The 459,835-nt window shown below is 44.2% G+C and overlaps 24 protein-coding genes and 1 long non-coding RNA gene across 76 annotated transcripts; 12 read left to right on the forward strand and 13 right to left on the reverse strand.

Annotated features, from left to right (window-relative positions):
- The first annotated feature begins 767 nt into the window (after positions 1 to 767).
- IL12RB1 (interleukin 12 receptor subunit beta 1) lies at positions 768 to 5,851 on the forward strand. 3 transcript variants are annotated; one of them, XM_072029251.1, is made up of 16 exons: positions 768 to 1,142; positions 1,778 to 1,892; positions 2,020 to 2,189; positions 2,260 to 2,411; positions 2,874 to 2,919; positions 3,019 to 3,129; positions 3,213 to 3,295; positions 3,415 to 3,640; positions 3,733 to 3,903; positions 3,978 to 4,079; positions 4,176 to 4,316; positions 4,402 to 4,545; positions 4,671 to 4,770; positions 4,855 to 4,936; positions 5,043 to 5,459; positions 5,589 to 5,851. In XM_072029251.1, the coding sequence occupies exons 1-16, from the start codon at positions 1,097 to 1,099 to the stop codon at positions 5,646 to 5,648; spliced, it is 2,166 nt and encodes a 721-aa protein (XP_071885352.1). In that variant the 5' UTR covers positions 768 to 1,096; the 3' UTR covers positions 5,649 to 5,851. The 3 variants fall into 3 exon arrangements, with proteins under 3 accessions (XP_071885352.1, XP_038025137.2, XP_038025138.2); XM_038169209.2 differs by having other exon boundaries at positions 5,038 to 5,459; positions 5,589 to 5,850; XM_038169210.2 differs by having other exon boundaries at positions 5,043 to 5,851.
- A 9,167-nt stretch (positions 5,852 to 15,018) lies between these two features.
- Positions 15,019 to 24,542, reverse strand: ARRDC2 (arrestin domain containing 2). Of its 2 annotated transcripts, none has more exons than XM_038169212.2 (8): positions 24,132 to 24,542; positions 18,772 to 18,838; positions 18,490 to 18,637; positions 18,049 to 18,151; positions 17,507 to 17,763; positions 16,999 to 17,158; positions 16,576 to 16,727; positions 15,019 to 16,472 (listed from the first exon to the last, which is right to left on the reverse strand). In XM_038169212.2, the coding sequence occupies exons 1-8, from the start codon at positions 24,394 to 24,396 to the stop codon at positions 16,419 to 16,421; spliced, it is 1,206 nt and encodes a 401-aa protein (XP_038025140.2). In that variant the 5' UTR covers positions 24,397 to 24,542; the 3' UTR covers positions 15,019 to 16,418. The 2 variants fall into 2 exon arrangements, with proteins under 2 accessions (XP_038025140.2, XP_071885355.1); XM_072029254.1 differs by lacking the exon at positions 24,132 to 24,542 and adding an exon at positions 19,451 to 19,793.
- A 337-nt stretch (positions 24,543 to 24,879) lies between these two features.
- SAXO5 (stabilizer of axonemal microtubules 5) lies at positions 24,880 to 30,370 on the reverse strand. Its single transcript, XM_005029097.6, has 8 exons — positions 29,655 to 30,370; positions 29,069 to 29,166; positions 28,791 to 28,885; positions 28,583 to 28,698; positions 28,121 to 28,236; positions 27,687 to 27,885; positions 26,895 to 26,980; positions 24,880 to 26,333 (listed from the first exon to the last, which is right to left on the reverse strand). The coding sequence occupies exons 1-8, from the start codon at positions 30,181 to 30,183 to the stop codon at positions 26,145 to 26,147; spliced, it is 1,428 nt and encodes a 475-aa protein (XP_005029154.4). The 5' UTR covers positions 30,184 to 30,370; the 3' UTR covers positions 24,880 to 26,144.
- Positions 30,371 to 30,505: 135 nt separating this feature from the next.
- PEX11G (peroxisomal biogenesis factor 11 gamma) lies at positions 30,506 to 32,370 on the forward strand. Its single transcript, XM_027472431.3, has 4 exons — positions 30,506 to 30,640; positions 30,726 to 30,904; positions 31,039 to 31,089; positions 31,213 to 32,370. Exons 1-4 carry the CDS (start codon positions 30,602 to 30,604, stop codon positions 31,436 to 31,438), a joined length of 495 nt encoding a protein of 164 aa, XP_027328232.3. The 5' UTR covers positions 30,506 to 30,601; the 3' UTR covers positions 31,439 to 32,370.
- A 1,642-nt stretch (positions 32,371 to 34,012) lies between these two features.
- On the forward strand, positions 34,013 to 37,729 carry LOC101796579 (ectoderm-neural cortex protein 1). The gene has a single exon (XM_005029086.5). It carries the CDS (start codon positions 34,383 to 34,385, stop codon positions 36,150 to 36,152), a length of 1,770 nt encoding a protein of 589 aa, XP_005029143.2. The 5' UTR covers positions 34,013 to 34,382; the 3' UTR covers positions 36,153 to 37,729.
- A 7,187-nt stretch (positions 37,730 to 44,916) lies between these two features.
- On the reverse strand, positions 44,917 to 91,108 carry ARHGEF18 (Rho/Rac guanine nucleotide exchange factor 18). Of its 5 annotated transcripts, none has more exons than XM_005029078.6 (31): positions 90,977 to 91,108; positions 82,815 to 82,951; positions 81,948 to 82,411; positions 80,146 to 80,356; positions 79,574 to 79,685; positions 78,621 to 78,678; positions 78,358 to 78,402; positions 78,199 to 78,279; positions 77,726 to 77,828; positions 77,120 to 77,294; positions 67,207 to 67,274; positions 65,525 to 65,588; positions 62,293 to 62,437; positions 61,369 to 61,481; positions 61,071 to 61,211; positions 59,975 to 60,225; positions 59,129 to 59,254; positions 57,725 to 57,842; positions 57,051 to 57,299; positions 56,152 to 56,228; positions 55,550 to 55,728; positions 55,067 to 55,158; positions 54,574 to 54,762; positions 53,779 to 53,916; positions 52,555 to 52,676; positions 52,048 to 52,104; positions 51,341 to 51,388; positions 50,299 to 50,766; positions 49,229 to 49,556; positions 47,431 to 47,553; positions 44,917 to 47,347 (listed from the first exon to the last, which is right to left on the reverse strand). In XM_005029078.6, the coding sequence occupies exons 2-31, from the start codon at positions 82,827 to 82,829 to the stop codon at positions 47,187 to 47,189; spliced, it is 4,521 nt and encodes a 1,506-aa protein (XP_005029135.4). In that variant the 5' UTR covers positions 82,830 to 82,951; positions 90,977 to 91,108; the 3' UTR covers positions 44,917 to 47,186. The 5 variants fall into 5 exon arrangements, with proteins under 5 accessions (XP_005029135.4, XP_005029137.4, XP_005029134.4 ...); XM_005029080.6 differs by lacking the exon at positions 90,977 to 91,108 and adding an exon at positions 89,228 to 89,361; XM_005029077.6 differs by lacking the exon at positions 90,977 to 91,108 and adding an exon at positions 87,827 to 87,960 and having other exon boundaries at positions 65,525 to 65,585.
- LOC119714211 (uncharacterized) lies at positions 71,688 to 91,868 on the forward strand. Its single transcript, XR_011805252.1, has 3 exons — positions 71,688 to 75,778; positions 78,288 to 78,703; positions 84,368 to 91,868. It is a non-coding gene; the product is annotated as an uncharacterized lncRNA (long non-coding RNA).
- A 1,012-nt stretch (positions 91,869 to 92,880) lies between these two features.
- INSR (insulin receptor) lies at positions 92,881 to 148,071 on the reverse strand. Its single transcript, XM_038169078.2, has 21 exons — positions 147,832 to 148,071; positions 139,149 to 139,700; positions 116,669 to 116,984; positions 114,971 to 115,116; positions 114,517 to 114,661; positions 114,048 to 114,262; positions 111,595 to 111,721; positions 110,691 to 110,941; positions 110,137 to 110,304; positions 109,207 to 109,408; positions 104,299 to 104,570; positions 103,949 to 104,091; positions 103,162 to 103,321; positions 102,721 to 102,820; positions 102,401 to 102,468; positions 101,970 to 102,199; positions 101,506 to 101,616; positions 101,269 to 101,428; positions 100,365 to 100,494; positions 100,002 to 100,136; positions 92,881 to 98,612 (listed from the first exon to the last, which is right to left on the reverse strand). The coding sequence occupies exons 1-21, from the start codon at positions 147,917 to 147,919 to the stop codon at positions 98,258 to 98,260; spliced, it is 4,074 nt and encodes a 1,357-aa protein (XP_038025006.1). The 5' UTR covers positions 147,920 to 148,071; the 3' UTR covers positions 92,881 to 98,257.
- A 7,167-nt stretch (positions 148,072 to 155,238) lies between these two features.
- Positions 155,239 to 160,750, reverse strand: USE1 (unconventional SNARE in the ER 1). The gene is made up of 8 exons (XM_027472430.3): positions 160,566 to 160,750; positions 160,278 to 160,327; positions 159,705 to 159,783; positions 159,052 to 159,204; positions 158,805 to 158,823; positions 158,217 to 158,247; positions 157,814 to 157,976; positions 155,239 to 157,294 (listed from the first exon to the last, which is right to left on the reverse strand). Exons 1-8 carry the CDS (start codon positions 160,665 to 160,667, stop codon positions 157,112 to 157,114), a joined length of 780 nt encoding a protein of 259 aa, XP_027328231.1. The 5' UTR covers positions 160,668 to 160,750; the 3' UTR covers positions 155,239 to 157,111.
- Positions 160,751 to 161,322: 572 nt separating this feature from the next.
- On the reverse strand, positions 161,323 to 206,645 carry MYO9B (myosin IXB). Of its 17 annotated transcripts, XM_013108153.5 has the most exons (44): positions 205,553 to 205,690; positions 205,368 to 205,472; positions 200,126 to 200,235; positions 195,963 to 196,856; positions 187,648 to 187,742; positions 185,718 to 185,780; positions 185,487 to 185,586; positions 185,235 to 185,335; positions 184,877 to 185,006; positions 184,317 to 184,406; positions 183,967 to 184,083; positions 183,513 to 183,647; positions 181,478 to 181,599; positions 180,939 to 181,080; positions 180,456 to 180,651; positions 179,801 to 179,876; positions 179,259 to 179,348; positions 178,109 to 178,219; positions 176,896 to 176,935; positions 176,301 to 176,423; positions 175,757 to 175,837; positions 175,466 to 175,576; positions 174,808 to 174,930; positions 174,161 to 174,310; positions 173,880 to 174,046; positions 172,560 to 173,510; positions 171,986 to 172,052; positions 171,492 to 171,622; positions 170,901 to 171,058; positions 170,589 to 170,779; positions 170,062 to 170,160; positions 169,380 to 169,556; positions 168,845 to 168,886; positions 168,146 to 168,257; positions 167,640 to 167,710; positions 166,975 to 167,167; positions 166,558 to 166,686; positions 165,828 to 165,933; positions 165,302 to 165,433; positions 164,042 to 164,165; positions 163,518 to 163,565; positions 162,893 to 163,032; positions 162,376 to 162,503; positions 161,323 to 162,234 (listed from the first exon to the last, which is right to left on the reverse strand). In XM_013108153.5, the coding sequence occupies exons 4-44, from the start codon at positions 196,797 to 196,799 to the stop codon at positions 161,789 to 161,791; spliced, it is 6,645 nt and encodes a 2,214-aa protein (XP_012963607.4). In that variant the 5' UTR covers positions 196,800 to 196,856; positions 200,126 to 200,235; positions 205,368 to 205,472; positions 205,553 to 205,690; the 3' UTR covers positions 161,323 to 161,788. The 17 variants fall into 17 exon arrangements, with proteins under 17 accessions (XP_012963607.4, XP_027328147.3, XP_027328155.3 ...); XM_027472346.3 differs by lacking the exons at positions 205,368 to 205,472; positions 205,553 to 205,690 and adding an exon at positions 206,521 to 206,645; XM_027472354.3 differs by lacking the exons at positions 205,368 to 205,472; positions 205,553 to 205,690 and adding an exon at positions 206,521 to 206,645 and having other exon boundaries at positions 162,364 to 162,503.
- Positions 206,646 to 206,806: 161 nt separating this feature from the next.
- Positions 206,807 to 213,604, forward strand: HAUS8 (HAUS augmin like complex subunit 8). Its single transcript, XM_005029070.5, has 10 exons — positions 206,807 to 207,327; positions 207,410 to 207,465; positions 207,761 to 207,857; positions 208,559 to 208,672; positions 209,134 to 209,216; positions 209,874 to 209,945; positions 210,433 to 210,591; positions 211,618 to 211,759; positions 211,852 to 211,993; positions 212,721 to 213,604. Exons 1-10 carry the CDS (start codon positions 207,258 to 207,260, stop codon positions 212,839 to 212,841), a joined length of 1,056 nt encoding a protein of 351 aa, XP_005029127.2. The 5' UTR covers positions 206,807 to 207,257; the 3' UTR covers positions 212,842 to 213,604.
- Positions 213,605 to 222,753: 9,149 nt separating this feature from the next.
- Positions 222,754 to 278,977, forward strand: CPAMD8 (C3 and PZP like alpha-2-macroglobulin domain containing 8). Of its 4 annotated transcripts, none has more exons than XM_027471774.3 (43): positions 222,755 to 223,005; positions 225,291 to 225,442; positions 226,697 to 226,719; positions 227,559 to 227,724; positions 227,869 to 227,921; positions 228,372 to 228,389; positions 229,415 to 229,469; positions 229,613 to 229,726; positions 230,367 to 230,451; positions 230,747 to 230,855; positions 231,312 to 231,539; positions 231,708 to 231,878; positions 232,262 to 232,390; positions 234,633 to 234,822; positions 236,441 to 236,613; positions 236,720 to 236,869; positions 236,977 to 237,138; positions 239,282 to 239,424; positions 240,376 to 240,441; positions 242,835 to 243,066; positions 243,651 to 243,804; positions 244,345 to 244,487; positions 246,007 to 246,058; positions 246,750 to 247,048; positions 247,463 to 247,688; positions 248,251 to 248,427; positions 251,492 to 251,573; positions 253,027 to 253,183; positions 253,354 to 253,428; positions 255,275 to 255,440; positions 255,993 to 256,079; positions 256,873 to 257,009; positions 257,374 to 257,529; positions 257,934 to 257,996; positions 258,404 to 258,642; positions 261,209 to 261,296; positions 266,992 to 267,066; positions 267,417 to 267,522; positions 267,613 to 267,723; positions 268,420 to 268,632; positions 269,093 to 269,167; positions 273,939 to 274,101; positions 274,386 to 278,977. In XM_027471774.3, coding segments are annotated over exons 1-43 (5,547 nt in total). In that variant the 5' UTR covers positions 222,755 to 222,922; the 3' UTR covers positions 274,387 to 278,977. The 4 variants fall into 4 exon arrangements, with proteins under 4 accessions (XP_071885225.1, XP_027327575.1, XP_027327573.1 ...); XM_027471772.3 differs by having other exon boundaries at positions 222,756 to 223,005; positions 273,936 to 274,101; XM_027471773.3 differs by having other exon boundaries at positions 222,756 to 223,005; positions 240,379 to 240,441; positions 273,936 to 274,101.
- A 136-nt stretch (positions 278,978 to 279,113) lies between these two features.
- On the reverse strand, positions 279,114 to 286,307 carry F2RL3 (F2R like thrombin or trypsin receptor 3). Its single transcript, XM_013108167.5, has 2 exons — positions 281,623 to 286,307; positions 279,114 to 281,090 (listed from the first exon to the last, which is right to left on the reverse strand). The coding sequence occupies exons 1-2, from the start codon at positions 281,711 to 281,713 to the stop codon at positions 280,015 to 280,017; spliced, it is 1,167 nt and encodes a 388-aa protein (XP_012963621.4). The 5' UTR covers positions 281,714 to 286,307; the 3' UTR covers positions 279,114 to 280,014.
- A 63-nt stretch (positions 286,308 to 286,370) lies between these two features.
- SIN3B (SIN3 transcription regulator family member B) lies at positions 286,371 to 300,827 on the reverse strand. The gene is made up of 19 exons (XM_027471775.3): positions 300,669 to 300,827; positions 300,068 to 300,174; positions 299,224 to 299,377; positions 297,956 to 298,219; positions 297,425 to 297,568; positions 297,078 to 297,200; positions 296,478 to 296,567; positions 295,926 to 296,044; positions 294,995 to 295,202; positions 294,200 to 294,316; positions 293,601 to 293,839; positions 292,736 to 292,919; positions 291,919 to 292,513; positions 291,260 to 291,429; positions 290,581 to 290,754; positions 290,209 to 290,301; positions 289,797 to 289,891; positions 289,441 to 289,645; positions 286,371 to 289,105 (listed from the first exon to the last, which is right to left on the reverse strand). The coding sequence occupies exons 1-19, from the start codon at positions 300,768 to 300,770 to the stop codon at positions 288,875 to 288,877; spliced, it is 3,414 nt and encodes a 1,137-aa protein (XP_027327576.1). The 5' UTR covers positions 300,771 to 300,827; the 3' UTR covers positions 286,371 to 288,874.
- Positions 300,828 to 302,941: 2,114 nt separating this feature from the next.
- NWD1 (NACHT and WD repeat domain containing 1) lies at positions 302,942 to 304,850 on the reverse strand. Its single transcript, XM_072029126.1, has 2 exons — positions 304,510 to 304,850; positions 302,942 to 304,180 (listed from the first exon to the last, which is right to left on the reverse strand). Exons 1-2 carry the CDS (start codon positions 304,751 to 304,753, stop codon positions 303,504 to 303,506), a joined length of 921 nt encoding a protein of 306 aa, XP_071885227.1. The 5' UTR covers positions 304,754 to 304,850; the 3' UTR covers positions 302,942 to 303,503.
- Positions 304,851 to 305,313: 463 nt separating this feature from the next.
- LOC101798105 (NACHT domain- and WD repeat-containing protein 1) lies at positions 305,314 to 307,450 on the reverse strand. The gene is made up of 4 exons (XM_072029128.1): positions 306,940 to 307,450; positions 306,584 to 306,783; positions 306,356 to 306,454; positions 305,314 to 305,650 (listed from the first exon to the last, which is right to left on the reverse strand). The coding sequence occupies exons 1-4, from the start codon at positions 307,049 to 307,051 to the stop codon at positions 305,558 to 305,560; spliced, it is 504 nt and encodes a 167-aa protein (XP_071885229.1). The 5' UTR covers positions 307,052 to 307,450; the 3' UTR covers positions 305,314 to 305,557.
- Positions 307,451 to 317,847: 10,397 nt separating this feature from the next.
- TMEM38A (transmembrane protein 38A) lies at positions 317,848 to 324,706 on the reverse strand. Of its 4 annotated transcripts, none has more exons than XM_027472016.3 (7): positions 324,556 to 324,695; positions 322,913 to 322,992; positions 322,374 to 322,530; positions 321,606 to 321,790; positions 320,832 to 320,919; positions 320,599 to 320,716; positions 317,848 to 319,991 (listed from the first exon to the last, which is right to left on the reverse strand). In XM_027472016.3, exons 3-7 carry the CDS (start codon positions 322,517 to 322,519, stop codon positions 319,776 to 319,778), a joined length of 753 nt encoding a protein of 250 aa, XP_027327817.1. In that variant the 5' UTR covers positions 322,520 to 322,530; positions 322,913 to 322,992; positions 324,556 to 324,695; the 3' UTR covers positions 317,848 to 319,775. The 4 variants fall into 4 exon arrangements, with proteins under 4 accessions (XP_027327817.1, XP_038025083.1, XP_027327816.1 ...); XM_038169155.2 differs by having other exon boundaries at positions 324,567 to 324,609; XM_027472015.3 differs by lacking the exon at positions 322,913 to 322,992 and having other exon boundaries at positions 324,567 to 324,706.
- Positions 324,707 to 324,951: 245 nt separating this feature from the next.
- SMIM7 (small integral membrane protein 7) lies at positions 324,952 to 327,573 on the forward strand. The gene is made up of 5 exons (XM_027472017.3): positions 324,952 to 325,042; positions 325,151 to 325,192; positions 325,354 to 325,406; positions 326,131 to 326,221; positions 326,785 to 327,573. The coding sequence occupies exons 1-5, from the start codon at positions 325,017 to 325,019 to the stop codon at positions 326,798 to 326,800; spliced, it is 228 nt and encodes a 75-aa protein (XP_027327818.1). The 5' UTR covers positions 324,952 to 325,016; the 3' UTR covers positions 326,801 to 327,573.
- A 148-nt stretch (positions 327,574 to 327,721) lies between these two features.
- On the forward strand, positions 327,722 to 353,541 carry MED26 (mediator complex subunit 26). 5 transcript variants are annotated; one of them, XM_013108163.5, is made up of 3 exons: positions 327,722 to 328,503; positions 347,373 to 347,447; positions 349,224 to 353,541. In XM_013108163.5, exons 1-3 carry the CDS (start codon positions 328,480 to 328,482, stop codon positions 350,916 to 350,918), a joined length of 1,794 nt encoding a protein of 597 aa, XP_012963617.2. In that variant the 5' UTR covers positions 327,722 to 328,479; the 3' UTR covers positions 350,919 to 353,541. The 5 variants fall into 5 exon arrangements, with proteins under 5 accessions (XP_012963617.2, XP_027327812.1, XP_012963619.1 ...); XM_027472011.3 differs by lacking the exon at positions 327,722 to 328,503 and adding an exon at positions 329,976 to 330,405; XM_013108165.5 differs by lacking the exon at positions 327,722 to 328,503 and adding an exon at positions 330,828 to 331,119.
- A 631-nt stretch (positions 353,542 to 354,172) lies between these two features.
- On the forward strand, positions 354,173 to 363,028 carry SLC35E1 (solute carrier family 35 member E1). Of its 2 annotated transcripts, XM_027472013.3 has the most exons (7): positions 354,173 to 354,653; positions 355,500 to 355,570; positions 355,939 to 356,076; positions 356,855 to 356,980; positions 357,457 to 357,702; positions 358,107 to 358,355; positions 362,434 to 363,028. In XM_027472013.3, exons 1-6 carry the CDS (start codon positions 354,236 to 354,238, stop codon positions 358,338 to 358,340), a joined length of 1,233 nt encoding a protein of 410 aa, XP_027327814.1. In that variant the 5' UTR covers positions 354,173 to 354,235; the 3' UTR covers positions 358,341 to 358,355; positions 362,434 to 363,028. The 2 variants fall into 2 exon arrangements, with proteins under 2 accessions (XP_027327814.1, XP_027327813.1); XM_027472012.3 differs by lacking the exon at positions 362,434 to 363,028 and having other exon boundaries at positions 354,174 to 354,653; positions 358,107 to 362,103.
- A 978-nt stretch (positions 363,029 to 364,006) lies between these two features.
- Positions 364,007 to 376,998, forward strand: CHERP (calcium homeostasis endoplasmic reticulum protein). 5 transcript variants are annotated; one of them, XM_027472005.3, is made up of 18 exons: positions 364,007 to 364,150; positions 364,267 to 364,440; positions 364,973 to 365,157; positions 365,937 to 366,074; positions 366,290 to 366,441; positions 366,806 to 366,917; positions 367,278 to 367,367; positions 368,006 to 368,240; positions 368,607 to 368,785; positions 369,194 to 369,590; positions 371,488 to 371,726; positions 372,521 to 372,654; positions 372,938 to 373,024; positions 373,329 to 373,478; positions 373,607 to 373,723; positions 374,217 to 374,311; positions 374,856 to 375,041; positions 375,837 to 376,998. In XM_027472005.3, exons 1-18 carry the CDS (start codon positions 364,126 to 364,128, stop codon positions 375,872 to 375,874), a joined length of 2,733 nt encoding a protein of 910 aa, XP_027327806.1. In that variant the 5' UTR covers positions 364,007 to 364,125; the 3' UTR covers positions 375,875 to 376,998. The 5 variants fall into 5 exon arrangements, with proteins under 5 accessions (XP_027327806.1, XP_027327808.1, XP_071885237.1 ...); XM_027472007.3 differs by having other exon boundaries at positions 376,255 to 376,998; XM_072029136.1 differs by having other exon boundaries at positions 373,610 to 373,723; positions 376,255 to 376,998.
- A 337-nt stretch (positions 376,999 to 377,335) lies between these two features.
- On the reverse strand, positions 377,336 to 381,239 carry C29H19orf44 (chromosome 29 C19orf44 homolog). Of its 4 annotated transcripts, none has more exons than XM_072029137.1 (8): positions 381,103 to 381,239; positions 380,294 to 380,932; positions 379,695 to 380,049; positions 379,353 to 379,429; positions 378,517 to 378,985; positions 378,236 to 378,331; positions 377,949 to 378,115; positions 377,336 to 377,571 (listed from the first exon to the last, which is right to left on the reverse strand). In XM_072029137.1, the coding sequence occupies exons 1-8, from the start codon at positions 381,148 to 381,150 to the stop codon at positions 377,485 to 377,487; spliced, it is 1,938 nt and encodes a 645-aa protein (XP_071885238.1). In that variant the 5' UTR covers positions 381,151 to 381,239; the 3' UTR covers positions 377,336 to 377,484. The 4 variants fall into 4 exon arrangements, with proteins under 4 accessions (XP_071885238.1, XP_027327811.3, XP_027327810.3 ...); XM_027472010.3 differs by having other exon boundaries at positions 379,695 to 380,052; XM_027472009.3 differs by having other exon boundaries at positions 381,067 to 381,215.
- A 169-nt stretch (positions 381,240 to 381,408) lies between these two features.
- Positions 381,409 to 385,727, forward strand: CALR3 (calreticulin 3). 3 transcript variants are annotated; one of them, XM_013108179.5, is made up of 9 exons: positions 381,414 to 381,652; positions 381,766 to 381,870; positions 382,023 to 382,226; positions 382,828 to 382,922; positions 383,664 to 383,873; positions 384,002 to 384,115; positions 384,206 to 384,349; positions 385,025 to 385,117; positions 385,229 to 385,727. In XM_013108179.5, the coding sequence occupies exons 1-9, from the start codon at positions 381,529 to 381,531 to the stop codon at positions 385,394 to 385,396; spliced, it is 1,257 nt and encodes a 418-aa protein (XP_012963633.4). In that variant the 5' UTR covers positions 381,414 to 381,528; the 3' UTR covers positions 385,397 to 385,727. The 3 variants fall into 3 exon arrangements, with proteins under 3 accessions (XP_071885239.1, XP_012963633.4, XP_071885240.1); XM_072029139.1 differs by having other exon boundaries at positions 381,511 to 381,652; positions 381,766 to 381,781; XM_072029138.1 differs by lacking the exon at positions 381,766 to 381,870 and having other exon boundaries at positions 381,409 to 381,652.
- A 979-nt stretch (positions 385,728 to 386,706) lies between these two features.
- EPS15L1 (epidermal growth factor receptor pathway substrate 15 like 1) lies at positions 386,707 to 429,573 on the forward strand. Of its 9 annotated transcripts, XM_072029129.1 has the most exons (26): positions 389,131 to 389,914; positions 390,344 to 390,469; positions 391,755 to 391,796; positions 392,018 to 392,107; positions 392,468 to 392,515; positions 393,205 to 393,300; positions 393,913 to 393,975; positions 394,849 to 394,974; positions 396,292 to 396,351; positions 396,688 to 396,924; positions 397,565 to 397,722; positions 398,184 to 398,340; positions 399,086 to 399,148; positions 399,625 to 399,710; positions 400,153 to 400,225; positions 400,755 to 400,916; positions 401,755 to 401,952; positions 402,123 to 402,287; positions 403,215 to 403,341; positions 403,466 to 403,516; positions 403,930 to 404,066; positions 405,290 to 405,350; positions 405,707 to 405,789; positions 407,186 to 407,318; positions 419,279 to 419,484; positions 424,076 to 429,573. In XM_072029129.1, exons 1-26 carry the CDS (start codon positions 389,840 to 389,842, stop codon positions 424,220 to 424,222), a joined length of 2,970 nt encoding a protein of 989 aa, XP_071885230.1. In that variant the 5' UTR covers positions 389,131 to 389,839; the 3' UTR covers positions 424,223 to 429,573. The 9 variants fall into 9 exon arrangements, with proteins under 9 accessions (XP_027327804.2, XP_027327805.2, XP_071885231.1 ...); XM_027472003.3 differs by lacking the exons at positions 389,131 to 389,914; positions 390,344 to 390,469 and adding an exon at positions 386,707 to 386,965; XM_072029130.1 differs by lacking the exon at positions 403,466 to 403,516 and having other exon boundaries at positions 389,122 to 389,914.
- Positions 429,574 to 435,871: 6,298 nt separating this feature from the next.
- Positions 435,872 to 438,448, reverse strand: KLF2 (KLF transcription factor 2). The gene is made up of 3 exons (XM_027472014.3): positions 438,306 to 438,448; positions 437,205 to 438,096; positions 435,872 to 436,764 (listed from the first exon to the last, which is right to left on the reverse strand). Exons 1-3 carry the CDS (start codon positions 438,378 to 438,380, stop codon positions 436,589 to 436,591), a joined length of 1,143 nt encoding a protein of 380 aa, XP_027327815.1. The 5' UTR covers positions 438,381 to 438,448; the 3' UTR covers positions 435,872 to 436,588.
- Positions 438,449 to 459,835: the final 21,387 nt, after the last annotated feature.

Raw genomic sequence — 459,835 nt, forward strand, 5'->3', positions numbered from 1 at the left:
GCACAGCCTGGCACGGTATGGCACGGTATGGCACAGCACGGCACAGCATGGCACAGCCTGGCACAGCACAGAACGGCCTGGCACAGCACAGAATGGCATGGCACAGCATGGCACAGCTTGGCACAGCACAGAATGGCATGGCACAGCATGGCACAGCTTGGCACAGCTTGGCACAGCCTGGCACAGCCTGGCACAGCATGGCACAGCCTTGCACATCATGCAACACCACGGCACAGCCTAGCACAGCATGGCACAGCATGGCACGGCTTGCTTTGGCACGGCACGGCTCGGTGCATCCCTCCAAGAAGGCCAAGGCTGCAGTGCGTGCCCGCCGCAGCAGGACAACGCGTCCCAGCCCACCCAGCACAGCGACGCTCCCGTCACCGCCGCCCTCTGTCCCCGAGCGAGGCGCACAAGGGGACGCTTTCTGCGGGGACAAGGGGGCTCTGTGCAGGGCCCGCGGTGCCACCCGGCCCCGCCGCCCCGGGGTCATGCGGCCGCGCTGCCAGCGCCCCGCTGACGCCGTGCCCTCGTGCCTCACTGGGGCTTTGTTTTGGCCGCGGGGGACAATTTGTGCTGGGGACCAAGGGGCTGAGTCCCACGGGACACGCGGCCATCCTGCCACCGAGCCCTGCGTGCTGCAAACACCCAGAGCCGGCCTCGGAGCTCCGGGTGCAGCCAAACACAGGCAGCGGAGTCAAAAACACAACTGGGGTTTGGGGGAAAAAAAAAAAAGAACCAACAAAAAGACACCAAACCAGCTCTTTTGCTTACCTTGCTCTTCTTGCTCGCGAGGCTGCGGTGCTTGGCCGGGCCCGTGGCGGGCGTGCGGGCAGCAGAGGGGGATGTTTCTGTTGCTTTCTCTTTTGTTTTTGGTAAAAGTGAGGCAGGCACTCACACCTCACGCCGTGCTGCCAGCACACTTGCTCTGCCTGGGAAAAGCCGCTCGTAGCAGAAGAGGAAGCAGCAGCCAAGGCAGAGGGGTGCTGCTGCGAGCCCGGGGGGTGCCGCTGTGCCCTGGGGGGTTCCGGGAACCCCAAAAGGAAGGGGATCCGGAGAGGACGGAGCCCGAAAGCTGGGGATCCCCGAGCAGCCCATGCTGGGGTGGTTGCTGCTGGCGCTGGCGGCGCTGGCGCGGGGCGGTGAGTGCTGCTGCGGCGTGCGGAGATGAGAGATAAGTGCAGAAGACTTTCAATGAACGATTTGGGGGCGATAAGGGGGAGATAAGGCGCCTCTCGAGCAGGGCAGGGCAAGAACTTTCACGGTTTTGGGATGGAGGGGGTTTGCCTCACGCTGCCGGGCCAGGGCAAAACTCAAGGAAGCCCCGATGGGGGCAGCAGGATTGGGCTCGGGAACCCCCTCCAGCACAGCATCCCTGGGGAAATTTAGGGTGCTTTTGGGGTGGGAATCACCTGTGTGGCCGCTCCGCTCCCCTGTCCCGTTGCACAGCGTGGGGGGCGGCTGCCCGCTGCCCGCATCCTTCCCAGTACTGCTGGGAGCGAAGCGGGAGCCGACAACCCCGTTACTGGTTAAACTGGCTGCGCGCCCTCCATGTGGGCTCGGAGCCACCTCCAGCCACACAGAACAGCGCTGCCGGGTGCTGGAGAGCGTGATTTGGGGAACTTGGGGCAGTTCCCATGCTGGTGGCAGGAGCAGGAGCACTGCAACGCCCTCGTCTCCCTCCCTGTGCCCCTCTGGCACCCACCGGGGGTCTGCGGGGTGCCGTGGGGCAGAAGCAAACCTGAGCCCGGCCACAGCCGCTGCCCCCTGCCCGCAGGCACCGCCGAGCCCCCCGACTTCTCCTGCTTTAAGCAATGCGGCTCCTGCGACTTCCTCTGCTCCTGGCCGCCCCGTGGCCCCGCTGGCAACACCACCTACGTCCTGGTGCTGTGGTGAGTCGGGTGCCACATCCCCTTGGCAGCCCCGAGCAGCCCACTGGGACACGGGGATATTTGGGGACGTGCCATGGGTCCCCCCCCCTTCCCCGTGCACGCAGAGGGCGAGCTTTTTTTCCCCCAGCTATGCCACATCACGGACGTGCTGGCGGTACAAGGCGGGTGCCGCCACGACCTACACCCTGCCGCGGCACCGCGTCTACGTCCTCACCAACACCACGGCCTGGGTGGAGGCGCGGTGGGGACCCCACCTGCACCGCAGCCCCAACCTCACCCTGTACCTCAACGAGGCCGGTAAGCGCCGCGAGGCCGGGCTGGGCGCGCCGCCACGGTGCCGGTCACCGCAACCACGCTGTCCCCGCAGTGAAGCTGGATCCTCCCCCCGATGGGATGAATTTCGCCAAGGCCAAGGGGCTCCTGCAGCTCCAGGTGCCGCGGCCGCCGTTGCGCGGCAGGGAGCGGGAGCTGAGCAGGGAGGCTCGCTTCCGCGGGGTGGGCAACCACAGCTGGACGCAGGTAAAGTGTTGGTGGTGAGGAGCAGGGGGGGGTTTGCAGGGGTGTGAGCAGCCCTGGATGCAGCGTGGGGGCTCGGGGGCACCGTCCCCGCCTGGTTGGGTCCCGGCTCTCCACCGGCATCCCGGGGATGGGATCGCGCTGCCACCCGTAACAGGATCAGGGAGGGATTGGCGGGGATTACGCAGGCAAAACCCCGGATTAGAATAAAGCTGATGGCAGATGAAATCCTGACGCTGCTCCCAGAGAGACCTGAGTGCTTCCCCAGGGCACCCCAGGCACCACCACCACTTTTTGGGGGGCTCCATGGGCAAAGCTGTGGGACCCCAGCCAAGGGAAACCCCCAGATACCATATCCCCTGCACCCCTTTCGGTTCTCCCATGCCCCAGTAACAAACCTTCCTTTGTACTGGTTTCATACTGGTTTCACTGGGCGGGTGCCCCCATCCTGCCTTCTCTCCGCAGGTGCTGTGCGAGACAGGGAAGAGCGAGGACAGCAAGGAGGACCCAGGTGGGTTCAGTCCGTGCCCTGTGGGTTGCTTGGGGTTTTTGGGGGATGAACACGTCCCGGGAGGTGTCCCCTCACCGCCACCCCCCCGGTTTGTCCCAGTGACCTGCGACCTGGGGGGAAACGCTGCCTTCGAGGTCCAGCTCCGGCAGAAGACGCAGCACTGGAGCAGCTACTGGAGCGACTGGAGCAAATCCATCTTCGTCCCTGAGGGTGAGAAGGGACCCCAATATCCCCGCCCACCCTGCCATGGGCACCCCGGGCTGGCAACCCGCCTGGCATCGTTCCTCTTACAGAAATCCTGGAGAGCCCAGAGCTGAGCTTCCAGCTGGGAAACCTGGGGAAAAACGGGCAGAGGCTGCTGCAGCTGAGCTGGCAGGTAGGGCAGCGTCGGCTTTCCACCTGGAACAGCCCCGCTGTCCCCTTGGGACCCCCCTCTCCCCTTGGGACCCTTCTCTCCCCTTGGCACCGCCGCGGCCACCACTCTCACCACCCCAGAGAGCTCGCGAGGAGCAGGGGAACGTCACCTACACGCTGAGCACCCACATGCCGGCGTGCCGCTGCGCCGCGCTGCCCGAGGCCGACGAGGTGGTGCTGGGACCCGAGGTGAGGGCGCACAACCTCACCCTCTGCGGGGCCGAGTACGAAATCCTACTGACGGCAACCAACGCCGCCGGCACCAGCCCCACGCGGCAGCTCCACGTGCCGCCCGAGCAGCACGCAGGTACCCACGCGCGTGCCGTGGAAAGGACCCGGCTCCTCGGTGACGCCCTCCCCAGCATCCTCACCCGCTGAGCCCCCCAAATTTCGCCCCAGAGCTCAGCTTTAAGGACATCAGCTCGGCCGGCGAGGCAGTGACGGTGCGATGGGAGGCGCCGAGCCGCGGCTTCGCCTACTGCTTCGAGCAGCAGCCGCTGCCGGGAGCGCACCGACGGGGTGTCTGCGTCCAGCAGGAGTTCCCTGCAAAGAGCTCCCACCTGGAGAACAGTAAGAGGGTGCCTGAGACCCCCAAATTCCCACCGGCTCTGGCCAGGCTGCCACAGGTGCTGGTTCCCCCGTAGGGTCGCTGGAAGCGCCGGCGTGTTACCGGCTCGCCGTGCACGGCTGGAGCGCAGAGCAGGGCTGGGCCACCTTCGCCCTGCAGCATCATTTCGCCGGCAACAGTACGTATGGGAACGGGGAGCATCGCATCCCCAGCGTGCCATAAAAAGTGCCGTGACCCTAAAGAGCTGCTCCTGTCCCCCCCTGGTTCCATGCAGCCTCGCTGGCCTCCTCCATCCGCATCAACGCCAGTGCCGAGGCTGCTGTCCTCCGGTGGGAACCGTCCCCTCGTGCCACCTGCCCCGGGGCGCTGGCGAGGTACCTGGTGTGCCACGCGGCTGAAGGGGACAACGAGACGTGTGAGTGGCGGTGGCTATGGCCAGGAGGGGACGCGGGTGGGTGGGAAGGGGGCCGGGTGCTGCCCGCTTGTTTTTGTTCATCCAGACGGCGAAGCAGATGCGTCGGCCTCGCGCTACACCCTCCGAAACCTGCGGCCGGGCACAGCCTACAGGGTCGGCATCCAGGAGGTGGCAGCGGACGGCGGGGGCAGCTGCAGCACCCCGTGGCACTTCCAGACCATGGCGCTGGGTAATGGCTGGGGACCTCTTCCTTCTCCCAGTGGGGATGCTCCGGTGGCCCTCCTGTGGTGTTAGGGACAGCGAGGGGACGTGGGGCTGGAAATGTCACCGCCACCCAAGCACGCTCGTCCCCAGGTCCCAGGCTGGCAGCGTGGAAATCCAACCTGAGGTACCTGGGCATCTCGCTCGGGCTCCCCGCCGTCGCCGCCGTCATCTACCAGCTGAGCAAAAGGAGGTGAAGGCAGCGCCGTGACCCCGCTGTGCCGCCTCTTTTCCCCCTTTTCCCCCCATTAACCCCCCACTTCTGGCATCCCCCCAGGGCCCGGCAGCTCCTCTTCCCCCCGCTGCCCAAGCCCGTGGGCAGCAGAGCCATCCAGTTCTCGGCCAGCGAAATGAGCCAGGTGAGACACAAAGCGGGATTACGATGGGGCCGGACCCTCCACACCCCAAACACAGACCTCACCGCTGAACCTTCCCACCCCAAACACCCCAAAACCTTTAGGACAGGCCCTGGAAAGGCTTCGCCGAGCCCTCGGAGAAGTTCAACCTCGCCGAGCTGCTGGTGACGGAGCTGAGCCCCGAGAAGGAGGTGGCCGACGGCACGCGGCCCCGCACACCACAGCCCAGCCCCAAAAAACCCAAAGAACCGATGGAGCTGGGGCAGCCGGGCTGCGAGAGGGAGCTGCCCTTCGACTACCGGCAGCAGGAGGTGCTGAGCCCGCTGCCGAGCCCAGAACCAACAGAATCCAACGGGGGTCCCCCCTGCGGCACCGGGTGCTCCGGCCACCAAACGTTGGAGGAGGATGTGGGGAACTCGGGGCTTCCCTGGCTGCTGGTTCCCCTCGCCCTGCTCATCTCCGACAAACCCGTCATCATCAGGGACGAGGAGGGCTCGGAGCTGCTGCAGGAGAAGTCGGTGCTGTAGTGAGCAGGGAGATGGGGCAGGAGGGGGACGAGCGGGGTCCCACGGGCACCCGGGGGGATGCTGAGCGCCCACCCCGAGGCGCGGCCCCATGGGTTTGTGGTGCTTTCTAGGGGGTTTCTGATTTCCAGGAGCTGCTGCTGAGTATACCAAAGGTGCTGCCCATGGCGCTGTGCCTGGCACAGAAATAAAACCCGAGGGCAGGGAGCTGTGGACCCAGCTGGGGACATTTCCTCGGCCATGGGAAAGCCGCTTCGGGATGGCATTGGAGAGCAAACGCCTCGAGCCAGCCCCTGCAGGATGGGGGCACATCCAGCCCCAGCCGACACCGGCTGTTCCAGGCTGTAAAAATTAAAGAAAAAAAAAAACAAATGCACGAAGCAGCAGCCTCAGACAGCAATCCTTGTCCCACCAGGTCAGCATCACTCGAGGGTTTGGCATTGAGACCCCGAGCAATGGGGCTGGGGGCCGGCAGGGCCCCTCCCCAGCATCCTGCCGGGAGCTGGGGCTGTGCCAGCACCGTGAGCCTTATCTGGGGCAGAAACCTTCAGATGCTGCTGAAGATGGAGCGTGGTTTGTGGTTTCGTCTGCCCCGAGCGTCAGCACCGGAGGCAGCCGCCTGTATTTGCTGAGGGTGCAGAAAAGAAAAAGGGGGAAAAGAAAAAAAAAAAGTGCGTGGGGGAGCAGCAAGGGGAAGTCTGGGGAAAGGCAGCACCCCCCCTTCTTGCTCAGCACCGCCGCTGTGGTTTAAAACTGCTTCGCAAGGGGTTTCACCAAGATCTGGTTCCCCGCTCAGAGCCGCCGGTGCCCCCCGCACCCCGGGGTGCTGCGCCCAGCACCGGGGCTTTGCTCTGGGTGCACAGAGGGGGTGGGGGTGGCAGCATCACGTTTGGATCTGTGTCACATCCCCACGGTGCTCCTGGATCCCAGGGAGGTGATGGGGATGGCCACGACCCCGTGGTTTCATTTTGAGCCCCCCCAGTGCGCCCATGTCCGGCGCCAGCGGGTCTGAGCTGCGCCCAGCTCCACGAGGTGGCACCAGCCCCGCGCCGCTTGCGGCCCCACGGAGCTCCCCCAGCTCCGGCCAAATCCAGGCCACGGCCCCACCGAGCAGACCCAGGGGGCTGAGAGCAGTCGCTCACCACGATGCCAACCACAAATCCCCCCCAAATCACCCCCCCCCAGCCACAAATCGGGGGATTTATTCGGCACCACAGCAACGCGCCGACACCTCTCCAGCCCGAACTCCTTCATCGCGTGCAGCCTCTCTCCTTCACCTCCAAAACCCAAAGGGATGTGGATCAGGAGGAGGACGGGCACCCAGCAGCCTCCCTGCCCCCAAAACGCAGCCTGGGAGAACTCATTTATTATTTAGGGCTTTTACTGCGGTGGAGCCGGCTCACGGTGGAACCAGCAGCAACGCTCGGGCTTGCCTCAGGTGCTGGCAGAGGAAGTATTTTGTTACGGGTGCGCAGCGCTCGGGTTGCAGCCCGGCCCCTGTTTACAGCCTGATTTTTGGGGCTGGAGCCGAGGGAAGCAGCACTGGGGTCACTCAGCTCGGGGTAAACACTCAGCCCAGCGCGGGGCCAGCGCCAGCACCAGTTAATCATTCCTGTTGCTCTTAACGCAGCCAGCAACAGGACCGGGTTCATGGCAGGACAGCAAGTCCCCATCGCTGCTTGAAAAACACCCCAGGAAGGTGGGGGGGGGAGGGCAAGAGGCACCCCCATCCCCATCATCCTCACAGGGTCCCCCCAAATCCTTTGGGGACAGCCCCGTCCCCACGCACCCACAGAGCCCATGGGTGATGTGCTGGGGAAAACTAACGAGGGCTCACCAATTAGTGCGAGTGAGTGGCTCGGGGCTCCCTAATTAGTTTGAATTGCTCAGAATCGTTTTCCAAGGAATCTCCAGGAGCCACCTGAGGAAGCTGGAGAGGGACGGGGCCAGGTTGGGCAGCGGGGACGGGACCTTGCCCCCCTCCGGCACCGTGCACGACCCAGGAGCACCGTGGGGCATCGGGGGGCTGAGAACGGGCAACTCGGCACATGGGAGCCACAGCACTCCCCCCTGGGACAGCTGCAGGAAAAGCAGCAAAAAAAAGGCCAGGAATGGGGAAAAAGCTCACCCAGCACACCGGCCCCAAATGCACCCGAGCCGTGGTCGCTCCCCGCAATGCCGGATTTGGGGTTTTCCTGCGCAGAGCGGAGCCGAGGACCCTCAGCCACCCACACACACGTCCCCAGACACCTCCACAGCTAATTTAAGACCCGCTGCCTTTATTTTTAGAGGGGGTCAGATGATTTGGCGCGGCGCTGCATTTCTATGTTTCCTGATACGCCGGCTATTTCTGAGCCTGGCCACACGACCGCCACGCACCCCAATCGCTGCCCCCAAAAGATAAAACCCACAAAAAGTCCCACACCCACCCCCGGGGTGCTCTTCCTATGGCAAACACAGCTCCGAGACCCCCACCCAGTCCCTTCTCTGGGCTGTTTTGCCCTCCCCGAGCCCCCAGTGGAAGGAGGAAGAGCTCGGTGCCAGACGGACCCGCATGCAAGCCGTGGCGCGGAGCAGGATTATTCGCCGGGCAAAAAGCCACCGCTGCCACCACTGCCACCACCTGCACAGCGCAGCCCGCTCCCGGGGGGATTCGGTGGCCATTCAGGAGCTGCTTTCACTTCATCCCTAAGCAAACAAACCGATCCCCACCGTGCGTGTTTCATCCCTTTCTGCAGATGTCAGGGGTTGCCCCTCGCCGCCTCACCGCACACGGAAGCGGGGGGAGGCAGCCGGGACCCCCCCCCCCCGGCATCACAACCCCCCCACAATGACTCTGCAGGGGCTGACGGAGGGGCAAATCCCCCCCAAAAACACACAGCTCAGCTGGCGCCTCCCCTCCCCTGGAGAAGCTTTGAGGGGTCCCCAAAAATCCCCAAGCAGGGCTGGTGCGCGCCCCAGAGCCCTGCGTCCCCGGGGGAAGGGGACAGTGCAGCCGGACAGACGGCCACCCCGGCAGGACACACGGCCACTGCAGCAGCAGCAGCAGCTGGGCTCGGCTTGTTTTTAAAGTCCTGGGTATTTCTGTGCCGCCGTTTCGCAACCGTCCAGTGTCACAACAACAACAACTCCGCTTCGCCTTCGCAAACAAGCCGAGCGACGCCTGCTTTTTTTCTCCCTCGCTCTCACGTCAGGCTGAGGTTTCTTTGTGCAACAGCTTCTCCCTGGCAAAGCGTTATTTCCAGAAACAATGCCCGGGAATGGAAAATGACTCGAAGCACCAGCAAGAACCAAACGTTGAAGAGTTTCTTTTCATGGAGAGGGGCTCGGAGCTGCCCCATCCCCTGCGGGGCCGCGCTCAGAGCGCCGCGAAACAACAGAGCCGGGCACTGCGAGCCCCAGCGTGCAAGCTGGGAGACGCAGGGGGAAAACAGCTTGGATTCCTGGCATGGGAGAAGCACCCAGGCGGGTGCAGGAAACATTTTCTTGCTGCAGTTTTAATGCTTTCGGATGGCTGGGTTCAAGATCCCGCAGCCAAGGGGGCAGCGCAGCCGCTGGCACGGCTGAAGGTTTCCAGGCTTTGGCAGCAGCCTAGCAGAAAAGCCACGGATATTTTTGACCTGAAACCTTACAACAACAATACAAGCAATCATAAAACGAGGGCGTCGGGAGCCAGGCAGCGCAGCGCAGCTCTCCCCAGCCTTACAGGGATTTTCTTCCCTTTCTTAAGGACGCCTGGGGCCGCAGAGCCCGGACCCCAGGCCCATGCCCCTGCTCCACACGCGTTTCCCAGCCGGGCTATCAGATTAGCTGGAAGGAAAGGACACGGCGCCCTTATCGGCGCACACATTCCCCTGTTGATTTGGCAGGGGTGGCTTCCAGAGGTTTGCAGCATAAACATATTTTGCTCACGCTGGCAGACGGGGTCGAGCTAAGGATAGGCGGCTCGGCGGGACCCGGAGGTTCCTGAAAACAATCCCATATTTTGCAGCAAACCAAAACCCAGGTGCACGGGGAAAGGGCTGAGCCCGGAGCAAAAAAATCCGCCCGGCTCCCCCGGGCGCTAAACCAGCACCGAGCGAGGAAGGACCGCGAGCCATTCCCCCGCTGGGTTTGCTCTCAGGGTGCTCAGCCCCTATCTGCGAGCACTTTCACTCTCCCTGTTTTTCCACACGGGAAAAGCAGAGCAAACCAGCCAGGGCCCTGCTGCTGCCATCCCCACCAGCCCCAACCACCTCCAGCCAGCTGGGACCCCCCCTCCCGGGCAGCCTGGCCTCCCCCCGGGGGCTATCGCTGCCTCCATCGCTGCACCAGGATGGCCGCATTTACACAGCTGCTTATCAGGAAAATCCTTTCCCTCAGCACCTTGTAAACCCCTTGCATTTAAAAGCGATTGGGTTCAGGCTCGCTAACGAGCTGGGTGAGTGCAGGGCAGGGTGCAGCACCCAAGGGCTCCCCGGGGTTTAAGCGCAGGCTGCAGGTGGGCGAGCTCTGGACCAGGATGTGTCCATGGGGCTGCTCTGCCACAGGCATGGTGCCGTTGGGTTCAACCCCCCCTTATTTCTCCCCGTTGCCATCAGTGTCCCCGCATTCAGCCCTAGCAGATGGGATTTGCTCTCCCCGGTGTTTTGGGACGGGCCAAACCACACGAAGCTGCCCCAGGACCTGTCAGAGCTGCGATGCCTTTTGCGGGTGCTGGTGCAGGGCCACCGACCCGCTGCACCCTCCGGTCCCTGCTGGGGCTGCGCCAGCACAAGAGGCAGATTATTTCTGCCGCACCCCCCCCAGGGAGATGGAAAATGTAAGAGCTGTTCCCAGCCGGTGCAAGGCTTCCTCCCCACTGCAGGGCACGTGGGGCTGGGGACAGAAACGGCACACGGGGCACGGGTGGCACCAGGGGATCCCCCAGCAGCGGGGAGGACGGGATGCGGGGTCTGCCCCCACCCCGGGGATCCATCCCCACTCCCAGGCCAGGCTCTAAAGTCCAAACTCCGGAGCAGCACGGGCACCCGGGGTGGTTTTGTTTGCTTGGGAAGCGCCAGCCTCCCACGGAGCGAAGGGCAGCAAAACAAGGGAGGGAGCTGCAGCCCCACGGCCAAGGTGCCAGGGGACAGGGATCGGTGCGGTGACAGCCCCGCAGTCCTCACCCCAAGGACGGCCACATCCCCACCAGCACCCTCATGGTGTTGGGTCCAGCACACCCCTCAGCCCCAATTGTGCTTTGATTTTATTGGAAAGAGCTAAAATAAAAAGCAAACGCCACGCGAGCGAGGTTTTAGCTGCGGGGAGACACAAACGGGGACGGCAACGGGGATGGGCACCGTGTGCTGGCCGGGGCTTTCCGCATGAATTGCAAAGCAGCGCCTGGGAGTGCCGGCAAACACGGCGCCGGGAGCAAAGTCCCCGCGTGCCACATCCCTGGCACGGGCACAGGCGAGGCACGGCCCCGCATCCATCCCCAGCAGGGCCAGCGCCGTCCCCGCGTGCGCCCTGTTTGTGTGCCAACACGCCACGTGCCGCTGTCAGATGACTCCGGGGGGTTTTGTTGTTGTTGTTTTTCTCAAGTTGGGTGTTTGCCGGGAAAAGCCAAAATATTTGTCCCTGCTTTCGCCCTGCGCAAAGGGCTTGGGGACGCCATGCGGGGACCAGAGTTGGGGGGGGACGAGGGGATGTGGGTCAGAGAAGGGGGGTTCCCGGTGCCACCCTTCTGCCCCCTGGCTCTCTGGCTCCGGTCCTGCGGCCCCTCGCGCCCCGCTGTTTATCCATAGACATGTTTGTGAGCAGCACCCAGCCGCTTCCTCGCTCCAAAACAATTGGACAAAAGTCAAAAGTCAGAAAAATTTTCCATTGTCCGAGGAAGGGAGCAGTAAACAAGCGAGGGGCCGGCGAGGACGTCAAGAGAGGGGGTCGGCGGCGAGGTTGTTTTCCACCGAGTGAACAACGGCGGCGCTTTGCCGAAGGGCTTCCGAGCAGCCGGTGGCGTCAGCAGCCCCGCAGCAAACCCAGCCCTGGAAGCCACCGCGTGCCGGGGGCTGCCGGGGTGTCCGTGCCGGTGAGCGCCGCGACGGCCGCACATGCCCGATGCTCCCGGAGCGGTGGCCAAGATGGGACACGCAGGACGTGCAACACATCCACAGGACTGCTCTGGAGCTTGTTTTTTGGCAGAAACCAGCCTTTGGTTTCTCCAAAGCTTTCCCCTGGCCCTGGGGAATGAACCCTCAAAAGGTTCCCGATGGCAGCAGGGGGGGCACGGGTGGTGCTGGCTGTAAGAGGCTTCCCGAGGGAGCGCAGCCGGGGTCCTGTGCCATCCCCGCGGCCGCTCCGGGAAGGAGCTGAGATTCCTGTCAAACCGGCAGGGAAAACCCCGGCGCAGGGCAGGGATGAGCGGGACTTTGCCTGCGGTTTCCGTGGGCGGGAGCGGCTCCTGCAGCATGCGGGCTGACTCAGCGGGCGTAGGGCGGCCGTGCTCCTGCCCCGGCTGTGCGTGGGGTGAGCGCGGGCACGCTGGGGGGCACAGCTGCCTCCCGGGGTCCCCGTGCCTCCTCCGCATGGAGGGGATCCCTGGGGTGCAGGGCGGTGCTTTTTGCAGTGCTGGATTGGAGCAAAACCAAAGCAAGGTCTGGTCGTGAGTCCCAGAGCTTGGGGACAAGCAGGTCCCCGTGCTCCTGAGCACCCATGGGTGCTGACTCGCTGCTCCCCAGGGCACAAGCCCAGCGTTATCCCAACTCCAAGGATGCTGAGCGTGGGCAGCGGGGCGACAACCCCATCCCAGGCAGGGGGCCGGAGCGGTGCATCCCCATCGGAGCAAAATCCAGGCTGCTTTTATCGTCTCCACCATCACCCCAGGAGCAGGCAGCCCCCGCGGGACGCAGCCCCCGGCGCAGGGCCGGGCTGCAGCTGGGAGGCGGCGAAGGCAGCGCTTGTTTTCCCAGAGCTGGACGCGTGCCCGAGCCGGGAGGCAGCAGCCGCTCAGCTAATCCCCGGCCCTCGCAAGGCCGCGCCGGCGCCGGCACATTCTGTCCCTGCCAGCGCCGGGGCCGGCCGCGAGCTTCGCGTGTCACCTCCCCGCTGCACGGCTGTGCCGACCCCCCCCCCAAAGTGCTGACCCTCCGCCGGAGGACAGCAGCCTCCAGGCGAGGCTGTGGCTGAGCATCCTCCAGCTGGACCCCCGCGATGGGTCACTCTTTTTTTTTTTTTGGGGGGGGGGGAGTTAGGATGGAAGGAGCAGCACCCCGGGGTGCTGCAGAGAGGGGCTGCAGCAGGATGAGCTGCGCTGTGCTGCTGCCTCCAGGGCTCATTGCTGGGCTCGCTGCCCTGCGTCTGTGCCGGGGGGGTCCTGCGCTCTCCAAGGCCATGAGCTGCACCGGGGGGGTCCTGGAACTCTGCAGGGCTGGGAGCTGCAGCACCCAAGCCCTCCCCAGCACCCATGGGTGGCCCAGACACAGCATCAAAAAGGAGCGTGCCCACGGCCACACGTGGCTCCTGCTCCCTTATTCTCCACTGCCATCCCACCCAGGGCCGAGGGGTCCTGCAAACATTCAGGGCTAAGGGAAAAAAAGGTAAAAAAGCCACCAGCAGCGGAGCGGGGCTGGCATCCTGCTGCACCTCGCAAGGACCGGGTTTCGCCGGGTGGTCGGCGAAGCATTTTCCAATGCTCGGGGCCAAGAGCTATAAATAAATACTCCCGGCACTGTAATTGCATAACGCGCCTGCTGCCCGCAAGCCGGCCCCTGCCACGACCAGCACCGGGGCTGCCCCCGCTCCGCAGCCCCCTGGGCCCTGACAAACCCGACCGGAGAGGCCCTGGGCTGCTCGAGATGGACTTTGGAGCTGGGGAAGACAAACAGAGCAGGGCTGGAGAGCAGTGGTGGCGTGGGCGAGGGTTGTGAAAGCCCTGCCCAGGGGTCCGTGCCTCACCCCAGCGCCACATATCCCGACGGGGTATTTTTAGCCCCCTGGGGACTGGAGAGCGTGGAGCTTTGCTGGCAGCAGCCCCAAGCGGCCCGGCCCCCCCCTTGGCCGTGCTACTGTCCAGCCATGCCATGGCTTTACAAGAAACCCTGGAGGCATTTGCAAGAATTAATGCTGGAAAGATCCCTCCCACGTGGGGATCGGGAGCGGTGCCCACCAGCATTGGGTTCCCCGACCCGACACGTCCCCACGGCTGCCCCTGGGTGAAGCAGGCAGGATGCGACCGCAGTGCTCGGCAGCCCTTCCTCCCCCCTCCATGGGAATAAAAATCCCCTTGTGTGTCCAGAGCAGATGATTGGGGTCTGATCAGCAGCTCTGGGGTTCTGCCCCGGGGAGCGTTCATCCCCGCTGCTATCAGGGAGGCGTTTGCTGGTGCAGAATGGCTCCCTTGTGCCGTGCCGTGGCACAGCAGCACAGCTCCGTGCTGGCCCCGGGGGGGGCAGATCACAGGGTTTTCCCTTCAGAGGCTTCTCTGTGCTCAGGGGGGGTGCAGCGCTGCGGTTTGTGCCCGCTTTGATCCCACCAACGTGCCCCGGCACGGCTGAACCGCGGGGACGCGCAGCGCCGGCCGCCTCTGCGCATGGCTCCACGGAGAGGGATGCGAACGCATTCACTGCGAGGCGGCTTAATCCTCTTCCGAGGAAGATTACTCAGAGCAGCCGGGGATGCCAAATAAAATCAGATCCGAATAAAGGTTGCGTGAGCGTAGAGCTCTCGCGGGCAGACAGCGCCTGTGCGGGCGCGAGGGCCCCACGTGGATGCGTTTTCGCGCCGGCCCGCTGCGGGAGCACGTGCTCCAGCGCGGCCGCCACAGGGATCAGCTCAGAAAAACAAACAAAAAAACAAAGTGACAACAAGAAAGAGGAAAATCACAGTCTGGTGGCAATGTTTTTAAACCGCACAGCTGGTGGAAGACATAACTGACCCCCGAGCCCTGTTTTGCATGCTGTAAATCTGCTGCGCTCAGCAGAGATGTGGAGCGCAGAAACGCCAGGACAAACAAACGGAAAAAGAGCTCAGGGCAAAGAGAGCAGGTGAAGGAGCCGCTCGCAGCCCTTGTGGGAGCTGGCACATCCCAGCTGGAGCCGAGCGGGCCCCATGGGATGGAGGACAAACACGGCCCCCCAGGCACAAATAGCAGCAAACACAGAAAAACACAACGGGAGCGCTTGCGGCACTAAGGAGGAACGAGGCTGCCTGGAGGCACGGAGCAGAACGTGGCTCTGGGACACTTCACCCTTCTCCCCCTGGGTCTCAGCAGAGCACCAGGATCTGGCCTTGCTGCACCAGCACCGACCATGAGAGCCGGGGAATTTCAGCACCAGCCCCGGGGCTGGGACAGGCTGCGAGCCCCTAACGGTGCCGGAGGGCAGCACTGACCGCCTGACCCAGTTAATACCAGTAGGCCAGTTAATACCGGTAGTGGGATGGAGCTGGGTCCCCCGGGGCGATGTGGTGAGGGTCAGAGCCCTCCTGCTCACCTGCGACACCTCCCAGCTGCCACAGGAGCCGGGGAAGCACGGGCAGAGTGGGTCCGGCAGGAACAGCACAACAGAAAAAAATCCACCCGTGTAAGAGCCACGCAAGAGCTGGGTGTAAAGAATTTATTTCAAACAAAAATCCCCCAACGAAAGTCGTACAAAAAGGAAGAATATCAGACAAGAGTGGTCATTATAAAAGTGTTCACAGATACAAAAAAAAGTCCTCTGAGCAAGCCCCAGTGAGCTGAGCGTGGTCCCAGCACAGAGGCTGAGGCTCTTCTGGCTTTGGCTCCTCATGGAGCCCCGTGGGCGCTCATCGGGGTTGTCTCAGAGAGGGAATGCAAAGGTCCCCAGCCCCCAAACCCTGCCCAGATGGTGCCGGAGGGTGTGGGGTCAGCCCCAGCGGGCACCTTGCAGCACCCGGCTCCCACAGCAGCAGCACAAATTGCTGCTGGGCCTTTCCTCACCGTGCCGGGGCTGCCGGCCCCTCTGCGGGCACAGGATCAGGCCCCTCCTGAGCAGGTCTCCTGGCCCTGGAGGGTTCATTTCAGCTCCACATCTCCCTTCAGCTTTTGTGGCTGCTGCCAGCCTCGGAGCAGACTTCTTTCTCATTTCCTTGGCCACCACAGAGCCCAGCAAGACCCCCCCATGGTGGCACTGCAGGCGGGGGGCTGGTTTTTAGCCCCAGCCTGGGGGGAGGCAGCAGCACGTGGTACAGGTTTCAGGCCAGCACGCAGGAACCGGCTTTCACATTCTTGGTTAAGTGGCACCAAAAGGCCTCCACAGATCTCTGCTGCTTTGGAAATAAATTCATGCCCCCCCCCCAAGTCCTCCGCCCTGACAATAATCCATGGAAGTCTTTACATTTTTTGGCCAGGCTGTTGAGGCAGCTCAAACCATTCCCCCTGCAGGCATCACCAGGCTCGTGGCAACATTTCTCAGCAGCGGACAAAGGCTCTGCTTCATCTGGCCCGAAAAAGGCCCGTTACTTTCTTAGGACACTGCAGCCCTGGTGAGCTACTGCAGGAGAAGGGCTGCACCCGCACCACCACGGGATGAACTCAGCACAAGATTATAAAATATTCACTAGTAATCCTGAAAAATACCTCCAAGCTCCTGTTTTCCGTGACAGGAGTTGCCAGAGCACAGCCACTGCAGACAAGGTGAGCGCAATCTTGGCTCGTGCCGAATGTCCCATCCGAACCCCAAAATGCCGGGGCGGTGATTAACCCTCTGCGTCCCACCTAGCTGCTCACACCGCCGGGTCTCACACGTGCTCTCCTACCACGCACGAGTCCACGCCACCAGCCAGCCCTGCAGCTCGGTGTCAGCCCGTGGGACAGTCCCGGCAGGAGCAGGGAGGGCAGCGATCACGGACGGGGTCTCAGCGCTGCAGCTCTGGTCGCTCAGCCGCCGCTCGGGCGCCGTTCCCAGACCGAAGGGCTGCGAGGGTGCAAGCTTTCAACCCCACGGGTTGTCACGCTGTCAGCCACATCCAAGGTGCTTCTCTCAGCAGGTCATGCAGCGTGGACGGATGTTGTCTGACGGTGGGTTTGGATCAATCTGCAAAGCCGAATTTAAGGTCAGGAACCCCGGCAGCGGTCACATCCCCCCCATCTCCCTCCAGCCCCCAAGGCCAGGTCCGCAGAGCTGGGGGATTTGTTACCTCTGAATACAGCGGAGGTGGTCGAAAGCGAAACTCCTGGATGTAGGCGAAGAAGGGACCTTCCAGGACACCGCCCAGTTCGCTGCGGCACGGCGGAGCCAGGCTCTGCTCAGCCTCCGGGCTGGACACGACTGATGAGTATTCAGGGGGAGCTGAAGAGAGGAAAAAAAGGCATCAGGGACTAGAACATGCAGGTAAAACAGATTCAAATTCATTATTTCCCAAACCCTCCCAGTTCTGGGTAAATGGCACCAGTTCAGAGGGAACCCACAACTGAAAAATTAAGTAAAAAAAAAAAAAAAAAAGCAAAAGCTAGTCCGAGAGCAAAAGGCAAGGCTGAGAACTTGCTCTGCCCCTCTCTATCACGAGGGGGTTGACCAGGGGGGTTTGCAGCACCCAGGCAGACCCCAGGGAGATGCTCACCCTCTGGCTGCTCGGGGATGGTGCTCAGCCAGTCCAGGTTGATGCTGTACTGGCTGCTGACGCTGGACGTGCGGCTCCCGAACGGATGCAGCGGGATTGTTCCGATGACAAGCGGCAGCTCGAGGAGCAGCTTGGACGTCCCAGGAATATCCACGCAAACCTGCAGAGACAGGAGGCAAGAGGGAAACTTAGCTGTTGGTGTTTTCCCAATCCAGAGGGGCGGATCTTTCTTCCCCAGAGCGCCAGCTCAAGCTAGCCAGAAGGGAATTCCAGAAGGGAATTCTTGTGGTGGGAAGCAGAGGGAGATGTGAGCACTCCAGCACAAGCCCTCACCCCCTGCATGCCATGGGGAGCGCAGCCACAGCTGCACGGGGGAACCCGAGGCCTCACACAGGTCACCAGCCCCAAAATGCTCAGCACCAGCACCCACGATGAGCACAGCTCTGGTGAGACAGGGAGCACAACCGAGAGCCGAACCTTTTACACTGGTCCCCGCCAGGTCCCTCACCTTCAGGGAATATTCCACTTGGATGATGCGGCACTGGAGGATGGACGGCCCCACCGGGGGGATCTTCAGCGCCCGCCCGTGCCACACTTCCCGCTTCCCCGCCGCGATGGAGTCACCAACGATGCTGGTGACCACCGACTTCTTCTGCTTCTTGGTGCCCCGAGCAATGAAGGTCTGAGTCTGGATGATGGCTGCCTTGGGCACCACCGCCCGGCTCGTGCAGTTGTCGATCTCAGCAAAGATAGGGATGACCTCACCTGCCAAAAGAGACGTGCGTGTTGGAGGAGGGGAGACGGAGCCCGGTCCTGCCCGAGGAATTCCTGCACAGGATCACCAAGGGCTCGTCCTACTGCCTGGCACAAGGCTTCGTCTAGCAGGAGCGTGTCCCGAGGTGGCCGCCCGCATCAGGTGTGAGCCCTAAATGCTCTAATTTTGTGCCAGAAGGCAAGAGCCCAGCTCGCAGTGAGCCCAAATCCTCTCCCACCAAGGTTTACCCCAGGGCCTGCAGAAGTTGAAGGGCACCAGCACGGTGGGGTGCTCACCTGGGGTGTAGCCTTTTCGGTCTATCTTGGCAGTCACAGAAACCTGGCCACGATTGCAGTACCAGGCACGAGCAAGTTTCTCCTTAGCACCTGCCTGCGGAGCCTGGAAAAAAAAAAAAAAAAAAGGGATATATTTGAGCTATTTGGAAAGAAACGATGAAAGACAAAGCGAACACCTCCCTGGCGCTGACAACCTGCTGGGGAGCATCAGCAAGTTCCTAGGAATCTTATGCAAGATGCTTTCGCAATGCATTTCAGTTCCCAAAAAAACAGGAGGCAGAGATGACCTCCGTGCTCCTCGGGGCCCAGCCCAGGTAGTGCTGGAGGGCACGAGTCACAGGGGACAAACATCCCCTCTGGACATCAGGCCCGTGACACGTTTGACAAGCTCACTTTAGGCACTGGCCAAGCTTTAGACGAGGAGGAGGAGGGGGAGCTCACCAGCAGCGCAGGCGTGTTGATGTCGATGGGCTCGATCACGGTGAACTCCTTCTTCACCTTTTTCACCGTCGACCAGGGTCTGTGCAGTTTGGCTTTCACCCAGTAGCGCACGCTGCCGTGCTTTCCCTCGAAGGAGGTAGCCAGGGTCCTGTGTACAAGCAGGGAGCAACTCAGGAGGGCTCTGCTGAAAGGTTCGGCTCCGAGGTGCCCCGTCCACCCTCCCCAGGACCGAGCAGCTCCTCTTCCCCTTTACATTAAGGCAACAAAAACCCACGAACTTACTCGGGGAGCTGGAAAGTGAAGGGGAACTCGTGCCTTCCTGCCTGCAGGACGGTGACTTCACCATTGTCTGTGGGCAAAACAGATTGAAGACGATTATCTCGCATCTGCAGGACTTCCTCCCCGAGCAAATCGGTGGCGGAGCAGCGCAGGCAGGGAAGGAGCAGCACGACACTGCTGGAATATTTCTGCCGGGGTTAAACTGCAGCAGCAACAACAACAACACAGCTGTGACCCACAGCCAGGCACGTCCCGCGGGCACCGGGCTCTGCTCTCCGCACACCCCTGTGCGTGCAGTGCCCTGGGGAGCCGGGGGCTGCCCGGGTGGGCTCTGCTTCACCCTGTGGCTGCCCAGAACAGCAGCTTGGGCACTTGGAGCTAAGGAGGGTGACCGAGCACCCTGCGCCCTGCAGGGCTGCACCCCAACGTGCTCGGTGGGGCTGGCTGGGACCCCTGGGGCTCTGGAGAATGCAGCTCCCCAGGGCTGCTTCTCCACCAGGGATGGGATTAGAGAAGGGGGGGGCACCAAATGGGGTGTCCCCAAGCAAGGTGTCCCCAAGCAAGGTGTCCGCAGCTCCCCAAGAACCAGACTGCAACCCTAACCCTAACCCCAACCCTAACCCTAACCCTAGAGCCCCCAGCCCCAACTCCCCCCCCTCTCTCAGCTCGACCCCCGCGGTACCTGGCGGGGCCAGCAGCGTGTCTCGGTGGCTGAGGAACTCCACCTGGTCGCTGTAACTCTGCGTGTAGGCGGTGCTGGAGCCGGCGCTGCGGGATTCGGTCCAATGGACCCGGGCAGCGCCGATCGCCCGCAGCCGGAGCGCCCCGAGCTTCGCCGCCGCCGCCAGCTCCAGCAGCACCCGGCCGGCCACCGCCTGCCCGGGGCTGAAAGCGGCCGGAGCCCCTCTCTCCGCACCCTCCAGCACGATGGCGAAACGTTTGAGCCGATCGAAAAGCATGGCGAGATGGCGGCTCCAGCTCCTAACCTCACCGCCCCGCAGCTTCGCTTTTTAAGTGCCCGGAGCGCCCGGGGGCGGCCCCCGATGGGGCGGGACGGGGCGGCCCCGGAGGGTGCTGCAAAACAAGGGGGAGGGGGCAAGGGGTGGCCGCCAGCCCTCCGTGTCCCCCCCTACACACACAGCTCGGAGAGGATGGGGCTCCCCAAGGCTTGGCACCTCGGGGGTTGCGGTGCTGGGGTGGCCGAGGGGTGTCCAGGGCTTTGGCTGGTGGTGGGGTGGGGTGGGGTGGGGGAGAAATGGGGTAGGATGGGGTGGGATAGGGCAGAATGGGGTGGGGATGGGGTGGGATAGGGCAGAATGGGGTGGGATAGGGCAGGGTGAGGAAGAAATGGGGCAGGATGGGTCGGGGTCGGGGTGGGGATGGGGTAGGATGAGGGAAAAATGGGGCAGAATGGGTCGGGGATGGGGTGGGGATGGGGTAGGATGAGGTGGGATAGGGCAGGATGGGTCGGGGATGGGGCAGGGTGGGTTGGGGGTAGGGCAGAATGGGGTGGGATGGGGCAGGATGAGGAAGAGAGAGAGCAGGATGAAGCAGGGATGGGGTAGAACGGGGTGGGATGGGGCAGGATGGGGCAGGATGGGGTAGGGATAGGGCAGGATGAAGCAAAGATGGGGCCAGGATGGGTTGGGGATGGCGCAGGATGAAGCAGGGATGGGGCAGGATGTGCTGAGGATGGGGGCTGAGCCGCCAGCCCCGCAGGGACCCCGCAGAAGACGCGTGTGTGAGCTCAGCATTTGCCCCCCGTACATCAGCCCCTCTCTGCTGCGGTGCTGCCGTCCCCGCGTGAGGAAGGCTTCTGGCTCCCATCACAGCCGTGTCCCTGACCCCACACACCCCAGAACTCCGCGTTCTCAGGCTCGCAGCCGGCGGCTGTGACCGGGGGGTTCCTCACCCCCCTCGATCAGCGCTCCTCGGAGCGGCAGCGCCTTCCCTTCCCGTCCCGTTCCCGCAGCGCCGGGCGCCGCACACAGCCGCGCTCACGTCTTTCCCAAGAGCCATTCCCAGGGGTCAGAACAGGCTGCAACTGGATCTCGGCTCCTCGCACGGCAGGGCCGGGCCAACTGGCGGTGAAGGGAAAGCTGGTCTGGGACATCGCTTGGCTTATTTCTAAGAAATGAAGTACTGGCTCCCATTCAGCTTTGTGCAATTACACAGTGAGCAATGCATCTTTCCCCGCGCCTTTTAACCAGGGAAGCGCTGGTTCTCCACCAGCTCGTGCTGGGGTTTGTGTGGGGCTGCTCCAAAATTCGGTGACAAATTATATCTGTGTGGGAAGTGCAAGGGTCTCGCTCCGTCATCAGCATCTGCTGCTGGTGCTCGGTGGGGGTAAAGGCATGAAAACGGGGAGCTGTTGGTTTTTGGCATGGAGACCACCGTTAGCAGCACCCAGAGATGTTGTAAAAGGGAGAAGTGGGGCAGAAAGTGGCCCGTGCCCCCTCCAAAAGGGTTAACTCAGCCTTAGAAGCTTCCACTTTAATCATGATTGTCACATTTGCGAAGCAGCAGAGCTCTCCACCCCGGGCACGGGCCTGGGATAAGACAAAACAGGCAGGCATTAAAATGTTACTCAGCATTTGGCTGCGAAAGCCTTGAGGATTTTCGAGTTGCTCCCAGCCGTGTTGGGCAAGTCCCGCTGTGCTGAACTGGGTTGATCTCAGCCCCTGAAAATGAGCTGGGCTGGAGCCTCGCAACGCTTTAGCTGCCTCCAAAGGCAGACTGGAATCGTCTGCCTCCCCCGCGAGGGAAGGGGACCGCGTTTTGTTTTGCGTACGTGCCCGTTTGCTGCCACGAGCAAACATGAATCAGAGCAAACACTGCGAGGGGAGCCCGAGAGCAACGGGGAAGGAGGAAGGAAGGCACGGCACGGCAGGACCCAGGCGGTGACGGCAGCCCCGGGAAGGCACCCGGTGTCCCCGCCTTGATGCACGGTGGCACCGGAGGCCGTGTGGGTCCTGGTGGGGGGCTCCTGGAGCTGCAGTGGGGCCGAGGCAGCTCCATCCTGTGCTTTTCTCATCCCTGCTGCAGCCCGTCAGCTCGCAGCCCCCAGCCCGTGACTCAGCCATCGCCCACGGGATGCGAATCTCTGCAAACCTCCCTCCCGTGCCGCAGCCACCGCCGCTCGCCTCCGCCGCACGCGAGGCTGCGAAGCCCCTGCTGCGACCTGCCCGGGACCCACAGCACCGGGGGTTGGGGTGGCGGTGGGGGGGTCTCTCCTCTCCCCAGGGCCCAGGGTCACAACCAGCTCGCAGGACTTTTCGTGCCCACAACCGGCTGAAAGGCGGTTGGGCTCCAGGCAGGAGCCATCTCCAACTCATCAGCCCCATCTAGAGTCTGGCCAGGCTGAAACCAGCCCCAGCAGAAGCTGGCAGTGGTTCTCAAGGAGCTTCTCCTTCCCCAGCTCACCCTGGGGATCCTGATACTGCTCCCCGATGGCTCTGGGGCCACGCAGGGCTCTGCCCAGCAGCCGGGGTCAGCAGCTCCCGGGCCCCTCTCACAGCACCTCCTACAACAGCAGCCAGGGCCTTGGCTTTGCCCATGAAAGCCCTACCTTCTCCTCTCTTCCTGTGCCCTGTTTACACAATATACATTTAATGGCCCTGAAACGCAGTCCGAACATCCTTCTTCCAGCCCTTCTCACGTCCCGAAGCACAGCACCCCCGTGCCAGCCCTCACCACCCTGCTAGGAAACTGCAGATAAAGTCACAGCTGAGTGGAGAGCAGAGCGGAGGGCGCTTATCTCCGCCTGGCTTCCCTCCTCTGCACTGCCTTGTTACCATGACAAAACCTGCATTTTTTAAACACCACGCAGACACAGTTGATCTCATCGAGAAGCAACAAGGGAGCAGTCACAGGGCCTGCAGATGATGGCACGTTTTCACCAGCCTCTCGCTAGCCGACCCCAGGAACGTCCTCACGCTGCCACCGGTGACGGGGGGACGGAGCAGGAGCCCAGTGGGATCCACAGGAAGGGATTTTGGCCGCAGAGCAGCGCTTCTCCCCAACCCACAGCCTCCTTACAGCACTCCTGTGATCACAGGCCCGTGTCCCTCTCACAAAGGAGAGAAGGAATCGCTCGGTGAACACAGAGGATAAAATCACAGCCCGCAAGTTCTGGCGAGGCTCCCTGCTCCCCGCAGAGCCCACTTAAACTCTCCCCACGCAGCAGGCGAGGGCCAGAAGCCATTAGCTCCGAGCTACGGGAGCGCAGGGTGCTGGCAAGGCCAAGCAGCTCCTGTAATTCCTCCAGCCCTTGGCTAAGCGCCCTCCTCCAGCCGGCTCCGGGGGCTTGGATAACGCACAGTCCTCGCAGCAGAGCGCAAACATGCTCGCGGCAGCTCATGGCTTCTCTAAAGAAACCCACTGCAGGGATAACGGGGAATCAAACTCACCCTATACCCTTACAGCTAAGGCAGCCACCATCCAAACAGTGTGATGACCACTCAGGATCTTCTCCACTGGAGTTCAGGGCGCGGGCTTCTCCCACATCCTTAATTGTCATCAGGCCGCTTAACACACTCGCAGCTGCCCAGGGGTCATCCTTAGGCACAGCGCAGAAGGGCCGCTGCCAAAAAGACAGAAACTCGGGAGTAATGCAGGTGTTTGGAGCAGGTGGCTAGGCACAGTCATCCAGAAAAGGGGAATATGGCCCTAAAGTGCAGTTTAGGGGCAAGAACACCTCCAGAGCAGCAGCTGCCATCGCTCCTGCAAGCTCTACGTTTGCCAGCTGGGCCCTTGCTCCAGCACATTGACATGCCCTCAGCATTAGGCACCCTCGGACACCAAGCAGGACAGGCAATAAAATGGCATCGGAAAGGGGAGGAGGGGAAGCACAGAGCCACGGCTGTAACAATGCCATGGTGGGGGAGGACAAAAGACAAGCGCTTTCGTAAGGCAGAGTTAACGAGCGGATGGACAGCTGCGACGTCCCGTATCCCTTGGCTCTGGAGCATTTCATCCCAACTAGGCAAATAATTCGAGTGGCTTGTCCTCATGCAGTAGGTCCAAGCAACATGCCAGCTGGGCATGCGGTTCCAGCATCAGAAAACTGGAAACAAATATTTACCGAGCGACTAAGTGCTCTTTCCACGCTTGTGAACAGACACTTCTATTTGCACTTCCCTGTGCAAACAGAACAAAAGCCACAACCCTTTCGTGCTCACCAGCCCCCCTGAAACCAGCAGCAAAGAAACCCTTGGCAGAGGCCGAGAGGGATGCTGCTGCTTGCAGGTGGCACCAACCTTCACGGGAAGGGTGGAGACCTGCCCAGAGGGGGTGCCTGCAGCCCACGGGGGTCCCAACCCAACACCTTTTAGCACAGAACCACCCCTGAGCCCCAGCCTTACCAGGGATAAGTTGACAGCGGCGGTACAGGAAGGTCTGGAAGGCCGTGTAGTCGTGGTAGACGGTGTTGAGCCCCACGCTGTGGCTCTCCAGCCAGTGCACGAAAGCGCGCCCGCGAGCGCACACCTCCAGCGCCCGCAGCCGCAGGGCACCGCGCAGCTCCAGCCGCACGCGGCCGTGCAGCAGCTCCCCGCTGCCGTAGGCACCCCACACTCGCCCGTCCTCCAGCTCCACCACCAAACTCCTCACACGCCTGAGGGACTGCATCGCTGCTGCCCCTGATGATCTGGGCAGCTCCGTGAGGCTGGTCCCCACTTTGGGCAAGCGGGACGGGCACCTCTGCGGCCCTCCAGGGAAGGGGAGAAAGAGCAAAGGCTGTCCCGAAATCCCTATTTATCCCTGCCCCTCCAGGCCCAGCCCTACAGGCCTAGCTCTGCCAAGGTTGGACTGAGACCCCGTTTCATGGTGATGTTTTAGTGCTGACCCTGTGTGTGAGGCTGGTGCAGCGCCGAGGAGAGGGCCGTGGAGGCGAGTGACGCGTTTTTAAGCCGAAGGAGCAACAACGTCAGACGTTGTCTTATCTCTGAGTCACAGGCGCTGTTGATGTGCCACTGGTACGTGCTGGTGGCTCCGTCCGCAGGGAGCTGTCACGCAGCGCCAGCCGTGCTGGCAGCTTTCATGTCACTGGGGGGAGCATAGAAAGGCTGTTCGGCCTTCCCAAATTCAGGCATCCCTGAGGCGTTTCTGGAAGTGGATGGAGAGGGGTTTAGAAAGCCAAGGCCCTTACCCCAAAAGCCAGCTTTGCTTTCTGTGTCTGAAATTGCATCAAAATCCATGTGGAAAAAAAAAAAAAAGAAAAAAAGAAAACAACCCCAGGGTCCTCTCAGCAGCAGCTCCCCAGCCAGCTGGGACCACCACAAGGCTGATGTTCACCATGTAACAACCCCAGTGACCCACGGCTGTTCCTGCAGTAGTGCAGTTGGTGGCAATGCCACCTCAGGGTCACGTAAAAGCTATGGGGCAGACCCGTGGCATATGCGAGTCCCTGTTACTACACCAAGTGATGCAATCTAGGTGTTTGAATCGAGGTGTTTGCAACCTACCGGTGTAAGACACCGATGTGAGGTGCCTGTGGGAATTTACAAGGCTTGAGTGTGCAGCTTCTGTGAAGTACGTGTGGAGCACAGAATGTCCCTTTCCCAAGAGAAGCAGAGTCAAATCCCAAGAGGAAAACACAAGGGGGTTGTGGGCCCAGCCCCTGCTTACGTACAGAACGCAGCGATTGGAAATGATTCAGTAACGCCTGCTCAAATGCTTCGGTGTTGGTTTGCAGCACACATGAATCAAGTCTGTCTGCATCAAAAGGCCAAGACGAGCTTGTGAAGTGGCAGCTGTGACAAGGCACCAGCTGACCCTGCTCACTTGGCCTCCCAGGGGAGGGAGCTGACCACCCCACACGGATCCAGCTTCAAAATATCTACAGCCCAAACAGAGTTAGTGCAAGCTCAGCATTCAGGAAATCCACGTGAGCTATCAACTCAACAAAAATACACTGCTCATCGCTAGGAAAACAGCCCACTCATCATAAGCTGGGGAGGGCTACCTCTCTGTCCTACTGTTCACTGACCTTTGGTTTCAGGCCTTGACACCAAAATCTAAACAGATAACAAGGGAAGATTCCAGCCCACATACAGCCCTGACAGTGCCTCTGATCTCTTGCCCTTCCTCTGAGCTTCCCCTACCCCACTGCTCCCTCCTGCCCCAGCACCTGCCCGGAGGCACTCTGTGGGTCTTGCAACCCACAGAAATGTGTCACCCATGTCTTTGGGCTGATCCCCAGATGTTTATTCTTGTTGTCACAACACTTTGTGTCCTCATTCAACTCTTGAAATAAATGTTACCTGTAATAACACACAGGTGGGCCAAAAGCAGGGCACCAGAAGAGCTAGGTAAAACAACACAGAGGCAGTCAATAGCGCAGGAAGTCCCGGGCAGTCAGTGAGAAAGGGGGAACGTCATGGTGCGAAGACCACCTTCCTCCGGGGGCAGTATCCTTTCAGGGTCCCCAGTGGGACACGGCTCACTTGGGAGTCTCCCGTTTGGATTTCTGCTGGGCCTCTGTACTTAGGTGTGAACGCATCCTTCTGCTCTGTGCTGAAGAGGTCCTGCGCCCTCCAGGGTAGCACCAAGTGTGAGCGTTTCATCTGAGGAGACAGAAGGGCTTTCAGTGTGGGGGCACAGAGCTGGGGAAGAGGCAGGTGGTAACGTGGAACCTGGCAGCCCCTAAATCTGAGCCCCATAGTGGTTGCCTGGAGGGTTGTCCCCCTGAGCAGCTGAAGCCTCTGCCTTCCTGCATCCTCTCTCTGTGGCTGATGCTCAGTCATCTCTGGTGCTGGTGCAGAGACATTACCCTGACTGGACACTTCTGGACATGCTAATTTATGCCTGAGATTTTCTCCTTCTGATCCTCTGGGAGGACCAAAAGCACCTTCCCCCTCCCTCCAGCGTTCCCCTCCCTTGGCTTAGGTCTTAGTCACCTGTCCCTCCCCTCCCTTCAAAGATTTTCTCAGCTCCAACTTTGCTCCCCACAGCGCGTTTTCTAAAGACTGGATACAGACAGGATTTGATGCATGACTGTCCCATTTTAAATGGCTCAAGAGCGCACATCAAATCTGATGATGTTAATGGGGCGGCTACAGCTTCGCTTTGTGTAATCCTGCTTCCCTAACCTGCCCGTGGTAAACGCAAACCTATTAATGCTGTACCTGCTGTAGCATGTCTTCAGAGAGTTGTCGTTTCTGCTGTCTGTGTGGGACCAGCATGGCCTGCGTGGTTGTGACAGGACTTTCATCTGCTCACAGATTGAAGTAAAAAGAAAACTCAAGCCAGTAAATTAGGAAGCAACATCAGAAAACGAACGTTGCAGTTTGACTTGCAGTCACAGATCTGCATGCATTTCCACTAATGAGAGGCAAAGGCAGTCTTTGCAGTCAGAACTTCACTGAAAACCTTTGGCCAGCACACAACTGCAGTCAGACAGTTCTCAGAGTGAGGAGATAAATTAAGAAATTCACATGGAAGATACAGGAATATCATTCCATCTAGTAGTTATGTGGCCAATGAAAACAGCAGTTGCCGCTGTGATCTGTTCCACATCTAGTAAAACAAATGGATTAAAAACAGATACATGGTGTGAAGGGACCTCTCTCAGCTGCAGAATACTGGCCATCAGAAAGAGGAGGTAATGCCAGGAGGATTTTCTTAATGCCTCCCACGACCAGCTCTAACTGCATCTCTTCCTGAGGTTGCAAAAGCTTTTGATTCAAATCCTTTCCTTCCTCCCCCGAGTACAAAAACAAGGCAACTTCAAAACACAAACATAGCAAGGGAGAAAGGTCAAGCCACTGGTTCATGTCCCAGAAATCACTCATGTCACCATCTGAATATGCCAACAATTGCTGTATGATAACAGTGAATGACTACGGCTGGCACAGGCATCAAGGTGATGGGTAAGCAAGACTTCCAGCACCACGACAGTCTGAGCAACTTAATCTTACTGTGGTAGTTGAAGGGGATGTGGCTGTCACGTTGATTCTTGCCTCCTGTCACCCTCTGGGTCTGTTGTGGTGGCTGATAGTCTGACTGCTGCGTTGTGCTGAAGTAACAGGAGCCTGAACGGTCAGCTCCTAAGCAGATGCTGCTTTGGTGTTTCTGCAGTAGCAAGTCAGGCTTTGGTGAGAAGTTCCACCTGCCAGTCTAGAGAACACAAGAGCTGGCTTTAACAGAAATAGGCTGTAGCTGGGAGAGGTGCCCTGTTTCACTTTACTCATGTAGATTTTCACATTAGACTCATGCAGCCCAGAGTCTAGGATTGCCACCCAATGTGGAAAGGGGAGAAGAGACAATATTGGCCTAAGGAGGTACCAGAAGAGTGTGCATTGAAAAGGAGAGATTCTCCACCAGAGAATCACCTGCAAAGCTGGGAACAGACCTCTGGGTAGAAGAACTGCGTCGTAGTCATTCTTGCTAGCGCAAGGTTCTCAGGATCTTCGTCGCCTCTGGGGATGGATGAGGCATTTCTGTTTGGACGAGCAATAGTTACAGGCTCTGGCAAAGGCAAGAATGAAAGATGTCAGAGAAACTCCTTCCTCTGAACGATTTATTGCTACAGCAGTTTCTCCAAATGCAATAAAGCACAGGAATAAATACAACTATTTAACCTGCCAGGGAAGTAGGGTGAGGATGAAACTGAACCTCACAGTGAGGATACTGGTACTGAGTACACAAAAATGATAAAACATTAGAAATAATACAATTGTATACATACAATATCCATGTATTGTATCTTTTTATAATTATATCATTACGAACAAGCAATAAAACCCACTGTTCAGCTGGTTATAAACATCAGCAGCAGTCTGTGCGTTGTCTCTGTGTCACAGACTTACCCTACCTAGATTGTGTACTGGGAAGAGTTCTGACGTTGACGTGGAAAATCTGGTGCAACCATCCCCTAGCTGCAGGTTTGTGTGGTGGATCTGGAAGACAGCACGCTCTTTGTCGTAGACCCTGCAAGATATCAGATATGAGCTGCTTAAATAGCAATGTTCATCAGAAGGAGCAGCTCCTGGAGATGCCTGACAGGCTATCCTGCTGAATACCTGTGCTTTCTCTTGTCTGGAACAGTGTAGGCATGTTTCTGCTCACTCACAGATCCACTGCTTCTTGGATCCCCAAATTTAATACGAGACATGTGCTGAAGGGAAGCCAACAGAGCTACAGAACTGCTGCTTTAAGCACAATCCCCATGTTTCCCATCTCTGCCTTTCCATCCCTCTGATTTTCACATTCATAAATCACACCTCTTTCAGTACAGAATTCAACAAGGCAACGTGCTGTCCTTTAACTGTGTCCTGGTCCTCCTCAAATTCATTGTTACCTTTTCACTTGGCTTTACAGGTGGACTCCATTCACCTTTAAACTGTGCTTGATAAGAAGTGTGGTAATAGGATCGTCCATCCCCTTTAATAGGACATCCTGCCAAACAGCCAGAAGGGGAAATGAATGGTGTTATTTCTAAAAATGCTATATTTACATCTGTAAGGAAATATTTGTGATATTGAAGTTACAATTGCAAGGCAACTGCTCTTTTAGCATTTTCATATTCCTGAATCAATTTAGTATAGTTAAACAGCCAAATGACGAACACCAGATTGCAACAAGGTGAACTGCAGGATTGCAGAATGTGGATGTGGTGCATCAGAAGTGATGCAGGTTTGGTGTGAGAACTGCAACATCTGAGGCTACAGTGAGCAAAGATGTTCTCTACTGGAAAAGCTTGGCTGGTGAGTGGCTCTAGTTAGCACAAATAAACCTGTTTTACGAGCATCAGGTTGATTTATTCAGCTATGAAATCAGAAAGGAAAATACCCAAATCGTTGTAACAGCTTTAATTATTTGCAGCGTGCCTCTGAGCCATGCCACCAAAAATCCCCGCAGCCCTTCAGACTGTGAGGACAACTCACCCCTGTACACATGCCGTGCCCTGGCAACAGGCTGGATCTCGTGTGCTGGATATGAGAAGGTGTAGACAGACGGAGGGAGCCTTATTTTCTCTCTGTCTCCACAAAGAACATTATCGCTCCTCTCCTGGGCTTTGGGAAGGGCAGGTCTCTGGGGGGGGACATCAGGACAGGGGTAGTTCTCCCTTGTCGTTGAGGTGAGGACCCGGATGCGGGGGTCTGCGTGCATGCGGACGCATGATGCTGGGGGCACAACGGGGGCAACCAGCTCCAGGGGCTTCTCTGGAAAGGCGAGGCGTGTCTCGGAGCACAGCTCCCTGCCTGCAGCCAGCCTCTGGTTCAGCACATCCCCGCTGCGGGGCTGCGTGGCCGGCGCCGGCCGGTGAACCCCCCAGAAAGGGGGAAACTGAACGTGAGAAAACGGCCGACCAGCCTCCTCGGGGACTCTACAACCAGCTCCCAGCTGCAGGCGGGATCCCTGCGGGACGGAAACCCGCGTGCTGGGGGCTGAGGGAGGGCACGAAGCCGCCATCCCTTCACGAAGGCTTCGACGGAGCCTTGCAGCCACTAGGCCCCGTCACCATGGCAACGGCCCCGCTGCGCCATGTTCCCGGCGTGCCCCGCGCGGCCCAACCCGGAAGCGTTGCCATGGCGGCGGCGGGGGGGCTCTGCGGCCTGGTCGCCGCGCTCGAGTCCTACCGAGGCCGGGACCGGGCGGTGAGTGGCGGGGGTGGGGGCGGCCGGGCCGGGTCCGATCCGATCCGATCCCGGTTGTTCCTCACCGGGCTGTGCCCCCGCAGGTCCGCGCTCTCTGCTATGGCTGCCAGCTGGCTGGCGGGGCGCTGGGAGGGCGGCAGAGCCCCGCAGCGGGGCTGTCCCGGAGCCTCCTGGCCGTGTCGGCGCAGCTCAGCCACTGCCGCACCGTCCTGCGGCTCTTCGACGACCTCGCCATGCTCAGCTACAGCCACGGCTACGGGTTGGGGCCCAAGGTGAGCGCAGGGCGGCGGTGGGAGTGCTGGGAGCAGCCCCGGGTGGGCTGCGGGTGTCAAGGTGTGGCCGCCGTGCTCCCCACAGGACGAGGACGCGGTGGTGCGCGGGCTCTCGGTGCTCTGCAACGTGGCCGACCAGCTCTACTACCCCTGCGAGCACGTCGCCTGGGCGGCCGACGCCGGCATCGTCCCCGCCAGCTCGAGCAAGTGGTGGGAGGCGAGCACCAGGCTCTGGGGTTTGTCCCTGCTCCTGGGCATCCTGCGGTAAGGCCGGCTGGGGAGCGGGATGAAACGAAGGTGCCTCTCCCCTGAGATGCTCACGGATGAGGTTAACGCTAAAGTAAAGTTCTCCCCTTCCATGCTACAGGAGAAATAACTTTCAATCTGTTTGTTTTCAGATCCTTGAGAATTTTGTGTCGGTTAAGAAAGAAGCTGAGGCAGCAGAAGTGGTAGGATTTCTTTTCCTGGCTCTCCGTCTGTTTCAACCCAGATACTTTTATTCTCATTTATGAGCCATCATTAACTGTTATTAAGCTCTGGGCTCTTACTAACACTATTCTTGCTTTCAACAGTACATCTTCATCACAGGATCGAAAGAAAATGAAAGCCCAAGTGAAGAGTGAAGTTCTGAGCATCGTCAGTAACATGGCAGATCTTGCCAATGCCATCCACTGGCTGCCACCAGGATTTCTTTGGGCTGGGCAGTTTCCGCCGTGGTTAGTAGGACTCCTGGGGACCATCTCTTCCCTGATTGGTATCTACCAGGCATCTAGAGAGAGTAATTCTGGAGCTGCATGAGCCATGTTAAGCCTCTGGAGCTCAGTTTTTACAAGGCAAAAATGCATTTATTGAAGCAGGGTGTATTTTAACTCTCCTGGCTATCGATGATTGTAATTCTGTGAATCCTGTAATTGAGACTGTAATCAAGATCACTGTTACAGAGAGGATCACGTATGGTTAAAACATTTTATAACTCTTCATCAGAGAAATCTTTCAGGTTAATCCTCTGAAAATCAAGAAATCTCATAGGGTTGATGACATACAGGAAGAAAGTTGTACTCACTTCCATCCTTCCATCCTGTACTTCAAAAGGCAAATGCAATCCTCTGGTCTTCTCTCCTTTAAAAGAGCACAAAGTCAGTGTTTGGTGGAGAAATGGCCACAGTTCTTTTACTCAAAACTTCCCAGGGATGGATTCTGTGAGTTCAAGCCCCAGGCTCAGCACTTGGTGCCTCATCTGAGCCAGGGAGGGGACCTTTGTCACAGAAGCTTCTCTGTCAGATATTTTGGTGCTTGAGCTCAGAGCAGATGCCCAAAGCACAAAGAGGAGCAGGTGGCAGAGGGAGGCTGCTGGGTTGTTGTGGGCTGTTTAATTTATGACAGTTGTGTTTCTGTAGAGGTGATACGGGAAAGAAACACCAGCTGTTAGCAATGCCTTACTGAGCTCTCTTCCAGCCTCTGTTACTCATTTATGAATAAATACTGTGAATTGAGACTTCTCAGTTAAACCAGAACATGCAAAAAAAAGTGCAGAGGCTTCAGCTGTGCCTTTGTGGAAGGCCACCGGGTGGAGCTCTTCCACCGAGCTCTGTAAGAGCCAACTGACTTTTTAAAAAAAGAAACAAATCTATTAATCACTTTTGAAAGGACTGGTCAAACCAATGCAAGAATGCGTTTTACAGTCATATTTCTAAGCAGTGCCAATAATAAATGAGATGAATGCTTCAAAAGTGGCCTTGAGTCATCGTTACTTTTGATAACTAGACAAATGTTATTTATCTGGCTGTAGAAAGCCCCAAACTGTTTCTAGGCAACAAAACACGTTTGTGCTGTGTTAGCTGCAGCACCCCCAAGGGCAGGCAGAGACCATCTGCTACCCGCCTTTCTTCTGGCAGAATAATTCAAAGCACCTGACTGCTTCAGCTTTTCACATAGCTGCATCTTTTGAAAACAGTTCTGCTTAGTCCGAGCAGTGTTTGTGCTCCATGCGCCTCAGTTCCACACAGACCACCTTTCCAGTACGTTTAGCTATTTTTTTTTGGCATGGACATGGGAAACTCTGCTACCAATGTTCAAAGAGCATAGCAAGGCCTTGATACTCTTTATCCTTTGCCCTGTCCTTGCTGCCCTGCTTGGTTGTTTATCTGGACCTTCACCCTGCTAAATGCTAGTTCTGCCACAGGGGGTGTCTGACTTCACTCAGGAGTTGGTGGCAGATTTGCAGGTGTCTGCTTGCAGCACGACTCAGCTTGCTGGCAGCTATTATCTGGAAAAGGCTCTTTCTGTAATCACGCTGCAGGTCTTGCCTCAAAACGGGTGGAGCACCTGGGCACGGCTGCTTACAGGCAGCTGTGGCTGTTGCTCAGTCCTGTCCTCAGATGTCACCAGCTGTGACATAGCAGTTTTTTTTTTTTTTTAAATCTGTCAGATCCTATATGCGTGCGTTTGAAACCTGGTTAAACCACTCCTTCGGGACATGCTGTGCTGCTCAGCATGGGACAAGGTGTAGTTACAGTGATTTAAAACACAAAACAACTGTGCCTATGCAAACCGCCTCTGATGCAGAAGTAGTAAAAACAAATCATGCTTTTAATGTAGTGAAAGGGTGCTGTAAACTGGCTTAAGTGCACTTGTGTTATGCACTTTGTGTTGTCACACAGCTTTAAGCTGTGGACATTAAATAAAGCCCAGGAGGTTCTCGGGTGTGGGGCTGTCTGAACCTATTGCTGTCCTGTTGAGCCATTTTGCTCCCAAATCACCCACAGTGTTCAAGCACCTCTTGGTGGCGGCTGCTAGCTGCTGACTCCGTGGCAGCACTTGCTGCAGCTGACTTTATCTTTTTTGCACGAGGTCTAACGAGGGCAGAACTGATTCCCAGGAGGGAACCTGCCGCTGCTTTTCGCTGTTACATCCCTCAGCCCTACTCAGCTCTTGCTTTGCCCCCCCGCAGGAAACATTTGCTGAGCAGGGATGGTTCGTTCCGGCCGTGACCTCACTTTGTCAGCAAGCCGCGATGCGAAAGGCCGCGAGCAGATAGCGCGGGTGGCTGATAACGGCTCAGAATCGTGGCTCCAGCTTTATGGCCCCTTTATGGCAGGGCGACAACCAACAAAGCCGCAGCCGCGCTTTATGGCTGGCAGATCTGGCGTGCCGCTCCCCTCCCCGGGTTTGCTGGAAGCCTGCTGCGGAAGGGAGGGGTGCTGCTGGCCCAAGGGTGCGGGTGCAGGGGGGGAGGGAGGTGGGGGCAGCGCTGCCTGGCGTCACCCTACTACATAGGAGGGCGACGGGAAGGAAAGGGTTAACGCGTGGCGCACGCGCGCGCTTTGTCCGGGGCTCTCATTCACAAAGAACGAGCCGCGGGCGCCGGCGGGCGCTGATTGGCTGCTCCGCCGCGGGGGGGGCGGGGCCTGCGGCGGGGCGGCCACGCGGCGGCTGCGGGGCGCGGCGGCAGTAGCGGGGCGGCGGGCGCGGCGGGCGGAGGCGGCTCCGGGGCTGAGCCCGGTAAGGAGCGGCACCGGGGGAAGGGGGAGCACCGGGAGCACTGGGAACACCGGGACTGCCCAGAGCCACCCGTTCGGGACGCGGCAAGCCCCGTGCTCCGTCCCCCTTGGGGTCCCCGGTCGCCGGGCACCGCGCTGCCCCCGCTCAGCTGCACCCGGAGGTGTCCGAGCCTCGCCGCTGACCCCCCCGCCCCTCTCCCCGGTCCTTCTCCGGTTATCCGCCGCGGAGCAGCTTCCCCACCATGTCCGTGAGCAGCCACGAGAACCGGAAATCCCGCTCGAGCTCCGGCTCCATGAACATCCAGCTCTTCCACAAGCCGGGCCACGCCGACAGCCTCCTCACCCACCTGAACCTGCTCCGCAAGCGGCACCTCTTCACCGACGTGGTGCTGCGCGCCGGGAACCAGGCCTTCCACTGCCACCGCGCCGTGCTGGCCTCCTGCAGCCGCTACTTCGACGCGATGTTCAGCGGGGGCCTGAAGGAGAGCAGGGACGCCGAGGTCAACTTCCACGACTCCCTCCATCCCGAGGTGCTGGAGCTGCTGCTGGACTACGCTTACTCAGCCCGCGTGCTGATCAACGAGGAGAACGCGGAGTCCTTGCTGGAGGCCGGGGACATGTTGCAGTTCCAGGATATTCGGGATGCTTCGGCTGACTTCCTGGAGAAGAACCTCTACCCGGGGAACTGCCTGAACATGCTGCTGCTGTCCGACGCTCACTGCTGCGAGCGGCTGCTGGAGCTGTCCTGGAGGATGGCGTTGGCCAACTTCACCTCGCTCTGCAAGACCGAAGATTTCCTCCGCCTGCCCAAAGACAAGCTGCTCGAGCTGGTGGAGAGCGAGGAGCTGGAGGTAGAGGACGAGACCCTGGTGTACGAAGCTGTTATAGGCTGGATCCGGTACGATTTGCCCCGACGCCACGAAGTTCTGCCGGAGCTGCTGCGCTCTGTCCGCCTGGCTCTTCTCCCCGAGTCCTACCTGCGGAAGCAGGTGGCCTGCGAGAAGCTGGTGACCAGCCACAAGCTGGGGGAGGAGATCGTGGCCAACGCGGTACGATGCAAAATGAAGATCCTGCAGAACGACGGCCTTGTCACGGGGTGCTGTGCCCGGCCCCGCAAGGTCAGCCAGGCCCTGCTGCTGCTCGGTGGTCAGACCTTCATGTGCGACAAGATTTACATGCTGGATCATAAAACCCGTGAGATCATTCCCCGTGCTGACATCCCGAGCCCTCGCAAGGAGTGCAGTGCCTGCGCCATCGGGTGCAAAGTGTACATCACGGGTGGCAAAGGCTCCGAGAACGGAGCCTCCAAGGATGTCTGGGTTTACGACACCCTCCATGACGAGTGGGCGAAGGCTGCACCCATGCTGGTGGCACGGTTCGGCCACGGCTCCGCTGAGCTGGACAACTGTCTGTACGTGGTGGGGGGTCACACGGCAGGGAGCGGTGCCTTCCCCGCCTCTCCCTCCGTCTCTCTCAAGCAAGTCGAACACTACGACCCCCAGCTGGACAAATGGTCCTTGGTGGCCCCTCTCCGCGAGGGCGTAAGCAACGCCGCCGTGGTGGGGGCCAAGATGAAGCTGTTTGTTTTCGGTGGCACCAGCGCAAACCAGGAGAAGCTGCCCAAAGTGCAGTGCTTCGACCCCTGCCAGAACCGCTGGACAGTGCCTGCCAGCTGCCCCCAGCCCTGGCGCTACACGGCCGCGGCGGTGGTGGGCAGCCACATCATCGTGATCGGGGGGGACACGGAGTTCTCCGCCAGCTCCGCGTACCGCTTCCACAGTGACACCTTCCAGTGGTCCAAGTTTGGGGACGTGACCGCTAAGCGCATCAGCTGCCGTGCCGTTACGTCAGGCAACAGGCTGTACGTGGTGGGGGGCTACTGCGGGGCTCAGCGCTGCAAGACGCTGGACTGTTACGACCCCTCGTCTGACACCTGGAGCAGCGTCACGACAGTGCCTTACTCCCTGATCCCCACCGCCTTCGTCAGCACCTGGAAGTACCTCTCTGCCTGAGCTGCGGTGCTGCGGAGAAGCTGGGAGGTAAACGGTTGTGTGCCAACGGAGAGCTGCTCCTTAACTCTGTGCTGCGTGAGGGGCGGACTCTGAAGGGCAGATGCGCTGTGATCCTGGCTGGAGTTGTCCTAGAGAACAGCCTCGTGCAGGCAGCGGCTCCAGAAATGTGCTTCTAGGCTGGTAGTTTGAGATCCAAAACCCTGCCAGAGAGAGCATCTTTTTAGACGCTCGGATGCCGCGGGGAGAAGATTAGTATAAATAACAAGACACTTAACCTGGCGTCCTAGTCCTTCCCCTGAGTCTTGGCCTATGCAAAGATTTTGGGGAATGCTAGCTGCGAGCAGGATTGGGTGTCCCTGGTACAGAAAGCACAGAAAGCTCATCGAGACGATCGCTGTGTTCACATGCTGTTGGGGGGAGCTCGGGCAGACGGTGTGGTGCCACGAGGGGCTGGCTGCTGCTTTTAGCACAGCTTCCTCCTCCTGGTGCCACAGTTAATCTGCTAGTGGCACCCAAATGTCTTGTGGGACACGAGGGCTATGAGCTGGTGCCAGAACAAGATTATAGCTGGGATTTAGTCCCAGGATGGCTGGTAATTGCATCTGTAAGACAAGCCCTGTCTACATATAAACATAGGGTTTCTCCACGTCTAATTACTCTCTGGTGTCCCCTTCAAGCCATTTCTTTCCTGCTACGCAGCAATTAACTTTTTTAAAAGTTTGCAACTGGAATTAAACCTTCCTAGACACTTTTGGCAGAAAAGATGCCAGTGAATCACAGATGCCCGCTTTTTTTTTTTCCCCTTGCAAGAGATCTGCTAACCGAACCAACTTGTTTAATAAGATAATCTGTAACACCTATAGAAAATTCTTGGCTGCAGAGGGGAAGAAGCAGTAGTCATTCCACAATAGCAGATTTCTCTGTTGGTTTTGAGCCCTGGGGAGCATTCTTGGGTTTAATGCGCACGTCTCATAGTGCTCTCTTCACACCTGATTTTGCCATCTGTACCTCGCCAAGGACCCAGACAGAAGACATGGGCAGTAGGAGCGCCTCCCTGCTACCCAGCAATCTGAACTGTCCTGGATGCCAGCCCTTGTACAGATCTCAGCAGCAGCAGGGCTCAGGGCAGCGCAGCTTTGGCTCTGAACCACTTCTGTAAATCCCCTTCGTTCGGATCAGGGAGGGAACAAGCACGGAGGGGCCCCTGTGGACTGGCAGCTTGTGCTGTTCCTTGAGAGGGCACGAGGTTTCCAAGTTTGCTCACTCGTGATCTCTGACTGGGAGCCAGAGGATTGTTTTGTACTTCTTTCTTTTAATATTTTAAGTGATATTTTTACTGGAAAGGACAAAGGAAGCTCTTAAGTAACTGGCAGCAGGCTCTGGGCTGTGCTGCTGTATGATAGCTGTGACTTGGAATGCAGTCAGCACCAGAGGCAGATGCCTAAAATGTCTTAACACGTGACAGTACTTTGCCCATGGGCTAGTTCTGTACATTTATTATTATTTTTTTTTATACAGCAGTTGTGTGTGTTTATTACTTAGACTGGACTTTCTTTAATAAATCTGAATAAAACTCACTGTGTCCCTTGCCTGTTCTGTATGCTTAATCTGCAAGTTCTCCTAGCCCACACTGGAGATAAATAGTAAAATTAGCAAAGAGCACTCCCTGCTTGAGGGAGTGCTCTTTGAGGGAGAGTCCAAGCCTTAATCTGCAGGAGAGGGATAACAGGACAAACACAGGACAAATAAAATCTCACCTCTCATACTGCCTTCCTGCTTTGAAGGACCACAAACCTGTTTAAAACTCCAAAGTTTCAGCTATTCTCTGTCCTCTCCTGCTCATCCTCAGTGGAGCTGGTTTCCTCGCTGCCCAAAAATGCAGAGGGAAGAGCTGCCACTTCTCTCCCAGGGTGCTGCCTGCTCTGGGCCTGCTGCAGGCAATTGTGGGGCAGCAGCGGGAAGGAATAGCTCTGCTAAAGGTGGGCGGTGTGGGGCAGAGGAATCAGCATGGCCAGAGGAAATAGGCACTGAAGGTGCAACCAAATGTCTCGCCACAGAAGCATGGTTTGTGAGCAATTATTCAATTTCAGGCAGAGTTAAATAAATCAACGTCACAGCCATCCCTAGCTGCTAGTGTGGGCAAGAACTGGCACGACTGGAAGGAAAAGCCGCCCTCTTCGTGGTGGCTGAAGAAGATAAAATGACTTCACCTCCATCCTGTTTGCTGATGCCTCTGCTCCTTTCAGCCCCCAGGCTGGGCTTTTTCCCCTTCCCTCCCGCTGGGCTGCCTCGACCCCACGGGAAGCTCGTCCAACAGCCTGCAGGGAGACGAGCCCACAGCCGGCCCTACAAGGCCAGCCTGGAGCACCCCATGCAGCAGCTGCGGTGTGGGGCAGCTCCAGCCCGGCTGTGGCTCACACCTGCAAGTGCAGGCAGGGGAAAGTCACAGAACAGGACAGAGCTGGGACTGGAAGCCAGCAGGAAGCGCCTTTCCTATAACTGCTGGGAGCTGCTTCACCTTTATTACATCTACAGCTATTCCTGAGGTCGGACAAAGTCCGGTTACCCAGAAAGTCAGAGGAGATGAGGTTTCATTCATGGCCATTTGAGCACAGCTGTTTTATTTATTCTGCCGAGCAATAAATGTTGGCTCCCGGCCACATCCGGCTTTTGCACCAGGGACAAAGTTGCTTCTAGCAACTTAGCTCTGTCTGCTCTCTGCTCCTGACGCTGGGCTGTTATCTGAGCCGTGCTCGCAGCATTTTCAGCACTGCTGGGGCCACTCACTAGCGGCCCTTCTGCTGAAGGCTTTGCTAGCATCTATGAATTGCTTCCTCATTTCAAACTGCGCTTAGAGCTAACTACCTCTCAGGGAAAACCAGCACTTGAAGCACACCTGGGCTGGGCTGCTCTGCAGTGGCTTCCCACTGCTGGCAACAAAGCCAGCAGGAGCTGCGTTTCATCGCCTTCATCCTTCTGTCATCTGGCAGAAAGCCCCGTGCTGGCCCTCCGGCTCCACCTCCTCCTGGCAGGAACCAGCTCCCAGCACAGCGGGGAGCGCTCCTGGGGAAAACGAGACACCTTTTCCACTCGCACGTCAGTCCCAGCTCCGCACATCACAGACCTGTTCTCCCAGTCTGACATTTCCATGCATTAATCCGATCGCTGCTTCAGTGCCACGGCGAGAAGATTTAGGCCAACTGGGCTGCAGCTGAATTTGGTTTAGGGGTTAATTTTGCTACTGGAACAGAAATCCTCATGAATTAATATAACCCATTTTGAACCTCAACACAGTTCAAACTCAGGCCTCTTCTCCTAGCCCAAAATCCTGCTTTGTGGCTGTGCCCCTCCAGCTGCAGGAGCTAGACCCAAGCCCACAATCACATCTGAAAAGGCAGCACGATGGGCATCCTAGGCTCAAGACCGAAAAACAAATAAAAAAACAACAAAGTGACATCACTCCTCCATGGGACATTCCTCTCCTTGCACAAAGCCTGCAAGTCACATTGGCCAAACACAGCATCGGTCAGACCAAGCCACCTCCCTCCTGGCCACACGATACGCAGCCAGCCCTGACCTGACACAAGCTACGCTGCTTCTTAGGTTGGTGCTGTTCAGTGCTGCTCTGACATGGGAAAGGGACATCAATGTTGTGCTTTCATGCTTCTGTGTGCTTGTACCCCCGAAACAAAGCGATCCCTGCCGTGCTCAAGTCTCTCGTGCATGCAACGCTGTACCAGAGCCAGGGACCACGCATCTCATACTCCAGTGTTGCCAGCTCTAAGCGAGCTCAGCTTTTATCCTCTGCCAGATCCCACGGGCCCAGAAGCAGCAAACAATGCAGACATCACACAAGGACAGGCCCCACATCCCTGGTCTGTTGAGCCTTGGGCCGGGCCCCATCCCTGGGATGAGAAATTAGACCGGATTTGAGTCACAAGGCTGAGGAAAGGGAAAGGCAGAAACCAGCACATTCCCACTGTCAGAGCACACCATGGAGCCCATATCCTTTGTGCATGTTTGTCCTCAAGCATCTGGCTTGCCAATGAATCTCAGATGCATGTATGGGAACCATCAGCCATGTCTCAGCCACATGAAAGAGGAAGGTTTAGCATAAAGCTGGTCATTGCCTATGGCCTCAGAATGATTCATCCAAATAGAAAGAATGTGGTTTGGGTTTCGGGTTAATTAGCTGCAGATCTTAAAGAGAGACAAGGCAGGGCGGAGCTGCTGGGAGACTGGTGTGAGCAAGTAGCAGCTCTGTAGGCATTGCCGTCCATCCCGAAATCACGCCTTCAGTGTGAGAAGTGGAGAACGTGCATCAGAGATGAGTGACAGCGTTATCGATGATGCTGTCAGTCAAGGTGTTTGTGCACACCAAAGGAATGTCTACCTGGCTGCTGCAGCAAGAACCGAAGCCCAAGACAGATACACCCACGCTCATTTGAGCTCTGATGGCTGCGGCAGCACCGAGCTTCTAACAGATGCAAATCCTGAGTTTAAATATGCCCTTACAGAGCTCTGGGCTGCTGCAGCTGGGCAGTTTAGTTACCTGTGCAGATCTGTGCTGCAGGGCTACCTTGTAGCCATGTTACTCTATCCAAATCCACGCTCCTCAGTTCGTGTTAGGAACTCTTCCTACAGGTCTGAGGCATTATTACGGCTGCCAGAAGAGTCCACACATTTTACAACTGGGGAGAAAAGAAATCCACTGCTCTAGGAACACCTCGTAATAATTCCTGTCCTAGACTGTTCCCTGCAGCTGTCCCCCATGACAATGCTTGGATTCTGTGTCTTGCTGCTGAAGTGTTTAGAAATGAACGTGGAAAGTTACTTGCCTTGCTCTAGCGAGACAGCGAGATCTGAAAGTGCACATAGGTAGTGACCTCCAGTGGCCACTGCAGCCCAGTTCCTTGGAAGCTGAACAGAGCAAAAGCAGCTGTAAGAAATTTTCTCTTAAAGGAAGTGCAAGCAAAAGCGTATACATGTTTCAAGGCTTTGTTCGCTAAAACATCAGTTTGCTACTGCCCACAAAGACAGTCACACTTCAAACACTGGTGTGCCTAGAAGTTCTTCATTATTGGCATACATTGGAAAAATAGAAAAACTTCTGTTTTTCCGAGTTCCAGTTTTTTGCCACAACACAGATGTCAACAGCACTTCAGAGACTTAAAAATGCAGACTAGAATGCAGACTACTCCCCTGACTCCTGTACACAGAGAACCTGGGCCCTCCAAAGTGCTTTGATATGCACAAAGACTTAGCTCTGTGCAAAGCAATTCGGACTGCATCATTTGCACCACCACACTCAGAAATGGCTGAGGGTTTTCCTCAGTGGTGATTACAGTACAGGATTTTAACGATTAAAAATAAATAAAAAAAAAAATCACACCTCTTCCTTTGAGAACACCCATGCTAGTTCTCCCACTCTCCCCCCCAATTTTGCATCTGTTCTGATTTCTGGAATTATTTGAGGTTACAGTGCTTGGGTTAGCTTGCCAGTATGCCACAAGTGGGGATTTTACCAGGAAACACAACTTGCTGACTCTGGAGCTGGGAAGCACTGCACCAGCCAGAGGCTATGGGCTGGTACAGAGAGCGAGGGCTGCCAAATTGGCAGAAGCAGCAGGGAGAAAGTTTCTATTTTCGTTATACTTGTTCCAAATGGGAACCGATACTGTCTGGGACAGAGCCAGGCATGTCTCAGACTGGCACCATGCAAAGCAAGTACATGCTAATATAAGCAACTTCGTTAAGTTCACTCTTTTGCTAGTATGCTGAGCTCAGACATTTTGAGATCAGCTGATTCCTTCCTAGGGTGCTCACCTCACTGGCAAGATCTGCAGCTATTAGTAGCCACTTAACACCTCTCCTTTGGAAAGCTGTCAGTGTTCCTATGGCAGGTTATTTCTGTCCGGGGTAGAAAAGGAGAAGCACGTGAGAAGTGGTTGCTGCTCTGATCTTTGGTTCAAATAGAAAAAAAACAAACCAAAACAAAACATATATATAACATACGGCACATATACGACTAACGCATATATATATAAAGGCAGTTAGTTTTTTTTTTTTTTTTTTTTTTTTTTTTTTTTTTTATTGCTAGGAGTTGGTTTCAGTCCTATTGCAGCTCTGAAATCCTTCAGTGGAGAAACGTTGCAGTCATTGTAAAAATCATCATTTGGTGTGCTAAGATCAAGTTTACAGTTAATCAAGAGTGCACAATTCAACAGAATATTAACATTTAACCATCGACTTTACAAATAAAATAAGACTACAAAGATGTTGCTACTGAAGTATCAACAGTAAAGGAACTATTTACAATGTTTACACCCTAACAAAGAAAAAACAAAACAAAAACAACAAACCCAAACACTTCCCCAACAAAATGGTCAATTTAACCATGAACCATGATTATTTATTAAGTCTTTACAGTGCAAGGTGGGCCTAGAAACCAGACCTAAGACTAAATAGCATCGAGAGAGTTCACAGCTCTGAGTGACAAGCACGCAGTTATGCCAACAGGATCTACTTCCATGACAATTTCCTTTTAGGTACAAACAGCAGTGGAATTTGAAATAAACTTTTCTAAAGTGCTCCGATTTCTTTCAGTACAAAAATATAAAAAAGCTGATTTATAAACATGGCACAAATGGTACTAACCAGAGCTCACACGAATGGTATTTGATGTATCATGCTGATGGTTAATATTCAAGAGCTGCCAGTTGTTACAAAGATTTTGGGTCTGGCCTTGAAGGGGGAGGCAAAGGCTTTTTTTTTTTAAATTTATAAACCTATTCAGCAAGAAGATCAGGCAAGAATACCACGTATAATCTGGCATCAAGGAGTTTTTTGTCTTGTAACTGTGAAAATTGCTGGGGAAGACAACAAAAATGCTCCAAATTCCCTTGCACAGGGGCACAACATACAGGAACATCACTGAGCACCACCAGGGGAGACTTAGCTCCTGTTCTGCTGAACTGAAAGTAGAAGTGAAACTAAAAATATCTCTCAAACCTTTCCTAGTTTAAGTTTCATCTTTCATTGTAAATGAAAATGACAAACAGCAAACCTCATGTATGCGGGATCATCTGACTATTACTCAGAAAGACAAAACTGCAAGCAATTTATTTAGAATTACCCCTACCTTTGCAGGAATACTATTAGCTTGCTGAGCAAGAATCTCTAGAAGTACCAATTCTGCTGCTTCACGCTGGGAAATGATTAGCGATCTCAATTGATGGGACATGCCACAGCTACAATCCATAGACAGTACAGCTGAAAACTAGGAAAGCATTTACAGCATGCACAGGGCAGATGTGCTCAGTACTAGTGAATATGGAGGGATCTTCAGTCTGAAATACAAAATGACCACAGTCCAAATGGGAAGGGGCAGAGGAAGTCTCTTTTACACCAGAGTGAAAACTGGGAATCAGAACCACAGAAACAGTCTCTACATTGCAACACCACAAGACAAACAGGCAATGATTTTAAGGCTGTGACACAAAGCAAAGAAGAAGGCAGTTCAGAGCTCGTGCTGTAATTTCCTCCACACCCTAGCTCAAGAAAGAAGCTAAAAGGCACCTGGGAGGCAGAGTTTTGAACTGTCTAATCCTCTGATATCACTTGAAGGAAAACTTTTATCTGAAGTAAACAAGAGTCAAATGGAAAGGATATTACTCAGAATCAATAGCATGTCACTTAGCCCAGGATACAGAAGTTATTTTGCAATACAATCTGCTCAGAAAAATTGTTTTTCAACAAATTAGATTTGAGTAGAATCCAAAACTAGTGCACTCAACTACGGTGATTTAATAACAATTTCACAGATTCAATTTCACAGAAGTGAAGACCCACACTTCATTTAGAGAAAGTATTTCACTTGCTTCCCTCAGCCTTCTACAAATAATTTTACCGTACTCTAATACAGTGAATTCCACACTAGTAATGAGATAGCGTTGTAAAACCTCTTCCAAACTGGGGACTATATAGGAAATCACGTAAATACCTTGTATGGCACTTCTATGATTTTGAGATGATGCAATCTCTATTCATGGTGAAAATGGCTTTCCTAAGACTAGCTGCAGCCAGACGCATGTTGAGGACAGGTAACTTTTAAGGTAATTTCTCAGTTACAGATTGAAAACTGGTATTCCAAGGAACTCTTGGTGTGCTGAACCAACAGCCTGGCCTGTAAAGGTCCCGTGTCCATTTGCTAACAGCCACAACTTATCTAAAGCACTGCTGACAATGAATATTAAAAGTTACATTTAAGTTAAAACATATTAAAGGAAATGAGACCTCACTGCAGACTTAATATGTTCCAGATGTTACTGTTCTATATCTGAATTTATTCACTGCACAGAGTAAGAAGGAAAACGTTGCCAAATAAACCTCTTTGGTCTATAGAACACTCTCTCCCATACATTAGGACAGGCACAAAATTGAGCCAAATACATGTTTCTAAAAATTGTTTTAAAATATCTAAACAGAGACCTCCCTCCTTGGCTGAGGTGGTTTATTCCACTGATGCAACTTAGCTTTAGGTTAAAGCTGCTAAAAACTGGTAATTTAGGGCAATGGGGGCATAGAGTTTGCACTAGGAGTGGCCCAAACCACAGCATGGAGAGAACATACTGTACATTCTTGCTGCTTTGCTGTACGTTTACAGAAGGAATTACACGGGTATCAGAGGTGACTAGAATCTCCACATCAGCTGGCTGAAGAATCAGTCCTATAGAGCTGCTGAATCGATCAGAAGTTACATTCATTTTAAGATATTCCCACTATTTTAATCTAGGTTTTAGGAAGGCAAAAATACAATGGAGAAATATGTTCTAACCATTATCAACACAGTATCACAACAATGCAAAAATGACTACATTCCTCATACCGTTTTCTGCAGATCTAGACATTGATAATCTGTGTAAGCTCTGCAAGGCTCATGATTTACCAAGCAACACTTTGGTATTGAAGTGAAGTGTGTCTTATTTAATCATAACACTTTGCTGGGGAGGTGTGATGGGGGAAGTATCACCAGTCTGATAACAAAACAGATAGTTTGGAGTTTTCCTCTCATAGGTAACATCACAACTCTTTTGAACTCTGTGCCTTGCTTCAGGTTGATACCAGTATCACTCAGCAAAAAGACCCTTAAATCCAAGAAGCATTACAACAAGGACTGCTTGCTCCCCAAGACAGAATTAGTATTTCATAGCTTATCATTTTGCTCTCGCACTGAGAGCAAACTGAGAGTTTGGAGATTTCAAGTTCTTGTCTGGAGACACTAACAACCCTAATTATCACCTCTTGGAAATAAACTCCATATTTTCTGCTGAAAATTTATGTTTCTTGCACTGTAAGTACTGCAATAATTTTAAAACCTTCAAGCAAAGTGAAGTTACTACCTTAAAGAACATTACTAACATCACATAGGCCCTGACCACTGAGACAGAGTAACTGATTCAATGGTTTGAAGAGAGATTGATAAACTGCCATTCCGAGCCACTGCCATGAGGCTGGCGCGAACTGATCAGGCATTCCATTCACTTGTGCTAAAAATCACTCCCAGACAGGGTTAAAAATACAAAATAATCCCATCAATCACATTCTGAAAGGTATTAACCCAAGTTTTTAAACTCTGAGATTCTGATTTCTTTAACACCGTAATAACGTCCTCTGAACAGCTTCTCCTGCGCACAATCTGACTGGTCACATTTGACACACATCGGAATACACGTCCTTCAGTGATGTGAGTAATAAAGAACAGAAATAAGGAGCAAAGTAATAGAATACAACAAATTACTGTGCAAATTACTACAAAGAGAAATAATGCCTTTTGAGCAGGGCTCTGTTAACATCATCATCATTCCATAATTAAGAACTGACCCATTTAACAAGAGGTATCAAAGCTGGTTTAGCTGTGAGCAGCTAAACCAACCCAGGTTTAGCTAATAGCACTTTTTTATTATTAAAAAAAATAAAAAACAAAACAGTTCTTATTCCCTTCATTCCTTACAGTGCTGCAGAGAAGCCTCTGCAGTAACAGCAGCTTTGATATCTTCTCATACTTGGAGTAAAGTCCCAAGAAGTTAGCAGACCAACGAAAGATGCAGAAGACTTGGGATGAAACGAGACAGTAATTACTGCATTCACTTATTATATGTCTTCCAGCAAGGAACAAAATCCAGGTCTCTAAGTTCCTTCTGAACCAGCTCAGGAGTTTTGCTTAGGAGCCTGTACTGCTCTCACTAACTGGAGAGCCACTCAATGTCTGTAGAAGGACAGGCTTCCTCCTGCAAGCCGACATCCAATGAAATGTACACCGAGTCCAAGTCTTGTAACTGCTGGGTGTTCTCGCATGTTCAACCCTCCTCAGCCACAAGCAGGTGGAGCTCTTGAACCTTGAAGACTCTTAAGCAGCTTACCTCGTCTTTCCCACTGTACCTGGCCACTGAGCATGCGCTCCACTAACTTTACAAAAGAAACAGAGATGCTAGCCTGGTTCCTGTGAGGTGGTATCACAACATTCATCGTGCCTGGCTGTAAGGAGACTGGCTTGCTAGTCAACAAGTTAACACAGAGATAGCATAATCCATTACAGTGACCTTGCACCTGTGAAAAAGGGATTTAAAAAAATCTCAGCCATTTTGGGGCTTACTACTAAAATTTTTTACATAAAAATCTGGGAAATTCATTATCAACTACAACAATTTACCAGATGGTGCCCACAAAGAGTGTAGATACACCAAAGAGAGCAAATTGCAGTAAATGGCAGCATTTTAACATGCTCTGAATTTAGACACCCATGCTATGTGTCAACACATTTCCATGGTTGGAGAATTTAAAAGCAAATTACTACCACTGTGCCCTCATTTTGAGCTGCTGACAAAGAAGCCAACAAAGTAAAACTGTAATCCTGGTCTGGTCCTTGTTAGTATTAGAGGGGGTGAGGATAAAAAGACATCCACGTCACGTTGACCACTGGAGCCTGAGTTCTTGAATCAGTATGTCAGAAGACTGATCTTTAAATGGAAACAATTAGAAAAAAATGACATCTTCTTTGCTGGTATCGTCTTGTGCATTTAACGGAGTTGACTGAGAGGTCACCAGGGTCTGAACATGAACATTACTGGGCTTGAACGGGTTTGCTGAGGCAGATGAAAGTGCTTCTGGCTGACCATCTGTAGAGCCATACAGTTCTATAGAAAAAATGGAAGAAGACAGATTCATGACACTGCACGGTCTGGCATCTCCACAGATCTACAAGTTAGTCAAGAAATACCTGTCTGGAATGCAGTGGTCTGGCTGCTTGGGAGGACTGGACTTGCTGATCGCCTGCCTCTGAGGATACCCTCCTCTCGTCCAACGAGCCTAGGGGGAATCAGCTGCTTCTGATCAACAGATGCTGAAGAAAAAATTTTACAAATCAGTATTTGACAATAGCAGCACTTCACTGATTTCACTGCTTCATGCTGAAGCCCGCAATACAGACACCTTTGCATATTTGAGGAAGCTGCTATACCATGAAGAGTTGTTGCTTCTGTTGCAAGTTACTTAAATTTTCTCTTTAGCTGTTCAGACTGTGAGTACACTTTCCCTCTCCTCTCCCCGAGGATTTCCAATGCAGTTACTACCAGCTTGACAACCACAAATTCAAAATCTTGTATTATAAAGCACAGTAGAGAAAAAAAATATCTTTGTCCCTAGCACTCAAATAGCAATGGCTATTTGCTACTTTTAACACACAGAACTGTGATGAACTTCTGTCTCTGCTCTCCATCTGTCTCACAGCTGCTCATCTGCAGAGTACATCGATCGTGGTGTTATGGCCTGTCAGTTTCTTACGTTCAACAATAAAAGCAATTCATGAAACGGTTATTCTGGATCCAAAGAACTCCTCTCAGTAACATTCCTTACATGTCGTGAAAACCAAATTCAATACCCAGTATTTTGCCACTTGTACAGAAAGTCCTGTTCCATTTTATTCTAAGATCTACATATGGGCATAAAAAGCACGCATCCCACTAATGCTCGTGAGAGAATAGAGACCAATATATTTGTGTTTTAGGCCTTTCATATAAATTTTGGAAAAACACCATTAAGTACTTTTCCACTGCAGGGATCGTTATGTAACAGCTATTAAAAATAAAGCTGGAGAGTTGCAGTATTAGAGCTCTATTTGCCCATTTACCCGTACTTGGTATTCAGGGTAAGGGGGTATTAGGCTTCATTTATATGCAAAAACATAAGTTTGTAATTCTATTAAACTTCAGGTGCAGAGACAGACTTTTTTGCAACATGCAAAAAACAGCCCCACTCCCTGGACAGGTTTGGCCCTGAGTCTGCTGGAGTAGTGTAGGCCCAAGTGACGTGCAGGCTTGTCAGCTCAGAATCCTATATAAAGCTAAGGAGATAATTTTGTAACTTTAAATTATAGGCCCTTTTCTCAGGCTGGCAGAAAGGCTATTTTTAGTGGTAAAGAAAAAGTGGTTTTTATTGTGCCTGTCATCGGCAAAGATCACTACTTTGGTACCTAGTAGTTAGCAGCAGAAATTACACCATGACAAGGTAACTGTATTTTTACTTGCTTCTATTTCTGACAAAATTAGCCCCTTTCAGCTCCACAACACACACAGCATCTCAGATCTGGCCTGGAAAACTGTATTTAATGACTGACTGGTGCTAAGAATGGCACCACATTTAGTGTTATTACAGCTCTGGACATAGTGAGAAGAGGTTAAGACAGCCTCAAAACATTTCATTCATACAGAACAAGCAAAACATTTGCTATTTTCTTTTACCACTACAATTAGGTGAGATTTTATATCCAGGTTTACAAATGCTCACCATAATGCTGTCCTATTGGCTTACAGCACTCCTTTTCCAACATTATCTATCTGGGCTAAATTTCCAATTCAACAGTACATGCACACTGAGCTCCTAACTTAAGGACTTCAAGAGCCCACAATTTGTAGCACATTAATTTCTGGGTTCCACATGGGTAGTCAGAGGTTTAAACTATAGTGTTCTGTCTCCTTGTGATGCTGGCAGTGGTTAGAAATCCATTTAAATATACTTACCCGAACTGTCTGTCCTGTGAGATGCTTTGCTCTTCCCACCTTTTTCTTTGCTTCCTTTTGTAAAAGCGGCCAACTTAGTAGGGATCTGCTGCTGAACTGCAGCCGGTTTCTGTATCTGGTTAGTCGCACTCAGGAGATGGATTGGCACTTCGTTCTTCAGTGCAAGAACTGGACGATTCTCCAGGGTGGTACTGTCCCTACGAACCAGCTCTGGCCGTTCCAAGTAGTCTATTCCAGAGATGCTCACTCTCGCAGAGCTTTTCAAGACTGGCAGAGATGGTTCTACCCCTTCTCCATTGAAGCTAACGGAGTGGCTTTGCATCTGGCTCTACATGAGGAAAAAGGCACTCTAAGTCAAACAGGTACTTTCATTATCTCAGACACAACAAGGAGAGACCACCCTCAACTCTGCAAGCACAAAGCACTTTCTTGTGAGAAATGCAATAGGCTAGACCAACCTCAAAATACGCTGGCAAACAGAAGGAAGAGAAAAAGATCCTCAGCAACTCAATTGCTTAATATCACACCGAGCAAAGGAACACAACAGTGTACTGGGTCTCACAGGGATGGAGCTAACTTTCCCTGCAGCAGCTGGCAAGCTGCATTAGGTAATGACAGAATGGACAGAAAGCTGTACTTTCAGACAGTAATAAACAAGCCAATGTAATTGGACCCCAAAATTCACTTTTTGAAACATAAGAGATGTCTTTAGAAATCAACTGTATAGAACACTGCCAATGTAGTGCACCTTCTGTAACCACCTGCCTGCAATCGGCAGTTCCTGTATTTAAAAAAACTGCAGTCAGCCACATTCAGAAATAACTTATTCTCTCTTGTTCTGTCTGTTTGTCTGTCTCTTTTACATGCTCCTATTAGCAAATGTCTGGGTAGAATTTCACAGACACTGAAGAATTTCCAAGCCCTGATCACTCTGGCAGTAGCCAGCTCCAGCTACTTCAGATAATGGCACAAGTAGCTCAGTAAAAAACAAACATGGGTTAGTGCTGCAAAAAAGGGCAACCTTCTTTCAGAAGCAAGCATAAAACAGAACTCCAAGAAAAACTCTTTACCTGTCCCATTTCGGGGGAGAACGTGCCGGACACCGTGTTCTGCTTTTTCAGCTTCCTTAGCTGATCTAGACGCTCCTTCTCTTTCTCTACTGCTCTCTGAGCTTCCCGCAGCCTCTCCAGGTCGTGCTGATAGGCCTCTCGCTGCCTCTCTAATTCTTCTCTATCCTGAATCAACTTGTCTTTCAGCTGCCGAGCTTCCTCTTCGCGCTTCTGCAGCCGGACTTCTGTGACTTCTAGTTCCCTCTGCTGCTGACTCCTTTCCCGTTCCCAGCGTTGCTGCTCCAGTTTCAGCTGGTTCTGAAGTTTCTGTACATTCATCAGTTCTTCTCTCTGTTTTTCAAAGTTACGCTGTTTCTCCTGCTCTAGCAGCAGGTTGCCACGCGTAGACTGCAGCCGGTATTGCTTCTCCCGGTCTGCCATGGTGGCTCGCTGCATCTCAATGTAGCTGTCCTGCTGAGATATCACTGCCTGGAATGGAAATAAGAAGTCCAAAATGAGGCACATTGGCTCAAAAACAAACAAACAAAAAAAGCGAATAAACCCCCATACAGCTAAGCAAAAGACAACAGTATCTACCAGATTAGGTGACTGACAGCTTTGTCTTCAAGAGCAGATCTAACTTTAGAGCTTGTACAGCCCATCACTATTGACTATTGAGGAATTAAGATTTGATTACATCTGTCAAAATTAGCATTTCTTGCATCTAGAATTTCTACTCTGAATCTGACAAAATTACTCAAAATATTACTGATTCCAAGGTTACAGTAGAAAATATCTAATATATGCAGACAAGTGTATATTAACATGATTTTTAAAAGAAAAACACAGAACAGAAGCTCAAAGTAGCAACAACTGTACTTAAATAAGGAGGAAAAGGGATTCAATCACATAAGACAACAGATAAAACGCCTCTTTCAAAATACCAGACACTGTTTGTTTCCCTGAGTCTCAGGTCTTGAATTCTACAGTTCACTCTAGTTTTAGGGGACATTTTCAAGGTAGCTTCTCTACAACTGCGTAGAACAGTAGAACAGTGGTTTACCTGAAGACTGAAGAGCAATTGTAGCAGTTTTTGTATCCTTTGGACAAGCTGAAGAGGAGGGGAGGCAGACGGGATAAAAAAAATAAAATAAAATTTAGACACCGAAACAGAGCTCTGTTTCATTGCAGCATTAGACTTTTTTCTTTTTAAAATAATGGACAGAACCTGTAGTATGTACAAAAACACACACACTGGAAGAATGATTACAAGAGTATTCTGACATGGTAACATCCAATACAGCAATATAGAAGCACAACAAATTTCGGTATATTGGTCCTCGCTCAAATTGAGTCAGTGCTCAGCAAATCTCACTGGGATTCCAGGGAGCAATCCTCATCACCAGTTTTCTTCATATGAGCTATTTAATGACCACTTCCTCCCATGCTCTAGCACTGAATCACTACACAGGTACAGCACTCACAGGAGATTCAGAGGCAAGTTCTGCCAGTGAGCTAAGAACATACAATCTCTCCAAAGATGCAGAAAGAAGTAGTTAGCCAGCTCTTTGAAATGCACTTCTAAATAGCCAGAATCATCTTTGTTTTCTAATGGGACATTCAGAATGCATTTGGAGTCATAAGGTACAGGCTGTTTATGAGCTTGTGGTTCCACAGCCATTAAAAATAGTGGTCTGTTTATTTTGCCTGATATTATTATTATTATACAGCTATTTCCCATTAGGTTTCCTAACAGCAGAAGTAACATACCTGAGACTCTATGGTGGGCTGAATATCACTGTTGTCATCCAGCCTTGTTATATCACTCTGAAAAAAGACAAAAACAACGATCTGCACTAGAGATACTTGTTGGACATTGGTAGTGCTGCCAGAACATGCTGGAAGGGTTCACCTCACCAGGGAACATTGTTTATAGCTGGAGCAGAGATTGCTCCCATGCACGGAAGGACACATACCAAAAGTACTTAAATCATAGTACAGAAGGAGATGCACGGTCATTAAAGGTAACATTAAAGATACAGCATCAAATGAGCAAATACAGAATGAAATTATCATGCCTCTCAAGCAGCAAGCTATAAATCATCAACTCACCCCCACAAAACAGCCTTAGAGTCAAGTAATTTCACGGATAGAACCCTTTCACAGCCTAGCCCTACCAGACATTACAACTTTCAGCTTAGCAAGGGCTGTTCAGCAGCACTATTGTAATGAAGAACCTGAGGAAACACATTTACTTCATAAACAAGCCCAACGTACAGTTTGAGATCCTTCTTCTGCATCCAGTGGGAGGTCCTGGAGATGCACATCTGAACTTACTGCATGGCCTCTCCAGTCCCATTGCCTCTGGTCACCACCACTACTCTTCCCAAGACTATTATCTGGAAAAAAAAAAAAAAAAAAAAGAAGAGTGACATGTGAGTGGTTCACCAGGACTGAGCTTGTGAAAACCCACTGCATAACAAAGCAAACAAACAAAAATGTGACTTTTTGAAGTTAGAACCATTTTGCTACTGCATGGCTTAACCATGCTCATTAGAAGTGGGAAAGTTGACGATAGTGAGAGCAGGACTGCTCAAAAAGGTACAAAACTTGAGGAGAACGGGTTAAAAAAAATAGTGAGATTATGTTCAAATCACATTATGATACTTTAAGTGAAACAACCACAATAGAGACTGAAAATGATCATCTGTGGCTACCAGAATTGCGAACTCCTAACATGGAATACTCAGGAGTAGAAAAATCTTATTCAAAGCAGCACCACCATAAACATGGAAAGAATTAGGGGAAGACAGAGACTGTACTGTATAGAGCACCTATAATAAGACAGGCATATATAGCCTTTCACAGGCAAGAGAAAGGATTCCAAGGATAAACTACCAGTGAAATACAGACCTTTCTACTTTGCATGAAGCAAAATGAAGGGAAGTAAACAGTATCTAGTATTTCCACTTATTTCATCAATTAACTGAGAGCATCTGTGCAAAAAGGACGATTTATATTGTTTAAGGATTCAGCAACTCTTTAGTGGCTGCGCAGATAGGAAAACTTGTTGCAATTTTTGTCATTCTATAATAAAAGCAAGCAGTTGAAGTCACATTTCCTAGGTTTTTACATCAAGCTTATTTTTTTAAGAAAATTAAAATTCTGTGTGGAATTGTGGTAAATAGAAAATATGGGTTAAGGCAGCACCTTTAACATTACACCAAGAGCCCTACTCTGCTCTCTAGTGTCGGTACTGAAAGCGAAAGATACAGCATGCTGATACAGCATGCTAGGAATTTATTCTCATCCTCTTCTCAGGAACTTCTTGTGAAGTTCCCTTAATATCCTTACATCAGAGCCTCAATTAATTATTTTTTCTTAGCCCATAGTCAGTACAGAGAAGCATAGTAAAGAGCTAAGAAGCTTAAATGAATGCTACACTTTTTAACAGTGCATCAACAAACACAGCACAGTACCCCCACAGTCCCTCTTTCTTACTGTTGTTTGAAATTGAGGGACTACTGTCATATCCCCCAAAGGTCTCTGCTCTCCTGGGGAGTCCCGGTGCACAGCTATCTTCAGGCTGACAGGATCCATTTCCTAAGTGAGTGAAGATAAGGTTCTGGAGATTTTCAGCTAGGAAGAAGAAGAACGTATTATTTACACAGACAGGTCTACATAGTGAGACAAACTCATCTTGCTAACAAATTCGGGTTTGTGTAATTATATATTTTTTTTTCCAGCCACCAAGTACATTAAATATTGTGTAGTTTGAAAGACTTTCTACAGTACAGATGGGTTTTCCTTCACGACCTGCTGTTTACTACAGGGTCTTCATATTGCATAAGTGAAGATGACCTCCTCCTTGAACATAAGTTTGATAATCCAGCCTCAAATGTTTTTTTTTTTTTGGTCAAACTAAAAATGATGTTTCTGGTTTGTGTTTATTCTTTCTAAATATGCTGTCTTTAGATAGGCTGTTTAAATCTAGAACCCTGATACAACATTACATTTCAGGGTTATTATGTTATTAGATCGCTTTAGTACCCATCTGAATAAACTAATCTGAAGACTCCATGGGTTGATCTTAAATAAGTAAATAAAAATCAAAACTGTGGAGGTCCTCTACATAAAAACACAGGTGCACTCTACCTCTCTTGGAGATTCATTATGAGTCTGAACAGCATTATACAGAATTATTACAAGATGATTTTTAAGACTTGTACTTAGATCAGTGCTTATCCCAACCTCTGCATCTGAGCGAACACATACACATTCCCACATTGTATTTACCTTCTACCACTGCAGACTTCAAAAGCGACTCTCCTTGCAGATTTTCTGAGATATCCCCCCGAAGAAGTAGCCTAGATCGGGTTCCTTGGGAATTGTCTTCAAACCCATTCATTTCAGACATTTCCAGATAAATCTGTTGCTTCTCAGTTAGACTTTGCATAATCAGGTCATCTTTCATGCTCAAACGCTCTAAAGGAAGAAACAAACACAGTTATACCTTCTAAATCACTGTCAAGAGAACAACATTCACTTTGGAAAATTACCATTTATTTCATAGTTGGAGCATCAGAGATATAATAAACAGCTGGAAGAAAAACTCAAGGAGCATGCAAGGCTTATTAGACTTTTTAAACTTAACTATTTCTATGCAATCTTGCAATACCTTGAAGGACTTCTGAAGGAGCAACTCAATCATGTGATAAAAGATTAAGACAGTTATAAGTCACAAGGGATGTTGAGAAGCTGCTCATAGAATAGATATCTAAGTCATTACCTTGGAAATCTCTCAACCTTGCAGCTCTTGCTTCAGCCAACTTTCTTTCTGCTTCGGGTTCATTAAACGTTCCTCCTTCTTCATCAGGACAGCTGTAAAAAAGGGGACAGGAATGTCTGATTTACACATTAGAAGACTTAAAATCACGTTGGCATTCAACCTGAAGATTATGCCTAGGATGTTGTTTATCTTGTGTGTCAATCTTTTTTCACTTATCCAAAGCTTTGTTGCATTTGACATCAGTGAACCAATTTATTTTATTGTATTTTAAAAAAAGCAGAACAAAGTCTTCAGCTGGTTTTTCTAGCATCTTTATGAGCAGCTTCTTCCCAATAAATGTGCACAAACTGCCTGCTTCAGTCTTGCATTGACAGTTTATCAACAGTCAAATGCATTTTTACAATAAACTTGTACCGACAAGTCCTGTGAAGAGGAGGCCGATCAGCAACAAATCAAGCACTCTGGCTTTTACTCATAATTTACCTTTCTACAGCTCTGCGGATGTGAGCCATCCAGGAATTTCTCTCTTCTTTAGAGCTTGTGTGGATTTCATACATTTCTGGTCCTTTTAAGGAAGCGCTGATTAAAAACATTGCCTTTTCCTCATTAGCTACCTCTCTTACAATCAATTTTTGTAACGAGATAACTGGTGGTTTAGAGTCCTGTAAAAGAAAATATGAAATGTATTGCACTACATTATACAATTCTTTGGAGTGTGTGCTTCTTAGCTCCCTTCTGTTTTCTTACTTATACAGGGCCACCATGAGCTATAACACTGCAACACCAAACTTTACCACTATGGCCTCTTCACATGACACTTTTGACACTTGTCTTTTTTTTTTTTTTTTAAAAAAAAAAAAAAAAGGTGAAACAAAACTTCTGGATCCCAGAAATCAAGAACAGTTTCAACAGAAGAACTTATTCAGGAAAAGTGATTCTTTAGTAACTGGCTTGTTTATTACTTCATTTTCTTTCTGAATCTACCGTAACATCTACCTAATATTTCTATTTTTATTTCTTCTGCAATTACTATCACCTTCAAAAACACTCCAAGTAAAAGTATCAAACATGAAACCAATACCCACCACTGATGCAAATGTGTATTTTTGGTCCTTTTCTTGCAAGAGCAACAGTACATCATTTAACAGGACTGCCAGAATATCTACAGTAACAACAGAAAGAAAGAAAAAGATTTTGAAGCAACTAGACTGGTGCAGACTCAAAAAAAAAAAAAAAATCACTTAAGTCTACTGCGTGCCATGTGTTAGTGCATCAACATTTGCAATATTGGGCTGGCTTCTGCTTTCCACTGGGGTTGTCCAGGGTCAGGCTGGACATGTGCAGAACCAGCAGAATTCAAGTAGAGACAATTTAAAGCTTGTGGACAACTACACGGGCATCCTACACATGCACTCAAACAGTCATGATGGAACAAGTCCCCCTCAACAGCAGATTCTTCTGAAACTGCAGGTGTTTATAGTACCAGCTACTCTTGGCTGCATTGTATGTTCCATTGAAGCTTCTCCTTGAACATTTGAGCAATGAAGCTGTTAAAATACTCGCTGATGAATGCTGTTTTGATTTTCTGGCAAAACAGACATTATAAAGAACAAAGGTGTCTTGGGTTTGACACAACATAATTTTTCAAAGTGTGAACCAGAGCTCGCACAAGATAATGTCTTTCCACAGGAGACTAAGTCAGTATGACTCAAGGCTTTGTCATCTACCTAAAGACCTCCCACTTGAATTGGAAAGCAGATCAGACAGATAATAAGCAAACAGCATAAGGAACTTATCATGCACCATTATAGAGATGCTTATTGGACAAGCCAGGAATAGAACAAGTGCTATTTCCTCCAATATCCTATTAAACAAGTGAGTTATTGTCATTGTACTTTATGCTCAATCGATTAGTAAGAAACAGCTACAGAACAAAGCAAAATCCCATTTCCTAGTTGTACTTTTCCCTTTCCTGGTCCTTTACCTTTCAGTCGCCCTGATGCAGCTTTCCAGTACAGCATCCCATCGAGCAGAAGCCGCCTCTGTCCCATATCATCCTTCCGGAAGAGAAGCCCATTCTTGCATTTCCCAGATGATTTTAGCTCCATTTTATGCATAATCTCTTTCAGGCGCTGCCCTTTCTCACACTCATTTACCATGGCATCTACATGAGTGATTGTGTTCTTAATTAAACTAAGGGCCTGGGTCAGCTCTTCATAATCCTTAGTTCCAGCTAGGAGAGAAGGATAGTAATTAGTCCCATTTACAACTCTGGAATGCAAATATGACTCATTCAAAAATATTTTAACAGGAAGGTTCCATACTAAACATCTGACAGTATTTCCTAAGAGCCTGAGTTTAAAAATAAACAAATAAATGGATTTTTAGAGCTCTAAATCTCTAAGAAACTGATAAACTTAACTACTATGATTTTGTGGTTGTAGACCTGAAACTGAACACTGCTTTCAACCCTCTGATGAGGCGAGAAGGTTCTGTATCTGCATCTAGAACTGCATCTCCAGCTAACTAACAAGTGAGAAAACAGGTACAAAGCAGTCCCCGCCTGTCTTCCTTGCCTGAGGAAAGAAGGCACGAAACGTAGGAGAAAAAGGATGTGACGACAACTGTCAGGCTTCTAGGAAAGATTAAAGAAACTACCTTCTGTATTCTGAATAATGCGTTCCACCAAGACCGGGTATTTGGTGATGCGCTGTGTAACCAGAAGGATACACTCTTGAACACCAAGTCTCCTCACGATGGAACTGTTGCCGATTTTCTAGAAAACAAGACAGACCCATCACATCCATTGTATATATCACTCTTCTAACTCCCTCTCCTCTTCATTCACACATTTTCTGTTTCAAAACGCTTTTATACCATTAGTTATAGCATCACAAAATCATCTGCATACTATTACAAATACAAAATTCATGACAACATCAAAAAATTGATTCTTATGCTAGAAAAAAAAATATTTTAGATATCATTTTCAACTAAATGTTAACTAAATCTGAGGCCAAACAGAGAAAGTTCCAAGTCTGAGCTGTTTGCTTATTTGCTAACTGATTGCTTTCTATATAGGGTCGGTCCTTAACTATGTAGAAAAGTAAAATATTTTTAAAACCAGACCCAGCCACCTACCAGACAAATTATGTCTGCAATGAATAAAATGTGTTTATTTTACCACTGTATGTTGACCAGTATGTTTATGTACAGAAACATGTTTCTGTTTAGAAAGGGAAGATCATAAAGCATCAAAATTGCACTAGTTAGTCTGACTGCAGATACAAAGCAATCCTGACAGCAGAATATAGCACCAAGATCTTTGTTTACATGGGCTGAGGCTATTTATTTTAAAACTTACTCTGTTTACGTATTTAGTTTCTTGAAAGTAAAGGGTTCTCACTTTTAAAGACTAATAGTTAAGAAGAGCTGTAACTATAGAGCCACGTAGGAAAGTTCACACAGTATCACTTACTAACGACTGGAACACGAGAATACCAAGGACTGAGCAATGCCAGCTAAGATTCAGGTTACAGCCTTCCAGTTTGGCTGTGCTTCTTCAGCCCTTCCTATTAATTGTGCATTACACTGTACAGCAGATAAATAAACTGCCCTGGAGCCAATCTTCTGCTTTTGGAAAGATGACGTAGTGGGCAAAACTAGACTAAGGGCTCCAATTTTTTCTATACTACTTTATCAACAGCGTTTATCACTGATTTGATTTTATCATCAAACCAATTTACAAAGACAGCCACACAGCATAGCAGTCAGTGACAGAGCCATGAACAGGACAAATGCTCTATTCCCCAGTCTTAAGGTGCTCTTAAGAGAAAAATGACCTGCCTGCCCCAAATTTAACACCTGTTAACTGCAGCTGTGTGCCCAAACAGTTCAAAAGATCTAAAATACAAGAAGCTAACAGCATATCAAATATCAAGAGTATGTCTCTTATGTTCAGCTCATTCAATATTAACAAAGATCTTCAAGTATAAAATAAAACTGAAAGAGGTCAAGTACACTTTGTACAGTAAGAATGGGAGGTTTCTGATTGTTGCTTACCTTTATTAAGTTTTGGAACTTCTTATGGTTTTGGAGCAGGTCTTTATAGTGACTAACAGCTTCATTGTGTCCACAGCAGAACACACCATATTTTTCTTTCATTCTCTCCCCATTTTCACCTGAAAACTAATTGGAAATATAAGTATTAAATATATAAATCATTAACAATAAATATACTCAAGACCCACATTGAACACGGTTATCTAGTCACTGATTTCTAAGACATCTCTTCAATATTTCAATTTCTTCTGTACCATAAATGAGAAATTTGTGCAGTGATATCTGAGAACTCGGCATACCACAAGATAACCAAATATCAACTGATTGCTGTCTTAATGAGAATTTATAAAAGTATTTCTGGGACTCTGCATTTAAAAAGACTGAGGACTGTAAAAGGTGAGATCACAGTATACGAAAGAAGCTGTGGCATCCACTCCGTATCAGAATGGGTGCTGAAATCAAAAGTAGCTGTAATCAGTTTAAAAGATCCTCCTTTTTTCGCTGCTCAGAACCAAGAAGCTCAGCATTAAGTGTATGACAGCTGTGTTTGGGAAGGATACCAGCAGTATATTACTGTACTTTCAGAACAGATGAAAAATAAAAACAAATAATTTGCAGTAGTCATATAGCAAATAACATGCATACACATGTGCCCAAAGAACATTTAAAGAACTTTTCATATTATTTGTGACTGGGTGTGATCCTAGGAGTCATATTCACACACTATACTAGGATGATAATCTTAAACAGTCTTCTATCAACCTTTACACAACCACAACTTTATCCTATAATTAGATTTTTAGGAATTTAAAAGGCTCAAGAATGCTGGTAGAATTTAATTCACACCTGTTTTACCAAGAGGTCTCCAATGTTCTGGATTATGTAATTTCGGTCACTGCCTTCTTCCAAGGACTCCTTTCGCCGCTCCTTTAATTGGAGCAGGAATTGCGCATGCATCTCCAGCAGCTCATCCACACAGGGGAAGAGCTTGTTGATGACCGCATTCGGGAACTGCAGTTCCTCTTTCATGGCTTTGGAGTACACCTTCAGCATTATTTTCAGTGTTCTAACATGGTGCATTTCAGTCTGCATTAGTTCTGGGCAAGGGGAAATACAAAAATATGGGTCATTTATACGGTGTGCAGTGACCAGTGAGATATAAAAGAGCAGGCTCTGAAAGTCACCATCTTCTGCAAGTGACCAACAAAACAGCTAGATAAACAACCCCCAATGGATAAAAAAAAAAAAAAAAGCCTACCACTTCCTTCTCACCAATACAAACCACTAAACCTCCTCTAACTCTGTCACACAATACATATTTTTAGTATCTGAATTTATGTACTTCCGAGTATGCTTTTCAGTAAAAATAACAAAAGACAAGTAACTCCCGGGAAATTCTGCTTTAATGCAGATCACTGTTCTACATGAAACATGAAATTAGTGTAATCTACACATATTACTTAGATGAATTCAGCATTATTCCTAACTGCTAGGAATTGGAGATCAAACTGTTTCTGGTATCAAGAGTGCCAGACAGGACAAGAGAAACAAGAGGTGGTAGTTCTAAGCTGCAGCAAAGGCAGCTTTATATCAAACATTAGGAATAACTTTCATTAGCATCAGAAGGTTAAACATTGGAGCAAGTTATGTAGAGGACCTCTGAAATCTCCATATTTCAAAGATTTTTAATAGCAGACTAAACAAATAGCTGATGTCTAGGTAGAGCTGGTTATATAATAGCAGACCAACACTGAGGACTATATGACATCTTGTCTCCTTACAGCCATATTCTGTTATTCTAGATCTTGCTAGAAGCAAGCTATTCTGGTGCTGTCCATAAACTTCTTCTATAGTATCACATCACTATCAAGAAAAGAATACAACGGTAATCAATGTGAAGTTCCTAAAGTAAAAAGTTTTAAAGAAATAATAGTGTTCTTACCATAAATGACATCTTGCCTTTTTATAACTTCTTTCTTTTGCCTCTTTGCATAAGACTGTTCCACTGCAACACTCCAAGACTCTGCCTCAAACTCATGAGCATCTGTTTCTATTTCACTTCGGAGGGATATAGAATATGCATCTAGACCAAAAGCACATTCAATTTCAATAATTAATAACTTGTGTCCCAACTATATCCCTCGTTACCATCATTAAAAATACGAAGAGTAAATACATCTCAATTTTACTTTAAGGCTGTGTAAGAAACAAAGTCCTGAAAAGCACAGAAGCTTCCATACCTTCCAGAAAAATGGAGTCTGCTGTTGAAGGTGCAAGTGAGACAACATCATCTGAGGTCTGCTTAAATTTTATAAATCCTGAATCCCCTTCATCCATGTCTCCTGAAATTAGTCTAAATGACCAAAGAGATTAGACAAAGGGACCCAAAGAGAACATTAAAATCTTTTAAAAGTTGCTTGACTTAAATAAATAAAAGCCAACTACTTTAACAAGCATCTTTCCTATAATACAATACAGTTAAAATAAATACATGAAGGCTACCCTTGCACTCGCACTTGAAACATTCAAATCAATTTAGCAACTTGATCATTTCAGTATTACGGATTTAATTAGAGCAGCATGAGCAAGCATGCAACTCCTGGTATGACATTTGAAAAGACACATCACTTGCTGTCAAGCCTTTGCTACTCCAGAGTAAAAAGGGTACTTTCACTGAGAATGGAGCATAACTGTGGAACACGAAAAGTAAAAAAATACAGAAACCCACAGATAGCTTTGAACTTATTTTCAGCAAGGTATCCTGCAACTTAAAACACTGCTGCCTCCTACGCTAGTCAGAACCATCACAATCTTGAATAAGTGATCTCAGAAAAGATTCTTGAACTTCAGCAAGTCTGAGGACAAATACAACCATGAAAAAGATATTCTAGACAGGCATACTCAAGCAACCCCCTATATGATATTTCTGTGGCACAGTGTAGAGGAACTAAAGACAAGGTGCTAATTTAAACCAAAAATAAAGTTTACTGTTTAGGGGATATTTAAAACAAATTTCAGCATTAAAAAAACTCAATGAGTTTCTCTTAAGCTTGAAAACCAATGCAAGTCTTGTTTTATTTTTAATTGGTTTTCTTTTCACATGGGGAGGGTAGGGGGAAGATGCAGCAGAAGCCAGTGAATTAGAAGAGAAGTAGTTTACTTACCGAAATTTACTAACAGCTTCAGCAGTGCTCAATGAAGACTGAGAATTTCCTCTCTGGGTAATAGTCATACCGAGATTCCGTGAGAGTACTGGGGTCCCATCCGGTCCCAGGAGAAGACTTCGGGGCTGCTCCTTCAAGGAAGCGGCTAGAGAGGCAAAAATTGAATTGGTACTCAGAAAATGAGGCGTACACTGCAGCTCGCCTGCTCTCAAACCTCTCTCTGACTGTGGACGCAGAACAGACAGGATCTTGGATGTCAAAAGCTCGTTGTCCAAAAAGACATTCTCATTCCATTTTCGTGAAAAGGAGCCACAAAAAGACAGCTCAGGATGAGCTGGAATTGCATTGCTTCTGCCGCTGCTTTTTGAATTTGTATTCCCCATGCTCACTACTGGCTGCCCTCAGCCTTGGCACAGTAAAGTGGCCCCAGAGATGCACTGTTTTTATACTACCTGTGATCTTTCTAGAAATGTAAAGCTGCCACTTAACTTACTGTATTGGCTAAATCAGCAGGTCTGAAGTGCAGGAAATTGGTCCCTACTGTGCCCATTTAGTGCGGAAATTGCAAAGTATCTTCTCCTTTAGTAAAACACCAGAACCTACACACAATTATTCACACCCTACCGTATAAGGGCACAGAACATTTCATGGCAAACAAGAGAAATCTGAGATCACATAAAACCACAAGTTCTTTGCAATGCTTATTGCTACACAGTGATTTATAACTGCATGCACACACACTGAATGTAATAGATACCAGAGCTAAATTTAATTTTAATACTGCAGCTCTTTAATGCTTTTTAAATCTAGATGGACAGTGAGCTGGAAAGATATTTAAAACTTTAATCACTATTACACAATTCATGGAAGCCTGTAATAGACTTATAAAAAATGGATACAATTATTTAGTACCAATGTCTGTAATGAATGATATGGAACAGCAGACAAAATATATCCTCTCAAAAAAGGAATTTCAGGGAAGTGAAAGATGAAGAAGCAGCCAGGCAATCTTTAACACCTATCACTGACAAAGTCTGCAGGTGCCTTTCCTTCCAAGTGCTTTTAAGGACATGGGAATGGAAGAGATCTCACGGATCCCTGAACCCAGGACTGCCACTGCAAGCAGGCTTTCTCTTAGTACCCAGACCAAACTCCTCTTCCACTTCTGGTCTGGGAGGCTGCTTCAGGAGCACGTTGCAGTAGCAGTTCAAGGGTGTCTTCAGTTCCCAGCCTAGGTTCAACCATCACCAATTTACAACTTTTCTTGTGACAATGCCAGTGTCTATTCGTCCCCCAACGTTCCTCCTCCTTAGTCTGCACTCCTCAGCGTGCCTCCATCTCTCCTCCTCCATCTGAGGAGTACTCATCTCTCCCTTCACACTTGTCTCATTCTACCAAACACAGCTAAACCAAGGTATTCATGTTTCTACTCATAAAATGTGTTTTTCCAAATTTCTTAATATCCCATACTCTGCATCTACTTGTCTCATTTTATCTTCCTTGAAGTAGTTGACAAGAATTGTATGATGGCTGCAGAGAACATTTCATCAATGCTATTTAATACAATTATCACTGCATCTTCTACCTGCTAGAAATACCTCTCCCAACACCTATTCAAGTCCAAAACCTTTTGGCTATGCACACAGCTCATTCTCAATCTGTACCAAATTGGGTAAACATGGATATATTTCTTCTTCCATCATCCAAGTGATGAGCTTCAAGTTCATCTTCCCAAAAAAGCAGACTGAGCGGATATTGGTAAGATTGGCAAAGGAAGATTTCTTGAACAAAGGCTTAATAATAAATGTCATCCCACTTCCATTTGTGGAAGCACTGAAATCATCAGCCATCAAGTTCTCTTTCTGTGCTGCACAGCCAAGAACATAAAAGGTTTGTTTCCCAATGACAGGCCAAATCTAAACATTTCCAGATGCAAAATATGGGGGAGGGCACAGTTTGCATCTTCCCTAAAATGTGTATCTCTTCGATATTGATGCCCTACCTTTGGCTGTATTTTTGCTGGGCATTACAGTGTGCAGTGTTATACTGTGGGCAGAGACAGAGCCCACGCTCCTAGATGTTCCTTTAACTTCCATCTTCTGCTTTTGACTATGGAACATTAGTAGTGGCTGCCTAGCAGAGCCTGCACCAACAAAAAGCCATTTTCTGAGTTCAATTAGCACTGTCTGCACACTGCTGAGAGTCCGTATCGATCGTTGTTAACCTATCACATCAGACCAGACTGTATACCACAGAGCTGTTTCAACGACAAGCCCTACGGCCAACTTTTCCTATTTTCATTATTCTTTATTGTTTCCTATTTTAGTCTCTGTACTTTCCCCTTAATGCACAAAACCGTTCTTGGCCATGCAATCAACCACTTACCTTCTTATAGCAATTATTCCCCTTGTGCTATCTGTTAAGAATTATTTCATAAAGAAGTACTGTTTGAAATGCAAGCCAAACAATACCTAGCAAGCACACACGCAAAAGTCAGAGTAGTATTCAGATATTCACCTCAAATGTGTTTCTTATAGCCATCAAAGCAACCAAACAGACTGACTGCACGGCAGAAAATAATTCTGCTCTAGTTACAGTCAGTCACCTCAGAGCCCGAGAAGCCTATTCTGCTAGGCAGGCCTCGAAACATCTACCAATTAAAATGCCATTTAAAATCTTACAACTGTAACTGTGATGGTCTTTTCCAGTAGCAAAAAGCTATTTCAAAGCCCATGCTGCAACAGAGCTGCTCTTTTCTTCTCTTTGCTCCCAGATCCCTTTTCCCACTTCGTTTTAACAAAGATTTATGTTCAGACCATTAGCGCTAGCTTGTCTTAGAGATTTCTAGCAACCACTAGCTGCAGGCAAGTTTTAAATAGACAATTATGAAAATCTGATGTAAAACAAAGTTCACAGTTCTAGTCTTTTCAGAGGCCAGAGAATAGACAATCAATGAGAAACTAGCTTATTGATCCCTTTTCACCATGATATTTTGAGGTTACACAGCAAGAAGGTATAAAGAAAAATAAAAAGATAAAAAGATAAAAACACACAGGAGATTGCTAGGAGCCTCTCAGCCATTCCCAATAGAAAAAAAATGAAGCCATCTTATTAAAAGAGACCTTTTCTATACTTCAATAACACCCTGTGTATAGCCTTTAAAACATATTAAAGAAAAAAATACAATTGAACAGATAAGCCTTGAGCACAGAAATCATTCTTTAGTACAAACCTGGGGAAATGCACTGGGACGAACTTTGTGGAGATCCAGAAGGTCTGTGCTGCAAATCTTTCTGCTATAGGAAAAAATACAATCCTGTTACACACACAGACCAACTTTCCAGTCCAAAAGGAATCAATTTTTTCCTGGCATATAACCCTAACTGTAAGCGAAGCTGTATTCTGACTGTCTAAAAGATTTGACACAATAACAGTTTTGATTTTCCCACATTCCAGAAGCATGGCACAGACATTAACTTCACGTATAAAAATTCCATCAGATATAAACTAGACTGAAGTACAACCAAAACGAAGTTACAGCTGGATTAAAGCTATGACCATAAGTAATTTATTAAAGGAAAGCAAACCCTTGAGGTAGACAGCCTTCACTTCCACTTTCTTGCAGTTTACCTTAAAGCAATACTAACTAAACTAAAACCAACCCAGCCAATGCTTGGTTTCAACCAAAAATAAGACTGGCCAAAAACTGTCTTTGTTAATCTGCACAGCTTTCTCATTCTTACACCACTAGGATATTCCGATTCAATAAGACTCCATTTATCTAAGATGCAGACAAATTATATAAGTAACACGGTCTGTAATAAATGGCTTTCTGGGAGTCTTGCTTCACTCTGAGGATCTCACTCCTGCCTTCATTCTCCCTATCATTTTGTGCTGTCACTCTCTCTTTGTTCTCTTCAGGAGCAATTTGTAAGACTTGAATTTCAATTCAAGTCTGAAAGTTTGGCAGATGGTAAAGAGTAGAAATCAAATATCAGAACATCAGAGCAAGTGATTGTTTATGCTTAAAACAAAAAATGCACAATGCATTGACAAGTTGGGAAAAAGAAAAAAAATATATAAAACAACAACACAAGAACATTTCTACACCCTAAAGAGTTATGTTCTAAATCCCCAAAGGCTGAAAATACTTCCTCTAACCTCCGACTGCCCAGGTTTGAGCTGTTCTGCTCTCTCTTTTCCTCCTCATAGTACTCCCTAACCTGCTATCATGTTCTAAAATCAGAGTCCAGAATCATCAGCAGTTGCAGGTTAAAACAAATTAAAACCCCCTCAAGTGTAAGTAGTTATGAGAAGAAGGAAATGATTTTTGAAACTAATACCTGAAAAAAAAATGACAGATAGTATCTCAGACCAACCCATGACCTTACCTGCAATCACAGGCACCATGGTGACACAGATAAAAAATGAGCAGCTTGGCAAGATATAAAGTTTATCAGAGGTCAAAAATGAAAACACTTGTTCTGCATTGCTCAGCTTGTAAGTAATATTGCAACTATCATAACCAAGTTCCTCTGCACCCCTCACTGTCAGCTTTGAGATGACACAACCCATTAGAATAAAGCAGTGCAAAAATCACAGGTACCAAATAATAAAATCGTGGTCCAAAACAACAACAACAACAACAACATGATGACTTTGAGCATTCTTACAAGCATTAGTCACAGCTCTGACAGACACGAGCAATGTTAAGTAGTTCTCAGAACAACAAAAGAGTTTCATTTCTCTCTACATACGTTGTCATAAATTCCTCTAACAACAAGCGAATAGCTATTCAGTGTCTGAAGGATGTAGGGCAAGATCCTCTACTGACTTAAATCTGTACACTCACACTAAATTAAACTTACTCTGTCAAGCATTGTTATTTATAAAAGAACAAATTTTAAAACCCACCTTGGGTCTGATGCTGCTGCATTCAGCCAATAAACTCTTGCAGTTCTTATGGACATTCACTGCACAGTCTGAAACACAGGCACAAAAGAAGTCAAATTATCCTTGCCATTCCCATCTAAAGAGAGACCTAAAAGATCTCTTAGTTTAGAAGAGGCTCAGAGCAATCCGAGGTGTTTCAGTGAGCACCCTTGTGTACGTTCTTGTCTTGATTTTATGCCAATAAGGTAGATAAAGGTACCTTACACCACTCTCAGCAGCTATTTTTTGATCAGAAGACATATCTAACAGTGCTGTGTATTAGCTCCCTGTGCTAAAAGATGCTTTATGCAACAAGAAAGAATATGCTAGAACACAGGGAAATGCCATAGAAAAGCCTCCAAACTGCAGATGAATCTAAGGACTTGATTCTCAAAGAGACCACTTGAAATGCAATCAGCTCGCTGATTTCCAAGTGGCGTTATCTTTGTCCAGGTGTCAGAACAGAATGTTGAAAATGGGCAGAAGAATCAGACTGTGTTATAACCATACTTCATTCTACAAAAACATATTTCATCTTCCACGCTTTTAATGAATCAAACACACCCCAATTAAGGATGAGAACAAGTACTTGAATACTAGTGAATTTGGCTTTCTCTTTCTGCACACACACAAGGTCTCCTCGCATTCCTTATTCTTCTGGACAGCCTCTCTGAACAGAGAATTAGAGAACAGCAGGGGTCAAAAAAACAGCAAGGAGGAGAATGAGGGACAGAGGAAACCAGAGGTCACAGGAACCTGAAGAGGCTGAGACTGAGATTTAAGAGCAAAGATAAATACGAAGGGTTACTTGATTTATATAAATAACAGATACCTAACCTCAGAAAACAGAGGGTGTTTTTCCATCAGTAACTGGTGGCATTAGGTCTTACTCAGATCAAGAATGTGGGGAGGTGCAAAAATGAACTTGACAGTTATTTCAGTGAGCTCTTCTCAAACTGGAGAGGCACAGAAGGCAATACTGAGGAGGACAGAGCTAAAAAAAAATCCAACTGCAACCCAGACTCTTCCCTTCCTCATCTGATCCTCCATCCATTTCTTTCTCTTCCCTCTCCCAGTCACTGGAATGGTGAATTTGGCAGGGAAACGCAAAAGGGCTACAGCTCTGCCCAGTGCTGAGAATGTGTGGTCACCCACCTGGGAGGTGCAAGGCTTTGGGTTACCTTGGCTGAATGGGGACAGGAGCACCACTGCCTGTGCTAAAGGTACCACAGCGATGGATACCACAGGGAATGAGGCAAACCCACTGGGGTGGGCTCTGGGCTTAAACCGAGCCACGTGGAATGAGGTTGAGGGTGCTGGGAGCATCATGTTATCCCACATCTGCTTGCTATGGGGTCTGCTGCTGGCCCACTGACAGGCTAACTGAAACGGGCCTCATCCAGCAAAGAACCATTCGAGACCAAGAGGCTCGTAAATATCATAAACGGCTCTGTTCAAGACTGAGGATAGTGAAATTAATGTATTGCATAATGATAAAAATAAACAGTAATAAGAAGAACACTTCCCTTATTAATGAGATGTTTTCCCAAAGGCTCCCAGAAGCCAATCTGCAGGCAGTCACACAGGAGCATTTTATTGGACAACACATTACAACGCCCAAAAGCCCAACACTGATTCACGCTATGCAAGAGGGAAATGAACAGCTGAAAAAGGGCATACGGATGCATTTTCCCCCAGCTCTAATACCTTCTTGTGGATCAGATACTGGCTATGTCCCATAAGCGTCTTCCAGAATTGGATTCCAGGACAAATCTATGACTCACCAAATATTATGAGTGTTATGACCCTGACCTTTGGTCTGGAACGGTACTGCCCAATAAAATAACTCTTAAAAGGCCATCTGCAAACAACCACAGCTACCACTTAGATATGTTGTGATTAATCTAAGATTTAACTTCTGACTTTTTTTCCCCCCCTCACATACACAGCATTTTGGTGTTTTGAAATGACACATTCAAAAACAACTTTAAAACAGCTAGGTTCAGGCAGGGACACCTTTTAAGGCTGTTCCTAACGATACAAGGTGTTCAAGTACTGTTTTAATTAAGGATATATCCACTATCTATTAAATTCAGACAGCTGTGGACAAAACGGTTTTCATGCTAAACTAATCATTTTTATGTTTTCAGATGTCTGCCACTTCCAAGATCAAAGAGAACCTCAGCCTGACACCATACAAGGTTATTACTGCCTCTTGGATTGACAAAGAAAACATTCACATCTGAACAATTTGCATATGAATGATTAATACAGAACATAAAATCCCAATTTAAACAAAGATGTGCAACACAGTAACCAAGAAACGTTTTAGGCAAGTACAGCATTCCAGAAGAAGCAGAGTGACTTTGTGATAAATCTCCTTAGGGAAGAGGAGGAGTCTCACTTGAACTTGGAGAAGTTTCTGTATTTGGTAAATCCAGGTCATGTACCTGCAGGAACTCAGAACTGATTTAACTTTGTCCCACTGGCTTTAGTGATCGGTGTTTATTTTGCTAACATGCCTTGCCATGCAGGGGCAGAAACCCCAAAGTGGAAGGCTGACAAGATACTTCACATTCGGAACCAGAAACAGCCCACGTGAGAGAGCAACAACGCTGAATTATTAAGTTGCAGCTTCCCTCTTGCTCTCCAGAACCAACCAACCTATGACCCCTTTCTTGTTGTGTCTGTTTTTATTGTCCAAGTGTCACACCGGGGGTGTGGTGGGCTCGTGTCACTCCCAGCACTACAAGTTCAAGGGGGGGGGTTGGGGTTTTCTTTAAGCAACAAATCCCAAGCCGGAACAAACGAACAATGGCTGTTTGTTTTTCTAAACAATACCAAGGAAAAATATCACTTTATACTAAAAGAAATATGAGTACCATTTCAATTCTCTCATGCTCAACCCTTCCCCCATTCTACAGGAACACTACAGGACTGAAGCAGCAACTATGACAATCATAAAAGGTATTTAAAATATTTCATAGGTAAACATTAGGTGGAACTACAACACACCATGCCTGATGGCTCCTGCTTGAGAGCCACAGTTCATGGGTTTATTTTTATATCATACTGATGAGAATTGAACTATTCTCTTTATAAATTTATAAATAAAAATAAACAAATCATAAGGACCACTAGAAAACACTTTGAAAGGGGGATGCACCAAACAGCTGGGAAGGAACAGTTCCTTCTCTTGGTTTTACAGAGAGGACACACAGATACCATAATAACACAACCACAGCAACGAGTCTCCAAACAACATTCAGTAATTTTGCTTGTTTATTAGAGCAGCGAAACCAAACAGTACCAGAAACGCTCAGAAAGCTATTTCACTTCTTCATTTGTCCCTGATCCCTCGCACATCCCCTGAAAGCTGCCACAGGCCTCATATCGGACGGGGTTTTCCTCTCCATCACACAAAGCTAACCCCACACCATGCCTGGGTCAGGGCATATTTCAAACCGCTCACCCCAGCTGTGGGCAAGGAGCTGTCTGCACTTTTCACCATTTGTTTCCCACACCGTATAAAAGTATTTAATGTACACGTTGGGCACTTCTCGCTGCTGCAGCCCCACCGGTACAGGTAGCACCTAGGAGACAAGGGGCAGGATTTCTCCACCACAGCACGGCGATGCTCAGGCCTCCCCGGGCCACACGCTAACACCTCACCTCCCTCAGCCTTTGAGAGGTCCCTGAGGTGAAGACCAGATCCCAACGAGCTGCCTCGTCCCCCAGATTAAGCCTTGAGCTGCTCACGCCGGGGCCAGCTGTAAACCCCGACGGATTTATCACGGAGAGGACGAGGCGAGACCTGAGTTTTCCTCCACGTCCCCTGACGTTGTGTAACTCTGCCCTGCTCCCCTCCAGGGCTGCAAAACCCCAGCCCAGTGCCGCAGCCCCGCTGAGGGCTCTGAGGGGACCGGGGGTGGGGGGTGAAGGGGGTGGACGGGGACCGGGGGGCGGCCTCACAGCGCCCTTAGGGAGCCCGGTGCCGGGGGGGGGGGAGCCGGCATCCGAGGCTCGGGGGGGCGCCGCCGGGCGCGCTGACAACCCGGGCTCTTACCGGACTCCCCGGGGAGCCTCCGGTTGCACTCTCGGTCCCGGGAACGGCCGCCACAGCACCAGGAAACGCTCCCGTGTCCCGGAAGGGAAAAGAGATGCGGGAGGACGAACACCTGCGCCTGCGCGCCACCGCCCCATCGAGGGCAGGGCAGGGCAAGGAAAAGGGGAGGAGGGTACGAGAAGGAGCCTAAAGGGGCTTAGGACCTTCCTCAGGCTTGGGACCCTCGCCCCCAGCCCGTATTTTTTCCTCAGGGAGCCCGCTCCCCTCAGCAGCCCGCGCTTTCTCCTCAGGGAGCTCGCGCCCCTCCCCCCTCAGCCCGCGCTTTCTCCTCACGGAGCCGCTCCCTCAGGGTCGGGAGCCCGGAGCCGCCGGGTCCCTGCCTGAGGAAGGGGCCAAATCGGCTCTCCCCGAGCCTCAGAGCCGAGCCCGTCTCCCCCTGCTTCATCTCTAAACACCCGGGGACTCTCCGGGGCACCTCCCGTCAGCGCCTGACGGGGAACAAAGGCTAAACGGCCCCTTGATAGATGGGACGCAGCGTCCCGAGTGATGGCTTTAACGCCGTGCTTCGCGTGTCTGCGCAGCGCCGGGGATTTACTCTAAATAGGGAATTCATCATTAAAAGCCCGGTGGGATTTGCCATTCAATGCGAAGTGTTTACAGCAGCTTCTGCCAAGGCGGCGTTGGGGTGCCAGGCGGCTTGGCAGCGCGCTCGCTTCCGAACCGCCCTGGAACTGCTCGTGCCTGCAGCCGGCCTGGGCTTTTGTAAGTGACCCTTGTGCAGACAAACAGCGAAAGCCAAGGAGATGCTGCTTCACTGTTGTCAGATTCTTGCGTATCTTGTGTAACAAAAGTGGAAAAAAATAAAAATTCCCTGAAACTAAGGCCAGCGGTTTGATGCACCAGCGCAGTGCCGCCGAAGAGCTCTGTGGAGGGAGGAAAAATTGGAGCACCTCGTGACCTAACCTTGCCTCCTGATCTGTGATTCACTCCGAAGGCTTAAAATACCGATCTCCATCACAGGTTTGTCATATTTTGCGTTGTGCACGTGCAATTTGCCTGTCAAGCTTGAAAATGCAATGCACGCAATTACAAAGCAAACTTCCCTCTCAAAATCCACCCCGCAGCTTTCCCGCGCTGCTTTGAAAAAGCCTGACACCATTTTGGCTGGAAATGTGCTGAAATCCTAGACTACCATGAGACCAATATTGTCTCTGGTTTCCACACTGCGACCTACTTCATCGATTTTTTTTTTTTTTTCATCTAATATTTGCAAGCTTTTCAGAAATGTTCCCTTTTGTTCTGGTGCTGTACAGGACTAAGTACAAAGAGGTCCCAGGCATTTACTGGGGCCTCTCAGTCCCGATAGAGAAATAATCATTAAATGAAGCAGTTTGGGGGTAAACAGCTGGCTGCCACTCTGTGACAGATTAATCCTTAGACACTCCAAGCTTTGTGCTTCACTATAATATAAAAGTAAAGCACTGCAGATTGCCCAACGAAAGCTTTCACGGAGAGAACATGCTGTGCTTGTGCGGCTGGCCTCAGGGCATCTCCACAAAATCAGTGCAAAACCTGGCACAGCAACCAGCTGAAATACTCCGTAGCTTAGAGCTAAGGCTTGGATTGCAAAGAAGAGAATAGCACCGCACCGGCTTTCTAATCCTGTGTAATTCTCTATAATAATAAAACATTTCTTACTGAACGAGTGGCAAATAGATTACTGTCACACGGCCTTATGCAGCTGTCAGGCCAGGTGTACAAGACACTGAGGTTTCACCAGGAACTGCAAGGAACAACATCTTGGAAACGTTCCAAACAAAGGCAATACTGTCCAGAAAGGAGAAGAAAGAGAAAAGCAGAAAAGGAGAAGCGCTGAGAACAATATATTTTTCTGCTTCCTCTCCTAAAACCTCGACAGTTGCAGTGAGTATGTGGTAGGGCCAGCTATATGTCTGCAGATTCATAGTTCAGTCAGCATTTCCTCTGAAACCAATCCTGCAGACCACTTTCCCAGTTGCTTTAGATCCTGCTTCACTGGCTTGTAACCACATTAACCCACAGCCGATCACAGGCGCTCTGGTTTCGCCTGTTTGATTTGGACTCCTGTCAGTAATCACTCATTCCAAGAGGGACTCCCAGTCCATTCATCACTGTCATCATGTTACAGCAGCCAAACCTCCTTTTTCCCCAGAATAGAAGCTTTTTGGCAGCTGTGTCTCTTTCCAGAAACGCAAAGTTTCAGGTTGCCTGCTGCTTTTCAGATTTCTCAGGATTCTGTGTGGGCTGTGAGCAGAAATCTCACAACAGAAAATCAAGTCAGTCCTCCTTATGATCAGGCAAACCTCTCCTCCCCGTATTAGCTTATTGGTGCTGCACTGGGAATCCTAAAAAGAAGGGTGTGCAGGCAAAACTGCAAAGTGAGAGGTGAATTTCACACACTGAATTTCAAGCCCAGACCAAGAGCTGCTCTGGCCTGTTTTGCTTACAGATGAAAACAGGAGCTGTTTGCCTGACAACTGCAGAGACCCATGTCCTCCATTTACCCATGGAAAAATCGTAAGGAAGGAAACGGCTCTTCAAACCTCTTTCACAATGTGCTAATAAGTCCCGGAGACGAGATGTTACTGCAACTTGCTATAAATCAGCCCGTGTACTGAAACAGCCAGCAAAGGTCAGCCTAGGACAGGTGGGCAGTCTGCTGTCAGTCACAACCCTCCAGCCTAGATTATTCAGGAAGATTCATTAAACTGAGCGCCTTCTCTTAAAGAAGAGGGATCTGTCCAAAGCCTGCTGAGTGCTTTTGTTGTAACTAAAGGTTTGCTTTTGAAGATGGTTGATCTAAGCTACCAAAAGGGGCTAGGGCTGCATCTTTCCCATAAAGTATTAAAGATAGAAGTCTCAACTAAAGAAGACGTAGAGGTCCCACCTCTACCCCAGTGCTCAATCTCAGGTCCCTGAAGGGGAAGCAATCTTTCTGCCATCCATACACCACAGCATATCCTTGGCTCCCCTCCATGGCACAGCCTGCTTGGAGAGCTCTCCTCCTGTCAGGGCTTTCCTGGGATTCATCTAACTCCTGTTGCATAAACTCTGGAAGCATGTTTATAAGAAAGGATTAATTTAGGCACAGAACCTTCTCCACCCTTGACAGCAAAGGCTCAGAAGGAGCTTTCTCCATTTCCAGGTGAACAGTAAACCCAGGGGCTCTCAGCTCAAAGTTTAAATAACACCAAAGTTTGGGTGGCCACCGTTGTCGAGATCCCAGTTACCACAAACATTGCTCTTTGTTTTCCATCCCTGCCAGACTCCTAGCATCACGTCTGGGAGACTCTGAAGCTGGAGCTGCAGAAACTGTCCCGCGTTTGTACTCGACGCACACCACGGTCTCCTTCCTGCCTTCCCTGGGAGGTTTTGTACCGCGTGGAGCAAGGACAGACGGGAGGAATCAGGTGGGAGAGGGAAGCAAATCGCCCTGCACAGAGCCACCCAGGCTGCCTGCCGTCTTCACAGCTCACATGCCTGTTTCCAGCACAAGGATGCTAATTCTTTGTTCTGAATTAAAAGCAGAATTCCTCCTGCTGTTACTTTGTCTGAAACGAAGAGCTCTTGCTTCTCTATTTCATCACTGTCCTGGGAGCCACCAGCCTCTTTGTGTCCACAGGACAGCGAAAAAGACCTCAGGCATGAGAATGCCTACTCATTCCCTCATCCTTCTCCTTGGTTTCAACCCAGCCTTTTCTTTAACTGCTATTTTTTTCTTATATTCTTTTTTTTTCGAGCCTGTTTCGCTTCCTACCACACGGTGGTGCTGCAGATAAAAATACCACGGAGATAACGTAAACAACAGCACCTGACCATGAGGTGGACCGAGAGCTGGCCGAGGGCCGAGGCGTGTAGATGGTGGAGCGTTGAGTTCGTTAGGAGCAAACAAGAGGAGCAGCCAAATATCCTCAAATTCGGGCAGCGGCAACAGCTCGGGCTGAGCCCCGACAGAGCGGCTCACACGTCTGAAAAGTGGGCAAGCCGCTCTGGCTGCCCAGTGGCCCGAAAACTTGCTTTTCCTGAGCCCTATCAGCGACTCGTCAGGAGACCATGCACCGCTCCGAGCTGTGATAATGGCAGCTAGAGATATCAGCTATCGACTCTGCTGCCCAGAAGCAGCTTGCAAAGGTTTCAGCCCAGCAGAATCCAAATATAGGGCTTACGGCTGTCACGCAACAAGTCCCCGCTGCAGATCGGCCACAGGCAGGCCATTAATTTTAACAAACATCGCAGATCCCTGCCCAACTGCACAGGGAACATGCAAAAACGAGCTCTGCTGCCCATGTTTGCCCATGTTTGCCCATGTTACCCTAGGCAGCGCGATCCCCGAGCAACCCAGGAAACCAAAGGAGATGTCACCGAGTCCCAAACACAAACCAGCGCCTCAGTCACCATGGAGCTTTTCTGCTGAATGTTAGTAAGACTTAAGAACACAGATTCCTCATGGTAAGGCTAACAAACACGGTAAAGGTTAATATAACTCACATCCAGTCCCCACGCATTTATGATGGACAATGATATGCCAAGCCAAACATATTTTGAAAGACGGCTCCATCCCCTTGAGCTCCCCATCACAGATTTCCAAAGCAGAGAAAGAATCTCTCACACTGGCAATGACCCCAGGGTTCCTGGGACCAGAAAGAGCGTGGCTCTAAGCTCTTTGTTCACTACAGATCAAGGACTATCTGCATCTGCTCAGATTCGGGTATTTTTGTAAAGCAGCATGCCGCACTGCAAATAGAGCCTCAGCTAAGAGCTTTCAGACAGCAAGAACAAAGCATAACTCTGCCACCTCTCATAATATTTGAATCCTTTCTAAATATCCACAAAGCACCAGCTCTTATTCAGCTCCCTCCTCTGTTTTGGCTGTGACACCTCTGAAATGTTCACTAACAGCCTCTGGTCCTTTTAAATCTCTCTCTGCCCTGAAGGGAAAATATGCTTCTTATAACACATCCCCTAAGGCAGCCAGTTGCTTTGTCCCAGGAAGGTTTTACTGACCTTAAGAGTGCTGAGAGTTCCTTACTTGAGAGTGAGCATTGCTCGAGGATACAAGGTGGAGGAAGAGAGCGACTCTCTCATTTCCAAAAGATTTAATCTGCCCACGGGCAATTTCTCAAGAATTAAAATGTTCTTCAGTGCCCTGAGTATCTGTCCCTAGGAGGAGGGACAGTTTGTCCAGCAGCCAAGGCCATGCAGTGAGGCAGGACAGAGTCCCATGCAGGCCTGCAAAGGAGCAGCTGCCATTCCTGAGCACTACTTGCATCTGAAAAGCAGGAATCTCATCCATGCAAGTCCTGGGAGGCTCCATTTGAATATTGTGTTAGTTGTTAAAGCATTGGATGCTCCAGGAATCCCTGTGCCCATTCACGGGGCAGGTGCTGAGCTGACACATCCCTGCCCTGGTGAAAAACAGCCTAAAAGAGCCAGCTTCATTCAGACAGCAGGGAAATTTGCTTGGGTAAAGCAGAGTGTCATGAAAAAGAAACTTATTAGAGGGAAAGTTGACCTAGAACCTTCCTTTGGGGGGAAGGGGCAGGAAATGGTCAGGTGGCCAACGATAACAAGGATAAATTATTGCCAGGCAGATGCAGTGATGATTTAGGCTGTCTGGAGAACAACCAAGCCAGGCTAAGCGGGGCGCTGGGGTGAGTCAAGCCAGGCAGAGCAGTGAAGCAATCCACGAGGCCAATTTAAGCAGGGGAATGGCCGGCCTGGGCAGAGGGCAGGCAGGGGAGCGGGGACAGCCAGGCAGGGCCAGAGCCAGGCAGCAACAGCCATACTCACTCAGGCACTGCAGACCACTTTTATTCATGAGAGGTTTGGCACACAGGGAGCAGCTGGTGCAGCTGGAGAAAACCCCTGGCACAAGCTGGTGCCGATTGACCTCTTTCCACCTCTCTTTTGGCTCCTTTGTCTCTTTCTCCTTCTCTTTCTCTTTTGATTGCTCTTTGTTCTTACCCTGGAAGGAAAACAGAAAAAAAAATACAGCTCCGTTATGTGCCTTGCACTGCCTACACATTCCTCTCTCTGCTGGTAAAAACAAGCACACAGCAAGCTGGCACACAGCAAATGCAGTGGGCCCCGTTGTGTTTGAACCTTTGGGATTGCAGTGGTTTTCCCAAATGCCTCCCAAAGGCTTGGGACAGTCCCTTTAGGGTAAGACCATGCATGACAAAGGGCAGCATGTGCCCGTACCCCTGCAAGCTCTTCTCTGTGAGTCAGGGACCACTTGGTCCCCTGGATGCTGTTAGGAGTCACCGTGCATCTGCTGATGAAATCAGAGGCCTCAGCCACCCAAAAGCAAGTCAGCGGACTGGTCCCTGGAACCAGATCCCCTCTCCTGCTCGAGGAATTCAGCAGCCTGCTCCACAAATTCGCCATCTCTCTCACCTTATCCTTCCAGGACCCGGTAACTCGGCTCCGCAGGGAACTCAGACGCCGCATCACCTTGGTGCCTTTCTCTGCTTTGTCACTCTTTCCACTGTCCTCATTTCTGAAAGGAGACAAAAAGCATCTTAACTAAGGGAAGTTAACCAGCCAAGCACGGTTCAAGGAGATCACTGATGAAGTTCGTCTGAAGCTTTACTTTAGGGCCCCATCCCTGGGCTTTCAATCCGTTGGGGGATCTGGTTCAGCATCAGTCACATCGTTCATGGGGAGACTTGCAAATAAGGTAATGAGCTTTCAGATTACGGCTGGCACTGTGTTTTTGTTCAGTGCCATGCACAATGAAGCCCCACTCTGGGCAGAACCGCTGCAGAAACCAGTGTCCACAGTAGTAGCGGGGTGCTTGAGCTTCGATGGAATGGGGCTAGAAATCAGTCTGCTCCAGGGACACCGAGTCTACTGCCCACCTCACTTACTCGTTAGACAGGAACTCAAACCAGGTGAGGTTCTGCTGGGAGGAATCACTGCCTTCTTGCACACAAACTCTCTGCTTTACCCTGTGCAGGGAGAAGACATCAGACACAGCAAAAAAAAAACACAAACACAAGAACAGAGCTTCTCCCAGACACACTCACCCGTGATACTGCTTCAGCTCCTGAAGTACTTGCTGGACAATTAGCCTACCAGGGACGGGGCAGAAGAAAAACAAAAGATCAGAAAATTTCTTGGCAAACGTGTCCTGCACCCCACATAGAGTCAGGCACTGGTTTATGACCAGCTACGGAGCCGTGCCCCAGCATTGTGGGATCTCCCTCATGGTCTGATCCTGGATCTCCGGTAGCTCAGATGCACTCAAGAATCTCAGCCACCTCCAGAAGCCAGGACTGACAATACCTACACGTGGTCTGGGGACACGTGGTCCTTCTCCAGCATCTCCAGAGCAGGGGGTTCGACACCTGGAACAGAAAACACCCTCAGCAGGTATCCTGGTTCGCTGTGTTATACCTTCCTCCTGCAATCTGTGTTACCCTAACTTCTGGGGATCCTGCTTGCAGCTCAAGGGTAGGAGCTGACACCATCCCAGAGACCCTCCCTGGTTACTTCCCAGCCCATCTTCTTAACATTTCCCTACATTTATTCCAGGATAATCCTCGCAAGTGGGGCAGGCTAATGGATTCCAGCAGCACAGAGCTGCCCAATGTGAAGTTTACAGGAGCTGGGGTGGCTTTGGTGCTGACGGGCCACCTGGGAGAGGGGCTCTCCTAGGAGCTGAGTCCTCTCACCGTGCCTTGCAGCACGGGTCGCAAAAAGAGACAGAGCAGAGGACAAATACTCTTGAGCAGGGATTTCTCTTTTCACACGCTCATAAGCCTGGAGAGGCACTCAGCAAATAAGCCGTTGGTTCAATCCTCCTGTTGTCACTGGTTTTCTAAGGCTTTTGGTGCAGAAAGCCTGATCCCACAGCCTGCTCCCCTGCCAGTTAAGGGCCCTGCTGCCAGAAGCCCACCTTTGCCCTGTTCTTGTGGGTGGAGGAGAACGGGCACATCTAAACCATGGGCAGAAGCAGAGGTACATTTTGTTCCTAGGAAACTGTCCTTGCCTCATGTGCGTGAGGAATGACCAACGCTCCGGCTGCACGGCAATGTGCCTCTGGGGACACGTCTGTGCTTAGACTCCTGTAAACCCAGCTCATACCCAAAGTCAGCTTGACTTTATCTCAGGAGCTCCTGGGACTGTGTAGCAGGGAAGGGCAGAGGATGTCTAGACTTGCAGAGGCTACAGCTCCGGCTCTGTGCCTTAGTTACAGCCGACCTGCACTCGATTAAAGCCGTACATGCTGTCTGCACCAACCTTCCATGACCGAAAGAGCAGTGTTGAAACCGCAGGGTATGGGAGGGGAGGCGATCTCACAGGCTGATGGGACGGACTTCGACCTCAGCCTCTTCCCGTCACTGCCACGTTCCTGGAGAAGTGAAAATTCATGGGCATCTTTGGTCCTGCGTGCGCCAAAGCCTCCACCAGGGCCCAGCACAGTTGGAAAGGCACAAATCAGGGAATGGGGCTCCCATCTCAAGCGCCAGCGATCACCCCTGCCTTCCCACAGCCTCCTGCCCTGCAGGCCCACCCCAGCAGCACCAGGGCTCGTTCCCTCGCTGCAAGCTTCTAGCTGTGCTGTATCAGAGCACAGGATTAGACCGAGACCCAAAAAATGCATCCTGCCACCAGCTCTGTCCCAGAGTCTCGGTGGAGAAGCTGGTGAGGCGGTTCAGAAACAAAGAGAGGGGAGTATCAGTGGGAACAGGCAGTGCTTGCTCCCTTCTGGCTGCAGCAAGGGAAATTACAACAGGAGTTCTGTGTCTTCTGTGCCTTCTACACACCCAGCTTACCCGCTGCCGGCACACGCGCAGCCCTCGCACACTCACCACCTCCTCCGAGCCAGGGCAGCCCGGGAGGCTCGGACGCAGTGGCTCTATCTCCACCTTGATCACCATGCTGCCCCCGCTGCTGCTCCAGGCTTCCAGCTCGCCCCGGGGCAGCTGCAGGGACACGCGAGGCTGCGGGCAGGACCGGCTGCCCTTCTCCACATCCTCCTGCTCCGCGTCGCTGCCCGCCTCGGTGGTATCCAAGCTGAACCTAATTCAGTAAAGGGGAAGGAGACGGCTTAGCAAGGCCGTCCCATTGTGCAGCCCCTGCCATGTCCTGAGTTTGGGTGGACAATCCTAAAGAGTCTACAGTGAAGACAATCCTACAACTGTGGAGCCCACAACGAAGATAATCCTACATCTGTGGAGCCTACAAGACAAGGAGGGCCACCGCAGCAGGCCTGTGGGAGAGGAAATGCTGGGAAGAGTCAGCCTGGACACCAAGTCCTGAGCATGTTAAAAGCATCTTCTCTGGCTGCCATCAGCAAGCCCACGAGCTCCTCGGTCACCTGGGATGTTTAATTTGGCTCTTGCTGATCTCTCAGCAGCTCCTGAGACTGCACAGCCACCCTGCAGCCTGCCTCGCCTGCGTGGGAGCTGCTGGCCTGCCAGCTGCAATGCCAGCAAAGTCCCTTCGGGCAATTTAGAAATGGCAGATGTTGTCATTTATTGAATCATCCCCGTGGCATCGTGTCATAAATCCTGCTCCTCCGGGGCCCGGCTTCAGGGAAGGAAAAAGAAATCCTGTTCTGGGAAGCGAGGGGCGGACCGGCCCCCCAGCACCCTCCAGCTGCCTGAACACCAAGTGCTGCTGCGGTGCCAGCAGCGTAGGGACAAAATGATGGATAGGAGCTTCGTTCCTGCTGCCAGAGACAGGCTTTGGGACGCATTTGCTTAGGGGACAGCAGGGCTCGTTCCCCTTCCCCGGCCCCCCATTCGCACATGCTTAATCACACAGCGAGGAGACCGGCACGGACAGCCACTCCGTGCCACCACGGCTCGTGTGCCTGTTCCACTGTAAACTGTGAATGATCCCTGGCACACGGCACAACAATAGGTCTGGGAACCAAAGTCTGAGCTTGATAAAGAACTGCCAAGATTTCAGGCTGAGATAATTTTAGGGTACCTTATAATGAGGGGAGATATAAATAGGCGTTGCTGGCTTGCCCCTACCTCCCGGCCAGCAGAGATCAATACGTTTGTCAGCAGGGGAAGCGTGCACAAAGGAACCTGGAGCCCAAGCACTGTAGGCGGCAGGAGCACAGCACAGCAGTAATGCCAGGCCTGGAAACCCCTCCCAGCCAGAGCTCAGCTTCACACCACAAAATGCACCCCCCTTCTGCAGCCACGGGGAGAACAAGGGGGCTGAGGACTGCTGCAATTGCAGCCACAGGCCCCACTGAGCCAACTCGCAGAGCAGAAGAGAATGGGTTTGGCAGAGCTCTCTTAATCCCTGGGAGCTGGTAAAGTTCCCTCTGAGGCAGAGGATGGAGGTCACCAGGGCAACTGATGGTGTGCAAGGGTCCTCTGCAGGCAGAACCGAGCTCTCCCCAGATGAGGGATCCTCTTCCCAGCCCCAAGAGCAGGAAAAGAGGCTCTTCCTATTGCCAAGAGACACAGAAACCTCCTCTTGCCCTCGTGTCTGTTCCTCCCCGTCCCACCCAACACGAGCAGCAAGCATCCAGCTGCCTTGGCAGATGCTGACAAGGGCGGGAGACCACCCAGCAGCAGGGCGATCGCTCCAGCCTCCCGCAGCATCGCTGTGCTGGATATCTCACACGGCCCTCACGGCCCTGCCTTACCTGCGCTTGCAGTCCACGGGTGACAAGGGGCTCTCCCAGCTGTGCCTCCGAGAGGTAGACATGGACCTCACCAGCGTGGGGAAGGACTCCGTGGTCTCCTGCAGGTCCAGGTCTTCACCCATCTCCTCGGGACTGTCGGCAGCGCCGGTGCCTTTGTTCAAGAAGTGGCAGTCGGCCTCGCCGTAACGCACCGAGCAGGACACGGGATTGGAAAAAGCCACGTCCACGGACATTTTGCTCAGAGCCTCAGGTCTTTCTTCCAAGAAACGAATGGCTGACACAGCCTGAGGGGCTGGTTCTGGCTGCGCCGCTGCCTCCGGCGCTGTTTTGGCAGCTGGCGGGCTCAGGAGCCCCAGGTCTTTGTAATACTCCGTGCCGTGGAGAGCTGAGTCTGAGAGGAGATCCTCCGTGCTGCTGTGCAAGTCAGCTGCGGGGACGTCCAGCTCTGTGGAAGAGGAATCTTCCTGCAAAGGCAGCAATGGCACAGCCTGAGCGCATAAAGCCCATCAGAGAGCCTTGTGCTCCTCCTGAGAAGGGGGCACATCCCATGCAGAGCTGGGACTGCTCTGCTCTCCCCTCCCGATGCGACCTGCCCCAGTCCCACCAGCTCAGCTTGCTCCCGGGGCTTGTAAGGCTCCCTCTATCCCGAGCTCTCTCCATGCCTCACACCCACTGACATCCATGTGTATGATTTTTCCCAGCAAGAAAAGCAATATAACCTTGTGCTCCTTGATAATTTGGGTCAGCACTCCTTTCCCCTGCCCTTATTCCACCTCAGCCCCCTCTGGATACGGTGCTGACCCCCCCAGTTTGCCACCCCCAGCTCCTGCCTCGCGTGGTGGCAGTGGAAGGACAGAGGACACTCGCCTTTTCCTCAGCCATGCTGGTGAAGAAGGTGTCATCCTCAGCGATCAGGGACGGGAGGAAGCTCTTGGGGCCGCGGTACTCCAAAGCAGAGGGGCTGCGCTCAGCGAGTTCCCGTAAGCAGGGCTTGCAGTCAGACCCTGCAAGACAGAGAGGTCACAGCTTGTGGCCGGACGGCCAGGAGGATGTAAAACCAGTGACACAGAGAGGTGACATCAGGCAGCACTGACACACTCCACGTGGCCCTCTGCTCCCTCAACCCTTCTGGACAGGAGCCTCTCAAGCCCTAGCCAGCCTCCGTCCTGGGGGAACACGGTGCAGGGGTCCCCTAGCAGCAGAAATGCCATCCCTTGAGCCACAGCACGTGCCGGGGCAGAGACCAGGCTTGCACCATCCCAGCCAGACCCTTATACGATGTCCTGTTCCACAGGGGCTGCTTTCACAGTAAAGCAGAAGAGCTAAGCACATTGTCACCGCTGTCACTTGCAGGAATCACTTTAAAGCATGAATCTAGGGGAAAAAAAACAACATACTGGCATCACTGGTATTATTTGCATCCTTAAAGAGTAAAGGACGCCGCTGGGAGGGAAGACAGGAGGACTTGGGGCAGCGGTGACACGTGGAGCAGTGCTGGAGGTGTGTGGGTCTCCGGTCCCACAATGTGCACGTTCCCCACACCGCAGCGCTGAGCGGGTGCCGGAGCACGCGTGCACCGCCCGATAAGTCATTGAGAAACAAAAACAAGGCCTGGACGTACTTGGCGGCACAATATATCGTCCAGCTGACTGAAGCACATTCCTATGTAGCGAGACACGCTGGAAACGCTAGCCACGATCTCTAAACCAGTGCGTGACTCACGGAGGCCTTCTATTCCTCTGAGATACGCACAGCTGAGGCGAGTGGAAAAAAGCCAGGCTGTTGGCTGAAGCACCGTGGTGGATGGCTGAAGATGCGGAGAACAATAGCAAGAGACAGTAAGCCACCATATCCATCCAGAGAGGGGGGAATAAACCTGCTAGAAACTGCTAGAAGCCCATCAAACTCCAGGAGAGCAAAATATAAAAGCGTTACTATGAGCAAGATCCTGTTAAGAAACACCCTCCTGGAAACCTTGCAGCCTGCTGTGCGTTTTAATGCTACACGATGCAGCCAGCAAGCCAGAAATTGCGTGGTGCCAACGCGAAAAAGGCAGCAAACGTGAGGGAGAGTTTGGAGGTTTGTTCCTTGGATCCTGCTGCACGCTGCAGAGGCCAGGTTGTCTGCTTGAAGGAGCGTTTGGTGTGTTTAAATGTGTGAAATCATTTAAAGTCGGGGCTATAAGCGATATAGTGAGGAAAACGCTCCACGAAGGCACTGTTTAACTAAGAGCTTTCTAACTACACAAGCAGTGAAAATTTGAAACAGGCTGTCTAGGGAGGATCTAGGAGAAGATTTTAATTAATAGACAAATTCCTGCCCTGGATGTCCTTGGGCTGCATCTGTAATGCTTTAGCTGTAAAACTGGTCGAGGCTCAGCCAGCAGGTTTTAACATCACTTTTTGTTTTCCCCTGTTGAGCTTGCAAGCAAGAAATCAGCTTTCTGAAGAAACCAGCGCAGGTTTTGGCGTGGGCTTGAAGGAAGCTGAGCAGCCAAAGACGTCAGCGGACAGCAAAAGCCACTGAACCCCCAAAACAGGCTGGGGTTGAGACCAAGGTAGGACTGACCCAAGGGGAGCAACCAGAGGGTTGGGAAGGTCCCAAGGAGCCAGGGAGACATCCTGCTTGCCCTCTATGAGCCTGAGGAGGGAAGCAAAAGGAGCTTGTTTGCCCTTGCCATCCCTTGCAGCAGTGAACATGCCTCGGAGAAGGGAGCAAAGTCCCCAGGGGCAGGGATGGAGCTGCAGGAGCTGACAAGTGCTGCAGCCTGACAGAGGCCAGAGCCCTAGCCCGCAGGTTTAGCTAAAACAAAGAGGTGTTTTCCTCCCGAGCAGGGTCCCAGCCAGCCTGCCAAAGCTGGCTCTGCACCAGGCTCCATCCTGCAGCTCTGAAGTGGGTCCCTGGATCAGAGTCAGCTCCTTGGAGGCCTGGAAAATATTCCCTGTGCCGTGCAGGGCTCTGGCTTTGGCCAAGATGTCTGCTGCAGTCAACAAGCCCCCTGCAGCCCCACCAGACAGCTTACATCCTCCTCGGACACTTCAGACACTCTTGTTCAACACGCGATAAATCAGGTTTGCAGCCAGCGGCGGCGAACCCGGCGGCAGCGACCGTTAGGCACCAGCGTGTGCTGTGCACGGGGCTACGGCGGTGGGGAGACCATTTTAGGCAATGTGTGAGCACCAGACGTGACAATTCCGGGCTCCCCGCATTTAATTCCTCCATCGGTTGACCCTGGGCTAGCACCGTCAGCTCTAGACACGACACTTGGGCACAGGGATCCCGTAGAGGGGCTCTTGGGGGAAGAAAAACGTTTCCAAGAATCAGGTTATGGCAGGATGAGCAAAGAAAGGCTGGTATGGAGAGCACAGAGGCTGTGAGCATCCCTGTCTCTGAGACGGAGGTGGTCACCCATCTTCTAGCCAGAAGGATAAACCCCAAGGCCCTGCACTCGAGACTCTTTGGGAGGACCCATGCCCAGTTTCACCGCTGCGTGGTGGTCAGGGGTTGGCCCCACAGGTCCCCAGAGGTGGCCAGGCAGCAGCATTCACTTCCCTCAGCTGATGCTGGAGACAAGATGGCAAAAGGACCCTTCCAAGAGCACACACATGCTGTTTGGTTTCGGGGAACATTAAGCAGCTTCGGTGCTGCAGTTGCTATATTCTCCTGTGGCCAGGGACCATAAAAGGTTGCTGCTGCAGAGAGCAGCTCCTCAGAGGAATTCCCAGGGCAGAGCAGGGGAGGAAGCGCCGCACACGAGCGGGGCTGTGCTGCGCTGTGCCAGGCTGGCTTCCTGGCAGGCAGAGCATGAAGACGCCAGGCTTCTTCCCCAGGAGGAAGGGAGCAATGAGAGGTGTCCGTGGCGTGTGGCAGCCTGGGGGGGTTTGGTACCATGGGGACCCACCAGCTGAGCTGGTTTGTCTCGAGGAAGAAGGCTCCCTGCTGCTGCACCCGCATGCAAGGTCACTGGGTGACTCAAAAAGATGTGGATATTTCTGTTTCAGGGCTGTAGGAAAAAAAACAACTCCCTTCTGCAGCCATCCAGGCAAGCCGGTCACTGGAGAAAACACCCACAGCTGGTGACAGCAGGGGACCCCACCCAGGCAGCCAGTGCTGGAACAAGCTGTGCCCGCCAGGGATTTGCAGCCCAGGAGCAACGTGCCCCGACCCCAGGCCCCAGCTGCCTTGTTGGGGCAGGATGCTGCGGGTCCCCGGGCGACCCCAGAGCCAGGCAGGGGATGCGTCAGAGGAAACGCAAGGATCCGAGCTCTCACCACACAGCTCACATCCTGCAAGCATCAAACACCCCCCGAATTTCCACCGAGGAAAGGCCACAACAAACACGGCGGGGACAAAGGCACCGGTCAGAACGAAACAATCCCAGGAGGAAGGAAAGAGCAGAGCATCTGAGCATTTCCTAGCAATCAGGGGACAGAGACTGCTGGGAAACCACCGAGAGCATCACAGGCAAGAAACAAGAATCATTGAGTCTCCTTCTGGCTCTTCCCTACTGGCCCAGCACCAGCTGCCCTCTACGTGCAGCCCCGCAGGATGACCAGAGCTGTGGGGTAAAACCTCTGCAGAGCAAGTGCTGAGCTCGCCGTGCCAAAATCGGATGAAGTGCAGCACTTGGCCTTGTCTGGGCCCCAGCTCATCGGCCGTTGGCAGCAGCGGGGATTGGCTCATGTGGCCCGGGCTGAAGGAGGGGAGAAGATAAGCCGTCCGACACCGTAACGCACTGCACAGCGAGCTGCTGCCTTATCGCTGCCTTTGGGGCCTGGTTTTTGGGCACGCAGGGCACGGGGAGCAGGGAGGCAGCACGAGCCTCAGCTCGCTGTCAGTGGAAAGGTCTCAGCAGGGCTCAGCGGGGTTGCAGCCCCTCGGATACCCTCCTAGACCTATGGTCACTGTGCAGCTTCCTCAGCAACTGCTGGGGAGAGGGCTGCCCCGAGATGCTCCCCAAAGCAGCCTGGTTATGAGCAGAGGCTGATTTATTTATTACAGCCCTGAGCCCCGCTGTGCCTCCCCAGTGAGCCCAGGCACGGCACTGCGGGGCTGGGGCCGGGGAGCTGGGAGCTGCTCGGGGCTCAGCGTGGGTCAGAGCCTCCTGACCCTGCCTCCTGCTCTGCACAAACCTTCCTGCGGCCGGCTGCTTGGGATCCCCTTCCCCTGAGTGTCCACAGAGGAAGAGGGGAGCTGGGGGAGAAAAAGGCCGACACACATCAGGAGCTTGAATGCCACAGATAATGATAACCACCAGCCCGAGGGCAGTGTTTGCAGCAGGGGCAGCAGTGTCCAGCTCCTCCAGGGCCACGAACACCCCACATCCTGGGGTTCTCACTTCTCTCTTTCCAAGCCATGGCACTGCGAGCAGGAATGAGGCTGGCTCACACCACTGCCGGCATTTCCCACCCCTGCTGTGGGACAAGAGGGTGCCACATGAGCCACCAGGGCTCAGCCCGTGCCCCGAACACGGGGGCTCAGCTCCTCAGCCTGCTCTGAGGGACCGGAGGAGCCTCTTTCCCCGGCATCTGCTCTGACACCAAAGTCCCAGCACACAACTTGAGGCTCAGCCCTCGGCAGCTGCCTGCGAACGCCGGGACCTCCGGCTCACTGGCAGCAGCAAAGCTCGGTTATTACAAAACCATAAGGCTGCTGTTTAACCCGTTACCCAACTCCCCAAAGCATTTATGTGCCCTGAGAAGGTGAAGCAGAAGGAAAAGTGTCACTGACATCTGAGCAGTGGCCCCACAGAGAGGAGCAGTGGGTGCCCAGCATGTCGGGGACCCCCGTGCTCTCTGCCACCCGCTCGCCCCGGCCGCCCTGCAGCAGCGGCTCGAGGCGCCCGGCTCAGCCCTCTCTCCCCACACACAGGCCGTTACCTCGCTTAAAGGACCATCTCTTCTTCCAGCGCTTCGAGAACGACGGCCAGGAGTGATTGAGCAGTGAGTCGGACATTGGGGAGCCCTCGGAACCCCGTGCGAGGAACGGCCCCAAGCAGGAGACGACAGCACGGCGCACGGCAGAGCTCAGCGCGGTCTAAGGCAGCGCTGCAGGCTGCAGCCCAGGGGCTGCCAAGGGGGGAGTGGAGAAGCCAAGTGTTTTGTCAGAAGCATCAGCTGATGGAAGCTGTAGCCAGAGAGAAATTCCTGGTCTCCGGCGTTCCCACCTGTGTGACGGGTCAGTGACTTCCTACAGCGGGGTCCGGGGATTAGTGGCCCCGCAGCGCATGCAGCCCCGAACACTGGCCGAGGCTTGCAGAGGGAAGCAGAAAACAGGCTGCAAACACACCCAAACCTGCCCCTCGCTGCCAAAACCTCCCTGCTCTGCTCGTGGTGATCAGATGTCAGCCGGACAAACCGTCACCTGCACGTCCGTTCTGCAGGGGCACGGGGCCCCTCCACCTGGGAAATGCAGGGCAAGAGCCGAGAGCACCGGCTGGCTATTTGCACCTTTGGCATCACTTTGCACAGCCTCTGCAAGGGAAGGGGCGAGACCCTCCCCATCTGCAATGCTGGCATCACCTTGGGGTCTTAGCAAGTCCCTGGCCCTTGGCAAGGATCATTCTCCAAGCCCTTCTCAGCTCCCCCACAAAGGGAGGTGGGAGCTGTCTCCAAATTGCCCCAAGACACCAAATCCCCCTCCCTGAGGTCTCTGAGCCCCACTGACACCAGCCCTGCAGCTCACCCTGGCTCCAAACCTTGCTCCTGAGCCCTTGAGCAGGCTGACAAAGCCTGGTTATACAATCTCAGCCTCGCTGAGCAGACCCCAGCTGGTTTGGGGACGGCCACAGGCACCTCCACAGCATGGAGCCTGCTCCGGGCTGGTGTCACACAGAGGTGGGTGGTGAAGAGCGTTTCCCTCACCCGACCACAAACCTCAAGGCGTCATCTGCCCAGCGCAGTCCTCCCACATCCCCTCTGCATGCAGCTCCCTGACAACACGGGCACCCAGCTCAGCAGCGGCCCTTTGGAGAGGGTTTGGGGGGACCCCAGCTCAGCCAGACCCAAACCCAGCCGTGGGCAGTGCTGAGGTCCTGCCCGGGGGGGGGGGGAGGCATCTGCAAACCTTCATCTGTGGCATGGCAGCAGCAGGAGCAGCACCCGTGGGGTGTTTGGACACCCCAGCACTGCCCCAAAGGGAGACAGGGGGACACCCGGTAGGTTAAACCCCAACCTCCTCTTCACGTGCAGCAGGGTGAGGCTGCTTCATCAGAAAATCCCGAGGAAGATGAGCAACAACTCCAGCGTCATCAGATGGATCTCGTGCAGAGAATGACTTACCCTGAAGGCTGGAGGCATCTCTGGTGAGTTCCCCGAGCACGCTTACAGCTGACAGCCCCGACTTCTCCAGCCGCTGGTGCAAAGCGAGGAGTGGAGCCTCATCGGGGAAGCAGCAGCCGCGCTGCCGGGCTGCTCGCGGGGGCCTCTGGCTCAACCATCTCACCGCTTCCCCTTTCCGAAGACACGAACAAGCCCGCCTTGCCCATGCTGCAGTTCCTCCGACGTCAGCCCTGGCACAGCCCCGCTGCTCTCTCCAGCCCTCGCAGGGGTCGGGGCTCCAGCAGGGTCCAGCAGCCCCCGTTGGGGGGCCGCACACCCCAAACCTCCCGGCGCAGGGGCCCCGAGAGCTGCAGAACTGGTGATGGCCACGATGACAGCGATTGCCGCAAACAGCTTCCTGTTCCGTTCGGAGAAAAACCGCTCTGCGTGCACCGTGAGAGCCTGGCACTAAGGGGCTGTGCCCACGGGCTCGTTGCACCATCGCTCGTTAGCCGCCTGCCAGGGGCAGCGGGGCCCAGCGCCGGGCTCCCACAAATGCATCCTTTGTGGCGGGGTGGCTCTGGCAGACCCCGCAGCCCAGCAGGTCTCGGGCTGAGACAGGATGAAGTGATAGCAAAGAAACAAAGCACAGAGATGACTGCGCCGGCTGAATTTCTCTGTGCAGGTGAGGGGCAGACCCACCGGCACTCTGGCTCCAAAGCAAGGGGAGCGAGGGGCGAGGTGCTGGTCCTCGCCGCATGCGGTCCTTCAGGCAGAGCCCCCAGCACAGCCTGGGCTCAGATTTTCGGTGCGGCCGCCTGCTCTGTTCCACCAAGCCCTGGGGGCCACCGAGCGCACGCACCTCATCCCACGGCCCCAAGCACACGCCAGCCCCAGCCAAGCCCTAATCAGAACAAGATCCGCTCACACTCCAATTACTCAGAGACCGCAGCCTTGGCAGCGCTTGGGATAGCAATTATCCAGTGCTCCAGGAAACCACCAGAGCAAAGAGGAATTAAGGTTTAATTTCTCTGAAGTCCACAAGAGCTCGGTGAGGATCAGGGATCAGGGATCAGGACTGCTCCCAAACCAGGCAGCTGACGGGACGGTGCGGTGTCCTTACCACAAGAGAGGACCAGAGCTAATCTCTTTCCTTTCTGGTGTCTGATATGGTTTAGGGGTTAGCGAAGCAGAGCTATGCATGCGGCCTGGAAGAGCGATGAGGGATGACGGCACGAGGGCTGGATGAGTCTCAGCATCCTCCCCCAGCATCCACGACTTGAGAGCCCAGCAGGCAGCAAACCTCCCGTCACAGCAAGGTCAAGTTTTGTTAGGATCTCCAGAGAACGACCTGTGCCAGAAAACGCAACTCCAAACCATTTCAAAGTATTGCTTTGTTTCTCATCGCTCTTACAACACGAGAAATCCAGGTGGGTTTGGAGAGGGCTGAGGTTGGGCTGAGCCGCTCCGTGTGCTCCTGCCCAACACAGGGCAGCGGGCGCAGAGCGGGGCCGGATCCAGCTGCCTCGTCCAGCTCGGCGTGCAGAGGCACTAGGTGGCATCAGCACTGCACAATCTCCATTAACCAACGTCAGCGCCCAGCCCAGCGCTGGGCCCAGGTGGCTGATGAAACACTTGCTGGAATTTACCAGGGACAGGGGGCGAGGAGTGTGCAGCGAGGGTTGACCTCGACCCCTCCAGAAAAAAAAAAAAAAAAAAAAAAAAAAAAGCATTTTTTGCAAAAAAAAAAAGTAAAATCACACTACTCACTTTTACAGCCATTCGTTGCGCAAGCAGCGGACGCTATCCCCAGGTCTGAGGCCGGTGGGGCCCTGGCAGAGCCGAGCCCCAGCAGGCCGGGAGCAGCCCCGAGGTGCTCAGCTTGGTGCTGGTGAGGTGAGGAGCTGGGGCTGCAGCACAGCGAGGACACGAGGGACAAGGCACGGCAGGAGAGCAGGTACCTTTACCAAAAAGCTAAACGCATCGAGAAGAAAAACAGCAGCAGCGAGTCCCCCGCCTCGCTGGTGCAGCTGATCAGGAAGGAAATCTCGCCTGTGATAAAACGAAACAACGTTTAAGTCAGAAGAAAGAAAGATTTTTACATTTCCACAGCAGCTCGGTACAGAAGGCGAGGGGAGGTGGTTACTGGTGCAAATCCGGCCCCAGCTGCTCTGCCTCAGGACGGGGATGAAGCAGAGCCTCTGCCTTTCTGCCTTTTAAAACTGCCTGCATCCCCCTGATGGGAAAGGAGCCTGGGTCTGTGCTCGGAGAAATAGCAGCATGATGCTACGGAGCAGCAGCTCTCGCTGTTTTGGGCAGAAGGAAGCCCTTCACCAATGTTTACTCAACAGCACCGAGCACCCTGCGGTGAGGATGAGCCCGGAGCGTGTCGTGCACACCACGGGGCCGAGCTAAGTGAGCCTCGGACCACAAACCTGCAACGGGCAGATCTGTGTTTGTTTTTTAATTTCTTTTTTTTTTTTTCTTCTTTTCTCAGCACCATTCATTTTGCAACTGAAAGTATTACTTATTCCAAGATATGAATTTAATGCTTTCTCTGTGGTAAAGCAGCATCCAGCGCTGCACAGACAGCAGACACAAAATGAGCAGTTATTCTTGGATAATTTATTCAGAAATTTAATATAAACAGTTAATTGTTCAATATTCTGACACACGGCAAGCGTTTTGTCTTAATGCTCCAAGATATTTTCTGTACATGTCACTGCTTGGCTCTTACATACGAAAACATTGAAAAAAAATAAATCAAGGGGGAGGTTTTTTATTTTTTTGTGTGTTTTTCTCCTTTTTTTTTAGAAAAAAATCATGGCACATTTGATCCTTTGTTTCAAACAAGAGGTATCTGCAATACTGGAACCTTAGATATGCAGAGAGAAAGGTGGGAGCAGCAAGTTTAAACAGGAAAAAAAAAAAAAAAGACCTCACAGAACATCACTTAGCATGTAACTGAAACTGCCTCTGGTCCGGTTAAGGTGCAAGCAGCCCAGCATTTGCTTTTGGCTGCGTTTGATCAAGCCGATGCCCAGAACCCCATCCACAAAGCTCCTCAAACACAAGCCACTGTTTTGACACTCTAAGAACAAAACCAACGTGCAAATTAAAGCAAAAGGTAAGGGGTTTCCTTTTCAAATAGCATTCTGTCTTTTCAGATTTAAAGGTAGCTTTTCTAAGATCGCCATCAGCCAGTTTCCATCACACCCGGTAACGGGAGAAGTATTTGGAAACCAAGATGGTGACAGCATTACCAGATGCTGCTGGGGGGGAACCCAGAGGAAGAGAAGAGCTTTGGGAACAAGCTCAGCTCAGACGTCGGCTCTTGGGCAATTGAGAGCCCAGCAAGCCCAAGCCACGCTTTCCACCACCAGGACTGCAAAGCAGCCCCTCGGCAGCACAGAGCAAGAACCTGAGTGGTGGCGCCAGGACTCAGCTAAGCAGGTGAGCCTGGGCCCACCTTTAACTGTGTCCATGGTCCTCCTTGGATGCCAGGACTGCCCCAGTGCCACCGCCAGAACCCGCTCCCCCAGGGGCTCCTGGGCTGGGGAGAAGCGAGCGCCGAGCACCATCAGCCGGAGCAGCAGAGCTCACAACAGAACGACCACCACAAACACAACCTGGTGCCCGCTGCAAACACATTGGCAAAAAACGTAACTACGCCATAGGAGTTAATACTAACTTTATTATACAATATTTAAAAAGTCATTTCTCTACCTGTCCCCTTATAGCTTGCATTGTGCTGCAGTTAATTTGCTGAACCTGCAAGAATAAGTGCTTACTTCTGAGAAGGACAAGCAATTTAATCTTAAAAAGAAATACACATTTAATGACAGCAGATTTGATAAAAATGGTAGTTTTACAATTGCTTTTAAATAGTCAGATTCCTCCAAAAGTCAATCGCACTACTGGCTTCACTCTTGTGATACTCATAGCAAGGCAAGCCAGAACAGAACAGGCTGAACACGTTAATGCTCTTACACCAACATTCACGTACAGCATCCAAGCAGAGTTAACACAGAGCCAAGCAGAAGGTAATAAAAAGGCCAAATTCAATTAAGTTCATACAAACGCTAAACTAATCTCGCTTTGAATTTCACGTATTTCTGAAGCAACTACTTCACAGTTCCAATCCGTTCAGCAGCTCCTCTCCCAGGACCGCGCGCAGGGGAGCTACGAGGGGCATCGGCTGCTCCGCGGAGGGGAAGGGGCTCCTGGCACGGCCATGCCCGCCGGCTCCGCGCGTCTTTGTGTGAGAAGTGGTGGCTTCGAGGGAGGCGAGGACACAGCCAGAGGACCGGAGGGTGTTCTGCAGTTTCTTGCTTACTCTGCTCTTACTCCACAGTCTCTGAACCGATCACACGTGGATCACGGGAGCACCTGGCACAGCTGTCAGAGTAAGGCTTTATGGCACAAAGATACTTCACGTTCTGATTTGAAAAATGAGGTTCCAGTCTCGGTATCAGGAATCGCTGCTAGCAATGAAGGGCCCAGAGAACCTCAGGGTCCGTCTTCGTATCACAGTGACGTTAAGAGGGAACTGGATTGCCTCTCTCCCTCCCCTAAAACGGAGGCTCAAGAAAAACTGACGCAGCACCCTTCTTGCTCCTGCCTTTTCCTATTTGCCTTCATCTTTTAGGTCAATAACACAGTAAGCAACTTTGAGATTTTTCCAGAGATACCAACACTATACGCAACAAACCAAAATTAAGCAAAGTGCCCCATTACTATAATACAAGTTTAGGAGGAAAGAGATACACTACCCATAAATTAAGAGTACCCTTTAGCAACCTAGGAGCAGCCTCTTCCCAACCAACACAGCTGCTTTATGATCTGCACAGAAAATCCTCCTCGCAGCTTGGTCTATTTCCTATCATGTTTCCCAACCCAGTGCTGGCACAGAGTTTACATTATAAGCTCTTCTATTTTACAACACAACAGAGTATTTACAAGCCGCCAAGAGACGTGTTTTTAACCTAGCAGGCAAGCTTTGCAATGCTGCACTGTACTGCAAGAGAAGTACCAGATTTGCAAGAGGTGTTCAGGAAGTGGCGATAGAATTTAACGTGCAAACGCTTCTGAGAAACCTCTCCAGTCCCGTGCTTCAAACATCTGCTCAAAGAAAACACAGCAGAGCACAGAAAGCTGGTTCTTACGCTTCCTGCTTCACCAGCTTTAGAAACAGCGAGGCTCTGGCTGCTCGTTGGTACCCCTTCCTGTCCCCGGACTGAGCACAGGAGGCTACAGCTGCTCCTCAACATGCGCCTGGGTCTGCCCCGCTACTCAGAGCTGTGAGTGGGAAGTTCTCTGCCCGCACAGGGCAGGATCCAACCCCAGCAAACGCTACCTGAAGGCCAGCAGAGCTGCCCTCCTCCAGCCATCCCACCTGTGCTCCCACCTGGCTCCTCCTCACCGCTGCGCAGCAGTGGGTGCCTGTGCTTTTGCTGCAGCTACGGCGCTCTTGCCCCAGTAGGGATCTCGCCGGAGCACAGAGCAGCAGCAGCTCCCCAGGCGAAGGCACAGCACCTGCCGTGCTGCTCCCCTTCCTGGGCACGGGACCGCACCGCACACAGGTTTCATCTGGCGCACGCAGTCCCAACTTGTACGCAACCCCTTGATGCTGCCGATCCAAGCGCGGGACTTGTGCATCCCCAGGGCAGGGGAGGATCTCCCAGCAAGAGAGCAAAGTGGAAGCTGAGGGCTGAAAGTAAAGGATTTTCCTCATTCAGAGCTGGGCTTTACAGATGACGTCCATGCACTCCTCCTACATCTGTAGCTGAGCGTAATCTCCAACAGCCACAAGTGGCAACCGCTAGCGTCATGTGTTTGTTTTCAGAAGGGACAAGCTTTGGGGAAAAATGATATCCTTACCGCTGGTACCACACGCCTCTCCTCGCCCTTGGCACGCTGTAGAGAGGACGACTGGAGTAATCTTTATGCACAGTATTGGGTATAAACAACTGCTCCCTTCGGTGCAGAGTGACGATGACAACACGAGCCACGTGAACGGACTGCCTGTCCGCAAAGCGAAACACATAATCCCTTGTTCAGTGATCCGAGTGTTGCAAATCATGCGTACTCACAGGGCCAACCAATATCAACTAAATTTAAAAGCCAGACCCAATACAAGGTTCCAATGTTTGTTTATATAAAGGATCTTCTATTCCCACAGTTATGATTGCTGCAATTTAAAATGTTATCAAAACATCGGCACGCGGGAAGGGCTGATTTCAGGAGGTCACATCCAAGCCGCAGAGCTCCCGGGTAGCAGCACACAGCGAGGGCAGCGACCACGACACCCAAACCCAACTCCAACAACGAGGGCTGGGCACGGGCCCTGGTCCCCACTGGCATCTACTGCTCCAGCAGGATGCTGTCTCCTCCTTTTAGGTCATTAGTTCAAAGTCCAAACATTTAAATGGGTCTTTTTTTTTTTTTTTCTCCTTTTTTATCGCAACAGAACTAGGAAGATGGTATCAGAGTATCAGATCCAAATTTGCTATTGGGTATTTGGAGCTGGAAGTAGTTTCTTTTGGTCACTACTACTCAGAATAGTGATAAACGGTGATGAGCTGTTCTCCTACCCATTCCCTTCAGTGAATGGTCCCAAGTATTGGAATCAGCTGATATTGATTTTCCCTGATCCACAATAGGTCCAGACCAGAATATTTAAACAGGTTTAGAGGTGCGCAGTATTAAAAATATCCTTAAGAAACACTGAGGTAGACTGCACCAGAACAGGACAAAAATAATCCCACCACATCCACCTGCCAAGATTTTACAGATACAAATTTACATGTTCTGCGTGTTTAAGAAAACGATTTTTTTGTTGCCTTTTTTTTTTTTTACAGTGTTCTATATATTAAAATAAATAAAAAATTTCTAATAAGAAAAACTTCTCTTCCTTAGAAAAGTGTGAGAATATGTCTTCTTTCCTGCAGTGTAGTATAGAGCTGCTAAACAGTTACTACTTTGTAAAGCAGAGGAAATGTAAACGAGGCCTTTCCGAACTGAAGGATCTTACCCATGCCTGCACTGGGTGGTTTCCCCCTAACTCCGTGAGCCACCTCTGCCCTCTGCCTTCCACCCCTGTCCCAGTGGCCACCACCCCATGGTGCCGCAGCCGAGTGGAGCTGCAAGAGGTGCTTCCTGCAGACCCCGGCCCATTCCAGTCCCTCACGGGGAGGAGGCAGCAGCACAAACCAAAAGCCACGCTGCAGCCTGGTGTCCCCACTCCCACCAAGGACCTTGTTTTTTTCCCAGCAGAGAGAGCAAAGTGGCCCTTGGACTTCTCCAGGAGGAATAGCAGAGGTCTGAGCAATCTCTCCCCTGGTAAAACCAGCTCCTGCATGAAACGGCCTGCGACATCAATCATCTTCATTTCTCGCTTTAGCGCTTCTCCCTGCCAGCACGCTCCCTCATCGCAACGAGACACGCTCAGTTTCACAATGATTTTCTAACATTTTGTGCTTATCAGCTCTGTCTTTATGCAAACAGCAGCAAAACAAAGCACGGTCCAAGAGACGAAGGTTGACATCCCGAAGAGCTGAAAGCAGCGCACTGCTCACGCACGCGCCCTGGGAGAGGCGCAGGGATCTCAGGAACACATCGGAGGCCCGCAGGCAGCACGAGGCCGGACGCCTGAGCAGCAGCAGACAGGCAGCAGGGAGCTGACCACAGTCACGTTCAGCTTCTGCTTCACGTGCAGAGCCAAGAGCCTTGTGCTCGCCTCCCTTCAGCTGGTCTTTAGTGTCTTTTTTTTCGGTTAGAGTTCTTACTCGGCCTCTCTGGTTGCTTCTCCTGCGGCACAACGCGAGGGATGAGGGGGCAAACACGTAGCAGGACCCCGGAGCAGGACGTTCCGGTGTCCTTCAGCCCCCCAACGACCAAGGTAAGTCCCAACTACTTTGTCCCAGGGCTTCGCGTGGAGCCAGCTGACTGCACGGTATAAATCTTGAAACTGTTTTATAAAGCCTTGTCAAGTATAAACTTAACATGTGCTTCATAGCTCCTAAAAGGGTAATCAGCTAAAATTAGTTCATTCTGAAATCTTTGGACCACTTTAAGACCAAACAATCCCCCAAATTCTCCCCTCCCCGAAAGGACCATAAACAGTCAATAATTTATATGAAGTTAAAATTTAAACTACAGACATTTTAAATATATTACAACAAACAATATATATACTCAATGCTGTAAGGACAGAAAACTCGGTATCTCAGGTCAGGGGACTCCTACGTTGTTTGGTCTTGAAAGTACCCATAAATCTCAGATTTCTGCTCCTTTGGCTCCCAGCACATTTTCCTCATTTGTTAATGAGAGAAAACCTACTCCCAAGAGTCCTCAGTATAAAAATAATCTGTTTAGGATTCAGTCACTCCAGGGAAATGGGAAAAAGATAAGTACACACTTCCGAGAAGAGGAAAGCTTCTGTGAGAACATACAAAACTTATGTACAAAAAAGAAGTGTATATTTTGCTATACATATACACCCCACATATATATACTGCACACACGCACGCACACGCACGCACCCTTGGGATTTAACCCATTTAAAAAGTATGAAAGCAGCAGCTATTGGTCAATCTGAGGATCTGGCGCGTCCGACTGATGTGTTGAATCCTTCAGCTGTAGTGAAGAGTATGCCTGAAAGCCTGGAATTCTACTGGAAATGCTTTTGTCCTGCAGAAGTTTTGTTCCGCACCGTTACGCTGTAGCTCAGATACCAGCAAATTTCACGTCTTTTGTTGGCAAACGTGGATGCTCCTCCTTTAGTTTAACTTACACGGTCGCTTCCTGTTTTGAAACCATGGTTACAGAAAGGACAGCAGCCATGGAAACCTTTTCCATTTATGTTCACAGATAAGTCCACTGACAACCAGTCAACTTGGCAAAAAAAAAAAAAAGTATTAATCATAAGATGATTAAAAATTTGAAGAGTCTGTAGATGTGTGTCATACACTGTGGCAGCAATAACAAGAGTCCTGAGATTTGTGGAGGGGGAAAAAAAGCAGACAAAACCCTTGGGTCAAACAGGAAGCGTTAGGAGGGACTTGATCGGGGCATGGAGAGAATCCGCCCGTTTTTCTTGCCACCGTTCATGTGAGTGTAAGGTATGTGCTCTTCATAGTTCCCCTTGAGGGCCATGGAGGGTCCATTGTCCCGCCCCAGGACTTTGTCCCTCTGCGTGTACGAGGAGGGATCGAGGGGAATGCTCTCCATGTTCTCGAAGTCCATCTCGTACTCCTCCGTTTCCAGAGGTTTGTTCTCCTCACTGTAGAAGAACGAGACCTCGTGGAAGCTGGGGTGCAAGTCCTCCTTCAGCATCTCGATGATCTCAATGAAGGTGGGGCGCATTTTGGGGTTGTATTGCCAACACATCTGCATCAGGCTGTGCCTAGTTGAGGACAAAGGAGTCAGGGAGAGGAAAAAACAAATCCACACAGGCAGAGCTGGCACAGACCAGGACTGGTATCCATGTCAGACCGCCCATCACGCATGCTACTCCTTTGAACCCCACGTTCCCACCCAAACTGAGCTGTTTGTTCTCTTCCCGTCTCCGTTTTTGCCTCTAGATCCTCACACTGCTTTTTCTCTATTTCTGTCTAGATCAAAAATTCCTTCCAATTCCTTCAATTGTTCTTAACTTGGCTTCCGAAGGAAACAAGGCTGCAGTTCACGTACTCTGTGAATGTGCGCACGCACTTAGAGCCCTCTCACAATTCTTTAATTCATTCAATTTTAATTTTAACTCAGCCTGAAAGATAACAAGTTCCTTAATCTTCAAGGAAAATAGCAGGCTGTGCAGAAGAGAGAGGTCCTGTAAACAACCCACCCAAAAGAAAGGCTGCAGCGAGATGTCGTATGTTACCATACGCCACGAAGAAAGAACTTACACATCTCCTAGGTACAAAAAAAGTTGTAAACTGCAGTTTGTAACTGGCCACAAGAGACAACTGTCCAGGACAGCAGGCTTTTTTCACAAGGATACTCACAAAACATGTTTATTTTTTGAGTCTGGAAGTGCTGTTTTGGCCAGAAGTGGGCTGGCGTAAGAAGTTACTGGAAACAGGGAGTTACTATTAGCCTTGCCTTTTCCAACAAGGGCTCCTTCCCCTCACCTCTGCACGCTGCTGCAGCAGTGGCTCCTTACACCCCTCTACCAAAACACCCTAGCTCAGGTTAAACACTTGGTAACAGGATTTATTTTTCTTAATCACTCTGAAGCAGCTTAGGAAGCATCTGGCTAGGCAGCCGCGCTGGCAGGTCTGAGGATGCAGCAACCTCCAAAGCGTGAACATCACGAGCAGCTGCAGACATTAACCCTTAACCCTGGTACAGGAGAACGTCTGGCTTCAGTTTGTAATCCTCTTTGCAAGGTGTTTAGCACTCTGCCTCTACACAGTGCCCTCTTTTCTCCCTAAACTTGCAGGCAGCCTAACCTTGTACTTTGAGTGGGAAAGGAGCCTGCAGGAGACATGAAAAGGCCTCGGACACGATAAGCAGCTTGGGGCTTAGCAGAGCATTCTCCTACCTCTCCCTCCTCCTTAGTCATAAATTGGATTTCTGAAAATCAGCAGTAAAGAGTTGCTGTAATTCTCAAGACTATTTACGTAGTACAGAGAGATGAATTAGAGAAAACCTCAGCAGATGTGGGATTAACAAACTGCTCTCCAGCCTTTATAGCCCCAAGGATGCAGACTGTGGCCAGGCTCTGCCCCATGACACAAGCCAACGGCCATCCACTAGTGCAGCTTGGTCAGCTGGCACCCGCTTTACTACTTACAGCCTCTCTGGGCAGTTGTCCGGCTGATCCAGGTATCCTCCATCCATTACAAACTTTAGCACCTGTTCGTTGGAGAGTCCCTGGTACGGCTGCTCTGCTAAACTGCTTATTTCCCAAAGGACAACACCAAATGACCTAAGAAAGAAACAAGACTCCTGGTGAGAAACATTCTGAAGACCTACAAGTGATAGCCTTATTTTGGAGAACGCATACTTTAAAAGAATACTACTATATTTTTAAGAGGGTTTCAAAACAATGCTGTGTTTTGTCTGTACTCAGAAGAAGTTAGCAACTCACAGTGTAAACAACATGCATTAAAACGGTGAGTTCTTGATTCATCTGGGATTGCAGAGTACAACTTACCACACATCTGAGTAAGTAGTGAAAACACCGTCCTTCAATGATTCGGGTGCCATCCAGCGCACAGGCAGAAGTCCTTTGCCTCCCTTACGGTAATAATCCGTCTCGTAGATATCTCTGGTCATGCCAAAGTCTGAGAAAAGCAATCGGGATGTGTTAAATGTCTCTCCTTCCATGCTGCTTTTACTGTGCAACATCTCTAGATGAGTGTTTCCTTCCTTTGACGCCAGGCTATTTTCATACACCCAGTAAGCCTCCTATGCAACTTCCAGCAATTTGTCACCTCGTGATTAACATTCAAAACACTTTCCTTTTCCCTGCATTTTTTCTTTTGTGAACTACTACAGAGCTGTGATAGAGACTCCAGAGTTGCAATTTTTAGTGACAGCTTCTAGTCTAAACATTATTTTTATTCATCTCCTTTAAGGAAAACAGAGCCGTCTTTGCCCTTAAATCCCACTGCCTTGGCTTTAAGTCCAAAGAGGTCTGAAAAACCACCAAGCCTTGAGGTTTCAGTTTATTTTTACATTTTGTATTTACTTACTTCCAAATGGATTTGGGTTAAAAACTGTTTCTTGTGGAAGACAAATGACTTTTTAAAAGGCACCTGACCTAGTGACAGGGTTAGCGAAGCTTGCTTTGTTGTGCCAAACACCTTCTTTGTCATAATACTCATATTACAAGTATTATGACAGAATAGAGGTGATTAGAGAAGTTGCTCTGGTTTTAAGGGAGACATTTTTCTTACTGAAGCCCATACAATTCTTTTACAAGGAAGAAAAACAGAAAAGTTTGCTGCATTTCCAAAGGGAGCCAGTGGAAATCACCGGTGTTCGCTGCATTGCTCTTGGGTTTTATACACGTAAGTATGACCCACAGAATTCTCTTCTGACCACATACTACATACCTCCAATTTTTACCGTGAAGTCCTCTGCAACCATACAGTTACGAGCTGCAAGATCTCTGTGCACAAATTTTTTGGCATTCAGATAGGCCATACCATCAGCGATCTCTGCAGCCATCTGGATCATTTCTCTCAGCGTTGGCGGTGGACGGCCAGGGTTATTCTACGATAAATAAACAAGTATTAAAAACCAAATCTAGTTAGCCTGTTACACATGTACTGCCTCTCTCCTGTCTGTACCTCGGCATCAGGTCTCAAAGAGCGAAGGTAGCTTTTCAAATCTCCATGTGCCATCAACTCCATGACCACCAGCGTAGGTTGTCCTTTTGAGACCACCCCGAGGAGGCGAACCTGGAAAATAAATGAGACTTTTCCTCAAGGTTGTGTCCAAGCACACTGGGCAGAGTCCAGCTATGAGAACCGGGTGTTATAACAAAGCCAACACCCTGAACAAGAGCTTGGAACGGCACCACAAAGCCACTTAAGGCTGAGAAGTTTTGAAAGAGCAAATGTGAAATGATGCAAGCAGATTCACACATTTTATAAAATCTGACAAGTAAAGATCCCAGCGCTTTTGATCAACTGCTTCTGCAGAAAGGCTGCTTTTGTAGGCTGAACACCAAGCTTTGAAAGCGTTAGAGAAATATTAGTTATGTGATGGGACTTTCACTTGCTAATCATCTGAGGCAGCCAGCGATGCTTACCACATGATGGCAGCTGAACCCTTTCATCACAGAAGCTTCATTTAAGAACTCGATGCGCTCTCGGAGGCTGGCTGATTCGTTAACGGTTTTCACAGCTACTCGAGTCTCTGGCTCTCCCTTCACAATGTCCTTGGCAATTCCTTCATATACCATGCCAAAGGAGCCCTGTCCCAGCTCTCGGAGGAGAGTGATCTTCTCTCGTGGAACCTCCCATTCATCAGGGACATAGACTGCCAAAACAGAGGGAGACATTTCTGAATTGAGCAACTATCTTTCAAAAGCCATTTCTGCAGTACAACTGTCACAGGATATTGTGGTATGTAAAGACAACCGGAAAAACTCCATAAAGAAAAAGCCAGTCCCATACTGTTGCACTGTCTGAATGACTACACGAGAAATAAGGCACAGAGGAAAGCCCCCACTGCTCTCACCATCACTGGCGCTGAGATACTCGGGGTTAGAAGATGCGTAGAGCGGCCCAGTTGGTCCTTCGGTTTGTCTGAAAAGGAAACACAAATTCTTTAGCACATTTGCAGCTTTTGACATGTTACAAATGAAGGCAGTTTGATTAATTCCCAAAGTGTGCAATAAATAGCGACTATCCCAATTTCCAAAGGCACAAAAAATATTTCCTAAGCTAAATTAATGTTATAATCATCATCTAAATTAGAAAATAAACAATTCCAACAATTAAAACCTTTACATACAAGTTTTGCTTGTTGTGGTAAAAATGATGAGAAGTTGCACTCACCTCTTTTTCACAAGAACGTAAGCAGCTCCAATAATTCCAGCAATTATTATGGCAAAAATAATCGGAACGATTATAACAGCAATATTAGGCTGAGCATTCACTAAGAGAGAAAGAGAGAGAATTGGAGGTATTACACAGGTCTCAAAATCCAAATCTTCTGTATAAGATCTCTTCCTTGACTAAACAAGAAAGAGCAGGAAGTCAGAGGCTGCTTCAGGTAGAGAATGCAGAGCTGCTCAGAACAAGAACTCAAACTGCTGTTCAACAGCTAAATTAAGAAAATGGACACATTCCTAATTCCAGTTTCTGGAAAACAGATGTATTGGTAAACATTTCATACCCCCCTACAGGTCCCTTTGCACTCCTTGCTAAGCCCCACCATCTTCCAACTGAAATCTGGGTTCTGATCAAAAAGATGATGTTGAAAACCAAAGAACTCACAATAATCAGCCACGTAGAAATAGGTAGGTTCTGTCCATGAGCCATTTCCAGCCAGCGACGTAGCTCGTATACGGACACTGTAGTTTCCAGGCTGCAGTCCACGCAGTTTGCAGCCCTGCTCACTGGCAAAGTGCTTACGGGAAACGCAGTAGTGTGCTTCCTGCAGGAGGAGGGAAGGGGCAGGCTGTGTTACGCTACCTCTGCAACAACCTCGGGCTCTCTAACAGCCCACTAGGATTTCTTCCTCACCTCCTTCACTGGCAAATGTATACAAATAGGGTTTTCACATGCTCGGGTCTTTTCCAAGATAGTGGCTTGTCCTGGATTTACATTTTATAGTTTAGAGTAGTTCAGATTACACACAGCATATGCCATTTGCTGTACTAGAGCTCAGCCCTGAAATCTGACCTCAGCTGGCAAGCCCTCCTGCCCACACGGCACTGGCATGCTGCACAGGCTCTAGGACTGCTCATAGCCTCTCCTGCTGCTCAGAGCTTTAACTTCTCTGAGCAATTTACATTTACATGTATATTTTCTGTCCTTCTGTGAAATAAAATTTCTAAGAATGTCCATGCAGAAAGTTAGCAAAATAAATATTGGATGAATGGGCACTGTAGAGTGAAGAACCCAGGGAAAGGCAGAAAGGTCTCTGCAAGTCCAGCCTCTAGCTGTTACCTTTCAGCAGCCTCCCCAGCACCACCACTACCACAGCTTGTAACAAGAGGGACTGAAGCATGGAGCTACTTCTCCAAACATGCTGTGTTAAGGAAGAAGCAGAAATTCTCACCTCTGTCTCCCCAAGACGTCCGTAATTCACTTCATAAAGCACAATAAGACCGTTTGGCTCCTTTGGTTCCTGCCACTTCAAGTGCACGGTATTTTTTTCAACCAGTTCATGGGTAACTGGACCAACGATGTCATCGGCCTTAGCTAAAATCAAAGTCATGATTAATAATAGTTTTCTTTCATGTCTTTTGCAAAATGCAAAACTGACAATACTTCATCCATCATCTTCTCCTACCAGGACATACAGAGAGCACAGTCCGTGATGTTTCTGCAAAGCAGCTGGCTCTCATGGGAAAAGCAGCATTTTGAAAACAGCCATCAACCCAGAGCAAAGCTCAGGAAGCTAATTACCTTCTGGCATGGTCCTGGCACTGACATAAGCTGCAACGCTGCATCGAGATTCCTGAGCGTCGTGGTTACAAGCGTGGAGCTCAATACGATACCCTGTGAAATGCCGCAGGCCTGAGATAACCAAAGACTCCTTAAACTTAACTTTTTCAAAAGGTTTCTGTTCCTCTGAATTCTCAGATGCAGCTGCAGAAGAGTTTGGAGAGGATGCAATGGTGGGTATCACCACAGTGGCATTTGCTACAGAGCCGAGGTCTCTTCGTTTTCTTGATGGCCTATTAAATAATGCATTAGAATGTTATTTGTTATACCCAATATAAATGCATCCACCTGAAAAGAAATAGTTAAAATGGGAGAGCTCAGAGTGCAATCGAAAAGTCAAATTCAAGACCCACATTTGCAATACAAGAAAGAAATTCCAGTGCACACGGCTTTTCAGAATTACGTATCCCTGAGATGATTTCCCTGCACAACTGTGTACAGGAAAAAAAAAAAAATCCAGGCCTAAGGTATTTGCTTGGGAATTCAAATTCTCCTGAACCTTCTCAGCAGAATAGAGCTCTAGCAGGCTGCCTCGTGGATGCCTTGTACACAGTGTTGCAATGCTTGGGAGTTCATCTCCTACACATTCTAGCTTTGAACAAATGAGGTCATATCACAGCCCCCAACTCTGACGACCTTGGATGTTCCACATATTCCGAGTGTCATAAATTTGCATTTATGAAGCGTAAGACCAGTTTCATAGCTCACTGGAATACATCTGCTGCTTTGAACCCTAATTCTGAACTTATCTATTTCGACAGATAATTTTAACCTTTTCCCCAGAGACCAAATTTATTAAGATCTTTCCAGCAGGCGCATTTAAGACACACGGATTCAGACTACAAATTAGCTGTGCTGTTTGTTAACCAAATATTGCTTCTCAAGTTATTGCACTTCAGTCTGAAAATCAATTTTTTGCTGCCGTAAAAATAGAATCGGCCCCGTGATCTTGTCAACTCCCCTGTTTGCAAGTGAGCGCCACTAGCCAACTTTCATGTCAGATTTCATCAGTAAATAAACAGAATCAGTTCAATGGAATTAAAAACCGTTCAGCACGTAATTCCTTGGGAACAAAAGGAACAAGAATCAAAACAGAACTCCTGCCACACATCCACCGCTAGGAATTCCAGGTTGGGAACCAACCAAGGCGGTGAATCAGTAACAGTATTTGGTTACACAAAAGGAATTAATGCCATCTGAAAGCAGAGCGGTGTATTTTAAGGGGATGATGATCTTTGTTTGTGTGTGCATGTGTGTGCAGCTATTAAAGGGTACAAAGAGTGACCTGAACTGAACCCACACTTGAGGCATCTCCAGTCTCTAAAAATGTAACAAGCTGTTGAAGCAAATCCGTGCTGCTGAACTGAACTTTCCACTGCCACCCTCTGACTATCGGGCAAATGATTGGCGCAGTACAGCTTTGGCAGGTGACTGCACAGGCTGGGTGTTTGTCTGCCACCCCCAGCCCCACTTCCTGATGTTCCTTATGCTCAAACAGCAAGCGCAACCAGCCCGAAAGCTGATTTTAAGATTTCCTCCAACTAAAGATTGGGTTGGACGCAACGACGTAAGCACATTCGTCCACTTGATGAAAAAACATGATTCCAAACGTCAGGTTTGGCAGAGCACGTTCCAGCTTCTCGTTTTCTCTTCCCCTAATTACTAATTAACTCCAGAGACATCATTTTGGAGTTGCTGTTATCTCAGCCTGCGCATTGTTCTGAACAGTGTCCCCTAACAATGGGGCAGAGTTCAGAGACCCAGGTCTGGGTCATGCCAACTCCCTCCCTTGGAAGCAATTCTTACAGTCAACCAGGATCTTGTTTGGACTTCAAAACAAAGCTGCACGCCACTGTTTACAAAGTGTGGATTCAGCTGTTCCTCATGTTCAAGAGAATTTTGTTTTTCACAAGTAAAACAGTAATTTGACTACTGATGCAACACAGAGTAAAACACAAGAATAACTTCTTCCTCTGGTAACAGAAAACAAGAAAAGCTTCTGAAGCTGTAAACACAATCTTCCCATATTTATTATCCTAGATTTGCAGCAATTTTCTTGCCAACTTCGTTGTATTTTCAAACAATTTGTGCCTTCCCTAGTTGTTCCACTGCAACTTCCATTAAGATTCATGGCCATTTCAGCAGCTCCAACGACCTTCCCTACAAAATGCCCAGTCTCAGATTCCTTCTCCCCCTAGCATCAGAGACAGTCAGCACATGTGAGGGCTTCTGGTTCAGGAAAGGATGAAGTGAGAACCCATCACATGCAACATGAGGTGAGCTGAGGGATTTTAAAAATGCATTAGCTAGCTCAAACCAAGTTTTTCCACACACCTGAAACTGGCACAGGCTGTCATTGCTGCTACAAGAGCAGCTTGCCTCCCTTCCCCCTTGTGCTGGCACAAGCATTTATGTATTTGTCTACACAATTAATCGGACTGGACTGGGAAACCTAGAAAAAGAAGTTGCTTTTAATGTGAGTCATTTCTCAGACCTGTAGCCCATTAATGTGTGTAATGACATGAGCGTGTGTGTGACAGAGAGACAGAAGGACAGAGACAGAGAGAAGGGTGAGACTGCTGCTGCAGTAGAAATGGTTGAGAGTGTACATGAGAACACATCCTGAATAGCAGCCATTTACCTCCCCTCTGCCTCTCAGGACTTTTATTACTTTTGAAATCTTTCCATGCTTTCCACAGAGTCATGGAGCAGCTGAGGTTGCAAGGCACCTTCCAAGATCATTTAATCTGACCCCTGCACAACGCAGGGACAGCTAGAGCAGGTTGCTCAGGACCACATCCAGCTGGGTTTTGAGTACTTCCAAGGACTGAGACCCCACAACCTCCCTGAGCAACCTGCTCCAGCGTTCAATCCCCCTTTTGCTCCAATCTGTGCAAAACTTGTTTCGATGTAAGAGCAAATAACACAGGAAAGAAGAAACAAAGCATCAGCTTCTGATGGCCACTTTGTTCAGCTACAAAGGGAGGTTGCAAAGCAGGTGGCGTAAAGATACCCACTGGCTCCAACTAGGAACGTGGCTATGGCAAGAGATGTTTAGACACTTCTAGTTTGCTTTGCCTATGCCAGAGCAAATCAGCCCACAAGACTTGTGACAGTATCTCCTGGAGTAGCTAGTTAGCTGTGCACATGGGGAAGGAACAACTTCTGGGATTTCCAGCAGGGTTCTGAGAAAGTCAGGTGAGATCAGACCCAGACCAAAGCAGGGCACGGCAGATCTGTGGGACAGCCTCATACTTGGCTGGATACTGCACAGGGATCCAGCAGCTGGGAACAGGACAGAGGGGGAAAATGGTACATGGAAAACAAGGAGACAACACATAGGGGAAGTCACTTCTCAACTGCACTGTCTTCTGCACCCTGCCACCTTCTGTCCTCTGCTGGCCTCGTCACTGAAGTTCCTCCCTGCGACCAGCAGAAGGCTTCTTATCTCCAGGGGTGTCCACACTGCACCTCGAGAGAGGCTGAGACTATCAGGAGCATCATAAAAGAGAACCTGAAGTAAAACACACTTCATGCTCAGTTGCCAGGCTTTAGACAGGCTGCCCTTTGAACAGGCAATAGGCACAGTATTTACAGGAAAATTCTAATTTATGTTGCCACAGCCTGAAACTTGTTAGAGAAGAGAGGATGCAGGTCAGCAGGACGGTATCTTTACTGTTCACTTGTAACAGAAGAGGCTTGTGCTAAAAAGATTAATTAGCCTGGGGAAGTAGAGATTTCTTCCTTAGCAGGCTGACAAGGTGGCACATCCTGGTGATTGGTTTCTTCCTAAAATACATACCCCAGAAACTGGCCTGAGAAGCATCCTGGGCTGGCTGCACAATAAAATAAAAATAAAATCAAATAAAAACAGGAAAAGGAAAAAGAGGAAAAAAAAAAAAGTAATCAGATTGTCAGTATTGTTTGCCTACATCAGGAGGAGTTTGGCTTCTGTACATGGCTTGTTTCTCCTCTGCTTTTAAAGATGGTGTGTCCTGCCAGCACTTTGCACACTGAAACTTGTCCTGATCAGCACTAAAAGCAAAGAAATAGCAAACGGAGTGACTGCACAAACTTCCATGTGACAACTGCAGGCATCAAATCGGACTCCCAAAGAAGAGACACTGCCTACAATTCACTCAGTTATACAAAAACACTCTCTGAAGAAAGGTAGCTTTTGTCAAGCAGCTGCAAGTAAATGTTTAATAGCTATGGGCAGGAGGCAGAGAACAAATTTAGAGCACAAAATACATGACAGTGAAGAGGGTAAATCATTACAGCCTAACCTGATTCCCAGTGCTTCCTCTGTAAGTTGCATATGAAGTGTGAAGACATTCAACACCACTTAATGTGACACTGTGTGTGCCATTCAAAACAGGACATTCACCACCCACAGCACTTGCATTCCTCATGGTATTGGAAGTATTTCCCAGACTAAGTGCAAGGAAGACCGCAAATACCGCGCTAAAGGACAAGGCCGTGGCATGGTAAAACTCCCCTTTCTTTTCAACTGGATGAGAAGCTAGATCATGAAATTTTAAGACAGAAAAAAATGGCTATTTTTGGCCTCACACAAGTTTAAGTGAGATACAGGGTTTTAGCTATTTGTTGAGGATTCGCCCTTTATTCTCAGGCTGAGGAGAATTCAGAGACAGGAAATAAGAGAGGAATCTTCCAGATCTGTAATACCATTACTTGTAAGCACTCAGCTCTCACCAGCCTCCGACACACATTCAGCTGGACTTGACGGTCCCACGGAATCCCAGACAGACAGGCAACATGACAGTGTCCAGCCCCATACTTTTGTTTAGTAACCAATTACACTTCCCTACCCCAGACTACGTGGGCAGCAAGTTTTGCTATTCATACCTGGGGACGAAAACCTCGTTGTGAAGGTAGTTCTCAAACGTCTTGCGGAAAGCAGACTCTTCCAGCTCCTTTTGTATTTGAGAGTCTGTTTTAGGACAGGAACAACACTCTCCGCTGACATCCTCATTTTCACTTTGATTGTACTTCTGAGGGTCTTCAGATTCAAAAGGAGGAGACCACGTCCTTGAGGGCAGCTTTAATCCTACGGACAAAACAATTCTATTATCACTCATGCTTGGCATGCCAGAAGCATATGTTTGATCTTAGCAAGATCCAAAACTAGAGTACACAGGATTCATAGCACATTTAGGCCTCCCACGGTCTAGGCTCATCTAGGGTTGAGCAGTGTTCCCTCTCCTACAACAGGGCCTTGATTCAAAACTATGCTAGCTCTGAAATGAAGCTCAAGTGCTGCTGTCACCAGAGTCCTACCGCTGTTCACCTCAGTTTGGGTAACACAGAGCTGCCGAGAGTCTGAGAGTCCTCAGTGAAACTCTGAATCCTGAAATAATTCCAAAACCTGAAGCACAAGGTGCCTTCAAAAATGAACTTAGCCACTGATCTCCAGAAACACAGCAGTGTTTTACTTTACTGTCTCCATAGCTGCTATTAAACTGGTTACTCAGTTTAAAAAGAACAAGCGCAGAAGGGAGATACACAAATAAAAAATACATGTTAGATTACTTCATGAAAAAATGGTTTTGGAGATCGTTTGCATGTGACTTGGCAACAGTGACTAATGTATAATGTGACTGAACAGTGGGAGAATGCAGCTACATGGCAGCCTGTTTCTTGAACAAGACTTCAGAACAGCAAAATTAGGCATCCTGAGCACCTCCAGGGTGTGTGCAAAATCTCCATACAATGCTGAGATAGCTCCACCATCTGGAAGGCCTGAAAGAAGGGCACAGAGCAAGAAGTGGAACTCACCCTTTAGGCAGTAATCGAGTTCATACAGCTCACTGTCTTCGGCCTGCTGCTGCCAGAACACCAGGTAGTGCGTGATGTTCCCGTTGGGCTCTGACGGGGGCTTCCACTTCAGAATAATTTGGGATGAAGAGTTGGAAACAGATATCGGATCTAACGGAACTGACGGAACTGGGTGGGTGGGAAAGAGACAAGAGGTCACTTCCACGGCTCTGAGAGAGACCTCGACAAACACAGGGAACATTTCCATTTCCCTGGGAACAAGCAGTGCTCTCCATAGTAGGCCCACTGACACCCAACAGTCCTGCAGCAGGACACACCAGTGTACACAAGCCCTACACACAGCACGTGGAAAAGGTACACACTGGCACCCCCTCCCCATCCAGGGAAGCATACAGTCTTCCATTTCTTTAGGAATACCTTCCTACAGATATAGAGCAGTGATGTCAGGGGAAAAGTTTCATAGATATGGGACTATCGTGACTACCAGCCAGAAGACTGAAGGTCTGTTTTGCTTGAATATTTGCAATATAACATTAATTTAAAATAATACTGACCAGTAGCATTGGTCTGGACATAGATGATTTCACTCTTTGCACCGTATGTCCTTCGTTCATCTGAGAAGGTGACCAGGGTTTTAACAAACACAGCATATTGTGTCCATGGCTTTAAGCCCCTAAGAAGCCAGCCTGGCTGGGCCTGGGCTTTGGGCTCGTTTGACCGTGGCGGTGGGTCAACATCCACAACTGTCCAGCTATTTGACCCACAAGCATCTTGTCCATCGAACTCTGTCACATTTTGGTAAGGACTTAAAAAAGAAAAAAAAAAAAAGGCTCAAATTAACAAAATCCTAATTTCAAGCTTCTGGGAACATCATTTCTAAAGACATCCACAAAAGTTACAATCCCTTACACCTTGCAGAAAGTCTGATCATTTCTCCTATGCATACTGAAAATGAAGCACAGGGGCCTTTGTAACCCAGCCTCCTAACAGCATCACAGATCAGGTACCACCCCACAGCCGATCCATACGACTAAATCTCAGCTAATTATTTTCAGCCTAATGGAAACCAGTTTGGTAACCTTGATTTTTAAAAGACTGTTTCCTACCTAAATGGGAATAAATGCCTCCTTATCCTATGGAGATAATGGGGAGATGGATAGAGCATGCAAGTCTAGAACAGTTGGAACAACTGATGTTTGGGTTGCTCTTAAGTGAGCAATTTTCACTGTATACAACCAAGTTAAGTCAGGGAACTTAATGAGCATTTATATAAAAGGGTAACATCAGAAACTTAAGTGTAGTGTCCGTGACTGTCTGGCTCCTAATTAGCTATGACCACAGCAGTCTTAATATCTACTCTTCAGTGCCAGCTGTTGTTTGTGGAAGCCCAGCATGGCTATCGTTTTGTAGCCCAACCAAGGGTTACTGGAGCTACCCTCTCCTTAAGCTGCCACTTACGCTTCTTTGTAAAAAAGCATAAATCCCAGAAGATCACGGAAATCAGGCGGCCAGTACGGCTCCCACTTCAAAAGGATCTTGTCGTGAGATGTTCTAATAGAAGAAAATTTCAGCAATTCATTTTCACCTATAACGAAAGAGAAAGGACAATCGTTTGCTTAATGCTAAAAAAGACTTTTCTGTTTTTCATTATTTTAGAAGTTTTTGTTCTCCACAGATAAATATGAGAACCTTGGCATTGAGAACTACTCATTAAAAACTTATCTTACTTCCACGTTATTCCTGCCTTAAGCCAGGGGTTGGAATAGATGACCTCCCAAGGTTTCTGCCAGCTTCATTTTTTTTTTTTTATGACTTTAAGAAAATAAATCCAAGTTTAACTAAAAGCTAGTAAGCAGGAAATCTAAAGGAAATACATTTTTAAATTAATGACAATATATACAGCTGAACCCAGCAACTCGGTTTGCACAGTTTTTGTAGGCACTGCCTTCAGAATGAGTGAATTCTCAGCCTTGCCCGGGAGTAGCACAGTCCCTTCGCAAACAGGAGCGAAGGACAACAAACAGTTGCAGGAGGGTGGAGTTTTGATTCTCAAGGGAAGCATTACGATATGGTACGTCCAAACAGCCCAAGAAGTACAAACTGTGTAGCTCTGATGGGATTTGCCATTCCTGCAGTAGCTGCACAAGGGAGGAAGAACATTCATTTCGCTGCCCCGCATCCAGAACAAACAAGGTGTTGTGCCCTTTTTTTATTTTTTCGTAAACAGGATGCTGCCAATGTGAAAACTAGCGTTGAAACATAAAATCAAACAAAAAGCCAAACATGCTGGCAACGTGTGGTTTCAGGTAGGGGGTGGCATGGAGAACAGCAGAGCAGAGGGGGGTGAAAGCTGGCAAAAAGAAATGCGACCGTCTCCTCCAGCTGCCTTTAACACAAAGCCATCAGCCAGCCTGGGAGCTGCACACAGCCACAAGAGCTGCATTTGAACCCCAAATCCAGTCTCATCCCCAAATGTGGGAAGATCCTGCCAGTGTCTCAGGGGAAGAGACGACCTTTACAGACAGCTAACGCCTTGTGCTGCCTTCACTCTGCCCAAGCTGGGGCTGCGATATCCCGGAGGGTGCGGCTCCATGTATGTTTTTTCACTGGTGCTGCCAGTTTTTAGATAGGTAGTCATTACGTTCCCCACTCCCCACTGTGCTGGCAAGGCTCTATGTGTTGATATGTGGCAAACCAAACCAGGAAACTGATTCAGCTGAAGGATCTTCAGTTTTAAGGTCTGTTCACAAATAGCTACATCGCATAACGAAGGGCAGAATTGGGGAAGGGGATGTTTAAGCAGCATCGCCACCAACTGCAGAGGAACAGTGCTGCCACAGGATGTGCTAAGCAGTATTGCAAGCTAATAAAAGAGCAAGGAACTGAAATCATAATTCAACGAACGCTGGGGGCTGCGGTGGCAATACCTGCTTAAACCTTATGTGCCATCTTGCTCTTGATCCTGTGTGATTTAAAACTTTGTGGGGCTACAAAATAAATCCGAGCAGAGCTGAGACACAACAGAAGCTAAGAACAGCAAGCAGAAATGGCTTGCTGTTTTTTACCCCAGAGTACTTCTTCAGTCTGGTTCACTATGCAGCCTTGTAAATTTTCCTGGCATAAACAGGGAACTGGGATTGTGTGTGGCACAGAATGGGAACAAACAGCAGGGTTGGGATGCAATTATGGCATTATTGCTGCCAAAATACCTGTCTACAAAACTACACCTTCAGTGGCATGATTTTAGTTAGAGCATAAAGCAGCACAGCGTGTTTGCTCTTTAGCCATGCTGATACAGGCATTGTGTTATTGTTGTTGTCAAAGGAAGCTACTAGCTTAAAAACCTTTAAAAGGCGTAGCAAAAATTGTTGGAAAAATTTCTCTGACAGTTGCCACAGCAACTCCCTCAGATGGCTCCAGAGATGGGTGAAAATCCTGTTCTTCCACCGTGTTTATTGTGTGGGCATATTGTCACCTCAAGACATGGGGAAAGAAGATTATGACAATTAATCAGGTACTCAGCAGTAACACCAAGTCCCAGTCTGGACGGGGGTTACATTGTGCTACACTCTTCAGAAAGACTCAACAATGCCCTCAACCCTGAAAAGTCTCACAGCTGAGCACACAAAGAGAAAACTGCTGAAAACCAAAGCTGCCAAGGTAGGCTCCTGGCCAGATGCAGCACCCAGGAGTACTTTTACTCATGGCATATTGACAGTATCACTACTGTGTACAAGCAAGCAGCAAGTCACATGCCTGGTGCGTTACCAAAAGGACAAGGACAGTCCCTGGACAAAAAAAAAATAAAAAAAATCATAGGCTAGGCTGAGAGACATTAAGAGCATGAGGTTAGCAAAGACAAAGGGAAAGGAAAATGATGGAAGTCTCAGTGCATTCTAGAACTTTCTTACATGAGGCTTGATCGCCGTTTGTCTTCAGGGCTATGTCGTTTCTTTCCTGACGCCCCTTAGTCCCAGAGATCTCCTCCATCTTGTGGATTTCTGACAAACACAGTTTGGGATTATAATGGAAGAAGAGTTTGCCTCGTGCAATAGTGAGGTTGTGTTTACTCCAGTCCCAGAGCTGACGAAGGTTCTGGTTGTCCAAGGCATAAAATGAATAATTCCTGAAAGCAGAGAATGAAAATGTGGGTTGGGAGGAGATCCACTAAAAGTCCTTCCCCCCTCTCACCCACCCTTACGCACTAATCTAGACACCAAAGAGAAAACAAATGCAAACTATCTTCCCTGGCAGGCCACAAGCCATGGGCAGAGGAATGTTTAAAAATAACGTAGGGATTGTTTATCAATACAAATCACCCTGATAGCACCAGTACTCCTTACACTTCAAAGCATTAAAATATCTTTTGAAAGAACTTACCCAGCTTCTAATGTTTCTCCTCTGATCAGATGTAGTTTACGAAAAAAAGAAAGAGAAACCAAGGCATAAGACCGGCGAATTTTTAGGTAACCTGAGATTTCTTCTATCAAGCCAAGATTCGCTTCTAGCTCAGCTGCTATGTTATCTATGGAGAGAAAAACATCGGTTTTAGTTTTCTGATAGCACGGAGAGAAACACTGATATCAGAGCCCAAGCAGATTACAGGGTACTGCTCTGCATAAATCCAAAAGATCTTACAAAAATCAGTTAGCAAAAAAAAAACAACACCCCAATGACTATGAGAAGAGCCTTTACTTTGCAGTTATTTTTCTGAATCGCTCTCAGATTCAGAGAGCGGTCAAAGCTAAAAAGAAAAGCCCCAGCTTCTGGATGGTGTCATATTCACTGATCTGACACCCAGGGCTCCCTACCCCCTTACTCATGCAGAACTTACTTCCTCCCCGGATATTTATAACCAAGCTTCCATTAACAACCGTGCAGCCACGGAGCTCTTGTGCTGATGTCACCGAATCGATAGTCTTCTCCTTCCCAAAGTCGCAAACCTTTGGACAGGGCCCTGCGCAGGGAGTACAGTGCAGGCTGAAAGACAAGAGAGTCGAGAACACAGATGAGATGCTTCTGCAGAACATACTCTGGGGGCATCTCCAGCAGTTCTCAAAAGCAGAGCAATCGACACAAAGCAAAAGCATCCTGACAATACGCCGTGGGAGTCACTCGCAGTGTGCAGCACAAAGCTCTGAAGAACTCCAAATAACCACTGGTTATTCTTAAAATTGTCGTTTCCATATTTCACACTCTAGTCACTCTGTCCTTTCTATACAACAGAAACCAGAATGAAGCAATTCTGACTATTTTGAGTAGCCCAGTCACCACGATGCTGTACAGTGCTACGCACACCCAGGGCTTCAAGATCAAAAAACCCATGCCCATTCTCCACCCCAAGAGCATTAACCAAAAATGTAATTGATGAGGGGATTACTGGCCATTCATCTGGGAATGCAGTGATTAAGGACTTCATGTAAAGTTGCATTGAAAAAAAAGGCAAGCAAGCATGTGCTTTGTGCTCTGGGGAAATGCTGCTTAAATGGCAGCAAGATGATTGCTTGCCCTGGTCATAACACCACAAGAATGTGTTTCCAACTAGTTCTGAGAAATAAATGCCCTAGGAGAAGCGCAGTGCTGCGAGGTCCTACTGACAGCAGCCTGAAACAAGTAGAGGAGAGAGGAGAGGGCTGCTGTTACCCCAGCAGCACATCAGCTCTGGGGGCTGCTGGTTCATTCTTTCGAACAGCAAAACAGGAAATGGAATAGAAAGTCCTGTTAGAGCGAATTCCCTGAATTTGTTATGTCAGGAGCAAACACATGCGGGCACAAAGCTACCAATATTCATAGGAAATCTGACTCATCACAATATATAATGTTATTGCGGGACAAACAACGAAGTTTTCAGCGATAAACAGCTCAGCAACATAAATTATTTAACTTCTTTGTTGAAAAAGCCTGGGAATAGTCGGAATGGCTGTTCCCTGCTTTGACTCATGCTACAGTTGTTTGTTACATTGTCCATTTATGTCTGGCACAGCTTGAACCTGCTCAACGAAAGTAATTACAGGGACGAGGGACAGATATTCTAAGAATGATCTGATCAAACACGCTATGCTCTCTTGATTAGACACAATTTTTCCCTATTCTGCTTAAAAACAAAGCTTTCTAGTCTGAGGTCAGCTTTGGAGGGGAAGGTAAGCAGCGCTACTGATGCTTCTCATTCTCCCTTGTCTCACTCGATTACACCAAGACCCTTTCAACCTGAGGACACTCCTTTTCCATGTCCTCTCCTTCAACCCCCCTCTCCCAATTTTTCCAGACTCGAGAGTAAGAGAAGCAGAATAAACTACTGGCACACCACGGGTAAACCTGTCTGCTTTTAACGGCTTGAATTAGCAAGGTATTAGTTTGCAAATCATATTAAAGTAGACCAGGTAATTATCGCAGACACTCAAGCACCAGGAACTTTTCCTGGCCTTGAGACAGAATACAAACCCTCTATCCAAGAGGAAGAAAAGGACACAAAACACCAGAACAACACCCGAACTACAGCTCAGTTCCTTTACTTGGGGACGCCTGCACTTACTTGCTGGAATTCATGATGTACCCCGACGGGCATTCGTGAACACATTCGTTGTTGTGGATAACGTGACACCCCGACTCCCTGGCGTTTTTGCATTTGTTGTGCAGCTCCTGGCAGAAGCTGAAGGTCACGCAGCGCCAGCCCTCAAAGTGATAGTAACCGGGCGGGCAGGCGTCCACGCAAGTGCCATCAAGGTAGAAGTTGCGGCACGCCACGCATTTCTCGGGGTTGTTGGGCTCCGTGCAGTCCCCCAGGCATTCGCTGTGACAGCACTGGCCATCGGAGGTGCAGCCTTGCGACTTGCAGGCAGCTGGACAGACTGTGAAGAGAAAAGATAAAAAGAAACTGAGTGTCACAGGACAGCCCAGCGAAGCACAACCACAAAAGCCTGAGCAGCAACCACACTTTGTCCTGCCTGGCTTGGCGACCTTCTTTTCAAACATGCACCCATCAAGCACAGCAGTCTGCCTCATCTCCTCTTTCCAATTACAAACTCCAAATTTTCATAATATTTTTGAAGCGTGTTGCCATTCACAGCTCATTAAAGCTCGTCTTCAAAAATAGAAAATCAAGTTTTCCTCTTCTCTCTGCCCAGCACTGGGAGGCTCCCAGGAGTGCTTTGGTGACGCCAACCCTACTCCTGAAGCCCAGAGGCGAGGAGATCCATGCAGTGCAAGCTTTCCAGGCTGGGACAGATACTTCCTTAGTTTAAGAAACTGAATTTCCTATGAAAATGCTGTGAATAATGCATGCCCAACAATACCTTTACATAACCCTTCAGCTTCCTATCTGCGTATCACCAGTTCCCCAGGAGGAAGCTGCTGCCCTGGAGCCAGCACAAGCTCGTCGGCGATTCTCCCAACCAGCCCGAGAAGAAGGGCACCCACAAGTGCTTGAGGTTTTTCTGGCTTGCTTTTTAATTATCCATTACTTAGTGCCTCACAACACTCTTAATGAGCGGTTTGGGGCTTTGAAATGGAAAGCAAGCGGCAGCAGAGCTCAGGGCAAAACACCGTGACTAACGCTGACCCAGGAGCTGGAGGGGACGTGGAGCAAACCGAGGGAAGCGTGGTCCTGGCACCTCGCTGACTGCTCAGCACCTTCGCCCTTGGTCTCACTGCTCACACGAGGCTGAACCAACTGCACCCAAGAGCTTAATCCGGAGCAAGCACGAAAGCCAAGTGCAGCTTTGATGCTGCCATTTAAACCACAGGAGAGAGAATTTGAGAGCAAGGGAATGGGGACACAGGCCTGGATTTAACTGCATGGCAGCACAGAGCCTCTGACCCCAAATTCCCCCGAGCTTTCTGTCCACGGAGAATATGCAGTCTAGAAAGAAATCCACCTGCAGCAGGAGGGAGGAGGCATTGCCACGAGCTGCTGCCCACCCCTCCAGCCTCCCGATGGAGGCTTTTCCACCCCAGTCTTCTCCCCAGTCAGGATGCTAAAAGCAGTGAAACCAAGAGCCCCTGGGTCAGAAAAGTGCATGCCTCTTTATCCTCTTACCTCCATTGAAATGACGCCAGGTTCATGGCAATTCTCACAAGAGCTTAGTACCAGAAAAGAGCAGAGAGGGAACAATATAAAATACAACCCAAATTAGGATTTGTATGTGTTTTTTTTTGTTGGAAGTGGCTATGACTGCATTTCAGCACAGCAACGCTGTCCAACCCTGGGCAACGCCAGCTCGTCGCTTGCCCCACAGCTTCCAGGAGGGACAGTTTCTAAAATGAATGGGTCGAGGCAAAAACCCAAACCCTACGGAAGGTGACAGCACGAGGAACGATACGATCAGGCACGCTTACTCTGCCACTCACACAGCCAAACCCTGCTGCCTGATGTCTCCAGTCCAGGGTACTGACAGCCCCGAAACACGCCTGCTAACTGCACTAGCGATGGACAAAGCGAAGATTTTCACCTTAGGCAACGTTAAGTGAACTGCATGATACCAAAAAAAAAAAAAAAATCAGAGAAACAATCCGCAAAAATAAGGCAGATAAAAGTACAGAAACTGCCCCTCTCTCCTACAGAGCAAAACAAAAAAGCCACGACGGTTGGCCTAAGGAGTTCATTTTTCTTGATATTCAGCGTTGGAGCAGGAGGGGCTTTTCTTGGGGATGTTCCAGGCAGACTGATGTACAGAGGCTAAAATGTTATTTTTAACTTCTGGCTAACGCGCGAGCAGCCCAGCAGCAGAATGTGGTTTAGTTTTAGTCAACCAAAGGAGCAGCATGCAGGATCCATGGTACAGCGTGCTACCAGTGTTTTTACCATCAACTCACCAGCTGTGGTTAGGAAGAAAAAAAACCCTCTGCTGTGCTCAGCCCCTGCTAAGGGATTGCAGAAGTGTGCTAAAGGAGTTAATGCCCTTCTTGGAAGCAGCAGCAGGCGCTGCGGTAGGCGGGATAGCGAAGATGAGCAACCTCTGGTTTGTTCCAGCCTGACAAATCCTTTGAAAAATATGAAATAGCTGAAGTTGAAACTCTCTCCTAAGGTCAATTTGACCTCGTAAATATCTGACTGCTCCCACATCAGTCACCCACTGCAGGTATCTTCTCCGGGCGTCCCCCAGGATTTGCCCATCAATATGAAACACCGGCGAGTGTTTCAAAGCCATTTTCATTTCCCCTGACAAAGTTTTTGCCCTTTTCTGGGTCTCACTTTGTGAACCCATCGCCTCAAAATGCTCTGAAACAACTGACTGCAATTGCAGCAGGTAAATGGAAGCACCTTGCAGATGACGCCTCGTATTAGAGGAAATACAAAGCGCGGTGCTTGTTTTAAAAACTCGGGTCCACGTCCTGCACCAGGCCACAGATGGAGCGCAGTCTAGCAACAGATGTCGTGGCTGCAGTTTATTAGAAACATTGGCAACAGAAGGACGCAGACAGAAAATTCCAGAATTGAGTCCAAAGCACTATCAAACTTACTGATTCCAGCCTAAAATGTCAAGGTTTTCAGCAGCGCTCACTGCCGTCCAGGAGGCAAAGGGCTAGCCCCGAGGGCTGCTCCAGGCTTAGGGACTTCAGAGCTTAAAATACGAAGAAGTTTGTTTAATAAGGAGTCAGGGGAGCAGACAGGTAGCTTGGAGAAGCTGGCCCTCGTGCCAACCCCCCAGTGACACATGGCACCTCCTTTACGTTACGCCACGCAAGAGCTTTTACTGGTAATGGAAACTAATCTTCAAAGTCCCGTGCTTGTTTACACATCTTAATCTCAGCTGCAAATATTCACAGGGCAGAAACTGTTTGAATTCTCAACTCTAAAGGTTTGGGGAGGATACAATTAAGCTATTTTTAAATTGTTCTTAACGTTTCTCTCTCCCGCTCTAAGAGCTTTTGATGTCTAAAAGACAACTCGAAGAAAGCAGAGCAGCCAAGGCAACGCTTTTTTTTTTCCCCCTGCACTAAGCCTCAGGACAATAAGTTGTCAATCACCATTTTGTGCAAACCCTCGCTATGGAAGATCCTGAACAGATGCCATTCTGACTTTATCAAAGTATGCGTGCTAGAAGGTGCTTCATTTTCTAAGCACCTGAAAATCAGGCAGAAACCTCTCCAGCATACCTTCACTGCCACTTGGAAGTGCTACCAGAGCACCCAGGCTATGTGACTCCCAACGGGTCAGGCAGGGTCTTTTTTTCCTCCTGGGTTACCCTTACAGAGCAGGAGAGCACCAAATAGGGGGGTGCAGACCAGGGCCATCTCATTACCCCTCTGTCATTGAGGTTTGTAGACTCCAGCAGCTGACGTGGCCCACAAAAAGGCCCTGCTTTGCAACGAGACCGTGCTTTGGGGACGATGGTGGGGTTCAGGAGGTCCCAGAAGGCACCGCCTGAGCTCATACGTAGCTCCTGCACAGCCCCTGGTCCATGCTGCAGGAATTGATGTTTTGGGGAACAAATTGGATGTTTTTTGGATGCCTTCCTCTCTCAATAGGGAAAAGAGTCAATTCTCTTCATTCAGGAAGAAGTATTTCTGCACCGGTGCCAGAGCAAAGCTGCTCAGCACAATCACCCAGACCTCTTCATCAGTAGATTTAAGAATGGGGCTTTTAAATTCCCCATCCAAAGATGATAAACTGTACAACACGTAACGAATCTGCCCTGGATGGGGGGAGAAACAGAGCTGACACAGAGGTTCAAACCTGTTGGTCCAGGGGTGAATAAATATTTAACTAGCTAGCTAGGGTGGCTCCAGAGACTTGGGAAACAATGCATTTTACAAACCTTTCTGATTAGAGATTCAAACTGACATTTCTTCGTGCAGCTGAGGCCCAGCTGGGGGGGACAAAAGGCAGCAGAGTCAGCGCAAAGGAATTCCTACCTCCGTGGGTCCCTCCTGCCTTTCACCACTTCCCGGGGCTGCAGGTGGAAACAAAAATGCACAGAAACTGCAAACACATTCCCCAGCTGACACCAGTACCCAGAAGATCCCCATTTAACAGGAAAGTCAATTAAGCACTAAGCCGCCCAGCTAATGAGCACAATTTGAATATCAAAGTGTGATTGGAAACGTTTGTCTCAGGTCTCATTTTTGCTTCCTGCTAACAAAACAATAGCAAGAGAGTTGTCAGGAAAAGAAAATAAAAATCACCCTGGGGAAGTTTTGCTCTCCCTTTGGGCCCCCTGCGCTCGAGGGGTTTGTGTTGCTGCGTTCTGGGCGAGCTGAGTGCTCAGAGAGAGGGTGGGTTGGGCGTGATGAGGGGGGGTTATTCAAACAGAGGGGGCTTGGGTGTAATAAGAGGTATGCGTCATGAATAAGTCCTAAGTCCCCTGTAAAAACATCGTGTGATGCTCCTGGATGCTTGCGGTGCTGACTGGTCCCGAATGGACGGGACTTTTCCCTGCAAGCTGCTCCCCTTGGCCAGCAGCAGCAGGGCGCAGACCCTTCCTCACTGCCCCCCAAGTCCCTTTCTGCTGCCCCAGCTCCTTCCACCACCACCGAGCAGCTCCTGATCCGCAGGAGTCCAGGTCAGGAAGCCAGCCCGGCAGCAGCAGCACCGCCCGCGGCCACAGCCAATGCGTTCACTGCCCAGATAGGAGGCATCCAGGCTCTGGGCAGGAGGCATCCAGGCTCCAGCCGCTTGCCCCCCAAGCCCGCAGCGTTGGGAACCCCAAGGCGGCGCGAAGCCGGAGCTGACGCCACTTAAAATGGCTTGGTTTGGCTGCGAGGAGCATAGCTGGATGCCAGCGCTGAGGCCGGTGTAATGCTACACGCAGGCGTGTGTGACGCGGGGTAGCGGAGCTCTCCCTCGCCCTGTTTTCTCTTACTGTAAGCGGCCGTAGTATCCGTCGTAAATTTAGCCAAGTAATCCCCTCCCCACGCACTCACAGGCTGGAGCCGCGGTGGCGGTGGGAGCTGTGATTTCATTTCGCAGGGGGTGAAGCAGGACGGTGAGCCCCGCAGAATCGGGTGCCTGCGGCTCAAATTGTAAACAAAAAGCGAAGGGAAAGGAAAGGCAAGGCCGGGACGAGCGCCCACGGCACGCTCCTCCGAGTGCTGCAAGCACGGGACCTTAATTTAGCACCAGAGCCTGGTTTCCTGAATTTCTACAAGCACTAAGCAGCATTGAAATCCTCATGAAGCTTGTCTCCTTATAAAATTATCTATTAAGGCATGTTATACAAAAAAATGTATTTTTTTTTACTTGATCACTTCCAAGATTAAATTAATTCACCTGCCAAGGCAGCTTCAATTCAGCAAGTCGCTTAATTTTGCTTGCTACTGTTCTGTAAGTTTTATACATTATATATATATAATTTTTTTTTTTTTTTAACTCCTGATCACCTTTCTTGTGAGCATTTAATCAGAACTTGCCAAGGTGACACCTACCCTGAGCACAATCACATATCATAAGAATGAGAGAAGGTATTAAATAACCAAAACCATGTCCAGAGGAGACTTGTAGACATCTACAACTCCATAGCAGCATGGTTTGTAGAGGGCTGCTGCAAAAAGGACAGCGTGCTGCCAACCCCTCTGTGCTGTGGCTTGTGTCCTTCAATTATTTCTTCATGTCACGGAGACCAGGGAGGAGAAACCCAAGCCCTGAGCACGGCAGCGAGCAGCTCCCAGGGGTGTCACCGCAGCACAAATGTGCCCAGGGCGAGTGCGGCCACAGCGGTCCATGAGGCTGTTAAGGAGCACCAAGGCTTTTGGTTGCTTCATGGACCAAAAGCGACAGCTCTCCCAGGCTCCACAAAATAAGTGGTGAAAACCAGAAGTGCACAGAAAACATGAGGTTGACGTGCTTCTGCAAAAAGGGCTGCCGGCAACGCCTGGCGCTGGCTGGAGTTAGCGAGTGAAATTGAGGGAACACCACGATCCACTCGGGCAGACTTTGTCAGCTACTCACAGCACTCGAATGCTCTGACAGCATCAGTCCTTCCCTGTGCTCCAACACCATGGGAACAACTCGCCCAAAAAGCAGCAGCCCAAGTGCTTTTACTCACACGCAAGGCTTCAGTACTTTTGCACCAACCTGGGAGCAAGCGAGCGCCAAATGAATTCGAGGTTTTCCAATCAGCACTAAAATCAGCGTTATTTATAAAATTGGAGATTCCAGTACATAATGCCACGACCCCACTGAACTGCGGGTTGGGAATGTCAGGAGGTCCGTACTTACACAGGAACGGATAAAATTAACTGCAGGTGCCTCCCTTCCCATAGACAGTGACTTCCAAAAACAACACGCTGTTACTCAAACAGAAAGGAAACTCTTCCCATTGACATTTCTCGGGGACAATATTACAATTCTTATCTCACGGATCAGCAAGGATAAGAAAAAACTTGTGTCGCCTCCAAACCCTTTCACAAATTACGTGCTTATTTGAAGCTCCAGCAAATGTCTCAAATACCCCAAAATGGGACCGGTGCCATCCTCCCAGCCCAGAACTGCCACCCCCGTTAAAACCCCCAGATTCTGGTGCATGGATCCGTTAGGATCAGCAAACGTGGTGGGACATCCTGAATGCCAACGTACCTCAGGTTAGGAAAGATAAAAGGGTCTGGAGCCGTGAGCCCCCTTGTCCAGCGGTGATAATGGAGGATGCGGGGGCCTCCGAGAGAAGTTGTTGAATGGAGATAGGGAAAAAGGTTGAGCTCTGGTGTTGATACAGGAAAAGAGCGGATGAAGGGAGATCCCTTCAGAAAAGCAGTCTCTTCCCTGCTACCCTTCTGCTGTTCAGGCTGTGAAATAATCAATTGTTCAGGAAACAGAGAAATTTACTACTGCCCAAATTATCCCAAAGAAAACAGGAAATTTGCTGTGAGGAACTCAAACATCTCTATAGCTGCCTATCTATCCACACACATATATAGCAAACATATTTACATAAATCATCTTTATGTGATGAAGCCTGGAGGAAGTCATAAACCACAATGGATCCACAACGCCCTTACAACTCGCTCGTTATCGCAAGTCACGGCCTTTGCAAACATGCTCCTGCAGGTACCTCACCACGGGTACAGGCCAACACCTCTGCCCCGCTGTCCAAAGCCCCAAGGAACTGCAGAGTCAGTGGCTGTCACCTCCGTAGCTGGAATTACTCAGGCAGCACAACTGTCAGCTCTTATTTTCAGGGATGGGATCCTCTCGGGCTACAAACGTCAGCTATGAAACTGCCTCACCTCTTCCCAGCAGACCGACAGGACAGGCTCTGTCGTTTCACAGATCCTTCACATCTTCTGCTTTACTCCCTTGAAGGTTTCCTCTCCTGCTCTCCTCTGTTACCCCAGCTATTTACTCGGAGAAGTGGATGCCCCATATTGCCCCGTACAGCCCCGGCAGAATAGAAATCAAAGCAATATTCTCCTTCCATCCATTTTAAGGAGTCCACATGGTGTTTACAATGTGTTAGGGACAAAGAGTTAGGAGACAAAGGCGAAAGACATGAAAACACAACTCAGGACCAGCTCTGTCCTCGTTCCCCCAGCACCTTTCAAACAAGCCGATTCCCCAAGCAGGTAAAGGTAACTCTTCAAAACCTGGCTAAACTGTTGGCAATCAAGCTCAAAACATCAAAACACGGCATTTGATTTGAAAACACAGCAGCGCTGTTAGAGGCGGAACAAGTGGCACAAAGTGCACACAAGGATAACAACGAGAAGTTGTAAATACCTCACCCTGTGTCCACACCACTGCTGTTGTGCCGTGCTCTGGCGAGCAGAGCAAGGCTGCTCCTTGTACTTTGTGTTCAAAGTGAGCTGGGTGCTTCGTGCAGCAACTTCTGCTTGTTTTTCTTTGTTTTTCCTGAATACTCAAGCCCCCAAACTGACGCTGCATCTTCAGAAAACCCAGAGTCCTCAGCCAGCTGTCATTGAACATAATGGTCCCACACAAATCAACACAAACTCCAGGGTTTGGTGTCCCCAGCCCCAGTGATGGCTGATAATTGAAGAGCATGAATAAAACCACCTCACCCTCTCCTGTCCCTTAGGTACCTGAGGGCTGGGGTCCACCAGCTTCCAATCTCCAGTCCTCCTGAGAGTAATTTGCAATAGAATTGCTGAATTCATTATCTCCCTGAAAGAAGGCAGAGAAGCTCAGTGTACCTAGCCTCTGGGGAACACAGAGATTTGGAAGGAACAGCTAATTCTGTGGTGGTCTGGACATCAGCCACCTCACACTGTACTTGATCTGCACGTCAGATCAGAGGGTTTGCAATTCAGCCCAAACCCAGAATCTATAAGGGGAACTGGGGGAAGCGTTCTGTCCAGCTTTGCTCACCGTTTTACTCGCAGCTATCAGGGTGGCTTTGTTGTTGTTGTTGTCGTTCTTGAAATTGCAATCCATATTTACAGCCTAAGGATTAGCTTTTATCGGTCAATGGTTGACACGCCACCTGGGAGCCTCATGAGAGCTCCCTGTTAATATTTAACCATGTATTACTCTTTCCGACATCCAGCATCTTACAAACATCCCTGTTCACTCTAACCTACTCCCCTGACAAACCTGCTCCCTCACGCTGCGATCCCAGAAGACCCCAGAGAATCACAGCAAAGCGATCCAGGCAGCCACAGATGTCCTAAACACGAGTGTAATTGAGTCTCACTGAGCATAAATTCTCCACCTGTACTTTATTTTGAACGCCCTGCCCCAGCAGGATGTGCACCAACTCCCCGTTCATCAGCGTGGTGCTGGGGGCAAGCTGCTCATCAGGTTGATTTATTTCCTGATTGGCACTGTGGGCTGACCAGGCTGAGATGTCAGCACCCTAGTGCTGGATGAGAAGATGCTGAATGAGGACAAACCACAAAGAACTAGCACAGACGTTTGCATCTTACGTTCTGAGAAATGGAGACAAATGAAGACTCGCAGAAGTGCTTCCATGTCTAGTGATGGTCTAAGGACATCTTGTTTTTCCAAATGTAGGTCTAACACGAGCTGTTACTTCTACCTACAAACCTTTTCCTGAAAATAAGGAGCGATACGATCAAAGCACGAGGCGAAAAGTATAACCTTTGCTTTCTGAAAAGATAAGAGAGGAATAAAATTGCTTTTCTCAAGGCCACAGAGAAGGATGTTGTAGTAAACAAGGCAGGAAAGAATGAAAGCTAAGCTGACACATTCGGCTCTGTGGGGATAAGGAAGATTGCGTCTGAGGTATGTTATGTGGAAAGATGTATAAAGTGTAACCCAGACACAAAATAAGAGCAAATCTATACTGAAAAGGACATCGAGTTTACAGCAAACAGGGAAGCGGAGCTGTCCATGACTGAGAAAGGTAATGGAACAGGCGGAAGTATAAGATTAACCACAAGGAGATTAAGCTGATAACTAATGATCTACACAGAAATGTCAGACAGAGGTTAAGATTTTAATCTGGACAGATTCCATGGCATACTCACCAATTGTAAACATCAGTACTGAAGCTGAATTTGTGTTTGGGGATGAAGGTACTGCAAGGGAGCCAGAGAGAGGAACAAAATGTGATCCAGATGCCCCCCCTTCCATCACCCAGAAAGCCAGGGAGCTGGATGAGGAGGGAAGGGTGAAGCACCACCTGAGGCTAGTTGTATAGAGAAGCATTTGGAAGCTAAATGCTGCCATGAAGCACAGCTAATGAGCACTGCTGCCCAGACTTTTTTTCCTCTTAACTCACCAGGAGGCATAACCCATCCTAGTGTTTGGTGGCTCAGCACGCTGCCCAGACACACGCTGGGCAGGGAACGGCTGCAGCAGGGAGCTGATTACAATGCCGGGCTCTGTCCCACTGCATGCACTCCGAGGGGAAAGGGCTTTGCTCCTCGCCAGGACTGCTGGAGGCAGCAGCAGGGACAGGCTGGGTGCCTGGAGCAGCCAGCGCCCTGCCCTGCCGGGGATGGAAGCGCCGCAGTTACACCCCCAGGGAGCAGCCAGCACGCAGGAGGGGTTGCCAAAGGGCTAACACAGATCCTTCTGGGGCAGACAATTCCCAATTGCTGCTTCTTGGTGAGCACTCAGACCTGTCAGACAGACCCACAGATGCCTGCGCTCGCTACCCAGGTGCAGCAGACACGTTTCTAACCAGAGGACCTCTCTGGTCGCTTGCTCTGGATGCCTGTTTATTGCCAACAGATTCAACTTCCACTTGGCTGATCAATTTTAGAAAGTTATCTGGTCCTGATTTAAATGATTTCAGTGACAAGAAGCTGACCACAAGCTTTTGCTTTAACTGTTTTACAGAACAAGCAGTGCTGAAAGCGAGCTTTGTTCCTAGCTTGGTTTTCTCCACTTCAACTCCCAAGCTGAAGGCCCTGTTATCAGATTTATTCCCCACATCCATACATCCAAAACTACATATTGTAAAGTATTTTTCCACTAATAGGTTTCATGGTTTTCACTGGACCTACGGCTATTTATTTATTTTTTTAAATCACACTTGAACTGTGGAAAAGGAAAAATGTTTGCAGCTTCTCGTTCCTGGCTATATTGGTACCAAACACACAGATTATATGCACCCACGTAACGTTCTTTCACCTACTGTAGTCCTTTTGGCCACACCAACTCCTGTACACTAATCTACACACCCCTCTCCCTCTGCCCAAAGCTCTAAGTATGCTCTCCGTAGTTTATTTCTAGGTATAAGAATTTACTTAGCACTGAAATAGATCCTGGTTGCTTGCAGCCCCAGAGCCAAGCAGTTGAGACCTCTCTCTGAAATATATTTTTATTTACTACTTGCCCTTGTCATCTTTGGTGTACTAGGAATGCCTACTTCCAAATAATTCAGTGTAAAATAATACGCAGCCCCACACCCGCTACCCAGCTCAGCTCCATCCAGACACACATCCACCCGATGACTTCTCATTGCAAGCGTTCCCTGCAGTTTTTGATCTCCAGGACGCACACCCTGCCACATCACCCTGCTTCTCTAATCAAAGTCCCAAAAAGAAACAATAAAAGAGACAAAATGTCAGACAAATACAAGCTTAGAGAAGAACAAAAGACTAGAGATTGGTAAAAAGAAACAAACTATATTACACAAGCCTACCTTAGAGGCCTTTACTCTATTTCTACTTATAAATTATGCAAGGGAAAATTGTAATCTGAAGGAATTTAATCCCAAACTAGTTGTGCTACCCCAAAGACAGGGGAACAGTGGGGGAACTACATCATCTGCAGTTGGATTGGATTCTCAATCGTTCTTCCACAATTGTAACCGGCTCCAACGGTCAGAACCTTGAAAATTATGGTTTATTCCATGCCCCTGACCCTGTAAATTCTTAAAATAAGGCTGACCATCACCGCACTCGCTTTGTTCAGTAACGAGGAAGCACGGTAGTAGCACAAGTCTCATTATCAGCCAGCTCAGCTGCACTGAGCACAGGGAGAAACAAGATCTGCCCACACAACATGAGCCGTGCGGGCTCCTGTCCACCCCATGCCACCCCTGCCAAGAAGCTGCAGCCTCGGGGATGTTTACCAGCACGGCAGTGGCCATACAGTCTGACCACCCGTTACCATCAGCACTGTCCATTTCGGAGTAATTAAGACCATTCAGAGCTGATCTGCTTGATACCCTTAGCATTGAGCCTTGATGCCTGCCGACCCCTAAATGGGGTAATTACTGCAAGGGGAAAAAAAAACATATGGAAATAATCCCACAATGGATATAATCCTCTGAAAAAGCACTATACTAATGAGTTTGCTCTCTCGGGATGACAACGTGGGACTCTCCTGCACAAAACCTGAAGCCCTATCGGTTTCCCCAGAGACAAAGAGTCTTTTTCTCAAGCTAAGCAGGGAGGGTTTCGAATCGCAGCACGGAGCAGCCATCCTCGCAAGCAATCTTCAACTGGAACGGAGCCGAAGAACTTTTCGAGATGCCACCCAGCCCATCCACCTGTCCGGGGACAGATCAAATACTTTACCTACGACATTTCTGACAGCTGTTTGTCTAAAATGTTCTTAAAGATCTCCAGATAAATTTTCGCCTCGAGGCACTTCCTGCATTCACTGTATTTATTTTTTTTCCATATTTATTTTTTTAGCTTTATTGAAGCCTCACTCGTCAGCAGGTCCGTGTGACCGGCTCCATTTTACAGACAAACATTGAGGCCCGGACAGGGGAAGCAAATTGCACAGAACCACCCAAACGGCCAACAACAGCGCCGAGAGGAGACCGGCGGTGTCAAAGTCCACCTCCAGCACACGATCCTCTGCAAAACACTTGGTGCAGAGCGAGCACTTGGTTTATTGCTCAGTCCCGTTCGCTCCCCTGCGGTATCAAAGCAAGGCTCGTGTTTGAAACCGTGCCACTTCAAATTAGGCTTTGGGTGGGTGAACGTGTTGCTGTAATGGATAGTCACCGGCGAATCTGAGCATGGGGAGACCTGAAGCTTGTTTAAAAAACACAATCTGGAGTTTTTTGTTATCGCAGAATTGAGCATGTGGAAAAACAACATGCTTTTCCCCACGCTGCTCAACAAGAACAGAGATGCAGCTCCTCCTCCTGCAGAGCCACTCAGACCCGGGGACATTTTTCTCATCGCCCCCACCAAATCCACAGGCTCACACACAGGGGAGCGTTTCATAATCCTCAAAACAAAACCTGATGCTTGATAAAGGTATCTCATTCTAATAGGTTTATCAAGTAGTTTTGTATCTAGCCACAGAAATGTGATCTCTAAGCGCTGAGAGAGCAGCCAAACACTGTACAAATTATTTAAACAGCAACAGAGATAACATTATTGTAGTGTGGAAGAGAAGCCTAAGGAAATGGTGATCCATACATGACATTTCTCTTCTCTCACGGGCTTTTGCTAATTTAATAGCTGTAGAAACCTGCCAATGAGGTGAAGAAGTTGTTTCAGATAAATCACTGGTTTCCACATAACTGCTTTTTCATTAAGTCTTCCAGCACGACAGCTCCTGCACATTAGGCTTTCAGTTCTGCCAGAAACACACACCACGCACAGATCCGCCAAGTCTAAAATCCACAGAACTGAACGAACAGAGAAACAGTTTGCTGAGCTTTAAATTTTTAACACCGCTTTAAAACAAAAGCCTTATTCCTTTAAGCCACGTTAAGGCTCCACCGGGTGAGACGGTCAGACATCACAGTGAGGAGCTCCATTTCCTCCCTGGCTTTCGGGAGCTTTGGAGGGGTACTTACAAGGGAACTCTTGGACTCATTCATCCCGAGCCGAAGCTGTGTAAACACATCCAGCACAATCAGCCTTATTTCAGAAAGATGACGTTCAGAAAAAAATTGAAGACCAGGAAAAAGCAGCCCCATTTGTTTTTCTTAAGTCACCGCCTTTATGTTTTCATTACCCATGGACTACGACCGATTGTTTTTGTGGAACAGATAGGAAGCATTTGTCTGATACTCAAATTTTAATGAATAGCTTTATTGCTTATGAAATATTAAAATCCTTGCACTGCTGTGACACAACGTGGATGCCTAACAAAATCTACAAAGCTAACAGAAGAATGCTTGGTTACCACATCTCTGTTGTCCTTGTTATCCTGTGAGGTCTGCTGACTTGCATGTGCCTTATTCTTAGGAAACCCAACACCCTGCTAGAGCTTCCTCCATGATTGTAAGATTTTCCAGCTGTGTCTTTAATGGTGCAACAGGGTCCAGGCCCACCTCTGAGTGCAAGCATTCCTTACATACGTTCTTGATTGCAGAAAGCTGGCACTACGAGGCAGTTCTAGATTCACAAATGGAGCAACCTCCTCCCTCCCTGCCCCAATCTGCTTTGCAAAAAGCACTAAACGAGAACGAGGAGCTTGCTACCTGCATTCCCTTAACTCTGTGCATTGACTTAAAAGCCATCGGTGTGTCCCTGTAACCTGAGCTCAGGCGCAGCTCATCATGTCAGGGCCCCAAAATTGCAGCACGGCCACATCCCAGCAGCAACAGCAACTCGGTGGGAGTCCCAGGTGACCTGCAATAAGCTTTGCACATCTCCAGAAACCTTCAAATTACACAGGAAACAAATAATTGGAGCTGTCCTATGACCAGATCAATGTAATTTCCCTTCCTTGACTAAGAAGATCTTAGAAACCTTCTGATCTCCACCACATAGGTTAATCAGACTGACCTTGTTAAATACCTGTAACCCTCATTACGTTTGCATATGACCAAGGCTTATAAAAGTTAGGAGCTCAACTGCCCGGCACCTGCCAGTGCTTCAGCACTTACAGCATGGTAGCTGATGTCTGGGAAGGCTGAAAATGCCCGATTTACCATTACAATGGAGCAGTATTTCTTGACATCCTGAGAAAGGGCACTTCTAACCTGATACACAAGATCAAAATCACATTTATTTTTTCTTGAGAGCTCTGAAGTGATGCCAGAGAAACCAGGTACACCCTGAGCCCCTTAAAAAGAAAGGCAACAAGAAAATGAATCCTAGCGTTCTGCCCAACACTGTTCTATTCCAACCAGACTTTCTTTCCATCTCTTTTCTGGGAGTTCCTGCAAAACTCCCTCATCCTCAGAGCCTCTGACCCCGACGTGCTCCAGAGGCAGCCTCTGGTCAGGGCCATACCTGAGCACGATCACCAGTGAAGGAATTCACCCAGGGTGCTGAGCCAGAGGCTCCTTGTTCATACAAGAGCATCAGCTTGCCCAGCCCTGGTCCTTCTCCTCCGCAGCGATTCTGGCCATATTTTGGAGAAGAGAGAGGGAAATTCCACGTCAGAAAATTTTCTGGACACGAACAGGTGCCAAGGGCGCTGCGCTGCTGTTTTCAGTTCATTTAAATACAGATTCACGGGGAAGCCAGACTCAAACGAAAACATTACGCTCGCTCAGCCAACATTCGAGCGCTCCGCAAAGCCAAAGTTAATTCTCTGTTTGTTTGAAATTTCCCAAGCCAAAATAAAAGCAACGCCGCCGCCTCTCCGACAACGCCAGCCCAGCGCCCCCCGGTCCCCTCACCTAACCACGGCCAGATAAAGGTTATGAACGCACGCAGCTGCAATCCCCAGCATTTATTTCAGTGACCGAGCCCCGGAGCGCTGCTTCGTGCGCTTACGCAAGGCCAGCCGCAAACTTTGGATCAAAGCAGCGACCGAAATAACTGCAGGCACGCCGCGAGCAGCTCAGCCCCGCTGCCAGGTTGAGCGCAGCCCGTGCCCCCCCCCAGCTTCCCGCTACCCAACCTATTTTTTTTTTTTCCCTTTCCCAGCTAACCAGCAGCCCTAATTAAGGAGCATAAACATCCCAGCAAGTTCATTCACGTCCCTCCAATAGGAACTCGCACACAATTATAGGATATAATTGGGAAGCGTGATCGTTGAACTTTTCACCAGCTATTGTTAGAGACAGAGAAGGGTGAGAGCCGCTTCCTCAGGACACAGACAGTTATTCACAGCATCTGTCATTAATCAGAGGTCCCAAAGTCACCGACCTTTCAGCTAGAAATAATCTTTGCAGTGGTCACACCCCCCCCAAAAAAATAACCCCAGGTGTATGTGCAGTGGAGGGGTTAAACACAAGGTGTATTTACAGTGGCCATCCCTGTCAGATACAACTCCTGATAGAGAAAGATGTTGCAGAGAGCTTTGCCAAGTGGCATGTTTCGGTTGGTCTCCTTGCACACCCTGAATATACGTCTTTGTAGGGACTCGAGCGGTTCACAATCCTTTCGAGGCCTTCTACAAGAAGGCCTTTCATCATACAATGTAAGAACGCTATGAAATCACACGTATCTTGAATTTACTCTGCTCTATTTGCCAAAATCTGGGAAGAGGCACCAGAATTGTATTTTCATTTAAAATACTTTGACTCTTCATTAAGATTTTTAAGATTTAAAATAAAGAGTCATTGCTCTGCCTTCATTAAGAGGGGTGAGCAGAGGGAAACGTACAGGATACATAAACCAGCCAGTTCCTTATCTCGACTTACCACACCAGAGCACCCCAGCAGTCACTAGGATTTGCTCTGAATGAAACAATCTCCTCCTCTCCAGGCAAACACATCACGCTGGGTGAACCATTTGCAGCGCTCCCATTCATGCATTACTAACACCAGTTAACCCCGTTGCTCAGGTTTGTTTTTTTAATCATTCTCTGACTTCCTGCCTCTACATCCATGCCCAGACAACAGCATTTTCCGACAAACGCGTCTGCCGAGCATAGTCAGCCCGCTCTATTTTGTCTAACAAGGGCTAATGCAGGTTCCCTTGTTTAAGGGAAACACAGTAACTTGGATCTGTCCTTGAAGTGGGAAAAATAAGCATTCTAGCTGAAGTACCTGTGGCATGCCAGCCCTGGAAATGGCAAGTGGTTGACACTGGGTTGCCACTGAAGCCTGAGCAGTGATCCCAACTCAGAGCATCTTCCATGCCCCTGCATGTTAAACTCCTCTGCAGCCCGGACAGCAGCTTACAGCAAGAGCTTTGGGGAAGGGGTGAAGGAAAGAAGAATTAAAATTGCAGCTCAAACCAAACAAAATAAACGTTTCTCCCATTTTATAGGCACACATTCTCCTTTTCAGCTGATCAAACACGTTCACCTGGACAAGGTGTCCATACAGAAATCGCTAACTTTGGAGCAATTTATCTCTGTTTAATGCCATTAACTGTTGGGTGAGTTGGGAATTAGTCCTCATCCAAGCGCTCTGAAGACAAAAGGGATCAAACCGTGGCTTCCGTTTGAAGTGTTGGTTGTGGATAAGGGGGAGAAGGAAACCATCAACCCCCATATTTAAGTGTAGGTGCCGCAGTGAAGCAGCCCAAGAAACACCAGCGTGGGGGGACCACGGGAGCTGCGTACCTAGGGACTTAATAACATGCTGAAACATTAAGTATTGAAACCCTACAGCCTTGTGTCAGCCCAGGTCAGCGTGCTGTTAAAGCAAAAAAACCAAACTAGGGTATTCTTCACAGCACCAAGTCCTGCTCCTTATTTTAAGTGGGTAGTATACTCTTAAATAGCCATTGGTGTGGACTCTTTCACCCCTTCTTCCCAATTCCACAGGCTGTATCGCACCACCAAGCACCGTAAATGTCTCAACTACTCTTTATAAGCTGAAGTGAGTTAGTTTAGGATGTCCAGCCGTTTGCAAGCATCACAATAGCCCCGACCACAAGCGCTACACGCACTCAATAAAGCTGTCGCTTGGCAAGGTTCGGAACAGACGCCCCAGTGAGATTATCGGGTGTCAACTTCCATCTGGCATTTGTCAGAGCTGGGAAGGAAAAAAAGAGGCAGGTCTTATCAGATCTCCAAATAAAAAGAGCACTTCCACTTCATGTGGTAGCAACTGGAAAAATTTCTTTGTGTTTGAAGCTTTAAAAATATCTTGCCCTTGAGGTTGGCTAAGTCTGTGCAGTGCTTCGAGACCCCTTTCCCATACAAAGGTAATAAAGCTCAGCTTATGGTTACCGAAATTCCCAGCACATAAAAATTACAGGAAGCTGTTGCTAAGTAGTATTTCTACCTAAGTAAACATCACAAAACGTTTCCCACACACACCTCTGAACTTTATTATTCAAATCTGCCTTGAAGATGTTCGTCGTTGCAGGATTTCTTCTGGCACCAGTCTCTTTAAAAGCTGTTTCACAGCAGTTGAAAAACACTTCAGGCTGAGCAACGTTTTTCTGAGTGCTTTGTTGTGTTGTTTGTACTAAGAAACAAAGCAGGCTACTAAAGCAACTCTTCAGATCCTTACCTGTCCCCTACCTATCCCATTATTTTGCCTGGACAGGTCACAGGAAAAGGAAAGAGATTCGGCTGTAACCCCAGTCTCCAGACCTGCTTACACACCATAAAAAAATCCAGACAAGCATCATTATTTTCATACAGTGCCTTTCTTTAGCAGGTCCTTTACATGCCAATTACTCCAGACTGTTATCACTACTACCTGCTCTATTTTGTCCTCTTCAACTGGCCCAAGTGGTTTTATTTACCTTCCTCTTCCTTTTAATGAGGTTAATATTTTGCAAATTTGTGATTACACTGATTGAGAGAGATAAGTTTTGTTTTTAATCACATAAAGCAATAGTTTGAAGAAAGAGTCTGAAATAGCCCCCCCACACTCTTAGTAACTCAAATTCCTACTTAGCATGAAGTCCCGAGACCACAAAGATAAAAGAATCCTGCAAAGGTTTAATTCGGAATGAACAGGAGAACTTGAATTTCACCACTCGTATTTCAGATATTTGTCCTTATATCCCAGGAATGCAGCCCTTCGGTAGTCACCAAGGGACTGGCTGATATTACAGATTGCTTTCCTGTTAATTTTTATTTGGCCATTCCATTTTTCCTTCCTACTACCTTACTCTACCTCTAGATGACCCGACACGCAAGTTAAAGGCTGAATTGCTTTTACAATGAGACTGTCGAAAACATCAGACTGCTTCGAATTACGTATGGACAGGGAAGATTGACTGCAGAGAGAATTGGCAGGAAATCCTATTTCACAGGGAATTGTTCCTTCCGCAAGTGGAGTGACAGACATATAGCATTTTTATTACATTAAAAAAAAAAAACCACGTGGAAAAAAATGCAAAATATGAAAATCATGTTTGGCAAATCTGAACTGAGGTCTAGGACGTGGCATTTCCAGCATTTTTGTTGTCTGAATTCTTCAGCAACGGCGCTCTCTGCATGAACATGCTGCGCTGAACTAAGAACTACATTTTTATGGCAATGAAAATAAGAGTATGTATATATAAAAAGGCCTTACAAAAACGTGGGCTGAAAAGGTACAAAACCTCCAGAATAGGCACAGCCCTTGGCTGCCATAAACAGCACAAGGCTAGACCCAAATTCCAAACAGACTACATATTTCTCTCCCTTCCTACCCAAAATACAACGTGAGTTGGCCTTAGCTGAACTGACTTGCTTCTCACACCAAGACAAGTGATTTCAAAAAAAGGAAAGGAAAGCTTGCAGGAAACACATCCTGACCAATCTCGATTTTTGGTATATCCACCTACACGTCTTCATACTCAGACAGAGATTCCTCAGCATCACGAGTTTGCCGTTTCAAAGCACACGGCTGCCCACAAATCATTTCAGTTCCTCCCGACTGGCTTCATGCACAACCTTAGCTCTAAGGTCTGTAAGAAGATCTTCACTTTGTTGTCTTCAACGCGTTATCACCAACTGAAAAAAAATTCTGGGCTGGAGTTCGAGCTGCAAGTATGATTCAGAGACTTGGAAGTGTGCCTCCGAGATAATTACATGCTGTAACTGAAAGTTAGTTTTGGAGTCAACTGGGATCTCTGTGCTGATTAAAAGACAGAAATACCAAAGACGCATGCTCAGCGTGAGATGTGGTGGGGATGGCACCCAAGTGGCCATGGGCAGCAGGCACAAAAGGGCCAGGGACTGGTGTGGAAGGGATGGGGGACACCAGGGGACCCCCTTTGGTCCTGACCATTCCCACCTCCCTCCCATCATGTTCAGCTTCTGCACGGTGCCATCCTCCAAACTTCACGCACATCTTCACGAGGTTCCTGCTCATCTCCCTCGTTTCTCCAGCAAGATTCAAAGGCTGGCAAAGCAGATTTAGCAGGCTGGCAAAGCTTGCCAACTTGTGACCTTTCCCTGTTGAACTGACACACATTCTGTAGCATCAAAAGAAGCGGTAGTTGAGTATTCCTGAAGTATGTTTTTCTGGCAGACAGAACAGCAAAATATCACAGTCCACAGTCCCAGGGCAGAACTATCACGCAGGGCTATCAGCCTTTGGTGTTTAGACCTCAACAACTTCCCATCCGGAGAAGGAAAATAGAAAACTACAAAACTGAGGTTTTATGCTAAGTTCTGTGAAAAGTGCATGAACACAAACATCAAAAACCTGCGCTAAAACAAACAAAACCCAACTTCCCCCCAGAAAATTATACTGAAACTTCTGCATTTCATCCCACCACTGAAAAAAAAAAAAAAAGCAGCTAAAAAAGAAGAGGGGAAAATACTTAAAAACCCAAATGATGTGAGACTTCAGCAAGCTCAACGAGACAGCATTAGCTGCAGAAGATTCCCGGATAAGCTGCGTAAATGCAGAGGGAAAGACTTCCTGACATTAATACCCTCAGTGCTGGGTGTTACTCTGAGCTCTTCAGGCAAAGGAAAGCCAAAGTACAATTCACACAAGCTTATAATAATCTTGACAAAACAATTACACATGCTAAGGATACGTTAGGGCTGGCAAAAGAACAGAGAAGGCAGCGATTCCACTAACAGATACACTAAATAAATGCCCCGATCTCTCCCATAGCTACTAGAGTGCGTGTACTGGAAGTCTAAAACCGTCAAAAAAAAGCTAACACATCTAAAAGAGTACCGAAGAACAGTTAAAATAGCTTCTGAGGTATAGAGGCAGGTGTCACCAGGCACAATGTAATGCAGATACCATCTCGTTGAGAACACCAGCTACCAATGAAAGCACAAAGCTTAGCATTCAAAACAAAGCTAAGTAGGAGTAAGTGCTTTTGAAAATGCACATCAGTTACAGCCAAAGTATGCAGGAGCCCGGCTTCTCTACATTTTCTCAAAAGGAACACAGAAAACCAGATGGAGAATTTGCATAGAATTTCTTCTGAAATCGTTTCCGAATTCAAATTTCAAATTCAAGTCGAACGGATTTATTAGGCTGGCTTCTTTAGGTACCTAAGTGCATGATCACGTACAGTATCCTCCGATAAATTTAGCTGAATTTGTGTGAGAGGCTGAGGAGCTGAGATTTCTGCCCCTAAGGTAAAATATTACATTCCTACAGGTTTCGTGGAAATAGGCAGTTACATAAAGGAGAGAAACCATACATTCCAGTCTGCTGTAGCACAGCCCCAGAAGATTCACAGGAATGAGGGACATTATGAATGGTCCAGCCACAGAAAACGTTTCAGTTAGGTCTTTAACCCCATGAAATAGTAGAAACTGCAAAACAGGAACGTGTAAGAAACCAGGTTTCGGTGCTGATAATAACTGCACACCAGAAGAGTTTAGAAACTAAAGTGCTTTATAACCTGAGTTTTCATTTAAAAAAAGAAACACGCATACACTCCTGCATGTTCTTGCTCATACCCTGTTATTCCGGCAATAAAAAATAACCACTTTCTTTAAAAGGAAGCTAGACAATTTGGGGTGAGGAGTAGCAGAGGGGAAACCACATTAATTTCATTAGCGTATGCATACTGCTAGGAATTCCTTCTCAAATTTGGCACTTAGCACTCAGAGTTGCCCTTTAAAGCTTGGCAAGAAATGCTCTCCAGCCCGCAAGTTTCCTAATTTCGTCTTAGGACACACTGCTTCATTTGGATGCACTACCTCCAAGACAGACAGCTCTGAATGTGTCAGTTTTACCTCAATTCACTTTGCTCCCCGTCAGTCATAACATAAATCAAAGCAAATATATAATTAAAACTAAACTTAAGGTCGGCTCCAAGCTTGGAAAAAACAAATCTGTATGAAATTAAAAGCAACCCTAACACAGTTTCAGACCTGGGGTTCAGGGGTTAGGACAGCAGCTGCCTTTCTGAACACACCTCTCTCTCTGAACCAAAACCCGAGCCTGAAAGTGCGATTTCTTGTCCCTCCCCAAGACTCCTGCAATGGGCAGGCACTGCCCAGGACCTCTCTTTTTCCTCCTTTTCCTTTTCTTCCAGTCCGATTCGGCTTCCAGCTTCTCACTGTGTGCAAACACTGCTCACCCATCCACCTATCTTGCACCTTTTTATGACCGGATGGTTTCAGTAAAAATATAATTGCGCTCTTCCGGAGTCAGGTTTATTCCTGAAAGACCTTTCCTGCTGCTTTGTTTCCGTCTTTCAATCAACCTGGACTTTTAATCCCAAAGCCAAGCCCCAGAAGTACTAATACCACTAACCAGTACACAAGATAACAGCTATACTCACAGCACACTAAACCAGGGAGCTCTAGGCGGTCCCTGACTTTCTAGAGAAATGAAACACGGCATTTTTGGGCTCACTATTCACACAGGTGATTAACAGCTGACGTCTCAGCTCCCAGACAGATCTGAGAGGTTAAAACCCACGCTGAAAGCACACCACTCACCGCCCCGCAGACCCACCTCTCTGGCAGCGGTCGTGGGTCCAGCAGCGCTCGATGAAAATGCCGTTGATCACGGTGGGCGGGCAGTTGCTTTTCCCTTTCACAGTGCCCGGACACACATCTCCACACTCTTCTTTGTCATCCTTGTTGGCGACAATGTAGTTGTCTTCTACAGAATCCAAAATCCTCGACCAGTCGATGGTGGACAAGTAGCACAATTCGTTGTTCTTCTCGATCCGCACGGCGCCTCGAGTGATGTTCATCAGGTTGTAGAGGCCGATCTCCTTCAGGTGAACCATCTCAAAAATGACGAGCGCGTAGTTAAAGAACAGATGGGTTCCTCGAATCACAGTGAGGTTGGGGAAGAGTCCCTTTAAGCTCTCCAGGCCATAGACGCGAAAAAGCAGCAAGTAGTCTGTAATCATAGTCAGTTTGGGAAAGCTGAGCTCGCGGAAATCTTCAGGCTTGGTTTTAAACATCAGCAATATTTGCAAGTGGCCCTCGATCACAGTGCAGTTCTCAAGCATGTTCAGCCGGGTCAGATTGTTGCGAATGTCCATGCTTCTGCAAACTGGAAGGCAAAGAACAACGCTACTTACTTATTTTTTTAAAAACAGTTTTCCAAATACACCCATTTTTCCAACCGTGCCATAATATATCGCTACGTTCAGAACACACAGCCAGGGCCTTTTCAATAAAAGCACGCTTCGAGCGTTAAGAAATACACTGTTGGGAACGCTCCCTGGTATAGGGTTACAAAATATGAACTGAAAGAGTATTTCATAATTTTTTTTTCCTGCCATCTTGAGCTGCTGGATATTACCCCTATCACGACCGGAGCGGCAACAGCAGCCCGCAGACGTCATTCAGCGTTTACAAAGTAAGAGGTGTCCATGCAACAGAGTCTGTTTTCTTTAGATAGTTGCCAGCGACACACCTACCTCATCCCAGATTGTGCAATTAATGCCACTGGATTAGAGGGAGTAATTTAGAATGGTTGCAGGGAGGGAAGAGATAGGAAAAGAAGAATGGGGAGGAAATGGCAGTGCTCGGGAAGGGAAAAAACTGGAAATCCACATGGAAGATGCAGCCTCAGCTCTCGCCCAGACTTTGCTGATGAGTAATTTACTACACCAGTCATTTGTGCCCCGAGCATTCTTTTCAGGTTAGGCGTTTTGTTGTTGGGTTGTGGTTTTTTGTTATTTTCTAAAGGTTGCAAATCTCCCTGCCTTGGCTACCTGGACAGTTTGTTGAGCAGAACCAGTAACCCAAGGAACCGGCAGAGCAAACAAGGATACGAAGCCTGGGTTAGAAGGGAAACAGAATAACACGAACCCAGGCAGCAGCAAAAGTAGGGACAGAAAGAAACAAGTCTGAATGGGGAAAATTTGAATTCTAATTACAGGTAAGGAAATCTAGAGCACCATGTCCACACAACACAATGAAAACCCCAGCGATAACCCTTTAGAAAAACAAATTTCATGAAAGATACAGCCAGCCCTTAACACTCTGGGAGAACATCAGAGGAAAGGGAAGCCTGTCTGGTGATACAAGCATGCCAGACAACCACTTCCACCTGCCCAGGTGGAAATATTTAATTTTAAGACTGCATCCACTTTAGGAGTCCTCTTTTGACTACAGCAGAGACTTGCCCCTGCGCACACACACACACTCCCCTTGAGAGTTAAAAGCCCAGCACATTTACTTTTCTTTGTTCCTATGTATAAAATTAAACTTCAAGAACACACTCAGCAATAATCAGGGCTTCCAGAATTAACATATGCCCAGATGTTTGATGGTTACAATCGCCTGACTCCTCCCGGCTGTACAAAGACCACTGCTGTGCGGGTTAAAAATAAATTCTATGCAAACGTCTTAATGATTATTCAGAAATCTGCTCCACTGCAATAAAAAATAAAACTGGCAGCACCAATATAGGATCCGGAGCAATGTTATTGCCCAATAGGATTTTTGGCACCGTATCCAAGTCGTTTCATAAATTTCTTTCTGGAAGAAATAGCTAATGCACACTGCACCAGGGATCGCGGGTGTTCCTAAGGTGGGGAAGGAAATCTGAAGACCGCATAGGAGCAAGAAACACCGCAGAAAAATGGGAAGCAAACCAGAAAGCTCGTTGTCCATCCCAGGCAGGGGATCAAAGAACTGGGGGAGCAATAGCTTTGGTTTAAGGAAGGTTTCTTGTTATTTAACTTAATCAATTTTGACGAGTATCTCCAAGGGAGGGGGCGTGCGACACGGCCCCATCACCTGGGCCTTTCTGCAAGAGCTGCAAGCCTCCAAGTTACATGTCTGAGGCTCAGATCAAGAAGCAAATAAATTGTCAGCCCTGATGGGGGAAGGAAAAACCTTGAAGAAATGCCATCAGCATAAGGAGGATTTTTTTTTTTTTAGTAACAAGTAAAATCAGCACATTCGCATGTTATTCCAAACTTAAGCTGCCTATGCTGGGAAGCAATTAGCTGCTTTGCAGCTTCTAACGAGCTCCTGACATTCAATCAAGAAGGAGCAATTGGTGGGAGCATAATCACTGCTGATCAACTGGTGCCAAATGGAAAAGCTTCAACAAATCTAAAGCTGTGCAGAAGGACAGAATAATTCCCAGCCACACACAGACTGGGAAGGAGAGAAGGTTCGGGGACTTCTCCCTGGGCTGTTTCTTACTGAAAGGCTTGCATGTTTCATTGCCCAAGAGAATATATTCTATTAAGGTCAAAAATTTTAATCAAGAACGCATATATATTTTAAATCATTCCCAAAAAAATCCTGCATCTATGCCAGTAGCTTCTTTGGGAAAGGACCAATAACACTCAAAAACATTGAAATTCAATGTACAAGTCACCAATGGAGCTAGAACTATCTGGTAATGCAAAATCCACCTCCTTGTTTCTTAATTACTGCTTGCAAAGCACAGAGGTGAAATAACAGCAAGCTGACCGAGGTGGTACTCACGAGCAATTGCTCCATCACAGACCTTGCAGAAATGGACAGACCAAAAAGATACGGCTCAACCCTGCAGCCGAAGAATTACTTCTGAGAGTGAAAGCTCCAGGCTTTTATCATGGCTTAAGGCCACAAAAAGCACCTACACACTCCATGTAGTCACCCGAGTCTTTCATCATCATTCTGAAGGGAATTGGGTAAGTCACCAGAAACCGGCCCTGCCCCAGGCACTCAGCCCCCAGCATGGAGAAGGAAAGAAAAGAAAGCAGCTCAAAGGCTTTCCTCTCTCCTCCAAAAACATGATTTAGACACCCAGGCAGGGTACAAACCACCCTCACCTGCAGCGTTCCCCCCACTGCAGCTCGCAGAGAAGGCAGCCAAAGGCTGAGACAGACAAATATTTTCACAAAGTGTGTGAAAGCAAAAAAAAATTAGCTGAAGCTAAATCTAAAAAGAGGCAGGTGATGCTTGTGGGTAAACAGCAAAGCATTTTGAAGAGTTAATTAATTGTATAGATCTACCAGAGCTGGAAGGACACATCCACAGTCCATCAGCTCACTTGGCTTTTTAGAACTATTTTTGTATTTTGGGCCAATTCTCAACTCTCACACAGAGAGCATTATTTGTGAGCAGTGCTGCCAGCACAGACCAGACAGGAGATTCCACACGCCCTGGCAAACCAGGATGTGACCCGAGTTCTTCAAACTCTGCTGCTTTCAAACCTGAGCAATAGCATGTCATAAACCGGCACGTTGTCTGCTGGCCTTAGGGGGTTCCAGCACCGAGAGCTTCTGCCCAAGCCCTTTTCATGGAAGGAGATGTCAAACACTGCAACGTTAGCCTGGCAGAGAAACTTAAAAGGAATTTCAATCAAATCACATGCTCATTTCCAAAACAAACAATTGAATAAAAGGCTACTATGATTGGAAATCTACAAAGATTAAGGGGCTTTATCCAGCTTTTTCCACATTCAGAGAAAATTACATTTAAGAATTATTTTTCATTATCTACTTCAGTTTAGTTTTTAAGTGATAAGTATCACCACAGAAGCTGAACCTAATTTTTAATTCCTTGGACATCCAGGAGAAGGAGTTACACCTATCTGAAACAAACCCTGCTTTTCTGCTGCGGGGTCCTCGATCTTTTCCTGATTTTGGATTCTGTTCAGCAGTTTGCATCTTCTGCTCATGCAGCAGCTGCTGAAGTCGCCCATAAATTTATCGTTGCCAAGACAACGAGAAGCAGTTTTAAGCAAAGTAGTAAGTGGCTTTCCACAGCCTTTCTCAGTAGTATTTCTTCTGCAGGGGGGATTAGTCAGTGATTCAGTACAAAGGCTAGTCAGGTGCGATCCCGGGAGAGCAAAGTTGAGGAGTCAATTTTAAAACAGACAACCTGGGTCCAAAAATACAGAAATCAGCAAAATAATCTCAATCTGATTCCCTAATAGTAGGCCCAATGCTATTCCTGTTCAAGCTACTGGCAAAAGCCCTGCTAACACAGATTCCTGCGTTTCAGCAGAAACAGGCTCCGCGTCCAGCAGCACAGCACGACACCGCCAGAGAAGAAAAACTCCTCCATCCCTAGCTACTAAGCTATTCAAAGGAACTTAAAAAACAATCATAACAATAAAAAAATCATTATAGACACTTTCAGCAGACCCCCAAGAAAAAAGTTGCAAGTTGTTTTTTTTTTTTTTGTGTGTGTGTTTTTTTAAATAAAAATAAAAAATCCTGGGATGCCAACCAAGCCTCTCGAACAAACTAGTTTGGTAGCAACCTTCACGTGCTGAATGAAGAAAGGAGATCTGATGTCAGAGGTTACTTCTGGAGATACAGTCTAACCGAGGGAATAGCTGGAACTTAAGCCTTGTTTATAGTAAACTAGCTGGATACCAGACCTTAATGATTCACTGCTTTAGAGCTCTGGCTCTTGAACAATCGAGACCAGGATGATGTAGGATTACACAGAAGGAACATAAACCATTTAAGATAACCATTAGTTAATTGTGTGTTTTAGTGTTCGCTACCGACGTGAATAAAGGAATCATTTAGGAAAAATTGCACTCACCGATTAAGTCAAAAACTTGGCGATTCTATATAATACTAACTTGTACACAGAAGGCATTAGGAAACTGGGAAATGGGCTTTTAGGTGTTTCTTAGGATAATTGAGACAGAAAAGCATCCTGTTAAGGGATGGGACAGCAGAAAGGACCATAAGCCAGCTTCTAGCCTAGTGCAGTAATAGTGTAACAAACAGGAGCTATCTATTAGCAAAACGTTTGTTTTTGAGCTTTGGTTTTGCACTTCAGTCACTTGGCTCTGAGCAACGAAGCAAATTCAGAAATGCACTCAAAAGCGAGGCTGTTTATGAACCTGCAGCCTGCTCGGATAACATCTCGGGTGGCTGTTATCTTTCACTACGCAAGCCAGTGTTCCTGAACTAAGGGCCAGCCTGTCACGGAGCTTGCTTTCTTTAATGCCAAAAGCATACATAACCTCCCGGTCTGCCTCTAACGCCTGGTTTACTACATCACCATGCTCTCCACATTCAAATCAAAACATTAGGGGAAAACAAGGCTTGTGCTGCTGTGTTTTTCCAAGCAAAGATAATGGAAGGGGTGGCGCTGGAGCGACAGCATCCCAGGACCACGGGAGATCCATCAGAGCAGAGGTCACTGCCAGCAGATTTGGGGATTTGGTTGTCAACATTAACGTAAGTTATGTTCCACAAAACGGCCACCCCAAAATCGATCAGAAAGCCTGTGGGTTTTTTGTAGGCTATTCAGAATGAATGCACTGCCTCTCTAAAATAGCAAGGGCACGCTGGGATGGTTGGTGGACACGGTCAGTGCCTGCTTCTGACACTGCCCTGCTGCAGTCACTCTTCCTACTTTAAACTCCCCGGAGCGACATTTCACTCTAGACCAAGTCTCTCAACGTTAAAACTTAAGAGACCAGCTTCTTAATGAGTTTAGGAGCAGAAAGAAGAACCCCAAATGAATCAGAATTAACAACACCGAGGAAAATAACATTAAAAGGCTATTACTAAAGGAAAAAAAAATTGGAATTAGTCCCACCTAACATCAGCACAGAGAGCTCAGACAGATTCCTAACTCCCACCACCAGCAACAGCGTGCAAGTACAGTGACCAGCTTCAGGTGAAGAGCTTAGAAGAGGAAGAAGCGTACTCTAACCTCTAGTGACTGTATTGATTAGCTTTCTACTAATTACAAAAGGAGCCCAACGCATATTGCTCCTTTGATAGATGCCCGAGACCAGGTGAGGTGAATCCCACCCTGAATACCACAACTAATGAACTGCCGTGTGAGTCACATGTGAGATTTATTTCGAGAAGCTGCATTATGTTTACACAGTGATAAAGAGAAAAAAAAAGCCAAACCTGCTTTTCTTAACTAAAAAAGATGTGTGCATCTTCACGCTGTGAGAAGGTCTGGTCTCCTTTCTTTAACCCTTGCTTCTACTCCTCTCAGTCACATCTGAACCCAACCAAACCAAATGTAAAAGAGGAAGAGAGCACACACACAGGATTCCCAAACACATGAAAACTGAGGATGGGTTAAGAAGGAAAACCTTCAGCATCTCCATCAAAAGACAGCTTCAAGAGTGAATAAACCCTCCATCCAGCTTGCCTGCTCAACACACCATACGCTGCTTTTGCCCCAGCTCTTAGCAGATGTGAGACGAATGCTAGCATTGTCTGCAACAAGTAAAGGGAAAAAAAAGACACGTGGCACAAGAAATATCATGGTTAGGCTCAGAGCTCAGGGAATATTGTCACTGGAGAGCAGCGTTATCATGGGGCACGCTTGTACTGAATGCAGGACGCAAATCTCCAAGAAAGCAGACTTCATTAGTTCCGTTGCTCAGGGAACAACTTGTTTGCTTATGCAACTATTGTGCATGCATTTACCCTTCCAGCCACTCTGATGCAGGCCTCCACGTTAGCGTGTTGTTTTCAATCCACGCTGTGGTGCTGTGTGATCTAATCATTCTCAGAAAATGGAGTCAAACATCAAAGTAGCTGAAAACCTTTTGAATTCAGGAACTTACTGTCCAAACAGCCTGTAAGATACTTTGAAAAGTGTCTGCGTTGTATGAATGATACACAAATATTCCACCCCAGATGCTGCTTTTATGTCCTGTACATCGCTCCTGTCTCTCCATCCATAAATTGTAGAGCGTATTTTCCTACCGCACAGATGAAGCAGCTATGATTGTATTCACACTTGCAACCAAAGAGGCAGAATATGCTTTTAAGCACGTAAGTAAATAAATAAATAAAAAGCTTCAGCGTGGTGGTAATAATAATGTTTTCAAATTAGGAACTGCTGGACTAAAGTTGTGTATGGATTTATTATTAGTGCTATATGTCAACTACCTTCTCCATTCCTCTGTCGGTGATGGGCGGGTTTGTACATGCTTGCCAGCTATAACTTACCCTCCCTAGTTAAAAACATATCCGCAGTCTCTTCTAAAGGCTTCTAATGTAACAGCGTTGTATGAGGTCGGAATTAGGTGTTTTTGAAATACGTGACTTGTCAGATTGCTGCAAAAAACGAGGCTGTCTCAAAGGTACGCCCCGCTTTACTCCCTCAGTATCACCCCCGTTTTAAAAATGCCCAGGATTGCCTCGTCTGCACTTGATGCAATTCTCTTGCTGTGGCCTTTTGTGATGGGGAAGCTAACAGGTAGACTACAGGATGCGCTATGTGATAGACAATTTGAGCATCTAGTTACTTCTCTTCAAATAAATATGTTCCTCACATTAAAAAAAAATAAAATGCAACTGCAATCATTGACATTAAAACCTTCCACTAGAGCAGTTTCTTAAGGAAGTTTATTCAATGTTACCCACCAAAAGCAGCTCCTAAGGCTTAAACTCACATCAACCATTAATTTCACGAGCTCGCCACCTCCAATTCACCGCCTTTAGATCCCTACCTCGCATTCTACAAGTCGCTGTTTAAGCGCAGATCCCTACCTTCGAGCTTTATCCCCCTTTAATACCCGCGGCTTTGGAAGATTACCTACAAGTATTCCTGCGGTTAATGACAAACCCTCCCGACTCGAAGCCTCGCCACGCTACGAGCCTCTTGAAACTGGAGCTCGTTTTCAAACCAGCCTTAAAAGAGAAGCGTCGGGGAGCCCCAAACAGCCTCTTGTACCCCCCCAGGAGCCGGGGAGGCCCTGACAGAGGAGGGCAGCCCGGGCAGGGGCAGCACCCTGACCCCCTCGGCGTGTGGAGAAGCAGCCGAGCGGCGTGCCCGTGAGTAAACACCGCGGCAACCCGGGCACCCAGCGGGGGCCCCAAGCCCTTCCAGCCTCCGTCCTGCCCTCCCCGCTCCAATCTCGACCTCCTCCGAGCCGCCCCCTACCCCCTCACGACCCCTCAGCACTTTGAGGCACGAACACCCCCCCGACCACCACCACCACCCCGCAGCGAGCCCTGAAGGTCACCCGAGCCGCTCCCGGGCTGAGGAGACCTCCGGGCCCCTCCGGCACCACAGGGACCCGCAGGCCCCAACCGAGCCTTCCCCGGGGCCGCCGTCCCCACCGCCGCGGCCTGGGCTCGGCGGCGCTCGCCAGGTCCAAAGGGTGCTGGCGGCGGGGACCCAGACACCCGCCCGCCCCCTCACGGCGCCGGTGCCCCCCCCCCCACAACCCTACCGCCCGTTTAGGCCTCGCCCCCCCCTCCACACACCCCGGCTCCCCTACTCACTCTCCCCGCGGCCTCGGCCGCAGCAGGCCGCCAGCAGCAGCACCACGGCCCCTGCCAGCGCCGCCGCCGCCGCTCGTCTCGGTGCCATGCCCGCGTCCCTGCGGCCGCCGCGGCTCGGCGCGTCCCGGCTGGGGCGAATCAGAGGCCGCGGGGCGGGCGCGGGGGCCGGGCCGGGCTTCGCATCGTCGGTGAGAGACCCGCTGAGGGCCTCACCCCCCCCCCCCCCCTCACCCTCCTCCCCTTCTTTTCCTTCTCCTTCTCCTTCTTCCCCTTTAATAGCGGCCGGCTGAGGGAAACGGGGCGGCCCCCTGCTCCTCCCCGCCGGTCCCCGGTGAGGCGTGAGGCCGCTGCCGCCTCGCAGCGCAGGCCGGGCTGGCGGCTGCCTGCTTGCCCTGGCCGGTAAACAAGGGGCTGCCCCCGTCAGCTGGGAGAGGAGAGGAGCGGGGCGGCGGCAAAGGGCGGCGCGGAGCCGGGGCCGGGGCTGGGGGAGGAGCGGAGGCGGTGGCGGCGGCTTCCACCTGCCGGGCCGCGGCGCTGAGGGAACGGGGATCGGGGACGGTCCTTTTTCAAGGGGAAAAGAGGCGATTTTGGGGGGGTTAGGGGTAAAGATCAGGCTGGGTTTGGGCCGGGTGGTGCTGTGTGAGGGCAGGGGGGGCAGCGCTGAGGAGCCATGTCAGCCCCTTTCTCCAGGGGGATGCGGCGTCTGATGCGTTTTCCTCTTATTTTATTTTTTTTTTTATTTTTTTAATCCTCTGCGCTTTGTAGTTGCACTAAGCCCTCACACTATGGTTCCTGGCAACTTCCAGTAATTTCACCTGGCGCTTACTCTCACCCATTTCTGGGAGATAGAGTTACATAAACTGCAGGAATAAAGCCTTTTTTTCATTCAAAAACACTTAGTAAATACAGTCGTCTTCCCAATCTTTGCCACACCATCAGCTTTCAACAAACCCCGCTTCTGTATTGCATTTCTTGCTCATTAATGGACCATGAGGCAGGCCATGGGTGAGTGGAGCACCAGAACTCTGCCTTGGCTCCACTTTCTGGACACCAAACTGCTTCAAGAGAGTTTGCAATGTTTTAAACGTTTGTGTTAACTTTGCCATTTAAAGAATTGCCGCAGTTGCCACAGGGATATTGCATAGTTGTGAATGGGAGGAGGAATGGGCTATGAAATCACAGCTATTTTAGCCGAGCTCATGCTGACATTCTTTGAGGTTTCCCAGTTGGATGGGACAAGGTCAGGGGCCTGATTCTACTGAATCACTTCAGCGTAAACAATATCAACCGTGATGGTACCTGCGTAGCAATAACTACATCTTACCCTTTGCAAAGTATTTAAATGTTTAGATGAAAGGGCCTGGTTTAAGTGGGGATGCCTTCTCTTGTGATTGTTACAGCAAGAGACAATGTGTATCTGCACAGCACGTTAGCTGTTGATCGAGCCTGTTGGTGTGTGGCAACTGCCATCATGGGAACACATTTTCCTGTTGCCATTTTCTCAAATGTTCCCTTCTACTTACAACTCACAGGTGCAGAGGAGACTCAGAACTTAACTCACTTCTCTAAAGAGTGCTCCAGGAAGTAAGGACAGCAAAGGAATGGAAACAGACACCAAAACTATACGTTCTGTGCTTGCAAATTAACCTGCCTTATGACTATAGACTTTGCATAAAGCAGAGAGAGCCAAACATCAACGAGACAGTTTGGGCTATGTGGAATTTATAATGTGACTGTAATAGCAACCTACTTTTGCTTACTCACTTATGTTCTCATTGCCTTTCATGTAATAATGATATCAGCTTACAGATTGGCACAGGAGGATTAAAGGCTACAGATTTATTATCTTTTGCTAAAATACTATTTTTAGTTTCTAATTACTGATTAAGAACATCAGCGTGCAATCTTTCCAGCATCTTTCCCATACAGTCACTGCTACATATTCATCATGCTACAGTACACTAGTTTTGCAATCAGATAAACCAACAGTAGCAATGTGGGCTCTAGGAAACTAAGCCAGCACCTGTTTGGTAGTTTTTTTCTAGTAGCTGCAGTTCGTGATCTTCTCTAACTTCCAATTTCAGAAACTCTACTAAAAATCACAAGTTTGATATATTAAATACAACTCCTTTCTTAAACAACATTAAGAGTTCTTTCTCCCCACCACATGTATGTTTTAGTTAAAATAACTTATAAATAAGCAGTGAGAAATGCCTAAGAGCTGTGACAAACTTTTGGGGATTCATTTCTGAATCAGCCTAAAAAAATAACTATATAGAGTCTTCACAGAATCACACTATCTATCTACTAGACCCCACTAAGACTATTTTTGTCAGTTCCTTACTTAAATAAATCTAAATCTCTGGCTAGAGAAGCCAAAGAACATGGGTATGGAACTTGGAAATAATATTGTCTTTTCTGACCTTCAACATTTTTTGATACAGGGAGAGATCTACAATTACAATACTTGATCAGTGTGCATTTGCATGAGGTAAAAAAATATTTTCTGGAGGACAAAATTTACAAAAATGTACAGAGTATTAGCCAGCTTACTATTTGCGTCTATGGGAATCCCCAGTGCATTTGGAAGGCGGTCTTTTCCCTTTCACGCTATTTAGAAAATCAGTGTAACAAAATTTGTACGGTACTTTCAGAGCTGGAACCCAAAATGTCCCCCATTGTAGTGTTTTCCTGAAAAACATACTTCTTTTTTTTTTTTTTTTTTTGCCTTCTTTGGAATTTCAGCTGAGATAATATATAATAAACATCTTGAAATACTGTACAGTGTGAAAGCAGTACATCATGAGATAATGCTGTAAGTTTACAGGCCCCATCAAAAGCCTTGTTTCTTTTGAAATCCCCCCAAAAAACTGTCCCATTATTCATCTTTGCTCTATAGTTACTTCACAGCTGCCACGAATCACAGGACAGACTAAAGATACAAACAAAGCAGATAAATAGCAAAATACAGCTGTATGCCCAGCATTGCCTTTCATAAAGGTGCGTAACGTCTGCAGGGTCAGCGACCTCCAAACCACGGCCTTCAACGCTTAAAAAAAAAATGCAGGCCCTTATCCTTTGCTTATTAACAAATTAACAAAAATACAATAGTCAAGGGCTATGGGCATGCGGTTATCATGCACAACACTTGTTTCGGATTGTTATTTTAACATGACACATCTGGTACAGCCTCAAGTACAGAAGAAGTACTTTGACGTATATTGTTGTCCCTCATCCCCCACGGATGCGTCTTCTCCTCTTCCTCCCCCCAAAAATCGTGCCAAACCTTGAACTAGTTTTTGTTTTTGCATTCTACGTGCATGGTTTACGGCAGCCCACAGAGGCTCAAAACAATCTTTCTGCAGCCGTGTCCCAAGCTTCCTTTTCTGAGACTGCAGAGTTGGAAGTCATGCCACCCTGCCCTCCGAATGCCCCCCTGTCGAACCAGCCCAACTGTGCTGACATTCTAACCAGATCCCAGCCCCTCTGGATCAATGCTGCTAGGACTTGAAGTCCTTGGAAGCTCGCCCCAGGCAGTAACATCCCTAGAAAAGGAACCACTTTTACACGAGTGAGCTGGCTTGCATTGAGTATGGAAGATGACTTCATCATAAGCTGGCTCAACCTCACTCCCAACCTTCTGAGAGGGCTGAGACTGCTTGCCTTATCCCCATCCCCATGTAGCTTTCCCCTGTTCACGTTAACAAAGCTGAGGACGAGCTGTTTAGGCACCAACAGCCCAGTTCTTCAAAGTGTTATCTCCAGGGCCTGCTGTCTGCAGCAGCGTGGACGTACCCAATGCAACAGCCTTTGCACGCTGCCCTCGGAGCTCTGTCACATCCTTGTATTGGCAACTACGTGTGGAGAGATAACACAGCTTGGCTTCCAGATCGCCGAGATACTGAGCTGGCCGAAAGCTCGATGGCCTGAAAACGAAACGTCTTTTTCGCATGAAACACACACCGGAACCAAACACTGCAGACGTCTGTGTTTGGGCGAACTGGCTTTTTGTTTTTGTTTTAGCCAAACAAGAGTACTTGAAGTTCCATGCTAATTAGTCAGTTTATGAATATTCAAGGAACACAAAGCCTTCCACCCAAAAGGACTTACAAGAAGGTACCTTGGTAATAATGCTGTTTTAAAAACAAGAGTTGGAAACTAGTTCAGTGACCCAAAGCCTAGCAGCACGCCAGAAGGCAGAACTGAAAGTCAGGATTATCACTTTCTGCTTCATTCACCATTCAGCGTTTCTTACAAACAAGTTCCAATTACCTAGGTGAATAGTTACCCACAGAAGTTAGGGAAGAAAAGGGGTCCACTTAGAATCCTGCTCAGGTTGCCGGATTTTTATTGAGTAAAATTGATTTGCCAGGCTTACTTCCCCGCTCACAAGTTTCTCACCATGCAGCGTACACATTATTCAGCCTCCTGTCCTTTGAAGATGCAGAGGAGCTGCTGTTGAAGCCAACAATAGCTAAGGCTCTGCATCACTGGCAGGATGTCGCTGTAAAGGTTACAGAATTGACTTCTAAGTGACTAGCCCAAAAGCTGAGAATACAGGGGAGCTGACCTTGGAAAATTTATCTCATCCTGTTTAGAGTCACACAGAACTATTTGCCAAATCTCCTAATATAAAATATTTCACGTCACGGATTGACAAAGTTCCTTTCTTACCCTTCCTTCCGTCCACACCAAATCCGATAAGTGAACGCTCTCTTCTCGATGGGAGAAAGCTCAGAGGATGAAGGTCCGGTCACTTTACGTGCTAAGGACAGAAGGCCCTTTTTTTTTAATGCTGAAACAGGAAACTCTGTCAGATCCTTCTGGACAATTCTATTGTTATATTACCAAATACAACCTTTGCTTAAGGTGAAAGTGGCAGAGGGCATCTCTGCCACATCAGTTCAAAGGAACTGGAGATGAAAGAGGCAAAGGAAATCGCAGCACCCCGTGGCCTGCTGCAACGCTGCCCTGTTTTATCCTCAGTTTTCATCCAGTCTGAATTTTGGATGTCACAGAAGCAGACGCGATATTCAACTTGCTTTCCATTCCTTGTCGGAAAGTTTTCGTTTTGATTCAGCATCAAACTATTCGACTAGATTTTTCTTTACTAGTACAACCACAAGTCAGTGCTGGTAACCTGCGTGTAACGAGCCCAGCTGCCTAGCAGCCGGGCTTCACCTCCCTCTGGCCCCGCCACCATTCTTTCCTACAGCTCCTCACAGCACACCTAAGGCAACCCCGCATCCAGTTTGCACAACTTACACCACTGCTGCCAGGCATGCTGTTCTCTATCAGTAGCCACGTGCAAATTAGTGGCTGCAGCAGCGTCACTCTCTAATACATAGTATGGGCACGCTGTGCCCCAGGCGACCGACTGGCTACACCAGTTCTAATCTAGACTTCACTTTTTTTTTTATTATTATTATTAATGCACTTTTTTTTTTTTTTCCCTCTAATCCACGCGTCAAAATTGGAGGGACAGCCCTCTGGGCAGCACAGCAGAGTTCAGCAAACCGTAACTCTATGCTTCACTCTGCTTTATCAAACGTTTTGCATTTTAGACACAGAACTTCGAGTTCCCGTTTTGATAACCAGTTTGTTCTGTAGCTAGGAGACACACCCTTTCTTTGTAAATGTTACAAATCAAGCATATCTAATCCATTATTCACTAGCTGCTGCTGCTGCTTCCCACTTCCATCTCCTATTAGGAGGTAGCGCTCGTGCCAGAAATGTCACAGTGGTCTCATGTGACAGGTGGTATTGATTTAGCTTCGTTGGTTTTTAATGTCACTCCTGTTCAGTGGGAACACACGGTGAGCACACACCAAGCCGCAGCAATGTGGCAGATCTGGACAAGAGCTATCAGCCAGTCCTGCACCGGGCCGTAGGACTCTGGAATGGCATCAGCACCCTGCTGTAGGACGAGAGATCTGATTATTATTTTGTGCTCCTATGTGCTATGTTATTATGGTTGAAATTTTTTTCGTGCTTGTAACTATCGATCGTAAGACTTGGATTTTGAGGTTTTGTTTCAGGTTCTTCGCAGAGAGAACAAGAATGGAGGTGACTGGTCCAGTATCACACAATGAGCAGTCACAAACAGACCTTCACCTGCCCACACTCTCCTCTTTTACTAAATGCCCCATTAGCAGAGTAGCTGACAGTTTTAGAAAGCTGCTCACAACCTATCAAGTCTGATGCACAGAAGCTTTGTAAAATAAATTCAAGGAAGCATATGTGCAAAACAAGCTTAGCGATTACCCAGCCATAGCAACCACTGTATACAGTATTCTGCTCCTACCATTCGTGCACAGCTTATCTACTGTGAAAATCCTTCCAAATTATCAAATCCAGCTGTGGCTGAAGACACAGCTTAATCATATGTATTATATCTAAGAGTCTGTCACCAGGAATGTTTGCCAGAAAAGCTTGGAGTGACCCATAGTTACCATTGCTGCCAGTCTCAGAGGCACTGCATTCACCAGCCTGACGTGACCCAAGTCTCTAAAACATTATTATTATTTTTTTACTTGCTGCCTGAAAGTAGCTAGTCTGCCAAGAAGCCAACCAAGGCCCAGCCCTATGCCCGATAAACATCTCTCCATTTGGATTTCCCAAGCTTTTGGGAAAGTTAGGCAATTCTCACTTCACAATGTTTGCAACCCTCTGCAAGCCATTTCTATATATAACATTATCCTGTGAGGAGAAGCACATCTGAGCCCCATGCTATGAAACTGAGCTGAGGTCTGAAGTCACAGATCGTACAACCACCACCCATATGTTAGTCAAAAATAAAAAACTATCACTCCATCTACGAAACGTCGCAAAGCCATGAGTGATTGTTTGTTCTAAATACTGCTGGCACAGATCTTCAAAGTGTTTTTGAATTACTATAATTACTAAATGAACTTCAGAAAAGCAAAGGCTGCAACTGCCAATTGACAAAGCAGTCATTGTGTGCAGGCAGATTGCTGGCCACTGAGGCAATTAATCCGTTTGGTTTGCCAGTGCAGAAGGTAACATTCTTCCACTGGGTCAGAGGTAACCAGCAGCTCAGTGCAGTGCTGGAGGCCCTACGCTCAATGGTCATGCGAGATAGCACAAAAGGTGTCAGTAGCTATGGAATTCAATCTCCGTTCCCCCAGTTTATCCATCAAAATAACAAACACCTATGAAATGTCAGTGCTCTAAAGTTAAATATATCTCTTTCTGATTTTCTAACATGCTTCTTTGTATAGGAATTGCTGCTGACTTGGAAGGCTAAATGTTTCCTGGGGGCTACCACTGGTAATTCCCTTCCAGCTCAGCTCTTTTCAAATGAACTGCTAATTTAGAAGTGCTAAAAAGTTACGTGGTCAGTAGCAAAATTCGGCTTTAAACTTGTCTGCAATGAAGCACCACATCTTTCGCAAGCTGGAAAAAAACGGTTTATTTCAAGTATTAAAGGGGAAATGTTATAGACAATGATGAAGGATTAATGGTGTATCATTCCACTATCTCACACAAAAAATTCCAGTTGTGCATTCAACCTCTGCTGTAAAAGAACAGCTCAGCACTGAAATGCCTGCAGGCAAAGTAGTAAACAATTAGAATTCAAAAATAGTTTGGTGACCCAGCACTCACTAACGAAGCACAGTGAAAAGTCAAACATTTCCCAGAAGTTTTTTATGAACTATAAAGTACAAATGTCCATAAATGGATTGCTACAACTATAAATTTCTATTAAGTTCAAGGTAAGTAATAGGCTTCTGGAATGGAATCAGCATTACCACATAGATGAGCAGCTAAAGTGAAAAGCTGTACTTTGCTGTATAATTACTCATTTGGTAATTATAAATATCTGGCATAATAAATTTGAAGCATGCTGTTAAATGAACAAAAATATTTTCTGTAAAATTGTTAATTGTCTTCATTAACACGATGTTTTTGAAAGAAGCAAAGAGCAATTCTGAAACAGTGTGTCCCCTATCCTGGGATACATTCAAAGAAGCAGCTGAACTTTCCTAAGAACTCAGCTGTGACAAACACAGCTTTTCCTTCACCTTCCTTTTGCCTAGGGCTGCTGCGATGACCAAACAGAAAAGCATAAAATACCCCATCTAGTGGTTATAGACAGCAATCGAAATGGCAAAGGAAGATTTTGGAGTAAAAGGCTTGCTTTCTCAATATGAAACACTGTAAAAATGAAAACACCAACATTTTACAGATTGATGCTCCAGGTTTGCTTCTAACTTATCACAAGCTCCTGAAAACTGCTCTTAAACTGATACAGGAAACCTTTCCTGCAGGCTCTAATTTTTTCCAGTATTAAGTTTTCAAAATACTGTCTCTAGTTTATTTCAATCTTTATTTCCTTGTAGTAAGCTCTTAAAAAATACTACAATTGAGAAAAAAACTCTTGACCAGAAGAATTTGTCTCAAATGGTAGTGGCTGTTTCTTTTTTCTTTTATTTCTGTCTTGAAGATACCAGCCTCCCTTGCCTTCCTCTTACAGTGAAAAAATATTTGTACAGGTGAGGCCTATACCATACGGAGAGTACTGTGTGTACTGTTCTACGGTGCCAGGGTCACAATGTTTTCTTGATGCAAGAGCATCAACATAACTGCCACTGAGCGAGAACATTTGTGCATACAAAAAGGGGAGCAAACATTGCGACTGCATGCAAATTCAGCCCTTCTTCTAAACTGAAGACGACTGCAAAAACAAACATTGATCTGGGAAGAAGGTGAGCCTGAGAATAATTTTACCTGTCGACACTCTCTGAATCCAAGCCAGGCTAGCAACTCAATAGCAGCGTTCTTTTCCTACACCCTACAGCTGTATATGTACACAACCTCGTAATTAAATATCCTGTTGGCAGCAAGATCCTAGTTCAGTACAGTAAAGCTGTAAAAAAAGAATTTAAGACTTCAACTAAGCGTTATTTATATTCCTATTGAGTAAATGCCTTTTACAGGAGTCATAACGTTTGCCACAACCACATTAAAAAGAGAAGACTATCTATCTGAAACTTGTTCAGAGCTCAGTGTAAACTGCTATCTTTATCTCTGTTCTTTCCTCAGTAGGCACTATCAACTAATTAGAAAAAGGAACCAAGTATCCAAACACAGAAAATGCTCCCCGTGGTTTCACTGAATCCACTGACTGCACAAGAAAGGTGCAAGGGTAGGCCTTGGACAGCCTCCTTCAGGATGTGACAGGTGGTAAGAATTGATTACAGACATTCATCACACCATTCGAGCCTTTCAACTATGCTTGTGGCAGTTTTTTACAAAATCATTTTAGTTTTGGGAAAATTCTGATAAAGAGAATCATACTGATGAATATAAAACAAACTACAATTAACATTATCCATAATAGCCAGTTGACTGATTTCTTTGCATGCTGTTCGAGGCGGTCGGATTCATCCTTGAGCTTCTCAAAGTTCTGGTCTGCCATCCTGAGAGAATGCGATAGTGTCTGGGAGGCAAAGAGAACAAATGGTGTATCAGGTGACATACACAGGCAATAAAATGCACTAAGCTTGCCCAGGATTTAGATGAAATGCTGCTGGCAAACCTGAATGGTGGAAACTCTTATCATGTGGGGATGACTGTACTACCTGTGACTGAGTTGTAAAAACAAGGTCCTAAACAAATGGATTTAATTTACTTTAAATTGTTCCGGTTTTCAAAGTCAAGTACCAGCAGTTCCAAATATGATATAATTTACAGAAGCTTACCAGCTCCTGCAGTCAAAACCCTTTCAGTTTCAGGCATTCCAATTTGAAAGTTCTCACCACTGCTTCTTACAACACAGAAAAGGTTCAGTTACACTACAGAAGCAGACATACTGCCTGCGAATCCCCCCACTCTAATCTAATCTAGAAGCAAGTTACAGCTATTGTTTTTAGTATAAGTTACAGCTATTGTTTTTAGTATAGCTGCAGTTTAACCTTCTAGGTTGCAAAAATGAGTTTAGCACCGTAACGTGTGCTACCTGGTTATCTTGTTTTATCACGTTCTGTGCAGCCAGAGTGTTGTTTTTGAGACTGCGAGCCAAACTTAGCATTTCTTCAGCTAACTTCTCCTGCATGTCCTGGTGGTGCTGTAACACAGCATCCAGCTCAACTGCTGACTGCTTCTCATCAGACACAAGGCCTCTGCAAGAGCACAAGGAAAAACAGATTGGAATTTGTACTTTCTTGTGGGTTGATCTCCCAGTGTTTCCCCAGACTCCGCAACTCTGACAAGACAACAAGAACACGTAAATCAGATGGTCATTATATTTAGGTTTCTACCAACAGGCACTTCACCCAAACAGCAGTTTGCCTGTGATTTAAAAGTCATTGGCAAAGCAGTTCCCAAAGCACCAAGTATCAGAATGAGAAACGTTGACTTACTTCCGCTTCCTTACGTTCAACTCTTCAGAATCTGGAAAACAAGTAAAATTTGTGTTTTGGCATACTATAAAATCCCATGTAATCATCGGCTGAAGAAACAAGTTCTCTGTGAGGGATTTTCAGATGTTCAAAGATTTAATCCCACTTGACCCTCTATGCCAGGGAATATGGATTTCAAATGCCTACCTGCTTTCCACAGGGAAAAGAGAACTCATAAGATCACACGTTTGGTTGAGAGAGAAAAAAAAACAGATGAATCATATCCCTGAGGGCATGGTTTAAGCCCGTGTGTTCTTTTTCTTGGTGTTCTCTTTCAGGACACGTTAGATTGGCCTAGTTCCAGCCACTGTAACAGTAGCTATGGAAACCACAAATTAATTCCTACCGGTTCCCTAGATGAATAACATGGCTGTATGTTTCAGTGGAATTAAACACCACCTACTCTGAGCTGCTATGGTCACGTGATTTATGTAGACCAGAAGAGAACAGGGGCAACAGTAAACATAAACTGTTCTTTCTAATGCTACAATTCTTTCCCTGTAAGACTCAGGTCAACTAAAGTTAGAGAGAACAAGAGATTAAACTTACCACTGATAGCCAAGGGATCCTAGAAAGCAGAAAGAGAAACAAAACAGATTACAGGGGGCAAGTGAAAATGCTTGTAATGTATTCAAAGACCTCCAGGGGCAGCACAGTGCCTGTGCCCAAACCTAAAAAAAAATAGTGACTCCTCACCCAGCCTAGGACACACTGGAGGCACAGCCACCAAAGGCAGCTGAATGCAACAAGAAAATCTATAAACTGGCAGTAAAGAAGCAGCAGCACCAAAACATACTGTACCAAGCAGCTCACTCCTCATCTTGCCTGTGCAACGAGCTTTTGTCTGCAGATGAACCGTTTTGGTAGCTGGGGTTCTCTCTTTGGTCGTTGTAGGTGTGCGTCCAGGGGCCAAGAACTGATTTGCCAGTGCCTTTTCAGTTGATGAACTCTGTAATTAAGAAGAAACAACGAAAAAAAGTCACAAACATCACATCCTGCAGCGTGAGGCCACCTGGATATGTGGCCAACATATTGAGGAAGCACTTCCACAGCTGCTTCACACAAAACAGTGAAGTCAATGTGAACAGCACTGACAGTATCAGCTTATTGGCATTTTGTAGCTCTCCAGATCCACATGGTACTGTGCAAGAGGGATGAGGCCTAACAGACAGTACCTGCCCCTAGATTTCACATCAGAGAAGCAGGGAAAATATTGGCAAGATGCATTCTATGTTTTTTGAAAAGTCAGAAAGAAGTTTCAGGATTCATACAATACCACCTTTTAACAAAATACAATATATTAATTCATATTTTATCAGGTACTACCTGATCAGATCTTAAACAAGTGTTATTTTGAGACATAATGTGAAACACAGAAACAAGGCAACAAGGAAAAAATAGATGGATAATACTTTTAAAGTCTTTTCAAGCTGAACTAATATATCTTACCAATTTTTCAGCTTCTAAAAGTCCCTTTAGAAAGTCCACTTTGCGAGAGTATTCGTTCAGCAGTTCTGGGGCAGGCTTACTATTGGAATTGAAAAAAACACAACAATGAAGCAATGATAATCAGTAAGCCTCAGTGTTTTCTATTACTTAAGATAACTTTTCAAATTAAACAAAACAGCACATGGTTCTTCGAAGAATAAATAGCCCCAAGCTGGGAACACTCCTACAATCCCCTACGAGTCACCTTTTCCAAGGCACTGTGGATGCTGCTGGCTCAAGCCCACAGCACGCCCAGAGGTGCATGGACACAGTGTGAGGCCAAGACCTGATGATCTTTGAGGTAGGTTCCAATCCTTCTATGATTCTACAAAGGAAATGTCCGCAACCGTGACAGAGCCGCACAGCTCCTTGTGGTGCTGGGTTGTGCCTGCTGTACACACACAGTTTCCCCTAAACAGACAGGTATCTCCACAGGGAAGCGTACATATTCCTGGTGCTTGGGGGCTACGTTTGGCTTATAGGTAACAGACTGCTGGCAATACCGGTCACTCAGGTCTTCAAAGTGCTTCTCACCTGGACTGCTTTTTCAGCTCTCGGAGCATGTCTTCAAGAGCAGCCACGTACTGAGGAGAAAAAGTTTTTTAATCGTCAGCATTAATGAGATACATTCTGCCTGGCAGAGGCTGCAACACGGCTAACAAGAAGGCTGAAGTTTTAACGCTATAAAACACCCGCTACCTCAGTTTATTTAGAGCAGCCGAACCGTATTACTGCGGGGCGAGGGGCTCCCGGGCCGCCCGCTTTTCCCGGCCGGCCTCGTCCCGCGGCTCGCTGCCCCTGGACGGCCGGGCTGCGCCTCACCTTCTCCAGCCGCCACTCCTCGGGGTCTCGCCGCTCCGCCGCCAGCGCCTCGCAGCGGCTCAAGAGCCGCATCAGGTTCAGCTCCAGCCGCGTCGCCGCCATGGCGGACCGGGGCCACCGGAAAGCGCCTCAGCGCCGCTCCCCGGAAGGCGGGCGCCATCTTAGGGCGGGGCGGGAGGAGGTGCCATTTTAGGGCGGGGCGCGGGGCGGGGCGGCAAGTTGGAAAGATCTCTGCATGTTTTTATTAAAAAAAAAATAATAAAAAATCCCACATCTAAACCAAAAAATGTTCCCCACGCAACCACACAAGCCCCTACTAGGTCCGAGCAGCAGGGTGGCATCGACACAGCGTCCGCGATAGTGCTTTTCCCTCACTACTCTGACCTTTGAGAAGCAGCACCCAGCATCACCCACTTCAGACCAATTCCACAACTTTTTGTATGGTGCTCTGCTTTAAAGCCTTTTACGTGTTACTGTGCTTTGGCCTGAGGGATTTCACCACACAGATACAAATTGTGAGGGGCTGAGGTATCTGCACAGCATGAGCTCTATGCTGGACTGTGAATTTGGCTCAACGGGCACCAAAACACTTCATGGTGACACCAGTTTTGCCATTTGTGCTTCCCCTGTGTGGAGAGCTTTCCCAATATGATTTGAAGTGCTAAGAAAACGCAATTCAAAGTAGTGGCTTCCCATCTAAGAATTTGTTCACTAAACAAAGCAGGTACTGGCAAAAGAACAATGATAAACTAACACGTATTTTTAAAAAGTGCAATGTATTAATAAACATTTTTATACATTTTGGTCTCCGTTAAGGCTATTACAACATTAACCGTTTTGTAAACCACACAAAGTTGTCATAAAAACATAAAAAATTTAAGGCAACACACATTGACGCAAAGTCACTGTTGGTCCCATTAGAGTCCATTGTAAGGCAAATGGAAAAAGGCACGGCAGCAGAATCAGGGGACATTATTTTTTTTCCTGTACACTCAATCCATGTATTTGACTCAATATAAGTTTTACGTTCTACTTCCTTGCAGGGTTTTAATTTAAAGTGAAGCATATTTATTTTAAACAACCTTGCTTAACCCTTACAGTACTGCATGTTTCCAGGCTGTCTCCCCAGCAGCCACTTAAAAGAACATGAAAAGTCCACAGACTCCAAAGGGTTAAAAACAAAGCTGCAGTCAACTTTTGAAAATCCAGACAGCTTAAGTATTTCATTCATCTGTACAGGGAATGTGGGAGTAAGGGTCCGAAAACCTCCGTTTTACTTTTGCTGTTGGTTCATATTCGTTCAAAAGTTCCTGAGCATGGGCCACGGCAGACCCTTGTGCAATGTATACAGAGTGGATTTTATCAGTTCGCCTTGCTGGCTGCTCCCTTCGTTTCACCACTATTTGAGACTCTTCATTAGCTGAAATCCTTCCCTGAGATTCTGTACATTTGAAAATCCCAGGAGGAAGCTTTATATTTGCTGTTGGCATCACTGGAGTTCGACGGGGCACTTTAATCTTGGACAGCGTTAAAGATAATCTGCGTCTTGAAGCCAGGGATGCAGAGGAAGAGCTTGAATAGGTTTGCAAAAGAGAAGGCACTTTGCAAATGTCTTTGGCAGGCATAGTGGAGCTCTGAGCACGGCAATGTAATCCAGAAAGTGTAATTCCTTTAAAGAAAAAATACACTGAAAGCATAAAAATGTAATTCGATATAAGCAGCTGTGACCAGACAACATCTGGTCACCTGGCTGGCTGTATGCAGTGAAATATGTAGAATAAAAAAAAGCACACACTACCTTAATACTGACCTTCGGTATCCATCCGTCCTGTTCTCTCCTCTAGCAGGCTCTCTGTGCTTGCTGAGGTCTCCGAGTCTACATTTTCCTCATCAGAGCCTCGCTGATCAAGCTCAGGTAACCGATAAGTTATATCTTCCCTACATCAAAAGAGAGACCATAGCACTCTAGAAATAATGTCTCTGATATATATATATATTTTTTTATTTTTTTTAAATTTAAGCAGTACGTATTTCAGAGGTAAACCATCCTGAATAGAGTCATTAAATAATAATTTTCTTGTCTAGTCCTTCTCATTCTCCTTTTCACCTTCATAAAGGCCTATATAACATAATTAACTAGATCATTCAGAGACATGGTTTAATGGGTGACATTGGTGGCAGGAGATGGTTGGACCAGAAGATCTTGAAGGTCTCTTCCAACCTTAATGATTCTATGAGAAAAGTATACTGCTTTGCTGTCTGTATTAACTCCAACCACAAAAGGGCACGTCCTGCAGAGATGAAGGGTTTTCAAAGCTGTTACTTACTTTTCTTCTTTTATCGACTGTAAGCGATCAATGAGAATCTCCTTTTCTCGGTTATCAGCTTCAGAAACCTCCTCTTCTTCATTCAGTGAGTCCAGTTCTGAGTTGCTACTGTCATTTCCTTTGACCTGTGGGCTTTTACTCTGCAAGGCAGTTTTATGAATTGGTCATAAGAAGCTACCCAAGTCCTGACTGTCTGCTAGTTCCAAGGTGGAAGACAAATGAGTAGGACAAATGAAAGGCTCGTGGAATTGAAGAGCTGTTAGTTACTCATACAAGTGTTTCAAAAGGTAATAGTTTTTCTATTCACCTGATTTCTGTGTGTTACCTTTTTTGAAGCATAGTAGTTTGATTTGCCAAACTAACCTTAATTTTAGCAGTTAATTATAAGCCAAATTATTACATCCAATACAAGTTATATTCAGCATATCTATAAAATACCAGAGCCAAGGCAGAACGGGTCAGCAGCACTGCATGCAGTCAGGGGAGAAAGTTTTACCAACACATGCAATTTCCATTGTTCAAGAGTTTTTTCAAACCAAGTTACAACACATGTAGAAAGTTTAGTCATGCAATAGTACCATAAGAAAAAAAAAACATGCACTCTGAACATAGGCAATGTACATACCAGCATCCCCTCATAAGGGGAAGAAAACCCAAGTTTTACAGGCCAGAGCTAGAGAGAGATAAAGACCAAATTCACTATAATGTGACTTCTGAGCAGTCAGAGGTGGTGGTGGTATTTGTTTTTTGAAACAGTACAATAAAAATAAAGCATATTTGCCCTAATAGAATGCAACATACTTTTTGTCCACTCCACCTCTGGAGTGAAGGAAATCCTCTGCCATGCAACAGACTCCGCAATCTTAATTCTATTGATTTAATTATATGGAAATAGATTTAGACCACTATAAAAACAGACCCCCACTCCCACATCCCTTAATTATCAAACAGACTCCAGTACAGCTGTATATTTAGCAGCCACCTACAGTTTTGGGCAAGTGCAAATCCCTTTTCTTCTCTTCTCACAATTAGTCTTTGACTTATCAAAGAGGGTGGACAGGAAAAATAAGCAGCACATCCCCTCCCAAAGAATTAGTGGGATGCTTTCTGCTGGATGGTGTGGTTCTGTGGTTTATTTCAAAAACTTACCGTATTCTGCCGAAGCAACGAGAGTCGTCGAAAAGCAATGCTTTCAGCTGCTTCCAGCTGATTTATTTCATCCATTTTTATCTTGTACTTCCTTATCTGTTCCTTTATCAGCATCTCTACACACCTGGACAAAAGGGAAAGAGTTTATTGAGCAGTCTCATGCTATAAAAGCTCTGGGGACAACCATGGTGGGATGAGATGCCTCTCCTGTCTCGGGGATATTTCTCACACACACAGTCTGCAATCAGACTCTCCCAGTGGTGCTTTACAAGGGGCAGCACCGCATGATAGCAGGATGAAGAGTCTACCCACCACAGCAAGCAAAACAGGACACAGAGCATTGCAAGTAACAGCACATGCTCTGCCTGGAATAACTAGAACCTATAATGCTGACTCCACGCAACAGTGGCAAGTGAGCAGCCATAGTGATGTCTGTAAACTGCTTCTGTTTTCTCTGCATGATTTCCCTGTGCTGGTACAGATTCTAAGATACAAAATGATCCCGCAGCTGCCTTTTTCCACCTCTAAGCCCCTATAGGTAAGTTACAAAAAGCTGTCATTTTCCAAACTGTTTTCATTGGAGGACAGATATGCAGTGAGTCTTCAGAGAGCCAGAGCTGCTAGAGGGTGAGGAGAACAAAAGGGATCAAGGCCAGAACCTTCTTCAATTCAATGAAAACTCAGAAGGGGGTTTCCAAATAACAACTCAGAAGGGGGTTTCCAAGTATGCAGGAGTCAGTTTATACAAGTCATAACAAACAGTAGGGTATCTCAACAAGATGTATATGCTTAGTGTACAGTCCCTGACAAAATATTATGCTGATGTAAGATAGAAACCTAATTTATAAGACTTATACATCAGTGAATTTAAAAGTCCTGGAAAAAATTAGTTGGAACATTTTCTAACATGAGTATCTGATATAAACACAGATTATGAAAGTTAAGACTGAACCACAGTTCCTCATGTTTTTGTCAGCTAGAAGAGTTATGCTACACTGAAGTTTTGTCTCTTTCATAATACTAGGCAAATAACTAATCCTATTAACAAACATCCTATTTTATTCTTTGTAAATTTGAGACAGTTGGAAGGACTCAGACAAAGACATACAAATTGTCAGCACTAGCAGAGCCAGTATACAGTAACTTAGAATCCTCAGTTTCTCAGCTTGATGTGAATAAGGTTGTAACAAACTCAGGTGTCAGTAGTAGCCTTTCACCATGTTTTGAAGGCCTACTTTGCAGCAGGCTGCTAAAACTTACATGGTTGTTTTTGAAACATCTTTCATGCTGGTTAGAGGGTCTGAGGTATCAGGACAACGCAAGAGGCACGGAGCAAAAACAATGGCCAAGGCATTGGGTGACATACGGTTGACATCTTCTATCAGAGCCACTCTGAAATGCAATGTTTAGAAAAAAAATTAAGCGAAACTTGCCAAGCGAATATCAGCCATCTGGTCAAACTTTGCCAGAGTTTGCTAGTTCCCTAATACAGATATAAGGAGGCTCCTCGGGTACTGAGTACATACAACAGTACAAATAAGTGTTTTTAAATTGATTTCACACCTACTAAATAGAGAAGGTTTCATGCATAAGAAAAAGGAACAGAAAGCCACTAAGGTTAAGCATGTGTCTGTTTTTAAGCAGAACTATCAACTTCAATTCTTTCATTTTTAAACCAGCAATACAACCTCTACACCAACTCACTCAAGGGGGCTAGGCTTTTAGAAGGCTAAGAACCCAAACGAGTCACACAGAGTTTTCCAACTGAAATAATTAAACTCATTACTTGACTAGATGGAAGATGAGTCGTTCCAAGGTGTTATGATTTGCTTGTGGAAGCTGTTCAAGGACGCTGTAAATGGCACAGAGTTGCTCCTGTTTTTCTGGTAGTTCTGCACAAGGGGAGAAAGCACAAAATTTTAATTGCTGTGCAACACTAGTGGAAAGGAGCCAAGCGCCTTCTGATACTGTCTCAAACATTCTGCAATAGATAAGAGTTAAATTTCTTAGATATCATTTCACTTACTAATTGGTGTAACTGAATGTTAAAATAGCCTTGATGGCACCGCAATTTACCTACTTTTTCAGATGCTGTTGTTATTGTTAGCAATCATGAGATGATGCACCATGATCTCCAACAATATTGAAGATGCCTTACTGCCACTGAAGGTAAATGAATCTAAGGGAGACCTATCTAGATCTAGTCCAGAACATCAAGGAGAACAAAAAAAAAAACTAAGAATCTTGCTGGCTTTTGAAAAAGAGATTGTATAGTGATATTCAGCTACAAGAAAGGGAATTCTGAAGCAAGGGCATGTAAGCTAGAGGACCAATGCCCTGAAAAATCCCCCCCCCCCCTTTTTTTTTTTTCAAACATGAAATGTTTAAAATCATTGCTGTAAATCAACTGGAAGAAAGCTGTTTAGCCAACAAGAGCATCTTAGAGATTATTTTACAAAGTAAATACTGAGATAAAGGAAAAAAAGAAAATTGCTTCAGGCATTTCTATAACCTACCTACAGCACGAAGAAAATCATTGTACTGTGCCGAGGTCATTAGCGGATCCGGTAATTCCCGAAGCCATTGCTTAAGGATGCCCGTAATAGTGTGAATAGGGTAATTCTCCAGTTTCACTGAGTTTGGATCTGAAAAGAAATGTCTTTATTTAATGTAGTTCGTTTCTCTGATGCATACAATGGGCAACTGAGTGGTAACTCAGACAGAAAAAAAAAAGAAAAGAAGTCTGCTGATAGGCACTTATATGTTAGAGTAGCTTTTGCCAGCCAGAAAAAGGAATATAAATTCTATATTGAAAATATGCCCACCAAAAAGCTGTTTTTCAAACACTTAAGTGGCAGATGCTTTCAGAATAGAAAAGAGTTAGAGAGAAAACTGGCATGCAAGGAAGTCAAGCGTGGACAACATTGCCAGACCTGCTTGCAACAACTGCTTCAGCTCCTTCATACGATTTGCTGATCCTGATTTCCTGTAAATGCCTTCTGTGTAGAGGCCATGCATCTCCACATACTCCAGCAACTTCTCCATGACAACGGGGACTGAATTTCTCTCACTGGTCAGAGAACTCACACATACTCCAAAGTGACGTGGTTCTGTATCCTGTTCATTCTGGAATTGATGCAGATTGAGCACTGTGAATGCCTGTTCCCAAAGCTAGAAAATTCTATTATTTCACGTTATAATTAAGCTACGTGTCCAGAAAGCAAAAGCTGAATGCTTTATTCTATCTTCCTACAAGCTTTAGTAAGGAAATATACCTTAGGATCAAAGGCAAGCAGTAAAGAAGCTGTATGGTACACTGAAGGATTTTTTATTTTAAACAGTTTGCCTAACACAGCACACACTCTAAAGGAGTTGTTTAGAAATTAGCTTAATTATCACCTTTAAGAAGAATGTTCCATTTCTACAACTGCTGGGCCTGGCTTTGACTATATGCAAACATAGAAAGGAACTTAACTATTTAATAAAAGTTTATTCAGTTTCTGGACATCTGATTTTTATTTGCTGAGCAAAAAAGACAGTATTTTGCATGCATCACCTGCAGTATCACGGTATGGCACTCCAGATCTATAGTTCTTACCTTTTTCCCACAGGATGTACAGCTGCTCTGGATTTTGGACATGCACTTCTTGTGACAAATCAACTTGCAAACTGCAGAGAATAACAATTGTTACAAACATCCCAAATCATGTTACAGTGCTAAGTACCTTGTTTTATTCTCTTATTATATAACCTGCACATAATGCTCAGTAAGACTCAATCTCTATTGGTCAAAGTTATAAGGAAACTATGCTTTCATAGAATCATTTAGGTTGCAAAAAACCTTCAGCATCATCAAGTCCAACCATCAACCCAACCTGCTGAGTCCAATAACTAAACCACGTCCCTTAGTTCCATGTCCACACCTCTCTTACATACCTCTGGAGACAGGGACTCCACCACTTCTCAGGGCAGCCTGTTCTAATGCTTGACCACCCTCTCTGTGAAGAAATTCTTCCCAATATCCAATCTAAACTTCCCCTGGTGCAACCTGAGACTGGTGATTTTATAAAGCACGTGGTAAGAATGATTTTTTTTTCCACTTACCACTGCAGAGACAGGCCTTTTCCATGGGCCAGATGTAGGATGAGCAGTGTTCACATGACTGCCGAATGCTCACTTGGTAGTTTGTGAATACATGGCCATTATGTTCTTCAATCTGGTGGGAGACAGGGAGAATCTAATGGACTTCATCCCTGCTTCCTCCCCCCCCGCCTTTTTTTTTTTTTTAATTTTAAACAAAACAAAACAAACAAACAACCCAAACCTACATACCCTATCTTAGATTTTCGACTTTTCTTTTTGCAAATACAGCTGATGGCTTTGACCTTGAAACCAAATTTCACCCTAGCCTAAGGAAGTTGGGTTTGCTGGGTCATTTTGTAACTGACCTCCTACCCTTGTTAAAGTTCAGCAGCACAATACTTTATCCAACTGCTAAAATATTAATAACAAACTATAGCTAGCTTTATACATGTACAGTTCCATGACTGAGAAAGATGCTACGGACAATCAAGATGCTAGAGTACCACTGATCCCTGCATAAGCAAGATCTTTGATTTTTGGAAACACTTTCAGAATTTTTAAGAGTTTTATAGTGTCATCCTTTCATATACAAGTTAAGTGATTTATACAGCAAAGAGAAACAGAACTTCTGTACAAAAGCCAAGCTCTTTAAAGAGTGTTTCCACTGTGTTCTTTCAGTACAGCTGAGGACTCAGAATATCGAAAAAGAGAAGTACTTACTGAACGATCTTGTTTTCGTTTCTTCTTCTGGGCTTTGGTTTGCTGCAGTGAAGTACAGAACTGATGTTAGCATTTGAAATCCAGAAATTTCATTCCCTTTTTTCCCTATTCAGTTTACCAGACTCCACTCCACCTCCAGATATTAGACACCGCACTGCAGCTTCAACTTATATGAGGCTTTCCTGAGCTCATGCTGACTGTGAACTTCCTAAAAGTCAGTTGAGCTCATAGCCTGATGACAAGGCAATTTCACCTCCAAAATCTTCAGAGAACACTTAAGTTTTTACCAAATAAAATGCAAAAACATTTTAAGATTTTGAAAATATTAAAAGCAAGTCAAATAATGAACAGCTCCATAATAATGTATCAGCATTCAAAATTTGTAATGCATATGAGTTGTGTATGGAAAACATTTCCCATATAACGAAGGATGAAGTCATTGAAAAGCTTTCTGAGGTAACACAGGTTCTTTACCCAAGGAGAGTAACATTGTTTATAGTCATCCCACAAGTCAGTTGCAGAGTAGGTTTTATACCTTGGGCTGTTCAGATTCCTCTTTTTTCGCATATCCTCTGATGAATTCATCCAGAAGGGATTGGAAAAGATTCAAAACCAGCTTGACTTCTTTCTCTTCCCTTTTTTTGGCCAGATTTGTAACTAGAAGCTGGTAATTTTCCACCAGATCCTTGTAGCCAACATGGATTTGCCCATTCTAGAGACGAAAAAAATATTACTCAGAAGATCGTCTTTACAGATACTGTTGATACAGTTACAGATTTTTAAGTGTTCAAGTTCAGAGGTGAGAAAGTCTGCTCATGATTAAAGTATAACAGCCCGTGACAGAAACAAATTAGCATACTTCCCTACTACACTGTAGAAGGGCACTACTTGGCTGAGACAAGGCTGAGATGGAAGAAGATTGGAAAAGGTGTTGGCAACTCTCTTTGGTGATTAAATACAGCAACATGAAGAGGCTGAGGACAGCAAAACCCAGGCATTCTAAAAATAAGTTACAACTGAATGAACAAAAGGAAAACTAAACAGTCTGCTTAAGACTACATCAGAACTGTTATATTCTTTTCTCGAGTTTAACATTCAGCTTTGAATTCTGTGCTAAGAATTGCTTTGTTACAGAGCAGTAGGTAAAACATTTAAACAGTACCCTCGATTAATTTATTAACTATCAATTTTTCACTTTACTGAGATTTACTACTTACAGGAGCAGAGTACATGGTCTTGATATTTCCTCTAAATTTCTCTGTGGCTTCAAAAAACAAACATTCAACACCAGACTTCTGGGAGCGCAAATCATTGATCTGAAACACAAATATACCTGCATCAAGTTTCATTACCTTAACACTGTTTTGTTCTTGTTTTACAGTTATCAGGCTGAATCATTTATGACCATTACAATTATCTAAAACATCATTTCCTAATGCACTGTGATGATACGAAAAGAGGAGTTAGGCTCTGAAGAACTCTCTACCTCCTTACAAGGAAGTTTGCAAACAAACAAAGGACTAACAAATGTCACCTGGATTTATTGTAATATAACAAATGCAAAGGCTCAAAGGAAGGAATGGGAAGAATGAATTGAACAAACTCAATTCATTCAGGCTACCAAATCAATTCCCCTTTGCTTTAAATCATAACAGAACCTTGCACCTAGAAAAGTAATTGTAAAAAAATTCCACACGAACGATGAGCACAGACCTGAATTTTATCACAGTTGAGTGCATTTTACCTTGTTTAGAAGGAACTCATCAAGATGTTTCAGTTCATTGGCGTTTGCAATCTCACGGACCATGGAAGCTCGCCAATTCTGAGACACACTTGAGATCTTGCTGATCTTGATAGTACGGTTCTTCTTTGTTTTACTGCTCTCCTTCACATGGCGCTCCCCTGCCTGGAGACGACTCGGCTGTCCAGAAGAAGCTGAGAAAGAAATTTTTATTCTAAGGCAAGAGAACTGAATTCTACAGTACTTGTTCTCTCAGTACCCAAAACATTACAGAAAATATATTAGCAAGATGGGGATCAAATCAAAGAAAATCACCTTCCGAAACCTTCTGTGATCCTCCTGTTTCTGGAAACAGGATACAAGATGTAAGAGAGAGTCCGTCACCTTCATCAATCACATCAGGATACTCCTTTGGAATTTTCTTGTCTGGCTTTTTCCCCAAAAGTCTACGCAGTGGACTTTTGAAAGCAGACCTGAACATAAAGCAAATGCAACCTTGTCACAAGAGAAACTATTTCACAATAGAATAACCTCTCTTGTGGATATTTACTCTAAGGCCAACCTTACTGTGTTCTTAAGCTTTTCCCCAGTGTCTTATTCCTAAATCGAGATGACAGTACAGTACCTGGACCTTTGATCTGAGTCTGTATGTTGCTTAAGTTAAAAAGAACTTGTTAAAAGACAAGTGTTATGCAAGAAGCAGAGAATCTGTTCCTCAACAGTGTCAGATATCACACTTATGTCAACATGAAGATCAAGTCAGCCAGCAACACAGCCACTTGTGTAGCTGATGTAAATACATCTCTCCACAGGCATGCTCTTGAGATGCACAATTCAAGTACCAGGGGAAAGCTTCCTTTTTTCATTTTCTTAAGGATAGCCCATAGTCACACCCAGAGTACATACTTGGCATCTATTTGCTGACTTGCTGGCTGCATGGAAACAGCTGAATCTGTGGTAGGTAAGAGGTCACTGGGCTTCTTTTGCAAAGGAGATTTCTTGTTGCCTTTTTCTTCTTCTATCGTATCTGGTGATTGCTACAGTAGAGAGAAGAAGAAAGTCTATAAACTACAAAATGATTGAAAGAGATTCTATAAGTGGTTTTAAAAAACGGAATGGTAGAAAAAGTTTGCCATTGCAAAATAAAACACTTCAGTTAATAGATATTAGCTTACTAAAACAAGATCCAAGCATATTTTATGCTTTAAGAGTCTACTTGTTAAAAATTAAGTTTTTGAATTGTCCATTTGCTAGTGAGATTCTTTTACATAGATATCAAGCTGAATATCAACTTGAAAGGAATCGAGGCATACAGAACACACTATAGTCAATTATTCACAGATCTTTAAACTTCATAAATGAGGATAATTAAACATAAGTATGCATGATGGCAACTGTACCTGATTCATAGCAACAGACTGGGCCAACGTTGAGAGATCATTTAATGAAGATGAAGTCCCCTTCTTTCTGCAATGTTACAAGATTAGCTTCAGAACATGTGTTTTATTGAAGCCTGTAGCCTAATACTTATCAGATTTTAAATAACCCCTACAACAATGTTACCTCTGAGAGAGAATCCTTATAAATGCTTGCGACTCACTTTTAAATGCAAAAATAAAGAAAAAGGGTATGTCAGATTTCCTGTCATAACAGAATGATCATGCTTACAAACTGTTTCTAGTGGACAAAATAGACATACAAATAAACTCCATACACTAATTCAACTGAAGCTCTGACTCTCTATCTCAATTTGTCAAGGCAGGCTTTGTATCTTTTGTTAGCTTCTGAAAACGTTCTACCCACACAGACTCAACTACAGAACTGGGGACTGGGGATGAAGCAGCACTTGTTCATTGCTCTGTTTTCTCCCATAACATAGCCAGATGTACTGGATTATCAGTTCTCCACCTATTCTGAAATATTACAGATCGCTGTTGCCTGAAAAAGTCAAAATAACTTGGAAGCTGCCCTTACGCCAACGGATCCTGAGGAGACTGATCTGCACGTGTTCTTCCATCCAAAGACTGGCTCAGCATGTCATTCTGCCCAGCATCAGACTGTCTCTTTCCTTTCCACTTTTCTCTCTTGTACTTCAGTTTCCCTGGGTCATCCACATATCTCTGGATATTAGAAGAAGTAGGACTATCCAGATCTTTGGTTGCCTTCTGAACAAGACGTTTATTTTTATCTGCCCAACCTTCAGTTGGAGTTTGAGAGCTCCCAGTAGCAGAAAATGTGTTTTCAAGGTTCAGTGCAAGATTTGTTGGCCTTTCAGGACAGCTTTGGCTGCCTTTTAACAGGTTATTTTGGTTCCCTTCTGCTTCCACTCTATCAACTGTCTTATCTACTTTTCCTACTTCTGATGCAGGTGGTTGCTCAGGAATAGAACTACTTTCTTTTATCTCGCTTGAGGGTAGTGTGTCCAAAATGGCTTTTTCTTCATTTGGACTCTTTTCTTCCACACTACTTCCTTGAAGGAGAGCATCTTGTTCTGTGGATATTTTTGGGTCTGGAACAGTTTCCAGGGCCTCTTCAGAAGAGGTTTGTTCCTCATGGCACGTTAAAGCTGCTCCTTCAAAGGAAAGCAGGACGTGCTTATTTTGTAGCTCATTATGTTCCAGCCCCCTCTGCCGGCGGAATTCACGTTTCTCCCGGCTGTTCGTTACTTTCTCAGTGCCCTCTGTCATGTTCTTCTGAGGTAACGTGGCTTTTTCAGATGAGCTTAGGTTTTCAGCTTGCTCATTTGGAGCTTCGTCTTTACCCCCAACAGCTTCTTCCGGCTCTGACTCATGTTTCACAGGCAATTGATCTGTTGCTGGCTCATTGCCTTCATCCTTGCTCATATCATTCTCTCTGTCTAGAGCTTCATGCATTTTTCTCTGTTCTTCTTCAGCTTTTTGCTTTTCTATAGCCATTTTCTGAAATCTGTTAAGATGAAAATACACGTAGTTTAATGCACAGCAGTCAAGAAAAATACCCACCAGTTTAAACAGAGCCTAAAAAACAATATAGACTTTAAGTACAAATATATTTTCACAGTATGACAGCATGGAGGACTGGTTATAAGCACTCACATGCATCAATGCAGCTCAGTTGAATAATTCTCATGTACTAAGGGCTTAACCAGGTTCCACATACCACTAGCCATTTGATCCTGACTGCAGGATCACATGGTAAACAACTAGACAGCTATTACCAGGTCAAGTATCACACACAACTGAACTTGGAGACATAGTCATATAATTAAGTGGTTAAAACACATGTTTTTATGTCATTCTGCTCCTCTTTATTTACCTCTTACGCTGAAGATGCCCTCTCACCATGGCTTGCACGAGACAAATTCTCTTCTTCTGCTGAAGGTAATATTTTTGCTCCCTGTATCTTCGCCATACTGACTGAATATAAACAGCAGCATTATTCCTTTGCAGTGACCTCCTAACACAGCGGGAACGCCAGCAAGCCTAAGAAGGGATATTTCTGAAGTGAAGGAGGAGCACACCAAAGTGGGGAATGCTACTTGGGGTGGGGAGTTTGTTTCTTTTTAGGAAAAAGAGATTGGTAATTCTCAAAGATACCTGTAAAACAATTGCTGCTTGCCGTGTTCGGAGAAAGCGTCTCCTTTCTAAAACCATCCTGAGCCAGCTCTGAAGAAGAATGATTTTTCTGATCACTTCCTTGTGTAGTGTTTCCTGTAGTATCTGCCGTTCAGCCTCTTTCATAAAAACCTGCTCAGTTAAAGAAAAGCTCATCAACAAACAGCTAAGGCATATTTCTGCAAGTTAAAAAATGAGAATGACTTAACTACTGAAGCAAATCTTAGCAGTTGACAGCAATTAGCACTTGCAAAAGTCTTTTTTTTTTTTTCTTTTTAAAGAAATCTCAGTGTTAGGACTATAATATATAAACACGTACTTGCAGTATTCAAATCAGAGAACCCTTCTAAAATGAAAACATCGCCCTTTTTGACAAATACTAATAGCAACGATTTTCTAAAACTGATGCCTTTAAAATACAGAATTGTGCTATATTGTTTGAAAGACAGATTGGCATCAAAACCAAGGACAATATACAATAAATAACTACTAACATCTGTGTCAACATTTACAACAGTTAAAAACACATTACTTAAACATGAACCACAGAAAAGAACACTTGTAAATGAACTGCACTGAATACAGTGTACATAAGCATTTCTTATTTTATTATGGGAAGTTTCACAGACCTTGGTCTTCCCTATTTGACAGTAGTTTTTATCCAGTTGTAGTTTATTCAAATAAGCAAAAATGTCTTCCTTAGAGGCTCTGGCATTTTTGGGAAGTAGCACCTGAAACTGATCTATGAATTCCTGTGAAATACAGAGACAGCAAAGGATCAGAGTTAAAAGTCAATTCACAAGTTTAGAGTTTCAACTAGATTTCTACAATTAAGCTAAGACATCTGAGCTATACGGATATGAAAATAATTATTTATTCCAAATTGAGCTTTTTTTCCCCCTCATCTTGTAAAATGCAGGCTTCGTGCATTCTCCAACTAAAGGTAAAGATCACCTATACATGATCTATAAAGCCACAAGCACGAAGTATTCTATAGAAAACTAATTAACGTATGGAGACAATGAGCAGCGCTGATTGCTTATACATGCAACGCAAGACTGGGAATGCTTTCCTTCATGAAACCAATAAAACAACATACTGGCAGATGACTCACACAATAGTTTAGACTACATCTTGTCATCATGTAGCTCTGTCAAAACTATAATGAATTTTTACAGTTCACCCCAAGCTTCTCATGAATAGACACAAAAGACTGAGTCAATGCATGTTTTTCCAACAGCAGCCAACATTTCTGACAGCACAATCCACTTCCAGTTCCTCACATACCTGGAACGTATACTTGGCACTGTAGCCAGATCTTCTGATTCGCACGGTTTCAAGCATGCCAGTGTACCTTAACTGTTGAAGCACCAAGCTTTCATCAAAAAGCATCTCTTTCTGAAAAAGAACATAAGTCAACAGCTAAAAAATGCCTACTTCTGTTCAGTAGAAACAGTAAACATGGTTACCTTTCACCTTTACACAAAGTGACAGCGAACAAGTCAGAAGAGATATTACAGGGCTAGAAGATCTGGGTGCACAGCACTTACATCAGCTCAATTCTTAGGGCAGTCTTACCTTCTCAGCATTGGAGCGGATACAACGGATGAAGAACGGCTCAGCCTTCCCCAGTGTCTCCAGTAATTTATTAAGTGAAGTCTGAAATGAAATATTCAAAAGTATTTTTCCTCTGTATGTCAGCATTTCGATTTACACTTGACAACGATACAGCTCCTTCCTCAGAAATAAGTTTTTTTCAGGTCCAATAGCTATACAAATCCTAATTCATCCAATATGGAATTTCTTACATACTGCACAGGGGATTTGTGCACTTGTTTTTACCTTTCCCAGGATAATGAAAAGTGCATTAATGCCTATTCTGTTAAAGTAGCCTCATATGCAGATCTAGTGCTAATTGTACAAAGAACTAACACATTTCATAGCATAATGATAATCTTTAATTGCAGCCTAACTTTATTAAAGTAACTAAGCATATTTCAAATAAATCCTAACAGTAAAAAACATTTTGGTTTTACAAGCAAGATCAGCCTAGATTGCCAAGAAGGCCTGTTCTCATGAGGTCAGAGTGCACCTAGAGGCGTTTACCACCTCAGTCACCTACCTGGAACTGCGCGCTTATGCTAGGGGGTTTCTTCTTTTTGTGCAAGTGCAAGAGGGATTTTGTAGTTCGATCATGTAGAGTCATGCTTACTATGAGCTTCAGAGATTTGGAATCCAACAAGTTCTAGAAAAAGAAATTCATAATCAACATAAAGTGTAAGTCTCTTAACTGAAGTGGAAATATTTCTGTCTGCATTAAAATAAGATAAAACCTACTGCTGAATGAAACTGCCTAGCTCCATATACAATGTACATGTTACACTTCAAGACTGTTTCATCTTAAATTGCCCCAAGAGTATCCGCTAAGCTACATAATTAGTTTGTCTTCCATGACTTGATTAAAAATTGCTTTATGTATTTATCACATCCCTAGTCTAATGAAACAAATGACAATTCACAATTTTTTTCTGTTCAGATCTTCTTATAAAAGTGAACATTTACATAGCCTTCTGACTGTGAAAACTGAAGTTTTAAAGGATAAATAAGACTTCCCTACACCACAAAAGAGTATTTTCTGAAGTCAGTTCTGTCAATCAAAATGAATAATCACAACATAAAAAAAACAAGTGAGAAATCAGTTTATGGAATAACCTTACCTTGGGAATGATCTGCTTTTGTTTGATACCTCTACTCTTCCTGTTAAAATATTAAAGATCATTATGAAAAAATACACATGATTTTGGTTATTCCAGCAAGCCATAAATTGGTGCAATTTATGAGGCAAGATGAAGGATAGAAGAAAATGGGCACAACATCAGGGCATGTTCATGCAGAGCCTCTTACATATGATCAATGCAAGAAATGCAAACTGCTTCGCAACAAGATTTTTTTTTTTTTTTTAATAAAACTTTAGGTACTGGAAGCTTTCAAAAATGAAAGCTCTGAAGTTAAAGCTATTAAAACCTGTACTTTTGTGTAGCTCTTTGTTTCACACACATATATTTGTGCTTAGGATTGCCAGGACCATGCACTTAGCCTTGTTGAACCTCATGAGGTTCACTTGGACAACGAGTCATTGACCGCAATCTCTTTGAGTGAAACCATCCAGCCAATTCCTTGCCCACAGTGGTCCATCCATCAAATCCATGTCTTTCTAATTGAGAGACAAAGCTATCATAGGGGGCAGCGTCAAATACTTTGCACAAGTCTCAGTAGGTAATACCAGTTGCTCTTCCCCTACCCATGAATTCTGTAACCCCATGGTAGAAGGCCACCAGATTTGTCTGGCTCAAAATTTGCACTTAGCGAAGCCGTGTTGGCTGTCACCCATCTTATTTCACAAGTGCCTTAAAACAGTTTTCAAGAGGATCTGCCCCGTGATCTTGCCAGGCACAGAGGTGAGACTGACTGGCCTGTAGTTCCCTGGGTCTTCCTTTAAACCCTTTTTGAAGTAGAAAACTTGTTTACATTTACTTATTATACAAGAGACCACAGACTGATTTTCTTATACATGCATAGCTGCACACAGGTAAAGAGTCTTAACTCAGGAACATGCATAGCACTGACAAATCTAATAATTTCCTGAAATTCAGGATATTATTAGATTTAGCTTGAGAGGTTTCATTGTCAGAAGCTTCACAGCAAACTTGCACTACCTAACTGTCAACAGGCTTAACTGTCAGCATATGCAAAGGCAGCAACAAAGCACACTCTGTAGTCTTTATATTTTTAGAAGAAATTATTTTGTTCTTAATTGTTGTTTGATTTTTGCAGAAAACAAGCTTGGGATGAGTATATATTTTATGGGCTGGAATAACTGCTTGGTTATGGTTGCACTTTCAAAGCAACACCTAGAGCACCAGAACTCACATGAAGTGGGAGCGGTGTTGAAGTCGATTGAGTGACCGAAGCAGCTTACAGGGATCATCTCCCTGCCATGGAAGTCCTTTTATACTTGCGATGATTTGTTCATGCATGTCTCTAAAACGATTCACAGCAAAAGAAAGATAGCAAACAAAGACATATGGCCATGAAGGAGAAAACAGGAGTTAAACAAGAGATCCCATCACCAAGTGTGCTCCAAACAGCAGCAGGTCAATCCCAGACTACTTTTTCCTAAACACGAATGATTATGATGTCAAGTCAGCACTTTCTACTTTGTTAGTGCCCTAAAATTCAGTTACAAGGGTCACATATTAAGTTACTTTCTAATTCTACCTTTACATGTAAATTCTTAAGTCATCAATTCTGAATACACAGAGGAGAATTTACTTCATGTGCAACGGACCTTTCTACTAAGCTAAGAAGCCTTTTCAGGTAGACAAATACAGGCTTCTCTACAAGCAAGCACTAAATATTTATATACATATTTGACTACTAAAATGAGACTGCATAAGCAGAGTGCCATGAGTCTAGCAAGTTAGAAACTAGCCACTATAGAATATTTGAAATTTAATTATATTGACTTTTTTCTTTAATATCCATTTCAAACTTATTTACACGTTTAGCTTTTCAAAGTAAGCCTGGGATGGTTCCTAATTTGTGGCTGATTCCATTATTTTAAGCATGCACCATGCTTGTGGAGTCTTGGCAGAGAACTTACCTTCTTTACTCTCCAGAGAGGCACAAACCAAAAATAACAGAAGCATAAGAGTCACTTTTGACTGTTAGATGCTATCACCTTTCTGAGCTGCTCAAAGAGGCAGTAACAAGTCTCAGAGACGGTTACTTGTTTCCCCTGATATCTCTGAACATTTTTAGAATATCAAGATTTTGTTTTAAGATATTGCAAAGAAACAGATACATTAAACTGTGACCAAGCCTGAATTGCATCTTTAGTTCTTGGCTGCCTCAAGTGACAGAGGCTGTGTAGGGCAAAGTAATTACGAAGCAGTATGAAGTCATTACTTGATGTGTATTATGCTCCATGTCTTCACTTTTACACAGAGCATGCTCAGAAGGTTACTCTGTCCAGGAATGTGCCTCCCTGGCCTTTAAGCCCAGGCCTATTTCTACTTACTTCTTGTTTTCATAAAAAGAAATGATGTCTTCAAAAGCATTTATATCGAAATCCTCAGAACAATCAAATGAGAAATCAAGCATTGAGCAGCTGCAAAAGGAACATGTATAAAACCTAAATATTCTACAGAAGGGCATATATGCCTATACAGAACAACGTGCGGAGCCCACTTCTGTAGGGCTTGTCCTACCTCCTAATAAATTCTAAGCCTGCAAAAACCATGAGTGCTCCTATGAATTCTTCAGTGACAGAGTGGCTGCAGAGGAATGCACAACGCTAAAAGCAACATACACAAAATACAGACAGAACTCAAAAAACCCGTGGTCAATGGGACTGAGGCTGCGCCACCAATGTTTGGTAGTACTGAGTCTTACAAAAAATAAGCCAGGGTATTGTTTGAATACTATTAGAAAGGTCACACAAAACAAGACAGAAGAAATAAGACCTGCTATCCTTGCAGACAGATCAAGTTGACATCTCATATACAAAAACATGACTCAGCAATTCTTTTCCCTGATACAGGTTAAGTACGCGTTTCTCACCGGTAAACTTTTTCTACTGGTGTATTTGATCTCTGGAGTTCTCCGAGGGGAACACGGGGTCCTTGGCGCACCACTCCTGTTATGAAATAATCAGTAGATTGAACATCGACAGAGACATAATATACAAAAATAACCCACCAATTATAACAAGCTAAGTATCTATCCAACTGTCTGGACTTTTCCTCTATTAATTTAGCTACAAAGCTAGACAGACCACTTGGTTTCTCAAACTCCCTACAACTATCAAGTAAACTGCAGCTGCTCAGAAAGGCTTTTCAGAGTTAATATTTCATCTTGAATACTCATTTGAAACTTTACGGAAGTCTGAGAAGATCAATGAAGATCAAAAACAGTGATAAAACCAACATGTACACTAGAACCTGTGATATCTTCCCAAATTTTTACAAGTAGGACTACAAACTTGGCACAGCCTGTTGGCAATGGTGCACTAATTGGAGAGGAAGTCTGAATGATCTCAGATAAAAAGTGACAACCTCTGCTGTGTACAGGTTAAGTCATTTTCACAAACTAGTTTTGTCTCTAGTATCAAACCAAGATTGCACCTGGAACGTTGACAGAACTAGCTGACTGCAAAACAAGCACAAATCAATTTAAAAGTATTTGAAAAGTATTTCCAGAATGATTCACATCATACCTGCAGTCTTCTGAGCTCTCTGGCGTCCAGCTTCTGCAAAGACAGCCATTGCTCGAATAGCTGCTCGCAGAACAGCCCAACGGAACACAGCTACAGGGTCCATTCCTATCAGCTCCCGAACATAAGCACTGTCACTGCTTCGTAGTAAAGCAACGATATCCGGTCTCATATAATCCATATTTTTCTCTCTGAAATCCTGCAGAACAGGGAGATTGAACCACAAGCTCTCAGGAAAGCGGTTACACAGACACCAGCCAGAACTGTGTTTTGACCTGATATTTATCATAATTCAGAGTAATTATTCTAAATATTTTTCACCATAGTGAGCATTATCCTCAAGTCTGAGCAGGGGAAAGTATCTAAAATATACCTGATCAAACATCTGATTCAGCCTATTCCCAGCAAAATTTCTATGCTCTGACAAAACTGTCATAAAGGCAAGGAATATTTTTTTTTTTTGTGGCCATCAGATCCATCACCTACTTTTATCTGGTATTTAACTTTCCCGGCAAAGTGTCGAATAATAAAAGCAGGTTCCATTACTGGGGTTCCAACAAAAAACTTGTTGTCCTCATGCTGCTGTTTGAATTTTGCAAGTAGAGTTTGGTTGGTGGCATGTGGAAAACTAGGAAAACAAAACAGAAAGTCAGCTATTTTTCTCCAAATACTGTTACATTTACTGATGTGCAAGATGACAAACTAAAGAACACCTATTGATCCTTGCAGAAAGCATTTATATCAAGATTTTTAAATTTCAGTTGCTACTTACACATCTGAATCTTACATTTCCAAATCTTCCTAAGCCAAGGTTCAATTTTAGCATCAATTTGTATCACTGCCATATTGAAATTCTTAGAAACAACTGAATGTAGATATCCCAGCCATAAGATGACCCTTTGCTTCCCCCAAAATTCCTTTCTTTATAACAAAAAAGTGCTGCGTTTCTGTTCCCTTCCACAGCTCTTCCTTCTTCCCTTCCACATACATATTTTATTTTACCCCAGAAGATGTTTGTGGCTTACTTGCTTTCTTCATCCAGAAGATAGAAGAGACCAGTGGGCTTCTTGCTGATTAAGTGAATGCAGGCCACATTATCAGTATAGTCAATATTGTGCCAAGTGATCCCTTCACTCTTATATTCCTCCTGTGTAGCTCAAGAAAATTCCCTCATCAGTACAGCGCCCCGACCTTTAACATACCATGGTCTAAGTGCTTAAAAGACATCCTTAAACAGCTATGGCAAGTTGATTTTGTTAGCTCAAACAGCAAAAACAAAAATTAGGAAAATTTATAAACAAGCCCAGAACACCAGGCATACTGGGTCAGATCGAAGATCTACCTAAGCAAATCACTCAACAGCGGATGTTTAGGGTAGAACTATTTAAAAATCCAAACAGTGAAAGAATGTTCCCTCCCCTATTACGTCTTTCCAGCAATCAGTAGTCTACAAACTTGGAGTCAGAAATGACATCTACGCCATTACATTTAAACTCCTAGATAGACAGACTTGCATTCTTCCAGTGTGTCTCTTTCATAGCTCTTCTTTTATAGGAAATTACATTTAATATGAATTTTCAGCACTTCCAAATTGCACTGTCAGATGAAGTTTCAAGACAGGCCGTTAAACCCTATACAATATCAACACCAGAACTTTGCTAAGGAAGCAATCAATGTACATTGGTCAGGTTCAGAGAATTTGGAGCTCTCTTTGACAAGAAAATACAAAGCTCTTCTGCAGAAATGATAATGCATCAAATGCTTGACAGAACAAGCTTCTCATCAAAATATGGAACCAAAATATCACTTTTCTTACTGCTGTAAATGACTACCAAAATGAGTTAAAGATAGGCTAATAATGTTAAAAAACTCAGAAAATTAAGTGAAATAATTTTTACGTTTAACAGAAGACAAAGACGTCTCTCACTGTTCTATGACGATAATAGAATTTTTTAAGTAGGTAAAATTAAATCTAATAACAGACAGCTCAGTGTGCACGCCACATTACAGAACTGAAATACCACTCTCCACAAACAATAAAGCCTTTCTTTAAAAGATATAGAGACCCCTCTACCCACCCCCTTCCTGAGGGCTCTCATGCTGCAAGAGATACAGGAAATGGGTCATTCAAGGATTAAGCTCATTTGGAGAAATGGCATTAGAAAAAAGAAAACAATGTTAGCTATTTACTCTAGTTAGCCTGGATAGCCACTTCTGTCATAAGTTACAAAACAGAGACCTCAATACTATGTTTACATATGAAGTTTGTATGCTTGGCGATTTCCTTCCCTTTAAAACGCTTGTTTAAAGTTATCTACATATTGTTGAAAAATACCACATATTACAGAATGACTTCATTCTTTCAGCAGAGCAACCAGAGAATAATGTTTTGGCACAACCCAGTAAAAAGTCCAAGTCTAGAGAAGAAAGCCACCAAACCTCAATCTAGAAATGCAATCTGTTAGCTCTTGCAGCACTCTGAGCTCTCTGTAAGAAGACAATACCTTCTGCAAACAAGTGTATCAATATATGCCAGTAGCATCAGGATTGCAGAACTATTGCAAATATCAACTTACAGTTGTATCCCTTATATGCAGTTAGGTGGAAGTAGCAGCAAAGACTAGTTATTAAATATTTACCAATTGACAAACACAGGAGAAACTGTACCAAAACATTTTTTTAAATAAAAAACAAGCAACCAACCAAAAAACTGAACCATACACCACACCTACTGACTTTCAAAGTTTACAGTTTATCTGATTTATGTCTGGGGTTGCCTGACTGTTGTTTTTTTTGTTGTTTCCTGCAGTCAAAAACTCACTGCTAGTTCTCTGAAGAAAAAGCCAGCTATCAATAGCTAATGCAGAGCACTAAATGCAGCAGAGCTGCAACATATAAATTATATCATAATATGCAATATTAAAACAAGAAATAAAAAGGTAACACTTCTGGAAATATATTCAACCCATTATAAAATTATGCCATGAGGTTTTGCAGAACAGTTTGCATAACAGATGAGCCCTCACATTAAAGTTTTTGATTCAGTAACTACTTTCTTACCTGTTCCAATTTGAAAATATGCTGATTGAAATAATACTGAAGCTGCTCGTTTGCATAATTTATGCAGAACTGCTCAAAACTGTTGGTTTCAAAGTCTTCAAACCCAAAAATATCCAGTACACCAATGGACAAACACTATGAAGAAGAGGAGAAAATCTATTTAAGTAATCTGTCATACAGAGAGAGACTTAACACACAACAGCTAACAATCACAAAAGCTGCTATATCATACGTTGATTCATTTTAAGTAACTGGAGTGTACATCAACAGAGGCTGAATATTTAACAGTTGTCTGTTGTGAAAACAAAAATAATCAAATATTACACAGAAATTTACTAGGAACTTGAGAAGAATCTAGGTTTATCCCAGATATCTGAACATGTCATCTACAACGTTCTCTGATAGGTGTAAATATAGAATTGTACAAAAAGACTTGCTTTTGTGCTAAACTTACTGTAACAGATTCCTCCATGTCCTTTTTATTAAGGAGTGCATGATTAATTCGCAGAACAATCCAATCAAACAGAGCACTGTACAAAGATTTTGCCATTGAATCACGAGCTGTTATTGCCTGTAGATGAAACAAAGTTCATAATTTCTTTTAAAAAAAGCATTTCTATTTCAGACCAGTGTCACTCAGAGGTTACGATCCTACTAGAGACAAAAACAGAATCTTCCTTTAATTTCTAACATTCCAAACATTCCTCACCAAACATGAAAGCATACCACATTAGCTTTTTCATAGCCAAAAAAAGAACTAGGTTTCAATGATTTGAAATAATTCTATTAGTGTTTTTTACTCACCTCATTGAGACTATATGGCAAAATAAGTTTATCATTAGCGGTCACAGTTTTTCTTTTTGTTAGGACTTCCACTAAAATCTCGCGTTTGACCTTCAAAACAAGCAAAACCAAGAGTCATTGCCACCCTAAAATTCCCAGAACTCAGTATAGTGAATACTCTGATGACAACAGTGAAGTCCAAGCACTTTGAAAACTGCTACATTTATCATTCATCAGGAGCTTTACAATTTTCTGAATTCCCTTAGATTATTCTCAGCTCAGATTCATACAGATCTTTCCCTATGATGGCAGAACACAGATCTCTAGTACAGTTATTCCCACTCAGTTTGTATTAGCAAGTAAACAAATTCTACTTCCATGCTATGGGCTAGATTCCATCCCTAACCTCAATAACTTCACCACATTCATCCATTTTCCATACCATAAGATGAATGCTGTTGAGGTACCATAAACCAGATATAAACATAACATACTGGGCTGCCACATAGTCAAGAAAAATGCTGAGGCTGAGCATGACAAAAAGGTATGTCAAACATCAGAGCTAAAAAGAAATACTCTACTTTCAAAAGCTGAGAAAGAATGTCCAGCACTTCAGGAGGTCCCACTTCCAATCCTTCCTCACGACCTGTAGCTTTCTTCTTGTACGTAACGTTGCCCAAATAAAGAATAGCTGAAAGCACTGAAAAAATCCTAAGGAAGAAAAATTAATTTTATAAGGATTTTTCATATGACTAGAAATTCATTTTAACAGGCCAATTGACCCAATTCTGTTTCAAGAATTTGTCCATAAGCATTCACAAATGTTCAGCTCTCCTTGATGCCTACTGGAATAAATGTGATCCCAATGTTTATACAATTTATTGCAATTCATGAAGTTTAACTAGCTGTCAGTAACAAAGGCTGAAAAGTTCCACTTACTGTTTTTTTGTTGATGAAAGAAAGCCAACCATCTCCATCGCTTGTTTTAATCTTTCAAAATCATGCCGTAGATCTTCCCCATCTTCAATTTTCAAGTTATGCTGTGAAGAAAGCCCATTACTTAAACGCAAAGAAAGTAGCCCAAACATTACAAGAAAATATGTATAATCTGTTCTGTTTTTTTCATCTTTAGCACAACATCAGAGAGACAACAATTATCAATGTAATCTGTAAATCCCTGTCACAGATTACCTGGTTGAGGTAGAAATAATCTTCAGGTTGCTTGAGGTGAAATTCTTTACGCTCTTCCTCATTGACTCCAAGTAGCAAATAATAAAAGACATGATAATTCCTACAAATACAAAAGGTCACATGCACTTCTCTTTCATGAAAATACGCTGATTATTCTTTTATTCTGTATACTTCAAATGATATTAAACTCTCATAACAATTATGATCATACTGACTGTATGAATCTCTTACCTTTCACCTTTTTCATGAGAAACCAGACGAGATTTTTCAAGCAGGTATTTTTCAACAACAGCCCTAAAGAGATCCCCCCAAAAAAAAGGAAAACAGCATGAGGCCACACATACACACAAAAATCTTCACAAAACATCAGACAGCATCTTCCAAGAGAGTTCAAATAATGAAATCTACATTAGCATACATAAGAAAATAGCTTAGCCATGGGCACGACGCCTCCCACCAGACCAGGTCACCCAAAGCCCCATCCAGCCCAGCCTTGGGTGCTGCCAGAGTGGGGGCATCCATCACTTCTCTGGGCGGCCTGTTCCAGTGCCTCAGCACCCTCAGAGTATAGTAATTTCTTCCTTATATCTAATCTAAATCTCCCCTCTTTGTAAAATTGTTACCCCCTGTCCTATCACTACACTCCCAGGCAAAAAGTCCCAAGAAATATCCAAGAAGCACTTAACTGTAGTGTTCAGTTCTAGTAGATAACTGGAGAAAGGCAGTGGGAGCTGAGAAAAAGTGCTGATGAAAAGTTATCGAAAGAAACAAGATGCAGAATGCTAAGAATGTTACCCACTCCAACTATTAGCTGACAAAGAATGCAAAGACTACAAGACCCCAAAAATATACTGAATAGTTGTTTCTCAAGATAGCAAATTTGATGTTATATACGTCAGCCTAAAGCAAAGGCAAGGAAGACAGAAGACTTACTAGCTTCACATAGTAAGCTCCTAAATAATAACCTGAACTCCGTGACATGGGCTACAAAGATAACAAGGCCAAAGTTTAAGCAGCTTTTTCTCACGCTGAAGACAAAACAATTGTACTCAAATTGTACCAATCTCCTGAGCTAGTGTGACTTATCTGCAAAGAAGCCAACTTTGTTCAGAACAATACTCCAAGCAAACGTGGTACAGAGTTTCCAGCCATTTCTGTTGCCATTTTGTAAACTACAAACATGAAGATGACCCAAAGGGAAGCTATGCTGCTGCACAAAAGGCAGTAACAGCTAGTGGTGCTCCACAGAGCAGCAGGCTGCAGGGCAGGTTTGGTACAAGGAAGAATTCTACACCAATATTCTGCATTTTGACATTGCACCTGAAATAGCACAGGTGCATCTTGACAACATCTGCAACACACTGCTGTAAATTTTTCAGATATAGGCCTTTACAATTTAAGATGAATTTTACAAAGCAGGATCTAAAAAATGATTTTATGGTGGGATGTTAGAAAGGAACTACATGAGTATTTGAACACAAATTTCTAATATCACAGAAAAAAATTGGACAAAATTATTCACTTGAAGTGTCTACTAATAAGGAAAAGCAAAATATAATCTTCAGTCAATAATACTGAGGCACTACAATAATATGACATTATCGCCTCTACTACAAGGTGAAAAATGCAAATAAAACTCTAAGACTTAGCTGTGACTACCATATGTTAAAAAACATAAAATTAGACGTAGAATATTTCGAGCTTGTCCTTCAGACCTAAGCACACAATTTCAAGTAAGCCACGTAAAAACATGTATTTTTTAAATTTTCTTTGTAACTGGTGTCTGTTTCTTTAAAATGGCTTCCTCAAATCTATTTCACTTCTCCCTTAGTCCTCTCAAGAAAAATTCAGATCTTCTGGTTTTAATTACAAAATGGCAAGGAAAATGTGTGTTATGGAGAACGCCTTTTTTTAGTATGAAGGTGAAGAGGCATCAACGGTCAAATTCTGAATGTGATATGGTTGTACAGCAAGGTAAGAACATTATCCATCATCTGATTATTCCACAAAGCTTGGTCATAGAGTCTTGAAAACATTCTACAGTGGCAAGCCATTCTCACACGAGAAGAGCCTCGATAAGACAGGATTTTGTACACACCAGTCTTCACAGATTCCTAACAGCACACAGAGCAACTGCAGCAGAACCTCAGACTGTACTTACCCTCGGACAATACCGTTCTCTAAATAGTTGACTTGAATGAACTTTCCAAAACGACTGGAGTTATTGTTATGTGCTGTTTTTGCATTTCCAAATGCCTGTAATAAAGCAAAATGAGGTAGTTTTCAATTAAACTAAATGGCATGGCATTACTAACTCATGTTCATTGTTCAGCCCCATTAGCTGGCAATATACGCAAAATTTTATAGAACTGGCAGCACACAGACACCAAAAAGCGAGCTTACGAAGCCTCTGTTGTTCCTCACAGGTGTGTACTCATTTATTATTTGCCATATGCAATAACGTTTGGGAATATGAGGAAGGCAAATAATAAACTTAAATACTTTTACAAAGATCTAAGGTAATTACAGGAAGGGTAATCACAGCAAGAGAGCTCAAATCAACCTCAATCATTAACAATTATGTACTTGGAGAGGATATTTGGGAGGAGGAAGGCAGCAAAATTACCATGATATTGCCTCCTGGATAGAAAAGCCACAAACCGTGTCTTATTCCTTCATGTACTGCTCCCTTGTAAAATTTGCACAATGAAAATAATTGTTCTTTAAGTGAGACCGGAACATACGATCCCACTGACAAAGCCAGCACATGCATTTCCAGAGTTGTGTATTCAGAAAAGAGAGAGACAAACAGAAAAACTTTGGCTTACAGAAGCAGTTTCCTTAGGAGGTGTTAGGGAAGGGGGGGGGAAGGTCTGGCACAAATTCTAATTATTTGTGCCTATGCATCTTTAATACTTTAGCCCCTCAGATACTTGTTTGCACTTACAACACAAAATGTCTTCTGCATGAGCCTTTCCTAGAAACTCTAAGTACAACGTATTACATCTAAATGTTCAGTAGGATTAGTTACTGAGAATATCCTTAATGTTATCAACACTTAATTGCATTATTAACACTTAACTGCGTGTCCTTAGGTTAATAAAAACTTGTCATCCTCTTAATATGTAAAGTGCAGTCCAGTAGCTGGAGAAGTCAATGTAAATTCAATGCAAAATGCTATTGCTTAGAAAAATACACCACCCAGCATGGAGTATCTCCAGCAGTCCTGCCACAGATATTTCCTCTTCAGGCTCCAAGTAATTAAGGCCTCCATTAGGAAATCCGTCTCTCCTAATATAGAACGTTTGTGGAATGATTTCACAAAAATGCCGCTCTTCCTCTGCGCACACACATCCGGAGAATGACGGACATGTGAGCACTGCACACAACTGAGAACTGAGCTGCTGACATAGAAAACTACCCAGTTACGGCGTATAGCCAAGGGGAGTACAGTTTTCATGAGGTTGTATTGTTTGTGTATTCAAACTCTTCCCTCCTTTTATTATTTTTTTTTCAAGTCTAAAGTTGCAGCTTTATTGCAGTATGACACTTCCAAAATAGGTCCCCAAAGATCTCTTCCAAGTAGATTTTTACTTCCAGTTGCATGATGTTCAGAGGCTACCAGAACCATGCAAAAATAAAACACTTCTTATAGCTGGGAGAATTACCACGATTCTTTGGACAAACAGCACTCTCTATCTAAAGGAATAAGCTTCAGGAGCTCTTCCTGGGCAGGGTGAAAACAGACCCTGATGTAACTTAGAAAAGGCGGTGGGTTTCTGAAGAGAGGATTTGTGCCCAGCAGTGCTGATGGAGGCAGAGGTCAGCCTGGTCTCTAGAGACCCTGCTACCCGTGCTGCGCTGCAAACAGCATCCCCACTCAGATCTGTCAAAGGCAGCATTGAGCAGTGTTTTTGTACCTACCATCCAACAACTGATTTGCATACTTCTTTCTGTTTCTTTTCCAGAGCCCACGTTGCATAAGCAGCATGTGAATGTACTTCTAAAATCCCAGCCAACTCTCATAGTTAATGAACAATATCAAACCAAATGTGGAAGGCCAGCAACATAAGCACAGCAAATTCTCAGCTCTGTAAGTCCTCTCCCACTGACGCTGGCTCAGCAAAGATCATCATCCAGCTTCTCTTTTATTGTATTATAAAAAAAAATCTCATGCAGTAAAGCTTTGCCAAGCTGCAGAGTAGTGGACTTGCAAATTCCTCCTGTAAGAACTTCTTTTCAAGAAGTTTTCTAACTCAAGCCCCCAGTTAACCATCAGTTTCCTAGAGATATTACAGAAACCAACACACAGAACAGCTACAATTGGCAAGTTATTTTTTTTTATAATCCATATTTCGGCATTACAGAGTTAAGAAATCCCATAACCCTGGCTTCCTGAACAACTTTTCTTAGTGATTACTCATGTAAGCAATGAATACAGTTTACAACTAATGGCTCTCATGATCTCATGTGTCTGGTATTTAGTCAAAGCATACAGCAAATTCTTAACAGCTGATCTAATATTATCAGTTTTTAGAAAAGTTTTCAAGTACTGAATGGTTTTCTCATAAAAGTCTTTAACATCCACAATTTTCTAAAGAACATTCCAAGTCACTTAACATTTTGGGTGGAAGGTTGCTTTTTCCTTTTTTTTCCGTAACATTTAACTCTAGACCTAAACTCCCATCGCTGCTACCGTATTCTTCCATATACTTTGAGTTAGCTACAGAAGAATCAACATTACTGCCTAAAATCAGAAAATTGCAAAAACAATAAATATTTCAGTATTTAGTAGTTCAATATCTTTGACTGAACATAGCTTTATCCTAGAGAAAGCAGATTACAGATAAGATTTAAGCTCCCGTACTACCTAGCGAGTGCTCTGTAGAGAAAGCATCTTTCCTGGATAATTCTAGCCAGGTGCTCTATACAGAGCTCAAATTCAACTGAAATATCTCCCTGGGTTGCCTTCAAAGAAAGCCACCTACGTCTTTGCAAAATAAGTTCCGAAGATGTGAAAGGACAAGATAGATTTTCAGCTAAAGAGAAGTGATCATTTGTATAACCAAAGCTATTTACTGTTTTCCCTGGTGAATCCGTGAGGAGACAGATAAAAATGAAAAACTAAAAGTGAACCACTCCAAAGCAAAATACTAGCTACAGAAAACGAGGGCGAGTTGAAAATAGCAGACCAAGGCCAGCAGGAATCAGAACTGGGATGGGCTATTCTGGGACTCAGGAAGTCATCCAACCCATCCCTTTACCTTGAAACAAGAGAGGCGAGAACTGGAGGCTGCTGGTGAAAAAGCTGCCACTGTTGTTGCAGGAGTTAAGGGCATTCAGGAAAAAAAAAAAAAAAAAAAAAAGCAAAGTTCTCATTTGCTGTAAGAGGAAACCCCCAAACGACATCAATGATCCACCTCAGGAACAGAACTAGAAACCTGATTTAATTCCTTTATAAGAATTGCCACAATCTGAAAAAGCTATCAGAGTTTCTATGTAAACCACTGTAGTCCAGGGCAGAACCACCACTGTTTGAAGGCACCAAATGACGCTGAAGAATCAAATTGCACACCCTGGAAAGGGAAATGACTACTTCAGAGTCGAACTCACTTTTGAAATGATCTTCACAAAAACGCTGCAAAATATCCACTCCCCAAGGTGGAAGTTGCAGCATTCATGGTAATTTTGCAACTCTCTGTGCTCCTGGGGGACAATCCTAATAATAAGACTGCATAAAGGACAAGGTGATTTTTCCCAAGAGACACGTGCAGCAGGGAAAAGTACATAACAGCACATTTCTCCAAAAAGGAAAAAAAAAAAAAGGCTAGCAAGAAGGAAGTTCCATTCCTTCTCTGATTATGATTCTTAAAACAAACAGATGCAGATAATAGCCTCAAAACAACCACTTTAGCCTAAATAGAACTGGCTACGCCCACTAAATATACGTGCAGACTTTTATGGAGAATGCAAACACAAACCAGAGTTGAGGCAGCACTAAGCTTAAGCCCATCCCATACAGAGCCACATGTGCAATGGGACTGTGATAAAGCAAGCTGAGAGCAAATTGCTTTATTCTGTTCTCCAAAGAATGGAGAAACATAAAAGTTCGTTTTCTACAGGGAAATGTAGGCTTTTAAGTATAGTGGGTGAGTTCTAGACAACCTCCCCCCCCGCCCCCCACTAATCATGCTGTCAATTAGTTAACTCATATTTAAAACTGCACTCTTGACATAGTCACTTAATGAATACTTGCTCTTGGACTTTCCATTTTATTTAGGTCTTAATTCTTTTTGTGAACGGGTCAGTGCGATTAAGAAATCTTTAAGGACACCAAATCCAAAGGGAAGTAAATGCTTTTCAAAATAATACACTGAAGTTCGGACAACTACAGTGTTTCCATCTATCCACCTCTTCTCACCTTCTATTTCAGAGGGAAACAAAAGTCTCAGTGCACAAAGAAAATAACTTTGAAATAAACCCAAGATACTGAAGGTTACAATTTGACAACACACAGCCAGCCAAGTGCTTTGCTGCCAAAAGAGGAAACTCTGGCTCTCTTATTACGTCCCTTGCCACATGCTCTCATCCCCTTGCTTAATTTTCTGCCATTTTACTGATTTAATTGCCCTGAAGAATCCGTTAAGTGCCAGACCCAGTGCAAACAAAGCACAGAGAAAGGGAAAGTGGACTTCCCACCATTCACCAGCAGCTCACATCTGTCAGGTCACTGTCCTCACACTGTACCTCACTTGTACAGTGAGCAGCTAAGTTGGATTTTTAGCTGAGTTATCCAAACAAAAAAAAAAAAGAAAAAAAGAAAAAGAAAAAAAGCTTTTTGTGTGCGTGTTTTGTATTTGTACAAGCTGGATGGTCAGATACAGCTATCAGGGCAATGAAACCTTACATTTTAATAAAATTTATCAACATGTTTATAAAAGCTTGTACTTATTTCATAGATGTACAGTTAACATAAAAAGTTCAGTCTCAGACTGTGCATTTTGTATCAAATGGTTTATGACATTTTTCCCCAGTGAAAGAAAAATACAAATTACAAATTTCTTGGAAACTTTATAGCTGTGCATGGAAAGGTTTAACCGTCTTGCTTGAGACTCTATAAACTAAACAATGGTTTGATTCACTATTCCCAATTTGACCCAAATAATAGTTCCCAAATGTAAATTCCTTCCTAGGACTTCAACCGTAAGCTAACTGAACATAACAGTTCTGGAAGGCACAACTCCAAGTCAAGGAGCTATACTTTAGTCTCTAAATTTAGGGGAGGATGAAAAAGTCAGGAGTATCTAGCTTTATTTTCCTGCCAGTTTTTAAGAACCCACTCTTCAGTAAGGATGATCTACATCAGCCTGGAGAAACATTAAAAAAAAAAAAGAGAACAATTCTTGTATAGCTAAGGCAACTGTGTCTTCGGAACTGTTTTAACAAGGTAAGCTGCTGAAAAGCAGCACAGAACAAGACACGTGGCTTCAGGCTGTGCTGAAGCATCCGTGTCCCATGGAAGCAAGCAGATTTACAATATTCTTTTTTGTCTAGAAAGCTGCAAGCAGCACCAGACATAACCAGAACTAGTGCAAGCTCCCACTGCTTGTTCGATCCTCATTAGGAAGTGTTTTAACAGGTCGTACTTTGGTGCCAAGGCTGAGCAAGAAGCATCTGAGGATCAGAGGCTAATCCACGACCAGCCCTCCTTTCACTAGGGCACGTAACGGCAATCCTGCTAGTACCACATTTAATTTTTGACCTATCTTGTCTTGGTTTCCTGTATTTCATCTCTCAGATGTTTGAGAAGTAATACCATTCAACTTTCAAGGTCGCATCTCCTTTCATGGTACACCTCTAACTCCATTCTTCAAAGTCTAGAGGTTGGGAGTAAGGGGCTAGAATATTTGCCGTAGTTTAACTACGGCTTTGGACAGAGGCTAGTGAGCCACTAAAGAAGAGGGATTTGGTAAGAAACATTTCCAAGATCCTTGTGTTCACGATAAAATTATAAATCGACCCTTACAGTAAACTAACATTGCTCACCTCTTCTACACTAGGAAGTTTGGCTTTAACTCCTTGAACTTTGACAAAAGGTCAACCTATAAAGACTTTTTTTTTTTTTTTTTTTTTTTTTTTAACTTAGGTGTCAGGAAAATTAGAGGTGACTGAAAAGAGGAAGCCCTGACCCAAAATGCAGCCTAATTTTACATCGTTAAAGTTACGGAGACAGATTTCTGTCAAGAGGACAATTCATCTGTGGATACCCTTTCTTGAGGACTCAAAACATTCTCAGATATTTCAGGCACACTACAAAATTGTTCAGGCAAAAAATCCCCTGAAACACCCATTTAAGAAAAAAATTCCCTTGTACCACTTCAGTTCCGTTAAGTAAAAACCCAAATGAGTCACGTACTTGGATTTAAAAGTGACCAGCTGAATGTAAGAGTTTTTCAGCAGTTTAGCTTCCACAAAGCAAAATAAGCTTTGGTGCATTCCTCCTTGACATCGAGATTTGACTTATTTTTTTCTTGAATTGCTCTTACTAAATGGAATTGCACAAGAACAACCATAATTGGGAAAACTGGAAGCTTCACTGCCCAGCAAGTCTGCTCTGCAGCATCCAAATGAGGACAGTTTGATTCCACATCTCTATGACCTAAACCTATTACAGCTTTTTGATGCACGCTGCAGTTATGTCAACCGAGAATTAGATTAAAACAGCCCCAAACAGAGTTCTACCATGATTACAGGCATCCCAGTGACTTTTTTTGCCTGGACAAGTCTTACCTTCACATCTATAGGTTTCAGAAATGCTTCTTTCTCCTTAATTTCAAGTTAACGAGCAATACTTGTAATACGAAAACGTATGTTCAATTCTGAAAGGTGCTTTAAGATTCAGATGTTCCTACATTTCTGGCATTTTGACCCTTCACTTTTTGCAATATTTGGCAGGACACATTTATGGTGAATCGATTTATAACTAACAAACACCCTCAAAGATGTAGAATGAGAACTTTGAGAATTTCAGAGAAGGGCCTGACATTTTAGACAACACGTACTCCAACAGCAATGTTAGAATCCGTCTGGCAAATTTGAAGCTAACCATTCAATTGGTCATCATATTTCTAGCGAAATTTTCTTCTGAAATGCATGAGAACGTGCTCAGTGGGTGGCTGAAGAAGCCACAGTACTTCTGACAACCAATCTTACCATAGAAAGTCACAAACATCTTTGCATGGAAATTCCCAACATATGCTACGTTTACCTGAGACTCTGGCAAAGTTGTTAGCTTTAATTTTGAACCTAGGGCTACACGTGCTTCTCATTCGACAGAAAAAATGCCACAAGATTTCACCTCTGCCTGCTCTGAGACAGCTGCACCACGTCCTGCATACCAGGGTCTGAAATGGTTAATTGTATCAAAGGCAGACGGATCAGCTGATCGAACAGTGCTTTCCACAGTGACCCCTTCCTGTTTTCTATTTAGAACTGCAAACTTGAACTCCAGAAGCCAGCAAACCTCAAACAATCTTACTTCTGCTTTCAAGCAGCAGAAAGCAGGGCAAAAAAGAACTTGGACATATTCCTCATTCTTTACCAAAAAGCTCTCAAACCATATTTATAAACGTAACATTTTAAAAGTAACTCCATTGCATTTTCATGTTTTTATCCAAAAGTTTGAAAAAATCCTTTTAGGAAACCATTGTTACATTTGAAAATATTTAAACCTGAAAAATATACTAGCTGTGTTCAACCTCCTTGCTGTTCAAGATTTTGTTGATGGTGACTGTAACATTTCAGACTTTTCAGAGCTTTCAGAGTTTTTTTCTTTCAAACAAGAGAAGAAAAGGGGGAGGCTAAAGCCTACAAGATCAGATTAAGTTTGTCCTACCAGTACCTCATGCAAGAGGGTTGTTGTACCCCCCTTCTCACGTTTAGTTTTGGTTTCTGTTGGAAATGATGTAGTAATTAAAAGCCAAACGTGACTCTCACTTTCTCCACAACTAACAATGTTACTCTTTTCAAAGCAAACTTTTGTAGAAAGGAAATAACTCCCCCAAAAAGCAGCTTCATAAAATGCTGCAGGACATGCTTACACACAAAGACACAATCACGCTAAGTGGTGGAAAAACCTTTCTTTGAAACGTTTACTTCCAACTTGAGCAGTTCGATTCAACTGCCACCAAAACTAAGATGGAAGACACAAATAACCTCTGTCCCAAAGCATTACTGTTTACTGGTGGAAAGTTAAGTCAAATATCAACTAACAGCAACAGGAAGTCAACTGCACAGCAGGACTAATTAAGGAAAATCAATTGGAAGCAGTCTAGCAACACAGACAAACATCAGTGTGACCCAGAGATATTTAAAGCCTAAGCCAAGTAGGTGACTCTCAAAAGTAGCATTCAACAGCCGCCATTTGATGGTTTCAAGAAACAGTTTTGACAGAAGACAGTTTTAGCATAAATTTACCTCCAGAACTGGTCCAGCTCCTAGAATAGTTCTCTCCACACCACTTGCGTACCCTTTCTGGCTCAGTGCTGTGAGGCAGTGAATTAAGAAGTTTGTGCTTTGAGTTTTTCCAGAGCCACTTTCACCTGATATAACTATGCACTGATTAATGTGTTTTTTAAGCATTGTGTGATAAGCCACATCAGCAATGGCAAAGATATGAGGCTCCAGCTTCCCAAGCTGATGATTCTCATACAGCTTGACATATTTAGGATTATAAATGGGCAAGAACTTGAAGGGGTTAATTGCAATCAAAATACTTCCTGCGTAAGTATAAATTTTGTGTTTTAGAAAGCGGCACTTGAGATTTTCTAGGAGTGTTTTCTCTGTTAAGTTGGGAATATTGCACAAGTCATCAAAGTCCTCCTGATGCCATGGAAGGAAACCTCTTTCAACCAATCGTCGAGCATCTGTCTCCTTGGAAAGCAGTTGCATCTGGGCATATTTGATGCTCCCATCAGTGTTCCTTTCTTGCAAAAGAAAGTAGTACCCATCCTTTTGAGGATGCTCATCCTGAGCACGGCGAGGCCAAAGTAAAACTCTATGAACAGGGGAATCATTTATATCAAGTACCCATTCTTCACCACCGGATTCTTTCACCTCCACAAGCACGTAATGCTTTGAGACATCCAAGTTTAAGATATTAATCACATCCTTGATGACATCTGAAGACGTGGTGTCCTTGGTTGCTGTCACTTTGCAGCATGGAGCGCTTTCTGCCGAGAGCTGGGGGTAAATATGAAGATTATAGGCTGCTTTTGCCTGGCAAATTGCACTGTCAGCATCTGTTAAACTCATTCTGCCCCAAAATGGGCTTCAGTCTTCCACCCCTGCTCAAGATGCAGTGCCCATAGTCTAAAAAAAGAAAAAAAGAAAAATAAGTCAGGTGTTACAAAATGTGTACGAGACATACTAAGGCAAAGTATTATTTTCCGGAAGATGAAAATAAGTTATTAACTAGACAAATTATTAACTAAAGAACCCTATTTGTGAACATTAGGGCTTATTTCAGTCTGTTTAGCCTATTCCATGGAATGGATAACCATAACAATATCTATCCTCTTTGCACTTTTGCTTCTATTCCCGTACCACCCTCTCCTCCCAATTACAGCAGCACAAGCATATTTATTTTTTATGGCCGCAAGGCAAACTGAACTAGGATAAATGTCTACATTAAAACTTCCTTGTCTCCACAGGTTAGTTTTAACCTAGATAATTTTCCTGATGACCTGGTTCTCTGCATGGCTACACAAACATTTATTCATCCTCCCACACAAACTCTCCCTTAAAGCTGTGCGAGCAACTTGAGGTAGAAAGAGTTTGATCGTTTCTTAACTCAGAAGTGCCACAAAATACAGCAGAAGGAACAGTGTATAGGTGCAGAAGGAAGACAGTTCTAGCAGCGCTCACATGTTTTTTCTTCTTTCCCTGACTTCTTTTCATGAAAGTTCCAAGACAGGCATGATATTTACAGCACTCAGCTTTAGGAAACTGTGCCTAAAACTGAGCAATGCAAACAGTGCTGTGATCTCCTTCTAACCCTGCACGCCATGGTGATTTCTTGAGCATGAATAATTTACCCAGAAAAGAGACTGCTAATTTCACTTGAGTCAACCACATCCTTGGTACAGAAAGGTTCGATCTTCCCTTTTATCTCTTATTTTAGGTGACACAGTAAAATTAGTCCTATTGCAACTACATTTCAGTTCAGCTAACAAGATCCCAAACAACCCAGCTCATTCACAAGCCTTTATACCTAATCACATCAACCTTATCCTCGCTAGATTTTGGGAAGCTCATTCATGAGACTCCAAAAATCGTCTATTTCTTTTGCTTTTACTTCCTGTCAGCCCTCCCGGAGGCCAGCAACCTAACTTCAACCTAACAGCTGCCTCAAGGAAGTCAACCTCCTCCTTAATGCCAAACCTAAAAGCCTCTAGACTAACAATCTGAACCTTTGCTGTTGGGTGATTTTGCTCTCAACTGCAGCTGGGTACACCTGGATTACCAGGGCTAGGTTTGATTACATTGATAAATTAACAAACTGTTAAACTGAAATAATGTATATAATAGAAGGATAAAGAAGGATTCACTTTTTTTTTTTTAAACAATCCATAAAACTTCATACCCAGAACACCATTTAAATTTTAGTCTCAAGAACAAAAGCATTCTAAATATATAGCTACATACTGAGTATTTTTTTAAAAAAAAGAAAGTGGCAAAGAAATGCTATTGGCCAATGAAGTTGCTTTTTGCCACTAAAGAACTGAACAGGAACTTGCATAAGGCCACACAGAGCAATCATTTCAAATTAAAATCAGCAGAGCTGGAAACATTTAGCTGCCACTTCCACTGCAAGTAATGAATCACTTCAGAGAAACATATGACATGGCTCTGCCTCATGAACAGCCTCAGAGTAGAGAACGGTGCTTGAAGGGAGTTCTGAACAGTAAGCTTTCAGAAGACACTGTTGTGCAAGCTAGGTCATTCTTAGTGGCTACTCATCAAAAGGCAGGCTGAGCAAGCCAGACACAGAAAGACAAACCACAACACATCTCCGCTCGAGTTATGATCCCTCAGAGAATGGTTTCCTGCCCTGTTAAATTCCTCATTCATTAAGGAGGCTTACTGCAAGAACTTGGTGATACACAAGGACCGACCAGTGAGCTTTAAGTCCCCTCTCCATTTTCTGTGATCATCACTGATCAGTGGATTGGAAGTCTGAAGTATCTTTGAAGGAATTCCACAAGTATAAAGCTTTCTTAACCTACAGAAACTCAAACACTAACATACAGTAGAACCCTACAGTAGACTGCTGCTGCTCATAGGGAAGATGAATCTGGAGCACTGACAGAAAAAAAAAAAAAAAAAGAACAAGTGACCATTTTCCTTTCAAGCTGGCTGGCTAGTTCAAGGGAAACAGTCTTGTGCAGACTTCCTTTTTTTTCCCCCCCCCAACAACTAGTTTCAGACACACAGTCTGCTGCGACAGAGGAAGTCCCCTCAGAGAGCCTTTTGACCAGCACAACACCCTAAGAAGCGTGGCACCAACTTTTTGCCCACAAAGAAAAGCTGAACCCAGGTGCTAACCTCTGACTGCACTGATAGACATTTCCGAAGCTCACCTCACGTCAGCTACCAAGATACATCTGGTATATTGCTTGAGACTTCCACATCACACTTTCTAAAAAGGAAACCAGAATACAAACGGCCTCTCTTTACTACTGAAAAACACAGGCCAGGATATTTACAGCAAGTAACAACGTGACAGATGACAGTCTCTGCTCAAGTGTGTCTGACAGAAAAACTGAAAAGAGAAAGACTCACTCATCCTAAACAAGAGATTTCTGGCAAAGCAATACTCAGGCATCAACTTTAACATTGTCATGCTACACACAGCTTTTTTAATTACACAGTCATCAAGCAACTTCATGGAAGTTAAAGCATGCAAGTGAGTTCTGCTTCCCCAACCATCAGCCTAGAAGAATGATTTGGAAGATAAGCTACAGTAGAAAGAATTTGCTGAAACATGATTTCAATGTAAGGTCATATCAGCAGTAAACAGAAAGACAATCAGTATAACACTGCCTCTTTTTAACCAGATATGAAATCCAGGCAGTGTTAGCTTGCTTTTGGCAGCATTGAGCTTTGAGACTGCTCTTTCACCCAACAATAACTTAGAACAGATACGGTCTTTTGAATCATTTATTACTGACGATGAAGCTTTAAGGAAAAAAAATGAAATTCTGGAAGTCACTTAAGGAAGAGTAGCACCCAACTACTATTATGTCCTTTTAATCAATTGTCTTTTTGTTACATACAGCTTATATGTCAAAAAAATGCACCAAATGTGTTCCAGGAAAAAAAAAAAAAAACACTTTTAAATACTTCTATCCAAGAATCAGAATATTTAAAAACACAGGTTTGAGGAAAAGCTGCTGCTTCCCAATTAACGTGTGATTTTTCTTAGGCTATCAAACTTGTTTGATAATAACACTGCTCGAAGAGACAGACTTTGGTACACCTCTGACCTCATCCTAAACAGTATTTTGAATAATAAATTAGATCATAAAAGTAAAGGATCATACACAGATAGTAAGAAGAACAGATGGTAACTTGGCTACCTGATGAGTCCCAGTATTCAATTATGGATGGATTATCATCAAGCAAATGGAGGATTAGATTCTAGTGAAGTTGGATTCCTGGCGTCAAAGTAAGTATTTTCATCATGATTCTAAAAGGAAGAAAAAAGAATTACTGATAAGGAATGCATCATACAGAGATTGAGAAGGCAATAAGTAATCAAAAAGCTAATTCAATGATACAGCTCTGCAGGATAGGAGCAAGTGAACAAATTCCAGCTGAGTTCACAGGTAAACAACTTCAGATTTACTTAAGAAGCAAGCCACGCCAGAGGGATGGAATGGGAGCTATCCTGAAAAGCAGTAACTGAAGCAGGCTTGGAAAGCGTAGTGGGTAATCATTTAAACATGAGACTCCTACGTAACACCATAAGCATAACAGTTATTGTAAATCCAAGATGCACATCAAATGAATATTTAGTCAGATGGCCATTCTACCCTTGTACTCTGAAGGTACACGACCTAGAATATACCCCAAATTCAAGTAAGAAGCTGACAATAACAACAGCTACGTTAGAAAGTACCTCCTTATAGCAAAATACTCTAGAAGCTTTGTCTGTAAGAAACACACACTGCAGGCTGATAGCAGTTTAAGTCCTTGCACGGGGAACTGAAGTTTGATAACGCTCACCAGTCTGGAGGACAAAACTATAACAAAAGCCTGTGGCTGGAATTCAAAGCTAGACAAAGTCAGCGAAACATAAGACAAATGTCACCAGAAGGCTACCCTCTGCTGCAGAAACTTAACTGGCAGTAATAATGAGGCCTGCTAAAGGTCTTTTTAGAAAGTCAGCCAGTCCCCAGTTTCAGATGTGCTGTACAGGTGCTACAGTTAACTAGGCACCACCCTCATTTATGTTGAGCAGTCTGAACAATCACTCCCGATTTTATGATCTATAATTACCTAGAATTCTGTTTAAGCAATCTGAATACTTATCACTTCTATTAAATTTGGCCCATCATGAAAGCACGAGCCCGAATTCAGGTGCAGAGAATACTGGAAGAAAAAGGAGAAATGCAAGAGTATAAGGTAATAATGAAACCATAATGGTCAGCATGCAAAACAGCAAGCTCAGGAAAACAGCAGCCTAACCACTGTTGACTTCTTTTTGTAGGAGATGGAAATTTCTGCAAAGTTACCTCAATTTCTTTCAGTACTCCTCCTTATAAGAGGCTCCTTACAAAATATAGGAAAAAACAAAGCTGTGTTAGAGAATTTAATAAGTGGGAGGCAGAAGCTGGCATTAGGTGAACATCAACTAATTTTAGACTTCACATTCAGACTCCTTCCTGTTTTCCTTAAAATGTTTTACTTTGTACAAGCCTCTAGTAGTGCAAGTATGCCTCTTCATAGCAATTAAAGTTGACTAAGTACAGCTGTCAGCATCTGCAAAACAATAAAGCGTTATTTTTCACCATACAGGTGCAAACACAGGGGAAGAATTAGGCAAGCTGGGCAAGAGAAAAAAGTCAAAACAGAAGTTAGAAACACAAAGTTTGATTCTAATCTTTTATTCAAACCATCGCACTGTACTACTTCTGTGGGTGTGAGTGGGGCAACAGCTGCAAGGGATTAGCATATTAAAAGATATAGAGATACATGATTTGCACCCTTCCAACAGCGGTTTTGTTATGCCAGTGTAACGCATGCAATTTAACAGTACTTATTTTGAGCAAGATGAAAGAGAAAAGGGAAACCTTGAATACTGCAAGACAAATTTAAACACAAGGTACTGGTTAGAGGCTGCCTTTACTCAGCTATCCTAGCAGGGTAATTCCTATAGGTCTACAAAAATGGAAGCAAGTCTTCACAACCTAAAATCTCTTTCCAAGATCCACTACCCCATCTTTGCAAACCTACAAATGGTGTATTTGTCAATAGTACTAACATAAAACATCTATAAGACAACAGTCTAAAGCTATATTTGTTTTTAGATTGCCTATTAATTATTACTTTCACTTGCTTATAAAACAAACAAAGCCACACATAAAACCACTAGGTTTACCAAACAACAATCCAACTGAAAGTAGGCTGCAGTGTTTAAGTATGTTGTTGTAGGATTGGCTACATTTGCCACTTAAATCACCAAATAGGGCAACATTTCAAGTAACTACTTCAATACTTTATGAAAGAAACATACTAAGCTACATGATTTATCATTGATCTGTAATGTTATTCCTCCCCGCCACCCCAACAACATTACCAGGAATAGAGAACAGTCAAATTCTACACGGTAATTTTTATGGTATTTTCTAAACGTCTTCAAGTCTCCATCAAACTAATGAATTTTCATCATATGCATTAAAGCCAACATTGCCTATTTAGTAATGTTGTAAAATTCTAGAAAAGAACTTTTCCCCAATCAGCGCAGGGTATCCGTTTAGTTTAAATAAGGCCATAATTTGAAGCCACATGTTTAGTCAATGAATCATAGTGAGGCTAAAAAGGGAAAGCTACCATTACGGCAAAATTGTTGAGGATCAACTTTGTAATATTCCAGTTCTTCACATTTTCATGTACGTTTCCAGTGCTGCATTCCTCAATCCACAAGATCTGAGCTCCTCACATCGTTCATCAAGTATTTTTCAACACAGACGTAGAAAGGTATCACATGTACCTCTAATATTCTTGAGTACCAGATTTGTCAACTGCTGTCCCAAAAAGAGCCCCCTCCCTCCAATCAAACTGAAAACATTTAGCAATTGTGAAAATATTCAGCTATTACTTTTCCTTAGATTCCAAAGCAAGGAACTTCCAGCAAGATAAAGGGCTACAGCGACACCCTAGGATTTCAAGGACCAAGTGTGCTTTATAGGTAAGGCAAAGGCCTCAGCCCTTGCCTCACTTCACATCATGAGGACACACAGTTGCTATTAGCTGAGCTTTCCCCCCCCCCCCAAATATACCAGACATTTGTAGATTAACCTGAAAATTGCTTTGTGCTCTAGTAACATTTCAATGTTTTTTTTCCTGTTTAACTTAACAACTCTTGACCCTTGGTTTTCTTTAAGTAAAAGCTCTTGTTTTCTACTCCAAAAGGCGTAGTTCTGAATGGAGCATGCCAATTTACAACATATTTGTTACTACTTTTTGCAATCAACCCTGGCAGAGATGTTCATGTATGCAACAGACTGCCTAACAAAGGAGAAGCTGGCCTGCAGTGCAAGTAATGCAATGTAATACAGGAAAAAGTCAAAGAAATTACCTCCATTGCAAGCAGTTCCTTCTCAGTTTCCTTCTCTCTCCTCCCTCTGGCCCTTGAGACCTGATCCCAATCTATGCCCTCAGCTCATCTAAGATGCAGGCCAGACTTCCTCTGAATGGCTCAGACGCACAATTTAACCTCTAGACAAGGCTATCTTATCAGGCTCACCGTGACTTTAAAGGCCTATAGCATGTTATTAACTTACACTGAGTGCAGTGTCATAGCTACAGATGTGCTCCTGAGTATGATTCAGAGGAAATGAAAATGTGGCCTTGTTGAGAAAAGAAGGACTGGAAGCAAAGCAACCGAGGGTGCTAGCAGCAAAGAATGAAAGTCAAAAGAAACTCTGAGACTATTCTCACAACCTTTCATAGTTGTTCTTTATTTCATCCTTACTGGTGTTACAGACATCAACAAAGCAAAAATCTTACTGGCCTAATGCTGCAACTGCACTGATAAGAAATTATCTTCAGAAACTTTAGGCTGAATGTTTGTGTGAATTGGGAAAAAAGAACTGATTCATCAGCAGCAGAACCTGTGTGTGTCAAACAGTTTTAAAAACACTTGTTTGTGTTAAATACTGTTGGTATTTTAAGGAAGAAGTTTTGCTAGGATCTGCATTAAGTTGCATTTGGTGACACGCTATCAGATACAACCTGAATTCTGAAATAAAGGCACTGCTAACCCTTTCAGCAGACAAATGATCTATTAAACTAGCCAGCTATTAGAAAAATAAATCCTTATAAGCATCTCTGGATTGACTTCTCGATATTAGTTTTGGACAGTTTTCTCCTTAAAAAAAATAAATACACAAATGCTTTTTTTTTTTAATAAAAAAATTAATCAGAACACACAAGCCCTGAAGTGCTACTCACTGATTAAAGTTTTTAAAAAGAATTGTGATAGTATATGTTTTTAAATGGCACCATGCACAGGTCTACCTGAAAAATATGCATCATATTTAACCACATTAGAGAGTGTTGTTTCAATAAAATGTAAACATGATTGCCAAAAAAAATCCAAAAGTCAGAGGGAAAAGACAGGCAGAGTAAGCACATCTTGTTTCTTAGAACTGTGAGTTAATAAACACCTTCAGCCTTCAAATTCACAAAAAAAGTACTGAACCACGGACTTTTTGTTGAATCATTTTTTCACTATTTTCCTTGACTGGTAAGATAGTTAACAGTGTTACATCTTTCAGGAATTTTGCTTCTGTAAATTCCCAAGATAAAAGAATCCTGTCTCATGGCTGCCTCACCTCCCCCCGTGTCCATCTAGCTAAGGAAAGACCATATCTAGCCAAAGTAATACTGAGCTATATGCATATGAGTCAAAGAGTTATTCACACACAGAATTATTCAAGAAGTCTAACGTTTGAATCATCATTTGTCAGAAAATTCAGTCTGTACAAAGCATTACTTACTAAATGAACCTCAGTTAAATTTTTCATCAGTTGTGTTTACTCTTCCTGAATTATTCAGTCCTACAAACGTTTTAGGTTCCACAGAAAAACACAGACCTATGAGTCCTCCCACTCTGATTAGACTATCCTTTTGCAGACAGCTGCCCTGTCACCGCACAGCCTACAACATTCAACTAATAAAAAATTAAAAAACACTTTTTGAGGCAAACGTTCAAGCACAGTGACAAAAAAGGCAAAAAAGCCCACGCATATTTCGCAGTTCTACAAAAACAGTTCCATCACGTTACTGCAGTAACTCTCGAGTCTGATGGTAATGAGTTAATGCTTCTAATGAGGGAAACGGCCTTAGAAGCAGCAGCCTGAGAAGTAGGGGTGTTACCAGACTTTAAATGTAGGGCAGGTAAAGGTAAAAATAGGTAATTGTTCCTGGAACTACGAGACAAAACTGACCAAAACTAACTCATCAGAAAAAAGTTACAGTGAATCTTGAAGCGAAGATATATTTATCTGCATTAAAAGTCACCCGTACCTCTTTTCCTACATTAAATAAATCTGTTTCTGACGAGACTCAGAGCTAAAGACACCAAAGACTTACTAAAATTTGACGGGCGTGACACCAACAGACTGAGCTGGAACGCAGGGTTACCTCACACTGCTACTTTAGGGCAAGTCCTTCAGTCATGTATTCCAGCTAACAAACCTGAAATCAGAAATCTTCTAATTACGCATAACAAAGTCTTATTTGCAAAGAGCTAGGTAGACACACCGATACCAACCCACCTCTAGGAGCAACGTGGGAGGATACTGATGACATCTTTGAAAGGCTAATTACATCTGCCAGGAGCCTGAGATCATCTCCAGCCACTCATTTCCAGAAGGCAAAATCAAGTAAAGCCGAGCTCATTTGGATACAAAGAACTTGTCACTTCCCACAAATAAAACTTGCAAACAAAGCTGGGTGATAATTCTGCCAGACTACTTACAGAGTAATAGAAAAGTTTTAAAAGAGTTCCAGGAAGTCCCTTCGCATCAGGACCACACAGACCTGCATCAGGCACGGTCGAAATAGCCACGAAGGAGGACAATAAAAGCACTACATTTAAGACAGTAGGAGTGCCACATGTAGTCTGCAATCATGCAACAAAAGAGATGCCCCCAGCTTGCAACAGTTTGACTTTCCAGGGATTGCAAAACCAACCTTACCGAGAGGACCTAGCACAACCCAGACACAAGCACCAGTCAGGCAACACGCTCGGCGTGATAAAGCACAGCCTCAACACAGCAGCAGCCTTGGTATCATCAAGAGCAGCTCAAAACCAAAACACAACAAGAACCCTGAGACTTTGAAGGCCACTTTCCAAAAGCGCTGAGGAAGGAAAGCTTTCAGGCTGCTCTTAGAGAGCGTCAGAAACACCAGAAGAGGCAGTGAAGCCGGCACACTGGGGATGGAGGCCAGCAGCATGCCTGGAGGCAACGAGGTGTCCCCGCTGTCCACCGGGAGCCTGAGGCGAGCTCCCCGGCCTCAGGCACATCCAACTCCCCGGCACACCAAGCGCAAAGCGACCCCCGGCAGCACCCTGCCCCTACCCGCCGCTCACCCCCACCCCAAAAACCCCCTCAGGGGCAGCTCCCAGCCCCTCAGCCGCCCCCTCAGGCACAGAATTCAGTCAGCGGGCGGAGCAGGGAGAGAAAAAGATGGAAAAAGAGCGGGCACCCGGGGCGCGGGGCCCGCGCTCCACCGCCTTTACCTCAGCCGCCGGCGAAGCGCCGCCGCCGCCCGCCGCAGGCCCCGCTGAGGCGCCGCTTCCGGGTGGAGGGGGGGGGAGCGGGGGGAGCAGGGCGGCGCCCGCACTGCGCGTGCTCCATCGGCCCCCCCTCAGCCGGGCGGTGTGAGGGGAATGGGGCGGGAACGGGGGGGATGAGGGCGACTCGCTCCTCTCAGGGCTCCCAATACAGCTCGGGAGTGGGTATTCGCCGGCTGCTTTCTGAGCCTGTTGCTGGGCTCCTGTCGGTAATCCCCCGCCTGTGGGGGCTCCCGCTTCGGGGTCGCCGCCCGCCTCATGAGGGACAGCCCCGGTGTGGGCTTGTTGAGCTCCAGCAGTTCAATATGTGAGGCGCCGCCTCACCCCACAGTTAACCGGGGATGTGTTTACCGCGCTGAGGGCTTTGTCGGTCCCTCACGGTGACCTCGCAGACTCCCTGTGGCGCTGAAGGGAGCGCAGCACCCCGTGTAGTCGCAGCCTAGGTGGGAGGCATCCCCCCCAACTCCAAAAAAAAAAAGCCCTGGGGGTGGCCGCTGTGGAGGTGCAGGGTCTGCCCCGCTCCTCCGAGCCGCCGGGGGGTGCCCGGCTCCGCTGCAGCTTGGGGGCGGTGCTGGGCGGGAGTTCCAACTGGCTGAGGGGAAGGAGCTGAGGGGGGCGGCAGCGGCTGGGCGCCTTTCTCTTCACTCGGAGCCAGCTGCTAACCCCTACCGTGTTTCTGAGGGATGTCCTCGCTGGAGAGCGTCTCCGGGACGCCGGTGAAGGACGGGGAAAGGTCCGAGAAGAAGCAGAAAGGTAGCTGGGGGTGAGGGGGGAAGCGCGGCCCCGGCTGAGGCGCGGTGGCGGGCCCGGCGGTGACTGCTCTTTGCTCCTTCAGGAGGAAGAATCGTGAAGTCCCGCTACCTGCAGTACGAAAAGAAAGACCCCAAGAAGGTACTCGGGCACAAAATTGTGGGCTCGGCAAAGGGTAGAAGCGGTCCGAGGAGCCGCTCGGACTTGTGGAAGAGGGACCTAAGCAAAAGACTGCTGTCGTGACGAGGGAGGTGTTATGCATCACCAAACTGATGCGGATTGGGATGGGAATTTGGGGTGTATTCAGCTGACTTGCCAAGAACCAGGTCACCCTAGGATAGTAGCTGTTTATTGTCAGCATTCGAGTAGGATGTAAGAGATACCGCTGATTGTGCTTACTACCTGTGTTCACTCATACCTGTGTTTTGATTGATAGGATACCACAGCAACTTCCTTTTCAAAGTCGATTTCTAAAGCACCTTCTGCAGTTAAACCAAAATCGGTTCCTCCTCAGAAAAGTAAAGCTTCTGCTGGTAGGTGTTATTAGAAGAATTTAAAAGTGTTTTTTTCTTTTCTGAAATTGTTTTTCTACCACGTGCAACTTCTAAAAACTCTAAAAAAAAAACTAAAGGAGTGGATTTATATTCTGTCACGGCTAATTATTTGTATATGAAAGGTATTAATATATAAGAACTTTATGTGAGGTTAAGGGGTGTACACTGAAGTTCATGATATTAAACTCTTGTCTGGATATTCTCACAGAATATTAATCTGAAGTTGTGTAATTGGATTGTCTCAAATAAGCATGTCTCTTGCCTTTTCTGCAAGACTTTGAATTATTCTTTTGTCCTCACCATTGTACTGCTTCTTGTATTTAATTTTCTTAATAAGCCCAGTATAAATGACCACAAATTCCTGTCAGCAAAATGATCCATTTTTATTTCTTTAACAAGAGTTAAAAAAAAAAATTTCTTGTGAGATCTTGATTTGAAAATCTTGACGAAATAATATGATTCTATTTTCACACCTGGGTGGTATAGTTCAACTGTGGAATGTTTAGGAGGATAAGATTCTGAATTACTTCATTTCTAGGTAATTTAGGGAGTATACAAGTGATGTATAAAAAGAAAATGTGTACAAGGTTGCCCCCTATATTAGTAAAAGCACACACAACTGTGAACTTGTGCATAATTTATTCTATTTCTTTTAGTTTGATAACAGCTTCTTTCTACAGGTGTTGTTTCTGGCTCGCTAAATCAAAGTAGCTTTGAGAAAAGTGATTTGCAGTCCACATTATTAGATGGAGATAAAGTTACTAGACCAGACCTTGATCTTTCAGCTATTAACGGTAAGCTTTCACTTGTGTTCAATTTGTTGTTTTAATATTTTTAATATATATGTTATAACTTGATTATAAGTAACCCTTATTTCTACTATATTCACGCAAGGTTGTTGTTAAATAAGGTAAATATTATTTTTATGTGTCTTTAAAAAAACATATTAAGGCCTTCAGGGTTTAAGATAACCTCTTGATTTTCAATATCTTTGTGGTGTGCTGTTTTAAGTTTAGGATCAAATATTAAAGAACAAAGTACCCTCAAATATTTGTAACTGATAGTGTTAGATTACCAGCCATTGTGAGAATTGTACCTCATCTGTCGGTAACTGTCACTTTCAGCTAAGTGCTTGTGATCCATGTCTTCTAGTTAGCGTAATCAAAGCTGGAAATAGAGCACAAAATCTGATGGTATGTTGACTTACCTTACATACATTGGTAGAAAAGAGTCATAATTTTCTCGTGTTATACAGGTAAAACTACCTTTACCAGGACTCCTGGTTCAAAATCTTCTTGCAAAAAAGATACGGGGACATGTGGAGAAAACCAGGAATCGGTAAGTCTCACTGCTTTCATTTGTTAAGTATCTTTATTTTGAAATGTGTGAAATGAAGATTTTCTGTTTCTCTAAACTTGGTAAAACTGTAAAGGTTTCTGGGATAATCTAAAGCCTTATGGCAGAAGTCAGGTTTGTTGTGCTGCTTAGAAACATTTGTCTTGTCTCAAAATTTTACTTCAGTTTTACTCAAAGTTTTACTTCAGTTCCTTGTGGTAAAGAATTTGCTCTAACTGCAGTATCTCTTCAGTTTGATTCTTTTTGTGTTCTTGTGTATGCTTTGAAGTTATTTCATATTATCTTTAAGTATTTTCTATCATGTTTTCTCAGAAAACTAACCTTGATTCAACCTAATTTAAAGTGCCTTATTTAGATAACTTATTCAACATAGTACTGAAACTTCAAGTTTTATGCCTATGTTTCAAACATCTGCTGAAAACAGTATAAAGAGTGGTGGAACAAAGAACAAATAGGCATATTTAGTTAACATGCATTGCTTTTTGTTTTCTTAAAAAAAATATAAAGCTTAATCTAGGTGACAGTAGATGATAATACCAATTGTGGCCACAAACCGGACTTTCAGTAATTTGTTTACACACTGAAAATATAACCGTTTAAATATCAAAATTGATCTAGAATGTTCTTTTATTTATAAAGGAATGTGATACTGATGTTCTGAGGGAAATGCTGGCATCTCAGACACTGATCTTAACTTACCTAAGCATGAAGGTGAGTCAGTCGAGTATTTGGTGTTTCAAATTGAAAAGAAATTAAACAACTCTGGTGTCAAGTTCTTCTATGCATTCAGATTCCTAAAAGTTATATTCATGATCTTACATGTTTATGGTTGTAAAACTATATGACTTGCTTTGAAAACTCTCTTAAAGTGGGCTTCGTACCACTTTATTAAGCTGGTGCTGGTTCTTCATGAAGTAAGGATATGCAGAAGTTTCAGAAAAAAAACAGGAGTAAGTGTGTTTTGTGTTCGGGGTTGTAGCAGTAACTTTGTTCTTTGCTCATTTGATGTTGTATATGTATATCTTCCCCCAAAAAATACCGGGGGAGAAGATGGTTGGAGAGCTTTAATTATAACATGCTGAGCTTATTGCACAATATCTACAATTCCTTCATTGAGACTTTTTGACCTGGATATGAGGCTTACATTTGTTGTTTCAGAATATGTTAATTACTTATGAATATTTTTTGGATGTAATAGGCTGAAAACGATGTTGCTGAGCTTGAGAAAAAAGCAGAAGAAAACTTGTTATTGTTGTGTGAAGAAAAGGAGAGAGAACAGGAGAAACTCTATGAGTTGAAGCGTGAGGTTCTGCTCAGAGAGAGAGAGCAGAGACTTGAAGAGGCGTTAGACAAACAGGTAGGCTTTATTACAGTTCATTCTTCTCCTGTGTTTAAACAGTCCATCTTAATAAGTGGTCCTTTCTCAAGAGAAGGTTTCTATGCTCCTGTGGCCTGCTGTGGTACAATTTTATGCATCTCAAATATCTACTTCCTGTTGTGGCATGTTGTGCTCTCTAATGATCTAAACAAATGCCTTTGTCACTTTTTTGGTTGTCCCTTGTGGATAGGCAGGAAGGAGAAGTTAGAGAGCTATTAGGCAAGGAGCAGCAACAGTGCACAGGTTGCCACAGCAGCTTACGTCTCCTGTGCATCGACTGTAAACATCTTAAAATTATGTTAACATCCTGAAAGTTATGCAATTACAGTTATGACTAGAGCCAAGTTGCTAACCATTAAATGAGTAGTGAACATCTTCTGTCCTTTATCTGTCATATTTTTATAAGTTAAACAGCAATAGTTGTGCTCCAGTTGGAAGAAGGCAAGTTTTTAGTGTTTTTTTGACAGTAAATGAACTTAGAAGCTAAAGCCTCCACACTTTCTCAGCATTTTCCCAGTTTTGTTGTGTCAAATAGAAAGAGTAACATGTTTTGAGTAATTGACTTTCAAAACTGAACTTTTATGCTTGCTTAAACAAAATGCATTGCAAAAATTAAGACTTGTCTCTTGTGAATGCGCTGTAAGCTGCAGTCAAAGGATCGAATGTAAAGCACCTTGCCTGCTATGTTGCTAGTACTTCTTGCCGTGGTAACAAGGAAACTATTATTGATCTAGGCAAGGTAGGTAATAGAGGAAAAACCTGTTAAACAGTGGGACAGGAATATCACACCACAGACTTTCTGAATTCTTCTGTCAATGTCAGAGTAGCATTTGTATGTGGTTGTTTTTTTTTTCTTTTATATACATATAATTCTGCAAATTGTTTTTCTGTATTGACCCAGACTAAATCACATTCTAAATAGAGAAAAGCCAGGTCATACGTTCTGACTGTACTAGCAAAGTGGCTGCTTTGTGAAGAAGTGTTGGTTGTTTGTGTTCTTTTCAGATGGAAGTACTTTCTCCTCTTGTTTCTGTTTTGGGGCGCTTTAAAGAGCAATACAAAAGCTTTGCAGCTTCCCTGGATGCTACTAGGCATGAATTACCCATAAGGAATATTCACATAGAGGGAGATAAGCCAACGTACTTAGGTATGAAAATTTCATTTCATTTATCAAGTACACTTTCACAAACTTTTTTTTATATGTTCAATGAGATGTTTTCTAAATCTCTTAAATTGTAGATGAAATGCAAAAGCAGTTAACCATCACACAGGAACTTCTGGCAGAAGTTATGCCAAGCTACTCAGAAGAAAGTGCAGAAGCATGCACTGTACTGAAAGACATTAAAGAGGTGTCTCAAGAACTGGATAAAGAGCTTCAAAGGTACTTACAACAATCAGGTGAAAAGACTCTGTCTAAATATTCAGAGAAAAATCTATTTATCTTACCCCTGAATCCAGAATGGATATTAGAGGGTTAATTGAGTTTGTAGCAGACATCTCTATTTCTGTCCTTATGCTACCTACAAAATAATGTCTAATGTGCTGTTCTCTGGCAATTTTACTGAGAATTCCAGTGAGCAAGTGCAAATGTGCAGGAGAGTGGAGAACTACAGGAGGCAAAGCGAGCTGGAAGCACTCTGTCTGAATAACTGTACAAATATAACTGTTCTTGTTTTTCCTTCTTTCCCTATTAAAGTGTGCACTTTCCCTCTCTATTTGACATCATTATTGGGGAGGTACAAGGAGCGCAAAATTATTTTTCTCCCAAGTATTGTCAACAAATACAAAGTAGTATCACTGAGCACAAGGAATTGATAAAACATGATAAATTTTCTTTCCTTCCTTCATTTCCCTGGAAGAGAATATAACTGAACTCTTTGAAGACTGATATACTGTGAAGCCACTCATCTCCCTCTCCTGCAAATTTCTATTCCTCTTCTCCAAATTTTAGCCTTTGAGGAGAAAATTCCTATTTTACTTTTTTTTTTTTTCTTTCAGTGGCTATGCGGTAGGAGAATGATGTGTCTGTGTGCATAGTCTTTGTGGTTAATTAAGTAAAAGTTGTTATCCTCCAGAGAAACTCATTTACTCTGCTTTTTTTGTTCCAGGAGCTTCGCCCAAGTGCAGAACCTGTCATATGAAGTTAGTAAAGAAATTTCACTGCATAATCAAAGTATATGTGAAGACAATTATGGACTAGATGTTGTGAAACACTGGTACTTCAACTAAGTTTGTGTATTTTATTTTTTTACTAATGGGTGGGTGCTAAATCAGTATCATTAGACTTGTTATCTTTTTTGCTTCTTTGTTTCACACCCTTGATTTACATATGAACATACAACTTGTCCGGTTCTTCAGTTATACCAGAATATGAAAGAAGCAGCGTGGATGACTAAACTAACATAAGAATGGTGTTTTGTCCTGCATGCTGCCCTATAAGGAGACATCTTTTTTAAACATGCATTTCTGTGGTGCCTTTCTCGTCACTTGCTGCCTTGACAATATCGAAAGGTACATAATAAGAAATCATATTCTTGGCAAATATGAACTATGTGTTCTTACTTTATTGCACCTGTTTTCAAGTGCGTTGCTTTACGTCTCTTCCCAACGTAGTGTTCCTTAGAGGGCAATGTATCAGAACAGAAATGTGGAACTGTGTATGTCGTACTGTGTGTTGATTTAGTCAGGAGGACCTGTAGGGATGTACAGCATTGTACATCATTGGTGACTCAGTGAACAGCTTCTGGAGGAACTCTTAATTGTCCCTTGTTTCTGGATTTTCCAAGAGGAAAAGCTGTGTGGATAATGAGGCTGATGAATGGAAGAGGAGCCTGGTCACTTGTAACAAGTGGAAAGTTTTGGTAAATTGTTGCCTAATTGCCATGGAAACAAGTTACTAAAACATACACTTTTGTATTAACTTGAAACTTTCTTTTTAAGTACTTGATATTTTTACAATAAAGATTGTTTTCCACTGCTGTGTTAAGAGCCATCATGTTTGAAAATCTTCATTGATCTCCTAAAGAAGCTTTTGTTTCCATCTGGGTTTACATGGGGCTAATACTACACAATGTATACAGTGGTGGGCTTATGGGCGCTAACCAGTCCCAGTGGCAAGCTGCATCCTACTGGTACCTAAAATTCTGAGGCCAGTAGATTCTGAATGTGGAGAGAAACCTTTTAATCTAAATATTGAGTAAGTGCCTTGATGAGACAAACTGTGAACATTATGAACATACGTGCCAGATGTGGAAGTTCTTTAACATACTCTTTGTTTTAGAAGTAGAATGTGTTTCTCTATGAAAGACATGCCGTACCCTGTATTTTTATCTGTGTATCCCTTTTCTGTGATGCTTTGCTTTGTATTGTCACCATAATGGTACATTTCTGGTTTAAGCTGTGTCTGTAAAGCTTTTTTGCCTGCTGAAGAAACACCTGGAGCGTTCTCCTTATGCACCCTGAAGTAAGTGCTTTTAAATGCTATAAATGATTCAGGCTTGCTTCCTGCTATTAGCAAGGGTTTAAGTAAGTTCCATCTCCCCTTACCTTAATTCGCTCCTATTTTTTACTATAGTAACTGGATCGGTAGATGTACAGTACATTGAAATAGAAGTCCATAGGTGACAAGCTATTAAGACTTTTCTTGTATATAGGATCCGTATCATTGTTTCGTAGCAACTTATCCATGAGCCAGTGAGAGGACAATCAGTTGTTTTAAGGTGTTATCTATTATTTCTTCTTCCTCAGCTACTGTACACAGCATGATTGTATTCCTGCTCAGGAACACGAGCTGCACCTACAAACTTGGCCACTGGATGGAGAAATTTGCTAAGCAGTCAAGTCATGGGTTAGCGGTAAATTAGCAGTCTCGTTTTGGTGGATTGAGATGTCAGTAGAAAGGGTCCCATACAATGAAACAACTGGTCAAACAGTTTTTCCTAGGTTTTGGATAATTGCTAGAATATGTTTCCTTATGCCTTTAACCTGTTCATAAGTGTGCCATGCTAAGACTTAAAAGGTAAGAGGGCTCTTAAAATGGAGTTGGTAGAGATGAAATAATCAAGTTTACAGTGTCTTCACAATTTTGTCTCTGCACAGACACAAAGCAGAATGTCTCTCCTTGGATTACTTGATGGTAGACCTCATTCATCTCAAAAAAATAATAATTTTAGGAAATATTTTTAAATCGAACCCATCACCTTTAGTTAAGTGACTTACTACCACTGAAATGCAGTTGTATGCGGTGCACCAAAATATTACTTAAGCAACAGACAACAAAATATTTGTTTTTTAAGAAGTGCTTTTATTTCAGGAACATCAATTTCCATCTAAAGAATAAATGTGTGTGGTCTGGTATTAACATTCCCTTTCACTTAGTTGTTTGAATTTGGGGTGAAAGAAAACAGTTTCAGCTTCCTTCTGGACTTTCTGATCAATTTTTAAGCTATTTAAAATTATTATATCTACATTGATATTGTAAAGTGAAATCAAATGCTCTTAGTTCTCACCCTTGAAGGAAGGTGGAGGAGGAAGGTACTTGCTGTGGTTGCAATTAAAAAGCTCTAAAGCTTTCAGGGAAGTAGCTCATCCTTGTTGCATCCTTGCTGCAGGTGGCAGTCATTGTCTATACAACAAGCCTAAGGCAAAGTGGAAATCTTGGAGCTAAAGGCCAACTGCTTGTACAAAACAATAAAGTGCTTGGGGATGTGCACTCATTGTTTCAGAGGAATCAGAGGCATTGATGTGATCATCCTGGCTGTTCTTTTGCCTAAATGGAACCTTGAGGTAGCTGCAGACATTAGATGCTGTCATATTCAGCACAGTACGAAAAAGAAAAAAAAAAAGACTACAGGCTCACTGGAGCAGGAACTAAACAGATGTGACACCACTTATTTCGTATTTTCCACTTATTTTCTGACAATGTCACACGCTCTGAATCTTAACCTTAGCTCTTCTCCTGCAGGTTATTGATCTTCTTACTTTTGCACCTAGAAATAATGATGCTTTTCTTTCTATAGTACTGTTTCAATATGGATTTAGTTTTATTTGAATTCGTGTAGTACTTAATACCTATGTGTTCATCTTTTGAGCCAGAAGCTCATATTGCCCAGTTATTAACACTGAATTGTTCTAGGGCTTTTTAAAAATATGTTGGGCATTTTTTTTTCTCTCCCCAAACCTGAAAACAGTTGTGAAACTAGCCAACTAGGTCCGAGCTTGGGGGAGGGGAAGGACATGATGGAAATATATTTGTCCTCTGCAAAATTCTGTTGTTCTTGGTTCTCTGTAAGGCAATTGGTAAAGATCATTTTAAACTAGTTTTGCGTTGAAGAGATTGTGCTGCCTGGATTCTGGTATTTCTTGGAGGGCTCTGACCACGTTCTCTTCTATTTTGCTGGTATTGCCCAAATGTTTTAACCACCAGGTCAGGAGGGCTGAGTCCAAGTGGTTTTTCTGCTGTAATTCCTGTGCTGTCTGTGATGAGGTCACCAGGGGTCAACATAAGGGAGCATCCCTTTTTGCCCAGGAGATAATTGAGGCCTGTTTGTCTCCTCAACCCCCCAACCCTACAATTCTTTGTTCACACTAGCTGCAAATGGAGCTGATTCTTTGCTCATCAACAGCAAGTAAGCAGCTCATGACCCCAGCAGATGTTTCTGCATTTTAGGCTAATGAGAACTTATTGGATTACTGCAGTCTTCCCTGCCTTGGAGTAAATACCACTTTGTTGGAGATCCGGAAACTCATACTGAATATGATAAACAAACTGCTGGCTGGACTGCGATTGCCAGGACATGAAAAGTTTCACAGAGGCAGAGGATTTAACAGCTCTGAACTGCATCACTGAGCCACACCAATTAAGAGCATTTCCAGTGATTATGTGAGCATTCCTGTTCAACTCACAGAAATAATTTTAGATTGTTTCTTCCGCTGTATTTGTGTGGTCTGGAAAGCAAGCACGAGGATGGAGCCGCTGATCAGTTTCTCTTCAAATATTTCTGTGAAAATGTATATGTAAGACCTATCACGTTTCCTGCTATTTTAAGATCTTATATGTTAAGGAAGCAAATACAATTTACCTCTTAAGTCATCGCTCATTTTTTTTGTTTAGATAGGTCACATATATTTGGAGATGGCCTGTATGATATCCAAACTTATTTTAATTTCCCCTTCATATAGGACAGGGAGAGTGAAATAGCTGATTGAACAGTAGTTCTTAGGACTCCAACCCAAGAAGATACTGTGGCGTGTAATCCTTTCTGCAGTCAGGTTTTGTTGGGTATTTCTTCAGAACTTTTGTGCAATGTTTCAGCAAGTGAAGTGGTAACCATGTACCTATAGGAGTACAGCACTGATCCCAAACTAATCCAGGCTGAAGATCATTAGCTTGACTATAAAGCAATACTAGTACAGTTATACAACTTCAGCATATTATGGGAAAGCCTAGTAGCTGTACAGGCAGCACCAAAAGATGTCAAGAGTCCTTATCCCTTTCTTGCTACATTCTTTGTTTTAACAAACTAAAAATAGCTTTACCTAACTGAGCAAAACTTCTCAATTGAATATAATATGATAAAAGGACTCATCTACATGGATGAGTTATGAAGGTGTCCACTTCTTACTATGTGTCTTAATGGCAGCCATGTCTGACTAAGCAGCATTCTATTCCTGTTCTAAATCATTACCTGCCCATGTTAATGATTCCTTAATACTATTTCATTCACTTTGGAATTAAAATGTAGTATTACTCCAAAGATCAGTCTCTTCTGTTTTGTAGATGATTAATAGGAATTTTTGACAGAACTATTTAATAATTATATTCTTGATATTGTTATCCTGTTATTTTTATATGCTACTCAGATTACATTCCTATTTTGAATGTGCTCTTTAATTATCCTTCCCTTGTAATTTTGTTCTAGGGATGCTTGTATTCTCAGGAGGCAGGATCAGTCTTGTTTCTACTACTCTGTATCTGGACTGATGTTGCAGTTCCTGTAAAGTCATTATCCTCATCGCAGGTAAACTGGGATTCGCATGGCACAGCCAGTAGGATACTTGTTTTGCAGTTGCTTATGTTTGGTTAACAGGAGGCTGTCACAGAAATGCATGGAAAAGGGAGAGCAAAACTAGCAGTTAAAAAATAGGTGTGTTTTGCCATGAATATAATGCTGTAAAAATTAACTGAAACCTTAGTCTTGTCACAGAGTATGTAATGACTGACACACATGTTTTTCCACTGGCAGGGAGAGACAAATGATTCTGGCTTCCTTACAGCTGGTGACTTGTCTGATTTTTTTTTTATTATTATTATTTTCTTATTTTATTTTTATTTTTTATTTTTCATCCACCTTCTATTGGTATCTAGCGAGCGCAGGACTTAATGACAGCACTAAATCATTAGTGGCTTTGTTTTTATTACAGCATATTTTCTTATGCACATAATTTGCACATGTATTCATATCTCAGTGAGTATAACCTCCCCTGCCTTTAGGCCTGAACATTTCTATGACAGGTTAGAGTGATAACACCCATGCTGAAGCAGTTAACAAGGGTTAATTATTAAGAGTGTGACTCTATTACTTCATTCTTGCGAGTAGTCTTACTGATCTCAATTTTGTAATTGAGGGAGGTGTAGAATGAAAAAGGAGGCCCAAGTGAGAACATCAGTACTCAAAAATTAGTATTATTTAGATCTTAGTGCTAACTTTTTTGTTTGAATACTTGTCCAATAATTCTGTTGATACATATAGTTTATTTACTAGGTAGATAGAACATTGGGGAAAAACTTTCTTTTTGAGAATAATGATGATAAGAATGTATGGTCAGTATCTAACTTGGATCCGTTTGGAACCAATTTAGATGTACTCACACCTTCTGAAAACTGCAGACTCTCCCTCACCTTTCTGATACACTGTTATAGCCTCGCCAATCCCCTGCACGCTTTCAACCTGGGCAAGTGCCTGAGATTCCTAAAATTTCATGAGGAGCAGAATCACATTTTTTGTAAACGAAATAAAAATCTGAGCTATGTGCAGTGCAAGCGGTGGGTGAATATGGCCCATAGATTTGACTGATGAATAGTTTTTATACATAAGCAGTTCTTACAGAACTTCCTTTAAACTCCTAACTATTACCAGATGTGGGTTGCAGGCGGCTGCTGGAATTCCAACACCTGTTGCATCACACTGAATGGGATTCATTTTGGCAGGCACAGAAAATTCCATTTCAGTAACTAAATAGTTTGAAATGATATCTAAAGCCTCCTTTTTTTTTTTTTTTTTTTTTTTTTTTTTTCCCCAAACCAAACTGATTCTAGCTTTATTTACAGGATAGCACATACTTTCATAATTAAAAGATGGTTTGCAGTCTTCAGAGACTGTAATTGCCTGGTATTTCTTATAGTCAGTAAATATCAAATGGAAAACCTTAAATTTTGAAGAAGTCTCTCCTTTAAAAAAGTTAACAATGATTAAAAAGAGCTATATTCTACATAGAGAAAATTCCTAGCTGTGATTTCTGTTGTAGAGATGCACTTTTTTTGTGTTCAAAAATATTATAGCATTGTGCTGAAGATGATGGAGCTCTGTTTCAGAAAAGTACTCTGCTGCATTCATCAATTCATTGCTGGATCACATTGTTGCTTCACATTTTGTACACAGAGGTTTTTCAAAGATAAAATGTGCACTGATTTGGATGACTACCTCATGAACATTTTGTGGCATGTTGCAGCAAGTTTTCGCGGTACATACTCCGTAGATCTCAGGTATGAATCCGTAAGGAGCCATTTCTGTATCTTTTCTATATTGATTAAGTATAGTGGGGTTTTTTGAAAGCATGATGCTGTTACCTCCAAAATTTGTCTGATCTCAGCGGAGTTGTTATCAAAGTCATTGTTTTGATTGTTGAGATACTGTACATCAGTTAGAGGCTGCTCTACCCCAAGAAGAGCAGAGGTGCTTTGTTTTCACTTTGCCTCCTTACTTCCTTTAATTAAAGGATCACAACGTGCTATTAAGTAGTACCCTTAGAAAGAAGGCTAACATCAGTATTGCTACTTTGTGATAGGAGAATTGAGACATGCAGGGTTCTGTGAATCTGTCTGACAAAGTGATGCAGATGGTAGTTCTGAATTCTGTTATCTTTTCCAGTCCAGTTTGTCTTACTAAAAAGCATTGCCCTTTTGATATACTTTCTAGAAAGTTGCTTCTCAGCCTAGTTGGATTGCTGGGGAAATGATCTCTGTTGAATTAGTTGGAATAAACTGAAGGAGAATGCAGCAGTAAGGAAGAAATCGCGTCTCAATTTAGAATTCCAGGTAATTTCATTGCATGTTGAGTTTCAAACACCAAACTGTTATAAGACTTAGTCGTTTTATCAAAAAGATCATAAACTGTTTAAAGTGAGACCTAGGTTTGTCAGGGTTGACACAAGTAAATTTAGTATGGAAAAAAAATTAATTTAACTAGAACACTAATTTTTAAAAACCTGAATGGCAGGCATTATATTTAATTCTACATAAAACTGATGTAATGTCAGTTGAACTGACATGACCCTGAAGAGTACTAGTGCAAAAGTTGTGGAAGACGAATGATGTCTTAATTAACTAATTAACATAGTTTAACAAAATGTGTTGTTATGGATACTGCCTCACTTATATACTTGACCGTCATAGCTATCATTAACTTCTAGTACAAGAGGAAGAGCACCATTTGAGTACAATTATACATTTTTGAGGAGTGGGAGATCAGAGGAAAAACTCTATATACTTTATATAGAAGAAAATGTGTATTAGGAGGGCCTCTTTTTACTTCATACATTCTTGCACGTGTCTTCAATTTTAGACAAACAAAAGAGTCCCCTGGTAACTCTCATAGTGTTGTTTGTCATGTGAAGATACATGAGCGATGAAGTGAGCAAGAGTGGAGCAGTTGTGCTTAAACAGCACAGCAGCAAGCAAAATGGATTCAGCTTACTTAATATTAAAAGCTGAAAGCTGCTCCAAGGCATTCTGCAACTCCTCCCACAGATGAGCTATAGCTAGAAAAATGCTTTTAAAAATAAATAAAAATAACCTTTCCAAAGGTGGTGAGCAACCTTTCAAAAAACTCTTGTTCAGTAGCAAGAGAATAACTCTGATGTTCTTACTGTATTGAATGACAATTATTCAATACTCCACTCTCATCTTGACAATTAGGGTAAGTTTGAAAACATTCGCTGTAGACAGGCATTAGTCAAGGATTGTCAATGTGTATTAATTTATGATTTAATAAAAGAGGTTAAATAGGTGACTTCTTTAAACCTTCCAAACCTGCTTGGCTCTGGTTTTAACTGTCGGTTCCAATCCTAAAAGCTGTAATGGGCCTTACAGAGTACATATTACTTCTGATTTGAGGCTGCTAAGTTGTCTGCTATAAAGAATTTTCAGCTGAGATGCACTCTTTATAGCCCTAGCCTAAATTTTCCTGCATTTTTTATTATATTTGACAATTTGTCTCCTCCTCTGATAAAATCATGCCTCTCCACAAATAAGACAATGCTGTTTTGAGAAGTTTGAGTAGGAAAATGTAGCCACATCTATCAATGCTATTTTTTATTGGAGGTAATGTGAATTGATAAAAAAAAAAAAAAAAAAAAAAAGCTTAAATAACTTACCCTGTTTGAAACTTACAATTTAAAAAAAATATATATTTAAATATATATTTAATTTTTAACAGAAAAAAGTAGGAAAAAAAGTCCCTCTCCTGGCTGTGGACTGAGGTTCCTTAAATTTTATTGGTGAAGTAGTAAAGGGAAACTTCTCTATTTTTGATGATTTTGTAAGAATGGACTGACTTGCAGAAAATGTGTTAGCTTGTAATGATATTGCTGAAATACGTGGTGAAACCATTTTTACTTGCAGAAAAGTCATTTCAAAAATTAATACCTTTTAGTTTTTTTTTTCTTGTCAGAAGCTAGAAGAAAGGGCCTTTGGTAAAATATCAAGCTGACTTTTGGATGCAAATCTGTATTTATGCTAAATAAAATGCTGGGCTGCCTATCAGTGATTTTTAGAAGAAATAGAAGTGAGGTTCAAATAATGGAGTTAGCATTAAAAAATAGCATTTCTTTTTCCAGTTTTAGTAGTAGTTTACTTTAAACCAAGTTTGTAGTGCTGGGGAAAAAAAAAAAAAAATCACCCTACCCACATTGAGGGTTTTCGTTTATTCCTGAGGGGGAGAGTGCAGCTCTGTTGAAGCATGCCTGGCATCCCAGCTTGTCCGCGGTGGCTCCAGCAAGGGTTGGAGAAATCGCTCCTCGGTGTCTGTATGCAGACGTTACTCTGTGGCTCTGAGATGTGGCGTTGTCACCTTGATTTACTGTTATTGCTTTGGATGGGGATCCACACATAGTTATCTTTCTGGTAAGAACAGTAGTTACTAGGGTGCCTTTTTATAATATCCTCCTTTTTTAGCAGTGTTTTCCTGCTGTGGGCAACCTTTTGTGTACAAACCCAGCTTTGTCCTTAACCAGCCAAAGCCGTGTGTAGGGACAAACTTCTAGTGATGTACAGGATCTGGAGTAACAGCTGTGACACAGAATTAGGGCAGAATTAGGAGCAAAAGTGAGAAAATAAAGGCCAAGGTGCCAGCTTTTCCCTTCTCTCTCCTCTTCCACTCCCCCTCTTCATCAGACGGGCGCCCTGAGAGCTCCCCCTCCTGTCCCAAGCCCCCGTAGCCCCCAGCAGGGTGTGAGGGATGGAGACGGGGGCTGGAGGAGGAGAGCAGAACCGCTCCGGGGAGCCCCTCAGCGCCTCACGCCTCGGTTAACGGGGGCTCGGAGGGGGGAGCAGGGGCAGCGAGAGGAAGAGGAGCTGGGGCAGGTGGCTTTCTTCTCCTCCTCCTCCTCCTTCTTCTCCTGCCTGGGCTCGGCCGCAGGGGGGAGCCGATGCCGCAGCAGCCCCCTGAGGGGAAGAGCGCGGCCGGGGAGGGGGGGGGGGGAGGCGAGGACCGGGAGCCCACCGGGGCCGGGCCCTGACGCACCTGGGGCCGGGGGCGGGCGGAGGTGCGGGGCCGGCCCCTTCCCCCGGTGCACGCCGCCGGGGAGCCGCAGACAAAGAACCGGGGGCCGGAGCCGGAGCGGGCACCGGGGCCGGGAGGGGGCGGCCCGGGGGCGGGGACGCGGCCGGGGGCGGCGGCCAGAGGCACCGGGGAGCCGAGCCCGGCGGCGGGGCGGCCGGGAGGCGAGGGCTGCGCTCGCCGGGGAACAAAAGGCTCCTGCCCGCTCAGCGGCGCCGTGCCCAGGGGGCTCCCGAGCCCCTTCCCCGAAAGCCATGGCCCGCAAGGAGCCCGGCTGCGCCTGGGGGGTCCTGCTGACCCTCTGCAGCCTGGGTGCAGCCCAGCCCCGGCAGAGGCAGTAAGTACCGTACCGTACCGTACCTGCGGGGGTCCCGGCGGCTCTGCAGGTAAAAGGGGCGGTGGGGAGGAAGGAGCGGAGCCCCTCTGCTCCTCCCGGGGTTCCTCAGCAGCCGCTAACAAAGCTTCCCGGAGCCCCCCTCCAGGGGCTGGGGTCGGGGAGGCGAGCTGCGGCGCTTCCCCGGCGGAGCTGCACGTTTGTACTCGCCGGCGCAAAAGTGCATAGCGAGAGAAGGGGAGGGGGGATTAAAGAAAAGGCAAGGTCTCCTTAGAAATACCTGTCTCTAACTCCTCCAGCGCGGGGCTGCGAAGCTTTTATCTGCGAACAATTATTTAAGGAATCCGGGGTGTTGCGCTGAGCCCGGGGTGGCTGAAGGTAACGTTGGTTGTGCCCGAAGAGCACGCGAAACATTCCTGTGGGGAAAAGCAAGCGGGGAGAAAACGTTTCACTTCTGAGAGTTTTCTGCCTTTTAGAAATTGAATCCGCGGTTCGTTCCAGTGTGTTTAGGTTAACTTTGATTAAAGTTTGCTTTGTTCTTTATCCCTAGTGCATTATAGCCCGTCAACATCGTGAATAGCTGCATTAACTGAGTGCCATGGAGAACTTATTTTCACTTGCTTACTAGAAAATATTTCTTGTCCTGCCAAGTTTTGGTGTAACCTGACAGAGCCGTTAGTCAAATATGCTTAAAGGATCTGTCCAGTCACTGTCAAGTTAACTGTTTCGTTGCCAAGTTAAATATTTAATACTCAAATGCTACTTATTAAGTGACTTAAATAACTGTATCAACAAGCTGATACTTCGGGAAAAGTTGCTGCAGTTTAGAACAATGTGAATACATGTGTTTCACATATGGCACTGTAGTGCTGTGCTTATGTGACAGTTTGAATCTAATCATTTCATACCGGAGGCAGATGGTACTCTTTTCTCCCTCTCCAAATAGATGAGCTATGCTTTTCTTACCAAGAATGCAGATTTAAGGCTAACTTTTTATTGTTATTTATCAGTGTTCTGATGAATTTTCAAACCTGGTGACCATAAGGTTTTGAATCTGTACCCCATGCAATTCAACTCAAATGCCATGAAGATCTGAACTTCCTTTGGGGGTAATGGGATCTCCATGGCAATGAGGCCTGCTGAGAGAGAGACATGGGGTTGGAATTTGATAAAAAATGACTTTGGGGGCTGTAGAATGCCATCATCCTCGTCCCCAAGTGGTAATTAATCATGAAGTAAAGCAACCTGATTCGTGGCACAGTAGAAAGGCATGGGCTGAGAAACTGTGCTTAAACAGTCATAAGGAATTGCCTTGTTTAAAAAAAAATCTTTTTGCATAGAAAGCAAACAAAACAAAAAACCAAAAAGGTGTGTCAAGTCATGAAGAGAATATAAATACATTGCTTACAGCCCAGCACATCAAAGAGTTCAGAGTTTGTAATGCTTTTAGTTGACAAGTTCGTGGCGTGGTGCCATTCAGCACAGAGGAATGGAATGAATTCCATTCAGAAACACGAAGATTGTATTATATATGGGATGTCTTCTACAGTGGCTTTAAAACTGTCTATGCCTGCTAAAACAATTCCTCTTTGCCAGAGTTTTTAAACTTGTAGTATATAATTATTTGAACAAAAATATGGTAACAGAACTGAGAAATTGAGCCCAGTCTTGTAATTGCTCTTTCTGAGTCGTTCTCTATAAACTGGAGATTTAGGTACATTATATTTATGTGACTGACATCTAGACAGTCCTGAGTATCAGCACTGGGAGTCATTTCTTTGTGCATCAAGTTGGCCTGTGAAAATGGAGGCATGAGAAATAATTGAGGCAAAAATGTTAGAAGCATTTAAATTGTAGATCATGCCTTGTTTTGAAACAACACTTTACTGGAGATTCATCTGCATCCTTACTCTTTCATGAAATTCAGTCTCTTTATGATTAGCTAATTGTATATTTAGTTTGTTTAGAGATGCAATAAACATTTATATTATTATATAAATCAATAATTAGTGTATCAAAATGCTAAGGGTTAAATCCTGTAAGCCATTTAGGCTCTGTTCATTTCTATGTGCATTCTGCATGCGTTTTATGGAAATTAGATACAGGCTTACACTGCTGGTGGTCACAGGTCTGAGCCTAAAGGGGTAAATTGTGGGAACCTATATTACAGAATTGTCTGTTCTTTACTTTGTGTTTGTACATTAAGTGGCTTACAAATAAGCTTTTTGTAAATATCACACTCTTGTTACTGTTCTTGATGACCGTCTACTTCCAATCTTGCTCCTTAGGGGCTATTTGATTGCGGCACCTTCTGTTTTCCGATCTGGTGTTGAGGAAGCTATAAGTGTGACCATTTTTAACTCTGTCAAGGAGACAACAGTCCAGATTCAGCTAGTTGTGAAAGGAGAAACTGTGTCAAGAGGCCATGGAACAATTCTGGGTGAGTTCCTGTTATTCTGAACTTGAGAATTAAGTTGAGGTGCTGTGGGAGCACATCAGTATCTCCTAAAGAAGGGCTTTGGGTGATAATGAAGGTGGAACTAAGCTAATATTTAACTCATTGGTTACTGCTGAATGTTCTCAGTTGTGATTGTGCTAATGTGGTTTTGATGTATGGGATCTCAAGCTTCCACAGATGATAATTTTGGAACAGCAGGATGTGCTGTCAGAGACTCTGAGTAAAAATATCACATTGATGTTCAGGAGTATTGTGGTGAATGTCTTTCCTTTTGAAAACTGAATGCTTGACACTGGGAAGCTGTATACCGAATAAGAGAAATTGAGTATGAAGAAAAATGTAAAGTCTATAACAACATAGTTTTCTACCCTCGTGTTAAAATGAATGCTGGAAATGCAGTCTCTCCATCGTTGGGACTGAGTATTGCTGAGAGAGGTGGCAATATCCGTGTGTATCTGATACTGGATATCTTTAAAATATGAGACACATCTGCCTGTCCCATATAGAGAAACAAAAAGGTTTTTGATTATACCCAGCTTAATTCTGAAGGAATTTACATTGGTGAAATGAAGTCCAGTAGCACTGTTCTACCACTGCTAGTAGTGGTGGCAATTCAGGCAATCCCATTCTTTAACCATAATGTTTAACCCTTCTTTGTGCACAAATTGGGAGTTATATAAAAACCATTTCCGTTCCTGGAACAGATTCTCTGTTTTTATCCTTTCCTTGTTCTCTTTGAAATTGGCTGACAATTGCTAACTAAATCAAGGAGAACGATGCTTACACATGTGGACAACATATGTTATCTTAGGTATGGCTGTATCCAGCAATCGAAATAGATTCTATTAGTGTTTGTTTTGAGTGATTCAAATTCCAAAAAAATGTGGTCCTTTCTATAGCAAAACAATTCTGTAATTATAGAACGCCCTCTGATGAAACCTCAGCCTTGGTGGAACTCTAACTGTAGAACACCATGTAGTGCACCTTAGGAAAAAAAAAAAAGTGAATAAATGTGGACCAAGTTTATGTTGGAGAATTTTGCTAGGTCTGACTTGCTCACTATGCTGATTGTTTCATGCAATGTGGGAATATTACTGCAAGTTACATAATAATGAAGGGGTATTTCACTTAAGAGTTGTTTTACAATACTGAGTCTCCTTTCAGCCAACTGCAGTTGTCTAAAACATTATTACCTTAGCTTGAGAAGAATAACTCTCTCTCTCTCTTTCATTTTAGATAAAGGAACAATCAAGTTGAAGGTAAGTGTCTGGTACTTTAAGACCTTTTTGATAAGAATGTGAGGGACTGACGTTCAATCACAGCAGGCATTGATCTGTGAGCATTTGAGGCACAAGTACAAGTCACGTTCTGCTGCATCCACTAAGGAGGAAGCAGCCTTTGTGAGAGGACAAGTGGAGAGTGAAAAGAACAAAGATTATTTGTCTGTCAAGCTCTTACACCACTGAAGAAAATTACAACCCATTTAGTGATTATTTTTATAGATGTGACAATACCTTGATGTGTAAGTGACATGGAACAGATCACAGAAATTCATGGAAGGGACAGATTACCAAGCAACTGGATTTAGGTCCATTCACCATGACTCTTTGGGCCTGGCCACCCAGCAGATTTTAATCCAACAAAGCGTACGCTCATCCAAGCCTTGAGCAGCCAGCTTCTTCAGGAAGCCTTACTGAAGCCTAGTAGACCACATCCACAGCCTTTTCCTAGTCCACTGAGTGTGTCACCTGGTCATGACCTAGAGCCATGTCTTCCATAACATGGTCAATTTTCCCATGTAATGTGCCATATTCAGTGGAAGCTGAACATGTAGATCAGATATCACCATGAGTGATGAAGATAAGGTAGAAGAGAATTTCCTGCCATGTTTTTAGCATGACTTTGCCTCCTTTGAAGTTTTTATGTTGTAAAAGATCTAGCTGTTCTTCATTTTTCTTTTTATTACCAACACACAGTTACACTGAAATGCAGCAGGTGGCTGCTCATTGCTCACTTCAGTGACAACTATTCTAGGGTAGTAACTGTACTTTCCCAGGAAGTTCAAAGGCTTTTCTATTTCTGTCTCACTGTTTTCTAGGTGCCTTCAGGACTTCGTGGACAAGGACATCTAAAAGTTTGGGGCAATCGACATATAGCAGAGGAAGGCTACATTTTTCACAACTATACCACAGTAACTATTGATAGCAAAGGATCATCAGTGTTCATCCAGACTGATAAGCCTGTCTATAAACCCAAACAGAAAGGTAAGGTGGCCTTGGAGAACTTGTCAGATGCTAGCTAGGGCTGCTTTCAGGCAAAAAAAAATTTCAAGGGTATATTCTAGGATGGAGTCTTCTGCTCAGTGTCAGCTGTGATGAACAATTAATTTCCTCTCTTCCTTCTTTTAGTGTTGATAAACCTGTTTATGGTTACTTCTGACTTGAGACCAACCAATGACAAGGTAAGGGAAATTGTTTTATTTCACACTGTAAAGTGTGGTGAGATACTTGGCAACCTGTATTTTGCTCTGACATATTTATGCAGAAACACAGTTGATTTCTTCATCTATTTTGGCATCTCACGTGAATGCTTGTTGTTATTTGCAATTTAGTTGTTTTAATTTGGTCACACTGGTGTTGAAGGAGAATAGTCTTGTACTGCTATCAGATAAACATAACTATACCAAAGCAGTTAGAAGAAGAAGAATTTTTCAGAGCCTTGCACTCCATTCAGGTGTTGCACAGATACATAAAGCATTGCTTTTCCAGTCAGATGCTTGAATGAAATGTTTCTTTCTGAGGCTTCTCTTACTGAAGAAGAGATGCTTAAACTTTGCTTCTTTGTGTGCCATACCATGCTCAGCAGTTTGTCAGCTCTTGTTTCATACAATCTTTTATTTTTTTTCTTTCAGATTGAAGCCTATGTAGTGGTGAGTATCTGCCAATCATCTAGCATGTATTCTGTAGAGGCACAAGATCCTCATAGCCTTAAGAGGAACAAGTCACAAGTTTGTACCTTTCCAAGTCCATTATGGCTATTCCCAACTGTAACCTATACCATTGTCTCTACCTCTGTGTCTTTAACAGATTTTCGTGTCTTGGTTGTGTTGTTTTTTGTTTGTTGTTTTTTTTTATCATCAACAAATATACTTGTTTTCTACTTCAGTGTCAGAAATCCATTCCCATTTTTCTACCTGAGAAGAACTGGTAGATTCACTGGGGTTTATAAATGTAATAGTCCCACTCAATTTCTCCCTTCTTTTCAATGCAGACCTACTCCTATCCTTCATCTGGCTGGGCTGATATAGCAGGGCCAATCTCATCTCTGCACCCAAACATTATGATAGTGGAAAATAGAAATTCATGGCAAGGAAAGGGTGCTCCTGTCTTCTTCCTTATGAGGTGAATGAGAGGTTCCTTCCGTGTCTAGTCTTTTTTTTTTTTTTTTTTTTTTAAGCCATATGTTTTCTTTTGCTGTCAGCAAGTAGAAGAATTCACCCTCTTCCTTTGTTTGCATTCTGTCACAGATTTAATGCTGACAAAAACAAGATTAATTTCATCTGGCTTTGTCATCTAAAAATTGTCTTGTTAGTTGTACTACTCCCTCTGTGAATGGAAAGAAAGCATCTTCAAAGGCCTGTTCATCCCATCCAAAATAGTTACCCTAAGACAGGTGGAAGATCTGCCCCTTGACAGTGCTTACCTGTGTGTGTTGGCTGTAGAAGCAGCATCCTTAAATGAGCACTGAATTTTAGAAAGCAAATACCCTTCAGTAAAGTAACTTCAGAAATTTTGGACAGATGCTAATTACATATGAGCTGTTAGTGAAGTGTGTGTGTGTGTGTATGTGCATGTGTGTGTATATATATAATGTTCTTTGTTGCAAACTGAATTAAACATTATTAGTGATACTCGCTTTCACTGTGATGTCTCTCATTCCTAAAATATTATTCAGGATCCTCGGGGGTCTCGTATGATAGAGTGGAGCAATTTGAAGCCATTTTGTTGTGGTAAGTTCCAGATTGTTTTAGCTCAATGTGTTATTTACCTTTGCTAGCTGCCTCTAGCTTCTGCTTATACTGAATTGTGTTCAATAAGCCTTTACAAGGATTAATAACTGGGAGAGTTCACAGTGTGTTGTTTTCTTCCTCAGGCATTGTAAATATGAGCTTTCCGTTGTCTGATCAGCCAGTGTTTGGAGAATGGCTCATCTTTGCTGAAATGCATGGGCACACATACAACAAATCCTTTGAAGTTCAGAAATATGGTGAGTTATCCACCTTGTGTTTGATTGTAACCCAAGGATATTTGGAAGAGCAAAACATTATGAAATGTTTTTGCTTAAGATGAAACACCTGAGAAATAACGCATTAAAATGTCATCAGGAAAAAATCCTTACAGGTTATGTATTTCAGGGATATAGACACTTGAATTTTAACCAGGCCTTTGTTCATGTCCTCCACACTACAAAAATGACCCGAAATAGAGTGTCATATTGCACAATCCATTTATGTAACAAAGATTTAATGTGGCTTTGGAAAGCTGTAAAGATGCTTTAGTTCTGTCAATGCTTTCCTTTCTTTCCCAGAGCCCTACTTGGAATTCTCAGTTCCTTTTTTGCTAGCCCTTTTTTGGTCTCAAAGTCTCCCTGTATGATGAAGGGTGGGCATTGTTCCACCCAGCACACCATCTATATTTTATGACCTGATCACCCAAGCTTTGGCAGACACTGACTTGCTTTGCTGTTCTCGTTGATCTATTCTCCACTCGATGCTGTCCTGCCCCTGTTGCGTTAGCTACACCGCCCTCATCCGACCATCAGCAGGGATCTTGTCAGAGTTGTGTATGTCTTTGCTATAATCTGGAGAGTAATATCTTGAAAAGACTTGTATTTCCTTTTGTTGTAGTGTTACCCAAGTTTGAGTTGCTGATTGATCCGCCTCGCTACATTCGTGACCTTTCCAAATGTGAAAAAGGAACTGTCCATGCCAGGTAGGAATGTATTCCAAATAAAGCTCCATTACTGTAGCTTGTAGTACACGCACAGCATGGTGCAGTCACTGGAGCTCAGAACTCCTCTGCTGCAGACTTCACAGATGATTTCTGGTTGTCATCAGAAGCTTTCCTATGTAAGAGCCTTCATAAAACATGTTAAAAATGACAAATTGGAAAACTTTGTGATGTTTTTTCTGTTTTCTAGATGTGCAAGTCACATGGTACTAGCCTTAATATAATCAGGGAAACAGAAAACAGCTGGAAGTTATTCATTATCTTCTTTCCATTTCAGATATACATTTGGAAAACCAGTGACAGGAAAGTTAATTGTCAATATGACTATAAATGGTGTAGGGTATTACAGGCATGAAGTGGGACACCCTGTCCTCAAGACCACCCAGGTGAGGGAGACCATTGAGTCAGCTGCAATAAAATGCCTGATCTGTACTCTTTGAAGTTAATACTATGGCTCTATTTTATGTCACTGATGGGAGACCAGAAAATAAATGCAATAGTTGGGTCCAGCATAGTAAAAATATTACGTGCTTTTACGCTATATGTTATTATTTGGGGGAAAGAGAACTTGTTGGTGTAGTATTAATCTTGTTTTAGAGTATATGGGGCTGAGGGAGAACATGACAGAGAGAGACTGGGACAGAGGTAGCTCAGATAATGGATGAGGGAGGAAAATAAAAACTTGCTTTTTTTCTCCTGCCCCCATTAGTTCCCTCCACCTCACATCCTTTAAAAATACTGCTGCAAATTCCTGTCAAGTGTCTACACTTTAGAGTTGGCTTCTAGACCCTGTTTGAATGTATATGCAAACTTATGTTTCCCTTCCCCAACACGCTTGGTAGATTGATGGCTCTGCTGTTTTCGATGTGTGTGTGAAAGACATGATGCCAGCTGACGTTCCGGAACATTTTCGAGGCACAGTCAATATCTGGGCCACAGTGACCAGCTCAGATGGGAGCAAGCAGGTTACATTTGATGACTCGACACCTGTTCAGAAACAGCTGATTGATATCAAGTATTCCAAGGATACTAGAAAACAGTTCAAACCTGGACTGCCTTACAAAGGAAAGGTAAGATTAAAAATAGAGATACTGACATGTAGCTGATGTAAGGTTATACAGACCTGATCCTAGAGTGTTACACCTTGTCCTGGTGTGTTTTTCCCACCTGCTGTTTTTATCATTGACTGGAATTGCCAATAATGTAAAACATTGTTTTCTAAATGAAACACTGTGTAGGTAGAAGTCACTTACCCTGATGGAAGTCCAGCTGACAGAGTCACTATTCGAATTAAAGCTGAACTCACACCAAAGGACAATGTTTATACAAGTGAACTGGTATCAAGAAATGGCCTCGTGGAGTTTGAAATCCCCTCCATTCCTACAGCTGCCCAGTATGTCTGGCTGGAGGTAGGTGAAAGCTCTTTATAGGATTAGTAGGCTTTAATGTAGCTAATCTTGTCAAACCCGCACTTTATAAGTCATTGCTACAAACAGGAAATTGATGCCTTTTACCTTCAACGTATTTATCTGTGTGTGGCAACACTTGCTTCTTTTTTTCTTACTGCTAATTGAACTGATGTTTATAACCATCGTGAAAACCTACTTCTCCATAGTTCAAGTGTCCAATATTTTGAGAGTACTGTTGCCATGTGAAGATGACAGTAGAGATAAAGAGAGAAAATATGGGAGGTGGGAATACAGGGTAAGAAGAGAGTAGGAATTGAGCTTGCCATGCATGAATAACATTCTGATATATGCATGAATAACATTCCGATATAATTTTTGTTAAGACCAAAGTGACAGCAATTGATGGGAAACCATCTGGAGATCAGTATCTGCCAAACTACTTGTCCATCAGTAGCTGGTACTCACCCAGCAAGTGTCACATCCAGCTCCAAGCACCAGATAAACCTTTCCAGGTATGTTGGCTTCATATTCCTTCATGGCAACAACTGCAATGTTTGGCTTTATGCACTTTGGTCTAATTAAATCTTTCCAGCCTTTTCTGTTTCCTGGGGTCATGGACTGTTACTGTTTCCACTATGAAAGTGCAGTTGTAGCTGCACTTCCCACACCAAATAATTGTTCAATGTGGGCTGCACATGATTCCAAGCGAAGTTCTTGTGATGTTTTGTACAGCATCTCATTTTCTTTCATGTTGTGGGAACAGGGGAGACAGTTTGATATGAGATCAGGCATTTATTATTTTTTTTTGTATTTGAATGTACATTATACTGTTCACCTCCAGTAATGTTCACGTGAATTGTTTGTGCAAATGACATGCTTTAGTTCAAGTCACCAAATGCTGAAAGATTGGAAGTGAAATCAGAGGGATTAAGTAGCTTTATTAGTAAAGATCCAAATTAGGCTATGTAGCTTCTCTAGAACTTACAGTTTAAATCTCTGCTGAATAAGTTTAGCCTTCAGTTCTCAAGCTATGCATAGTTACCTTGTTTTCTTATGTAGCTTTTGTAGGAGCCTCTCTAAAAATGTGGTCTTTCTGTATAGAAACTGTCATGATCCTTGTCCAGTGAAAGATCTGATTTAGCCATGATTTCTGTTGCATTCTGTTTTACAAAGAGTTGTTTAGGGTTTGCTCTCTGCCAGGGAAGAGGCACGTCTCTAAGGGACAGCATATTGCTTTGTGAAAAAATTGTGGGTTTTGGCAATACTTGTGCATAGTTTTCTATTATCAGCAGATCTGTCAGGTTGGTTTCAGACTCATGGTATCCAAAAAAGAGCATTTTTTTATCACTGCATTTCATGGTAGTTTAATGGCTAATTAATCTTTTACAAGTTTCCTGAGGTATGGAAAGGAGATTATACACTGCTAATCTGAACACATTGTTCTTATTATAACCTGATTAGAACTAATTCTTCTGTGGGAAAGCTAGGAGTTGGATGACCAGCTGATGTGGGAACTGTTTCCCTGCTTTGCCAGTTCTTACTGGGTGTTCCAATTAGCTACATTCATTTTTTAATGAATTGTTTCATCATTTCCACTGGGGAATTCTTAATACTTCAAATATTTAATGTCACGAGGTACTTGGACTCTGTGGCATTCTGACTGTATTTAACCATTGCCAGCTCCTTGTATTCAAGTCCTTGCCAGTTTGGTTTGTACCATATGTATAATCTGGCAAAATAACACTGTTAGTGCTGAAGAAAGAGTTTTCAAAATATGTCATTGGAATTTAACATTTCTGTTTAGTCTTAATAGTCTTAGGTGGCCATTGTTATGCTTTAAATGGCAGGAGGGTCAGGAGTGGAAGTTGATGAAGAAATCCTGTTTAACACAAGTCTTCATAACCCAGAAGTAAGAAGTTTGTGTTTCTAGGAAAGTCGGCTGCTTATTGCTCAGACATTACCCATTCCTTATACCCTGACAGAGCACTGACATCTATTCTGTTGGGATTGGCATTATTTGGGATTTTATCTCCAGGGGATTCAGTACTAAGCACTTCTGGGTATTGGACTTCAGTGCAAAAAAAGGGCAGGATGTTGGTTTGCTGCTCCCAAGCCTTTTGCAAGCATCAAATGTGTTTACCCACAAAAAAGAAGCTTGCTTTCTTGTTTATTTGTATGTTTGACAGCTCCCTGAGTGCCAGACTCAAATTAATATCAAGACTTGTGTAATTTGAAAGCATTTTCCCTCAGATCTATTCCCAGTAATTTTAGGCCACACTGGCTTTGTTTGAATTAGTATTTGCCATGTGAAAGTAATCACCATGTATAATCTCAATTAAACAGCAAAGACTCTCAAACACATCTCTTCCCACCCCCAACACATCTCTTTCTGTTTTGGGCTAGACAACTGAAGGGGTGTCTAAAATTCAACCAATTCTGACAGCTGCTCTGTGCCAAAAGGCTTAACTTTCAGGATTCCAGAGATTCCTTTATTGTTTTCATTAATGCATGCAACCCCCCAGCCCATTCTCCTGTTAGACTTGTAGGGAGTGAAGAGCTGAACACAGGCCCCTTTTTATTGTGAAGAAAGTCCATGGAAACAGTACTAATGTAATATTCTTTTCAATGCATACATTTCTTAGAAGAGGGGTCACGTCTCTTTTGGACTGGAAACCCAAATAGATTTCCATAAATTGCAAATGAAAAGCATGCCTTGTAACAGACCAGATCTTCTGCTTCTCTCTCTGACTGCAGGTAGGAGAGGAGGCTTGGATTGCAGTGAAGTCCACGTGTCCTTGCAACTTCACTCTACATTATGAAGTGGCATCGCGAGGCAACATTGTCCTTTCAGGGCTGCAACCCAGCAACGTCACCCAGCAGAGGAGCAAGAGAGACACCTTTCCCTTTGAGAAGAACATTGACGTTGCACATTTCCCAGGAACAGGTAGTTAGCATCAGAAATGCAAACTCTCTTCTATTTTTAGGGAAAAAGCACCTTTTTGCAAACCTAAGCATGATCTTTTTTTTTGAATTTGCTCCTTAAGGGCATAGAGTAACAGTGCAAAAGAAGTAATGATATCCATTGCACAAATAGTCATATAGAAAAGAGAGAAATTTCTCCAAGAGGGAAAACTCTTGTATTTTCTATACTCATTCTGTAGTCTTTCTCTGTTTTTAACAAAAAAGTACATGTATTACAGACTTTCTTAATGTGCTCAACTTGGAATCCACTGAGTGGTAGGGATGTATATGATGGGATTGAGGGAATTTACTGAACTAGTTGAGCTTAATCCAGGGAAAGGGCATTAATATATGTGGATGTATATAATGTGGATTAGGCTAAAGGAGATGATGATGATGATGACTGCTGTTAGCAAAAAGATACTCCATAAACCTTGTAATCAATGAGCAATTGGCTAACGGGCAGGGCCCAAAGGGTTATGGTGAATGGGGCTGCGTCAGGCTGGCGGGCGGTCACTAGTGGGGTCCCTCAAGGCTCCATTTTAGGGCCGGTACTTTTCAATATTTTTATAAACGATCTGGATGTAGGAATAGAAGGCATTTTGAGCAAGTTTGCTGATGACACCAAACTTGGAGGAGTTGTGGACTCGAATGAGGGTGGAAAGGCCTTGCAGAGGGATCTGGATAGGTTGGAGAGCTGGGCGATCGCCAACCGCATGAAGTTCAATAAGAGCAAGTGCCGGGTCCTGCACCTGGGACGGGGAAACCCTGGCTGCACGTACAGACTGGGCGATGAGACGCTGGAGAGCAGCCTAGAAGAGAGGGATCTGGGGGTCGTGGTAGACAACAAGTTGAATATGAGCCGGCAGTGTGCCCTGGCAGCCAGGAGGGCCAACCGTGTCCTGGGGTGCATCAAGCACGGCATCGCTAGTAGGTCAAGGGAGGTGATTGTCCCGCTCTACTCTGCGCTGGTGCGGCCTCACCTCGAGTACTGTGTGCAGTTCTGGGCACCACAGTATAAAAAGGACATGAAACTGTTGGAGAGTGTCCAGAGGAGGGCTACGAAGATGGTGAAAGGCCTGGAGGGGAAGACGTATGAGGAACGGCTGAGGGCACTGGGCCTGTTCAGCCTGGAGAAGAGGAGGCTGAGGGGAGACCTCATCGCAGTCTACAACTTCCTCGTAAGGGGGTGTCGAGAGGCAGGAGACCTTTTCTCCATTAACACCAGCGGCAGGACCCGCGGGAATGGAGTTAAGCTGAGGCAGGGGAAGTTTAGGCTGGACATCAGGAAGGGGTTCTTCACAGAGAGAGTAGTTGCACACTGGAACAGGCTCCCCAGGGAAGTGGTCACTGCACCGAGCCTGACTGAATTTAAGAAGAGATTGGACTGTGCGCTTAGTCACATGGTCTGAACTTGGGTAGACCTGTGCGGTGTCAAGAGTTGGACTTGATGATCCTTAAGGGTCCCTTCCAACTCAGGATATTCGATGATTCTATGATCCTTTTTCAAACCCATTTATACTTGCTCTTACCAGTGTTCTGTGTCAATAAATGCCTTCTTTTATTTATTTTAAATTGATTTATTACAATTTATATTTTAGCACCTACTGGTACACCTGCAGCAGAGGTTGAAGTCTGCATGACATTCCTCCGTTTCTCAGTAACTCATAACATGGCTCCCTTGGGCCGTCTTCTGGTGTATTACGTCAGGGAGAATGGAGAAGGGGTCACAGACAGTCTGCAGTTCCCTGTGAAGTCCTCCTTTGAAAATCAGGTATTGGTAACATAGCTGATGGAGAGGAAGGGATGGTGTCTTGTTGTTCTTCGTAGTTTTGTCTGTTGAGCAGGAATTGAGATGATGGGGCTTATTAAATTTCTAGGTTGCAGTGACTCTTTCAGCAAATGAGACCAGACCTGGTGACGTTGTGAACATCAGGGTCAGAGCTGCAAAATCAAGTTGTGTTTGCATTGCCACGGTGGATAAGAGTGTCTACTTGCTGAAGACAGGTTTTCAGCTGACAGCCAGTCAGGTAAAAAGAAGGTTAAGGCATTGACGCTTTCTCTCTTAGTGCTGGTATCTGCACTCTACCTTTAATAAGTAGCCTTTATACCTAAGGACTCTTCCTTTTCTTTACAGGTGTTTCAAGAACTTGCAGAGTATGATGTATCTGATGCTTTTGGAGCTCCAAAGGAGGAAGGGCACTTCTGGTGGCCAGGCATGTCCTCACGTAGACGTCGTAGATCTTCTGTCTTTCCCTGGCACTGGGACATCACCAAGGATGCTCGCTTCGCATTTACAGTAGGAAGAATCAGCCTCACATCTCTCTGGAGTGTCTTATTATTTTCATGTTTGCAGCATAATTTTGCATGATAATTTTTAGCTTCATAGCTAATTTCTTAGTTCTATTCTTTTTTCACATCAGAAGTGGTTTCTCCGAGGGGGTAGCCTTAAAAGTAATTTCCAAGAACAAAGAGTAAATTGTTCCAGCAAAGATATTGGAGAAATGTGCTTTGATTTTTGGCCAATCTTGAGGAGAGGGCCAGATGTCCTGTTTGGTGTAAAAAATCAGTTCTGGGGCTCTGAAAAATGAGACAAGGTCCAGAAAATTCCTCCACTTATAGGTGAACTTACAGGTCTCTTTGCAGTTACTTTGATGGAAATGAAGGTAGAACATGAGTCTTTCCTTCTAGCCTTTCTCCTTTTAGCCTATCTTTTAAAAATCCTTTTAGCTTCCTTTCTGCCACAGTTCTGGCAGATGCTGTGGCTGTCTGTGTGAAAGATTAGTTGCATTTTCTTTGTATTCTTGATCAGATTGCTACTCAAAGGGCATATACTTATTTCTGTTAGTTTGGTGTACTTCAATAGTTAAATTTGACCAGATCTTAAAAATCTTATTTCCCTTAATCTGTGCTGTGTATTTGCTTTGACTTGCAAGTTGGGTATTTAAAATGAGTTAATTAGTTCTCCTTTTGTTTAATGTATTCATGCACTAATTCATTGCTTCATTGCTAACAATGCAATCCTTTAAGCTAAAACCAGTTCAGTCTTCTGAAGGTTTTCAAAGGCATGCTATTATGTTTCCATTAGCTTCTTGCTTTATTTTTTTTTTTTTATTAAAATTATCATTAGCTGTGGGTGATCTATTTGAAAAGTTCTGTGTTGGCTTGTCTCTTACCTTCCTGCAGTTGCACAGTAGAGTCCATCTACCCTTTCAGACTCTGCTGATGTCCTGCCTCTTTGCTTTATGTACGCTGCAGCATGTAATCTCTTTTCTCTGACTGCCAGAAACTGTGAGGATGTCATGTGGAAGGCCATGCTGTACTGGCTATTTGTTTTATATTCTCTATATAGGCTTTCCGTAGTGACCATCCTTAAAGACAGACTGGCCTCTAAGAAAAACAGCGTTACAGGTCTCGTGTTTTATGCTCTTTCTATTTTTAATTCATGCAACTTCTAATAATAATGATTTTTGTTTCCTTTGGATCCATTCTTTCCACTCCCTTTGTTCTTTCTGCATTTTTAGCTAAACTGTTTTATTGTGTTGTCTTAAACCCCATAGTCTCCCATGTATTCCCCTAGTGTCTCAATTGCCTAATCATAAACTCTAAATCCTCGTTTAATACCCACTGCTGCAGGAGTTGCTGCTTTTTCTCCTCTCCCTGATCTGTTAGGGGTTTTGTTCTGATGTGTTTTTTTCTTACTGAGTGGCATAAACTCCTGGGAAAAGAGCCATATGTTAATAGCTGCTGTTTATGCATTGCTGTATACCTGATTTGTAAGAGTTGGATGTGTACGTGAAAGATAACAAAGCCCATACTCCCTTTGGTGTCTGGGAGCTGCTGTCTCTTATGAATAAGTGCATTTAGGGAACAGAACTGGCAGACAGCTTTCTTGTGAATTCTGTATTTTTACTGTGAAGCTGTGCAGACAATTTCCATTTTGCTTGGCATTTCTTGTAGAGCAGAATTGGGGATGTCTGACGTGCAAGCTGCCTGCTAGCTACAGCAGAACACACTGGAAACTTTTAAGAAGAGCAAAAAGCTGTAGAGTAATATTCAAGGGGGAAAATGCGTAATAATTTTTTTACCTGTAGTTGTCTGACATTTAGACACATGCCCAGTAATGTTAGATATTGGTGAAATTCATTTTCCAAGCAAATGAGCTTTCTTGTAAAAAATAAATAAATAAAAAATCCTACCTACCAAGTACCGACATATTTTCTCATTAACAGTAATTTTTATTTTCCATAAAGTTTTTTTTGTTTTTTGTTTTTTTTAAATCCTCAAGTTTCAATTGAACATTACCCCGTAGATATCAGATTAGGATTGGGGGGGATTTTCTTTTCAGAAAAGCTTTTATTGGTACATGCTTAATTCTCTCTTTCTCTCTCTTTTTTTTTTTTTTTTTTTTTTCTTTTGCGGTCTTCATTTTTATTATCTAGGAAACTGGCTTGGTTGTAATGACTGATATAGTCAGCTTAAACCACAGACAGAACGGAGGCATGTATACAGATGAGGCTGTCCCAGCTTTTCAGCCACATACTGGGACACTGGTGGCTACAATGCATTCTAGAGTGGCACCAAGGTAATGTATGTTTGTTTGTTGTAATGCATATTGTCTATGATACCTCTTACCTTTTTTTTTCCCCCTCCCTATATTCTCAGCCATTTCATACTCCTATGCCTCCAGAAAATAGCATAGTTTCCTCAAGGTGGTGGTTGGGAGGGGAAACCATCTTCAGTTGTCTTGATAGACCTAACAAAAGCTTTGTTAAACTTAACTTTGCATTTTTCCATAATTAATTTAAATTTAACAAAGTAATATTCTTTGAAACTCTTTGTGCATCTTGGTTTTCTACAAATTTGTTGCTGCTTTTCGATATATTAACTACTGCTTGTCAGTATTTGCATGCTAGCCCTCGTTTCAGAATTGTGTGCTACTCAGGTGGTGCTCAAAATAAATAAAATGAGGGACTTCATGAAGGAAAAGTCATGAGATACTACAACTAATGCTGCAAACTGAGGATATGCTTTGCCTTTGTATTTTGAACCGACTGGTGGCTTTTCTTAAGTAGCATTTAAAGATCATTTAAGAAACAGATAATGAGGCATCTTGGGTAGAAAAATAGAACAAATTCTGAAAATATTAGAGATCAAAATAATTCCAACTTAAAGAAATGGAGGGGAATATAAAACAGTAACTGCTATTAGTAAGGCCAGATGATGATGTCATGGGAAGTCACATGCTGTACCTGTTCTCTTTGATTTTGCTTGGTGAAAGAATTTGGATCACAACTTTTAGATTTTTTAGGTTACTTATGGCTTCAGACTGATGTGTGTGTGCACAATGAGAGGAATTGGAAAGACCATGTAACTTGTGTTATGAATGATGCACCGCTTCATTATGAAACTATGCTAGCTGGAGTTTTGGTTGGTATGGGAGCTGCACTCAGTTGGTAGCACTGATTCATCATTTAATGTTAAAACTAACTGACTTATTAAGAATTCACTCTCAAAGGCTTATTTATTCTTCTAGCAGAGCAGAGAAGAGGAAAAGAACCTTCTTTCCTGAAACATGGATATGGCACTGCCTTAATGTCAGGTATGGACAGGGAATTCCCTTACTTATATCTTGGGGGTTGTATCCTCTTCAGCTGCAGAAAATGGAGCTCTTTAAAACCTACAGGAGCTACGTTGGCAGTCTCTGATCTTTGTTGTTGTTGCTTGTCTTCATTACCGCTTTAATTAATGATCTTTCTTTGTAACATTTCATCTGGTCTTGAAGTGTACTCACTTCAAATTGTAGTCATGACAGAGGTATATTGTACCCCGTGTGTCCAACTCGCCATGATGCCTCCAGTGGAGGAGCATCTTGAGCGAAGAAAAGGAGCAGTAAACTTCACTCTCAGTAAATGATTAGAAATTAAATTTGACAAGAACTTGTAGCAAGTGTATTCAAATCTGTTCAATTGAGCATGAAATATGCTTTGTAGAAATATACAAAGAATTCCAGAAGTGCCTTTTTGGGCCTCAGCAAGCTTGGGCAGTCAATTATAAATGGGAGAGTGTGGAATAAAAAGTTGCAGATTACATTTTCTCCACTTTATTGAAACAACTGAGCTAAGCATTGTTTGATTTCCACTGTCTTGAAGAAATTCGTTTTTTGTTTCTACCATTTATAATTATAATATACAATCCTCAAAATAGAAACAAAAGCCTAATGTCAACTTCCCAAACCAATTCTAAAAATTCCTAGAGCCTGGCTGGAGGGTCTAATGGCTGGAAATCTGTGTGTACTTTGGCCCCCCGCCCAGAAGAGTAAGTGCCCTCATGTGTGAAAATAATGTTAATGCTGGTTATGGGCTGAAATCCCAGTGGAAAGAACATCAGCTGCAACAAATTGTCCAGTTAAACAGACTGGAATGCTGCCAGTTCTGAAGCTAGAACACCCTTCTGCTTTCTCTTCAGGGCTGAAGTTTCTTGCAAGTACTGGCTACCTAACTCTGGTTAGGATGAAGACCTAAATATTAAGAAACTGGTGTGCTTAAGAGAAGTTCAAGTAACTTGTTGCTGTCGAGCCACATGCATTTCATAGGCTCTTCCTCTGTAGTAGGGAGCTATATCCATTGCTAGAGTGTTTGGAGATTGACCAAACCTACTATGTCTGTTCAAAGGCATAGTGATCTCTAGTTTGTTAGTCAAAGTACTTGTTTTTATTATTTTTTTCTGTTGTAATATGAATACAAAGACCAGTATGTGATATGCTGCCAATTTACTAATAGTTGCAGTAGCTTAGGCCCATTGAAAGTTACAAACAGTTGACTTAGATGATAAAGGTAAAGATACCTCATTGGTGCCTAAGATTTGAATACCCTTCAGAGTTGAAAAGCGGCAAAAAATACAATTCTTCAGTTTGTTCTGGATGTGAATCAGCAGGTATTGCAGCAACGAGAAGCAGTATGTTATGCTGTAGAGCTTAGTCTGAAGATCTTGCTTTCTTACTTTCCATGCCAACTACAATGCATGTACCTTGCAAAAGATTATGAAGCTAGCAGCATGTGTATCGAGCTCAGGGGAATAAATAAGGGCTTGAGAGAAAACAACCTTAGGGTGTACTCATAACTGCACCAATCATCCTGCCAGTTGAGGCATGAAATAGCTTTTGTTCTTGCTTTAGATGAAATGTTTTCTGTTCCAAGCAAGGCCAAAGTTTCTTTGCAGGAGAGAAATTGCAAAGTCTGCAGAACTAAACTGAATTTCTATATTATGAAGCATGGAAGAGTGTACCAGTTTATGGTATCCTGTTGTGGTACACACAGTAGAGCTGAATACTCAAAATAGAAATTTGATTTTTAATAATTAGTTTCAGTCCTCACTAGAAGAAAATTATATTTTTGGAAATTTTCTGAGTCAGACATTCCAAAAACCAACGACTAAGATGTTTCTGAATCAAAATATGCTCTTCTAGACAAGCAGTTGCTGAACTTAGTGCCTAGAATTCTTTTTTACTTGCCTTTATGTTCAAGTACAGGCTGTAATGTGGCAATGTATACAAGGAGAGTGGGTTCCAACAAAAATTACTTTTATTTCACTAAATGTGAAATAAATTATTACTGAATTGTTTTTATCTAGGATTCTTTCTTTATTTTTTCTTTACTGCAGATATTTACCTGTAAGAAAAGTGACCCTCTGTAATGGGGTGTAAATGCCTGTAAAGCTTTTCATCCAGTAAGAATTTGTTAGGTTTTGTTATGCAGAAACCACTAGTTACTATTCTGCTTCTTATAAATGTGCATAATTCTCAAAAATTCTGATACTTAGCAAGAAAACTTTGAGCTTTTAATAAGCTGTTGTTCAAAGCAGATACTGATGCTATCCTGTAAGTTTGGATCTGGAGGGAAAACCCCGAAATATTTGGCTCTGTGTGCTTTGTTTTTGTTCAAACACATTTCATTAACCTGATCAACCCATGTTATTCCGTGTTTTCTTTGGCAGTAATACATCAGGAGAAGCAGAGCTGCGTGTGGAAGTGCCAGACTCTATCACTACGTGGATAACTGAAGCTGTGGGTCTGTCTGAAGAGAAGGGGTTGGGCATTGCAAGTCAAACAGAACTGAAGACATTTAAACCTTTCTTCATTGATTTTACACTGCCGTACCACGTCATCCGGGGAGAACAGACCAAAATCCCATTGACTGTCTATAATTACTTAGCTGTCTGCGTAGAGGTAACAGCCCTCTTTGTTCTGGTTGCTAAGATACTAAATTGTAGTTTCTTATCAAGTTTTTCTAAGTGATCTACAAATTACAGTAGAAAAGATGCAAGGATAACAGAATGATAAGTTCAGCATAAATGCTTTGAAGATTGATATTGCTTTTCATCACTAATAAAAGTCATTGCTTTATTTACTTTAGCTTGAAAGATCTGTAGTAGTCTTGCAATTCTTCAGAATTCAGTATATTGATAAATGTAGGGAAGACAGTTAGAAAGCTCATGTTGAACCACAGAGTTGCTTCATAGTGGGCTGCTGAAAGCAGTTTGCTTTGAAATAACTTTTTTTCAAGAAATGCTCTCTCCCCAGATAGTTTCTTCTCAAACACATTATCTGCTTAGCTCAGGTAGTATCTGAACCACTTGTAGAATTGCTGGGCTGAAAGTAATGCTGCCAGTCAAATATAACACCAGAAGGTTTGAAGAATAATCTGTGCATACCATGTTTGTTATTACAGTTTTTATAGTTTTCAGATTTTTCACACATCTGTTGGTTTTGCAGATGACATTTGCAATAAATGGCATTCAAACTTTTCACAGGTTCATGTGAAGATTTCGGTTCCTAAAGGCATAAAGTTTGTTGGGCACCCTGGGAAACATCATCTGACGAGAAAGAAGTGTGTTGCCCCCGGGGAAGCTAAACCCACCTCTATTGTTTTGTCCTTCAACGAGCTTGGACTGAGCAACATCACTGGTAGTACACAGATAAAAATAGCTTGCTGCTTGAAGGAGTTTTACAAGTGTTTCTTCTTACTCCTCTTTCAGAAGAGCATTCTTCTTTCCCTAGTACCTGAAAGTGGAATCATTATTTTGCTTACTGCCAACTTAGCTTTTCAACCTCATTTTTATCTTACAAACTAGTTCTGTAACTGTTATGCACTGAAGAGTCTGTATGAGCAAACTTCAGAAGATTCCAAGATCTTCAGAGATCAGTGTAAATTTTTGAATAAAGAATAACAAATCCTGTACATATTTAAAGGAAATAATCCTAAATGGTAAAACTTGTACAGCATGGGAAGCTAGGGAAGAGTTTCTCTGTTGCCTGTGACTGTCCAAATATTTATGCAATGTTGGATGTGACTGTCCAGATTATCTAGCAAATAGAGCTGTAATTACAAAACATTTCATGTGTTGCTAGTCAACTGTATCTAATTAATTTAGATCGATGCTTTGGACTCTTGTAGATCAAGATCATATCCTGAAATCTCCGCTTCTTTTCCTTTCTGTTTCTTAGCAAAAGCTTTTGCTTATGGTGGAACTAATTGCTGTCAAGATGGGATGCAAACTTTAAAGAATGGCAAGCACTCAGAGGACAGTTATATGGACAAACGGACCCCAGTTGGAGTGGATTATGTTCGCAGTAGCGTTATTATTGAGGTAAGAAAAATATGAATTTGTAATAATTCCGAAAAAAGTGATAAATGTTTGGGCAAATCATGAAAGTTTTTAGGTGTGATATCAAACAAGAGTAGGTTTACAAGAATTGTAAGGTGTATGTTTACATGATTGGAAATAATTTTTGTGGTACAAGTACAAGAAGGGCCCATTTAGTTCTGAGTTCATGCTGGTGAATCTTCAATACTGCTGTCGTGGTTCTGCTCGAGTGGGCAGCCGAGCTCCACCACAGCCGCTCTCTCACTCCCCTCCTCAAAGAGGAATGGGGAGAAAATATGTGAAAGGGGCTCAAGGATTGAGATAAGGACGAGAAAATCACGCAATAATTAGTGTAACGGGCAAACCAGACTCAGCATAAGAAGACAGATAGTAAGATTTATTGCTCATTACTAACAAGCTAGAGAAGTGAGAAACAAAGGAAAGAAACCAAAAGCACCTCCCCCCCATCCACCCTCTTCCACCTCCTCCCCCCGAGCGGCGCAGGGGAACGGGGGAATGGGGGTTATGGTCAGTCTACAGCACTTCTTCTCTGCCGCTCCTTCTCGGTCACTCTCGTCCCCTGTGCTGTGGGGTCCCACCCACGGGATGCAGTCCTTGATGAACTGATCCGGCGTGGGCTTCCCACAGGCAGCAGCTCTTCCAGAACTGCTCCAGATATGGGTCCGTACCACGGGGTCCATCCCTCAGGAGAAAACTGCTCCAACCTGGCTCCCCTACGGGCAGCAGCTCCTGCCAGATCACCTGCTCCTGCGTGGTCTCCTCTCCACGGGCTACAGGTCCGGCCCGGAATCTGCTCCGGCAGGGGTCTTCCACAGGCGGCAGCCTCCGTCGGTGCAGGGCCACCTGCTCCACCGTGGTCTCCTCCACGGGCTGCAGCGTGAAACCCTGCTCCACCGTGGTACTCCATGGGCTGCAGGGGGACATCCTGCTTCACCATGGTCCTCACCACAGGCCGCAGGGGACTTCTGCTCCGGCGCCTGGAGCACCTCTCCCCCTCCTTCTACACTGACCTTGGCACCTGCAAGGCTGTTTCTCACTCCCTTGACTCTCCCGGCTGCTGTGTGGCGCAGCAGTTTTTTCTCTGTCTTAAATATGCTCTCACAGAGGCGCAAAACAACATCGCTTATTGGCTCAGATTTGGAAAACAATGGGGCCCTTCCCAAACATGGGGCAGCTTCTAGATCTTTCTCACAGAAACCACCCCTATGGCCCCCTGCTACCAAAGCCTTGCCACGTAAACCCACTACAACTGCTCAGAACAAAAAGGAATAGAAATTGTATTGGGTATGCTTGCTCTTTTAGTCTAAGAAATATGCTGTGATGCAAGATTAAATACTAGTGGTTAGCATATATGCAGCTAACAGCATACAGTGTAATACTTTTTCTCTAAAGGACACAAAATGCTGTACAGCATATTATGTGTTTTGTAAGTGAAACTGAATAGCTGTTGCTGCGAATCCAAGGACTGTATTTTTATATATGGATTTCTGTCTTTATATAGCCAGAGGGATTGTCCAGAGAGTACACCTATAGTGTGTTCTTCTGCCCAAATGGTAAGTTCATGATTTAAATGAGATAAAATTAAGTTTGTTGAATTTAGTTACATATAGAAACATGTGGCTTCATCCCATGGAAGAAAAAAAAAATCTTTGTTGCCGTTTGTCTATGATTGATGAGTTATGGTGTGTAGGAAGAACTTCTGAATAAAGAGTCTTTCTTACCTGGCTGGCTAATTATGAATTTGCTCTAACTGCCCAAGTGATTTCTGGAAATGGCAATTAAATTCCTTTACTTTATGAAACAGTTTAAGTATTCAGCACTGTGGACAGTAACTGTGGCTGTACTATATTTTCAGTTGATGTTTTAAACTTCAGTTCTGGAATCAGTATGTCCTTTCTGTCGGAAATTTGGATAGCTCAAAGTTGGCTCTGCAAGCTAAACAGAGATGCTTTTGACCACTAGATTAGAACTGAAAAATCACTTGCAAACTTCACAAGAAATCAGCTGAGCAGTTTCAGCTGAAGAAGCTTCTATAGTGCAAGTGGATAGAAGTAGAGGATAGGAAGAAAAATCCACATTTATTTTTAATAGTTTAAGAGAAGTGGTGGGGGAAAGAATGAGTACTTAGGATAGGCCTGTTTGTTTAAATTTTAGTAATTAGCTATGGGTTGTTGTTTGTTTGTTTGTTTTAAATACGTGAGCTGAACTCTAATTCTTAAAACATTCCATTATTTTTCTGACTAGAGAAAATTCACATTTCTACACCTAACAAATATGAGTACCAGTATATGCAGAAACCTGCCCAGATGACGCACTTTGATATTGCCGTGAAAGCTCACAATGATGCTCACCTGGCCCTGTCCTCTGGTCCACATGACATGGCAGAGATGACGGAGATTGTTATTGGTGGACATCAAAATACTAAAACATGGATTTCCATCAGCAAAATGGGTGAGCCAGTGGTCAGCAGAGACACAGCTGGTATCCTGTCCTGGGATGAATTCCGCAGCTTCTGGATCAGCTGGAAAAATGGAATTGTTCAGGTACTGGATTTATTTATGTCTGGAAGTTTTTTGCTTCCTTAACTAGAGTTGGAGCACACATGGCAGTTTTTCATTAGGTACATTGTAGAAGGAGAAAGCCTCATTCCTTTTGCTTTTTCTGTATTAAGTCTTGATCAGACTGTTTTAATCAGAACCTGTTTGCTTGCCACTTCATGTCCTCGGAACCTTAGTCTTCACTGTTTTCAGTGTTAAGTCTGCTGAAAGGTTTGGAGGTTAAGCCTATGGAGTTATCTCATTAAACTTCTTTGAACTGTTTTGTGAGTGGGAAAGAGAAAGGTAGCAGTCCACTTACGATGTTCTCTAATGCACATATAGGTTACTGGGTCCAAAGCAGGCTGACTTCACATGCATGGGTCCTTGGAACTGTATGGATTTTTTTTTTGTTCCTTTCAGGTTGGCCATGGTACTCGAGTGCTAAATGAATCTATTATTGTGGAGTGGACAGTCCCCAAACAGTTTGAGGTGAAGTACATTGGCTTTTCCACAGGCTGGGGGTCAATGGGAGAGTTTAAAATTTGGAGAAAAGAAGAGACTGATGAAAATCACAATGAAGCGTTTACTCTTGGAGTTCCCCACAACATAATTCCAGGATCAGAAAGAGCTACGGCTTCAATAATAGGTATCAATTATGAGGAGGTATCATTAGGTACCAGTTATCAAATACAAAGAGATACTTCCAGCTGTTACTTGCTTCTGACTCAGTATTTGAGTAATATGGGCCAGATAAAGTAGTCATAGGCAGTTTACAAAGGTATACGCTGCTGAAATCTGAGACAGGGAATTATTTTCCTCAGTCATTTGGCTGTTTTAGATGATGTTGACATAAAGTTGATACCATCAAAGGGCTTTGCAGATGTCCTGTCTATTATAATTCATAGTATTCATTTCATAATCATCATAACCACACATTACTAACTGCATTCTAATCTAGTCTAAATCATGTAGTCACAGATAATGGTCAAACTCTGAAATGTGAAATTTCTTCTTTATTCCAGCAAGAGCTTGAAGGGATAAGACTAAACATTTGAAGGACTTTCAATTTATGCTACAGTTTGTTTAAGCTATGTGTAGCTGGCAGAAATCAGTGTAGTCAGGTGGTTTTTAATCATAAGGCATCAAAAAGAAGTAAAGCATAATTCATAATTCCTTGATAATGAAACTATCAACTCTTTTTCAAACAGGAGATGTGATGGGTCCTACATTAAACAACTTGGACAATCTTTTGCGATTACCGTTTGGATGTGGAGAGCAGAACATGATCCATTTTGCTCCTAATGTTTTTGTCTTGAAATATCTGCAGAAAACCAAGCAACTCAGTCATGAGGTGGAGAGTGAAGCTACTGATTACCTTGTTCAAGGTAACTCATTAAACTTAAAGTTTATAGAAGGAGGAAAAGCTTACAAGTTAGAAGAGAGTTTTGTTACTATCACATTGTCCTTTTTAATGAAGAGTATCCCAAGTAATGGCAATTCATCATTTCTTGCAGGACAATCTCACAGATTAACAGATTTTGATGGCAAGATAGTTTTCTTGATATGCAGCCTGTATTTCCTTTCAATAACTCATGGTTAACATGTTTGTTGTGTGTTTTTGTTGTTGTTGTTGTTGTTTTAATTTATACATGCATATATTTAGGTAACTTTTTTCTGTATTCACAAATTTCAGAAATTAATGGAAAACTAAACTTTTTCAAAATCTAGAAAAAAAGCAAAAAGAACTAAATATATAACTTGTCTTTCTAGTTCTTTAATTACCACATAGATTTTATCTTAATTTTCTCCAGTTTATCATATTTTCTCAGTAACAGTATACCCAGAATCAAGAGTTAGTATGCAAAGTAGAGGCATACAATGAAGACTTTTTTCTGTCCTTTCAGTGCCCTGTCCTCTCTCTCTAAGCATCTCAAAGCAATCTCTCTTCTTATGCACTGTTTTTCTCAGCATTTGTTTGGGAAGCTCCACTTGCAAAATAATCTGTAAGTAAATATGGTTCTTAGGACAAGTAAGAATTTGGAGATCATTAATGAAAACAAGAATGACCCAAAGGGACATAGCTGTCTTGCAAGTGAGTCAGACAATAGTCATGTCATGAAATCAGAGGTGACAGGGTTAGGCAGTTCTCCTATGAAATTATAAATATAAAATGTAATATGTAATTTATTTTTTGTTTTCAGCAGTAAAAGTCTAGTGCTGCTTCCTTTGCCTGGCTACAATTATTTTCATTTATAATTTGTTGTGCTCACTGATAGCAAAAGTAATACAAAGGGATTTTTTTTTAACAGTTTGTGTCAATTTTTCCTTTTAAATATTATTTGGTTTTGTTTCTTTTTATGAGTCTGCAAACCTCACAGGTTTTTGGCTCCAAACTCTGCCCATTAATTAGCCCTGACAGCAGAAATTCTCAAGAGTTTTAAACCTTTCTACGCTTACTGGAGCCTGGCCAAGTATAAGGTTTAGATGGGAGAGTCTTTTTGCTCACTCTAGAAGGCTTTTATAATGTACCAAGACAGAACTTTTTCATCACTTAGTCATCCATCACAGAATGTGCTGATACCCAACGATTCCCACGTATCCCCTAATTTTTAACCTAATTTAGCCTGAGCTAAGCTAGTCAGTAATTTTTCCTGCTTTCCCATAAAGCGGTTCCACAAAAGCAGGTGAACAGGTGAAAACTAGAAAGGTGAACCTCTCCAGTGAGTCCAAACATCTAGAGGAATGTTTAGAAAATAGAAGACTTCAGATGAGCAAGCAGACAAAGTCTGTGCCACTCAACCTAGCAAGCAAAGAAGAATAAATGTAAGAACAATCTCGATGATCTTGAGGTCTCTTCCAACCTAGAAATTCTGTGATTCTGTGAACAATGAAGCATAACTCAACACAAAGTGAACATTCGAATAACAGAACAGAGAAAATCATATTATAAAATACTAATATTTTATTTGCCCATCTAACATACTGGAAGTGAATGCTTAAGAAAACTTTGAGGAAAAGCTTTATTTTGATAGTAAATTGTATCTGCAGACTGTGTAGATGAAAAGCAATCTAATTTAATACAACAGCTATTTGGAGAAACAACAAAAAAATGTTAATTGTGCTTTCTGTCTCATGCTTGTATACGTTCCCCATCCCCGAGACAAGGATGTTTTTACTGCCAGAGCATCATTAATATCTAGGGTTTTGTTCCTCCTTTTGCCCATTTTTCAAACCATTCTATCTGTGTTCCCTATGAACATCAAAAGGCTACAGAGCAACAGAAAAAGGCGTAGGAGTCATGAGCAGCCCTTATTCAGAGACTGTGGAACTGCCTGTATCTGGAGAGGTCAACAAAGAAACTTTGTCTCTGGAAATGAAAAAGTAATCCATTCCCATAAAAATGTCATGCAGTGTGAAAGAAAAAGTCTATTCATGTATCAGAGAATTAAACAGGCACTAAATTTCTCTGACCCAGTCTTCTTGCAGGTTTGACATATCTTCTTATCAGAAACGCCCATTTTGAAGGGTTTGATTGCATCTGGCTTTGTCAAATTGTGTATCGAGTATTCCTCGATATAGAGACTTGCTGTGTTTTATTAGCATACTAATAACAGTTCATGGTTACTAGACAAGTAGGTTTGAGAAGCAAATTATTTTACTGATGGGAAGAGCATTTTGACTGTTTTTATTTTCAGTCTTGAAAGACTTCCAGGTAGAATCTTCAGCATTCAACCGTTTTGCTGAACTTGTCTAAAACAGGCCTTGCAACACAGGCCTAGTAGTGTACGTACACAATAAGATCACACATCGCCCATCACATCTCACACATGGTTCAAGAAAGATATGTAAGAGTTCCTACACCTTCATCTCCTTTGGAGTTTTGGCACTGAGCACTCAGCTGTTGCTGTCATGTTACCTTAAGTTGTCCCAAGCACCAGCTTTGGAGAAAAATCTGAATCAAGTTGTATTGTTAAGGCAAAAAGCTCCTTATCTCCATGGTGCTCTCAGTAAAAAGGAAGGAAGGTGGCTGTATGCTTAAGTAAAAATCGTTATTTTAATTTTGCATCTTACGGAGGGGTATCAAGTGTTTAACATTTCTGGTGTCTGAAATGCAGGAGTTGATTTTTAATATTGAGTGTTTTAGAAACATTCTTTTTTTAACAGATGTATGGCTCAGTAAGAGACTAAGAGCTAGAGAAATAACGTTCCATTCATTTGTCTTCAAGAGGTATATGTAGCCTTACAGATGCTAGCCTGAACAGATTTCTGAATAAGCTGCAGTGTATGTACACAGAGCTGGCTCTATCAAACACAGCAAAATAAGAGGTTGCCTCGGGCAGCAGAATCCCTTATGCTAGTGCCAGATGGTCTGAGTCTTCATTCACTTTAAATACTTGTTTTTTTCTGTGTGAGGATTTTGGACTCCCACAATTCTTTTTTGACTTCCAGGCTACCAGCGCCAGCTGACCTACAAGAGACAAGATGGTTCATACAGCGCTTTTGGCGAGAGGGATTCCTCAGGGAGTATGTGGTGAGTTGCTATTTAAAACAGAGTTAGAAAATTCAGTGTTTGCTAAACAGGAAAAATACACAATTGGCAAGGAAAAAAGAGTAGTTTTCCAGCTCCCATCATGGTATTGTACAGGGAAGAATAGAAATAATACTCAATGACTATAGGCTTACTGTTTCAGTGCTGCTGTGTTCATACTACACTAGTAGGTGTACTGTTATTGCTTCAAGACTCATGGGAGGTTAAGATAGTCACATCTACTAATGAGTCTGGGCTTCAGGCTCTGAAGCTATAGTTGTGGATCATGTCTGGTCTACAGGAAATGCAGTAGCACTTAAAGCATCTATTTCCATTAGAGAATGGAGTTTGTCTCGAAGCATGTATGGAGAAGCTTGCTAGCTAGAAGTATTGGAGACTTTTACCAGGGTAGAGGGGAGAAGGGAAAAAAAAAAAATCATTCTTCTAAGTGTTTTATATCCCCTCATGGATGAGATGGAATGGTATGGATTTGTGCCCCGAGAATTGGAAGTGCAGGGTCTTTCAGAGAGAAACAATACAAGAACCAGAAATTGTGCAACTGGGAGATCAGCTCATCTCACTAATGTCCCCCTTAGGAAACCATGGCCTTTAAGGTTGTGTGTTTCCACACGTCAGGATGGTTGTTGACTATAGTGTCTCAGATCTAGTAGATTTTTGTCTTCATTCATTTGTTTCTCCTGTTATTTGGCTTCTCCATCTGTTCTGCATTTTGCTTCAAACCGATTTTCTTTGTGAATTCATCTGAGGGGAAGTACCAGGTCTGTGATGCTGTTGCCTCACTGTTTTGAAGATAGTAAACTTTTATCTCAGACCTGGCATCTCCTAGTCCCTAGATATAAAATACGGTGACACAGAATTACTTAACACTTGAAAAATCCTCTGCCAGGCAGCATGCCTTCTACCCTCCCATTCCTCAGAGGCTTGTAAAATGAATGATTCAATCTCCCAAAGCTGGCCAGAGTTCGCACTAGTTGCATGTCAGAGGTTTAGAATTCCAAAAACACTTCTATTGCTTTCCTAAGTCTTAATTCTGTATAAAATCTAACACTGCCTCAGACTTTAGCAGTAGGTCTGGATTTCTTTTTTCTTTTCTTTTTTTCTTAATTAAGACTGTAACAGAGTTGGAATTTTTATTCTTTTCTTTACAAATACTTCCATATTTATAAAGATATTGTCTCTTAACTTTAAAGTTTTAATTAGTAGGCTAGCAGCTGAGCACCTATAAAAAGTAACTGTATTTGAGTGTAACATAACTTTGACAAGCATATCTTCCACTTATACTTTTAAATTTAAATTTAAAAGTATTTTTTTTAACAATATTTAGTGTTTCCCCTCCCAAGATTTTCAAAATTTGTGCTTTCTAGGAATGTTATTTTCCTGGTAATGTGTTATTCAAAATGTTTTCTTAACAAAAATGGTAAATGTGTATTTACAGGCTAACAGCTTTTGTCCTCAAGTCCTTTGCACAGTCTCGTGGGTTTATTTTCATTGACCCAAAGGAGCTAACAGCTGCCAAAGACTGGATCATCCAGCACCAGAAAGAAGATGGCTCTTTTCCTGCTATGGGCAGGATACTGAATAAGGACATTCAGGTAAAAACTATACAGACACAAAATTATGTAATAGTTGCGTTTTTAGAGATCTTATCAAAGCAGGAAGGGATGAAGTTTCCTTGTATGAATATTGGGCTATGAATATCTGTCTTGCTTCAAGAGTCTTTTCTCCAGTTTTCATCTAGTGGTTTTGTCTTTTTGCTCTCCAGGGTGGAATCCATGGTAAGATCTCTCTGACGGCTTATGTGGTTGCATCTCTTTTGGAAACTGGTGTAACTTCTGAGGTAACAGAAACTCAGTTGAAACAGATCTTGTGTTCTATCTATCTTTTAACTTTTTTTTTTTTTTTTTTTGTGGCTGTTCACTTTCAGAGGTTCTTTGCTCATTTAGAGTGGTAGCATTCAGGTAACTGAGGCTGTTTGAAAGCCTTGAGATACTTCCAAAGTAAGGAGCATATTCCAAAGTTGTTTAAGGTGATCTCCTAGTTTTCAGACATCAGCTCAGGGTTTATTCCACCACAGCAAAGCTCTTTCCTATAACACCATGTCCCAACCTCCTTGGAAATGTCTGCAAATACCACTTTCAGCCTTGTAATTTCAAGGTGTGACTGCAGTTTTGTGTAGATACTAGTTGCTTAAATAGATATACGGAAGAGAACTTGTAACTAGCTAGCTTTGTGTGCATATGAGCTTAACTAGAGCTGCTGGCTTAGGGGATCCAGAAAACTTTTCCAGTCTGCCTTTGGTGCAGAGGCCAAACTGCTACTGCTATTAGATTACAGGAGTGCAGCTCTCCAAAGATACTGTAATCTGCAGTTTTGGGAGAAATTATGCATTTCTCTGGAGAAAAATGTTTCTCTGTAATCAGGGAGAACAGGAATACTACAGAAAAAATAATTGCTACATAGGAATGTGCAATTACACTGCATAATTTTTGAAATAAGGAGAAAAATCACTTCCAGTACCACTGGCTTTTTACAAATTCTTTCTTAAAACTCCTGGTAAAAACAGTGCTGCTTTCCTCTGTTGTATTTCTGCCCGCTTGGAAATTCTATATACTTGAGTATTCTCAGACAATAATTTACTTCAACATTCCTACTAACTATGACTGCAAGAATGTCCTCCTGGAGATCCACTGAACAGGTCATGAATACAGTTGTCCCCTTGCTCTTCAACCTTATTAAAAATTAAAACTAAAAATCCTTAAATGGCCACAGAATAACTTTCTGCCTCCCTGTCAGCAGTGTCCCCCTCTGAGAAGTGATGTGATGTTCTCTGTGGGCTGCTGTGCATCAGGACAGCACTAGCGTTTTTATTTGCTGGAAGTGCAGTTTATGTGGATCGAATAGTTTTCCTAGAGGAGATTTGCAAGTGGTACTAATGATCTTAGCTAGGAAATGAGGAAGGAGAAGGTTAGTGCCACAGGGAAATCAAAGGAAACCAAATTACATCAAGTCCAATTAAATTGTTTCTATAAATTATCAGAGCCACGTTCCTACATGGTGAGGTCATTGAGGGAGTTAATAAAACATGTTTGTTGGCTGCAGGGACCCCTGGGAACCTTGGCCTTTATTATCCTCTGGCGTCTGCTAGACGCTCCGGAGTGTCAGGAACACAATCAAACATACAGTGGAGAGCTTGCTTCTGCTCTGTTCATCTGCTGCCTCGCAGAGGCATGAAATTTTCTCAGCTTTAAGGGGAATAAATTCAGCTCAGTGTTTGTCTCGATTATTCTTGCTGTGCTACTTGCTTCTAGTTTTAAATTTGTGATTAATGGCTTTTCTAGGGGAAAGTGTTAGTGTCATTCTACACGGAGCAAAATGTTTCTTCCCTAGTTGTTTTTAATGGACACACAGTCATGAGAAACACAGTGATTCTAACTAATCTGCCTGCCAATGGCAAGTAGTGAATAAATTCCTTATTTTGCTTTGCTTGTGCGTGCAGCTTTTACTTTACCTATTAAGTTGTCTTTTTCTCAACACACAAGTTTTTTCACTTACACCTTTCTGATTCTCTTCCCCATCCCACTGCAGGGGAGTGAGCAAGTGGCTGCGTGGTACTTAGCTGCCTGCCGGGGTTAACAGAACTATAGAGGCTGGTAATATGTCTGGGCTCTTTCCCTTAAATATAGGAAGAAAGAACAGCTGTTGACAAAGCAAAACACTTCTTAGAGTCCAACTTATATTCAGCAGAAGACCCCTACACTACCGCCTTGATTGCATATGCCCTGACACTGCTGCACAGCCCCTCTGCTGCTGTGACACTGCGGAAAATGAACAGCATGGCTATTACACAAGGTACTGTGCACCCGGGGCCAACCTGGCAAGTTCTTAAATTGGCAGCCCTCTTATGGGGATAAACAAATAGCCCTTGCAGCTTGAATGATATATTTGAGTTATTGGAGAGGATAGAGCTTGTGAGACAAGGTCTTTCTCACAGCACAGTTTGACCTTGTAATGCAAGAGTTTTCCAGATTCTCAGGAGAGATGGGCTGAGTACCTTAGTTCTATGCACGCAGCTGATGCTGAAGGAAGGCAAGTATGTCAGAAGCTCTGCAGTGGTTTTCCAGTCAATATGTCACAGTTTGTCTAGAAATACATCGCATGCCTCAATGCTCTATTTTAATCTCAGATTCAAGAATCACATTGAGCCATCTTTGCAATTGCAAAGGGAGCAAGAGTCTGCAGCCTCTTGCCCAGAGAATGTTCCTCTTACTGGAGGCACAGTGCAGTTCAGGGCATGAATCAGCTGGGTCAGTGCAATAGCAAAGCTTGATGCTTCCCATACACAGAAGCTGATCTTCAGTTCTGCAGTAATATCATACATGTTCCACTGTCCTATTTTTCTAGATGGTTTTACACACTGGAGTTTGACGGGAAGTCTCGTTACTGATGAAGATACCTTCATGGGATTTAATGATGGTCTCTCCCAATCAGGTACCTGTACTGCAAAAGTGAAAATAAGGGAATGAACTGCAACAGTAGGTCACCGACTGCATTTATTCCAGTGAATTGATTATAAAATATGCTTCAAAACGTCCCATGTTTTTCCTCCCAGTTTTGGTCCCTAAAGAAATCTTGTTTTGCCAGAATATTCTGAAAGTGGCAGTCAGTCAAGGCCCGGTCCATATGAAGGGCCATTCAGGAGTGAGAGCTGATAGAGACAGGTAGCTTTATTCTGAAACAGCTGGTTAAGTGCAAATGAGGGACAGAGCTAGATGTGGCTGAGACAGGGCTGGCTTTTCAGTCCCAGCTATTTCACCATTTTTTACTCCAGTTTCATAGACACAATGAATAATAGAGTGAATAACAGAGGAGTGAGAGCCACAGGGGATTCCATCAGGGAGGAATCATTTGAAGTGTAAATCTGAGAGAAGTCAAATACATTTAATTTTAGAGTTGTTTAGCTTTGTATTTTCAAATGTCCAGGACAGGTATACAGTAAGGGCAATAGCAAAGTAGATCTGGAATGGGAGAGAAATTACATGTGGGATAAAATCAGATAAAAAGATCATCTATTGTGTAAAGGAAAGAGGTTATGTTGGAATTAGGCATATCTTTAGAAGATGATGATTCTTGGATGCATTATTAAACTTCATTATTATTTCTGTGTTTCCTCTAATTAATTTTTAGTTAATGGCTATTCATAGAACTATCTTTAGACCAGCTTGATTCTCACTTCTAGATGGTAGTTCAATTTATCTTCCCTATCCCTTTGCCTCTCTTTCAGTTGTTTCTGCAGAAGTGGAAATGACGTCTTATGCCCTTCTGACATACACGCTCCTAGGAGATGTGGCCTCTGCACTACCAGTGGTAAAATGGCTTTCACAGCAGAGGAATGCACTTGGAGGATTCTCATCTACTCAGGTTGGCTGTCTTAGAAAAAGGTAGCTTCAGCGCATGCATAATCGGTTGTAGAAATCAATTGGTTCAGGAATGGCTAATGTGGAGTTTCTGTCTAGAGTCCAGAAGAAGCTTCCCAGTAAGAAGAAAAACTTGCCAGTTTTCTTTACTATGTCGTTCTGGAATTAATAATTTGAAAGGAATTTAGACTTTGTCCTTACAGATGCCTTTGAAAGCAAAAATGAACACAACCTGGGATTTCTTTTCTATATGAATTAATAATGATTCTGCTACCAAAAGCCAATGACTGTACAGCATAGTGCTTGTTTCTAAGTTTAGAGTGCTCCTGTGTTCTTCACTATTCTGATCTCCCTCTTCTTATCCCTAGGACACATGTGTAGCCCTGCAGGCTCTGGCTGAATATGCTATCCTTTCTTATATTGGAGGAGTCAACCTTACAATTTCTTTGGCTTCTACTAATCTAGACTACCAGGAGACATTTGAGCTTAACAAAATGAATAAGAAAGTCCTCCAGACTGCAGTGGTAAGTGGTTTTGTGTTAATTTAGACATTTTTTTAAAGTGATCCATCTGAACTGAGTTCTGAATGACAACTCAGGTGAGTTCAGCAATGGTAAAAGTATGAGTGAAACACTGTGACTGAGATCTTGGAACTTTCTGGTGTTTCTTGGCTGGGTTCTGATGTGAAGGAGGCAGCACTCAAAGGTATTTTTCACCATAGCCAGTGACTGATGTTTATTTTGAGCTGCTGCTTGTTTCTGCCACTGTTAATTATAGGTGGCTGAGAAGAACAAGCCACGTTCATTTCACTTGTGAAGTATCCTTTATAACTGGAAAGATCTCTTGCACAGAATAAAGCTAAAATTGTTATTCATTTACATCCTGATAGCCATGTCTTGTCTCTGTCTTAACTTTTGGTTTTCCCCAGATACCCAGTATTCCAACGGGGCTGTTTGTGAGTGCCAAAGGTGAAGGCTGCTGTCTGATGCAGGTAAAGTTGCTCTGGGGCTGGAGAAAGTATGTGAGCAAGTGATCTCTAAACTGACAGTCTCTTTGCTAGATTTTTAATCCCAGATTACTGTGAGGAAAGAGTTGTACTTTGAGTTTCTCTCAAAGTAATTAAATAACCTGGTGTTGCTTTAAACCATGGAAGTAAATATGATTTGTATCAGGGTGAGTTTGCTTTGGTACAGCTTTCTGTGTATTTACATATATGTTTAATTTAAAAATTGTGTTTGAAATCCTTGGTTGCTTCTGTGCCAGCCATTACCTCTCTCTGAAGAATTCTGGTGTTTATGCATGTCTTTGGGGAACATTTGCAGATGCTACAAAATATTGGGGTCTTATAAACTGCCATATTTTGTTTTGTTGCTTTTTTTCTTCCCTTTTCTGCTGCAGATTGATGTCACTTACAACGTGCCTGATCCAATTGCCAAACCAGCTTTCCAGCTGCTGGTTAACCTGAAGGAGCCAAAGTCAGAGCAGCATCTTCAAGCTCCAAATCTCCTGCGATCTGTCTCTCCAGATGAGAATCGCTCTGAAACCTTGCACAGAGAGAGGGCACTGGTGGATGACGATGACCCAGCTTCAGATCGGGATCATCAGGAATACAAAGTTATACTGGAGACGTGCACTAGGTAGGAAATGCCAGTCTGCATCCCAGACTAAAGTTCCAGAAGCATCATTGCTAGATCTCAAAACACTTCGCAAAGACGTTAGCAGTTTTACATCTCCTTACAGATTAGGAAACAAAAGGTATTAAGAGCAAACAGCTTGCCTATAGACAAAAAGAGAGCAGCAAGAATAGTTTGTCATGTATTCAATCCACTTACACATGTTCTGGTTAAACATGCCAGTGCTGCTGCAGTTATCAGGAGATGCTGATCTCTTTACAAAATGTTTCAGTTTTGAATGAGGTTGTTGGAAAGTTTGCCCAAAACAGGAAAGCCACAACCAAAGTAAATAGAGAGGGCTTACAGCATCCTACAGTGCCACAGAAGAAACCATTCCCAATGGGATGGTTTCATAATCACTCTGTTTATCTGTGACCAGGAGCGTGGCAGGTGGTGGGGCTGCAACATCACTGCATTCAGATGGCAGAACTCAAGCAAGCAGCTTGGATGTAATTCAAAGAAATTGAAAAGTTTTGCTCCCCTATCAGTTTCTGTTTCCTTCCTTCCTACAGATATGAAACCCTACAGAGACTACAGTTCTGAAAACAGTTAGCTGCAGTGGCTCCAGGCAAAGATGTGATCTTATCTCTGTCAACACACTTGTCCCTTCCTCACATGGCTATGTTGCTGGCAGATGCATTGCCTCTGATTGCTACAAGCCTGTGAAATCCTGGGTCAGGCATTTCTTGGGCTGGTTGAATTCTTCCTTCCTTCATTAACAACAGCCAGCGATAAGCAATTCAAACTCATCATCCAAAAGTTTGCTGCAGTCTGTCTCGCTGTGTGTAACAGTACCACCTTCTCATCCTCTTCCCTCCTCCGCCTCAGCACCACAGCTGGTATTCCACAACTGGTATTGGAGAGAGGCTTAGAAAGTCTTGTCAATCCCTTAAAGATGCTTGTAACTAAGGAGGCTGCCCTGCATCAACACAACCTTTCTGTTGTTATTTCTGAAACTTTCTGCCCTGGGAATTGTTGGAGCAAAGACAGAAATTTGAGAGGAAGCCCAGTCCAAGGAGATTGATTGCTTGGAAAGAAAACAAAAGCAAATGAAATCTTCCCTTTCCTCCCCTTCTTCCTGTAATGATGATCTTTTAACTCCTTCATCATCTCATTCAGGCAATGTGAACAGAGGAGTGCATCTAAGGATGATGGTGGAAATATGTTGAGCTAGGGTGCTGCTCATAATGTAATAGTTTTTAAGAGTTGTCACTCAATTAAGTCCTTGGGATGTTTTTCTGTAAAGAAGAGTTGGGGAGGGGAGAAGTATGAAAAAGAGGTTGTGATTTTGTAATTGCAGGTGAAGGGATACTGTAGGATTTCTTAGGGCGTATGGTGCATGGAGTTAGCTCAGGATCAAAAAGGCTTAATGTCTCTGTGGGAGACTTAGCTCTGAACTGGAGCCAACTGGAGCCCACAGACCATCCAATGCCACTGTGGACATATGAGCTTGGGTGTAGCATTATATCCAGGCTGGCTCTGTGCACTGCTTCAACAAACTCACAAACCCACCCTAGCTGTGGAGGTATCCAAACAGAGGCATCCAAGTAGCCCTGCAGGAGCCAGATTTGGCAACTTTGGTCCTGGAAGCTGTGTGCTGTATTTCTCACTGCTGCTGGCTGTGAGCTAAATAAGCCTTCTAGGGTCCAAGCTCATTGTCTTTGTGCCTGTGGTGCAACTAATCAGCCAACAGGTAAGCTGCCAAGGGAGGGATAGTTGACAGTAGACTGTATGCGAATACAGAGAAAAAGGGGGCATTGTTCTGGAATTAGCAGGAGCTTTCTTGTTACGATTTTGACTCTTCTGCCATGCTGCAAAAAAATTGAAATCTTTTCAAATAGACCAAACAAAATTTCTTTCAATGTCCCCCCACCCCCTCTTGTGTTTTTAACGCATACTTCAGTAGTAACAACTCCGGATTTCAGTGTTTTGGAGTCCTCACTGGTGTTACACAAGATGATATAGGCAGTGAATTCCTTGACACTATTAACTAGAGAGCGAGGCTGGTGACTCATTAGCAAAGACACTTCTCTGTGTCAATTAGATGCTGGAGGGAAATGGCCATTTACGAAATACCAGGGTGGAATGACTTCCACCTTGTATTGGGAAATATTTTTTTACACCACAATCCATTTGCAGCCCTCCACTTAAGAAGCACAGAAGCTTCTTTTTTTCCAAGAGATTATTCCCGTTTACCAAAGTACATTCTCTCAGGGATTAACTGAAAAATAAGGCAAGAAGCCTCACAGGAGACTACATCTTTCCTTCTGATTTTCTGCCATTCACCTGGACATCTCCTATAACTGTATCTGTAATTTTTGTTGAATAAAAGCAGAAAAGAGGATTTTGTTTAAACTGTGTAGTCTATGGCTTTCAAAAAATTCTTCAAAGAAGAGTAGACACTTTGTGTTGTATTTTTTTCTCTGAAGCTTGTTTCAGTTATGCTCCATTCTGAGTTGTCCATGTACCATTTGTTATCTTGGATCCTGAGTTCATTTTTTTCTCTCTCTCTTTTTATTCTTATGGGAAGATGGCTGCATTCTGGATCCTCTAACATGGCGGTGTTGGAAGTGCCATTGTTCTCTGGGTTTCGTGCAGATATTGAGAGCCTAGAGCAGGTAAGATGTTGTAATGAGAGTGCAAGACATGGTCTTGGGCTGGGACCAGGCTCTGTAATTGGTAGGGAGCAATAGGAAGTAAATGCTGTTGTCTCTTAGAGCACTGTCTGAAAAGATGCAATTAAAATTGGGGTCAGGAGATTTCACACGTCAAAAAATATTTATCTGAAATGAGTAAACAGATGTTCTGAGCAAGATTAACAAATTTACCGAACACAGTCAAATGAAAGTTTATTACTAAGCACAGAGCACAGTAATTAAATGAGACCCATTTGGAAATGCTGAAGTGAAAATGTGCACTAACAGGAGCTGTTTATGGCTTCTTAGTGGGCTGTGTTATCTCCAACATCTGGATTCCATTTCTTTGGAGGCTCTGTGTCTTGGAATTTTTTGCCTTTTTTTTTTCTTCTGGGAGAACATCATGTTTATTGCAAGCCAAACTGAGGTGGACAGAATGTGCCTCTTACCCAGCCAGCCCTCTAGGGGAGATGAACTGTAATCTTTAGCTTTGCTTTATATTTTGTTAAGGCATTACAGCGTATTCACTTGTGTTTTTTCTATGCTGCAAATATTTAAGGACTTAGTTTTTAAGGACTGTGTAACTGAAGAGGTGTAAAAAGGAACTAAACTGCATCCTTGAGAACTGGTAAAGAGCTAAAAAAGTATTTTGTTTTAAAAAGATTTCTTCCTGTAATAACCTTATCTTCATTATACAGGAAGGCAGGGGAGAGAGGGAAATTTAAAGTAGAATCATAGTGAAGACCAGGCACTTTAATTTGACATCCTAGTTCAGTGGAAAAGTGCACATTGCGTTGTCTTCTCTAGGATTTCACTTCATTTGGCTAATTTCTTACAAACACGGTTGCTTTTTCTTGGAGAATATGAGATAGATGTGTTCTTCCTTGAGGGTTTATAATCCATATCAAAAGCCTGCTGTCAGTCTCCTAGGGCTATCAGCAAAACCAGAGAAATCTGTCCATTAGTCCCTGGGAATAGAATTGGGCCCTTTCAGTATTAGGGAGCTGTGCTTGGAATACTTCTGTACAGAGATGTATGTTGATCAGATAGGAAATTATTACTGTCAAAAGAAATATCAAAGTTTAAATCCATTCACAAGCTGCACATCAAAAATTCTCTGATTTACCTTCAAATGCATACATGTGAAATATATTGATTTTTATTTGCATGTTGATGTTTGAGTCTGATATTCTCTCACATGCAACAAATGGTGCAAGAAATATATATGGCTATTCAGATGAGGCAAGACCACCAGTAAGATTTCCCCCAGTATCCTTGTGGTAAGAGAAAGGAGGAAATTGAGGGGCCTGTAGTGGTTTTGGTTACTATTTTATCTCCTCCTGCTGAAGTGCTAGCATGACAGTTGTTTGTACTGCTTTCAAATAAATTCTCTTTCACAGTAATTTACGTAAATAATGGCAGAGAAAATATGGATGGAAACCTGGCTCAGGACCAGAGATCTCAAAATGGGACAGGAGCAGAATGACAGGATGTCTTCATAGTGTTAAATCCATGGAAAGTTTTATCAGCAGAGTAAAAGGAGGAAACTAGTTGAAGCAAAGAGTGAAAAGGGGTTTTGATTACAGAAGAGAAAAAATGGTTAGGTTAAGAAACAATTCCCTATTGGTGAAATGGGCTAAGAAGAAATTCCAGAACTGGGAGTTACAATTGTCCAGGCTGTACTGGGTGAGTGTCTCTTACTGGTTTCAGCAGGGGACAGAGAAAGTCTCTAGGCTGAGAGTCCTGAGAGGGGCCCCATGTTTTCTCGTGTCACAAGGAACTGCAGAGATTCTGCCATTTCTGTACAGACAGGGGGATGAAAGGCTGGAGAGCAGCCCTGCAGGGAGGGAGCTGAGGGTTCTGGTCACTGGCTAGTGGAAACTGAGGCAGCAGCAGTGTGCCCTGGGCCTCCCCTACCCCCGGTGGCATTGCTGGTTGGATGAGGGAAGGCATTGTCCTGCTCTGCCCTGCCTGGTGTAGCCTCACCTCAACCGCTGTGTACAGCTTTGGGCACTGCGATGTAAGAAGGACATAAACTGTCAAAGGAGTGCTCCAAAGATGTTCTAGAGGGGAAGATGTGTGAGGAGTGGCTGAGCTCTTGTGGTTTGTTCAGCCCTGAGCAGAACAGGCTGAGGGGAGGCCTCACGGCGGCCTGCAGCTCCCTCAGAGGGAGCGGAGGGGCAGGCGCTGAGCTCTGCTCTCTGGGGACAGCGACGGGACTGGAGGGGACAGCATGGAGCTGGGACAGGGGAGGGTCAGGCTGGGTGTTAGGAAAAGGTTCTGCACGCAGGTCGAGCACTGGGACAGGTCCCCAGGGCAGTGGTCACAGCACCGAGCTGCCGGAGTTCAAGAAGCACTTGGACAAAGCTCCGACATATGGTTTGATTTTTAGGTAGTCCTGTGTGGAGCCAGGAGTTGGACTCGATGATCCTTGTGAGTCCCTTCCAACTCAGGATATTCTGTGATTTTACGATTTCAAGTCCTTGAACTTTTTTTTCCTTTATGCCAAGACAGCTGTGCTGTGGCATGAGGCTTGTTTACATGGCTGGTCCCGATAGGTGTTCCAGGTAAAGACTTTTAAATCAAACATCCTTATTTTGTATTTAGTTACCACTAAAAGGCTGCCGCATGCAGCAATTGCTCCTGTGTGGTGTCTGATATGATTTACACTAACCTGTGTTCAGGGCAAGCTGTGTGTGCTCTAAGCAGAGGAAGCACTGAAGGCATCTGGGATTGAGATGAGTATTAGGATATACACTCTGCAAGGAAACCCTAATTCTGGTTCTCCAGTGTTGCATGCTTCAAAACCCTTCTGTTTGCAATGCCTCTATTCTCCTTTGCCTTCCAGTAAGTTGCCATAAGCCTTGGACTCTGTGACACCCCCCTGCCTTTGATGATTGTTTTTTCCTGGCTTTAAAGATGCTTGCATCACATTCAACATCATCTTGCTGGTGCCTTAGCATTGCTAGCTCCTCGACCAGGTGCTGGTCAGCACTTCCAAATCAGAAACTAACAGTGAGCATAGTGAAACTGGAGCAGGAGACTTACCCGTACTGCTTGTGTCTGATAACATGTCAGTGTCTGGAAAGCATTGTGTCAGCTTCATGCCCTTTCTATGTCCTGTCATATCCCTCTTCCTGGCCTGGATGGAAGCAGTCAAAGGGTTAATAAATAAATAAGAAAGCTGCAGAAGAGTTGTTTCCTCACAGCTGAATGAACTCTCCAGCACATTAAGCAAGAACAGGCTTTCTCTAGCACTGAGCAGATAAGTTGGTTGTGCTTTCCCTTGTGTCATCCGCCCGCCCCTCTGAATCTCACGTTCTGCATCTGTGAGTAGAGAAGCAGAAGTCTCAGTGTAACCCCATCTGTTAGGGTCTCAGGGCACACAGTAACAGGTGGCTTGGTTCTGCAATTGGGATTCAGTACTGGGCAGTCCATTTCCTTAACCAAAAGTGAATTACTGATTTTGGGCAGAAGAAAATTTTACTAACTTGGCAGCGATGTTCCCCTTGAAAAGTTGAATTCCATCCTTCTTACTGCAGAAATCCTTTGCATCGAAAATTAGGGACAAAGCTCAAGCATATGGTTTGGGTAGTCCGTGAAGATGCAAATACCTGTATAGTTTGATTTTGGCTATCAAAAATGTCTCAATCATGCACCCGCTGATGATATGTTACTAGTTTTGTATTTTGGCCACCAGCTTCAGCAGAGGTAAGCCCCATCATTCCTGTTGCTGCATTTTCTTGTTACCCTAGCCCTTCCCTCTGTTCTTGGTGAGGAGGGGCGAGGCTGTAAATCAGATTTCCTTGTTTGTTGTTTGCCCTCACAAGAGAGCAGTGTGCACAGAGCGGACCCACGTGCAGCTCCGGGGCAGCGATGGTTAATGAATACTCTGCGCATTGATGGCAGCCCCCCTGGCTGTGCAGCCACAAATCCTTCTAATAATGCTGGGTGTCGACAAGGTCAGGAGGTCACCACAGGCTGGTATATATCAAGCTTCACCAGAAAAATGCAACTTTAGCTGAGCTGAGCATTTCCCGGTGGCGCCAGCCTCTCCAAGCCCTCATAAAAGGACTGTCTGCAGCCATCTACTGCTGAGTAATAACAGCCACCACCAGGCCCCTAAAATTATAAGGACAAATTAAATTGGCCCTTTCCATATTGTGTGTGACTTAAACACATGTTCCTTTGCTTGTTACAGTAATAGCAGGAAGCTGTGTGCAGGATTTTACAACTGGAAGCACTACGCTGAAAAAATTCACAGTTAAAGCTGTTGGTAGCAGGTTTGGGCAAATTTCAGTCGGAATAGTTTTTGCTTGATGCTGTTCATTCTAATACATGACAATAATTCTTTGTCTTCCTTTCCACAGAGTTTTCATTCTAGGATCTCACAATAGCTTAGGAGCATTTATTTATTTATTTATTTATTAAAAAAGGGATTAAAACTCGAGTCCTTTTCCACAGGCCATCATCTTCCACAGTTTCTGAATTAAATGTTTCTCACATAATAGTTGTATTCTGAATACAATTTATCAAAGCAGAAATGACTGATCAATCGATCAAGTACATGGAGCATGCTAGCCATTGTGATATCAAGATGTTATTTCTCCAAATGTGGAAAATCACAGAAGTAACTCTTATGGAAACTTAGAGGGGGGAAAAAAAAAAAAGACAAAGCTTCATAGAATTCTATCAGATTTATTTATGTTTCATGGGACATTCATTAGCATTCTGTTCCAGGAAGATGGTTACTGCGTTCTCTGAGGTGGTGCAGTATTTCCATAAACAAGTGCTCTTGTTTCACTGCGTTCATGATCTGCTGACCTGCAGTTAGCATGAGGAGGTGATCTACAGCATGTCTAAAAATGGCTGGGGTAGATTACAGATGATAGCACCGTCTTACACCTTGTTCTAATGCTCCTTGGATATACAGGTTGTCCCAATAACTAAAAAAAAACAAACAAACAAAAAAAAAACAACGAACATGGGTAGATGTATTCTGCAAGTATGACCAGTACAATGTGTATTACAAATCCCTGGACCTCAGAGGGAGGAAAGATGGGTAGTGAAGGCCTGGCCTGACCCCATCACTCAAAAGGGAGGATGCCAAGGGCTATTTCAAATGACTGCTCTTTTCAAATGTAAGGATTAATTTTCCTGGCAGAAGAATGTTTTGGATTTTTCAGCTGGTGGGAGAAGGGGGGTCTTTAATAATCAGTGTGATCCAGCAGTGGTGGTCTGAGAGAGTGTAAATAAGAGACTTTACTGAGTGTTTTGGTGCCTCTGAGGTCTTGCTTGAGCCTTGGTACTGAAAACAATCTGGGAGCTATTCAATTAGATTATGGATGACATGTCAGGCATAGTCTGAGGAAATAAATGTACCCCTCTCCCCAGGGACTAGGAAGAACACCCAGCATGGTGCACCTTGTAAGTGTTCCTCATCAGATCATGAAAAAGAACTGACAATTTTTTCCTCAGTTTTCTGACAGCAACTTCAGTCTTCTTTGCATTTCCCCTCTCTTCCTGAAACATCTATCTCCAGCAGAAGAAATCCCTGGATTTTAGCATCTGACCATGCTTTTTTTTTTTAATTTTTTTAAGTAGTCTGAAATCTTTCTTCTTTCAAACTGTTTTCTGTAAAATGAGATGAACCTAAACCTGTTCATTTTTTCCCCAGTTATTGATGAACAAGCAAATTGGATTAAAAAGATATGAAGTTGATGGAAGAAAAGTCCTTTTTTATTTTGATGAGGTAATGAATTTTGTTCTTACACTTATGTTGCTTTTCAATGAAAGTCAAATGGCCAGTTGGTAGGGCAGAGATACTGTGTGTTGCTGTTGATAGTCCCTTGCAGATGAGGATTATGATGCAGCTTTAACTGGCTGGTTGCCTGAGTATCTTTTCATGTAGGCAAGCATGGTTTTGGTTGGAAATCAAAGCATAAAAGAGGCAGTATTAGTACCTAGTATTGCAGGTACCTTCATTTTCACCAAGCGTCCAGCACAGTGTGTTATATTAGGGGCCCATGCTGCATTTATTTGTCTCTCTTCACTTACAGTGTAGTTTTTGTTACAATGAGTCTTTTACATCATTCCATGCAGATTCCTAGCCAGTGCATGACCTGTGTAAAGTTTCAAGCTTTCAGAGAGTATATAGTTGGGAAAACCGCTCCGGTTCCTATCAAAGTGTATGATTACTATGAGCCAGGTATGTGCCTGATTTCCTTTTGATTTTTGCCAGCATTAGGGCTCCAACCATAAGACTTAATTGTGATTTCTCATTCTTTCCGGCCTGCAGCTTTTGAAGCAACTCGTTTCTACAATGTGAGTGAAAACAGTCCCTTGGCTCGGGAGCTCTGCGATGGACCAACGTGCAATGAAGTAGAGAGCTCAGCTAGCCAGTGGGTTGGTAAGTTGCACGAAAGCTTAGATTTTTTTAGAAAATGGAACCTGCAGACGTAATGTCTAGGAATTAGTTAGAGGAGAACTCAAAATGATATTTAGAAAAATGTTCTATTTTGGTATCTGTATTAATAGAAGGTTTACAGATGTGTGTGTGATAGCAGTATAAAAGTTATGACAAAGAAACAGACCAAGATAGTCTGCTTTCCAGTCACCAGTGACTATTATTACTTGCTTCAGAGGCAAGATATAATGTATAAACCTGGACGTACCTGTGAAAAGTGAGAAGTTAATAAATGTAAAAGTAGAAACTTATTTTAAGTGCAGTTTGGTTTTCTTTCTGTAAAATATCTTGTGGTAGAGTTTGTCAATTAATTGTAGGAAGATCAAACAATTTCACTTGTCAGAGACAGGAACAACTTTTTCCAGAATGTACAGTTTCCTTCCTATCCTGTATGTCATCCAAACTGTGGGAGAGTTGCATTATCCTGTACCAGCAGTCTGCTGCAGCTTTCCTCCCAGAGCATTTTAGTCCACTAAGTTTGTAATTTCTATGAGAAGTCTTAGAGAATTCAACATGAAAACTTACATGAGAGATAGGGCAGCAGTTTTCTTATTTCTCTTTCCCCCATCCTATGTAAAAATATTCCTTTGGATGTTTGATTGAATTTGAATATATGATACGTTTTCATTTACTTTTCAGGTTTTTTTCACTCTGGACCATGCAATAATATTTTTGGCTGCTTGGAGGATGAGTATTTTGAGCAATGTATGTGTTCACGAGACTGTGGCTATGATGGGGAGCCTGTGTGTGGATCAGATGGGCAGATTTACCAGAACCATTGCCAAATGGAAGTAGCATCATGCAGGAATAATACGAGGATAGAACAGATCCCCATGTCGCAATGTTCTACATGTAGGTTTCATTCAACTCCCTTTTTCTCTTACGACCTACCTAGGGAACACTACAAATCTTCATCTGAGCAAACGATAATTACTTGTGTGCGGTAGGGAAAAGAGGAGACTTCAAAACCTCCTTTGTAGTATTTTGCTACCCATACTGCAGGAGACGAACTTCTAAGAGCAGCTACCTACCTGCTTAGCTCAGAACTGGATTTTCTGATACCACAAATACATGCTTTACCAATCTTAATGGACCTGAGAAAATTTGGTAATACTGCTTATCTGGAGTGAATAATCCTAGGTAACAAATACCGTCCATGAATTTTAACATACTTTGGAGGTTCTACATGGGCTTTCAAGATGTGCTGTTCGGTATACCTGAACTGAGTATTATCACCTCCTTAAATGAAGACGTTTTCTAAAGAGTCATTAACAAATTTTATGACCAATACACTTTTATTTTCTACTTACAGCCAAGAATTTGCCAGAAGAAAGGGAGACGCTTTCCCACACGGCTGAGCAACCCAGTGTACAACAAATTCCAGCAGGTAATATCATACCTTTGCATTTATCTAAGGCTTTTTTCTTTAAAAAGTTTAAAGCTTATTCTGTCATTATACTAAAGTATACATAACTCCTAAGCATATTTAAATAAAGATGCTGAATACCTTTATCTTTTAGAAACAACAGAACATGCAGAAATCAGAAAAAAAATGAAGCCATCAAGGAAATATAGGAAATTTGGCTGTAGACTGTGTTCCAGTCCTTTCAGAAATTCTTGCATGATACCTGCTGTATTTAGTGCACATGCCTGTTTCTATGAACAGTTGCCTAAATCTTGCAAATGACCATCCTGTTTTCTCAGCCTTGGTATATTTGAGTAATACTTCAATCTTTTCTTTAATATCAAGCTAGAAAGATCCTATTTGAAACCAGGCTGATGTAATATGTCTCAAAAAACAACTGAGCAGTACATGACAACAGACAAAACCATTGCAAAAACTAGAATCCAGGTGGATCAACTTCTGTTCATAGTTCTGTGTAAAAATTGAGCTGGCAGTCCTGATTCTCTCAGAGCTGCTGTTTGGAATAAAGGCCTTAGTGAGCAAAAATTTTAAGGTCAGTAGATGGAGTAGCCAGGAATTTGGCTGCTCATTTTATTTGGTGCTTATATTCATACATTTTTTTCCAAGACTCATGTCAAACTTGCTCCTGGCTCACAATAAATCTCACCAAGAAGCAGTGGAGGGTCAATAGAATAGTTTGTTTCATGCTGTTTCTAGTAAATAAACTGGACTAGATTTTTCCTGGCTGCTTTCCACTCATTAATTTTCCCCTGGCCTCTAACTCTCCCAACAAATTGGTAAAAACAAGTTAGTTCTTCAAGAGAAGTCTCCATGCCTTCCCATATCCTTCATGTGCACCAAAGTTCAGTCTTCATGTGTCCAGCATGAGATAAACTGTCCTGTTCTTTACCCCTCTGCTCTGTGGAAGTTGATGGATGTTATTCTTAAGGTGTAAAAGCATGGTGAATACTCTGTTAGGACTATCTCTGTAGGTCATCCAGTCTTAAAGTGTTTTAATGCCTTTTCTATTTCCTTTCCCTTTGTTTCTGAACTTAATGTGAATATATATCAGATTGCTGTCTGTCAGAGTAACTAAAATGAATGCTTGTTGTCTTTTATTCTGTGCAAATGCAATGTATCCAGCATGGAAACAGTTTGCAATCTGAACCCTATAAAGCAGCATTCCCAAACTGCTCTGTAGGATGTTGTTGGTATGCAAGTTCATAGTAAGTGTTTTGTTGCTGGTCTACAAAATGAGACTGCCATTACACTGTTTTTCAAATACATATTTGATATGAATATGGTTATCTGGGGGAAAAAATGTTGAACTTGACAATAGTCCACAATACAAACGTTTTCAGAACAGTGTTTCTGAAATAATCTGTACTGAAACATCTAAGAAAAATATTCCTCTGTTTTCTGTTTTAAACAGACAAAGGTAGTGCTGTCTCAGGCTATCAATAAGATCAAAAATGGCAATTCAGATTGTGTGTGTGTGTGGCATTTGTATGCACATTAGATTAATAACCACATGTATGCCATGAGGATATGTTAAAGTGCTCACAAATGGTATGAGCTTGCTGCATTCTAGGATCTGTGAGTGCTAAAGCAGAGAGCCTCCTGGAAGGCTGATACTCTTCTGAAATGAGCTGTCTGAGCAGCTATGGCAGAGTGAGCATTCAAAAATAAAACAGACTAAATCCTGCATCAGGAAAAGCGCCCAGCATGTGATTTTCATTAATCCTCTGGCCTCCTCTCAGGTCAACCACACGGTACATGAATCAAAGTTTAACAAATGAATGAATCCCTCCTTATACGTGGGTCTCATTTGGGCTCACTGGTTTGTTAGCATTGAAGCATGTGATTGGTTTAAGTCGACTCAGGTGCTCTGGGTTTCTAGTGAAAGTTCTGATGAGCCATGTCTAAATTTGTGATTTCCTTAAAGGATGCAAAACTCCGGGAGCCAAATCAAGATTAGGGCAGGTTGATGGAACTGCCTCAGTGTGCTAATCTTCAGGAAATACCATTTTCGTGCAGAACCTCGTGGTGTTTATATTGTCTGAAATCCTTCTCTATTTGCCATATGACTTGTGCAGGCTCAGCTCGGTTTGATTGATGCTTTCATTGTTAGCTCTTGTCTATGTTACCCCAGCAATGGAAACAATGAGAGCCAGCTTCCTTCCAGCAAACAGTGGGGAACTTCATAATGTGTTTGGGCTCACTCTGGCAGACAGACGTGCAGTATAGTTCCATATACCCCAGTGAGTTTGCTAGAATAAACAACAGCTTATGAGTTATGCTATTCAAGGTGAGTAATCATATGTGGCTATCCTGAAAAGTCAGGATGCGGTGCTTCTTGTGGCACCTACCTGTTGTCAAAGCATTCTGAACTGCCTTTCACAAGGCTGCAGCAGATGTTGCAGCAAGTGAGGAAGAAAGCTGAGGTTTGTCCTTAAAACTACAACCTTTTTTTTTGTACAGATGTGTAGGTTTTCTTTGCAGCTTCGGAAACATTCTCTTGATTTAGAGAGAAGACCATAGGGTAACGGGACTCAACAGAAGTGAAAGCCAAGGGGAGGCACTCATGACCAAATCCTCTTCCTCAACTGTTCATTCTCATAGGTGAACTAGTGAGACTCAGAGATGGAGCAGGCTCTTCATGAGTAGCATGGACTCACCTTTGCCTCTAAGCATTGTGGCTCTGCCTGTGTTTTTTCACAGCCTGTTCCAGTCACATTTATTTGGAATGAAAGCTCCTGGAGCAGGAGTTTGGTTGCCAAGTGGACTATGCCTTTCTGTCTGTGTTTTTCCTCAGACTTGTCACACTAGGCTACAAAATTATGGGTGGATTTCAGAGCCTAAGGGATCCTCAGTAGCTCTGATACCACCTCCCTGGTGCAGTGCTCCTTTGATTGCTTCCATAGATCTTTAATGTTCCTCTGAAATTGCCTGTATTTGAAATTGTCAATCAAAAATGCTAAATGTATAGCTGATGGGGCTGGAAGGTATGTTGAGATCACAGTAACATTGTGATTCTGCAGGTATTTGATGGAAAAGTGATATCAAAGTGTGGCACAGCAGCACTTAGTGGTGTCAGTAGTGCTGTAGTGTCTCACTCTGCGCTGCTCTGAGCCTTCTCCCTGCAGCTGGAGCCATGTTATTTGTACAGTTTTGCTCCAGCAGTTAGAAGGTCCAGGAGCTGGAAGCAGATTCTTGGTGGTATTATGATTCTTTAATTCGGTGTCATTATTTTAAATAAATAACTAAACAAACTCTCTCCCATCTACCATCGCTAGAATGTCAGAGGGAGCTCTGCTTCTAGATGGAGTCATCCTGCAACACTCCCTGGCGGGCACACTGTTCACAGGAGCGCTGTTCTTTTAGGATTGATTGAACTGGCAATGGGCCACTTTTCCTTTCACCCCATCGGTGTTCAGCAAACATTGGCTTAGGCGCAAACATTTGGAGATGGGGGAGTGGTTTGTATGCAGCAGGAAATGTCGGCCTTTCATCTTTGCTTTGACTCCAGTCCTGCATTCCTAGGAAGAGTGAGGTCTGTGATGTTAATTCTGTCCCTGGTGGACAGCAATCATCCATTCGTAGAACAACTTCATGATCTGGCAGGTTCTCACGTGGAGAAGGCCAAGAAGAAGTGAACACAGACTGACTCTGCTTTCAGGCAAGCATTCCCTTGCCTAGGGCTGAGCCTGTTGCTGGGAGGATGTGGGAGGCAACAGGGAAGCCTTCAGATATTTTATTTCTAGAGAACAAATGTTTTCAAAGGCCTTGACAAGTGTTCTCCTTAAATAAAGCAAGCTTTTATGAGGGGGACTTCTCCTCCCTGCAACAACGATGTTTCAGTGATTGCTTTGGTTTGGATTAGAGCAGTGTATATAGAAAGCAAACAGGCAAGATGAACAGCTGAGCTGGCTCAAGGAACAGCTTAGGAAACAGGGACCTATTGATATTCCTAGAAGTTTTGTCTTGCAGTCTTACCCTCCGGACCGTGGGCAGTCACCCACCGAGAGGCACAGCCACTTTGAGAGGGATGCACACTGTGTGAGCGACCTGCCCATGTCTTAGTATGGGCTGGAGTGAATGCATGGGGGAGCAGTACCCATTTCTGCCTGTTCCTGTCTTAAATGCTGGAAGTTCCTCGGTGGTATGAGACCCTGCTGAGGCAGACACAGCTCGGCTACTATTCAGCTTATTACTTAGTGAAAGATGAAGTATTGTCAGGGTGCGGTGCAAGGTATCTCTGACATCACAGATGAGGTATTTTCAGAGTGCAGTGTAACACACCTGTGACATCCAGTATTCCCAAAGATAGCTGCCTTTTATCTTGACTGTATATAGATCGTAGGGTGAACTGCTTCCCAACTTAATCATCTCAGTTAATGCCTAAAATTAGATGCTTTAAAATGAGATCTAGAGATTTTTCAAATTGCCTGGCGCTGTGATTCCTTTTATTTATTTTTTTACAGCATCCAGTTTTCAGAATGGGAAATCAAAAATTCCCATCTATAGCAGCTTTTCTACCTGTATATGAATCTAAGCATTCATGCACTGGGCTATTGACATGTGTAGCCTCCTTTTCACTGTAAGACACTGATTTGACTCCTGTTTTGCCTCCCTTTTTACTATTCCTTCCCTTTAATGTCATTCCCATTCTCTCTGTGATGCAATATGTAATGCTGAAATGCAGTTTCTTTGGATAAAGCACAAGCTGAGACTATGGTTTCCTTTCCAGCAGAGGAAGGCCCTCCACCACAGTCAGATTTGTCATATTATTCCTATGAATACGACCCGGACCCCTATGCCTCTGAAGCTGACGTTTTTGAGATTGTGGCAGAGCTGACGACAGCAAGCACGTTAAAAGTGGACAAGATTCAGGAAGTAGTGACCACAGTAGAATGGTGAGCCCTGAGTGTGGGGGTTTGTGAGTTATAATTTACTAATTCATGTGTTGGGTCAAATGTACTCAGTTCCTCAAAATGGGCATTCTTACAAGCGACTCGCTAGCCTCTTTAGCAAGGAATCACCAGGAAAAAGATCTCACTGGGACAGCATCCAAGTCTTCACAGCCTGGATGTCTCCATTCCTAGCAGCTTTTAAGTTTTTCTCTGCCCTGCCTCAGTGATGTTTCACAAAGATATGTAAGGGGAAAGTGACTTTTTTCGTTATGTTCTCTTTCCAACAGAAATATATAATTTAAATAAAGAGAAGAGGCTCAGAATCAACTCCTGTATGAGTTTGTTCCAACAGACGACCTGCTGCAGAACAGAAACCGAATGATGACTACTTCCTGATGCCCTCAGAACTGTAGGCTTTGCTGCCCCATGGGGGTGGATCTGGAGCGCTAAGGGGGACACTCAGCATTATTCTTCTGTCAATTTTCCTGCCTTTTGTGCATCCTCCTAGGAGTACTTCCAAGGATGGGAGGCCAATATGCTGTGCCCTCTAGGTGAGAAAAATAGGGGCTGGAATTCAAACTTATAGACCTTTTCAGAATGTTTTCTCTATTATCAGGATACTGCAAATGCCATTTCCTAGCTACATTTAGAAGCTAAGTCCAGGCCTCGTGCTTAGCTGAACTGCTGTTTGAGGAAGGATGGCTGAGGAGTTTTCTCGCAAATTATTATAATAAAAATCAGTATGTTTTGCTAATTATGACATAGCAAGAGGCTAATCATCTTCTCTAGCCTGTAAGTCTACTGTACCCACAATTATGTCCTACAAGAAGAAAAACTGTCCTAATGCCTCCATGTTCAGGAAGGATGCTGGGAGGTCCATTTCACAAGAGAAAACTCAAATCCACTGTCAGACAGGGCTGAAAAGCTTCAGGTGGGGAGTTTGCTAGCCATAGCAGTGACCAGGATCTGGTGGGTGAGCCCTCTTCATTTTGCACTATGTGCTGATGAGGTTTGCTTGCAGCCTTCTCAGCTCTGCAGCCCCTTTCCTCCTTGTAACCCTGACATGAACTGACCCGAGGCACAGTCCTTTTAAATGCTCGCCTGACTTCACCAATCACTTTTATCTTGCTCCCACCAGCATTCCTATACAATGATTTTTTTTTTTTTTTTCTGGATATGGTAATCTATGCATAGGCCCTGGGCCTGCTTGCCAGTATAAATCACTGGTGTCACAGAGACTGGACTCCCTTAGACTGACCTGCCCCAAGCAATGTGGTAAAACTAAAAACAAAAGCTTTATTTCCAAAAGTGCATGAGCCAAGACTTTTTGGTTTCCCTTCCTGCCTGGAGCAGCATTGTTCTCTTTGGAGGAGTTAGATGCAATTGCCTGTTGCAAAATAGTGTTAATATTTTATCTTCCCACGTCTATTGTTACAAGGACCCGGAGTGGGGTGGAAACTCCTTTTGAGGGTGTTTATTGGTGAATGGAAACAGGAAAAAGCCCAGCTCCATTCATTTTTAGGGCTTGTTTACACAGGAACCCTGACAAGAATATATCCCAGTATAGACATTCCATTCCAGAATAAAAGCAATTTTATTCCAGAAAGCTGTCTACATGGGGACAAAACAGGAGGTATCCCAGAAGTTGGGCATTTGGAGTTTCCAGTCCTTTTTGTCTGGGGCTAGATATTTGCAGAATGTAACTGACACGATGAAGGTCTGGGTCTTGAAGTTCTCAGAAATTTCAGAACTGCTTTGTTGGAAAGTTACCAAGCCTTCCTTCGTGGCTGCTGTGAGCTCTCCTCACAGCATCTTGACGTGGCTGTTGCCCGTATGCACCCACTGCTTCTCAGCAGAGTTTTTTGCCACGTCTCTTCAGTGTGTATGAACAGACCATGTCCTCACTGTGTCCCCACTGCACAGCAGAAGCACTGGCGGCTGCATTCCTGTCTGGCAGGTAAATAAATGCCTTTAAACTAAATTCATAGAATCATAGAATCATAGAATATCCTGAGTTGGAAGGGACCCTTAAGGATCATCAAGTCCAACTCTTGACACCGCACAGGTCTACCCAAGTTCAGACCATGTGACTAAGTGCACAGTCCAATCTCTTCTTAAATTCAGTCAGGCTCGGTGCAGTGACCACTTCCCTGGGGAGCCTGTTCCAGTGTGCAACCACTCTCTCTGTGAAGAACCCTTTCCTGATGTCCAGCCTAAACTTCCCCTGCATCAGCTTAACTCCATTCCCGCGGGTCCTGTCGCTGGTGTTAATGGAGAAAAGGTCTCCTGCCTCTCGACGCCCCCTTACGAGGAAGTTGTAGACTGCGATGAGGTCTCCCCTCAGCCTCCTCTTCTCCAGGCTGAACAGGCCCAGTGCCCTCAGCCGTTCCTCGTACGTCTTCCCCTCCAGGCCTTTCACCATCTTCGTAGCCCTCCTCTGGACACTCTCCAACAGTTTCATGTCCTTTTTATACTGTGGTGCCCAGAACTGCACACAGTACTCGAGGTGAGGCCGCACCAGTGCAGAGTAGAGCGGGACAATCACCTCCCTCGACCTACTAGCGATGCCGTGCTTGATGCACCCCAGGACACGGTTGGCCCTCCTGGCTGCCAGGGCACACTGCCGGCTCATATTCAACTTGTTGTCTACCACGACCCCCAGATCCCTCTCTTCTAGGCTGCTCTCCAGCGTCTCATCGCCCAGTCTGTACGTGCAGCCAGGGTTTCCCCGTCCCAGGTGCAGGACCCGGCACTTGCTCTTATTGAACTTATTCCATCTCCTGTAAGCAACTGGCCTGGCAGATGCTTGCTATTGTGTACACACACAGGCCTGAGTCAATATTTATTCCCTGGGTAAATAACAGACCTAGTATGAGCTGCAACAAGAGGTTGTTTTGTTGTTTCTTTTTTTTCCCTTTTCTAAATATCAAAGCTGCACAATACAAACCCTGCTGTTTGCTGGTTCCAGCCTCAGCTGTTTAATGCTTCAAGGCTGGAGAATGAGACATTTGGTCACCCCGATAATGTCTGTGTGAGTGGCTTCCCACAGAAGATGGGACCTGTGCTCAGGGTTCTTCAGCCTCCTGTCCTCTGTCCCCTTCTGGCTTTAGTTTCCCTGTCTCATCCATTTAATGCTTTTAGATAGATATTCTAAGTAATTTCATATTGCTTCATCCTCTCATAGATCCTTGGGCAGTCAGACAGTGTCACCACTGGGCACAAGAAGATGAAGGTAGGGAGATTCAGTTTAGTATTCAAGATGACTTCCTTCATTTTCCTCAGTCTCTGTTACATGTAATCTGCTAATTCAACATGCAAACATTTCCCCGTTACTGCTAGCTACATCTCTCCTTGGTGCCAGCCTATCAATCATAGCTTTGGTCTGAGGGCTCGCTGTGTGCCAGAGCACTCACCTGTCTGAGGCAGGAGAGTCTTGCTTCTGTTTTATCCCTAGAAGAACTGACAGAGTCCTGGACCCCTAGCAGGCAGAGGCACAGCAGCCTCAGTGTCCTTCAGCAAAGGCAGTTCTAAATGGGATGCTGCACGTGAGGTCGTGTGCCAGGTTTTCTGTATCCTGAAGCTTGGGTTGCTGCTTCACAGCTTTCAGGGAAATTATTAGTCCATTGTCTCTTCTTCCTGTGTTCCTTAAGTACATATTGGCAGCCTCTGCCTCCCCTCACTCCTGCCACCAAACTAGCTCCTTTCTAAAGTTAAAAATCAGTCATTTGATTTAAGGAATCAAATAAAGGAGCCTATAAATACACACCTGTTTGCCTTTTCTCCCTTGTTACAGTAGTAATGGAGCAGGTCTCTGTCCTCTCCACCCCCAGCTGCTGGTCAACAGCTTTCCCCTGTCCCCAGTTTGTTGTTCCTGTTTCTTGTTATCATCAGTAATTCTTATCCAGGAAAAACAAAACTATTTTCCTTCCATTCTTCAAAGTCCTAGATGTAATACGCAAACTCTTTAGGGCTAGATCCAGGAGGACCACTTGACACAACATAGCCATATCAGACTCAGTATTACTGAAGAAAAGCAGAGCTTCTGCTTCTTTGGGCTTTGAGTTGTTTGTGGCTTAGAGATATTTGCCTCCCTCTGTCAGAGAGATGCTTCTCCTTTCCTTTCTCTGATGGTCCCTCACTGCAAAAGGAGAAAAGTGCTGGTGGGTTTGTAAGACACAAATTCCTACATACATCGAGTTATGTTACTGAATAGCTACAGCAGTGCTAGTTATCAGTGATTTTTGCTTGCAATCCTTTCAATGAAATTAATATTTATATATTTGTAACTGTACATTATGCAGAGTAATCATTACCATGGTATTTATTTTAAAGCAATAGTTCCCTTGTCCTTTCCTGTCCAAGTGTTTTGGCCTTGCCTCTTTCCCTCCTTAATCAGCCTCAGTAGGAAACAAATATCAGAAGAATGTTCAGTTTGTTTGAATAGCATCATTGAAACAACAGCACTTGCTTTGCTGACACTGATTATTGATATTTAATGCAGAGTAACCTGGTTTTCATTATTGCGGATAGATGATCTATTTGGAAAACCTCAGCTCAGTTTGTTGGTTGTTTTTGTTGTTGTTGTTGTTTTTGCAGTACTTGCTATTTCTGACTGAGTGACAGTAGTCTTGGCTTGCAGCCTGGCTCCACCACATCTCCTGTGCTCAGTAGCTGGCGCGTTCTCTGTGCGTGCACTGCTGCACCTGTAGGAGATGGGCTCTAGTTTTTCACCTGCATTTCACCCCTGCACGTACATGTAAACGCAAACAGTTCTATGATCATTTGCATTTTGTTCACACACATCTTAGCAAGTCTGAGTCCAGAAAAGGGTTTGTTTTAGATTATAATAAATATTTTATTAAAAACTGATTTTAAAACACTGCTGTTTGTCTCTCTTTATTCACATTGTAGGCTGTAAGCTTGTTTGATCATAGATCACAGAAGTCATGCCTTTACCCGTAAAACTGAAGAATTCAGGACCTCTAAGGAAGTTGATCACTCATTTTCTACCTTGTGCCTCACTGGGTTATTCCCCGAGATGAGCTGGCTCTATTTTGTCAAATTTGCCACATGTTCCAGGATTGAGCAACAAGCTTGGTTCATAAATGCAAGGTCTCAATTGCATGTGTCATTAAGCAAAAGCAGCAATGAGTTTCTAGAGTGAGGGTTTGCTCAATTCCTTCCTGAATATTTCCCTTCAAGAGACATAAAACAGTCTTTGCCTCAGAGCTATCATGGAGGCCGAGCAACTTGAGGATGAATGAACAGGATTTTTTACACTTATTACCAACAATGGGCTGGCATTACCATGGTGGTGTACATTTGTTCACTAGTCAAGCCAAGAATGTAATTGGTAGAAAAGCTAGCACTGTACATTCTCCTGCCAGAGGAGTATTTTATTTCAGGAGAATACCTTCCACAAAAGTACCTCCTTAGTGCTTTTGGAATGTTGAGAAATTTGATTTTGCCAAACACCTGTTCTTTTTCAGTTTTAGGTAAAAGGACTGTGTGTTCAAAGACAGCGAGAAAGCCGGTAGCAGAAAAGGAAATAGAAAGCAGATAACAAGCAGCTTGCAACGTGTGTTAGGAGAAGCAGACTGAGGTGTGTTAGCAAAAGGATCCCTGGCAATAGAAGACCAGGTGAGAAGGTACGTGCAGTGTCCCAGTAACAGATTCCCGTTCAGCACCCCACATCTTATCTGGACTCCACACTTTTCAAGGAATGCTGTGGCCTAGGTTTATTTGGTCTCAGCTATGCAGACAGAAGAACGTGGCTCTTCCTTACCAGGACTTGCCTACTGGGACGTACTGCTTGCTGCTCTGGATGAAACCTGTGAAATCTCAGCACTCACTGGCTTTGTCTTATCCCCACTGTATATTGTGAGTGCCTTGGGAGCAGGGAGCTGGGCTGGAGGTTTATACAAGCAAATCCTTGGAACTTTTCTGAGGGAGAGTTTCTTTGGAGGTTTTTAAGGACGTGGTGTTTTTTTTGCTGTGGTTGAAGAATCTCCTCCTCACCTTATCCCGGAAATCTTCAGACACGTAGTAGTAGACAAAGGGGTCGGCACAGCTGTTAAAGGTGCTGATGGCCAGGCTCACCATGTAGCTGATATACAGGTTACCGTGCAGCTTGGAATGATAGCTGGAGTAATGAACGAGGAGGAGAACGTTGCTGGGTGTGTAGAAGGCCACAAGTGTGAACAGCACGAGAGCTGTGAGCTTCATGGAGTAGGCGTACCGCTTGCCGTTGTCCAGGAGGGCTCGTAGTACTGAGCAGTAGCTGAACAGCATCACCACCAGAGGAGCAAGGAAAGCACAGGCAATGAGGCAGATGAAATAGTAGAAATAATACCCGTCGTCCTCGTGCCTGGGGAGAACATCGTGGCACAGAGTGTTGTTTGCTCTGTACAGGGGGTACGACTGCTGCTGCAGGGTCAGCGGCAGGGTGAGGACAGCAGCACAGAGCCAGATGGCAGTGCAGGTACAGGCAGCAAAGGCAGGGGTGCGGAAAGAACGGGAGAAAAAAGGATGCACCACAGCCAGGTACCGGTCGACACTGATGCAGGTGAGCAGCAGCACTGAGCAGTACATGTTCCCGTAGAAGAAAGCCGTGGTGACCCGGCACAGGCCTTCCCCAAAGGGCCAGTTGTTCCCCAGGAAATAGTAGAAAATCTTGAAGGGCAGCACCAAGATGAGCAGCAGGTCTGCTGCAGCCAAGTTCATCAGGAAGACAGTGGAGGTCAGCTTCTCGGCCCTGGTAGCCAGGACCCACAGGGCCAGCCCGTTTGAAGGCAGCCCCACGAGGAAGACGAGGGTGTAGAGGCAGGGGATGAGCCGCACAGTGACCACGCTGTTCAGCTGAGAGCGGGTGGCATTGTGTATCAACAGGTACGTGATGTTGTTTATCGTTATCTTTTCTCCTGGGATGGCTCGGGGACACGGCGTGATCTCTGGTGCCACTACCTGCTCGTTGGTGACATTCTGAGAGTAATCTGTCGGTGCAAACACAGCCTGTTACTTGCATGCAAATGCTAGCATTTTGCAGGACAGGCAGGATACACGATGCTTACACCAAACACTAAGGTTTTGCATTTTATGATGGGGTCCCTAGCGGCAAGAGTATTCTGTAAAGTGCTGCTGTGCCATGGGTAGAAAATGCTGGCTGACAGAGTTAGGTGTGCAAGAGTAACCATCAGTGACCTTACCGAAAACTTACACAACTGCTGTTTGGTGGGGTCCCACCTCTCACAAAAAATTGCTATGGCGTGCAATTATCAACAGGCCTGGGGAAACACAGTGCTTCCTCTGCCCAGCTTTCAAAAGAATCCAATTCACCCCGTTTCTTTCCCTTTCATAAGCATCTTCTATCACCTCCTGCTCTAACGTGAGGATGCATCAATCTCAATTAGAACATGCACCCCTGTGGTAACATGACACAAATGAGTTTTCAGGGATCTCATGAAGGCACCTACCAAGTATCCAGTACTTTAAGAAACAATTTTTCACCCAAAGATGTGCACTCACCGTCGTAGTCTGGAAAGGCCAGGCAGAGTCCCCAAAAGGCACAGCAGAGCACGAGCTGGGGTGACAGCCATCCGTTCCTAGAGGTCCCCATTCTGGTGTGGCAACCAGGGAGCTGCTGGGCTCACAGCTGTGTGGGAAAAGCAGGCGTGCAGTGACTGTGCTTACGCATTTCCTTCTCGCAGTCCTTAACGCACGGAAGCACCAGGCTCATCCTGCGAAGTTGGAGGCCTATGGGGGTTGTCACGACATCCCTGCAGTCCGTAGAGTCCCAGCAGTGATGTAGCTCTGGGGCAGCCACGGGACCAGGATGGATGCACGTATCCAGGTCCACGGAGACTGTGTCTCATTGTCAGAGCCTAAGTGACTCATTTTGGGCTTTCCTCCTGCTCCAAAATATTCCTGAAAATGAAAAATGTCACATCTGATGCATTTTGCATTTGGTGTAGCATGTAAACCGAATCGAAATGCCTCTGAGCTCCTGCAGCCAGTGTCCTTCTACTCCAAGTAGCTCTGCATGTTTCAGGTCTTTTCCCACACTAACCCAACACGCTGGGAAGACATCGTCCCCTCACATAAACATAAATGAAGTACTGGGGAGCTGCAGATCCAAACAAACCTCCCAAGCTCCTAGGGATTACACAAGGCTCTTACAGCCTCATTTTGTGACAGTTCAGGGCTTTTAGTAGCTGTCTTGCATTCTCCAGATCAGGCTGGGCCTTTCAGAGTTCTTCAATTTCTTTATTTCTGCTCCTGCTTCCAGGGCAGACAGGGAAATGAACTGCACCTTCCTTCTTGAGCTGGCTGCGGAGGTTAATTAAAAGCCCCGTGCGTGGGATCTGTTTGCACTTGAAAGCAGCAGCAGTAGCACACACCAGCCTGGGGTGCCGTAACATCCAAGCGATAAGAGGCAAGATCCCAGGGCTGGACGGAGACGTGAGACGTGCTGCTGCCACTGATAAACCCCCAGGACAATGGAGAGCAGCTCCGTCCAGCAGGAAAGGGGCCTGACAAGGGTCCGCAGGAAGCCTCTGCTGCTGGGCAGATAATGGGGAATTTCACTCACTCTTGCCCAAGAAAAGCTGTGGTTTTTTTTTTTCTAGAGATGTGCAGCCTCCACCCGCTAAACCCCCAGAAGAGCAGAGCACTCCTTTTTAGCTAGCAGCCTGGAGCAGCAGCGTGCTGCTGCCACGTACCTGCTGCTTGTGTGGAGATGGTGACTCTCATAGAGTTGTAGGAAGGACCCTTTGCACTGGCAGATAGTCTCTCAGCCTTTAGGACTGTAACAAGATTTTTTACTGGTCCCCCATCCTCTAATTTTGAGAGTGTAAGTCCCTTTCATACTCTGCCTTGCGAACATCACTGTGAAAGTCCCAAATACACTCCCATCATCTGTGTATGAGCTCCATTAGGGCCACTTCCCAATAATCAGAGGGTGGGCAGGAGGTCGGAGCTTGAGAGGCTGCTGGTTTTTAGGCTGTTGCTCTCCAGTCCCCTGCCTGGCTCTGCAAGGAGGTAAAGACAGAAGCTGGAGCCCGGGCAGTAGGAATTGTAAATTTGGTTTGGCAACCCGAGGAGGAGTTCAGTTCTTTCTCCTCAGCTTATGAATGGCCTCTTCTGTGAAGGTTGCAAATCTGAGGCTGGCTGCTGTTTGATGAGATTCCTCTATTCCGAGGAGAAAATGATCCTATTTCCTTTGCTTTCACCATATTCCCACATCCTTGTGCCGAGCGTGTCAAGAGGTGGGGTTCCACTGGCAGGGACAGGGAAGATGCAATGTTAGATGTTTTGCTTTTGTGATTCTCTCAGGATTTATGAACCATTACAGAATGACTCATGTGGCCGCATATTTTCCATGCCTCAACCAGGATCCTTTCCATGCTCTGTATGCAAAAAATTAGACATAATCAGGTTCAGATAGTGTGCAAATCGCAGCCCCGCTTCCTATGGCCAGGTCTCTGGAGTGGAGCAGAGAGAGGTTAGGCCTTGCCGTAGCCTTCATTTTTCAGATGCTGTGTGATCTTTAGTGACTGCTTTAGATGCAGAACAGCTTGCATGAAAATTCTAATGCCAGAGGTTTGTCACGGCTTGTTAACATCTCTTTAAGTCGTGTGATCCCTGCCCTGTGGGGTAACAATTTGGTTTGAAAGCTATTCGTTGTGCAATAGATCATCTCCTGGGAGCAGGCACGCTTTTCTTCCGGGCTCTGAACCCCGAAGATGTAAGGAGAGCAGGTTAGGGATTTTAAAGCTTTGAGGGAGGGTACAAACACGACCTGCCCTGCCCCAAACATACATCTTTAAGGCCTGGAAGAACAGACTTTGGGAGGGAAATGGCATCTTCATAATGGGGCTTACAATTCTCTCTGTTCCAGGAGCTCCAGGGAGTTCTTCAGCTGCGAGCCAGCAGGTGTGAAGACAAATCTTAGTGCAGCTAATACCTGCCCCAGGCTGAGCTCCGTTTGCTTTGCAGACACGAGGCGCAGCTGACTGTGGAGGCAGCGGCTCTGCCTTAGCGCCAGCAGCACGGAGCATTTCCACCAGTGTCAGCACAATGTCACATTTTCCATGAGTGCAGGACGGGCCCTGCCTTTCCCAGCCGCTGGGTGTGCAAGCATCTGAGACTTCTCAGAACCACCAGGCACAGAAACTTCCACTGACTGTTGAAGTCGAAATGATATTCCTTTTAAGCAGGATCCCCCGCATCCCAAATCTGCCTTTGCAGGCTCTGACACCTACAGGCTGACTTCATGCCCTGGGCCCTTCCTGACTTCTCCAGCTCACCCTCCTCTTGCTTCATGGGGTCTCACACTGTCACCCTGCAAGCTCCCCAGCTCCAGAGGATCTCTGTGCCCCTCTCCTGCTTGTCCTGCTCTTCTTTTCCACTGTCCTGCACTTCTTTTCCTCCACCCGTAGCTTTTCCCATCCCTTCTCTTGTTTGTTTTCTCTTCACCACTTCATAAGCTTTATGCTGGTGCAATATTCTTTGGGAGACTTTTCTTTTTTTTTTTTTTTTTTTTTGAGAATGTCTCTTCTTCTTGCACTTTTCACTCCAGAAGGTAAGAAGCTTACGTGAAGTTATTATTCAGGAAGGGCTGAAGTTTATCAGCATCACTCTAACTCACTAGATGTTCTGCAATAGCTTCTTCTGGACTTTTCTCAGCAAGTTATTGATACTGGGGTGGGGGCTGCCCTGCCTGATACAGACATCATCACTTTTCAGCACTGGGTTTCGATTCATCCTTTAACACAGGTATGGCTTAGGATTGCTAGACTTTAATTTAGCCTTAAATTTTGATGAGTGGAAGGTAGAAGGTGCCTCTGGTTTCTTTAGGGTAACTAGGTTCTAATCCAGAGGAATGAATGAAAGCATGAATAAAACCTTAACTCATGTTTCCACCCACATACCTGTAGGATACCTGTCACTAGTTCCCAGCCCCCCTTTCTCTCTGGGCATCACCGTGATGCAGTAACATGGAACAAAAAATCCTGAAACATTAAATACCGCATTTGGGTATTCCCTTTAGCAATTCCTAATTTAATTTATAAAATCATTAGTTCTTACTCCATCCTGCAAACCTGACAGATATTTTAAGCTGTCTGTCATTGCCAAATGACCGTCCACTTGCCGAGATCTCCAACTGCTTTTAGGTGATGTCAGCTCTGGCTGTCCCTTCGCAGGGCCTTTCGCCTCCCCTTGAGCACGGGGAACGTTCTTTGTGAGGAGTCCAAGATCTCGTAGAGTAGACTCTTGTGTAAAGTGTATTGTGTCCTCCGAGACGCCATTACCATCATTTTCATCAAATTATTTCATACAATTTATGCAGCAGAGGAATGTTATTAGGAGAACAACAGTTTGTTTCCCTGTGAGCGAGTAATTCGCTGCACAGAAAGGAGAGTTGCCTTTTGTTATGGCAACGGAAGTGTTGAGGATGATGTAAAGGAAACTCCTATCAGATCTGGGTCACATCACGACAGCTTAATTTGCAAAATCTACACATGCAGTTGTTGTGCAGAGCTCACAGGGAAAACAGTTAAACATGTTATTACCCAGGAATTTGGGGAGGCTGAGGGAAAGGCGGGGCGGGGGTAATTTTCATGGTTGCAGTTGTATTGTCTTAACCTGGAGCAGATGTGCTTATAGATTTCGGAACTGGAATCAGTCACTTTCTTGAACGGCTCTTGTATTTAGCGTGCGAGTACTTGGGGGCCAGGCCTGGACCATGTTTTTGTGCCACAACTCTCATGGCAAAGGTGCTGCTAGAAATAAACCAATCTGCAGCAAGATTGGCACTATACATTGTCTTTTGATACCTGTCTCCACATGGAGCAGCTGTGCCACCTCATGGACCTCTGTGCTCTCATCCAGGCATTGGCCTTTGCTCCAAGAGAGGTCTTGGCAGCACACACCTAAGCACAGAGCCACAGGCACCATCTTCCTGCACAGGATCTCTTATTGCACGCTACTTCAAAGAAACTTGTTTCCCTTTTATGTTAGGTAGTGTTCTAATGTACCACTGGGGTTAAGTTTAAAGATTTGCTGCCTGCTGTCCAGTGAAAACGAGCTGGCACACATCAAAACCATTACATGCTGCAGCCTCCCTGCAACTGCTCGAAGGGAGCTTCATCCAACTTTTCAATTGCATTTTTTCTACTATTTAAAATTCAGTTTCAGGTGCACAGCAATCACTTCTGGGAGCTGTCATAGCATTCAAACTAATTTTAAACAAACTTAAAACAGTGAGACCTGCAGACTTTTAAAATCAATATTTTATTTTACTTGAATGTGCAAATAAATATAAAAAAACTACATTCAAAGAGCTGGCAAAGCAATTACAAGCCCAAAAGCAAAGATCCTTCAAAAAAATGGAAGAACAAACTCTTGAATCAAGGTCGTGCTAGCAGATACACAACAGTTGAGCTTAAACTCTCAGACGTTAGCAAGCCACTCTCAAACCTGCACTGCCCGCTATTCCATCATTTCACATCATTTGCTACTATCATTTTTAAGACAATAGCACTGTAAAGGGCCACAGTCTGTCTTCACCTGTTCAGATTATAAATTAAGGTTTACAAAATAAGGATGCTTAAAAATACCTGAAGTACACTTAAAAATGGCAAGATGGAACAGGATGGCGCACAGGTGTGTTACCCTCCTACACTAGGGGACACCTGGAATCAAATGCATTTTAAGCCACAAGTTGCAACCTACTGTCTAGTAAACATTTTCTGTATCATAAAACCATAAAATTTGGCACAGTTGTCATCTCCACTGGAAGACAGCAGAGAGGTGAACAGGACTGAGGTGTATTTTGTTGAGCTGTCTGGCAGTGAAAGGGGAGACTGTGCTTTGCACTGGGCTTGTCACCCCCTCTCCACCCAGCTCTCCCCTAGCTACACCCTCAGTGGCTTTTATCACTTACTGCAACACGAGCAGGGGAAGAACCTCCAGATCATTTCCGTAACCAAAATTTAACAGACTCGGACAACGAGAACACGAGTTTTTGATGAATAGTGCTCCACTGGCAATGGTTGTGCAACTGGCCATGAATGCCAGAGACTGGTCTCCCTCCTTCCCTCCCACAGATTATTTTGCAAAAAAGACAAAAGAGTCGGTACAGTTTTCTATTAAATGTACCCCAAAGGCCAATTTTTGTACTGTCAAGTGAGACAATTGCAAAACCAAGTGCTGTGCAGTGGAAATAACTCAGGAGGAATCCTACAGGCTGCTACTCAGGTCTGGCAGAAATTATAACATAAAAATCAAAGCCACAAAAAATATCCAGGTGGGGCGTTACTCCCCCAAAAGCCAGGAAAAGTTGGAAGCCGAGCTGAAAGGAGGCCAGACTTGCCTCAAGACATGACGTTTGTAATACACTCCATGACAGTGTGCTTGCCTTTGAGAAACAAGAGCAAAGTCACAACGGGATTGCAGGACAGACACGACTGAATTTTCTTGATTTTTTCAATAGATTCAGTCAGATAATTGACGTAGTGTTCTGCACGGCTCAAGGTACTTTTTGTCTTGCTTCTTTTCAAAAAGGCTTCGAAGTACAGATGGTTCAATGGAAAAGTTCGTCTACAATGATTGTGGCTGGATCTAATCCTCCCCATCACAGGTTTCCATGTGTCACTGCAAATACATCATCTGTGCTGACCTAGCAGAAACAGCAGAGTATCTGGGACAAACCTCAGATCCAGCGCACATACAGTGCTGCAAGAGCTCCATCTCCCGACGTTATTTAAGTGGTACAACCCAGCAGAACCACGGAGTCCGGGCATGCACAAGAAAAGCGAAGCGCCTGAGAACGCAGTCTCCAGAGGCTGCCAATCAGCATGCAAAATCCCCCCCCAAAAAACCTAACCCCAAAACCAGACCAGACCTCGTAATGGGTATTCCTTCCCACGCACACGCTCCAAGCAGCTCCAGATGTGAAAGGCAGAGCCTGCAGAAGGTCATAGGTTCACGAAGCAACGACACGGGATCTGGCACAGCACCTGGAGGCAGGTAGGTGACGGGTCTTGGCTGTCCTGTGCCACCAGCTGCTCTTGCCTAGCACTGCAGGTTACAGAGTTTCTTCCCCCTTAGTTCATGCTCCAAAATACACAGTTGATGAGTGAGAGTTAGAGGGTTTAGCGCACCCTTGTTTCAGTTTTGGCGTTTTCTCACCAGAGCATTGGTGACAAATACTGCAATCGTTGCCTTATCAGTACGCACAGATAACGAAGCACTCTGCAGCAAGGCTGGCAACCTGTGCCAGGTTCTTTCAGACACACTGGCACTTGGAGGTTACATTGAAGAGTTCTGCAGGCTCCAAGACAGCACAAACTCAGGAAGATAGGGAACATAAAACCTTTCAAAGTGGAAGCAGCTGCCAGCATCTGCTCAAGCACCAGCCAACTCCATCTCTCCAACGAGGCCACTAGTGGTGGTTTGCCAAGAGCCTGACCCCCCTCATTCAGCCCTTCTGTGTTGGCTGGTCAGCAGTGGCCTAAAGCTATGAAACTACTAAAAAGTGTGTGGCAATGCCAAGAGCCCTCTTCCCATAAAGCTGTTAAGTCTCTTCATGATGACTGGAGGATTACGCTGCAAGAAGACAAGTCTATGCCATATGGAAAATACATCATAATCCAAAGTAAAATGCTGCTTGGATAAATATCATTAATACATACATTGCATTCCCACCACTATTCTCAGAGTAAATGTGTTTCATCAGCAACGCTCCTACTTGTCTTGGTCCCAGGCACAAGTCTCCTCATGGTGAAGCTGGACGGCGACTGTACTGCACTCTGTATCTGTTCACCGGGACCCCGTGGACATTCACTGTCTCACAAGTTGTTTTACAGGGCACCATCTCCTCATCTTCATCTCCCATTAGCCAGTCTTGAACTACATCAACTGCTTCCATGGTCACGTTCTCTTCTAGCCACCTGTTGTGCCATTCTTCAAACTGCTGGTGGTGCTTTAACAGCACCATTGGCTGTACCTGAAAGCAGGACAGTAAAGATCACCAAGAGGTCAAAGCCTTCACCTCTTTGGATGTCCAAGATGTGCATGCTTTACAACACAACACAAACAGCAAAACAAAAAGCTGCATCCCTGCCTTTAAAGATCTCTATTTCTTACTGTTTGGTACTCGCCCTTAAAATTTGCATGGTAAAAACTACTAAACTAAACCAAAGCACACAGAATCTACTCTCTCTCCTTTGTTTCATCCAACACAGAGAAGTAACTTCTGGATGCAGCTTGCAGGAACTCAGTCACAAGATCTCTTACTGGTATCTGTCTTTTGGCTGGCAGAGAGAGTAATAGGAGATGTACCTGCTTGGCTCGGCAGAGAGCTCCCCGCCTGTACATGTAATCCTCTGAGTTCATGATGAACATCATTTTGTGGGTGTTGAGCTTAAAACGGCAGTCCACATTGCAGGCGCTTTCTACCCCAATCAGTCTCTTCCAGGAGCTCTTCACTTCACTCCGCAGAGCTCTCACTTGCTTACATTGCCACTTGCGAAATTTTTTTAGGTTTCTAAAAAAAAAAAAAAAAAAATAGAAAAAATTATGAAACGTTCATCACACTTAGTTTTTCATTCTCTTAAGTACATCACCCAAAATCACTGCCACATGTTTAGAGGAAGTAGTACCAGCTGCAGGCGTGACTAAGGAGGGAGAGAACTCACCTTTGCAGAAAGACTGGTTTCAATAAGAAGCCATCATTCTGGTTGTTCGGAGCTCCTTCTACCCCAACGTACTGCTCCATGTAGTTAGCAAGGTGCTACACAAGAGAAAACAATTTCAAGTCAGATTTCTCTCATCAGGACAAACACTGATGCAAAGAACTGCTTTACTTCCAAGCTGCTTTTTATGAAGATGCTGGTGTCTCACTCAACCCCAAGCTGATTTATGTTTGAACTGTTTTGTTAACGTACACACTGCTGTCAATGACCACAGCCCCACATGTAATCTTCCCACCTCCTAGGTAAGCTTATCCTTCTGGAAAACTCTCACGTTTTGGAACAAAAAGGCAAGAAAGCATTCTTAACATCTGCTTTGTCAGTCATACAGCAGACTCCACGATCACTGTAGTATTACCTGGACCTCCACAGGATCTTCTGTTTGGGTTTCCTCTGTATCCAGAAGCTCAATGGTCATGATCACCTGCCCTTTCCGCTGCAGAAACATTACCTATAATAAAGTGACAGGTACGAGATATTGGCCACATGGGTCCACAATAGAATGCTGGATATTCACAAGTCATTTGGACAATAAAAATGATAACAGGACAGGAATAAGCAACGAGGCTTTTCAGTGAGCCAGTACACCACTTTGCTATCTGTGGTGGTGTTGGAATCTTCTTCCCATATTGCTTTCTCTCGACACTGTAGCCTTGGAGCTTCCAAACCCACTTCTCTGAGGTGAAGTGCTACAGCCACTTTATGAAGTTCTCTGGCAGCAAATTCTTACCTTGAAACAGTTCTCATCTGCCATGCAACGTTCAGCCTTCCATTGATAGCTGGTCTCCTTTGCTGCCCGGACACACCGAGAGGATAAGTTACCTCCAGCAGCACCTCGCTTCCTTTCGTTTAAGTAGAGCTCAACAACCTTCAAGCAGATGTCATCGCTCACTAGATGGTGAAGCTTCCATTAAAAAAGGGGGAATTCAGTCAGCAAGTCTGGGCCAAGAGTTTACTCTAGTGTGTTATGAAAGGAGTGCAAAACTCAGCACAGCATCACACCTCAGACAAAGTTCTAACTTCAGAGACTTCGCACCCTTCACTCTCCTTTTCATTACTTTGCCATGCAAGGAACAGAGAAGAGCAGGGGCTGATATACCTTAACTGTAACTAAACTACAACTAGAAGACAGATATTGAGTAGAAAGGACTGAGCCTTTCTTTTGCCTTAGATATACATTGGAAATGGCAGAATTTTGAAAAAAATGGAACCTAAGGCCAGAATGAATCAACCCCCTGAGGTGATCCCTGTACTGTAGGTGATGCTGAACTATCTCACTGAAAATCTGTCGGGCCCTTTTCACTACAAACATACCTTTTCTATGAATTTGCTCAACATTTTCTGAGTTTATATAGTGCAAGGTAATGTGAGAAACCCATTTGTCTATAGGACAGCAGCAGACTAGTTACCTGGCGGACAATATTCTGCACTAGTTTGTCCATAGTAAAGCCAATATAGGCATGGATAGTGAACATCTCCCTCAGCGTGTCCTCGTACTGTGTCGGGTCGATATTCCCATCCAGCAGACTCCTCACCATATCCAGGAAGGCAGGATAGTACTCCTCCAGCTCCACCTCACCTGGACAGGGATAAAGAGCTGTCATTTACTACATGAAAGTAGCAGAGTGAAGTCAGGAGAAGTACAAGACAACACTGCTCAAGAATCAAGACATTCAGTATTGGGAACATGTTTACACAGAAGTCTCTGGAAGGAGTGCTGGGAGGCTAACAGTTTTTCCTCTTCCATTACTACCTTGTGGTTAACTATTTCATTGTGGAGCCATTCGCATTTTAATCAGTCACAGATTAATGCAAGACACTTCAGAGCATCTGACAACAGTGGGCTTCCAGGAAGTCTCTAGGAACTATGTATGAAAGGCCTCAAATGATAAATGACAAACTAGCTATCCTGGTAAATCAGCTGCATCCACAAACTGCAAATACAGTCGAGGTTTGTACCTCTACATTCCTTACAAACTTGCTTGTTAGTCTCAGTTACCCAGATATAAACAGTCAAGTGCTAACAACCATAACATTAAGAACAGACTATGTCCCAGATTACTCTTACTTGGTTGCTTCAGTCTTAGTTCCATGGCTGGATCATTGGTCTTTTCTTTTCTCCCCTCACAAAGGAGTTTCTCTCTCTCTTTTTCTGTCCGATATTCTAGAAGCTGCTTCTGAGCTTGACGATAAATCTTTAGGAGCCTCGAGCACAGAGTCTGATGAAGGCGGAGGAAGAAATACCAATTATTATTGACAAAGAACAGACTGTAAACATCATCCAGAGTGTTGTGAGGCTCAGCAGCTGTAACATCACAGAAGGTTGCTTTTGCCTCCAAAGGACTGCTTGGAGGCCCAGGCATATGTTTTTTCCGCAGCTCAGGAGTATCCAGGTTCTGCCCCTGATGGTTTTCTCTGTCTTCATCTGTTGATTCTTCAGAAATATTGTGTTCAGGGGGCTGAGAGAAAAACAGCTCAGGTATGAAGTGGTGCACTATCTGCCGAATGGTTGCTTGATCCTCCTTTTGGATAGTAGGCTGCCGTTTTACATAATAGCTGATAAGAGATGCTGCATCTTCCAAAATCTGCTTGTCTTCATAGATAAAGATCAGATGAGGCTCATTTGTGGATGAACTTCTCCCCTCTGAGTGCTGCTCCTGATGCTGTAATCAAGAGACAAATAGGTAAAGATCCTTCCATTCCATGCTCAAGAGACTTTCCTGCCAGAAGAAATAAGCCCATGTTAATGCTACGCTTGGGACAGTCATTTTTGACTGAGAACTCTTCCAAGCACTACCTTCAAGAAGGTCCCAGCAGTGAGGTAAACCTTTAGATAATATATAAATGAAGGACGAATAGGATGCACTATTTGCTAGCATACATACCTCATCATAGACACTCTCGATTTCATTCAGCAAGCTCTTGGAGCGCAAAGCTTTGGTGTCATTTTGTTTGAAGTTAACGGCCTGGTGGTCAAGAGACTTCAGGTAGGCTTTCTCATACTGCTCCCGCCAAATTTTGTTGAAGCCCTGCTGGGCCTCCCGCCACTCCTCCTCTTTTGCTTTCAACCTGCATAAACATGCACTCTACTTCAGTTTGAAAAGACAACCACAGAAATGCAGACAAAGCATTTTTAAAGTAGTTAATCGGGATGCACTACAAACTTTTCAGCATTCCTAGGACCTGTAAATAAATAAAAATGCACCATCATTGGAGAAAGGTTATCCTCTCTAACAGGACCTACAGAACATAGTTGTTTAAAAAATGCTTAGGAGAAGTCTAGAAACCCACAATAGTTTTCAATACCTTAACTGTATAACCGGAGATCATCTCACAACACCTTTCAGCATTACAAAGAGACTGTGTTTTGTTTTGTTTTAATAATAATAATAATAAAAAAGGATGGCTGAAGTACTCAGAAACAGAGTAGACAGGAGTTACAACTCAAAAATACCTCACTCCCAAGTCTAACTAAAAAACATGGTTTTCCTATAGGCACAGTCTGAGAAGTTTAAATACAGAAAGGAGAATTTTCAATAAGCTAACAAAACATTTTTACAGACTTTTAAGAATCTGCTAGAACATTTGTCACTTCAAACAAAAGCCTACTTTATTTCCTATTTCTGTCCTTTGCTGTAATCTAAGAAAGTAAAAACCAAGTCACTTACTTTTGTAAACAAAACAAGAAGCTTTACAATCCTGTAATAATTTCTTAAAGATCCCAGGTGAACATGGGAAAATGGCAATTACCTCTTAAGAACAACAGGAACTGCAGTAACTGGGTTTTTCTTAAGGCTTTCAATGATTTCTGGTGCTTTATCACCGTAGATGCGATAGATGGCCCTGCGCTGGATCACTTCTGATGTTCCTCCCAAGCAGTCATCGAGTCGAAATTTTTCTTGATCCTCTTGAGTCAGTCGAGAAAGCTTTTTCTGTACGCTCTCCAGCACACGTATTGTAGCTAAATTGGTCTCCAAGACAACATCCAACTGTTAAGAAAGAGTTCAAAAAAGACAGCGTTAAAAACAGGCATAGCAGGAAAACAGAGACGAGTAGTGCACAGTTCTGTTGCCCGCTGGGTGGAGCTAAGAAGCATCACCAGGGTTTCCCACTGGGAGTAATAGTATAGGTATATTTCTTAAAGACAAGAAGCTTTTCAGAACTGGATCCATGCCTAAAAAGAACTATTAGACTCCAAGCAAATGGAAAACACCAAACTAACTCCAATCAATGAATACTAATTGAACTTCCATTATTTGGCCCCCAAATAGTTCAGTCACAACCCTCATGGCTAGAAGTTTTGTTTTCTGAGAAAGACAAGCAGAAAGGAAGCTGAGTAGCAGAGGTACCTCAAAACGCTCATCTTCACAGCGGTGCAACTGTTCCTCATAAGGAGTCTTCTTGGAGCTGACAAAAGTTGAGTCTTCGGACCAGGACGGGAATGAAACCCAGGTGTCGTTTAACACCTGCAACAGTGACATTGAACAGAGCCTTATGAGTCCAGAGCTATTCTCAGGGGGCTGATACTTTACTGTTTTATTCTTGCAGAGTTCTTCCCTGAGTTTCTACTGGAATTTTCAGCCTAGTTAACACTGTCATGAGTGCTCTTCAGATGATTAGAGGTCTGTGTAGAAACACGTCAAAGTTCAAAAGCACCTTCACGATCATCTCACAGAGCACAGAGATCACTCTGCATTAATCCACAACTGTAAGTAAAGCAGACACAGTTGCCAACAACAGGGAAAGGTGGGAGCCTATACTGCATTATGTCTGTTCTCAGTGACAACTCGCTAATGGTGCTCTTTCAGAAGAAACATTGCTTTTAAAAGTTAGGGTCCACTGCTAGAAAATTAATTTCATCCTATTTAATGTTCTTTACTATACAAATAATTTTGTGTATGCACACAGATTTAAAAGAGATTAAACTGAAAGAAATGCTTTGAGATATGTTTAGACAAAATTAGCAAGCTGAATGTGGATACTCTTATTTCAATAAATTGGATGAATAACTGATGAAAGATTAAAGGCAACTAATCAGTGTTAGAGAGGAATCCATGTGTAGAAGCTGTAGCACAAACTATTCTACTTCAGGTTACCTAACTACAATGTGTGTACAGGGTCTGAATAGGTTGATCCCCAAATACCTCCTTGCAAATGGCTGTTCTTCCACTGCACTTTGGCTGCTGATAGGTTTTGGGAAGAGCACGGTAACTTGATCCAATGCGTTTGCAGGAAGCATAATCAATTTCCCGACTCATTCCATCCCCAGATCGGTCACTCAGTGGAGAAGCAAATGAAAGCTCTTTCACACCAAGGAAGGACTTGAACTGTGCAAACAGTTCTGGGAATTTCCTTCAGAAACACAAGTAAGCATAAGCTACGTTATTTCATTCTGACAGTTTTAGGGTGCCTAATGCATGTCATAAAAGAGAGGGTGAAGACCCAAACAGATTTAGTACTGTGGTGAGAAATCCTTCACCAACATTTTACCTCTGTTATCTTTCCCTCTGAAATGCTTTATGTTCTTTTGGACTTAAGGCAGAAAGAGAATTTCTCTTCACAGCTTCACCAATACTACCCTTAACTGAGGAGTCAGCGTTCCTTGCTGTGACTCCCTCTTCTGTTGAAAGCCAAACAGCACAAGAGACTCACAACAAAGGTAGAACTATTTATATTTTTCACAGCTCTGTTCCGAGCTTCCATGTTTATACCTGTATTTTACAGTGAGAGATTAGAACAGGGAGTGTGAACAGAAACCACACTCCAAAGTACAAGAGATTTTCTGCCCCCATTAGTATAGCATAGCATCAGGTAGTCTCATAAGGTTTTCAACTGGATGTACAAGCAGTAGAAAATATCCTCCCCAAAATGCACAAGAGCTGTATAGATATGTTAAGATGTGGATTTTATTATTCCTCTTTATGGATTAGCTTCCAATGTCTGGCATGCTACCTGGAAGGTATTTCTGAAGTTAAATCCAAAGCTTCAGTAACAAAGTTCACAGTGCCTACCAAAAATTAACAGAGCAAGGCCTAAAAAAGTACAACACAGCAGAGATTGCAATCAGTAACTTACCCTAGAAATGGTGTAACTAGTTGGAGCAGCTCGGAGCCAGAGACCAACTCCTGGTTGAAGAGAGCAATGCAACGGAGAAAGTTTTCATAGACTTCCTGGCTCTTTAGCACCCTACGCACCTAAAGACAGTTTGGAGAGAAATGATCAGACGGCCTGAATGTCATTTTTATTTAGCGTTCATATTCTGAAGCACTCTGAACTATGGGTATGGTGGCAAACCTCTATCTGCACCACAATACTGTAAGAGAACATGCCCCAAAAGTCCCAGTTTCATACAATAATTTAGTAAATGCATTTGGTTACTAAGAGGAAATATCACTGAAAAGCAGAGAAAAATGTATCTGTCAGAGACAAGCATTCAGGAAAAGGTTAATGATGAGTTTCCACTCCTCTTCCAAAATCATCTTTTTTTTTTCTTGGTCTGTCTCTGCCACCCGAAGTCAGGCAATTGCTAAGTGCTGACACACAAATTGTACACAAAACGAACCAATTAGTAACCACATAAATGGTTGAAAATTAGTCCACAGATGGGAGAACAGGCCAAATACCGACCTTGTCAAAGAATGAAAACTCTTGCAGTGTTCCATATTTTCCCACTGTTGCTACTGACAGATCTTTGGTACCTCGCAGTTTCATTTTCTTCTGTTAAAAGAACAAACAGTTTTACTTAACACGCTGTCACTCAAATACTATCAAATTCCACTTTGTGGACATGTAACAACTCTGAGCAAAGGCTGAAACTCAGTATTTCCCAAAGAGTGGTCTAGCATTGCTATGTCAAGTCCTCCAGAGCAATCTCTATCAAATGACTCCCTAAGCAAAGAAGAAAACACACACAAAATGGATCGCTTCAGGAAGAATTCCAAAGAACAATTCCCTTGTAAGAACAATGAATTGGCCCTTTCCAGGGCCAATACTTTGTACGTAAGGTCTTGATATTTAGTATTTAACATGGTACCGCATACATTAGAACATACTTTAAACAACCTCTTTTGCTGCAGAAGATTAGTATTTTTAAAAGAGCTTTGAATATTTTCTCGTATCTAACACCTACGTACCTCAAAGACACCACTCATTACAACTTTATCTAAGGAATTATATAAACACAATGAGTAATACCAGGTTACTCTAAGTTTCACTTGCGAAAGATACCTTTGCTGGGCCAGAAACAGGACGCAATAGCAGTGGTCTGGATCGTTTTTTGCTGTGTTCAAGATTCTTTTCATGCTCAGTTTTCTGGACACTGTTCACTTCACATGGTCCATTTCCTGTGAACTGAAGAAAATAAATAATCATTCTGATGCTCTCTCCTCAGTCCGTGCAAATAAAGAATCTGGCTTATCCGAACAGAGAGCATGTAGTTCAGTGACCTGCTTTGTGAAATTCCAGACAGCGAAGAGAAGCAAATTTCATCTACTGGCTGTATGTTTTTCCATAATATATTCCACATACAAACAGGCAATGTTCAATAATCTGTCTTGTTCCAAGCATACACATACCAAAGACCTCTTAGCCTCCGGAAGAAACTGTCCAAACTCAGAGAGCAGATCCTCCTGTCCCCTGAACAGATTTGCTACTTCAGTAAACACTTCTTCCTCTGACATGCCTCGAAAGGGTCGACCTTTAGTGTTCAGCTGTTCTTTCTGCAAAAGTATGCACAGATGTTAGATGCAAAAACATATAATGCAAGAAAAACTGACAACTCCACAACAGCCAAAAGCCCTAGGCAACACAAACTTGATTTAACCAGCAGACAGCCCAGGGTTCTTACAGCGCATTCTATTACAGAGGATATCACTACATCAACTGAAGGTTAGCGAAGGCAGATGCAGATACAACTCCTTCACACCTCAGACCCCACAGAGTTCTACAGTTTTCACACTTCTATCATTTCCTCAAGTAAATATCTATGAGGCAGTCATTGGACAAAAGCTTGGGAACCGTTCAACAGGCTGACGTTTCATTCGACAATAACTATTCAACCAGCCACACTGCACACCCGCAATATCTTAATGCAGAAGGCTTTTTACCTGGTAAGTATGAAGAATTTCTAAAAAGGATCTGTAAATTTCTGGGTGGTCAAGGAAGCGTGTTTTGATCTTATTCACGTAACTAATAGCATTATTGAACTCTACAGAATCAGACTCCAAAGGAATCTGGGATTTATCTTCTTTGTATGGAAGCTGTTGCCTGAACTCCTCGGAACAGTCACTGTGGTTGTGCGAATTCTCCTGCGAGTAATGCAACAGCAGCCCACTGCCAGGGACAGCGCTGGGAACAGGCTCTGAGGGCACCTAGTGGTGTAAAACACACAAGACAGTGACTCGTACAGCCACACAGGTGCAAGTTCAACTACAACCTAGCATCAGTATTTTCAATGTTTAACTAGAAAAGATTGCGACATGAAGAAATAAGGAAAAAATATTTGATTAGCCAATGAATTTCCTTACCCACGTTATTAATGCCATGGGTTAAACAAATCCCGTAAGCTGTATCGGGCTTACAAACCATCTGACTCACTGCTGCTTTTTGACTGTCACTGCATTACCCACTACCCTTGAGAGGGTGTACCAAATCATGCATGCTGCAGTTTCTGGTACCACTTTTCTACTCCACAGGAACTGTCAGTTTTAAGAAACATTAAAATGTAAAGCTCAGAGACGCTAAATTTATAAGCCACAGAGAAATCTATGGAAACTAAGACCTAAAAGATATTTACTGCTACTAATTAGAGTTAAACCACAAGTTTATTAGTCGAATTCAAATGGTAGCTCCATTTCAGCCTCCACAACCACACAACACGAACAAAAAAGCAGCAGAAGCCAATACATATCCACCTACGTTACAGCAGAAGCCTTTCATTGCAGGATGGTACCAATTGCATGGCAACACTTGACACACATTTTTTTGCCTACCGCCTAAACATATTCCTCGGTTTCTCATTGGAAGTATGACTCTTCCAGATCTTTTTTTTAAATTCGTCACTACACACCACACATTGAGAGTCTATAAAAACAGCTCAAGCCAATTACAATTTCAGTTTTCAAACCTGCCTGAAGTATTTTAAGTTGCACTGGCACTTTGTGCAGGAATAGCGTTCTAGTGCAAGCTAAACTAACGACTGCTTTGAGAAGAAACATTCAAATTTATGTTGTACCCATTACCATACTTTGAAAACCATGTAAAGACTTTAGCAACGTGTAATACTTGCAAATCTACAAAGCCTAAACTGTGTGAGGGATGTATATAGTGATACATATAACAGGATTTGCTTAGAATAATGAGCTCCGTAACCTACCTGACTAGCCAACGGTGACTGTATGCTTAACTTCCCGTTCTTTGGAATTTCTATTCTGTATCCCAGCGGGAGGAAAGCATTGAATCCTACAATGAGGTCAGGATGCTCATGGAACAGCTGCGAAACACGTCGGATTACGCCAGGTGTGTCAATGCTAAAATTGAGAACAGTTTGTTACTTGTGTCTAAATCAGAAATCTGAGTCAAGCCTAGAAAATTACAGAGGTACATCAAGCAGCTGGCTTCTCACAGATGCGGTTTTTAACAAACTTTGGGAACTTTAGACCTGGAAATTAACCCAAGCAGAGGGAACAACCACCATCCACTGCAGCCTCACCCTGGGAGCGTTGTCCACAGAGATAGACGTGAGTGTGCAGGTTACATAAATCGGGCAAGGCAGCCATCACCTGGAAGGCTGATAGGTCACAGCTCTCTGCTTAGGAGTTTTATTTTCCAGACTTGTGTTTCAGAGTGGGAAGTAAAACCACATTTTTCTTTTTCTGGGGATTTCTGCTCTGGAAAACAATGAAGCAGAGGACACCAGGGTGGACAGACACCCTTCTCCGCTGTCTAGCAGCTGTGCTACAGGGGAACAGGGCCAGCAGGATGGCCTGTGTGTCTGAGGAGACGGTAAAGGTTGGTTGGACGTGTTGCTTAGGGACATGGTTTAGTGGGTGACGTGAGTATCAGGAGGATGGTTGGACCAGCTGATCCTGAAGGTCTCTTCCGACCTTAAAGATCCTAGGGCTCTAAAATGGTGGGAAGGCTGGGGAACCCTGCAAAGGCCCCCGTAAAGCCCGAGAAGCTCCACGGGGCAGCCCCGGGGTGCGGGGCCTGGCCTTTACCTCTGACTTTTGAATTCTTTCATGATCTCCAGGAAGCCGTTGTAGGTGGCGGGGTCGCTGCCGAAGCGGATCTTCACCTGGTCAAGGTAGGAGAGTGCGTCCTCCACCTGCAGGGAGGGAACGAGGCTGAGGCCCTGGGCAAGGGGGGGGGGGGAACACACAAACCCTGGGGCACCCCAGGGCACCGGGGAGGGGGGAAACAGCCCCGGGAGGACCCCCACAGCCCTGAGGGGGGGGGGCACACGGTACCAGAGGGGACGGCAGCCCCACGGGATGGGGCAGGATGGGCTGCAGGGTACCGGTGGGGGGCACGACACAGCCCCGGGAGCAGTGAGAGAGAGGGGGGGGCACGGTCCCGAGGGAGGACAGGGCTCGGGGGGGGGGGGGGGTGGACGGGGCCACGGTACCGAGGCCGGGAGAAGAGGGGCGGGGGGGGGGGGCACGGCACCGGAGGAGTGGGGCAGGGGCTCCTCAAGGCAACGGGAGCGGTGAGGGGGGGGCACCGGGGCTCGGGAGCGGGGCAGGCCCCAGGGGCGGGCCGGGCGGAGGTGGGGGGGGGGGGGAGTCGAGGACACCATCCCGGGATCGCCCCCGCACTCACATGCACCGGCAGCTTCTCCTGCGCCACCGCCCGGCCGCCGCCGCCGCCCCACCGCGGGGCGCTGCCCCCCCGGCCACCACCGCCGCCGCCCCCCGCCGCCATGTTGGGATCGGGGCCGCCGCCGCCGCCGTGCGCCCCCCTCCTCACTCCCCCTCCGTCCCTCCCTCCCGTCAGAGCGCGCCGAGCGCCTGCGTCACCGCGCACGGCCCGGCCCGGCCCGGCCCGCGGCGGAACCTTCGCGGCCGCCGTTGGCGGCGGCGGCGGCGCCGCTGCTGCTCGGGAGCGCGCGCGCGTGCGTGCGCGGGTCGGGGTGCGCGTGCGCGCTGCGTCCGCCCGCTCTGAGGGGCTGTGAGGGGATCTGAGGGGCTCTGAGGGGTTGGGGGGTGGCGGTGGCGGTGTCCGTTGGCGGCCCCCACTCGGCTCTTCACATTAAAAGGGGGGTTGGGGGACACGGACACGATACGGTTGACGCTCAGTGGCTGGTTTAGGCGATTTTTCATTTTTCGTGGAGTCAAAGTTGGAAAAGATCACCAAGAGCGTCCAGTCCAGCCATGGTGGAGTCGTAGAACGGCTCAGGTTGGAAGGGGACTCAAAGATAACCCAGCTCCAAGCCCCCTGCTGTAGGGCAGGGACGCCACACACCACATCAGGTTGCCCAGGGCCCCGTCCAACCTGGCCTTGAACACCTCCAGGGATGGGGGGCACCCACAACCGCCCCCCTCCCACCAATATCACCCCTTCCCACTGCTGTCAGCCCCTAAACCATGTCCCTAACACCATTTCCAACCTCTTCCCTCAAAATCTCCAGGGACAGTGACCGCACCACCTCCCTGGGCAACCCCTTCTAATGCCTGCCTAAAAGATCTCCCACAGAGGCTGCATGTGTAGTTTTTCATCAGGCAGTTAAACACAAGTATCTGTTTTGATTTATTTTCCCTATTTTACAATGCACAGAAGGAATATCTCTAAGGATTTTTTGCTTATTTACTTTTCCTAGGTCGTCATTACGATACTTTTGTGCCAGGGCATTGATGCTCTGAGGTAATCACAGCAAAGGAGTTTTCAGCGATATTTAATGCTGTAGTTCTGAGACCTAAAGCGAAAGGATACAAAAAGAAAGCCACAGGCTCAGTCCTGGCTGTTTGTGCTGTTTAACCTTGCTTGTCTTTGGTTTTATACCACAGAACAGATCTGAGAGAGCTTGGTGGTATGAGTCTGGATCTCAGAAGAATTTCCTTGATTGTGCTGGTGCTTGCTTGAGTTTTTCCCATCTTTCTTTCGGGATTGTACTGTACACACTGAGGTGATTGGAATGTGTTATACTGAGAAGTGGTTGTAGGACAGTGAAACTTCTCACGGATAATATAACAGAGCTTTGTTGTTGCAACAAAGCCATCTGCAGTTGGCACAGTTCTGGTAGCTGTTGTGTGTATGCACTGTACCGCCAGTAAGGCACCTGCAGAAACTAAATTCAGAATAAGGAACCCTAAAACCTAACCCTAACCAAACCTTAACCCTAACCCCTAAGCCTAACCCTAATGCTAACCCTAACCCTAAACCCCAAAATTGCCCCCAACAGAAGCCTTTGGGTACAACTGAACTCCCCAGGGGAGCCTTTACATAACCCCACATGCAACCGGACTCTGTGCCTTCGCTCTTTCTGAACAACCCTAAACGGAACCATAACCAGAACACTGAGTAGTAGGACCTCATTTAAAATACGTCTGCCCCAAATAGTCCCTTGTCACCAGGCAGTTCGCATTCAGTAAAACTGGACCTCTGATGTTACCTGAGGAGAGAGGAAGAGAGTGGGCAAAATAAGCCATGCTGCCTGTTTCTCCTTAGAACATTATAGGTGGTTTGCATAACAGAAACATGCAGAGGCTTTTACTTGCTTTGCCATAAAAGTTGCTGCTATTTGAGCCCATAATATTTTTCTTTATTGTATGCTGCAGTACTCAAACTGTAACTTTGTTATTGCAGCTTCCATCACAATGCTAACATCCAGCTGCTGGCTTCAGTGTTCCAGCCTCTCATTCTGGAATACATTTCCTATTGTTTTGAGACAAGGGAAGGAAGGCGGACAGGTTCTAATGACTCAAGTTACTCACCACTTGCAACATCCCAGGCTGTAATGGTCTGATCCAGTGACCCGGTGTACAAGTACTTGTCATCTTTTGAAAAGCAAGCACAGCGAATGCCTTTCAGAAGAGATGCAGGTTGAAAATGGACAATGGTTAGGATTAGATTGTTAAACTGGTACATACAGGTTGAGGTGAAGATGCCTTAGAGTGCCCGGTGGTTATTCAGTACCTTCAGAATAGTGGTAAATTGTAACTAAATAAAGATTTTTGTGAGAGTGATCATGGTAGGAGAGTGGGAAATACCATGAAATAAGGTCCTTGGCTTGTGAAATGCTCTGTAACAGAGCCTGGTGAGGCTGTACAGAAGCCTATTATTTCATCTGGGGAAAGGAGTAGTTCAGGTGCATCTGTCATATATTGTCAGGTGAAAGACTGACAGCTTTGATCCAGCCTTCTCCATCACTTTTTTTTTTTTTTTTACTGGATTTCCCTGTGCTGACCCAATTTACCCCTTCTGTTGCTATTGTTAACTTGTGATGCCTCATTCTCCTCACTGACTTGTCAGCTAGCTTATGCCAGCTAAATGAGCAATAATGAGCTGTAGATAAATAACTCCTATGACTTATGTTTTAGTTTCGCAGGGGTGTTTACAGCACACTCCTTCAGTCAGACAGGATTGACACCTTGATGGTGTATCTAGATGCTCAGACCTAAATGCTGAGAATAGCTTGCTGCCTGTCGGTGTGAACGGCTATGTGCAGGATTTGGGTATCCTGTCTGAGAGCTGGGAATCCGGTCGGTTGGATCCCCCTGATAGCTTAGGGCAGTAATTGACTTTTGGCACTGCTTTACCTCCCTGCCGGTGTAGTACCTTATAATAGCACATCTCGTGTTCCTGCTGACAGGACTCCAAGTCCCAGAGACACTGCAGCGAATCCTCAGCTCCACTGAGTGCCCAGTGCTCTCCATGACTGCTTTCCAAGCAGGAGATCTGGCTTCTGTGACCTTCCAAAGGAAACACCTGGGACTGCGGGCAGTCATAAAGGAATAAATCCCCAGTAGTCATGCCATAGAGGACTCTGTAATCTGCAAGGACAGCCACTCTGGAAACCAGAGCACGAGGGATATGAGTATAAAAGGTGTAGGTGGGCCTGTGGATTGCTGGACATGGATCTGCAGGGATAATATCCAGCACAAGGAATAAATCATCGTATGTTATGGCAAGCTGCTTTTCATGCGCGTTGATTGCCATATGGTTGACTGGTTTCTGTGACTCTGGAGGTGGGATGCATGCTACATCCTGCTTGGAGTTTGGTGGGAAAACAAGGACTGTTCCAGACATGAGTCCAGTGAAGAGGAGCTGGGTTTGCTCAGCTATTTCCAGGCATCTCACTTGAGCAGAAGTGTCCAGTGTGTCACACACTGCACCTGTAAAAGAGAAGGTAAACAGCAACACTTCTTACTCGAAATGCATGTGAATGTCTTCCCTCAGATAAGATTCAGGATGGCTCCTTTTTCTGTGAAATCACTTCCATATTATTCATTTTTTTTCCTATATCATAATAATAAGGTATTCTAGACAAAAGTTTTGAAGAGATAACAAAGCTTTCCAATCTGAACCCTATTTTCCTAAAAGCAGAAAGGAGCAGACTGTCCTTGACATCTGCTCAGAAAGCAAACCACGCATTCACTGCCTCTGTGAGTTGTTTTTCTCTCCTACCCCATATGCAAACTTAATTGTGTGAGATGCAGTTCACCTTCTGTGGCATCCCAGATGATGACTTTCTGTCTGTCCTCAGGTTGGGTTAAATAGACGTAGTTCCCTCTGTGGGACACTGCAGTGCAGCCTGTGTCTGTGACACGTGCCAAGATTTCCTGCTGCTGCTTGCAAACGAGGTTCCACGCTCTGAAGTACATCACGCTGCAGGAATCAGAAACCAAAGTGCAGTCGTACAGGGCTAGGTATGTTACTGGTGCTCCCATGCCATCCAGCGTGTCCATCAGCAACCCTTACTCTGATAAACTCCACACCTGGGAAAAGTTGGTGTGGGGGAGTAGGTGTCTGAGCCACTTCTTCCTAAATCCTATTAAAGAGGTGAAACAATACAGCTTAGCTAACTTGTACTGAAACAGAGGTGAAGTCAAAGAATAGCATCCAAGCTCTAACACTAGAAGGAAAAATGTTGAACAGCTACGAATACAAAATGTTTCTAAAACAAATGTATGAAGCACCAGGAGCCATTCAGACCACTTGCTTTCTTTTGCTCTGAAAGATCTTTAATTAGATCCTGCACATTTTGGACTGTACTGCCTGTTTACCTCTTTCTTTGGCAAGTGATGGTGCTCCACATGTTGTGTATTCCATCTGGCTCCTGCTCACACATGGGTAATGAGGCAGCTTTTAGGAGTTGAAATCTAATGTTTTAGAAATGAAATGCACTGGTTTGAGGCTGGCCCTTGGAACTGGTAAAGTGCTTTTCAGTCAGTTGCAAAAATAAAAGGAGAACAGAAAGGCTCGAAGCAATAAAGATAAGGGTCAATGGTCATCCGCTTTTTGGAAGTGTGGCAATACTAGCAGCACCTTCAGAACTGCAAATCCAACCCCCAGGCAGGTTGCTCGAGGTCAAGATGAGCTCTTTATTGTGTCAGGGGTATATTTTGTGAGCTGGATTTGTAAGAAATGCTTCTGATGGGGAAGCTGCCCAGCCTGCCTTCCCACCTGGATACATGCAGCCTGAGAATACTGAGATACCTGGCATGTGGGAAAGCAGCTATTGCTAACATTCTGTGAAGAAACGGGTGCTATTAAACCTGCAGAATGGACTCATCTTCTGAAGTAACCACAAAGCAAACCCTCCCAGGAAGCTTCTCAAGCAGACTGTTTTCATCAGAAGAGATCTGCAGAGAAATAAGGCAAAAGTTAGACATGAAGCTAGGATAGCTGAACTGTTTCTCTCCTGAAGGAAAGAGGATAGATTAGCAGTGAAATTTAATTTGTCCTCATGGTGCTGGGTAGACTGTGCAGCAGGACAGAGAGCATTATACTTATCCACTTGGGAACCAGGATATGGAAATCTGAAGAGGGTGCTCTATTCTGAATGGAGAAGGAAGGCCTGTTGGTTATCTGACCTGTTGCCTGGCTCGGCGTGCTTCTGGAGAGTATATGGGAACTGTATTTCATTTCATTTCACGGTTGTGTGGTGGCAGTGTTTCTCCAGCACACCCTTCACCCTTCCAAGGGTGTTCTGCAGAACGTTACGGTTATGTTCAGTGCTTTCTGTCCAAGGAGTTCAGTATGATAAATGTGTGTGATGCAGTGATGCATCAGCAGATGCAGAGTGGTCGTGCTCTTTTTGGAGGAATATAAGCCTTATTAGAAACTTGTTTGCTTTGTCATGAAGCAAATCTGGGCCAGGGTGGGGAGCAGAACCCAAACTGGCAATAGTGGAAGTTCACAGTCCTATTGCTGGTGACTGAGAAGTGGACAGAGGGAAGAGCCAGATCACCTTCCTTTGGCAGCCTGAGGATTGAATGAAATGTGAAAATATGTCATCCAGAACAGCTTGTGGTGATAAATCCAGATATCAACACAGTCGTAATCACCTGCCTCAGGCTGTGTACTGCAGAACACATCCACGCACCCGACACCTCTGCAGAGATCTGGAAGATGAGTTCTACTGTCTCCAGGTGCCAAACATTGACCTAGGTGGCAAAAGAGAGAGATGTAGCCAGGACTGAGGTAGATTTTCTGTCTATAACCTTCATGACTGTGGCTGTAACTTCTATAGTTCTTGTTCTTTTGGTAGACTTTAAGCTAAAGAATGGCCCTACCTTTGTGTCTGAGGAAGAATATACAATCCTGTGCCTCTCATCCACATGAAGGTGATGTGAGGGCTGCTCTTCAATATGTGTAGCTTGGATAACAAACTTTACTCTGCCAGAAATCAAATTCCAGATGCACAGACTGTGATCCATGGCAGCTGAGACAGCACAGGTTCCTTTTCCAAACACTTTCACACACCTCACCTCAGCTATAAAATAAGAGGGGAGGATTAACAAACCGAGGGCTCTCGGTGCTTTCAGCAATTGGCAGAATGCTGGCAGCTAGGAGGCGATGGCCGAGTTGTCGGAGCTCTTTTTCAGACATGAAAGAAGCTCTCCAACCATAAAAAATGGAGAATGTTCACCAGAGTGCCCAGGGAGGGCGTGCAGCATCTCAATAACTTCCATATTCCAGACAAGCTTTGAGCCATTCTGGGAACCTGCCACCAGCAGCCGGCAATCAGAAGTAAGTGCCATCACTGTGATTCCTGCCGAGAGACACAAAGAGGAAAGTCTGCTTCTGAAACCGTAGACAAAAAAGAGACAATTTGAGATTGTTAATATGTTGTGCTTCCCCAACTGGAAACCCCCTATACTGCCTGAACCCCGCAGGCTGTGCCAAGAGGGAGATTAGGTTCCCTCAGACATATCTAGGTCAGTGTGTGCTTTTGTTGTCCTGGCGACAAAATGACCCACTTTCTCTATTCTCATTTGTCGAAGCAATTGCAAGTGGGAATGGTGCGTGACTGAGCACGGAGGCAAACGGACCTTTATCCTGCCTTTGTGTGAGCTCACGGGGAAAACTGTATTTCCATGGAAATATGTTCTTTCCTTGTTGCTCTATTTGTTTATGACATTACTTGGATCCCATTCATAACAGATGGATGATTAGATGTATTCTTGGGCTATAGCCATCCCCAGGACTAATCGTACCTTTGAGGAATCTGGTGAGCGTTGTGTGCAGGGGCCCAGCAGGTGGCTGGAGAAATCCACATGATGGAATGAGAACAGGATGGGAACAGGTGCTGAACCAGCTCAGACACTGCTGGCACAGCTTCCCAATTACCTCTGGGTAAGAAGGCACAAAAAAAAAAGAAGCCTGGCCAACACCTCTGTGTGTATTATACTCAGTCCTAAGAGGGCAGAGAAGAAAAGCATTTTAAAACTAGACTGTGGTGGGCTTGAGAGCTACCATAGTTGCTATCTAAAGATCACAGAAACAAAAAAGATCTCTACCTCCCTGTTCCAGTACCTCTGTTATTTATTTATTTATTTTTCCTTCCCAGGCAATTCGTTGAAATGGTGCAGAACCGTTATCTATCAAAAAATGACCAAATCAAGCGACATTTTCTCCTGGCAGATTTTTTCAAGGGGACTTGGGAGCTGGGGAATGAAGCTCTGATATTGGGACTCCGGCCAGCAGGGCTGTAAGATTGGTTTTGGGGTGAAGGAGAACTAAGGGAACAGGGCTGAGCCTGGGGACTTCTGATTAAAACTGAAGGCTGGGCTGGGGAAGAGGGAGAACCTGAAAAGGGTCAGCATCCAGTATCCATGCAGTCTGCAAATAGCCGGGACGAGCTCAGAGCTCAGACCCACCGTGTAATCCTTGAGCAGTACCCTTCTGGCTTGTCTGGAGGAGAGAGGGCATAGCTGAACCTTGTGGCTCCCCTGAGTGTGTAGGAACACACTGAGAACTGGTCTGAGGAGGAGTTGGACTCCGTGATCCTTGTGGGTCCCTTCCAATTTGGGACATCCTAGGGGGATGCTGCCTGAGTGCCTGCTGGTGCGATGTGGGTGCTCAGCACAGTGCTGCCAGCAGAGGGGTGAGCTGCAGAAGCTCAGGGATAGTGAGCTCAAGGTGCTGTGGCGCTGTGGTGAGGTGCTCCTGGCTCTGCCTCGGAGACTCTCTGTTGCCAGCCTCCGGTGGAGTGGCTCAGGGGAAAACGGGCACAACTTGCACAAATACTTAATTGCTTCTTTATTTACTCGTGGCTTTGATTATGCTCCCTGGGACTGCACATTCTCTGCATTTATTCTCTTTGTTCGGCAAAGCTCTCCTCCTCCCTTTCTAAAACCAAAACAACCTGAGGAAGTGCCCAAGCACTCCTGCAGGTGTCTCAGCCTCCTGTCCTGCTCTGCAGGGCTTCAAGTTCTGAGTGTGGGCTTGGGGCTGTCACCAAGGTGCTCCGGGGATGCTGCAGTGGGCTGCTGCTGTGTGGAGCTTTCGGTGGGTAGGAGGAGCGATCCGAGGGCTGTTAGTTTCTCTCCTTTTGGTGGGGCAGAAGCATGGAGCAGATAGCAGCTTGCAGTGTGACACCCCGCCTCTGTCCTTGCTGGTTGCTATGGCATTTTCATTTCTGGTTCTTTGCCTGGGGAATTTGTGTTCATTCCTTAGTTACTGAGAAAACCCCCTCAATATTGAGCTATTGGGCAGGAAGCAAGCTCAGAGCAAGAACTGGTATTATCCTTCTTGCCTTATGTGTATCTCTATCTTACATCTGCCACACACAATCTGTTATCTTCAGCTCTGAAGAAACCATGTTTTCAGGGCTGGACCACATGTGTGTGCCTGTCTAGGCTTCTCTTATCTTTTAGGATTTACCTCGGTTACTGACATCTCAGCCCCATCAGCTATCTGATTTGTGGAACTCCTCAGGCAAGCCCAATTTTGGGGAAAACCATCTTACCTGCCCACTTTGCAAGTTCTCAATGCAAGCAGCCTGACCTGTAAGGCTCACTTTAGCCATAGGGATGGAGCATGCGCCGTAGTGCTGGTACTTACAACGAAGGTGGGACCAGCTGACAGTTTCTCTACAAGAGATGCTGAGACATTCAATATCTCTCAGTGGGGATTTCTCCTGTGAAAGACTTAGGGATCTGGATGATGGATGACCAGTTAAGAAACTTAGTTTTGCAGGACAATAAACCTCAGGACTGTGTTATTTGATGCAGTATTTGAAGCCTATGTTCTGTCATGGAAGATAACGATCCCCAACATTTCCATAGCTCCTTTTGTACTAGAATTAGTATAATTAGGACTAATTCAGCTATCCCTGAAGTATATCCAGTGGAATTTATACATTCCATTTGTTTTTTTTTTGTTTTTTGTTTTTTTGTTTTTTGTTTTTTTTTTTTTCAAAAGGAATCTAGAAACAAAAGGATGATATCAGTCCTCAGGTCCAGGTGATTGAAGATGGTTAGCCACCTAACTTCACTGAAACCCATACAGCTCAAGCATCCAAACATACTTAAAACAAAAGATTTAAGAAACTGATACAGCAGTATTTGACTCCTTGGAAGTTTCTAAGGGAATGGAAAATCTATTAATATTTTATTTTTTCTCTCCATCCCACATATTTCGATGGCCTTTGCACAGGACAGACAGGAGAAAAGTGATTTACCTCAAACATGAAGCCATGCTTCTGACAGAAAGCCTGCGCTTCTGGATATGCTTTCTCCAGGAGGGCCTCTCTTTCTGTAGCCATGTCTGCATGGAAGGATTTGTGCAACACAACAGAAGTTAGGAGTTTGCTTTTTACTTTACTTACTTGTCATGTTAGACCTTACAGCAAAAATGCAGCCTGTGTTGCTATCATCTCATCAGGGTAGAGTTTCATGTAGATGACATTCTGGTTAAGTGTCGTAAGACTGCAGTTTCCATGTGTCTGCAGGCTCATGCCCATGTTACTGTGTGAACACTCATATGTGCTTGCTACTCATATACCATTACAAGTGTATTTTCAAGGTTATATTCAGTCCTACTGACTTGTCACGGTGTTTCTGTTTGCTAATATGAAAACTCTGGAACTGGAAAATTTTGGATTGCATAGTGCAAAACACAATACAGCAGCACTGATTCAGAAAGAACGTATTCCTTGCAACTTATTTCTCCATCCTATTTTAAGACCTCTCAGCCCCACTGTTGGGTCATCTCAGCAGTGACAAATAGCCATAATAAAAGGCAATTCTACCCACAAGGAGTCTTTTCATAGAGTCAGGTCTGTGAAATGTTTATGGCCACTTCCCCTGCTGTGCTTTTTGCAAGAGATTATCTCTTTCTAGAAAAATCTGTGTGACACCTTTAAGTGAGGCATTCAGTGAATTAAATCAAACAACAAACTAGAAAAAAATATAAATTAAGAAGAGAAAGCAAATAGAAGGACAGGTAAGCACACACATGCACACAAGCACGAGTGCTCACTTCCAGGCTCACATGCATGCGCCTTCCTCTTTTCACTGTTACACAAGTCTTACATTCAAGGTTAATTTTCACGCCTGCAAAATGAAAAGACAAAGGGAACATAAAGCACATTTTTCTCCTTACATATGTGTTATCATGCAAGATTACAATTTCTTCAGAACTGGAATATTCTCTCCCTGAAGCTATGTAAACATTCTCGGCACTACGTGATCATGCGATAAAGCAGTACGAGAGGGAATGCTAAAATTAGGATGGGGAATGGCTGTGTCTGCAGCTTTCCTTGGGACTGTTCTAAGTGAAAAGTGATCACTAATGAAGTCTGTGCCAGTGTCAGATGAAGAAGAGGCTCCCTTGGGTTAGGAATTATGTTGTCTGCACTGCTGTCCAACAGGAATCAAGCTCTGTCAGCATAATACCCATAGATTAATTAATTAGCTCTCACCAAGCCTGTATTAATTATGGGAAATCCTTGTGTTGCTTTGCACTCCAGACCCCCTCAATTCCAAACTTTACAGGGAGAGAGTGAATTTAATTTATGTCCCTGTCTTTTGATGAGACTCCAATCACGTGTCACATCTTCATCCCCAAAATTCCTGAAAATCCACTAATTTCAGATTGCCTGCGGTTTTCACACGTTCCCTCCAGAAACTACAGCTGTAACAACTTGTGTAAATTCTGACTGTCTGCTCAGGCTGGAAACACCCCACTGTCCAAACAGCATATTCATCATGTTACCCTCTACTGGAGAAGATGCTGCAGTATTTTCATTCTTTGGAAGACACTTTTTGTGGAATTGGAAGCTTTTCTAAATCCATGTTTTCATATTCAAAAAAAATGAAGACAGAGTGAATGGTTTTCAGAAGAGGGGGGAAACTGAATTTTGTAATTCCTGAGAATCTGAGTCATTGCTACCCACTGCCAGTTACCACTTTAGGAGCTCAGTCTGGTAACTGTGTCCCAGCAGGCAGAGGAAGTGGGAAATATTTGGATATTGTCCAAGAAGGGAAGTTCTTCATAAATATTTCTTGCTGTTACAGTGGTGGCTGGGAATCACACGTGTGTTAGCCAAGCTTGCAGGAAAGCCTGCAAATGCTGCATTGCTCTAGGTTGAATTTGCCTTCGCTGAAAATGCTGATAGTTCCTGAACTGGTGCAGAATTCTGCCATCTCTGACATGTTCTAAGTGCAAATTGGGTGTGACAGAATAAAGCTGTAGATAAAGTGCAGCATCTTCACTTTCAAATGAAGCTACAAGCTTACGGCTTCATTTCTAAGCACAGCAGGGTCACCACGGTGCAACACTTTGCAGACTCATGCAAAGAGAGTGACTGATGCGTTTAGCAGCTTCAGGACTTTTCTGCTTATTTACCTGAAAAATCTGAGCTTCTGAAGACTTGGACCAGGCTGGAGGGCTGGAGAGGAAGAGGAACCATCTTCCCACGGAGGAGATCCTGGTGTGTATCTGGGACAGATACAGATATCTGTGTATCTGAAGCTCATGCTGCTCTCTGGACCTCCTCAGCAGAAACTGCTCTTTAAAAAGATGACTAACAGCAGTGAACACCAGTAGTAGTGCCTCTCTCCAGAAAGCTGGCTTGTTCTGTCTTTCAGGAAAGCCTGGAAAAATGTCAGCTACAAACCAGTAATGGTTGAAAATCTGCACTGAGATGCGGGGAAGCTGCGTGGCATTCGGAGAGGACAGCATCCCTATAGCAACCAGCGTCTGTCACTTGGGCAGAATCCCCAGGGCCTCTCGCTAAGGCACCAAATGTGCTCCCTACCAGGTGCTGTACACCTGAGGTTCCTTTGTTTGCTGCCCTGGACTATTCTAGAAATACTTGACTCTGCATTTTAGCATCAGGTAAACACACCACTACTAGTCTCAGTTATCATGCAAGATTGCTTGGGCACTCTCAGCTATTTGGAGGAGGTTTCTTAATACTCATGAGCTTGCCTACTTCTGTCAAATCGTGTGAGAGGGAGTTTACTACCAGGCCTCAGTTTAAATTGTGCACAATAAATATTCGTCACTACGTGACTATGTTTGGAGTAGGGTACCATCCCCAGAAGACCAGCACGTGAGAAAAGATAAAAAGCGACATTTAATAATTTATGAAAAACAGCAAGGAGGGTAGAGAAAAGAGAAGAAAGAGAAGAAAAAGACTTCCCAAGGAATACTACAGCTCACCGTAGAAATCCAGCAACAGAAGCTGTTTGGCTGTTGCTCCAAGGTGTGGGTTACATTCAAAATGTGTTGTAGACACCATCCCTGCCCCACCTGCCAGTCCCCCCCTACCAGCTTGCCCCCCGGGGGGGTGTGTGTGCTGCAGTGCTCACCCAGGTGCCATTGGCGACAGGAAACTGCAGCTGCTGGTGGAGAGCAGGTAGTGGGGGTCTCAGAAATGCAAAGTCTTTGTCCCAGTGTCCTTGGAATGCACAGGGAAGGAAGAAGGCAACTGGTAGAAACATCTCAGCATGGCCCTGACAGAATGGGTATCTCTGCCTCGTTTTCACAGAGTGCTTTTCAATGGCTTTCTTTCTTGATCGTCTGTTTCTGATACTGATAGTGCATTGCTATTTCTGTTTGTTTCTATATATGTTTATTTCTTTATTTGTTTAATATAGCTTTTCCCATAAGAAACTCTGCTTTCTCTCTGTGGGAACAGACATGTCAAGCAGATTCACTTGCTCGGAGCTACTTTCTGCTTTCCCATTTTCTCACAGGAGACCATAATCTATTGTTTCTGTGGCTTTTTGCTTTTTCCATGAAAATGAACTGAGCATGTCAGAGAAAACCAGTATCAGCCAGAGCAGCTGCTGTCTTCCTCTTGTTTCTCTCACAAAATGAGATTTAGGAGGCTGGTGTCTATCCCCGTCTGTATCCTCTCTGTATCCCTCTGGCATACAGAGGAATAATTAAAGAAAAATTAGTAATCTGTATTTATGCAATGGGCTCCTTTTGCACACAATACTTGGCTAGATGACTATGAAGATTAATCAAGTAAGAAGAGATTAACCGACATCCTAATCTATCATAAATCAAACAGGGAGGGAGATGAAGCCTCTTACCCCAAGAAACTAAAATTACAAAGGGCCTACATTGGGGCTTAGCCTACATTAGTTGAATCTAATCTAAGACAACATTAGGGCTCTAACATCGTGCATTTTTTGATTGTTCTTCAAGCCACTGTGATCAAAAATGGCAGTGTAACAGAGGAAAGTGTCAGCTTCATTGAGGCTGCCGAAAGTATACCATGCTGGACAGGAGGAATTGCAGGACAGCAGAAACAGTCTGGAGGGTGAGGACAATTAGAGGCATCCAGGCAAACCAAAACATGGAAGATATCAATGAGAAGAGAGGTAATAACCCCTTTTGTTCAAAAACAGAATGCTTGAGCCTTGGGATGCATCTCAGCAACACTCTGGGATGTGCTGTATGCATCTCACGCTGCAGATACCTGTCACTAGTACTGATGACGCCAATTCTTGTCACCAACAAATCCACTGATTCAAGCAGTTGGTTACAGTTGGACCTAAAGACCCCAGCTAGCAGATCTTTTTTTTTTTTTTTTGCAAAGTCAAGATCTGCCAGCACTATGGAGAAGGGTTGAGGACTGAGATAATTGGAAAAGAAGCAGCTTGCTTTTTGCAGGAATGCAGCACATTACTTTCTGGTGAGCAGGGTGTTTCTGTAATTAGCAAATCAAAACCAAACAAAGTCAACCAACCAAATCTTTTCCAGGGCCATTCTGGATTTCCTCAGGCTATAAAAATGTTTAAGCCTCTAAACATATCAGACCTGTTTTCCTGCATTCCACATCTACAGCTTACTTGTACCCTAAAGGTAAGATGAAATCACTATCTCATACTGATTCTTCCTAAAAGATTACATTTGCAAGCTCTCTAAAGAATTTCTTCCCTAAATTCTCTTCTGGAGCATAAAGGAAACAGATAAGCATTGGGATAGAAGATAGCATAAATGGTACTTTTTCAGGGAAAATGTGTGAAAAATGCAAATGCTAGTGCAAGTGTAAAAGAGAGGCCAGACTCAAAGATGTTGATGAATGTTGCTCTTCACACTGTCACAGCGATACACTTCCCTTCTTTGTCACAAATGTCATCACAGAGGTGAAGTGAGGAGCAACTGTGAGTCAGTGGCAGCGTGGGCTCTGCCATGGCAGGGAACTTGTTTTCTCACCGTCTGTCTGTTCTGTGAGCCGTCATCCCCCACAGCTCGCTCAGAGACTGCTGCCTTTACAGACCACATGAGGACAGGATTAAATTCTTAGCTGGGAGGTAATTTTGAGGGTGTTTATCCAGCGAGGACCATGCTATTGGTATCTGATGAAACCCAAGCCCCTTTAATTGGCCTTTCCTTACAGTGGATGGACATACGATGAACCAGGTCTCCTTGCAGCCAGTAGTAAGAGCATCCTAGAGGCAAATATCAACCCTTTGTGTGCAGAGCAATGGTCTCAGCTTTGCTATCCACAGCATATTTCCCCCGTTGCTAGTAGTTTGCCTTGTCAGTTTCCTGTCCTCCTAGTAGAGATGGGAGGTCATACTAAATCCAAACCATCTTTGCGAGCTTTCTAGAAAATCTTTTATATATTTATATTCTGATTTCTTGTTATTTTGGTGAAGAATTAAAATATCTTGATAAGAAAAAAATCTTTGCTGCAGCAAAAAGCTACGTATCTAAGGTCATAGGAAATGCTGTGTTATACCAGCCTGACCTTCCACACAATCCTTTTTCTTTTGTCTTACAATAGCTAAAGTTAGGTCCTTTAAAGCAGTCAGCTATACCTAAGGGCCCAAATAACGATTTGCTACTGTGAAGTGCATAACGCTGTATTTTTTAAGGCTTCTGTGTGTTATTTGGTCTGATGTTCACAGCACTGATCTAGCGTTTTACAACTTTAAAGCACCATACAGCCATGAACTAGGCTGCAGGAAGAAGCAGCAGGCACTTCGCAGCTCATCACTTGCATGTTAGTAAAACCCTGTGTTAAAAGTGTTAAAAGGCACAACTTGTCTATGGCTCAGGAGATGGCCAAGGTAACATCCACCTTGATTGTCTGGGGCTCTTCTCCTACCTGTATTATATAATTTGGTTACTCTTTGAACAAATTATGTATGAGTGTACATACTGTTGATAGTAATAAAAGGAAAAGAGAAGACCAAAACCACAGGTTGCTCTAGCTTGAGGCTCTGTTGGCTTTGCCCTTTCTCATGCAAGCTCATTATTTCAGAAATTCTCTTTTTTTGGTCTCCCATTTTTTTACTTCAATTCACATACTGTGAGGAATAATTTATGTTTTCTGCAAATTTATCCTATGTTTTGTTGTTTTTCTACAAGCATAGAGGAATGGTAGAGCTTTCCCTATCCGTAACGCTAATCTGCAACAATGAAAGCTGTAGACACTGGTTCTGGCTCTCTATGTAAGAGGGAAACCTGTCAGTCAACAAGAAATGCTGACAGCAGCAATTGAAACACTTTGCTTTTTCCATCAGGCAACCAGGGCCTCTTTGAGGATTAAGCCTATTGCTAAATTTAGCTACATCTCACTATAGAGTTAGCATCAGGAGTTATCAGATCAGAACTTCTTTGGAAGCAATGACGTCTGTCCCGTGGAAGTCTAAGCCCTGGCATGCGTCTCTCATACCCTGTGCTGCAGCAGTTTGGAGCTGGGAACATTCTGCACAGCCGGCACAGCATGGGACTCCTTAGACGTGGCAGGATTTTTCAAAGCACTTGCAGCACATACACTCATCTGCCTGCTCTTGTTTATTGTTCTGTCTGGGTCCTGAGCGAAATCTGTTCCTGAGAAATGGAAGTCATGGGAGAGAGGAATGGTTAAACCACATGAAATCTTTTAGTGCTTTTTTCCTGGAGGTTTTGTTTGTTTTAAATATGCATATGGTTTGCACTGACCCTTTTTTCTATTGGTTGGGTCAGGCAGAGACTTTAAATCCCACATTCCAATGCAACTTAAGTTCTCAACTGCTCTGATAAGAAGTATTAATAAACTTTTAAAAGAGTTAGATCTGGGGAGAAATAAATGGAAGTGATCCAAAAAATAAATAGCCTTTTGCAGGTCCTCATTTAGTCAGGCAAGTAGTGAGTTCTCCTCTTCCCTCCAAACTACATGCCAGAGCCTTAAGGAAGAAGCGTATGTACAGCTAAATAAGAGATGTAGCTCAGAAGTGTATTCCCTGAAGTGTAGAAGCCCCGCAGAACCTTGTGCCCCTACAGCAGTGGTTAAAATACACTACTTTTGAAATAAATGTCTTTGCTAGCTAGGATGAAGGAGGCTTGTCTGGAATTGTACCAAAGGTCACCAGCGCTGAGCCATGGAAATTCAAGAAAGGTTCCGTATCTCGCTATGAAAGACTTCCCTAAGTGAAAGTTGTGACCTCTCCTTATGGCAGTTGTCTTCTTGATAATCACATTCCAGAGGAGGAATTTTAAAGGTGTACAGAGCTTTAATTTTAACCTATCTCAGAATACTTCTCCTCCCTGTTCTTGGTTAGCAGCTGATTTCACTCAATCCAAAATATTTCAAAGAGCAAGGGCTCTGGCTCTTAGAAAGCAGCAGCTGTTAACAGTACCACACTAAATGAACACATCCATTCAAAGCATTTTGATTTTTTCATTTGTTTCAAACAGAAATACTGAAACTCATACAGATACGCTAGAATTGTGTTTGTGTGGTTGTGCGCACGTGTGTATACATACCTGTCCCAAGTGAATGTCCCCCTCCATCTTTTAGTCACAAAAGGAAAGCTGGAATCAATTGGTATAAGCACCGGGGGACTATGTTGGAAGTTAGTTTCTTTATATCCCTCCCTGAAATCTTAGAAAATCTGCTTGGACATAACACTACAAACACAACAAAGGCAGATCTTTCACCATATTGTTTCCCTTTATAATATACTCAGACATACTTGTAGGACATACATGAGTCAAGTTAGAATCACTGTCATTGGGCCAAGGAGACTTTAACGCGATCAAGGAATGTGTGGCTTCCAAGACTGGCGACAGTAAAAGAAACACACATTAGTTCCTCATGTGCCGTTGGACAGAGTCACTTGATAATTTTTATTTTGTTACGGGCTTTTATAAAGCAAAATCCCCCTTGATTCAAACACCTCATAAAACATTATTTATAGTCTTTTGCATGCTAGTGATACATCAGGTTTCAGTAGATCAGTATCTGCAAAATTGAACGGTTGTCAGGTAGAAGATGTTTTCTACTGGAGGGAAACCCACAAGTTAAGGCACTTTCTGAACCCAAGCCCACAAATAATTTGACCTCTTTTACTGGCTTTCATCTGGTTTTATACAAGAATCTTTTTTTGTTAATTATCTTTTCATTTTTTTTTTGAATTAACCATCAGTTTCAATTTGAGAAATAGGGACAAAAAAAAAAAACAAACAACTTTTCTTAAATCCTCCAATTTATATTCTCAGTTGCAAAATGACAGCAGCAATCCTTACTGCTGGGCATGGTGACACACTGCTTAACTGAAAGCCCAATTCTAAACCCCCAAGCATGCCTTTTCCATTGCAGTGATCCCAGCCATTGGTGATAAAAAACAAAACAAAACAAACAAACAAAAAACTCAGAACGAGTTACAGTCTTTAGGGCACAATGCTTAAGATGACACTTCTGAAAACAAAATCAGTTACAAGAACAGCTTAAAACTAGCCTAAAAGCCAGTATTCACTAAGCAGAACATGAACAAACTGACAGACTCCTCCCTGAGCCATGCAAGGCATTTCATATTCTTCCTCACTCATTGGGCATGAGCTGCTTTCACAGACGACCAGGCCAAAAGGGTCCTATAAAGAATAATCAATTTCTTCAGCTGGTGTAGTTTTAATCAGCTGGTGTGAAATCCACTTCTTCAGCCCTTATATCTTACTTTAAGACTATAAGAAGTGCTCCTTCCTGAATACAGTAAGCGTTCAGGCTGTCCCCTAGCACACCAAAATCACTGCTTCAAGCACAGCTTAGGACCATACTTAGAAGTATCCAATTCTCCTGTATAAAGATGCAATGCTTTAAAAAAGACAATTTCAGGTCCATTCATTAGGTACCCCGACAATTATAAATAAATAGTAATAAATACCTATTTACACTCACATACCCTTCTTATATCCCACAGCATTACAAAACAAACCAGAACCATGCTTCTTCCCCAGGTAAATACAGTCAGGTTGGAGGTGGGACACACAATTGTTAACAGTGCAGCACTACACAACAGTTGAGGATAGTAACAGTACCAATACATAGCACTTAAGAGCATTTTACAGCTTCAAAGGTCTTGCACAGACTTAATTAAGACAGTGAAAATGTTACATCCATTGAGAATCGAAGAGAGCTTGGATGAGAAAAAAAATGTAGTTTCACAGCATAGAATTTGGCCAGGACACCAGACTTGATGCCCTTATTGCATATAAAATGTCACATTAATTGGAGATATGGCAGATGTGGGAGCTAGGAAAAATTAGATCAGGCTCATGAGAGACCATTTAATTTCCTTGAGCATGAAATCCAATTTCCACATTGATTGTGTCTAAACAGTTTGTTGTTTTGGTAGACATCAAAGAGGTCAATGAAAACTCACAGGAACGGAAGAGTTGCAGGAACACAAACCATTACCTCCATTCATAAATACACACAGTGAAAGATTTCACATCAATTGAAAATGCTGCATCAATTGCATGACAATTTAGGAACTGACACCCACTTATCATCCTGGCACAAATCTACAAATCCCTGAAAATATGATCAGAATAGAGACAGACAAAGAAGCAAGCAGCAACACAGAGAGCTCAAATGAAATTCAGGGACCTGCCTGGCAGTGTCCTGGCTTCCACCTCTCCTCTGAAGTCTAAGACAACTGGAGGATAAAGGAGGCCACAGGTGGCTTTGAGACACAGCTCTGGAAGAATTTTCTTGGCCTATTTACTGTTTGGTTGTTGTCGGTTTTTTTATTCAGCTTTTTTTGCTTTCCGTTTCCTTGTGCCTTCATTTAGCTCCTCTTTTGACTTCACAGGAGGAGGCGGTGGATGGGAAACTTCATGGGAGGCCCCGTGCTGATCATGACTGGTGTGTCCGCTAGAAACTGAGCCAAAGAAAACTGGGCAGATGAAGCCTTCCACTGGAGCAAAAGGTGAGGCATGAGAGTGAGTCGCCGTCATGAAAACCTGCCACACAACAATGGACACCTGGAGTTAAAAACCTCATACAGCAGCTACAAAAGGTTAACTAGTAAGGAGCAATCAACTTATCCCAGATCTTATAAGAGGCCCTATTGATACATAACTCGAGGCTTTATCACAAGGATCTTATAGCACACTACCTATATGATGGAGAATTTAGCTTATAGTTTCCTGAGCAGATCTTTCCTGGTATGTACAGCCAATGCCTTCAATAGTGGCTTAGTAAGGTTACCAAAGCTAGATGCAAAGAACTAGTCCTAATATCTCATTAACAGAAACTGGTGAGTGCTTTCTAACTGCACTGGGGAGTACCTCATTTCATCACTAACTTTCCTGAAAATAATTTTCAGTTCTTCACTTCATTATGAAGTTAATCAAGCAAACATTCTGCATGGGCAAGCAAAAGATGGGCACCTACAAGGAAATTCTAGAAAGTTAGGAGGACCCATATAAGCAGAACCCACCGAACAAGACATAAAGCAGCATTCCCAAGTCAATGTTTCAGTTTAAACTGGTGAACACCCCCAGCTTAATTCTGTACCCTTTCTCTGGTTCTGTAGAATTGTTAGTAGCAAATCTACTGTCAACTTACCTTGCAAACTATCATGAACATGGTGAAAAAGAAGATGAGGTTAGCTTCAGAAACAGGGAGCCAGTGAGTTTGTTGCAGTGTGAAAAGGACTGTGCCATACAGACTAGCTTTTGTAGGGCTAGAAGAGAAATAAAGAACTTGTCTAGAAGGTTTGTGTACTTTGCATCTGGTCCTGAATGGCTCTTTAAATTCCATTTTCAGTCTGACAGAAAATGTACAGGATAGCTACTTACAAGGACATATGAAGAATTTCATTTGTTTCTGGCTTCCAGACCCCACGCAGCAGTTGCTCAAAGTTAGACATCAAGGCAACACCAGAACCTGTGAAACAATAAAAGCAAACAGCTAGAACTTCCACACATCAGAAGAGAGATCTGCTGACTCCTCTAGATGTCCCAGGTATAAGGGGAACAAAAGTTTCATGACTTTCTTCCCTAACTTAAAAGAAGGTACCCTAAAACAACGGAGCAGGAGAGCGTTACTAGCTTAGAGGTTGGACTAGATGATCTTAGAGGTCCTTTTCCAACCTGAAAATCACAATTCTATTAAATGCTTTCTGGATTCCATGAATTGTTTCCTGATGGGAAAAGGGCATTTGCCTCTGTTCTGTTTACTGATGCACAAGCACTTACTACAAATACAAAACTAAAGGAAAACCAACTAGACCATTTCAACACTGAAAGAATCCCCCTGCAAAGATACAGACAAGGCCAGAGACAGTAGAACACAGGAGAGAGAATAAAGAATTCCTCAGCTCTGCACCCATTAGTGACTCCTAATTCTTCATGCCTCCATTAAAGTTAGATGATGACTCAATTGACAACCATTCTGCAAGTATGAATAAATGTGTGTTCCATGGAATGTGATTAACTGGAGCCAGCTGACTAACCAGCCTGCTGGTCAGCACTGAGTGATGTGGTGACCTTAAGCTTCACTCTCAGATTCTCCCCATCCCTCCCCACAAGGCTGGGTGCACCCCTGCTGCTTTAGAGTATCCCAGGTGTCACCTTTGACCCATCCAGTAGCCATCATAATGAACCACCCGTGGTGGTATTGGTGATGAGCATGGTGGACCCCGGCTGCAATTTTGCGAACTCTGACCACTTCCTTCATCGCCACAAAGATGAGCTTCACAGGCAGAAAGCTAACACACTTGTAGAAGAGGTTCATGGGACAGAAGAATATCAAGTACCTGGAATAAAAATGCAAGGAGTTTAAGGACCCATTTGTTCGTCTTGACCTGGGATGCATAGAGAGGATAAGGAATACTGCGGTGTTAGCCTGAATTATGTCAGAAAGAAAGAAATGCTGGTTCTGTCATGCAAAAGCACACACAACCCCTACACACTGAGGAAATTAAACTTGGAATAACTGTGGTTAATTTGTGCACACTTCACTGACACAGAGAAGATGACGCCCCCAAATCTTCACTGTGTGCCGCTCTCCTGCTATATGTGGTATCAGAGCAGTGCCTGCTGCTTTTGTGGTTTGGCCACGGTCCAGCTGTGGCAGCTATGAATAGAAGTGTCCAGCAGTGTGATTGGCCCCCACCCGTATTATCACAACATTAGACAGCTGGTCAGAGAAACTGGAAACTAGATCTAGAAATACAAAAGACTCGCAGACTACTTCATACCACCTCCACTTTCCCTGGTTCATCCAAACACGATAATACATGTGTCACACAAACAGAATACCTCCTCTCATACAAGGTTTTTGTGCACAGCCAGCAGTGTCTTATGCTTGGTAAGGGAGATGAAGCACAGAGGACTCACCAGATTGCTGTGGCCAGGATGACACTGGAGTTATTACTGAAGTAATGAATAGGTGCTTCTCCAAGTAACAGATCAGCAAGTATGTAACTTCCAAAGCAGTGGAGCATAGCACAAAGCCAGGAGGCAAAAGGGCTCTTACGAGACATCTCCACGGCTCCTGTGAAGCAAATTCTAAATGAGAAGATGAACTCAACAAACAGGCAGAAACTTAAAGACCTTCTAAGACACTTGCCTTGCACGTTCTCCAACAACAACAAAAAGTCAAAGAAAAGTGCTTGTAAAACAAAATAAAAAAAAAAAAAAGCGTATTCTGTGAAGCCTGAGCAGATCTGTACCGGATAGAGTCAAGATATGATACACGTGATCACAGCTTGCAGGCCCCCCATAAGGTTTCATATCAACGGACTCATTAGAAGTTTATGAATTGGCTAAGAGTTTATCTCCTACATTTGCTCCTACTTACTGCAATCAGAAAGAACATTTTTTCCCCTTGAAATCAATGTATTTTTACAGTCTAAAAATAAAATGCATACTAGTACCATTCTCTCCATTGCTTCAACCTAGGTGCCCTCTAGAATTCATGAACAATCTGTTTCAGCTCTTTCATTCATAAGATAACCTGTAAAAATAGAACAGTCATTCTTAATCTTTATTTGAAAGAAGGGGATTTGAGGATTCTTCACTGCTCCTGTGCTACTTCGCAAATGCCCTCTAAGTTCAGAAAAGACAACTAGATATTAAAACAGCGTTACTCTTTGATAATACATTATGGTCTCCTCCCACAACCTCCTGTCGTGGGGTAGGAATTTTTTTGTTTGCCTTTTTTTGATTCCCCTAGCCATTTTCAACCACTGCTGTGATTCTTCAAGGAAGTTTCTCAAGAACATAAATTCTCTAAGATTCTTTCATTGCCTTAAACTGATTCCTGAGTCCTTTATGTAGCGTTTCAGATACCTAACTAACAGTGGCCCACCTTACATAGCAGTAAGTGAACCAGCATATGCTAAAACTATGACTACTCAGACTCTTCCATCCCCAAAGACATCTGAACCAGCTGGAGAGACAGTGGAAGCGAGACAGCTGCAACAGCCACGATATGGAGATGGTTCTGTAGGAACCCAAAGTTTAGCTTGAGGCTTCAAATTAATGACACTTATTTCTCTTTGGCTCCATTAAGCCACGCTGTTCCCATGGAGGAAACAGGACATTAGTGTCCTAAACCCGCTCTTCAGTACAGGAGCTGTGGGATGAGGCAGGGTAGGAATCTAGTGAAAAATACACCCCAGCCGTATTCAGTCCAAGTGGATTACCAGGCTCTTAGAGGTATTTTCATGAGAGTTGCCTGTTAACTGTCCCGTTCAGGACTTAATGCTGGAAGACAGCTGTAAGTGATCAGGCCTCAAAAAGCTAGCACTTCTGTTTACATGGAGTTTAAATAGAACAGCATGTCGCTTGTACAGCGTGCAAATCCAACAACGGGAGGACTTAAAAAACTATACCGAAGCAGCTTTTTTTTCCTCAGTCATCGGGTGATTACACTGAAACTGTTCACAACAGAGCAGGAGGGGTGCATGCAGTATCTAGAACACAGCAGAGAAGGCAGCATTTGGAAAAAAACAAGGTGCAGTCAGACCGCAACGGCGGAGAAAGCGAAAGCTGAGATGCAAATCTATCGATCTTTACAAGATAGGCCCAAGGGAACAAACACAGCAAGGTCATTTAGGGTGCTGAGAACAGCTTACGGCTTGGACTAGAAGGTGGAAAAAAAACAAGCTCTAACTTACAGCTTTTTTGTGTATAAACAGGAGGGGAGCACAGACACAAAAATTGAGAAGTAACTGGACAGAAATGCCCTAAGTCCGGGGACAGCAGCTCAGGGACTGGGTTTAGACCCTTAATGTGGTCGGAAACCAACAGGGACTGGGTTTAGATCCTTAATTAACGTGATCAGAACACAACACTGACTGGGTTTAGACCCTTAACGTGGTCGGTCCCCACCTTAACTACACCACGAGATGGCTTTGAGCGACCCCCTTTCCCCCCGCCCCCACAGCGGTGCCGGGACCCGAGGCTCTGCCTCAGCCCGCAGCCGGGGGCCGCCGCTCACCCCCCCCCACCGCTGACAGAGGGGCCGTGACCGGGCAGCCCCCGGCTCCCCCCCGCTTTCCCCGCCCGCACCGACCTGGCTCGTACTTGAGGTAGAGCACGGAGACGATGAAGTAAGCCGCATCGAAGAGCGGAAAAACGGGCAGGGCGGCGAAGGCGGCCGCCAGCTCCCCGAGCTGCAGAGCTCCCGCTAGATCCATGGCAGCAACCGCCGCTCTCCGCCACCTCCACCGCCACCGCCGGGCCCGTTCTCCGCCTCCTCCCGGCCGCCCCGCCTCGAGGGCCGGGTCCGGGGCGCGGCTTCGCCTCTAACGGAGCTCGGCGACGGGAGGAGGAAGCGGCGGAGGCCGGTCTCGAACCCGGGTCCTCAGCGCGGACCCCGCTCCTCAGCGGGCGGCGGGGGCGCGCGCGGAGCCTCCGCTCCCGGTGCCTCAGGGGCGGAACGGGGACAGCGGGGAGGGAACGGGGAAGGCGCAGGCGCTGCCTCTCCCTCTCCGTGCCCCTGCCCTTTCCGTTTCCGCCGCCGTTTCCGCCGCCATGATCGGGGATCTGCTGCTCTGCGGGTAACGGGGGCCGGGCCCGGGGTGGCGCCGGGGTAACGGAGGGGTGTGTGTGGGGTGGGGGGGGGGGGGTCCGGCCGCGCCTGACGCGCTCTCTCCGTCTCTCCTCAGGACGCTGCTGGTGAACGCCGGCGCCGTGCTCAACTTCAGGCTGTGAGTAGAGGGGTCGTGGGGGGGGGGGGGGGGGGGGGAGAGGCGTCGTTCCCCGTTTTTTTTTTGTCGTTTTGGGGGCTGTCGTGGCTCTGCCGGCCCGGCTCTGGGCCTCCCCCGGGGGCGATGAGCGCTCGGTAACGGCCGCCTCGCTTGTCCCGCAGGAGGAAGAGAGACACGGAGGGATTCGGCGAGGAGTCCCGGGAGCCGACAACCGGTAACGGACGGGACCCGCTGCCGGTGCTGCGCCGGCACCCGCGGGTCGCCTCCACTCAGAGCCGCGGGCACGGGGCAGGAACAGGCGCTTTCTGTAGCAATTTCTCGATCAAAGCACGTTTTGAGGCACCACAAGTACAAGTTTAGCCCCCCTCCCCATTCGTTTGAGTGTCAGTTCTTTTCTGGCTGGAATAAGTGATTTACAGCTAGCTAAAATTTGCAACCGAAAATTTGGCTCCGTGACACCTACGTGAAGGAGTGACAGTTGTCGATTTTGACCTCAAACTGGTGACTTGAGAAGAAATACAGAAACATACTTCTCCTTTTTTTCTGTTTTCTTTTCTTCTTATTTTCCTTTTGAAGTGTAGGTGCCTGTGGTGCAGAGATAACACTGCCTGCAACCTGATTTCCATCTGCATGACACGCACACACCGTGCTCCTTTATAGCTCTGCTGAAGGAGACAGGAGGCTGCAAACTGTGCCAGCAGGCTGTCCTTCCCGTTTTAAAAGTGACCCCTTTTTATCACGTATTGTTTATTTTACTAGCCACTCACAGTAGGGATGTACCAAACGTAGTATGGAACATACCTAAAATTTTAATTTTGGTTATTTTCACCTTTTTGTATTTTTATGTTCCTTCTGTTTTTCAAGTAGTGTTGAAAATGTGACTTGCCGATGTATGAGGTACTTTACACATCAAAGTTTGTTTTCCTCTTGATTTTTAGGTGATAATATCAGAGAGTTCTTGCTGAGTCTTAGGTATTTTCGAATCTTCATTGCCTTGTGGAATGTCTTCATGATGTTCTGTATGATTGTGTAAGTAGATATGTGCAGCATCTTGCCATTTGTTTATTGGAAGTCAGATACTTCTGTTTTTTTTCTTGTGTTTCTTTTATGATCTCTCTGTCTTCAGCTCTCTCCCACTCTCTTGTTCCATAATTACATCTCATTTCCCTCAACTCCTTTGATCTTCAAAAAGGTGTTGGCTGATCTCATATGTTTTTTGCTAATATAGACACCGTTAGTGCATGAAAACCTTTTCTCTGCAGTGTGCAAGTCCTTCAGCCTTAGATATGACATCATTTGATTCAGCATTTCAGTGTTATTGTAGTGATGTTGTTCATTTGGGGGTGAGGTGAAACTACCGTATAATAGAATGGAATCAGCCTTGAGAGTAGTCTCTGGAAACTTCAGGTTTTAGTTGTGACAGAAAGGCTAGCAGAATACCTGCTTGCTTTTCATTTGTGAAGCTGTACGCTCTGATGTAGAGCGAAACTGATCACCAGACGAGTGCTGGTGTTTCAAGCTGGAATGGCATTGGCATGACTGTTAGGTTGTACTTGGTTCTCATCTACTTCTTTTTCTGTTGCATCCACTAGGTTATTTGGATCTTGAAAGTCATCCACAAATATGGCTGTTAACTTGGAAGAGACTTTTGGCTGGAAACGTAACTTTTCTATAAAGTAAAAGATGATAACGCTTTCAAAATACAGCCCTGGGACTGTGGCCTGCTCTTCGGTACAAACTCCTAACACATTCAAGGGACAGGACACGTTCATCCTCCTCAGCCAGTCATGTAATAATGTGGCATATGCTGGTTCGCTTGCTCCGGGGAGCGAGCCTTTAGGCCCCTGAACCAAAATCTTCAAAGTATTTCAACCTCATTGAAATAAAGAGAACTTTAAAGTGGTTAGCTAGGCTTAGAGTGCGGCGCCTAGTATGCAGGGTAGAATTGCGGCACGACTGAAGACCACAACCGTAAAACTCTGCATTGTTGGTCACTCCCAGCTCTTGATGTGTCTGCTAATGTCACCATTGTCTAGGTCACTTGGAAGTCACACTTCTTGATTGTCGTTTTTGTAAAGTAGAGGGAAGTATTCCTGTAACTTTGAAAAAACTTTTCATTTTTTCCTCAGTATTCCATTTTTCTTTGGAGAAACAGAAAAGGATTATTTAAAAAAAAAAAAAAAAAGATTATCACTTTCTCACATTTTTCCTAACAAAACGCTTTTCAAATTAAAATTTCAAAGATTTTTTTTTTCCTAAGCAATATGGAAGGGATTTTGAATAGATAAATAGCAAAACTAATTCTATAAGCCAATCCTACAGTTTTGGAATCAGTTTGGATTTGGTTGAATAAAGATGTTCTATTTAAGAGTAAAAATAAATTTGATGTTGTGTTCATTCTGGTACAGGAAAAATGAATTCACTATTGGTGTTTTTTTTTTTTTTGAGAAATTTTAACTAGTCTTGTTAATGCATCTAACTTTTTGTGGTATTTTTTATGTTAAATTAGCCTTCTTCATCCCTAACGGTCCCTCACCAGAATAAAGAGAGCGTGGTGCTGGTTATCTTTTAAAAAACAAACTGCAAACTCTTATTGGCATCTACTCAGCCACAATTTTTTTTAAGCTATATGACTTGAGGAGGAGGTAGACCTTGTATAAATGGTTTTAACACCTGGGTTTCAACAAATACCTTGAATTTTATCTGGGTGCAGTCAGGTAGTCAGACAAGTGTTGTGCACTTAAAGCAATTCACTCCAGGGAGGCTCTTTTGTATGACCTGAAGCCTTTGAGCTTTCTTCTGAGGAGGGGTAGTTTAAGGGAAGATGCCTTGCAGTAATGAATGTAGAAGAATGTATGGATAAAAGGATGCTACAAGCACAGTTTGAACTGCAGAGATTTAAGATCCTAGGTTAAATTGAACCCTCTTCCAAGTCTTGTGTGTAATTTCAGTGGTTTTCATTTTAACCTTTTTCTATTTTTTTAAATGAGCAGAAAGAGTAGCATGCTACCTTGCCTTGGCAATCTAAACAAAATCTAGTGTTTTATGTAATTTTTGGAAACATTTTCTCCCAAATAGTCATTAATCTGAGTCTTCCTCAGTGAAATGCAGATGAGTGGGGGTGCGGGAGATTTAATTGCTATTGTGCATAAGCCGCTAGAGGGCCCCTGCAGTCAGCAGAGCAGCACGCAGGGCTCATTTTCAGAGTTTTAATTCTTACTCCGAAAAATGGTTGATCCTGTGCAGAGATGACCTGCTTTCCAAGCGACATGTGGTGAATATGGGAAATGGAAGATGACCGAGCTGTACTGGTAAGGAATATGGACAGTTTTATAACTCTAACTAGGTAATACGGATTAACAGCATGCTGCTGCCTCACAATTTCAATTTTTCCAGAGAATAAAAGTTTTAAAGTTGTCATTCAGCTCCTATGCACGTGCTTTAAAAACAACTAATTGGTTTTAAGCTGCTCTTAATATGCTTTGGGACATCTAAATGCTGGGCTGATTGCTTATTCTGTGTGATAGAGGATGGCTTTCAGTGGAAGCTGTTTGTTACAGATGCTTTTGTACCAAATCCAATTTTGTATTACACACTTCTGAAAACCTGACTTTTTAATTGCACCTTCTTCAGAATCTACAGAGAGCAAAAGTGGGAAGGTAAATACATCTTTAGAAAGAACTATTTGTTCAATTTTTGTAGGGTTAATTCTTCCCAGCTAATACCTGTGCAGATTACAAGGGTTGCCTTGCCTATTTTTATGGATCTAATGAAAATGTGAGGTTCTGTCAGCAAAAACTTTTATTTCTTAGTCTTTTGTGTGTTTGGAATTGGAAATAACTTTTTTAAGGACACATTTGAGATTTCACAACTAAAAAGACTGCATTACCTTCCTCATAATCCCTATTAAGGCCTCAAAACAAACATATGTCTGTATATCCTTTAATATCTAAGCAGTGGTCATGCGAAGAGATGGGGAGAGCACACTGAGATGAGGAAAGTTGATTTTCAACTGGCACAGAACTTCAGGCGGTTCCTTTTCATTTTCCAGCTGGCCCTAAACCACTCGCTGAACCAAGCTGGGAGGGCTTTCCCTGCCACCCAGTGCTGCCTGGGGATTGCTCTCCAGGCTCTTCAGGCATACGATTCTATGATTTCCTCCACATTTTGGGCATTTTGCAGAACCGCAGAATGGTTGAGGTTGGAGGGGACTTCAGGAGATCACCCAGAGCACATTGCACAGGATGGCGTCCAGAAGGGGGTTGAATCTCCAGAGGAGACCGCACAGCCCCCCTGGGCAGCCTGTCCCGGTGCTGTCACCCCCACAGCACAGAATTGTCCCCTCAGATTGAGCCGGAACCTCTGGGGCTTCACTTTATGCCCGTTGCCTCTCCTCCTGTCGCTGGGGCCACCTGAAAAGAAACCATCTCCACCATCTCCACCCTCCCCTCAGACACCCGTTCACGAGATCTCCCCTCAGCGTTTCAATCTCCCCCATATTCGGGGCGTTTCCCCCATATTTCAACCGTTCCCCCCCCCCCCGCAGAACTCCGTCGCGCCTCTCTGACGCTCGGAGCCTCCCCCACAGCCTTCGAGCTACCGCTGCGAGCCGCGGGGACTCCCCGTGAGGCGCTGGGACCGGCGGCCGCCGTCAGCCGCGGCCCCGCTCCCCTCAGCCCCGCGGGCGCCCGCGCTCCCCCCCCCTCCCCCATTTTCCCCCCCCATGAGCTTCCCTCCCCGCGCGCATGCGCGGTGCGCGCGGCGGGACGTCAGGGGCGCGCCGTGCGTGACGGCGTCGGGCGTGTCCCAGGGTGCCCTGCGCGGGGCTGGCTCCTGCCCACAGTTGAGTTGGGCCCCGAACGGAGCGGAGCGGAGCCGAGCAGGCGGGCCCCGGCCCGGTCCCGGCCCGCCGCGGTTCTGTCCCCGCTCCGAGCTCCGCCGTTGCCGCCTCTCCTTCTTCTTCTCCTTCTGCTCCCACCCCCCGCGCCTCGCGGGGAGCGAACATGCGACTCCGGCTCCCCGAAGAGGCCGCCGCCGCCGCCGGCGAGTGAGGAGCCGCCGCCGCCCCGGCCCGGCCTGGCCCCGCCGCCCGCCCGCCGCCGCCGCCCCGGCCGCAGCCGCCCCGCTTCGCCCAGGCAATGACAGCGGCTCCGGCCCCCTCCCCGCAGCAGATCAGGGACCGGCTGCTGCAGGCCATCGACCCGCAGAGCAACGTGAGTACGGCCTCGGCCGGGCCCGGCGGCTCCCGGAGCCGGCAGCGAGGAGACGGCGGGCGGCGGCCGCCCGGCCCGGGGCTCCCCTCACCGCCGCCTCCGCTCCCGAGGGTCTCCCCGGGGCCGCTCCCCCGCCGCCTCCCGCCGGGCTCCTCCCGGGCACCGGAAGCCTCCGCTGCGGGCGGTAGCGGGGAGCTCCCCAGCGCCTTGCTCTCACCCAGGGGGGCTCCGGTTGCCGGCGGCGCCCTCCCTCGTCCCCCTCCTTCTCCTCAGCGGGAGCACCGGAGGCTTCCCCCGGCTCCCCACAGGGCCTCGTTGCGCCGCGTTCCGCCTCCTCCCGGTACCCCCGGGGCCGGCCGGAGGTGCCCGGCCATGCGGTGTGCGGCCCGGCGGCCTCCCGACGCCAGGCCGCGGCTCGGCTGCGGCCTGCAGGGGGCTCTGGGCCGGGCTCCCGCCGCCGCCGGGACCTGCCGGGGGGCGCCCACCTGTTCCTCAGCCCCCCGCTGCCTCCAGCCGCGGTCACCGGGCCGGGGAGGCGGCCCCGGGTTTCGGGGGACACCCGGAGGGCTTCGACGTTGGAGTTGGGGCTCTGGAGCTGCTCCAGCACCGGGCAGCCTCGGTCTTCGCTTTTATCCTTCCCTGCAGAGCGCTAATGAGCTTATCTGCTCCTTTTGGGATGTAGTGTAAGCACAGAAGTCGGCGTGTGTTTCACCAGTAAGTGGCCTTCACGTATACACTGCAGTTATCCCAAGCGTTATATCCTCCTTTTAATTTTTTTTGGCGTTTTAAAGCAGTTCTCGGGTGTTTATCATGGTGAGAGGGCTGCACAGCCTGCAATCTGTCAGATTTCTGTGATCTTAGCTCAGCAGGCACCGCAGCAGGACGTGAAGGTGCATTTGGCCTGGCCATCTGCAGTTTGTCGTGGGGGCAGCCAGGGGTGCGTCAGGCTGAGCGTTTGCATGAGTGCGTGGTGTTCCAGGAGGCTGGGTGTACAAAATGGTGTTTTGGCTCTATTAAAGTCGTACCTGCTTCTCCATGAATAAGTATTTTTTGTAATAGATGTATGTCACAGTCTCGTAGTAGCTAATAAAGCTATTGCCATTTGGAAACGTTCTGAAGCAGCTTGTACGCAATGTGAAAACTGAAGAAAAATCACCCAAAATCACCCTGACCTTGTAACTTCTTCAGTAATCCGCTGTGATGTGCATTTGTCACGAGCAGCGATATCGCGTGTTGGAGTAACAGTAATGAATTATCATGGTAATTGTGGGCTTTTAAATGTCAGAGTTGTTTGAGTTTGAAGTACTTTAACTTGGTTCTCACTGAAATGTCAGTCCATGAATTCTGTTTGCTCAGGGCTCTCTTCTTCTGGTTGCAGATTTTTCACTTGGTGAGGCCAAGTGTCAACCCAGATAAATACAATTCCAACAGGTCTCTGCTTTCTCTTAACTTCCAAACTGCTGGCAGCATGGGTTACCCTCCTTCTTGTGCTCTGGCTGTGTGGAGTTAAGCAGCTAGGAGGTGCATTTTGTGATGGATATGGTTCCTTTTTCCCCATACATTCTGCTGTGGAAGTGCTTGCAGCTTGGTTGTGATGCAGGGGACCAGAAACAACCAGGCAGCTGTCTGCAGGGGGAAGTTCAAGCATCAGCCCCAGCTCTGCTGAGCTTCCTACAGGTCAGTAGCCCCATAAGCTTAGGAGTAATGTATGTTAAATTATAATTCTACATACTTGATACTTATCCAGGGCAATAATTAGCGGCGGAAAAATCAGCCCATTGTTCAGAAACGCCTGTAGGCAGGGGGCTGTCTTCCATTTTAACCTCTTCTTCGAATGAGAGCAGAGGTGGTGTGGAGATTCATTGTGCAGGCTTAGAGCTCAGATTTTTTTCTCCAAAGCACTTACAATACATGGCGAACAGAAGCTAAAACTGTCACACCGTTTCTGTGAAGGGAAGAAAAAAATCTGACTTTTGAACGTGCTTAAAAGCAGATTTTGAATTCAGTCTGAGTCCCAGGGTAGAGGCAAAGGAACTGTTCTGGTGTTTTCCCACAGGAAGAAGTCACTGCAGGTAGGAGCCGCAGCACTTCTTGGTGCTCATGGAAAATTGTGGCTACTTTCTTCTGGCTTTTAGAATCTTCTGTTAAAAGAAGTGGTTGCATTCAAACTTAGAGTATTCATTATTGTGATTGACTTCCTTGTTTACCGAGAAAGTCGAGCTTTGAGGCCTGGATTTCTTTCAGGATTTTCAATATAATTGTTGGTGTGAGCGTGCGTGTGTTTCTGGAGGAGGAGGGGTGAAAATTGCATGGATATTGCCAAATGTGTGAAAACGCAGTCTGGTTTTGTGAGGGTGAGGAGGGGGTTACGGTTCTTTTATAGCTGAATCTGATAGTACCCCACAATCAGTTTAAGCTTCCCTGATGTGTTCTCTACTACAAGCCCCTCCACCCATGTGGAAACCCACTGCAGTGTGCCTCTAATGGTCTTTGGAGTTCATACAAATCTCAGATAAGTCAGAGGTCATGCCTTAAGGGGAAAAAAAATCCCTCTCCATGTTTAACTGACCAAAAAAATCTTTTCCCAAGTTTTCAGAACCTGCTTGCTATGAGGAATCATCTTCTGTGCCAATCGTTCATCTTTAACTGCTGCATCAAGCCGTGCTGACTCAGGAGCGATGCTTTAATTGTACACAAGCACTTAGCACTTGAGACCTCTTCTAGTAATTGCTGCAGAATATATTTATAACTTAGTTTCGCGCACTTGCTTCACAATTTACATGGGTAACCTCTATTTCAAACGAGACCTATAAGAAATAAGCTATTTAAAAAAAAATTACATCATCTTGGAAGCCACCCGGGATGTCTGGGTTGGTGTCTTCGTTTATTCAGCCTTTTCACATCAAAAAAACCATATGGGCAAACTGCTGCGTGACTTAAACACTAAGAATCAACATCGATTTCCTTCCAAAGCTTGTGGGTTAGCGGGAATGCACCGCGACTTGTATCGGAGGGAAGAGGTTGGTGTCAGCACCCCTGTGATGTGATGTCCCTGCAGGAAAATCCTTTTCCTGGGAGAAACACCAGCTGGAGAAGCGTCCGATGCTTACTGTGGTGGTTGTGTGAGGTCTTAGAGAGGAGATTTCCTTGGTTCTGGTAGGAGCAACGCTGCCCTTCGGGTTTGCTGTGCGGAGAAACCACCACTTCCACCTTTGCCTTGTTAAATTGTGCTCTGTGCTCTTCAGGGAATTTGTTACCTGATGTCAGGAATAATGAGATCGGTTCGGTTTTGCTCCGCAGGAAAGCCTGCCGCTTCCAACTGGCTCTTAGAATTGCGCTTGCAATTAAATGGTTCCTCGTCCTGAATATGTAGCAGTCTCCACATGTTAACTATGAGACAATAATTTAATTATTTGCCATTAATACTGCTTCGTGATGCAGACCTGGCTTTGGTTTGAGTAACAACCTGCTGGATGTTCATGGTGGGGATTGTGTTGGCTGTAAATCGGGCTGCCGTGCGTGCAGCACCTCAGTTGGCCTTGCTGCACATACCTTCAGGAGATGTCCCTGATCCGAATTATTAAAAACTAAACTGGTTTGGGTGTTGTATTAGATTTAGTAGTGCGTTGGCCCAGGGTGATCTCCCAGTTGTCATGTGAGTTGCATAGGGACGCTCCCGTGGCCGTTCTCGGTATCAATTGATTTGCCAAAGTCTAGAAACCAAAGCCTCTATCACCAGCAATAAATCCACATTCTAGAATCGACATGAAAAAGGAGAGCTTCCAGGAAAAGGTGCCAGACGTCGCTCTAATAATATAAATGTTGGAGGGGGGAAGGAAGGCAGCACTTCACTTCGGGAGGGTCTCGGTAATTTCTCTAGCTGCAGGGAAGTGCTGTGTGGGCGAAAGTAGACTAGGCATGGCTTTTCCTTCAGCTTTATCCTTTTCTGCGAGGCCCTTAATGAGCTTATCAGTTTTCAGGAAGCTGCGGTGTGCAACGAGACTGGAACCTGCTGTACCTCTCCCAACTTCTTGGTTCTTTATTGTAGCTGGTCCTGTTTCCAGGAGCAATCCCAAATCTCCTGTGCATGGAGGCAGCTGATTGTTTCAGGTGTGTGGGGAAACAAGCAGGTGGTTGTGGTGTTCCCTGATGTGTAGAGTCTGAGTGGGGTTATCACATCAGTCCTGGGTTCCAGAGAAGGATTTGGTGCCAGCTGTAGGAAGTGCCAATGTAGTCAGTCTCCTGCTAATTTGAAATAACTACAAATGAGGTTTTTGATGCTCTGTATTGTCAACAGCTGAGTTCACTTAACTCGTTGGTTTGCGGGTGGAGATAGTGTTGGTTTCTTGGCCTTGCCCTGCGGTTTTACTCCCTGTCCCTTACCAAAACAGCCTGCAAACTAATTTGGTTTGTTTTCCTTTGTGCTTGCTGGAAGTTTATTCCACCAGTGCCGGTGATGCTCACGTAGATACTGGGTTTAACTGGTCTGAGATAGAGCTTGCCTGGCTGGTCCTGGGCAGCTTGTCACAGGTGGCCGTATAGTCTGTGACTTCTGGAGAGGATTTTTTGGGGTGCTTACAAGCTTTTTGTTTGCAGTTCCCATTGCAGCAGCACTGTCACAAAGCTTGAGGCTGCTGTGACAGAATCGGAGCGGAACAAAAGTCGCAGTGAGTTTGGGTTGGGGGGTCCAACACTGGGAATGCCCAAAATTTCCTTCCCATTGTTAATTCCTTGATGATGGCAGTAGTCATTTGTTCTTAAACTGTAATTTGAATGTTTGTTTTGGCGGCAGTGACAATTTAAATAACACCCACTGCTTATTCCTGCTACCTACACCCCTTGTACGTGTGCTGCTGCAGGAGTGTGTGGTGAAATGAACTCGGGGATTGATCTGGGCTAAAAAAAGGAAAATAACTTTTTTTTTCCTTGGTAGTTTTTGATGTTGCTCAATTACCTGATGCAACTTGTGTGTTGTGAGTAGTCCTGGCCCAGGTGTGGCAGCAGGAATGGGTATTAAAGTGCTTAAATAGGTTCAGAGGCTACGGAGCGGCGTGCTGCTCACTTCCTCAAGCTCCCCTGCTGCCTTCTCTAGGGAAGAGGAGGCGTTACCGTAGGAGTTAACTGCGCCTGTCGGCGTGCTCTGAGACGAGAGCGGGTGCCTGATGGTCAAGTTTCATTTGTGGAGTCTTTCTGGGGTGATTTGGAGGTGTCTGGAGCTGTTTCTGTAGTAGCGCGGTGGCCAGGCACGTGGACCCAGGAGAAGAGCTGGGCAGCTTCCTTCTGGATGTCCAGGGGGAAGTTCCTGGGCGAGCTTTGCAACTGGAGAGTAAACCACTTTACAGCAGTGGCTAATGCTTCAAATAAACCAAAATTAAACTGTCTTGGCTTAAACTCGCATGCTTACAGAAGCTGGAGCTACCAGCGGAGCTGCACCCAGCGGCAGAGCGGCTCCGATCCCCTTACTCTTCCCCTCCTCCTGCTCCTTCCTCACGTTGGGGCAGCCGATAGAGCCCACCTGGCCCGGCTCTGCCTGCACAGAGCTCACCTGGCAGCCTGGCTCTGGCTCCTCATGGCTCAGGAGAGGTGGTTTTGGCACAGAGAGGTTGGTGGGGACTGCAAAGTGAGGAGAGGTGAGGGTGGGGTGGTGGCAGCCCTGGGTGGCACAGGCTTGGGATGTTTAAACCCAAACAAAGCTTTGCAGCAATCATCTGTCTGCAGGTGTGGACCCTGTGATTTGGACACTGAAGTCTCTCGGGGAAGATGTGTGGGGAGGGAGACGGCTGTAACAGGTTCCTCTTGGAGCCACGGAGCAGTTTACTGAATAGAAGAGCCGACTTTCTGTAGGTAGGGTAAACATCTGGAATAATTTCTCCCAGTCACGGTGAAACACGGAGTGGAAAAAGCAGCTGATGTGCAAGGTGTGCATCCTTCCAGGAGGAGAGATGCGCTGGACCCAACTTCCCAGGCAGCAGGGAAGCTGAGGCTGCGGTTTCTCAAGCAGCTCTGACTGCAGGCAGCTGCGTTCCTGCAGCCACCAATGTACCCAGGACCCCGGGGTGAGCCTTTCTGGGACTTTGGGTTGGCACTGGAAGAACCTGGGTGAGTGGGGAGCCCTGAGGCAGCTGAGCAGGGGGGTCCCGGGGGTGCTGGAGCTGGTGGGAGGCTGCAGGGTGCAGCTGCAGTGGCTGGCAGCGTGAGCGGCTCCGGCTGCCAAGGCACTGCAGCCTGGCACTGCTGTGGGTGGGAGGGAGGGAAAATATTTGCTGTCACGAGCTCCCGAGTGGGCAGAGACCCAATTTGGGGCTTCTAAAGCATGAAGACCCTCAGCTTAGCCCATGTTTCTGAAGTCTGGGCTGGGGAGAGAAACTGTAATTTGTCAGTCCTGTTACCTTTTGGGGAACCAAGTTAAGGGTGAGCCTGGGTTAGGAGAGTATCAGGTGTGGGCTCTTGCATCTCTCCGGTGTTTTTGGTATCAGCTTTTGGCATAACGGTGCTGTCACTCTGACACCTTCACCTCCTGATCGAAGCAGTGTCAGAGCAACTGAAGCACTTCCTCCCGGTACCCTGGGAGTGGAGATCCTCTTCCAGTTCCTTCAAGGAGCTGCAATGAGTTTCATTTCTGCAGGAGCCGTAATAATTTTCAGGATAGGAAGAGGAGGAGTTGATTCTGCCTACTGGGGAAATCGGATACTAATTAAGAAGTACTTCTTCTAAGGCATAGTTACTCTGCTATATTAGATTTGGAGTTAAAAATAAATACAATTAAAAAAAATGAAACAGACATCTGTTTTGGCTGATAACGCTTTGCTGCTGCCCTGTCTGGCTGTTTTGTGCGTGGTGATAAAACTTCAAGTAAACTTTCTTCGGTCTGCGTAGCTCGCGGTATGGTGTGGCCCCACCGAGGTGCCTGGTCTGGAAAGAAATATTTAAGGTAAAGGCAAGTACATCACGTTCACCTTAATGTAATTGCAGGTTTATTTATTCAGTATTCTAACAGCTGAATTATTTTTTTCTGCAGGTAATTCATGCTTTTGGTGCTTGAAACAATATTTAAGTGCTAGCAAATTGCTTTAATTTGAGGTACAGTCTGCTAAACCGAACAGCACGGCAGCGTTTTCTGGGGCACGGCTTTCATGGGGCAGTGGTGCATGCTGAAGTGTGATTGTTAATATCAAAGTGTACAATTTCCAGCGTGTCCAAACAGTCGGCGGTAGAAATTTCTATTGAGGGAATCACTGGAAGGAAAACGTAATTAGTTCTGTTTGATTGAACAAAGTGGTTTCCGAACTTAGCTGTTGGGGAGGAGAGGAGTTCTCTGAATCCTATGTCCGAGCCTGTCTGGAGTAGTTAGGAACACGCTCAGCTGGGTGTGTTTTGAAACTTTGTGCTGTGAAGATGATTGTGCAGAGGTGGAAATCTCGTCTGAGACTGACAGCCAGCACTTCTGTGCAGCTTCTTCCTAGCCTATTGTTCTTGTGACGCTCCATGTGCTGATTTGCATGATTACGCTGTAGATCTTCACATTTCTTTCAGGAGTGCAGCGCTTGTGAAGGTAGAGGAGCAGCCGCTTGTCCCAAGGTGGTAACACACATTCACAGCTTGTCTGAAATGAGCGAACTTCAGGGCTGCCTCCAAACACCTCCAAGTGTCTGGAACTTAAAGCTTGGATCTGGTTAGTTTATCCTTGCAGAAACTACGCTTCCCTCAAGTAGAGCTGAGCATAGCGAGACTGCAAAGGATTCAAGAGGGGAAGTTTTGGATGTATTTGGAAAGGTGAGGTGCCCGTGCTTTGTGTGCAGATCAGCATGCCAACTGAGAATGTGGCTGTGCTGTGAAAAACCTTGCCTGCACTGTCACGTATAATGAGTTTGTATATTGAAATGTGAGTGTATGTAGTATTTGCTGGACTGTCTAAGACTCAAGGAGCTCACTTGGACTTCAGTGGGGCTTTCTTAAGTGGAAATCATGAAGGTTTCTGCTACTAGGTTGGAAATAACTGAACTAACTTTGTGAGGGCCAGCTTCCAGCTTCCGAGCAGTGTTTGTTTAAGGACAGATAAAATTCTGATAGCGGAGCCAAGTCCTTCTGTCCCGTTAGGATCACACCGGGCGATTGGCCCCGGAGTGGCACGGATCCTACAGCCAAGCAGCCCGCTGATTTGTGAGCTGGGAGATGAAAGGTTGAGTGCTGGAAGTGTTTGGAAATGGGTGATTGGCAGCAGCGTTTTGCCTAGGATTCGGTGAGCAATAATTTGAGGATAAATTGATTGCACTTTTTTTGGTGTCTCCATAAAACCTCTCTCTAGTGTGTGCTGACACGTTTGGTGTTAGTAATTGCTGTTGAAAGGATAGTGACTTACTTCTCTCCAGACTTGGTAGTTAAAACTTTCCCAGTTTGTAAGGGTATTTTTCTCAGGTTTGTGAGCAAACACGCCATGCTTAAAACCTCACGAGCGGTCATTCGAGCACGTTGCGTGCCCTTCTATCCGATGAACTAATAAATCCCACCATGCAATGTATTCAACAGGCTCTTACCTTCACACCCCTTGTCATTTAAGGGATGGGTTGAGAAGCTTCCTTGTTATTTTTGAATAAAATTGGTCTGCTACATTGAAAAGTAGTTCGATATGGTGATGGGGGATGTCTATTTTTTAAGAAAAGAGTGAAAATTTTATATCGTGTAGTGATTTTAGGGTTTTCCTGTGTTATGTTCAGGTTAACAGCTGTGGGTAGATATTTCATGGGATGGGTAACTAACATAATTTTTAAGAATTTCAGAAAGCTCTTGACCCTTTGAAGCTGTTCAGGACCGTAAATGTGGGTTGCATAATTGGAAATCTCCGCTGGTTCTCGAGGGTGCGTTACGATGAAGCAGGTGACTGCAGAGTGATTCTGTCCAGGCGATGCCTTTAAGGGTCCTTCTTGTGATCTAGCTCAGTGTCTGACTTTGCCCTTACGGTAACGCAGGTAGATAACGACGGGGAGCTGCTGGGTGCACGGCGCCTGACTTCTCCTTCCCCAATAACTGCAGTCAAAGTGCAGACTTCGGGCCAAGTGACTGCATTGCTCCTCGCCATGGGAAGCACCAAGAATACTATAAATAAAAGGGAGTGTGTTTTAAGGCTGGGTTTTCCGTATGTTTTGTGGTATTCTGTCTGAATAGTCAACAAACTCCCATTTCTCTCCTGCTGAAGTAGGACACTTCCCGTGACTGGAGTTGCACAGCAACCTAGTTGTACGGCTCTTTGAGTTTTTCAATAACTTTGGACTTCAGCTCAGGTATTGTAATAGTAACAACCACGATTCATCTGGTTAAACTTTCTGTAGAGGGAGAGGAGGAAGGGTTATCGTGTACACAACAATACTGTGTCATGGTTAGATGTCCTCAGGACCAGTGTGATGCTTGTTTGGGTTTCTTTAGGGCTCGTGTGTTAATGCTGTGTTCTGTGGGTGTTATTTATTGTGCTGAAATGATCTGTAGTGATCGCACCCAGGTGGACACATTACATTATTTTGTGATCGTTAGATGTGCAGCTCAACACCTGATGAGCCTGGTTCTGATACGACACATGGTGTTGTTCCACAAAGTTTTAAATATATCTGTAGCTGGCCTCGTTGCGCTCTCTGGTATTGGCACCAGAAGGCAATGGATGCACGGGGCTGGGTCAAACCAAACAGCTCCGTAGTTGTTATTGTTTTGTTAAATCAATTCTTCGTTTTGGCAGGCCTGTGCTATTTCTGAGGTGTTGCTCAGGTTTTTGGTGAGTGTGAGGTGGTTGAAGTGGTGGTGGTCGGCAGCCGGAGTGGTGCCGGGCTGACGTTGGCCCCGTGTCCGGCACGGTGAGATGAGCCATGGGCCACGGGTGGCAGCAGGCTGCTGAATTTTACAAGTCCTTTATACCATGGACTGCTTCATCTCATTAATTACCTGCGTGCATCCTTTCGGGGAGACAGAATTCAGGAATGCCAGGTGTGTGTCACGGGGGCGCAGGGCTGGAAGGGCCCTCTGGAGGCGACGTGGTCCATCGCCGCCTCTGAAGTAACGTCACCTATGTCAAACAGCTCCTTCCAGGTCGTCTTGTCTGTTCTTAAAGCTCTGTAGTGTCTGTGGAAACTATTTGAGAGCTTGTTTGAGTGCATTGGTAGTCTATGCTTGTACCTCAGATATAATCGGGAGTTGTTTTTGTGCTCATTGACTTAGTTTGAAACAGGACAACTGATCGCAGTTTTCCTTATGATGGCTATAACGCACAGGAAGGCTAAAACCAAGCCTTGTGTGTCTCCTCCCTAGTTTCTTCCAATACTCTATGAGCTGAGTACTTCAACTCTTTCTTGTTAGCTGTGTTTTCAAAACCCCTTATCACTGCTCTCCTCTGAACTCCTCGTTGTATACATTCTTCTTGAACTGCAGACAACAAGACTGAAATATCTTGCCGTGGTAGATGCTGTTGACACTGTGTTCTGCCCTGCTGGCCCAATGGCAACCAAATGTGAGCAATTCTTCCTCTGTTCCTATTCCTCTGTACCACACGAGTGCCCCCAGCTACTGGCATTTTGTGTAACCAACCTTCACCCCAGTCGCTGGGCTTTTCAAATCAGGTTCATGAACTCATTCCTCCAAAACATTTTGCCCAGGTTTGTGGTTTTGGGTGGGTTGTGGGGTGGGTGGGTGTTTTTGTTGTAATTTTTTTTTTTGGTGGGGAGAGGGGAAGAAGTCATCGGGGTGTCATGCTGCAGCAAATCTTCTATCTCTTGTATGCAATTGAGGGGCAGGCACTAGGGTACAAGTTGTAGGACGTAGCATGCAGGCTGCATAGTGCGTGGTGAAGTTGACAGACGATTATTCCTCTTTGTAGTAATAAGAATGTCTTCCAATTATCGATTAATAAATGTGAATGGAGCAAAGTGTTACCGTCCTGTTTTCTAGTTGCCTTCAAGACTTCCTCCTGCAGACAAAGACCTCTCCCGTGCCTCTGTTGATCTGTGACCCGATTGTTTCGGGTGCGAATCTTCCTAATCCGTATCCTACTGCGTCGTGTACCTTCTAAATGACTCCACCAATGGTTTCTTCTTTCAGGGGGTGGTTGGTGCTGCTCGGTGGTGTCAGGGCCAGACCTGAGGGTCTTGTGTCCCCCTTGGGGCGGGTCACGGAGCCCTGGTGCTGGGGGCTTGGCTCTAGGCTGCTCCAAAGGGCTGGGGCAAGCACTTCTGCTGGCCAACTCCTCTCGATCCTTGGCTGTCCCAGTCTCCATACACCTTATGTGCGTACGTACTGCCAAAGGTAACGGGGTTAAAGTGTCTCACTACAGGGAAAATGTTTTAGGTCTGCTGATGTCTTCGCAATGTGGTATCTTGCTGGAGTCTGACCTAACTCCTGTCTGATCCTGGCTTTGTAAAGTGTACATGGGGAGGAATCTGGATAACGTTACCTTACCATTAAATAAAAGCTGAGTACAAATAAAATGTATGCAGACTTTTAAATCTTTCAGTTAGACCTGGAAATGTTAAATCCAGAGGTCAGGATAAGTTCTTGCTGTATATAACCACTCCTGTGACTGTTCTTAGAAGCCAAGGATATTTCTTGTTGCTGTTTTGCGGTACACATCTCTGATCGGTTTTCAAAGCGTGGACTCCCGGTGAATCTCTCTTGTAGAAGATGCTCTCAGGGGATGTCATCAACCCAAAAATGCATAAATCTATTCATGTTCAGCATTTAGCAAAGCAGATCTTTAATAGGAAGCACGCCTCCACCTTTAACAATACCTTTTGTATACCAGGGAATACTTGAACTGTTTATGCAAAGTAACTTTCAAACACTTTCGGTAATTATGAGCGAAGTAGTGCGTGGTCATCTTTTTGGTATGTCACTTCTGTGAATAGCATCTCCTGTACCCTATCTTTAGACAACGCCATGCCACGTTGGGGGTAGGGGAAACTGTTAATAGATCAGTTGCAAGGGAACTGATCTAAATACCAGCAGATTGTAACCTGAATTCTGACTGTGTGTGTTTGGTCTGTATCTTTGAATAAATGGCATTATAGTTTACTGGTTGTTATATTTTGCTAATGTCTGGTATCCAATGCGTCCTATGTGAAGTGCTAAATAAACACTGTGCTACTGTATTTCCATCGCAGCGTTTAAATAAAGCCTACAGTGACTAGCAGCTCTTTTTCTTCTTACTCCTTATTCCATGGTTTGGATTATAATGCAATCAAGTAGCTTTTATACAAATACACTGCCGTGAGCAGGATTTGGTATTGATTAGAGACCCCAGCCTGGGGTAGGAATTGGTGCTTGGATGTAAGTAAGAGCTACGCTGCTCTGGGGAAGGCGAGCGTGAGTGGAGGGCATCCCTCGTGGTGCTGCTGCCACTGCCACACCTGCATTCAGACCGGTTCTGCCTTCCTGGCAATTTCAGCAATATTGACCTTGGATCTAGGATTTTCTTTAATGTTATCCAGCCTAAAGATTTATGTGACCTGTGGATATGACAGTTTTTGTAACTCTCAATACAATGCTGCTGTCCTAGGGGCATGGGGAAGACAACAATGGTACAAATGCCCCCGTGAACCGCTGGACAGATCATTTTTTAATATTTTGAATATTAATTGCAAACAGAAAACAAGTACTTGGTGATAGAGATCTGAATTGATACCAGTATCAAAGACAAACCTGTTGAGTCGTCCATCGTAGTTCCACTTCTCTTGCATGCCTTTGTAAGAATTTCTGTGATATTCGTTAAAGCATTTTCTTTGAAGCTAGCAAACTACTGAGTAGTGATAGCATGTTCTGAAGAACTAAATTGTAGCATAATGTCAAATACCTCCTCTCAAAGCCAGTATCTTCTGATGTGTTTGTGTAGTCTGTTCAAAATACTTATAACGGAGTCAGATTATTGATTATTGCAACCTGTGATTTCAGGAAGATGACAGCATTATACTTTGTTTAGAAAAGTTTCAGTGATTAGACTCGAGGTGTTGCAGATTTCGGTTTAAATACTGTTTAGAAACTTCTGAAGGTACTGACGTGACCGCGTGGATGATGCTGTGCCAAAGGATGCCTTTTAGTGCTGGTGTTTGAACTTCATGCAAATAACTAGGAAGAAGAACCTTTCTGTCCAGAATCCAGTAGGACAGAAGTCTGTTAGCAGCTTCACAGCATTTTTTATTTTTTATTTTTTTTAATTTTGTGCTTAGCTCTTGGGCTTTCCTCCCCTAGGGAAATACCCAGTCCTCCTTGTCTGTATTTCTGTGGCAGTTGTTCTTTGGGCAGCAGCGGGGTGAGCGTCTGTGGGGCCGCAGTGCTGGGGGAGAGCAGAGGCATTGAGCTGGCTCTTGCCCCGTGCTGGGCTGCTGGGTGCAGGAGGAAGGGAACTGAACCGCAGCAGCTGAGCCTGGTGCGTAACAACCCCCCAGCAGGCTGCTTGCTCTCCCTGGCCCTCCTGCAGCCCCAGCACGTGGAAGCGGTGACGCCAGCTCGTGCGCAGCCGCTTGGTTTGCTGCTGCCTGCAAAGCTGCCCGGGAAGGAGGCGGCAGGGAGCAGCTGCGTGCTGAGCACACCAAACCCAAAAAAAACTTCTCAGCCCTTTAAACCACCACATAGCACTTACCCCGAAGTCAGTTACTGAACTGCTCTCGATGTAGAAAAGCGAAAACAGGATTAAGATGGCAATTAAAGAAGAGAAATTGAGCTCTCTGATCTTTTGCACCGAGTTCAGAACCCCGTGCTTTTGTCTGGGGCTGTAGTAAAAATAAAAACATTTACTGCTGAACTTGGAAAACATCTGAGATCCCAGTAGCGAGCTCCGGAGTACGGCTGAATGACTTCAGGAGGCTTGCATGGAATAAATAAGATTTGTTTTCTGTGACTGTCATTAGGGTTGGCTGGAAAGGATTATTGTAGATGACTCGAAGCAGATGTTCTCCAGTACAATTTGGAGTGAATCAGTCTGTGTGCCAGTCGGTCTTCACACCATGGGAGCAGCATGGGACGAGCTGAAGTGCAGTTTGAATTCCTCTTGGTTGTTTTCTGCAGGGTCCTGAATACGAACGAGGTCCTGGGGCTGCTTCGTGGTACTTCTTGTTTTGGGGTGGTTGTAGTGGGTTGCAGCAGAAGTAGACAACGGCAAAAAGAAACTAAAATGATGTGCAAGTTTGAGAGACCGAGTTATGCAATTGTGCTCTTACAGTGTTGGAGGAGAAGTTGCCAAACTCCCTTGTCCCACTGTGCTGTATGTTCCTTCGCCTGTCTGCTGCGTAGCCAAGAAGCATTTCTAATAGCAGCTTGCACTAATAAATGGTCGTTGCTGCTGCTGCTCGAAATAGGACATCCTGGTAGCTTTTACAGCTTTGTTCTCTTGTCAGTTACGTGACAATATATGATTTTTCTGCAGCCAGTAACAGCTGCTTTAAGGTAAAGACCCTGCTGTGCGATACCGATGTACTGCTGTTACCGAAATAGGTGCCTTCGTCTCAAAGATGATACTTGAGGCCTTTTGGAGAGGTTGTCTTGCTTTCATCATAGTGTTTAACTATACAACAAGAGATTTCATAGTCTATATTATTTTGAAGCAGGTAAAAATGATTTTTATGATAAACCTTTTGTGCCGGTTTGGGTAAAGCATTTCAAGATAAGAGCTCAAAACTACTGGAGAAGGGTGGAGAAGCTGTTGAACCTGCCTGAATTTTTTTTTTTTTTTTAAGAGAACCAGGCTTTCCTGAAGGTCAGAAGAAGGAAAAATAGGAGAAGCTACTTGCAGTTTGAGTGTTCCTGCTCCTTGCAGAGATGGCTTCAGTGTGGCTGGGTGCTTGCAGTTGCCCACGAGCGCATGAAGAGTCTGATGCCGGTGTCTTGTGCTCTGCTAGGAGCTGAGCGATCAGCACAGACCCGGTGGTGTAAGGCTGCTTTTGCTCTCCTAATTGGTACCATGCCTCTGTCAGAGGATGGGACTGCAGCAACAGCCTAGCAGCTAGCACTTCTGGTACAGACCTGGCCTCTGGGAGGTGATTTAGTGTTTGGGGCAGCCATATGTGTGTCTTTGGGTATTTTAAAACAAAGGCAAAGCTGTTGCTGGAAATTCCCTGACCAGTTTCATCTTTCTGTAGGTGTGTGTATATATATGAGCATATCGCTTTCCCCATCTTGACCTTCTGATAGGCTAATGATCCTTTTTTTGCCATCGGTTTGTCACTTAGGTAATGAATATTTGGGGATTACCAGTAACTGCAAAAATAATTGTACCGGCTATTGATGTGCACAATAAACAGTGATTCCTTGTGCCTAGGTAACTCTTAGCGTAAAACATGTTGAGAGTATCATGTTTTGCAAGTCTAAAAATATTTGTCTGGAAACTCCCAGAATTAAACATTCGCTATTCTGAGTGCTCCAGATCTAGAAACTTTGGAAGGAAAAAAAAAGGGGGGGGGAGAATTATGTATTACTTAAACTGTGGTGCTAAATTCTCCTTCTTGGACAGTGAGGGATGCAAGGATCAAAACATGAAGAAAGTCAATGGCTGAAGTAAAATACTAAATACCAAAATACTTAAAAATCAGTGCTTTAAAACATCAGCCTGCCTCAGACGGTGGGGCTTTAACAGTCTGCAGAGGCTTGGCAGTTCAGCGAAGAAAGAATCGTGGCAATGTAATTCATCTTTAGCCTGAAAAAGATTTTACAGCCTGAGTTGCAATCACTCCAAACCTATATAGATTTAAAATTAAACTTGATAAAAATTACTCTAAAAACCAGGCAAACTGTTTCATTGCAGCTTTATCCATGTGTCATCAACCTAAAGCAGTCCTGCTGTTGTTTGTGACTTTATAAAAGGGCAGAATTGAGTTGGAAAAAGCCGAGTCTTACAAACTCGTGTTCTCCTTAACACGAAGAACTTGCAGTGGTGTGGGGAGAGCCGGGCTGCCTGCCTGTGCTCGGGTAAGACGTGGGGTGAACGTGGGATCCCTGCACAGCTCCTGGCTGCCTGATTTTCCTCGGCTGCAGTTTGTGTCCAGTTGAGTCACAAACGCAGTTAAGCAATAAACGAGGCTCGGTGATTCAAGTTTTCCTCCGCTTATCTTTTAAATCCATCTACAAAGGTGAATTAGAAATTCCAGTTTTTGGTGCTGTTAGTATCAGGTCATGGAAATTTGGATCCCTTGTAGTCTGAGCGTTCACAGAGGAGTTATTAAAATCACGCTCGTGTTTAACATCTACAGATCGTGGCAGCTGCCTTTGGGAGGGACTTGTGCATACGGAAATGTTGCAGCAAAGCCCGTCAGAAAGAAGATCTGATACATTAAAAGAGTGTAATGAGAATTTCTGAAGTTGCTCCTCAGTGTTACATGTCAGGAAGTGTAACTCCAGAATGCTGACAGTTCCTAAGGTGGCTGCTCGGAGCCGGGGCTGGCTCCCATGCCTGGTTTGTCTGGTGCTGGGTGACTGGCTGAGGACACCTACTGGGCACTGAGCTTGCTTCAGCTGTTTTGAGACTTTGAGTACTTTGTACCTAGGCCTTTAGACGCTTGGTGTAGCTCCAGGAAGCACCCGTGTTCTGAGCAAAATTAGTCAGCAGTGACTTGTGTAAATCTAAAGCAGTGCCTAAAAGAATAAACGCTGCATTTCTGATTTCACTGGTTACTCTGTTCACTTGGCATTTATGTTCCCAGTTAGGACAATTAACTAATACCTGAAGTCGGGTCTCAGAACTTTGCTAATTTGCACACTGGTTTTACTGCTACGATTTCGTTTAGTTTTATGTAAGTGTGTGTGTGTTACAGCTCCTTCAGTTTCCAACTAGGTCAGGAAAGTGTCCTTGTCCCTGTTCTTCGAACAATCAGCTCCCTAAAGCCAGACAGTGTGATAGCAATTTTGTGATTAATGTTTCCAGCAATTATAAAGTGGAAGGTCTTAAAGTACATTTGATAATTAAGATGTACGTGAAACATGAAGTGACTTTTTCTTCCTTGTTGCAGATCCATAACATGGTGGCAGTGCTGGAAGTGATCTCCAGCTTGGAGAAATATCCCATTACCAAAGAGGCACTTGAGGTATGTCACCATCTGAATGCCACTTGGTTTTCTTGTGTGCATAAAAGGACTTTCTCAGCCCGTCTCATTTCCATAAGAGCTTTTCCTGAAACAATAGATTGATTGCAAAGGATTCACAATTAAGATATTATTTTGTCTCTCTCATGCTGCTTCTGACATCTCAGTGTGTACACAGTGGTTCTTTCTGGATTCAGATCAGTGTTCTGGGCAGCCTGGTTCCTATTTGTATAAGGCACTACATTAATCGTTACTTGCTCCTTGTTAATTCTTTGCATTCATCATCACTCTTCTTGTTGAGCTACTGGTCACCTTTGTAGTTGTTTGGTGACAAAGCAATGAATCTGAAATAGGAAAGCAATGTTCTGTAAAATTAATCTTAAATTTAGTCCAGCATGTTTCGATGCCTGAATCTCCGTGGTGAGATTAGATGTATTAAAAGTGGAAGTACCAGCTGGGATAGCGACTGCAGTCTCTCTGGTCACTTTTAAATACAGAGCCCAAAGATGCTTCTATGGCTAAATTATAAAAAGGTTTTGAATCTTTATCATGAAATTGCTTTTAACTATTGTTTTTGATAACCTTTGACTGTTTTCCCTAGACTCAGGTAGCTATAGGATGATTTGAGGTATCTGATGCTGTAAGTAGTCAGCACCGCAGGATTAGCTGTTAGTGAGTACTGAACACAGTGACAAGGCAAATAATTACTGTGAAATGCGGATCATGATACTCAAAAATACAACTACTGTGAAATAATTGTGAGCCTTAGATGGTAAGTGCTAAGTGCTCTCCATGCTGCCACATGGGAGACAAATCTCAGAATGAACAAAGCTCAAAACAACTGAGATTCTGATGTATTACAGTACACAAAGCATTGTGTTGTGCCAGGGGTTTACCTTTGCATTTATAAAGGACCAAATGCTTTGGAAATGCATTCCATGTGGGAATCACACAGCTAGTCCTAGGTGCAAAACCAAGATGATTTTTTCCAATTGGAGATGTTGAAACCTGTTTAGGTTTTTGTCAACTCTAGTTGTATTTCAACATACGTATCACGTGTTGCATATTTCTCACAAAATCCACTCTGTCTTCCTTTGAAGTGCTGCTCTTAAGTAATCCAACTTGTGGAATTCTTTGTTTTCAAGTGTTCTTTGGGCACAAACGCTTCCTTCCCATTGCAGAACTGTGTTGGGGCATCCTAGAAAAGCCTCTTTAAGTTGATCTTCAGTACCCTTTCGAGCTACCAGGAGTGAAGGGGGAGGGCATGAAGGAAGAAGACAGGACATAAACCACACCCTGGCAGTCAGATTTGGGACATGGAGTTTTGTACTTTCAATGTGTTACTGTAACAGGCAAAGATTCTGGATTTTCTCCTCATGCCTCTTTCTGCAGGCCTCAGTTTCACTGTAATAAATGCACCTTTTCTGCCTTGGGTACTGTAGTTCACCTCAAATCTGAGCTTTCACCTATATTCTCAAGATTCCTGCTTATTAAGAATTCCATTCTGATGTTTTTCACAGCGAGTGACCCTGGTGCTTTAGCCAGGGGAGAAAGAAAGGATGGCTTAAAACCCACAGTGTGTTTCATTCTGTGTGGCAGAACGCTGGACCAAGTGGGTTAATCCTTCCAAAAAGGCTCATTCAGCTCTTAAACCTTAATTATTTTATACTAGGTATTTCTTAGGGTCAGCATTAAAAAGCAGAAACTTACTTAGAAAGTGGAGTTGGAATTTTGTTTAGAATAATACCTGTTTTTAAAAGAACTTTTATTTTTTTCTAGGAAACGAGACTTGGGAGGCTTATCAATGAGGTGAGGAAGAAGACATCCAATGAGGAACTTGCCAAACGTGCCAAGAAATTGTTGCGGAATTGGCAAAAGTTGATAGAACCTGTAACCCAGAATGAACCGGTGCCAAGAGGGTTGCCGAATCCACCTGGATCAGCAAATGGAGGTGCTCACAACTGCAAACCAGAAGCACCACTTCCTGCCGTGGCTGGATCAAAGCCAATCAGTGAATTGAAAAGCAGGAATGACATACAGAAACTAAATTCTCCAAAACCAGAGAAATTGGGAAATCGGAAAAGGAAAGGTGAACACAGGGATGGGCATCAGGGCCCTCCTCCCCCAAAAGTCTCCAAAGCTAGTCATGAAGTATTACAAAACTCTTCACCCCCTCCAACGAATGGAATTGGAGGTAGTCCTGAAAATTTTCCTAGTCCTGTAGATGTAAATCTACACGCAGGGCCTGAAAGCAGCAGGACAGAACTCAGTGAAAATGATAAACACAATAAGATTCCAGTAAATGCTGTAAAACCTCACACCAGTTCTCCGGGACTTGTAAAACCTTCAAGCACTTCCTCGTTATTAAAGACTGCAGTGCTTCAGCAGCATGATAAATCAGAAGAAACCACAGGACCGCACCAACCTAAGAGTCCTCGCTGTTCCTCGTTTAGCCCTAGAAATGTCAGGCATGATACTTTTGCTCGGCAGCATACTACGTACTCACCAAAGGATTCAATGCCTAGTCCATCTCAAAGGTCTCAGTTCTTAGATACTGCACAGGTGCCATCACCGCCACCATCCTTGATGCAACCATCAACACCTCCCATGCCAGCAAAAAGACTGGAGTTCCCTCAGCAATCAGTAACTGAGGTATCTCAGCACTGGCAGGAGCAGCAGGTACCTTCTGAAAGCCAGCACAGGCATACAGCAGGGACGCTTCAACAGCACACATCTCCCAGCTGCAAAACCAGCTCCCATCCCGGGGAATCTCTCACGCCACACATGGGCTTTTCACAGGACACTTCAAAAATGGACAGTGATGATGCTGCTTCAGGTTCAGATAGTAAAAAGAAGAAAAGGTACCGACCTAGAGACTATACAGTCAACTTGGACGGGCACGTGACAGAAGGGGGTGTGAAACCTGTGAGATTAAAAGAGAGAAAACTCACTTTTGATCCCATGACAGGACAGATAAAACCTTTAACACAGAAAGATCCTTTGCAGGTAGAAATCCCTGCACTTACTGAACAGCACAGGACAGAAACGGAAAAGCAGGAGCAAAAACCTAACCTGCAAAGCCCTTTTGAACAAACGAACTGGAAAGAATTATCCAGAAATGAAATAATTCAGTCATATTTAAACAGACAGAGTAGCTTGCTGTCTTCATCAGGAGTACAGACTCCAGGAGCTCACTACTTCATGTCTGAATATTTAAAGCAGGAGGAAAGCACTAGAAAAGAGGCTAGAAAGACTCATGTTCTAGCTCCTAACAGCAAACCTACAGACTTGCCTGGGGTCACAAGGGAGGTCACAAGTGATGATCTCGACAGAATACGTGAACATAACTGGCCAGGCGTGAACGGTTGTTATGATACACAGGGTAACTGGTATGATTGGACACAGTGCATATCTTTAGATCCACACGGGGATGATGGTAGATTGAACATCCTGCCTTATGTCTGCCTAGACTGAGTTCAGTTTTGCTAAAATGCTTTTACATCTGCAGTTAGCAAAAATGGCAGACACTATGCCACTTAAACACGGAGAAAGCCTCCTGTCCTGGACAAACAGGCCCAACGAGCAGAGGGTGAGAGGGAGCTGGGTATTGACAGCTCTTTCCTTTAAATTCTCCTTTTGTGAAATGCTGCTACCAGTTTACTAACAATTGCAAAGGAAGGCATACGAAGGTTGATAAACTGAGTTCAAAACTCTATAGCGAGCCAGCTATAAAAAAGTGTTAGTCCCCAAGAAGTGAAGATGATTTCCAGCACTTTCTGAATGCCGGAATCTTATTACAGGCAGGTACAGAGAAAATTGTGGAAGTTACCTTAACAAAATATGCATCTATTTATTTGACTTGATTTGGGTTTTTATTTGGCAGTGAGATATTCGAGAGACAATGTGCAAAAACTGTAGTTTTATTTGTATCACATCTCTGAACATGATTGCGTTTTTAAAGTCATGTGGTACGGAGATTGGGTTTTAAACAGCAGGTGTTGCACTGCAGGCTGGGCAACCAGCTTCAGCTCAACATTCCATAGGCATCCACATATTTTAGTCTGGTTTCAGTTTAAATCCAGTCTCTGAGAAATGCTGCAAAAACTAGATGTTTAATGATATTTTTGATCCCACCACCACCAGCCAAATATTTTTCCTCCTTTTCCCTTCCTGCAAACTTCTAGGAAAAAAAAAAAAAAAGAAAATCACCTTTTCTAGAATCTAAATGTAATGAGGGTGCTACGAGTTTGTAACTGTACTGTGAGAGGGAAAAAGGAAGCCTGTTTGTATGCTGGAAATATACTTGTTACCATTCCTTTAGATATTGTTTGCCTTATGGATATCCATCATAAACGCAATTTGCAAAAACAAAGAGCCTTAGTGAATGTACAGTAACTAGACTTCTGTGTTCTTGGGATGCAGAAGGGAGCAACTTTGCTATTTGGTCCTTTAAGTGGACACATTGTGATATAAATGTGGAAATAAAAAAAATTTGCACAAAGCAGTTTGTGAATTATTTATACTGAACTAATTTATTTTTAGAAGTTTGCTCGATTCAAACTAACTGCGAATCCATTGGAGCAGTGTGGCGAAGCTGAATCCCATCTGACTTTGTCAAAAGCAGCTGGCTGTTAGGGATATATAAGATGTCTTCCAAGTATATTGGTGGTATTCAGTCGCACAGGTTGGATTTTTTTTAAACTCTGGTTGCATCCAGGGTTTAGAGACTGATAACCCAATTACCGTTAACGTACCTCAAAGTCTAAAAAGATCGTAGTTCATCTTTTCTGAGTAATTTTGTAATATATTATTCCTAATTGTTAAAAATTATTTCTAAAGCAGCCTAATTCAGTATAGAAAGCTAAGAATTTTTATTAACTGTAATTGCTTTAACGTTTGGGACTAGTTGTTTTCTACAGTCCCTGGTACTGGGCTTCTGTCCAGGGGAAAAGGGGAGGGGACACAATACCAAAAACGTTTCTAGGTTTAGTGATGTTAACTCATCTGTGCTGGATCTCACCTCTGTGGAAGAGCCTTGGCATCAGTAGTTCTGCTGCCTTTGAGAGCAAAGTCAAGCTCTTTGATGTCAAATCATGATCTTAAAAAGGTGTTCCTCACCAGGTATACATTAGGGTGGTTTGTTCCATGGAATACAACTGAAAATGTTTGGTTTATTTTGAAGTCATTCTTGTTAAAACCTACTGCTTTTGTGATTTGACCGGTATTGAAATGTGTGGGTCTCTCAGAAACGTTACTGATGTCTGTTTGCTTCCATTTCTTTAATCTGAGGTCTGCGTGAAATCTCCTATCCTGAAAAAGTGATTACCAAAAATGTTTCCAAGTATATTTTCAGTTTACTTCCATTTTATCCTTCTACAGTTGATGAGGTCAGGCAGTGTGTTGTGGAGTTTCAGAAAATTATCTTGCAACTCAGAAAGGTAGATTTGATGGTAGAGGGCTAAAAAGATGACCATTTTGCAAAATGCTTATTTTGTTTTAAATATAAAAAGAAAAAAAAATGTACATCTTACTCTACTCCCCTCCCCAGCCCCTTCTCCCTCTTTCCTTGAACGGTCTTATATAGGAACAGGGTCTGTGCTCTTTTGAGGCCTTTGAATATGGGGCAAATTTCAGGAAATGACAAAGCACACTTTATAAAAACCATCTTTCTTTCCATTGCTTACATTTCTGCTGCAACCCATGGTCCACGAGGGCCACGCTCAGTCAAGTGATGCCGTAAGTTCATCACTGCTCTTAAATTATTTAGGGCTCTCGGCAGCAAACTGACCATGCTGATGCTCACTTTGCTTGAGGGAGCTTCAGGTATTGGACCCAGCCCTTTCCCTAGTGGTACAAAATCGCTAGAGAAATTCACTCACAATGCAAGCTTTAAATCTTGTTACGTACCTAGTTTGTTTCTGCTGTAAGGGTCAACTCACTTGGATATGATCCAGGGTGAGATGAGGCTTGACAATCTTTATTTCAGCATGCTAGTATAACCAGTTCTGTGAGCTCCAAAAAAATGTGAATAAGTTTACAAGGTGATTTTTTTGTCAATTTTGTAAACAAGTTCAAATGAAGTTTACCATGTGCGTTATCTGCTGTGTACTCTCATTTTTGCATGAACTCAGTTTCTCTGCTACTGGATTCTCTGACCTGCTTTACAGGCTTTATTATTCTAGTCCTAAAATCTTAAATTAAGAAGGCTGTCATCTCTTCTCGGTGAATGACATGAAATGGCTCATCCCCAAATCTTCTGGGAGTCACCATTCCCTAAAGTGCATGTTTTTAGAGGTACATTAACAGTGTAGAAATGTCTTTTGGAGGAGTGCATGGATGACAGGGGGTGTAGAACCCCCTCCTGCTTGACAGGTACTCATCTCTCTTTTAACATACCCACCGTTACACCTCCCTCGAGTTACTTTTAGAGCTCCCGTGCCTCTGAGGACGTGACTTTCCCTCAGTCACAGCCCTGCCTTGTCCCTCCCTCACAGCGCCCTGCCCGCGCTTCTGCACCCCCCAGGCGCTTTCCAGCGCCACCAGCACCCCTACCACCCCCTTCACGCCACAAAAAACACCTCAGAGAACCCACCCAGGACCTCTTTTTGTCCTCCCCTTCCCCTCCCGGGCTACTTTTAACCCGAGCCGCGGGGGCTGAGGGGGGGTGGTTACGGGAGGCCCCTGCCGGCCCCCGTAGGCGCTGAGGCGGCGGCCGCGGCCGGGCCCGCCCCGGGAAGCGACGCGTTGGCGGCGGTGACGTCTCGGCGGCGGCCGGGGGGGAGCACGGAGCCATGGCGGCGGCCCCGCTGACGGCCCCGGGCGGCTCCGGGCCGGCGGCGGCGGCGGCTGTGGGGGCGGCAACGGCAGGAGGGGGACGAGGAGGCCGCGGGCCGGCCCTACGCGAAGGCGCCCGGGTGTCGGCGCTCTGCCTGGCTTGGTACGGGCTGAGCGCCGGCGGTAACGTGGTGAACAAGCTGCTGCTCGGCGGCTTCCCCCGGCCCGTCACCGTCTCCCTCTTCCACATCCTGGGGCTCTGCGGCCTCCTGCCGCCGCTTCTGAGGGCCTGGCGGGTGCCGCCGGCCGGCCCGGCCCAGCTGCCGCCCCGCGCCTACCCCCGCTACATCCTGCCCCTGGCTTTCGGCAAGTATTTCGCCTCCGTCTCGGCCCACGTCTCGCTCTGGAGGGTGCCGGTGTCCTACGCGCACACAGGTGAGGGGCTGGAGGGGGTGTGAAGGGGATCTGGGTCCGGGGATCCCTGTGGGGGCTTCTTTGGGTGGCCCCGGGGGGGGGTCCTGGGGTGCTGGGGGTGCTCGTTGTGGTGCCCCGGGGGGTGATGTGAGGCCTGGTGGGTGCTCGGAGGGTGCTGGTCCCTGCTGTGTGCTTGTGCCGGTGCCTGTTTGGTGACTTGAAGGCCTGAACAGGCTCCTGTGGGTGTCCCACGTAGTGACGTGAATCATGAAGTGGTTTGGGTTGGAGAGAACCCAAGAGCTCCCCCAGCTCCAACCCCCTGCCACAGGGACGCCAGCCACCGGGTCAGGGTGCTCAGGGCCTCATCCAGCCTAATCCTGAACGCCTCCAGGGGTGGGGCATCCCCAGCCACTCTGGGCAACCTGTGCCAGTGCCTCACCACCCTCTGAGTGAAGAAAAGCCTTGTGTGCCCTCATACGAGGGTCCAGTGCAGCGTTGTAGGGCCTGGTGTGTGTTTGTGTGGCTGCCTAGCATGGGGTCCTGGTCCCCAGTATGTGCTCACACCGGTGTAGGGACCCAGAGCCTCAAATGTGCTCAGGTGGGTGCCTGCTGTAGTATCCCCTGCCCCAGCATGTGCTTGTACAGATGCTTGCTGCGGTGTCCCTGAGCACCACAAAGGGCTGTCCCACATTTATATGCCTGCCCAGAGCAGTGACAAGGGATGACCCCGTGTGGGCTGAGGTTCTGGCTGTGGTGGGACCAGAGCTGAGCCCCTGCTCCATCCCCAGTGCTCGCCCTCTGCTGACGGTCTGTAATGGAGCTGGCCCGATCTTTGCATCCCCACCGAAATTTTCTTTCCGTTCTCAGTAAAAGCGACGATGCCAATATGGGTGGTTCTTCTTTCCCGGATCATTATGAAGGAAAAGCAGACGACGAAGGTGCGGACAGGTTTGCTGAGGTTTCTTCTCTTGCTGTTTTTTGTAGTGTGCTTTGCTGGCTGGGATCTGGAAGGCTTGGCTTTGGTCACCTGGGTGAATTTTGTGGTTGAAATTAGATTACGTGGTTCCTTTTCCTTTTAACACATCTAAACATTGAGCAAGGTGATGCTCTCCAACATACTGGAGTTGTTCTGGCATTTATTGTAGTTGCTTCATTTCCTCGGGACACAACAATATAAAAGCTGATCCCTTGATCTGTTGCTTTATTCTTCTCTCTCCTTTCTTCCCCAAATCAGCAGTAAGTATAAACTCACTTAAAATGAAAATTATTAGAAGATGCAAGCTGTTCTTTTCTATTCCTTTTTCAGGTATACTTGTCTCTGATCCCCATAATAACTGGGGTCCTGTTGGCCACAGTCACCGAACTTTCCTTTGACATGTGGGGACTCATCAGTGCACTTGCTGCTACTCTGTGCTTTTCACTTCAGAATATCTTCTCAAAGAAGGTAACAGCTTTGCTGTTTGTGGTATTGGTCAGTAGTGTCACCCTTCAGAGGAGTAGCATGTATTTTCCAGTACAGAGGGATGATGATGATGTTGACTTTCCTAGAGACATAGGATGGTTTGGGTTGGAAGGAACCTTGAAGTCCATCTTGTTCCACCCCCTGCCATGGGCACGACCCCTCCTGCCAGCCCAGGCTGCCCAAAGCCCCATCCAGCCTGGCCTTGGGCACTGCCTCTCTGAGCAGTCTGTGCTGCCCTAAATCTCTCCTTTAGTTTAAAACTGTTATCCTTGATTGTTACACACTCTGGTGAAGTCTCTCCCCGTTGTTCCTGTAAGCCCTGTCTTCTGACAGTTTGATAGTGCTTAAATGTAACAGTTACTGAAAATTTTTAACATACCTTGCTGTATAAAATCGCTTTCCTGTGGTGAATGAGTCAGTGTCAACACTGGGCACTCCTTGAAGTCTTAGAAACAAAGAGGCGAAGTTAAAAGGTGTGGCTTGAATGTTACAAAATGATTTGTGGTTTGTAGAGCCTTTTAAATGTGTGACTAAGATAGTCACCAGTGAAGAAACCATTCTTTTTTGGAAAGACGTCTGTTTTTCTTTGGTCGTCCTTATTGGGAATTCATACCATAACAGTATTTACAAATTTAATATTGTAATATTTACAATATTACAGTAATAAATCAGTATTTATTCATGGTGCATCTGTCTGTCTGAGGTTGTTACCATTACATGGCTACTGAATCTTTGCTGATTACATGGTGTGTTTCCTAAGGTGTTAAGAGATTCCCGAATACATCATCTTCGGTTGCTGAACATACTTGGGTGCCATGCTGTGTTCTTCATGATCCCAACATGGGTTTTGGTTGATCTTTCTTCCTTCTTAGTGGAGAATGACTTGGTAAGTGTTACGTTTGGGAAACTGTCTGCAATTAAGACAGGAGGAAAAAAAATACATCCATACAAAAATGTGCACTTAAATATTTTCAGTGTAGTTCCTCATCAGCGTGGAAGGAACTGTTGTGAAATACCTGCAGACTGTTTCACAAAACAATATATGAAACAAGTTTATCATGAGAATTCATGCCAGGTTTAGGAGAGGTAGCGTATGTGACAGCTTGAACCTGAGGAACTGAGAGCTGCAGACAGGAACAAATGCACCCAGAGTGCATGTTACGTGTGTGGTGTTTTCATGTGGTGTTTTCTCAGAATCTGTAGTTGCATGTTTGGGTGCTACTTAACCATAGGGAAGTTACAGCTGTTCTTCCTATCAAAAGGCAGGTAAGAAGTGACTCGTGTTTTATTTCTGTTACTTTGTTGCTTACCTAAAAGCTGAGATAAACTTTTTTTTTCTTGTAACGTTTGTTTTCCTGACAGAGCACGATGTCTCATTGGTCCTGGACCTTGATGCTACTTATAATCAGTGGATTCTGTAATTTTGCCCAGAATGTCATTGCCTTCAGTATTCTCAACCTGATCAGCCCGCTAAGTTACTCTGTTGCAAATGCCACCAAAAGAATAATGGTCATCACCGTGTCCCTTATAATGCTTCGCAATCCAGTTACTAGCACCAATGTTCTTGGAATGATGACAGCTATCCTAGGGGTCTTCTTATACAACAAGGTAAGGCGTTTATCTGTTTGTTTGTTTATTCAGGAAGCTCACTTGAAACAGTCTAGTAGTTTTGAATTATGCCTTTTTGGATTATTTTATGCGTGGCATAAAACTGAAGCGCTTGGGTCGGGCCAGGTGCCCTTAGGTGTCTAACAAATTTTGATCTTAATATTTTCTTGAAAAATGAAGATTAGGAAGTAACTCACTAAAATCTCTTGAGCAGAAGAGAAAAGTAATGATTTAGCATATGAGAAGAATGAGATTTTTATTAGGAGGCACTAGGATTTTAAAATTCTAATAGACATACATAGGGGTGTCATTTTAAAAGTGTGTGGTTTTGTCCTAGGTATGAGGATATGTTAGGTGATAGCCTAGAAAACCATTCTTTTGTTCATTCTTTCCTTCTTTCCTAGACAAAATACGATGCAAACCAAGAAGCAAAGAAGCAGCTACTTCCAGTTACGACTGGAGACCTTGTGAATTTGGACCGGCATCGAAACACTCCTGAAAAGTCTCAGAACGGACTTACGGCATTTGCACAGCACGGAGACTATCAGTATGGGCGAACCAATATCTTAACAGATCACTTCCAGTACAATCGGCAAAACTATCCAACTACCTACAACTTAAATCGTTTTGATATTTAGAGTCCTGGCGCACAGGTATAGACTGTGATATCAAAGTGTCCCCAACATTATCAGAAACTTTTAGTACATCCATGAATGTAAAGCCATTTTATTGTACAGGTTTTGCAGAAGGGAAGATGCATGTGTAGTGGAAGTGGTACAGACCTTCAGCTTCTGCCGAGCAGATCTTTAAATGTGAAACAGCTAGATCTGACACTGGAATGAAATGCACAGTGTAGCTCCTGTACAGAAAGTCTGGTGAACTGCAGATACAAAACATCAGAGCAAAATATCTGGTGTCACTGCTCCTACTTGGAGTCTGTCAATTGGGTATTCTTTTGGCAGCTAAACTCTGGCCAGTACTTTGTTTCCACACTGATAACGTAACCTTTAATTTGTTCTCTATTATGTTTTAATGATGCTTAGGGGAAAATTGCAACTAGGCATATTTCTGATTATCAGAATTTGTTGGTTTGGGAGGATTGACGTATGTATATCAGTTGCAGATAAGTAGTCTTGAATTCATCTTGAGCAAACACAAAACTTGGTGTGGGTATTAATTATTTCTATGCCTATACCTTCAGTTTTTGATGACAAACGAGAAGTATTTCTGAAAGAATAGACAGTAGGAAGATTGATCCCTTCAAGAAGCATATTTCAAGCTTCATATTTAGAGAAACAGTTTTCTCTAATATCATTATTGTCCCAGTCGCTGTAGTTAACAGAGCTTAAGATCCCCATTGTTTTCTGAACAACATAGTCCTGTAACTTCATACATAGGTCTTCCCTGGCAATACGGAAAACACCTTGACAAATAAAGTGTTTGGAATAATGTTATTTTTTTAAACTTGCTTTACACCTCTTATAAAAGTCTTGTCGGTTAGAAATTGAAAGGCTTAAGGTGTTTTCTTCTCAGTTTTATGCATAACTTATGCTTCCTTATATGATTCATATATTATGAATGCTTGCATTTGAATAATCATCATTCTCAAGAAACAATTAAGTCTTATCTTTTTAGCCCCTAATTGTTTTTTTTTTTTTAAGTTTCTTAATTACTGCAGTCGGAGCTGCTTTGTGCATTTTGTCTGACTTCTAATTTCAGCTGAAAGAAGTTACACTTTGTATCCTTCTCTGTTCCTGCAACTCCCCTAGCTCAATTAGTAAATAGTTAAGAAAAAGAATATTTAAATCAGCAGTAAATACATAATTATGGGTAATAAAAACTGATTCAGTCGATATAAATGAACAAAATTCAAGACAAGTTGATTTGATTATCATGAATTAGAGACTGCATTTGTGCATGAAAGGAATGAAACCAGTTGAACTTTGGTTTCACTGAATCAGATTATTATTAATACTTTAGCAAAAAAAAAAAAAAAAAAAAAGGTTTTAGGGGCCTTCTTTCCTTAACAGAAAAGCTGTTGTACAGTGAAATTTTTGATAGCATAAATATTGTGTTTTTACTAGAGGTATTAGATACCAGTGACAACATTTAGGGTGTGGTGCTGTACACAACACTCCCTCCACCTATTTATTGCTTTAAAAACGACCATTTCCGTGATATGAGATGATGATTTGACTCCTTTCTGGATAATAAAGAATTTATTTTTAAGGGCAAAGTCAACCTGATCTTATTCTTTTGGCTGACTATGGAGGTAGTTATGTAGATTACCTCCCACAATACAGTCCAAAAGAGGAAATGGTCCATCTGAAACTTCAGAGATGGGTTAAATATGCTGCTAATGTCCGTGAGCAGAACTTCTTGACTTGACTGGAGTTTAATCTGTTCATACTAGGTTAGAACATGGGCTTTTAGTTTATAAAATGTGAATAAATTATTTCCTAACCCCAAATAACAAGGACAAGATTATGAGGAAAAGCATTCTTTCGTATGAAATTGCTTTTGCCTATTCCAGTATTAATTTATGTATAATGATTTCTTTTAATACTGTAAAGAGCAACATGTGTATTTCTAAGGCTCACTTCCCAATATTTAAGCGCTGTTACAAAAATGTAGAAAGAATCATGTGGACTCTGGATTTGGATTAGATTCTGGCTCTGCACAAGTTTGATTTGAGGATGAATGAAACGTTTAGGCTGAGACTTTTGAGAAGAACTGAGGTTGTTTGACTGCTTTCAGAGGAAGCTAGCTGGAAACTGTTAGACTCCTGCAAATGCTGGTGTTCTTTGTGCCTCAGTTTCCCTCCTTCGGGGGGGTTGAAATACCAGAAGACAGTAGCAGTGGGGGCCCCAGGGATGTACAGACGTGCTGTGAGTTCATCTGTAAATTTTCTGGTCTGTCTACCACTGTAATATATTCATACAGCTTGGAACTGTTGGAATAAAGCTCCACATACCGTATTCACAGATCAGAGATTTCATTAAATATATTTAGATGGCTTGCTCTCTGAAGAACATAACCAGATCTTTTTGCAACTCTGTCAAGAGAGAGCTTGCATGCACGCTTATTGTGGCAGGTCTTTAGCTCAGCTTTTTCTGTCAAGAGTATGGTAGCAGGTGAGGGCTTTCTGTTGAAATTACTTTGTCCCAAGTTCCAGCCTGGGCTCACGGCCTGACTTCGTCTCTGAAACAGAACTATTGTACTTGCAGAGCAGAAAGGGGCTGACCCAAAATAAGGGATATCACACCGGGCCCAGAGTGTGAATCTCTGGGCTTCTTCCCTGGAGCCTGTCTGACAGTGTTCATGCTCTTGTAGTTCATGTCTGTGGTCAGCAGGGATCATTTTGCATGGTACAATGTATAATTAAAACGGTTGAGTGAATCAGTTACAAGAGGTGGTTTTGCTGAGTACCTGAATCCAAGTCCTTAAGCAATATTGCCCACATTCAGGTAAAGGAAGTTTCTGATATTGTTGTAATATATATTTTAATCTTGGACTGCTACAAGATTTTGTTTGGCAAGGTGAAGCATTTGTTTTAACATGGTTTGTAAATTAATGACGTATTTATGTACATAGGTCTGTAGAAAGTATGGAAACACTGGAATAAAAAGGGCATACCTAGACAATCGTGTATAACGACCCTGTTATTAAAGTGAAGGGGGTTGGTTTCATTTTCTTTTTACTTGCAAGAAACTTTGGGAGTGCCATACATTAATACTGGCCACATACGAGCAATCAGATTAATGTTTTGCTAATATGGGTGTGACACCTTACCGGATGTTTACTAAGACTGAAACGAGCATGATTTGGATGCCGTAACTAGTGTTAGGACACTAGTTGCTGGTACCCTTAGAAATGTTTTGATTTCCATTGTGCATTTCTAACATATGTAAATACATCAGAAAATCGGGAAATTTTTGCCAAAACAGTCCTGGATAGTTTAGAAATACCAGTGTGAAAGAATTAATCTCCCCCCACTGTGTGTGGGTTTTCTCTTGATAACTCCTTAGATCATGTGGTGCTCTGAAGATCTCTTGAAAGCATTTCCCTTGCAGACTGAATTTTAGTACCCAGTAGTGATTAGAGTATCTTTATCATCAGGTAAAATGCTTGGGTGATTTTTTTTTTTAAATACCTGAATGTTAAATAAATCAAATTGAGGCAATACTTAGGCTTTGTAGGAGTACACTGATTTGTAAAAACAACTGTTGGTAATTTGGGGTCAATTCATGATGATTTCTAAACTCAAGACCTTTTCTTTCCAATGTGTGTTCAAAGCCACATTTTTCTGATGTAGCATTTTGCAGCAGAAGAAACTTCTGCCATGTAGCTATTTGTGGAAAAAGGTGCAATATAAATAAAGGGAAAGTTTTGTTTTTCTAAGGCTTCTGTTTCTGAACCATATTGTAAGCTGTTAAAGATAATTTGAAAATATCTTTATGGTGATGGTACAACCTGGTAAAACATTAATTAAACCTGAGATCACAGGTTTATGATAAATCATACTATGTAGATATGCAAATGCAAATATGCAGGTGGCAGCCACCACCCATCTTTGGTTTTGTTTTATTTTAGTAGTCCATAAATTGATGTGAGTATAGGTGTTTTTACCAAGAAAATCCCGCAACCCTTACGATAGGAAATCCAGCACTTAAGCAAATGCACAGTTTTGTGTTGTTTTCCTCTTCTTATTTCAACTCTTGTTCTGTGAAGCTCCAGATGTTACTTGGTTGGATTGCCCGTGGTGCAGCCCTCTAGCCTGTGGATCTTGGTACTGAAGCTGGGATCCCCGTATGGGATGAAGGGAAGATACTGCATCGGTCTTTCAGGGCCTGGGACTCTTTCTTGCCTAAAATATATTAGGCGTTCAGATGTTTTTTGACGGACACCTCTGTCAGGTAACTAGCTTTTGGGGCTCTTGGTGGATAAACCATTGCTGCATGCTGATGGATGTGGCAGCCTGGACGGTGGCAGCATGGGCTCCGATGTGCAAAGCATTTTTGCTGGAAGGCATCATTATGAATTTTGAAAATTTTCTTACTTCTAAATATTTAAATCTTATTTAAAGCTTATATCTTTAATAAGATTTGAACTTAATCTGGTCTTCTGGGATCAGTGTTAATTTCCAGGACTGCAGGGTGATGTAGAATCATGATCAGACTGTATCTGATATTCTTTTTTTTCAGTTGTTTCTTGGATACATGAAAACACCCATCTTCTTTCTGAGTTTTTATATTCTGTAGATAATATAGTGGGGTCTTCATGGTATGTCTTGTTAAGAATAAAAAGTTCTACCTTTTTGTGAGGATGTCTGTGAGTCTTGTGTATGTGACTGGAAATCCTGAAAAGTGTAATTTAATACCTAAAATTTAAGAAAGTGATTAGACATCCATGTGAGCACTGAATAAAAGTGTTAGAATACTCAGGCTTCCCTTTGGCCTTCTACAATTCATCTCTGGTTCTCCTGTAAATGGTCTTCAAGCATTTTCTAAAAATTGTGTCAGTAAGCAGAGGGAGTTGAGCAATTCCCACCAAGCCTCGTACCTCTTGACTGGGCTGTGAAGCTGATCAGATCAGCACCTTGCTTTTATAGGGATTCTCAAGCTGTCAGATAGTTTTAATCACATTTTGAAAGATAACAGACCATCAGGTGCCAAAGGAAGGATAAGGTAAAGACTAGAAACAACTTGAACATTTAAGTGTGTAAAGAAATGAAGTCGTGTGGAAAGAAACAGTGCTCAGGTGTGAGTTAAATGTCCCTTCACAGGGCAATTAACAGTTATATTTTTCGGTTGGCTGTCCTGAGCTCCCTGCACATCCACGTTCCTAACGTTTTTACATCATGTCTGTGGTCTCCCCAAGTGCTGCAGTGATGGATTTTCCCAGATACGCAACAGATGTTGAACGACGTTCTTTCTTTTAATGTGCTCTATGGATTTCTGTCAACCTGAGTGCAATTTGGATGTACTTTTACTTTGGATGTGGATGTTTAGTTTTTAGTTTGGATGTACTTTGATGTACTTTTAGGGCTTGGTAAGCACAAGCAGAACTGGCTGCTGCAGGAACGGCAGCGAGCGGGCAGCCACCCGCAGCCCAGAAGCAGCTTCCCCGGCTGGGCAGGGCGAGGGGCGAGCCTTGGGGCCGAAACGGCTTCGAAAACCGTGACAGAGCGGTGGGGAAGGGACCGTGACTGGACCATGACCGAACCCAGTCCCCTCTTGGGGGCTGGGGCCTGGCCCCGCCGCCTCAGCCCCTTCCCGCCCCGGGGCCGGGCCCTGTCAGGTTCCCGCCCTTTGCGGTCTCCATAGCGACGCGGCCGTAAAGCGCGGCCGCGCGTGGCGCTTGGCGGCACTTCCGGCCGGTGCGGCCTAGTGGCGGCGGCGGCGCCCCCGTTGTCCCGCAGCCATGGAGATGCCGCTGCCGCCCGACGGTGAGCGCGGCCCCGGGGGGGGTCTGAGGGGGGCGAGGGGGAGAAAGGGAGGTTTGGGAGGGGTGTGAAGGGAGGGAGCGGGCCCGGCGCGGGCTGACGGCGCTGCCTCCCCACAGACCAGGAGCTGCGGAATGTCATCGACAAGCTGGCGCAGTTCGTGGCGCGGAACGGGCCCGAGTTCGAGAAGATGACGATGGAGAAGCAGAAGGAGAACCCCAAATTCTCCTTCCTCTTCGGGGGCGACTTCTATGGCTACTACAAGTACAAGCTGGCCTTGGAGCAGCAGCAGCGTGAGTGGGGGCCGCGGCTCGGGGCCGGCCGAGGGTGGCGGCGGGCCCTGTACCCCCCCCCCCCCCACCTGCGGCCACTGCCTCCCCGTCCCCTCTGGGCCCCGGCCCGCGGAGCCGCTTTACCCCCCCTGGCCTCGCTCTACCCTGCCGGGATCGGTTTGCGGCCTCTTCCTGCCCTCTGAGCTCCAGGTAGATGGCTGAGCCCTGCCCGCGGCTCTGCACGCCTCCCCTTTCAGGGTTTGGAGCTAGGCTGGGCTGTGCTGTGGGCACAGGGGGCACTCGGGAAGCGGGAGGTCCCGCACAGAGCTCCGGGAGCTGGTCTGGTGTTGGAGACGGTCCTCTCCCTTTGTGCAAGGAGTCGCTTGTCCCCCTCATCTCTTTGCACCACCCACCCTTAATTGCACGATTGACATTTTGCATCGAACCATTACATGAAGAATGAGGGTCTGGAACCAGCACAGCGTTTGTGTATGGGCTTGTGATAGCAGACTTCTGTTTGAGGCTTGCTTTAAGAGTTTACTTTGTCTGACAGTGCTGTGCAAGCAAAGTCAAGATATTGAGGCTACAACGCAGATCCAGCCACTGCCCCAGCCATCTCTCCCACCACCGGCTGCTCCCATCCCAGCTCCTCAGGGCACTCCTTCTGTGGAGGAACTTATCCAGCAGAGTCAGTGGAACCTGCAGCAGCAGGAGCAGCATCTCCTTGCCATGAGACAGGTTGGTGTGAAATAAGCACTCGTCTGCCTTATCCTAAACTACCCGTGGCTGCAAATATTCAGAGCAAAGGGAGAGAGAAAGGCTTCCATCTGACTGGTGGGTGGTGGGTTTGGGTGTTGGGGAGGAGAGGAGGCATTATTGTACTTATTTTTGTTCCGTGGTAATTGCCACCGAATCCTTAGAACAGATGTATGTGATGCTTTAGTAAGATTGGTCCTTGATTAAGATAACATATTCAGTATATGAAAAGCCCTGCTGGTTCACAGAGTGGAAGAAATTGTGACTGCATTTGATGCTGGAGGCTGCTGGGAACTGCGAGAAATGTGGTTGTACTTTAGCAGTAGCCTAAAATAATCTTGTACCTCAGGGCAGATTCAGATTTGGGGTGGGAAGGTGCTGTGTACTTGAACGAGGTGTTTTTGCAGGCACCACTTTGCCCTTAATGCTACTGACAACCAAACTGAGGATTTATGGAAGAAGGGAGCACTCCTGGAATATATGTTTAGGACCTGTCTGCAATTATTTTTTTCAATGAAGGAGAGACATAAGAATGAATACAGTTTTTTTTTTTTTTTTTTTCCCAAAGAATGAGAACGGTCTTCTTAAAAACAAATAATCAAAACGTTTATGTATGATAACATTGCCTGTAAAGGGTCTTGGTCTTTAAGAGAGCTGCTTGTGGTTAAGAGGCTAAGAGACCTGGGCTATAGCAGCTTAGTTCTCTAAAAGAAAATGGGATGTAATTTAATTTAATTTTATAACTTTATTTTTTTTTTCAGGAACAAGTCACATCAGCAGTGGCCCTTGCAATAGAGCAGCAGATGCAGAAAGTTTTGGAGGAAACCCAGTTAGATATGAATGAATTTGACAACCTGTTGCAGCCAATAATCGACACGTGCACAAAAGATGCAATCTCAGTAAGTGATGTTAGTCTGAGCAGTTACTTGGTGCTGTTGTGGATTAAGAACGATCGGAATTTTGGGATTGTATAGAAAACAACTATGTTTTATATGGTAGGCAAGACAATTACCTGAAAATTTCTCTTCTGGCAGTTATTTCAGTGTTCTAAGGAGTCCTTATGATGTGAACACTTTAGACAAGCTTTTTTTTTTATTTATTTCTTTTCTGTAAGGCTGGCAAGAACTGGATGTTTAGTAATGCAAAATCTCCTGCACACTGTGAGCTGATGGCTGGGCACCTGCGAAATCGTATAACAGCAGAAGGAGCTCACTTTGAGCTTCGCTTGCACCTGATTTACTTAATTAATGACGTATTGCATCACTGGTAAGGATTACATCGTGTTTTTCAGTTTTATGTTTTGATTAATTGGGTGAAAGCTGTCTCTGCTACATATATTTCTTGACTAGTCACCTTTTATTTTTAATGTATTCATTATTTTTAGCAGATGCCTTAATATCTGTAGCTGGCATAAAGATCTGGTGCTTTAGTAATCAAATTCAACTTTTACCTAATTTGAATATTTTTATTCAAGTTAAGGCTGTACAGTAAAAATGTAAAGGAGGGAACTCTATATGAATCTTTTGGTACAGTGGAAGCTGGGAGGAATTGATTTGCAGTGCTTTTAATGCTATATTTAATGCTATAGTGAACAGCAGTAACTCTTCTCCTTCCCCTTCCTTTTTTGAAGCCAGCGGAAGCAAGCACGGGATCTCCTGGCTGCTTTACAGAAGGTGGTTGTACCTATTTATTGTACCAGTTTTTTAGCGGTGGAGGAGGATAAGCAACAGAAAATTGCCAGAGTGAGTACCTGGTTTTAGTTTGACTATGCTTTGCTTTGTTAGGTTAATGCCAGGCAGATTCACAAATACAAGGACAGAAGAGAACTGCTGAGATGTTTTTAGTCTGGTTGTCTTCACAAAATCTTATCACAGGATGTGCTTTGCATTTGAACATATTTGAACTACAACCTAAGAGTACTTAGCTTTAGCTATTTCTAAAAGGTTGAATGCATTTGAGTCTTTGGTGGTTCCAAATACAACTGAGTAAATCCTAGGTCTTTTGATAAAGCTGGAAATATTTAACCAAAAAAAAATAATTGCCTCAATTTTTCTGTGATTGTTCATCAATTCTAAGCACCTTTCGCTCTTGAATTTATGCAGCTTCTTCAACTATGGGAGAAAAATGGATACTTTGATGAGTCAATTATTCAGCAGCTACAGAGCCCAGCTCTTGGACTTGGCCAGTACCAGGTTAGTCACAAAAGAAAAGTTGCTCTTTTCAAAATATGCCTGTAAATATGAAAATTTAGGAAATGTTTTTCTTTTTGAAAGGCAACTATTAACACTCCTCCTCCTCCTCCCTATTGAAGTTGTTTACAAGGGATTACAGAAAATGTGAAACATTACCTTGTTCCTTCAAACATTCAATAATCTGGCTGTTGCTATGGTCCCAGAAAGTCTACTTGCATTAGTAACTACTACATTTCAGTCAAGCTTATTTCTGAGTGTTCTTTTTTTATGGAAATTGATGCTTGATAAAGGGTACTAAAGAAACCATACCTTTAAATTGTATACACTGCCATAGCTTTAAATTTCATATGCTAAGCATTGTTTTGGCAGCGGGAGGTACTCATTTTTAGCATTAATAATGAATGCTGTTGGTTTTAGCTGTGTTTGAAAGCTTGACTTAATATGGACAGTGGATTCTGTCCTGTAGAGAATATTTTGGAGACCTTCAGAGCTTCATAGTGTGACCAGGTCCTTCTGCCAGCAGAGTTATTTTGTGGAAGGCGGGGGGAATGTAATATAGGAGATTCTGAATGAGCTCATAGGGGATCTGTTTTACGTGCAGCACTGACTTTGTTCTCCTCAATTTCTCACTTTATCAGGCAAATTTGATCACTGAGTATGCAACAGTAGTACAGCCTGTGCAGGTAGCCTTCCAACAGCAGATACAGAACCTAAAAACTCAACACGAAGAGTTTGTAAACAGTTTAACGCAGCAGCAGCAGCAACAAATGCAAATTCCACCGCTGGAGAATGAGGTGAAATCAACCCCGCCGCCTCAAGCCCCCACAGCAGCACCAGCCTCAGCTCCACCATCTGCTCCAGTTACACAAGCAGGTACTAACCTGTTCTGGGGACCTGTGCAGAAACCAGTGGGTGGAAAAAATTAAGAGATTTGTTTTTATTTTTTTATCTATTTATTTCCCTACATTTTGCTTGTGAGCTACTGTGGTATGCTAGTTTGTTTCAAACAGATTCAGGCTTCTGCCTGGATCCTTGCATCTGGTGCAGTCTGATGCTTGAATATAAATGAGGAAAGAAGTTATGAGTGTTAGAAATCTGTCAGAAATCTCTCTCACAGTAGTAGATTTCTGTAAAATGTGACTACGTACACAGCAAAATTCTGATGGAGTCTTGTAAGTGTGCTGGTGTTAGTAACTGCCTGTGATCTGGATGCTTCTAACTGTCTCCAATTTGTTTCAGATGATGGTAAATCTCAGATGCCCATAGGTGGTTCTTCAGAGTATGACGCAACAGGGTCTGGAGTGCAGGATCCTGCCTCTGGTGGACCTCGTGGCCCTGGATCTCACGATCAGATTCCTCCAAATAAACCACCGTGGTTTGACCAACCTCACCCTGTTGCACCATGGGGTCAACAGCAGGTATCAAGCACTGCTCTGAAATGAGAGGTGGGGGGAGGTGGAACTTCACCTATTCAGAAAGACCATCTTGGGAGTGGGAGTGTTTTGAAAAGCTGGGAAGGTTATACATACAGATTAAAATCCAAAGCTTTCTTATTCTTAGCACAGCTGAAAGCAAAGTTTAGGCTGGATTTCAGGTTGTCAGCTACTCCACTTTTCCATATGAATGAGCAGAACAAGAAGTGCTGTCTTCAAGTTCAGCACTGAGTGGTTCCCTAGCAATTTAGTTTCAGAGAAAAGACAGGAAAAGTCCACAGCTGTTCAGAAATATTTTTGAAATTGTCTACAGGCGATATTCACTTTAAAAGGTAGAATGTTTTTATCGCTTTCTTGTAGCCTAATGACCAGGCTCATTACTTTTACCACCAGGGACCACCTCACTGTCCTCCATGGAATAACAACCATGAAGGAATGTGGAACGAACAGAGAGATCAAGGCTGGAACAACCAGCGAGAGACGCCGTGGAACAACCAGCCCGATCCTTCTTGGAACAACCAGTTTGAAGCCCCGTGGAACAACCAGCACGAACAACCTCCATGGGGTGGGGGTCAAAGGGAACCTCCATTTCGAATGCAGCGGCCACCTCACTTCAGAGGCCCATTTCCTCCACATCAGCAACATCCCCAATTCAACCAGCCCCCGCATCCGCATAATTTCAACCGCTTTCCACCTCGCTTCATGCAGGATGATTTTCCACCTCGCCATCCCTTTGAAAGGCCTCCTTATCCTCATCGTTTTGATTACCCCCAGGGGGATTTTCCTCAAGGTAAAGTGTGTGCTGGGCCAGGTTTTCTTACGTTGCAATACTGATTGCTGTTACAAACTGTAGTGCTTTGGGGTGACAGCATATTCTTGGTGGAGTGCTCAGGTTTTCCTGAGAAATACTGAGTTTTTGGGTTTGGGAAGCTACAACGAACTGACTCAGTAGCAAATATGTGCAGAACTGGATGCTTCCTTGCTTCTTGTCTTCCTTCCACAACTGGGATAACCAGAAACTGTAATCCAAGCTCAAGTCAGTGGCTCTTTGGGTACTCTTTTTGTGACTATTTCATTTTAAAAATAGCTCAGAGGTGAGAGGCAGGATTTACCTCCAAATTCAATTCCTTGTACGTCAGGCCGTAGGTGAGGTCTCTTTAGCTAGGTCCTCCCTAGATAAAAGAGGTTAGAGGAAGGCAGGATGGAAGCATTTTTTCTTGTGTATCCATGGTCTTCTCTTCCTCTCTTTATTTTTAGAGAAAAGCTCTCAGTTGTCTGTCTTGTGCGTGGCTAGCATTGTGTGACTTGGTGTAGTGTCTGGTGAAATGATCCTTCCCTCCCTCGTTGGGTTTGCTCTCTCGCTGGAACATGGGGATGTCTGAGAATGTAGTCGGGGCACTGTGTGCCTGCCCTTTGTGGCTTGGGTTTGGCTGCAGGCCTCCTCTGAAGTCTGGTGGTAGTCTGCCCTGATTTGGTTCCTATTTAGTTTTCCACATCCAGAAGTTATGATCATTCTGGAATGATCGTTGTCAACATAGTAACTAAAGATCCCTGTGGTTCTGTGTGACAAGTAACTTTAAAAATGGCAATGTAGGAGTTGCTATTTTAAGCATAAAAGATTTCTATTTCCCCACGTCCCAAAAAGGTTGAAAACCAATGAATTATGTATTTAGGATTGTGTCTAACTTCTCCAGTAAAGATTTTTTTTTTTAAGAGCTGTGGTATCGAGTAGGAAGAACAGCTTTTCTTGTCTGGGTGAGGTGTATGTGGGGAAATTAAGGTTTTTAAGCCCAAAAAAGATGCTGTGTTTTGGGTTGTATTGATGACCCGGAACATCTGTTGTATCACGCAAAGATGTTGGAGGAGGGGAATCTACTAAACCAGCTAAAATTAGGAAAGTGATGAAGCAATGACAGTGCAGCCTATGTTCAAATCCTAATAAAGATGAGTCAAATAGCAGAGGCTGAGGACTGTGTGGTGGCTGTAGTGACTTCCTGGAAAAGCCATTGGTCCCCCTGCAGCAAGTATTGATTTTCAGTCTTCCCTTTTTTCTGCGGAGCTCAGTGAGTTCAGCAGGGTCTCCTGGCGTTCACAGCAAATGGTTTGTCCATCAGTGACTGGATGGATGCCTCTCACTCCTACTTTAACAGGATATTATCTCTACCTCTTCTTGAAACACTGCTTTAAACTTCTTTAAAGCATTTTCTTGTCACCTACTCGTGTGAGTTAATTCCTGCCATGTTTATTTCTTTATGTATAATGATTTGGCATAGAGGCAGTGTATTACGGATCTGTTTAGGTTGATGCTAAGCCATGATTGTGTGTTTAGGCTTCAGAAATAGATCCCATCAGCAGCTGGCCTGCTGCATCTGAAACCTTTTGTTCTTGAGCATCTTTCTTGTGGTACTTTTTGACCACAGTATGTCCCAAAGTAAGCAGTGGCTTAGAGTTAGCTTCCTGTTGTCTTGAGAGTGGCTGTTGTAGCCAGAAAAAGAGATGCACTGCAAGATTTCTGTGAACATGAGGCTGGCTACAGGTCCTAGTTCTTCCGTTCTGTTGCTTTTCTTGATCTACAAGGTGCCAAGATTTGTTTTTAGGATAAACGTGCTAATTGACGTACACTGCTCTTATTGCCTTTCCCTTCTCTGTAGCTAAGTAAAATGTTTTAACCCTCCCACTCTGTGCAGAAATTGGACCTCCTCATCATCACCCTGGTCACAGATTGCCTCATCCTGGAATCAGCGAGCATCCTCCCTGGGGAGGGCCACAGCACCCTGATTTCGGGCCTCCCCCACATGGATTTAACGGGCAGCCTCCTCACATGCGGCGACAGGGCCCCCCTCACATGAACCATGATGATCCCAGTCTGGTGCCAAACGTTCCCTACTTTGATCTTCCTGCTGGACTGATGGCTCCGCTTGTAAAAGTAAGTGCTTGAAATTGGGCCCTGACTGGTAGGATTAAAAGATCAAAATCCCACAGTGAATATTACGGGTAGTTTGACGTGTACATTTTCAATTTCACATCTTTCCCTCCAGCAGCCCTCAGGCTCAGCACGTTGTTGTATGGGCGGGTGGTGAGGGAAGGCAGTGAAAATGGTAAAAACTTGGTGTTGTGTCCCAGTGAAAGCCAGTTGAGCCTGTTTCTGTGAAAGACTCATTTTTTTCAAAGTCTTACCCCCAGTGATTTTCAGATGGGCAGAGAGACCCTGCAGTTCTGATGGGGCCACTGTGCACTAGTTTTGGTATTCAGAATTTTCTTACAAAGGTATTTTACAACACTAGTGTTATATGTGCCAAGAATGGTAGCGAACATGCACCTGTATCAGCATCTTGGGGGATATTTGCATTTATCATTCTGTGTTTGAGATGAACAAGTAGGTCTATTCCATCTCTTAACTTCGTGTTACTCAGCATACACCAGCTTTTACCAGATTTCCATCCAGGCACAGTTATCACAGAGGTGGATAGATAAGACGTGTGTTTTATCTACCTGGTGATCCAGATAATGCTCCAATAGGTGTTGTGCTGGCTTATAGAAATCAAAATGGTGGTGATAGCACAAGGAAGCAGTGGGTCATCTGCAGAATCCTTATTGCTGGACCATTTTTAATCCAATAGTGAATTGTGAGGTCCCTACACAGTTAAATCTATATTTATCTCTTCAGGGTAGCAACCCCATGACACATGACAAGAATGTAATTTGTTTTGTTTCCGGCAGCTTGAAGATCATGAGTATAAACCTTTAGATCCTAAAGATATACGTCTTCCACCCCCAATGCCCCCCAGTGAGAGACTACTGGCTGCGGTTGAGGCATTTTATAGTCCACCATCTCATGACAGGCCTAGAAACAGGTAAGAGTAGGTATAGCTAACAATATGGTAAGGAAAATGCCCTACGAAGCTGTCTCAAAACAAGAAGTGCCTCTCTCTCCTTCGCCTGTGTCTTGGTTCTTCTAATGCTGAAAATAAGTGCTCTTGTTGTATTTTAAACTGTTTGATCTTGCACTGAGATGTGTGAGACCTTTCTGCCCAGGCCCTTTGTTCCCTACAAAATCTAGCGGAAATCCTTAATTGCTCCGTGGATCAAAGTAGAGTTTTACTGATGTTGGTTCTATGTGTGGTTGATTTATTGCAGTGAAGGCTGGGAGCAGAACGGACTGTACGAATTCTTCAGAGCTAAAATGAGAGCGAGACGGAGGAAAGGTCAGGAGAAGAGAAATAGGTGAGAGATCTGTCTGGTGCCTTCTGATGCACGCTGTTCATTTGGAAGGTGCTAGGATCACCTCAGACTAATAGAAGAAAAATCTGTTCAGCAGTATGTTGGTGGAATTAACTGAATTTTAAATTGCTGGAAATTCTATCTAATCCATAGAAATAGTTTTGTTTTTTTCACACTTAGGTTTTGATTAGATTGTTTGCAGAAATATAGTGCTTTTATGTAATTTCAGTTTGATCAAAGTTACATTTGCATTTCTCAAGCATCTCCAAGGAATTTCACTGGAGTTTCTCTGCCTTTGTCTGTGCAGTGGGCCTTCTCGGTCTCGCAGTCGGTCTAAAAGCCGAGGTCGTTCATCCTCCCGGTCCAATTCACGATCTTCAAAATCGTCTGGCTCCTATTCAAGGTCACGATCTCGCTCTTGCTCTCGGTCACGATCCTATTCACGCTCTCAGTCCAGGTACAGTGCAATGGGGTGAATCTCAGGAAGTCAGAGGCAGTGGGAAACAACCTTCAGGGCTGAAAAAAGAACCCTGGATGTTGCTTCGGAAACTTGTGCGTCTGATCTCACGTGCTGTCTTTTTCCAGAAGCCGGAGCAGGTCCCGCTCTTCCCATAGCCGCTCGCGGTCACGGTCACGATCCAGATCAAAATCTTACTCCCCAGGAAGGCGGCGCCGGTCCCGGTCTCGCAGCCCCACTCCTCCGTAAGCTTTTGTTTGTTTATTTCTCTTTTTACCTGGTCTGTTCAGATTAGTACCATAAAGGGTACTTTTCTCATAAACTGAGTGCGTTAAGTACTTCACCAATAGTAGAAAGGATGACAAGCAGATTTGGTAATAGTATTTGTGCTATTTGTGTATCTATAGAGAGAAAATATTACCATTTTGTGATTGCTTTATAACAAAACACTCTGCAGCTGTGAAGGCCTTATAAGCCTTCCTAGAATGGAGGAAAAATCCTCCAAGAGCTTTTTGTGTGAGGAAAACTAGTGTTTGATTTCTCCCTTGTACCGAGAAGCAGGTAAGGTTTGTTGGCACCTTTAAAACTCCATAACCTAATAGCTTTATAAAAAAAAAAAAAATCTTAAAATGAATGGGATTATACTGGATGTTAATATTTAACAAGATTTAAAGTCCCTTGCACTTGGTCAGAACAGTATTGCTTGCTTTTAATTTCCTTTTTTTTCTATTTCCTTAGTTCTTCTGCTGGTTTGGGCTCCAGTTCTGGGCCTCCTATACCAGAATCAAGACTTGGAGAAGAAAATAAAGGCCATCAGATGCTAGTGAAAATGGGTAAGGTACTGGTTTGGAATATAAGCCAGGAAACACAATCAGGCACTCAGCTCTTGGACATCGTTAATTTTTGCACATTCCTAAGTATTGTCCCTTTCAGCACCTTCATATTCTGAGGACAGAGTAAGGATATTCAGAGATGTAAGTACATAAAACGTGAAACAACGATGGCAGTTGCCCTTCTGGGAAGGATATGGAAGACAGGGATGTGAGTTTGGCATCAAATAGGATTCAGCTACCTGGAGTTTCATCTCCCAACAGTGTAGATCAGCATCTGACCAAACAGATTGGGCTTGCATTGTCTTTCCCCTTGACCTCTTAAATGTTCTTAGGGATAGTGTTAATGTTTCTCTACTCCCAGACTTGCTGCATGTTAATGCTTTCAGGAAAAACAAACAAAAAAAAACGGTTCATATATTGTTTGACTGTTATCCTGCTGCATTGAATGGATGTTTTCTTTAGCTGTTTTCATGATGTTTGCTTATTCTGCAGAATTCGAGTAATACAATAGGTACAGGATTGCAATGTTGTGTCCCTTCTGCAGGATGGAGTGGGTCTGGTGGATTGGGAGCCAAGGAGCAAGGAATTCAGGATCCAATTAAAGGAGGGGATATCCGAGACAAATGGGATCAATATAAAGGAGTGGGAGTTGCATTAGATGACCCTTATGAAAACTACCGAAGAAATAAAAGTTACTCATTTATCGCACGCATGAAGGCCAGAGATGAATGTAAGTGAATGTTGCTAAGCAATTCAAAAAAATGTTCAGACTTATTAATGATATTTGTCCTATTTAGAGTTTTACTGTAGAGTATAAGCTCAATTTTGAGTATTTCTTCATTCTTTCTAATATAATGGATTTAAAAAAAAATCAACAAGGTAAGTAGACGTACTCTGATTAACTCTGCATCTTTCCCTTTTCAGTGTTAATTTGTATTCTAATTTCTGAAACACTATTAGCTTGTTTTGTGTAAGCCACATCATGGCTTCAACACCAGTAGCCTCTATCTTTAAATCTTATCCTTCAAAAAATAGGATTGTCATAAAAGTAGCAGAGGGAGCCATACCACGGGATGGATGGCTGCCAAAGCAGGAAGGAAGTCTGTGTGGTTGGAATGAAGCTGGCCCACGCTTACTGTTTGGCCCTGCCCAACTCCTAGTTTCCTACAGTTAGTGCTGTGTTCTGTCAAACCCAGAACTGGCAATAAAAATCGTAGTAGTGCAGTTTCAGAAAGGGTGCAAAGTGGAGGTGCTTCTTAGGAGATGGAGAGAATTATCCAAGTGATAGATTTTTGCAGAGAGTCTGTGTTACATTAAACTAAACAGTAATTAAAATTAAAAAAACTGGCATGCCAGTTGAAAAGTCACTTCTACCTATGGCCGCAGTAGATCTGTATAATAAAATGAATTAACGTAAAGCTCAAAAGGAAAAAATCCTTATTAATAAAGCCCTCATTCCATGAAACATTTCGGACAGCTTAGGTGACTGCAGAATGTGTAAGCGCTGTTTTCCCTATTGTTTCAGTGAAGCGTGAAACGCAAGACCCTCCACCACCTGAATAAGACTCTCTGAAGAAAGATGTCTTGCATCTTCTACAAAACATTAAACTTGTATAAATCCGGATTAAAGTCTGGAGGAAGTGACAAAAGAATTACTTTTAAAACTATGGTGAAAAATGGAAAGCTATGACATGTACTTCAACACTTGTGATTTAGTGTTTAAAAAGGCCAGTCATTACTATGACATGTCTAGCACGTTTAAGAATTTCCATTTTATTTTGCAAAATTTTTTAGTTAGTTAGCCATTTTATACTAGACTTAAGCCCCAGTCAAGCTCTCCCTGGTCAAAGATTGTGATTCTCTCATTCCTGTGGAATACAGACGTTATCTGATAATGGTTATATGTCTCTAGTTCCATAATGTATGTTTATTTCTCTCAAAAGGTTAATTCTATTTGAAGTGGAGGGGTGCTGCCTTGGGATCAAGTCAGACTGATGCTGAGCAGTGTATCCTAATGTCTAAATGGGGAATGAAGCATCTAGTTCCAGTACAGGTGACCTATGAGCACTGTGCAAGCTTGTTAGAACCTACCATACAACTTAACACCCCTACACACCAGCTGCTGCAGTCACAACTCTGTTCAGAACATGAGGGTTAACTGTTCTAGCTTTTCAAGCGCTCTAAGGGATGTTCAATGCTTTGTAATGGAAGACATTCTTTAAGCTTTTTATATTTTTGTATATACCCTTTAATAAAAGCTAATTAGTTCAATAGAAGAGAATCAATTTTCTCTGCTCTGCAAGTTTCTAACAGTGAAATGTTATTGGAAACTTCCTTTAACCTAAATGAGAAGAAAAAAAAAAAAAACTTTTGTAATTGTTTCCAGAGACCACCAGCTAAAGATATTAGGCCCTTACACTGCACTTCCACTCCAGAGGTCTGCGTGGTGGTAACCTCTTCCCAGAGTAATTTGTTTGTATAGCAGAAACCCTCTTAAAACCATTCAGTTAATATGGTGAAATATCAGTTTGTTCTAGATCTACTGTAGTTGTGGAACTGTAACTGTCTGTGAATCAGCATACAACACCTGTATGTTATCAACTTGTGAATTTTATTGTTTTGCCTTCCAATAAACACTTTTTTTAATAAAAAAAAAAATAAAACAGTGGCTCAAACTTGAGACTAAATGGATTCTAGCACTTTGGCTGTAAGCCTCCCTTGTATTGAATTTACCTCAACATTGCATATGTTTGGTTTTGTAGTAACCTGATAGGTTTATTTAAATAAGGCACTAAGGTCAGGATGGTATTTTTCTACTGTGATCACAGGCTGGGGTGCTTCATATAGATTTTTCCTTTCTACCATGATCAGAGATAAATGAGTTCTGTGATACACACACAGGCTGTGCTGACTTCTCTAAAGGGAGTGGGATAAGCGTTTCCTTATTTTTTTCTTATTTTTTTGCCTGACGGATGGCATCTCTATCCTTCCATCATATACAGGAGCAAAAAAACAACCCACAGATGCAGGAAAATAAATTATGTATTACAAGACACCAAACAGTTGGTACAAATCGTTCTAGCACAGTTTACAACTTTATCTGTATAGTTTGAAAGTGCTTCTTGTTGCAGCTTGAGCTTTGTAAAGGTAAATTTTACTTAATGCTGATAGATTCACAGTAGTTTCTCCTCCTGTGCTTTCTGAATTTCTTCACGTGCTTGTTCAAGTGTTAGAGGCGGAGATTTGTGATTCTTGATATACTGCAAAAGAATTAATACACCATTTATCTGTGTAGATATTTATCATATATAATCTTTGTGTCACGATACCTGCACTTTACTAGCAACAGAAACTGATGCTTCTGTTGTAACATGACAAAGATCCTCATTTATGAACAGCTAAAGGGTAGAGTAGAAAACTTACTCTTTTCAAACTATGGCTTCCAATAAGACTTCAGTTCTGTCTTTTTTACATAAATACCTGGCTTGCTCTTAATAGAGGGATGAATAATACAGTCTTCTATTATTAATTTATTCAATGTTAATACAATTAAAGCAATATGAGCTGCAAATATTAGAATTGTTTGGAAAGGACTATATATTTACTCTTATCAAGGTTGCCATCTAGTCTATCATACCTCTTTAGCCTCTTCTAGTGTGTGATAGTGGAACTTCTCATTCTCTAATGACTCCACCAGGCATAAATGAAGGTGCTGAATGTTCTCCACAAACTGCTGGGTCAACATCAAGTGCTGTTTTAGCATGGCATTTAAAACAAGCACTGATGGATTGTACGCTGTCAAGGCTGCAAGAAAGAAGAGTGTGTGCTTAGTAACAGATGACAGTCAGCTAGTAAGTGCTAAACAACCTGCGTAGGAATTTAAAACACAGTAAAATAGCATTAAGAAGTAATGTTTTTCATTACCTTCTACTGCATCCATGCTGATGATGTGACTGGCAATAGGTACTGGATCAATGTAGCTGTTTCCCACAGGTGGGCCAAGTACTGCAGTGTTGTTTGCTGTGTATAGGATAGAATCAGTTACTGGGTTTGGAGGGTTCAGCATTAGAATTTGGTTTATCAGTCCTTCAAAACATCAGTACTTGAATTAACAACTATATATTAATGCTGACTAGGTTAAAATATAACACATGAAAAAGCTCAAGACTGAAGAGGGCGGTATCTTGACTTAAACATGAACTTACTCTTTGACCAGCAATAGGTGAAGGGAGAATCCACTGTCTGAACTGCAGTTTCTTTTACAGTCACCCTGCGCACCCGTTCGTGCCTCTCTCTAGTACGCAAAGGTGTTGATGTTGAAGAAGATGGGTCTTTTCCAGAATACGTGCTACTCTCAGAATGTTCCTCTGACATTTCTGATACAGCTTCCCCATCTGTTGTGGACAGAGACTTTTCAAAGTCTTCAGAATATTCTGAATTAACAGTTCTCTCATCACAATCAGGATAATCCTGTCCCTGTCTAGAAAAATCTGCAGAAACTTCACCTAAATGTTCAGAGATATCAGTTTCAGTCACATTTTTTTCAGTATCCCCTTCAGGATTACTCACACCAGTTACTGTACTTATTTTAAGAGAGAGTTGGTCCTTTTCTACCTGGAATGTATCTTTTTTTGGATTTCTGTTTGATTCTTGAGTAATTTCAATGTCTGTCCCCTGTAAAATCAAACAGCTGTATGTTAGAGGAATCAACAGTACATAACCATAACATGCCTTAATCTCTATCATTTCCACTGCATGTGACAGAGTCAGCTCCTTTATTAGGAGATAAAAACATTGCTTTTATGTGTCACTTTGCAAACGTTACATTGTTGTCAGTTTAATAAGGAAGTGCAAAGACACACAAAAAGAATTTGGTCAGGTTGCAGTAGACTGCAAAATCCTGAGCTAACCTTTATAGCTAGTGAGCCATGCCCATCTCCAATAGCTTATGGGTAGAACAGAAATACTTATTTTAGAACCTCCACCCTTCACCAAACGATGGCAGAACAGAGATATGAACTAGTATGGAATTTCTACTTACTTTCTGCTTTAATACTGCTATCTCACTGGTGATATTTGATGCCAAATCATCGAGGCTTAGGATATTCAGTCTGAAGTCTGCAATTGAGTGACAAACCACCATGAGGCCTCACATGAAAGTTACAGTACGCATCCATGAAGTGACAAAAAGAAAAAAAAAAGTGTAATACTAAGAAGTAATAGTACACAGTCACTGTTTAAATCTTTAAGTTAGCAACGGCTCTTTCTAAATTCTAAATTAGGCTGCTGAATTCTTTCAAAGCAAGTATATGCCCGTGCTTATTAGTAGATCATTAGTACAATTTGTGCCAGGTCTATCAAGACAACACTTGGGAAAGCTTACCATTTGAGCTTATGCTGGTTGAATCTTCTGCATCAGATGCCTTTGAAAATAAATCATCTAAAGATTTTATTTCACTTCCATCACTTCCAAGTGATATTTGGGTTTGCTTGGCATTGCCTGTTCTTGGCAAGGTGATTTTTACAGTATTGTCTTTCATGGAAGATGGTGATTGAGATTTCATACTACGTAGTGCTGACAGGTTTCTGCTGGCTGGTGGAGGTGTCAATAAATCAACTGTACCAAAAACATTCTTCTCTAAGTCTTTGCTGTGAAGAGAAGTTGCTTTGGATACCTCTGTCAGTGAAATTTCCTTATGAGACGGAGGAGACGTTCCTAATGAAACAGGAGCCTTACTCTTCTAAAGAACACGAAAAAGAGATTTATATGTTAATTCATTTACTGTATGTGGATCACCAAAAAGAGAAAGAGATTATAATGGGTAAACCCGTAGTTTTAGTGTGAATTGAAGCTAACACATCACAAGCAAGCTACAAACACAGTATTAAAAACTATTTTCTGCTGTTAATAAATAGTGACATACCAATTAAAAATACCTTATAAAAGTGTAAGCTACATAATCCAGTGAAGACTCTGTTTACCTTTCCACTCCACTTAGAATCACTTGTACCAACCCTCCGATTCTCATTTCCACTGGGAAACTCCAGAGAGTTCTCTGTGAATTCTCTCTTTTCCTTTTTGCCTGTATCCAAACCAAGCTTTTGTTTAACCGTACCACTCTTCTTTGGGCTTTGGATGCTTTCATCTTCCATAGGACAGGCATTACTGATGGCTGTGTTCCTACTGGCTGTAGTGTAATTCTTCAGATATTTCTTGCCTCTTGCACTGCGCTCAAGACTGGAAGCAGATGAGAGGGATTCTTCATCCAAAGGCTTCTGCCTGAAGTCAGCGTTTTGCAATTCCATCTGCTTCTTCCGATTCATGATCTTGCTTTCTAGCTGTGCCACCTTCCTCAGCGCTGAGCTTGATCGCGTGTGGGCAGTGCCACCCGGTGCGCTCTTTGCTACGCCTCTGTTCATTGCCTGCACGGCGCCTCCCAGCGCCTGGCACCGCTGGTTTCCCCGTACTTCCACATCCTGCACCTTGAGGAACCTGCTGCGGTGCCACGGCGCTCTTCCAGCCGCCTCCAACCCCATCTCTCCCACACGGAGGTCGCTGCCAGAATGAGGAAGGAGCAAGGAAGGCCCGGCGGTTCTCCAGCGCTGCGCATCGCCGTGCCCCTGCCCGGAGGAGGACACGGAGTGAGGCTCCCACGGCCGAGCCCTCAGAGGCAGAGCCGCCCGGCCCGGCACCCGCTCCCCCCGGCCCTCTGGCCGCCTCCTCCCGCCCCTCCTCCGCTGAGGGCTCTCCTCACCGGCCGGGGATCCCCTTGTCGAGGCTGGGCCCTCACCTGCTCGCCGCCCACCAGCGCCCTCCCCGCCCGAGCGCTCGCAGCCATCTCGGGACGCGCTGAGGCGGTTGAGCGGGGCCGTATCCCGGAGACGCCCACCCCCCAACATCCCGCCCCCTCATTGGCTCAGCGCTGAACCCCCCCCCAGCCCGCCGCCGAACCTTGAGCTCAAACAGCCAATCACAGGGAGGCATGCTGCCGCCCGGCAGTCAGAGCGCTGACTACAAGCCCCAGCATGCATCGCGCCGCGAGAGCACGTGCAAAACGCTCCTCCCTCGGGGAGGCTAAACCAATCGGATGGTGGCTAACAAGAAGTGGGGGAATGCTTAGCCAATCAGAGCCCGCCGTAGAACGGACGGGGCCCGAAGGCGCGAAGCGGCGGCGCTGCGCTGGGCTGAGGCGCGAGGCCGCCGTCGTGTGAGGGCGATGGCGGCCGGGCCGGGCGGTGGCGGCGCCTTGAGGCAGGGGCTGGGGATGCTCCTGCTCCTTGGGGCCTTGCTGGGGGCTGCCCAGGCCGCGGTGTATTTCCAGGAGCAGTTTCTGGATGGAGGTTGTGGGCGAGGGAGGGAGCGGTGGGGAGGAAGGGGACCCCCTCATGCTGTCCCCTCCCGTAACGGCCATTTTGTGTCCCCCTGTGGGTGCTGGTACCACCCGGCGGGGCAGCCGGCTGGCAGAAGAGGTGGGTGCACTCCGAGTACAAGGCAGAAAGGCTGGGGGTGTTTAAACTCACGGCTGGGAAGTTCTACGGAGATCCTGTGAGAGATAAAGGTGTGTGGGTTTTGTGGAAAATACACCACAGAAGCCATCTCAGGAGCTGAGGATTGGTGTTTATAGCACCTGCCTGTGTGGCAATAGAAGTATTTTCTCCACAAATAGCAAGAAAAGCGCATGTTTGAATGTTATTCTAATTATCTTTACAGGTCTTCAAACTAGTGAGAACTCCAAATTTTATGCAATCTCCTCACGATTTAAACCATTTAGTAACAAAGGGAAGACTCTGGTCATTCAATATACAGTGAAACATGAGCAAAAGATTGATTGTGGTGGGGGATACATTAAGATTTTTTCCTCAGACTTGGATCAGAAGAACCTGAGTGGAGATTCCCGTTACTATATAATGTTTGGTGAGTTTACTGCTCTGCATTATGAAAATATTGCCACTGCTGTTGTGCAGCTTCTCAAGGAAGGTTGTTGGAATGGTAGGAAAAATAATGGAGGGCTTCATAAAAAATAAGAATGCTGTGACTGTAAGCAGTTAGCTCTTCATGCTTGCAAAGAGCATGCATAGGATAAAAGTTGCTCAGCGAGATTTTTTTGAAGACCTTTACTTGAAGTAACATTCTGTATGCTGTTATCTGCTCTTACATACATTCCTGTGTGATGTGGTGAAGTTTCTGGGTATGTATCTAAGTGAAATTTGTCATTATGTAGGTCATGTGATTATATAGTTATTCAGCTTATGCCACAGATAACTTATGTTGCCTGGATTTTTTTTTTCTTAGTTAAGGCTGTAACAGAACTAAGCCTCAGATGAGACAAAATCTAATTCTAAGGTAGCTTTAGAGACTTCTGAATGGAAGCCACGTCATTGATTACAAATGGAATGGCATTCTACAGAAATCATGTGGAGTGGGAGAGATGTCTAGTGGTGTTAGAAGGAAAAGTAAACAACCAGTATCTTTCTAAAAACAATTTAAGGATGCAAAGCCTGTTATCTCTTTGTAGGGCCAGATATTTGTGGATCCGAGACAAAGAAAGTCCATGTTATTTTAAATTACAAGAATAAACCCCACCCAATCAAGAAACCAATCAGATGTAAGGTAAATGCACATTTCAAAGATAGATAAACTTAAAATAACAAAACTAGAAGAATATTAAGAACTAAAAACAAAAAATTCCACAATTCTAAAAACACAATTCCAAGCATATATCACCTTTGAGAAGTTGTCTTTCACCATATCTTAAAAATTGTGTTAATTTTGGGACATCAAATATTTGCAGTTCACAATAATGTTTCTAGTTCAGTGATTGTGTGTAATCACCTGACCCTGATATAGGGTGGAACAAGGTTGTAAGGCTGCTGTATGTTATTAAGAACTTTATGTCTTTCTGTTTCTTTGTTGTAATTTAATTAAAGCAATTCTGAAAGAGACTGCTTTTTCTGGGATTGAAATGCAAGTGGGTGGTTATACTTTAAATATTTTTGTTCTCAAGCTATGCAGTAAACTTCATGTGCCTTTGTTTCAGCTATTTGGGGTGTAAATAACTTAGATAATCATTTTATATGCCACTATAGTCAATCTTGTGACATTTCCTTTTGCCAATCAGATGTGGACTGTTTTCTTGCAACCATTTTGTTTTGCTCATATCCAGAAGGGGAGGCTAGAAAACATACTTGAAAGCCACATGACATTAATTTTGTTTTCCCTCTACAGAAAACTTTTTTTTCTTACTGTTTAGGAAAAAATCCATTAAAACTAGTAACTCTGATTCAAGGAAGTTCCTAAGAGCTGTATTTAAAGCTTTTAAAAAAGATTTTACTTGCTTTCTTTAAAACCCAGGTTGATGGATATACACATCTGTATACTTTGATTATAAGGCCAGATCAGACTTACAAAGTAAAAATTGATAATGAAGTGGCTGCATCAGGCAACTTAGAAGATGATTTAGATTTTTTGCCACCAAGGAAAATTAATGATCCAGCAGTGAAGAAACCCCATGACTGGGATGATCGAATCCAAATTGATGATCCAAATGACATCAAACCTGAGGTAACTTGGTCTCTTGAACCTGTACTCATTCTGCATGATTGGGTTATTTGGGTTCTGCTGAAACTGTTTGATGTAGTTGAACTGTGCACTAGTTCTGCTTTCTTTAACCTTTCTGTACCTTTTTAAAGGATTGGGATGAACCTGAATACATCATGGACACTAGTGCTGAGAAACCTGAAGACTGGAATGATTCTGTGAATGGAAAATGGAGTTACCCTATGATCAAGAATCCTCTATACAGAGTATAAATAGTCCTGTAGATCTAGTTATGGATACCATCTTAAGCAATTTTTCTTTCCCTGACTGTATTCAGAATATGCGGTTTATCCTAGGGGGAGTGGCAACCAAGGCAGATTGATAACCCAAATTACAGAGGGGTTTGGCCTCACCCAAAGATTGACAATCCAAATTACTCGCCAGATTACAATATCTACAGTTTTGAAAACATCAGCATTATTGGACTAGATATCTGGCAGGTGAGTTGAGTTTACTGCAGATAGTGGAAAATAATGAACTTCTTTCACTGGATGTGTGGCAGTTCGTTTACCCTTTGAATATAAGCATTATCTGTTATTTTGGAATCTTTGATGGACAGTGTTCTTAACTTGCTTTTATTTAAATATATATACAAAACTGCAAAGAATTAAAAAAAAAAAAAATGCATTGGTCTTCTGTTGTAGTTGTTTCTTGGTTCATAGCCATGTACAGATAAGTAAGGGGCCTAAACTGATCTGTGTGAGTGTTGGAAAGTATGACTTACTCCACCTGACTTGGGATTCATAGCAGAGGCTTCAGGCAGCTCAGTTACTCCTTTCTCAAAGGTTAACAAGGAGAAATCTGCCCTCTGGAGGCCCTTCTGAGGTATTCCTCTACCTCAGGTTTCCTCAGTATCTAGAATTGAAACTTAAAATTTCTATGAGCAGTAAAGTATCTAAAGTATAATTAAGTTGTTTCAATTCTTGAAAATAGTTTTCCAAAACCAGAGAGAATTCTTTATCAAATTCTGCAAAAAGCTATGGGGTTCTTATTGTGTTTTCTATCTATTAAATATATAATGCAAACATTATTAGAAGAATGAAACTAGAACCATAAAGGAATAAGAGGCATCTTGTTTTTTTTGTTTTTTTTTTTTTTCCCCTCTTTCCTCAAAGGTGAGAGCTGGCACAATTTTTGACAACTTCTTGATAACAGATGATGAGGATTATGCAGAAGACTTTGGAGATGAAACATGGGGAGAAACAAAGGTAGTACATGAAATTATTGTTTATTTTGGTTCTTGATTGTCACACCTTAAAAATTCTGTTGAGTCTGAGCAAGATCCTATTGGTGCACAAAAATGAAATCTTTAATATTAGGATCCCGAAAAGGAAATGAACATCAGGCAGACTGAGGAGGAGCAGGAGAGAGAGAGGGTCATAGAAGAAAAATACTTTGAGCAACGATTTAAGAAAAAAATAAAGGAAAAAAGAAAATCTCAAAGAGATCGAGTGATGAGGAGCTCTATCAAGAAAGAAGAGCTTTAATTATGTGAAAGACATTTTTTTTCCCAGTTATCTCTATAAAGATTTTGATGTTTTGCTAACAGCTTGTTGAAATTTGCATTGTTGAAGTTGTATTAAGGCTGGACTTAAAAATATTTTGTGAACTTTCAGTTTTGTTACAAAGTACTATAGTGTACTTCTAATGTTATTAAAAATTTACCTTTTATTGCAATTGTGTTAAATACATCTTAAGTATTACATTAAAAGCACCGTTTTTGGAACGGTTTCTCATAATTTAATATTAAAATTCATGCTCATTTTGAAGAGATCAAAATGAGCGTTTTGTTATTTCATTAAAGGATTTTGCATGTCAGATGTGTAAAGTGTGTTTCACTACATACTTCAAACTAAGAAGATAAACTTTGCTAAGCTTCTGTAGTAATTGTGCACCTGTCCCTGTTCCAAGGATTACTGCAGTTGTATCGCTGCTGGGCCCTTGCTGTAGCTGCTCCCTTTCTCTTTGGCTTCAGTGCGTGTTTCTGAACCAGGAACCACTGCATATTTTTGTTTGACCTCTTGTAACTTGTTCTTTTAACTTTGTTCAGTCACTTCTATCACGTGTCTTTTCTTAGTTCTTTTCTCTTGTCTTTGTGCTCTTCTGCATTTCTAGGTGTGGGCTTTTTCTTTTCTTTTCTTAAAAGTAATGCCATAAATTTTTCTAAAACTGTAGCCAGACTTCGAGCCCATAATTTTTTGTTTACTTCTTAGCTACTCTGATACCACCTCCCCTGCTGCTGCCTCAACGCTTCAGTGTAGTAAGAAAATGGGGAGTGGAAGGAGCAGTGGAAGCTCGGTTTCTGTCCTGTAGTGCAATTGAGGTCAAATTCCTTCACTTATCTTAGTCCTGCACCCTGTAAGACAACTTGCAATGACCCTATGGAGTAAAGAATTTTTACAGGCACTGAAAAACAATCCACTGACAGTTTTTAGTTCTTTTCCTACACCAGTTCCTCTTGATTTAGCTTTTATATGACTGCACTGACCAGCCTTGTTCAGGCTGCTCTTTGATATCTGTACTGGCCAGGCAGGGAGTTGTTAACCCTGTTATATTTGATGCTGAATGTTGGATCAGAGATCTGAGGCAGCTTAACCAGGCGAAGTCTGTTTCCATAACGTTTTGTGTAACCAAGTCAAAAGCTAACTTGGCCGCAGCTCATCCAGCTAAAAGGCCGATCAGTGAGTTACCTGCACCAACGTTCCCTAAGGCAGCTCCTACCTTCCCTAGCCCTACTTCATCCCCACCGTAGAGCTGGGTCACCGCCAGCTTCGCTTGAGGCAGCTGGAGCGGAGCCACGGCGGGGAGCTAAACCGACTGCGGGCCTTCACCGCCGCCTCAGCCCCCGCTCCTCGGGGCGGGGACGGCTGCCGGAGCCCGATAAGCCTCGGCCCCTCTCACTGGGGGTGGTGGCAGCGGCGACGGATCAGGCCCCGGAGGCCCGGCGGTGCCTCCCGCCGCCGCTCTCCCCGCCTTCCCCCGCCTTTTCCCCCGCCCCGGCCGCTGCCCGAATCAGCGGGAGGAAGATGGCGGCGCTCATCCCCCTCAGCCAGCAGGTAACCGGCCCGGCCCGGCCCTGCGGCGCCTCAGCCTGGGGGGGGTGCTGAAGGGAGGCGCTGGCCCCCGGGGACCGGCAGCCGGGAGCAGCTCGGGGGGGTGGGGAGCGGGCACTGCCCCGCGGGGCTCCCTCCTCCGGGCCCGCGGCGGGGAGCAGGCCCCGCTTGTCGTCCCCAGGGGTCGGGTTGGGGCTGGGCAGAGCCCCCCCCCCGGGCTCGGCAGGCGCTGTGGGGGCACAAAAGGCGGCGGCGCCTTCCCCTCGTGGAGGCCCCGGGGTCGGGGGGAGCCGGGGCAGGGCTGAGGGAGACTTGAGGCACGGCGCCCCTTTCGCCTGGTTGTAACGTGGGGTGGTTCCTGCTTCGGCTCTCGGGGTGTCACGGCTGTTGTTTAGTGTTTGGGAGGCGCCACAGGAGGCTCCAGGATGAGGGAAGGAGAAGAAGGGGCTCACCCGGCAGCTGCGGGCTTTGGGGGGCCAGGGGAGCGCCCCGAGCCTCGGAGCTGGGCTCTACCCAGGGTCAGCCTGCCCCAGTGCTGAGCTGTGCCTCGGCATTTGGGATGCTTGTCCAGAATCCTGTTGTTGCTGTCATTAGGGTTTTTGATGAATTCCTCACCGAAGTAATTTCAGCCTGATCAGCGTGATCGCTGCGTCTTCTTTTTTATAGTGCTGTGAAGATATTCGATTTGTTTCCTGTAAAACAATAAAAACAAATTAATCCCTCCAATGCCTTGAAACAAAAACTGTTTTCTGCATTGTGTCTAGGCCAGGCAGGCATTTAGAACAACTGCTACTAGTTCAAATTATTCAAATACGTCTATTTCCATCCAATAATCAACTCTCATTTGTGACATTGAAAATTTGTCTCTCAGTGAGGCTACGTTATGTTTAGATGACGCGTAATTTGTAGTGCCTCTTATTAAGAGAGAATACCGCTTTTTAGCTTTTGGAAAGCAGTAAGAGTCCTGATTAACATCTGTTTAATTAAAAGAACGTGTACAGAAACATCTGAGAACATCCATGAACATCCAAGCTATTAGCCAAAGTTTTTGAGTCAAGCAATCTGGTGCGAAATGTATGTAGAAAATAAGCTCTGGACATGGCAGAGTTTGTTGTTGTTGTGGAATAGCTGTAGTATATCAGTAAAAACGCATCAAATATTTATTATACTAGAAATTGCGCTGCTTTGTTGTGCGAATTATAATTGCATGAATGGTATTTTCTCTTGTATAGCGTAATACATTTTCTCAAAAAAGGGCCTTCTGCATATATATGTGTTATTTTGAAGTTCTTTAACAACTAGTTCATTGGAAGCGTTGTTTTCAAAAGAATTACTTTTCTATATTCAATTGTCAAGAATAATCTAGTTGTAGTCAGGGCAGTAAACAAGGAATTAGTAAAATTCTTTTAATGGCCTCAATTACACGATTATTACAAAGATATCTGCTAGTTATAATAAATGCCAGACAATGGTATTAAGAGAAATAGGACAGGTTACGTGCACCATAATGCTGAAGCACGTTCGTTCGGTTATAATACAAGAATATTGAAATCAACATACTGGGAGTTATAAACAGTATGCGTAATTCAGGCATGTGAAAGTGTTTGTTTATATTTGTTTTCACAAATGAATTTAATTATAGCGTTCTTCCTGTGCTATGAAGTTACATTTTCGTGAAGGAAAAATTCAGATGTCTAACCTACAGTATGCACGATACTTACAAACAAATCTCAGCTGTCTTCGTGTAAGCACAAAGAGAGTTGAAGAACAAGTACATAAAATCAGTTCTTGGTGTTAAATAACAACGGGAACCGGTTTTGATTTACCTTTGATAACTTTATTTTCCTGAATATTTGGCCACCTTATCTCCAGTCTTTCCACTGTGCAGGCATGTGCGATTTACAGCCTCTGAAGGTTACAGAGAGTTGTGTTAGAGATATTGGGACAGTGCGGATCATTTCGTAGCTCTAGCTCTCTTTTGAGACAGCTCAGGATACTCAGCAAGCAGAGTAAAGGCGAAGGTAATCTTTCTGGGGCAGCAGCAATCTTCTTTTGGCTTTCATCTCTGTGGGACACCCGTGTTTTTCTCTTTTCAAAGTACCTATTCTCATCCACCTTGTGATGTGACGAGCAGCCAGAAGAAAGTTGTGAATCAGGAGGGCAACAAAGAAAATGGTTCCTCTGGTGCAGGGTCCTTTGTGGCCCAGATGTGACCTCAGCGAAGAGGAGCTGGTTTAGTATCAGTTTATTAATACTACTAAACTAATTAGTTTAATAATTGTTCTGGTGGCAGCAGCTTACTCCTTCCTGCCTTTTTTCCCAGATCTGTGTTAAGGGATGTGGAGGCACGTCCGTGTGTGTGCTGTGGAGCGTGTGTACCAGGTCTGCCATCAGAGATTTTGAACTTCACATTTGCTCAGGAAATCATTTAGAGGTGAAACAGCAAAGCACAACAGTTGTGAGGTTTCTGCTTGGGAGACAGTGCAAAGCATTGGTCCTAGGTGACATTTTTGGGAAGATGGAGTAGGCGCAGACACCAGTGTTATCACACGAGCTGCCGTGTAACAGGTTATAGCCGTTAGCTACTCATCAGCTGTGAACCCTTCAAAACGTGTCTGATTGCCAACATTAACGTGTGATGCTGGTTCTTTATCAGCTGATGTCATCAAGTCGCAGAATAATCTTGAAGGATGGTGAGGTAGTCACACGTGCTGATGGGTGGCTAGGCGGCTATGCTATTTTTATCAGTTGAGCCCATTTTGTCTGGTCTGCTTTGTCACGGAGAAGCAGTCATTTAGGTAAATCGGTCAGAAAGGCTTCGGCTTTGTAAAATCCTGCAAGTAGTGGAGCATTGGAGTGCTTTCTGGCAGCACTTGGATGCATTCGCATTGCCGTAGAGGAAACCTTGCAGCATTTAAGCACAACACCCTGGATTCCTGCCGCCTCCATCAGGTAAGTCAGCCGAATGTCGTGGCTGACAGCATCAAGTGAGGATGGGAAGACGTCTGGTGACGGGGTGAGGTCATTCCATGGGGCTGCTGGAGCGGTTTGCTCTCAGTCTTGGTATGAATCCAGTTTCTGCGTGCTCTAGGAAACTCGCCAAATTGGTTAGAGGAGCTTGGAGTTGGTCTCTGGCTAGCTGCTCTGAGCTTTCTGAGAAATGAGGGGTGTATGGCTGGGTGGAAGCTGGCTAAAACACACGACATTTTATGGAGAGGTGGACAGACCATTTCCTATTTCCTTCTTTTCTCTGAACGATGTGTTTCCTGCTTTGGACAGAAACGTGGTGCTTAACTATGCCGTTCATTTACAAGCCGGCAGAAAGATGAGTCAGGTTTATGAGTTATGGTCGCAGCTTTCTTACTCTAAACTGCTTTGCAGCTTCCAGAAGAACAAGAGCATGTCGTGATGTTGGCGAACGCAGTGCCTTATTTTGCTGATGGAGTTAAGTGGAGTGCCTTCAAGATGTTTAACAAAGTCCTCAAAACGTGTGACCTTGCTAGCCAGGTAGAATAATTGACATTCCAAGAGCTCAGTGTTCGCTTGCCTTTGATTAATAGAGGCTGGTTATTTTGGATAGCTCCTTAAATTAAGATTTGGCATGTTTATTGTAAACTTACAGGAAGGTCCTCTTTGCATCAAATGAAGTTTTATACTTCTTGTCAGTCTTCATTTTCTTTTGTCACATTTCCGTCTCCCTTCCCATCGGAGTAGGCAGAAAATCCAGAAGTCCCCGTGGGTGATGAGGAAGAAGATGGCATTTGGGAGGTGACAGAGTGAGCATGAAGTCATCATTCGTCAGGTGTCTGACTTATGTCCTGTAGGACATCCCAAGCAGGCTTTGGGGTGTTTCAACATCCCTGCGCCTCAGTCGCTGAACTCTTGGGTTGCTTTATCACTTGTTTTCTAAGGCCTCTGACAGCCATAAGGAGCGACTTGTTTGAGATGGAGGTTGGGCTGTAATTTTTTTTGCTGTTGGCATTGAGGCAGAAATGTGGAGGTGTGACCTTCGCGTGACGAGAACTTGTGTGTCCAGAGCAGGAGGTAAAGGGGAAGGTGGGTTTGGGGGCGTCTGCCCTTCTGGTGTTTCTGCTCTCACTTCCTTGGAATGTCAGCAAGAGGGAAGAGGAATCTGCTTGTTTAATACACTTAGGCAGGGCCTTGTGTTTGCTGCTTTTGTTGTAATGCAATGGTAACATCAGGGTGAAATCTTCAAACAGCAATGCCAGGGAATTGCAACATTTGTTAATTAACCATACCATTCATTCTATTTTTTAAACTCTGTTTCTTTTTAAGATAATGAAAAAATATAGATGCGGGTATATTTTGATAGCAGGGCTGTGTGTGTATAATTGTTTGCTGAAAATGCTCCATAAATATATATATATGTGATGTAGGAGGTCGTCAAGTCAGTGTTATGATCAAAACTCTACTTTTAATATTAGTAAGTCTCAAACTGTCACCTGAAATACCTTGGCAAATAGTTCAAAGCTGTTCAACAAAACCTTGTACCGTATAGTAGTAAAAGTGAGTGTAATTGTCAGTGTTGGTGAATGGGAAGGTGATGAGTCTGTTGGCTGCAAAGTTTGGGGGGATCAGTGCGTTCCACATTTTGCTCCAAACTTGGTAACTGAAATCTGTGTATTACTTCTATCAAAGATTAAAACAATAATAATAATAAAGTTAATTTGCTCAAAGTAGTATGTACTGATTTTTTATTTATTTCGATTGCTAAAGGTAGGCTATTTGTGATTGCAATTCATTCTTCATTTTCTTCTCTCCTATTTTTCAGTTTTCAACTGGAAATCCATTATATGAAACTTATTACAAACAGGTAGGTTTTTAAAAAGATTAAAAAATAAAGTACAATTTCCTTTACCCAAGATTTCCCTCTCTTTTCTTCCCCTTTTCCCATGCTAAACTTCTGTAAATTCTCTCTGCTGAGTGGTAGCCACGTGCTTGTATAACTTTTGAATTCGAGATAAGAGATTTCATTTCTCATCTCTGCTTTCATGCCAGACGTGCTTCTGTTGAATGTAAATTTTTGTCTTTCAGGTAGATCCAGCATACACGGGGAGAGTTGGGGCAAGTGAAGCGGCATTGTTTCTTAAAAAGTCTGGTCTCTCCGATATTATCCTTGGGAAAGTAAGTTGAAGGAATTAGACAGTGTTGTGCAGTAATTATCTATGTGCTTGTTAAACTGCAGCTAAGATTGAGCAGAAGGGGTTTGCAGATGTGAATGCAGTGGAATGTAAACCCAATCCTTTGAACATTATGTTAACCACAGACTGGTAATAGCTCCAAGGTCTTGGTCTGAGTTTTGTTGGATTCAGTACGGGAACTTTGTCTTTTGTGTAACATTTTTGTTGTTAACCTGAGAATTTAATAACATTATATTTCATAACTTGAAAGCTGCAATGAACAGTTCAAGAAGACATTCAGTATGAAGTGTTGAGCTGAGTTAAATTTTAAAGTTACAACAGCTTTTCTTTTGTATCTCCACAGATATGGGATTTGGCTGACCCAGAAGGGAAAGGGTACTTGGATAAACAGGTAAATAAAATGTACCTGTAAACTTCTTGTCTTACTTTTCTTGATTCAAGAAAGTCCTGATATCCATAATAATTATTCTTAGCCTTTTTTTTTTTTTGTAAGTTTTCATTTACAAGATGAAGTTTTTTTTCTAGTGTTGCTCATATCCAAGTGTATTAACTCAGTGAGGCTGCTGGAGAACTTTTGTTCTCATTTTCTTTTCCTCTTGGTTTGTAAATAATCACTGTGTGTGATATAGATACATAGTCATTGAAACTAACAAACACCAACCATGACTTTAGGACCTATTTTAGAAATCTTTCTTGCATGGAAGAATATAACCAGCATTATTAAAAATGGCTTGGAATATAAATTCTCTGTGTAAACATGCAGATATGGAACATCATTCATTTGTTTTCTGAATATTATTAATTCATAAGAAAAAATGTTAAAAATAGCTGTGGAACAGTCCTTCTTAAGAACGAGCTTTGATTTTTTTTTTCTTCTCTTTGTTTCATGTTTTTGTAAAGTCTTTCTTGAATCATCTTTAAAAGTGGTGAGGTAGTTGGTGCTGTGCATTTAACTGAGTGGGGCTCTGCATCTGTTTTTTCCATACTTAAGGGAACATGTACACTGTTATTGTGTTGTATGTATTGGAGAGTGTGAAAAAACTGCTTGCTTATTTTAATAGAAAGCACTATTGTTTGTAGGGTTTCTATGTCGCATTGCGCCTTGTAGCATGTGCACAGAATGGCCATGATGTTAACCTGAGCAATCTGAACTTGACTGTGCCACCTCCTAAATTTGTAAGTAATATGTACATGAATGTATGTATGTACTATATGAGAGCTAAACCTTCAGCTGAAATACTGGAATCACCTGTCTCATAAATGTCATGGTTCTGAGACTTCAGGTTGCTGTCAGACTGTTCCTTAAGACAGCTGCAGTCATGTCTGCAACCGTCCTGTCTTCCTGAGTAATATGTTCCAGCCCCTTCCTGGACTCCAAAATTAGTGCAAGTTTAACTACGGTCAGCTTGTTCAGGGAGCTGATGTGGCTGAAACCTAAATTAATCAAAAATATATATATAAAGTAATTTTAAAGAGATTATTTTGGGACTGGATCATCAGTAAAGGGCATGACTGCAGCTTTGCCTACATAAGCTGATGTGGAACCGTACCTTAGCTTGTCTTAGTTCTGGGGCTGGGGACCTAGTGAACAGTGTCCTCATCCAAGTACTGTAACAGTACAAGTTAGTATGACATATTTTTTTTATTTTGGATATATATACAGCTTTTTTTCTTTTTTTTTTCAGTGTAGTTAAACTTCATGCCTGTAACCGTCTCTTAAAGCATTTAGTAAGGATTAGAGACAAATGTGTTCGTGTATGTATAAAAAAAATAAATCTTTCATTTTAGCATGACACTAGTAGTCCCTTGCTGATCACGCCACCTTCATCAGAGACTCACTGGGCTGTTAGGGTAAGTGTAAAAGACAACACATTCCATTCATTCTTTAAAAGTAAATATTTTCTTTGTCTGTAATTTTTGCAGTGAGACAAGGTTGTATCAAATATATTTCCCATTTCAAAAGTCCTTCCTTTGCAGTCTTTCCTTCTCAGTGCTCAATAGAGAATATTGAGCTACAGTTTTATGTTTGAAATAAGTATTAAACAAACCTTTGACAACCCCTGGTGTGATGTTTTTAAGACACAATGAATTTTAATCTTCTGCCTACATTTCTTCCAGAATCCTAATAGTAGGCACTTTCGTGTTTGTATAAGGAACCCCACTGAGAATAGTGAAGCATTTCATCAAATCCATCCTGAAGTATTAATTTAAAGCTTGAGTTCATATGTTCTAGTATAGCATTCAGTGATACACACAATATATATCACTGGAATAAATTAACTTTTGATACATACATTGGAATATTTGTATTTAGGTACTTTCAGATTCAAACGTTTTCCAAAATCGCTTCTAACGTTGATCTTTTACTTGTGTGTTATACTCTGAAGTGGGAAACAAATTATTTGTAATGAGTAATTTCTAGTTTAAAATCTTGTCAGGAGTGTTTTAATCAGATTGTGTTGTCCTTTCAGAATACTACAGAAATATGTCTTACATGTTGCACATTAAAATCTCTTAGGTGTCATAACATTAGCCTTGAAACTAAGCTCCTAAATCTAGTTCCATTGATTTTACATTTAAATACAGCATGGTGGTACTTGCAAGAAAGCTTGGAAATTTAGAATAAATGCATTACTGACCAGTCTTAATTTCTTGCAAGATCTCATTTTCAACACTCACACAGGCACACTTTTTTACTTATTCAGGCTATTTCTTACCAACTAGGTGGAAGAAAAAGCAAAGTTTGATGGTATTTTTGAAAGCCTTTTGCCAGTAAATGGTTTACTTTCAGGAGACAAAGTAAAACCAGTACTGATGAATTCAAAGCTACCTCTTGATATCCTGGGAAGGGTAAGTATGCTGTTTAGATGGACCTATTCTCTACTAAGCTTTTAGTTGCAGTGTTAAATATTTAAGTGTAACTTATCAACATAGATCATATTTTGGCTGAGATTTTGCATCAAGTGCATGCTATAAAGCAAGAATGTTAAGTAGGGTCTGAAGTCATCCACTTAGAAATAAGAATAATAATAGTAATTAGGGCCCTAAAGTAGATTGGCTTTGTTATCTCTGTGTTCATTTTAAGAGCTGGAAATTTTGATTGTGATTGTATTAAAAAAAAGTAAGACACAACAACAACATAAGCCTCTCCTAAACCATAATTGCTTTAATAACATTGTATTCCACTGTTTTGTCACTTTTCCAAGTGCAAGTTATTAGACATACCATTAAATCTATCCACTGTTTGTACAAGAGAGCACTTTAAAACATCCTAGTTTATTGTAGCTGTCAAATTGTCAAGTATTTTTTTCACATATATTTATAAATACTTCTAAGATCTGAGTTTAGCACATCCATTGTATACTTGCAAGGGAAGCAAACCTTCAAGTATTTTCCTACTTTAATTTAAAATATGTTCCTTTACTGTCTGCATGTTGATAAGGTTGAGAATTAATACATTTTATGGAAGAGCTGTGAAAATCTGCATTATGATATACTTTTCATGTCTTTAAGAAGAACTCTTTCTATATTATCTGTAAAATTTAAGTATGACTTGTTTTAATTCTACACCTGAATATTGTGAAGCACTCAGTCTTGAAGGTCTTCATATTTTGTCATGTTATTTTCATGATGAAAATGCAGGAAACTTGTTCAAGAAGAGTTTGTACACAAGATAGGAGAAATCAGAAAAGTAATTCTGAGAAGTGGATGTATTTTTCTGACTAAAAAAAGAAAACTAGAAATTTTGGAATAAAATGCAAATTAGAAATATATTGACTTTTCTAAAATATCTTTTTTATAAAACAAATTGGGATGATCTGCTAGCACACACCATCTGGAGAATTCCAAAAGCCACCTCTGGATGTTTTTAGTCAGCTTGTTGGGTCCTTAATTGCAATACATAATGATGGAAAACCTGCCTCTCTTGCAAGCAGAATTTCTTAGAGCCATTGTTTCCACAAAATACTTGATTCGTGTTACCATAAAACTCTAAATCCAGTCTGTTTCATGAGAGAATGCTTAGCTATGTCTAACAGAACTAATACGATTTTCACAAAAAATCTGTTAGGAGCTGTTAGAGAGCATGCTTAATACAATGACCATTAACATGAAAAGCACAGGATGTAACTTGTTCTCAAGTCCTTGTTTTTATCATAATTGTTGTAGGTCTGGGATCTCAGTGATATTGATAAAGATGGTCACCTGGACAAAGACGAATTTGCTGTGGTAGGTTGCTTTAAATTCTCAATTGACAGTGTGTCTGCTGGAGCAAATTGTTCTCAGTTGTCTCTTGAGCTTTGCAGGCTTCTCTCTTGCAGTCTACTTTAAGGTCTAAGTCATTCACATGCAGTTATGACCTTTTTCAAAACCAGACTGACGCATGGTTGTGTCATCAAATTAAACTTTTAGGAATAACGTTCAAAATGATGTTCTGCTCTGGCTTACATCTCTAACCTTACTGTCTTTTGTTTTACTAATATGTAAATGACTGATGCTGGAAAATCTTGTTGCTTTTTTCTTCTTATTGTTGACATGTAATATCTGATCTCTTTGCCTTTGCAGGCAATGCATTTGGTTTATAGAGCTCTTGAGAAAGAGCCAGTTCCTTCACTGTTACCCCCTTCTCTCATACCACCTTCTAAAAGAAAGAAGACACCCGTCTTTCCTGGTGCAGTTCCTGTTCTCCCTGCAAGTCCTCCACCAAAAGATAGCCTGCGTTCCACTCCATCTCACGGTAGTGTAAACAGCCTGAACAGCACAGGGAGTTTGTCTCCCAAGCACAGCATCAAACAAGCACAGGTACAAACAAAATTTCTTTTTGGTCTCTTCCTTGTGTAAGCATTTTTTCTGAAAATATTTGTTGTTTGGAGGATTTGAGCAGAGAGAATGATGTAAGAATGGAAGAAGAATATGTGAATTTTAGTCACTATGACCATGAGATGTAGCAAACTTTATGGAGAATTTTCACTTTCCATATAAAGGTTTTATTCATGTATCTGCTTTAATACTAAAGGATTAATTAATCTGCCTTATAAAACTCCCATGTAGAGCTTTGTTATTAGCTTGGAGATTTAGTATACCTAGTTGGGTCTGTATTACCAAAGAATTAGTGTTTTTTAGCTGATGAATTTATTAAAATTATATATAAATAATATATATATATATTATATATATATATATATATATAAATAATATATATATATTATATTATTATATAAAAATGTATTTATTATAATATGAATTTATTAAAATTCACAATTCAGATAAAAAAGCATTCAGCCAAAACATTCATGGGAAAAGGGAAAATACCTGTTTACCAGATTCGATTGTATGAGATGTGCTCAGAAAATCCAAATCTGACAAAAACTATATATACTCAGTGCCTTGGTAAAGATTATTTATCTTCTTTTGACTGAAATATAAAACTTTTGTTCTACAGCCATCTGTGAATTGGGTAGTACCAATGTCTGAGAAAGTGCGATATGATGACATTTTCTTAAAAACAGACACAGACATGGATGGTTTTGTGAGTGGCCAAGAAGTAAAGGACATCTTTATGCATTCAGGTCTATCTCAGACTCTCCTGGCACATATATGGTAAGAATTCCCTAGTAGCTGTGTTCTTGCAATTCGCTAATCTGGGAAGGCAGTTTATCCATCCAGAATTGTAATCCCAGCACTAAAAAATAAAAATAAAAAAAGCCCATCAGCCTCCTTTACTTGTCTTGTTGCAGTATTATAACATGTGGGCTATATGAAAAAACAAGGGAGAAATAAATTCTCACATTACTTTCTTTGAAGTTGGATATAGGTCAGGCTGTGAATTGTGGTTGTTTTTTGTAGTTCTATTAGTAGTGCTAATAAGAACTTTCTCACAGTAACACTGTTCTGTTCAGCTAAGTCTAATAATGCTGCTCTGCTTGTGGAACTCTTTTACTAGACTAAGCAAGCTCTGATGAGGCTGAATCAAAATAAAATTACATATATATTTGTATTTCAGACTTCTTGGTTAAGAAGTATGCTTCCCATGTTTATAAGTATGATCTATTTTTTACCAGGGCTTTGGCAGATACAAGACAGATAGGAAAGCTAAGCAAAGATCAGTTTGCACTAGCAATGTATCTCATTCAACAGAAGGTCAGTAAAGGGATCGATCCTCCACAAGTGTTGTCCCCAGATATGATCCCTCCCACAGAGAGGAACACGCCTATACAGGTAATTCACTGATTATTAGTAGATACACTGAGCTTATGTGCCTTAACCATAGTGGGCTTTGAGTATTAGTTTTGTAGTATGTTCATTTTGCAATGTTATGGTAAAGAATTGCCTTTTTTCCTATCTCCTTGTACAGTTTTCTTTCATGTTTCAAACTATATATACGTTTTTGACAAGACAGTAAATAAAGAACGATACAGTAGTATATTGCATAAATAAAGCAGTAATAACTCTGACAAAAGCCTAGCTTGAAAAATACTTCTTTGTCACAAAGAAGTTTTTGTAAACTTCTTCAGGGATTGGTTAAAAGATGTCTTAGTAGCCTGTCCCTGGCTGTGGTCAGTATTACATTCCTCCTATGAAAATGTAAAACTCTTAAAGGGAAACTGAAGGCTAATGACTTCTTAGTTCTTGGTATCCGGTGGTTGACTCATCTCTTGTCCCATGACAGTCCATAGCCCTATATCTATCATCGTTAACTACATATTATTGGTCATAAGAGCATCTAATGTCTTACTGAATCCTGCTTTGTTCCATTCCTCCATAGTTTCACTGTATTTCTGAAACTTAAATTAATGAATTCTTCTGTCATGTCAATGCATTCACCTTTTCTGTAAATTAAGTAGTATTTTCCTTTACTTTTTTTACTTTCCCTAACCAGAAAGCTTTTGAGCCTCTAAATATATTTTTGTTGTTGCTATTGCTCTGGTCCTTTTAAGCTTTTTCCTGTATCCTTTTTCTATAGACTCTGTCAGGTTACTTGACCCCTGTAGGAACTGAGATTTCAGCACTAACAGAAATGCGCCGTGTGAGTAATTGTAATGTTGCAACGTTGTTTGTGTATTTATAACTTCAAAAAAGTTTTTATTTCTACACCTTCTGCTCTCTCTTTGCACTTTCTGTACTTTCCTCCTTTTACTATGCTAATTAAATATGGTAAGTCTCCTGATTTATCATACTAGCAGTGAGTTCCATGTTGCAGTTTTTGTTTATTTACGGGGACTTTTCAAAGGATTACAAATCCTTCTCAAAATAATGTCAAATTTTGTAGCAAATACTGAGATTCTTCCTTAATAACTTGACAACATTTTTTGCCTTAAAAAGCAAGGGAGATTCACAGGGAGAATTGTGTGGCATGCTCATTGGTAGTTGTGTAGTATTTTGATATCTTCCACGTCATTTTGTAATTGCATATCATGATTGTGTTTCACCTTCGTCTTCAGCCTTAGTAAAAGAAGTTCTGTTCTGACTCTGCCTTCTAATAGACTATTTTATTCTTAATAGGATAGTTCAAGTTCTGTTGGATCAGGAGAATTTACAGGGGTGAAGGAACTGGATGATATTAGTCAAGAAATTGCACAGCTGCAGAGGTAATAGTTGTGGACGATTAACAGAAAATCTTGGAGTAGGAGAACCAGTTAAGAATATAGTACTCGTGTCTGTTACTTTTATTTTCTTTTTATTATTTATTTATTTATTATTTATTTTCTTTTTATTCTAAAATTTATATTTTCTTTTTATTTATTTTTTAAATATTTCTTTTTTAATATAAAATTATTAAATTAATATAAATTATTATATATATATATATATATATAAAATTAATCAGAAGATTAGTTATAGAACGGGTTGTATTTTTGTAGGAATAATTGATATGTACACACCTTTACTCCTTCAAAGAATATATCGGAATGGGGGCTGGCATTTTTGTTTGTATGGTGTTTCCAGAATAATATTTAATTGATTCTTGCATGTATGTGTGTGTTGTATTACTTAACCAGTCATGAAAACTTTTGTTTGTTTATCTTACAGAGAAAAATATTCTCTAGAGCAGGATATTAGGGAAAAGGAAGAATCAATCAGACAGAAAACCAATGAAGTTCAGGTAAAAACTCATCTGCTTATGATTACTAGTTTTTATTGTAATCTAAAATAATATAGGGGTCATAAGTCATTCTTTCTTCTGTCTTATGTTGTTTCTGGGCAAGTCTCCTCCTTGTGTGGGATTTTCCTCTAATTTACAAAAGGTGTTTATTTTCCTGTTCTCTGTCAGAAATATTTTCTTCTCATGCTGGTTAATACAATTAGAGGATGTTGCATGTATGGTTTTAAATATTTTTTCATTAGTACTTGACTGGCACTGTAATTTATTAAATCATTATTGAAAATGTATTTTTTTTTATAGCAAGGGTAACTCAATTACACGTGTTCTGCATCACAGTCTCTTTCAATTTTGTGGGCACTGATTTGTATGATGTCTTATACAAGTTCCTGCTGAAACAAAGCATGCACATGCAGGAAATAGTCTATATGACATAGAAAATCTTGTGGAGTGTGCCAACCTGTTTATTTATGATTGATCATTCCCATAAGACAAGAGCTAAATGTAAGATAAACTGTGAAATTTTCCTCAGGAACTGCAAAATGATTTAGATAGGGAGACAAGTAACTTGCAGGAGCTGGAGGCTCAGAAACAAGATGCCCAAGATCGCCTGGATGAAATGGACCAGCAGAAAGCCAAACTGAAAGATATGCTGAATGATGTAAGGCAGAAATGCCAGGAAGAAACACAGGTGGTGAGTGTATATTAATCCTCAAGGTGCTCAAGTATATCTTTTGTTGAAGGAAATAGCATTCATTTCATAAATAAGCTCGACTTACTAATTTTTTTAACCGTAAATAGCAATTTCCACACAAATGCAGATGTCCAAGAAAGGATTTTGCTAGCCTGAATGCCTTTCTTAAGATTATAAATGTGGGGTTGAACTAGATGATCTCCAGAGGTTCCTTCCTACGTAAATTACTGCTGTTCTGTAAATATGAAATATTTAATCAGCCAGTTAGAATAGTTGAGAAGCATTACCTCTGACCCATGAGACAGCCTGTGGGCAGCAGTGTGTATTTTTTACTGTGAACCTCATGTCAGTATTCTGAGTTAAAGTTAGGTTTTCAGGAGTTACAACTGTCAATGTAGTTAGTATGTTATCTTCATGTAGAAACTCAGTGTCTAAAGTAATGCAAAAAAGTGGAGCAGAGTCATGTGCGTGCAATGGTATAAATTTAACTCTTATCAGAGTTTAAAAAGATTAGCTTTTTAATACTTGATAATATTTGAACGGAAAAGAATCCAAGTTCTGAAAACTACAGTGTAACCATTTAAGAAACACTTGGATTACCTTTATAATTTTTGAGGTATTTTTGTCATTTAAGATACTAGTGGTTCTTAGTTTCTTAGCACATCCTCTGTGTTTTTACCAAAGATTCTGTGTGATGTAATAGGAAGCATGCAGATCTTCAAATGACATTCTTCATCTTCTGTAGTAGTTGATAGCTTTGTATTATTTATAAATTCATAATGTGTTAAGGTACATTTACTTGAAATTTCTCTCTGATTTTTGTAACGTTTTGTTTCAGATTTCATCACTGAAAATGCAGATTCAATCTCAGGAATCAGACTTAAAATCACAGGAAGATGATCTTAATAGAGCAAAAGCAGAGCTGAATCGCCTCCAGCAAGAAGAGACTCAGCTAGAGCAGAGTATCCAGGCTGGAAAAGTACAGCTTGAAACAATAATAAAATCTTTAAAATCAACACAGGAAGAAATAAACCAGGTATTCACTGTAGTTTGTATGACATCATCTTTGCTTTCTTGAATGCTAAAAGTTGAATGTCAACTAGAAAGATGACTTTACAAAAGAGGAAAAAAATACTGGTGCATGAAATAAGCCTTTCTGACTGGTTATTGAATGAGTAACATACTGAAGTATTTTCTACTGCTTAGGCAAGAAGTAAACTTTCTCAGCTTCAAGAAAGTCATCAAGAAGTCAATAAGAGTATAGAAGAATATAATGAAGCTCTCAATGGGATTCATGGTGGTAGCCTGACAAATTTAGCAGACATAAGTGAAGGCCTTGGGCAGACAGAAAGAAACAATTATGGAACTATGGTAAAACTTTTTATACTGTTATTTTGAGTATTTTACAATTTGTAACTTAATCTAAAATCATTAAGATGTTTGTTTAGTTGACTTTTGGGATGTTAGCAAATACTGTGATTCCTGCAAGGTAGAAATCTCCAGTGATTTCACACTTTCTCTGTGTAAACGTAATGCCCCCTCCAAAAAAAGGATTGTGGATTAAGAACAGCAATGCATAGAGATAAATGGTCTTAATGCTCAATTTATTGCTTCGTTCTTGTGCTTGCATGACTAATGTTATGCTTAATTTCCAGTGGAAACTTTCAGAATGTTTCTCTTATTTGTAAAAACCTAAGCATCATTGGTAGAAAACTCTGGTGTATGTTCATAGTAAATTCTTAAAGCGTTGTGTCCCTTTCCTGTTTCATAATACTTTCTTCCTCTTCCTCCTTTTTTTTCTTTCCTCTTCTGTTTTGAGAAGTCTTAATTAAGACTTCTTCATTTGCATCCTGTTAAGGGATTACAGAAAACTTGTATCTTTCTAGTGTTGGAGACAGTATCAGTGGGGTAGTTAGTATGAGCTATTTCTTAGAGGTAAAAAGCTCCAGTTGACAATGGAACTCTGTTATACAGGTGCTATACACACATATGGCTACTGTGGCATAGACTGGGCAATGAAGAGGTTTTTTATAATTTGAAAGGGCTCAGTTGGCCTCTATTGGCAACCTCTTTTATTGTCCACAATACAAATTTGTTTCTGCTGTGTATTTACTTCTGCTTAGAAGCCACTTATTCAGAAAGCTCTTTAGGAAGTGAGTTTTATTCAGAAAGTTCTTTAGGAAGTCACTTTTAGGATCTTTAAACAGGAACCAAGATACCATAGAATTTCTGCTAAATGAGTAGCTGAACACTTTAATAAAGGTGAGTTGCTGTAATGTTTCTCCTCTTGATTTTTAGGATGATCCGTTTAAGAATAAAGCCTTGATGTTTACAAATAACACACAAGAATTGCATACAGACCCATTCCAGTCAGAAGATCCTTTCAAATCTGATCCATTTAAGGGAGCAGACCCTTTCAAAGGCAGTAAGTGACCAACCAATGGCTTACCTGAGACTGTGAAGATTAATTGTTGAGTAAATGATATTTTCAAACTTTTATCATCTTGCTAAATAGTGGATAAAACAAACTATTTTTCTATTCTGCATAGGTGACCCATTCCAGCATGATCCCTTTGCAGAACAACCACCTGCTCCAGCAGGTAATAGCCCTTATGATAACAGGACTGATGAGATAAACAATTCATAGCCAAGTGCAAAGTTGGATTGCAAGGTTTCCCTGGCTTCAAATTTTTGTTTTGCATGTGGGAAATTAGATACCTAGCCTTATATATGGACATTCAGAATCAATATGTTAATAATGTGTGTAACTTTTCATTAAGTGAAGTCTGTAACCCTACTTACTGAAAATATGTACTCATTACAACTTCCTCTCTATACTGGGTACTTACTAACTATCTGGCAATTTGTCGGATTTACAGTGTTGTTGGTATTCATTTTAATAAGGAAAAAATAATTAGTGTGAGGTCAAATGTAGGATGGTTCATCTTGGAGTCACTTTGTTGTTTTGCTTAGTAGGTGCTACACCCTATTTACCTTTTAATGCTTCTTCTAGATCCATTCGGAGGCGATCCATTTAAGGAAAGTGACCCATTTCGTAGTTCTGCCCCTGAAGATTTCTTCAAGAAACAGGTGAAGAGCGATCCATTTACATCAGATCCATTCACAAAACCCTCCACTGTACCCTCGAAGGTCAGTAATTTATAAAATCACATGCAATAGGTTTCTTTACTGTTGACAAGCTAAAAGGAAAGAAATATCACCAAATACTTTTCTCTTAAGTGAGAAAAACACAATTCATTTTATTCTTAATTAGTATGGATTTTTGGGGGGATCAGGATGTTGCTCTTTTCAGTTTCATGATAATGATGTGCATTCATTATGAAGATGCAGATGGGTGTATTTTTTTCTGTTTGAAAATTCATACCTCCAACGTTCACTCATTCACACCATTACCTCCATTGCACCAATGCTTCTATTTGTGCAGTCACATAGTGAGTGGGATCAAGGAACTTATCTAGCTAAAGGATTATAGAACCAATACAGTGGAAGGACTGCACAGAACATGTTTGTCAAATGTATAGTCACAGTTACAGTTCTTGAGCTGTACTGGCATGTATGTGTTGTGTTTTGGTGGTGTTTTTTTTCCTACTCTTACAGAATTCATTGATTATTGCCACCCAAGAGTTAGAACTAGTATCAGTCAGTGGAAGGTTAGTTTAAATCTGTAGGTTTGTACTTAGGTAACAGCAGATTTTCTGTGCAGAAGAGCAGCTGTAAGCACCATCTGTTTAAAAAGAAGTTTGGGATATACGGTGTCCCTGAATTACTGATAACGTAAATGTTTGATTTGAATATTCAGTCTCTGTTGCTTAAAGACTAAACACTAACAACTGAACAGAGGGTGACTGGGTGCTGGAACAGGCTTCAAAGGGAAGTGGTCATGGCAGCAAGACTGTCAACGTTAAGTATTTGGACAATGCCCTCAGAAATGTGGTTTGATATATTTTTTTAATTATTATTTTTATTTTTTGGGTGGTCCTGTGTGCAGCCAGGAGTTGGGTTTGATGATCATTGTGGGTCCCTTCCAACTCAGAATATTCAATGATTCTAATTCTGAGTGTAATTTTTTATTTTGCCTTAGGAACTAATATCATTTGTGTGATACACTTTCACTTGAATGTGTTTTGCTTGTAGATACCTAGTTTACTCACTTTTGTTCAATGCTGTCAATAGCCGAATGGATTAATGCTGCATATTTCATCTATTCATTCAGTTTCATCCTCTCACGTGTCCACAGTAGAGTGATCTGAAACTGGAAATAATTTGTCCTAAAGCAATAGATTTTTCTTTGCACAGAAAGACTAATTCACAGTACAGCTGAACAATAATTATGTGTATCTGTTCTTATTTAGTCTGACCCTTTTGAAAGCAGTGATCCTTTTACATCTTCCAGTGTCTCTTCAAAAGGTCCAGGTAAGAAGAACATTTTTTCTTGTGAAGATGAATAAGTAGGTATTTCTTTATGAATGAAAAATCAAATGTTAAAGTTGAGAATAAACAAAGTATATTGTGAACTGGTGGTAAATACCATTGTGCTCTTACTATGTTTGATGAAGATAAAGCCCTCATGTTAACTACATACTTGGCTTTTGTTTTTTACTTTCAAACAACTGATAGAAAACTATTGCTCTGTGCAATTTTTTCTTAATATCACTTAGCAGGGTAAAATGCAAGTGTTTAATCACCTACCCAGTTTCATACCTTACTGGCAATAAGTTATTCAGAATTCTTGTGTATTATTTTAAATATTTTTTCTGCATCCATTTCAGATCCGTTTGGTACATTGGATCCATTTGGAAGTGGCACTTTCAGTAGTGGGGAAGGATTTGCAGACTTCAGTCAGATGTCAAAGGTAAAGGTTACAAGGAAAGCAAATGTCCTTTAAAATAAAAAATGTATTTTTTGTTTGAAGGGTGCGATAAGATTGTGTTTTTTGAGCTGACATGTTTCTTCTGCTTTTATTCTGATGAGTCTAAGTACTTAGAAGAACATTATTCATCTGTCTCGGGTATGGTTAAGTCTTACCAAGACCAGTAGATTCAAGGGGGGAGGGAATCAGTTTTACACACACATTTTCAAATACCAGTGGAGCAAAAGAACGAACCTATAAGCAGAGGTAGTTGTTCCAGATAAAGGAAGTTTGGGCCAAGCAATATATTGCAAAGTTCTGAGGTTCGCTTGGATGCTGCATCTTTCATTATATTCTAACTTGTTCTTAAACTTCTCCCTGAGTTTAGGAAACAAGGGGAGGGTGGAAAATATTGTGTGCTTATGTTTCACAGTTTTGCACAGAATTGCTATTTCTTGGTTTATTGTTATAAACAGGGTATAAAAGGTATTCTAAGTAGAACTGTCTTACCTTCTTGTCTGTATAGTCATTCTGCTGATATTTTTTTGAGGCAGACTTGTAGTTACAGTTGCCTAACTTTTTACATTTTGTACCACAATAACACTTGAACATTGTAGAGTAAATGTTTGCTAGAAAATGTATTACCTTTTTGGCTAATTAAACATTTTGTATTTTTTTCCTAACTTTTCTTACTGTTTTGTGGGATTTTTAGCTCCCCACTAGGTGGCAGCAGTCTTTACCTTTTCTGGTGTTTGGCTTGAATTGGAAGCTTTAGTGAAGCTCTGACTGAGCCTTAGGTTTCCCTACAAAGCTCCTCTTTTTCATTTCGGTATGATAAGTTTTCCTGCACAGCATAGTTTTTTGTGCCTTTTTAAATCACTAGTAGAGTCCTTTGCAAAAGCCAGATGAATATAAAATGATAAAGTTTTAGAATTTTCCCTGAACTTTTACAAAACAACAAATAGGCATGTGTAACTTAAGAAAAACTTGGGAAAAGGGTGTCCGTTCTGCAAGCTACCATGTTTTTCCAGTTACTACTTTGTTTCATGGCTCTGCTTATCACAGAGTGAAGGCCACACTGCAGTATGACTGTTCATTGCCAACTAATAAAAATAGAGTTTTACTTCCTTTTATTTTTCTTATCAGCTTTTTGCTAGGAGTAAAAGTTCTAGAAGTACTTAAGTGATTAAGCGTGTAAATATCATTTAGTGTTAATGAAATCCTAGTACCTATGACAGTAGATGTTTGTATCTTATGCTAGTGACATAAAAAATGAGGTCAGACCTACATAATTAAAGTTAATGTTTTTCCATGAGTTAACTTGTAGCCTCTGATACACCAGATTTTCTGCAATGTGCTTACGCTCTTTTTTTCTTTTATGTTTTTTTTTCTGTTGTAGTCAGTAGCTTCAGACCCGTTCACCTCCTCTTTTGGAGGGATGGGATTCTCAGATGACCCTTTCAAAAGCAAATCAGACACACCAGCATTACCACCGAAGAAAAATGTACCTCCACGGCCCAAGCCACCCAGTGGTAAGGAGGTTTTCTTTCTTAATAACCAGCTCCCCCAATTTACTGTATATTCTTGGAAGTAAGGACAAGTTGGCAGTCTTCTATCTCATATTTCAACCATGGAGGAAGGTACGAGATTATCAGTAAATTGTCAGGAATTGTCAAAAGAAAAAAAAAAAAGACTGGAACTCTGGAACCGATTGGAGATTCAACTTCAAGTTGTTTTCACTCCTAGAGCTGATTTGTCAAAACATTCAGATACCAGTGAAACTGTTTGAAGAACTGAAGCCACTTTAGAACTGTTAGTTTCAAGTCTACTTTTAACAGCAGTGATATAGTTCAGTTAATATTAGCAGTGAAAATTTAGTTGGCTTCCAAAAAAAAAAAAAAAGGGAAGAAGAGAAAAAAAAATAAAAAGAAGTTCAGGTTTCTTCATTTGAATAGGCACATAAGTTTACACCAAACATGGGGGTCAACGTCTAGAATTTGGAAGGTTTTGTCTACCTTTCTACTGGTCTAACAGTCATACATTGTCTGCCTTTATGCAGTTGTGTTTTGGAGAAAAACATGCACTCTGCTCTCATCCTGTTTGTGACAGGTATTGTTGTTCTGACTGATTTTGCAAACCAGCTGTGCTAGAACTAGCTCCTTGGATAACAAGAAACGGTTCTGTCACAGGGGTGTCCCATAGATTGATCCCAGGTTTGGAAAATACTGTTTAATAGAACAGAGTTACAAGCAGACCATTGCAGCAGCATTAATTTGTTCCTATTACTATGACTTTATTCCTCAAAAGATTATGATGCACACTAAAACCTTGAAGTCGAATGATGAGGTTCTGTGTAGGTGAGTATTGATGAAAATTTGCCAGAAAATGCTCTAGGATTATGGAAAAGTTCTTGAAGCAGTCTGTTCCATGCTTGCTTTGTGTAAGTATTTCCCACTTAGAGGTACTGGAGGGTATTTAGTAGTTTGAAAAAGATATAATATGTGATGTCAACAAATGTCAACAGATAAGACACATGTCAGTAGAAGCAGAAGTATAAAAGCTGAAGGTAATCTTACTTGCCATCACAAATGATGCTTTTTTTTCTTTCTTTCTTTGGTTTTCAATGGAGGTAAGTGACCATCTTTTTCTTTTCAGGAAATGTCTGCATAAAACAATTCAGTGTTTAAAGGGCCTCCATAGAGTTGAAAGAGTCAAGTACTAAATACACCTATATTATCTCTTTCATGTGGTTTCTTTCTATTTTTCGTTCGAAACATGATTATTCCTAGCAAATAGAGTGTTATACTAGCAGCAAAAATGGGCAATATATTCCATAGAATTGACTCACCTACATACTTTTCATTGTAGTATTTGTCTCTTTTCAACCCTTTTGTGCATATTGAAGAATTTTGGACATTTAGCTTTAATAATTTGTTTTGAATTTAGTTGTGTGCACTCAGCCTTTAATCCGTCTTTTCAAAAATTTGTTTAAATGTGTACTTCTTCCTTTCATTGGGAGACACAATATTTTTAAGGTTCCGCTGCTCTACCAAAAGCAAATGTTGTTATGATAAAATAGACTGAGGAGGAAACAAAGCAGGTTTTTTTTAAAAGCAAACGAGCCTCATGTGCTTATGCAGTTATACTCCTCCCTTCCTTCCACACTAAAGCAATCTTCAGTGGTTACTTAGAGCATGAGAAATTTTATAGTAATATACTGCGATTCAAACAAGAGATAGAAGCATACAAATATGTGTTAGAAATGGGAACACTGTTCAGAAAACAAACAACAGAAAAGAAACTTCCGTTGTTTCTTACCTTTCTCATTGGTCTGTTTAATTAAGAAAAAAAAAAAGTATGTGATAAACATCTTGCTGAAAGATGGATAAACGTTAGTTATTAACAGACAAATCTATAGGTTGCCTTTCTGGTCCCAGTTCATACTTGTTTTTGTAAAACTTGTTGAAGGGTCAGATCTTAATACTGAAAATTCATTGTGTGACTTGTTTGTTTTTTTCTTAGGTGCAATAGAGATTTCACATAAAGCTTTACTTGCCCTCAACACTCAAAAATCAAGTAGAAAATACTGGTTAATATTTTTGCAAAGCTTTAAAGCTGCCTGATTTCCCAAAGTAGTAGTTGATATGGGGAATGAATAAAATCCATCAGGGAAAGTTCACAGTTTAGTGCTTTTCAAGATTCAGAGTTCATTAGGACTTAAGTGACACACAAGCATTGTCTGATCCAGCTGTCAAGGTATTGCAGAGTGTGCTGGATAATCAGGATGTGGCGAAAGTGTGCCACGGTTTCCCTCCTTGCCCACGCATCCCATGTTTTCTCCAGATGAATGAAGAGTTGCAGCTCAGGTCTGGTTTCTTCACGAAGGCAAAGGCAGAGCTAACCTTTGGAACTGAACACTGGGACAGGGAAACAAGGCAGGCATAGCCTCTTTTGATGAAGGTCAGATCAAACGGCCTTCAGGTGTACCTGCAGAAACCTGCAAAAGGAATGTGCAGTTCAGATAGCCGCTTTCAAATGCGGACTCTGGAGATGCTTTTCATGTTGTACTTAAGGGAATTTCTCAGTTATGGCAGCTTTGCCTGTAGCAGGGTTGCAGTGGGCAATCATTTTTTTACCATATAAATCATGACCTATAAACTGAAAGATTCGTTGCTTTTCTTTCTTTTTTTTTTTTCTTCTCTGTTTTTGTACTCGCTGGTGTTTTGTTTTGTGTTTTGTTTTTGAAGTTTGGAAGATGACAAGCAGCAATGATCTGATGGCTGTGTTAGCAGGCACTTCTGTTCACAGCTGTCTGTGGTTGTTATTATCTGGCAAGGATAGGCAAACACTTACTGTGTGGCATGGATTAGACACCCTTGAGATCTGTATCTTTCCCTTCTCAAAAACTAAGGTTAGGAGACGGGATAACAATCATGAGATTATTAAAGTTAAAAAAGTTGTATCTTAGGCCAACTCTCAGGCTTATAGTTGTTCTGTTCTTCATAAATCACTTTCCTCCTTTTTTATTCTCTTCTTTTCAAACCAGTCTTCAAGATCTTTCAGATGTTTCTCCGTCTTAAACTGATCCTTGTTTGATCCAAGAGAAAGCACCATATGTTTGTTTTTCTGGTTAATTTTTTTTTTTCCACATAACTATTTAAAGTGCAGTCTTTAAAGAGAGTTGGAGGAAGGTTAATGAATCAGTAAGTAAAAACAAAGAATGACAAGAAGTATTTTAGAAGCAACGAGCCTAGATGCATGGTGTATGTCAAAGCTCCAACACCCCTTTGTTATGCGTGAAGATTTGAAAAATCAGTATCTTTGTCCCCTACCTGGTTTAAGATTCTTTTTAGGCTGAGGAAGATCAGCTAAGAAAAAGCTCTTCAGCTACTCTGACCAGACTGTTCTAATAAAAATCCCCCAAGGAGTATGTGCATGTTCTTTTTCTTCAGGAATGCATTCATAGTCCATGAGGTTCCTGACGGACATTAGGTTCAGCACAGCTCCCCTGGGACTTGGCTGACTTAATTTGATGTTCACCAGGTGGTACCGGACAACTTGAAGGTTTCTTCTGAGAGACGTGAAAGTTTTTCCTCTTATTTATTGAGGCTGTACTTTTAATAATGCTCAAAAAGCACAAAAAGGTTATCCAGATATAAGCAGGTCTGTGCTTTGCATCGTGAGCTTTGGATTTGTCTTCTCCCTGGCTTATTAAATGAAAACAAGGCAACGTTGATTACTACTTATATTAAGAAAAATAATAGTGTATATTGAAGTACTTAAGCAAAGTGTGACAGGGATCTAAATTCCAGTGCAAATTATTTTCTCAAGCTGTCCTAACAAACAACTGAAGTCGCGTAGATTTATAAATATATTTTCTGATTTAAAGCGTTCTGTGTGCTATTTAGCACTACAGAACTTCTGGTCATTTTGTATTTTTTTTTTTATACTAGTTCTTGGGTTTTAGAGAACAGTTGTGTAATTAAGAATAAATAGTCAGAAAGAGACGATACACTGAAACCTGGCAGTTAAAATGGTCTATGCAGGTTCTCACAGATTAACAATTATGTTTTCTGCCGTGAGCTGCAGATTGAAATCAGTCAGAGTTCACCGCTAACTAGTTTCTAGGTAAAAGTTGTTGATTACAAAAAGAGAGAAACAGATTTTTTTTTCTTTTTCTTTTTTTTTTTTAAAGTACAGGAAGCTGCTGTGTGGGTGTCAGTGATTGGGTTATAAGTAAAATTCAATGCTCTAGTGCTTTGATCGTGGGACCTACTGCATTTGCCCCACCCTTACCCACTTCCTTTAAATGCAGCACCATGCATTCCACATTGCGGTTATAACAGTACTGTTAACCAGTGATATTAGTGGAAGAACCTTCACCACTAACCAGTGTGTAACCTTCAACCTCTTCTAAATTTTTATTGCTCGCTTATAGTGGTTTTGACCTTTTTAACCTTGAAAGAATATAAAAGTCCAAAAAATGCAGGAAGAAATTGTAGTTTCAGCGTGTTTTCTTCTTGTAGTGATTATTTAATAAAAACGGTTGTTTTTACCACTCCAGCTTTTTCACTCTTTGTAAATCTTAGAGTTTAAAATATATTGAATATTAATGACTAATAGAAGTGGTGAGTGTTGTATTAATAATTATTCAATGATAATGTACTTAACAAAATTATGTATTGGTATTCCCAATAAAAACTTAGATAGCAGAAAAATATCATAATTTGGATAATCAGAGGACTAAGTACTGAGTTCATCCCGTGTAAACGAGAAATTAGTGGATTTACTTAGTTGCTATTTGAAATACAAGTATTAAAATAAGCAGTATTTGGAATTTGTTATTCCAGACTGCACACAGTCAGTTCATCAAATAACTTTGTCTTTTTTTTTTTAATCCATTTATTCTTGGTAGCTTTGATGTATTATGGAAACTGAATTTATAAATTGGCATTTCAGAGGTTGGTGGTTAACACCTCTATCTTCAAGTTAAGGACTTCGATTCCGTTCTCACATGGCTTTTTTGACAGGCAGTGTTTTTTGAAATGTCAAAATACTGCAAAAAACCTTGAGAAGACAGAATAGGGGGCTAACTAGCCTTCCTTGAATTAGTAAGTATGATTCATCTTTCAGAGATGCCTCATTTGTGTGGAGTCACAAGAGACCTGAGTGCCAACACAAAGGTTTGCCCAGTGTTTAATTTGAGTGACTAGACATTATTACATAATGATATTATTAATCATAAATTTAGCCAACTAAGGTGGTAGAGTTCAGTATTTTTACCAAATGACAAATTGCAGAGCTGATAGAAGTATTTTGCTGTTGCCAGCAATTAAGTCTGTAAAGGCCCCAATGACTTAGGACTCAATCAGTCAGATTTGGCTTATGTGACTTTTTTTTTTTTTTCATCTTGCCAGTTGGAAGATAAAGAGATCTAAATCTGCTGATGGCTTTAAAAAAATGAAGAGGGGTGGGGTCTTTAAGATCTAGTAGAGATCTATTAAGATCTTAATATCTTATTGAACTACCCTGAAAACTAGAAGCTGTTGAGCTAGACTCAAACTGTTGAACTTTATTTGCACCCCTGAAATATTGTAGATGCCTCGCAGCGCTGTGCACGATCAGATCCTTCATGCTGTCAGCCACAGCTTTGCTTGCACAAATCGGAGGGGCAGGGCAGGCAGCTCTCGGAATGACAATGTTTGTAGAGCCCTGTTCTGCTGCTGCCTGCCTTTGTATTTGATGCTTCCTCCCCCTTTATGTCCTTTCTGATAAATATAGTTCTTTTTTCTGTGTGTCACTTCTCTAAATTTAAGGCATTTTATGGTTTGACTGTTTTTATAATTTTAGAATTAGTTTTCATCTATAAAGCAGTGCAAAAGTACAGCCAGTTTACATGGCCACTGACTTCTTATTAACAGCCCTCAGTTGAGCATTCAGTTTAATGAGAGAAAAAATGATTAAAAGAATTCCCTTGCATTTGAACATTTTTTAAATTTTGCATGGGCATATTCAAGTCATATGGATCACCTTTTGGTCGAAAGGGGAATACAGAGTTCTGTTATTCGCTGCATGATCACAGGAGTGCTTTGTTTATTTCTAAGTGGTACCACACACCTGTTTCCTTAGAGCTTCTTGAGTCCCCAAGGTTACTCACGAGTAGCATGGTGCCTGTTCACCTTTATTTTTTCCCCATCTGCAGCTGACTGTGAAAAATTCAATCTAAAAGTTTGTGACAGACAGGAAAACTTTTTTTTTTTTTCATACCTTCTAGAAGACCTGACAGTTGTGTTAGAGTACAGGCATCCCTTGTTGTTTAGGATAAATGACTCATGGGTGGAGCACCTGCCCTAGCCACAAACTAAAAATTCCATTCACGCTTTGATTCTGTTGTTTGTGCTGATCTCTCGCAGCAAAGATATTTCAGTACCGATTGTTGAAATAGGTTGTTCAGAGTCTGTTTCAGAACAGTTCGTTATCTGAATATACAACGATTCCTCTGCTAACCTCACCTTTTCAGAAGTCTGTAATTTTAACAACATTTGTCTTAAGCTAAGATGTTCAGAGTTACTAGCTAGCAAAAGGGGAGAATTTTGGAAATAATAAGCAAATCTGTTTTGATTTTTTTTTTTTGCATAGGAAAAATTCTTATTTTCTGTTACTAAAAATATATATTATCATTTTGTGCAAACAGCTTGATAGCCAAACAGTTGAGTTTGAAATACAGTGCAAAAATAGCCCCTGTTGAGGACAAATACCTTTGAGTTTTCTGTAGAAAATTGGTTTTGATTTAATGGCCTTTCAAGAACATTTCGAAAGCTGGTAAAATATATATATTTTCCTGTAAGTTCCTAAAGCTCACAGTTTATGAAACTTTTGTTCCACATCAGTGGAAGAGCTGGATAGTTTAACAGCATGGTAAAAAAAAACATGCTGAGTAAGTTAGGAATGATAGATACATTTGGTTAAGTGCCAAGGGAGAGTTCTGCTGGGAAGCACCTTACACACTGCACAGTCTTCAAAATTTGCTAGAGTAACACCTCCTCTGGCAGATACAAGATGTGTGAGGAGCCTTGGCATTACTTGCTCAGATGTAATTGCAGGTATGGACTCCACTCATACTGTCAGTACCTATCGTACATAACATGACTCTGACTTCTTACAGCATATTTTTCACTTTAGAACGTTTCCTGGAAAGGAGTACCTGTGTAGTGAAAGTTTAAAGCCATATCATCTCACCTCTGCCATGTTTGTCAGTCAGCATGCATAATACAAGTCTTCAAACACATGAAAACCTGCTGTTTCTTGCAATACAAAAGGTACTTTTTTAGGCAAAAAGCTAGGATCATCCTTGAAACATGGAATATAGTTAAAACTCTAAAGGTTTCATTGTTTCACTGGCAATATCTTGTAATGCAATAAGTCAAATTGTCAAATTCTGTAATTGCATCCTACCAGGGAGATTATATTTGCCTTGAACTATAGATCTCAACCCTGAAGTTTGCTGTGGGGTATGAAATTAGATAAACCCTTCACATGGGTGGAGTTCACTATAAGTTAACAGCATTTGCTGTGGTAAACCATTTTGTTCATCATCTCTTTTTGCTGAAGTGAGTCCTCGGTGTGGTTTGGGTGCACCACTTGGGTAACTGCTGAAACTGCTGTGGTTTCAGAATAGGACCTGTTTTGCTTTTTTCTAAACTTTTTTTCCCTGAAACTATTAGCAGAAAAATCAAATAAGTAAGGGTTACAACTGTTTGCCTCTGCTTTCATATTACCATACCTCAAAAATGTTAAGCAGTATCGTTATAAAATGTAGTATTTTTAGTCACCAGTATACATAAGATTAATGGCACCTCAGTAACTACTGATAGTATATTTTGCCATCTTGGGATTTTACAAACATCCTTCAGTTCAGTTGGTGATTTTTTTTAAATATGATTTTTGTATTTTTCCTTTATGTTATAGAAATACTTCACCCACATCCTTGACATGCTAAACATAGAAATACAAAAGTTTTATTTAAATGCATACTTACTGCATTGGGAGATTCACACTTGGGGTAAGCCAGCAAGGATGTGTCATAAGAGAACTCTGGTGTCATTATTACTAATTTGTGGCCAATAAATAAGTAAATTTGAGCATCTAAAACCAAACAAATTTCTGCCAGGCCTTCGAAACCATGTTTGCTGAGTGTGGCAGGATAGGACAAGCTATAAGCAGGATACGGAGTGGAGCAAAAGAGGACTCGTTGCAGAGTCTGTTGCAAGTGCTAGGATTGGCTTCTCCATGTGGGCGCTGCCCTTAAATTTCTCTGCAAAAAGTAACCTAGGTTTCATAAAGGTTGCCCTCTTTCTGCTTTTCTTCAAAATAACAGCATTAAAATCCTCTTCTATTCTTCAACATACAGAAGTAAAGAAAATGGCACTCAGAACATAAAATGAACATTTTCTATGTTATTAGCAGTAACTCTAGTATTCACGGTGACATTTCCTCTACAGCCAAGTTGTTCTTTTTTGATCTGTCCTGAAGATGAAGCACAAGAAACCCCTAATGCTCTCTGTTTATGTTCTGAAACCACTAGGGACTTTGTGCAAAAACATTAAACAGGCCACCTAGAAAAAAACAGGTTTGCTGAGCAAATACGTTGCAAAACCTGCATTCGTATTAACAGTCACCAATTCCACAAAGTGGTTTCAGCAACAGAAGATTTAACCTCTGAAAGGAGCAGCTTAAAATGGACCGGTCTTTCCTCTGTCCATCAAACCTGGTTTGGAACAATACAGGGTGGAGAGAATTTGCTTGCTATATCTGGCAGTAGGGGAACAAGAAAAAAAATGTAGGCTCTTGTTTTGCCTTGACCTAAAAATAGAAATACAGATGCTTTAATTCTCTCTGTAATTTAAAAAATGATTTGCTCCTTTATCTGCAGAATTACATTCAAAAAAATGCTGAGTTGATCATCTTTTGCCAGGTTTGTTCCTTACATTGCATAGGCGTGTCAGAAGGTGAGATCTGATGGAGATGAGCGGGATGTCAATGCAGTAAAACGTTTCCAGTGAACAAAACGTGGCCTCTGCAAAGGCAGATGGAAACGCTGGTGAAGGGATGGTCCAGGCTTGTGGGGAGAGCAAATGCCGCTGGTATTTCCTGTATGTTTTGGTCACTTCCTTCCATGAAGGAAAAATCTTTGGTGTGATCTGCTTGTCTTTTAGAAGCCCCACATATAGTTGGAAAATAATGGAAAATTAGTTGGAAAATTATAGTCGGAAAATTCCCCATGGAAAATAGTAGTGGAGTGACCATTTAAGAGCTCGTCCATCCTCCAGCTTCAAGGCAGAACAACCAGCTTGCTTTCTAGATACTGTTTCTTGAACCCCTTGGGTATGATGTGGAATGCAGCAAATTCCTTAAGTAGTCTTGAGTATTCTTAAGTTTTGTAGAAATTTTAGCAATTGTCTAATATAAATCCGTCTTCATAATGTCTAAATCTATTCATCTTTCTTGGTGTCCGATTTGCAGCCAAGACTATGATCAGGTTCCCCCTGAATATTCTTAAGACTAAACAAACCCAGTTATGTCTCCTGCTGCACGTGTCTTGTTTCCTACACCTCTTTCTGTATGCTTGTTCTCCTGAGGGCTTTCCTAACTTGCTTTGCATTTTCTGTGATGCACAGTGCCAACAAGTGGTTGCCATATTCAATTTGAGGCCCAACTTGAGTGGAAGAAATAATTTTCCCTGTATAGGGCACATCGTTTTTGCATATAGATTCCAGTATGATGAATGCCTGCATGTAATGTTCTAAGATTTTGTCACTGATCAGCAAGTTGTGATCAGTTGTGTTCAAGAAGCATCTGGATGACATTCTTAAACGGTAAAACATTTAGCTTGCCCTGTGTGGAGTCAGAAATTGGTATTGATGAGCCTCGTGGGTCCCTTCCAACTCAGGATATTGAGCAATTTGATGCGGTCCTACCTGAGATTGAAAAGGAAATTTGCACCTCTTGCTCTCATTTCCCATTTTTCCCATTGGCTTATTCGTAGGCATTAAATATCCATAGAATGCCTTCTCAATGGAGAGCAGGGATGGTGGTAGTGCTGCTGAGGTAAGAATCTGCTGGTTCCTCCTGACCGAGGCTGAGGACTGCAAAGCCCCTGCAGTCCTTCAGGAGGTGCCACCAACGCTGTGTGGAGCCTGCTGATGGTGAGGGCAGCACAAGAAGGATGTGGAGCTCTTGGAACAGGTGCAGAGAAGGGCCACCAAGATGGTCAGAGGGCTGGAGCAGCTCTCCTGTGCAGGAAGGTTGAGGGAACTGGGCTTGTTTAGCTTGGAGAAGAGCAGGCTCTGGGGAGACCTCATTGCAGCCTTCTACTACTTGAAGGAAGCGTATAAACAGGAGGGAGAACGCCTGTTTACATGTGTTGATAGTGACAGGACAAGGGGAAATGGTCTTAAACTAAGACAGGGGAGATTTAGGTTAGAAATTAGGAGACAGTTTTTCACTCATAGGGCAGTGAGGCACTGGAACAGGTTGCCCAGAGAGGTTGTGGATGCCCCATCCCTGGAGGCATTCAAGGGAAGGCTGGATGTGGCTCTGGGCAGCCTGCTCTGGTAGTTGGCAACCCTGCCCAGAGCAGGAGGGTTGAAACTAGATGATCTTTAAGGTCCTTTTCAACCCAGGCCATTCTCTGATTCTGTACGTCCTGCAGGCAGACCACAGGAAGGTGGGCCTTTGGGTGGCCTCTGCGATAGGGGAGGCTGAGGGATTTAATGGCAGGTGGAGGCAGGCTGCTGGATGGGTTATTTATTTAGTGCAAGTCTGCTGATCTTTTATTTCTCCTCTTTGAAAAACGAGGATTGCCATAGATTCAGGCAAATTCTGCTTGATGTATGCAGCTTATAATGTTTATGGGCACCTGCCACTGACTGGAAGTACTTTCTTAAAAGATAGCAGGCTATGTCTTAAACATGGCAAGTACGTACTCTGATATGTGTGCCATGATGTGAGTAAATTATAAGATTCCTATCAAATTATAATTCAGAAAATTGGAAGCTTTAAAAAATAGATTTATGAATGTAAATAAGGTATGTAATTCAGGTTGATATGTGAGAAGTTGTAAATATATTTTCTTTTTAAAATGTTTCCAGGTTTTCCTTTAACATTTGTCAAGTATACATTATCATTGTGACTGACCTTTTTTTTTTTTTAAAAAAAAAAAAAAGAAAAAAGAAAAAAAGGGGGGAAGAATTACATTTTTCTGTTTAGTTATTTGACCTAACAAAATAGTTTTTTCAAGGGGAATTTAAAAGTAACCATTGAAGTTCTAATTGCAACAACCAAAATTTACAACCATGATTCATGAGCATACACAACAGCTCCTGTGATTGCATCTGTCACTGGGGTAGAGTATAAGAACAAGAAGTCACCTACAGAAACTGGGTTGCACACCAAGCACCCCAGAACAAGGTGATTTCTTCATCACGCTATTTTCCGTTGCACATAGTGGTACAAGTATAAACCAGTTCCAGGAAAAAAAAAAAAAAAGCATGCATTCTGTAAAGTCACAGTTAAGTAACTATTTTGTTCTATGTAACGTGATTAATTACTTACCTTCAGTAATATGTTTCCAAATATTTTGTCTTTTATATTATCCCAAACAATCTGAGATGTCTCTAATCCTGGAAATTGAACTTAAGTCCTGCTTGTCAAATTTTTTCTGATCAAATGTCTTTACATTGGGTTTTATAATTTAAAACCTTGATTGTATTAATATGGAGTATTTGTAAGAAATATAATCAATTAAACCAATTATTTCAAATGATTTGTATTGAGAAATGAATAGCATTGTATTTGGTTAAGTTTTAAACTACCCCCAGGAAAAATGGATGATGCTAAATTGCATCACACGTTTCCTATTTAAGGGGTTTGCATTGTCCATGGTAAGTAACTTCTCTTTTTTTCTCCTTTTTTTTTTCCCTAAACTTTCCAGGTAAAAGTACTCCTGTAAGCCACCTTGGGTCTTCAGATTTTCCCAAGCCCCATGATCCATTCCAGCCATTTGGGGCTGACAGCAGTGACCCGTTTCAGAGTAAAAAGGGGTTTGGGGACCCATTTAGTGGAAAAGATCCATTTGCTCCCTCCTCTTCAAGTAAAACTTCTAAAGACTCTTCCTTGGGGTTTGCAGACTTCAGCTCTGTAAGTTAAGTTCATTGTCTCTGAGCAAACCACTTTCTGCTCTGCTTGCAGCAATCTATTGGGTTTTTGTTTTAACTGCAAACCTACTGTTCACTGGCTTCTGTCTCTTAGTACCTTCATGCTGTCCTCATTGTTTTTGTATTAATATTTCTGTAATAAAAAGGTATTATTTCAATAAAAAAGGAGTTTCAAGTTTCATACTAAATTTTGAAGGGTTTATTTGCATTTAAATTATTTTAGTACAGTGTGCCTTTACTCACAAATTCTTTGTAGCAGAATCTGTGTATTGTTTTTGTTGCATGGAGGCTATTCTGTAAACTGGTTTTGGGGAGCCAATGATGTAAAGATTCAAAAAATAATTGTTGGAGACATTTATATAGCAATTTCACCATATCCTGAGAAGTGAATCCTTAAAGGGAAAGATTCCCTAAAATATTTGTATTTGTTGTGAAAAAAGTTCTGACAATCCTGTCACAATGTTTGCTGTATACAATGGAATGTGATGCTAAGGATACGTAAACGAGACAGAGATTGAAAATTTAGCTGTTGAATTTTGTTCCAGTTACTGGTATTGTAGAAAAGCCCTTGTTAGACAAAGAAAACGATTGTTTTGTAGAACCAATACAGAAGCATCCATTTTGCACTCCAAAAGACAGTATCAGAAGGTGAAGCCAAGTACTTGTTCATTAAATATATCTAGGTTTCTAAAAGCCTGGCTTTGTTTTAAGTGCTGGCAGATATGTTATTGAATTGGAAATCAATGTAAATATAGTAGTAGCGTGGTTCTTATGCTTCCACACGTAGGTAGAAATCTGTTCTATCCACAGCTTCAGGCTTCTTCCTTCTTTCATGTGTTTTTTCTGTCACGTTGCCACGCAGTGAAATTGCCAGCTTAATCTGTCACTCAACTCTGACGAACACAGTTCAGTGTTCAGCAAGTGGAGATCTTTAAGCTGAACCTTTCAGGTTGCTGATTTTTTAAATGTTTTCCCCTAATTATTAGTTACTAGTAAATGTGTATCACTTTTCTATTTTATATTGTTAGTCGAGGTCATCTATGCATACTTCTAGCTGGCCTCAGTGCTTTAATTTATCTATGATACTGGAGATGTCAAAGATGAAGATATTATGTATGCTTTACCACAGTTAGTATTAGCCTGTTGAATTTGGTGCACAGTTAAATTCTGTGATTGTATACAAAATGGTGACATTCTTAATAAAAATAAGACGCAAAACTTGCTTTATCTGAAATTTCTTGACCACCTAGTTTCATCCTTGAATGGAATGGAATGACTGTTTCCCAGCTATTGTTGTCTTATTTACAGACTGCATTTCTTAAGTTAAAAAAGTGGCTCACACTGATGGATTGCATCAAATGATTAACCAAAATCTCTGATCACTGTCCCAATGGGTGCTCTAGTGTTTAATTCTCTGTGCCATCAAGTTTCCAGGAGGTGAGAGTAACTTGAAAAGATGAGGAAAAATTAGGAAAAGAGATCTTGAGCAGCAGCCACTTCTAAGTATTGTTAGGTGGCACTTCATCCAATAAAATTAAGTATTAATTTATTTTGTGAGTTGCTTTCTACTCCTGTAAGAACAACAAAAAATGTTAACAATTTGAGAAGAGATGGGTTTCCTGGTTCTTTTCAGCGTTTCTTTTTTTTTTGCTTGCCTATAACACGATTATTCCGCTACACCTGATAATTCTTAATCCTTCTGTATAAAGTCTTAAGTGTACTAGTTGCCTCGTAATCAGGAAAGATGTGCTTGTCTTCTCCTATGCTTTGGGAAATTTTGCTCATAAACGAAATTAAAAGCAATTTTACTTACAGAAGTTATTTTGACATACAGCTTGAGTCAATGGAACCTGAGAATAGATTCTTAGAATAATGTAGGTTTGAATAATTGATTAACTTGACTTTTAATTGGAATTCTTTACTGTTGCAAATGAATAACATGAGGACCTTCAATAATTTTTAGTAGCACTCTAGAAAATATGTTTTGTTTTGTTTTTTTTTTGAGATGTTGGCCAAATCGTGCACCCAGAGTTCAAGTGGATTCTCATTGCATTCTTAACTTCTTTACTGGCATTGAATATGACTCTTTGGAACAAACCAAAATATTTTGGTAGCTCGTGTTTCAAGTATTTCTAGTTTCCAGCTTCAATTTACAGAATAACAAGAAAAACAATCTATTAATGCAAAGAAAACATTTAAATTTCGAAAAAACAGTGCTTAGAACCAAGCTGATTTCTTTCTCTTAATGTAAGCTGGTAATTTATCAAATACAAGGCAGCATAGCTTTTTTTGTATGTCATTAGTTTTGCTGCAGAACCTGCTGTTTTCCTCATTTATACATTGGGTCTGAGTGTACTTTTGAAAAAAAGATATGTTTTTATGAAATGACACATAAGTGATACATATTTATAGATTTCTTGAAACCTAGACGTATCCAAAAAAAAATGTTATTGTTTTAAATGATTTGTAACTGAGTTGCATGACCTTTTTATAGGCCATCTGTGCAAGAATCAATGGCCAGAATGAATTGTTTCACTATCTAATGGTCAGTTATACTCCTGAAAATTTTACTTCATGCCAACTCTTTGCAATAAGGCACATACAGATTTGTTTCCAACTTTTTTTTGGTACTCAGCCCTTTCTATCTACAAAAATAAGTTATGCATTGTACACAAGTCCTAAGTTGGACTGTCATAAGCTTTGGAAGATTTATCTGAAGAAACAAGCTATATACGTAAATCTATTCTCTCAACATTAAAGAAAAAAAGGCACTCCTGAATGTTTGACCAAAGCTTATTGTATTTCTGAAAACACTGAAAATAATTACTGTTATTCTTGATCCTAGCTATAGGATATTCTTTTTGAATCCTTGGAATACATGGAGAAGTCCTGCTTCTATTTGAGCCTGTCTTCACTATATCTTGAAAAAAAAATCTATTTAAAATTCTATTTAAAATTCTAGTTAGCACTTAAATCTTGCCTTTCAGCTGCTCCCTGGAAACATTTAAAGGAGTAATGATAGGATTTCTTCATTTTAAGATATTAAATGTGTGGTTCTTCTGTTGTATGTCAATAACACTGAGTGCAAAGGTTCTCAGAGAAGTTTTAGTTGTGCTGTAAGCAGAGGTATTGTTTGAAGAAAAGCAGCTTTAGAAGTAGCTTTGCATCAAATTATCATGATTTTGCAGGTATTGTGAGAAATAAAATGAGGAAGTGTGAGCATACAGAAGCATACAGGTGAAACATGATTTAACTTTAGTAAATGCAAATTGGACTTGGTTTTAAACAAATACAAATAGATGCATTTATTTAAAATATGAATTACAGATACAACGCAGAATGGAAAAGGCAAAGGTGGGGGCGTTCATGTAGTGCATATGCAGCTAGGCATAGGTCTATTACTTAAAGCTGCATTTAAAATTCAGTATTTCAGGCTTGTCTGGGAAGGAGTAGCCGTGCCAGCTGGTGCTGTGGCCTGTTTTGCTGTGTTCAGAGTTACTATGTTGAGGTCCAGAGGGCAATTTTGCAGTGTACATTCAGCTGAAATTAAAACTATACGTTCTGTGTAGTTCTCTCTCCTGGGAGAGAAAAAGAGGGAAAAAAAAAAAAAGAAACAGATTTTCCAGAACATTTAAAAAAAAGATAGAACAAAGCAAATTTTAGAAGTGGGATATAATGCAAACATTTGTGTGCACCTCTGCCAACGCTTCTGCAAACATCATCCTCTTTGGTGGATGCTAAAATTAAACACTAACAGATTGTATTTTAGATTTAAATTGTTAATATTTAAATATTTTATAGTACTTTATGTAGAAGGTTTGACCAAACAAACTTATGCATAGTTTGACGGTAATACCAGACCATAATTTTGGAATTGTTTTGTTTAATAGTGCTTAAAGTGTTTTGGGAAGCTCAAACAGGCTTGGAAGCTCAATGTTAAAATGTGTTATATTTCCTTAGTATTTTCTGCTGAAGTAAATTGGGTTCTCTTAATTATTTCTTACTGGAAAAACTCAACCTGTATTTTACAAACAGTTGCAAGAAGCGCTTCGCTAACTTTTGATTGAGTTATGGATCTTCCCACAAATCAGGAGTCTCCAGAATCATTATTGAAGCCCCTCACCCTAAGCAGGAAATATTGCAATAAAACTCTGCCATGGACTTGCAGAAGAGTAAATAAGTCTTGGTTTAACCAGCTAAGAGCTACACATCTACTATTCTCAAAAATGGATGTAGGTTGTGATGCTCCCAAACCGCTAACTAACTTCTGTGTTTGTGGGGTTTTTGTTTGGCTCCAGTCTTCTGGCCACATCCATACACAACTGGGAGATGGATGCAGGGACGTGCAGCCCACATGGGTTAGTTCTCTGGTGGGAGGAGGAAGACGTTAAGGAGATAAAGGAAAGGATGAAGTGAGGAAATGAGTGAGTGAATTTTTGTCTTAGTCCAGAAGAACTACCCTAAGACAGCTTGGTATACTTGATTCATATATTATTTAATGAGTCTGATTCATTGTGTTTTTCTACTAGCTTTTTGGTGAATTTATTAATTTGTTTTCCATTCTCGTTTTTTAGTTTGGAAATGAAGAACAGCAGCTGGCTTGGGCAAAGCGTGAGAGTGAAAAAGCAGAGCAAGAAAGACTAGCTCGATTGCGGAGACAAGAACAAGAAGACCTTGAGTTGGCTATTGCGCTCAGTAAGGCTGATATGCCAAACTCCTAGAGCTTGTTTGGCTCCACCCTGTCCGAGTGAATCCTTTAAACGTGGCTTTTATAAAATACTAAATTCTTGGTTTCTGTTGTGAAAATAATTCTAGTCACCTTCAACTCTAAACAAGGCTGTCTGGTTCAATCAAACTGGGCTCTGTGTGGCTTTTCAAATGCGCAATATGCAAGAAACACTGTATAAGCTGTATTATATGTTCTAGATAAAATTTACTGCTTGTAAGAAATTTAACACATGATCCTAAGATACCGAAAGCAAAGTTTCTTTATCTTGAAGACAACGTTGCGTGTAGAAACCTGCAACTTGTGAATCTGGCTTTTTATGACCTGACTTCCATTGTTTTTTGAGGCTGCAGTATGAATTTCAAAGAAGACGTTATAAAACGGTATTTATAGAATTAGCTTTCACTTGTTACATTTATTTAATTATTCATGGTAGGCTAATGGGTATGTTATCTACATCAAAATCTTCAGTATAAATTCATTATTAGATGTTCCCTTTTTATCCAGGATATATGGCTTTTATGAAAGAATCTGGCAATTTATATATGATGAATACAAGCATAGTGAAGTGTATAAAATATTTCAAATTTGAAACCTGTATGAAAGAGTAGTTTTCCTTATTTAAACACTTACTTGCATTGGCTTTTAATTGTAGGTGATGTAAAAGAAGGAGTTAATTCAGTTGTAGTAAATTGGGTTTGGCTATTAAATAACTAGGTAAAATCTTGCTTTATCTCATAAGCAAATGTGGTTACAGGGTTGTGGTAAAAGTTTGAGTGCTTCTTTCATGTAAAATCAAGCAACTTAAAACTTAGCAAGGTTGAGCTGAGTTCTCCCCTACAAGTCATTTCACTTTCTTTTGCTCCATTTGCCAGAACAAAGATCATATTTTTTGTGTTACCATCTGATAGTGTGAGACAGTCTCTACCTCTGTTTCTTTAATTCCATCTATCTTACAGTATGGGGTTGCACATAAAGCATTCTTTAGCTGAAATAAGGCCAAATTCAAACAGATTTTATTTGCAAAATACATGTTCATGCATAAATTATAGAACTGGATTGGCTTTTAAATATGTCTTGCAGTAGTAAGTCCAAGTAGGAACAGATTTTATATACACTTGCAGAACTCAATACTTCCACCTGGTAAGGATAACACAACGTGTTTTCCATGTCATATAGAAAGCCCTTCTGATAGATCTGTGAATTATTTACTTACTAAAATGCCTTTTCTGGTAATTACAGGAATTCTAAGACTTCAGTTGTCTTTGCCTTGCAATTTTATGTCTAAATAGTGTAGGCATCTAGCACAATTTTTTTTTAATGTCCTTATTGTGCATCTGCTTTTCTATCCTTGGTTCTGTAGGAATACAAACCGGGTACTTAACATTCTTTGTTTTTACACATGCAGCCATTATCTTGTAAAATTTTCTCTATTTTCTGGAAAACGTGCTATTCCCTTGTCATCGTTCATGCATTTACGTTTTTTATGCCCTTGCTTCCTTAATTTTATTTTTCAAAATACAATGATAGTGCCTGTTCATTGAATGAAAGCAATCTTTCCCCATGCTATTGTAATTGCCTTATTCTGGATGCTTTCCTTGCACAGAGATAGCAATCACATTGGATTATTTTAATCTTATTAGTAGTTTTCAATTCTGAAATGTCACTAAAACATAGCATTGGTTGTCTCAGGATTTTGTGACTAGCTATATGGGTGAGTGCATGTCTGTGTGTGTGTGTGCACACACGTGTACATCCATTCATTTACATGTGCAGCAATATGTAAGACAAAACCAAAAACCCCTATCTCAAAATGCAGTCTTAGGAGTCACAATGCCCTGTTTTCTTTATGTCTCATGTGCTACTGGTACTACAAATAATGTGAATCTTTAATTTGCCTCAGAAGGGGAGAAGATGCATTCTAGTATCAAAACAACCATGTGATGATTTTTTTTTTCCAGTGAATGCAGTAGGATTTCTAATTTTACAGAATCTGATTTGCTTTCCCTTCCCATTGAAATAACTTTTCTCTAAAATATGTCAGCTTAAATGATCAAACGTGTTAAAACATCAATGAATTCTCTTTTCTGTTGGTTTACAAGACTCAAAGTCTCTGAAAACAAACATGGTCTGTCTATATCTAACATGAGATGAAACTTGCTGTGAAAGAGCAATTTTCATAATTGAATGGCTGCAGTGCAGGATTCTCAGTGAAGTTAAACAAATTGTATTCATGAGTAAGATTCTCCTTTTCATTTTCACTTGGGCAAGAGTCTTTGTAGTGTCTCTTTAGCTAGAATAAAACACCATTTATATGTAGTGCCATTTTAGAAAGGAAAACCACTTTTAGACTACTACTCGGATGATGTCACTCCAGTGGGACAGGGTGGATGAGCTAAATAGCTTGATTCATTTTCTGTGTTATGTACCATAACAAGACTTTCTGCTGCTTTGTCAGTGCTGAAAAATATTGTAATTTATAATGCTTCTCAGGCAATGAGTCGGTGTTTTCAAGATGTTGAGCAGGAAGCCAGAAATGTGAATTAATCTAGCATTCCACATAGTGTTAGAACTGATTATTTTCCTGTTTCCTTATGGACTCATTCTCCTTATTTGCTTGGACAATAACAGAAGATCAAGCAAAAGTCCTCTATGCACAGTGTATAAGATCTAGTGTCCTTAGATTTACTGAAACACTTTTGATTCAACATTTTAGGCACTGTGGTAGAGGAAAACTTAGCTGTGATTTCTCTCTGTTGTATTTAATACAGTTTTCCTTCTGTGTAAAAAGGAAGATTGCCCACATTCTTCCCTTATGCTTGTAACTTAGTGTTTTGTATAATAACTGCACTTGTTCTAAGACAAAATTTATTGCAAGATACTGATCTTATTCTTCCTCCAGAACAGTGAAATTTAAAGCACAAATAGGCCTTTTGCTATTTGGGCAGATAAAATATGTACAATGCAAGATATATAAAATGTGAGTATACACAATGCATATACAGTGTACATTGAGATCCATATTATTTGTGTGTATATATATATATAGTGTATTGAATAATGTAATAATAGTGTGTGTATATACTATATATGTCCACATACTATGTCTAGTATATAGTTACTTGTGCTGTACATAAAATGTGTATATACAATGAATATGTAGAATATGCATTTATATTCTATATATTAACATTTATGTGTATGTATGTATTCTCTAGAGAGAGATGGATACAGAAATGGAATCTATACAGAAATACAGATTAGATCGTGGCTCTTAGAATTTCAAAGTTCTGGTGAAAGAAAAAAAAAGGAGGAATGACTACTACTAATAAATTTGTTTCAAGATTACTTTTATTGGCATGAAAAACTGTGTTCATTAGTTGTGCCAAGTGTGAGAGAGAAACCTGGCAGCAAGTAGGTATCATCTGCACTGGATGTGATTTCACAGTCTTTTGAGTTTTTCAAGTGTCTTTTTGAACTGTAGACTTAATTTCTGATCTGCTTGCATGTGTGGGTCATGTGATGTCAACTTTTTCTCAGGCTGAGGCAATGATTTTTCTCCTACATTTGCTTCTATTTCACTTTTTTCTTTTTTTTCGCCTTTTTAAAATCCTGTATTTAAGGAGCTGTCCCCCTCCCCACCCCTTCCAGCCCCAAACACACACACACAGATCAAACAGGCACATGCTAAGGTGGAAAACGTGTTTTTCTTGCCTCATTCCAGTTATATGGGTTGCACATAATTGTCATCTGGATTTCAGTTCTGTTTTTCCTCCATTTCCACCTAGTTTTTACTTCAGGAGGAATGACTATCCATGGCATTCTTGGCTTTGAGGAAAGAATGGAGGTGATTCTACTTTCTTCTTGGATAAATTATTAGACTCTGTAGTACGTTGAGCAATCACAAAGAGTTTAGTAGGCTTTTATAGTGGCACATGTGTATTTTATACGGAGTACCGTCACTGCTGGAATGACTCATGGAAAACTATGAATTGCATACAGCACCGAGGCACAACAGTTAAAACAGGAAAGACAGATAATTTTTCACATTGAACCTACGCATGCAAACTTTGCATGTAGGACAGATATTGAATTACCCGCTTATTCCTTTATAGACCAGTATGTTCACATTTGCCTCAAGTAGTTTCCCTGAGACATAGTCAAATGCTCTTGTTGTAAAACATACCAGTCATTCTGCAATAAAAACAGATGCTCATAAAAGCAGTACTCCTATAATACTGCTGTATGAAATATTTTTATATTGGCAAATTTTTCCTTATGAAATCTCTGCCCTATGAGGATCATCTGTCCTTACTGTATTATGTTTCATGTAATGTGCTCGCAAAGTGTAGGAAATTCCAAGCCGTGTCCGAATTTGTAACTTTTTTTTTTTTTAATTCCTGTCTGTGAAATCTGTTGTCAGAAATTTTGTAGAAATCATTTTGTCATCTTATGCTGAAAGATAATGCACTTTTCTTGGATTCTTCTTATAATCCTTTTGGGGTTACTATTTCTTCTTTAGTGTTTCTCCATTGAGAAGAGTATTTATTCTGTAGAACCAAGGCCCAAGGAATTTTGGTCCAAGTAGAAATGTTGCTTTCCCAACGTCAGAGTTTGATTTCTGCCTCCTCCTGCGTTTTATTCCTCCCTCTCAGGAATTTCGCTTCTGTTTAATCCTAACGTTGCGTATGAACTCTGTTAAAGTGAATTATCTGTGCTAATAATGATCTAGTTCAAATATCTTCCTACACCAGAGGAACAGCCAAGTTTTTGTTGTGTGTCAATCATTGCATCTCTCTGTAGACTCCACAACACCTTTTCTTAGAAAGGAATTTTGCTTGGAGTATGGTGGAATCATAGAAGATTTATTTTTAGAGTAAATATGTTAACTATTATTCATTGACACATTTGTTTGATCAGTTGATATAATGCTCTTTTTACTTGAAAGTTTTATAAATAAAGGCTAATTTGTTATAAAATGGAATTTTCATTTCTCCAACTTCTGCCTTTCCCTTTTAATTTTAACTATAAAAGGAAGACTCCTAGTGAATATGGTTCCTTCTGCTGTTACAATTATAGCCTGCTCTTCTTGGTGTCCCTGTTAATACGACTTGCTCTAGTATGACCTAAAAAAGGTGGAAACATAAAGTGGAAACTGCAATGTTGACCTAAATTTGACTAATATCTCCAAATATGTACATTATCATAGTTATATTTATCTCTTGACTATTCATAACAAATTGAAAGAAAGGTATTTTAATTTTAACCCATCTCATGTGCTTATTGTTTAATATAATAAGAGAAATGTTATTGTTTAATATAATAAATGAAAAGTTACTTTTTGGAGCTCTGAGGCTTCGGCAATCTTTCTTTCCTTTTTTTTGTCCATGATTTCCTAAGCTCTCGTGTCAAACTTGTGCATCTTGCTAAGAACAACTGCTTTATTGTCGGTGCTGAGGTCTGTTGTGTTTTTTTTTTTTTTTTTCCTCCTTTTGGCGGGAGCCCTCGGCACGTTGCTTTCCCTTCTGTCCTCGCCTCCGTGTCCCAAGCACATTTGGTCTGCACTGACCAGTCAGAAAATCCAACGCCGCACCCTTTCCAAAACAATTTGTGTGCCGCAATGCTAAACATCCAGGCAATTTACGCTGGGAGGGGTTACAGAGATCACCAGAGACAAGCCCTTTCTGCTCAGTGGAAAAACACACCTCACTCTCAAGCTATTCTGCATTATTCACTTTGACTCATTATGCTCCCATGTGTTTGTTTTATTTACTCGGCTTCTGCACACATTGGCATGGTTAACGACAGCTTGCCAAGGCAGGTTTATCTGGAAATTGCTCTCCAGCAATATTTTTAGTACGTTGACATTTTAAAGCCAGGATTTTGCTATAGCATGTCACAAACAGGCACAACTTCCTAACCAGGTTCTTTCATCATGTAATTGTACCAAAAAAAAAGTGGGCCACAGCTTGGTGTTTTTGCTCCTGCTCGGTTTTTGGAGCCTGACCTATTCAACATACTGATCCTAACGTTCTCCACATTTGTGCCTGATCTGCGTTATCCAGGCGTAATCTGAAAGGACTCCAGGTTCCAGGCAGAGCCTCTTCGGCGAGGAAGGGAGGAAAGCGCACGCATCCCTCTTCGGGAAGAAACATTTACAAGTGGAAACTCCAACGTAAAGGAACACAAAGCAACCAGCCCAGCTGTTAAACCTCAAGAGCAAATGTGGCATTGCTGCCTGGACCTAAAAATGCCCCACGAGCAGCGTGGATTGTGGAAGTTGAAGCTCTCAGAGCCCTGCTGCCATCCCTGCCACGGAAGCTGCAGTCGTATTTTTCCCTGTCAGAGGCTGCCTGGAGAAAATTGCTGACTCTCCTGGCTGCTCTGCGGGACTGAGTTTAGTCACACTGAACATTTTTTACCTCCTGTCTGGTTCTAGGTGCCGATTTTTCTGGCAAAGGCAGTGCGAGCGTTTTTTTTTCATTTAATGACTGCAATTATAACTTTTTATTGGTGCTGATGCAGCACCTCTTACAAATGCTGCAGCCTTCCCTATTGATGAAGTCCCATAACGCTCCTTGCCAACTGCCAGCATAATACATTTTGGCTGTTGAACTGCCCATAAACGTTGTCCTCAATCACAGCATTTCACAAGGAAGCTGTGCAGAGAACAAAACTGCAGGCTTTCTCTGCCCATCCCTTGCACCTGTGGGAAAGGCACCCAGGCATCTGTATCCCTAGTTTTGGAAGTGCTCGAGATACAAAATCATCAAAATATCAAAAAACTATTTATGCTGTCATCGTGCATGGGCTGTTAAAAAAGTGGTTGTTGGGATTTGAGGATTTTTATTGTGTTTTGCTTTGTGTTTAAGCCTCAGGCTCAGTAGCTTCTTTTCTAATATATTAAATGTCACAGGGGATGTCCAATATGATATTCCAGATGTTTCCTGATGACATAATGATAGGTCAGAACTCCAGGAATGCTCTGAGCTGTAAGAAGTGCAAGAAACCAAAGTAAAAGTGATTTAAAGGGATACCCTATCTAATTATAAACCTGGGACAGGTAAGGAAGTTCATCTGCAATTTCTGTGTTGCTGAATTTATGCTTACTACAAAGGATGGAATACTTTTGATTTACTAAAAGGAATTATAATTGAAGCAGGCAAATAAGGAGGTAACTAACGCTAACTACAGTTGCAGAGTAAATGAGATCTTTGTTGTTCCTGCTCTCCTTGTGCTTGGAAAGGTGTTTTTTGTAAAGTTAATGCATTTCCATCCTGTAAAGCAGTGCATATGACTCAGTTTTTGTGTTTACATAAAATGTTACAAGATCAAATAATTGTGGCTGAAAAGTCAGACCTCAAAAGATTAAATCAAACATATTTTCTGCCTAGCAAGCTCAGGATAAATCCCTGTCTCCTCTGTGCACTAGAAGTGCAGAGTACTATTTCATGGCAGAGGCTATTCCCAATCTCAGCCTGAGAAATGGGGAATTGGGTGTTCGGGATCAAACAGTGCGGAGCTTTAAGGAGTCTCTGGGAGTCCATAAGTCAAGCCCATTGCCTCCAGGGTCTGTAAATTGTGTATGGCTACGTGCTGTGGGTTAGTAGTGCTTGGCCTGTAAATCCATTCCTTCTCTGAATCTATGGCAAGCACGTTTCTGAAAGGACGTGTACCTAAGCCTGGGTCTTCATTATTGACAGGGGGCTGCTGCTGCACCCCAGGGCAGATCAGGATGAGTCCCAGGCAGGTGAGACCTGAGAGCGACTGCTCCGAGGACACGCAGGAATGTTAAGGTTTGTAGATGCCACCAAGTATGTTTCCGATGTTAGCAACAGGGATAGCTTTCTCCCTATTGAATCACATGGGGTTTGGATTGAATTTACCTCTTTATGTTTTCCCCCCAACACTGCTAGTTACCATAGCGATGGCTACATGACTTTGTTGCATTTGTTTTATTTAAATATAGCAAAAGAAATTGCTAGAGCTTGGGATTCTGGCTTAGAAAATTAAATTTAAGAAAAGCCTAACAGCTACTCTCTGTTATAGGTGCACAAAATAGCTTTGGAAACCACAGAGTTTCTACCACAGAAAACCACAGAACCACACAATCCTATAATTTGAAGAATGGACAAACTTTTTTTGGCACTTCTTGTGGATGGAGGACCAAAGTTTAGCGTGAGGGAGTGTTTTTAGGCAGCTTGCAAACGGCTGCAAGCAACCAAGGACTCACACAAGCTGAAATCCCCCATCCCTGCATGGGGTGAGCCACGGCCACAATTAACGCTCAAACTCCCCCAGCTGTGCTCATCGATGCTCTGCAGCAAGCTCTCAGAGAAGCACGAGGGTTTTCCATTCCAGCCTTCCATTTCAGGGTTTAAAACCCCTGAAAAAAGCTCCCTGCCTGCTCAGGGTGCCAGGGTGATGCTTGTCTCGGCAGGGCGCTGCTTTTCCCTCGAGAGCTGAGCCATTGCAGGGGCCCCGTGGGGCAGCAGGACGCGGGGTCAGGGCTCGGTGCTGTTTCAGCAGCACCAGGCTGAGCGTGTTATGGTATTTGCTGAAGAAGAGTTCCCATGTAGCTCGGGCTTAACTGACACTTCTGAAGTCAGCAGGTGAGAGAAAACGGTTTTCAGCATAGCGAAACACAGCGCTCTGAAACCCAGCGTGGAATTAACTGACTTCAACCAGAAACGGCGCTGGATGGTGGCTGGCGCTCAGATCTGCTTGCTAAAACTTTCACTTGGAACACCGTGCAGGATTTGTTAGTTTCTGTGCTTAACTAGCTCTATCTAATCTGGCAATCTATCTTGCAAGTGTAGTGAGCCCATCACTGTGGTATCTTATAAGAATATGTGTGAAAATCTTGTTTACAACGGACTCTACATTTCCTCCTATCGTGTTCGACTACGATTTTTTTTTTTTCTACTGTGTTGAAGTCAAATCCAGGGTAGCTGCAGATTGGAAGGGCACTTCTTGCCCTTTCGTGCTTCCTGCAGGCTCCCTGGGAGATGCTTGGGAGCTTTCGTGTTAATTAGAGCAAAATCACGTACAAGATTACGAGCTGACGTCCTGTTATTAAAATACGTTGCCGAGCGTTAGTGATTTCCTGCTGGCCAGGAGAAGCTTGCTAGCGTGGTAGAATCACACCGGCACATCTTTGGATGTACTAATTTAAGGCAATTAAAAAAAAGGGTTGACAATTACTCATAATAGAATGTGAGAAGAATGAGATCAGCATCTCTTTCTTTATGCTAAGAGATTATCTCGAATTTCAAGAACCTGCAGTTTCCTGTGAAGACCACACAAATATTATCATACATGCCGTCCCTTCGGCAATTAAAATAAAGTTGGTCATAGGCTTTTATTAATGTTTTGTGCCCCCAATCCTTCCCCACTTTCAGAGGCCTGTGTTTATACATCTTTATCTCTCTCTTTTTTTTTAATATTTATGTAAAAGAGGATGGCTTTGCCCTATTTTCAGATGAGTCGCAACAACTCTGAAAGCTCCGAGGACACAACCTGCTTATTTTTACAGGGGGAACAGCAATACAGGAGAGCATGTTCCCCACTGTTCATCATGATTTGAGCGTTGTCTGGTTACACGGCAGTGTGCAGATAAGAACTGTCTTGTCTGAAGCCCTTCTAGTGAACAGGAGCAGAGGTAGCGGAGGTTTTGAGCCTCACAGCCAGACCTTTCACTGGAGCAAAGGGAAGTTTGGACATTCCCGTGCAGAGGTAATGGAGGAGGGAGGAGGACCATGCAAGCTCCTGCAGTGGGTCCTGCAGAGGAGCCACACACATTTGTTTAAGGGGTGGTGAATGCAGTGGAATTTCTCTTTGCACCCAGGCAGTGTTCAGGGTTCGTGTGCTTTGTGCCAGTCCACTGGCTACGGCTGTCTCCCGCAAGATTAATTTGGGAAAATAGAAAAGTGGCCAGACTGAAGGCTCACCTAGCTTCTACTAGAGGTCAGCACAGGTGGCTGGAGATGAGCTGAGCTTGATAAGGAGGTCATGATGCTGCCAGGCATCCTGCTGCTGGCCGTCTCTGTCTCGGGACCTTCTTGAGCCAGCTGTGGGACTGCACACCGAGAGGTGGCTGTACTGAGTGCACTGAGGGGGCAAACGTCCTTGTCTTTTTTTAATTATGTTAAGAAAGGGGAATAGTGTAAGATAGCATTGTACCACTGAACCCTGCAATGGCTAAAAAATATGCCCAATTCCTCAGAAAGGGCAAGGGAAAGAGATTACTATGGAAAGATAAGGGTAAGAATTAATTTCAAAAAAATCATTCTTAAGGCTATGCTGAAGGCATGCTGAAATATGAAAATCTTTGGCTATGGGGAAAGAGAAGGAAATACCTAGAACTGTTGCAACAATGCATGTGCTAAGTTTAGAACATCTTTAAGTCATCCTCACTTTCTGGAATTAGGTTGTGCAATTTTTTTCTAGCAAATAAATGAGTTTTGTTTTTAATGAAGAAATGTTAAATCTCCCTTATATTTCACTTTGAAAGAGCTATAAAAGTGAAATGTGGAACTCATTCTTCCATGTCAATGATTAGAAGCCTAAAATACATCTGTTCCACATGAACAACTGCAGACTTTGCTTTCACAGAAGAATAGCTATATTAGTACTTTCTTTAAATGTATTCCTGTTGATTTCATTCCTGTATTCTAACTTGTAAAGTCAGAAAAATGTCACAATCTTGATTAAAATCAATTTCACAGTATCCAGATGTTAAGAAAAAATACTTCATTATTAAGCTAAGTCTGTGTGTTTAACTAACAGTGATTTTGTTTGAGAAGTATCAAGGCTCACAGCTAAACTGTTGCTGCAAAAACAGAGAAGCCTCATCAGAGTTTCAAAGTAATTGCATAAATATACTGCCTGGACTTATGATCTCATTTACAGCTGTGGAAGAGCTTTTGGGGGGGCTCTATTTGACTAGCTGCAGATATTTACTCCTGGAGCTCTTGCAGTATCCAGCATGTGTCAAATTAGTTTTCAGAATGTGGATTACTGGTTAACTTTTCCTCCAGAATAGTAAGTATCTCTCTTAACTCCTGAGATCTAGGTAGGGTTCAAAATTATTAGGCGAATTTAAGCTTTTGAGAATGAGTTATGAAGGTATTTTAACCTGTGTTGTGAATTTATGTTTAAATTCCACTACTGTTCTATTGGAATTTTGCACTGAGCTCTTGAGAGCAAGGATAATTTATGTACAAGGATGCCTTAAAATAAGCCTCCGTAATTACAAAAATGCAGTGTTTAAATTTATAGTAAAAACCCACACACTGCTGGCAAAACTATAACTGCATCTGGAAAACATTAAGGATGCTATTAAAATAGTCTAGCATAAACTAGAAATGAGACTGAAATTACAGTGTTGCTTACTTAACCATTTTTAGGAAGTATATTTTGAATACGATCTACTTTCCTATTTGATTTTTTTTGATAAAACACCATGTTGTATCTTGTTTACTCCAGAGAATGAGTTGTGTTCTCTGTTATCTATTCTAGAAAACCCATAGCTCAGATTTTTCAGTCTTCTTACAATCACTGATATTTTAAAACATAAGCAGGTGGTTGTTGGTCTAGCCATCAGGGAAGAAGTAACAGGGAAATCTTGAAGGAGAAAAAAAAATCACAGGAATTAAAGATTTTATTAAAAAGATGAAATGTTTTCAAACATTGAAAAATTACGTTTTTATAAAAACAGAAATAGGCAAAATACCCATTTGTCTTCTATTTACATATACAATATTTCTCACTGTATAAAATTATTTACAATATATAAAAAAATTACAGTAAAATAGGTTATTTTCTTACAAGACATCAAGCCCTGTACTTCTAGTGTAGATCATGGCAAACAAGAATATTATTGCACCTGTGAAACAAACAGTCTAACAATAGGAGTGTTCTCTTAGCCATGCCTTCAACTGAGATCTAAAATAACATCGGTAGCTACAGTAACATTCATTTAATCTCTTCTAGGGTCAACTTCAGGCAGTTTCCATACAAACATTGTCTCATAAAGCTTAGGACTGGGCAGTTAGAATCGGAAAAAAAACACATATTTACAGCTTCTATACAATCTGTATGGAGTCTTATGGAGTTTACCCTTCACAGAAGCTGCATAAATAACCCCTATTCTCCTGAATGGAACGGCAGGTTCACTGATACAGTCACGTCAAATTCTCTGCAGGAGATGACTGGCTAAGTCTCCTTGTGTCAAATCCTCCTCGGCTTCCACTGCTAGAGTGTCGGTGCCTCCCTACGTAGTACCAGCTACAGGTTTTTAACAATTCTGCACCTGAGCAGTTAAATAGCGTCCACTGTTCGCAGGTCAGAGTCTCTGGGGCTACATGTGCCGTTTCATGTGCAAAGCCAGGTGGTCTGACCTGGAGAACGCTCTGTCGCAGAGGTGGCACTGGAAGGGCCGGTGGCCGGTGTGCTTGCGATAGTGACGGGTGAGCTCGTCAGAGCGAGCGAACTTCCAGCCGCAGCCTTCCCAGTTGCAGTGATAGGGCTTTTCACCTGTTGGAGAAATCACAGAGACTGTGACTCAGCACGGCACTCCCACATACAGACAGCATCACACGCTAGGCAACTTTCTGTTTTTATCTCAGCATATCCTTTTATTTCCTACCAGGCTCTCTGCAGTAAGCTCCAAGTAATATTAAGCCATGAGACTACTCGAGCAATTCCTTTACTATCCTGTACCTGCACTGAGTCTTCTGAGAAAGGGCATTGTACAATATGAGCCCTTACAACAGCTTTGACTCACATATGCATTGGAAAACACTTGGATATTATAGGTCTGATCACCTGTCACAGCCCAACAGTTAAACTTTTTGGAGTTTAGAGACTACAGGGTTAAAGCTCAGGCTGCGCTCAGCATGCAAACTGTTTTACACAGGTGGCTATCCCAACCCGCAAGCAACGTATCTACGAATGAAGCATCGAGCTGTATTTACCTGTGTGTGTCCTGAGGTGGGCCTTCAGGTGCGAACTCTTGGTGTAGGTCTTCCCACAGCCTGCGTAGGTGCACGTGTGAGTGGCTGTCCTCTTCCGAGGCCAGGAGCGCCGTCCTCTTTTTGGCTTGGAGTCCAGCAGCTCCAGAGGCGAGGAAGGAGGGGTGAGCATGCCTCTGGGAGCAGAGGGTTGTAAGGGCAGGCTGTCCTCGAAAAGGCCAAACTGGGAGGTGTTCTGGTACTGGAGATGGGTCTGCGGGTGGTGGAAGCCGGAGCCTGGGTGGTAGCTTTGCTGGAAGGACACGGACGAGGTGCACATCATCTGCGTGTGGCAGTCACTCACCATGAGATCATCTGGGCTCAGCGGGGGCGTCTCTGCCCCAGGGATTTGGGGAGAGCTGGCCACCCGGGGCTGCTCGTAGGCCATCATGCAGGTTGCGTTGCCCTCCTGCTTGATCTTCGGGCAAGCCTGGGGCACCAGACCCATGACTGGCCCATAATTGTCCATGTCAGGCTCGGGCTTAATGTTCTCGACGAACTGCGGGCCCCCGAAGCTGGGCGTCACGAAGAACCGCCCGTGGACGTTGCCAGGTGGGCAGTAGTTGGAGTCCATCTCGGAGCGGATCATCTCCGGCATGAGGCCGGCGTTGTAGGGCGGAGGGCTGCCCTGCTCCAGGGCACTGTAGCATCCCGGGGACGGATTTGTCTGGTAAAAGCCGCTGCTCTCCCCTTGCGTGGGGGGATAGTCCCCGCCGGCAGCGCCCTGGCCGTAGCCGTCGCTGCCCATGGAAAGGATAAAATCCAGCACGTTGTTGAGGTCTTCATCCTCTTTGCGAGGCGAGAGGCTGCCCCAGGTGCCAGCGGGGGCCTTGGCCTCCTGGTCGCACTTCCACCTCTGGGGGAGAAAGAAAAGGCAGAAGGTTAGCGGCGCAGTTTGGGGAACACGGAGGGGTTTGGAGGGCTGCGGGCTTAGGGAGCAGCGGGGCCGCGGCACCGCCGCGCACCCCTGCGATGAGCGGCGCCGGCCTCAGCGCGGCGGGGCCGGAGGGGGCTGCTGGTGGTGGTGGTGGTGGTGGTGGTGGGGTGGGCAGGGGCCGGACTCACTTCGTGGAGGGCTTTCTCTCGGCAGGGGCTGGCGAAGGTGGCGAAGGAGGGCAGGATGGTGTCGCTCAGCGCCATGGTGCGGCCGGGCGGGACGGCGGACGGCGCGGCGCGGCGCGGCGAGCCGCCCTCCCCACCTTATAACGCGGGCGCGGGCGCCCTCAAGCCAATTGCAGGGAGCGGAGGAAACGCGTCCCGGACGGGGCGGGCGTGAGGCAGCGGCTTGAGCGCAGCCTAAATTTAGCCCCGGTATAAAAGGACGCGAACAGCTCCAACCGAGCCCGAACGGGGCGGAGAGGGGCGGAGCGGGGCCGTGAAGGGCCCACGCGGGCCCCCCCCCCCCCCCCCACTCCCCCCTCGCCGCCTCTCCTCAGCGCGGGGTCCGTCGGTCTCGAAGCCGGGACCCCCGCCTCGGGTCGCTGCCTCCGGCTGGGGTCGGCTCCGGGGACCGCTGAGGGTTCCTTGCCCTCGGGACCCCCCCGAGCTGAGGGGATCCTGAGGGGACTCTGCCCTCGGGACCCCAGAGCTGAGGGGACCCTGCCTCCCCTGGGGACGCTGAGGGATGAGGGGCCACGGAGGGTGTTCCTGTCCTGGGGACGCTGAGGGGACTCTCTGGGACATGAGGGGACGCCAGTGGGTCTGTGCTCCAAGTGACACTGAGGGACCTGCTGTGAAACAGGGAACACTCCCTGCCCCATGGATGCTGAGGAAGGTGTGAAAGAGGGTTTTGATCCCCCCACCTCACAGCAGCTGCCCCACAGCCTGGCCTCATCCCTGGGCTGTGCCCCAGAAAAAGAGTTTGAGCTGAGTGGGAGCAGGAGGTGCAACAAGCACAGCATGGGATGCACAGCACCGGTCACCCTCCAGCCTCACAGACCCACTTCAGTACTGTAGGAGAGTTTTTTTGTACCACTCGCAAGCGGTCTCCCTGCAAGGAAAAAGCTGGAGACTTGCATTTAATGGAAGCTCGGGTCTCTAGCGGAGTTTCCATTTGCTGCACAAAGATTGCCAAAATCAACGTTTCCTTATGACATTATGAGAGAAATAATGCAAGTAGCTTCTGTGATCTGCTTTGTCTGTAGCCAAATTATGGTCCTGGGCTGAATTTTTTCGAAGGGAAGACTGTTCTTCTCCCTTACCTTGGCCTCTAGCTCGGATGCCCAGTCAGAAGGAGCTATTCTCCAACAATTTTTGCTAATGTGGCTCAGACTCCTGTTTTTGAGAATCACAGCTGCTTGGCAGCCAGCCAAGACCAAAACAGCAAAAGTGGCAATTCTGAAATTGGGGAAAACGACGATCTATCACAGGATAGACCGATTCTTTGAGAGCCTGTTCAGAGAAAGAGCCAAGCTTTCCCTGTACCTCCTCCATATTGCAATCACTTCTGAAAGGATTTCTAAGTGAGCTAGAGATCAGAAGAGTGTGGGAGAACAACTCTCACTTTTATATGCTGTGTGCCCCGGGAGAGGAAAAACGATGGCCCTTGATGGGTTCTGGTTCTCAGAAACATTTTGAACATGTTCACTAGAGCCCATCCCAGGCTTGTGGCTGTATGCAGCCATCTCAGGAAAGCACAGTTGCTAGGGTGAATAAATGATCTTTTCAATAGCTACACATGTTTTAAAATAATGAATATCTCTTGTATAACTTTCTATAGTTTTTATTCTAAAAGTTCACAGGATGGCCAGGAGGAGCAGCCAAACTTCTGTGACTGGAGCAGAATCAATACACTGAATGCATGGTAACGAAGTACACAAAGATGTATGACTCATAGCTATGTAATGTCACACTTGTGTAATCTTTCAATGTAAACTCTTTTCCTCTAATAAAATGTTAGTAAGTGTACAATACGTATATATGGTGCTGTGAGTCAGCCAAGAAAATATACTCAGATGAATTCCGAATGAATGTGAATGTTCCCTTGATAACACACCCTGAATGTCTGTGTCAGTTTATGTGCTTGTGATTTCAGCAACAGCTATAACAAAATATTTTGTTTCTAGGATATACAACTGTATGTGTACATTTCACTGAGAAGTCTAGTCAGATGCTGACTGCTATTAGGCACTGAAAGGACGTTTGCTGGTAGCCCTGCACTGACTGTCACCTAACTGTCGTGTTTTTTCTATGCATAAAGGAAATGTTTAGTGGGTAGTGAGGATGAAAGCCAAATTAATGAAATAATCATTTAACCGCCTTTAGTTTCTTTTTGTTTTCCAATAAAGCTGCAAAGCTAAAAAAATGTTGCTATATTAAACTTGGTAAGATGAATGCGAGAATTTATTTACGTTGTGAGTCACTAGTTCTGTACAAATTGAGTACAACGTTGCCATGACCTTCCACTTGGTTTGTGGTTGTGCTAAATTTTCTGACTTTTTTTTTTTTTTTTCCCTGTATGCAACGTTTATTTAAAATATCTAAAATCGAGACTCTGGCACTGATCTCACTTATGACAGCATAGATCAGGAGTGATGCCACTGGTGTATAAATGTGAAGAATGTGAGATTAAAAGGTATTTGTTAATCTGCTGTGGGTAGAGGAGAACTAAATGAAGTGTGATTTGTCTTTCTGCCAAAGTAAACACAGGCTCTACCATTTTTGTATGACAAAGTTGATTTTTATAGGTGTTGCTGCTGATCTCTGTTGTTGCTTTTACATCAAGAACTTTTGAAGGGATTGTAGTCAAGATTCCACAAGTTAATAAAAGATTCAGAGCTGGGGCTGTGTGATGAACTGCACCTTTGGTGAAACTGCAACTGGATCAGTTGGTGAGAATACCCACGTCACCTGGCTTCTAGAGCATTCTGAGTCATTGCAGAACTCAAATAAACAAACAAAAGAAGCTCTCCTTTCTCATGAAATTGTTCTCAGAAAGCCCTGACTCGCATCTAGAGCTAACGTAATAACAGCAGAGTAAACAAGATGAGAATTAGACCTCATAGAACACAGTTCAGAATTGCAGTGATAGTAATGCTATGACCAATCACTACGTATTTAAATGAGGCAAACATTATCATAGGATTTCTGTCTGCCCGTATCTTTATCTCAGATTGCCATAGTTCTGTTGACTCACAAGTTTTTGGTTAATTCAAACTTCAGATTCTGAATGAGTACTTTTAAAAGTCTAATCTCAAAGAAGAAGTTGGTAAAATGATGTAAACAACCACATAAAATGAAATATATAGGTATTTTTAAGATAGGCATCTCATAATTCCAGAACAGTGATTTAATCCTGTAAGCCTTTTATTTAATTAAAGTAACATCACAAATTAATTTGATAAAGGAGCCTTTTTGACCAGACCTTTCATGACTGGAGTTTGTTCCCATACAAAAACTTAAATGTTCACCTTCATCTTTTTGATAACTTTAAGCTGATGGGGCTCATGAGGCTTTTGATACAACGTATTTTCCTTTATTTATTTATTTATTTATTTATTTGTGATTCTCCTCTGAACTGTGTGCATATTTTCAAAATCTTTCTTGAAGGTTGAGCACCAGGAACATGAAGCAGCACACAAATGTGTTACCCCTCTTTAGCCGAGGACTGCACTTGTGCATTTCCAGTTATGGTATTGCACTGGAAGCTCACAGGTGAGTGACTTTCACAAAGCCCTCCTCTCTCCCACCTCCTTCACAGCACCTCAACTTCCCAGCCAAGGGTACCACCACCATGCAAATATGCTCAGCACTCAGTACTGGCTCAAGGCTTTTCAACTGGATTTAGTTTTGGTGACACCAGAATATATGGGGCACAAGAGAAGACTGAAAAGTAGAAGAGAGCCCTGGGTGGGAGTGATGGGGGGACCATGTTGCAGGGCTGGGAGGCATCATCAGAGGCTTGGAGCAACTGGGAGGAATCCAGCTTATTAAGGCTGCACAGAGAAGAGGTGAAGACTCTGTGTGGGCAGCAGCTGGTGTGTTGCCCTTACTTCCTGTAAGAAAAGGTACCACTAAAAGAGGCATCTCAAAGTAGCCATCTCTAGCAGGGCAATTTTGCTGCCATCAGTGTTCTGTTGGCCCGGGTAACAATCTGGTTTTGCCTATGCCAGAAAGCAGAGCTGCCTGCGTTTTTAGTTCCTAGAAGCTTTAAAGCTTCTCTGTATGGCCATGCATGGTGTTTATTTCTGTATTGATAGTGAAGCAGTTATAATAATTATTAAACAATAGCATGTCCTTCTAATTATATAGCACTTCCTTGATCTTTGTCATCTAAGACTTTATCAGTAGCAGTTTCTGTTTTCTTCCAGGTCATTGTTAGCAATGTTGAATTGTAAGTGACGATAAAAAAGATCAAGAACTAATAAACCTGCTTGATTAAAATTAAATTAGATTTCAAGATGTATCAGCTTGTGTTTGGACCAATTTGCGTGTGCACACCATATTGATTTGTCATTTTCTTGTTTCTTATTGTGAAAATCATATTGCATAAGGCAAATCCTTACAGAGATTTGCTTGTTACATCAGCACTGCTGCCTTATTTAAAACACTGTCAAAAGCCATTGTCATTAGCTAAACTAACTCTCTTTATTTATGATTCTTTTTCTGTATTAAGTCCTTCCAGTATTTTGCCCAGGTTTATATAACACAGATGAGCCTATGTGGGTCATTCTGTTTACCCTGTTAAAATATTGACATAATATTAACATTCTTCAAGTCACCTGGGGCTTCCCCACTGTTCTGAAATTGATTGATAATAAACATTAACCATCTGGATATGTCCTTAGTTGGTTCTTTTGAAACACTTACTTATAAGTTACCCAGACCTGGCAACTTAATATTGTTTGAGTTGAGCAGCAGTTGTTTTAACATCCTCCTTAGTTACTGGAATGGAAAGTATTTCAACATCATTATTGTCTGATCTGAATGCAGCATCTGGCTTTTTTCCCAAAGAGAGAACAGAAGTATTTTTTAGCACTTCTGCTTTTTCAGCATTATTATTGACAGGTCTATCATTTCCATTCATTGTGATGGCAATCTTAATTTGTTTTAGTGAAAGCCTTATTAGCTCATTTCACAAAGATTAACAAATGTCAGCTGTTGATACTTTAAAGCACTGCATGCAGACTTCCATAGATGCAAAGTAAAATTAAGCTTAAAGTCCTTTTCAATAAATAAGTCTACTTATAAAAAAGAAAAGCTGTCTCAGAAATACTCAAGGAAATGCTGTTCCTGTCATTAAAGCAAGCTCATGGTACAATAAATCATGCAAAAAGTCAGATGTCTCATGAATTTAATTGAGGTTAAGTATGTATTGTTACACCAGTTTGCTATGTGAGGGATGGTAGTATTCAGCTGTAAATTATTCTTTGTCATTTTTGATTCGGGGACTCTTCAGACCCAAACATTTTATGCCAGTTTTTAAATTATCAGCTCTGATTAGGTATGTAGTTGTGTTTCTGCCAGCATTTACTGACATGTGTGTCGAACGCACATATGTTGTATTGCAGATGTCCCTTTCAGCTGTCAATTAAAAACACATTTGACAGATCTTTCATTTTTTTACAGAACTGTGAAATGATACCACAGTTTCAAAAACCATACTGACGTTTAATTTTATCAGTGAAACTGCCTAGATTATTGGGCACTGATTATGAATAACTATTTTCAATTGCTGCCAAATAGTTTTCATTACAGAATCGGTAGTAAAGAGATGTACAAGTAACGGTGTGGCAGAGGCCAGAAAGTACTTATTTGGTTTCATTCAGAAAAATAACTGTTGCTATTAACAAACATATAATAGGTGAGGTCGAGAGCCCAGTAAGATGAAACTCGAAAGGCAGAGCTCGTCTCTGCCCTAGCAGGTTGCAGATAATATTTGGGAACCAGCATGGGGCAGGGAAGTGAAATGGGATTCTGTGCAAGTAAGAAAGTGGAAGCACAGCCTGAACAAACTGTTTGCCTATCAACAGCTTCCTTGGACATGCCTGCCTCCCCTGGGCAAGGTGTACAACTCTGCCTTCTTCCCCCTTGCAAATATACAAGTTGGCACAGTGCCACTAACTCGGGCCATGGGTAGTAGTGCTTGAGATTTGAAGTAAAAGCTTCCATTAACCCTAAAAGATCATAATAGATTGAAATAATAATAATAATCCTGGAATAGGCTGGGTATTGCATTGTGAGTTTTCATACTTGTCATGTCTTTCCTGGTCTGTGTTTTAGGAAAGAACCTACATAATTTACTGGAGATGACAGGAGAAAAAGTAAAATGATGTATTATCTCTTATGTCCATTCGGAACAATTAGTAGTGTTGTAAGACATGCAAAGTTAACTGGTTTTAGAAGTGAGAACTGTGTTTGGGGTTTAATTAATGCAGGAAAAAAATCTGTTTGAGGGAACTTCAAAGAGCTAATCAGATGCACTTTTCTTTCTTTTTAATTTGTAAGATCTGTTCCAGTCTGAGTCAGCATGGCAGATGCAGATGGCTTTCTTAGCAGATTTTTTGTCACTTTGAAGTTCACGGTTTTTAACTGGGGGAGGGAGAGAAGACTGGACAAAGCTCAAAACCAGCCACAAGCAGAGAATTACTTAGAAGTGAGGAAGGGTTTTTTTGATTGTTTGTTTTGATTTTTTTAAATCCCCCTCACTGATGTGCACAGTATCTTTATGGGTTATGGTTTTATCTGATAAGTAGAGGATAAGTCACCAAACACTCAAAGTAGGAGTTCATATAGGGTGTAGGGTGGTAAGCCTTGTTTAACATGATGAACATGTGGGGTTTAGTTCTCCTTTACAGAATGCCTTCTTTGTACTGCACCTGTATTATTTATTAGTCATATGTCCTGCAGTTGTGTAATGGGAAATACTGGAGCAAGCATTTCATTAACTGTGACACTGTTAATTGGTATTGCTTGCTGCCTGGAATTACTTTCCCTGTTTGAATACATGGAAGTATGAATCAGAGCTTAGTGAATTAGCCAGTGAGAGGAAGACAGGCATCTTTGCATGATAGGCTGTATGTATAGAGCAGCTGATCTCATTTGTCTTCCTGGACTGTGAAGTCCTCAGACTTAGATCACTGAAGTATTCAGAATGGTATATATATTTTCCATGATCACAATTTGTTATATCATTATGATTAAGCTTTGAAACTTCAGTGAGATATTTTGGGACAGACTTTTTCCAGAGGCTTATGACCGTTGTGAACACTTTTTTTTTTTTTTTCCTTGAGCTATTAATGCCTACCCTTTTAGGATATTTATACATTTAAATTCCTGGATACCTCTGGGCTCAGGAGCAGTGTTTTGCATCTTGTAGAAAACGCTTTCCATTCAGAAACAACAGTTCAACTCATTTTTTTCATGCACCCTGAAAATTTACTCTGAAGTGTTGAGCTGATATGCCTTCAAAGAATGTCACACCTATTACTGACACTAAGCTCTATGGGGAAATTAAGTGCCAAATTTCAGGGTTGATATTGATCGAAATTATTCATACTGGTGCTATAGCAGATATAGTATACACAGCAATTACAGTTCAAGAGCATAACGCTGTTGAAATCCCTTGAACGGTTACAGCTATTCTTGAGCAATAAAATTCTTTTCAAGGGACAGCCTAGTACAATGCAACTTTGTAGAATGAGTTGTGAAATTTTCTTTTCATTTGCCACATAAAGTGCCAAATAAATGTTTGCAATAAAAATACAAGCCTGGGAAGAACGTGTTTTGCCAATTACAGCATAATGTGGGCTACAAAGAAGCGTTCAGAATGGAGTTCAGTATGGATGTTAGGATCAGGTTACAGCAGGGAAAAAGAGGGCATTAATTTGCCAAACAACTGCTAGGATTTTATCCCGCATTTGCAAGGAAAATCGTTGCCTTTGGAAGAAAAAAAAAAGAGATGGGGCTCGTTCTGTGCAAGCTGAATGTGGAGAGGAGAAACAGGCAGTCTTTGCTTGGCAGGCAAGCAGAGCACCAGGACTGCAGAACACAGATTGATGGTTGCCGATCCGCTCTGTGTGGTTGCCACATTTAGCTTCTCCAGTTGGCCAGCACCAGCGGGGGGGCACAGAGTGGGATTAAAGCTTTCGGAGCAGAAGTGGTACAAGCCACACTGGGCCCGGTGGTGACAATTTAAGGGGCCCTTTCTCCTGTTGCTCAAGAGCTCGCATGATTCACCCTGTTCCCTTTTTCTGAGTTTCAGATCACAGAAAACCGAGTTATTTTTCAGCATAACTTTTACTTCAGCCTAAAGTTAGATACCGAAACACTGTGCCTGTAACTACAGCTTCGCTCAGCCTGACAATGCTCTCCCACTTTTTAGTGGCAGTGTTTGCCGAAAACATGCAGAATGTGGACCATCGTGTTCTTTACTTCTTCTTGGGCCGTTTTCTGCCTTCTTTTGCTTAAAAACCACCTGCTCCGCGGAGATGGCAAAGTGTCTCATTCACATGAAATCAGCGCGCAGCAGCTAGCCAAGAGGCAGTGGCGTGTGTGAGTGAGAGGGGATCCTTTGCAGCCTTTATATACCAGAGTTATTTTTAACCACAGCCTCCATGCTTATTACAGTGTTTCCTCTCTCAGACGCTCAGGAAGCCCACTTGGCTCTGTTTCCTGCTAACATGCGGCCCTGGCTCGCAAAATCTCTGAGAACAACAGGCCTGAGACTGCTCGGCTCCATTAAAAAAACTGGCAACTTTTCAAGCCCTGACAGAAAACCTTTGAAAGCTCTGGATTTCCTCCAGCTAACGTATGAGGCTCCTACATCGGTGACAAATTAGACTGAAACAGCACAAAATGCTCCTATGTAAATAGCCTTTTTTTTTTTTTTTTTTTTCTGCGTTCACCCTTTTAATAGTTCAAACTTTATTTATAGTTATTTCTCGGGATGGAAAAAATATTTATATATATATATATATATATATATATATATTTTTCCCCAAAGATGGGTTCTAGTGAAATGTTTTCCTTGTTTGTTTGTTTGTTTTTTTCTTTTTCCTTCGAGATTTTTTGTGACGGTTTTCTTAGGCTCCAGGAGCAACCTTTCCTTCCTGGAAACCAGGACAAAATGGCTGTTGTGAGCTCTTCAGTAAAAGGCCCGTGTCCAGCGCTGAGTGCAGGTCTCCAACCGCTGCCATTCCACAACTATTAAATAATAGTTATAGCAGGCTCAACTGACTTCTGATTTCCTGAGAGACAGCAGAAGAGGTCAGTTGCACTTTATCGGTGCCTTTGCCCACGCGTTTCAGGCATAACGTTAGTCTGCCATGGTTTATTTTTTCTTGGGACTTTTTGCTGCAATTCCAAAGGGACTGCTGCTTCCAAAAATGCCTCCACGTATCAGAATAGATGTGACCTTCAACACCGAGAATGCTATTTTCTCCTGAGTTTACATTTTACAATACACTAGGAAATCTTACCATCAAGCAACGTCTCATGTCTGTCAGTAAGAATGACCTGGAATCGTGGATAACTCCAGAACAGTGGAGCTAAGTGATTTTCTAATGTTCTAGGAGCATTTCCAGTAGTCTCATCATTATCTGAGTCATCAGCACCTTAAGGATTATTTGTGCACCCTAGGCATGAACAAGAACCATCTGTACCATCTACCTGGCCTCTCTAGACCAAGTATTTATTGAGACGCTGGAGGCACAAACACGATCATTGCAGGAGCAGGTTCACTGGCATGGGATGATTGCCCTGCCCTGCCCTAGCTGGGCAGTGATGTGCATTTATTCTCCCCATTTTAAACATTCACAGCCTGGGCATGTAGGCTAAGGAACTGGAAGGTTCTGTTTGTGCTTAAAGGAGAAAGTGAGAGATAATTCATCCCGCCCTGGAGTGATATGGCCAGTTCTTGGACAGCTAAAGGCAATTGCAGGTAGTACTGTTCCAGCTCCACAAATTTACAGAGCTCTTTTTTTTTTTTTTTTTATATTATTATTATTATTTTTCCTTTTCAAAGGGCTCTCTTCAGTCCTTCGTTATTCTCATTCACACCCCTGAATCACTAGGTTATGTCTCATAGAATATATATATATGCATTTTTGCTGTGTGCTTTTCCCTTGGACCTTGTTTATTGTGTGAGGGCATCTCCAATGGTAAGAATCAGCTATAGCACAGGGCAGAGAGTAAAATTAGTTTCTATGTTATTGATATTGATAACACTGCTCGAGCAGCTGTGGTTTGCTCTATCTGTGACAATGAAATACTGAACTGGGAGCTGGAGGTATCAAGCACAATCTTGAATGAGTAACTACTACCATCTCTCAGATGACCCTTATTCTGATTGAAATCAATTCACTCCCAAAGTTATCTGCATTTCACACAGATGTGGTTAACTTTTTCAGTTTAAAATTACTGCTGTGAGACAATAAAAATGTAAACAGCTTTTAGATGTGAAAGATGAATCCCATGTTTTGTAGTTTTAGCAACTTATTCTGTTGTTCATTCTTTGTTTAGGGCTTTAATCTCATGTCAACAGCTGGGCTTTGGGTGTGCCAGGGGCACTCTCCTTTGGATGAATCCTGGCAAGCAAGCCTTTCAAATTCAGGATACCATTTTGGCAAATGATCTTTACTTTGCAAATGCAATTTTTGCAGTTTTTCCACCCTACCTCTCTGTGTAGTTTATGGAAAAAGTGGTGTGCAATGGCAGATTCACATTTATTTTCAGGCAGGAAACCAAGAATGCAAAAATGCATCATGAACTGAAGGGTCAGGGTGAAGGCTTTTTAAAACAGAATCAAGGTGTTTGGGTTGCATTTATCAAGCGTAGTCAAGCGGTCTAAAATTGACTTGTTTTGATGCTATTTGGAGCTCACTGTAATGAAAAACTGACTTTGTGCAGATTGACTTTCTGCGTCACAACCCGTCTTGGGATAGTAATACCAACAAGGACAATTAGTTTAACTGTCGTTCACAATTGCTGTTTGTTTGTACTGGATGGTTTATGGTAGAAACTGCAGGACAGCCTTCCATTCAAGCTCGTGCCAGTGGCCTCAGTAATTGCCCACTAGTCTCTGAAGGACAGACTCACCAAGGACTTTCAAAGCTAACTTACCCTCCTTCAAATATAACTGAAATTTATAGCTAGCAGCTTCTAAAATAACTCACTTCTCTACCACCTCCAAAAACAGCTCTGGGACCATGTGGCCTTGTGGTTATGGCTCTGGGGTTGTGGTGATGAAGTCAGAGATTCAAATCCAGTTGTAGGGAGATAAAAAGCTTCAAAGAAAGTGAAACTGTTTTTGCCTTGATTATGTGGAACTAATAACACTTCATTCTACTTACACCTGAAAAACAAAATTCAGAGCTAAAAATAAGGCATGGAGCTGAGGGGTCAGATCCCATGTCCTGTTTGGAGATGTGCTGTAGATAAAAACATGTGGCTGGTGCGGAGAGAGCGCTTAATCTGATGTGTCAGAGGGGTTTGCATTTCTTCAGTACATCATATCAAGGGGCAGGGTGATGAAAGTCAAGGTCTGAACCTCCATATAAAGAGGTTAAAAAGGTCAACTGTATTTTTTAGCTTACCTTTCAACTGACCGACTGAGGGCTTGAGGTCTGTGATCTGTGTTTGCTAGAGCAGCCCCGAGGTTTGTCCTAAGCTCTTAGTGGACATTACAGTGCACGGAGGGAGTTGTGAGAATCCTAAGGATGCTCCCTGGAAAGTGTTATTATGGCACATTAATTAGTAAATGTAAATAGGATAATAACTGTGTAATTGTACACTATACAGGCTCAGGGTGGACAGGGTGTCCTCTGCTGTTAGAAAGTTGCTTTCCTGGACTGCAGTGTCTGTGTCTTCTCTCACGTTTTAGGGTCCTTCTACTATAGGGTCCCATAGGTTTTAATGAGCTGTCAGACAAAGCAGATGTGCTTCAGGTGGAAGATGTAAGAGCCTACCACTGTCAAATGGCCAAAGCCTTGGGACTAAAAAATTGTCCTGGAGAAAGGTATGTTACGTAAATGTACACACACATGTATGCACACAATGTGTATTCAAGTGCCTCAGGCCAAAGAGGAACCTAAACCTGGGCTGAAAGTAATTAAATAATTACCACGTTATTTGGTACGAGAAAGCACATGGGTCTTTTCAGCTGGAAAGCTCTGACTTCCCCCTCAATACTCAGAATTATCACTGAGCAATCGCTGTCATGCTGGGTTATTTCTACAGCTGGTGGATGTTTCTGGGCTGAGAAATCCTTTAGGGAATCTTTTTCAAAACCTGGCCCAGTTCTGACACCCCCCACCAAAAGAAGGAAAAAAATCCTTGTGATGTTCACATTCATTTTTATCTGTCACTGATACTGCTCTAAATTCCCTCTGTTTATATGTCAAATGAGAGAATTTTTAACTTAAGCTGAGGGTTAAAGTCAGGTTACAGTCGCACTTCTTTGTACAAAGGATGTACATACAAAAGTATATTTCGAGGCTAGTCTGATGACTCTGCTACAGGTCATAACAAGAAGAGGCCAGGACAATGTTAGTCTGAACAATGGCTATTGTTGTGTTTTGATGACATCACAAGCCCCAAGTGAGGTTGGCACATTTTTCTGATCTTTTAGCAGCATTTCAATGGGAAAACACATAGATGATAAAGAGCATCAATGGTACGTATTTTCCCTATAGTGCACAGGGGAATATCCAAACCTGATTCATCAGTGACAAGCTTGGATGATTATTTCCCGAACTGCATTAAGATTTAGTCTACAGTAAAGACAAGCATTGAAGCATTTACTGAAAGACAAGAGATGTTTCTGTTGTTGGAGTCCAGTGGATATCAAAGATGTCTTTGAATTTCTACAATTAGAAGCAGCCAAATAAAAACCAAATAATTTTCCAAGCAGATGGCCTTAGCCCTCAATACCAAAATTATCGAACTCCGTAAGTAGTGGTTTTAAGATAGATGTTAATGGATCTCTGAGCAAGAAGCATTAGTGATCTGGACTATAGCAACATTTTAATTAAGAAGTTGTACAATAACAGACTCAAAATGTAAACTTCAAAACATTTAAAGCCTAAATTACCCTGGGTTAAGAACTGGCATTGAGCATGTAATTTTTAACATTCCAGACTGCCTTCATTATAGTTCAAGAAGCCACAGAAATACACCGTTACGAGCCAGGAATAGTTCTTCCTTTTATTTGGAAAGAGAATTACAGAGGGAGCTATTGGGAACTGAAGTTTAGTTCCTAAAGCAGGAGCAGGCTACAATATTTTTATACACAACTGCAACCACAGACTTGCACTCACTCAAACATGCCGGACTAAATGGTGCCGGCTGTATAAATACTCAACGCTAAGTTAAAACACAGGTTCTTTTTTATTTCAGCTTTGAAGGTTTATCATGCTATTTCTACTTTTGCAATATCATTTAAAGTCTGGATGCCTTATATATATATATATTTATATATATATATATAAAAAAAAAAAAGAGAGTGCTAGTAACTTAAACCTACAAATTAAGACCATGGTTCTTCAGTAGGTTTGAAGAAAGGCTGATTCCATTCCGGCCATTGTTGATGGACACAATGCTTGCTTTCATTTGTGAACATGCGCTTAAAATTAAAAAGTAAATCCTTCTGGTTTTCTTGTAATTTTTTCTCCAGCTGGTTACTCCTCAACTGCATCATAATGCTCATATAATCTTTTTTTTTTTTTTTTTCCAGAAAAATTGGACTCACATAACTAGTTGGTATGCAAAATATGTAAGGCCCCAGTCTGCTCTGAATTACACCCATGCAAACCGTTGAAACTTAAAAGGGAATTTAAAATATGCATGAGTAAGGAAAACAAGTGGTGGTGCCCTCAATTTGCAAAAAGTCCTTTGAGAAGATGCTTCAGAAGACGGGTGTTGTGGGTGTAGTACGCTTCCTTACCTGTGCCCCCAGGACAGGGAGGAGACAGACTCTGATTCTTAAACCAGGAGAGCCAAAAACTACATTTTATTAGTGCTTTTGATAAATCAAAAGGGCAGGAGCAGCTATTGTTGCTCACTAATGTTCTTAATTAACTATAATTTATTGAAAGGCACCAATGGAAAAAAATCCTAAATCTCACGGCTTGTCAGAAATCAAATGTCATTTTGTTTTGCCAAGAGTAGTAAATAAACCCAACATGAATAGACATGAAAGGGCTTTCTAGAAGTGGTTGGCTGAGATAATTCCACTCAGGAAGCTGCTGAAGAGCAACAGAGCCTGGCTGCTGTAGCGTTTGCCGTCTCTTTTCCCCTGTGTTGTTATAACGGGGAGGGGGGGCCTGAATTTTCTTTGTAGTGTTCGTTGACTTGACCACATGGAGCTGTGCTTCAGAAGCCTTCATCCTGGGGCAGAACACTTTTTACATACTTTATAAATTGTTTTGACTATTTTCAGATTAACTATTGAACCACAGTGGAAGCGTATGGATTCAAGATATTTCTGGTGATTGTGTAACTGGAAAAAACTGTCCTGATTTTAAAGTATTTTTGGCATACAAGTGAAAGTAAATAAGCAATTTTGGAGACTCACTGGAAAGTAATTGCTCCTGCAGGACACTAGCTGTGCCAGGAACTCTGGCAGATGCACTGAGCCCTCACTATTAAGCTTCAAATGAAAGCATTTTTTAATGCAAAAGATCAAAAACAAGGATATATAATCTAAAATGTAAGGAATTTGGAAGGAACGGTTGCCTGTGAAAGGAAATGTCTAAACATATGAACTGCATTAGGAGGGAATACAATGGAAGAAAAGCCCGATAACCTCCAGAGACACCTTGGCTTGCAGTGGTGGGAAGCACGAGCTGTGGTGGCAGTGACACGGCCGAGATGCCGGCAGTGACGTTGGTGAGCTGCCTCTGACTGTGGCTGTGCTGGTGACATGCAAACCTCTGGGTGCTTGGAGATGAACTCGGGCTAATCAGACCCGCAAATGCTTGGACCAGCTGAATTTCTGATGACGATGCTGGGTGAGGAAGCAGGAGGAAAAGCAGCACCTTGTTGCAGGTGACGGTGAACCACCAGGACAGCAACCTTTAGATAGGAACAGCCTGTCCTTGCATTTCCATCCAGTGATTCACCAGTGACTACGAAAGAGTCATAAAAGCACCACTGTTAGCTAATGTGTCATTAAAGGAAGTGTTCTGCTTTTTTTTTTCCTACACAAGAAGTTAACAAAGTATTATTTTTCACTGCCTTCATGCTCTAAGCTGGCATTTCAAAGGCTGAAGCTACTGTCCTTTGTTGTTGCTCTACTTGCTCATCTCAAAGCCGTAATTGAATCCACCCAGGCTGCTTTGCAGGTCTCTGAGCTGTCAGCTCTCTTGGAGGCTGTGGGTACAAAGCATGGTGCTATTAGCTTCAGCAGCTTAACAGTAGATCAGTAAACCTCAAGGGGCTGTGGACAGCCACACACTCTGTAGTGAAGGACACAAGTGGTTTTGAAACTGAAGCCACCTGCAGAAAAACTTCAAGAAGTGTGTTTGGTCCTCCCCACATCTCTCACCTCAAGTCTTGTTTTTCTTCTCTTTCTTTCTTTCTTTCTTTCTTTCTTTCTTTCTTTCTTTCTTTCTTTCCTTCTTTCTTTCTTTCTTTCTTTCTTTCTTTCTTTCTTTCTTTCTTTCTTTCTTTCTTTCTTTCTTTCTTTCTTTCTTTCTTTCTTTCTTTCTTTCTTTCTTTCCTTCTTTCTTTCTTTCTTTCTTTCTTTCTTTCTTTCGGCCACTGTTTTCTCAAACTGCCCTTTTCTTGGGCTCCCAGCCTGGGGACAATGGCTCAGAAATAACCTTTTGTGGAGTACATTTATCTAGGTTTGTAGATGCCCCTTTGGCAATCAGATCAAATGGCCATGTCCGAAGAAGCCTTCCTGAAATGCTTAGAATACTTCAGTCCAGAATGACAGATGAAATAAAGCATTTTAATGTTGCACGGTGTATGGCTTTGTCTTTAGGGTTTGTATCTGGGTCCAATCAATGTAGTATCAAAGTCCTAAATCAAGCAGATGAGCATTAGTTCTCCATTTATTCTAACGGGACATTTGATTCCTTTCTTGGTACACCAAGATGGGAGAGAGGCTGGCCTCTAGAGAAAAAAGCTTCCTGGTTACAATAAAATACCATCCCAGCCAGTACAAGTGAGATACGTGCACATCTCTGGTTCCCATTTCCCTGAAGGCCAAGCCATGAGGCTCATTTCCAGCTCTCTGCACACCTGCTCTGTCTCGGCCGCCAAGTAAATGAAAGTTGTTTCCCTCCTCGTGAGCAGTCAGTGAAAAAGCTGCCTGTGTTGGCATCAGGCTGGGATTTTTTTTCAGTCAGTTCTTGATGCTTTTCCTTAACAAAAATGTCATGGACAATAAGAACAAAGTGCTGGAATTGTTAATATTAGGGGAGGTCCAGTTTCCTGACTGATAGAAGCTCATAAAATAAAAAGTTGCCTTCTACTGGGTCCTTCACAGAAGCTTACAATATAATAACTTGTCTTCTATAGGTTCTTCATTTTTAAAGCAAATATAGCTGTTATTACATTCTGATTAAAGTATATATTTATTTGTATATAACCTGTAGAAAACATCTCTATATGAGCATATATTTACACGTACACATACACATATGTATGAAAAGAAGGATTTTATCTGAGAGATGCATTAGGCTACAACAGGAGAAGGGGTCTTGCATTTGTAGATAGAGATGTCTCTGCAAAAGAAGAGATTTACCTATAGCATCATTTTTTTGGTGTTAAATGTTTCAATGTATTTGGGGAGAAAACCAACCAAACAAAACCTATGTTGCTCTGAATCGAATTGTGTGTGGCAGTGGACTGTGAGTTGAATGGGTTGAAGATGTATACACCTGTTAGATGCCTTTTGCATTGTGCCACTGTGCTCGTGCAGCAGCACTTCCCAAGTAAATGGGCTTGTGGCAGCAGAAGAGCAAGCTTGTTTTTTCATCCCAGATGTTTCTGCAAAGGAACAGTTCTGCAGAGCATGGCCGTACACCTTCAGGGAGCAACTGGCGCCAGGGAAGCAATGGGATATTGGCAGCGGGAGGAAAAGAGGCAGTTTCAGGGATGTAAAGAGTCAGTTTAAGGACGTGGTGCAGGCTGAGCACTGCCTTGTGTACTGGCGTTTCATTTACCTGTTTGGTTTGGGTTTTGCCAAGAGCACAGCTGAGTTTTCAACTCCTCCGCAGTTCGGTAGCAACTGAACAAGTCGTTAGAAACCACCGAAACTCAAACCTCTACGAAAGCAATGGTCCCGCAAAACGTGAGCTGTTGTAGAGCACCTGACAGGGAGGCTGAGCTGACACAGCGCAAACTGGAGTGGCTTCGAGTGCCATTTCACTGGTGCCATTGTCTGTCTCCTCCTTGAGCCCTTGGCTGCTGCTGCCACTTCTGAGCAAGGCGGGTGTAGTAGAGAAACTGGTGCTACGAAAGAGATTAAACCCAGATAGATTTAGAAGCGAATGATAACTAAGGTCTTTAGGGCAAGGACTGCCTTTTCTCCTTGGTGTTCGTTCACTGCATGGCATAGAGAAGTTTTTTTCTATGCTTGGGACTTCTTGATACCACAGTACCAATAAAATAATCTGAATGAGAGCACACCAATACTAGGGCTGTTCAAGTGCTGGGTGACGTAACATCACTGTACGAAATAACAGCTCGCTGAGATTTGCAATGCTCCAAACAGACGTGATGGGCTTGCTTCAGGAAACGGTGGGTGAAATCCTCTGGCTTTCTCGTTTGGGTCAGAAGAGGAATCACAGTGCTCTCCTCGGGCTCCAAAATCTCTCTCTCCCTCCAGAGGACTCTTGGCTTCTCCATTTCTGCAGCTGATAAGGACATGCTATGAGGCAACCCCTGCAGGCACTTTGTATTTTGAAATGTGCTGCTCAGTGAAGCAAGATAGTCCCCTGTCGCTCCCCCCATGAAGAAAAAAAAAAAAAAAAAAAGGGTCCAGGAATAATATCTTAGAGCCAAAGCAGAAGTCTGCCAGGGAATGAATGCCCTTGGGTGGGGATTACTGATATTGTATTTGTTGTATTAGGCAAGAGAGGTGAGACCATTCTTTAGAATATGTTACAGTAAACAAGCTGGGTAGCTGAGCCCTTCAAAAGTTTCATTACTGATGAGTTTTAACGTTAAGAGCTTCTATCGTACAAATCTTGATCAAGGGAAAGATAAATGTGCTGTTTTTTAGCATTTCACTACAAACACGGTGTTTGTGCCAACTGACACAATGATTAAATATGATCCTCTCTTCTCAGAAATGAGGAGAACTGTAACCGCACCGAGCTCTCCGCCGCTGATACAAGATAAAAAGAGTCAAATCGTGTGTGGTTTCCTTCAGACCAAACTTGTGGCGCGGCATTTCGTGAATGATGTTGTCCAAAGTCAAAATAATCTGTTTCACCCAAAGGTGATTTCTAGAGAGGACTGCAAAATTTATACAGAATAATAGGAAAGGTTTGTTCGTCTTAGTGCTCTACATTGGCTCTTTGGTAGTGCAAATTGAAGATAAATGCCCCAGTATGGGAATGGGAATCCATAGGCGTCCAATTCATTTCATTCTAATGATGGCTAAAAGGGCAATCCAGCTTCAAAATAAGCTGGTTTTTGTATTATGACTATTTTTTAAGTTAATACTCAGGACATTTCCCCAGCACTGTGCCCCTGCCGCCTTCTGCTTCCTGTGTGCTGTTGTCCCGCTGCTATTTCTGAGCGGTGCCACTGATGGCCGCAAGACCTGGGTTCAGCTCAGCTTCGTGCAGCACCATGCCTGCTGCAGCAGCAGCCCCACCACCAAGCCCTGCCAAAGCCACTGTACTGGTTACTGCAGAAAATTAGAGCAGCTGTTTGTTTCTTTTCAAGAGTATCAGAAAAACAAGAAGATGGTCCCCTCCCCATGTGGGCCAAAGGCTGCTTCAGCCTTTTCACTTTCAACCACACCAATAGCAATAATTCTTCTCTGCCTTTCTCTAAGGAGCTTTTCCAATTTATTGTTCTGATGCTCTGCAGGCCCTGGGTATCAGCTATGAGCGGCCTTCCCTTGTTGTAGACCAAGATAAAGGCAGCGACGGAGCCACTCCCCTAAAAAAGAGGCGAAGAATTGCAGCCCCAGACACCTTACCACAGTCAGGGTGTTACAAACGTTGTGCTTTGCAGCCTCACAAAGCCCTGCAGAAGGCTTGGTTTGCTGAATCTAAATAGGATGCCTCACCCTTCTCATGAGCAAAGCGCAGCCGGGGCTGGCGCTCGCGCTTCCTTCATAGAAAGCCCTGACACCGCACTGCTCCTCCTGGTTAACGGCAACCATTTCTGTCAGGCTCCACCAAAAAGCAGACCCTTGTTCGGCACAGCTCGGTCATGCCCTGTTCCCAAAGCTCCAGCAGATTTGTCCCGAGTCCTTCAAGCTCTGTTTTGTAGGACTGTGTGTGGGGCAGCACCCTGCTCTGCAGATAACCTCTGTTGAACGCCTGGCAGGCTTGGAGATCAGAGTTCACACTATTGTGGGTGAGCTCATGGAGGAAATTTGTTGTGACTGACAACTTGCTCATTCCTCCTGTGCCCCGAGATGGCCCTGCATTCACAATTTGGTCTCAATACCTTTCTTCTGATGAAGGAGCATTTTAATGGCTCTGAATCGGAGGCTGTCATCGCATGGCTGATGGGATCCTGCATGGGGCATGATGAAATGTTAGACCCTAACAAGGCACGCTGAGAGCCTCCCTTCAGAAATGTGCTGTGGATGCAGGGAAAAGCAGCTGTAATATTTGTTTTCTCACACGCTTTGTGGGTGTGGGGAGAGGAGATGGTCAGGAGCCAGGAGACATGAGGCTGGGATCCCCCATGCAAGCACAAAGCCAACGGCTTCTGACCCATATGGCAAAGGGCAGGGTGACTGATATCCAGGAGGGGGAAAGGGGAAAATACCTGGTACTCGGTCCAAAAAAGAGGCGGCACTTCCAGCAGTGGTGTGTGTATGTGCATGGAGAGGGGGGAAAGAGCACAATTTGGGTACCAGCTACTCAACGGGGCATCTCCTGGGCCACGCTGCCTTCCCACGCTGCCGGCTCCCCCGTGCCCTCGCTCAACTGCTGCTCTCACCCAGGATTCGTGCAGGAAACGTGGGTGAAGAGTTCCCCGAGAGCAGACGGGCTCCTGCTGTGGGCTGCCCACGGAGGCACCAGGCTCCTGCAGCGCGTTGACTCAGCGCGGTGCCCCGCTCGCAGCTGGGGATGTCCCATGGCACCTGCAGGAAATTTAATCAGAGTGTGGAGGTGTGCGGCTTGTCGCGAGGGCAGGAGCTTTGATGAGCTCAGCAGGGGAAAAAACTTCTAGGAAGGATTACTCTGAAGTTTTGGAGGCAAGGGACTGGTGCGGTTGTTTATAGCGTCACCTTTAACATAGCACGCTGCGCAGAGTCCCCTCGGTGCACATGTGCACGAGCTGCAGCAGCAGCTTTTGGAGAAAGTGCATCTTTTGGAGGGGCTGCCCTGTCTTCATGCAAGAAGCTCTGAGCTCTCCCCTGCTTCAGCTCTTCCAGCAGCAAACACGTGCACGCAAACACACACACTCTGTGCTGGAAGCAAACCCATCTTTTCTAACGACTTTGCCTAGCTGTAGCTTCCAACCATTGCAGCTGCTGTTTCTTTTCTCTGCTGACTTCATGTTCCTACCCCAATAAAAAAAAAAAAATCTTGTGTTTGATACAAAAAAAAAAAATCACTTCATTAATCTAAACCCCTCTGGCTATACTGTCACAAAATACTGCTTGGAAAGAAGAAAGCTGCTTCTATGCTGCTGCCTCGGAGCGCTCCGTTGCTCAGTTACTTAAATCAGGAAGACCAAGATGTTCCCTCCTTTCCCGCCACCTCCACCAGCATGTTGCAAGAGTGAGCAAGACAGGAAAAAAAAGCTCTTACAATGTCCCATCTATGCGGTGTGTCAGTCCCTCAGAAATAACTCCTGTTGTCATCAGCCCTCGATATTCTTGGTATTTGACATAATGCACGGAGATAAGTTTGGGGACATAATTGTACACAGCAATCCAGAGTGTTTTGAGCACTGCAGCTCTCTGGCTCTTGCTTCAGCTTTGCCCAGAGATGTCAGGGGATTTTGGGACAGATGCAGCACGGACTGGCATCAGCAAGGGATGCAGCTTTGTGCCAAACTCAGCTTGTGTTACCCAGGGCTGAAGCAAGCCTGCAAGCTGCTGAGTTTTCCCTTGGTGTTAAAGAATAAAAAGAAAAATAAAATCCTGACTTTCCTCATGGTTGAAGTTGGTCTTACCAATAACAAGCTGACGCCTTCATCCGTCTCTACCAAAGAATTTGCTGTAGAGAAATAACTCCTGTTTATGAACTCAAGAGATATTTAAGAAACATTCTAGCAAGTGTGGAAGTTAGAAAATCTGACTTTGGGGATTCAAAAGGAGCAGCCGTGGATTATTGAAGTAAAGGTCAAACTGTTTACTCTGAAGGAATAACACGAACCTCCCACTTCTTCATGAATTCTTCATGATACACTTTGTAGGACAAATTTTGGGTTATAGCTGCCCAAAAACCCCAGTGGGGTTTTGTTGTTGTCATTCCTCCTTTTCGGTAGTTACAGTTACTTTGGAA

This window comes from Anas platyrhynchos, chromosome 29 (assembly GCF_047663525.1).
Source record: "Anas platyrhynchos isolate ZD024472 breed Pekin duck chromosome 29, IASCAAS_PekinDuck_T2T, whole genome shotgun sequence".
Taxonomy (NCBI): Eukaryota; Metazoa; Chordata; class Aves; order Anseriformes; family Anatidae; genus Anas; species Anas platyrhynchos.

Excerpts from the sequence above, each read along its gene's own strand:
- SMIM7 (XM_027472017.3), top strand. The coding sequence starts at position 325,017 with ATGATCGGGGATCTGCTGCTCTGCGG. Across the intron at positions 325,043-325,150 it reads GGGGATCTGCTGCTCTGCGG|GACGCTGCTGGTGAACGCCG; the intron begins GTAACGGGGGCC and ends GTCTCTCCTCAG. Across the intron at positions 325,193-325,353 it reads GCCGTGCTCAACTTCAGGCT|GAGGAAGAGAGACACGGAGG; the intron begins GTGAGTAGAGGG and ends CTTGTCCCGCAG.
- C29H19orf44 (XM_038169153.2), bottom strand. The coding sequence starts at position 381,150 with ATGGCTGCGAGCGCTCGGGCGGGGAGGGCGCTGGTGGGCGGCGAGCAG. Across the intron at positions 378,116-378,235 it reads CAGCATGGATGCAGTAGAAG|CCTTGACAGCGTACAATCCA; the intron begins GTAATGAAAAAC and ends TCTTTCTTGCAG. Across the intron at positions 377,572-377,948 it reads CACTAGAAGAGGCTAAAGAG|TATATCAAGAATCACAAATC; the intron begins GTATGATAGACT and ends ATTCTTTTGCAG.
- CHERP (XM_027472005.3), top strand. The coding sequence starts at position 364,126 with ATGGAGATGCCGCTGCCGCCCGACG. Across the intron at positions 368,786-369,193 it reads CACCATGGGGTCAACAGCAG|GGACCACCTCACTGTCCTCC; the intron begins GTATCAAGCACT and ends TTTTACCACCAG. Across the intron at positions 371,727-372,520 it reads TGATGGCTCCGCTTGTAAAA|CTTGAAGATCATGAGTATAA; the intron begins GTAAGTGCTTGA and ends TGTTTCCGGCAG.
- MYO9B (XM_027472348.3), bottom strand. The coding sequence starts at position 196,799 with ATGAGTTTAACAGATGCTGACAGTGCAATTTGCCAGGCAAAAGCAGCC. Across the intron at positions 181,081-181,477 it reads CTTCTGGATGAAGAAAGCAA|TTTTCCACATGCCACCAACC; the intron begins GTAAGCCACAAA and ends TTGTTTTCCTAG. Across the intron at positions 166,687-166,974 it reads GAAGCAGTTGTTGCAAGCAG|ATCCAAACTCAGTGAAACTG; the intron begins GTCTGGCAATGT and ends ATTTCTTTTCAG.
- MED26 (XM_005029066.6), top strand. The coding sequence starts at position 331,939 with ATGGATATGGTTCCTTTTTCCCCATACATTCTGCTGTGGAAGTGCTTG. Across the intron at positions 332,083-347,372 it reads CTCTGCTGAGCTTCCTACAG|ATCCATAACATGGTGGCAGT; the intron begins GTCAGTAGCCCC and ends TCCTTGTTGCAG. Across the intron at positions 347,448-349,223 it reads TTACCAAAGAGGCACTTGAG|GAAACGAGACTTGGGAGGCT; the intron begins GTATGTCACCAT and ends ATTTTTTTCTAG.
- PEX11G (XM_027472431.3), top strand. The coding sequence starts at position 30,602 with ATGCTCAGCTACAGCCACGGCTACGGGTTGGGGCCCAAG. Across the intron at positions 30,641-30,725 it reads GCTACGGGTTGGGGCCCAAG|GACGAGGACGCGGTGGTGCG; the intron begins GTGAGCGCAGGG and ends TGCTCCCCACAG. Across the intron at positions 31,090-31,212 it reads AAGCTGAGGCAGCAGAAGTG|TACATCTTCATCACAGGATC; the intron begins GTAGGATTTCTT and ends TGCTTTCAACAG.
- TMEM38A (XM_005029093.6), bottom strand. The coding sequence starts at position 324,679 with ATGGATCTAGCGGGAGCTCTGCAGCTCGGGGAGCTGGCGGCCGCCTTC. Across the intron at positions 320,920-321,605 it reads GGCTACTGGATGGGTCAAAG|GTTCTGGTGTTGCCTTGATG; the intron begins GTGACACCTGGG and ends ATTGTTTCACAG. Across the intron at positions 320,717-320,831 it reads GAAATTCTTCATATGTCCTT|CCCTACAAAAGCTAGTCTGT; the intron begins GTAAGTAGCTAT and ends TTTCTCTTCTAG.
- ARHGEF18 (XM_038169077.2), bottom strand. The coding sequence starts at position 87,902 with ATGTCCGACTCACTGCTCAATCACTCCTGGCCGTCGTTCTCGAAGCGC. Across the intron at positions 61,482-62,292 it reads GAAGCTGTTAGTAAATTTCG|ACTAATTTCAGGAGACATGG; the intron begins GTAAGTAAACTA and ends TTGGTCATTTAG. Across the intron at positions 57,843-59,128 it reads AGTTCCAAAACTTAATAAAG|AAAATCGGCAACAGTTCCAT; the intron begins GTAAGCAACAAT and ends CTTGTTTTCTAG.
- IL12RB1 (XM_038169210.2), top strand. The coding sequence starts at position 1,097 with ATGCTGGGGTGGTTGCTGCTGGCGCTGGCGGCGCTGGCGCGGGGCG. Across the intron at positions 1,143-1,777 it reads GGCGGCGCTGGCGCGGGGCG|GCACCGCCGAGCCCCCCGAC; the intron begins GTGAGTGCTGCT and ends CCCTGCCCGCAG. Across the intron at positions 3,641-3,732 it reads GCCGCCCGAGCAGCACGCAG|AGCTCAGCTTTAAGGACATC; the intron begins GTACCCACGCGC and ends ATTTCGCCCCAG.
- SLC35E1 (XM_027472013.3), top strand. The coding sequence starts at position 354,236 with ATGGCGGCGGCCCCGCTGACGGCCCCGGGCGGCTCCGGGCCGGCGGCG. Across the intron at positions 354,654-355,499 it reads GGTGTCCTACGCGCACACAG|TAAAAGCGACGATGCCAATA; the intron begins GTGAGGGGCTGG and ends TTCCGTTCTCAG. Across the intron at positions 357,703-358,106 it reads GGGTCTTCTTATACAACAAG|ACAAAATACGATGCAAACCA; the intron begins GTAAGGCGTTTA and ends CTTCTTTCCTAG.
- F2RL3 (XM_013108167.5), bottom strand. The coding sequence starts at position 281,713 with ATGGGGACCTCTAGGAACGGATGGCTGTCACCCCAGCTCGTGCTCTGC. Across the intron at positions 281,091-281,622 it reads GGCCTTTCCAGACTACGACG|ATTACTCTCAGAATGTCACC; the intron begins GTGAGTGCACAT and ends TTGCACCGACAG.
- NWD1 (XM_072029126.1), bottom strand. The coding sequence starts at position 304,753 with ATGGACACGCTGGATGGCATGGGAGCACCAGTAACATACCTAGCCCTG. Across the intron at positions 304,181-304,509 it reads CATCTGGGATGCCACAGAAG|GTGCAGTGTGTGACACACTG; the intron begins GTGAACTGCATC and ends TCTCTTTTACAG.
- LOC101798105 (XM_072029128.1), bottom strand. The coding sequence starts at position 307,051 with ATGGCACTTACTTCTGATTGCCGGCTGCTGGTGGCAGGTTCCCAGAAT. Across the intron at positions 306,784-306,939 it reads CGCCCTCCCTGGGCACTCTG|CTGAGGTGAGGTGTGTGAAA; the intron begins GTGAACATTCTC and ends CTTATTTTATAG. Across the intron at positions 305,651-306,355 it reads CAGTACACAGCCTGAGGCAG|ATCTCTTCTGATGAAAACAG; the intron begins GTGATTACGACT and ends ATTTCTCTGCAG.
- HAUS8 (XM_005029070.5), top strand. The coding sequence starts at position 207,258 with ATGTCCTCGCTGGAGAGCGTCTCCGGGACGCCGGTGAAGGACGGGGAA. Across the intron at positions 209,217-209,873 it reads GTGGAGAAAACCAGGAATCG|GAATGTGATACTGATGTTCT; the intron begins GTAAGTCTCACT and ends TTATTTATAAAG. Across the intron at positions 211,994-212,720 it reads CTGGATAAAGAGCTTCAAAG|GAGCTTCGCCCAAGTGCAGA; the intron begins GTACTTACAACA and ends TTTTTGTTCCAG.
- CALR3 (XM_013108179.5), top strand. The coding sequence starts at position 381,529 with ATGGCGGCCGGGCCGGGCGGTGGCGGCGCCTTGAGGCAGGGGCTGGGG. Across the intron at positions 382,227-382,827 it reads CCGTTACTATATAATGTTTG|GGCCAGATATTTGTGGATCC; the intron begins GTGAGTTTACTG and ends ATCTCTTTGTAG. Across the intron at positions 383,874-384,001 it reads CAAATGACATCAAACCTGAG|GATTGGGATGAACCTGAATA; the intron begins GTAACTTGGTCT and ends ACCTTTTTAAAG.
- KLF2 (XM_027472014.3), bottom strand. The coding sequence starts at position 438,380 with ATGGCGCTGAGCGACACCATCCTGCCCTCCTTCGCCACCTTCGCCAGC. Across the intron at positions 438,097-438,305 it reads GAGAGAAAGCCCTCCACGAA|AGGTGGAAGTGCGACCAGGA; the intron begins GTGAGTCCGGCC and ends TTTCTCCCCCAG. Across the intron at positions 436,765-437,204 it reads CCACCTCAGGACACACACAG|GTGAAAAGCCCTATCACTGC; the intron begins GTAAATACAGCT and ends TTTCTCCAACAG.
- INSR (XM_038169078.2), bottom strand. The coding sequence starts at position 147,919 with ATGGCACCGAGACGAGCGGCGGCGGCGGCGCTGGCAGGGGCCGTGGTG. Across the intron at positions 114,662-114,970 it reads TATAAATATCCGGGGAGGAA|ATAACATAGCAGCTGAGCTA; the intron begins GTAAGTTCTGCA and ends TTCTCTCCATAG. Across the intron at positions 111,722-114,047 it reads AAACGGCGATCAAGCCTCAT|GTGAAAATGAATTGCTGAAA; the intron begins GTAAGAAAGTTC and ends CTTTCGTTATAG.
- SIN3B (XM_027471775.3), bottom strand. The coding sequence starts at position 300,770 with ATGGCGGCGGGGGGCGGCGGCGGTGGTGGCCGGGGGGGCAGCGCCCCG. Across the intron at positions 294,317-294,994 it reads GAACAGCCATTTGCAAGGAG|GTGTTAAACGACACCTGGGT; the intron begins GTATTTGGGGAT and ends TCACTGTTGCAG. Across the intron at positions 289,646-289,796 it reads AAACCAGTCTTTCTGCAAAG|AAACCTAAAAAAATTTCGCA; the intron begins GTGAGTTCTCTC and ends TTTTTTTTTTAG.
- SAXO5 (XM_005029097.6), bottom strand. The coding sequence starts at position 30,183 with ATGGCGGCTTCGTGCCCTCCCTCAGCCCCCAGCACGCGGGTTTCCGTC. Across the intron at positions 28,699-28,790 it reads CCAGACAAGAGAAAGCACAG|GGTCTACGACAAAGAGCGTG; the intron begins GTATTCAGCAGG and ends GATATCTTGCAG. Across the intron at positions 26,334-26,894 it reads CTGAAGACATGCTACAGCAG|ATGAAACGCTCACACTTGGT; the intron begins GTACAGCATTAA and ends CTGTCTCCTCAG.
- USE1 (XM_027472430.3), bottom strand. The coding sequence starts at position 160,667 with ATGGCGGCGACGCGGCTGGAGCTGAACCTGATGCGGCTCTTGAGCCGC. Across the intron at positions 160,328-160,565 it reads AGGAGTGGCGGCTGGAGAAG|TACGTGGCTGCTCTTGAAGA; the intron begins GTGAGGCGCAGC and ends TTTTCTCCTCAG. Across the intron at positions 159,784-160,277 it reads GAGCTGAAAAAGCAGTCCAG|TAAGCCTGCCCCAGAACTGC; the intron begins GTGAGAAGCACT and ends CAATTCCAATAG.
- LOC101796579 (XM_005029086.5), top strand. The coding sequence starts at position 34,383 with ATGTCCGTGAGCAGCCACGAGAACCGGAAATCCCGCTCGAGCTCCGGC.
- ARRDC2 (XM_072029254.1), bottom strand. The coding sequence starts at position 19,727 with ATGCTTTTCGATCGGCTCAAACGTTTCGCCATCGTGCTGGAGGGTGCG. Across the intron at positions 17,159-17,506 it reads AAGTGGAATATTCCCTGAAG|GTTTGCGTGGATATTCCTGG; the intron begins GTGAGGGACCTG and ends CTGTCTCTGCAG. Across the intron at positions 16,728-16,998 it reads CATCCCCGAGCAGCCAGAGG|CTCCCCCTGAATACTCATCA; the intron begins GTGAGCATCTCC and ends TCCTCTCTTCAG.
- CPAMD8 (XM_072029124.1), top strand. The coding sequence starts at position 222,923 with ATGGCCCGCAAGGAGCCCGGCTGCGCCTGGGGGGTCCTGCTGACCCTC. Across the intron at positions 234,823-236,440 it reads TGCACATTTCCCAGGAACAG|CACCTACTGGTACACCTGCA; the intron begins GTAGTTAGCATC and ends TTTATATTTTAG. Across the intron at positions 267,067-267,416 it reads TCCTTTTTTATTTTGATGAG|ATTCCTAGCCAGTGCATGAC; the intron begins GTAATGAATTTT and ends CATTCCATGCAG.
- EPS15L1 (XM_072029129.1), top strand. The coding sequence starts at position 389,840 with ATGCATTCGCATTGCCGTAGAGGAAACCTTGCAGCATTTAAGCACAAC. Across the intron at positions 393,301-393,912 it reads CTGTGCCACCTCCTAAATTT|CATGACACTAGTAGTCCCTT; the intron begins GTAAGTAATATG and ends CTTTCATTTTAG. Across the intron at positions 401,953-402,122 it reads CACAGGAAGAAATAAACCAG|GCAAGAAGTAAACTTTCTCA; the intron begins GTATTCACTGTA and ends TCTACTGCTTAG.